The sequence below is a fragment of the Pleurodeles waltl genome, chromosome 6, assembly GCF_031143425.1.
Source record: "Pleurodeles waltl isolate 20211129_DDA chromosome 6, aPleWal1.hap1.20221129, whole genome shotgun sequence".
Taxonomy (NCBI): domain Eukaryota; kingdom Metazoa; phylum Chordata; class Amphibia; order Caudata; family Salamandridae; genus Pleurodeles; species Pleurodeles waltl.
The window spans coordinates 1,588,868,121-1,589,358,402 of NC_090445.1; the positions used below are offsets into that span (position 1 = coordinate 1,588,868,121).

General features: G+C 45.0%; 1 protein-coding gene across 8 annotated transcripts; it reads left to right on the plus strand.

Moving 5' to 3' along the window:
* The first annotated feature begins 16,709 nt into the window (after positions 1 to 16,709).
* Positions 16,710 to 468,120, plus strand: LOC138301182 (ectonucleoside triphosphate diphosphohydrolase 8-like). 8 transcript variants are annotated; one of them, XM_069241394.1, is made up of 11 exons: positions 16,710 to 16,786; positions 252,129 to 252,352; positions 303,871 to 304,009; positions 318,561 to 318,678; positions 334,125 to 334,275; positions 371,287 to 371,446; positions 383,186 to 383,416; positions 395,917 to 396,195; positions 407,908 to 408,018; positions 431,236 to 431,373; positions 459,407 to 468,120. In XM_069241394.1, exons 3-11 carry the CDS (start codon positions 303,884 to 303,886, stop codon positions 459,587 to 459,589), a joined length of 1,497 nt encoding a protein of 498 aa, XP_069097495.1. In that variant the 5' UTR covers positions 16,710 to 16,786; positions 252,129 to 252,352; positions 303,871 to 303,883; the 3' UTR covers positions 459,590 to 468,120. The 8 variants fall into 8 exon arrangements, with proteins under 8 accessions (XP_069097495.1, XP_069097500.1, XP_069097496.1 ...); XM_069241399.1 differs by lacking the exon at positions 318,561 to 318,678; XM_069241395.1 differs by lacking the exon at positions 252,129 to 252,352.
* The last annotated feature ends 22,162 nt before the right edge of the window (positions 468,121 to 490,282 follow it).

Sequence of the window (490,282 nt, forward strand, 5' to 3'; positions counted from 1 at the left end):
ACGTGGTTGTTGTTGTTGAGACGGGCCCTGCGAGGTCAAGAGACTCCGGAGTATGTTGAAAAGTGTATGAGACACTTGTTTTATGTTGTGGTCTGGTCGGTTTAATAGGTTGATCGGGCGTGGTCAACGAGTCGGTACGTGTGTTAAGGGAGTGAAAGAAAACTTCGACTTCGGGCTTTGACAAATTCTAAGTGCACTAGAATAGATCATTGACAAGTTGAGAGCAGAGTCTGCGGGTCAGATTTGCTTGCGAAAGTGGGGACCGAGAAAGATGGAATAACTGCCGAGGCTAGTGAAAAATCCCTAAGGTCCTAAAGCGATTGTGTTACCCTTCCTGTAGTAAACCGACAGATCTGTTTTATATTTTTTGGTTGCTCGCGATACATGCTAGAAGTTGTTACGAGAGGAGCTGAGTGAAGGAGGACAAGCCGCGAGGCTTTGTCAGCCACAGTGTGTGTGAGTGTGACGTCACTAGGAGCCGCGCTGGGATAGGTTGGTTGCAGAGAAGGGTCGCGCACGGATTGGACGCAGTCCGTGGGGCTCGATTGGAAGGTGAAAGGCAAGCGAAGAGTATTCCGGGAATTAAAGTCACCTATTGATTACAAATTTTGTGAAATAAAAGACGAGAAAATGAAATTTTTTAAAGCATTAAAGAGTGCGATGAAGGGGGAGTCTTATATTAAAGCGAGCGTAGGAGAGGAGACGCCACCCGAAGGTACACCAGCTTACATTGTAATGGAGGAAAAGGGGGTAGCTCCGTGTCTTTGGCTAAAGCAATGGCACAAGCTGACAGAGAAACATGGGAGCGTAGCGTTCCCGATCCATGGGACATTCAATATAAGGATCCTAGAGAATTTGAGATTTGCGATGTACGACATGAAGGTACCTCCAAGACCAGCACAGTTTGAGGCTCTAGCGATTTGGGAACTAATGGCTAGACAGCAACAGCAAAAGAAGTTCGAGACCAGGATGAGAAAGGTAGAAAAGACACTAGCGGACGCTAGGTGGGATAATGCACAGAAGGTGTGGAGGTCAGATATATTGCAGGGGATAAAATTGTTTCCCGCAATTGCTAAGGAAGAAGAGGCGACAGGCAAGAAAGCTACCTGTAAGACAAACGGGAGGTGTTCCAAAGATAGAGAAGATGAGTCAGATGATGAGGAGTTCCTCATGCAATTGCTGAACGACCGTCCACCACCTTATGCAGAGAGTGGACAAGGTCCAAGTACCAGTTCTGCCCCTCCGGCACCGGTACAGAATAATGAAACTCCGAATTCAGAAACGCCATCGGGATCTAAGGACCCGAGTTTACTGTTTACCCCGCAGATACCACAGGTTAGGAGAATATATCCAGATGTGCCTATATTGAAAACAGCAGAAAATTATCAGCCGCAGGTCCCAAGGTATTACAGCAGTGACAACGGTATGGGAATGATTCTAGATCCAACCGTAATGGGAGTACAGAACGGTCACAACCCAACATTGGCACAAGCTGAATCAACCCAGTTTTTGATGCCTCAAAAGCAGATGCAGGGGGGGACAGCACATGCTCAGATGACGGGGAGTCAGACGGGCATGCCGGCAATGATGACCCATAGTGTGGGAATGAACATGCCTCAGAACCTGGGGAATGGACAGAACCCAGATGCGATATCCCTACCCATTACTGTAGGTCCTCCGGTACCTTTGTACGTTCAGCCTAACTCAGGTATGAGCGGTCAGGGACCAATGGTGCAGAATGGGACGGAAAGGAGGTGCATAGAAAACACTCCAGAGATAACTCCGATAGCGGCTCAGCCAACTGGATCTGGGTCCTTGATGGAGTTTAGTCCCATATGTGCTCAGTCAACAGTGGTGAGGTCGAGTCCCCCACTGATAATACCGCTATCATCGAACACTGAAAAGTTGCCGCAACCATCAATGGCAGTCGATGTGAATGCGACGCTGATGGGGTTGAATGCGCAACAGCTAACACAGTGGTTCAACAGTTTGAATTCCACACAAAGCTCAACAAGTGGGAAGGGAGAAGACTACCTGAATAGGGTAAGGTTGAGCATGGAAGCAGAAGAGTTGGTGGAAGGGACTATGGGTGTGAATAGGCTAGAGTCCTACTCGGAAGAAGAGCTGAGGTATCTATGTCCCAGGATCACGAGAGAAGTGAATAAGGTACACAGACGGTTGCAAGAAATAGCTGACAAAAACGGGGTTGAGATAGACAAGACAAAACACTTGAGCAGGAGCTATAGATTGGATTTCGGGACCACAGACTTTGAACACATGAGGTCAGCAGGCATGAAAACGCACCTTAGAGAATTGCTGCAGAGTGCACAAGTGTGGAGGTGCTTAGACAAATGGGAGAGCAGGTGGGCAAAGAAAAAGGAAAAGAAGAAAGACAGTGTCCCAGAGCACAAGGAGAAAAGACCACAGAGTAGTGATGCAGAAACCATGTTACCAATGAGGGAGACAGCAGGGGGAAAATTAATACATGTACCGTGGCACAGAAGCGACATTCAATCTTTTACGGATGATTTTCCCAAACTGAGAGAGAAACCGATTGAATGGTATCAACAGACTGATAGGTTTGTGAAGCTTGCAAAATGTCTTTGGGAAGACCTGAACACCCTCTTTGAGATTGTGGTTCCGGCAGATTTGTGGGAAGAATGCAAAAGGGCTGTAGGTTGGCCGACAAGTGAACCAGAGAGAGACAGGGATACAGGTGCACCATCACCTATGGTGATGAGCTTGTACTATAAGGTGATTGAGCATTTGAAGACGAAGTTTGCCGCGAAAAATGTGGATTGGCAGAAGATTGATCGAACTGCCCAAGAGGCTAAAGAGTCGATTCATGGTTACTATGAGAGGTTGTTGAAGGCGTTCAAGAACTACAGTGGCACGGAAACAATAGAGGCGAAGGACATGCTTCATTTTGTGTTTAGATTTGTGGAAGGGCTGAGGCCAGAGATAAGTCAGATGATAAAGACGCATTTGATTTGTTGGCAGTCGAAACCTATTGATGAGGTGTTGAATTATGCGAAATACTGTAGTGACGAAATTGAAGTGAAACAGAAGAGGTTGAAAGAGAAGGTGATGATGATGCAGCTTAAAGCAGCTCAGACAGGTTTGCAAGGGTTGCAAGGGTTCCAACAGCAGATACCGCAGCCGCAACCGCAGGGAAATATGGTGTTTCAGCCACAGGCGAGAGGCAGAGGCAGAGGAGGTTTCGGGAGTAATGGTCCGGATTTGAACACTGTTGTGACTCCGAATGGTATGCAGGCAATGAAAAGGGTGATGCCGTGTCACGCGTGCGGAATCGTCGGACATTGGAAACGCGAGTGCCCAATGATGGTGCAGGAAGGTGCAGGTGCAGGTGTTGGTCAGCAAAACAATGATGTCAATGCATTCCAGACAATGAGGGGACCGAAAATGAGAGGTCCAAATCCAAATTTTCAGACCATAAACCAGCTGCAGGGATTACAGTCCATGCAACCGCAGCAGATGCAGATGCCCCGTATGCAGATGACGCAAATGCAGCCAATGCAACAGCAGTTACCCATGGTACCTAATCAGCAAATGCAAATACCTTTGGCACCAATGAGTCAGCAGCAAGTGATGGTTCCTCCACAGGTCTCGAGTCAGGTGATGAGTACAAACGGCACAGTACAACAGTTCCCATTACACAGTGAGAATGGAATAAACGATGTATGGGAGAGTGAAAGTTCAGATGAGGAGGGAAATTGTGTGCTTGCAGCATCCTTGGAAGTTGATCAAAAGGGTCCATATGTGGAGGGAAAAGTTATGGGTCATCGTGTTTCATTCTTGGTGGACACAGGAGCCACACGTTCAACTGTTAGGAGCATTGAAGTACCAAATTTGCCCCTCTCAGGGAGAACAGTTCAAGTGGTGGGAGTAGCAAACAGGTACCTGACGAACCCAATCACGGATCCAGTACCAATCAGCATTGGTAACTACCAAGGGTTACATAATTTTGTGGTATGTGACTCAAGCCCGATAGCACTGTTAGGGAGAGACCTATTGTGCAAATTGGGATGTTCGATTATGTGTTCGTACGATGGAATCAGAATTCAGACGAGCAGTGATGGGGAAGAAGAGGACAGTGTAGAAGGGGACGAGATGGAAATTGTCGATGAAAAATATCCTCTGATTAACCTTCTTCCGATGTTAACTGAAGAGGATATTCCAGCTGAATTACAGGAAACAGTCGGAAAAGAAGTGTGGGATATGACAGGAAAGGAGGTGGGATTGGTGAAAGGAGTGGAACCAGTGAAAGTGACAGTAAAACCCAATGTAACCTTTCCCCATACCCCACAATACCACATGGCACAAGACACCCTTATGAAAGTCGCCCAACTAATTGACGAGTTTGTAAAACAGGGAGTACTGAAAGAAGTGTTGAGCAGTCCATGTAATTCACCAATCATGGGACTAATAAAGCCGAGTGGAAAGGTCCGAATAGTGCAGGACTTGAGGAAAATAAATGACATCATAGTTAAATGCTGCCCTGTAGTACCAAATCCAGCTGTGATAATGTTCCAAGTCCCTTGCGATGCCGAATGGTTCTCAGTCATCGATTTGGCACAAGCATTCTTTTCGGTGCCTCTTCATGAGGACAGCCAATTTCTCTTTTGTTTCAAATTCTTAGACAGAGTTTACAGTTGGTGTCGAATTCCTCAAGGGTTTTCTGAGTCACCGTCAATTTTCAATCAGATTCTAAAGAAAGACTTGGAAGCGTTAGAATTGCCATTCGAGTCAGTCCTAGTACAGTACATTGATGACTTACTGATTGCATCTAAGACAGAAAGTGGCTGCACAGCCGACACCATCGCCCTACTGAACCATTTGGGAAGGAATGGACACAAGGTGTCTCCTTCAAAATTGCAGTTCTGTCAGAAGAAAGTGAAATATTTGGGTCACCAAATAGAGAAAGGGTCACGGAGAATATTGAAGGAAAGAATAACAAGTGTACTTCAAATGAGTCCACCAAGGACGAGGAGGGAGGTGAGGAAGTTTTTGGGGATGGTGAGCTACTGTCGCCAGTGGATTCCCAACTTCTCAACTCTAGCAAAGCCTTTACTGAAACTGACCCAGAAGGATGCATTGGATGAAATTGAGCTGAAAGGAGATGAGATGGATGCTTTTATTGAATTGAAAGAATGCATGTGCAGGGCTCCAGCTTTAGGTATGCCTGATTACACAAAGCCTTTCACATTGTTTTGTCATGAACGCGATGCATGTTCTTTGTCTGTCTTGACCCAAGCCCATGGTGGCATAAACAGACCAGTAGCGTATTTTTCAGCTACTTTGGATCCGGTCGCAGCAGCACTGCCTGGGTGTTTGCGCGCCGTAGCAGCAGTTGGTATCAGCCTCACTCAGAGTGAAGGAATAGTGATGGGACACCCATTAACAGTCATGGTCCCTCACTCAGTTGAGATACTTTTGACCCGCTCCAGAACACAACACATGACTGGAGCAAGACTCACAAGGTATGAAACAATAATTCTGGGCTCACCGAATGTGCAGCTGAAAAGGTGCACTATGTTGAATCCAGCAACCTTGCTTCCCGGTGAAAATGCTGAAATTGAGAACGCTGAAGACGTCGAGCATGACTGCCTTCAGGTGACTGAATTTTGCACAAAACCCCGACCTGACATTAAGGATACTAAGCTTGATGAAAATGACCAAATTATTTTTGTTGATGGGTCATGTTTAAGAGATGCATTGGGAGTATTGAAAGCAGGATATGCTGTATGTACTGTAACAGGTGTCTTGGAAGCGTCCTGGCTTCAAGGAGTCTATTCTGCACAAGTAGCAGAGCTTGTAGCCCTTACAAGAGCATGCCAACTGTCTGCATTGATGAAGGTTACCATTTACACTGATAGTCAGTACGGGTTTGGAATTGTGCACGACTTTGGGCAACTATGGTCACAGAGAGGTTTCCTGACTTCTTCAGGGTCCCCAGTGAAAAACGGGGAGAGAATAAGGGAATTGTTACACGCCATTCAAATGCCAGCCGAAATTGCAGTGGTAAAGTGTAGTGCTCATACAAAAGGACAGGACTATGTTTCCTTGGGAAATGCGTATGCGGATCAAGTCGCAAGATTTTGTGCCTTGAACTGTATATTGCTCAGGGATGAATGGAATTCGATAAGCGAGCCAGAGCTCGAACCAGCTGAAGCATTTGCCTTGAAGGTCGTGGATACAATGGATGAACTAAAAGCATTACAGAATAGCGTCAGAGAAGATGAAAAAGCCTCCTGGATTAAATCACAATGTACACAGAGACCAGATGAGTTATGGGTTTCAAATGAGGGAAAATATGTTTTACCAAATTGTCTCTTATCGCAGTTAGCGCGGTTCTATCATGGGCAGGCACACCTAGGGAGAGATGCCATGATAAGATTGTTCAAAACTGATTGGTTTAACCCCAGATTTCGTCAAGCTGCAGAAGCAGTTTGCCATCGTTGTGTCATTTGTCAGCAGATGAACCCAGGGAAGGGAACAGTTGTGAACGCGAGCCACATTGGCAGGGCGAGTGGCCCGTTCAGCAGAATGCAGATGGACTTTATTGAGATGCCTGTGCATGGAGGTCTGAAGTATGTGTTGGTGATTGTGTGCATTTTTAGTCATTGGATTGAAGCATACCCCACACGTAGAAATGACAGCCTTACAGTTGCAAAACTATTGTTGAGGGGGTTGATACCACGTTTCGGATTCCCGATCTCTTTAGAATCAGATAGGGGAAGTCACTTCAATAACGAGGTGATAAAGTTACTTTGCGCAGCACTGAACATTGAGCAAAAACTGCATTGTAGCTATCGCCCTGAAGCATCAGGACTGGTGGAGCAAATGAATGGTACACTGAAATCAAGAATGGCGAAAATATGTGCATCGACAAATTTGAAATGGCCTAACGCATTGCCTTTGGTGTTAATGTCAATGAGAAACACCCCTGACAGAAAGACTGGATTGTCCCCACACGAAATACTCATGGGCAGGGCCATGAGACTTCCTGCAGTTCCCGCAAACGCGCTTTTGAATATTACAGATGATATGGTGTTAGACTACTGCAAAGGTCTGGCTGACGTGGTTCGCTCTTTCTCTCACCAGGTGGAAGCAACCACCTTGCCACCGATCCAAGGTCCAGGACACACACTGAAAGCAGGTGACTGGGTCGTGGTAAAGAAGCAGGTGAGGAAGTCGTGTCTGGAACCCCGTTGGAAAGGCCCTTTCCAAGTGATCCTGACAACCACTACCGCTGTGAAGTGTGCGGGGGTTCCCAACTGGATTCACGCCAGTCACACAAAGAAAGTGTTGTGTCCCACCGATGAGGAAGTTGAAGCGCTGAAACTGCCAGTACCTGATAACAAAGTGCCGAACGCTGAGACAGAGCAAAACAGAACTAGAAGCGAACAGGCAGAAGTAGAGGAGAGAGAAATATTCTCTGAGGACGAAGCAACAGACTCACTTGGGGAAGACCAAGGAGAAACCTCAGACAGCGACGAAGCAGCTGAGGGTGACAAAGAGCCTGAAGCAGCTGAGGGTGACAAAGAGCCTGAAGCAGCTGAAGGTAACAAAGAGCCTGAAGCAGCTGAAAGTGACACAGAGCCTGAAGAAAGCAACGGTGGCAAAGGGCTCGAAAGAAGTGAAGAAGAAGGAGAGCCTGATCAGAGGAGGGCTTTCCCAGAAGCAGACGGTACAGAAAAAGAAAAGCAAAACCTGATTGACTCCCCAGAAGGAGGGGACAAGGCAGAACAGAACGAAACTGTTCAAACTTCTTCAGAAGAGATCGCAGGTCCCTCAAGTGGACACAGTGCAAAGAAAAGACCAAGTATATCACCAGTAAAAGTGAGAACTAGAGAAAAGTTGAACGACAGTGAAGGGCCAAGAGTGAAAGAGAAAAGAAAGGAAGTGTCTGTCGTGACACCGACATCAAGTGAAGGAAAAGACTTGGCCAAAGAGGAAAGTACTAGTGAGGCAGAGTCAAAGAGAGAGATGCAAAATTGAAAAGGAAAAGGATACCGAACAGGAGATATTCCGGTCCAGAATGGACATATGTAGTCCATGACGATTGGACTGACGAATTTGTATCTCTCAGCCTCGAGAACGAAGAAGAAGAGATACCAATAGAAAAGAAAAGTTTTATGGACACTGTTGATTGAAAGGCTGGTAAATGACATTGCTTGCTATAATCTAACGTGATACAACCAGCTGAGACATTGCTAAACCGGATGAGACATTTGCTAACTTGATAAGACTTTGAAAACTTGATTGACTCTTAAACACGATTTGAGACAACGTTGCCAACTGAGAAAAAAAAAAAAAAAAAGAGAGTGAGTTATTGAACTTTGAAAAAAAAAAAAAAAAGGGAGTTATTGCCGAATTGAGACTGAGTTATTGCCGAATTGAGACTGAGTTATTGCCGAATTGAGACAAATGCTGCTAACCGATAAATGACTTGGCTCCTGAAGAGAACTGTGTGAACATTGCGCTCGTTCAGCTTTGTAACTGAATTGCTAAATCGTTTCTTTTATAGGTGCTTCTAGCTCTCTGATTCTATACAGATCATGACACAAAACAGTAGAATGAAATATTGTAAATATGCGTGTATAGGCTTGGTAATTGCATGTGTACTAATAATAATGGCAATAGTGCTTGGAATGCATGGTAAGGGTGAGAATGAGAAAATTGATGCTTCTACTTTTGCTCCTGTTACTCTCACTGAACTAACCGCACTGAAAAGACTAGAATTAGATGAGAGACACTTGCATGATAAAAAGGAGCTTTCGTATAATGTTTTCTATTGCTTGCTAACAGAATATGTTGAGACTATGGATGCGAAAGATTGTTATGTGTGTACACAGATACCGACATCGGTAACGGAAGGGGTGACTTATCATCACATGCCTCTTACATATGGGATTACATGTAGTATAGTAACTTCTCGATTTTATGGTCAAACCAACATACAGTATTTTTACTCAAATTATGATGTTACTTTTGCATATGTTCCTATAATCACACAACTAAGCCAGATTGCTAAAGATTGGGATGCTAAAATAATGAGGGAATTTTTCGAGCCAATGCAACCTTTTGAAACAGCTCACGCTCATAGGGAGAATCTTACCTGCTCCCTCTCTGCAGTAGAAATAAGCTTTTTAGATCGCACAGATGATAGAAGGGCACAAATGAATGCGAAATTAGAAAAGGAGCTACATAAGAGGACTTCAGTAGATAATTATGCTTTTGCTGCAATAAAGACACAAGGGAGAATAGCTTTAGATGCTTGGCATGTAGGGAAATTTTGTATATATCGAGGTGAATCTTATTATGATAACATTTTTGTAGGAGCGAGTGAATGTAAACATACATTTATCTTTAAAGCCAAATGGACATTCATGCTGAACGGACTTGATCCTGTCATACCAGGTGTATATTACATTTGTGGGCATAATGCCTATTATCGTCTTCCAAAGGGATGGTGGGGGAGATGTTATTTGGGTATAGTGTTCCCAAGGGTTTATCAACTGGATGACCTATCGATGATTCCAAAGACATCTGGATCCCATCGTATCCAGAAAAGAGAGACCGCAGCTGCTGTGGTAGGAGATATATTTGGAGCCATGATTCCTTCATTGGGAGTTGTGTTGAATTCCATCAAAATAAGAAAGTTGTCTACTATAGTGGATAACATGTTGACAAAGTTTTCAGGTGCTATAATCCTGATGGATGCTGAACTTGCAGCGGAAAGAGCTATGACTCTTCAAAATAGGCTTGCCCTAGACATTCTTTTAGCAAAGGATGGCGGCGTTTGCAAAATGCTTGGTGCACGACACTGTTGCACGTATATACCAGACAACAGTGCAAAGATTAAAACAATGCTTGCTAATCTAACAAAAGAGAGTGCAGATTTGAAGGAATTGAAAGAACCAGGAGTTTGGGAGAAGGTTGGAAAGGGAATTGCTTCAGTGGGAAATTGGCTTGGTGGCATTTGGAATGGAATAATATTAAAAATAATACAGGGAATTCTAATAGTTCTAATTTGCATCTTTGGAATTTGGGGAATAAAAAGGGGAATATTAATGATTATGGCAAGAATTAAAAGAAGGAAGGAAGAGAAAATGATGAAAAGAATGGCAGAAGAGTACAAAGCAAGGACAAGGGGAACTAAAAGGCAAAGAGAACTGACAGAATTTTAATGGAATAAAATTTGTGGAAATGGTTTTGTGTGATGACAAGTAGTCATCAGAGGAGGGATTGATGACGCTGAAATTAAGGTTTTACATTTATTAGAGCATAAACGTAGTGCTGCAATAATCAAGTGTGACTTTAATCGAACTAAATAAGATTGTACGGGGACAAATGTGCCCTCAGAGTAGTTTGCCAACATTTATAAGCGTGCTTTATATAACGTGATGAATTAGAATTGCACTAATCCGACATAATCGTAAACGTGTGCTATGATTTGCTTGTTTGAAATGTTTTAGCTTAGCATAACTTTAGTGGAGGCTTTGGCCTAGTTGCCTTGTCTCACGGTTTAGATGCTCGTATTTTTCCAATGTGCTAATAAACGTGTATTCTTGCTTGAAGCTGTAATTTTCCAGTGAGATCGTTCACATGCTTATCTTTAAAGTTTCGTGCCAGCCTGGCATCTTCTTCTTTGCTCCAAGGTCAATCTGCAGGTGCGGACAATGGAAGCTCTGAAAGTGAGTTAATTGGTAAAATATGTTGCAACTTACGTTCCCGACTCCAAGGATAATGTATGCCTAGGTAGAAGCTTGAGAACTGTTGTTTTTGATTGGACAATTTGAAGCCAACCTATGAAACCTCCAATGGAAGACCCTACTGGATTTGAACTGTTGTCTATTTAAACCTGGTGCACAAGAAGAAATCAGACATTATCCGCCATTAGCCATTACCTATTGCACCCATTGAGACATTGCAGACATTATGGCCCATCTTGCTGCAACGCCATTTTGAAAGAAACTTTGATGCTTTCTCTAATCGAGAGAAAGAGACTTTAAGTAATTCTCGCCCTAGAGACTTTAACTTTGATTTGTCCCTTTGCATGAAGTAGTAGTTTTATCTTGCCGCTGTGAGGCAATTGCCCCGTCCACCCTGCCCCTTTGCCACGTCCTGTGCTGATCGAAAACCGGTACCTGTGAGACGAAGACTTCCTTGAATGCTGATTGAATTTGGTAAATATGAAAGGAAAATGTATAATTGCATTGTGTTTTCTTTTTAGGTAACCAACTGCTGATTTTTGATAAGAGCCCTAGTTAGGAGTTTTCCAAATTAATGTTGCTAAATTGTTTTTGCATGAAGTCCCACATGCTAATGCTAATCTGAGGTTAGATGAGGATTCATTTGATGCACGATGCAATTTAAGACCTTGTTATGCTGACCAATGTATGCAATTAGCTCATTACAGATTATAGTTTTAGTGGTTTGTGTTGCTATTATCGAATGCATTGTTATTCAAATGCTGCATAGATTGCATCTTTTTCGCCGTTATGGACAGCTATTAATGTTCATTTACATATATCATTTGGTGTTGAGACACATTTATATCGTGCTAGCTTTGTTAATATAGGGAAATAAATTCATTAACTTTGCATAAACTGGTGTGGTTATTCATGACCGAAAGGTCATGGTTTCGCCGAAATGTATTCTGGATTAATTGTGAAGTGTTATGTTGATCAGGGCATTGCTTATGTTCGTTATTGATTATCGATTGTTGATTTTGATTGGTTACTCCTGGGTAAAGAGAGTCCCACTTGGTCAAAAGATTCATCGACCCAAGAGCGTCCAAATACAGGTAAATTATTAGGCTGGAACGCTCTATCACCGGTGCCCAAAGCTCCGCTCAGAAGCCTGCGGCCTGTGCAACTAACTTTTGCACGGCCAATACCAAGGCTGGTAGTCTTGAATCCACATCATGCCTCTTTAATCCACCAACAGACACTACCTGGCCCATTATCTCATTCTTGCAGGTTTCTGTTTTCTCCAATTATGATGTTATTTCCGCTTTGTTTTACCCTCTTTTACTCTTGGTAGATGCCTAATGTGAAAAAAAAGCGCTGCTCCCCAAAAATGAGTGCAGGTGGTTCCCACCGCCAAGCACCTGCTCAGTTAAGCACTGATGTTACCAAATCATGATCACAGCAAAGCATCAGAGTATTCTCTCGTTCAGACCCATTACCTTCAGGCCACACCATGCCACTTGCCGACAACAACCTTGTGAAGTAAGGCAGAGGATGAGGAGGCTGCTTAAGACGGCAATGTTTACTAGTGCGTGAGATGCGTGCGGTAAACCCTCAGTCTCCTGTATCCCAGCTGCAAGGGATGCAGGCTCCTGCGTTACATGTCTGACTTGACCACAAACTAATTTTGCCTTCCATATGAAAGAACTCACCGGAGCTTAATTTGAGCAGGTGGTTGCAGATGTGGCCTGTTGACACTTATTTTTGGGACTGGCACTTGTTTTTTCTCATGAGACTTTGACCCAGAGCAAGAGAGAAAAATCACACAAAAGGCAGGGAGAAGGTTGAAGAGATGGAAAAACAGTGACAAAGAAAGAATACAGGGATGAAAAAGAACCTCAAACATTGAGATAAAGGGACAAGGTGTGGTGGTAGATGAAAGAGGCATGATGTGGGTGGGACATAGCCTTGGTATTGGCATGCCCAACTTCAATAGCATCAACCGCATGCTTCTGATCACAAAGCTGGGCCCGGCACTTATTCCTTTACAAATTAAGCACTGGAAATGACGGCCTTCTTCTATGATACTTGCAGGTTGGGCAAACGGAAACACCTTCCCCACTACATTTAATTATGAAAGGAATACACAACCCTTAGAAATCTCCAGACTTCTCTAATCTAACTCCATAGTCCTATCTAAAGGGTGAAACTGCCTGCCCTGGGCTACCTTCAAAATGCTGGAGGCAAGTGTATAACTGTTAATTCACAATGGCTACCCACATTCTGCATATCTCAGATTCACACATAATACACGCCAGGTCACACTGAAAACATCCTATTCCCTTCTGACAGAAGAGAACACAGACATGCATGTAGGCACACACCACATGCATGCGCACACTCATACACACAATCATTGGTTACAGACTAAGGTGTCTTATTGTCAACTGACGAAACACTGAACTGATTGTTTCATATCAATTATCCTACTAATCATTACTTTAAATCTTCTCCTAAAATAAAATTTCCCATCATACCCCAAAGCTTAGACAATAGTGACCCATGTGCGGTACTGTCCTTGCTATGTTAATATTTTCTATCTTAATGCCACCCACATCAATACGATTTATGTGTGTAGACAGGGACGGACTGGCCTGTAGGGCGAACTGGCAGTGCCCGCAGGGCTGGACCGACATGTCAGTGCGTGGGTAGGTTTCTTGGTCTGGTGGGGCGGTTTTTACTGCAGATTTCTTTGACATTACCACAAACATAGCCTGTAGCAAGCACACATGCATGCAATCTCCCATACCTTGCAAAGCACGTATACAGTGTGTCACAATTGTCCCCACTTGCAGAATGTGGGTCATTTTTTTGCTAATGGCAATCACTTTTATTCTGGTACCCAGGCCGATTTTGTGTCCCAGTCCGACTCACTATGCGTGGATTTATGTGCGCTATTTACATAGCACTGATCTAGCTATAAAGCAACTGAGCACACACCAGGATTTATTTATAAATAAAGGCTCTCTGCCCAGACTCATCAGGTGCTTTTTGTTCTCACCAAACAGGCCCATTTCTTCCACACACACCACAGAATCACTGCTTTGGGGTATACGCACTTGTTTTCAAAATGGAGGCGCTGTGCATACCTTTCACGTATTGTGCTGCAGACACAGGGGAATTTTGAATAGACATCACAGAAGTTGTACAAACACGCACTTTGCAGAAGTATTATTGAATGTCACTAAAGGAAACAGCCTGCTCTTTCACTTCCTAGGTCAGTCATAGAGGATAGCGCTGAGGTGAGACTCCCTTTACAGTATGAGCTCTCCTTCAGTGTGCATGCTCCCACCTCTCCAAAAGCCTTCAGTCCCAGGAGCCCTCCAATCCTAGGAGCCTTCCCATAGACAGCCTCCAGTCCCAGGAGCCTTCTAATAGACAACCTCTACTCCTAGGAGCCTTCTTACTGGTGCCATTTAGCAGTGGTTCTTAGCCTTCTGACTTTTGAGTACCCCTCCTAAATCACTACTGGAAGCCAGGGACCCCCCTAAATCCTTTTTCTCCACACACTATTTTGAAATTCACCATTTGCATGTTTCACACACCGCTCCCTTCTGCTGCATCCTCTATTCACTCTCGCCTTTTTAACATACTTCCTGGAATCTCACTCACTTCACCCTTCCCAACACACAAAAGAACATAACACACCCATTCAATTGTAAACACTTTGGTGTTTTCAATATTTCAACAGTTTTGTACTACTTTCACACACTTTCACATGTAACCACAACTACAGTTGCCACATGCCACTATTGCTCTGTGCACTCTGCAGAGATGCGAAGGGTTTGGTGTTCAAGCAGTCTGAAGACCCTAATGAACCAGTGAGAAACTTGCACTGCCTTTCTCCTCATCTCCAAACCTCTCAATTATGTCTTGTCAGAAACACCAACCCACAACTTCAACTCACAGAGATACCTATGAGCCAACAATCAGGGCCGGCTTTAGGACTGGTGGCACCCTGTGCAACAGTTTATAGTGGTGCCCCCAGCCCCATGACCTCCTCCTCGGTTTCACTCACTACTACTGGCAAATGTGCCCCTCATCTCTCCATCGCTCCCCTTTTACATACATTCATGTGTTTTAAAGCACTTGTAAAGACTGGTTTTACTAATCCGCTCAGCTAGCCACATAAAATATAGGGGCGTATTTAAGAGACCCTAGCGCCATAGTAACGCCACATTAGTGTAATTTTTGTACCCTAATGTGGCGTTATAAGGCCAAAAGCGGTGTGCCATATTTACAAAGTGGTGCAATGCATGCATTGCACCACTTTGTATTCCTTTGCGCTACATTATGCCTGTGCCAGGCATAATGTATGCAAAAGGTGGCATTCCCCCATTAAGGGGAGGGGAGCAAAAAAAATGGCGCAAAGAAATGTGACAGATTTCTTTGCATTATTTTGTTCTGATAAAGGAGGCATCTGTTTATAATGGGCCTCTGGGAGCTTTGCAGGATTAGCATCACATTTTTTTACGCTAATCCTGCAAAGCGCCGGACTAGCATCAGAAATTCTGACATTAGTCCCCTAACTACCGCCATGTTGCGCTGTTTTTTAAATACAGCGCACACATGGTTGCATTAGGGGAACGTTAAGGGGTTCAAGAAAAGAGGCGCAGCACTGTGCGCTGTGCCACCTTTTCCAAATATGCCCCATAGGGGCATATTTAAGAGCCCTTAGAGACATTCTAATGCCACATTAGTGTAATTTGTTTTAAGCTAATGTGGCGTTAGGAGGCCAAAAACGCTGCACCATATTTAAAAAGTGGCACAATGCATGCATTGCACCACTTTGTAACCCTTTGCGCTACATAATGCCTGACAGATTTCTTTGCATCATTTTTTTCTAGCACTTTTAATGCCTGCTCAGAGCAGGCATTAAAAGGAAGCTTCCATTGGTTATAAAGGGCCTCTGGATGCTTTGGAGGTTTAGCTTCAACATTTTTTATGCTAATCCTGCAAAGCACCGGACTAGCATATACATTTCTGAAGCTAGTCCTCTAACTACAGCCATGGTGCGCCATGTTTTAAATATGATGCACACATGGTGGTGTTGGGGGGCGCTAAGGGGTGCAAGAAAAGTGGCGGAGCACTGTGTGCAGCACCACTTTTTTCAAATATGCCCCATAGGGCAGTGCTTAATTGGTAAATAAAAAGGTGTTGGTGCCCAAAGCCCCCTCTTAACGACGCCGCTGCTGCAATTAAATGTGTGAACACATAATACAGAGGCAGAGTAATCCTGAAGCCATCTCGGGCCTCTTCAATCCACTTGCAGGCACTCCCTCCCCCTTCAGCTCACTCTTGCGGATTTCTGCTTTTTCCCCATTGTGACACTTTTTTGGTTTTCTCTTCCTCCGTCTTTCCTATGTGTGTCTTTTTCTCCCAGTAAATGCTTGAGGCTGAAAAATAAGCGCAGGCCCTCAAACACCGCCACTTTTCTTAAATGTGCCCCATAGTTCTGTTTTTTGCAGCAGGCATATTAACTCTCTATTCTATTTGAGTCAAAGCTGCCACCAGGCAAAACTCCGATCTCTCTCCTTAGCAGGAACATTAATCACAAGAGGAATCTTGACATTTTAATTGTTTCATGAAGGCTAAACGCACAAGGAACTTTCCAGCAAGTGCTTTGAAATTGCAAGTTTCGTAAGCAATTGCTAAACACAGCGCCCCCCCTGAGGTTAGCGCACGGTGCGGTTGCACCGCTTGCACCGCCCAAAAGCCGGCCCTGCCACCAATGCCCAGCTTGCGCCATACAAGATTAATATGCAGTATATAAAAAAACTACATGAAAAGAACTTGCTTGGGGAAAAAACTCTTGGGCAAGTAAATAAAGTAAACCACGTGAAATGTAAACATGAGCTTTCTCACTGACATGGATTACCATACGTTGATTAAATATTACTGCTCATGTTTGGCTTCCATCTCCCCTGACAGGTTGAACTAATGCTAGACACTCTAGCCCTGGACTCCCTGAGAATGTGTTGAGGACCCCTGCGGTCTGCATTCCAAAGGTAAAGAAAACACTGTTTTATAGTTTTTAAGATTTGTGTATTACATGTATAGCAGACGCTTTATGAGTATTTGTCCACCGTCAGATGCTATCTTCCTAGTAGTGTCTTTAATAACCATTATGTGCTTAAAAAGTTAGTTTTGTTTGATGAAAGACTAGCCCCTTAAAATAAAAATGCTATTTTCAAACCAAATATAGGATAATAGCATTACAGCACTTGGAAGGTGTGGGTTTACTATGTTTCCAGCTGTCATGAAACTGGGCATTCTGAAAAGAAAACTGAAAGCCACATGTACTGGACATTGCTTTAGGGAAGGTGTAATTCTGAAATATCATAGTCGGAATATTACATGTACACACATGCACGCACAATGTCAGTGAAAAACAAAGGTCAAAGTGATGTTACAGTTAGGTGCAAATGTCAGGCACTGCATAACATTATAAACCAAAAAACACTGGTATTCACCAGCTATAGGTAATTGAAATAACTATAACTCACACCATGGAGTAACTATAACTTGCACCCCCCACCAGGCACAGTGTTGTCATAAATGATGACATTTCAAATGTCATCAGTGATATTATCAATGCTTATTTGAACATCACATGAATGTTGTAATATGTGAGGGTACAAGCAGTGCATGGTGAGAGTGTGAGTTATGGTTACTTTAAGATGCAATAATAGTTACTTAAGTTAATTATAACTGGTGAATTTCAGTATTTTTTTTTTAGTTTAGAAGGCTGTGTTGTAACTGACATTTTCACCTATTAACTTTTGTTTTTTTTCCGGTGAATTTCTACGTTTTTTTCTACTGTACCTAACTATAACTGTCACTTTAAACTTTTGTTTTTCAATACATTCCTAGGGTTTTTAATGTAAAATTACCTCAGCATACAAAAAGGCAGGCCTATTGGCTTTGTCAAGGGATGACTACATCAATATCCAAGACAAGGCTATGGGCTTTGTCACGGGATCACCACATCAATATATAAAGGCAAGCCTATTGGCTTTGTTAAGGAGTAATGACATAACTATAGAAGGCCAAGCCTATTGTCTGTATCAAAACATCACCCCCTTAATAAAAACAACTTTGACATGTTAAAAATCATCAATAGAACAAATACACAAAAAAACTAAAAGATATTCACAATTAATAACAGTGCAATGTTTGCTAATCAATATGTTAAAGTAAGCATTCATATTCAAAACAACTTTAAACATATATTAGAGTCTTTCTTTTGCACTCCTCAGGCAATGTAATGCAGACATAAGTCCAAACCCCTGGGGTCCCTGCATTCTCAAACTAAAGATCAAAATCTCCAGCTCTGGCAATGCTTGAAAGTATCATTAACTTTTCCTGGGATCAATTTATGTAGACCCCAGGAAATATGGCGTTAATTAGTGAAAAGTATTTTTGGGGGCTGCTGCACTCACTGCAGCCCCTCCAACACCTAATTATCATGCTGGTAGTGCCGCTGCCCAGACTGGGGCCACACCATGAAGCATAATATATGCTAATTAGCCCATGAAGGTCATAACAGAGTGCTCCTTGCCAGGAGGAGTGAATAACAAATGAGCTGCTCCAGCTGCAATATCATTATATTTTCCCCTCTTTTTTGTGTATTTTATTTTGTTTTGGGTGTGTCCTGGACATCCAAAGCTAGTTATTTTTGTTGGGTGTGTGGAGGAAGCCTCAAGCCTCACTAGGCCCCCTACATGCATCCTCTATTCTATGTGGCTGCCCGGGAGCCGACCACACTTTTCCTTTTTTTGTTCGAGTGTCCAGGGCACCAACAACTTTTTTTAAACTTGAAGTCCGTGAGGGGTCCACTGGCCCCTCTGCTAGCACCCATCCAAGGTGCAACGGGGGCTGGCTTCACTTGATTGCTTCCGCTCAACAGGAGTAGTTTTTGTTTCTGCTTCCGCCGGGCTGTATTCCTAGTTGAAGGGCTCCCTCCCATGTTCTTAGAGGAGGTAAACAACAGTGTCCCAGGGTTGGGGTCCCCAGGACATTGGTATGCTGCAGGCCCTGGGGGATAAGATCCGCAGGGCATTTAGATGGCTAGGGAAAGGGAGGCTCACACTGCCTCCTCAAATATATGAGAGACGGGCCCTGGGGGATGGAGTCGCTGGGACCATGAAATTGATCAGTATGTGGGCCCTCACACTCCATTCCAAATATATATGAAGTGAGCCCTGGGGATGGGGTCCCCAGGGTCACAAAACGACTCAGGGAGGGGAGCCCCACACCCTCCTCCATGAATAAATTGTTATTATAATTGTAATTGTATTTATATAGCGCTTACTACCCCTGACAAGGCGTCAAAGCGCTTTTCGGCGAGTAGCACTCTCCTCCGGACCCCAAGAGGAAATATTGGTGGATTAGTGTAGGGAAATATGAGTACAGTATGTAGGAAAGTACCATCTTGCCTGGCATGTTACCCCCATTTCTCACTGTATATATGTTGTTTTAGTTGTATGTGTCACTGGGACCCTGGTAACCCAGGGCCCCAGTGCTCATAAGTGTGCCTGAATGTGTTACCTGTGTAGTGACTAACTGTCTCACTGAGGCTCTGCTAATCAGAACCTCAGTGGTTATGCTCTCTCATTTCTTTCCAAATTGTCACTAACAGGCTAGTGACCATTTTTACCAATTTACATTGGCTTACTGGAACACCCTTATAATTCCCTAGTATATGGTACTGAGGTACCCAGGGTATTGGGGTTCCAGGAGATCCCTATGGGCTGCAGCATTTCTTTTGCCACCCATAGGGAGCTCTGACAATTCTTACACAGGCCTGCCACTGCAGCCTGAGTGAAATAACGTCCACGTTATTTCACAGCCATTTTACACTGCATTTAAGTAACTTATAAGTCACCTATATGTCTAACCTCTACCTGGTAAAGGTTAGGTGCAAAGTTACTTAGTGTGAGGGCACCCTGGCACTAGCCAAGGTGCCCCCACATTGTTCAGAGCCAATTCCCTGAACTTTGTGAGTGCGGGGACACCATTACACGCGTGCACTACATATAGGTCACTACCTATATGTAGCTTCACAATGGTAACTCCGAATATGGCCATGTAACATGTCTATGATCATGGAATTGCCCCCTCTATGCCATCCTGGCATAGTTGGCACAATCCCATGATCCCAGTGGTCTGTAGCACAGACCCTGGTACTGCCAAACTGCCCTTCCTGGGGTTTCACTGCAGCTGCTGCTGCTGCCAACCCCTCAGACAGGCATCTGCCCTCCTGGGGTCCAGCCAGGCCTGGCCCAGGATGGCAGAACAAAGGACTTCCTCTGAGAGAGGGTGTTACACCCTCTCCCTTTGGAAAATGGTGTGAAGGCAGGGGAGGAGTAGCCTCCCCCAGCCTCTGGAAATGCTTTGTTGGGCACAGATGTGCCCAATTCTGCATAAGCCAGTCTACACCGGTTCAGGGGACCCCTTAGCCCTGCTCTGGTGCGAAACTGGACAAAGGAAAGGGGAGTGACCACTCCCCTGACCTGCACCTCCCCTGGGAGGTGTCCAGAGCTCCTCCAGTGTGCTCCAGACCTCTGCCATCTTGGAAACAGAGGTGCTGCTGGCACACTGGACTGCTCTGAGTGGCCAGTGCCACCAGGTGACGTCAGAGACTCCTGCTGATAGGCTCCTTCAGGTGTTAGTAGCCTATCCTCTCTCCTAAGTAACCAAACCCTCTTTTCTGGCTATTTAGGGTCTCTGTCTCTGGGGAAACTTTAGATAACGAATGCAAGAGCTCATCCGAGTTCCTCTGCATCTCTCTCTTCACCTTCTGCCAAGGAATCGACTGCTGACCGCGCTGGAAGCCTACAAACCTGCAACATAGTAGCAAAGACGACTACTGCAACTCTGTAACGCTGATCCTGCCGCCTTCTCGACTGTTTTCCTGCTTGTGCATGCTGTGGGGGTAGTCTGCCTCCTCTCTGCACCAGAAGCTCCGAAGAAATCTCCCGTGGGTCGACGGAATCTTCCCCCTGCAACCGCAGGCACCAAAAAGCTGCATTACCGGTCCCTTGGGTCTCCTCTCAGCACGACGAGTGAGGTCCCTCGAATCCAGCGACTCTGTCCAAGTGACCCCCACAGTCCAGTGACTCTTCAGTCCAAGTTTGGTGGAGGTAAGTCCTTGCCTCACCTCGCTGGGCTGCATTGCTGGGAGCCGTGACTTTTGCAGCTACTCCGGCCCCTGTGCACTTCCGGCGGAAATCCTTTGTGCACAGCCAAGCCTGGGTCCACGGCACTCTAACCTGCATTGCACGACTTTCTAAGTTGGTCTCCGGCGACGTGGGACTCCTTTGTGCGACTTCGGGTGAGCACCATTTCACGCATCCTCGTAGTGCCTGTTTCTGGCACTTCTCCGGGTGCTACCTGCTGCTGAGAGGGCTCCTTGTCTTGCTCGACGTCCCCTCTCTCTCCTGGTCCAATTTGCGACCTCCTGGTCCCTCCAGGGCCACAGCAGCGTCCAAAAACGCTAACCGCACAATTTGCAGCTAGCAAGGCTTGTTGGCGTTCTTTCAGCGGGAAAACACTTCTGCACGACTCTCCACGGCGAGAGGGATCCGTCCACCAAAGGGGAAGTCTCTAGCCCTTTTCGTTCCTGCAGAAACCTCAGCTTCTTCTGTCCAGTAGAAGCTTCTTTGCACCCGCAGCTGGCATTTCCTGGGCATTTGCCCATCTCCGACTTGCTTGTGACTTTTGGACTTGGTCCCCTTGTTCCACAGGTACCCTAGATTGGAAATCCACAGTTGTTGCATTGTTGGTTTGTGTCTTTCCTGCATTATTCCTCTAACACGACTTCTTTGTCCTTAGGGGAACTTTAGTGCACTTTGCACTCACTTTTCAGGGTCTTGGGGAGGGTTATTTTTCTAACTCTCACTATTTTCTAATAGTCCCAGCGACCCTCTACAAGGTCACATAGGTTTGGGGTCCATTCGTGGTTCGCATTCCACTTTTGGAGTATATGGTTTGTGTTGCCCCTATCCCTATGTTTCCCCATTGCATCCTATTGTAACTATACATTGTTTGCACTGTTTTCTAAGACTATACTGCATATTTTTGCTATTGTGTATATATATCTTGTGTATATTTCCTATCCTCTCACTGAGGGTACACTCTAAGATACTTTGGCATATTGTCATAAAAATAAAGTACCTTTATTTTTAGTATAACTGTGTATTGTGTTTTCTTATGATATTGTGCATATGACACTAAGTGGTACTGTAGTAGCTTCACACGTCTCCTAGTTCAGCCTAAGCTGCTCTGCTAAGCTACCATTATCTATCAGCCTAAGCTGCTAGACACCCTATACACTAATAAGGGATAACTGGGCCTGGTGCAAGGTGCAAGTACCCTTGGTACTCACTACAAGCCAGTCCAGCCTCCTACATTGGTTGTGCAGTGGTGGGATAAGTGCTTTGAGACTACTTACCACTCTTGTCATTGTACTTTTCATAAGAGAAAAATATACAAAACAAGGTCAGTGTATATACACATAGCCAAAAAGTTTTGCATTTCCTCTTTTCACTCTTTTCTAAGTGCTGAAAAGTACTCCTAACTTTCTAAAAAGTTCTAAAAAGTTTAAAAAGTTTTTTTTCTCTGTCTTTCTAAAAGCTCTAACAAACTTTTTATCTTTTACTATCACTTTAACTCTCTCTAAAAATGTCTGGCACAGGCCAAAATGTTGATCTGTCCAAACTTGCATATGACCACCTTAGCTGGAAAGGAGCAAGGAGTCTCTGTGTAAAGAGAGGTTTGAGTGTAGGGAAGAATCCTTCCTTGGAACTGTTACTTAACATGCTTAGAGAACAGGATAAGGCTAGAAGTGACCCATCTGTTGAAAAAGTAGCTAATGGTTCTCAATCTGATCCAGGGACTCCCCCAAGAAAAGATTCAGGAAAGAAACTTCCTAGCCTGCCCATTACTAGACAGTCTAGCATAGTTGGTAAGGATGATGAGCCACACCATACAAATAGTGTTGTCTCACATCATAGCAAAAGCATTTATTCTCACCATACTGGTAGTGATGTTTCTGTTAGCCAAGCTGTTAGGGTGGCTTCTGTAAGGGACAGGTCTCCTTCTGTCCATTCTCACCATACTTCTGTTTCAAGGCATGTCCCTCCCACCCACCCTGATGACAGATTGTTAGAAAGGGAGCTCAATAGATTGAGAGTGGAACAAACCAGACTGAAGCTCAAGAAGCAACAGCTGGATTTGGATAGACAGACTTTAGAAGTAGAGAAGGAGAGACAGAAACTGGGTTTAGAAACCCATGGTGGCAGCAGCAGTATTCCCCATAGTCATCCTGCAAAAGAGCATGATTCCAGGAATCTGCACAAGATAGTTCCCCCTTATAAGGAGGGGGATGACATTAACAAGTGGTTTGCTGCACATGAGAGGGCCTGTGGTGTACAGGATGTCCCTCAAAGGCAGTGGGCTGCTATCCTATGGCTATCATTTAGTGGAAAAGGTAGGGATAGGCTCCTTACTGTGAAAGAAAATGATGCTAATAATTTCCAAGTTCTTAAGAATGCACTCCTGGATGGTTATGGCTTAACCACTGAACAATACAGGCTAAAGTTCAGAGAGACCAAAAAGGAGTCTTCACAAGACTGGGTTGATTTCATTGACCATTCAGTGAAGGCCTTGGAGGGGTGGTTACATGGCAGTAAAGTTACTGATTATGACAGCCTGTATAACTTGATCCTGAGAGAGCATATTCTTAATAATTGTGTGTCTGATTTGTTGCACCAGTACTTGGTGGACTCTGATCTGACCTCTCCCCAAGAATTGGGAAAGAAGGCAGACAAATGGGTCAGAACAAGGGTGAACAGAAAAGTTCATACAGGGGGTGACAAAGATGGCAACAAAAAGAAGGATGGTAAGTCTTCTGACAAGGGTGGGGACAAATCTAAAAATGAGTCTTCATCAGGCCCACAAAAACACTCTGGTGGGGGTAGTGGGCCCAAATCCTCTTTTAATCAGAACAAGGAAAAGAAACCATGGTGCTATTTATGTAAAATAAAAGGCCATTGGACAACAGATCCCAGTTGTCCAAAGAAAGGCACCAAGCCTCCTACCACTACAACCCCTACTGCTACACCTAGTGTCCCTACTAATAGCAGTGGTGGTGGGAGCAAACCTACTAATAGCCAATCCAAGGGAGTAGCTGGGCTCACTATTGGTAACTTAGTTGGGGTTGGCCTTGTTAGGGAGGCCACAGAGGCTGTGTTAGTCTCTGAGGGGGCTATTGATTTAGCCACCTTAGTTGCTTGTCCCCTTAATATGGATAAGTACAAGCAGCTACCCCTAATAAATGGTGTTGAGGTTCAGGCCTACAGGGACACTGGTGCCAGTGTGACTATGGTCATAGAGAAACTGGTCCACCCTGAACAACACCTACTTGGTCACCAGTACCAAGTAACCGATGCTCACAACAACACACTTAGCCACCCCATGGCTGTTGTAAATCTCAACTGGGGGGGGGGGTTACTGGTCCAAAGAAAGTTGTGGTAGCTTCAGATTTACCTGTAGACTGTCTATTAGGGAATGATTTGGAGACATCAGCTTGGTCAGATGTGGAGTTGGAGGCCCATGCAGCAATGCTGGGCATCCCAGGGCATATTTTTGCTTTGATAAGGGCTCAGGCCAAAAAGCAAAAAGGACAGGGAAGCTTGGATCCTGGAACAATGGACCAAGTGCTCCCTAAAGCTAGGGCTAGTAGAAGCAAACCACTTCCTACTATCCCTCCCTCTACAGTGGATTCAACTTCTGAGGAAGAAGAATTCCCTCCCTGTGCAGAACCTACACCAGAGGAGCTGGAAGCAGACACTGCTGAGCTTTTGGGTGAAGGGGGGCCTGCCAGAGAGGAGCTGAGTGTGGCACAGCAAACCTGTCCCACATTAGAGGGTCTCAGACAGCAAGCTGTCAAACAGGCTAATGGGGATGTCAGTGACTCTCACAGAGTTTACTGGGAGGACAACCTCTTGTACACTGAGCATAGGGATCCTAAACCTGGAGCTGCCAGGAGATTAGTGATTCCTCAGGAGTACAGAAAGTTCCTCCTAACCCTGGCACATGACATTCCCCTAGCTGGACACCTGGGTCAAATGAAAACTTGGGGCAGATTGGTTCCATTGTTTCATTGGCCTAGGATGTCTGAGGACACAAAGGAATTTTGTAAGTCCTGTGAAACCTGTCATGCCAGTGGCAAGACAGGTGGCACCCCAAAGGCACCCCTTATTCCACTGCCTGTGGTTGGGGTTCCCTTTGAAAGGGTAGGGGTTGACATAGTTGGCCCCCTTGACCCTCCTACTGCTTCAGGCAATAGATTCATCTTAGTGGTAGTGGACCATGCCACAAGATATCCTGAAGCTATTCCTTTAAGGACCACTACAGCACCTGCAGTGGCAAAGGCCCTCCTGGGAATATTTTCCAGGGTGGGCTTCCCAAAGGAAGTAGTATCAGACAGGGGAAGCAATTTCATGTCTGCATACTTAAAGGCCATGTGGAAGGAGTGTGGTGTAACGTACAAGTTCACAACACCCTATCATCCACAAACAAATGGACTGGTGGAGAGATTTAATAAAACTCTCAAAGGCATGATTATGGGTCTCCCTGAAAAACTCAGCAGGAGATGGGATATCCTTCTACCATGCCCCCTTTTTGCCTACAGGGAGGTACCCCAGAAAGGAGTGGGCTTCAGCCCCTTTGAACTTCTTTTTGGACACCCTGTTAGGGGTCCACTCACACTTGTAAAGGAGGGTTGGGAACAACCTTTAAAAGCTCCTAAGCAGGATATTGTGGATTATGTACTTGGCCTCAGATCAAGGATGGCTGAGTACATGAAAAAGGCCAGTAAAAACCTTCAGGCCAGCCAAGAGCTCCAGAAGCAATGGCATGATCAGAAGGCTGTTTTGGTTCAGTACCAACCAGGGCAGAAAGTGTGGGTCTTGGAGCCTGTGGCCCCAAGAGCACTCCAAGATAAATGGAGTGGACCCCACACAATTGTTGAAAAGAAGGGAGAAGTCACCTATTTAGTTGACTTAGGCACTGCCAGGAGTCCCCTTAGGGTGCTCCATGTCAACCGCCTGAAACCCTACTATGACAGGGCTGATCTCACCCTGCTCATGGCAACAGATGAGGGACAGGAAGAAGACAGTGATCCTCTACCTGATCTCTTCTCTTCCACAGAACAAGATGCTCTTGTGGAAGGTGTAGTTTTGGCTGATTGTCTTACAGCTGAGCAGAAAGACAATTGCATAAATCTCCTAGATCAATTCTCTGAACTCTTCTCTACTGTGCCAGGTACCACTTCTTGGTGTGAGAACACTATAGATACTGGAGACAGCTTGCCTGTCAAAAGTAAGATCTATAGGCAGCCTGACCATGTCAGGGACTGCATAAAGCAAGAGGTCCAGAAAATGTTACAACTAGGAGTGGTTGAGCACTCTGACAGTCCATAGGCTTCTCCTGTGGTACTGGTACCAAAACCTCATTCCAAAGATGGAAAGAAGGAAATGCGGTTTTGTGTAGACTATAGAGGTCTCAACTTGGTAACCAAAACTGATGCTCACCCTATACCCAGGGCAGATGAGCTCATAGATACACTGGCATCTGCCAAGTATCTAAGCACTTTTGACTTGACTGCAGGGTATTGGCAGATCAAATTGTCAGAAGATGCTAAACCTAAGACTGCATTTTCAACCATTGGAGGACATTACCAGTTTACTGTAATGCCTTTTGGTTTGAAAAATGCACCTGCCACTTTTCAGAGGTTGGTGAACACAGTCCTGCAAGGGCTGGAAGCTTTCAGTGCAGCATATTTGGACGATATAGCTGTCTTTAGCTCCAGCTGGGATGATCACCTGGTCCACCTATGGAAAGTTTTGGAGGCCCTGCAAAAGGCAGGCCTCACTATCAAGGCTTCAAAGTGCCAGATAGGGCAGGGTAAGGTGGTTTATCTGGGACACCTTGTTGGTGGGGAACAGATTGCACCACTTCAGGGGAAAATCCAAACAATTATTGATTGGGTTCCCCCTACCACTCAGACTCAGGTGAGAGCCTTCCTCGGCCTCACTGGGTATTACAGGAGGTTCATTAAGAACTATGGCTCCATTGCAGCCCCTCTTAATGACCTCACATCCAAGAAAATGCCTAAAAAGGTATTATGGACAGCAAACTGTCAGAAAGCTTTTGAGGAGCTGAAGCAGGCCATGTGCTCTGCACCTGTCCTGAAAAGCCCTTGTTACTCTAAAAAATTATATGTCCAAACTGATGCATCTGAATTAGGAGTAGGGGCAGTCCTATCACAACTTAATTCTGAGGGCCAGGATCAACCTGTTGCTTTTATTAGTAGGAGGTTGACCCCTAGAGAAAAGCGTTGGTCTGCCATTGAGAGGGAGGCCTTTGCTGTGGTCTGGGCACTGAAGAAGTTGAGGCCATACCTGTTTGGCACTCACTTCATTGTTCAGACAGACCACAAACCTCTACTTTGGCTAAAACAAATGAAAGGTGAAAATCCTAAATTGTTGAGGTGGTCCATATCCCTACAGGGAATGGACTATACAGTGGAACATAGACCTGGGAGTAGCCACTCCAATGCAGATGGACTCTCCAGATATTTCCACTTAGACAATGAAGACTCATCAGGTCATGGCCAGTCTTATTGTCCTTCGTTTGGGGGGGGGTTGTGTAGGAAAGTACCATCTTGCCTGGCATGTTACCCCCATTTTTCACTGTATATATGTTGTTTTAGTTGTATGTGTCACTGGGACCCTGGTAACCCAGGGCCCCAGTGCTCATAAGTGTGCCTGAATGTGTTACCTGTGTAGTGACTAACTGTCTCACTGAGGCTCTGCTAATCAGAACCTCAGTGGTTATGCTCTCTCATTTCTTTCCAAATTGTCACTAACAGGCTAGTGACCATTTTTACCAATTTACATTAGCTTACTGGAACACCCTTATAATTCCCTAGTATATGGTACTGAGGTACCCAGGGTATTGGGGTTCCAGGAGATCCCTATGGGCTGCAGCATTTCTTTTGCCACCCATAGGGAGCTCTGACAATTCTTACACAGGCCTGCCACTGCAGCCTGAGTGAAATAACGTCCACGTTATTTCACAGCCATTTTACACTGCATTTAAGTAACTTATAAGTCACCTATATGTCTAACCTCTACCTGGTAAAGGTTAGGTGCAAAGTTACTTAGTGTGAGGGCACCCTGGCACTAGCCAAGGTGCCCCCACATTGTTCAGAGCCAATTCCCTGAACTTTGTGAGTGCGGGGACACCATTACACGCGTGCACTACATATAGGTCACTACCTATATGTAGCTTCACAATGGTAACTCCGAATATGGCCATGTAACATGTCTATGATCATGGAATTGCCCCCTCTATGCCATCCTGGCATAGTTGGCACAATCCCATGATCCCAGTGGTCTGTAGCACAGACCCTGGTACTGCCAAACTGCCCTTCCTGGGGTTTCACTGCAGCTGCTGCTGCTGCCAACCCCTCAGACAGGCATCTGCCCTCCTGGGGTCCAGCCAGGCCTGGCCCAGGATGGCAGAACAAAGGACTTCCTCTGAGAGAGGGTGTTACACCCTCTCCCTTTGGAAAATGGTGTGAAGGCAGGGGAGGAGTAGCCTCCCCCAGCCTCTGGAAATGCTTTGTTGGGCACAGATGTGCCCAATTCTGCATAAGCCAGTCTACACCGGTTCAGGGGACCCCTTAGCCCTGCTCTGGCGCGAAACTGGACAAAGGAAAGGGGAGTGACCACTCCCCTGACCTGCACCTCCCCTGGGAGGTGTCCAGAGCTCCTCCAGTGTGCTCCAGACCTCTGCCATCTTGGAAACAGAGGTGCTGCTGGCACACTGGACTGCTCTGAGTGGCCAGTGCCACCAGGTGACGTCAGAGACTCCTGCTGATAGGCTCCTTCAGGTGTTAGTAGCCTATCCTCTCTCCTAAGTAGCCAAACCCTCTTTTCTGGCTATTTAGGGTCTCTGTCTCTGGGGAAACTTTAGATAACGAGTGCAAGAGCTCATCCGAGTTCCTCTGCATCTCTCTCTTCACCTTCTGCCAAGGAATCGACTGCTGACCGCGCTGGAAGCCTGCAAACCTGCAACATAGTAGCAAAGACGACTACTGCAACTCTGTAACGCTGATCCTGCTGCCTTCTCGACTGTTTTCCTGCTTGTGCATGCTGTGGGGGTAGTCTGCCTCCTCTCTGCACCAGAAGCTCCGAAGAAATCTCCCGTGGGTCGACGGAATCTTCCCCCTGCAACCGCAGGCACCAAAAAGCTGCATTACCGGTCCCTTGGGTCTCCTCTCAGCACGACGAGCGAGGTCCCTCGAATCCAGCGACTCTGTCCAAGTGACCCCCACAGTCCAGTGACTCTTCAGTCCAAGTTTGGTGGAGGTAAGTCCTTGCCTCACCTCGCTGGGCTGCATTGCTGGGAACCGCGACTTTTGCAGCTACTCCGGCCCCTGTGCACTTCCGGCGGAAATCCTTTGTGCACAGCCAAGCCTGGGTCCATGGCACTCTAACCTGCATTGCACGACTTTCTAAGTTGGTCTCCGGCGACGTGGGACTCCTTTGTGCGACTTCGGGTGAGCACCGTTTCACGCATCCTCATAGTGCCTGTTTCTGGCAGTTCTTCGGGTGCTACCTGCTGTTGAGAGGGCTCCTTGTCTTGCTCGACGTCTCTTCTCTCTCCTGGTCCAATTTGCGACCTCCTGGTCCCTCCAGGGCCACAGCAGCGTCCAAAAACGCTAACCGCACGATTTGCAGCTAGCAAGGCTTGTTGGCATTCTTTTGGCAGGAAAACACTTCTGCACAACTCTCCACCGCGAGAGGGATCCGTCCACCAAAGGGGAAGTCTCTAGCCTTTTTCGTTCCTGCAGAAACCTCAGCTTCTTCTGTCCAGTAGAAGCTTCTTTGCACCCGCAGCTGGCATTTCCTTGGCATTTGCCCATCTCCGACTTGCTTGTGACTTTTGGACTTGGTCCCCTTGTTCCACAGGTACCCTAGATTGGAAATCCACAGTTGTTGCATTGTTGGTTTGTGTCTTTCCTGCATTATTCCTCTAACACGACTTCTTTGTCCTTAGGGGAACTTTAGTGCACTTTGCACTCACTTTTCAGGGTCTTGGGGAGGGTTATTTTTCTAACTCTCACTATTTTCTAATAGTCCCAGCGACCCTCTACAAGGTCACATAGGTTTGGGGTCCATTCGTGGTTCGCATTCCACTTTTGGAGTATATGGTTTGTGTTGCCCCTATCCCTATGTTTCCCCATTGCATCCTATTGTAACTATACATTGTTTGCACTGTTTTCTAAGACTATACTGCATATTTGTGCTATTGTGTATATATATCTTGTGTATATTTCCTATCCTCTCACTGAGGGTACACTCTAAGATACTTTGGCATATTGTCATAAAAATAAAGTACCTTTATTTTTAGTATAACTGTGTATTGTGTTTTCTTATGATATTGTGCATATGACACAAAGTGGTACTGTAGTAGCTTCACACGTCTCCTAGTTCAGCCTAAGCTGCTCTGCTAAGCTACCATTATCTATCAGCCTAAGCTGCTAGACACCCTATACACTAATAAGGGATAACTGGGCCTGGTGCAAGGTGCAAGTACCCCTTGGTACTCACTACAAGCCAGTCCAGCCTCCTACACAGTATTAGTATTATTATGAGTTAATTTGAGCACAGGATATGTGAGTTTGTTAATTGAATTGACTAGAGTAATGGAGGGATAGAGAAGGGAAGAATCCAGAAGTGTTAATTGGGAGTTTATAGTAATAGGATGAGGCTTGGGATGAGTAAAGGAGAGATCGAGGTGGGAAAAGTCTGTGGAAAGGGGTAGGGAGATAATAGTAGCAGGAGGGGTTTTGGATGAGTCAAAGGTGAGATAATTGAGGGAAAATTTAGTAGGCATGTTTGGGAGATCATGGTAGTAAACTGAGGTTTGGAGCGAGCTAGATGCCGTAGGGGAGGGAAAAAGAGTTTAGGTAGGGTTACTTTGGAAATGAAAGTAGTAGAATGGCTTTGAGATGCGTCACAGTGGGGATGGAGGATAGATTGATGGAGACATAGGGTGATGGGGAAAAAGAGTAAAGAATACAAGTGAGTACATTTATATTATAATTTCTTTATTTTATATATATGTATATATATAAATATATATATATATATATATATATATATATATATATATATATATATATATATATATATACAATACTTTCTTCCCGCACAACGGAAAGGACAGCACTCAGGATGCCAGAAAATAAAGTTTAATCCTAGAGCAAAAGTTCAGGAACATGTTTTGGCAAACAAATGGCTTTCTCAACCATTGAGGCGGCATATTGCCTCTCCCTTTTAAATTATCACGTGTCACCGTTCTCCATCAATCACCTCTGTGCTTGTCAATTTGCTCAAAAGGTACCTCTGTTATCTAATCCTTGATTGGTTCAACTTCACCACATGTTTGGAGGCTTAATAGAAATAGTAAACATACTATTTTTTTTTTACATCTCGCATTGATCGTCATGATTCATCTCTAGTATTCACTATTATTTACATACTTGTCTACGAAAAACTTTCTTTTATAATAAAAGTTTCTTAATTATTACACAATACCATAAATTCAGTCTATTGACCAACATAATTCCTATTTGCAATTTAAATTTTCACCAACCGTTGCCGACTTTCTAAGCTTTCTGAATAAAGACTTTGGGGTCATTACGACCCTGTGGCGTCCGTACCGCCAACAGGCTGGCGGTACGGAGACCCGTATTACGACCGCGGCGGTAGCGCCGCGGTCGCAGCGCCGGGGCTGGCGGTTTCCCGCCGTTTTAGCCCTGGCGGTGATAATCCGCCAGGGCAGCGCTGCAAGCAGCGCTGCCCTGGGGATTATGACTCCCCTACCGCCGGCCTGTTTCTGGCGGTTTGCACCACCAGGAAGAGGCTGGCGGTAAAGGGAGTCCTGGGGCCCCTGGCATGGGCAGTGCAGGGGCCCCCTAAAAGGGCCCCATGCAGCTTTTCACTGTCTGCATAGCAGACAGTGAAAAGCGCGACGGGTGCTACTGCACCCGTCGCACGGCCACAACACCGCCGGCTCCATTAGGAGCCGGCTCTTATGTTGCGCCCGCAACCCCGCTGGCCCGGCGGGTGTAAACTAGGTTTGCGCCCGCCGGCCCAGCGGGGATGTTGTAATGGGGTCCGCGGGAGTGCGGCCGCACGGCGGTTTCCCTCCGCCGCCCGCCAAGCTTGTAATGACCCCCTTTATGTTATCCATTCACTGATTGGATTGGACAAAACAGTCAACTTATATTGATCATAGTGATTACATGGACGTTTCTTTAATTTCATGCTAGGCGAAGAGCTTCAACTCTTCACACTTCTTTAATCTTCTTGTCTTCTGTCTGTGGAGAGCATACACAGTGATTACCCTTTACACCCATTAAAAAGATACTTCACATTAAAAACGATTCAAGTAAAAAAATTGTTTTTAAAACCGTTAACCCTGCTCATAATGGAACTTCAGCAACTACCTTTAATCGTAATCCGTACTTATATCTTGGCATCGTCATATATATACTTTTTTTTAATTTATTAAATCTTATTTTTTGTTACTTAATTTAATTATTTATAATTTGAATTTTATTTATAGATTTTTCTTTTCTTTTATTTATTTTTATTACATTTTTTCTAGTACAGTAGGACTAGAGTAATAGATAGATATGTAAATACATAGGGGACATTTGTGCAAGGAATATAATAACACGTATAATAATTTGAGCAGAAAAGTAGTATTGTATAAACACAGACTTTCAAGATTTGTAATATTTGAAGTTAATTAATAAGAGTACTTTTCTAATATTCATTTATCGTTCCTCAATTTTTTAATAGTGAAATGCTTGCTGTTGAATAGATAATAAAACATTTGATCACTGTGATATAAAAATGAAAGCAGGGATCCATAAGTATATAATATAACAACTTACCCAGGAGCTATGCAACGATATATTAACATGTTAAGCATTGAATAATATACACATATATATTAATACACACACACACATATATACATACACACATGCACACACACACATATATATATATATGTTTATATATATATATAACCGTGAGTAAATAGACATTTGTTAAACAGGTTTAAAGAGTATGTGTATAATTTATTATTCTGAAATAGTAATAATACATATTTCTTAAAGAACTATACATATCTAGAATATACACATAATCAGATTAATAAGTATTTATCAACACAGGCTAATGCAGCCCATTGCTGTTTGGGTATGATGGTTATGAAGGAAAGAGCCAACTCTTGAGTAGTCTTCTGAAGGCAAGATAGTTATCCGTGGATCTTATATTTTGGGGTAATGAATTCCATAGTTTGGCTGCTTGAACTGAGAAGGATGTACCACCTATTGTCTTTTCCTTGTATGGTGGTGTACTAAGGCGGGGTGCCAATCTTGAGTGGAGGTTTCTTTGTTGGATGTATTTGTGTGGAAATCTGAGGTGGTGGATGATGCGTTGCAGTCTTCAAAAGCTTGATCGTGCTAATTTGTCCACTTGGGCGTTCATTGTTAACTTGGAATCCATGGTAATTCCAAGGTTTTTCACTTCCTTGGATACTTGAGGAGGTGGTCCAAGATCGGAAGGCCAGGCACACAGTGGGTCATAATTATTCTAGTCCCCACATGTGAGTATTTCAGCTTTGGAAGCATTCAGTTTGAGATGGCTCCAAGCCATCCACTGATCAACGGCTCTGAGGCAACTGAAGATTTGTGAGTTTACAATGTCTTTGGGGCATTCCAATTTAAGTAGTATTTGTGTGTCATCTGCATGTGTGGGGGGTCCAAGGGAATGGGACTGTGGGAAAGTACTCTCTTTTTGGTATGGTCTCCCCCACATTTCGCCTGCTGTCAGTATGCTTAGACTGTTTTCACTGGGATCCTGCTAACCATGACTCCAGTGACTGTGCTCTCTCCCTGTAAATGTGATTGCCTAGGACTTTGCACACCCACAACTGGCATACTGGTGCCCCCTTGCAAGTCCCTAATAAATGGTACTTAGGTACCCAGAGCATTGGAGCACCAGGGATTCCCAGTTGGCTGCAGCATGTATTGTGCCACCCATGGGCGCCCATTAAAAATGTGTCTGCAGGCCTGCCATTGCAGCTTGCATGAAAAGGTGCATGAATTCTGTCACAACAGGTCACTGCAGCAGCCCACTGTAAGTCACCCCTGTGGTAGGCCCTCATAGCCCAGAGGGCAAGGTGCAAGTCCCTGTGTGTGTGAGGGCACCCCTGTATTGGCAGAGGTGCCTCTACAAACTCCAGCTCCTTTACACCAGACTTCACAAGTGTGGGGAAGCCTTTTTACCTGTGTACTGGACACAGGTCACTCACTACATGTGTCTAGCTACATAATGGTAACTCCGAACCTGGGCATGTTTTTTATCAAACTTCTCGGAATCATAGCCCAATACTGTTACCAGTATTGGTTGTATGATTCCATGCACTTTGTGGGCTCATCAGAAGACCCCCAGTAATGCCCCCACCAATCTTTTGGGGTTTTCCAGACAGCCTGAACTGCTGCCACCCCTGATACAGATTTCTGCCCTCCTGCTACTTGACCAGCTCAGGCAGAGGAAGGCAGAACAAAGGATTTCCTGTGGGAGAGAGAGGTAACACCATCTCCCTTGGAAATAAGTGTCACAAGGCTTGGCAGGAGTAGCCTCCCCAAGCCACTGAGTTGCTTTGGAGGGCACATTTGATTCCCTCCTTGCATAAACCAGGTCCCCGTTTTGGCATGAAACTGGAAAAATGAAAGTGGAGTGACCACTCCCCTGTCCATCACCACCCAAAGGGTGGTGCCCAGACCTCCTCCAGGTGGCCACTTGATTCTGCCATCTTGAAACCAAGATGAGCAGAGGCCCTGGGAGCATCTGAGTGGCCAGGTCAGGCAGGTGACGTAACAGTCCCCTCCTACTAAGTGGTCACGTTGCAGATGACCAAACCCCCTTTTAGGGCTATTTAGGGTCTCCCTCTTGGGTGGGTCCTCAGATTTGATGTGAGTTTCCAGCATGACTCCTCTGCATTGTTTACTTTATCTTCTGGCCACTGGAATCGCAACTGGACTCTACAGGAACCAACAATCTGCAACTTCAGCAACGATTCTGCTTTGCAACATTGTTTCCCTGGCTCCTTCCAGCACCTGCAACACTTCCCCGGCTGTGCCTCCTCTGAGGTTGACAAGACTCCAGCCTGCACCAAGAAGTAAGAAGGAATCTCCCTTGGAGTGAAGGAGTCATTCCCCTGCATCTGCAGGCACCAACTGCAACAATGACCTGTTGTGTGGATCTGCTCTCCTCCGGAACTGCATGGATCTACATCACAGGTGGTGGTCTGGAGTGGTCCCCTTAGTCCTCTCTGCCAGCTCTCCAACATGGGAGACAGTAAGCCTTTGCTTCTCCTTGCAGGACAGTACCCTTGTGCCTCATGAATCTTGCAGCTACCAAGGCTTGTTTGCTCCTTCTCTAAGGGATGTTCAGCCTCCATATAGCCCTGGACCCCAGCAATTCTTCCTGTCAAGCACAGTCTCCCGTATGCTGCTCCATTGATGTGGAACTCCTCTTCAGGTGTGCTGACTGGGCCTCACTGCGATTTGCTGTGCCTGCTGCCAGTGGGTTGCCTGTGGGGGCTGCAAATTCTTCTGGTGTCTCTTCCAACTGCTGTAGGTCACTCCAGACTCCCCTCCTTGAGTCGAGTCCCTTGGGCCCTGCTGGTCCTCTTCAGCCTTGCAACACTTCTTTTTTTCTTTTGCATTTGCCAAGGCTTGTTGGTGGTTCTCCGCCCCCACTGACCCACTGCAACCTGACAGTCGACGTGGGATACTATCTGTATTGCTTCAGGAACTCCTCTTCATCTTCAGAGCTGCACAACCGGCCTTCTTCTTCCCCAGTTGACCTGGTCCTGCAGCCACAGAAGGATGGGTTTTGGCTCCTGCCACGATCATACACTCCATCATGAATTGGACTTGGTCCCCTTTCTTTGCAGGTCCTCTTCTGTCAGAATCCACCTTTGGGTTCTCCCAGTGTAGTCTGGATCTTGCACAATCCTTTTCCTAATTCCTCCTGTTGGTTTTGGGGAAAGCCAGGTACTTACCTGTGTTCTCCTGGTTGCTGGGGGTCAGTCAGGTACTCACATCTTGGGGTTTCTAGTTCCTCCAGCTCCCCTCTAATGATTCCACATCCTTGGGTGGAGGACTGTATCTCACATTCTACTTACTTAGTATATGGCTTGGCCCTCCCCTAGGGCCCTCGCTATTTTCTAATACTTTTGCTAGTGCTTGTTGGTTTTATGCCCTTACTAATTGCTATTTTGTATATACAGTAATTAGTGTGTTTACTTACCTCCAGTTTGGGGGGCTGCCTATTAGTATTCTAGTATTTGTGTTATTATAATAAATACCTTGATTTTTGTAACACTGTGTGGTTCTTTCATGTGTGATAGTGCTGTGTGACTATTGTGGTATTGCATAAGCTTTGCATGTCTCATAGATAAGTCTTGGCTGCTCATCCACACCTACCTCTAGAGAATCCTGGCGTCCTAGACACTGCCTACACTTCATTAGTAAGGGATACCTGGACCTGGTATATGGTGATAACACCATAGGTGTCCACCACACACCAGGCCAGATTCCTACAGGGGCCCCTGGTGCCTTTTTGTGGACAACCCCAACTAGCCCCGACCTAACAGGGGTGTGTATAATTAAGTCGGACTGACCCGTCATTTTTATCACAGTACAGCGGAAAAGCAGTACTGATTATCAAAATGTTTTATTTCCATTTTTGCCAGCTGTGGGTGGGTCCTTCTGCAACCACCCCCCTGCCACACTGGGCTTAGGGGTCATAGTACTCCTATTGTGCACCCCTATATGTATTTTGCATTTTTTTTAGGACATGGGACTGAGCTACGAGTCCTAAAATCGTTGCCACAACATCTTTGTTGATGTTGACGGCAGCCAACAATATCTAATCTTTTGATCTACTGGGTCTATGGTTGCGCTGCAGCCTGAAATATACATATATTTTAAACTTTAATTCCCCAAAAACTGCTGAACAGAATTACATTAAAATCACAAAAAGCATGCTTTAAAGAAATTTGGTGTAATTCCATTCAGCCATTTTTTTCGGTAATGCTGTTCAATTTTGCCATGGAAATTTGCATTGAGAAAACATGTTTTGTGACCCCTCTTTTTTCCGGCTCCCGCTTGACTGATCATCCGAAAACTTAGCAGGAAGGAGCTGAGGTGGATGAGACTTTTTTTGGGAAAGTTTTGTGAAGATTCGTCAAGCGAAACCAAAGTTATTAGCAAACCAAATATTAATTTCCTACATAAACATGGTCCTAACTATAGCTACTCAGCGGCAAACTAAATATTGTTTAAAAAAAAACGCCCAATTGGATTTCATAGTAGAGAATTTACATCCAATTTGACAATATTTTTGTTAATATTGGTTTGCAATACAACCCTGATGGAAATGATGGTCATGGCGCTGCATGAAATGTTGCTGCATAGACTGAATGAGCAAGTAGACGTATTTGCAAAGAATATGGGAAATCTGCTTAACTCCCTCAGGCGATAAGAATAATTCCTGCTTACAGTAAACCCAACATTGCTTATTTTTTAATTCTTGTAAGGACCTTATTTTCGCCTATTATTTGGCTCTAAACTTTGCAATTAATTGCAATCTAACAGTATCAATACTGCCCAGACCATAAGTGAAGGAATGAGTGTACACAATGTTATCACCACTTTCCCATAAACACTTTTCATATTCTTCCAATAGCCCTGTTTATTGCGATATTTTATTAGACATTACCGCCTCTTTACTAGCTGATATGTCCAGATTGGAAAACATCACTTAAAATGTGGTGAAAGCAACAAAATGCATTTACCATGATGCATTTACAACGCATATGCGTTTACCACGCATGGCTTTACCACGCATGACTTTACCACGAAAATACCTTTACCACGCATGCCTTTACAACAAATTTCATTGTAAAGGCATGAATGGTAAAGGTGTATGTGTGGTAAAAGTTTTAAAGGTAAGTACAGGTAAGTATTAAGTGGGTTGAGTGATATATATATATATAAATATATATATATATATATATATATATATATAAATATATATATATATATATATATATATATATATAAATATATATATATATAGTGTTTAGGGTGGGTAACAGTTATTGGTGCTAATTGCATTTTAAGTTTTAGGGTGGGTATGGGTTTGGGGGTGGTAAGGTCATTTTTAGGTTTTAGGGTGGGCATGGGTTTTGGGTGGTAAGGGTATTTTTAGGCTTTAGAGTGGGTGTGGGTTTTGGGGTGGTAAGGGCATTTTTAGGTTTTAGGGTGGGTATGGGGTTTTGTGGCGGTAAGGCAATTTCTAGGTTTTAGGGTGGGTATGGGGTTTTGGGGTGGGAAGGGCATTTTTAGGTTTTAGGGGGTATGGGGTTTTAGGGGGTAAGGGCATTTTTCGGTTTTAGAGTGGGTATGGGTTTTGGGGTGGTAAGGGCATTTTTAGGTTTTAGAGTGGGTATGGGTTTTGGGGTGGTAAGAGCATTTTTTGTATTTTAGGGTGAATATGGGATTTGGGGTGGTAAGGGGTGTTTAGGTTTTAGGGAGGGTTTGGGGTTTTGGGGGTAAGGGCATGTTTAGGTTTTAGGATAGGTATAGGTTTTGGGGTGGTAAGGGCATTTTTAGGTTTTAGGGTGGGTTTGGGTTTTGGGGGGTAAGTGTATTTTTAGGTTTTACGGTGGGTATGGGTTTTGGGGTGGTAAGGGTATTTTTAGGTTTTACGGTGGGTATGGCTTTTTGGGTGGTAAGCCCATTTTTATGTTTCAGTGTGGTATGGATTTTGAGGTGATAAGGGCATTTTTAGGTTTTAGCGTGGGCATGGGTTTTGGGGTAGTAAGGTTATTTTTAAGGTTTTAGGGTGGGTATGGATTTGTGGTGGTAAGGCATTTTTAGGTTTTAGGGTGGGTATGGTGTTTTGGGATGATAAGGGCATTTTTAGGCTTTAGGGTGGGTATGGGGTTTTGGGGTGGTAAGGACATTTTTAGGTTTTGGGGTGGATATGGGTTTTGGGGTGGTAAGGGTATTTTTAGGTTTTAGAGTGGGTAGGGGTTTTGGGGTGGTAAGAGCATTTTTTGTATTTTAGGGTGGATATGGGATTTGGGGTGGTAAGGGTTTGTTTAGGTTTTAGGGAGGGTTTGGGGTTTTAGGGGTAAGGGCATGTTTAGGTTTTAGGATATGTATGGGTTTTGGGATGGTAAGGGCATTTTTAGGTTTTAGGGTGGGTATGGGTTTTGGGGGGGTAAGTGTATTTTTAGGTTTTACGGTGGGTATGGGTTTTGGGGTGGTAAGGGTATTTTTAGGTTTTACAGTGGGTATGGCTTTTTGGGTGGTAAGGGCATTTTTAGGTTTTAGCGTGGGCATGGGTTTTGGGGTAGTAAGGTTATTTTTAAGGTTTTAGGGTGGGTATGGATTTGTGGTGGTAAGGCATTTTTAGGTTTTAGGTTGGGTTTGGTGTTTTGGGGTGGTAAGGGCATTTTTAGGCTTTAGGGTGGGTATGGGGTTTTGGGGTGGTAAGGAAATTTTTAGGTTTTGGGGTGGATATGGGTTTTGGGGTGGTAAGGGTATTTTTAGGTTTTAGAGTGGGTATGGGTTTTGGGGTGGTAAGAGCATTTTTTGTATTTTAGGGTGGATATGGGATTTGGGGTGGTAAGGGGTGTTTAGGTTTTAGGGAGGGTTTGGGGTTTTGGGGGTAAGGGCATGGTTAGGTTTTAGGATAGGTATGCGTTTTGGGGTGGTAAGGGCATTTTTAGGTTTTAGGGTGGGTATGGGTTTTGGGGGGGTAAGTGTATTTTTAGGTTTTATGGTGGGTATGGGTTTTGGGATGGTAAGGGTATTTTTAGGTTTTACGGTGGGTATGGCTTTTTGGGTGGTAAGGTAATTTGTACGTTTTAGTGTGGTATGGATTTTGGGGTGATAAGGGCATTTTTAGGTTTTAGCATGGGCATGGGTTTTGGGGTAGTAAAGTTATTTTTAAGGTTTTAGGGTGGGTATGGATTTGTGGTGGTAAGGCATTTTTAGGTTTTAGGGTGGGTATGGTGTTTTGGGGTGGTAAGGGCATTTTTAGGCTTTAGGGTGGGTATGGGGTTTTGGGGTGGTAAGGACATTTTTAGGTTTTGGGGTGGATATGGGTTTTGGGGTGGTAAGGGTATTTTTAGGTTTTAGGGTGGATGTGGGGTTTTGGGGTGGTAAGGGCATTTTTAGGTTTTATGGTGGATGTGGGGTTTTGGGGTGGTAAGGGCATTTTTAGGTTTTATGGTGGGTATGGGGTTTTAGGGTGGTAAGGGCATTTTTCGGTTTTGGTGTGGGTATGGGATTTGGGGTGGTAAGGGCATTTTTAGGTTTTATGGTGGGTATGGGTTTTGGGGTGGTAAGAGCATTTTTAGGTTATAGGGTGGGCATGGGTTTTGGGGTGGTAAGGGTATTTTTTTAGTTTTAGGGTGGGTAAGGGTTTTAGGGTGGTAGGGGCATTTTAGGTTTTAGGGTGGGTATCGGTTTTAGGGGGTAAGGGCATTTTTAGGTTTTAGGGTGGGTATGGGTTTTGGGGTGGTAAGGGCATTTTTAGGTTTTATGGTGGGTATGGGTTTTGGGGGGGTAAGTGTATTTTTAGGTTTTACGGTGGGTATGGGTTTTGGGGTGGTAAGGGTATTTTTAGGTTTTACGGTGGGTATGGCTTTTTGGGTGGTAAGGCCATTTGTACGTTTTAGTGTGGTATGGATTTTGGGGTGATAAGGGCATTTTTAGGTTTTAGCGTGGGCATGGGTTTTGGGGTAGTAAAGTTATTTTTAAGGTTTTAGGGTGGGTGTGGATTTGTGGTGGTAAGGCATTTTTAGGTTTTAGGGTGGGTATGGTGTTTTGGGGTGGTAAGGGCATTTTTAGGCTTTAGGGTGGGTATGGGGTTTTGGGGTGGTAAGGACATTTTCAGGTTTTTGGGGTGGATATGGTTTTAGGGTGGTAAGGGTATTTTTAGGTTTTAGGGTGGATGGTGGGTTTTGGGGTGGTAAGGGCATTTTTAGGTTTTATGGTGGATGTGGGGTTTTGGGGTGGTAAGGGCATTTTTAGGTTTTATGGTGGGTATGGGGTTTTAGGGTGGTAAGGGCATTTTTCGGTTTTGGTGTGGGTATGGGATTTGGGGTGGTAAGGGCATTTTTAGGTTTAATGGTGGTTATGGGTTTTGGGCTGGTAAGGGCATTTTTAGGTTATAGGGTGGGCATGGGTTTTGGGGTGGTAAGGGTATTTTTTTAGTTTTAGGGTGGGTATGGGTTTTAGGGTGGTAGGGGCATTTTAGGTTTTAGGGTGGGTATCGGTTTTGGGGGTAAGGGCATTTTTAGGTTTTAGGGTGGGTATGGGTTTTGGGGTGGTAAGGGCATTTTTAGGTTTTAGGATGGGTTTGGGTTTTGTGTGGTTAGGGCATTTTTAAGTTTTAGCGTGGGTATGGGTTATATGGTGGTAAGGGCATTTTTAGATGATAGGGTGGGTATGGGTTTTGGGGTGGTAAGGGGTGTTTAGGTTTTAGGGTGGGTATTGGGATTTGGGGTGGTAAGGTAATTTTTACGGCCTAGGGTAGGTAGGGTTTTTGGGTGAAAGGTGTGTTTTTGTGTGTGTGTATATATATATATATATATATATATATATATATATATATATAATGTATGTTGTACTTTCCTCCACTTTTTACCATGAATATGCCTTCCCCAACCATGCCTTTACTATGAAATTTTTGTGGTAAAGACATGCGTGGTAAAAGCATATGCGTGGTAAAAACGTTTCGTGGTAAGTGCATGCCTGGTAATGACCATGCATTGTACTTACCGCGTTGTAAAGGCATGCGTTGTAAGTGTATGCGTTGTTCCATCATACATCCATCAAGATTTACTAAGGCTTTATGCCAACGCTCGAGGGAAACAAAGTGGCATGTGATGTTTACAATCCAGAGCAAAAGGTGTTTTGTGCTGCAAAGGTGTTTAAAAAAAAATCTGTTTATTGGTTATTTCTTTCAACAATACAGCTGTGCACTGTGTACATTTAACAACAACACAACTTTTGGAGACCACTGTGAGGTGCAAGTTCATTAAATAATAGCATTTTATTGCTACACGTTATCCATGAAAAAATGAAAAAAGGCTAAATGGTAAAGGCCCCGAAGTATTCCGATTGTGCTGCAAAGGTTGACTTTTCATCGTGCAAACAAACCATTTGAGCAACGTTGCATGGCTTTGCGTCGAGGGGGTTGCTAGAGCAGTTCAAAATAAACACACTTCTTATTTTGACGCAAAGCCCAATCTACGAAGTAAGCCAGATAGGGCTTTATATCAAACAACTAACTCCTACTTAAAGATGTCGTAAACAAGGGGAAATGTATTAATTTCTCAAAAAAGACACTTTTTGCACAGAAACCTCAGCGCACAGCACACGTCCAAAGCTTAGGAATCTTCTGCGCTTGTGTCTGATAAGACTTACCTCTCAAAAGATACGCCTCAAGTACCTATCCTCTGCTACGCAGCTCTCATTCACCTCTACACCTTGATATGAGGCTGTGTGAGTGCAAGAGCAGGTGTGGCCAAAGCAGTATGACGATCTTTGTAGTTATGACACTGCTGTGCTGAATCCTTTGTGCACTGTAGCTCTGCAGCTTTAGTTGCTTTGCTTTTTTGCAAGAAATAGTAGGAAATCTGAGACAGGGTCGCAAACAAAAACAAGCATTTGCACTACAATGGGTCTCGCGTTTACTTGAGTTAAAGCTATTAGCGTTGTAATCTCCTAACTAGACTTTTCTTGCCACATAAACTGAAAAGTAAAACAGTTTCACATAAGCGAGCCGGCGGCCACTATGAGCACAAAGCAAACACACAAAAGGAAACAGAAGTTCGCTTGCAGTGAAACATATCAGCAAAAGTGCAATTTTCCATGTAACCGGCAAAAGTGCAAATATCCATATAATAGGGTCGATGTCATGCAAAGCGCTCTACTACTGCCCAGCGAGATCACGCTGCCTACAAAATGAAGAGGAAAAATAGTGCAGAAACCGTCCAGCAAACATGGAGTCTCGTATGTTTTCAGTAGTTGGCCAGTGCGCTCGAGGTGGGCTAAACACCAGAAAAGGCATGACTTATGCATGTCTTTCACTAATTAAATCAAGCTAATTTTAAAAGGCAAGCCCACGAACCAACCAAACTGATGGGCTTGACATCTGCGTGGTTAAAAGCCCACAAAGAGATTACACCAGGGACAGAGCGCTTTGTGCACGACCCTAAAGAACTGTCATTAAGAGTGTGTCTGCTCAATGTACCCATTTGTTACTATAAGTGCCTGTTATGGCCCACTCTTATTATTAACTAAACATAGTAATTTGGATCCCAGATTACCGCCCATGTGGTATGCTCTTTACGTCTCAATCCTCACAGGTGGGGATGAAGTGCCTTTAATTTGACCAGTGGTCGTGTTATAGACTCCATTCTGCCCCCTTCCTGACGTGTTGAGACACCTCTTGAAAGTATTATGAATGACCCACATATACTTGACTGTTGTATTCTGTTTGATACAGACCATTTGAAAGTAGACTTTAAACTGATGGTCTAATGTTTATATATATGGGAACTTGTTCTCTTTAATGTGTAAGGTTTTTTTCGGAGCATGTAAATAATTCTTCACAAAATAATGATTCCTCGGTTGTCAGTACTAATTCTTAGCAAGACGACCTTTCAACCCAGTATGATCTCAAACGACACACCAAATCCAAACTACCCTAATGAGACCCAGCCAGATAACGTTAGGCCTCTATAGAAACAGCAAGCAACCCTCACAGGCCACCTCACAACGTGCAAAGTACCCACCACAACTTCCATGCTCACTCTGCTGTATTTGGAGGAATTTGTACTTTTTCAAGCTCCTTTTCCTTTTTCAATCTTTATCTTTTATCTCTCCAAGATCTCCCTCTTTTTTCTTACTCTCTCTAGCTTCCTTATTTCCAGATCTCTCAGCCTTCCGTTTTCTTTTCCCAATAACTATTAGGAGGGCTAAATGGGGTCATTCTCATTGCAGTCCAGATTTGGGCGGGATTACAATTCGTGGGGAAGTCCTCGCCCATTGGGTAATTCTATTGGTTCAGTTTTTGCCAGGAGAAGAACATATCGATATACGAATGGAGAAAACTGTCCAGAAAGAAGCAATCGATGAACAATTCAGAGACTTTGGAAAAGATGACACAGTAAAACTGCACCCAGTAATCGTCACACCCGTTGTGTAAGTAATACCAGGTGCAGTGATATTTCACTATTTTACTGGGTAATTTATGAGCCGCTAAGCGTGTTAATGATCGCTTATGGCATCAGCTTTAACCTGCAGCTCACATGTTTTCGGGCAAGGTGAAACGAACCTTTCATCCTTCCGGGGTCGTTAAAATGAATATTACATAACACTTATTATGTACCGCATTTTGAACTAGCAAAAGATATATACTTTTGAAAGTGAACTCCACGGCAGTCTTGGTAATCATAAGTATAGAGAATAGAGGTAAACCAGCGGGGCATTTAGCAAAGCTTCAACAGTCAGATTAGCAAATGAACTACCACCAGCAATCAATGAAATACAGACATGTTGACAAGCCTGTGTATGTGCAGAATGCCATTTCATGTTGAATACAAGGCACAATGGCATTGTAAAACAAAAACAAAACCACACATGAAGAAATCGGAATGCTTACTGTCTTCAGCGATCACACAAACAACGCAATTAGATTGTGAATGTATGTGTGTATATAGTGAGCTCACAGACTACCACCACTATATCATCAAAACCAATATCACCACCTCCAAAGCTACCAAGTATACCACCACAACAATACCAATACCACCACCATCACTGCAAGCAATAACACAAAACCCACCAAAACCTGGACCAATACCCCCCATAATGTCACTGATAGCACTACTACTACCCCAATACCATCAAAGTTACACCACCACCAATTCCACACCCCACCACTATCACAGTCACAACCACCAATACCACATCACCACAAATGTTATTTCTCCACCAATAGCACCACTAGAGTCATCAGCACCAACAGTGCCACACAACCACTGATAGAACTCCACCAGCAACGCCTCCAAAACTGCACCACAATCAATACCACACTACCACTGATATCACTCCTACTGTTGCCGTGAGCATCAGTACCACTGTCACCAATGCCATCAAAACAATTAAGAACAGCACCAGCAATATCACAAAGGACACCATTATTGATATTACCACTAATAATACCACCACCAATACCACCTCCACTAACATCACCATTGCTGATACTATACCACTACCACCACAATAGCAATACCACCACCAACACAACCACCACAATACCACATTTCCACTACCACTACCAGCACTAATACTACCACCACTACCAACAGCAGAAATATCACCACCATTTATCCCACCACCAACTGCCAAGCATTGGCTTTAATGAAATATCACACTGAGATACATTGTATAAGCCTGTGTTTGTAAGTATTGTTTGTCTGTCAGAATATTGTATACCAGAACTTTTCTGCAATAAATATGGTTTTCTTAATATTATTTACAAGTATATTGTCTCTCATTGGTTGTAATTTGTTTATTTCCTCCAATTGGGTGATATGTTTGAAAACGATATTTAGGTCACAATATTTCTGTCAGACAATATTCTGACAACGATGTTCTGGTTCCAGACCCATGCATTGTCAGCCAGGCATATTGGTTCTTTAATGCATGTTTGGGGCTCCTAGGCCGATTTTTGGTATCAGTTCAACTCTGAACACAATAAACTGCAAGAATGAGCCCATTGACAAGCAAAGCATGAAGCGTAACAAGCTCTCTGCCTGCGCGGTTGAATGCCATGGCATCTGTACAATGCTGCCCACGCTCAAAGAAACACATAAACATCATACACGCTCATGACTACAGGCAGAGATGTCCTCTTCCAGACACAAGTAACTAACTCATGCTGCAACTAATTGAAACACGCCTATATCCGAGGTCATGCACCAGAAATAACAAAGGGAGGCACATCAGTCCCAGAAACAAAAACAGGGAAGCCCCGGACAAAGATTCAAGGTAATGGGAAGCAGATAGGAGCGGCACGGAACTCAGCCGAGTCAAACATAGCTGCCAGTTTTCTGTGTCCGTGTGTGGCACATTCGTCTGTTGCAGCGATCCTATGTGGGACTCTTTAGTGCAGACAGGAAAATAGTGAAATGTTAAACTCACCAATCCTATTTTTGGTTGCTTTCAGGGCCACGTTTAATGTTTGTAATGAAAACATTACGGGGACAAGTGCGGGAATGCAATGGAACCAATTACTGACAATGCCAAAAGGTCTGGCTCATAGCTGAAGATGCCTCTTCAGTCCATACGTAGTTTAGGTACTCAATACATCATACGTGCACTCTGTCACTCACAGTTAGACCTGGCAACTCTTCTTGTTGGTTTCCCTGTCCTTTTTGCTTCTGACCTCCTGTTTTTGGACCCTGTGTTGTAATTCGTTTTGGCTGGTTTTGATACTCTGGGCATTTTACCACTGCTAACTAGTGCTAAAGTGCAAGTGCTCCCTGTCTAAATTGTATTGGTGACTGGTTATCCATGATTGGTATGTTTGATTTACTAGTAGGTCCCTAATAAAGTGCACTAGAGGTGCCCAGGGCCTGTAAATCAAATGCTACTAGTGGGCCTGCAGCACTGATTGTGCCACCCACATGAGTAGCCCTGTAAACATCTCACACCTGCCACTGCAGTGTCTGTGAATGCAGTCTTGCACTGCCAAATCGACCTGGTGAGTGTACCCACTTGCCAGGCCTAAACCTTCCCTTTTACTACATGTAAGTCACCTCTAGGGTAGGCCCTAGGGAGCCCCATGGGTAGGGTGCAGTGAATGTAAAAGGTGGGACATGTACTGATGTATTTTACATGTCATGATAGTGAAATACTGCCAAATTCATTTTTCACTATTGCAAGGCCTATCGCTCTCATAGGCTAACATGGGGACTGCCTTTAACTATCGTTTAAGTGCAGTTTCCCATTGGGAGCAGATATAGATCTGGAGTTTGGGGTCTCTGAACTCACAATGTATGTACCTCTTCCTGCTTCTGTAATCCACATCTGAGTCAGACTGACAGTTGGGCTGTTTCTGAATTCCCATAGACAGTAACACAACCTGAGCTGGGGAGTGTCCTGCATATCCTGATGAGTCTCCTGGGCTAGAGTGGGGAGGGAGGAGCTGACACACCTGAAAGGGCAGTGCCTGTCATCACACAATGCAGACTCCAACCCCCTGAAGTATATCTGGGGCCAGACCTGGGCAAGGCAGGATTTTGTGAACAACAGAGACTTTCCTTTGAAGTTTGCCTACTTCAAAGGCAGAAATGAGTATAAGTAGTGGACCCAAAACCCTAGACTTTCAGATTACTTCTGGATCAAGAGGAACCTCTGCTAAGGAGGGAGAAGAGCTTGATGCTTGAGGAGGACTTGCCACTCTGCCTGTTGCTTTGCTGTGCTGGCCTGCTGCTGCTGCTTCTGCCTGAAAAGGTAAAGAATTAGACTTTGCGTCCTGAAATCCTCCTTGTGAAGTTTCTCCAAGGCCTTGGACTGAGCTTGCCACCTGTTCTGAAGTCTCAGAGACATCAAAGACTCCATCTGCCAGTGCTTGGGCTCTTCTGCTGGGAGTTCTGACTCGCTAAGTGGTGCCAAATCCAGTCCCTGGGTCCTTAGAAGTGGAAGATGGTAACCTGTGGGGTAAAATTCATACACAGCTGTGTGTATGTCAGAAAAATCAACGCACAGCATGTCCTGTGGTTGAAAATTAGAGGCAGCGCCGACCTCGCAGCTGGAGAAACGAGCCAGCACCTGTTCTCACCGCGGACTCTTCGCACAGCGCGTCGGAAATTTACACGTACTGATCCTGAGCATCAATGTCTTCAACATCCCTGCACAGACCCGAGGCTGCGCACCCAGAATCGACTCACAATTACCCTTGTGAGAAAAGAATCGATGCACTGCCTAAAGTATCGATGCACGGCCTCTCTTGCGAGTAAGGAATTGACACATTGCTTGCTTTTCTGATTCTCTGTCACCCGTACGGCTTTATTTTTGACGCCTTCCAGGTACTTTGTGATAAAATAACATATCCATTGATTTCTATGGATTGAGACTCTGTATTTTAAAATGTTATATCTTTGCTTGTGTATGTTGGATTTCTGTCATTTTGGTCTTGTTTAATTTAGATAAATATTGGCTATATTTCTAAATGGGTGGGGAGTTATTTTGTTGTGTTGTCACTGTGTTACAGTGTATGTTTTGTACAAACACTTTACACATTGCCTGCGAGATAAGCCTGACTGCTTGTGCCAAGCTACCAAGGGGTTGAGCAGGGTTTATCTAATCTGTGTATCTCCCTTACGCTGACTAGAGTGAGGGTCCCTACTTGGACAGAGTGCAAACTGACTGTCAACCAGAGACCCCATTTCTAACACTCATCCTTACATTCCTGTATCCATTCATGTACCCACTGATTCATTCTAACATCCATCCTCCAAACCACAATGAAACATACACAAACTCAGCATGCATATGCAAGATAAATGAAAAGAATACATTTCGAAAAAATAAAAATAACACAGCATAAACATGGCGCGGATGTGCCCGCAATTAAAAATAGATGACAAATTGAATACAGCAGCCCGGGTCCACCTTGTTGATAGTGATTATTTTCTGTACTAAGTCAAATTGACTGGCAAGTCACTTCTAAATGTGGCATTCATCTTGAAATAGTAAAACAATGACATTAGTGCACTAAGGATAACACCCGTCAAGATGGTCACCCATACGAGAAGCAGTGTCTGCGTGGGATGTGATACACTACAGATTAAATGAGTGTGAATGAGTAGCCTGGTAACACTTTTTAATGAGCTGCTGGAGACTCAAGAAAAACTAACAACATAAAAATAAAATTAAGGAAACAAGGTAGGCCTACACAAAGAGAAAATGCAAAACGAAAGTAACTTGTGCAGAAACGCTGGCACAGAACACACTCAAATTCAAGTGAATGTGCCTATGTGTTGAGATAAAATGCTGTCACTGAGAGGGCAATAGAGCAAATGGTTAAATTGGGCTGATCTACTGCCCCATGCTAAACGCACTCTTGGGTGAAACGGATAGTGACTGACACTCACATTTACCAATAGTTGAAGAGGGCTGACTCAAAACCCCTCCATGAATGTAGTTTTATGCATGTTATTTTTTAATTAATGTTTTTGATTGCAAGAGGCTAGCAGACAGCTGAAGCTGTTAGGACAGAACTAAAAGTACTTTAATAGAATTTAGCTAAATACTATGTATGAAAATACAAATATGCACAAAATTACAGTTTGCAAAACTATATTCAGCCCTCCTTACAAGGACCTAGTGTGGATTATCCCAGAAAATATCTTCTACCACAGGGCTTTTCAGAGGGGTGAAGCACCATGAAAGTCCTTGCTAAAGCGGTAATCTGCCAGTTTCCCTCTAACGAAATGCCTGTTGATATGTTTTAATACAGTGTAATAACAATCCATCCTTAAAAGCCATTGCCTTTAACATATGTTATTACTACAAATAAAGTAACTTTATTGCCGTTGTTATAAAGTTTCACAATAAACAGATAAGACATTGGCAGAGGTTAACATGTTCCCAGGTAAACAATCAAGCTCAAGCACTTTATCATTGTCATGATAACCAACTCAGGACTGTATTGAGCATAAGCTTTCCCACTAGGCAGCCAATAGGCGAATAGTTATAAAGGTACAAACACATGCAAAATGACATTTTTCAGAAATATAAACAACCCCTCATAAGAGGATTTAATAGAGAATATCTCAGTGCTAATACTCTACTCCAAGGCTTTGTCAGAGAGGATAACTAACATCAAAACTCATGCCTACTACGGTAGAAGTGAGTGCTGTTAAGTGCCCCTTTTTGGATGGTCACCCCCACTTTTTGCTGTCAAATGCTGTGCGTTTTGACCTGTTACTGTACTGAGGACTGCTAATCAGGCCCCAGTACCAATCCTCTTTCCCTTAAAGTAAATGTTGAATTGCATAGGCCAATTGGCAAGCACCTTACCACCCCTGTAAGTCCGCTGTAAATGGTACCTAGGGTACCCAGGGCAAGGCTGATAAATGGGGTACCAGGGCTGCAGCACTGATTGTACCACCCTGAGTACCCCAAGTAAAAGAGAGAGTGCAGAGCTGCCATGCCAGCCTGCATGAGCAGGCTGTTGCTTGAGTGAGACTCTGCCCACACCAGGTGCAGACAGAGTCCCTGTTACTGCCCATGGACAGGGCAGTCACCCCTAAGGCAGGCCCCTCAACCCAGGGGGCAGGGTGTACTGTTCCATGAGTGAGGCCATATGTGCAGGAGCACCGTGCTGGCATTTAAAATGCAATGCTGGCCCGAGTGACCGGTGGTCCATTGATTAACATGTGCTGGCACCTGACCACTGCTCAGATGTCCAGCTCTGCAATGGCACGGCCAAATCATGCCATGTTTAGAATCAAGTACTGTGCTTTTTAACCTTGAGCATAATACCCATTTTAAGGATTAAAAAGCAGATGCCCAGGTGGTACCCTTAGAGGGTGCCCACTAAGTTACTCAGTCCTGTACTGTTTTGGCAGGCTCTTCCGAGCTACTGCCACCATAGACAGAAGTCTGACCTCTTGGTGGTTGTGCTAGCACCTTGGCAGGATGTAAGACTAAGGGCCTGGGCAGGAAGGAGGTCACAACTCCTCCATCCCAGGCTGACTAGCAAGATTAGCATCAGGGCGGTGAGCCTCAAAGGCCTCCCCTGCCTTTAATGTGCAGAGAGCTGTCCCCCCCAGAGGAGGCAAATACCTTCCTGCCCTGCCAAGGAGAGTTCTGCCATCTTGGCAGACCCCAAGAATAGTGTGTTCTGGGTAGAAAGTGTCCTACTCCCCACAGGAAGTTGCCACTGCAGGGGCGGAGTAACTGCAGGGACAGTAGGCCATTGGCCACTGTCCCTCATACCCTTAAACTCCCCCTAAATCAGGTTTTATGGGGCTCACCTGGTACCAGAGCTTAGATCTTACGTGGAAAAAAAGAAAGAAGCACAAAGAGACGTCTGCACTAACAAAAGGACCTGGGCCCATATTTATACTTTTTTAGCGCCACACTTGCGTCGTTTTGTGAAGCACAATCGGCGCAAACTTACAAAATACAATTGTATTTTGTATGTTTGTGCCGTTTTTGCGGCAAAAAGCGTTGCAAATGCGGTGCTAAAAAAGTATAAATACGGGCCCTGGAGTCCAGCCCCAGCACAAAGAAGAGGACCCATAGTGACCTAAGGAGACCAGTACTGCAACTGCGTTCCCAATGTATGCTAGAGGTGAAAACGCATTGGTCTCGACCAGAAGGACCCCTGTGGACACGGAAACTCCAAGGAAGACTCCCCTGAATGGTGGTACCAGTCCCCTGCACACTGCAGTAGTAAAGAAGTGCCCTTTAAATCTGCAAAGTACAGTATTTTCCAAAGACTTAAAAATTCACAACTCCGGTTGTACAAAAGCCACAAGGTTTGTTTTTGTGTCTAAATTAAAGTTAAAATCAAATCTATTTTTCTAAATGGTGTCGGATTTCTGTTGAGTCGTGTCATTTACTTATCATCCATGTTGATAATGTGAAATGCTTTACAAATGTTCCTCTAAGTAGCCTGTCTGCTCCTGGCCACACTACCAGGATTGAGCTAGGATTTGCTGGGAGTGAATCTGAGGACCACTACCGGGTATTGTGTTAGTATTCTCTGGTAAAACTACCATGTCATACCATATAATACCTTCACCTTGCTACAGTGAGATTGCATGTAACAAAGTATCTGTCACCACAGGTTAACAAAGTTTAATATTAATCCACCCATAAAGGTCAATTGGCATTAACATATGCTTTTCACAATAAATAAGTCAGGTGGGCTTTCTTTGTCATAGGTTGTCAGAATAAACAGATCAGGTATATTGCATCTCACTGAACGTTTCCCAAGCCTAGCGCCTTCTACATTGTTTTGTCACCATAAAGTAACTCAGTCCTATTGTATTGAACCAAAGCTGGTAGACATGGCAATCATTGGAAATACAGTAACAAAATTACAAATATGTAAAAAATGACATTTGGCATAGCAATGCCCAACCCGTCCTAAAAGGACCTATCAGGAATTCTCACAGTAAAATCTACTACCCTCAGATATCAGACCTACTTCTTTTGTCATAACCTTTGCTAATAAACACATCTGACCTATAGCATCTGAAATAACGTTTGCCATTGAACCAATTATGCTACAGCTGTTGTTTTTGGATTGTCAAAATAACCATCTCAGCCCTAATGTAATGAGCTTAAACCTTCTTGCGAGGTAACCATCTGGAAGACATTCATAGAATTACCAATATGTACAAAAGTACACTTGGCAAAACAATATACACATCCCCCAACAGATCCTAATAACAATTATCACAATGCAACTTTTCTATCATAAGGGTTTTGTCAGAGGGTGCAACCATCACCAACACCTATGTCTACTATAGCAATGTGTGAGATTCTATGTAACAAAATACCTGTCTGTAGGCTTTAATTCAGTATAATATCAAACCTGAAAGGACAACTGACTTTAAAAGGTGTTTGTCACTATGCATAAGTCAGCCTCACTGCCTTTATTTTGCAATTTTACACAATAACCAGATCTGACATCTGGTATCTGATATAACCTTTGCCAATTAATTAATCTGGCCCCTAGCCATTATTATTGCCTTGGATCTGTGACCAACTCAGGCCTTCTTTTTGTGTTGTATTTATTTTATTAGTAACGAGGGTACAAAGCATAGTGGAGATAACATGGAGCGCAAACTGTAAGCTATATAGTACAGTATACATAAGGAAAGGCATATATTTATGCATATACATGTTCCCTAGATCTATGCGCAAAACGTACAAATCACAATGCATGAGGTACAGCATTGATTAAGCATCATCAATCGCAATTCTACAGGTACTAAACTTTAACAATATTAAGGAAGCAAGGGAATGGGGGTAAGGAAAGAAGGGAATGGGGAGAGCGTAAGCGAGGCCACAGGTTCATAGGTTAACAGAATTGTAAGCGAATAGGGCGGCTTGGTATTAATGTGGCAATGCAAGGATTTCAGAAGAATGTGCGATAAAGAGCATGGAATCTAGACAAATAGGCTGCTAAGCAATATACCGTACTATTTGGTGGGGGGAGCAGGGGTCAGGAAAAAAATAAGGGAAAAGAGGGTGAGTGGAGGAGGATATGGGAAAGAGGGAGGGAGGGATGAGGGGGGAGAACAGCAATAAGAAGTCCAGGGTGGGTAGCCAGGGAATAGCAATAAGGAACGGTCATCCAAGGATAAAGAGGCAAAAACAAAATGGGGAGCGGGGTGGATGAAGGACAAATAATGGAAAAAAGGGGGGGGAGCAGAGTGTTGGGGAAGGGAGGGGGAAGGCTGAGGGTTAGAGGGGAAAAAGATAGAGAGTGACAGAAGGGGAAGCGTATTGGGTAGAGATGTGAAAGTGTATGAGTGAGTGGGAGCAACGGGGAAGGGGAGAGAGGGAGGTGAAGTATGTGATTATGAGTACTAGACCACGGGTAACCCCATTTATAGGTCAAACACTAGGGAGCGACGGGGAGGGGATCATTATCAACGGACCGATGTTGATGGAGGGTCAGCGAAAAACGGGGCCTATATCCTATGGAACAGGACAGCCTGATCTTGGAGGTTATAAATGATCTTCTCGCATGCTGCTATCCGGGTCATTGCTGTTATCCATTCACTCGAGGTGGGGGGATCTGCCGAACGCCAGTGACGGAGGATACAGATCTTCGCCGCTGTGAGTGCCATATGCAGCAGTCTCTGGGAAGGACGCGATAAAGCCGGAAGGGTATCCATGTCTTGTAAAATGACAAGGGAGGGAGGTAGCTGTGCTGGGAGTGGAATTGGTGTAGAGGCTAATGGCCTCCCACAAAGGGTGTACCGATGGGCAGTCGACCAGAATGTGAAGGAGATCACAGTGTGTCTCCGGGCAGCGCCAGCACGTCGCGTGCGGGAGAAGCCCTGCTCTATGTAGTCTCATTTGAGTCCAATACCAGTTGTGAATAATCTTAAAGAGGCAGAATTTCAAGTGAGCCTCACAGGTGCCTATATCCAGTGCTTCCAGTAAGTCCACCCAGTCCTCCGCGTCTAAGGACCTCGGCAGTTGAGTTTGCCATTGTAGACGAAGATTTTCTATGAAGGGTTGCGAGTACTTATGTCGCGTGAGGACCTCATAGAGACTTCCCATAACACCTCTATGCTTCCTCCACGTTCGGAGGTAGAGCATCACAGTTGAAGATTGAGATCCCGTTGGACAATGTCTGCATTATGTTGCAGGCAGTGTTTAAGTTGCAGATATCGCAATTCTTGTCGCAGATGAAGACCGAAACTCTCCCGTAGTGAGGCAAAGGTATTGCTCTCCCCGTCTTACAGGACCTGGCCAAGATGGGTGATGCCAGCTTTCTTCCAAGTCGGCCAGGTAAAGGCCCTCCCCCCTATTCGCAGGCCATCGTAGTTCCACATGGGTGCCTGAGTAGGTAGGGAAGGGTGAACTCCAAGCAGGAGGTGGGCCCTTCTCCACGCCACTCGTGTCGCCCTCAGTATCGGATTCATAGATGTAGGGGAGGATGGGCTAGTGCAATAAAGTCCCTCTAGGCCTCCGTCAAGAGAAAGCAGAGATTTCTATACTGTTACCCACTGAGGCAGCTCTGTTATGTCCAATGTTAGTGTAGCCAAGGATGACAAATGTAAAGCTAGGGCGTAGTGTTCCACCGAAGGGAGGCCCATTCCCCCGGAAGAGCGGCGCGCCATGAGTTTGGCAGGGGCAAGACGTGGTCGCATGGAGCCCCATACAAAGGTTCTAATCGCTGCGTCCACAGAGTGGAACAACGAGAGAGCCACCTGAAGCGGTAGGAGGCCTAGGAAATAGGTGAATCATGGTACTGTAACTATTCTCACCGCCTGCACTCTGCCCCACATGGAGAGGCCCAGATGGGTCCATTTGTCAAAGTCCAACCTCATTCGTGTGAGCAGAGGGGTAAGGTTATCCGTCACCATATGGTCCAGGCCCCTGTTGACCAGTATTCCTAGGTACTTAAGGTGTTTCGGTGTCCATCGAAATGGATACCTGTGTATGTCGGCCTTCGTCATCACCTGTGAAAGGGGGAGGGCCTCGCTCTTCCCCCAGTTCACTCAATAACCAGAGATAGGTGCAAAGACCTCAGTGGTCTCCAGCAACGCCGGGAGGGGGCACTTGAGGTCAGCCATCGTGATTAGTATGTCATCGGCTTAGAGGTACATTTTGGAGACTCCACCAGGTAGAGTGAGTCCCTTTATCGAGGGGGGTGTTCAGATAGTAGCCGTGAGCGGTTCCATAGCCAGCAAGAACAAAAGAGGTGAAAGGGGGCAGCCTTGACGGGTCCCTCTGCGAATGGGGAAGGGGTCTGAGAGAAAGCCCCCACAATTAACCCACGCTGTGTGGTGATCATTCAGGAGGCGGACTTTGGAGATGAACTGATCCCCTAGGCCGAACCTCTTCAAGGTCGCAAATAAGTATGACCATTTGATGTGGTCAAACGCCTTTTCAACATCTAAGGATAAGTCGGGCGGCTTCCGGCACATTTCTAGATGTCCACAGGGTGTGGCAGAGGGTACGCAAGTGATTTCTGGAGGTGTGACCTGGCACAAATCCTACCTGGGAATGGTGGATAAGGGAGGGTATAACTTCATATAGGCGGTTCGCTAGAATGCTGGCTAGAATCTTAATGTACCCGTGGAAGAGGGAAATAGGTCAATAGTTACTGCAGAGTAAGGGATCACGTCCTGGTTTCGGTATGACTGCTATCGTGGCCGTATTAGAGATCATGCCCAGGGAGCCCGTCTGACAGGCTTCATCCAGTGCTCCATGTAGGACTCAAGCATCTCATGCCCCGCCCATTTATAAAATTCCGCTGGGGAGACGTCTTTACCAGGCGATTTGTGATAGGGGAGGTCAGAGATGACTTACGATATCTCCAATCGGCTAATGTCTCCTTCTAGGAGGGCACGGCCTTCTGCAGAGAGGGAGGGTAACGCTATGCCACTTAGGAAGGTTTCAATGTGATTGAGTGTGGTTGTCGACTCGGGGGTATAGAGATGACCGTAGTAGGATGCAAACTCGTTAACTATGTCCTGCGGACATGTAAGTGTTGTTCCGGGGCAGGCAGTGAGCACTGGGTTGTCCAGGGCTGCCGTTCTCTGACGGAGTTGGGCCACTAGCAGCCTTCCTGCCTTTTCCCCTTGTTCATAGTGTCTGCCCTGTATGCGTTGTAGTGCGTATTCGGCCTGCGAGGTATGGAGGTTGTTAAGTGCCATGCGGGCATTTTCCAAACATCTGCGCACTGGGAGGGACGGGTGATCTGTATATTGCTGCGTCAGCTGGCGTACAGTTTCCTCCAGGCTCGCTTGTTTTGCTCGCCTGTCTTTGTCTGCCAGTGCAGCATCTCTCATCATCTGCCCCGTATAGGTGCCTTGGCCGCTGCCCATAGGACTCTCTGAGAGTCAGTAGAGCCCTGATTGTTCTGGACATATGTGGACACAAGGTCTTGCAGTCGTTCCTTGCCCTGAGGGGATTGATAACAGTGGACTGCCAGTCTCCAGGGTTTGCGGCCGGGGTCGTCAGACCCAGCCGGACAGCAATCTGCACTGGGGAATGGTCAGAGAGACCACCCTCCAGTATCCGAGCGTCCGTAACCTGCGCTGCGAGGCAATGCGAGATGAGAAAATAGTCCAACTGGGACTGTGTGCCATGGACCGGCTACAGGAAAGTGTATTCTTTATCGGTCGCGTATGCCATTCTCCAGAAGTCCACTAGACCATTGTCCTGCATCATGGCAGACTGGAGGGCCCTATCCCTGTTGTTGGTCACATCTAAGGGGCCAGTCCTGTCTAATAGTGCGTCCCTGACCAGGTTCCAATCTCCTCCTATGACATATCTGGTGGCCCCTATCTCTGACAGTAGGCGATTGAGTTGCAGGAAGAACATACGTTTAGAACTCGTGGGAGCATAGACGGATCCCACACAGAGGGAGGAGTCACCAAACTTAAGTTTGGCAAACACATAACAACCCTTTGTGTCTATCCACGTTTTGGAAACCGAGCAGGGTATATTTTTCTGCACCAGGATGGCGACGCCGCATTTTCGCGTGGTACCTTCGTCTCTCTCTCTGGAAGCAGGGCTACAGCTGAATAAAGCCGTCCCCACCCAATCCCGGTGCAGCTTAGCAGATTCCTCTCTACCAAGATGGGTCTCTTGTAGCAGAGCTATATCTGCTTACTTCGATTAAAGGTAAGAGAGAATGTTTTACCGTTTAATGAAGTGAGTCAGGCCATTGACGTTCCAGGCTAGAATCTGCACAGGGGTAGATGGAGTTGGGAGAGATCTGATCATGTGAGAACGGCCGTGTAGATCGCGCCTGAGTATCGATAGAGAATGGCAGATGTATGAGGGAAAGGTGAGAGGTAATAAATGGACAATTAAAGGGCCAAGGATGAAAATAAGTGAGCTATGGGGGGGCAAGGTGGGAAATAGCACTATTGCGAGAGGACAGGCGATATGGAAGATGAGGACTAGAATCAGGAGGGAGGGGTGGGAAGGGTGAGAGATGTGGCGGTGGGAGGGAGTGGGGGTGTAGTCCTGGCGGGTAGAGGGTGCAATTCAGAGAGTATACAGGGGTAGGGTAGCCAAAAGACAAATCAAAAATAGGATTACCAAGGGAGAAGGGAGGGATAGAAATAAGGATAGGAAAGAAGAACAGGGGTGGGGGGTAGTAGCAGAGAGCTGTGAGGAGGGGGGGACAAAGTAATAGCAGGAAAGAGGTAGGGGAAGAAGAAAAAAAATGGGAGGAGGGGGGACAAAGGGAGCTGTAGCAGAGCACAAAAGCTCTGCACTTCGGTGACTGTAGTCTGCGGGTCTAAGCCCAGACTGAGAAACCCATATCCTGACTAGCGGGCCCGCAAGCAGAAAGGGTAGGCGCCTGTGGTATACTAAGGATGTTGGAGCCCCATTCTATCGTCTCTCCACCCTCAGCACAATATCTCGCTGCAGGACCCACCATGGGGGTACCAGAGGAGAATCACAATTAAATGAGTAGAAGTTTGACAGTGTCGTGAGGGCGGCGGGGGGAGGTGGGGGTCGATGCGTGTGCACAGTGGTGAAGAAGTGAAGTAATACATGAAGGAGAAGAGAGGGGAAAACCCAAGGCGCTGGCCAAGGGGACGGGAGGAGAGGGTCTACATGGGGAAGAGCGGGAGGGGAGCGGGACGGGCTGGATCAGAGGGTCCAAGCAGGCGGGGAGGAGGGGGGAAAGAGGGACGTCTCTCTCATGGGGCAAACCGACTCTGAGGGGCAGTTGTCCCACTGCCCTGCTATTACAATGCGACCCTATTGCAGTATGGTGCATCTGTGTTAAAGTGCGGGAAAGAAGGGGGAGGGAGCTTGGAGGGGGAGTATAATTGGATCTGTTGCATCTTGTACAACAATTCAGTGTGTAGGGGGAGGAAAGGGGGTAAGGGGTGGAGAAGTTCTTTTTTAACTGTAAGAGTAACACTGGTAGAGGGAGCATCAAACAATCACTGATAACGTGTAACAATCATCTGTTCTCGCTATGCGAGGAGCCATGATGGAGGAGGGCACAAAGTCGACCTGGTTGCAAGATGTGAGGTCTATGAGGGAGGACAAAGGGTAGAACACAAGAGTGATCTCAGTGCTTAGGTTGCAACCCAGTGGAGACATGTGTCAAGCTTAGAACAGAAGAAACAGAGGAAACAGAGCACAGGAAAGAACAGTACTCAGTACTCATCTGCCAGTTGCCGTGATGGTAAGCTCGGTACAGCACTTGTAGAGTGACGGCGTCACCTGCAGCAGCATGTAGATTATGTGTTCAGTTCCCTCACTCTCAAATAGGTGCTGGAGAGGGTTTTAGAGGAGAGCGGGATTTGTCTCTGACTGTTACCTGAGTATGCTTTACCACTGCATGCAATACCTGTCCCCTGTCGTCGTGATTCTTAGAGAGTCTTTCAAGGTCTCTGCTCCTGTTCAGGGTCACTGAGGGGCCATGATCCGGTCGCTCAGGAGCAGGCTCCTTTGGTAGTGGGTTCGAGGCCGCCGTAATCGAAGCCTGGGATTGGGGCAGATTGGCTGTATCCATAGAGCGGTCTGAGAAGCTGTCAAGATAGAGACTCAGGTCTATCGGATCGTAGAAGTCCTTGGATACATTATTCTTTGTGATCCACATCCTTGCCGGTTCAAATAAACCAAACTTGATCTCCAGCTGTCGCAGACGGGGTCGCAGCGCCAGAAATGCTTTTCTGCACTCGCTAGTCTCTTTGGAGAAGTCAGCCGTCATCTGTATATGTAGATCGTTCATACAGAATGGACCCTGCATGCGCACTTTTTGCAAAAGCTGTTGAACCTGCGTATGCCGCAAGAAGCAGGCTATGATAAGTCTGGGGTGGTTGGCCCCATCGCGATGCTTGGGGCCCAGTCTGTGTGCTCTTTGAAACTGTTGTCACCTGCTGCTCCAGGACAGTCAATTGCGATTGGAAGCCTGCAATATCCAGACGCATTGACTTTGTATCCTCCGTTAGGGAGGTCATCATGCTATCCATCCCCTGGAAGCTGCGGCCCACCGCCGATATCTCCTGTAGGATACAGTCCATGGTTGCACCCTGCGAGGTATCAGCCATGGAGTGGGACTGGCTGGTTGGGTGCTCCTGGGATGTAGGGCATGAGGTTCGGGTATGTCGCAGAGTTCAGAGAAAAGCAGTTGTCTAGGTGGCTTACCCAAATGTTGATTTGATGATCTGCCCCCTGGCATGGTCGAATTGTGAGCCCGAGAAGGCTGCTGGCGAGGTGTAAACTTCTCCGTGGTATGCTGTGCAATCAGTGGGTTGACACGCCCCGCAGTGTCGAGGGATCACTGCCGTGGTCACCGCAGGTCCTTGCAGGTCACGGTTCACACTCCCAAATGTGGTGGCAGAAGTACCCAGGCCATGGGTAAAGAAGCAGGGAGGGTAGTGGGGGGGACAGTGCCCAGAGCTCCGTGTACCTTCCCTCCACGGGATAGAGAGGTGGCGAGAGCCGTCCCGTTGTACCACCAGCCCCCCTCTCTTGCAGCGGTGGTAGCCTGGTGGTATCCTGAAGAGACCTGTCGCTGTTCCCTCCTGGCGCAATGGGAAATAGTTCTCCATGGTAGAGAGGAGGGAAGAAGGGAGGGTGAGGGGGGCCAGGACGATGGTGCCCGGGCAGGGTGAGTCGCAGGTCCTCACAGGATGCAGTGCGTGAGGTCTCAAATGGTCTCCCCCAGGGCAGGGGTCCAATTATCTCAGAAGTGCATTCAGGTTGGGCCCCTTATGTGGGAGTGCTCCATGGGGGTCTCAATTTTAGTGCATCCGGGTGGAATTACATTGCGTTTGTTGCTCTGCAGTTAGAGCAATGTTGCCCTGTATTCACTCGCTTTCACTTGGCACCACTCTGCACCATTCCCATCTTGCACTGGGGTGCCAGACGCGCTCCTCGTCCAGCCGGTCTCGCGGAGGATTGAGGATGTGGTACTGAGGGAGGGCAGGGCTCCAGCAAGGTTTCGGAAAGGGATCTCAGGACCGATCCTCCTGTGTGGTGACTGCCTGGTGTGTCTGCGGCCGGGTCGGTCAGGGTTGTTCCTCCCTCCCTTCCTCTCCGCATTTTTTTCCGCAGCCCACCGGCCCAGGGAATTTACACAAGGACGCGGCTTCGCATCCAGGCGTAGGACCCGGCCGTCATAGGGGCCGCTGGAGGAAGGATTGGGTCACTCGAACCCCGATCCAAAGGGCTCTCCGGATGCCTCTGCTCCCCACGAGCACCTGGCTGATCTTCAAGGGGGGACACACAGGACCAAAGTTCCTCCCTGCCAGGTCCGGGGCCTGCCACAGGGCGGAACGGCTCAGCTAGATGGCCATTTTCAAACATGGCCAGACCACGCCCCCTAACTCAGGCCTTCTGTGTTGAATATAAGCTTTCCTTCAGCACAGTCACTGGCATCGATATAAAATTAGAAATATGTACAATATTACAGTAGGAAAAACAATATACACTCCATCCTATTTGGCCCTAACAGGCATTCTCACAGTGCCAATCTTGTACCGCAAGGGTTTGTCTGAGAGGGTAACAAATACACAAAACCTTGCCAACTACAGGAATCTGAGAGATTACCTCTGAGAAAATACCTGTGTGCAGGCTCTGCCACACTGTGATAACATTCCACTCCTACAGGACTATTGATTTTAGCATATGCTTTATACAATAAATAAGTCAGGCCAACTGTCTTTGATGTACCTCTTCGAAATAATAGATCATGACAAGGGCAATTGACAAATTACGTCATTAGTTTGACATCACAAGAAATTTAGGGGGTCATTACGAGCTTGGCGGGCGGCGGGGGAGCTACCGCCGCCCGCCAAGCAGTAACCGCTGTGCAGCCGTCAATGAGGCCGCACTCCAGCGGACCCCATTACGACATCCCCGCTGGGCCGGCGGGCGCAAACTAAGTTTACGCCCGCCGGCCCAGCGGGGATGAGGCCGCAACATAGGAGCCGGCTCCTAATGGAGCCGGCGGTGTTGCGGATGTGCGACGGGTGCAGTTGCACCCGTCGCGCTTTTCACTGTCTGTTATGTAGACAGTGAAAAGCTGCCCGGGGCCCTGTTAGGGGGCCTCTGCACTGCCCATGCCAGTGGCATGGGCAGTGCAGGGGCCCCCAGGGACGCCAGGACACCCCTTACCGCCAGCCTCTCCCTGGCGGTGCAAACCGCCAGAAACAGGCTGGCAGTAGGGGGGTCATAATCCCCAGGGCAGCGCCGGGGCTAAAACGGCGGGAAACCGCCGGTCCCGGCGGTGCGACCGCGGCGGTAGAGGGTTTCCATACCGCCAGAATTGTGGGGTAACTGCGCTGCCGTTGGACACCGTCGCAGTAGGCGGTCGTAGAGCGCGGCGCAATGCTGCATTGGTTAACATTGGACCCTATGGGTCCCAGGAGCCAATGAACAGGTGCGCTGGCGGTGATGATGCACACCGCTGCTGACGTCACCGCCGCGGACGTCACCACCATTTTCTATCTCTTCAACCACTAGATACCTGACCTTCAACAGGAGAGGACCTACACTGCTAGTGCTGCTGTGACCTCGGTCTGGAAGCGACGATGGCTGCTGCGTCTGGGGAAAGGCCCCTGCCTTCACTGCACAGGAGTTGGAGAAACTTGTGGATAGGGTCCTCCCCCAGTATACGCTACTCTACGGTCCTCCAGACCAACAGGTTAGTACACAGGGAGCACGTTGTATGGGCTAGGCCTGGGTGGAGAGGGCTGGGTGGATGAGGGAAGGGTGCAGAGTACATAGAACAGTCATGCATGGGGATGAATGGGCCACAGGGTTAGAGTTGGGAGGGGGCCAATTACAACGACGGTGCAGTAGGTAATGACTGTTCCTCTTTCCTTGTGCATGTCATGTAGGTCAGCGCCCACCAGAAGAGGGACATTTGGCGTGCCATCGCCAAGGAAGTCTGGACCCTGGGGGCCCACCATAGACGGGGCACCCACTGCCGGAAGAGATGGGAGGACATTCGCCGCTGCAGCAAGAAGACGGCGGAGGCTCAGCTGGGGATGGCCTCCCAACGTGGGAGGGGTGCCCATCGCACCATGACCCCCCTGATGTTCCGGATCCTGGCGGTGGCCTACCCGGAGTTGGATGGGCGCTTAAGGACATCACAGCAGACACAAGGGGGTGAGTACAACCTCATCCTATGGACTTTGCGTGCTGTGGAGCTGTCTGTGTGGGGGTGGTGGGCTGTGGGTGTCCCTAGGCCAGGGCGAGTTAGGTAGGCAAGGCCCCTCCATTATGTAGGCCATGTGGCACTCTACCCCAGCTAAAAAAAAGGCAAATTGATGTATAGTTGCCCCTTTGCCATCCATGTGGGCAGATTTCTACCATTGCCATGTAGGCCATATCCCAGAAATTGCATGTGCAGAGGGCAGGAGCACGGCGTAATGCAGGGGGCTGCTGCGTTTGTCTTGTCCTCCAACGGTAGCGGTATGCCATGCACTAAAACTCTCTTTCTTCTGTCTCCACCCTTTTTCTGCTCCCCCTGTCCTTCTGTACATCAGCATCAACAGGCGGAGGTACAGTGGCACCGGAGCACGAGGGAGCTGCATCCCACATGGCCATGGAGGGCCACACCACAGACTCTGAATTCACCAGTGGGACGGAGGGGAGCTTCACGTCGGCCACAGGATCACCAAACAGCGACACGGACTCGTCCGCCGATTGGAGCTCCCCTGTGGTGGCGGCACCATCTGTGCGCCCCACTTCTACAGGTACAACCGCCACCTCCCCTACCAGCACCGCCCTCCCAGCAGCCCCTCAGCGTTCGCCCCGTGCCCGCTTACCCAGGAGGGTGGGCATCACCTTCGCCCCAGGCACCTCAGGCCCTGCCCAAGTCACCCCTGCTGCCCTCAGTCAGGAGGCCATTGACCTCCTCAGGTCACTCACTGTTGGGCAGTCTACCATTGTGAATGCCATCCAGGGTGTAGAACGAGAGTTGAAACACAGTAATGCATTCCTGGAAGGCATTCATTCTGGTCAGGCTGTCCTTCAGCGAACCCTGCAATCTCTGGCCTCAGCACTGATGGCAGCCATTGTCCCTGTGTCCAGCCTCCCCCCTCCAACTTCCTCCACCCAGACCCAATCCCCTGTACCCCAGCCCATCCTAAGCACACCTACAGACCAGCATGCACACAAGTCAACACACACAAGTAGCTCAAGCAAACATAGGCACCACACACACCACAGGCACTCACACAAGCATCAGACCCATACAGACACAGCAACATCCACTGTCTCCACTGTGTCCCCCTCCTCCTCTTCTCCCTCCTCCCTCCCAGTCTCGTCTACACACACACCTGCATGCACCACATCTACAGGCGCTAGGACTCGCACCAGGACACCCAGCACCCCAAGCCGCTCACCTGCACTCACCACCTCCACCGCCATATACACGTCCCCTTTGTCCTCTCCCAGTGTGTCTGTGACGCCCCCTGCCAAAGTACACAAACGCCGGCAATCACTCACCCAACATCCATCCACCTCACGACAGCCTCCAGTACCTGCACCTGCACCCAAAACAGCTAAAGTGACACCTCCTACAACCACCTCCTCTTCCTCCACTCCCAGAGCCCCTCCAGCTACCCATCCCAGTGTACGTCAGAAACTGTCCCTATGTCAAATTGACATTTTTGCCCCCACCCCCCCTCCAATTCATCAGTCCCATCGTAGCGCCTCAGCCAAAAAGCCTCCAGTACCAGTGGTGCGTGTACCAGGTTTTTGGAGTGCCCCGTCCACCAGGGCAGGCAGTAGGACCCGGAGCCAAGGCACTGTCAGCCCACCCCCTGTAAAGGCTCCGAAATTGGAGAGTGGACAACGGGACCGTGTCAAGACTCCTGGTGGGACAAACAGTGAAATGGGATCCAAGGCGATTGGTGAGTCATCTGTAACTCAAAAGAAGGTGGGGAAGGTCCCGAGGAAGTCTCCCCAACCTGTTGTGAGTGTCACGGCGGAGACGTGCGCCATCATTTCCAGCGGCCCAGACACAACCGTCAGCACCGTCGTTACTGGTCAGGAGACCACCGCCAGAGTCACAGCCCAGGAGGGCCCAAGTATCGTCACTGGTCCAGAGACCACCGCCAGAGTCATAGCCCAGGAGGGCCCAAGTATCGTCACTGGTCCAGAGACCACCGCCAGAGTCATAGCCCAGGAGGGCTCAAGTATCGTCACTGGTCCAGAGACCACCGCCACCGCCAGAGTCATAGCCCAGGAGGGCTCAAGTATCGTCACTGGTCCAGAGACCACCGCCAGAGTCATAACCCAGGAGGGCCCAAGTATCGTCACTGGTCCAGAGACCACCGCCAGAGTTATAGCCCAGGAGGGCTCAAGTATCGTCACTGGTCCAGAGACCACCGCCAGAGTCATAGCCCAGGAGGGCCCAAGTATCGTCACTGGTCCAGAGACCACCGCCAGAGTCATAGCCCAGGAGGGCTCAAGTATCGTCACTGGTCCAGAGACCACCGCCACCGCCAGAGTCATAGCCCAGGAGGGCTCAAGTATCGTCACTGGTCCAGAGACCACCGCCAGAGTCATAGCCCAGGAGGGCCCAAGTATCGTCACTGGTCCAGAGACCACCGCCAGAGTTATAGCCCAGGAGGGCTCAAGTATCGTCACTGGTCCAGAGACCACCGCCAGAGTCATAGCCCAGGAGGGCCCAAGTATCGTCACTGGTCCAGAGACCACCGCCAGAGTCATAGCCCAGGAGGGCTCAAGTATCGTCACTGGTCCAGAGACCACCGCCACCGCCAGAGTCATAGCCCAGGAGGGCCCAAGTATCGTTACTGGTCCAGAGACCTCCGCCAGAGTCATAGCCCAGGAGGGCTCAAGTATCGTTACTGGTCAGGAGACCACCGCCACTGCCGGAGTCACAGCCCAGGAGGGCTCAAGTATCGTTACTGGTCAGGAGACCACCGCCAGAGTCATAGCCCAGGAGGGCTCAAGTATCGTCACTGGTCCAGAGACCACTGCCACCGCCAGAGTCATAGCCCAGGAGGGCCCAAGTATCGTTACTGGTCCAGATACCACCGCCAGAGTCATAGCCCAGGAGGGCTCAAGTATCGTTACTGGTCAGGAGACCACCGCCACTGCCGGAGTCACAGCCCAGGAGGGCTCAAGTATCGTTACTGGTCAGGAGACCACCGCCACCGCCGGAGTCACAGCCCAGGAGGGCTCAAGTATCGTTACTGGTCAGGAGACCACCGCCACCACCGGAGTCACAGCCCAGGAGGGTCCAGAATCCCACAGCCCCGCTGGGCAATGATGGAACGTCAAGCCACACACCAACGTCCAGTGTGGAGTTCGTCATGCCACACACCAAAGTCCAGTGTGGAGTTCGTCATGCCACACACCAACGTCCAGTGTGGAGTTCGTCATGCCACACACCAATGTCCAGTGTGGAGTTCGTCATGCCACACACCAACGTCCAGTGTGGAGTTCGTCATGCCACACACCAACGTCCATTGTGGAGATCGTCATGCCACACACCAATGTCCATTGTGGAGATCGTCATGCCACACACCAATGTCCAGTGTGGAGATCGTCATGCCACACACCAATATCCGTACCAGAACCGCCATGGCAAAGCACCACTGAACAAGGCCAAGACCGCCATGGTGAAGACCGCTGAACAGGGCAAAGACCGCCATGGCAAAGCACCGCTGAACAGGCCAAAGACTGCCATGGCAAAGCACCGCTGAACAGGCCAAAGACTGCCATGGTGAAGACCGCTGAACAAGGCCAAGACCGCCATGGTGAAGACCGCTGAACAGGGCAAAGACTGCCATGGCAAAGCACCGCTGAACAAGGCCAAGACCGCCATGGTGAAGACCGCTGAACAGGGCAAAGACCGCCATGGCAAAGCACCGCTGAACAGGCCAAAGACTGCCATGGTGAAGACCGCTGAACAAGGCCAAGACCGCCATGGTGAAGACTGCTGAACAGGACAAAGACCGCCATGGCAAAGCACCGCTGAACAGGACAAGGACCGCCATGGTGAAGACTGCTGAACAAGGCCAAGACCGCCATGGTGAAGACCGCTGAACAGGGCAAAGACCGTGTGGGTATGAATTATCCGGCACATCAGGCATCGTTCTCCCATGTGCAGCTGGGACTGTGACAGGACATGTACTTTCACGGGGAGACTCATCCAGTCTGGGCACCAGTCCCACCCAGTACCAGTAGAGAACTGCATCTACTTTCAAGGATGTGTCTTTGCATTCCCCAGGATGGCACAGTGGGCAACCCACCCACAGTAGAGACTTGAGAGACTGTGGCTTTGCACTCCCCAGGATGGCACAGTGGGCAACCCACCCACTGAATTGACTTGAGAGACTGTGGCTTTGCACTCCCCAGGATGTAACAGTGGGCAACCCACCCACTGTAGAGACTTGAGAGACTGTGGCTTTGCACTCCCCAGGATTGTTCAGTGGGCAAGCCATCCACTGTAGAGACTTGAGAGACTGTGGCTTTGCACTCCCCAGGATGGCACAGTGGGCAACCCACCCACTGAAGTGACTTGAGAGACTGTGGCTTTACACTCCCCAGGATGTAACAGTGGGCAACCCACCCACTGTAGAGACTTGAGAGACTGTGGCTTTGCACTCCCCAGGATACATCAATGGTCATGGAGCCCCGTCGTGGATCTGGCTTCGCATTCATGTGGCTGAGGTGCCCCCCCTTCCCTTCCCCCTGAGGTGCCTGTATTGTTTCTATCTGATGCCCCGGCAGTGTTCTCTCGGATTTTGGTCAGGTATCTATTGTGGGCGTCGCCTATGCATTTTTGGACTGTTGGTGCACGGACTTTGTTGTGTACATATCTGCACTACTTCTTGTATTGTACATTTATTTTTGACAGATTTCGTGATATATATCCGTATATTTTTTAATGAGTAGTATATTGGCACAATACAAAGTTTGACCGCTATTCGCTTTGTATTTGCATTCTTCCGGGGCTATTGTGGGTTGTTCATGTGATTTTTGTGAATGCATTGGTGTGTATGTTGTAATATGCGAGGGTGGGGGTGTTTGGTGGGTGTCCTTGTAACTTTTGCCTCCCCCTCCCCGTGTTGTAGGTGCAGTACTCACCGGTATGTTCTGCGCCTACGTCGCTGTTGGTCGTAGATGAGCAGGAATGCAAGGGCAGGTAAGATTTGTAGTTCCGGCTCCATGGTGTCCTCGTGGGATGTGTTGAGGTGAGCGTTTTCCCATAGCAAAAGCTGTTTCCGCCGTGTTTTTATCCACGGTGAATCCGCCCCGGAAAAGGTGGCGGATTGGTGTGTTGTGATAGTGTGGGCGGTACATTGTCTTCCGCCTGTCTGTTGGTGGTGACCGCTGCGCTGTTTGTCTGTACCGCCGTGGCGGGCGGTGTGTTAAAGTGGCTGTCTTAGTTGGCGGTTTCCGCCAGGGTCGTAATTCCCTTTTTTTGTCCGCCGGCCTGTTTGCGGTATTACCGCAGCTTTAACACCGTCCGCCAGGGTTGTAGTGAGGGCCTTAGGGGGTCATTCTGACCCTGAGACCGCGGGAGCACCGCCAACAGGCTGGCGGTGCTCCCTTGGGCATTCTGACCGCGGCGGTACAGCCGCGGTCAGAAACGGAAAACCGGCGGTGTACCGCCGGTTTTCCGCTGCCCTGGGGAATCCTCCATAGCGGCGCAGCTTGCTGCGCCGCCATGGGGATTCCGACCCCATACCGCCATCCTGTTCATGGCACAGGATGGTGGTATGGGGTGTCGTGGGGCCCCTGGGGGCCCACCAAGATTTTCAGTGTCTGCCATGCAGACACTGAAAATCGCGACGGGCGCTACTGCACCCGTCGCACCCCTTCCACTCCGCCGGCTCCATTCGGAGCCGGCATCCTCATGGAAGGGTGTTTCCCGCTGGGCTGGCGGGCGGCCTTCTGGCAGTCGCCCGCCGGTCCAGCGGGAAACCCAGAATACCCGCGGCGGTCTTTTGACCGCGCAGCGGTATTCTGTCGGTTCCAGCCAGGCCGGCGCCTTCCGCCGCCGGCCGGGGTCAGAATGACCCCCTTAGTCTTTTAGACACCTCTTTCTTTAGAGCAGGGAAACAAATAGGATTTCAAGTGAAGGCAAATGGAATTTTGTATAATGTATAATATGGCGATTTCGACTTGCTCAATGTCAGGCCTGAGTGACTCATCCTGAGTAGTATTTTCTCATTACATTCTGGTGTTTGCTTTTCTTTTCAAATTAGAAATGCAGGGCAAAGGGTCCCAAAGTGCGGGGTGGGAGGTGGAACTTAATAAACTACTTACAGGGGGGGACTACTTGAGTTCTCCATTTACAAATGGTCCGGTTTCTTTATATGTTTTATACCTTGTAGTTCAAGAAACCCGCTGGAAGCCACAGTTGTCAGCTTATTATATCATGGCTTCACCTTCAGACACTATCTACTCAAGTATCGCTCCACTAATGAATTAATAACTATTGCACATCATTGATCTTTTTAAGTTTAACCTTATCACAATTTAAATATGTTGTTTAATGTGTAATTTCTTCGTCGTTTCCTAGGGAAAGTGTTCAAATATTTAAAGGAAAGAATACTCCAGTGTCCAGCGCAAAATAAACTTTCCCCAGGTTTTTATCAAAAGTTTTTAGAAACACAGAAATATGGTTCATGCAGGTGACAATTTTCAGTGGTACTGGTAATTTCAAAGCTACATTAGGTTATTCTTGCAGAAGTTAACCAAAAGCTTTAAGAAACGTTTCCAATTAGTATCTTGTTTTGTGTTACTTGCACCCCTTGTGAATAGCAGGTGGTGTTGTCAGCTCTCTCTCTTTAAGTAGCACCACTAGGTTGTGATATACCAAAGCTTTGGATAGACACAAGAAATTAAACAAGTATTTGTTATGCACCACTTTTTACAAATAGAAAATTCGTAAATCAACTCCTAGATCAGAAGCCACACTATCATTTTTTATTTCAATCTCATTTTATCTTAGTTTCCTGTGCTTTATTGTGTGGACAAAGCCATAATTTCAAATTATATCAACAGAAAACATTTTAGTTGTTTTGGAACCTGACAATTTGTCAGTAAACCCAGTCTGGAACACACAATTTACTCAGAAAACGTACATATATGTAGACCAAAACAATGGTGGTAGTAGAAACACCATCAGCAGGTCACAGAATTAAGGCTGACCTGGGCAGCAATGGCAGGTCTCCCCAAGCATTTTTGTAAATGTCGAAAAAATGGTATCACTGCAAGACCACATGAGAATCTACCTAACCTGGCACTTTCTGGCCTTGCTGCGACCATTGCAAAGTAGTAGCAACATTGTGAGTGAGCGATTTTGAGCTTTGTGGCCTATGCTGGCCGAACCCAGCAGTTTAGTGATCTAGAGGCCCTAGGGAGGTGAGGTGTTCCTTTCAGTTGCTGTGTGTACTGTCTAAAGAAGCCTGCATGGTCCAGTTTGCTAGGAGTCTGAGTAAGAATTGGACTGGGCTGTTGAGCCTAGAAAACACAGTTCTGGGGGACAGTAATGGTACTGGCCATAATTTATAAAACATTCTCACAGTGCATTCTCACATGAGCTATCATTGCCCTATTGTATCAAGCATGGATTACAACGTGCAGACACTTTCTTACTGAAGAAGTAGAGCTGGCTGAGCCGCTGATGGCTCAAGGTGAAGTATTCTTGGAACTTCAAACCAAAAGGAGCTGAGCTTTCACAGGAAATGATGAGTTTTTCTGGCTAGAGGTGGGGAACATGGGGAACCAGCAGTGGCATAGCCAGGGTGTCATGGGCCCAGGTGCAAGGAAGGAAGTGCCCCCCCAGGACTGTTTGAATTGCAAATTTCCAAAATAATCTGGGTTCAATGGGTCACTCAAGCCTATGTGCCACAGTACCAATGGAAGCTACCTATACCAATGGCAACTTGGTTTGAATCCTGGAATAGCCTCAACATGTGAATCTGGCCTCATGTCCCTGTGCTGAAAAAGAGTAGTCTGTGTGTGTTCTGATGTGCTCTTATGTCCTCGGAAAAGGTTTACTTTGCTCTATATAAAACTGCCAAAATTGTGGTTTTTCTGACCATCATCCACGCTTGATGACATGCAGCAACAAGAAAAAACAAAGCATTACTTTTGATGGGAGAAAAACACCTTGGAGAGTGTCAAGATAAGATCACCATAGAGGATAGAAATCAAAACAGAAGGCCACTTTGATATACTTACAGCATGACAACACAAGATGCAGGAATCCAACAAACCTGCTGGCACAGTTGTGAAGCTCTCCCTTCACAATGCATATTGTCTAAGTGCTGATGATAAGCCCTGTGTATGTATGTTACTTATACAGCACTAACACTGGAGCACTGTGGGGAGTTTACAATAGGTACAGCAGAGGAGAACAGGACATGAGCTTCAAGGACAGAGTTTATTCTTACTGATGGCATGTTCATGGTACTCAGTATTTCAACCTTGGAAACTAGAGAGGCTGAGTGTGAGTCTTAGTTTATGTAAAGACCTCAGCGGTTGCATTTGCTCACAAAGCTATCTTGTCAGATTCATAAAAGAACATAAAAAATGTTACACCACTAGTCTATAAACACACAAAATATCAACACCTGCAAATTCAAAATGCAGCTCTGAACATAGGGGGAGTGGGCTTTCACAATCAGGACACTCAAGAGTACTTGCAGCATCTGGACAAAACTCATCACTCAAAAACACTTACCACATCAGAACACTTCACAACTTCAAACGTTCATAGCCCTCAGAATACTGAAAAAGAACAATTCACTGCATCACAAGGATCATAACTGATAGAGACCTACAACATCAGGACACTCGCAGTAACAAGGCACTCAAAAGGTGGAAACTTACATCAAAACTCTGGAGGTGAAACATATCCATTCTTAGTATCTAGTGCTCTCGCTCCAACATCTTCACAGGCTCCAAATTGAAGCATCAAAGTGCCCATAGCGCCTAGATGCACACTAGTTTGAAGTGTGTGTCATAAACAATACAATTTACCCTCAAACACACATATGCACTCTGATGGACAGGGACACCGACATACAGCACTCACAAGACGCTTGAAACGTGCATTTCTTTGCAAGTATGTACCAAGACACACAAACTGTAACAAAAGTATGTGCACAAATGTGTGCTAATGTTTTTGTAAACATGCATACTCAGATAATCAAGCACACAAACACGGTCTCCTTACTATAGGAGCTGCCCAGCATCACCCTAGCATGCACACACACTTTACTCTTATTGTAGACTCCACTCCACAATCTTTACTGGTGCTTATTATTAATTTAATTGCGTACTAGCATGCACATAAACCGGTTGGTCACAAAGTCCAGATTAAACATATGTTTTGAGGTCTGGTAAGATATGCAATTGTAGAAAAGTAGAGAGACTGTTGAAGAAACCATCAGAATTCAGCTTTCGGTTGAGTATGTAAATTAATTTATTAACGGAGACTGTGAATTACAGGGAAATGGACCGTGTGCATTCTTTTTATTTGTTAATAAAAATGTTTAAAATAAAAGAAAGGAAAACCATTGGCCATTAATATAACTTACACACAGTCATCTGAAATACATTGTATGCTTATTTGCATATAATACCAAACTTGTGTTATATCTAAATGGTGTTTTTTAAACAGTAAGAAGTTGCTACTTTTGAAATCACCAAAAAGGTTAAACATTTCAAACGAAAATGATAACCAAGTAGTGGACATGCACTAGAAGTAATCTACACTTCATCTTCTTATCAATAAGAATAGTTTAAGTTGGTTGAAAATGGTGGTGCTACTAAATAAATCAGATAATCATCCTCAAACCATCCTCAGATCATCAGGGACTATCTCATTTTGTTAAGTATTCAGGAAATAATTTTAAAATCATCCTTCTGTCATCAGAAACCATCCCACTCGGTAAGGTAATCAGAGAGTCATTTTTAAGTCATCCTCAAGTCATCAGGCTCAAGTTTCTAATCACTGCTGATGACTTTAAGAGCTTGATGACGTCTGATGATGAGAAAATGACGTCTAAAGTAGTTGGATGATCATCCAATGACTCTGGGATGGTTTCTAAAGTAATCCTGTTTGATCTGAGAATACACTAGACATTGTGTTCAGTAGGTGGAGCAACAAGCAGTGGGCACAGAGTGTATGGGTCAGACTACAGCGGCCAGTGTTCACATCAATCAGGCTACGTAGGCAAGTGAGTACATGGGTTAGGACAGTTAGTTGAACAGTGCAGTGTCTACAAATAAGTTATCCTAATAGTAGTAACGGCTCCACTAGTCATGCTTCAAAGGTCACCAAGCGTTTTGTGTAATAGGCTAGCTGTAGTGTGTTCGGAGTTTGTACATGACTAACCTAAGAGAGGCAGCGCATTCTTGTCTAAAACTACAGAGCGAGGTGAGTGCAGGAGCCAGGATCCAGATAACACAGATGCACGGGTCCGGCAGCACAAAGCTGTATGTAGAAGTGTGGGTGGCTGCAAACTGCTCAGTTCAGCACGTATTCAGAGGAAAATCTGTCTTGACCAAAGTTTACAATGTGGGTTCTGTCCTTTTTATGTACTCATTGTCTGCATGGTGACAATGAAAAATGTTCTAGCTTACGTGTTAAGAAGCAGCCAATTAAAACAAAGTAAATACAAATCTTCATCTCCCAAGATGCTCTAGTGTATGAATCGCATGTACCAATTACAGAATGTGACCTTAGTCCATAAAAGCCATAACCCCAAACGTCATATCCTCTTTCTTTGCTTCAACCAGAAACTGTAACTCCTTTCCAACGACCTCTTATGTCTTAGATGATACGAAATCTCATCCTGGAAGGAAAACGTCCAACGAAGAATAGACCAGACTGAACTTCAAGTCAGTTTTCTACTCAAGGGATTTATAGGAACCTTAGAACGTAGACAACTGGATGGGAAGATCCTCAGGAATTATTTTGATCTGATCCTAGGAAAATAATAAATACAAGCCGGTAATATTCTCAAACTAGTAAATTCAATAATCAACATAAAAGTTTAAAATTTCATTACCCAATATAACGACTGGGAGGGTACAAATGAATAAAGTTCCAAATATAATAATAAAATTACCATTGTTCATGAAAGGATGGGATAATCCTCGCCTCCGTGTCCTTAATAGAATTGAAAATTCTTAACGCATAAGCTAGAAAGTTTTTCATTCTATATCAGGACCGGATGCTCAGATTATGCTAGTTCAAAGCTGACCCATAACTACAGAGGCCACATCTAAAACAGGTTTAAAATAAAACTTTCGAGAAAGTACTTTCAGATAACCAGTCTGCAGATTTCATAATGTCCGTCAAACTAGAGCCTAAAGTAAATGACTTAGAAGCCATGGCTCCTCTTACTGAATGAGCACCGAAATGACTAGTATCAATACCTGCTTCATTCATAAGCCATCTTATCCATCTCGCAAGAGTGGCAGAAGCAACCGGTCTAAATGGGTCTGTAATGCAATTAAGACTTGTCCGTTCATGTCTTTTCTAAACTCTTCTGTAACCACTTCATAATCTTTAAGGCACTGTACCACACATAATTTTGAATTGTCTGGAAACCAAGGATAAGATACTGACCTGCAATTATTCTTAGTTCTTCTGGAAATAATAAAGGTTACACCTTCCGGAGAATAGATCCAAAGCTCTAACATCTGACACTCTCTTGCATGAGACTAAGCATAATAACATAGCCAGCTTAGCTGAAAGCTGTTTACGGGATAAATATCTGTTACTGGGCCAAGAGTCCAAGAATTTTAATACTATATTCACATCCCAAAGCACAGAATATTTAACTTGAGTAGGGTTCGAAAATCAGATACCCCTCAACAGCTTACATACTAGGGGATGTTCACCTACCTGCTTGCCATCAATAGGTGTATGACCCGAAGAGATTGCTGATCTAAAATTATTAATTGTCCTATAGGCCAGGCCTGAAGAGGCTAACTCAGTCAAAAAAATGATAATCATATCAATACCTGACTCCAAGGGATTAAGACCTCTTCCATTGCACCAACTATTCCATCTACGTCATGCAGACGCGTATCTCTTGTGGGTACTATTTTCCCATACTTGTTTGATGTAACCTTCAGCCTGTTGCGAAATTCCTGGGGCTTTCCATCTTGACCTGAAACCCTCCAAGCCATCAGTGTTAGATTCCCCGATACAATCAAGGGATGTTGAAGGCCCTCCGGACTGAGTAAGAGGTCCTGACGAGGAGGAATGAGCAAAGGCAGTGCACACGCTAACTGAAGAGCAATAGGGAACCACGGCTGAGACCTCCACAACGGAGTCACTAGGATCAGCTCTGCCTTCTGTCTCCGCACTTGAGCCAGGACTCTGGGTATCAAGAGAAACGGAGGAAATGCATAACTCCGGAACGAGTGCCAATTCTGTAGGAAGGCATCCGTCGCCATAACCTGAGGATCTGGCCTCCAACTGAACATTTTTGGGATCTGAGTGTTGAGACGAGACACAAAAAGGTCTATCTCGCAGCAACCCCATTCCTGGACAATCTGTTGAAAAATCAGTGGTTCCAGCTTCCAATTGCTGGGATCCGTCAGATATCTGGAGTTCCAGTCTGCCACTATGTTCTGATCGCCCAGGAGATTTTCAGCCATCACCACTAATCTGTGATTCAGGCAGTAATGCCACAATTCCTTGGCTATCTCCGCCAGAATTCTGGATTTCGTCCCACCCAGCTTGTTTACATAGCGTACTGCCGAAATATTGTCCATTCTCAGAAGAATGCAACAGTCTGTCCTGCTCGGGGATAAACTCTTTATTGCAAAAGACCCCGCCAGAAGTTCTAAGCAATTTATGTGTAGATCTTTTTCTCTCGATGACCAACGACCCCCTGTCACCATTGAGCCGCAACGAGCTCCCCAGCCCCACTGGCTGGCGTCCGATTCTATGACAATTTCTGGGTGAGATCCGAAAATGGCCCTGCCATTCCATGCTTCCATGTGGTGAAGCCACCACTGAATCTCTTCTTTGACCTCTGAGGACAGAGGGACCAGAGCTGAGTAACTCAGACCCTGTCTTAAATATTGGATCTTCAGTCTCTCAATAATGCAGGGGGGCATTGAATGGATGAGGCTAATAGTCCCACCAAACGCGCAATGTTCCTTAGAGATATAGGGGGTCATTCTGACCTCGGCAGTAAAAGGCGCTTACCGCCGGTCAGAAGACCGCCATAACACCGCTGCGGTCGCGGTAAACCGCCACGGTCATTCTGACCCGCAACTGGCAAACCGCCAAAAACCCGACATCCACAAAAGTCCGCCACACCAAAGGTCAGCGAAAAACTGGCGATGACCAAACCTCCACCGCCACGCCAACAGAAATACGCCCATGCCATTACGACCCACGAATCCACGCGGCGGTCTTTCAACCGCGGTATTCCATTGGCGGTACACACCGCCGCGCTCAAAATACACACACCCTTACAAAACACAACCACATTGGACAATTTGAAATACACACACCTGATACACATACACACACCACACCCACACACCCAATACAATATAAAACACACACCCACATCACCCACAAACCCCTACGACCACAATTGCGAATCAAGGACAGAGAGAGACTGCACAGCTTAGAGTAGACCATAACACAGAGGCGAAACACAACATCACCCACACAATTACAACGCACAAAACACCATACACCACCACACACATCACACTCCGTAACACATACAACATCCCTCACCTCATCCACACCACCCCATGGCACCCCAAAGACACCCCAGGTTCTCTGACGCAGAACTCAGGGTCATGGTGGAGGAAATACTACGTGTAGAGCCCCAGCTATTCGGGGCACAGGTGCAGCACACCACAATTGCTAGGAAGATGGAGCTATGGCAAAGGATAGTCGACAGGGTCAACGCGGTGGGACAACATCCACGCAATCAGGAGGACATCAGGAAGAGATGGAACGACCTACGGGGGAAGGTGCGTTCCATGGTATCAAGGCACAACATAGCGGTGCAGAAGACTGGCGGCGGACCCCCACCTACTCCCCCAGAATTTACAGCATGGGAGGAGGAAGTCTTGCACATCCTGCATCCTGAGGGCCTTGCAGGAGTACGCGGAGGAATGGACTCTGGTAAGTCAAATCTTAACTACTACTTCCCACCCCCACCCCACCTGCATGCCAAATCATACCCCCAACCTCACCCCCACCCCCATCACACCAACTCCTTCCAAATGTACCACCATCACAACCCACCCATCCCAACACCTAGACCTGCATGCGGCCACAAAGCATGGACACCCATCACCAAAGCATGCCCACTGCACACACACATCACCCCCACAAGCCACCCTCACAAAAGCCCCCACAAGGGAATGCCTGCACTTGGGTACACGGACACCCACCCATCACACGAAATGCCACACACAGAACCAATAACCATACCCTTATACCCCTGCAGGACCCGAACGCCACCACACCGCCACGGAGGGTACAGAGATGTCCATCCCACCCCCAGAAGAGGCCCCCAGTGATGACAGCAGCTCTGTCGACCTGGACCCAGATGACCAGCCCGGCCCATCGGGGACCTCTGGACAGTCGGTTCCCCACACACAGCCACAGGCTACAGCAGACCTAACCCCCTCTGGGAACCCCAGCACAGCTCCCACCCAGCGGGCCCATGCCTCTGTCTCCAGGACACGTCAATCAGCGGTGTGTCCGCCTCTACAGGGCACCCAGGTTAACCCACCACCCCAACAACAACAGGGACCTGGGGCAGTGGGAGTGGGCACACCGTCCAGGGGACAGAGGCCCAGGAACACAGGGGAACTGGGAGGGCTGCTGTGCGACAGGGGGGGGACAGGCCAAGGGAACCCACTCTCCAAGAGGCCCTCACTACCATCATGGGAGCATACCACCACTCCCAGGAGACGATGGGGACGGTACTGGCCAGGTTCCAGGAGATCCAGGCACAGCAGGAGGAACGGTACATGGGGTTCAGAGACAAACTCAGGAGCATTGGTTCCGCAATGGGGACCATAGTCCTGGCCCTCAACCAGATAGTCACCACATTGCGGGACCATGTGGCACCACAAAGGGCCCCTGTCACTAGCCTGGACCTGGAACAGCCTACCACCTCCGCCAGCGCTAGTGGACAGGAGGCCCCCACACAACGACAGGCCCCCAGAACCCCACCTCCTGCTGAAGAACAACCACCCCGCAAGCGGAACCTGAGATCTCACAAGAAGACAGAGTAGGATTGCAAGACCCCCGCCAGCATAAGATACCCCCTGATGTCATCCCACTGTCCCACATTGTCACCCTGTCCAACCTTTAACTGCCCCTGCTCCATCCTCCCACAGGCATATGGACAATGCACCTGTGAGACTCAGAACTGGACTCTGCCATGGACATTACTCCACCCCCACCCATCACCGTTTTACTATCATGTACCTATATGTAGCACTTGAAATAAATCACTTATTCCACATACAATAACAGGAGTCTGCTTATATTTTACTATTATGTATCACACATAACGGTGCTATTATGTTCTGTGACATTGTGATGACAACATACCAATGACAACAAGGTGTAGTCCATGAGCAAACAAAGCAGAAGTCACGCAGTTGGTCAAACAGCTCTGAAAAGTGAATGGAAAGTCACAATTCAGTTAAAAGGAAATGGTGGGGAACACAGAAAGTAGAGATGCAGGAGGCCTGAAGTAAATGTAAAATGGCGTGGGTGATTCTTACCTGTGTGCTACTGAAAATACTGTTGTATAACTGTGTCCCTGTTGTCCGTGTCGTCCCCGTCGTCTTCCTCCTCTTCACTCTCCACAGGCTCCACAGCTGGTACAACACCACCATCTGGACCATCCTCCTGCAGGAAAGGCACCTGGCGTCGCAATGCAAGATTGTGAAGCATACAGCAGGCCACGATGATCTGGCACACCTTCTTTGGTGAGTACATTAGGGATCCACCTGTCATATGCAGGTACCTAAACCTGGCCTATTATCCTCCTAGTTCACCCATGGCCCTCATTGTACCGTTCCTCTGCCCTGGTCCAGGGATTCCTCACTGGGGTCAGTAGCCAGGAGAGGTTGGGGTAACCAGAGTCACCTAATAACCACACACGGTGTCTCTGTAGCTGTTCCATCACATAAGGGATGCTGCTATTTCGCATAACATACGCGTCATGCACTGACCCAGGTAACTTGGCATTTACATGGGAGATGTACTGGTCTGCCAAACAGACCACCTGGACATTCATCGAATGATAACTTTTTCTGTTTCTGTACACCTGTTCACTGTCTTTGGGGGGAACCAAAGCCACATGGGTCCCATCAATGGCACCAATGATGTTGGGGATATGTACAAGGGCATAGAAATCACCCTTCACTGTAGCCAATTCATCCTCCTCAGGGAAAACAATGTAGCTCTGCATGTATTTCATCAGGGCAGACAACACTCTGGACAAAACCTTAGAAAACATAGGCTGAGACATCCCTGATGACATGGCCACTGTTGTCTGAAAAGACCCACTTGCTAAAAAATGAAGTACTGTCAGAACCTGCACCAGAGGGGGAATCCCTGTGGGTTAGCGGATGGGGGACATCAGGTCTGGCTCCAGCTGGGCACACAGTTCATGTATAGTGGCTCTGTCAAGTCGGTATCGAAGTATAATATGTCGTTCTTCCATTGTCGACAGGTCCACCAGCGGTCGCTACACGGGAGGATTCATCCTTCTCCTCTCAAGTCCCAGTGGACGGTGCCTAGGAAGGACAACATGGAGTACAGAGTCAAGCAACCCACAGGTTCGTTCACACAGCTTGCACAGTATTTGAATCGCTATGCAGTGAAAGGCTTGTATGAGTGGCAATGCAAGGCCTAGGCCTGTGTGACGCAGTAGAAATTAAGCCATGTGGGTCCTTGAAATGGCCGCTGCCTGACCTGAGAAGTGTGACAGTGGGATGTGAGGTCAATGCCCTGGCGTGGCACACCGTGGCGGTAGGCGGTCGAAGACCGCGGTGCGAAGCCGCATTGGTTAACATTGAACCCTATGGGTTTCATTAGCCAATGAGGATGTGCGCCGGCGGTCGCGGTACGCACCGCCGCGGGCGTGACCGCCATTTTCCATCTGATTAATCACTTGAGACCTGATCATCCACAGGAGAGGACCTATACTGCAAGTGCTGCTGTGACCTCGGTCTGGAAGATACAATGGCTGCTGCGACTGGGGAAAGGGCCCCTGACCTTCACTTCTGAAGAGTTGGAGAAACTTGTGGATGGGGTCCTCCCCCAGTATGCGCTACTCTACGGTCCTCCAGACCAACAGGTAAGTACACTGGGTGCACGTTGAATGGGCTATGCCTGTGTTGAGTAGGGTGGATGTAAGATGGTGGGGAGGGGAGCGAATGAGGAGTGCAACGCACGACAGATGAGAGCATGTGCCACATGGCAAGGTTGGGGAGGGGGGCCCAATCACATCTAACATGCAGAAAACTGAAGATATTTCCTTTACCACCCTGTACATGTCAAATAGGTCAGCGCCCATCAGAAAGTCGACATTTGGCGTGCCATCGCCAAGGACGTCCGGGCCCTGGGGGTCCACAACAGACAGGGCACCCACTGCCGAAAGAGGTGGGAGGACATCCGCCGCGGGACCAGGAAGACCGCCGAGTCACTGCTGGGGATGGCCTCCCAACGTAGGAGGGGTGCCAGTCGTACCTTGATCCCCCTGATGTCCCGGATCCTGGCGGTGGCCTACCCCGATTTGGATGGGCGCGTGAGGACATCACAGCAGACACAAGGGGGTGAGTATCAGCACATTCTGCTATCTTAGCGCGCAGTGGAGGTGTCTGGGTTGGGGAGGAGGGCTGTGGGTGACTTTAGGCCAGGGCACTTTCTGTAGTCTAGTCCCCTCCTTTAGGCATGGCCCTGTGCCCCCGCCCCCCACCTCTGTAGGGTGCCAAGTACAGCCATCCATGGTCCGGCCTCACCTATGTGTGCATTTGTCGTCCATAGACCTGTAGGCCTAGTCACAATAACTGAGTAGTGTACCCCGATTGCGCGGCGTAGTGCAGGAGGCTCCTGTGTCTGTCCTCTCCGACAACGGTGTTGACAATGCATGCACTCAACCTGTCTTTATTTCTCCCCCCACCCTTGTTCTTTATCTTCTTGTGCATGTGTGCATTAGCATCATCAGGCGGAGGAGAATTGGCATCGGAGCAGGAGGGAGCTGCAACTCACATGGCCCCGGTGGGCCATGCTACAGACACCGAGGTCACCAGTGATACGGAGGGCGAGGGGAGCTCCACAACGGGGACCCGTGGAGACGTCAGCGACACCGACACGTCCTCGGAAGGGAGCTCCCTTGCGGTGGCGGCAACATCCGTGCCCCCCGCCACAACAGGTACAGCCGCCACCCAGCGCACCAGCCCCGCCCTCCCAGCAGCCCCTCAGCCTTCGCTCCGTGCCCGCTCGCCCAAGAAGGCGGGCATCTCCTTCGCCCCAGGCACCTCAGGCCCTGCCCCAGTTACCCCTGCTGCCCTCAGTGAGGAGGTCATTGACCTCCTCCAGACCATCATTGTTGGGCAGTCTACCCTTTTGAATGCCATCCAGGGTGTAGAAAGGGAGGTGCATCGGAGCAATGCATACCTGGAGGGCATTCATTCGGGTCAGGCTGTCCATCAACGATCGTTCAATGCTCTGGCCTCAGCACTGACGGTAGCCATTGTCCCTGTCTCCAGCCTCCCTCTTCTGACTGCCTCCACCCAGTCCCAGTCTCCTGTTCCTCAGCCTATCCCATTCACACCATCTGACCAGCCTGCACATACCTCAACACCCAAGGGCAGCTCATCCAGACATAAGCACCACAGATCCCACAAGCATTCACCCAAGCAATATCCAGATGCAGACATGCCAACAGTCACTACCACCTCTGTGTCCCCCTCCTCCTCGTCTCCCTCCTCCCTCCCTGTGACGTCTCCACTCACACCTGCATGCACACCACCATCAGCCAGTACTTCCATCACCAGCACACCCTCCAGTACAGTCCGCACACGTGCAGTCACCACCCCCACTGCCATTTACACGTCCCCTCTGTCCTCTCCCAGTGTGTCTGTCACCCCCTCTTCCAAAACACACAAACGCAGGCAGCCACCCACCCAACAGCCATCCACCTCACGACAGCCTCCGTCACAAGCACCTGCACCCAAAGACAGCACACTTGACTCTCCTACAACCACATCCTCTTCCTCCACTCCCATACCCACTGCACCTACCCTTCCCATTGCTCCTAAAAAACTTTTCCTCTCCAAAGTTAACCTCTTTGCATCACCTGACCCACCCCCTCCATCTGGTAAGAGTCCTAAGAGCACCTCAGCCACCACCAGCCCTGCATCGAGGGCGAACATTGTGCACGGGTATTGGAGTCCACCTTTTCCCAGTGCAGATACATCAGCCAGCAGCATGGGGACAGCCAGCCCACCCCCTGGGAAGAGAACCCGGAAGACAAAGGGCCGGCGCGAGAAGGCTGCCACGGCTGCCACCAAGGAGCGTAGTCGTGGGCCGTCACCTGCCACAACATCAAGGGGAGGCAAGGGCCAAAAAGCCTCATCGAAGGAGGGCAAGGGCAGCAGGGCGGAGAAGTCAGCCAGCAGGCGCGCGGACCAGGAGGGCCCCACCAGCCCCATACCGGGTGTGACGGAGGACACCCACGGGCCCAGGACTCCATCACAGGAGGGGCCAGCAACCGCACGGTCGGAGGGCGACTAAGCAGGGAGTCCTGGCCAGGTCTGGCTCCCTTGAAAGACAGGACAAGCACCGCTGAACAGGGCCCCGCCGTGAAGAAAGGCACCGCTGAACAGGGCCCCGCCGTGAAGACAGGCACCGCTGAACAGGGCCCCGCCGTGAAGAAAGGCACCGCTGAACAGGGCCCCGCCGTGAAGACAGGCACCGCTGAACAGGGCCCCGCTGTGAAGACAGGCACCGCTGAACAGGGCCCGCCGTGAAGAAAGGCACCGCTGAACAGGGCCCCGCCGTGAAGACAGGCACCGCTGAACAGGGCCCCGCCGTGAAGACAGGCACGCTGAACAGGGCCCCCGCTGAACAGGGCCCCGTCGTGAAGAAAGGCACCGCTGAACAGGGCCCTTCCTGTCAAGCACCGCTCCGCTGGGCCCCGCCGTCTCAAGCACCGCTCCGCTGGGCCCTTCCTGTCAAGCACCGCTCCGCTGGGCCCCGCCGTCTCAAGCACCGCTCCGCTGGGCCCCGCCGTCTCAAGCACCGCTCCGCTGGGCCCTTCATCTCAAGCACCGCTCCGCTGGGCCCTTCCTGTCAAGCACCGCTCCGCTGGGCCCCGCCGTCTCAAGCACCGCTCCGCTGGGCCCTTCTTGTCAAGCACCGCTGGCCCATTGACAGTGCCGGTTCTGTGTGGAGCTGGTGTTCACGCTGCACTCTGGGCACCCTGCCTCCTCCAATACCAGTGGAGTCGGGTATCCATCCGATGGACTGTGGCTTTGCACTCCCCAAGATGGCACAGTGGGCAACCCACCCACTGTAGAGACTTGTGAGACTGTGGATTTGCACTCCCCAGGATGGCACAGTGGGCAATCCACCCACTGTAAAGACTTGAGAGACTGTGGCTTTGCACTCCCCAGGATGGCACAGTGGGCAATCCACCCACTGTAGAGACTTGTGAGACTGTGGCTTTGCACTCCCCAGGATGGTACAGTGGGCAATCCACCCACTGTAGAGACTTGTGAGACTGTGGCTTTGCACTCCCCAGGATGGTACAGTGGGCATGGAGGCCCCTCGTGGATCTGGCGTCGTGGACTTTTGTGGCTGAGGTGCCCCCCCTTCCCTTCCCCCTGAGGTGCCTGTAGTTTTCTCATCTGATGCCCCAGCAGTGTTCTCTCCAACGGAATCTGGTCTCCTGTGTGGGCTTTGCCCATGTGTTTGTGGACATTGGCCCACGGACTGTGGAACTTTGACAAACTGAGCAGGACTTATTGACTATGTATATAGCTTTCGCACTGTTCATAATTTTCATTTTTATATTTCATATAGTTAATTTTCCATGACTTCAATGAACTTATTTTATACATAAATTTAAATAATCATTTTTATTTTGTCTTAGCATTTTTCCAGGGGGTTTGGGGGATGTCACTCTGAGTTGTTGCTCTGCATTGGTGTGTAGATAGTTGGGGGGGTGGGTGGGTGGGTGGGTGTGTAGCGTATGTGTGTGCACGTAACCTTTTCTCGTCCCCCCTCCCCTGTGTCGTAGGTGCAGTACTCACCGTTGTTGTCTGCACCGGAGTTCGTACTCGTAGATGAGCAGGTAGACAATAGCTGGTAGGATGTTCAATTCGGGTTCCATGCTGTCCTCCTTCCTCGTGGAGTGTGTATAGGTGAGCGTTTTCCCGTTTGTAGTCTGTTTCCGTTGTGTTTTTATCGGCGGGGCTCCCGCCCCGGAAAAGGTGGCGGATTGGTGAGTTGTGATAGGGTGGGCGGTACATTGTCTGCCGCCTGCCTGTTGGCGGTGACCACTGCGCTGTTTGTCTGTCCCGCCGTGGCGGTCGGAGTGTTAAAGTGGCGGGCTGTGTTGGCAGTTCCCGCCAGGGTCAGAATTCATTTTTTTTTACCGCCTGCCTGTTGGCGGGTTGGCCGCCGCTTTATCACCGACCGCCAGGGTTGGAATCAACCCCATAGTCGGGCTGAGTAATGCCGCTCTCAACTCTCTCTTGATGTTTGAAGCTGGAAGGATCAATAGGGAGAGGATGGAATCTATCTTGAAACCTAAAAACTCTATTGTTTGGGAAGGTTTCAACAATGACTTTTGCGCATTGATAAGGAAACCTAATTCCTGTAATAGAGTGACTGTCCAATTCAGATGCGTCAGTAACGTCAAGGGATCCTGCGCCATCAATAAGATGTCGTCCAGATATATGATAAGACGAACACCTTTGGTTCTCAACCATTCCACCACTGGTCTCAAGAGTTTTGTGAAGCACCATGGGGCCGAGGACAGGCCGAACGGGAGAGCCGTGAATTCCATGCAATGACCTTTCCACTGGAATTGAAGAAACTTCCTGTGAGGAGCAAAAACCGGGATTGAAAGGTATGCGTCCTTTAGGTCTAATCGAACCATCCAATCCCCTTCTAAAAGGATGTCTCTCAACATGTGAATCCCTTCCATCTTGAAGTGTCTGTACACAATCCAAGAATTTAAATCTTTTAGGTTTAATACTAACCGGTGACCACCCCCCTTTTTGTGTACCACAAAAATAGGATTGCAGAACCCGGTAGGATGAGGGGTTGAATAAACTACTGCTCCTTTGTCTAATAACGCTTGTACTTCTAGATCTATAAAACTCTGACTTAATTGGGAAAAACTCATATTTACCGGGGGAGTTTGCTGAAAAGGAGTGTTGATGAACTCCAGGTGAAAACCTGACACGGTCTGAATAACCCAAGGATCCCCAGAGATCTCTCTCCACTTGTCTACAAACAGGCTCACTCTTCCCCCAAGAATAACATGTGAATGGAGAATAAGTCTTACCGGTAAAGGAGGCGTCTTGATTAGCTCCTTGCTGACTTCTGCGGTATCCCCTGCGGAACCTGGACCTTCCTCCACGGGGGCGTGAGGGATAGAACGTGGAATCTGTTTGATCTCCGGACCCGTTACCTCTACCGCTCGGGTAGTAATTTTGGGGACTGACAAAACCACCTCGGCCGGGCATTCGCCCGCCGTAACGCCCAGCCCTGATAAAAAGGCCTCTTCTCAATACTTTTTTGAGGGACAGTTGAGCCTTATCCAAGGTCGAAAAGGTAGAGCAAAATTTGGCCAGTTCTTTAATGAAGGATGACCCAAATAGAAGACCTTCGGCTGCCGGTCCCGCTTCTGACGAAGCTAAGTCTACTAGTTTAGGATCCATTCGCATTAGTATGGACTTTCTGCGCTCGGTGGAAATAGCGCAGTTTGTGTTGCCCAAAGGCATACTGCTCTCTGAGCCCAGCCCAAAAGAACGTCAGTGTTCACCGGTGTGTCTGACTCCTTGGAAGCGATAGCTAAATCTAAGATTTTAGTTAATGGGCCTGACATATCCAGCAGTTTGTCTTGACAGAGGCGCCAAGATCTGTCTAGACCCTTCTTGGGGTCTTTCGCGTATTTTTTCAAAAAGGTAATCATAGTGGGGTCAATTTCAGGTGTTTCCACCAGTTATTATCCGTTCCGGTCTGGGACATTCCGCCCTGAGTCGGGAGTGCACCTCTTTATCAAAGCTTTTCCTTAAGTTTGCGTGCACATATTGTGCCACCTCAGGTGCAGGCAGCCAACTCGAGGATCTAGGATGTATAATCTCTGAGGGATCAAAATCTAAAAATGGAGGTGTTGTGGGAAGGTTTTTTGTTTTTTTACTGAGGGTTGGAGCAGTAATGTCGTCCGAATCTGGATCATCAGAATCCTCCGAAGAAGAGGAATCCCGATGAGAGCTATAATTGTGCTCTGCGCTCCTTTTCCTGCACAATTTTTCAAACATGTCCGCATGTAATTCTCCCGAAGGAGTCTCCTTTGAGACGTTCTTAGATTTAGACTTGGATTTTGACGGTACTGGATGCAGGGTGTGAAAGGTTTGCAGTTTCTGCTGCTGGCGAGGGGCGAAGCTCCTCCACCAAGGGGAGGAGCCGCCACTGGTCTCTGAAAGCACAACCTCACTGAATGCAATTGAGAAATGGCCGTTTAGGCTTGGCTGGTGGAAGGATGAATCCTTAGTGGAGAAGAATGAGCAAGGCCTTTTCGTTTTGAAAAACTTCTCTAAGACACTCTCTGTGCCATGTTCTTAGAAATGAGTTTGGTCTGTAGGGAGAAATGACTATGCGGAATGTAAGGGAATCAGTAAGACGTTTGCAATCCATTCATACACTAGTGCAGCTCATCCAGAGAAGATACACAGTGAGGTCAGTACTCTGTGGCATGTGTGATGCAAGGGCTGTTGGGCAAACACATGAAGCAGACAGTACTGTGAGTTCACTGGAATCCCAAGTACTGCCTCTTTAGGCTTAGAATTTCAGGGGCTAGTGAAGCTAATCAGTATGGTATTGCTCTTGTACATTCATGACAGCAAATAAATAAACTGCCTAAGCCATATTATTCTCTTACAAAAATATATTAATATAAAGTTTATATACTCAGTAACTTTGGGATGTTTTTTGACATTAATATTTCTCTTCTAAAGTGTATTTATAGTTAATCTGTTACTAGGCTATGACTTACACTTATGCATCCTGAGCTGATGGCTCCTCCCTATGCCATAACCAAGCATAGTTGCTGCTTGCAAGTTTGCTAAAACCTAGCTCAATCATGTGATTCTGCTCTTGCAAAATCTCATCATGTGGCTTTACGGACGTCATTCACAGAGGACAGTTCTGAGCTGCTAGTCATGGACCAGGTAGGAGACTGTAGGCCAAGTGTGGTGGAAGGAACATAAAGCAAGAGTTAGTCGTCATGTTTAGACTATGCATAAAAACACCACCTGACTGGTGATGGCACACCAGCTCTCTGATCCGAGGTCACTGACAACTGGAGGACGAGCAGACTTCTTCTATACCAAGTATGTGGTGTAGGTACATACTTACATGGACCTCAGCCATGGAAGACGTGCATCAATGAAGGGTGTAGCACATGGGTTCACAAGGACATCGGCCACAGAGCAGGGGACAGCTAACTTGATTAGTCAATGGGCACAGTTGCAGAAGTTCTGAAGCTGCAGGGTACAGTCACTCTGGCCCTACATGATCATCGGCTACCAAAGACATGCAACAAATGCAATACGAGAGAACGCCAGTAGATGATCATTGATAACAGAATAAGAAGCAGCACACAAAGTGTGCAGGCATATGGTCTCACATTCTCTGCTGCAGAAGACGTTCTCATGTAGCAGTACAGCACGAAGCATCTGGCTTCAGAGGCCATTCACAAGAAGAGAATGCAGGTCCAACTAGAAAGCAGTTGTAAGTTCCCAGTCTTAGTAACTTCTCCATTTCAAATCTTCCTATGCCAAGTTGCTAAACACTCAACTCAGGTTCTGGCTGGGCAAGCAGATCCTTTAGTCACAGACCAGTCCATCTTATGGAGTGCTCTTCCTTAGTCCTAGGGCTATGGTTTTCACACTTCAAAGGGAGACATCTAGGACTCCTAACTCTGGCCTTTGCCTTCCTCTGCTGAGGCGTGCAGAGGTCCTTGAGTAAAAGATGGGCATGATTTGCTACAGGGGTCAGCTTTTATGCTGTCTTTTGTCAGTGAGCCTAAATGTAACTATCAAGTGAGATAAAAAGTTAGACCCAAAGCTTTCGGGTTGTACTAGAGAACATATAGAGCAATTTCATTCCAGTCTGCCAGACCTCCATAACTGACTTTCAGTCTATGGAACACCCTACAGCTCTAGGGATTCCAAATAGATGTCCCCCAACACTGGTACACAACGTCAGTGCACCCAAGCTCTTTATTACACACTACAAATCCAATAATGGATTATGAGAGGGGCAAGTCATTAAACACTACAAGGATTTACCACGGAGAGCTTTTAGGAATCAGCCTCACTTTGGTCAGGTATAAAGGCCTGTACTTGCCTACAATAGTCAGCTGACACCGACCCTCACTAGAGTCATGGTCTGGTAATGGGGGTGGTAGACACTCACTTAAAAGAAGTACCACTTTGGTTGGTCCATAATCACCCATCAGTGTTTAGCACTGTGTTAGTGACTAACATGCCATAATCACGTACAGCAGTCGTCAAGCCATTCCCAGTGGCTGTGTATGCATGTGGTTTCCTTCGAAACAAGTAGCACTAGAGGGAGAGGTGCCTGGGCCGCTGGACCTGTGAAGCATTCATTTAGTTACATCTCTTTCTTTACACACCTGTGGGTAGGGAAAGCAGAGTCCATAATCTGAATCGAGACTTGCAGGAAAACTTCCACATTTGAAAACTGCGCTTTTCTGCCATGAGAGAATCTTTTACATGTTTTTTTTTGCCAATTGCTACGTGAAGATGCACCAACACAAAAACTACAAACTAATTTAGAATGATGCAAGGGGGAGCAGAATTAAAATGACGACTCTACTGTGTTCTCCATCACTTTTGTTTTTCAGCAGTGGGCAAGAAATGGAGTGGGAGAACAGGACAAACGAACAAGACGCCCCTATGCACTTACATGCAGTAGTACTTAATGACCCCCGACACCTTTTTTTTTTTGCCAGCTTTTGGACGTACATGAAGCATTAAAAATGCCAGACATAGTGCAGTTCAGCAGATGAGAAATGCTCTTTAGCTGACTTTTCGGTAACTGTGTTTTTTAGGTCGAGCATAGCAGCGCGCAAGCCATGCTTTTCTGACGTCCTGGTGTCTATGTGGGTTTTTAACCATGCCCACCTCACGCCCATGTCGTTCACTCGTTCGTGGGCTTGCCTTTCAAAACCTTTGTTCTCATTTGTAAATGCTTTACCTTTGTCACTGCTTGGGGCGGTTTTGTTACCGCCTTGGGGACCGACCCTGTTACATGAACAATTGCACGTTTACCAATATGTTTGAATGCAAGCAAACTTATTTTTCCTTTTCTGTGTCTCCTTCATGAACATGCTCATGGTGATAGAGCGGTCCGTAGTAATAATTTACCCGTGTTTGGACGCTCTTTAGGCCGATGAATCTTTTGACTTAGTGGGAACTCTTTGTACTCTTAGTCGATCAGTCTCATCCAAAATCAATAATCAATAACGAACATAAGCAACACCTTGATCAACATAACACTTAACAATTAGTCCAGAATACATTTCGGCGAACCTGACCTCTCAGCCAGGAATAACCACACCAGTTTATTGCAAAGTTAGTGAATTTTATTTCCCTATATTAACAAAGCTAGCACAATATAAATGTGTCTCAACACCAAATGATAAACATATATGAACATTAATAGCTGTCCATAACGTCGAAACAAGTGTAATCTATGTAGCATTTGAATCACGAGGCATTCGATAATGGCAATGCAAATCACTAATACGATAATCTGTAATGAACTAATGGCATACATTTAGTCAGCATAACAAGATCTCAAATTGCATCGTGCGACATATGGAATCCTCGTCTAACCTCAAATTAGCATCGGCATGTGGGACTTCATGCAAAAACAATTTAGCAACATTAATTTAGAAAAACTCTTAACTAGGGATCTTACCAAAAATCAGCAGTTGGTTACCTAAAAGAAACACAATGCAATTTTACAATTTCTTTTCATATTTACCAATTACGATCAGCATACAAGGAAGTCTTCGTCTCACAGGTACCGTTCTTCGGTCATCATGGGTACCGTTTCGATCGGCATGGGACGGGGCAAAGGGGCAGGGGTGGACGGGGCAATTGCCTCACGGCGGCAAGGAAAAACTACTACTTCATGCAAAGGGATCAAAGTTAAAGTTAAAGTCTCTAGGGCAAGAATCATTTAAAGTCTCTTTCTCTCGATTAGAGAAAGCATCAAAGTCTCTCAAAATGGCGTCGCAGCAAAGTGAGCCATAATAGCTACGAAGTCAAAATGGCGGGATGTCCGATGATAGAGAGAGAGATTCCTCTCGTGCACCTGGTTTTTATAGACAACAGTTCAAGTCCAGTAGGGTCTTCCATTGGAGGGTTCATAGGTTAGCTTCAAATTGACCAATCAAAAACGACAGTTCTCAAGCTTTTACTTAAGCATACATTATCCTTGGAGATGGGTACGCAAGTTGCAACATTGTCTCCCAATTAGCTCACTTTCAGAGCCTCCATTGTCCGCACCTGCAAGTCGACCTTGAATTAAAGAGAAAATATGCCAGGCTGGCACTAACTTTAAGATAAGCATGTGAACAGTTTCTGTGGAAAAGTACAGCTTCAAGCAAAAATACACGTTTATTAGCACAGTGGAAAAATACGAGCATCTAAACCGTGAGACCAGGCAACTAGGCCAAAGCCTCCGCTAAAGTAATGCTAAGCTAAAACATTTCAAACAAGCAAATCATAGCACACGTTTATGATTATGTCGGATTAGTGCAATTCTAATACACCACGTTATATAAAGCACGCGTATAAACGTTGGCAAACTACTCTGAGGGCGCATTTTGTCCCCGTACAATCTTTATTAGTTCGGTTAATGTCACACATGATTATTTCAGCACTACGTTTAAGCGTTAATAAATCAAAACCTTCATTTTCTGCTTCATCAATCCCTCCTCTGATGACTACTTGTCATCACACCAAACCATGCCCACAAATTTTATTCCATTAAAATTCTGTCAGTTCCCTTTTCCTTTTAGTTCCCCTAGTTTGCGCTTTGTATTCTTCTGCCATTCTTTTCATAATTTTCTCTTCTTTTCTTCTTTTAATTCTTTCCATAATCATTATTATTCCCCTTTTTATTCCCCAAATTCCAAATACACAAATTATTACTATTAATATTCCTTCTATTATTTTCAATAATATTCCATTCCAAATTCCCCCAATCCAATGTCCCACTGAAGCAAGTCCTTTTCCAACCTTCTCCCACACTCCTGGTTCTTTCAATTCCTTCAAATCTGCACTTTCTTTTGTTAGATTAGCAAGCATAGTTTTAATTTTCACACTATTGTCAGGTATATAGGTACAACAGTGTCGGGCACCAATCATTTTGCAAACGCCTCCATCCTTTGCTAAAAGAATGTCTAAAGCAAGCCTATTTTGAAGAGTCATGGCTCTTTCCGCTGCAAGTTCAGCATCTATCAGGATTATAGCACCTGAAAACTTTGTCAGCATGTTATCCACTATAGTAGACAACTTTCTTATTTTGATAGAATTCAACACAACTCCTAATGAAGGAATCATGGCTCCAAATATATCACCTACCACAGCAGCTGCGGTCTCTCTTTTCTGGATACGATGGGATCCAGATGTCTTTTGAATCATCGATACGTCATCCAGTTGATAAACCTTTGGGAACACTATACCCAAATAACATCTCCCCCACCATCCCTTTGGAAGACGATAATAGGCATTATGCCCACAAATGTAATATACACCTGGAATGACAGGGTCAAGTCCGTTCATCATGAATGTCCATTTGGCCTTAAAAATAAACGTATGTTTGCATTCACTCGCTCCTACAAAAATGTTGTCATAATAAGATTCTCCTCGATATATACAAAATTTCCCTACATGCCAAGCATCTAAAGCTATTTTCCCTTGTGTCTTTATAGCAGCAAAATCATAATTATCCACTGAAGTCCTCTTATGCAGCTCTTTTTCTAATTTCGCCTTCATCTGTGCCCTTCTATCATCTGTGCGATCTAAAAAGCTTATTTCTACAGCAGAGACTGAGCAAGTAAGGTTCTCCCTATGAGCATGAGCCGTTTCAAAAGGTTGCATTGGCTCGAAAAATTCCCTCATTATTTTAGCATCCCAATCTTTGGCAATCTGGCTTAGCTGTGCTATTATAGGAACATAAGCAAAGGTAACATCATAATTCGAGTAAAAATACTGTATGTTAGTTTGACCATAAAACCTAGACATCACTATACTACACGTAATCCCATATGTAAGAGGCATGTGGTGATAAGTCACCCCTTCCTTTACTGATGTCGGTATCTGTGTACACACATAACAATCCTTCGCATCCATAGTCTCAACATACTCTGTTAGTAAGCGATAGAAAACGTTATACGAAAGCTCTTTCTTATCGTGCAAGAGCCTCTCATCCAATGCTAGTCTTTTCAATGGTGTTAGTTCAGTGACAGTAACAGGAGCAATAGTAGAAGCCTCGATATTCTCACTTTCACCCTTTCCATGCATTCCAAACACAATTGCCATTATTATTATTACACATGTAATTACCAAGCCTATACACACATATTTACAATATTTCTTTCTATTATTTTGCGTAGCGTACCTAGTCATGATCTGTATAGAATCAGAGAGCTAGAAGCACCTATAAAAGAAACTACTTAGCAATTCAGTTACAAAGCTGAATGAGCGCAATGTTCACACCTTCTTCTTCAAAAGGCCAGTCACTTATCGGTTAGCAGCATTTGTCTCAATTCGGCAATAACTCAGTCTTTATCAGTTTAGCAAGTCTCATCCGGTTTAGCAATGTCTCAGCTGGTTGTTTCTTTCACGTTAGATTGTAGCAAGCAATCTCATTTACTACTCTTTCAATCGACAGAGTCTATGAAACTTTTCTTTTCTATTGGTATCTCTTCTTCTTCTTCATTCTCGATGCTTAGAGATACAAACTCGTCAGTCCAATCGTCATTGGCTGCATATGCCCATTCAGGACCGGAATATCTCCTGTTTGGTATCCTTTTCCTTTTCAATTTTGCCTCTCTTTTCGATTCTGCCTCACTGGTACTTTCCTCTTTTGTCAAGTCTTTTTCTTCACTTGACGATTGTTCCACGACAGTCACTTCCTTTCTTTTCTCTTTCACTTTCGGCCTTCCTCCTTCGTTCAAACTTTCTTTACCCCTTTCTTTTATTGGTGAGATACTTAGTCTTCTCTTTGCACCATGTCCATTTGATGGACCTGCAGTCTTTTCTGCGGAAGCTTGAACCTTTTCGTTCTGTTCTGCCTCGTCCCCTCCTTCTGGGGAGTCGATCACGTTCTCTTTTTCTTTTTCTGTATCGTCTGCTTCTGGGAAAGCCCTCCTCTGATCAGGCTCTCCTGCCCTTTCAACTTTTTCGAGCCCTTCGTCACCGTTACTTTCTTCAGGCTCTTTATCACTTTCAGCTGCTTCAGGCTCCTTGTCACCTTCAGCTGCTTCAGGCTTTTTGCTACCCTCAGCTGCTTCAGGTTCTTTGTCACCTTCAGCTGCTTCGTCGCTGTCTGAACTTTCTCCTTGGTTTCCCCCAAGCGAGTTGGTGTCTTCGTCGTCAGAGAATATCTCCTTCTCTCCCGTTTCTGCCTGCTCGCCTTCAGTTCGGTTTTGTTCTGTCTCAGCACTCAGCACTGTTTTGTCAGGCACTGGTAGTTTCAGCGCTTCAACTTCCTCATCTGTGGGACACAACACCTTCTTTGTGTGACTGGCGTGAATCCAGTTGGGAACCCCCGCACACTTCACAGCGGTAGTTGTCGTCAGGATCACTTGGAAAGGGCCTTTCCAACGGGGTTCCAGACACGATTTTCTCACGTGCTTCTTTACCACGACCCAGTCACCTGCTTTCAGTGCGTGTCCTGGACCTTGGATCGGTGGCAAGGTGGTCGCTTCCACCTGGTGAGAGAAAGAGCGAACCACGTCAGCCAGTCCTTTGCAGTAGTCTAACACCATATCATCTGTAATATTCAAAAGCATGTTTGCGGGAACGGCAGGAAGTCTCATAGCCCTGCCCATGAGAATTTCATGCGGAGACAATCCAGTCTTTCTATCAGGAGTGTTTCTCATTGACATTAGCACCAAGGGCAATGCGTCAGGCCATTTCAAATTTGTCGATGCACATATTTTTGCCATTCTCGATTTCAGCGTACCATTCATCTGCTCCACCAGTCCTGATGCTTCAGGGCGATAGCTACAATGCAGCTTTTGCTCAATGTTCAGCGCTTCGCAAAGTAACTTTATCACCTCGTTATTGAAGTGACTTCCCCTATCTGATTCTAAAGAGATCGGGAATCCGAAACGTGGTATCAACTCTCTCAACAATAGCTTCGCAACTGTAAGGCTGTCATTTCTACGTGTGGGGTATGCCTCAATCCAGTGACTAAAAATGCACACAATCACCAACACATATTTCAGACCCCCATGCACAGGCATCTCAATGAAATCCATCTGCATTCGACTAAAAGGCCCGCTTGCCCTACCAATGTGACTCGCGCTCACAACTGTTCCCTTTCCTGGGTTCATCTGCTGGCAAGTGACACATCGATGGCAAACTGCTTCTGCAGCTTGACGAAATCTGGGGTTAAACCAATCAGTTTTGAACAATCTTATCATGGCATCTCTCCCTAGGTGAGCCTGCCCATGATAGAACCGCGCAAGCTGTGATAAGAGACTATTTGGCAAAACAAATTTTCCCTCATGTGAAACCCATAACTCGTCTTGTCTCTTTATACATTGTGATTTAATCCAGGAATCTCTTTCATCCTCCCTGACATTGTTTTGTAATGCTTTTAGTTCATCTATTGTATCTACGACCTTCAAGGCAAATGCTTCAGCTGGTTCGAGTTCTGGCTCATTTATCGTATTCCAATCATCCCTGAGTAATATACAGTTCAAGGCACAAAATCTTGCGACTTGATCCGCATATGCATTTCCCAAAGAAACATAGTCCTGTCCTTTCATATGGGCACTACACTTTACCACTGCAACTTCAGCTGGTACTTGAATGGCATGTAACAATTCCCTTATCCTCTCCCCGTTCTTCACTGGGGATCCTGAAGAAGTCAGGAAACCTCTCTGTGACCATAGTTGTCCAAAATCATGCACAATCCCAAACCCGTATTGACTATCCGTGTAAATGGTGACTTTCATCAATGCAGACAGTTGACATGCTCTGGTAAGGGCTACAAGTTCTGCTACTTGTGCAGAATAGACTCCTTGAAGCCATCCCGCTTCCAAGACCCCTGTTACAGTGCATACAGCATATCCTGCTTTCAAAATCCCCATCCCGTCTCTTAGACATGAACCATCAACAAAAAGAATTTGGTCATTTTCATCAAGTTTAGTATCCTTGATGTCCGGTCGAGGTTTTGTGCAAAATTCAGTCACCTGAAGGCAGTCATGCTCGACGTCTTCAGCGTTCTCAATTTCGGCATTCTCTCCAGGAAGCAAGGTTGCTGGATTCAACGTAGTGCACCTTTTCAGCTGCACATTCGGTGAGCCCAAAATTATCGTTTCATACCTTGTGAGTCTTGCTCCAGTCATGTGTTGCGTTCGGGAGCGGGTCAAAAGTATCTCAACTGAGTGAGGGACCATGACTGTTACTGGGTGTCCCATCACTATTCCTTCACTCTGAGTGAGGCTGATACCAACTGCTGCTTCGGCGCGCAAACACCCTGGGAGTGCTGCTGCGACCGGATCCAAAGTAGCTGAAAAATACGCTACTGGTCTGTTTACGCCACCATGGGCTTGAGTAAAGACAGACAGAGAACATGCATCTCGTTCATGACAAAACAATGTGAAAGGCTTTCTGTAATCAGGCATACCTAAAGCTGGAGCCCTGCACATGCACTCTTTCAATTCAACAAAAGCATCCATCTCATCTCCCTTCAGCTCAATTTGATCCAAAGCATCCTTCTGGGTCAATTTCAGTAGAGGCTTTGCTAGAGTCGAGAAGTTAGGAATCCACTGGCGACAGTATCCCACCATTCCCAAAAAATTTCTCACTTCCCTTCTCGTCTTTGGTGGACTCATTTGAAGTACACTCGTTATTCTTTCCTTCATTATCCTCCGTGACCCTTTCTCTATTTGGTGACCCAAGTATTTCACTTTCTTCTGACAGAACTGCAATTTGGAAGGGGACACTTTATGTCCATTCCTTCCCAAATGATTCAACAGAGCAATGGTATCGGCTGTGCAGCCACTTTCTGCCTTTGATGAAACCAGTAAGTCATCAATGTACTGTACTAGGGTTGACTCGAATGGCAATTCTAATGCTTCCAAGTCTTTCTTTAGAATCTGATTGAATATTGACGGTGACTCAGAAAACCCTTGAGGGATTCGACACCAACTGTACACTCTGTCTAGGAATTTGAAACAAAAGAGGAATTGGCTGTCCTCATGAAGAGGCACAGAAAAGAATGCTTGTGACAAATCGATGACTGAGAACCATTCAGCATCGCAAGGAATTTGAAACATTATCACAGCTGGATTCGGTACGACAGGGCAGCACTTGACTATGATGTCATTTATTTTCCTCAGATCCTGCACGAGTCGGACCTTTCCACTCGGCTTTATTAGTCCCATTATTGGTGAATTACATGGACTGCTTAACACTTCTTTCAGTACCCCCTGTTTTACAAATTCGTCAATGAGTTGAGCAACTTTCATGAGGGTATCTTGTGGCATGTGGTATTGTGGGGTCTGGGGAAAGATTGTATTGGGCTTTACAGTCACTTTCACTGGTTCCACTCCTTTCATCAATCCCACCTCTTTCCCTGTCATGTCCCACACTTCCTTTCCGACTGTCTCCCGTAATTCAGCTGGGATATCTTCTTCAGTTATCATCGGGAAAAGACAAATCAGAGGATACTCTTCATCTACAGTTTCCATCTCATCCCCCTCTACACTGTCCTCTTCTTCCCCATCACTGCTCGTCTGAATTGTTATTCCTTCGTTCGAACACATTATCGAGCAACCCAATTTGCACAATAGGTCTCTCCCTAACAGTGCTATCGGGCTTGAGTCACATACCACAAACTGATGTACCCCTTGATAGTTACCGATGCTGACTGGTACCGGATCTGTTATTGGGTTCGTCAGGTGTCTGTTTGCTACTCCCACCACTTGAACTGTCCTCCCTGAGAGTGGCAAATTTGGTACTTCACTGCTCTTAACAGTTGAACGTGTGGCTCCCGTGTCAACCAAGAACGAGACACGATGACCCATTACTCTTCCCTCTACGTACGGACCCCTTTGATCAACTTCCAAGGATGCCGCAAGCACACAATCTCCTTCTTCTCCTGAACTTTCACTCTCCCATACGTTGTTTATTCCACTCTCACTGTGTAATGGGAACTGTTGTACGGTTCCATTTGTACTCATTACCTGACCCGATACCTGTGGAGGAACCATCACTTGCTGCTGACTCATTGGTGCCAAGGGTATTTGCATTTGCTGATTAGGTACCATAGGTAACTGCTGTTGCATTGGCTGCATTTGCGTCATCTGCATACGAGGCATCTGCATTTGCTGCGGCTGCATAGGTTGTAATCCCTGCAATTGATTTACGGTCTGAAAATTTGGGCTTGGACCTCTCATTTTCGGTCCCCTCATTGTCTGAAATGCATTGACATCATTGTTTTGCTGACCAACACCTGCACCTGCACCTGCACCTTCCTGCACCACCATCGGGCACTCGCGTTTCCAATGACCTACAATTCCGCACACGTGACACGGCATCACTTTCTTCATTGCCTGCACACCCGTCACAACAGTGTTCAAATCCGGGCCATTATTCACAAAACCTCCTCTGCCTCTGGCCTGTGGCTGAAACGCCATGTTTCCCTGCAACTGCAACTGCAGTTGTGGTACCTGCTGTTGGAACCCTTGCATCCCTTGCAAACCTTGCAGACCTTGCAAACCTGTCTGAGCTGCCTTAAGCTGCATCATCATCACCTTTTCTTTCAGCCTTTTCTGTTTCACTTCAATTTCGTCGCTACAGTATTTCGCATAAGTCAAGACTTCGTCAATCGGTTTAGACTGCCAACAAATCAAGTGTGACTTTATCATTTGACTTATTTCTGGTTTCAGCCCTTCCACAAATCTGAACACAAAATGGAGCATGTCCTTCGCCTCAATTGTTTCCGTGCCACTGTAATTCTTGAACGCCTTCAACAACCTCTCATAGTAACTATGAATCGATTCTTTGGCCTCTTGGGCAGTTCGATCAATCTTCTGCCAATCCACATTCTTCGCGGGTACCTTAGTCTTCAAATGCTCAATCACCTTATAGTACAAGCTCATCACCATAGGTGATGGTGCACCTGTCTCCCTGTCTCTCTCTGGTTCACTTGTCGGCCAACCTACAGCTCTTTTGCAATCCTCCCACAAATCTGCCGGAACCACAATCTCAAAGAGAGTGTTCAGGTCTTCCCAAAGACATTTTGCAAGCTTCACAAACCTATCAGTCTGTTGGTACCATTCAATTGGTTTCTCTCTCAGTTTGGGAAAATCGTCCGTAAAAGACTGAATGTCGCTTCTGTGCCATGGTACATGTACTAATTTTCCCCCTGCCGTCTCCCTCATTGGTAACATTGTTACTGTATCACTACTGTGCGGTCTTTTCTCATTGTGCTCTGTAGCACTGTCCCTCCTCTTTTCCTTCCTCTTTACCCACCTGCTTTCCCATTTGTCTAAGCACCTCCACACTTGTGCACTCTGCAGCAATTCTCTAAGGTGTGTCTTCATGCCTGCTGACCGCATGTGTTCAAAATCTGTGGCCCCAAAATCTAACCTGTAGCTTCTGCTTAAGTGTTTCATCTTGTCTATGTCAACCCCGTTTCTGTCAGCTGCTTCTTGCAGACTCTTATGTATCTTGTTCACTTCCTTCGTAATCCTGGGACATAGATACCTCAGCTCTTCTTCCGTGTAGGACTCTAACCTGTTCACACCCATAGTCCCTTCCACCAATTCTTGTGCTTCCATGTTCAACCTGACCCTATTCATATAGTCTTCTCCTTTCCCACTAGCTGAATTTTGTGTGGAATTCAGACTGTTGAACCACTGTGTCAGCTGTTGCGCATTCACCCCCATCAGGGTAGCGTTCACATCGACTGCCATCGATGGTTGAGGCAACTTTTCAGTGTTCGATGTTAGGGGTATTATCAGTGGGGGGCTCGACCTCACCAGTGTTGACTGAGCACATATGGGACTAAACTCCATCAAGGATCCAGACCCATTTGGCTGAGTCGCTATCGGAGTTATCCCTGGGGTGTTTTCTATGCACCTCCTTTCTGTCCCATTCTGCAGCATTGATCCCTGACTGTTCAGACCCAAGTTAGGCTGACTATACAGAGGTACCGGTGGACCTACAGTAATGGGTAGTGATATCGCGTCTGGGTTCTGTCCATTCCCCATGTTCTGAGGCATGTTCATTCCCACACCATGGGTCATCATTGCCGGCATGCCCATCTGACTCCCCGTCATCTGAGCATGTGCGTTTCCTCCCTGCATCTGCTTCTGGGGCAGCATAAACTGAGTTGATTCAGCTTGTCCCATTGTTGGGTTGTAACCATTCTGTACTCCCCTTACGGTTGGATCTAGAATCATTCCCGCACTGTTATCACTGTTGTAGTACCCTGGCATCTGCGGCTGATAATTTTCTGCTGGTTTCAACACGGGCACATCTGGATATATTCTCCTAACCTGCGGTATCTGCGGGGTGAACAGCAGACTCGGGTCCTTTGGTCCCGATGATGCTCCTGAACTCTGGGTTTCACTGTTCTGTACCGATGCCGGAGGGGCAGAACTGGTACTTGGACCTTGTCCATTCTCTGCATAAGGCGGTGGACGGTCGTTCAGCAATTGCATTATCAACTCCTCATCCTCTAACTCCTCTTCTCTTCTCAACTTTTCCTCTTCCTCTCTATCCTTGGAACACTTCCTGTCTGTCTTACAGGTGGCATTCTTACCTGTCTCCTCTTCTTCCTTAGTAATTGCTGGGAACAATTTTATCCCCTGCAATACATCTGACCTCCACACCTTCTGTGCATTATCCCACCTAGCGTCCGCTAGTGTCTTTTCTACCTTCCTCATTCTGGTCTCGAACTTCTTTTGCTGTTGCTGTCTGGCCATTAGTTCCCAAATTGCTAGAGCCTCAAACTGTGCTGGCCTTGGAGGCACCTTCATGTCGTACATCGTGAATCTCAAATTCTCTAGAATCCTTATATTGAATGTCCCATGTATCGGGAACGCTACGCTCCCATGTTTCTCTGTCAACTTGTGCCATTGCTTTAGCCAAAGGCACGGAGCTACCCCCTTCTCTTCCATTACAATGTAAGCTGGTGTACCCTCGGGCGGCGTCTCCTCTCCTACGCTCGCTTTAATGTAAGACTCCCCCTTCATCGCGCTCCTGAATGCTTTAAAGAATTTCATTTTTCTCGTCTTTTATTTAGCCAAGTTTATAATCAATAGGTGACTTTAATTCCACAAAAATTGTAATCAATAGGTGACTTTAATTCCCGGAATACTCTTCACTTGCCTTTCCCCTTCCAATCGAGTCCCACGGACTGCGTCCAATCCGTGCGCGACCCTTCTCACCCACCAACCTATCCCAGCGCGTCTCCTAGTGACGTCACACTCACACACACTGCGGCTGACAAAGCCTCGCGGCTAGTCTTCCTTCACTCACCTCCTCTCGTAACAACTTCTGCATATATTGCGAGCTACCAAAAAATAAAACAGATCTGTCGGTTTACTATAGGAAGGGTAACACAGTCGCTTCAGGACCTTAGGGACCTTTCACTAGCCTCGGGACCTTTCACTAGCCTCCGGCCGCTATTCCGTCTTTCTCAGTCCCCACATTCGCAAGCAAATCTGACCCGCAGACCTACTCTCAACTTGTCAATGATCTATTCTAGTGCACTTAGAATCTTGTCAAAGCCCGAAGTCGAAGTTTCTTTCACTCCCTAACACACGTACCGACTCGTTGACCACGCCCGATCAACCTACTAAACCGCCCAGACCACAACATGGATCAACATACTCCGGAGTCTCTTGACCTCGCAGGGCCCGTCTCAACAACAACAACCACGTGGACCTTTTTATGCACAAAGCGCCACACGCACATGAAGTTCGACGACTTCCCTACTCTCACACTCGGAGCCGCACCTCCGCTATCTCTATGAAGTTCGACGACTTCTCTACTTCTACACTCGGAGTCGCACCTCCGCTATCCTTAAAAAGAAAAAAAATCCTCGCAACCTTTTCACACACCCTGCGGCAATAAGCTGTGCAAGCGCAAAACCCTAACTTCACTCATACCATCACTAGTACCGCCAACGCTGATCCCACACCTCCGTTCTCTCCATTCGCAAGCTCCGAGATCCCGGGAAAGTCGCGGTGGACCTAGCCCATCATCATCTTGTCAATCCGTTTTATCCAAGAAAAATCTAATTCAACCTCTCGAATGGGGTCTCAAAATGCGTAACCGTTAATTCAACACCATGTACTTTAAGAGTACAAGGTCCCAAAAGACGAAACCATCCTCTGCTACCATCTACTGATAGAGCGGTCCGTAGTAATAATTTACCCGTGTTTGGACGCTCTTTAGGCCGATGAATCTTTTGACTTAGTGGGAACTCTTTGTACTCTTAGTCGATCAGTCTCATCCAAAATCAATAATCAATAACGAACATAAGCAACACCTTGATCAACATAACACTTAACAATTAGTCCAGAATACATTTCGGCGAACCTGACCTCTCAGCCAGGAATAACCACACCAGTTTATTGCAAAGTTAGTGAATTTTATTTCCCTATATTAACAAAGCTAGCACAATATAAATGTGTCTCAACACCAAATGATAAACATATATGAACATTAATAGCTGTCCATAACGTCGAAACAAGTGTAATCTATGTAGCATTTGAATCACGAGGCATTCGATAATGGCAATGCAAATCACTAATACGATAATCTGTAATGAACTAATGGCATACATTTAGTCAGCATAACAAGATCTCAAATTGCATCGTGCGACATATGGAATCCTCGTCTAACCTCAAATTAGCATCGGCATGTGGGACTTCATGCAAAAACAATTTAGCAACATTAATTTAGAAAAACTCTTAACTAGGGATCTTACCAAAAATCAGCAGTTGGTTACCTAAAAGAAACACAATGCAATTTTACAATTTCTTTTCATATTTACCAATTACGATCAGCATACAAGGAAGTCTTCGTCTCACAGGTACCGTTCTTCGGTCATCATGGGTACCGTTTCGATCGGCATGGGACGGGGCAAAGGGGCAGGGGTGGACGGGGCAATTGCCTCACGGCGGCAAGGAAAAACTACTACTTCATGCAAAGGGATCAAAGTTAAAGTTAAAGTCTCTAGGGCAAGAATCATTTAAAGTCTCTTTCTCTCGATTAGAGAAAGCATCAAAGTCTCTCAAAATGGCGTCGCAGCAAAGTGAGCCATAATAGCTACGAAGTCAAAATGGCGGGATGTCCGATGATAGAGAGAGAGATTCCTCTCGTGCACCTGGTTTTTATAGACAACAGTTCAAGTCCAGTAGGGTCTTCCATTGGAGGGTTCATAGGTTAGCTTCAAATTGACCAATCAAAAACGACAGTTCTCAAGCTTTTACTTAAGCATACATTATCCTTGGAGATGGGTACGCAAGTTGCAACATTGTCTCCCAATTAGCTCACTTTCAGAGCCTCCATTGTCCGCACCTGCAAGTCGACCTTGAATTAAAGAGAAAATATGCCAGGCTGGCACTAACTTTAAGATAAGCATGTGAACAGTTTCTGTGGAAAAGTACAGCTTCAAGCAAAAATACACGTTTATTAGCACAGTGGAAAAATACGAGCATCTAAACCGTGAGACCAGGCAACTAGGCCAAAGCCTCCGCTAAAGTAATGCTAAGCTAAAACATTTCAAACAAGCAAATCATAGCACACGTTTATGATTATGTCGGATTAGTGCAATTCTAATACACCACGTTATATAAAGCACGCGTATAAACGTTGGCAAACTACTCTCAGGGCGCATTTTGTCCCTGTACAATCTTTATTAGTTCGGTTAATGTCACACATGATTATTTCAGCACTACGTTTAAGCGTTAATAAATCAAAACTTCATTTTCTGCTTCATCAATGGCAGCTGTGGCGCATTGAACTGGCTCACTTACTTTTTCATTTTCAATTTAAGTGGTAAGAAAAGTCCAATTAGGCAGTTTATAAACGTAGCCATCATGTGTGTTAGCTGAGTATTTCTTAGTTTGTAAAGCTCTCCATCCTATCAGCAGTCTAGTTGCTCTGCAGTTGGTTGAGAGCATGTGTTGTTCCCAAAAGTCTATTGGTTCAGTAATGCCTGGTTGCGGCTATTTTAAAGACCGTCATAACCACTTTTATTATTATAGTGTAAAAGATGCACACAAACTCAAACTGAAAATGAAACAGTAACCCACTGCCTGGCAGAAAAATGGCCGCCGATAGTGACACTGTTACTCACACTAGCATGCGTCCATATTAACTTGTTGCTGTGTCCAAATTTGATCTGCGTAAGTGAATTTGTCCTTTTCAGCACTTGATTGTTAAGGCTACGTGGGATAAGGAAGCCACGGAGGAGCATCGATAGTGTGGATGTCATCAATCGGCGATCTGCTGGTAGAGTCTGCTAGGGCTGCGCCTGTTTGAGTACAACACAAGTACAGACCTCTACAGGTAGCTCTTCCACAACTGGCCCATGTACAGACAAACATTGCCCACTATACATATCAGTACTTCCACTTGAACCTGCTGTACATACTTTGTCCAGTGAGCACACTGCTTAGGAATTCTATATCAGGACCGGAGGCTCAGATTATGCTTTCTCTTTCTTTACTGAAAATTCACAGCAGCCAATTAAAACAAAGTAAACAAAAAACTTCATCTCCCAAGATGCTCTAGTGTATGAATCACATGTACCAATCACAGAATGTGACCTTAGTCCATAAAAGCCATAACCCCAAACGTCATATCCTCTTTCTTTGCTGCTTCGTAGCAGATAAGTAACTTTTCACATTATTACATTGTATATGCTCGATAACTGTATTATTAGTGTTAAATTTGTAAACTTGTGCAGGCGCCGCGATTCCGCGCGCCTTGTAGATTGATTTGTGTGCGTTTTCGGCTCCCCGCCGAGTTAATTACACTTTGTTAATTATAATCGTGGAGAGAAGTGGGAGAGGGCTACGTGCTTAGCGCATAGTCTGTTTTCACTGGCAACCGAGGTTGCCAAGCGCGCGTGCCCTCTACGAACCGATCTCATTCCCAATTCTCTTTTATTGAGATCGGTTCGTCTCTGAGCAGCGCGCGAGGCATCTGAGCTTGCCTCTCAACAGGAATTCAACTCCTCCCTGACGCCCGGTTGGAAAAACCTGCTGGGTAGGAAAATTATTATTAGGCTTGGCCTAGAGTGAAATTTTTTGCAGGCAACTTCCTCCACATCCATATATATTTATATATTTGTATATGTAATTGCTAGTATATTAATGTATATATATATATATTTTCATCTTACTTGTAGGTATATATATATATATATTTGTATACATTCTAAAGTGCCTGCTGGGGTTTTTTCACTCCCCCTTTATATACTTACTGACTATACTGGTCCTATTAAGAATTATAATGGCTCAATGGAGTGACCAGGATGCAGGACCAGAACCAGAACCATGTTTATTGTCCCATTCTTGTGAAAGGGGTGGGCCATGGGATGACAAGCAGTGAGGGGAGTGCACTGTGCCCTCCCCTCACTGTGCATGCATGTTTGGCCGGCTGTCTCGGGCCTGCCAAACATACATGCGCAGTAGGCTCTCTCCAGCCCAGCAACGTTGTTGCCGGGCTGGAGAGAGCCTACACAGGCTCCCAGTCTGCCTCCAGGGTGCTCCCAGCCAGGGTGCTCTCAGCCAATCCTGACGTTGCTCTGTGCAGCGTCAGGAATGGCCGCAGGGCAGGCTGGGAGTCTGTGCCTGTCTGCAGCCTGAGGAGACAGAGGAGAGGAGCGGCGCAGACATAAGTTTAATTATTATTATTTTTTTTAATTTAAATGTATTTAACCCCCTAACACTCCTCCCACCCATGCGCGGTGCCCCGCCCCCTGTTACCATGGCGAGCCGCAACTGTAAGAGACAGACATAGAACAAAACTGTTCCACTAGGACCAAAGGATGGAACTGATCGGCTACTGCCATCAACCTCCACCATATGAATGGTGCTACCTTTCTATTCAGCAACTACTTTTGCTGTGGTTTTTTAAACTAGCTCCATATAGTTTTACTGGAGTGAGTCATTGTCAGCATCTTATACTCATAAAGCCTTGCTGTGAGGCCACTGACTGATCAGAGAACCTAGCCCCTAGTTCCTTCGGAGTTCCTTGTGACTTCAAAGATGACCATATTGGCAACATGAGCCCCTCTTTTAGTCTTTGTTATCAAATATTATCCAGAATTCCTTGGTTAGGTTTATATCTCAGCCCTTAGCAAGCACGGTCATATCTAATGAGTCTGTATCTTCAGCTGTGGAGAGCTGTAAATTAGGGGATATGAATCACAGTGCTTAGTGTAGGATTGCCTGGAAGTGGGTTTAGAGAGAGATACACCTTTGTTCTTCATGTGGAGGATCTTGTGAAAGATCAAGGCTAAAATTGGTGGAAGGGTCTGACCACAGAAATCGACATCTATAGTGCACTTACCTTGAGGCCCCACTAGACGTCTGCTTCATCCTTTAAATCATCAGTTTAATGCTGAAATTATGCTTCTCGGGGTCCATTACTAAACTAAGCCTCCAGTAGAAACCTTCAGCCAGCAGTAGAGAGGGCTGAAGTAGGAGGAAACAAACATGGCAGTGGAGTCTTGCATGTGCATCACACCAACCAAGCGTCCTTTCCGCTGTTTCCAGGAACATCTTCTAATCAGAGACCAACATCTTTTAAATACAGAAGCCAATATTGTTGACATTGCACAACATGTAAAAGGATACTGCTAATAGGTAAGAGTCATTGGGTTGTGAAAGTAGCTGAGGTTGTATGGCTTTAAAGACTGATTTGAGGTCATGGTGAACAACCATGTATGGCAAAGAGTATCAATAGCCAATTTCCAAACTATGCTTATTATAAAGGTCTAATATTTTTTGGGTAGGCCTGGATCCAACGTTTTTGCTTAGAAGCCAAAGGGGGGCATTTAGAGTTTGATGAACTGCCCTAATTAGCTTCTTACCTAGCCAAACTTGTCATTCCACTACTCTGTTCAGAGTTGAGTGAAACAATGTGTCCGGCAGCATACCCTCATCTGTCCTAGAAACCTTCGTATTGATGGCCTCAGGGCTTCTAAACCAAAGTGACTGTCACTCACTGCTATTTAGCGCATATTGGCCAGCAATAGATCCCTCTGCTTCAGACTGTCTTGCATGAGAAATCACTCTGTGGCCTCTGCATGCAGAGAGGAAGCTCCTTACACATCGGGGTGGGTGACATTTGTGCTCACCAAACTCTCCAGTCTTCAGAGCAGACCCCGTACCTGCAGTTGCCCTAAAGAGTTTAGAGATACCGGGCAGACACACAAGGTTCTTTAAATATGGCAAAAATCCTTTATCGGGGAGCAGAGGCCAAGGCCTCCTTTTAGTCCCCTATGTCTATTCCCGCTAGACTGCCCTCATCAATGCCTAATGCATAGAGTAGGAGTATTTGAAATAAAGGTCCAAATTCACAAACACATGGCAATAAAATAACACATTTGCTCCTAGTTTAGGAGCAACTTCCTACCTTTTATGGGATTCACAAAAGATCTGAGGGATACTCGAGAAAATTCACAAGTGATTCATTTTGTTGAGTAGACTAATGCATAAAATGTATGTAAGAAAGTTATCCACAACAGTAGAATAATCTGCATACTGAATCGTCACATAAATATGCCGTTGCCCTTTTAACTGTTTTTTTTTTTCTACTGAAGAACATACTTTCAAATGGGAAAGCCAATTTCCCACATCTCTATTAAATTTGGTGTTTTTTTATGCGTAGTCTAAACATGACTGCTAACTTACTCCTTTAGGGCCTGAATGATGGTTTGGCAGGGTGGCGGAGGACATTTTTTTCCAGTTAATCTTTATTGAGGTTTGCCAAAAAAAATAGCGTAATAATACTGTCATCGTGCAGTAGAAATGAAACATTAAGGAACATCTGGTCATTAACGCGGCTTCACAGTATATTGTTTGGTGCAGTATTCAATAACCAATATACAGGTCAGTGGAAACCGAGCAAGATGAAGAGAATAACCGTAAGAAAAATCAAACCTTCAATCAAACAGGCCGGTATGAAAAGAAATGTAAGAAGGACATATAAAAAATGTGCACTGAGAGGCTAGCAGTGTGAACACCAATATAACTGATAATGAACCACCGTAGGTAGGGGGGTCGTCCAGGAGGAGAAGGAAGTGTGACTACGGAGATGACGACTGAGGGTCATATATACGTCTCTGCCGGCCTTTATCATGGGCGAGCTAGGCCCAGGCCCAAGGCGCCAATATTCTGAGGGGCGCATCGAGCTTTGTGCCCTTAAGGTTATGCCAACAGCACTGCCCTTCTCATCTTGCTCCGACCTTGTCCCTGCCTGTTCGTGTCTCTCCGATATGCCAGTTAAAATGGTTTTACTTCTTCATTATCATACAGTTGGCAATGTTTTTAACACCCCTTTCTTGCCCTCCCTTCGCCCTCTCACCCCTGCTGACACACATCAAGAAAGCCATCATCTGCCTGAGGCAGCTAAGCTGTCAGTGATTTAGGTGAGCTGGAGGAGGTCCACGTATGTTTGTGTTCAGAGGCCAGTCCTACTCATCCAGGTAGTGACCAGTGAACACAAAAGGGACCCCTGCTGCCTCATTTAATTCACTACCACCAGCGAGGGTGCCTTAGCCCAAGGTGCTATCTTGGCAAAGGCGGGCTTTGCATCTCCGTATACACTTCACAGTTAATGCTCTTCCCAGTTTTCAAGCTATCACTTACCCATAAGTTCTTAATGTTCTCAAATTGTCGGTAAAGTGGGCTAACCAGCAGTACTGAATGTTGAGGCTCAGTCAGAGATCTGAGGGGGAAGAGACATGACTTGTTTCAATTTACCTTGAGACCTGATATCCTGCTGAACTCTTCAGGAAGATCAGTTTCATGACTGAAAATATCCCCACTCTCCCGAAGATAAATCAAGGTGTCATCCGCATTTAGGGAGACAATATGCCATTCCCCGTCGATCCCTATCCCTCAATCAGGGGCCTTGGCCTGAGGGCACACACCAAGGGCCCCATTGTGAGGTCAACTATATTAGGTGAGAGAGGACAGCCATGTCCGGAGCCTCTTTTTATAGGAAAGGTGTTGGAAATCACTCCACCTGTTTTCACTTGGGCAATAGGATTACTGTAGAGCAATTTAATCCAAGAGAGGAAGGACACATCCAGTTGGAATTTGCTAATCGCCACCACAAAATAATGACATTCCCGTACAGTTTCAGCAACTGTAGTATCAATTGTTGCACAAATGCTGCATAAAACTCTGCAGGAAATCCATCAGTTCCTGGGTTTTGCCCCTTGGCATTTGCTTAATTGCCTCATGTATCTCATCTGCCATTATTTAGCCTTCCAAGGCCTCACGCTGTGAGACAGAGAACCTGGCATGTGTAGATCCTCCAGGTACCTTGTAATGATGTAAACGTCCACAGCCTCACAAAGCAGTGCCAGCATTCACTGAGAAATAATGGTCCACCTCCTTTGCCATTATGCCGTGGAATGCAGCATCATGTAGTCTCTCTGTAGAGAGGCACCATTTAGGGATCGCCGGGTGGGGACACCCCCAAATGAGAGACATGTGAAGGGGAATGTGATCAGACAATGTACGACCCAAATACTCCACAGTCCCTTATGAACTAGCTCAGGACGGCAGTACAAAAGGTTGATGTGGGCATGCAAGTCATGGACCCCTGAGTAATGAGAGTACTCTATCTCCTCTGGATAAAGTGAATGCCATATGTCAACCACCTGCGTATGTGCGCCGATCGCTGGAGGCATTTCATTGTGGATGTGGATTGAGAACACAAAACAGGTAGAATGGAACAATCTCAATCGAGATATGGGACAGTGTTGAAGTCCACACCCCAAGGGCAAGGAGAGAAATTGTTGTTGAACAAGGAGGGGGTGAGAGTGCCCATGAACAATGGTTGGTTGGTGTTAGCGCCATAGAGCGCTATTAATGACAAAGGCGCCCATCCAGGAGGACCTCCACCACTACATAGCGAGCACTAGGGTCTATCGATGAGGTCAGCACTCTGTAAGGAATGCCCGGGGAAATCCATACCAGTACTCCCCTAGCATTACAAGAGTATATAGTACCCTCAGCTACCCCCTCCAATGTTTAGCAAGTTTACGAAGTTCTTCCTGGTCAATGTAAGTCTCCTGCAAAAAAGCAATGTGTGTATGACACCGCTTTAGAAATGTATGGACCTTGTGCTCTTTGACATAATTGGTCATTCCCCTAGCATTCTGTATTAGGAGATCATACTGGGATCTAGCATTGCCCACATTAGTTCCCATAGATCATAATGGATCCAAAACCTCCCCATGTCACCCAATACCCCCTCCGAGGAACCTGCCTTCCCAGTGTCACAATAAGCACAGTAACATTCCTGCAAAGAAGCACATTAGGCAAAAAGGATAATAAAATGAAGTTCAAGAAACACCCAAACGCCCCTTCCCAGATCGAAACATTAAAAGGTATACATCCAAGCACACTGTATTGTTCTAAGTATAGTTATTAATAAAAGGTGCGGAAAGATACGGGGGTGATGTTAACCACTATCCGCCCCAGGAAATAAGTGCAAGTTTCGCCTCACTCAGGGACAGCAGCAGAAAGCCCATGCCACCATTAATTCAGACCAGGACATTGATAGGATTTCACCCCAACCTGCGGCACCTCAAATTTTTCCAGACATCAGGCGACTGAGCATGCCACATCAGTCATCACGGGGGCCAGACCATCACAGAGGATCAAATGCGCCAAAGCCAGTTCTGCATCAGAATATTCCAGAGATGGGTACGGTAAGGACTCCTAGTTGCCGGGGTTAGAAGGTTCAGAGTCCCTTTGCACAAGCTACTTGTAAGATATGATCACGATCACTGTAATTAAAGAGTCTCGCCTCCAGGGGCTGAGGAGGCACACTAGATGGCGGGCTGATCCGGGACCCTGTGGGCACATTCAAATGAGAAAAAAGTTGATTGTTTGCCCCCAGCAGAGTATTGACCAGCCAGTCTTCCAGATAAAGCTTCATGTTGGGGCTCTCCGCATGCTGAGAAAGTCCATAAATACGAACATTGTTCCGAAATGAGTGACCCTCCACATCATCCACTGTCAGTTCAGGACTCTCCCTTCATCCTGCAAAGTTTGAATATGTGCCTGCATAGTTGCAGTCGAAGGGCACAGGGCAGCCACTGCAGAATCATGCTCTTTCATCCTCTCCTTCAGCTTCTTATGAGCAGCACGCAAAAGGCCCATATCAAATGTAAGGGTCTCCAGCTTAGGCTCCAGTCTGTTTTAGATATCCATGAATTCCCTAATGATATGGGAAAACTTTCCTGTGTCCTTGTGCAGTCTTTGCTCCACTGTTGTGGAGTTTGCAGGGCCCTGAGTTACAGCCGTCCATCCTGTGTCATCCTGGGAAAAGATCTTGCTAGTCTTAGATTTGCCTGCATTAGGATTCACTGAAACACCAATGTAATACTGTGTGATCTCCAAGCAGCCTTCCCAACCACAGAGTAAGTAGGTGACTGTGCAGGCACCAACAACAAGACAGTGGCTGCACCGATGGAAGGGGCTCAGAAAGACAGAGGGTGAGCGAAAGCCCACAGCCTCCAAAGGCACCTAGAGTGAATAATCACTGGTAGGCACACACTGTCAGCAGGGCCTCTGTGGGGCACAGAAAACTAGTGTGCACATGTAACATGAGGGCCCACAAGCTTAGCTGGGATAAGTAGCCGCACCACTTCCATGGCTCCTTACCCAAACTGTCGCACAATATAATCTGCCAACCGCTTCCTCCAGGAAAGGCCATCACTGGACCAATGCAGCTGCTCTTTCAATGTTCAGGACCCATTGGCAAAAGAAAGTAGGAGGAAATAGGGGGGCCCACTCCAGTCTTGGGCCCCCCACAGCCAGGTGCTCCTGCTCACTCCATTGGATCACTGCATCGCTACTCCCCTCCACAGGGAGCAAACATATCCAGGCATTTAGGGCACTCGCACGCTGCACAGTCCTAGCCACCCTGACAGGAACGGCTCACTGTAGGGCCAAGCCAGTTGCTCTGAATGTTTAGGTCTCCTCCAAGCAGGTGGGGGAGAGGGGTTAGTCTCTAGTCCCAGGCTCCTACATTTGTTTGCCCCACACACTTCAATGGGATGGTGCGTTGCTACTCCTCCTCTCCCCTTCTCCATGGGAAGTGATCACCACCTGTACCACACTCCCAGATGCAATGACCATTAGGCCGCAGGATGCGCACATGGGGAATAACTCACTAGGAAATAACAACAGCCAGGCAATAGACCTGCCTATTCACTTACAAGTCGGATGGCCTCCTTCCCTCCAGCTGGAGCGCCACTCAGTAGGCCACTGTAGTGCACTCAGGAGCGGCACGCCAGAAGGGGCCCATTCAATCACACCTTTGGCCCATGGTCGGCTGCACCACCCTAAGAGGCAGCCGAGGGACAGCTGATGGTGGCACAATCTGTACACCAGCAAGTCCATGTGCACCATGCTGATGCCTCAGCTGGTTCAGGGGAACAGAATGCATTACAGGAGGAATGGTCCTGGAGCAGATTAACAGGGCTCACAGCTAAGCATCCATCCCGTCCACCATCTTGGTCATACCAGCCAGGTTGGCTGCGGACATTACATGCACCACGCTGTTTTTACTCCACCCAACAAATTGAGATCTATCCCCTATACATTGGTAGGAACTTCTGTGACTGAGGCGCCTGTCAATATTGGAAAAGTCTAATGGACAAAACCGTCAAACAAGACGGCCCGGCACCAACTTTTCCAAAGTCTATTATTTTTCAAAAACAACTCCCAAAGCAGGAGTTTGTTTTCAGAGGCAGTTTCTTCATGAGGGCGGGGGAGCGTCACCCCCCACCCGCTGTGAGCCAAGTTAAGTGTTAAAATGGAAATAAAATTATTTAATTGGCATTTTATTTTTAACTAAGGTGCACCGCAGCTGCCCCTGAGACAGGAGGGTGTGTCCTCTGCTGCCATCGGCAGCATGGGGGACTTGATTAGTCGTGGCCAGACACATCAAGGTGTCCATTTCACTTTGGTCGGCTGTCTTGCGCTGGCCAAAGTGACATGCGCCCTTTGAAGCTCTCCACCCAGCTGTCTTAGACAGCTGAGTGAAGACCAAGTACAGGCCTCTAAGGCCTGAAAGAGCATCAGGCCAACACGCTTCATCCAATCCTGGTGCTGCTCTCATGCTGATTGACAGCATGAAAGCAGCATCTGGATTGGTTAGGGGGTTCTTTGTTCCCCAGTCTTCGGAATAACAGCAAGGTGATGCCAAGCCTGTGGGTATGTACAATATAATTTTTATTTAGTTAATATAAAATGTGTAATGCATATACTTTAGTTTGTATTTGTTTTATTATGGAAGGAGGGGCTGTTTTATTTGGACTTTTGAGGGAGTTTTTTTTTTGCATGGGCTTTTGTAGGGAGGGAAAGATTTGTTTTGATTTGTTTTTGTTTTTTGGAGGTCACCATCCACTCCTGTTTGTTTTTGAAAAATAAAAAAACTAAAGGCCCTCATACCATGGAAGTTTTCTTCCATATTGTGGGATCATTATGTTTTCCTGTCCCTCACCTCTAGGTTTTACAAAGTGGTGAGGGACTAGGAGAAAAAAACATTACGCCGTCCATCCTTGGTGTGGCTTCCCCTAGACTTTTTGACTTCTGACCTCCTGTTTTGCTGACTTTGTTTTTGCTGGCTTTAGGATACTCAGCACTTTACCACTGCTGACCAGTACTAAATGCTTGTGCTCTTGCCCTAAAACATGATAACATTGGTCTATCCACAGTTTGCATGTTCAGTTTATTGATATGTTCATAGTAATGCGCAAACAATGTGCCCAGGGCCTGTAAATTAAATGCTACTAGTGGATCTGCAGCACGGGTTGTGCCACCCACTTCAGTAGCCCTTTAAACATGACTCAGGCCTGCCATTGCAGAGCCAGTGTGTGCAGTTTTAAACTGCCATGTCAACCTAGCAAGTTAACCCACTTGCAAAACCCAAACCTTCCCTCTTAATACATATGTCACCCCTAAGGTAGGCCCTGGACAGCCCCCAGGGCAGGGTGCTATCTATTTTAAAATGTGGACGTATACTTTTAAGTTTTACATGTTCATGTAGTGAAAATCTCTTAAATTCATTTTTCACTACTGCAAGGCCTATCTGTCCCATAGTTCCATTGGAATTACCGTCTTATATTTTTTTTAATGTAATTTACTATTGGGGCCAGATGGATATTGCGAGTTTGGTGTCTCTGGACTCACAATTTATTACTACAACTTATGGTCAAGTCAGATTTTAAGTTGCAAGTCTGAAAATGCCACTTCTAGAAAGTTGGCTTTTTCTCACTGTTACCATTCTGTGCCTTATGCCGGTCTCTGAATACACGTCTGGGGTAGGTGACAACTGTACTTTGTGCATTCCCTCTAAACAGTCACACACAAAGGGGGCTGAGGTGTGTCATTCACACCCTGAAGGCCCATCACCAGGCTGATGGGACCTCCTGAGCTAGATAGGAGGGAGGAGGTGACACTTGTACCTGAATACAGCTGTGCCTGTCCCCCAAAAGGCTGCATAACCCCCTGTAGTGTGTCTGGAGCCAGGGAGGGAAGGACAGGGACTTTGCACACTTCAAAGACTGACTTTGAAGTTTCCCCACTTCAAAGGTACAACTGGGTATAAGTGCTGGGCCCTAAACCCCACCATATCAGCACACATCTAGACCTGAGGACATTCTGTCATAAAGAAGGACTGCTGTGCTGCTCAACGGACTGTCATTCTGCTGGACTATGCTGAACTTGCTGTACTCCTGCTTTGCTGTGCCCATCCTGCCCTCCTTGCCTGGTGGTGAGAAGGACTGTACCTGAATCTCTACATCCCCAGAACCAAGTGACTCCAAGGGCTTGCTGGCTTGCCTCCTGTTCTTTTTCAGTCTCAGTGGCATCAAAGACTGCCTGCAACTCTCCAACAGCACCTCAATTGTGGCATCTGTGAGTTCTGCCCTGCCAAGTAGTGGCAATCCAGTCCTGGTCCCTTGGAAGTAGGGTCTGCAGCTGTGATCTTAAAAAACCCATGCATTGCCGTCACTGCTTTGATCAGAACTTCCACATCTCTCCTCGACATTGATGCATCGCTTGTGCCACTGAGGATGAGAACTTCGCATCACCGATTGCAAGGCTCAGGATCAACACATCGCCATGAGCCCTGGTGCATTAGCTTCTCATCGCCAGCTGCGTGGCTCGACGATGGCTCACCGTCTGCATCGCAAAGGGTTTACGCCGCACCCCAAGGATATCACATCAAAGACTGCATGGCTCAATGACAACTCATTCCTTACTGCTTGGGTCACAACCAACACATCGTCTTCGCCCTCTTGCTCCTTGCATTGGATCTTTGACATCGATGTAACCCTCCATACAAGGTACTCTCACAGCAGAGCAAGATTTGTCCCTGTAGCCGGCTCATTCTCCATGACGTGAACAGATAGCCCCGGTTTGCGCTTTAAGCTTTTAAGCACTACAATTGCAGATATTCTTTAAAAATGAATATCTCAACTTCTAATTATTGGATTTTTGTCATTTTTGTCTTGTTTTGTTCATTAAATTAAGATTTTCTACGGTGAATTATTTTTATGTGATATTTTCATTGTTTTACTGTTTTAAGTGTTACACAGATACTTTACACATTGCCTCTTAAGTTAAGCCTGACTGCTCTTTGCTAAGTTACCAGAGGGTGAGCACAGGTGAATTTAGGATGGGTATCTGACTTACCCTGACTAGAGTGGTGGTCCCTACTTGGACAAGGTGCATACCTCAGCCAAATAGAATTCCATTTCTAACAGTCTTTAATAGGGTGGACAGTGATATGTGCTTCATCTGATGGTCCCCAGTCTGTCTGGCCATCGCAGGAAGGTTTACTCTGACGGAGTAGATTTAGGCATGGACCAAGAGTTAGGCAGAGAGGGTACTATATTGCTGCTGTGAATGAGTACCCTCTCCACCAAACTGTGAATCAGTCCCTTTGAGAAGAATACATTTGTGTGGGTTTTCAGCAGAGTGGACTACCTGCAAGAGGTACGTTAATATGCACAAGCTTACACGTGTGTGGGTGTTTATTTACTACTTTCAGGCTGTCCCACCTAGAAAGGTCTACCACCCCAAGCATAATATTAGAAAAGCAACAATACTGACATACTTTACACATTCTCAAAAGCATTTTGCTCATGTAAGATTTCACCAGTTCAGGGGCCAGATGGACATAGGGTTTTAGCATTCTCAAACCCTTCAAATCAGTAAATCAGAGGGTTTTCAAATGCTAAAACCCATTTACTAAATGCAATAAGCGATTCCGAATTGGTAAATGTATTTAGGAATGGATCCACTGGACCACTGCCACCTCGTAAATAAACAAAAAACGAACTTTTCTTTTTAAAAGTAGTCCTGTTTCTTTTAATGAAAAGGAACTTCATTTTTTAACAAAGTTTTACTTTATTACAAAGCAGTCACAGACCACTATGGCCTCCAATCATAATGGATCAGAACTTGCGACCTAGCTCATTAATATTCATGAGCTAGGTCAAATTGTGACACTAAGATTCTGTATTTTGCTAAACGAACTATACAAACGTAGGTCAGTGTGAAAAATACCCTACTGGTCGCAACCAGATTTTGCCACCATTTGGAGCAAAGTTCTGTTAATTGCCATTGGGAATTAATGTTCACAAATTAGTAATTTTGCACACTTAAAGTACATGCGCAAAATGCTTTTGAGTTAGGTCTCAATATCTCTAGCTCACTAGTGTCAACATGTTAATTATACACAGATGAGACCTTTATTCAAAGTTGTTTAGTGAATTGGTGTCAGCAACACCCTGATCTCCATCATTGACTGTATTAAAAAACAGTGTAAAAGTAAACACTCATACAGACACCAGTTATAAGGTAAATCATAAGGGCATACGAATATTATTCTGTTACTGTGTATTGCTCCATTAGGTTCTGATACATTACTGTTGTAATGCTAAAACTCATTTCCTGTGGCAAGGGAGCACTCATCTTACCAGCTACCTACTTCCAGACTTAAGATTGCATGGAAATATTGTTAGCTGGCTAAGGGGGGAGCATGCTGCCCCCTTTAGTGTCCTAGGCTAGGCTGCACACCGAGCCCTTCCTGAAAGTAGGGATTTCAAGAGGAAACGGTACAAGAACTTTCAGGGTTCCAGAAAGCATTTTGCTTGCTCCAGTCACTTTCCTTTGGTAACAATGTGGTGTCACCAGAGGATGGTGCACTGTAGCTGTTGCCTCAACTCACTTATTGGAAGCACCAACCCTGGTTGCAGGCAGAGGCCTTTCATGTAGAGTTTACTGATGCCATACTTTCACCATATCATTGCCATGAATCATGTAGGGGTATTCTTCCACTTGTGTTTTTACTTGCATGCTTTAGTTCAATTCACGTTTGTGGGAGGTCGGATATGTCACCGACTCCAAAGTAAAAGGCTCAGGCCAGTCACTTAAAGATCAGATATGATGAAGCAGAAAAAGAAAGACTAACAAATATTCATATATCATGTATACAAAATCGTATAAAGCAATGTGATTTTAGCAAAGAAAAATAATGTATGTAGAAAATGTCCCCACGAAGTAGATCGCCATTATTATAAACAAGCTTAATTAATCATCAAAAATCGACAATGTAGTAATCCGTCATAATTGCAGATGTATTCTATGATTTTCTTGTTGAAACTGTTATATGCTTAGCTTAAATTTAGCAGAGGCTTAGGCCTAGTTGCCTGGACACAAATTTAACTGCATGGTTTTCACTTGTATTAACAAAAACGTGTTTTAAACTTTAAAGGCTGTATTTTTCCAGTAGAATGACTAATACACTTATCTCAAGGTTTCGTGCTAGGCAAGTTTCATCCCCTTTGAAGCAAGGTCAGTTTCTGCAGGTGCAGACAATAAAGACACTGATGCAGATTTAATTGGCAACTTTGTTGCTACTTGTGTTCCAAAACTCCAAGGACACCTTATGCGTAGGTGAACATTAAGAGAAGGACACTATTCATTGGTTAAAGAGAAACCACCCCATGGACCCTCCAATGGAAGACCCTGAAGAATTTGGAACGTTTCTTACTTAAACCCACTGGACAAAGAGAAGTCAGCCATTTTCTTTGATGCCATTTTGAAGCAAGATTCAAGAAGCCATTTGGATGACCCTTTGATGCTTTTTTCTCTATTCCAGAGAGAGAGAGAGAGAGAGAGAGAGACTTTAAGAATTCTCACCCTAGAGACTTTGCGGGTTATTACAACTTTGGAGGAGGTGTTAATCCGTCCCAAATGTGATGGATATACCACCAGACGTATTACGAGTTCCATAGGATATAATGGACTCGTAATACGGATGGTGGTATATCCGTCACTTTACCGTCACTTTTGGGACAGATTAACACCTCCTCCAAAGTTGTAATAACCCCCTTTAACTTTAACTTTACCCCGTCTTGCCCATACGATAACTTTTGCCCCATTTTCCTTGTTGCTGCAAGGAAAACCTGCCCTTAAATTTTGCCCCTTTGAAGTCTGCCCCATGCTGATCGAACCGGTACCTGAAGGACGAAGACTTACCTTGAATGCTGATTGTAATTGGTAATTATAAAAGGATAAAATGTATTATGCATTGTGTTTTCTTTCTTAGGTACCAACTGCTTAATTTTGACAGAGCCTAAGTTTGAAGTTTTTCTAAATTTATGTTGACTAAATTCGTTTTGCATGAAGCCCCACATGCTAATGCTAATCAGAGGTTAGTTGAGGTATTCATTTGATGCACCATGCTGTATTGAAATCTTGCTATGTTGACCGATGTATGCGATTAGTCAAATTCAGTTACTCTTATTAGTGATTTGCATTGCTATAACTGAGTGCATTATAATCCAAATTTTGCGTAGATTGCGTTTCTTCCGTCGCTATGGAGAGCTAGTAATGTTCGTATACGTATACCATTTGATTTTGAGACTTACTTATATTGTGTTAGCTTTGGTAATATAGGGAAATAAACTCATTAACTTTTAATAAACAGGTGTGGTTATTCATGACTGATAGGTCATGGTGTGTCGAATTACTGATTATTATTGATTCCTAATTTGTTGATTGATTACTAATCGAGTTTGGGTTATTGATAATAAAGGATTATTAATTATTGATTTGAGGGATCCGGCTATTCTTGGATGAGGAGAACTCAACCCGGTCAAAAGGTTCATCGACCTCCAGCGTGTCCAAGCATAAGTAATTTCTAAGGATTGGATGCGTTATCAGTAGATGGTAGCAGAGATTGATGGTTTGGCCCTTTGGGACCCCATCCGAACAATAAACGGATTCAAGTTAGAATTTTCTTTAATAAAACAAGTTGGAGAGATGATGATGCCCTAAATCCCCAATGACTTTCCCGGAATCTCAGAGCTTGCGAATGGAGGAAATGGAGGTGTGAGAATGTTTTTGCCGTTTCTAGTGACAGTATGAGAGAAGTTAGGGTTTCGCACTTGCACAGCTTATGCCGCAGATGAATTGTGAAGTTTGCGAGGATTTTAGGGGGTCACGAACTCCAATAAAATTTTTAGAGGAGTGATACTCCAAAGTGTGAGATTAGGGAAGTCGTCGAACTTCATATGAGTGTAGCGCTTTGTGCAGGAAAAAATTGTCCACGTGGTTGTTGATGTTGAGACGGGCCCTGCGAGGTCAAGAGACTCCGGAGTATGTTGAAAAGTGTATGAGACACTTGATTGATGTTGTAATCTGTTCAGTTTAATAGGTTGATCGGGCGTGGTCAACAAGTCAGTACGAATGTTGAGGAATAAAAGAACATTTTCGACTTTGAAATTTGACGAATTCTAAGGTGCACTAGAATAGTTCATTGATCAGTTGAGAGTAAGGTTTGCAGGTCAAATTTTGCTTGCGAAAGTGGGAAACCGAGAAAGATGGAATAACTGCAGAGGCTAGTGAAAAATCCCTAAGGTTTCTGAAGCAATTGTATTACTTTTCCTGTAGTAAACCGACAGATTTGTTTTCTTCTTTTGATTAGTGCTTGCGATATATTGCAGAAATTAGTTTTGAGTGAAGCTGAATGAAGGAGGACAAGCCGCTAGACTTTGTCAGCCGCAGTGTGTGGGTGTGACATCACTAGGAGCAGCGCTGGGATAGGTTGGTTGGTGAGAATTGGACGCAGTCCGTGAAGCGCAATTGGTGAGGAAAGGCAAGCGAAGAGTATTCCGGTAATTAAAGTCACTTATTGATTACATTTTAAAGAAAATAAAAGACGGAAAGATGACATTTTTCAAAGCACTTAAGAGTGCCTTGAGGGGAGATGTATATATTAAAGCAAATGTAGGAGAAGAAACACCACCTGAGGGTACACCAGCTTACATCGTAATTGAAGAAAAGGGTGTTGCACCATGTCTTTGGTTAAAGCAATGGTGTAAATTAACAGAAAAGCATGGAAGTGTAGTGTTTCCCGTCCATGGAACGTTTAACCTAAGAATTTGGGAGAATCTAAGATTTGCGCCAAATGACATGAAAATACCTCCAAGACTAGCACAATTTGAAGCATTAGCAATTTGGAAACAAATGGCTAGAAGGCAAATACAAAAGAAATTTGAGACAAGAGTGAGAAAAGTTGAAAAGACACTAGCGGATGCTAGATGGGATAGTACTCAAAAGGTTTGGAGATCAGATATATTGCAGGGAATTAAATTGTTTCCAGCAATTACTGATGAAGCAGAGATGGAAGGAAAGAAAGCTACCCATAAAACAAACAGGAGTCAGTCCAGAGATAGAGAAAATAATAGAAGCTCGAAAAGGTCAAACGAATCGGACAATGAGGAGTTCATTCTGCAATTGCTAAATGACCGTCCACCACCATATGTGGAAAACGAAAATGGCCCAAGCACTAGTACTGCCCCTCCAGAACCAATACAGGGTACTGTAGCTCCGAATTTGAGAATATTGCAGAGGCAAAGTAGTACCGATATGCCTTTTACACCAGAAATACCACAAGTTCAGAGGATATATCCTGACATGACTAAACTGAAACCTGTTAATGATTATCAGCCACAGGTCCAAAGACGCTATTGTGATGAACATAATTTGGAAATGACTTCTAATTTAATGGTGCACGGAGGACGGAATTACCAAAGACCGACATTGATTCAAACCGAATCAACACAAATTTTGATGCCTCAAAAGCAGATGCAAGAAGTGCCAAAGTACATTCAAACAGCAGAAAACCAGTTAGACATGCCAGCAATGATGAACCATAATGTGGGAATTCACATGCCACAGAATTTGGGGAACAGACAGAATCCGGACGCAATATCTTTGCCTATCACTGTAGGTCCGCCAGTACCATTATATATACAGGCAAAGCCAAGTGTAAGCGATCAAGGGGTAATGACACAAAATGAGACAGGAAGGAGATACATAGAAAATACTCAAGAAACGACTCCGGTAGGAACACTGTCAAATAGATCTGGGTCCTTGTTGGAATTTAGTCCAATTCCAAGTTGTGTTCCGTCAACTGTGGTAAGGTCAAGTCCACCACTAATAGTACTGCTAACTTAAAAAATAGAAATGTTACAGAAACCATCAGTAGCAGTAGACGTAGATGCCACATTGATGGGACTAAACGCACAACAGTTAACACAATGGTTGAACAGCCTGAACTCCCCACAGGGTACACCCAGTGGGAAAGGAGAAGAATATTTGAATAAAATAAGATTGGGCATGGAAGCAGATGAACTAGTATAGGAACGATGGGTCTGAACAAGTTAGAATCATACACAGAAGAAGAGCTGAGATACATTTGCCCTAGAATTACAAGAGAAGTAAGCAGCATACATAGGAGGTTACAAGAAATTGCAGACAGACACAAAATAGAAATAAGTAAAACAAAAGCACTTGACCAGAAGTTACAGGTTAGACTTTGATACAAAAGATTTTGAACACATGAAGGCTGCAGGAATGAAAACACACCTTAAAGAGATACTGCAAAGCGCGCAGGTTTGGAGATGTTTAGACAAGTGGGAGAGCAGGTGGGTTAAGAAAAAGGATAAGAAGAAAGAAAGTACCCCAGATCGGAATGAGAAAGTACAACAGAATGATGATCTTATAACCATGTTACCAATGAAAGAAACAGCAGGGGGAAAACGTGTCCATGTACCATGGCACAGGTGTGATATTCAATCCATTATGGATGATTATCCTAAGTTAAGAGAGAAACCGATCGAATGGTATCAACAAACAGATAGATTTGTGAAACTCGCAAAATGTCTTTGGGAAGACCTGAATACTTTATTCGAAATTGTAGTTCCTGCAGATTTGTGGGAAGATTGTAAAAGGGCTGTAGATTGGCCAACAAGTGAACCAGAAAGAGATAGGGACACAGGTGCACCATCGCCTAGGGTAATGAGCATGTACCATAAACTGATTGAGTACCTAAAAACAAAACTTGCGTCGAAAAATGTAGATTAGCAGAAGATTGACAGAACAGCACAGGAGGTTAAGGAGCCGATACATGCATACTATGAGAGATTGTTGAAAGCGTTTAAAAATTACAGTGGCACGGAAACGATTGAGCCAAAGGACATGCTCCATTTTGTGTTCAGATTTGTGGAAGGGTTGAGACCCGAGATTAGCCAGATGATTAAAATGCATTTGATTTGCTGGCAGTCAAAGTCGATCGATGAGGTGTTGAATTATTCAAAATACTGCAGTGATGAGATTGAGATGAAGCAGAAAAAGTTGAAGGAAAAAGTGATGGTGATGCAGCTTAGAGCAGCTCAGACAGGTTTGCAAGGCTTGCAAGGTTTCCAACAACAGTTGCCGCAGCAGCAACAGCAGGGAAATGCTATGTTTCAGCCACAGATGAGAGGCAGAGGCCGAGGAGGTTTTGTGAATAAAGGTCCTGATTTGAATACTGTTGTGGTTCCAAATGGTATACAGGCAATGAAGAAGGTGATGCCATGTTACACGTGCGGAATCATCGGGCATTGGAAACGGGAGTGCCCAATGTTGGTGCAGGAAGGTGTAGGTCAGCAAAACAATGATGTCAATTCATTTCAGAATATGAGAGGACCGAAAATTAGAGGTCCAAATCCAAATTTTCAAAATAATGTAAATCAGATGCAGGGTTTACAACCCGTACAACCACAGCAGGTGCAAATGCCCGTGTACAAATGGCACAGTTGCAGACAATGCAACAGCAGTTTCCTATAGTACCTAATCAGCAAATGCAAATACCCTTAGCACCAATGAATCAGCAACAAGTAATGCTTCCTCAACAGGTCGCGGGTCAAGGAATGAACCAAAATGACACAGTACACCAATTCCCGTTACACAGTGAGAATGGAATAAACGATGCGTGGGAGAGTGAAAGTTCAGATGAGGAGGGAAATTGTATTCTTGCAGCATCTTTGGAAGTTGATCAAAAGGGACCGTATGTGGAAGGAAGAGTTATGGGTCACCACGTTTCGTTCCTGGTTGACACCGGAGCTACACGCTCTACAGTCAGAAGTATTGAAGTACCAAATTTGCCACTTTCAGGGAGAACAGTTCAAGTAGTGGGAGTAGCAAATAGGTACCTGACAAACCCAATCACAGATCCAGTGCAAGTCAGGATTGGTAACTATCAAGGTTCGCATAAATTAGCAGTTTGTGACTCAAGCCCGATATCACTATTAGGGAGAGACTTAGGGGGTCATTACAACCCTGGCGGACGGTGTTAAAGATGCGGTAATACCGCAAACAGTCAGACGGACAAAAAAAGGGAATTATGAGCCTGGCGGAAACCGCCAACAAAGACAGCCACTGTAACACTTCGCCCGCCACGGTGGTACAGACAAGCAGCGCGGCGGTCACCGCCAACAGGCAGGCGGAAGACAATGTACCGCCCACAGGATCACAACAGGCCAATCCGCCACCTTTTCCGGGGGGGATTCACCGTGGATAAAAACACGGCGGAAACAGCTATTGCTATGGGAAAACGCTCACCTTCTACACATCCCACGAGGAACGACGACTCCATGGACCCGGAACTCCAAATACTACCTGCCCTTGTCTTTCTGCTCCTTCACGACCAACAGCGACGTAGGCGCAGAAGATACCGGTGAGTACAGCACCTATGACACAGGGGAGGGGGGAGGCAAAAGTTAGGGGGACACCCACCAAACACCCCCACCCTCGCATATTACAACATACACACCAATGCAGTCACAAAAATCACAGTAACAACCCACAATTCCCCCGGAAGAATGCAAAGACAATGCAAATTTCGGTCAAACTTTGTAATGTGCCAATATACGTGTCATACAAAAATATACAAATATATGTATTATAAAATCACTCTTATTTACATATATACAATCCGAGAAGTAGTGCAGATATGTACATCACAATGTCCGTACACAAACAGTCCAAAAATGCATGGGCGAGGCCCACAATAGATACCTGACCAGAATCGGAGAGAACACTGCCAGGGCATCAGATAGAAACACTACAGGCACCTCAGGGGGAAGGAAAGGGGGGGCACCTCAGCCACATGAATGCAAAGCCAGATCCACGATGGGGCTCCATGCCCATTTATGTATCCTGGGGAGTGCAAAGCCACAGTCTCTCAAGTCTCTACAGTGGGTGGGTTGGCCACTGTTCAATCCTGGGGATGCAAAGCCACAGTCTCTCAAGTCTCTACAGTGGGTGGGTTTCCCACTGTCACATCCTGGTGAGTGCAAAGCCACAGTCTCTCAAGTTGATGCAGGTCCATACTGGTACTGGGGGGGTGACTGGTGCCCAGACTGGATGAGTCTCCCCGTGAAAGGTAGTGTCCTGTCACTGTCCCAGCTGCACATGGGATAAGGATGCCTGATGTGGTGGGCCATTCATTCCTACCCGGTGCATTGCCCTGTTCAGCGGTGCTATGACATGGCGGTCTTTGCCCTCTTCAGCGGTGCTATGACATGGCGGTCTTTGCCCTGTTCAGCGGTGCTTTGACATGGCGGTCTTTGCCCTGTTCAGCGGTGCTATGACATGGCGGTCTTTGCCCTCTTCAGCGGTGCTATGATATGGCGGTCTTTGCCCTCTTCAGCGGTGCTATGACATGGCGGTCTTTGCCCTGTTCAGCGGTGCTTTGACATGGCGGTCTTTGCCCTGTTCAGCGGTGCTTTAAGATGGCGGTTCAGGACTGTTCAGCGGTGCTATGACATGGCGGTCTTTGCCCTCCCCAGCGGTGCTATGACATGGCGGTCTTTGCCCTGTTCAGCGGTGCTTTGACATGGCGGTCTTTGCCCTGTTTAGCGGTGCTATGACATGGGGGTTCAGGACTGTTCAGCGGTGCTATGACATGGCGTTCTTTGCCCTGTTCAGCGGTGCTTTGACATGGCGGTCTTTGCCCTGTTCAGCAGTGCTTTGACATGGCGGTTCAGGACTGTTCAGCGGTGCTATGACATGGCGGTCTTTGCCCTCTTCAGCGGTGCTATGACATGGCGGTCTTTGCCCTCTTCAGCGGTGCTATGACATGGCGGTCCTTTGCCCTCTTCAGCGGTGCTATGACATGGCGGTCTTTGCCCTGTTCAGCGGTGCTTTGACATGGCGGTCTTTACCCTGTTCAGCGGTGCTTTGACATGGCGGTTCAGGACTGTTCAGAGGTGCTATGACATTGCGGTCTTTGCCCTCTTCAGCGGTGCTTTGACATGGCGGTCTTTGCCCTGTTCAGCGGTGCTTTGACATGCGGTTCAGGACTGTTCAGCGCTGCTATGACATGGCGGTCTTTGCCCTCTTCAGCGGTGCTATGAAAGCGGTCTTTGCCCTGTTCAGCGGTGCTTTGACATGGCGGTCTTTGCCCTCTTCAGCGGTGCTATGACATGGCGGTTCTGGTACGGACATTGGTGTGTGGCATGACGATTTCCACATTGGACAATGGTGTGTGGCATGACGATCTCCATACTGGACATTGGTGTGTGGCATGACGATTTCCACCCTGGACATTGGTGTGTGGCATGACGATTTCCACACTGGACATTGGTGTGTGGCATGACGTTCCATCATTGCCCAGTGGGGCTGTGTCATCCTGGCCCCGCCTGGGCTGTGACTCCGGCGGTGCTCTCTGGACCAGTGACGATACTTGAGCCCTCCTGGGCAGCTGACTCACCAATCGCCTTCGATCCCATTTCACTTGTTGTCCCACCAGGAGTCTTGACACGGTCCCGTCGTCCACTCTCCAATTTCGGAGCCTTTACAGGGGGTGGGCTGCCAGTGCCTTGGCTCCGGGTCCTACTGCCTGCCCTGGTGGCCGGTGCACTCCAAAAACCTTGAACAGACACCACTGGTACTGGAGGCTTTTTTGCTGAGGCGCTACGACGGGACTGATGAATTGGAGGGCGGGGTGGGGGCAAAAAGGTCAATTTGACAGAGGGACAGTTTCTGACGAACACTGGGATGGGTAGCTGGAGGGGGTCTGGGAGTGGAGGAAGAGGAGGTGTTTGTAGGAGGTGTCAGTTTAGCTGTTTTGGGTGCAGGTGCAGGTGCAGGTACCGGAGACTGTCGTGAGGTGGATGGATGTTGGGTGAGTGATTGCCGGCGTTTGGGTACTTTGGGAGGGGGCGTCACAGACACACTGGGAGAGGACACAGGGGACGTGTAAATGGCAGTGGAGGTGGTGAGTGCAGGTGAGCGGCCTGTGGTGCTGGGTGTCCTGGTGCAAGCCCTAGTGCCTGTAGATGTGGTGCATGCAGGTGTGTGTGTAGACGAGACTGGGAGGGAGGAGGGAGAAGAGGAGGAGGGGCACACAGTGGAGACAGTGGATGTTGCTGTGTCTGTATGGGTGTGATGCTTGTGTGAGTGCCTGTGGTGTGTGTGGTGCCTATGTTTGTTTGAGCTACTTGTGTGTGTTGACTTGTCTGCATGCTGGTCTGTAGGTGTGCTTGGGATGGGCTGGGATAAAGGGGATTGGGTCTGGGTGGAGGAAGTTGGAGGGGGGAGGCTGGACACAGGGACAATTGCTGCCATCAGTGCTGAGGCCAGAGATTGCAGGGTTCGCTGAAGGGCAGCCTGACCAGAATGAATGACCTCCAGGAATGCATTACCGCGTTGCAACGCCCTTTCTACACCCTGGATGGCATTCACAATGGTAGACTGCCCAACAGTGAGTGACCTGAGGAGGTCAATGGCCTCCTCACTGAGGGCAGCAGGGGTGACTGGGGCAGGGCCTGAGGTGCCTGGGGCGAAGGTGATGCCCACCCTCCTGGTGGGGGGCTGCTGGGAGGGCGGTGCTGGTAGGGGGGGTGCTGGCTGTACATGTATAAGTGGGGTGCACAGATGGTGCCGCCACCACAGGGGAGCTCACATTGGCAGACAAGTCTGTGTCGCTGGTTGGTGATCCGGTGGCCGACGTGAAGCTCCCCTCGCCCTCCGTCCCACTGGTGTATTCAGAGTCTGTGGTGTGGCCCTCCATGGCCATGTGGGATGCAGCTCCCTCGTGCTCCGGTGCCACTGTACCTCCGCCTGTTGATGCTGATGTACAAAAGGACAGGGAGAGCAGGAAAAGGCGGGGAGACAGAAGAAAGAGAGTTTTAGCGCATGGCATACCGCTACCGTTGGCGGACAAGACAGACGCAGCAGCCCCATGCACAACGCTGCGCTCCTGCCCTGTGCACATGCAATTTCATGGATATGGCCTACATGGCAATGTTTGAAATCTGCCACAGGGGCAACTATACCTCAACTTGCTAATTTTCTGAGGTGGGGTAGAGTGCCACATGGCCTACATTACGGAGGGGCCTTGCCTAACTAACTCGCCCTGGGCTAGGGACACCCACAGCCCACCTCCCCCACCCAGACACCTCCACTGCACGCAAAGTCAGCAGAATGAGGTTGTACTCACCCCCTTGTGTCTGCTGTGATGTCCTTAAGCGCCCATCCAACTCCGGGTAGGCCACCGCCAGGATCCGGAACATCAGGGGGGTCATGGTACGACGGGCACCCCTCCCACGTTGGGAGGCCATCCCCAGCTGAGTCTCCGCCGTCTTCTTGCTGCAGCGGCGAATGTCCTCCCATCTCTTCCGGCAATGGGTGCCCCGTCTCTGGTGGGCCCCCAGGGTCCGGACCTCCTTGGCGATGGCATGCCAAATGTCCCTCTTCTGGTGGGCGCTGACCTACATGACATGCACAAGGGAAGAAGCAAAGTCATTACCAACTGCACCGTCGATGTGAGTGGCCCCCCTCCCTACCCTAGCCATGTGGCACATTCATTCACATGCATTAATGTTCCCAGAACTCTGCCCCCTTCCCTCCTACAACCAGCCCTCTCCACCCAGGCGTCGCCCATACAACGTGCTAACTGTGTACTAACCTGTTGGTCTGGAGGACCGTAGAGTAGCGTGTACTGGGGGAGAACCCCGTCTACCAGTTTCTCCAACTCCTGAGCAGTGAAGGCAGGGGCTCTTTCCCCAGACGCAGCAGCCATCGTCGCTTCCAGACCGAGGTCACAGCAGCACTTGCAGTGTAGGTCCTCTCCTGTCGAAGATCAGGTATCTAGTGATTGAACAGATAGAAAATGGCAGTGACGTCCGCGGCGGTGACGTCCGCGGTGGTGCGTATCATCACCACCGGCGCACTTGTTCATTGGCTCCTGGGACCCATAGGGTCCAATGTTAACCAATGCAGCATTGCGCCACGGTCTACGACCGCCTACTACGACGGTGTGCAACGGCAACGCAGTTACCCCACAATCCCATTGTCCCAGTTTAGAGGTCAGGCAGCCGCCATTTCAGGGGCCCACATGGCTTCTTTTACTACTGCGTCACACTTAGCTAGGTCTACACTCAACACACATACAGGAAGGGTTTTGTGTTTGGTGTCGTCTGCTGTGTAACTGTGGGTACATACCTGGAAAAAAATTGACTCGATCGTCGCTGTTGTCCTTCCTAGGCACCGTCACCTGGGACATGTGAGGAGATGGCTGAATCCTCCGGTGTACTGACCGCTGGTGGACCTGTTGACAATGGAGGAGCGACATTTAATCGTCACCTACAGGTTTGACCGTGCCACTATCCAGGAACTGTGTACCCAGTTGGAGCCAGGCCTGATGTCACCAATCCGCCATCCCAATGGAATCCCCCCTGACGTGCAGGTGCTGTCAGTGCTCCATTTCCTTGCAAGTGGTTCATTTCAGACAACAGTGGCCATGGCATCAGGGATGTCCCAGCCTATGTTTTCAAACGTGCTGTCCAGAGTGCTGTCTGCCCTGTTGAAACACGTAAGGAGATACATAATTTTCCCTGAGGTGGAAGATTTGGCTACAGTGAAATGTGACTTCTATGCCCTTGGACATATCCCCAGCATCATAGGTGCTATTGATGGGACACATGTAGCTCTGGTCCCCCCCTACAGGAGTGAACAGGTGTACAGGAACAGGAAGAGTTATCATTCTATGTACAGATGGTATGTTTGGCCGACCAGTACATCTCCCAGGTAAATGCTATGTTCCCTGGCTCTGTGCATGACGCCTACATCCTACGGAATAGCAGCATCCCTGATATGATGGGTCAACTCCAGAGGCACCGTGTGTGGCTATTAGGGGACTCTGGTTACCCCAACCTGTCCTGGCTATTGACCCCAGTGAGGAATCCCAGGACCAGGGCAGAGGAACGCTACAATGAGGCCCATGGGCGGACTAGGAGGGTGATCGAACGCCCCTTCGGCGTCCTGAAGGCCAGGTTCATGTGCCTCCATATGACAGGTGGTTCCCTATTCTACTCACCGAAGAAGGTGTGCCAGATCATCATCGCCTGCTCTATGCTTCACAATCTTGCTTTGCGACGCCAGGTGCCTTCTCAGCAGGAGGATGGTCCAGATGACGGTGTTGTGGCAGCTGTGGAATTGTGGAGCCTGTGGACAGTGATGAGGAGGAAGAAGACAACGACAACAGGGAGTCAGTCATACAGCAATATTTCCAGTGACACACAGGTGAGAACATTTTCATTTTTACCATTACATTCACTGTCACACGTCTTCATTTATCCTGTGTGTAATTTCATGGGATTATTTGGTAACTGAGTTTTTTCTTTCCATTACGGTTTCACAGGTGTGGTTACCAACGTGTGTCATCTGCATGCATCCTTCAAGGACTTGTGATGTGTGACATTGGTATGTTGCCTTTACTACTAGAATCACTTTTTGACACTGTCATTGATAATACAAAATAACAAAATCACAGACTGACTCCAGATTTTTTTGTGCTTAAAGGGTGTTTATTTAAGTGCTCAAAAATGGAGGGGGGTTGTAAAATGGTGATGGGGGACGGTGGAGGAATGTCCATGTCAGAGTCCAGTCTATTGGTCACACAGGTGCACTGCCCATATGGGCATAGGAAGTGGAGGTGGGGCAGTTCAAGTATGGACAGGGTAACAAAGTGGGACAGTGGGAGGACAATCAGGGTGGTCTCATTTCCTGGCGGGGGTCTTGCCATCTTGCTCTGTCCTGTTCCTGGATCTCAGGGACCGCTTGCGTGGTGGTTGTCCGTCTGCAGGGGGTGGGGTGCTGGTGTGGTGGTCCTGTGCCAGGGCGTCCTGTCCACTAGCGCCGGCGGAGGTGGTGGGCAGTTCATCGTCCATGCTAGTGTCAGGGGCCCCTTGGAGTGCCACGGTGTCCCTCAAGGTCTGCTGAATGTCCTTCAGCACCCCTACGATGGTGCCCAAGGCGGAGCTGATGGTCCTGAGCCCCTCCCTGAACCCCAAATACTCGTCCTCCTGTAGGCGCTGGGTCTCCTGAAACTTTACCAGGACCGTTGCCATCGTCTCCTGGGAGTGGTGGTATGCTCCCATGATGGAGGCTAGGGCCTCGTGGAGAGTGGGTTCCCTTGGCCTGTCCGCACCCTGTCGCACAGCAGCCCTCCCAGTTCCCCTGTGTTTCTGTGCCTCCGTCCCCTGGACCGTGTGCCCACTACCACTGCCCCCAGGTCCCTCTTGTTGTTGGGGTGGTGGGTTCTCCTGGGTTCCCTGTAGTGGTGGACACACAGCTGATTGACCTGTCCTGGGTATGGTGGTATGGGCCCGCTGGGTGGGTGCTGTGCTGGTGTTACCAGAGGGTGGAAGGTCAGTGTTGGGCTGTGCCTGTGCAAGGGGAACCGACTGTCCCGAGGCCCACGATGGTCCGGACTGGTCATCAGGATCCAGTAGGGCAGAGCTGCTATCGTCACTGTGGGCCTCTTCTGTGGGTGGAGTGGAGATGTCTGGACCCTCCGGTGTGGTGCCGGTCCTTCGTGATCCTGCAGGGGCATAAGAGCATGATTATTGCATGTGTGTGTGTGATGGTGTGCAATGGGTGGGTGTGCGTGTACCCCAGTGCAAGCATTCCTGTGTGGGGGCTTGTGTGATGATGGTTGGGGGGGTTTTCTGCAGTGAACATGCTTTAGTGCTGGGTGTCCATGCTTAGTTGTGTCATGCAGGGCTTGGTGTTGGGATGGGTGGTTTGTGTTATTAGTACATTAGTGAGGAGTTTGGGTGATAGGGGAGGGGGTGAGGGTGGGGGTGTGTGATAGCATGCAGGTAGGGTGGGGGATATGATAGTTAAGATTTGACTTACCAGTGTCCATTCCTCCACCGACTCCTCCGAGGCCCTCTGGATGCATGATGGTCAAGACTTGCTCCTCCCATGTTGTTAGTTGTGGGGGAGGAGGTGGGGGTCCGCCGCCAGTCCGCTGAACCGCGATGTTGTGCCTGGAGACCGTTGAACGCACCTTCCCCCGTAGGTCGTTCCACCTCTTCCTGATGTCCTCCCGATTTCTTGGATGCTGTCCCACAGCGTTGACCCTGTCCACTATTCTGTGCCATAGCTCCATCTTCCTGGCTATGGATGTGTGCTGCACCTGTGAGCCAAATAGCTGTGGCTCTACCTGGATGATTTCCTCCACCATGACCCTGAGCTCCTCCTCGGAAAAGCGGGGGTGTCTTTGGCGTGACATGGGGTGGTGTGTGTGATGTGTGGGGCGGTGTGCCTGTTGATATGTGTGGTGATGTGTAGTGGTGTGTGGTGTGTGGTGTTTTGTGCGTGGATGTTGAATGGGTGATGGTGTTGTGTGCCTCTGTGTGGTGGGGTTGTCTATGCTGTGCAGTCTCTCTGGCCTTCGTCTATAATTTTTGGTCATAGGGGTTTTTGGGTGATGTGGGTGTATGTTTTATATTGTATTGGATGTGTCGGAGTGGTGTGTGTATCAGGTGTGTGTATTTCTAATTGTCCAATGTGGTGGTGTTTTGTAGATGTGTGTGTATTTTGAGCGCAGCGGTGTGTACCGCCAATGGAATACCGCGGTTGAAAGACCGCCGCGTGGATTCGTGGGTCGTAATAGAATGGGCGTGTTTCTGTTGGCGTGGAGGTGGAGGATTTGTTTTCGGCAGTTTAACACTGACCTTTGGTGTGGCGGAGTTGTGTGGGTGTCTGAATTTCGGCGGTTTCCGAGATGTGGGTCATAATAGCTGTGGCGGAATTCCGCGGCGGTGTATTGGCGGTCTTCTGCACGGCGGTAAGCGCCTTTTACCGCCAATGTTGTAATGACCCCCTACGTTTCTTTGGGAAACGGATATGCAGATCAAGTTGCAAGGTTTTGCGCATTGAACTGTATGTTGCTCAGAGACGAATGGAACCTGATAAATGAGCCTGAACTTGAACCAAGTGAAGCCTTTGCTTTAAAAATTGTAGATACAATTGAAGAATTGAAATTCCTACAAAATAATGTCAGTAAGGATGAGAAACTCTCATGGAGTAAACTACAATGCATAAAGAAACCAGATGATTTGTGGGTTTCAAGTGAAGGGAGATTGGTTCTACCAGACAGTCTTTTAACACAATTGGCCAGGTTGTATCATGGACAAGCCCACCTTGGAAGGGATGCCATCATTAGACTATTCAAAATTGATTGGTTCAATCCCGAATTCCATCAAGTTGCTGAAGCAGTTTGCCATTGTTGCCTCATTTGCCAACAAATGAACTCAGGGAAGGGAACAGTAGTAAATTTGAGCCACATTGGAAGAGCAGGTGGGCCATTCAGCAGGATGCAAATGGATTTCATTGAGATGTCTATGCATGCAGGCTTGAAATATGTGTTGGTGATTGTGTGTATCTTTAGTCACTGTATTGAAGCATACCCTGCACGCAGAAATGACAGTCTCACAGTTGCAAAACTACTCTTGAGAGAACTAATACCACGTTTCGGATTCCCGATCTCTTTAGAATCAGATAGGGGAAGTCACTTAAAAAAATTGCATTGTAGCTACCGCCCTGAAGCATCAGGACTAGTGGACCAAATGAATGGCACGCTGAAATCAAGGATGGCAAAAATATGCGCATCCACAAACTTGAAATGGCCTTTGGTGTAAATGTCAATGAGAAACACACCTGATAGAAAAACTGGACTATCACCGCACAAAATTCTCATGGGCAGAGCCATGAGACTTCCAGCAGTTCCTGCAAATGCTCTTATAAATATTACAGATGATAAGGTATTGGACTACTGCAAAGGTCTGGCTGATGTGGTCCGCTCTTTTTCTCACCAGGTGGAGGCAACCACCTTGCCACCGATCCAAGGTCCAGGACACACCCTGAAAGCAGGTGACTGGGTTGTGATAAAGAAGCACATGAGGAAGTCGTGTCTGGAACCCCGTTGGAAAGGACCTTTTCAAGTGATTCTTGACACTACCACCGCTGTGAAGTGTGCGGGAGTTCCCAACTGGATTCACGCCAGTCACACAAAAAGGGTGACGTGTCCCACAGAAGAGGAAATTGAAGCGCTGAAATTACCAACAACTGGCAGGAAAGTACCAGGCACTGAGACATAACGAAGAGAGCCTGAAAGTGAACAAGAAGAAATCGAGACAGAAGAAATATTCTCTGGGGAAGACGAAGTCGATCCTTTTGAGGACAACAGAGAAGAAGCCTCAGGAGGTGACAAAGATCCTGGAGGCGACAAAGATCCTAGCACAGGTGAAGAAGCAGGAGAGCCTGATAAGAGGAGGGCTTTCCCAGAAGCAGACGATACAGGAAAAGAAGGAGAAAACCTGATTGACGTCCTAGGGGAAGGAGACAAGACAGAGCAGAGTGAAATTGTTCAAATTCTTCCAGAACCGGTCGCAGGTCCATTAGGTGAAAACAACGCGAAAAGAAGACAAAGCATATCAAAGACTAAAGAAACATTGAACGAAACCAAATGGCCAAAATTGAAGGAGAAAATAAAATACGTGTCTATCGTAACAACAACATCGAATGAAGAAAAAGACACAGCCAAAGGACAAGAAATAAGCGAAAGAGAATCGAAAGGAGATGCAAAATTGAAAAGGAAAAGAATACCGAGCAGAAGATATTCTGGTCCAGAATGGGCATACACAGCCACTAACGACTGGTCAGACAAATTTCTATCACTTAGGGCCTCATTCCGACCCCGGCGGTCAAGGACCGCCGGGGTCGGCGGGAGCACCGCCAACAGGCTGGCGGTGCCCCGCAGGGCATTCTGACCGCGGCGGTTTGGCCGCGGTCAGAACAGGAAAACCGGCGGTCTCCCGCCAGTTTTCCGCTGCCCTACGGAATCCTCCATGGCGGCGCAGCTTGCTGCGCCGCCATGGGGATTCCGACACCCCATACCGCCATCCTGTTCCTGGCGGTTCGCCCGCCAGGAACAGGATGGCGGTATGGGGTGTCGTGGGGCCCCTGGGGGCCCCACAAAGAATTTCAGTGTCTGCTTAGCAGACACTGAAATTCGCGACGGGTGCAACTGCACCCGTCGCACCTTCCCACTCCGCCGGCTCCATTCGGAGACGGCTTCTTCGTTGGAAGGGGTTTCCCGCTGGGCTGGCGGGCGGCCTTCTGGCGGTCGCCCGCCAGCCCAGCGGGAAAGCCAGAATGGCCTCCGCGGTCTTTCGACCGCGGAGCGGCCATATGGAGGTTCCCGCCAGGTGGGCGGCTACCGCCACCCGCCAGCCTCAGAATGAGTCTCCCGCCGGTTTTCCGCTGCCCTACGGAATCCTCCATGGCGGCGCAGCTTGCTGCGCCGCCATGGGGATTCCGACACCCCATACCGCCATCCTGTTCCTGGCGGTTCACCCGCCAGGAACAGGATGGCGGTATGGGGTGTCATGGGGCCCCTGGTGGCCCCACAAAGAATTTCAGTGTCTGCTTAGCAGACACTGAAATTCGCGACGGGTGCAACTGCACCCGTCGCACCTTCCCACTCCGCCGGCTCCATTCGGAGCCGGCTTCCTCGTTGGAAGGGGTTTCCCGCTGGGCTGGCGGGCGGCCTTCTGCCGGTCGCCCGCCAGCCCAGCGGGAAAGCCAGAATGGCCTCCGCGGTCTTTCGACCGCGGAGCGGCCATATGGCGGTTCCCGCCAGGCGGGCGGCTACCGCCACCCGCCAGCCTCAGAATGAGGCCCTGAGTCTTGAAAACAAAGAAGCAGAACGACACTTTGGTACTTGAAAAGTGAAATTTCATGAACATTACCGAATAAGACATTGATAACCTGATTGATTTTTTAAACCGATTTGAGACAAAGCTGCTAAAACAATAAGAAACTAAGCTGCTAAAGAAAACTGTGTGAACTTTAACCTCGTTGATCCTACATATGAATATATCTGCAAATCTGTTTTGATAAGGTGTCTTCAACTTTCTGATTCTCTATAGATCATGACAGACTACACTACACAGGGACATAAAATGAAATACTGTAAATATATGTGTATAGGTCTAATAATTGCATGTGTACTAATAATTATGGCAATAATTCTTGGAATGCATGGAGGGAATGAAAGAGACGCGAATGATGCTTCTACCTTTAAAACTACTACTGAACTAACTCCTTTGAAGAAACTCGAACAAGACGAAAAAATGTACATGACAAGAAAGAACTTTCGTCTAATGTCTTCTATCGCTTGCTGAATGAGTATGTTGACACAATAGATGCGAAAGATTGTTATGTAAGTACACAAATACCTACCTCAGTCATAGAAGGAGTGACATATCATAGCATGCCTCTTACGTATGGAATAACATGTAGTTTGTTACTAACAAGGTTTTATGGTCAGGAGTATATTCAATACTTCTATTCCAACCATGATGTTGTATTTTCATATGTCCCCATAATTGAGTACCTGAGTAAAGTAGTAAGAGATTATTATATAAAATTAATTAGGGGTTTCTTTGAACCATTATCGCCTTTTTCCACAGTTCACGCTCATAAAGAAAACCTTACATGCTTGCTTTCACCCGTAGAGCAAAGCTTTTTAGATCTCACTGAAGATAGAAGGAAAATGGTAAAAGAAAAATTAGAAAAAGAATTACACAAAAGGACATCTGTAGACAACTATGCTTTTGCTGCAATAAAGACACAAGGGAAACTGGCTTTAGACGCAATACATATAGGGAAGCTTTGTATATATAGACCTAAATCATATTATGACACAATCTTTGTAGGAACAAGTGAATGTAAACACGTGTTTTTATTCCAGAGTAAATGGATGTTCATGTTAAATGGCCTAGATCCAGCTACTCCAGGAGTATACTATATTTAAGGACTAAGAGGGTCATTCTGACCCTGGCGGGCGGCGGGAGCCACCAAATGTCCGCTCCGCGGTCAGAAGACCGCGGATGCCATTCTGGCTTTCCCGCTGGGCCGGCGGCGACCGCCAAAAGAGCGCCCGCCGGCCCAGCCGGAAAGGCCCTGCAACAAGGAAGCCGGCTCCGAATGGAGCCGGCGGAGTTGCAGGGGTGCGACGGGTGCAGTTGCACCCGTTGCGATTTTCACTGTCTGCTAAGCAGACAGTGAAAATCTTTATGGGGCCCTGTTAGGGGGCCCCACGACACCCGTTCCCGCCATCCTGCTCCTGACGGTAAAAACCGCAGAAACAGGATGGTGGGAAGGGGGTCGGAATCTCCATGGCGGCGCTGCTTGCAGCGCCACCATGGAGATTCAGCCCATGCAGGGGAAATCCGGCGGGAAACCGCCGGATCCCCTTTTCTGAAAGCCGCGGTCAGAATGGGCTGGGAAGCACCGCCAGCCTGTTGACCCCCTAAATGCCTATTATCGTCTTCCAAAAGGATGGTATGGGAGATGTTATTTGGGAATAGTTTTTCCAAAGATTTATCAACTAGACGACTTAAAGAAATTTCCAAAGCTGTCTGAATTACATCGTATTCAGAGGAGGGAGACAGCTTCTGGTGTGGTAGGAGACATATTTGGAGCAATAATTCCTTCAGTAGGAGTTATATTGAACTCAATCAAAATACGAAAGTTGTCTACTATTGTGGATAACATGCTGACAAAATTCTCAGGAGCAATGATCCTGATGGATACTGAACTTGCTGCAGAAAGAGCTATGACTCTTCTAAACCTGCTTGCTTTAGACAGTCTTTTAGCAAAGAATGGCGGCGTTTGCAAAATGCTTAGTGCACGCCACTGTTGTTCTTATATACCGGACAACAGTAAACAAATTAGAACCATGCTTGCAAATTTAACTAATGATAGTGCAGATTTGAAAGAATTGAAAGAACCAGGAGTATGGGAAAAGGTTGGAAAAGGATTTGGGGCCAGATGTAGCAAAAATAAAAATTGCGACTCGCATTTTGCGAGTTGATGCGACTCGCAAAATGCGAGTCGCAAATTGGAATGCCAGAAAAAAAGGCGAACCGATTTTGCGACTTGCAGCCGGACTCGCAACGCTGTGTGCGAGTCCGCAGTTTGCGAGGTCGCTGTTTGCGAGTGTGCAAAAACGAACTCGCAATTAGCGAGTGGGTGTCGCAAATTGCGAATACCTTCAAAATTGCTGCAGATGCAGCAGAACACTCCAGAAAGCATACCAGAACACTCTGGAAACACTTCCTGGCACATGATGATGGCATCACAGCCAGGAAGTTAGCAAATACACCTGGGAGGAGGGCTCAACAGTGAGCAGTGTCTCTGCCACTCACAGTAGGGTGCTGAGGAGTGGTAGGCACAGCACCATGGACGCAGCAGGGACCAGCCAGGCTGGCAGGAGGGGCAGGAGATCATAGATAACAGCCAGGACAGATTCATGAGGCACATGGCGTTAATGTGCCACATGACTGGTTGGCATTTTCCTGCCCATGGACAATTTCAACTTGTATATAGTTTCTTCATGACATTAATAAAACAGTTATTTTTGTTCCACTTAACAAATGGTTAATAGGTGAGTATGGTGGGAGTTGACACGTACCGTCCAAAATATTGCGTTGCAATGTGGTCCCGTCTCAGTCTGCCTTGATTAGCTAGAGTCCTATCCCCATGATGGCGATGTGGTTGTTCTTGCTCTTCATCATCAGGATCTGGGTCTGCAGGGGTGAGAGGTAGCCCACGTCGGGTGGCTATGTTGTGGAGGATGGCGCATGCGACCACAATTTTGAAAGCGGTAATGGGGGTGTATTGGAGGGCGCCTCCACTGCGGTGGAGGCATCTGAATCTTGCCTTCAGCAGTCCGAAGGTGCGCTCGATCAGGTTCCTGGTCCTCTTATGCGCACTGTTGTATTGCCTCTCAGATTCAGTTCTGGGTGTTAAAAACGGAGTCATGATCCAAGGCCTGAGAGCATATGCACTGTCACCTGTTGGGCACAAAAGTACACGGTCAGGAAGTCCAGATTGTCGTGCACAGTGACCTGTGTGTATGTCTGGAAGTGTCTGTGGCTCTACCTAGGAGGTAACCGTCTCCAAATTCCCCACGTTCCAGGCGTTGATGTATCCCACTATGCCTAAAAATGTATGAGTCATGGGTACTGGCAGGAAACTTAGCTACGATGTCCGTGATGACATAATGGGCATCACAAACAACCTGTATGTTGAGTGAGTGGGTACACTTCCTGTTGCGGAAAATGTGTTCCAGATTAGCAGGGGGGCATATTTGAATGTGTGTCCCATCTACACACCCTATGACATGAGGAAAGTGGGCAATGCAGTAAAAGTCCAGCTTGGTGCTGTTAATTTCTGCCTCATTCCTTGGTAAGTATATGAAGTGAGACATGTGCGTGACTAAGGCATCTAGGAATGCCCTGAGGAACCTTGACACTGCACTTTGGGATACCCCACCTGCCACGGCAATGACCCCCTGATAGCTCCCTGAGGCCAAGAGGTGCAGTGCGCATAGTACTTGCACATGCGTAGGGATGGCGCAGCCACGCAGAGTCTTGTGTTCTAGCTGTGGTTTCAGTAAATCTATTAATTCTAGAATGGCTGCGCTGCTAAGGCGGTATTTGTCATAGATCTCCTCTTCAGTTTGCTGAAAAAGAGTCTGCCTGGTTCTATATATCTTCTCCTGTCTGTGGCCCCTCCTCCTCCTCTGCTGGGCTGCGTAGACTCTCCTCCTCACTGCTATCAGGTATATCTCCGCCATCTTGAGTAACCCAGATGCCTTCTGGGTCCCCTTTTATACTTTGGTAATGGTTACCACCTGCTCTGAGTTAGTGGTAAATGGGACATGCAAACTGGGCTTTTTGCGACTAGTCGCAATTTGCGAGTTGCAATTGCATAAGGTTTGCGACTCGCAAATTGCGACTTGCAATTTGCGGGTCGCAAAATGGGGTCGCAACGGATGCGACTCGCAAACGGGTCCCATCGCTTTTTGCGAGTCGGAAATGGGCTTTTTGCATCCCATTTCCGATTTTGCACTGTCGCAAATTGCGAATCGGCCCGTTTGCGAGTCGCAAACGTTTGCTACATCTGGCCCTTGCTTCCGTGGGAAATTGGCTCAGTAACATTTGGAATGGAATATTTCTGAAAATAGTAAAAGGAATATTAATAATATTAACTTGCTTAATAGGTATTTGGGGAATATGGAAAGCTATTAAAATATTGAAATCAAGAAATAAGAGGAGAAGAGAAGAGAAAGAACAAGAGAAAATGGTAGAAATATACAGGGAAAAATCAAAGGGAACAAAAAGGAAGAGGGAGATGACTGAAATGCAAGATTATTAATTTTAATGAAATAAAATTTGTGGTGGAAGATTTAATGTGATGACATAATTAGTCATCAGAGGAGGGATTGATGAAGCAGAGAAAGAAAGACTAACAAATATTCATATATCATGTATACAAAATCGTATAAAGCAATGTGATTTTAGCAAAGAAAAATAATGTATGTAGAAAATGTCCCAACAAAGTAGATCGCCATTATTATAAACAAGCTTAATTAATCATCAAAAATCGACAATGTAGTAATCCGTCATAATTGCAGATGTATTCTATGATTTTCTTGTTGAAACTGTTATATGCTTAGCTTAAATGTAGCAGAGGCTTTGGCCTAGTTGCCTGGACACAAATTTAACTGCATGGTTTTCACTTGTATTAACAAAAACGTGTTTTAAACTTTAAAGGCTGTATTTTTCCAGTAGAATGACTAATACACTTATCTCAAGGTTTCGTGCTAGGCAAGTTTCATCTCCTTTGAAGCAAGGTCAGTTTCTGCAGGTGCAGACAGTAAAGACACTGATGCAGATTTAATTGGCAACTTTGTTGCTACTTATGTTCCAAAACTCCAAGGACACCTTATGCGTAGGTGAACATTAAGAGAAGGACACTATTCATTGGTTAAAGAGAAACCACCCCATGGACCCTCCAATGGAAGACCCTGAAGAATTTGGAACGTTTCTTGCTTAAACCCACTGGACAAAGAGAAGTCAGCCATTTTCTTTGATGCCATTTTGAAGCAAGATTCAAGAAGCCATTTTGATGACCCTTTGATGCTGTTTTCTCTATTCCAGAGAGAGAGAGAGAGAGAAACTTTAAGAATTCTCACCCTAGAGACTTTAACTTTAACTTTACCCCGTCTTGCCCATACAATAACTTTTGCCCCATTTTCCTTGTTGCTGCAAGGAAAACCTGCCCTTAAATTTTGCCCCTTGGAAGTCTGCCCCATGCTGATCGAACTGGTACCTGAAGGACGAAGACTTACCTCGAATGCTGATTGTAATTGGTAATTATAAAAGGATAAAATGTATTATGCATTGTGTTTTCCTTCTTAGGTACCAACTGCTTAATTTTGACAGAGCCGAAGTTAGAAGTTTTTCTAAATTTATGTTGACTAAATTTGTTTTGCATGAAGCCCCACATGCCAATGCTAATCGGAGGTTAGTTGAGGTATTCATTTGATGCACCATGCTGAATTGAAATCTTGTTATGCTGACCGATGTATGCGATTAGTCAAATTCAGTTATTCTTATTAGTGATTTGCGTTGCTATAACTGAGTGCATTATAATCCAAATTTTGCGTGGATTGCGTTTCTTCCGTCGCTATGGACAGCTAGTAATGTTCGTATACGTATACCATTTGATTTTGAGACTTACTTATATTGTGTTAGCTGTGTTATTATAGGGAAATAAACTCATTAACTTTTAATAAACAGGTGTGGTTATTCATGACTGAAAGGTCATGGTGTGTCGAATTACTGATTATTATTGATTCCTAATTTGTTGATTGATTACTAATCAAGTTTGGGTTATTGATTATAATGGATTATTAATTATTGATTTGAGGGATCCGACTATTCTTGGATGAGGAGAACTCAACCCGGTCAAAAGGTTCACCGACCTCCAGCGTGTCCAAGCATAAGTAATTTATAAGGATTGGACGCTCTATCAGATACAGCTGGCCCAGGAGGCCACCACTGTCCTTGCAGAAGGTCCTCAAACTCACCTGATGCCTAGGTCCCAGGCCAGTCCCATGCCTGTGTAGGTCTCTCCTCTTCTCATCTTGAAGGCTACATGGACTCTCCTCACTCTGCAGGAAACAGGGGAGCAAAAGACCAGTATCACGTTACTTGCAGCTACAGGAAACTAAGGCTCAATCTCGTGCCACACAGTAGAGAAAACAAAATGGTGAAGCAGCCACGGATCTGTGGTGGCCCACCCCCATAAAAATAGCACATGAAAACGAAGACACTTTTCCTAGGTCTAACACTGTCAGCTTTCACTGTATTTTGACAGCTGATCTCCTGTACCCAGTATACAATATACTTAGAGTGGGCTTTGTGTCTTTGCCTTGCTATACGGATTCAAAGGAATCCCTTCCTGTTGAGCATTTCTGTCTCACCATCTTTGGAATGGGTGAGTTGTATCCTTCCACTGCTGACGTCAGGGGCTTGCATTTGTCATAACCGATAGAGCTCTTGATGTCAGACAGGAAGGTAAATCCCACTTTCTCCCCTTGTTGGTTAACCCACATCATTTATGTAACTACAGGGAAGGGAAGGGGGGGGCAAGGAAAAGGAATGGACTCACTCCAGCATGGTGGGACCTGGCCTGACAGTTCAGGCTGGACTGTTCCCATGAGGAACAGGGTCAAGACTGATTTGCATATGGCTGGGTCCAAACTGGGGTGGCATGGTGAGCAAAAGAAAGATGGATTAAACCCAGATCTGGGACTGGGGGTGAGTGTTTGCATTGTCAGCACTCCGTCCATCATCCTTTTGTATTGCTAATATTGTACATGATCTGCAACCTGTTGTTATGTGATGTGGGCGTAAAACAGTTCAATTAGTTTTTGTGTCCTTATACTAAGAGGTTTTGTGTGGAAATGCTACATAAAATATACGTAACATTGAATCTTGGTTAAGAAAAATGGTTTCTTCTTTTTAAATATATTTTTATTTTGCGTTGACAGTATAACAAAAGCAAAAGCGAACGCGGTTGCAAAGCAATTCGCAGTTAGCACCCATGTGAAGTGGGTGCTAACCCATTCGCAAAAGGGAAGGGGGCCCCTATGGACCACTGCCTACTCTGAAAAAATGAAACCAAATGGTTTCATTTTCTAGAGTGTATTGCAGCCCCTTTTCCTCTAAGGAAAACAGGCTGCAATAAAAAAAAAAAATACTGCTTTATTAAAAAAGCAGTCACAGACATGGTGGTCTGCTGTCTCCAGCAGGCTACCATCCTTGTGAGTGCAGGGAATCGCAAGGGGGTCGCAAATTGCGGCCCACCTCATTAATATTAATGAGGTGGGTCTTTGCGACCCCCTTGCGATTCACAGATGGTGTCAGGGACACCATTCTGCATATGGGTTTGCTACTCGCAAATTGCGAGTCGCTCAGACTCGCAATTTGCGAGTCGCAAACCCGTACTTACCTACATCTGGCCGTTGGGGTCCTATGGGATCTGTGCTGATAACACCTGGCTGAATTTCCCAACGATTGCACCACAGTAGTCCTTGATCGGGTGCAACTCCAGATCATATGGAAAAAGGAGCCATCATCACCATGACATCTCAGTGTGGAGTCAGAGCCCTCTCTATGGCATGTAGTCAGTGCTTAATACACTTGGTATGATATTTTGAATTGGATAGTCGTAACCGAGATTTTATGGTTACCTCCCTCGGGTGCATCAGGGCCATCTCCGAGTCAATGTCCTCCATGCCCCTCACTTCCTCCATCCACTTCTCTCGCAGTTTAAGAAGGGTGTCTGGCTTATTGTTATTAAGGGTTTTATACGTAGGAGAGATAGCACCCTTAACTGCTCGTCCATCAACAACCATCCGTCTAGTGGGGCAAAATCCAGAATGCCCTAATCGGGGAGCCCCTACACGCGTGTCACACCTGTGTGTACATTAGGAATTGATTTATGTGCATCCCGTACTCTGAAGCGAGAAGATTGGCACATCATTGACACTCTCAATCAAGTCTCCCACCATAGAAATCATGATCAGATCCCAAGCCACAAATTCTGCAAGATTTTGTACTTTGAGAAGTCAGCGTCCCTCCCACAATGGTGTTTCTTTTGTGTGTTTACGTGCCACACAATGGTTTTCAGGGCTTTATCCCAGTCCGCTAGTGTGACCTAAGTGGCTGCAACGATTAATTTTAAGCCAAAATATCAAAGTATAACAAAAAGAAAGAAAAGAAAATGTGATTTTCGAAAGGATTTAATTGATAGTGATCAGAACCCACACCTTTTGTGTTAAAAATGTGGATTACCTTACCTTCCATTAACGAGCAAGGCATGTATGGTGCACAAATAATGCTTGAATATGCAACATAACAGAACCAAGCTGACATGTCTGATAAGGTTACTCTCCAGCATGGTTTTGAGGCAGTCTAGCTGTAGCATGTAATGTGAACTTCTAATCCCAATGGCTTGCTCTTCTCCAACTCCCCCCTCCATCTACTACACTAAATCCAAACTTAGGTTATAGGCTTAGGCTGATAGTCTGGCAGATGGGACACGCTTGTCAGATAACAGATATCTCATCCGCCTTATTACAGTAGACATTGCATAGAAGAATATGATGAACTGTAGTGCAGTGAACAGGATCATTAATTTGTCACCGAGTATGCCATCTACCAAAATCTAAATCAGCCCTTGGCCCCACATGACACCCAGGCCTTCAACAAAGATTATTCTCAAGAAATACCTTTACTTGGCAGTAGGGAAAACAAGTCTACAGGAAGGTAAGTTATAGGCAATGGACTAGGGAGAGCTTTAGCTATGGAAGGGTTGGTTGGGCATCAATAAATTATTATGTACTATGGATTTACAGTTCAAACAGTTCACTTTGATTGATGGGAAGAAAAATACTGAAACTATCAATCTATAATGGAAGATGGATAACTTCACTTGGGCAGAGAAATGTGACAAAGATATCATATGCTGAGATAGAATTAACTTTTTTAGGTTGGCTGGGACAGAAAGACAGATTGATGACGTGAAGCACTAGTAGAAGACTGAGTGGGCATTGGCAAACACACCTTGTCTTTGGTTTGTGCATTACAGGCTTAGTTCCATCGTGCCATTGTGCCACAGCAGACACATGTGAATTCAATCCCTGTCTGCACTCACTCTAGCAGCAGCACCAGAGATTACACCATGCTGCAGTTTTAGGTGGCCACAAGATGCCGAGAGCAGGGACAGGACTCTGGCGGTGAGGGGCAGGATATCTGCCTCGCTTAACCAGTACAGTACATTGTCAATAAGAAAGCAAGATGACTTACCACTTGTCCCTGCCACCACTGGAACAACATCTCCCTCTCCCTCAGTCGCAGGCACTTCCACTGATGACCTGGCTCAGACGGCACTGCTGGTGGTGGTCTCTGTGCCTGGTGAAAAACAAAATGCACCCATTTAAAATACCAAATAGCCACTTAAGTGTTTTTCTTGCATATGAAACAACAACAATACCTCACCACAGTTAGGTTAGCTATCTATCAGTACCTTTTTCTATCAAAAGTAATACATTTGGGAAGTTTATGTTATTTATTGCTTGGCAACATTTTAAAAACTAGGTATCCATTGTGTCAACCATAAAAACATTTTCGCCCTTATGGATAGATGGGGATCATGATTATCAGGAATAAGGTAAGGGCATAAGGTAAGCCTTGGCTTTGATTTTATGATTCTATGAATGGATAAGGAGAAGAAGGGATTACAAAGGACATGTGATATTGGTTCTGGACATGTTATCTTATCCCTTCCATGCTGCACTTTCATGGAAACTGCTAGTATAAGGAAACATTGCCCCTGTACTTTATGACTGTTTGTTTGATCAAGAAAACAACTAACATTTTTGGTGACCCGAGTACTACTTGGGCCTGGCTGTGCAATCCTCTTTACATTACCAAAAATCTTTTCCCTTATGAGTACTACATAACTACATCAAGACACGTAACTGTAAAAGAGGGGCAAGAGGAAGATTAAGAAAAAAGAGTGAAGGAAGGTACAGGTAGGAGAAAGTCAGCTGCAGAAACAGGAAATATAGAAAAACACAGGGAAATGAAGATAACAACCAACATGAAAAAATAGTAAATTTACAGAAGGCCATAATTTCAGTAGTGGGGAATAGAAATGACTTACAGGGTACAGCAACACCATTAGCCACAACGCTGCTGGTGGTGGTGGGGGGTGGTGTTCCCCCTGAAGAAGATGCCCTCTTGCCCTTAAGTGCTCAAGAAAGAAGAAAAACAATATGATTGGTGGTACCCTGCACAAACGCATTTTTTTGACAGGCACAGCATTGTATGTTTTCAATCAGTTAGCCTATAACTCTTTTTGTAATCCTAAACCTCAAACGATGAAATGTTGAACTACTTATGCATTCCAAAACAACGATCCTTGCTTTTCTTTCCCCTTTTGATAAGTCAAATTGGTCCTGCTTTATAAGCTACATAAAGAGATAACGCCATAGATAAGAACATGTTAGTTATGAGACAGCCCTGATATACTTTACTAACATTGTACGAATGAGTGACATGATGATGAGTTGACTATCATGCCTTCAATCAGCCCAAGCAAGCAACTGCCTACCTCACACTGGAACAGTATCCTGGCAGTATCATTCACTTGACTTCCACTACCCTCCTAAGATCCCAACTTTCTACATCCTTCCCATCAGGCTGGCACCATTCACCACTATTGTACTCTATCAAGGGTTTGTGTTGCCTTTACCTGTAAGGATTGTTTTTGTGCAGGGAGGTGCCCCTATCTGCACAAAACAATCAAGGGTGCTGCTGTGCAATCTATGTATATGTATGTGTATATGTACATGGGTATATATATGTGTGTGTGTATGTGTGTGTCAAAACAAAACCTTTTCAGGGTTAGAGCGACACAGAAATTATGCAAAACGGAAGAGAGAACTCTGAGTAGTTCCCAAGTTTAGGTAGGAACCATCTCCAGTAAGGAGCACTCATCAATACCAGCAACACTGTAGATTTGCTCACCTCAAATGTCTGTATTTTGCCATTTGTACAGCAAAGTTTTTAAGCATAGGATTGGCCCTGTGCCATTCTTGCCGAGCTGCGAAATGACAAAAACCTTTCACTTCTCTGTGCACAACATTAAAGCTTTGGACTGGTAAAATGCTATCCAAGCAAACCTGGAATGAACACGGCTACAGCCCAAACCGCTCAATGGAATTACACCAATATTGGCAGAAAGCTAGATCTTGGTCCAGAAAGGGTGCTTTTTATAATTTGGTGTAAATCCGTTCAGTACTTTTGGAGTTATTTAATGTTAAATAATATAGATGTATATGGATGTGGATTCACCACGGATCCACCCGCAGTGGATCCGCGGACCCACGGGAAGAGCAAGGCCCTGATTGCTTGGCTGCAACCTATCAGAAAAGTTGCGGCCACAATTATGTTTGTCTCATTGGCTGGCAAGTGTGAAAAAACACTGCAAAAACACATGAGGGGTCAGGATACAGGTATCATGACTCCCATAGAACACATAGAGCGGTCCCTTAGGAACTCCTTATGGGAAAAAAATGGGCCCAATTTTTTTTTCATCCGATCCGTAGATCCGCCATGGGGCTCAGCACTGCCCCCAATGTAAATTTGCATTGGATCCACGGATCCAGAATTTTTTTAAAAAAAAACCATCCACTGCATCAAAACCCATTCTGCACATGGCGAAGGCTGTGCGCAACTTTGGTTTGGGCGCATGCGAGAGGGTTGGCTGCAGGGCCTCGTCGTAGGCCAGGCTCTGCGGCCAACCCTTGTGCGTCGCTGGTTATATTAACATGTGTATTAAAAAAAGTAGAAATTAATTGAAAAAACAAAGGTTATAGGGACGTTATAGTTAAGATGACGTGTTACCTGTACAAAACCATAGGAATTCAGCAGTTATAGTTATACTTATTTGAAGAAACTATATTTCTATCTATATCTATATCTATATATATCTATATCTATATCTATATCTATATATATATATATATATATATATATATTTTTTTTCCTCCACCCAAATCCTTTTTTAATTAGATTCGTAATTCATCAGTGCAACATTGGTCATTACGTGTTCCGGTCACCACTGTGACCTTGCTCACACAACGTGCTGCACCATTTTGACCCATAACTTTACCCATCACGTGACAGTAATCACCGAAGAAAGACTTTCCCCAAGCACAACTTGACTCAACCCAAAATAAATATATAAACTGAATTATATGTAAAACAATTTCTCAAGCAACCTTGTAAAAACAATGACATCCATATAAAATTTAAAAAACAATATTCATCTCAATAATGCCAGCTGTTGAACTCTCAATGTAGTCGTAGAAACAGTCAATATTACTTAATATTAATACAGTTTTAACTTAATTTGTTGAATGATACCCAATTTTCAGTAAAATGAACTACTTAATTTTACTTCTGTTCTGATCACTATAGAAGGTAGGAATTATGTACTGACAATGATTCATGAAGCGTACATTAAGGCCATGTGGGAACTGTAACAACAAAAAATACCATAATCATGGTCATCATACCCTCCAGGTACATCTTTGTTAATCAAACACATGTTGTTTAGATTAATGATTTAACCACAATTGTACCCAAGTGGTCATACCTAAATGAAACCAATCATCAATTAAAACCAATGTTGCTACAAACATGTACCCTTATCCACTTCACGATATACTATACATAGATTAAAAAATCCACCCCGTAGAATACCCTCTGTCACCAGAAATACTGAAAGCTACAAAGGCTTTCTGGAGACCAATGTTGAAAATGATCTCCTACCTACAAATTAATTTGCATTGAGATGTTGAATAAATCAAAATTACATCTACATTGTACAACTTGTTCACATCTTAACATCCAAATAGTTGTCTGATATAAAGAAATGTATACAGTTCCTCCTCTCTATTTAATCCATTGGAGGATTTTGTATACAGGTTCATGATGTATGTACATTCAGTCTGTTAGAGCATCTTCTCACAGTTTTCCTGTCTTGTATGTCGCATCACAGCAGCAATCACAACATATTTCAAGCAGTTCACATTATCCTTATGATATTCATTTATATGCCTGGCTACTGGTTATGACATGTCCCCATTGCTTACCACCTTAAAATGCTGCAAAATTCATTTGTTGACTTGCAAAGCTATGCTACCAACATAACAAAGCCCACATTCGCAGGTCATTACATATATAGTATATTGTGTCTTGCAATTATAAAAACCACACATTTTTTGTGGCTTCTTCATTAATGATGTAAGGTACCTGTTAGACCTGACAGCCTTAGGGTGATCATCCACTAACTTTTTGCCTGCCTCCCTCCATCCCTCCATTTTTCTGTTTTTGCTGCTTTTACTACTCTGTGCACTTCACAACTGCTGACCAATGCTAACATGCATGTGCTCTCTCCCCTAAACATGGTAACATTGGCTCCTACCCAATTGTCATATTTAATTTACCTATATGTTTCTAGTAAAGTGTACTAGATGTGCCCAGGGCTTGTAAATTAGATGTTGCTAGTGGACCTGCAACAAAAAAAAAGAACAGATGATGGCGGGAATGCTGAACAATGCAAACATGTACCCCCAGTCGCAAAGATCTGAGCTTAACCCATCCTTTTTTTTGTCCATCACGCCACCGCAGTTTGGACCCAGCCATATGCAAATCAGTCTTGACCCCATGGGATCAGTCCATCCTAAACTGCTAAGCCAGGTCCTCCCTGGACTGTAAACAAGCGTCCTGGGACCTGTATCAGGGTTTCACCCTTCATCAGCCAGGCTAGCGTGAATCCAGTGGCATCGTGAGCCCGGGACCCAGTCTGGGCATACCAGGCGCACTTAGGGTGACAAAAGCAAAAAGAAAAGATGATGTACGGAATGTTGAACAGTGCAAACATTCACCTCAGTCGCAATGCTTGACATTGTTCAGCATTCCACCCTCACTTGTTCTTTTTTTCACTAGTGGGCCTGCAGCACAGACTGTGGGGGTTATTACAACTTTGGAGGAGGTGTTAATCTGTCCCAAATCTGACGGATATACCACCAGCCGTATTACGAGTTCCATAGGATATAATGGACTCGTAATACGGCTGGTGGTATATCCGTCACTTTACCGTCACTTTTGGGACAGATTAACACCTCCTCCAAAGTTGTAATAACCCCCTGTGTCACCCACAGTAGCCCCTTAACCATGTCTCAGGCCTGCCACTGCAAGGCCTGTGTGTGCAGTTTCTCTGCTGCTTCGGCTTGGCATTTAACCTACTTGCCAAGCCTCAGACTCCCCTTTTTCTATATATACGTCACCCCTAAGGTAGGCCCTAGATAACCCTAATGGCAAGGTGCTATGTAAGTAAAAGGCAAAACATGTACTTAGGTGTTTTACATGTCCCGGTAGTGAAAAACTCATAAATGTGTTTTTCGGTGGCTGTGAGGCCTGCTCCTCTCATAGGCCAGCATTAGAACTGCCCTTATATACTTTTAATTGGTAGATTCTGATCTGAAAGGAATAGCCCTGTTGTGTTTAGTATGGCCAGAATGGTAATAGACAATCCTGCTTACTGGCGAAGTTGGATTTAATATTACTAATTTAGTAATGCCACTTTACAAAAATGCATTTCTCTGCACTTACTGCCATTTGTGCCTTACAGCCAGTCTACAATCCACATCTGGTCTGTGCTGGTTGACAGCTTCCCTTGTACATTCCACCCAGACAGCCAAAAAACACAGGATACTCAGTCGTGTCTGCTTTGATCTGCATACTGAATGGGTCTCCCTGGGCAGGAAGGGCAGAGGGGCTCTCTCGAACACCTCAAAGGCCAGTGGCCTATCCTCAGACAAAGGACTTATAACTTCCCATCAGGGAAACTGGTAGACAGGGCTGGGTTGAAAGGAGAGCTTGTGCACTTCAAAACCACTCTTTGAAGTTTCCCCCTCTTCAAAGGCATTTTTGGGTATATATATATTGGGTCTATGACCCTCCAAATCAGGCACTTCTGGACCTACACCTGGATTCTATCAGAGGAACTGCCTGGCTGCCCAAGAACTCATCTGTACTGCTTTGCTAAAAAGGACTGCTGCAATGCTTGTTATCCTGCTGCCTGTGGACCCCTGACTCTGCTGGAAGGACTCTGCCTTTCCCACAAGTGCTCTCCAAGGTCTTCGATTGAGCTTGCCTCCTGTTTGAAGTCTCAGGGCCACAAAGACTTTACCAAAGAGAAGAAAATCCCCCTGCATTGGAAAAGCAATGCAATGCCTGCAGAAATTGACACAGCGCCTGCCTCGTGGCTGAAAAATCACTGCACAGTCTACTGGATCGACGCACAGCCTGCTCCTTCTTACCAGCGCGTCAAGGATTTTTAACACATCGTACCTGGAAGTCAAAATATCCCTGCATCCCAGCGAGGAACCCAAGCCGTGCTCCTATAAAGTGATGCATCCCAGTGCAGCATGGAAAGAAATGACGCATCATCTGTGCTGCGCTGGAAAATCTGATGCAGCACTTTATTTTTCAAAGCATTTCATCGGAACCAAGGCTGCGCTCCTGTACATCAACGCATCACCTTGCAGCAAGGAAAGAAACAACATATTGTCTGACACAGCACATTATTTTTTGACGCATTTCCTCCTCTGCGACCTCATGCACCATTATTTTTGATGCATCCCAGTACTGTGTTGAAAGGATGCAACCACTGAGTCTCAAGGATTGAGATACATTTAAACCTTTAGAAAAGTGATATCTTGACTTGTGCATATTAGATTTTGTTGTTTGGTCTTATTTTATTCAGATGAATATTATCTATGTTCCTAGATTGTGTGGAGTACTTTTTGTATTTTTTTACTTTACACATTGCCTTCTACGTTAAGCCTGCCTGCTCTGTGCCAAGCCACCAGAGGGTGAGCACAGGAAAAGTTTGGTTGTGTTGTGACTTACCATGACTAGAATTGTGGTCCCTACTTGGACAGGGTGTGTACCTCTGCCAACTAGAGAACCAATATCTAACAATACTCTGTTGTATTCACCCCAATGTTACAGGCCTTACACTTATGGCATTTATAGAAGCCCTGTGTTTTCAATAACCAATTCTTGGCTTGTGTCATTTCTGGACTGCTTATCACTAGGGCATCTCTTACAAAGTACACCCTACGGTAAGGAATGGCCTGAGTTTTAGGAACTACCGGTTCCAAAATTGCATCATTTAGTATCAAATACCAATATTTTCTGAGGATGCCCCTCAGTTGCCTCTCCTGTGCATTATACCTTGTCACTAATCTCAAGGATATATTACTATTGGGTTTACTAGGACCCTTACCAGTCTTAAAGAGCAGGGATTCATGACTCATACTTTCAGCCCTGGCAACCCTGGCTGCTGTGAGTGATAGGGTTTCCTTACTATATCCCTTTTCAACAAATCTTGCCATCATTTAATCCCTGCCCAATTCAAAATCCTGTTTGAGACTACAATGTCTCCTCAACCTCAGCATTTTCCCATAGGGGATGCTGGCTTTCACATGGTGTGGGTGAAAACTTTGGACATTTAATGTTGAGTTACCCGATGTTTTCTTGTGAAATAGCCTAGTTTGTAACCTCCCCTCATGTACAAATACATGTGTAGGAAGTTGGCTCTGTGCATACTATCTCAAAGTGAGAGATAGCGTGCACAGAGTCCAAGGGTTCCCCTTAGAGGTTGATAGTGGCAAAATTAGATAATTCTATTGCTCTATTTTGTGGTAGTGCGGTCGAGCAGTAGGCTTATCAGAGAGTAGTGTTAAGCATTTGTTGTACACACACAGGCAATAAATGAGGAACCCACACTCAAAGACTTTACTTCAGGCCAATAGTTTTTATATAGAAAAATATATTTTCTTAATTTATTTTAGAACCACAAGATTCAAGATTTGAAGTAAATACATAAAATGCAAGGTGCTCCACACAGGTAAGTAAGGAACTTTGAATTAAAGCAGTAGTACACACAGTATAGGTTAAAATGGACTATTTTAAAAGTGGACACTGCAAAAATCAACAGTTCCTGGGGGAGGTAAGCATGGTTAAGTTTCTGAGGTAAGTAAAGCACTTACAAGTTCAGTTTCCTGGGCATCGGCAGCCCACCACTGGGGGTTCAAGGCAACCCCAAAGTCACCGCACAAGCAACACAGGCCCGGTCAGGTGCAGAGGTCAAAGGGGGGTCCAAAACACATAGGCGCCTATGGAGAACAGGGGTGCTCCGGTTCCGGACTGCTGGCAGGTAAGTACACGTGTCCTCAGGAAGCAGACCAGGGGGGTTTTGTAGAGCACGGGGGGGGGGACAAACCGGCACACAAAACACACCCTAAGCGGCACAGTGCGGCCGGGTGCACTGTGCAAAGTTGGCCTCGGTTTGCTGTAGAAAGCAATGGAGGGATCCGAGGGTCACTTAGGCGATGCAGGCAGGGCACAGGAGGGCTTCTTGGTCTAGCCACTGGGCTAGGAAGATGGCCACCTGCTGGTCAGTCCTGCACTGGAGGTTGGTTCCTTTCGGTCCTGGGGGCTGCGGGTGCAGTGCTTGGTCCAGGTGTCAGGTTCTTTGTTAACAGGCAGTCGCGGTCAGGGGGAGCCTGTGGATCCCCTCTGCAGGCGTCACTGTGGGGGCGCAGGGGGTCATCTCAGGTCACTCACGAGGTCGCAGTTGCCTGGGAGTCCTCTCTGCAGTGTTGGTTTTCTGAAGCTCGAACCGGGGTCGTCGGGTGCAGAGTGTGAAGTCTCACGCTTCCGGAGGGAAGAGTGAGTTCTTTAAAAGTTGCTTCTTTGTTGCAAAAATGTTGCTGTTGGTGAACAGTGCTGCTGTTCTAGGGAGCTTCTTGGTCCGTCGGTTCAGGGCAGTCCTCTGAGTCTTCAGAGGTCGCTGGTCCCTGTCGGATGCGTCGCTGTGCAGGTTCTTTGAGTCTGGAGACAGGCCGGTAGCGCTAGGGCCGAGTCAGTTGTTGCCTCCGTCGTCTCTGCAGGGCTTTCAGGTCAGCAGTCCTTCTTCTTTGTGTAGGTTGCAGGAATCTGATGTCATGGGTTCTGGGTCGCTCCTAAATACTAAATTTAGGGGTGTGTTTATGTCAGGAGGGCAGTAGCCAATGGCTACTGTCCTGGAGGGTGGCTACACCCTCTTTGTGCCTCCTCCCCGAGGGGAGGGGGGCACATCCCTAATCCTATTGGGGGAATCCTCCAAACTCAAGATGGAGGATTTCTAAAGACAGGGGTCACCTCAGCTCAGGACACCTTGGGGGTTGTCCTTACTGGTAGGTGACTCCTCCCTATTTTTCTCATTATCCTCTCCTGCCTTGCCGCCAAAAGTGGGGGCAGTGGCCGGAGGGGCAGCAGTCTCCACTAGCTGGGATGCCCTTGGGTGCTGTAACAAAAGGCATGAGCCTTTGAGGCTCACTGCCAGGTGTTACAGTTCCTGCAGTGGGAGGTGAAAAGCACCTCCACCCAGTACAGGTTTTGTTCCTGGCCATAGAGTGACAAAGGCACTCTCCCCTTGTGGCCAGAAATTCGTCTGGTTGTGGCAGGCTGGCAGAAACTGGTCAGCCTAGCACTAGGAGTCGGACTGGTATTCAGGGGGCATCTCTAAGATGCCCTCCGGGTGCATTTTACAATAAATCCCACACTGGCAACAGTGTGCATTTATTGTGCTGGGAAGTTTAATATCAAACTTCTCAGATTTCAGTGTAGCCATTATGGAACTGTGGAGTTCGTGTTTGACAAACTCCCAGACCACACACTCTCTATGGCTACCCTGCACTTACAATGTCTAAGGTTTTGCTTAGACACTGTAGGGGCATAGTGCTCGTGCACATATGTCCTTACCTGTAGTATAGTGCACCCTACCTTAGGGCTGTAAGGCCTGCTAGAGGGGTGAGTTACCTATGCCACAGGCAGTGTGAGGTGGGCATGGCACTCTGAGGGGAGTGCCATGTCGACTTAGTCATTTTCTCCCCCCCAGCACACACAAGCTGTGAGGCAGTGTGCATGTGCTGAGTGAGGGGTCCCCAGGGTGGCATAAGATATGCTGCAGCCCTTAGAGACTTTCTTTGGCATCAGGGCCCTTGGTACCAGGGGTACCATTTACAAGGGACTTATCTGGTTGTCAGGATTGTGCCAATTGTAGGAACAAAGGTACAGTTTAGGGAAAGAACACTGGTGCTAGGGCCTAGTTAGCAGGGTCCCAGCACACTTTCAATCATAACTGGCATCAACAAAAGGCAAAAAGTCAGGGGGTAACCATGCCAAGGAGGCATTTCTTTATACAACCCCCACCCCACCCCCAAATGAAAGAGGATGAGACTAACCTTTCCCAAGAGAGTCTTCATTTTCTAAGTGGAAAAACCTGGAAAGGCCATCAGCATTGGCATGGGCAGTCCCCGATCTGTGTTCCACTACAAAGTCCATTCCCTGTAGGGATATGGACAACCTCAACAGTTTAGGGTTTTCTTCTTTCATTTGCATCAGCGGTCTGAGAGGTCTGTGGGCAGTTTGAACTATGAAGTGAGTACCAAAAAGGTATGGTCTCAACTTCTTCAGGGACCAAACCACAGCAAAGGCCTCCCTCTCAATGGCACTCCAACACTGCTCCCAGGGGAGTAACCTCCTGTTAATAAAAGCAACAGGCTGGTCAAGGCCATCATCATTTGTTTGGGACAGGACTGCTCCTATCCCATGCTCAGAGGCACCTGTCTGCACAATGAACTGCTTAGAATAATCTGGAGCTTTCATAACTGGTGCTGTACACATAGCTTGCTTCAGGGTGTCAAAGGCCTTTTGACAGTCCACGGTCCAGTTCAATTTCTTGGGCATTTTCTTGGAGGTCAGTTCTGTGAGAGGTGTCACTATTGATCCATATCCCTTCACAAACCTCTTATAGTACCCAGTAAAGCCAAGGAATGCCCTGACTTGAGTCTGGGTTTTTGGAGCTACCCAGTCCAGAATAGTCTGGATCTTGGGTTGGAGTGGCTGAACTTGGCCTGCACCTATAAGGTGGCCCAAATAAACCACAGTACCCTGCCCTATCTAACATTTAGATGCCTTGACAGAGAGGCCTGCTGCTTGCAGGTCCTGCAAAACCTTTTTCAGGTGGACCAGGTGATCCTGCCAGTCGGAGCTAAAGACAGCAATATCATCAAGATAAGCTGCACTAAAGGACTCCAAGCCAGCAAGGACTTGATTCACCAACCTTTGGAAGGTGGCAGGGGCATTCTTTAAGCCAAATGGCATCACAGTAAACTGGTAGTACCCTTCAGGTGTAGAGAATGCTGTTTTCTCTTTTGCTCCAGGTGCCATTTTTATTTGCCATTACCCTGCTTTTAAGTCAAAGGTACTTACGTATTTGGCAACACCTAAATTATCTATGAGCTCATCTGCCCATGGGATGGGGTTAGCATCTGTCTTGGTGACAGAGTTGAGCCCTCTGTAGTCCACACAAAACCTCATCTCTGTCTTGCCACTTTTTGTGTGAGGTTTGGGGACCAAGACCACTGGGCTAGCCCAGGGACTGTCAGAGTGCTCAATCACTACCAACTCCGGCATCTTGTGGACTTCCACTTTGATGCTTTCCTTAACTTGGTCAGACTGTCTGAATATTTTATTCTTGACAGGCATACTGTCTCCTGTGTCCGCATCATGGGTATTCAGGTGTGTCTGACCAGGGGTCAAAGAAAAGGGCTCAGCAAACTGCTGGAGGACTTGCCTGCAGTCAGCCTGCTGTTGGCCAGAGAGGGTGTCTGAATAGATCACCCCATCTACTGAGCCATCTTTAGGGTCAGTGGAGAGGAGATCAGGGAGAGGTTCACTCTCAGTTTCCTGGTCCTCATCTGTAACCATTAACATGTTTACATCTGCCCTATCATAAAAGAGTTTGAGGCAGTTCACATGGATCACCCTGTCGCGTAGGCTCTCATTATCCTAATGAGACTACTGGATTTTGAGCAACAAGATCGTCCAGGGTGTGGGGGACTGAGTCTAACCCACGGTGAATGACACTTGTCACTCTAAATCTGGGTTTTGATCCAGCTAACTAGCAGTGCCTTATCCCTCCCAAATGGAAGAGACAATTGGGCAGCCGAGCGCATGACATCTTAGTACGTCTGAGGGAAGTCGTGGTCACTCAGGTTACAACCGGTTCTCTCATACACAGTACGGTCTCATATATAAATGACAAAGGCAGTTTAAGTTTTAAAGATTGGTTTAATAAAACAACTGCATTTTAGTTAGCAAAGCGTGAGCTGCAAAAACCAGAACTATACAACACAGTAAGATTAAAATAGTAACGATGAGAGTGAAGCACAAGAATAAAGCTATCATAGTGCCGCTAGATTATTTTCTCTCTAAGTTATATTTCGAGCACAGCATGTGAAGCTCTAAGCCTTCCTTTCAGGTTCCCCCGAGAGGACATCAACCCTCATACCTGAGCAAAGGCCTGTAATCTGCATCAGCATCTGCAACGGGGCATTCAGCATCTAGTTGTATGTCCCTGGTTGGAATCTCACTCTTGATGTGTACTAGGACTAGGAAGTGTTTTTATAACTAACACACAGATGTTCTACGAAAATGTCCCTACGTAAGGATGTGTATTTTCTACGAATACTGGAGACTAAACTTCTACCACGTTTACCTTCAATGTCCCAGACTGTAGCCTTGACTGAAACACATGGCAATCAAGAATGCAGTATTTGAGAACACAGTGCTGAACTAAGCTAAACAGTGTGATAAAAGAAATTAAAACAAGACCGGAAAAACTGGTTATTGTAAAATAACAGTGCAAAGCTGAATAAAATATATCTAGGGCAAAGTGCACAGCGGTCTAGTATGTTAAACTAACGTGCATGAAGCTATATTAAAAATGGCTACACTACACCCTCCCCTTGTCGGTAGAAAGTGGTTTAAGCCCAAGCTAAAATGCCCTAAGCTAAAATATATTTAAAAACCTACTTAATTTTAAAAAGTCAAGAGGACACACAAGCATACTATTTGGCAATTTTAAAAATGAGCATGCGGCCAAAAGCTGAATTCAAAGGAAAATGTCAATTTAGGACAGTTCCAAATCAAACATCAGTCATGGAAAGCAGGAGATTCTCTACCTCGGCAGATGACAAAACCGGTAAATCCACGCCAAAAACTACCAAGGAGCAGGTGTGTTTCATAGCCCCAGTGTCAACCAAGGTGGCATCCCGTGCAGTGCCTATGAACGAGTTAATGGTAACTTCCTCCAGGTAGGGTAGCCCGTAATCAGCTTCTCTGAGCAAACGCAGCGCCCATGTCTGGTAATGAACCCTCAACGAGAACATCAACAGATCAGCATCAATCACTGAGGGGCGTTACTGTGAGAGACAAACGTCCAGTGCATGTTCAAAAGAGCACCAACGGCACCGAAACACGGGCTGCACACAATCCAAAACCGGTCTGAATGACAGAGACCAGTCACACCGCAAATGTTCCAGGAGTGTTGCTCCAAAGTGCTGCATCATGCGTTCACGACACAGCTGCGCTGATGGGAGCGCCTTAATTTGTCCTTGCTGTGGCAGCACAGCCATTGCGGAAAAACAACAGCAACAGCAAAATGCCAGCTAATAAAGCCAAAGTTATTGGAAATCCCCCAAAAATGCTTCCGAAAATTGAATGAATAGCCGAAGGTATTAAACCAAATATAGAGGAAAAGGTGTGAACAAAACCAATCCCAACAGCTTTGAAAACAATTGCTAATCCAGCCGTGCTGGACGCATTAAATATACGTCCCCCGAGTTCACCAAAGTGTCTCGGAAAGTTCGTATTTAACAGGGACTGTATTTCTGCTGATGACCTTACCACCTGAAGTGCATAGGTCTTGCATGCAGATGTAAGGGCCACATGCTTCTGAAACAATAAAGCCTTCAGTCTACTTAACTTGTCAAAATTCACCTTGGAAGTAGCAATGTGAGGCCAGATATCTGCTACCTCCCTAAATTTAGTGGGGGGAAACAACAAGTTCCCGCAGCATGTAACGACCTTAGAGACCGAAACAACGTAAACTATTCCGGCCCGCATGCCACAACAGTCTTCACTATTGAGGAGGACGTAGCTGCCGTTTGAAAGCACCTGGAACGTGCGTTTAATCAAAGGGACTGGAACTCCCTTCAGATAGCAAGCCAAGTTCGCAACCGAGGCATGACACGCCTCATGCAAGGACAGCTGCTTACAAATCATCGAATGGCTGACTGAAGTCTTGCATTCACTACTGCTAAGAAAGACCTCTTTCATGCCATTGAGGCATTTGTATGAGAAGGAAAGCTCCCACACCTCATGGATGTAACTATCTCCCAACTTTTCATATCTGCCTACCGGAACATGTTTCAAACAAGAAGTGAATTGTAATGTAGAAATAGGCAGATTAATAACCTTGTGTATGAACCACTCTGCTAAAGGAATCTCAGCCACAATAAAAGGCAATCTTTCTATCTTTTCAATGTTAAGCATGACATAAGTCGACTCCTTTTTAGCCATTAGTTGTTGTTGTCGTGTCAAATTAAAGGAAAAAAATATTTCCCTGGCACTGATGTGCTGCCACGGAACGCGACCCGCCTTCAATGTCTGAAGTGTCTAACCCAACTGCATAATGGACCTGGTCTGACTCTGTCCATGATATAAAGAAGACATATCAGATTGTATAATGTCTATAGCAGAGGAAACAATGTTGTTAATTGTATATATCCGGTTGGACAAGGTGTGAATCCCATTATCCACAACAGCTAATGCTTTTTCAGATTTACCTGATCTATCTGCCTTAACCGGGCTGCGGCCTCTTGTGAAAGTTTCCATATTTCATGAGGTATCTCATACAAGAAATGCTTCCTACGTGGTGTCTTTGGGCCTGACAAAAAATCTTGTAAGTCAGTGTTGTTAGACAGGAGACTGAGATGTGTCTTAACCGCGTCTAGTGAGGATGATTTTAGCCACTGTTGGCACAATTTTCCTGCACTATATGTTGCAATTATGTCAGCATGTTCTGGTGATATATAGCGAGGGTCTGACCTACCCGTTCGGAACCCCCCCCCGAGGAGGTGCCAAAATGTTGATGACACCCGTTGGTATCTATTGGCCACAATAACCACCCGCCTGGCCGTGTCAGTGAAGCATTAAACGTACCATTCTGGACCCACTCATTAAGCTCAACAAAAGTTGCATTCGTGTAATTTTGCCAGTTATTACATTTTACAGAGGCAGGTATGCTGGGCATGTTTAATTCTCTAATTGTTGCTAAGCCAAAACAATTTGTCTGTTGTATCGTTTCATTCAAAAAGATCATTTGAACGGGAATGAGACATGCTCTAAACAATGTTTCTCTACCCTTGGTCTGCCAATTTTTTGTTCCCCAAACACTTTTCAAATCAACATTCTTTTACCAATATTCATAACCTTCAATTGATAACCGGGAAACAAAGAAGTCCAAATATCTCAATTTTGTGTTGGTCAACAGCATATGTTTATCCCTATTCGGAGTTACCTTAAAATAATATGACTCAGCATTTTTTTGGTGATGCCCAGAAAAATACGCAAACTTTTCAAAATAAGGTTTTGAACTCCCTTGCGGCGGAGTTGGGCAATGTTCCCATTGTGTATAATCAAATATCGTTTTTGGACTGCTCGCTTTATGTATGAAGTGGTGCCCATAATAATTATAGCAAAACATGTCACCATAATTTACTTTAAACTGGTAAACATCTTAATTTTCATAGACAGTATAATATTGCAATTCTGTCATCATTGAATCAACTGTTTTCACATCCCAATCATCAGATACAATGCCTGGTATAACTATATCGTTCATGGATAACTTTAACACATACGGTATTTGAATAATTTCAGTGGGACCATATATATCAAACATTACTTTGTCCCACACAATCCCATCAGGAATTGGCACTGCAGAAATGTTCACAAAAGACAAGTCTCTTCTAATCTTATGTGATGAAAAATGTGGTTTCAAAACCTCCTCCACCTATTCAACCGCTGATCTCTCGAGAAGAAAATGACCATGTATTAACAAGAAAAAAGTAACGACAAAACCAATCCAAAGCAGGAAGGCTAAGACAGTCAGGGAAAGCCATAGATAGTTCCATGGAAAAACGAAATATGTTTCTTTAAGCCAATGTATCAGCTTACGTGCACCTGACAGGTCAGCAGTCGAAGAGGCAAACGAGTCCGATAGACTGTTGTTGTAGTCGGCAAAGTAACCAGAGGCAGTTCGTGCAAAAGGCGTTGCCGTGGTCAGTGGAGGAGTTGGTGTTTCCTGTGGTGGTGCACAGTAGACAGCACCATCCGTCTGGCTTGTAGTCATAGTGACTTGATCAAATGTTTCTAAGTTGCTTGTTGCTAGTGGAACTAATGTAAGATCATCATCATCCACCCTCCCCAAGCTCGGAGAGGCATCAGTGTTGGTATAAACAACTTGAAGCAGAACTTCTTCTCCAGTAGTAAGAGGGATTTGGGAACTACTGGACGTTCCTCTTGGTCGGCTGTGTAGAATCGGCCACATGTTGTAGTTTGACATTGTCAATAGAAACAAAGTGATTTTCTTTGGCACCTGGCAACGGTGGTAGAATAACAGGTCTGGTACCGTTTATCCCCATAACAGGGACTGGTGCTCGATAAGAAGGGCCAAATTATTTTTTCACTGCAACCTTTTCACGCACAAGATCCCCAACTCTGGGAATACAGCCGGTAGGTGTTACTGGCACATCCTTAATTCCTGTGGAGGCAGCACTTTTAGAAGAGTTATCTTCACGGAACTGTTGTAATTCCTATAAAACAGTGACACAATCATTTATGTCAAAAGGTGTCTCTGCTGCCTCCACACCAGGACCATCAAGATCCGGAACAAACATTTGTGTTCCGAACAGGCACTCATATGAAGTACGACCCCCCAGGGACCTTCTAGGCAGGTTATTTAGTGCTCTCTGAACTCCATACAGGTGGGTTAGCCAACTACGCCCCGTACCTAGGACCCTGGCCGTTAAGGATTGCTTTAAATTGAGGTTTAATCGCTCCACGACAGAATTTCCCTCGGGATGAAATGGAGACGAGTACTGGAGCTGGAACCCCAACGAAGCCATGGTGTCCCTGAATGCCCTTGAGGCAAAAGCAGGGCCCTGGTCCGAATGGAATGCCGCAACTGCAAATTGTACCGACAAAGACTTGCAAATCTTTAACAACAGTCTGAGCGTCAGCCAAGCGTTGTGGCTACACCCACACAAATCTGGAGCAAGAATCAACAGCGACTAATATATATTTGTATGCACTATCAGGTGTTAATGGACCACAATGATCCAAGTACACACATTGTAATGGTCTATTTGAGATTAAGAGGGGTGTCTGCGGCGGGCGCTTAGCCGTGGAAACTTTAATTTGTTGACAGATGTCACAACAAAGGACATACTGCTTAGTCTCTTTATAGAGACCAGGCCACCAATAACGGGCCTGCAAGAGTGAAATTGTAGCCGCCACGCCAGCATGTGCAGATGCCACCCCTTCATGCGCTGCTTTAATCAATTGTGGTCTTACATCTTTATTGGGGATGTCGCGTACGCCTAGGCCTGGAATTTTAACTTCAGCGTTTAGCATACTTCCCATCAAGTATTGATATTTATTAGGAAATCCTTTAGGATAAGGCGTACCATCAACCGTAGCTTTTATGGCAGCCATAATGTCTGTGTCTGGTTTGGAACTCAAACGAGTCACTGCAGCTACAGTGGCGACTGCCACTGCCGACTTTGCGGCTTCATCAGCCAAAGTATTTCCAGCAACGTGTATTCCAACGCGCTGGTGTCCAAGTGTATGCACAACATGGACTTTGGGTAGCGTCTCTTTCAGGTCAGCTACCTTCCCCCACAGGAGTCTGTGTTTTATGGTGTTGCCTTTTGAATCTCTGAACCTATTCAAGCCCCAGTAATGTAGGTCTTCATTGAAAGACTGGACGCAATAATATGAATCACAAACATTCAGTGTGAACTGTGTTGGATCCGTATGTTCTAGTGCCGTTAGTAGAGCTCTGAGCTCAGCCAATTGTGATGTACAATCCCCTAAGGTCTGTGTATAGGTATGTTGGGGACAGAATTTCTCCCCCTCCATATAGCCGCTCACGACCACACATGCAGCAGAATATTGATGTTTAGTTCCAATCGCTGGTTGCGCAGAGCCATCGGTGTACATGACTACATGATATTGATCAATAGGCAAGGTGTCAGCGGGAACTGGATATTCTACTTCATATTATAGAAATTCTTGAGTTTTTAACTTTGGGTAAAAAATGTAGTCTAGATCAGTGGCTGTTAAAGACGTAGCCCATTGTATCCATCGTGGATGAAGTGCGTTCGGGACGCTAGCTTTTGTAACAGCCTCTAGGGACAGAATAGGAGAAACAACATTAATGCGTTTTCCTTGGGCAAGAGGTCTTTCTTTAATAACAGCCATCTGCACAGCAGTGAGAATTTTCTCTGTGGGTGCAAAGCATTGTTCACCAGCGGAATACAAGTGTGATTTGTATGCAATCAGGACTGTCTCACCTTCATTAAATGTGACATAAGTAAAACCGATGGCCCCAGCTATTACCCTGATGACCAAATGTGTCTTATTGTCCCGTGAGTGTAAATGTTTTGCTACTAGCATATCTGCCTGTAACTCTCGAAGAGTATGGGTATGTTCAATTGTCGAGAATTTGCTTGAAAAAACAGGACGTATTAACTCATATAAAGGTTTTATGCGTGTAGCATAATCAGAAATGTATGTTCTGCCAAAATTTAGAAAGCCCAACAATAATTGTAGTTTTTTAATTGTATTTGGTGGTTTCAATTGTGCACATTTTTCTAAAAATTGTGGCTCTAGGCTCTTCCCTTCATTCGACAGCTCATATCCCAGGAACAGGACGCTGAAGAAGGTAATTTTTGACCTTTTGAATTTAAATTTGAAGCCGAGTTCGGCAAACCCTACAACAATGCGGACTACCCATCATAAATGTTGTAGTAACTCGTCATCCGTGAGATATATATCGTCCACATATGACAAAGCTTCAGGGTCTATCTCGTGTAAAACAGCAGTCACACGAGCTGCAAACAGTCCTGGGCTGTTCTTATACCCCTGAGGTAAACAACAGAATTTTTTCTGGGAGCCTAGTGCGCTAAAGCTTGTTAAGTCCCTGCTTTCAGGCGCTATATTCTGGCAGAAGAACCCATTCGAGATATCCAAAGTCATTTTATATTTTTTCTGCACAATGTTGCTCATTAGTGCAGTGCTATGTGAGTTTTGTATAGCATATGTACGTGTATGTCCGTTTAAATGTCTGTAGTCTAAGACTATTCTGTATGAATGGTCTGGCTTAGCTACAGGGAATAAGGGGTTATTCATCAGTGAGACACAGGGTTCAATCACACCCTGGTATTCTAATTGCGTAAGTATCTCTCTCACGGGTGCCCTTGCTTCATGTTTTATTGGATACTGCGGTTGTGGCTGAGGTTCACTTTTAATGGGAAAGACATGGTATGGAGAATCCCTATCCCACCCTATGTGATTTCTATATAACACAGGTGCTTGTGCTTGAGCCCATTCTATATAATAAGACTCAGCGAGTTCCTCTGGAACAAGGGGCGAGAAGGAAGGTTTAAGAACCTCTTCTCCATATGGGCAGGTGCAGACAAAATCAGGCGGGCAATCTTGTTTGGCCAACAAATTATATATTTTTACTACACGGTCCCAAAAGATTGCATGTATGGTGCGTTCAATGTCTCCTTCCAATTGTAGAATTACTCTATACACCCTTTCGGGTTCGGAGACACGCATGTCCGCTGTTTCTACTTGTATAAAGTCATCAGTTGCTTTCACCTCCAGATGCTCTAGAAGATTCCGGCGAACTATTGTAACCTCTGCTGCGCTGTCTAGCAGCGCTAGAGCACAGTTCTTGTTCTTCAAGAGAACCCTCTTCCTGAGTGGCATGTCTAACTGAGACAGCTGCCACTTTTTTTTTTTTTAAATTGTTGTTTTTGTTGTACTGGTTTCTCTTCCTTCTTAACAGAAACCTCCGAAGAGCGTTGTGATTCCTGTCTCAGTTTCACGTACTCTGTTCTCCACTCTGATCGCCCACCTCTCTCATTTCTCTTTTCCGATGAGTCCTGAAAGGAATGAGATTGGCGTGTATCAGTATATTGATATCTATCAGGCGTTTTAATATTCTCTCTATTCCTGAGATTATATCTATTCTGTGTGGTCTCCACTCGTGGAGATTCTCCCCTTTCTTTTTTAGGTGTTTGTAGTTTTTTCTCTCAGCGTTTCTTATTACCCTCAGGTTGTTGTTTAGTATTGTCTTTATTAATTTTACCCTGAAATTGAGGTTTTTGTGGTCTAGCCCCAAGGCTATCTCGACCGATACTGGAATATGTTTCCGCTATTATTTTAGGCAGTTCTCGCTCCTGATCTTGTTGCGGAATGTCACGGAGCCGCATGCGCACTGCAAGTGCAACTGCTTCCCTTTTAAGGTTACTTAGGATAATTGAAGAAACCGTGGCTAAGATGCCCATCAGTTGCATTCCCAAATCTAGGGCCGGGGCAGCCCCGTATTCATCTTGAATTTGTTTAAGCACCTCCAGTAGGTTGGCTAGCGTTGGTGTACCGTGTGCCATTGTATAGAGCGCGGCAAATACCGTGCCCCATATATTACAGTGTTCAACTGTAGGAACCATCCCGAAGGGCAAGCACATAGTTAATATTCTATGTTTATCCTGAGGTCCCGTATGGGGAAATACTGCCTCCAGCATATTAATTTTTTGTGCTAGCCAAAACGGAGTCTCCTCTCGTTTGGCTGGGACTTTACCCATAATAGAGTGTACAGTCACCGGTTTTATACCTGGTGTTACTGCATGTGGTTGTGCTGGAGCAGCACTCGCTGGGTTTGTATTTAGTGTCTGCATCACAAATTGTACTAATCGTCTGTATATTGCTGTTAGCTCAATATATAAGCATCGAACCTCATCTACCGCCATATTCGCAACCGCAGGATGAGGTGTATATGTGGCCAATAAAGGCCAGGTAGGACCGTCATTACTTAGTGGACCTAACCTTACTGGTAATATTGTATGGGGTAGGGCGCCAACAATCATATGTATGAAATGTATTTGTATTCCCATCAACTGCTGGAAATGTGACTCAAGAGTAAAACACCTCTGTTCTATAGGCTGCGTGGGCGTCCACCACAAACGTGACTGGACCTCCCTGTGCTGTAAGATCATGTGCTAGTAGATGTGTTGTAAGTGGTTGTCTCATGTTAAGAGGTATTTGTACAGCCTGGGGATTCGCCATCATATAAGCACTAAGAGTTCAGCGAAGGCACACCAAAATGTTTTTTTTCCCTTTTAAGGTTCAAGTTTGAACAACCACCAGCTGAAAAATAGGATCACGTATACGGCGGTGGTTGAAATCCTCAGTACCACCGATGTCTCCATTTACGGAACTGAGGGGTCAATATATAAAAATGAGACTGAGATATGTCGGTGAACCCGAAAATTAGAGCCTGACCAAACGTTGGCGGCGCCATGTCGTGCAGGCTCTCATTATCCTAATGAGACTATTGGATTTTGAGCAACAAGATCGTCCACGGTGTGGGGGACTGAGTCTAACCCACGGTGAATGACACTTGTCACTCTAAATCTGGGTTTTGCTCCAGCTAACTAGCAGAGCCTTATCTTTCCCAAATGGAAGAGACAATTGGCCAGCCGAGCGCATGACATCTTAGTACTTCTCAGAGAAGTCGTGGTCACTCAGGTCACAACCGGTTCTCTCATACACAGTACGGTCTCATATATAAATGACAAAGACAGTTTAAGTTTTAAAGATTGGTTTAATAAAACGACTGCATTTTAGTTAGCAAAGCGTGAGCTGCAATAACCAGAACTATACAACACAGTAAGATTAAAATAGTAACGATGAGAGTGAAGCACAAGAATAAAGCTATCATAGTGCCGCTAGATTATTTTCTCTCTAAGTTATATTTCGAGCACAGCATGTGAAACTCTAAGCCTGCCTTTCAGGTTCCCCCGAGAGGACATCAACCCTCATACCTGAGCAAAGGCCTGTAATCTGCATCAGCATCTGCAACGGGGCATTCAGCATCTAGTTGTAGGTCCCTGGCTGGAATCTCACTCTTGACGTCTACTAGGACTAGGAAGTGTTTTTATAATTAACACGCAGATGTTCTACGAAAATGTCCCTACGTAAGGATGTGTATTGTCTACGAATACTGGAGACTAAACTTCTACCACGTTTACCGGCAATGCACCAGACTGTAGCCTTGACTGAAGCACTGGCCGATCAAGAATGCAGTATTTGAGAACACAGTGCTGAACTAAGCTAAACAGTGTGATAAAAGAAATTAAAACAAGACTGTAAAAACTGGTTATTGTAAAACAGCAGTGCGAAGCTGAATAAAATATATCTAGGGCAAAGTGCACAGCGGCCTAGTATGTTAAACTAACGTGCATTAAGCTATATTAAAAACTTTTTTTTCAAGTACTGGGTAAGGACCACTCCATCTGTCCTGATGTGCCCTGGGAGCCACAGGCTCTAGAACCCAGACTTTCTGCCCTGGCCCATAGCAGCTTTTTGGTCATACCACAACTTCTGGAGTTGTTAGCTGGCCTCAAGGTTTTTGCTTGCCTTTTCCATGTACTCTTCCATCTTTGAACGTAGGCCTAGTACATAGTCCACCACATCTTGTTTAGGCTCATGGAGAGGTCTCTCTCAGCCTTCTTTTACAAGTGCCAGTGGTCCCCTAACAGGCTGGCCAAACAGAAGTTCAAAGGGGGAAAACCCTACTCCCTTCTGTGGCACCTCTCTGTAGGCGAAAAACAGGCATGGCAAGAGGACATCCCATCTCCTTTTGAGTTTTTCATGGAGCCCCATGATCATGCCCTTCAATGTCTTGTTAAATCTCTCAACAAGACCATTGGTTTGTGGGTGGTATGGTGTGGTGAATTTGTAAGTCACCCCACACTCATTCCACATGTGTTTTAGGTAAGCTGACATGAAGTTGGTACCTCTGTCAGAAACCACCTCCTTAGGAATTCCCACTCTGGTAAAAATACCAATGAGTGCTTTGGCTACTGTAGGGGCAGTAGTGTACCTAAGGGGAATTCCTTCAGGGTACCTAGTAGCATGATCCACTACTACTAGGATATACTGGTTCCCTGACGCTGTGGGAGATTCAAGGGGACCCACTATGTCCACTCCCACTCTCTCAAAGGTGACCCCCACCACTGGAAGTGGAATGAGGGGGGCCTTTTGATGGCCACCTGTCTTACCACTGGATTGACAGGTGACACAGGAGGTGCAAAACTCCTTTACCTTCCAGTACATATTGGGCCCGTAGAAATGGTTGACTAATCTCTCCCATGTCTTGGTTTGTCCCAAATGCCCAGCCAGGGGAATGTCATTGGCTAAGGTCAGAATGAACTCCTTAAACACCTGAGGCACTACCACTCTCCTAGGGGCACCAGGTTTGGGATCTCTTGCCTCAGTGTAAAGGAGTCCATCTTCCCAATAGACCCTGTGGATTCCACTGACATTTCCTTTTTCTTGCTCAGCTGCTTGCTGTCTTAGGCCTTCAAGAGAGGGACATGTTTCTTGCCCCTTACATAGCTGTTCCCTTGAGGATCCCCCTGGGCCCAAGAGCTCAACCTGGTAAGGCTCCAGTTCCATGGACTCAGTTCCCTCAGGGGATAGAACATCTTCCTGGGAAGAGAGGTTCTGTTTCTTGTGCTGTGTTGAATCTGGTTCCCCAGTCTTCTTTCCTTTTCTCTTGGAAGGTTGGACCATTATTCCAGACTCCAACACTTCTTTTTCACCCTGAGCCCTGCACTGTTCCCTTGTCTTGACACACACCAGTTCAGGGATACCCAGCATGGCTGCATGGGTCTTGAGCTCTGCCTCAGCCCATGTTGAGGACTCCAGATCATTCCCTAGCAGACATTCTACTGGAATTGCAGAGGAGAGTACCACCTGTTTCAGGCCAGTGACTCCTCCCGATTCTAAAGTTATCATTGCCATGGGATGGACTTTAGTTTGATTGTCAGCATTAGTGACTGGATATGTCTGTCCAGCCAGGTACTGTCCTGGGGAAACCAGTTTGTCTGTCACCATTTTGACGCTGGCACCTGTATCCCTCAGGGCTTCGACTCTAGTCCGAGTGATTAGGAGCTGCTGCCTGTATTTTTGCATGTTAGGCGGCCAGGCAGCAAGTGTGGTTAGGTCCACCCCACCCTCAGTAACTAATGTAGCTTCAGTGTGAACCCTGATTTCCTCTGGGCACACTGTGGATCCCACCTGGAGACTGGCTATTAAAGTGCTAACTGGAGTAGTACTTGTTGTGGGACTTTTCTTGGGACAGGCCTTGTCTCCAGTTTGGTGTCCATGCTGAGTACAGATGCGACACCAGGCCTTCTTGGGATCAAAGTTTTTACCCTTATACCCATTTGAGGACTGTGAAGAGGCTCGGGCCCACCCTCCTGAGCATGTTTTTGGGTCCCTGTAGAAGACTCTTTACTTTTTCCCTTGGATGTCTTAACACTCTTCCCCTGGGGAGGCTTTGTGACCCCTTTCTTTTAGTCACCCCCGTGAAAGTCTTGGTCACCCTAGTCTTGACCCAATGGTCTGCCTTCTTTCCCAATTCTTGAGGAGAAATTGGACCTAGGTCTACCAGATGTTGATGCAGTTTGTCATTGAAACAATTAATTAACAGATGTTCTTTCATAAACAAGTTAATAAGCCCATCATAATCATTTACACCACTGCCAGTTATCCAACAATCTAGTGTTTTGACTGAGAAGTCAACAAAATCAACCCAGGTCTGGCTCGAGGATTTTTGAGCCCCCCTGAACCTAATCCTGTACTCCTCAGTCGAGAATCTAAAGCCCTCAATCAGGGTAGCCTTCATGAGGTCATAGGATTCTGCATCTTTACCAGAGTGTGTGAGAAGTCTATCCCTACACTTTCCAGTGAACATTTTCCAAAGGAGAGCACCCCAGTGAGATCTGTTCACTTTTCTGGTTGCACAAGCCCTCTCAAAAGCTGTGAACCATTTGGTGATATCATCACCGTCTTAATATATTGTTACAATCCCTTTGGGGATTTTTAGGATGTCAGTATTCCCTCTCACCCTATTTATGTTGCTGCCACCATTGATGGGAGCTAAACCCATATCATGGGGGTTATTCCAACTTTGGAGGAGGTGGTAATCCGTCCCAAATGTGACGGATTTACCACCAGCAGTATTACGAGTTCCATAGGATATAATGGACTCGTAATACGGCTGGTGGTATATCCGTCACTTTACCGTCACTTTTGGGACGGATTACCACTTCCTCCAAAGTTGGAATAACCCCCCATGTCTTTTCCTTTCTATGGCTAGGAGCTGTCTCTACAAAGCCAATCTGTTGGCCATCCTGGCTAACAGGAGGTCATCTTCATTGAGGCTGCCCTCAATGCTTCCAGAGTTACTGGTCTCCCCTGTGGAAGAACCAGTCTCTCTGACTATGATTTGTAGAGTCAGGGTTTGAGAAACCTTGTTCTCCCTGGTTAGGACAGGAGGGGGGAAATCATCCTCCTGCTCACTAACTTCCCCATCTGTAGGATCATCCTCAGAGGGGTGGTCCCTTGTAAACTCTGCCAAAAGCTCCTTGAGCCTCAGTTTGGTAGAGTTGGACCCAGTCTTTATCTCTTTTAGCTTACAGAGAGTCCTTAACTCTGACATCCCTAGATGCAGGTAAGGGGTGAGGTTGAGTTCCACCACCATCTCATCTGTGCTAGACATTATCACTCTAAAAGTTGGGATTACTTTTTAAGAATCTAAAAACTACTTCTAGAACTTAAATTCAAACTTTTACAAACTTTTAAACTCTAAAAGAAATGCTAACAGGGACTTACACAATGCCCTAGCAGGGCTCTTAAAAATTTAGAATAATAGTTCAAATTGCAAAAATCAGTTCCCAATGACAATCTTTGGAATTTAGTCGTGTGATCAGGTATTGGCTGAGTATTCCAGCAAATGCAAAGTCTTAGACCCCACCACTGATCCACCAATGTAGGAAGTTGGCTCTGTATAAACTATCTCAAAGTGAGAGGTGGCGTGCACAGTGCAAGGGTTCCCCCTAGAGGTTGACAGTGGCAAAATTAGATAATTCTAATGCTCTATTTTGTGGTAGTGTGGTCGAGTAGTAGGCTTATCAGAGGGTAGTGTTAAGCATTTGTTGTACACACACAGGCAATAAATGAGGAACACACACTCAAAGACTTAACTCCAGGCCAATAGGTTTTATATAGAAAAATATATTTTCTTAATTTATTTTAGAACCACAAGATTCAAGATTTGAAGTAAATACATAAAATGCAATGTACTCCACAGAGGTAAGTAAGGAACTTTGAAATAACGCAGGAGTACACACAGTATAGGTTAAAATGGCAATAAGCTATTTTAAAAGTGGGCACTGAAAAAATCAACAGTTCCTGGTGGGGGTAAGTATGGTTAAGGTTCTGAGGTAAGTAAAGGACTTACAAGTTCAGTTTTCTGGGTGTAGGCAGCCCACCGTTGGGGGTTCAAGGCAACCCCAAAGACACTGCACCAGCAACACAGGGCCGGTCAAGTGTAGAGGTCAAAGGGGGGCCCAAAACACATAGGCACCTATGGAGAACAGGGGTGCTCTGGTTCCGGTCTACTGGCAGGTAAGTTCCAGCGTCCTTGGGGAGCAGACCAGGGGGTTTTGTAGAGCATTGGGGGGGGACACAAACAGGCATACAAAACACACCCTCAGCGGCACAGGGGTAGCCGAGTACAGTGTGGAAATTTGGCATTGGGTTTGCTATAGAAAGCAATGGAGGGACCCGGGGGTCACTTAGGCGATGCAGGCAGGGGCACAGGGCGGCTTCTTGGGCCAGCCACCAACTGGGCTAGGAAGAGGGCCACCTGCAGGTCACTTCTGCACTGGAGGTTGGTTCTTTTCGGTCCCGGGACTGCGGGTGCAGTGCTTGGTACAGGCATCGAGTTCTGTGTTGCCAGGAAGTCGCGGTCAGGGGGAGATTCTGGATCCCCTCTGCAGGCATTGCTGTTGGGATGCACTGGGGTCATTTCAGGTTACTCAGGAGGTCGCAATTGTCTGGGAGTCCTCTCTGCAGTATTGTTTTTCTAAAGCTCGAACCGGGGCCGTCGGGTGCAGAGTGTGAAGTCTCACGCTTCCGGCGGGAAGAGTTAGTTCTTTAAAAGTTGCTTCTTTGTTGCAAAAATGTTGCTGTTGGTGAACAGTGCAGCTGCTCTCGGGAGGTTCTTGGTCCTTTGGTTCAGGGCAGTCCTCTGAGTCTTCAGAGGTCGCTGGTCCTTGTCGGATGTATCGCTGTGCAGGTTCTTTGAGTCTGGAGACAGACCGGTAGGGCTGGGGCCAAGTCAGTTGTCGTCTCCGCGTCTCTGCAGAGCTTTCAGGTCAGCAGTCCTTCCTCTTTGTGTAGGTTGCAGGAATCTGATTTCCTGGGTTCTGGGTCGCCCCTAAATACTAAATTTAGTGGTGTGTTTAGGTCAGGAGGGCAGTAGCCAATGGGTACTGTCCTGGAGGGCGGCTGCACTTTCTTTGTGCCTCCTCCCTTAGGGGAGGGGGGCACATCCCTAATCCTATTGGGGGAATCCTCCAAACTCAAGATGGAGGATTTCTAAAGGCAGGGGTCACCTCAGCTTAGGACACCTTAGGGGTTGTCCTGACTGGTGGGTGACTCCTCCCTGTTTTTCCTCATTATCCTCTCCTGCCTTGATGCCAAAAGTGGGGGCAGTGGCCAGAGGGGCGTCAATTTCCACTAGCTGGGATGCCCTGGGGTGCTGTAACAAAAGGCATGAGCCTTTGAGGCTCACCGCCAGGTGTTACAGTTCCTGCAGGGGGAGGTGAGAGGCACCTCCACCCAGTACAGGCTTTGTTCCTGACCACAGAGTGACAAAGGCACTCTCCCCATGTGGCCAGAAACTCGTTTGGTTGTGGTAGGCTAGCAGAAACTGGTCAGCCTAGCACTAGGAGTCAGGCTGGTATTCAGGGGGTATCTCTAAGATGCCCTCCGGGTGCATTTTACAATAAATCCCACACTGGCATCAGTGTGCATTTACTGTGCTGAGAAGTTTGATATCAAACTTCCCAGATTTCAGTGTAGCCATTATGGAACTGTGGAGTTCGTGTTTGACAAACTCCCAGACCATATACTCTCTATGGCTGCCCTGCACTTACAGGGATGTAAGGCCTGCTAGAGGGGTGAGTTACCTATACCACAGGCAGTGTGAGGTGGGCATGGCACTCTGAGGGGAGTACCATGTCAACTTAGTCATTTTCTCCCCACCAGCACACACAAGCTGTGAGGCAATGTGCATGTGCAGGGTGGCATAAGATATGCTGCAGCCCTTAGAGACTTTCCCTGGCATCAGGGCCCTTGGTACCAGGGGTACCATTTACAAGGGACTTATCTGGTTGTCAGGGCTGTGCCAGTTGTAGGAACAAAGGTACAGCTTAGGGAAAGAACACTGGTGCTAGGGCCTGGTTAGCAGGGTCCCAGCACACTTTCAATCATAACAGGCATCAACAAAAGGCAAAAAGTCAGGGGGTAACCATGCCAAGGAGGCATTTCCTTACAACATGTAATTAAAAAAAAATCCACCTGTGTATCACTAATATTCCCACTAAACTGCAAATTCAAATCATTCTCAATAATGGACTGAATAAACTTTTCCGCCTCCATCTGGGTACCCTTCCATATCACAAAGAGGTCATCAATATACCTCAACCAGCATATAACATTTTCTTCTAACATTCTGCCATGGGCGTTGATGAATACCTGTTCCTCCCACCAGCCCGTATGCAAACAAGCATGGTGGGGGGTGAAACAGCTGCCCATTGCTGTCCCTTGAACTTGCCTAAAAATCTCATTGTTGAATAGAAAGTAGTTATTCTCCAAACACCAGTTGATCATGGACAGTAACATCATAGAATGGTAATAAAGCCGCATTGGTAGGCTTCTCAATTAGTACTCCCCTGTGTGCATTCCATCAGTGTGTTTGATGCTCATATATAATGATGTTGCATCTAGGGTTCACATGATATACTCATCCTACCAAGGAATTTTATAAATCCTTCTTAAAAAATTCCCTGTGTCCGTTATGTAGGAGGAAAGATTTTGAACATAATCCTGCAAAAATGAGTCAATGTATTTGGATGTATTTTCGAACAGGATATCATTAGCTGATATGACGGGCCTCCCTGATGGACGCATGACATCCTTATGTACTTTCGGTATTAGGTTCATTACCGGTATCTTTAGAAAATCCTGTCTCAAGTATAAATATTAATCTTGGCTAAGTAAACCCTGATTCCTCCATTCCAATAATGCAGCATGATATAACACTTTTATTTTTTGCATGCTTTCCCAATTACTACACAAAGGATCATCCAGCTGCTGGTAGGACTCTTAAACATACATCTTTAGAGACTTGGGGGGTCATTCTAAGTCTGGCGGGTGGCGGAGGCCGCCCGCCAGACTTCCCCCACCAAAATACCGCTCCGCGGTCAAAAGACCGCTGAGGGTATTTTGGGATTTGCCCTGGGCTGGCAGGCGACTGCCAAAAGGCCGCCCGCCAGCCCAGGGCAAATCAACCTTCCCACGAGGACGCCGGCTCAGAATTGAGCCGGCGTAGTGGGAAGGTGCGACGGGTGCAGTGGCACCCGTCGCATATTTCAGTGTCTGCAAAGCAGACACTGAAATACAAAGTGGGGCCCTCTTACATGCCCGTTGGCATGGGCACTGCAGGGGCCCCAGGGGCCCCGCGGCACCCCCTACCGCCATCCTGTTCCTGGCGGGAGACCCGCCAGGAACAGGATGGCGGTAGGGGGTGTCAGAATCCCCATGGCGGCGGAGCGCGCTCCGCCGCCATGGAGGATTCACAAGGGCAGCGGAAAACCGGCGGGAGACCGCCGGTTTTCCTTGTCTGACCGCGGCCGAACCGCCACGGTCAGAATGCCCTGCGGGGCACTGCCGGTCTGTCGGCGGTGCTTCCGCCGACCCTGGCCATGACCCCCTTGGATTTGAGTGCATGTTGGAGGGTCAGCAGCAGGCCTTTTGGCCGACTCCAGCCGTGCACGGTGTTGGTTACATTAACATGCGTGTTAAAGAAACATAGAAATTCACAGAAAAAAACAAAGGTTAATGGGATGTTATAGTTAAGGTAACGTTTTGCCTTTACAAAAGTATAGAAATTCAGCAGTTATAGTTATACTTATATTAATACTTATCTGAAAAACTATAACTTGTGCCACAAAGTAACTTTAGGCAACAAGTGATAGTTTCTTAACATAAGTATAACTATAAGTGCTGAATTTCTATGGTTTTGTACAGGTAAAACTTCAATTTTACTATAACGTCCCTATAACCTTTGGTTTTATATATATATATATATATATATATATATATATATATACAGTATATGTATATATAAATTTTATAAAAACGCGAAGCTCTGGGCCGTGAACATCAGATATATGCTCCTGTATCCTGGGCGCCTAAAGGTGCTCTCTGGCGGCAGGTCCCACTTTTTTGAGCATCGGGAAGAGGTTTGGAGATGGCTGGAGATATGGGACAAGGTCACTCTGGGCAGATCAGAGAGGACAGGTGGGGTGGCTCATCGGGCTTCTGAAGCGGACGGCAAGGACTGGAGAACTCGTGGGGGAAGCCAGCTGGAGGGTACTGTGGCTCAGATGGCGGCTGCAGACTCTGCCCATAGAATTGAGATCCAACAGGATGGAACAATGGCCGTGGTGACTGCTGGGTCGGCGAATGGATCGAGTGGGGAGCTGGAATGGGGAACGGAGAAGGTCTCCACCCATGTCTGACTATGTTTCTGATACCAGGAACTGGCTGCCGTGCCCTCTATCGGGGGCCTGTGTCTGAGTGAGAGCACTTGGTCTGTGAGATTGAGTGCTCCGGGACACTGAGCAGGGTTCTGAATGGGAGCTATCTAAACTTGGGTTGTTTAGGACAGTGTGTGGGGGTCTAGAATAACAGTGAGTCATGATTGGGTTGGTTTTCAGGCAATAGTATGTTGAAGCCGGGGTGTGGGGTGGTTACTCCACGGTTGTGGTAGGTCTTCAAAACAGGGTAGTTGGGGATTAGGCTGTTGTTCTGGCAGCATCTATAGCATGGATCTACAGTATGGTTTGTTGTGCTTGTTTTACTGTTTATCCTGGGGTGGGGGTAGTGGGGTTGGGTTGTATGGTTGGCGCAGTTTATCTACATTTGGAGTTCATTCTAGCAGTGCAGGCAGGTATGCGAGAGGGGCAATGTGTACTCCCTTGTCCTTTCCAGGTGGAGGGGAGGTGAGGTGTGGAGTTATAGAGGGAGGGTTGGAGGTTAGACTTTGACATGGATCGACAGATTAATGTATGGACGTGGAATGTCAGGAGGTTGAAGAGGTACACTACAGGATATAGAGTACTCTCATTTCTGAGGAGACACAAAGTTCATATCGCCTGCTTCAGGAAACGCACATGACTGAGGAGGATGCACAAAAACTATCCAAGAAATGACGGGGTCAGATGTTCTCCTCCTCCTTCTCCTCTTATGCAAGGGGATTGACCATATGGGTGGCTCTGGGGTTCCCATTCACCCACGCGTACAGTGAAGTAGATGTTGAGGGTAGATACGTACTTGTGGAGGGCAACTTGGATGGGTCACCCATTACTATCCTTAATACTTATGCACCAAACACAGATGATCACTCCTTTTATGCCAAAATACCCCAAATCTTAAAGGGCAGTGTGGACGGGCCTATTGTGTGGGCCGGTGATTTTAACTGTATATGGAATGGGGAAAAGGATTGCCTCCCGCCCAAGTTAGGGACTAAACCATTGATGGTAAAATCTCGCACTGAAGTTATGAGTAATCTAGGCTTATGGAATGGATGGTGGGAACTGCACCAGGAGGCCGGGAAGTTCACCTGTCATTCAAAACCACACAATACAATAGTCGGCTAGATCGGTTTCTCCTGGGCGGATTGAACAGCTCACAGGTGCTGGACATCACGAACCTGGGAAGGTTCTTATCTGATCATGCACCGGTGTTGATACAATTGCCTTGGGGAGGCGATAATACTGGATCAGTACGTAGTTGGCGTATGCCTGCGGACTTTCTGACGGATGGGGGGTGTCGGGATAAAGTGGGGGAGGCCATTAAAGGTTACATAGAATTGAACTGGAACACAACAATGTCTAGGGGCATGGAATGGGAGGCTTTGAAAGCTGTAGTGCAGGGGATCTGTATAGGTACCGCTTGTAGGATACGTAGACAGATGGAACAGGAACTCACGAGTGTAGAGGAGGAGTTAGCGGTTCTGCAGCACCAGCTACCGACCACAAAAGTGGCTGACAGGGAGGAACTCAGGTTGTACAAGGTGGTTAACAATTGTTGTGATACCCTGAGTAGGGTAACACTCAGAGCATATAGGCATCGCCTGCACCGGGAGAGGGATAAATCTGGCAAACTATTGGTGTGGATCCTAAAACGAGAGGTGGAGGCGCCTCCCATTGTGCATGTCAGGAACGCTAGGGGTGAGATGTTCACTAATCGTAAAGAAATCCTTCAGGTGTTGGCGGAACATTTGCAGAGGGTATCAAGAGTTGGTGCCCCAATCCCAGAGGATGGCCTGGGGGAGTTTCTGCAGCAGATGCAGCTCCCACATTTGGAACCGGAGAGTAGGGATGTTTTGGAGGCTGCGATTACTGTGGAGGAGGTGAGCGAGGCAGAGGGTGCAATGACCAAGTCTAGGCCTTCGCGTGGTGATGGCTTCCCGGTTGAGATGTACCAAATGTTCTCCCTCCTCCTGCTGGAGAAGCTCCTGGAGGTGTTTGAGGAGGCCCAAATGGGAGGTATATTGCCAGAAACCATGTGTCAGGGCATTGTGTGCTTGATGCTTAAGCCTGGAGGGGATCCTAGTGACCCCTCTTCCTATTGCCCGCTTACTATGCTGAACAGTGATGTAAAGATACTCTGTAGCATTCTGACTACTCGGCTTCGCGGGGAGATTCGGAGCCTGGTGCACGAAGATCAGTTCGGCTTTATCCCTAGTCGCAGCACGACCTATTACTTGCGTCGCTTGGCACATGTTTTGCATGAAACTGAGGAGAATTAATTGGCGTTCTTGTCCTTAGACCTGGAGAAGACCTTCGACACAGTGGACAGGGACTATCTTCTGGAGGTGCTGCAGGGCATGGGGTTTAGCCCATGTTTTTGCGCATGGATGAAGATGTTGTAAACTGCTCCCTCCGCACGCGTTCGGGTGGGAGGAGAACTATCGGACTCCTGAGAGGTTGGCAGGATAATCAGGCAGGGATGCCCACTTTCGACGCTTCTCTTTGCCCTGGCTGTTGAGCCGTTGGCGATCTGGCTCCGCAAGAAGCTGTGACAGTGGGGTATCCGAGTGGGTCAGACTACTCACAGTCTTTCCCTTTATGCAGATGATGCGTTGGTGTATCTTCGGGAGCCACTTGTCTCGGTGCCTTTGTTGCTGCAACTGTTGGGGCCTTCAGAGTTGTGTCTGGTCTTAAGGTGAACAAGAAAAAGTCAGTCCTGTTTCCATTGGGGTCACTTTACAGTGTCCTTCAGGATGATTTGCCGAGGGTAGGACTTAGGTGGGAGATTGAGAGTTTCCGGTATCGTGGCATTTGGGTCACTCACACTGTGGCGGCACACGAGAAACATAACGTAGAACGGGTGGTTACCGGCCTGGAGCGTTCGGTCTCGTTCTGGAACAGATTACCTCTCTCTGTAATGCTGAGGACGGCTGTAGCAAAGATGGTATTCCTGCTGCGGTGCCTTTGCTTGGTTCAGAACTCCCTATTTCCGCTGTCCGCTCGGCTCTTCCTCTGGCTGGATAGTTTGCTGATTTCCTTGGTGTTGGTCAGGCGCCGTAGTAGGGTGGCGTTTCCTGTGTTACAAAGGTTGGCGATTCCTAATATTATACATTACTATTACTCAGCCCATCTGCAACACACTGCAAAGTGGATGATGGAGTCAGACAATTGGGTGAAGAGATTGTTTGCAGGAATACTGGGCGGACAGGTGTTGGTGCATCTATTGATGTCAGGTGGTCAGTCGGAATCAGCCGTCCCCTATTTGGTCAATACCACTGCTTGGATCTGGGAGCTATATGTTAAGACTGTGCTGTGGCGGGCCCCATTTGACAATGAGTTGAGGATATGGGACTTAGCATCCTTTAGGGACATGGACAGACTGATATCCATGGAGAGTTGGAGGCTGCAAACTGGTAGGAGACTTATACCCTAATGGCGAGTTCTTTTCCTTCTCTGAGGCTCAGGATTCGTTTGGACTAGGCCCCGGGCAGTTTTTAGAAGATGCAAAAATGGAGAGCGTGGCTCGTGAGATCTGGTGTTGTTTTTCGGTGGCCCCTCAGGCCTCGGCGGTGCTGAATGGACTGCTCAATTGGGGTGAGGGGACTTACTTGATCTTCTGTTTCTACAAGGCCCTCCGGGATGATCAGCCGGGCGTGACAAATGTGGCACGTAGGGCATGGGAGCATAAATTGGGGGACCACATAGAGGAAGCTGACTTGGAAATGGCATTGTTGTTAGTGTGCACGGTGTCATGCAACAATAGATTTAAACTATTACACTTCAACTTCGTACATAGGACATACCCTACACCTAGCCGACTCAATAAGATTGACCAGGGATGAAGGGCGGGATGTCCCTGGTGTAGCACTTTTGGTGTCTCCTTCCTGCACTTGGCTTGGTCCTGCAGGATGGTACACAACTTCTGGCAGGGGGTAGTAGGGAGAATTGAGGAGGTCACAGGATTGGGGCTGGAAGCAACGCCATTGACTTGCCTTTTGGGTGTAGTGCGAAGACCACGGGCTGGAGAATCCCATATAAGCTCACACAGTTGGCACTAGTGCTTACCAGGCGCAAGGTGGCTAGTGGCTGGATGAGTGCCAGGAGTCCCTCGGTCCACTGCTGGATTCGAGATGTAATGTAATGGGGTGCGGCTGAGGAACAACATATGTGGCTGACACGCCGGGATTTGGGGGCACTGATGGATGTGGCTGTCTGGGGTGCACTATTGGAACGGTTCGCTGGAGTGGAGGAATTAAGTTCTTCAGGAAGCATGGATGAAGAGGGGTTTGGGAGTACGCCTTGAATTGATTTGACAGGTGACGACCAACTATGGTGAGGTTATGTTTCTGTTCTATACCATGTGTGTAATGACTGGTTCCATGAGGATCCCAAGTGGGGGAGGGGATGTTTGAAGGAAATTCTGCTGCATTGGTAGCTATCATCCCTTGGCTTTGATTCATGTCAATGATGTCCTCCGATACTGTGACTTAATAATACTGCCATATCTCGCATTGATCAGCACTGCACTGTATTTCTTTTTCTTGTTGAATTTGTTTTCTAAACTCAATAAAAACAGAGTTATAAAAAAAAATATATAGAATTTTTAGAAAAGAAATATAAATTCTTTACTCACCGAGCCCCGCAAAGTCGACACCCAGTAGGTCAAACAGGTCCTGTTCCCAGTCAAGGACATCTGCCCAGGGGTGCGTCAGCTGCTGCTGCTGGGTGTGAGTGAGTCCCGTTCTGCATCACACACATCGCCACACTCACCCCCACAACAGCTGCCACTCTCACAGGGCATATCCCTCATCAGGCCATCCCCCAGATGCTAGCATGCGAGGAGGTGGTGCTTCACCCAAAAAATGAGTGGTGCATCTCCACCTCGCTAATGGTGAGGCAAAGCCGCACCCCTACTTTTTTGTGCCACCCACATGGGGTGCACGTGGTTTCCATGTTGCCTGCTTCTACCACAGAGACTGGAGAGTGAAAGAGTCGAGAAGGAAGGAGGGAATTGGAGCAAATAACAGAAGGAGGACAGATAGGATAGGCCAGTAAAGGAAAAAGGATGAAATAGAGTACAAAAAAGTTGACAGGGCATAAAATAAACAGAACAATAAACTCAGGAACAATGAGAAACTAAGTATAAAAATGTTGGGATGGAGGAATAGGAAAGAGTAAATGGGGTTGGATGGATCTAGATTGAAAAAGGAAAGCAGCCAGCAAGGAAATACAGAAGCAAGAAAAACAAAATGACCTCACCCATGCAGACCGTGTGGTGCTGTTTGCGCTGATTTTTCAATGTGGAACACACGACTGGCCTGAAAAAGCATCGCAAACGAGCATTTTTCCGCCTGTTCGCAGAGGTCCATGGAATCCTGTGGAGTTTTTTTGTAACTCTGTGGAATTCTGCAGAAAAAAAAACTCCATGAGTTCTGCCTAGGCCTAGTAAGGAGATGTAAGGAGGCAAAAATATTTCTGGTTTGTAAAATAGATGAGGCGAATACAAGAGTAAAGAATTGTCTCCAATGCTAGTAGAAAACAAACATGAGTTGTGACATCTGTCCATCTATTGTGTGTCCTAAACTGTAGAGGATTGAACTGAAAATTAGACAGTGGTGGTGGCCTGCTGAAGAAACTACAGAGTCAATAGGAATTGATGATTCTTCTTAGACCTTGGTAATGGTGGCAAGATCACAGTGCATGTAGCCTTCACTCCTAGAACTATAACAAGTGATCAATAGGCTATTTTTTTTATTAGATATTAACAATGCATTCAACACTTTGGCAAGGCACAACATGGCATGATGATAGGACTTGATAATATGGCAGGAGTAGATATACAGTACACAAGGATCACAAAAAAGTTAACAAAGAATAAAACAGGCCCAGCAGAGGTCTCTAGGATACAATAATACCTCAGCGTACCATGGGAAAATTATATAAAGTCACAAAGTTTCAGACAGGATCAGCAGTCGAATATACCTTGAGGTAGCAGGCAAAAGCAATAGGAGTGCAGGAGCGATACAGTCCTTAATCAGGATTCAGCTTTAACAAATAAGACCGGAGAGGGCCCCACAAGTCCTGTGGTCATTGCGGTTGAGCAGCTGGTGGTAAAGTTGCAGCATATGTCCCTAACCAGTTCTCGCACAAGGACATGTCCTTTAGCCAGTCCTGAAATTTCGGAGCATGTCTGCTTCTCCACATCATGGCCACTTGTTTACCCAAAAGCAGTCCTGTAGGAGTGAACTTGTGGAAACCTTTAAGCATATCTTTGCCATAACCCACCAGAACCATAGTGGGAGTGAGTTGAAAAGCGTGGTCTGTCATGTCAAGCAGTGCTGCAAGTGTCTGAGTCCAAAACATGGCCACCGCCTAGCACAACCTTGCCAAATGGAGGAATTCTGCCCCCCAAATACCACAGTGCTTATATTTGGTATCATCATTGTGATACTAGCGGGCAAGGTTCACCCGGGAAAGGTTCTCCCTGTGTAAGTATTTATAATAAATTAACCAATATTTACCATTAGGGGACACCTCCTTGGTTTGTTGGCAACTGAATTGCCATTGGTCATCAGATATGTCATGACACAGATCGCATTCCCAAACCAAGTGAGCCCTAGAAGACACCATCAACATGACAAAGAGGCTGCGAGCCTCATGGGAGAGTTTACCATAGGTAAGAACATCTAGTGTGGTGGCAGGGGAGTTGCCCAGATAGTCTTGGTTTGTCTTAAACTTATGTTCTGTGACTAAATCACTTGAGCCCTCATTATGAAGCCGGACCCGTCATTCAACCACCAAATTACAAGTGGTGACTGGTCACTGCCATTTTTGAGGTGGAGAGCAGCCATCATACGTTCTGGCGGTCAGCTGTGCAGAGGCTGTTTCCTTGCCGGCACCGCCATGCCAGCATGACTCTGCCCTCCATATTACGAGTCGTAATACGACTTGGCGGTGTCCTGCTGACATGGTGGTAGCGGAGAGGGAAGACCTCCAGGACCCATGCCCTCCTGGACATCCTCCTTGATGGAAGAGGTAAGTGGACATCCCAAAGGGTGGGGAAGGGTGTCTGTGGTGTGTTTGGGTGCGTGTGTGTGTCAGTCTATTCCAGGCCCAAACAGTACACCGAACTGTATGGATTTCCTGAGATGGTCTTAGAAGTGGCACACATGGGGCCTCAGGGAGTGGAATGGGAGAAATCAGACCTCGTCAATAATAACATGGGGGGCCCGTCTACTATTGTGAAACCAGTGGTGGATGAATTGCACCTGTGCCATCAGATAATACACCTCAAAATGAGGGGCCACAAAGCCTCCCCGTGATATGGGAGCTTCAATGTATGCCACCAAATCCATAGTTGTCGACCTGTCCATACCAGCTTCATCATAAGGGAGAGCAGTTGAGCAAAAAAGGCCTTATTTAACGTAATGGGTATATTTGTAAATAAATAAAGTAACTTGGGCAAAACAATCATTTTCATCAGGGCCACGCTGCCCGCCAGTGATAGCGGCAGGGTGATCCGTCGATCGTCTTGGAACTACAAGGTCTCCATATAGCGCCCATAATTCTCAAGGATAATGGTGGAGATATCTGCATGATATCTAGTTGGTTCCGTCTGACATTGCAACTGATAGGGTGTGTCTGGTCTTGTGTTAGTTTTTGTCAAGGGGACCATGATGGATTTGGACTAATTCATCTGGAGGCTGGACCAACAATTGAACTCTACTATTTTCTCAAGAATAGGAGTCAAGGTAACTGTGGGGTTTTAACCACTAGCATTGCATTGTTGGCATACATGGATAGTAGTGTATATCAAAAACCAACATTCCCCTCACCTACCATGGAACTCATGCAGAGGTCACACTATGGGCTCTATGGTGAGACCAAAAAAAAGAGGCGACGGGGGCATCCCTACCGCATGCCCCATCTAATCAGAAACAGCTCAGACACACCTACTTTTAAGCGCAGTCTAGACAATGGAGCAGTATGCAGCAGTTGAACTAATTTCACAAACGCCGCACCCAGTCTCAACCTGGATAGTACCATAGGCAAGAACAGCCGTGCAACAGTATCAAATGCCTTAGTGGCAACAGCTGGCCCCTCAGGGTTTAGCTAGTGGGTAAGGGCAAAAAGTGAGCAAAGATTATGTGCTGTGGATCGGCCCGGAAGAATGCCAGACTGGTCTGGACCAATCAGTCTCGGTATCAATGGGACCAGCCTGTTTACCAGTAACGTGGCAAGAATTTTACTGTCAACATTGATAAGGGATAGGGGTGATATGACTCACATTTATTTGGAGGCTTATCTGGTTTGAGACGTGTGATTATGATGGACTCTCCTATGGTCAAAGGGCAATTTTCATGTCTGAAAAGCCTCTTCATAGACACTAGACAGCCAACAGTATCGGTGTCAGCTCCTATGCATATGCCTTATAAAATTCAATGGGGATGCTGTCACTCTCAAGCACCTTCCTGTTGTTCAATTGTTTAATGACATGTTTAATCTCTGCAGCAGACGGGGATTGGCAGAGGCGCTCACATTCCGCCTGATCTATCCCTGCCAAGGTCAGTCTATTTAGGTAGGCTGTCACGTCTGCAGAAGTCACCTGCGATTGTGATGTGTACAACTGCTGGTAGAAGGTGACAAAGTCCTGTAGTATATCAACCGGGTCATACACCGATTGCCCATCAGGTGTATCCACACTATTAACGTGATTAGCAGCCCATTTGGGTTTAAGCAGTGCAGCAAGAGTGTTCCCCTTGCCTATCGCCCTCCCCATACTTCCTAGCCTGGCAGTGTTAGCTCAGAAATTTCAGTTCCCTGTCAGCCTCATCTTGAAACTCCAGTAGGAGAAAATGTATTGGGTCTAAGTGGCTATTACCCTTTGTCTCCTTATAGCTGAGCTCCAGGGCATGAAGATCTTGCTCCAGCAAATGAATCTACCTTTGGTAGATTTAAGGATGCCATGCCCTTTACCTATACATTCACCCCGGATGAGCACCTTGAAAGTTTCCCAGAAGGTGGCAACTGAATTTACAGATCCCTCATTTGATGTAATATAATCCTTAACGGCAGCTAGAATCTCTTCCTGAAATACGGTATCTAATAGGTTTTTGGGTTAGAGTAACCACAATGACATACGCGTCAATTTATTAAGTAAAGCTATTTGTAATACCACCGGGGAATGGTCAGACAAAGTTCTCAGTAAATGCTGGATACTCAATATGCTAGTTTAAATGTATGTTTTTTGATGGAGTTCTTCGTACATGTGCTTACCTTTTTTTGTAGTTCACCCATTCAGCAACTTTGAGGGTGACATGTAGAGTTTTGTAGTTTTGGCAAGTGTTCTCTGGTCTATTGTAGGTAATACAGCTGACAAATACAGAGCAGTTTTTGAGATTCTGGCCCTCTAGGATGCTCTAGAATGTCAAAGAGTATTCAGTATGAGGTCTTCTATTGGAGTACATTTTCCAGCAGGTTATTGAGAGCAGGCTGTACATTATGAAGTGTATTCAGTGCTGATATGCTAGTTTTTAATTCACGCAAAGTTAAGGCTTGCTTAAAAGTCCTACTTACAGAGCTTCAGCCAATGCATTTTAAGTAAAAGCTGTTCCGTTATCTGAGTTAAATATGCAAATGTCTTCTATAGCTATAAAGGGCAGCAAATCATTTGCAACACTGTGAGCTATCACACTGTTTTGCAGTCATTGCAGATGAATCTGGAGTTAAGGTCTTCTGCACCCAAAAATATAGCTATAATGGTCTATGGGAGGAAGTAACCAATATGACCTAAGTACATCACATCAAAAGGCAAGAAAGCCTTATTTAGAGGAGTCTTTCTATGTCTTATAATAGTAGATTTAATTAATTTTCCAACTTCGCACTGTAAAACAGATTTTTGAGAGTGCTTCGACATCAAACGTCCCCAGTACTTTTGAAGAAGTAGTGATAAGCACCACCATCAGCTGAGGCTAATCACTATGTGCAGCTGTAAAATGACCTCGCTTCTTTTTTCAATTAGAAAGTATTGCTCCAGAGATATATACAGCTTATTTGCAGCAAGATCCTGGGCTTGCTTTTAAGATTGCTTGTATTGCTAATCTGCTGTTTGGGTCAGTTTCTATTTGCAACCTAATTACAGCTTCATCTCTTCACGTTAGCACTGTTGATTGTGCAGGCATACCAGCCACTGTATTAACGTCAGGGCCCATTTGTTTACTTTGATGTTTCATAGTATGCATATGCCTTGGGAGCAGACTATTCTGTGACAGAGCTATTTCACCAATATTCTTGGCTATAATTTTCTTGCATCTGCAGTAATTTTTCGACCAGTGTTTTAAGCGAATATTAAATTCTTCAACACAGAAAGCTGAATCTGAAACAATGAGTGAGAACTTGCAGACCTGCTTTCTGTAGTGTAACTAGCAATTGTTGTTTCTCTGCAGTTAGGCTGGTAGTGCCACAGAGGGTTTTACTATATTTGTATAAGGGTTTAAATTCAGAGCCCTCAATTCTCCCCTTAACTGCTTCACAAGCAGCATAATATTGATGATTTGTGCTTTTTGCAAGCTGCACCAACCAGTGAATGTAAAGGACTGGTTGTATGATTCTAAGGACAGTATGTTCAGAGTTCTTGATAAAGCGTGTTGGTATTGTAAAAACGAGTGAATACTGAGCAGGATATTCTATTGAAACTATATGTTTGCTTTAGATTGTTTGGACACCCACTTCACCTAAGCCATGCATAATAATTTAGAATAGGCATGTTAGCCTTTGCCGAAGCTCGAAGCTTTCAAAGTGGATTTTGAAGACAAAGGGCCTCATTCTGACCCTGGCGGTCTATGACCGCCAGGGTGGAGGCCGGCTGAAGCACCGCCAACAGGCTGGCGGTGCTTCATTTTGTATTCCGACAGCCGCGGTCGCCCAGCTGGGTCCGGCGGTTTTCCGGTGGATTTCCCCCGGCTGGGGGAATCCTCCATGGCGGCGCTGCTTGCAGCGCCGCCATGGGGATTCCGACCCCCTTCCCGCCAGCCTGTTTCTGGCGGTTTTCACCGCCAGAAACAGGATGGCGGGAACGGGTGTCGTGGGGCCCCTGGGGCCCCTGCACTGCCCATGCCACTGGCATGGGCAGTGCAGGGGCCCCCTAACAGGGCCCCAGCAGGATTTTCACTGTCTGCTTTGCAGACAGTGAAAATCGCGACGGGTGCAACTGCACCCGTCGCACCCCTGCAACACCACCGTCTCCATTCGGAGCCGGCTTCTATGTTGCAGGGCCTTTCCCGCTGGGCCGGCGGGCGCCCTTTTGGCGGTCGCCTGCCGGCCCAGCGGGAAAGTCGAAATGGCCCCCGCGGTCTTTCGATGGGGGTAGTTTGGCGGGCGGCAACCGCCGCCCGCCAAACTCAGAATGACCCCCAAAGTGATGATAATTTACCCTTGAGCTGTGAGTCTCTTCTCTGGGAGAGCTGTTGTTACTACTTTCAGTATTTTCTGTATAGGTTGACACTTTCTTTTTTTGGAGCTGACTAGATAGGTGATCTGTATGTAATTCTTGTTGTCTGCCTCTCATTGTAAAGAATATATATTTACCCTGATGTAGTGGGAACCATTCTTCTCATGAAAATCAAATTATATTATTCCTAGTTTGGCTGCAGCTCTTATAAATGTTTATTGTGTTGTTATGGCTAGTCTACTTCTGAAAAGGTGAGCAAAATTAGCTGGTATGGTGGTTTTATCCTTGGTTCAAATATGAGCAGTCAAATGTCAAGCATCCCCTCAGGGCTTAACATTTGCAAGGAGTGTTTTTAGATGCTGTAATGAAGTACACTATGCCAGGAAATTGGAAGCAAGCTATTTTCTCTCACCGAAAAGTTCATATATTAATAAAATAATATTGGAAAATGTTAAGATTTTTTTTTAACCAAATTTAATTTTTGTCCTGCTTTTTTTTAGAATGGCAGCTGCCATACTTAATCTGTGCAGATGCTCTTCTAATTCATCATCACTGATTCATACTCAATTGATAAACAAAACCACGTCTGTTTGGTCTTGTATGAGTTCCATAGGTTTGGAGGCAAACACGACAGGCTATTTTTATAGCTTTGGGGCAAATGAGTGAATGCAAATTTCAACTCAGTGCAGAAAACTGTGATCAAATTCCTTGATACTAAATTGATATATTGGCTAAAGAAATAATTTGCCATGGCAAGAGTTGTTTTATATTCCTTACAAACATGTTAAGTTATGAGCCCTGTACTATGTGCAGTCTGTAAGTTTCCTATAATTAAGCAGTACTATTGGTTTTAGACACTGGGAACCTCAGCGTGTTCATTTAACTGTGACAGGGAACTAACACTCTTTGGTATAGAATCTCAGTTAGTATGGTTCTTATGTCTTGTTTAGCTTCCAGCCTTAGCAGGTACTGAGGGTCATTCCAGGTTTCTTCACCTAAGGAGTGTGTGAAGACTGGTGGCTTCTTTCCAAGCTCACTTGCATGCATATGAAGTCCTCAGCACCTTCAAAACTATTAGGGAGAACGCATCAGTAATTGTGTCTTTGCTTGGGGCACATCTGCGTTGAATTCTGGAGGCCAGGCCGCCTCGGCTAATGTTAAATCATATGCTTTTGACAAATGTTACCAAAATAATATTTTTTACAGGTATTTTATGCACACATACTTGAATTTGTGCTACAGAGGTCTGAGCTGGAGCATGTATGTGGCCATTGGGAGTTGCAACCTGAATACATTCAAGTTGGAAGTTTTGATCTTTATATATTCAATGGTCAAATTAATTTGTCTTTCTTTTAACATTTTTGTTTAAGATAAGGTGTGGACTCGCAGGTGCCCGAGGGTCTCTTCCACTGAAATAAGACTTTTGATATTTCTGTGAGAAAATGTGTTTTCTTTTTAGCTGTGTCTCTGTCTAACCACTAACAGAGCCATGTAACATGACATGTTACCTAGAACAATCTCAGGAACGGTTTTATAGTCCCTGATCAAGAATCATGGCAGAGAATGCACCAAGTTCATCCTGGTATAATGGCTATATATGGTATACCATGTATGACAACACTGATGTTAGTGAACATACAACCCCAGCTTGTTCATTGTGTTGTGTTGGAGGAGGCAGCATCCCTAGTAGAAGACATATCTTCATAATTTTATGCTTTTTCATGAGGATGGATAGGTGGATATACCGCAACTAGCTATGGTGTCCTGAGGGAGATTTCATGTTTCTTTGGAACACTGGCTTATAAAAGTGCACACTTTGGCATGGGCACAAGAGTTCCTGTTGCCATGGTCTAAGATTCGATTACTCACCTGTTTATAAAAGTCTTTTAATTACCCTGTTCAAGTCACACAAGCTTTATTCGGTCTAATTAAACCATCAAAGCAATAACTTACAACAGTAAAACCATAATCTATACACAATAAATATATAATAACAAGATTAAAAAGTAAATAATGAGGATAAGATAAAGATAAAATGAGAGATCTGCGAATGTACAAAGGAGAAAAGATAGATATAAATCTTCACATGTGTCTCCCATCCTATATATGAGGGGGAAACGTCAGAATTCCTTTTTATTGGCTATTCTGCAGGTTCTGTTGGGCTAAGTCTGGGTAAGGGAGTTACTATACAATCAATAGCCCTGTCTGCCCAAACATCATAAGTGGATCCATTCTAAGAGGACCTGTGACATGTGGCAGCCGTCCCTGAAACTACTGGATAATTCCTAGTACATTACTGGGGCCCACAAGGAAGGTGCATCATCTGAGAGTAATGAGTAAAGTATCTTGATTTAGGAACAACTAGTGCTAATCTTACTGAGGAACCAAAGGTCTCTGCTATGGTAGCAATCTGATCTTAACATGAAGGTGACATCATTCACTACATGACTGGCGCATCTCATCTAGTGAGGCTGACAGTAAGTAGTTGGCGTATTTTATTGGATATATTTATGTCAGCTATGTTAGAGAAACAGGCATTAACCTATTAAATGGAACTTCCTTTTTATTTGTAAGCTTAACAAAACATTGTCAGAAGAGGGGACACCTTTCCTACCCAAAGAAGGGGAATTTTACCATACCAAACAAACTTCTCTACTGTTTGTACAGGTTTTTTGAGTTCCTGGACTTGCAGTCAAATAGCCCAATGTGTGCCCCCCACGTTGGGTGCAGACTCATTTAGATAGTTGGGAAAAACAGACAGGGGTTTCACTGGCTCACATCACTGCTGTATTATGGGGATGGGTTAGCATGGTGACTGCTCCTGACATGCCAGAGACCCTAACAGGGTTCTGTTTAGGTGAGGTCTCCCCATTCAGTTCTAAGAATTCAAGCATTATGACAAGGAAGTAGTAACAAACCTTCATAATGAACTAATCTACAGTGTAACATTGAAAATCAATTGTAGTGATAATAATTTCTGCATTAGCACAGTGAATGTTAGAAAAATAGTCGCAAGAATATACCTTTTGTAAAATTAAACATGCACGCTAGGAAGGAAAATACATTGTAGGAAGCCTAGAAGGAAAATACATTTTTGGGAGTCAGTAAAGGTCTTTAGAGAAAAACTACGCAATCCAGCTGCCTTGCCTTGCACACCCACATATGAAACAAAATATAGATCAAATGGACCTGCAAGTCCATAGTCAATATTTCAGGATTGTCCAATATATTGGAGAGCATTGCCAGCCCAAGGCCCACATCTTTCAGAATGCTGTGACTGTCACAGGATTTTCACTATTTATTGATATTACATTTTATTTACAAAAATCTCATGTGCACATTGAGGACCAGGTTCACAAGGTAAACGTAAGGGTTTCTGCAAGTTTACACTTTTTCAGTATTCACAAATATGCTTTTTAATAGTATGTTTAGGAGTGCAGAGACTTCGTAGTCTGGGCAGAGAATTAGTCACATAAAAAGATAGGTTATATCTTTTTATGTGTGGAGTTCTCCACCTGACTACGGAGTCTCCACACATGAAAACTTACTATTAAAACACAGTTTTGTGAATACTGAAACAGCGTAAACTTACACAAATGAGTACGTCTACCTTTGTGAAACAGGCCCTGAGAGTTGACTTGCTTCCAGGCATCAAAGCTGCAATCGAACACTGTGGTACAGATCACCAGTGATAGGAAGATTTTAATTTTAAATAACAACTGTTTCAGACTGTTGGCACAATAGCAGAGAAATGTATGTTCTCCTGGTGATCCTCTTGTCCATATGGACGTGGGCATCACCAGGTAATGGTTTGAGGGTCTCAATTGTTTATGAGGCACTTAAGGGGTATGCTTATAGTTAAAATAGGAGGTGAACGGGCTTAGCAGAAAAGTGCTGCAATGGTAAAGTCTTTGAGGCTAAACTATAGACGGGCCCTGGCAGCCCCCAGGAGAGAACGAACGGACCAAAGAGAGTCCTGAGTACCCTGTCCCTACTAATTCGGAGGAAAGCTATCCCCTTTGTTTTGTAATCTGTGCACACCAAGTGACACGGGGGCCCCCGCAGCAAACACTCCCAACCTCCTGGAGCTATGGCTGGGCTCAAAAAAGCAAATGAGCCCTCAGTGGGACTTCCAGGGATGCCCAGTCATCTGAATGCAGCAGATGCCCGGGCTCCTAGCGACCAGGTTCCTGGGCTCGATGGATGGCCATCTGAGGCCCGGGTTCACTGAGCCTGAGTTAAGCCTCAGGCAAGGGTCTGCAAGGGGGCCTGATGGAGAGCTGACCCAGAGCCAGGACACACCTTTTTAAGCCAGCAAAGGAGAGGTGGCCCTTCTGAGGCCTGCAAGATCCCGTCCCGGGCCCTTTGCCACACTGCAGGCAAGGGAAGGGTGCCCTGGGCTGGGGGTTTCCACCCCAGGGTCTGAATGGGTTCTCACCTGAGGCCCGGTCAGAGTTTCTCCACTCGGGCAAGCAGGGGTGGCCTTCCTGGGCCTGGGGGACCTCGTTCCAGGTACTTTGCCACACAGCAGCACTGGGAAGGGAGCCCTGGGCTGGGGGCTTACCAGGACTCTGATCTGGGGCCCAGTCAAAGCTTCTCCAAACAGGCAGGTAGGGAGGCTCTCCCAGGGCCTGCATGACCATGTCAGGCTGAGGGAGGGAGCCCTGGCCTGGGATCTCTGCCAAGGCCCCGCCGGGGCTCTGACCTGGGGCACAGTCAGAGCTTCTAAGCCCTGGCAGCTAGCGGAGGCCTTACCTGGCCTCTGGGACCCCATTCATGGTGGGAAAGGGAGCCCTGGGACCGTGGGTGGTGCTTCTACCCCAAGTCCAGTTGGGGCTCTGACCTGGTGCCCATTCCGAACGTCTGAACCATACCAAGCAGATGAATCCTCCCTGGGCCTTTTGGACCCCGTCCAAGGCCCTTTGCAAAGCAGTGGGACAGGGGATGGAGCTCAGGACAGAAGCGCCCACCCCAGGGCAAGCCAGGACTCTGACCCAGGGCCCAGTCAGAGTTTCCAAATGTGGCCAAGCAGGTGAGTCTCCTTGGGCCCGTGGGACACTGTCCCAGGTGCTTTGCCACACTGCGGGTCGGGTGACAGAGCCTAGGATGGCAGCATCCACTCCAGGGCCAGCCACTGACCTTGTAGAGCTCCATCCAGTACGCTTTGCAACTGGGATGCCCTGAATGTGGGACAGTGAGTCATTTTTGAGTAGTAATTGCCAAAGGGGCCTAAGTATGCGCAATTGACCAGAGTATGGCGCTTGGTAGACAGACCTCGAGCAGGCTACCCTGGCTGGGACTTCAGAGCCCTGTCCCGCATGCTCTGTGACATGAATGGCCAGTGAATGTAGTCCTGGCCCTACCGGACGTCTGACCGCGGGCATGGCCATGGCTTCCCTCCCCACCTGGAGGATGGGGAGGGCTCCCTGGTCTGCTGAAGCACATCCTGGGCACTCAGCCACACACTGTGTGCCCCAAACCCCGGTTTCCTGCTTCCCTTGCAGGATTCTGCTCAGTGGGAGGGCAAAAGTAACTCTTGCCTGGGCCTGCCAACTATACCTCCTGGGTGTGCGGGACTTTAGGAGTTAGTACCTTTGAGACCGGACCCAGGCATCTCCAGAAGGCTTTTTGGAGTGCCCCCAGGCTCATATTCCAGCTTGCCAGCTGGGATCTGACCCTTCAAGCAGGGCTGGTCTCCGTTCCAGGCACGAACCCGGAGGAGAAAGTGTGGTGACAGTCAATACCCAGGGCATGGTCTGCAGGTACCGTGCCCTTGGTAGTGTTAGCGTGTCAGGCCTTATTTGGTTAATTGACATTAATTTATAAGGGGACGCCTTTTTAGGTCGATGAACCTTTTGACTGCGCTTAGAGTAGTTCCCACCATGAGACTCTGTACCAATGCAGATCAATAGCAATGACAATCAATAACAACAATCATGGGAGCCAGTGATTTCTACTCACTATGACCTTTCGGTCATGAATAACCAAACCTTTATGTAAAAGTTAGAATGTTTATTTCCCTATTTTAGCAATGGTAATATCACGTAACTTAGGCCCTCATTACAACATTGGCGGGCGGCAACCACCGCCCGCCAAGTTGTATCCTCCGCGCGGCCTCCAATGCGGCCGCACTCCCTTGGTGGTCATGTGGAGATCCCCAATGCAGACAGTGAAAAGCTCCATGGGGCCGTGGCAGGGGGCCCCTGCACTGACCATGCCAGAGGCATGGACAGTGCAGGGGCCCCCAGGGGCCCCTCGACTCCCCTTTCTGCCAGCCTTTTCATGGTGGTTCATACTGCCATGAAAAGGCTGGCGGGAGGGGGACACGTAATCCCCTGTGCAGCGCTGCAAGCAGCGCTACCCTGAGGGATTACAACTGCCGGGACCAAAGTCGCGGGAAACCACTGGGACCAAAGTGGCGGGAAACCGCTGGTCCTGGCCGCGGTCGTAATTCCAAGGAAAGCACCGCCAGCCTGTTGGCGGTGATTCCGACAAAATAACCCTGGCGTCCTTTTACCACCAGGGTTGTAATGAGGCCATTAGTCTCAAAATCAAATGATATGCATACAAAAACAATACTGGCTGCCCAAATCTCCTAAAGAATCGCCAAACTGCCAAAGAGAAATGGCATACATTTAGATTCAGCAAAGAAAACACACCGTTATTACATATAGCGAGCATCATCAGTGAGTACCCTAACTAACCTTCAGATTAGAATAGCATGTTGGACTTCATGCAAAACAATTTAGTCAACACAAGTTTGGAAAAGCATCTAACTATGGCTCTATCAAAATAGGCGGTTGGTACCTAGGAACAAAAGCAAATAGGCATAACAATCATTAACATCGTCTTATACCTTGTCTCAGTATGGGTCAGCAAGCTGTGACAGTCTTCGTCAATTGGAGATCAGTTTGGTCAGCTAAGCATCAGAATTTGGCATTAAAGTTCAGGAACACAAAGTCTCTTCATGCAGTTCGGAAAGGTAATAACTAAACACTCAAGACGGTTAAGTAGAATATAGTGGAATGGCCTCTCTGGGCTTTTCGTAAGAATAGGGCTAATGGTGTATCTCTTCTTGGTGCAGACTGGCTAAGTTACATTCGCTAAAACTTCTTCCCACGTTGCTATTGGTCAAAGAATCGTACGTTTACATTTAGTCCAATGAAAATAGAAGCCAAAATCTAAGAATTTACTTGTCCACTGTTCAGATGTCGATGATTGGCTCCTCTTCTCTTGTTCCTGTGGTTGGGCTTGTCAAGTAAAGAATTTGTATCAGCTTGTACTCCAGTCAGTGCATCCATTGTCTGCTCCTGGGAAGGTTGTCAGAATACATGAATATTTATTAGTAAAAATTCAGCGTTAACAGTAGTGACTGTCATCGCCATAGCATGGACTCAGGGTGACTACTACCTTCTTGGAGCCTGGGCCAGGGGAGCTAATGAAGGTTAAGGCCTTAGCCCACACCACATGCTCTCTCAGTCTGCCTGGGCGCTCTCATTAGGACACCTGCATTATTATTTGACAGGTGTACTGCCCCAGTCAACCTTTCCACCTGCCACTGTCCCTGGAGTGGGTCGCACCCAGTGGGCACCTGGTGGTTGAAGCCAAATCTGAAAGCCCCAATGGGTATACCCCGCTGGCTCACCAGGTAAGTGAACAATTGAGGAGTAGTGGCATTTCACCAGTTGCCCGAGGACCTTAAACTTATCCTACAACTCTCATGTCTCTTCCTGGTGCTGGACTAGTGTATAGCTCAATAGGGTCCTCTTTCCCAGCTGATTCTGGCAAGACCTTTCCCTTGGCTGTGGTTTTGCCAGATAGTAGGTAGGGGCAGTGGGAACCTCGTTCATCCATTCATGTGTGTCACTAATTAGATGATGAGGAGTTTGTGTAAGTGAATGGTTTCATTTCTGCTGCATATCCCAATTAAATGTAGAGTAGTCACCCTTTTCCAAATTTCCTGTTAAACTTTCTTTCAATCCTACTATTTCCGTTTTTGCAAGCAGTTATCATATGAACAGTTTTGACTCTTGAAGCAATAGTGAATGTATGCATTTGAGCAATACATATGGAAAGCACAATCATCTGTTCTATTACTGGAAAGTAAAAGAAAATTAGCACTAACGTTTTGGTGAGGATAGTGGAAATGGATTTCAGTAGCAGAGAAGTGTCACTATACGATCATTTATAAGCAGAAACGTGTTAAATGCAGGAAAACTGCTTCCCCCACATTTGCATGATTTATTGTATCTTCTGACCAACTATGGCTGACCTGCAATATATTAGAAATAATCTGATAACTCTACAATTGTTAGCAACACATTAAATCGTTTTTGCCCACAAGTGCATAGTGTTAGAAGACAACTAAAATGATTCACATTTGTAGTTAGCCATTAATACCTCACTATGGACTTTATTACGAGGCCCGACGTAACACCAACAGGTCCAAAACAGGAGTTAGTGGCCCCATCAGAGTTATGAATTTCATGGTAACTTCTCAGATCTGGTTTTCTACTTTAGTAGATTCTCCAATCAAAAAACAAGTGAAGTCTCCAGGTGGCAGATTGGAAATGAAGCAAAAGTATTTCCTTCAGTAATTCCTAAATTCACAAGGGACCCATCAGGGTCTCACATGTATTTAGCAGGAACTCTGCTCTCGGTATCACCCTCGACCCTTTACTGACAACTCGAGGGGTGGAACAGATACAACAAACTTGCAATGAGACCCTGTGCGGGCTAAAGCAGCACTCTTCGTATCTATTAACATATGCACTATCCGAAGATGAACTCAAACCTAGCAGCCATAGTCAAACGAGTTTCTGGGCACTACAATTAGATCAGATTGAAGTTATTAGAAGATAACATTCCCTTTTATTATGGGAGAACAAACGTTTTGGAATCCAGTTATTTGAGGGCATGTTTTCAAGTTTATTTCGGAAGGTGCAGAAGCTTGGTCATTGTCTGATTTCAGGATGTTTGAGAGGGTTACTCCTCTCATCTACTGCCAGATTAATTTTTCCTAACTGTTTTGTATGTATTGAATTAGGTTGACTCACAGTTCTGACAGTCCTGGATCTCCAGTTCCTTCCTAATAGTACCTACATACTCTAAGGTGAAGTAGTTTATGTGGGACAGGACAAAAGATCTTGTTAATTTCACTAGATACTGGATTGCAAGATCCCGAGGCCTGTGGTTATGATCTGTAGGCTGGTATTACGGGTGTGTATGATAATTTGAGAGGAGAAGACAAAAATCTGTGTCAAACCAAATGCATAGTTTGTTTACTTTATTAGACGTGCTGAGGCTTCATCAAAGACATGAGTCTTTTCAAGTATAATCTTGTTCTGAAATTCTTGCTTACCTTGCCGATCATTCCATTCTTCAGTCTATGCAAGAAGAGTCCGATGCAGGCCCAGAACTGCCAGACCCATAACAGTTCTTGAGCATAACCACTATGTAAATAAGTTCCACATAAATTCATTGTATGCATATGTATCTCATGTGTATGTCTTGAAAATCTGAACTGATCAACTACCCTGAACCTAAGATGGGCATCCATGATTTAAACAATAGTCTAGAAGCATACTCAAGAGGCATGTCTACTTCATTCTGGAGTAGACATGCCTGAGACATTCTGTGATGTTGTTGTAAAGCTATGGAACACTCCCCAATCTCACATGTATTTATAACTAGCAAATGCATAGTTTGTTTACTTTATTAGACGTGCTGAGGCTTCATTAAAGACATGAGTCTTTTCAAGTATAATCTTGTTCTGAAATTCTTGCTTACCTTGCCGATCATTCCATTCTTCAGTCTATGCAAGAAGAGTCCGATGCAGGCCCAGAACTGCCAGACCCATAACAGTTCTTGAGCATAACCACTATGTAAATAAGTTCCACATAAATTCATTGTATGCAAATGTATCTCATGTGTATGTCTTGAAAATCTGAACTGATCAACTACCCTGAACCTAAGATGGGAATCCATGATTTAAACAATAGTCTAGAAGCATACTCAAGAGGCATGTCTACTTCATTCTGGAGTAGACATGCCTGAGACTTTCTGTGATGTTGTTGTAAAGCTATGGAACACTCCCCAATCTCACATGTATTTATAACTAGCATATCAAAATGGGAAATGGTTTTGTGATAACCGTTCAATTAGCAGTTAGAAGTAGTGTAATCCATAATTTATATAGCTCTTCAACTCCTCTTGAGGTTGTGGAGCACTTCAATTCACATAATGTTACTGAGAGTGCCATTTTCGGACTGTTCAGTAGGATGTAGGATGATGCTTGGAGGTAGGCAAAGTGACGCCATTTGCAAAGGACATTATAATTGTGGTCTAATGCCTTTGGTCAATTAGAAAAACATTGGATCTATGTCGGGCCGCATCTAGGAGGATCTTGCAGTATGCCATACAGGATAATGAGTTGCCTTAAAGAGTAAATGAAGGAGGTGTTGTCCGATGTCTATGAAGACGTCTCAGTGCCTGTGCCAGTCTGAAACACAGTTGGTGGTGATGTTATAGATGCCTTCCCAAGACATATTCTTAAAGATCTATAGTTCACCCTAAGCATCTGACTAGGAAATGGTAAACTGGAAGGGGAGCGGTATGTGTCTGCTGGCCACTTTTTGAGGGACGAGTTCAGTGTGCCCATTAGTCACTTATTGTGTTAAACATTCCACAGGAGGAGTCTCCTAGATGTTTTTTAAACATAAGTCGTGTTCCAAAAGCAACACTGAAAACTAATGCAAAGTACCTTGCTAAGTCAAACTTGAAATATTGGTTCCCTTGGGTAAACATTTAAAAAATGGTTGGGAGAAATGCAGTACGTTGCAGCCATTACTCCTCTGTTAGTCAACCTCTCACAGTCTGTGAGGTGAACCCTACATTAGGTCCCTGAGAACCACAAGAGGTACATTTCCATACTCAGCCCAGTCCAGAGACATGCTGGCATCTCCACCCAGTGTGCAATCAGGAGCTTCCACTGATAGACAGGTGGGAGCTCTGTTGTGTATCAGCATATCCATGGACAGAACAGCACTACTATTTCACCCAAGATCTAGGGGTAGCAGTGGATATCCTTCATAGTTGCAGGTGCAAAATTCCGCTCTGCTGGCGGAGTTTGCAGAGTTTTTCCCACTCTGCGCTCTGTTTGCAGCATGGAGTTCAAGCAAAACTCCGCCAACCGTCACGTAGCGGAGTTTTATATTGCACGTGGCTTGTCAACATAAAGTTGGCAAGTGAGAATTTGTGTCCCCTAGCATGATTTTTGTTCTCCAGAATGCCTTCTGGTGAGATTTTTCAATGTGGGCAGTCGCAGCAGCCCGCATCCCTTCATGATGAGAAAGTTGCTGCTCAATTAAAAAATCTACTTGAGTGTTAGAAAGAAGTACCTCCTACTGGTGCGCCAAGGGGTTCAGTTCGAGCTGGTTTTACAGTGCAGAACAAGCTCCTGGCGCTAAAAATCAGAATGAGGTGCCTGAATTCTGCCTGCTCTCGGTACTCCATGGAATCTCACAACATTTTTATGTAACTCCTTGGAATTCCGAGGCGTGAAACGCCACGAGTTCCGCCCAGATCTAGACGTTTAACATGTCGGATATGTTGGCCCCACAGTTGAGTATAAGTATTGCAGCATAATCAGCTCTTCACCATGTTCCTTAAGTTGAATATCAATTATTCCTGAAGGAGCACTGGCCATTTTCCTCAAGGTGTCACAAGCAAACGGCCAGCTACTAGTGCTTAATTTGTAAATTAAAACGTGCCGGTACCCAAAGCCCCCCTCTTAAAAATGCGGCTGCTGCAATTAATTGATCGACAACCAAATACCGAGGCAGTGTAATGCTGAAGCCATCTCGGGTCTCTTCAATCCATTTACAGCCACTCCCTGCTCCTTCAGCTCACTCTTGCAGCTTTCTGATTTCTTCCATTGTGACGCGTTTTCGTTTTTCTCTTTCCCCGTCTTTCCCATAGGTGTCTTTTGCTCCAGTAAATGTTTGAGGCAGAAAAATAAGCACCGGCCCTCAAAAACAAGTGCCGGTGCTCCGCACCGGAATCAACAAGCACAAATTAAGCACTGCCAGCTACCATAGACCTGCCTTACACTAGCAGGTGGATGTCTGAGAGTGTCTCTCAGGTGTACGTGTGCTGACAAGAGGGTTGCTTGCATATGTATACAAATCTCCATAGTTAACAGTGAAAAAAATGCATATGCTTTCTCTTTCTCTCTGTCTCTCAGTGGACAGCCTGCGGCACTCGTGTTGACTCTGCATATAAATTGCTCGTGATTCTTTCTTGCATCTGCTCAGCCTCCGAGTTAAGGTCGACATTGGCACGTCCATCTCACAAGGATTCGCTGGGGTGAGGGCAGGTAAGCGGAGGGCTCTCTCGTTTTGCCCAATGCAGGCTGAGGTGGGATTCACACCGATGCACTTGTTCTTTGTCACCGAGATATTTTGCTGCGTAAAAAGTTGTTTTTCTAATAGGGCACTCACAGATACGGGTGTAAGTAGTACGCATAACTGGGCAGAGCTAATTCAACAATGTAATGTAAGCACTGGTTTTGTGGCCAAAGGAATAGGCTGTTTTTTTGTTTGTTTTTTAAATCAGCGCACTTTTTTGTACCGTGATAGTGAAGGAACCATCATTTTTTCACAAATAAGAAAACAAGTCACCTTCAAAATGTAGGGAGGTTGATCAGCCTCAGAGGAAATATGCAGAACCCAAAACACATTAAGGACTATAAACTATATCATATGGGTGATGTAAATTCTGTAGTAATGCTTTTATATGTCACTACGGCACACAGGCTTCCTGAAACTAGACTTATGCAAGTCATTTAAAAACACGTTCTCAATTGTTATAAAGGAGATGCGCCAGGGAACTCACCAAACTCAAACTCCCCTTCAAATGAACCTTCTGAGGAAATATGAAATGTCTAAGATATGTAATGTCCTTGTGACTCACATAAAATATATATATATATATCTCTCAGTGGCTAGAAGAGCATTTTTTGGTTTGCAAATAACTTTACTGCATTTAACAAAACTTCACAAAACTTTGCAAACAAAGATGCTCATCCACCACAACTCCTCCCTGGAAAGGATTGCAGGGACTCAGAAAAAAGGAGGTCCAAAAATCACATTTTCCCATGCATTTTCCATAGACTTTTTTTTAAAAGGCCTACAGTCAAAACTGCTGAACGTGAGCTTGGTGGTGGCCCAAGAATTGGGAAGGGCACCCCCAAGCATTTTTTAATGTTATGGGGGCTGCAGGGCATGCAGCATTCCCACCTCCAAGAAACATTAAAAAATGTCTCCTGGGTCATTAGATCCATTACCCATGTTTTTAAAACACTCCCAGCTGGAACTTCATATTCTTCAGTTGGAATGCAGAGCTCCCTAGTGGTCGGTTCTTTGGCTGCATTTTGTAGCCTGGAAACTGTTACAAAAGACTTAGGCCCACATTATGACATTGGCGGTAAATCCCACTTACTGCCATGCTGACTGCCGCCAACATACCGCCGCTGCGGCAGATATCCGCTAACCATATTATGAGACACACACACTAATCTGTCACTATTTAGCCACACACACAAATCCGCCAGCCCAAAGGTCAGTGATAAACTGGTGTTATCAAAACCCACACCGTTACGCCAACAGAACTACGCCCACAACATTATGACCCACGAATCACCACAGCGGACATTCAATAGCGGTAAACCATTGGTGGTACATGCCGCCGTGCTCAAAATACACACACACAGACAAAACAATACCACATTGGACAATTCAAACTACACACATCTGACACCCATGCAAATACCACACCCACACCACTATAAAACATACACCCACACTACTCACAACCATTTACGAATACCAATAATTGCCAGCAGAGAAAGACAGCAAGAGCACTCACACAACCAGAGCCACATACCACCATCACCTATACACCACCCATGTACTTACATCACACACCCCAACACATCGCCCTACACATCCTCACCCACACCACTCACACTACACCCATGGCACCACAACAACACCCCAGATGGTCTGAGGAGGAGCTAAGGGTCATGGTGGAGGAAATCATCCGGGTAGAGCCACAGCTATTTGGATCACAGGTGCAGCAGATATCCATTGCCAGGAAGATGGAGCTATCGCGGAAAATCGTGGGCACGGTCAATGCCATGTGAGAGCACCCCAGAGCTAGGGATGACATCAGGAAGAGGTGGAATGACCTACGGGGGAAGGTATGTTCCATTGCAGCAAGACACCAGCTCGCAGTACAGAAGACTGGGAGTAGACCCCCACCTCCCCCCCCAACAACTAACAACATGGGAGGAGCAAGTCTTGGCAATCATGCATCCTGAGGGCCTGACTGGAGTAGCAAGAGGACTGGACTCTGGTAAGTCAACTCTCTATTACTATCACCCCCCACCTGCATGCCATCACATACCCCCACCCTTACCCTCACTCCCATCACTCCACCACCTCCCACACACCCTACCATCACAACCCACTCAGCCCAATGCCAAGCCATGCATGCCATATCAATGCCTGGACACCACTCACAGACCTGCATGGACACCTATCACTACAGCATGCACACTAGAGACAATCAGCTAGCCCACCAAATAACTCACACAAGACAAAGCTGCCAGGGCAATAACAACTATAGAGGGCAACCCACCCATGCACAATATGTCACACACAGAAACAATAAGACTGCATTTACATCCCCACAGGTACCCCAGCCAATGTCACCAGAGAAAAGGGGCCAGCAACATCCAGTCCCCCCACAGAAGAGGCCCACAGTGATGACAGCAGCTCTGCTCACCTGGATCTGGATGACCAACCTGGTCCATCAGGGACCTTTGGACAGTCGGTTACCCAGAGACAGTCTCACACCACCACTTAGCCTCCCCCTTCAGGAAACACCACCACTGCACCCACCCAGCGGGCCCATGCCTCTGTCCTTAGGACACGTCAGTCAGCAGTGTGTCCACCACTACAGGGACCCAGCGCACACTACAAACCCAGGACAATCAGGGACCTGGGGTCAGTGGGCACACGGTTCAGGGGACAGAGGCACAGGACAACAGGGAAGCTGGGAGGAGTGCTGTGTGCCCCGGGGGGAGGACAGGCCCAGGGAACCGATTCTCCAATAGGCACTCACTGCAATCCTGGGAGCATACCAACATTCCCAAGATACGCTGGGCCAGATCCTGTACCAGATGCAGGAGAACATGCGGCTGCAGGAGGGACAGTACCTGGGGATCAGGGAGGACTTGAAGTCCATTAACACCACACTGGTCTCCATTGCAGGGGTGCTGGCAGACATGGCCAAAAGTATGAGGAAGGCAGTGTCACACCATTGGGCCCCTGACACTAGCCACACTACTGAACAGCCCTCCATCTCTGCTGCCGCTAGTGGCCAGGAGGCCCCGCCACAGGACCAACAGGCCACCAGCACCCCTCCCCCGCAGAAGGAGAACTACCCCGCAAACGTTCCCTGCAATCCAGGTAGAAGCCACAGACTATTGCCAAGAACCCCACCAGGAAATAAGACTCTCCTGATTGTCACCCCTGTGTCCCACTCTGTCACCCTGTCCACCTTGAACTGCCATTGCTCCCCATCCTATGCCCCCTTGGACAATGCACCTGTGCCACAAATAGACTAGACTCTAACCTGGGATATCCTCCATCATCACCCCAGCCCATTTGACTTCCCCCTTTTCTTTAGAGCACTGCAATAAACACACTTTGAAAAAATACAAGTATGGAGTATGTAAAATGCTTTCAAAATGTATTCGTTTAGCAAGGTTAAAAAATTGCAATTCAACTGTACAGTAATGTTTACATAGGAAAGACCTGTAGCTGGCTGCAGTGAACTCACCAGGAGCAATAGTGGGGCACCAACATCTGCAAAAAGAGATTCCAATGGGTACAGTGAGTTGGCATAGAAGTAGGAATTTACAGCCTTCTAGTGACAATGTCACACATCAAACTGTCAATGAAATGTGAAATAACACTGTCTTACCTGTGTGCCATTGGAAGTATTGACGAATGACTGCACTTCTGTTGTCCTCATCCTCATCCTCTGCCTCCTCATCTTCACTGTCTACAGGGACCAGTGCTGCTACACGGCCATCTTCAGCCTGCTCCTCCTGCAGAAAACCTATAAACCACAGAGGGTAACCCATAAACCCCAAAGGGCTGGGTGGAGAATAAACATCACATACAACAATGCCCTTAAAAGGAAATGTAAGGGCATTGTTGTATGTGATGTGTATCCTCCTGAAAGAAAAGGCATATGGCGTTGCAAGGCAAGGTTGTGCAATATACAGCATGCCACGATGATCTGACAGAACTTCTTGTAGGAATAGCACAGGGATCCACCTGTTGGATGGAGGCACTGAAACCTGGCCTTAAGGAGGCCGAAGGTACGTTCAATAATCCTTCTTGTTCGCCCATGTGCCTCATTGTAACTTTCCTCTGCCCTTGTCCTGGGATTCCTCACAGGGGTCAGTAGCCATGATAGATTGGGGTAACCAGATTCACCTGCAAATACAGAGGGACAGCTGTTAGCCACACACTATGCCATATGGACCACACCCATACACCAACATCCACTGAGTGGGAACCAGGGCTCACCTATTAGCCACATCCTGTGCCTCTGGAGTTGGGCCATCATATTTGGGATGCTGCTATTCCTCAGGATAAAAACATCATGCACCGAGCCTGGATACTTAGCATTGACATGGGAGATGTACTGGTCCGCCAAACACACCATCTGCACATTCATAGAGTGATAACTTTTACGATTTCTGAAGACCTGTTCATTTTGCCGGGGGCGGGGGGACAAATGCAATATGTGTCCCATCAATCGCACCAGTGATGTTGGGGATATGTCCCATTGCATAGAAGTCAGCCTTCACTGTGGCCAAATCCTCCACCTGGGGGAAAACGATGTAGCTGCACATGTGTTTCATCAGAGCAGAGAACACTCTGGTCAGCACTATTGAGAACATTGGCTGTGACATTCCTGCTGCCAAGCCCACTGTCACTTGGAAAGAACCTGTTGCCAAAAAATGGAGCATTTATAGCACTTGCATAAGAGGGGGATCCCAGTGGGGTGACGAATAGCAGATATCAGGTCAGGCTCCAATTGAGCACACAGCTCTGTGATTGTGGCCCTGTCAAGTCTTTAGGTGAGGATAATGTGCCTGTTCTCCATTGTTGCCAAGTCCACCAGGGGTCTGTACACGGGGGATGTCTCCATCTCCTATTCATCAGCAGTGATTGCAATCTATGGGGTGAAAGAGTGAGCAGCTGGTCATTATCTGTATATTGTAACCACTACAGTTCAATGCATATTGTGATTCTTACAATATTTTGGTGGCATATGTCCAGAATGTGAAATTGTGAACTGTGATGCAGTTAGGAACCATGGCCTCCTCCCCCCCCCCCAAATGGCATCCACCTATCCAGTATGGAGGGACAGGTGGAAATGAGGTAATTCCACTGACATTGTGCGCCGTTGCTGGAGGCAGTCTGATACTGCCGTGCAACTCCTCATTGGTTATCATTGGGCCCTATGGGGTACAGTGGCTAATGGCACCACTGCGGGCATGACTGCTATTTTCTATCTGTTCACTCACTTGCTACCTAACCTTCAACAGGAGAGGACCTACGCTGCATGTGCTGCTTTGACCTGTGTCTGGAACCTACCATGGCGTGTGTGACTGGGGAAAGGGCCCCTGCTTTCACCTCAGCAGAGTTGGAGCGATTAGTGGATGGGGTCCTACCCCAGTACCGACTGCGGTATGGGCCTCCAGACCAACAGGTGAGCACAGTGTGAGTACGATGCATGGGGCATGAATGCATGGACTTCTGTGTGTGAAGGCCTTGTGTGGGGGGGTTGGTGGATGGGCCCCGGGCAGCATGTATGCTGGGCCATGTCTGTGCTAATGGGGATGGGAAGGGACATGGTGGGCCATGAGTGTAACAGGCAGGATGGTCTGACTAATGCCTTACCCTGTGTGTATTTCTCTGCAGGTCAGTGCCCATCAAAAGAAGGGTATATGGCGTGCCATTGCCAAGGATGTGCGGACCCTGAGGGTCTACAGCAGGCGGAGCACCCACTGTCGGAAACGGTGGGTGGATTTGAGACAATGGGCACGGAAGAGGGCGGAGGCCCAGCTGGGGATGGCCTCCCAATGAGGAAGGGGTGCCCGTCGAACTCTGACCCCCCTGATGGCCCGCATACTGGTGGTGGCCTATTCAGAGCTGGATGGGCGCTTGGGGGCATCACAGCAGCAACAAGGGGGTGAGTACAGTGCCCTTCATTACTACTTACGCCTGGTGGGGTGGTATCTGGATGGGGGATGTGGGCCTGTGGGTGCCCCTAGGCTAGGCCTGACATTGCAGGGTAGGTCCCATGTTGGGCAGGGTTCTGATGTGAAATTCCTCCAACCTAGCTAGTGGGCATCCACTACTGGGCAGGGGTGTGTGGGTCTCAGGTATGTTGCAGTTGGCTGTATGGGTCCCTACCCATGGCCTGGTGACTAGCATTGTAACTGGTAGTCCATTGCCTAGTGCCGAGGTCTGTTCGCTGTGTGTAAGTGTGTTGTGTACGCCAACGGTGATGTTGGTACCGCCATTGACCAAATGTATCCTTTAACTCTTACCCCCATTTTTGTTTTGTCATCCTGTCCTTATGTGCATTAGCATCATCTGGTGGAGGAGCAGAGGCACTGGTGACGGAGGGAGCTGCGAGGCTGAGTCCACAGACGTTGAGGGCACCAGTGGGACGGAGGGTGAGGGGAGCACCACGGCGGAGACTGGAGGGGACAGTTCGGACACGGACACCTCCTCCGATGGAAGCTCCCTGGTGGTGGTAGACACCTCTGTGTCCACCCCAGATACAGGTACAGCCGCCGTACCAGCACAGCCCTCCCAGCAGCTCCCCCAGGAGGGTGGGCATCTCCTTCGCCCCTGGCACCTCAGGCCCTGCCCCAGTTAGCCCTGCTGCCCTGAGTGAGCAGGCTATTGACCTCCTGCGATCCATCTCTGTTGGGCAGTCAACCATTGTGGATGCCATCCAGGGGTTGGCAGCCCAAATGCAACATTCCAATGCATTTCTGGAGGGCATTCACACTGGCTTGGCGACCCAACAGAGATCAATCCAGGCTCTGGCCTCCTCTCTGATGGCAGCCATTTGTCCTTGTTTCCACCCTCCAACTCTACTCAATCCCATTCCCCTCAACCCCAACCTATCCCAAGTACACAGGCAGACAAGCATGCACACAGGACAACACACAAGAGTGGACATGGCAAACACAAGCACCACACTCATCCCACAGGCACTCACACAAACAACATCCACTGCCTCCACTGTGGCCCCCTCCTTGTCCACCTCCCTCCCAGTTGCATCTCCACTCACACCTGCATGCACTACATCCTCATCCACTACCACCATCACCAGCACACCTATCAGAACACACACCTCACTGGCAGTCACCACCCCCACATCCATGCACACGTCCCCTCTGTCCTCCCCCACTGTGTCTGTGCCCCCTCCTCCCAAAGTACACAAACGCAAGCACTCAAACACCCAACATCCATCCACCTCACAACAGCATCCAGCCCATGCAATTGCACCCTAACACAGCCGACTGACACCTCACACAACCACTACCTCTTCCTCCACTCCCAAACCATCTCTCTCTTCCCGCCCCAATGTTCCTAAGAAGCTTTTCCTCTCCAACACTGACCTCTTCCCTACCCCTCCCCCGCACTTAACGGCAGGCAAGGGTGGTCAAAACCCAGGCAAGCCCCTCAGCCACCCAGTCCACAGGCACAGTACTGTCCCCAGCAACTCCAGGTGGGAAAGGATCCCAGCCACCAGTCAGCCAGACGGAAAGGGTACCTGCCTCAAGTGCTTCAAGGAAGGGCAAGGAGCCAGCCCCAAGTGCTGCAGGAAGGAAGGGCAAGGAGCCAGCCCCCGCTGCAGGAAGGAAGGGCATGGAGCCAGCCCCAGCTGCTGCCAAACGAGGCAAGGAGCCATCCCCAGCTGCTGGCAGGAAGGGCAAGGGGCCTGCACCAGTAGGCAGTAAGGACAAGGGGCCTGTTGCTGGGACCCAGTCAGAGACCCCACCACCAACCATAGTGGTGCAGCTGTCTGAGGCTGCAGGGGATGGGCTGGAGCTTCCCCCCACCACCATCAGCAGCATCAGCACCAGTGGGCAGCCGTCCGAGGCTGCAGGGGATGGTCTGGAGCTTCCCCCACCACCACCAGCAGCAGCAGCAGTGGCCTGCTGTCCGAGGCTGCAGGGGATGGGCTGGAGCCTCCCCCCATCACCACCACCAGCTCCGCCATCAGCACCAGCACCACCACCAGCACCAGTGTGCAGCCGTCCGAGGCTGCAGGGGATGGGCTGGAGCTTCCCACCAGCAGCAGCAGCAGAACCAGTGGGCAGCCGTCCAAGGCTGCAGGGGATGGGTTGGAGCCTCCCCCCACCACCACCACCCGCACCAGTGGGCAGCCATCCGAGGCTGCAGGAGATGGGCTGGAGCTTGTCCCCACCACCACCAGCAGCAGCAGCACCAGTGGGCAGCTGTCCGAGGCTGCAGGGAATGAGCTGGAGCCTCCCCTCACCCACACCACCAGCTCCGCCAGCAGCACCGCCACCAGCACCGCCACCAGCACCACCACCAGCGCCAGTGGGCAGCCATCTGAGGCTGCAGGGGATGGGCTGGAGCTTCCCCCCACTACCACTAGCAGCAGCAGCACCAGTGGGCAGCTGTCCGAGGCTGCAGGGGATGGGCTGGAGCCTCCCCTCACCACCAGCAGTAGCAGCATTACCACTGCCACCACTGAACAGCTGTCACCGCCGGCCGACATTTTGTAGACCTGCATCCATGGGCTGTTGTGCGGCCTGCCCCCTGCAAATCCAGTGGGTATGACACCCACCTCAGAGATTGTGTCCTTGCACTCCCCAAGATCTGCATCACAGGGCACGATGCCCCCTCCAGAACCAGTGGAGATGCCATCCACTCACCCCATCCTCCCAAGGATGAAGCTCACTGGGCACGATGCCCCCTCAGAAACAGTGGAGATAACGTCCTCTCACCTCAACCTCCCCAGATGAAGTTCACTTGGCACAATGCCCCCTCCAGAACCAGTAGAGATGACATCCACTCACCCCTTCCTCCCCAGGATGAAGCTCACTGGGCACGATGCCCTCTCCAGAACCAGTGGGAAAGACACCCTCTCCAGAGACTGTGGCCTTGTACTCCCCAGGACCAAGCACAGGAAATGTTGTCACCTCCAGAGCATGTGGGCAAGTCACCCACTTGAGAGACTGTGGCCTTGCACTCCCCAGGACAGAGTAATGGACATGTTGCCCCCTCCAAAGCATGTGGGCAAGTCACCCACTCGAGAGACTGTCGCCTTGCACTCCCCAAGACCAAGCAGAGGGCATGTTGCCCCGTCCAGGACCAGTGGCATTGTACCATCTTCCGGCTGAGGTACCCCCCAATTCCTTGTCCCCCTGAGGTGCCTGCCTATTTTCGACCTGATGCCCATGCAGTGTTCTCTCCGTGTTGTTGCAGGAGTCAAGTGGGGCCTTGGACTTTGTAATGTGGCCCTGTGGCCCACGAACATTGAGGACCGGGCAGTGTCCCTACATTTGTAAATATGTATTTACTTTTTGATTTGGATGCACGTATTGCTACTATTCTATCTTATTACACTCTTTTTAATCTATTGTAGTTGTCCTTGCATTATTCCTGAGGGGTACTGGGTAAATATATTATGTTGGTGCATCTGCTTGTGTGTATTGTGTTTGCGGTGGGGCTGTTGCGTGTTGCGTGTGTGTGTCACTCTCTTTTTCCTCCCCCCTCCCCTGTGTGCTAGGCGGCTATACTCACCGTAATCGTCTTCGCCGTCGTTGGTGTTCGTAGTGGAGCAGCACTTAGAAGATCATGGGGAAGACATGCAGCTCGGGCTCCATGCCGGCGTGGTTCTTCCCTGAGTCTCCACAGGTGAGCCCTTTAACTTTTGAGCTCTGTTTCCGCCAGGCTTTTGATGTCGTTGGTACCGCCCCGGAAAAGGTGGGGGATAGGACTGTCCTAATACAGTGGGCGGAACATTGTCTTCCGTCTGGCTGTAGGCAGTTACCGCCGTGGTGCCTATTGATTCCGCCCTGGCGGTCAGTGTGTTAAAGTGGCTGTCTGTCTGAGCTCTTTCCGCCATGGTCATACTATTACCGCCACTTTATCACCAACCGCCAGGGTTGTTATGACCCCCCTACGTTTAAAAAAAAAACCTTTAGCACAATTTAGTAATGACAATCACTTTTATTAAATATTGAACTGTGTGAATTAATGAACTAAATATTTAATTATAATTAGGGCTCCCAGTTTCCCATTTGTACTGATTTTTACAGATAAATACAGACAATTTACTTTCCTGTCTTCGTTGGATGATTTTTTTCTACTGTCAATCATAAGTGTTAGGTCTGTTGTGTAAAGATTGAGAGTAGGGGAGATGAAAACAAGACAATAGATCTCCTAATTAAGCTCAACTAAGTGCTGATCTGTAATTATTTATGCTATTCTACAATGCAAGTGTTTTCAGATAACACTATTGCACTGTATACTGCTGAAACCTTTGGGACATTCAAATGCGAGTATACATTTATCAGTTAAATAAATGTGCAAAAATATCTAATGTAGCTTCAGTTATACAGTGAACACAAAATACAAATGGATAGATACAGATAAAATGAACAAAGTAAATATGGATAAATACGGATGGAAATGTTGAAAAAATTCCATAAAACCGGGAGCTCTAAATTGAAATATTAGTCATTTTCTATGAAAGACAATACATATACTTTATATATTTTGTTGGGACAGAGAAGTCCTTTTCATGGTAATGGATGTGCACCCCTGTCATGAGTGCCCAACTATACAGATGTCTGGATCACTAATGCTGGTTTTTGTTGTCATAGGCAAACACGGATCATGTGTGTGAGCCATGACATAGGCCTGTCTCACAGATTGCAGTTGCGTTGGACTGAAAGGGGCACCCAAAGAACTACCCTATTAGTGGGGGAATACACTGCCTTTGCCAGGAGTTAGGCAACATGAGCACACCGGTGGCAGCTTATCAGTAGGAGTGAACAAGACCTTTTTAACCAGTGTCACTGAAATGAGGCCTAAGGCTCACTCACCTTTTAAGGGTTCTGCTGTTGTGTGCTTAACTCATCATTGGCCTACATCATGTTAATGTGAAGTGCAGCAGAGCGCATAAGTGCTGTACCTGTGCTGGGTGTAAATGTGCCTGAGGAGGGTGCCATAAACGAATAATGTCCACACATTAGCTCTAGGTAATCTCCCATCCACGTCTAACTCCCCAGCAGTAGCACCCGAAGGTATTAGCCTGGCCAACAATAAACAACACTTAAAATGGGACAAGGTCGTGGCTCGGCCCGCCCTCATTAACGCTGCCAATAACACCCTAAAATCCACACTAATGGGCCTAGAGGCAGGTCCTGCAATTCCCTACCAGGAATTAAGCTTAATTCACACCTCCTGCTTTAGGGATATCGCAGCCCACTTCTCAGTACCCCCAGCCCACGACGACAAACGACCCATAGGTAGGCACCGCTGGTTCAACAAAACGTGTCGGTCCCTAAACAAGCGCTTAGTTCAAGCCATTAAATCCAAGGACCCCACCGCCATCCGCATAGCTAAGAAGTCCTATAAATCTGCAATACGCATAGCCAAGCGTGACCAAGATAATAAATGGTGGACAGCACTCAGTGACACTGTGCGCGAGAGGAACCATAGTCTGTTCTGGTCCTTGGCAGCGCGAGGCCCAGAAACCAGTGGTTTGGACATCACAACCAATATTGCCCCAAGAGACTGGGTAGTTCACTTTATTAGCCTGTACTCCCCTGATCATGATAGCCCCATCCCTGTTTGCACGGGCCCCCACCTAAATCACTCATTAGCACCCACCACCGCAGCACCCCTGTTGTTTTCCCAAAGTGACATAACCTATTCTCTAAGCACCTTAAAACGCGGCAGGGCCCCTGGATCAGACTGCGTCCCAGCAGACCTGTTCTCAACAGACCTAGCATCCTGGTCAAGATACCTCACCATTATAGCTAACGCAATAGCATCTGGGGCGCCAATTCCCGAGTCTTGGAAAGCGGCTATTGTTACTCCAATCTTTAAAAAGGGCAACAGATCACTTCCTTGCAACTATAGACCTACTAGCCTAATTGACTGTTTCCAAAAAGTCTTCTGCCACTGCCTCCTAGGAAAGATCGAAGAATGGATGACTGAACGCGATATCCTTAGCCCCCTCCAAGCCGGTTTCCGGAAGAAAATTGCCACCACTGATCAAGCCCTCAGATTCCTATCATTATATTGGAAAACAGTGTTCATTGGTAAAGGCAGCCTTTATGTAGCTTTTGTGGACCTCAAATCTGCTTTTGACCTAGTACCTCGCAACAAACTATGGGACACTCTCTTTCGGGTGGGAATCCCGGAGCACATTCTTGCCATTTTGATACGACTCCACGAGGACAACTACGCACAAGTCAGGTGGGGCAACAAGGGCCAATTAACTGATAGAATCCACGTTTCCCGGGGTGTGCGGCAAGGGTGCATACTTGCCCCGACCCTCTTTTCCCTGTATATCAATGAAATCGCCCCTTCCCTCCTCAGACTGCAGGCTGACGCACCTTCACTTGGCACACAAAAAATCCCAGTCTTACTCTTTGCCGATGACACTCTTCTGATATCCAAGACCCCTAGTGGTCTAAGGAAACTCCTTGCGTGCTTCGAGCAGTTCTGCTCATCACATGGACTCGAAATCAACGCCTCGAAAACAAAACTAATGACCCTCAATCCCCACAGATCTTTTAAAGGGAAGTTTACTTTAGAGGGCTCCACACTTGAGAAGGTGGGCATTTTCAGCTACCTGGGCATAACATTCACTGACAACATGTCTAGGAAGCCACACATAGGAAAACAAGCCCTAAAATTAAAACAAACAACAGGGGTACTACTAAAAAAATTTCACCCCTCACACACAAAACCAATTCGCCCAGCATTACAGTTATACGAAGCCCAGGCCGTTTCCTCAGCGCTTTACGGGGCTGAACTACGGGGCTATACCAAAATCCAAGACTTAACCACCGCTGAAAACAACTTCCTCAGAAACCTTGTGTCCCTTCCGCTAAGCACCCCACTGTTCCCTCTTTTCAAGGATCTCGGTATCAAACGCATTGGACACAAAGCCCGCCTGCGACCTCTGCTGTACTGGCGGCGTCTCTGGACCACTCCGGAGCTCGACATCTTCACTGAAGCTCTACAGGTCATCCTAAAAGCCGACCATCTTCACAGAATCCCCTGGCTACGATGCATCAAGGGTTCACTGTACTCACTTGGGCTCGATGATCTCTGGAACTCACCAACCATGTCAGTCTTCCCCTCGAAAAGCGAACTAAAGAAACTATACTGGCAAATGGCAAATTACGAAGACACAAGGGCTGCACTCCACACTACCTGTCTTGTGACTTTGCCAACCTAAAAAGAGTCATGCAAGTACAAAGCTTTTTGGGACCTAATCACGGCCCCAAGGGAAAGGAAACTGTACTTCCAGCTCCGCATTGGAACACTCCCATTAAGACTTCTCACCAGTAGCTGGTCACACAATGAATCAACCGTATGCCCAGCTTCAAAGCCCCCGTCGAGAATCTCCTTCACGTCCTTTTTGCCTGCCCCGCGTACACCGCCCCCGTAGGAAATGGCTGGCCCCGGCATGCAGACTACTGGGAGTCCGCAGCTCTGCGCTAGCCCTGCGAATCCTCAGACCAGACACAAGGCCAACGCTAGTGATCGCCGTCGCAAAATTTCTCAGAGCTAGTTGGCTTGTTAGAGGGAAAACCCTTCTGGATAAAGACTCCAAATAAGACTGTCCCATCGTCCTGTGCAGCACATTTTATTCCATTTTTATTCCATTTTTATTCTACTTTTTTCCATTTTCTCTTATCTTTTACTCCCTTTTATCATTATATTTACTTGTAATTTACTTGTAATTATCATTATGTGTATTTATTTGTATTTATTACTGCTTGCGCTTTTTTGGCTCCTGTAGCCACAATAAAGCTTCTTTGAATTGAATTGAATAATGCAGTATTGAGTAGTGCATGCATGATGTATGCATGTGTTGGAGGTGCAAGTGGCTATAAGTCTTACCTGAAAGATGTAGTGCTGTGTTAAGCGCGCTGCTCACCCGGGAGGGTCTCAAGGCGCTGGGGGTGGGGGTGGGGGAGGGGGTGCTACTGCTTGAAGAGCCATGTTTTAATGAGCTTTCTGAAGGTTAGGAGGTCCTGGGTCTTGCTTAGGGTGGTGGGGAGGGAGTTCCAGGTTTTGGCAGCGAGGTGGGAGAAGGATCTCCTGCAAGATGTGGTGCGTTGGATGCGAGTGCATGTGCATGTGAAGGATTCAGTGCGTGTGTTGGACTTGGCCTTTCTGCAGGGTCACCCTAATCTTTTTGCCTTCACCCCTCCTGCTTGGCTGAATTAGATTTTGTTGGCCTTAGGACTCTAACCTCTTTACTACCGCTAACCAGTGCAAGAGTGCTTGTGCTCTCTCCTTTAAACATGGTAATGTCCCTAGTAACGTTATACTACGAGTCCCCTGTTCCTTCAGCACTCATTGTGCCACCCATTTTAGTAGCCTATTTAAACCTGTTTGAGGCCTGCCATTGCAGCCTTTATGAGCAGTTTTTAACTGCCATTTTGACCTGGCAAAATAAACCTTTTGCGGGGCCTAAACCTTCCTTTTAATTACATATACATCACCCCTAAGATAGGCCCTAAACAGCCCATCAGGCAGGATGCAGTATATTTAAAATGTTGGACATGTACTTCTAAGTTTTACACATTCTGGTATTGAAAAACTCCTAAATTTGTTTTTCACTTCTGCCAGGCCTACATCTTCTATGGGATAGGGAGCAGGTAGGAAAGCCATGTTTGGTGTTTTAGGAACCGTAATTTAAAACCCCTATACTTGTGAGTTAATACCTCTTTAATTAAATCAAATCCTTTATATATATTTTCACCATTTCTCCAGTCTCATCATGCCTTCATATGATCAATAAATCTAAGTCTGGTTTGATTCTTCATTCAAAATGTATTCGTATTTATTTGTTCCTTTTCAAATAACTATTTAGAGTCATTACCTAAATGCAGGTATGTGCAGGTTCATAAATTCACTTGAATCACCCAGGGTTGGATGATGATACTCGTCTGAGCACTCAATAGCTTTTCTAAAATAGTGGTTAATAGACAAACCATAAGACAAAGAAACAGAGTAACATGTGTTGCAGCAATTGACAGCTGTACAAAGTCTGATTTTAAGTCACAATAACAAAAATGCCTCTTTTAGAAAGTTGGCATTTTCTTGTTCTAACCATTTGGTTTCTGCAGCCTGTTCCTCTGTCACATACTAGGTGTAGTTGACAGTTGGCCTTTGTGTATTCTTCCCTCTTCCAAACATACCCACATTAGTGGGTCTGGATGTTGGCAGATTGGGGGACTTCACTGGCAGGATGGGGAGGAAGAGCTGCCACCTACCACACTTGCACTTTTAAGGCACTAGCTCAGTTCACACTCAAAGAACTTCACACTAGCCTATTGTATCCTGAGACAGACTGAGACCAGGACAGGGACACCGGAAATTCTAGACAACTCTGTAGGGGGAAAGTTCCAGAAATGTCTTCCAGTCCAAAGGGGACACTAAGTATAAATATCAGACCCTCAGACCCAACTCTTCAGCACACTACTGGACTTGTGGAGGCTAAAGAAGAAGGATGCACTACGGCTTGAGGCCTGCCCTGTTTGCAGAGAAGCAAGACTGGGCCTGCTCTCTTCATACCAGGCTGAAGTGAATCCAAGAGTCATCTGACTGACCTCCTGTTCTGAGCTACAAGGACATAACAAGCTCTAGAGGCCTCCCTGTAAATGCCCAGCTGAACTTGCTGCACTAGTCCTGACTAGACCTGTTACTGAACCTGCCTGAGACTTGCTGGCCTCTGCTTGAATGAGTTCCTGATCCCCAAGAGTTGCTTCCAAGGTCCTTGGACCCTTGTTATGGCATCAGTTGAGATCCTCCTTGAAGAAAAGAAGAAATCCTGAAGTTTTAGGCTGTTTGCGATGACAGGTAGGCCAGTTCATGATAAGATCTTGCCACCTGCGCCAATTGCTAATGTGAAGCCCAATTAACTTGACACTTTGTGCTATAGTGGCCGCCAGCAACAACCAGCAATGTGAGATCTGTACTTGATGCTATAGCATGGAAAACATGTTATATCTCCCGGAGCAAATTTCCAGCAATGACTGTCCACAATACCCGACTGGATCTTCATGTTACAGCGACGCCTGGCCTGCTGTTTGCGCTACAGCGATGGCCATCCGTGACACTCTCCCTGCTTCTCACAGCCTCTTCCACTGTGAACGGGACTCTTTGGCCCATATTTATACTTTTTTAGCGCCGCATTTGCGTCATTTTTTGATGCAAAAACTGCACAAACTTGTAAAATACAATTGTATTTTGTAAGTTTGCACTGTTTTTGCGTCAAAAACCAGCGCAAATGAGGAGCTAAAAAAGTATAAATATGGGCCTTGGTGTTGGACTTTAGAAGGTAACTTTTTCAGCTGGACTAATTTGACCCCTGTATACGACCAGCACTCCATTGCAGTTGGCCTGAACCTATGACATTCACCCAATCTCACACAACCAGATATCTGCAAGTGACGTTTTCTGCATTTTATATGCTATACTCACCTTAAATCTTCAAAATTGCATATCGCTGATTCTACTGATTGGAATTTTGTTGTTTTGGTGAAAAATAATTCATAAATTGTAACCCAACTTTTCTAAATTGATGTGAGATTTTACTTGTGTTGTGTTTTCACTTTATTACCAGTGTGTTCTGTACTATATACATCACCTCCAAGTTAAGCCTGACTGCTTTTGTGCCAGGATAACAGAGGGTTAAGCACAGGTTAATTTAGTGACTTTTTGTGGCTCACCCTGAAAAGGATTGTGGCTGTTGCTTACTTGCTTGCAAAGATGTGGATCAGCATCTTGAATTTACATCTCTCCTGTATGGGGAGCCAGTGGGGTTTCTTGAGGTGAGGGGTGATGTGGGTCTGTTTGGGGAAGTTGAGGATGAATCTGGCCGCTGAGTTGCAGTCTTTTCAGGAGGTGAGTGGTGATTCCTGCATAGAGTGCATTACCATTGTCCAGGTGGCTAGTGACTAGGGCTTGAGTGACGGTTCGTCTGGTGTTGATGGGAAACCATTTGAACATTTTCAGGAGCATACGAATAGTGAAGAAGTAGGCGGATTAGACTGCGTTGATCTGGGATAAAATCATTGATAACAATAATGTGCCGGGGTTATAGTTACTTTAGGGCACAAGGTATTCTTACTCTTTCTTTTTTTACATTGTCAATATATATATATATATATATATATATATATATATATATATATATATATATATATATATATATGTATATATTGTCAGTATGTAGTTACAGTTAGGCTCATGTTTCCATAGAAAAAGCATTATTTGACTTGCCTATATCTTTGACACCGTTTGACACATCTTCACAAAATTTTCCCAAAAAAGTGGCCCAGTGATCCTTGTTGTGCACAGGAAGTTTCAGGGTGATCTGTCAAGCAGGCCGAGAAAAAGGGGGCTAAGAAAATGTTGTGTTTCACATGTTAATTCACATAGAACTTATCAACACGTTTACAATCCAAACCACTGGACAGAATTATGCCAAATTTGACAGAAAGCTAGCTGCTGGTATGCAGATTTTGTTTTTTGTTATTTGGTGTAAATCTGTTCAGTAGTTTATGAGATATTAAAGGGCAAATACATTTGTATTTCTCTGGCTGTGAATAATTTGCAAAATTCATAAATTGGGGTGAAAATTCCCATTATAAATGGCATAAGGGGTCAGGGTGAAGGTACCCTGCCCCAGGGGTGTGATATAGGTATGTTTTAGGGGCAAATTATAGGTTTAATATAATTTTGCATCACAGCATGCGATATTCACAAAAATTTGTGAATTTTCACAAATTACCACAAATTATTTGCAAAATATTCGCGATTATGGAAAAATTCGAAAGAAAAACTACGGACTCATTCATACACTAATTCACTTTCTCATACATGTACTCAGAGGCTCAGTCGCCCACTCACACACCCACTTAGACACTCATGCACCCACTCAGACCCACTCATAGACTCACACACCCACTTTCAGACCGACTCAGACACTCACGCACCCACTCACACATCCACTAACAGAAACGAGCCCTGTGGCCAACCGGGGCTGCGCACAGCCTAAGGCCATGCGTGGCGTGGGGTTTGGTGGTTATAAGGGCTTGGCTGCAAGGCCTGGCTTCAATGCCAGGCCTTGCAATCAACCCATGCTGTGCGCCACAGGATTCGAATAATGTAAAGTAATTAAAATTAATTTAGGTTAAAAAACCATGAAAATTCACTGAAAAACCAAAGGTTGCAGGGACATTATAATTAGGTTCTGAATTTACTCATACAAAACCATAGAAATTCAGCAGTTACAATTAGAGTTCTTTCAAGTATCTATAACTTGCGCCCTAAGGTAACTATAACTTGCACCTACTAGTTAGGATTTCATGCATACATATGACGTATATATATATTTAAGTAACAATAATTAAAATGCCTCTTTCACAAAGGTGCCATTTTTTTGTTCCAACCTTTTAGTGCCGCTGTAGCCTGTGCCTGGGTCACATGACTAGGTGTAGTTGGCAGGTGGCAACAGTGTTTTTGTGTTTTTAATGTTGCTTGGGGGTACTGCGCTCTCTGCAACCCTGCACACAACATTAAAAAATACCTGGTCTTACCCCTGCCCCTTTTAGGGGCATTGCCAGGGTTAAAAAATATAAATAAAAAGCCCTCACAGGACATTATGATGTGAGCCTTCCTTGGAGCAGTGAATAATAACTGGGCGGCTCAGTAAAATGCAAATCTCACTGTTTTCTGGAACGCTGCCTTTCTTTATACAATAATTACTCATGAGTGGCTCCTCCATGATGGCTTTCACCACACAAACTAGTAGATTCTCTACACAAGAATCAGCTAAATCTACTTGAAAATACTTTTTTTGAGTGGATTTTCTTTTCCAACGGACCGCTCAAGTTGTTTTTAATGGGAGAAGCCTTTTTTCAACTTTTATTTCCAACAAGAAGGAAGTCCCCAGAAACTCAAAATTCCTGTTCCTGTCTAGCAGGCTCCTCCCAGTGCTTTGTCCAAATCCTGGTCACTTTCACTTGGATTTTGAGGTTGAAGGATCACTCTCTTTGTCTGCTGGATGCATACTTTTGGATTTAAGGACTTTGTTTTTGTGATATCACACTAGTAAGTTCAAAGATTGCTGCATAAGGGTGTTGTTTGTTTGATAGGGTGTGCATCAGTGTTTCTTTGTCTTTTTATTTGAATTTTACATTTCTTTGTGGGGAGTGGCCTGGAGTTTAAGTAGGGGTTGAGTTACTTTTTGCATTTCATTTTTCACCTTTTTTTAAGGAAAAATATTGCACAGTCCACTACCTTTCATTCATGCTTGTTACATTTGCAATATTCATCTATTTTACTATGTGGCCTGTTCTTCCAATAGTCCATCCAGCCAGTAGGCCTAATACTAGCCATCAGTGCATGAAAGAAATGTTTGTGTGGTATATGTTTTTCATTTAGATGGCATTGGATTAAATTGGCTATTGTTTGTATTTCATGTTTTTTTTCTGCAAAATTGTATGTTAAGGATAATATTGAATGCCATAGGAGGATGTGTGCTGTTGTAAAATTGTTATAACTCAGTTCCTTTTTGTGTTTTGAATTGCTGAATTAATGGTAGCGTTTTCCTCAATGTTGCTATGCCTCCTTTGTCTGGCCAGTGTGTGTGAGTGTGTATGCCATCTTTGTTCTCCGTGCAAGGTGGCCAGGGGCCATTTTGTGCAGTCTGTATCCATATGCCTGAATGTGCTCTTTGTTCTCCATGCCTCGCTGCTTCTTGTTGTTTGACCATGTGGCTGGTGAGCATTTTCTGCAGCCAGACAGTGTGCCTTTGCCATATGCTTGCATGTGTTCTATGTTCCCCATGAATCCTTGGTCGCTGTTGTTGTTTGACCATGTGGCTGGCAGCCATTTTCTGCTTTCAGCCATAGGCCTGCATGTGTTCTTTGTTCCTCATGCCTACTTGCTCCCGGCTGTGGTTTGTACTGTAGGACTGTGTGGCCAGCAGCCATTTTGTGGATCTTGTGCATCCAGCCAGTGTGCTTTTGCCATAGACTTGCATGTGTTCTTTACTCCCCATGCCCCCTTGCTCACTGTTGGTGTTTGACCATGTGGCCAGCAGCCATTTTGTGCATCCGCCAGTGTGCCTTTGCCATGCACTTGCATATGTTCTTTGTTCCCCATGCCTCCTTGTTAGCTGTTGGTGTTTAACCATATGGCTGGTGGAGCAAGCCAGTGTGCTTTTACCATAGGCTTGCATGGATGTGATATCAGTTTAATGATATGCTTGAGAAACATTGTAATATATGTATGTTATGGATATGATTATGATGAGCAGTGCTTTATATTGCACATATTGTTTTGCATTTTTCATCTGCACCTTCTTGCCTTATAACAGGTTTCTCATACGCCCTTACAGACATCAGCAATTAATCATTGTTTTCTTACTTTAATTTTGTATTCAAATATTTTTTTAATGTTTTATTTTATCTTTTAATTTTTATCTTAGATATTTTAATGTTTTTGTTTTAATTTTTTTAAATCATTTTTATATTATTCTAATTTTAGTTTTTTTCTCTATTTTTTTTTTGCACTTTCTCTCAGTCCATCCACCACATTCGTAGAGACGGGCAAAAGCATTCATTTTATTCTAGGTATAATTCCTATTTCCTCCTGGACACCCTGCCTGCCATAGCGTAGGTACACTGCAGACGCAGCAGCATCATTCATTTTTTTAATGATTATTCCATTTTCCCCTGGCCCACCTTACCTGCCATAGGTGCATAATAACCTTCATTATTTTAAGGATCATTCTATTTACTCATGCACCTTCGTGGCTGCCACAAGTGTCTCCTTTGGAATACAGGCACATAAAGCAACAAGCTATATTTGTATGTTGGGTTATCCTGATTGGAAATTAAATGTTATGCTATGGTGGTGTGATTTGACTTTAAAATGGTTGAATAAACTGTTGTTATTTCTTGGCTAAGTAACTAACCACACTAAATTATATTGCATTTGTCAGTACTAATTCAAACTGCAACAATGCCATGTTTCACTAAATGTTTTTCTTGCTTGTTTGCTTTTTGGTGCACAAGAGAAGAAGAGACATCATCCACAGTACTGCCAAACAAAAGGCCTACACAAAAAACATGTGACGTCAGTACTCCAGTCTCTTCCACTTGTGCAGCTTAATGCAACTGCCAACTGAGAGCGTTAAATGCGCCCAAAGAAAGGAGCTGCCAAGAAAGTGGCCAGTGGGAAGAAGCAGCCTTCTGCCAATGGTGTGCTGACCTGTGCAGCGGTGCTGGAGGCGGCGGTGCCCTGTTCACCTGTGCTTGAGATGGCGGTGCTTGAGATGGCAGTGCCCTGAACAGTGGAGCTTGAGGCGGCGGTGCCCTGTGCAGCGGTGCTTGAGGCGGCGGTGCCCTGTTCAGCGGTGCATGAGATGGCGGTCTCCATTGCAGGGTCTCAGCTGCTGGCGGTCCTTCATGGCCCAGCAGGGCTTTTGCTGGCGGTCCTTTATGGCCCAGCGGGGCTTTTGCTGGCGGTCCTTCATGGCCCAGCGGGGCTTTTGCTGGCAGTCCTTCATGGCCCAGCGGGGCTAGTCCTGGCGATGACCTCCTGGGCAGCTGGGCTGGTGCTGGCGGTGGCCTCCTAGACAGCGGGGCTGGTTCTGGCGGTGGCCTCCTGGGCAGCGGGGCTGGTGCTGGCGGTGGCCTCCTGGGCAGCTGGGCGGGTGCTGGTGGTGGCCTCCTGGGCAGCGGGGCTGGTGCTGGCGGTGGCCTCCTGGGCAGCTGGGCTGGTGCTGGCCTCCTGTGCAGCTGGGATGATGGCGGTCTTCTCCGCCGTGCTGCTCTTCCCACACTTGCCGGGTTTCTTTTGGCCCTTCCCCACCTTGGAAGGTGTCACAGCTGACTCCACACTCCCACCGGGACCCCTGGGAGCGGCTTTGGTGGCTGGAGTCTTCCCCCTCTCCCGCCGGGCACTGGCCAACTTCTGATGCTTCACAGGTGGGGGACTGTCTGTGCTGTGGCCCCTAACCACACTGGCTGCCCTGGTGGCCGGTGCACTCCAGATTCCGGTGACTACAGGCACCACTGGTCCCGGAGATGTTGTGGCTGAGGTGCTACTTCAGGACCTATGAGATGGATGGGGTGGGGGAGGTGTGGGAAAGAGGTCAAGGTTGGACAGGAAAAGTTTCTTGGACACACTGGGATGGGTAGCTGGAGGGGGTTTGGGAGTGGAGGAAGAAGTGGTGGTTGTAGGAGGTGTACGTTTGGTGACTTTGGGTGAAGGTGCATGCGCTGGAGGCTGTCGTGAGGTGTATGGCTGTTGGGTGGGTGTGTGTCTGCGTTTGTGTGTGTAGTGTGGTGGTGGGTGTGCTGGAGAGGGACGTAGTGGCTGTAGAGGTAGTGCATGCAGGTGTGAGTGTAGACGAGACTGGGAGGGAGGAGGGAGACGAGGAGGAGGGGGACACAGTGGAGGAAGTGGATGTTGGTGTGTCTGCATGTGTGTGATGCTTGCGTGAATGCCTGTGGGATGTGTGGTGCTTATGTTTGCCTGAGCTACCCTTGGGTGTTGATGTGTGTGTATGTTGGTCTGTAGGTGTGCTTGGGATAGGCTGAGGTACAGGGGATTGGGTCGGGGTGGAGGAAGTTGGAGGGGGGAGGCTAGAGACGGGGACAATGGCTGCCATCAGTGCTGAGGCCAGAGTCTGAAAAGCTCACTGAAGGGCCGCCTGACCAGAATGAATGCCCTCCAGGAATGCATTTGTTTGTTGCAACTGCCTCTCTACACCCTGGATGGCATTCAAAATGGTAGACTGCCTAACAGTGAGGGACCTGAGGAGGTCAATGGCCTCCTCACTGACGGCAGCAGGGGTGACTGGGGTAGGGGCTGAGGTGCCTGGGGCAAAGGTGATGCCCGCCCTCCTGGGTGAGCGGGCACGGGGCAAAGGCTGAGGGGCTGCTGGGAGGGCTGTGCTGGTGGGGGGAGGGGTGGCTGTACCTGTAGATGTGGGGGGCACAGATGTTGCCGCCACCACAAGGGAGCTCCCATCAGAGGACGAGTCCGTGTCACTGGTGTCAGCTCCTGTCCCCGCTATGGAGCTCCCCTCGCCCTCCGGCCTACTGGTGAATTCAGACTCCGTAGTCTCGCCCTCCAGGGCCATGTGGGATGCAGCTCCCTCGTGCTCCGGTGCCACTGCTCCTGCGTCTGATGGTGCTAATGCACACAAGAACAGGGAGACCACAAAAGGGGGAGGGAGACAGAAGAGAGACATGTTGAGTGCATGCATTACCGCTAATGTTGGCGGACACGACAGACACACAAGCCCCCTGCACTATGCCGCGCTCTTGGGCTCCACTGTTCAATTCCTGGGAAATGGCCTACAAGGCTATAGATGACATCTGCACACATAGATGACACAGGGGCATGACTAGGTGTACTTGGCACTCTACAGAGGTGGGGTGGGGTGCCACATGGCCTGCCTTACAGAGGGGCCTTGCCTACGGAACTCGTCCTGGCCTAGGGAAACCCACAGCCCACCTCCCCCACCCAGACCCCTCCACTGCATGCAAAGTTATCGGAATGAGAGTGTACTCACCCCCTTGTGTCTGCTGTGATGCCCTCAAGCGCCCATCCAACTCCGGGTAGGCCACCGCCAGGATCCTGAACATCAGGGGGGTCATGGTGCGACGGGCACCCCTCCCACGTAGGGAGGCCACCCCCACCTGAGCCTCCGCCGTCTTCTTGCTCCAGCGGCGAATGTCCTCCCATCTTTTCCGGCAGTGGGTGCTCCGTCTGTGGTAGACCCCCAGGGTCCGGACGTCCTTGGCGATGGCATGCCAAATATATTTTTGGGTGGGCGCTGACCTACATGAAATTTACAGGGGAAAAAGAGTAGTTATTACCAACTGCACTGTCAAATTGATTGGCCCCTATCTCTACCCTTGCCATGTGGCACATGCATTCACCGTCTTTCATGCACGCAGCACTCTCCCCCTTCCTTCTTACATCCAGGCCTCTCCACACAGGCATAGCCCATACAACATGATCCCTGTGTACATACCTGTTTGTCTGGAGGACCGTAGAGTAGCGTGTACTGGGGAGGAGCCCATCCACGAGCTTCTCCAACTCCTCCGATGTGAAGGCAGGGGCCCTTTCCCCAGACACTCGAGCCATTGTATCTTCCAGACTGAGGTCACAGCAGCACTTGCAGTGTAGGTCCTCTCCTGTCGAAGATCAGGTATCGAGTGATTGAACAGATAGAAAAGGCGGTCATGTCCGCGGCGGTGCGTACCGTCACCGCCGGCATACATCGTCATTGGCTCCTGGGACCCATAGGGTCCAATGTTAACCAATGCAGCATTGCACCGCGGTCTTCGACCGCCTACCGCAACAGTGTACAACGCCAGCGCAGTTACCTCACATCCCATTGTCCCACTTTAGAGGTCAGGCAGCCGCCATTTCAGGGGCCCACATGGCTTCATTTCCAACTGCGTCACACATACCTAGGCCTAGACTCAACATACATACAGACCACCTTTTGTGTATGATTGGTGTTTTGGGTAAACTGTGGGTACGTACCTCTGAGTTGTTTGACTCTGTGCTCGCTGTTGTCCTTCATATGCACCGTCCTCTGGGACACGTGAGGAGATGGCGGTGTCCTCCAGTGTACCGACCGTTGGTGGACCTGTTGACAATGGAGGAGCGACATCTGATTATCACATACAGGCTTGACCGTGCCACAATCCAGGAACTGTGTACCCAGTTGGAGCCAGACCTGATGTCAGCTATCTGCCATCCCACAGGAATCCCCCCTCAAGTGCAGGTGCTGTCAGTGCTCCATTTCCTTGCAAGTGGGTCTTTTCAAACAACAGTGGCAATAGCATCAGGGATGTTCCAGCCTATGTTTTCCAACGTGTTGTCCAGAGTGTTTTCTGCCCTGCTGAAACACATGCAGAGCTACATCGTTTTCCCTCAGGTGGAGGATTTGCCTACAGTGAAAGGTGATTTCTATGCCCTGGGACATATCCCCCACATCATTGGTGCCATTGATGGGACACATGTGGCTTTGGTCCCCCCCCACAGGAGTGAATAGGTGTACAGAAACCGGAAGAGTTATCATTCCATGAATGTACATATGGTATATTTGGCAGACCAGTACATCTCCCATGTGAATGCCAAGTTCCCTGGCTCAGTGCATGACGCTTATATCCTGCGGAATAACAGCATCCCTTATGTGATGGGTCAACTCCAGAGGCACCGTGTGTGGCTATTAGGTGAGCACCTGGAGGCAAGTCAGTGGGAATGGTTGTCTGGGTTGTGGGTTATCCTTCCAGGTTAGTGTGTGTCTAACTGTTGTCCCTCACCATTTGTAGGTGACTCTGGTTACCCCAACCTGTCATGGCTTCTGACCCCAGTGAGGAATCCCAGAACAAGGGCAGAGGAATGCTACAAAGAGGCCCATGGGTGAACTAGGAGGGTGATCGAGCAGACCTTCGGCCTCCTGAAGGCCAGGTTCCAGTGCCTCCATATGACAGGTGGATCCCTATTCTACTCACCAAAGAAGGTGTGCCAGATCATTGTGGCCTGCTGTATGCTTCATAACTTGGCATTCCAACAACAGGTGCCTTTTCTGCAGGAGGATGGTCCAGATGGTGGTGTTGTTGCAGCTGTGGAGCCTGTGGACAGTGAAGGCGAGGAAGCAGAGGAAGAAGACATGAACAACAGGGACTCAGTGATCCAACAATATTTCCAGTGGGACACAGGTAAGAGTACGGACCTGCCTACTACATGTACTTTAACACTACTACCTCTCTACTGTCTGTTGTTTTCACCCAGTGTATGATCACTGAGTTGTCACTTTCCCTTACGATTTCACAGATGTGGGTACCACTGTGTGACATCTGCTTAGATTCCCCATGGACTAGAGCTGTGTGACATAGGTATGTTGAGATTACAATTGAAAGAGCATTTTGTCACTGTAATTGCTAATACACTATTTCAAAATCACAGACTCCAGATTGTTTTGTGCTTTCAGTGTGTTTATTTAAGTGCTCAATATTGGAGGGGGTAGTGAAATGGTGAGGGGTGATGGCGGAGGAATGTGCATGGCAGAGTCCAGTCTATTAGTCTCACAGGTGCATTGCCCAAATGGGCATAGGAAGGAGAGCTGGGGCAGATTAAGGATGGACAGGGTGACAAAGTGGGACAGTAGGATGACAATCAGGGTGGTCTCATTTCTTGGCGGGGGTCTTGCCATCGTGCTCTGTCTTTGTCCTGGATCTCAGGGACCGTTTGCAGGGTGATTCTCCCTCGGCAGGGGGTGGGGTGCTGGTGTGGTGGTCCTGTGGCGGGGCGTCCTGTCCACTAGCGCCGGCGGAGGTGGTGGGCAGTTCATTGCCCTGGCTAGTGTCAGGGGCCATCACAGTGTCCATCCTGGTGTTCATGAGTTCCTCAGCACCCCTACAATGCTGCCCAGGGTGGAGCTGATGGTTCTGAGTTCCTCCCTGAAGCCCATATACTGTTCCTCCTGCAGGCACTAGGTCTCCTGAAACTTGGCCAGTACCGTTGCCATCGTCTCCTGGGAGTGGTGGTAGGCTCCCATGATGGAGGAGAGGGCCTCGTGGAGAGTGGGTTCCCTTGGCCTGTCTGCCCCTGTCACACAGCAGCCCTCCCAGTTCCCCTGTGTTCCTGGGCCTCCGTCCCCTGGACCGTGTGCCCACTGCCACTACCCCCAGGTCCCTGTTGTACTTGGGGTGGTGGGTTATCCTGGGTTCCCTGTAGTGGTGGACACACAGTTGATTGACGTGTCCTGGGGACGGAAGTATGGGCCCGCTGGGTGGGTGCTGTGCTGGTGTTTCCAGAGGGGGGAAGATCTGTAGTGGCCTGTGACTGGGTGAGGGGAACCGATTGTCCTGAGGTCCCCGATGGGCCGGGTTGGTCATCTAGATCCAGTTGGACAGAGGTGCTGTCATCACTGTGGGCCTCTTCTGTTGGTGGTGTGGACATGTGTGGACCCTCCTGTCTGGTGACGTTGGGTAGGGGTCCTGCAGGGGTATAAAAGGATGGCTATTACATCTGTGTGTGTCATGGTGTGCAATGTGTGGGTGACCGTGTACCGCAGTGCTTGCATTCCTGTGTGGGACCTTGTGTGATGATGGTTTAGGGGGTTGTATGGGTATGTGCAGTGGGCATGCTTTAGTGATGGGTGTCCATGCTTTGTTGTTGCATGCAGGGCTTGGTGTTGGGATGTGTGGTTTCTGATGTTGGGACATATGTGAGGAGTTGGGGAGCTGGGGGTGAGGGTGGGGGTATGTGATAGCATGCAGGTAGGGTGGGGGATGTAATAATTAAGATTTGTCGTACCAGAGTCCATTCCTCCAGCTACTCCTGCGAGGCCCTCAGGATGCAGAATCGCCAAGACCTGCTCCTCCCATGTTGTTAGTTGTGGGGGAGGAGGTGGGGGTCCGCCGACAGTCCACTGAACAGCCAGGTGATATCTTGAGACCACGGAACGCACCTTCCCCCGTAGGTCGTTCCACCTCTTCCTGATGTCCTCCCGATTACTTGGGTGCTGTCCTACTGCATTGACCCTGTCCACTATTCTTCGCCATAGCCCCATCTTCCTTGCAATTGAGGTGTGCTGCACCTGTGATCCGAATAGCTGTGGCTCTACCCGGATGACTTCCTCCACCATGACCCTGAGCTCCTCCTCCGAGAACTTGGGGTGTCTTTGCCGTGCCATGGGGTGGTGTAGGTGATGTGTGGGGTGGATTGTGTGGTGATGAGTGTGGTGATATGTAGTGGTGTGTTGTGTGAGGTGCGTGGAAGTTGTGTGGGTGATGGTGTTGTGTGCCTGTGGATGCTGTTGTTCTTGCTGGTGCTATCTCTCTCTGTGCTTCGTTCTAAATTTTTGGTAGTAGGGGTTTGTGGGTGTGTGTTTTATATTGTATTGGGTGTGTGGGAGTGGTGTGTGTATGTGTATCAGGTGTGTGTATTTTGAATTGTCCAATGTGGTTGTGTTTTGTAAGAGTGTGTGTATTTTGAGCGCAGCGGTGTGTACCGCCAATGGAAAACCGCGGTTGAAAGACCACCGCGTGTCGTGATAGTGTGGGCGTATTTTTTGTTGGCGTGACGGTGGAGGTTTTGTTATCGCCAGTTTATCACTGACCTTTGGTATAGCGGACTTGTGTGGGTGTCTAAATTTTGCCGGACTCTGAAATGTGGGTCATAATAGCTGTGGCGGAAATCCGCAGCCGCGGCGGTGTGTTGGCGGTCTTCTGCACGGCAGTAAGCGGCTTTTACCGCCAATGTTGTAATGACCGCCATAGTTTTGGTTGGCAAATGCAATGGGAAAATTCTCATACTACTTTCCTGCCATGCTGCACTGTCATCGAAACTGTTGAGATACAGATTAATACATCCAACACATTAGTGGGTCCCCAAAACCATGACCACCCTTGTCATTTGAGCATGAGCAAGAAATAGAAAGCCTTCTCAACAAACAAGCATAGAATAGCTGTCTTGGGTCTGCAAACTCTGTAATCTTCACAGTAGAGTACCTAATCTATTGTCTTAGTCTTACAGTACCAGTCCACAAAGGTATATATGTTAGGGGAGAGGTAAAGCTTAATAACTCAACAAAAGAAAGCTGCAGATTAGTACAGATGGGAGGAAGTCAGCTACAGAAACAAGAAATATAGAAAAAAGGATAATGCAGGGAGGGGAAGACTTAACAAGCATTAAATAGAACAAAGAGGATTTGAAAAAAAATCTGTATAGGAGAAAGAAGGAACAATTATTCTAAAGGGGAGAGGTAAAAGTTAGAGAAATAAATAATAATAACAAGAAGTTACTGGGGCCAGCTGAGCCGTCATCCATAGCTGCAATGCTGGTGGTGGCAGTGGTACTGGTACTGTCTGCCGCAGCACTGGTAGTAGCAGCCTCCTGGGCCCGACCCTCCAATGCCCTCTTCTTACCCTTGTGTGCTAATGTAAGAAATAAAGAAGAAAACAAAAACAGGTTACCGTTACAGTTAATGTAATCTCCTAGAAAGTATTTTGACAGGCAGGAATAAATGCAGTAACATATTGACATTGTACTTTTCTAAATCATATCACCTATGTCTTCGAGTTGACCTATTCGTAATTTCTGAAATTTTCCCTTAGCCCTATTCCAAATTTCCTAAACTCCAATCGAAAATACTAATGCATTGGAGCAAAGGATTTTTGCTTTGCAACCCCCTTTGATGGGCCAACTCAATTTCCCTTTTCAAGGCATTGATGCAACCCACACATCACTGGGAGATCACTTGGGACTGTACGAGCTACATAAAAAGAAAGGCACAGAGAATGCTAACTCACGGATATTACTACTACCACAGTACCACTAACCTAGTGACAAGATAGGGAAGTCTGCATGACTTCTTCAGTAATCAGCCCAAGCAAGCGCCTACAGCAAGTAGCAGAATTAGGTAGAACTGAGCACCTGGCTTGCTCAAATTGGATCACATAATATTCATAACATTACATGAACTTAACTTACCTCACTTACCTCTAAGTGTGAGCTGCATGCTGTTTGGACAAACATGTAGCATTGTAGGACACAACAAAATGAGTAATTAGCACTCACCAGGTCCTGCAACCTGGACACTCAGCAGGTCAAGCAGGTACTGCTCCCGGACGAGGATATCGGCCCAGTAGTGCATCAGCTGCTGCTGGGTGTGCAGAGCCCCAGTACACCTGCACATGCAATGGTGCGCCTTCCCCCACAGCAGCCAATCCACCCGCAGGTCGTACCCACTCCCTGGCCTGCCACCTGCTGCCAACATTGAGGGGAGATGGCATGGCACAGAAAAAAACAGAGCGGCTACCTTCTCACTGAAAATGGCATGGTGTCATACCCCCTGGCGTTGCCAGTGAACATGCGGTTAGCTGCACCCCCTGCACTGGTGCTGCCTCTCCCATGCTCTGCCATGGCACTGGGTGGGAAGAAAAAAAAAGACAGGAAAGAAGAAGGAAGAAAGAGGAAGAAATGAGGACGTTATTGAAAAACTAAATAAAATTAAAAAAATTGCAGAAAATAAAAAAAGAGGCCAAAACATAAAAAATACAAACACAAATACACACACTAATTAAATAAATGTAAAACAGGGAGGATAAGTGGGATAAAGTGAGGATTGCAAAGATAGAGACTGGTTTTAAAAGTAGGCCCAGCACCATGCACAGGATAGGACAATCAAGGTGGACGTGTGACCATGTGATGCTGTTTGGCCTGCTTTGCAACACGGAACGTGCTATTTGCACCAATCAATAGAAACGGGTGGCTGAGCACAACTCCGCCCATTCACGGATTGAGGAGGAGTTCTCGCTATAGGTTTTTGTGCACTCTATGGAATTCCTAGCAACATATACAATATTTCAATATTTGAATGATTGTTTCATGTATACTTGTTTTTGTATTGTTCAGAGGTTCGAATCCTAGAAATTTCTTAGGCCTGGAGTACTCATCTTCCAATAATGACTCAGTTTGGGTCACTGGATTCCAGTAAGGATTGAGAGGGAGTCTACAGAAGTCAAAAAGTTAAGAACCACTGACTTAGAAGTCATCTAAGGCATTGTGGGTTTTGGGGCAGGAAGCTGAACATCCAATATATTGACTTTACATAGGAAGCTTTTGGAATAGTCACAATGTTGTTAGAGTCCCCACCATAAATTGTTTTTAGGGACATCTAAGAAATGTGTAAACATTTTGAGGGATTAGTATGAAATGCCACTAAATTGTATCTCGTACGATGCACAACGTGAGGACCAGTATGTCTGAAATGTTAAACTTTCTCCAGCTGGCAGAAAAGTTTCAGCACTCTGTCCATCATCCGTTTGTGTTGCTAAAGTCGCCATAAGTTGGCCAGGGTACGGAAAGACATGGGTCCTTTACTCTCTGTACCATTGGATTTAAGTTAGCCTGGCTGACGAGGGGTGAAATCCTGAAACCGGTCCCAGGATGCTCGTTTATGGTCCGAGGAGGACCTGGCCTTGCAGCTCGGGCTGGACTGTTCCCATGGGGAGCAGAGTCAAGACTGATTTGCATATGACTGGATCCAAACTGGGATGGCATGGTGTGAAAAAAAAGGTGGATTTAACCCAGATCTGTGACTGGGGGTGAGTGCTAGAAAAGTTTCAGCACTCCATCTATCATTTTTTTGTGTTGCTAGAGAGTGGCTCTTGAACATTAGGACTGGCGCGTGCTGGCTGAATCTTCATGAAAGCCCCAGGTTTCTTTGACTCTTCATGTTGAGATGAACCCCTGCATTGACAATCATCAGTTCAGTCCTTCGGTTCCCAGGCCTGCAATCACCTTTCCTGGGAACTTCATAGGTTTCACTTTTTCTTTGAACTTCAGCATCTCGTCTTGCACCCTTTTTTCTTAGGCCCCTTGTTTCTATTGTGGGGGCCACCTTTCTTCTCACTACACAGAGCTTGTGTTTTCTGATGCAAGGGATGCATCTTGCTTAATGAGTTACTACATTCACCTGGTTTGGTCTGCTTTAGAGGAGATTTGTTACCGTCTTTTCAGATATCTAAGGCTCTCCCCTTTTGTTCAGCCCTCCTGACTCTCTCTTCTAGGGGTTTTCTGTCTGTGCTCATGTGTCCTCCATGACATTGCTTCTGAAGACGCCATTGTGATGTTTAGCACTCCTTCACAGTGGCTCCCCCACCTCAGGTACTCTCAGCAAGCTCATGTAACCTCTAGGGTGCCCAGGACGAGCTGGTCTCACCCTCGGCAATGGTTGCCCAGTGCCGAGGACGAGACTAGCCTGTCATGCTATAGCGCTCCCCGATGGCCAAGTACCACCCTCCCCTGGGCAGGGATGGAAGAAGAATCGCTTCCCCTTCCACCCCCTCTCCCCTGACCCTCCCAGTGACATCTGATGATGCCAGCAAGCCTCATCAGAGGACTTCCACTCCGTGCTGGCAGCTTCCAGCACTGATCAGAGGAGAAATGCAAAAGCATTTCTCCTCCGATCACGTGGAGGGGGTTGAGAGGCATGAAAGGAGAGGAAAGGTCTTTCCTCTCCTTTCATGTCTCACTGAGCATTTACCGCGATCGGGCAGAAGAAATGCCACTAGACACCAGGGAATTTTGTTTTTTGTGTGTTTATGACATAAGAGGAGCGGCCCCTTGGGCAAGGGCCACTCCCCAGCGGCCCAATTTATTTTTAGGCTATTTTTGCCCCCCCAGGGGCAGATCAGCCTAATATAATTAGGCCGATCTGCCCCCGGGGGGGCAGAAACCCATAGACAGCAGGGATTTATTTTTTTGTTTTTGTTTTTTTTTGTATGTGGGGAGCAACCCCTTAGGCAAGGGTCGCTCCCCTGGGGGCAAAATTATCTTTAGGCCATTTCTGCCATCCTGGGGGGCAGATCGCCCTATTTTTATTAGGTCAATCTGCCCCCAAGGGGGCAGAAACCACTAGACACAGGGATTTTTCTTTTGTCAGTTTCACATGAGGGGAGCAACCCTTTAGGCAAGGGTAGTTCCCCTGGGGGGTCAAATTTGTTTTAGACCACTTCTGCCCCCTTGGGGGGAGAAACCTCTAGGCACCAGGGATTATTTTTTATTTTTTTATTTTTTTATATGTGGGTAGTGCCCCTCAGGCAAGGGTCGTTCCCCTGGGGGCAAAATTATCTTTAGGCCATTTCTGCCCCTTTGGGGGCAGATCAGCCTATTTTTATTAGGCCAATGTGCCCCCAACGGGACAGAAACCACTAGAGACCATGGATTTCACATGAGGGGAGCTGCACCTTAGACAAGGGTCACACCCCTGGGGGGGGCATTTGTTTTAGGCCATTTCTGCCCACCTTGTTTTATTTTTTTTATATGTGAGGAGCGACCCCTTAGGCAAGGGTTGCTCCCCTGGGGGCAAAATTATCTTTAGGCCATTTCTGCCATCCTGGGGGGCAGATCGGCCTATTTTTATTAGGCCAATCTGCCCCCAAGGGGGGCAGAAACCACTAGACACCAGGGATTTTTATTTTTTTGCATCAATTTCACGCAAGGGGAGCGACCCCTTAGACAAGGGCATTTCCCTTGGGGGAAAATTTATTTTAGGCCATTTCTGCCCCCCTTGGGGGCAGGTCGGCCTATTTTTATTAGGCCAATCTGCCCCAAGGGGGGCAGAAACCATTAGACACCAGGGATTTTTATTATTTTGCGTCAATTTAATGCAAGGGGAGCAAACCCTTAGGCCAGAGGTTTTCAAACTGGGGGGCCTCAAGTGATCCCGGGGGGGGCGCCAAACTCTTGCCAAAAGAAATATTATACAGATAGCATGCCTTTATTTTAAGCAGAAGCATGTTATTGCAGTTTTAAAAAGGTAACACACACTACTTAACTGCAATGTTTAAATAGGTTTAGACCTATTTAAACATTGCCATCTTTCTAAAATAATTGTGAAAAATTCTGAGGCGCGGCATTAACAAGTTTGAAAAGTATGAAGACCACTGCCTTAGGCAAAGGACGCTCCCCTTGGGGGGGCACATTTATTTTTGCAGATTTGACTATTTCTATTAGGCCGATCTGCCCCTGGGGGGCAGAAACCACTTAGGTACTAGGGATTGGTTTGTGTGTATGTGTGTGTTTTGTTTGGGGGGGCAGCCCCTTGGGCAAGAGTCTCTCCCCATGGGGGCACATTACTGTTGACCATATCGGCCTATCTTTGGAAGGCCCATCTGCCCCCAAGAGGGGCAGAAAGTCCACCAGAGACCAGGGAAGATTTTTTCTTCAAAATAAGAGGGTGGGGTTATGGCCATACTCCCACCCCAAATAAATGGGGCCAAAGTTGTTCTGCCCAACAGTGGGCAGATGGGGCATTTGCCCCCCGATCCACACCCCAGGGGGGCAGAAAGTCTACTAAATGCCAGGGAATTAAAAGAAATAAAAAAAATAGTGTGGTGGTGCCTACCAACTAGTATGGGCATGGTTATGCCCCCATCCCAACTGAAGAGGGTAACAGTCTTTCAGCTCCGCCCCTCATACAAAAAAATCTTAGCCCACAGCAGACAAGTGGACATTTAGGGCCAGATGTATGAAAAAAACCCGTAGCGAATCGCAAATAGCGATTTTTAAGAAATCACTATTTCTGAGTCGCAAAATGCAATGTAACAAAATTGCGATTCAGAAATAGCGATTTCTGAAAAATCGCTAATGCAATTTGCGAGGCCAAAATATTTGTGATTCGGTATTTGAAAATCGCAAATTGCGAAAACGGACACCTAGCACAGCCTGATGACATCACAAACAGGAAGTGAGTCAGCCCAGGCTGTTTCCAGGAGCCACACCCAAAGGAGCAGTGAGAGAGACACAGCCCAGCCCCAGGGAGCAAGCCTGGACTTTACATCACAATGGGAAGGAGAAGGGAGAGAGGAAGAGAAAACTGAAGTTCAGTGAGCAAGAGGTGTTCACTGAGGAGGTGGTGAGGAGCCATGACCGGCTATTGGGGAAGAGCTCACTCCAGGTCCCAGAGAGTGAGAAGCGCAAACTCTGGGCTGACATACAGACCAAAGTCTGCGCAGTGGGGGTTGCGCAGCGCTCAGTGGAGGAGAAAAGAAAGAGGTGGTATGACCTGCGTTCCCGTGCCAAGAAGAGGGTGGCCAGCAGGCTACAGGAAGCAAGGAGCACAGGAGGCGGACCGTCCACCCAGACACCCTCCACCCCCTTGGAAGACCTGGTGGAGTCGACACTGCTCCCAGAAGCTGTCAGTGGGGTCACTGACATAGACACGTCTGGTACATCCAGCACCAGTAAAGGTAAGTCCAATAATGAAATGTAACCCCATATGTGTATGTACAAATGTCCCTTAGGAAATAGCAAGTAGTGCAAACCATTGTGATAAGTACTCCATTCCACATCTTAGATGCAGCACAACAATGCCTTATGGGAGTGGTAGTCCACAACCCAGAGCTGAAAGTAGCGCATAGAATGTAATTAAGTAGAGCAACACCCAGAAGAAAAAAACACCCACTACATAGTTATACAATGTAAGTGTACATTTATCACCATTGTGCAACATTTGGTGATACATACATAAATGACATGCTGCACATTGTTGTTGCAGATGGCCCAGGCCCAGCAGCAGCAGATTATGCCACTGTGGGGGATGCTGAAACACAGCCTCCATCAGACTCCAACACCAGCGAGTAATTGAGTATTGCGCCAATCAGATGCAGGGCAAGGGTTTTACCTCTCACCGATTTGAGCCTGGACTCGGATGACATGCGGGATGAAGGCCACACTCCATCCCCAGAAGCCAGGTCCACCGTAAGGCAGCAGTCCCTGCCCCAGCGTCACTCAACACCCCGCAGGAGGCCTCACGATGCAGGCACACAGCACACTTCGGTGGCCTGGAATCATCAGTGCTTAAAGTGCAGCGCCTGCAAAACAAAAACATGAGTGCAATGCACAGGCAGATGCAGGCACACAATGCCAACATGGGGCTGGCTGCAGAAGCAGTTGGAGTGCCTTAATACAAACATTTGCAAGCTGCATGAGGGACAGCTTACAGCTGCGGAGAACACCAGGGAACTGACCAATGCAGTAAAGGAACTGTGTACAGAGATCAGGCATGAGCAAGTCAGCCACCGCAGGCATGAAAGGTGATTCATAGGTATGTTCAGTGGCTTTTGTAGATCAGTTACTCGGCTAGCCACATCTACTGTCCTCATATCACGGCGTGCTGTGGCCGCACAGGTGGAGGCAGCACATGGCAGTCGGGATGTTACCCAGGGACTGGTCCAGATTACGAACGTTCCGGATACAATGCTGGCAAATCGAGTGCTACACCCGGTGAACTTGGAGTTGGGGATACTGAGGAGTCATCTAGCCTCAGCAGCCTTGCAGTGCCCATTATGGATCCTAGGCGTTGCAGTGCCAGGCACAGCACTGCCACTGAGGCTGATACAAGAGGTGCCGGCGAGGCCACTGCGCACTCAAGTGGAATGCGTGGCCGCAAAAAGTGACTTTGATGGCCATAGGGGAATAACTGCACATGTTGAAGTACAGTGAACTATGAAGACAATAGTGCAACACTGTAAATGGGTCATTTATGACACGTGTATTGCTTTGTCCTAATGACACGTATGTTACCTGAAGTCAAGGTAATAAAGGTGCTAACTACCAGAAAACATGTCAGTGAAGTTGTGTTGTCATTACTTACATCTGAAATGGTTGTGCGTGATGTTAGCACGCCTTTGCCTGCCCTCTGCTGCACTGGTCCTGTCTGCTGGCTGTAGGGGTGGTATGGGATCATCATCATCTGAGACTGGCTCTGATATTTCCACAGGTATGCCCCTGGTGGTAGCTATATTGTGCAAAATCGCACATGTGGCCACCATTCTACTGGTCGTGTCTGGGCTGTACAGTAATGCCCCTCCACTTTTGTGGATGCACCAGAAGCGACTCTTCAGCAGGCCAAAGGTGCGCTCCACCACATTGCGGGTTGCCCTGTGTGCTGAATTGTATCTCCGCTCTGCTGGTGTTGCAGGATTTAGGTACGGCGTCATCATGTAGGTGTGCACTGCGTAGGCACTGTCTCCTGGAAGGAACAGAGGGTATAATGAGTAGCTGAGCCATCTGACGTCATACTGCCATCATTGCACCATTGTAAAGAGGGAAAATACCTAGTAGATATCCTTCACCAAATTCCCCAGCTGGCAGTCTTGTGTGAATCCCGCTGTGGCGAAAGATGTACGAATCATGTGTGCTCCCTGGGTACCTGGCCACGAGATCAGTTATGATATAGGAGGCATTGCATATCACCTGTATATTCATGGAATGTTGGTATTTACGGTTGTGGTACACATACTCTGTGGCCGATGGTGGACAGATTGCAACGTGTCCCATCTATGGCACCTAGGATGTGGAGAAACTGTGCTATCTGGTAGAAATCTATTTTTGTCTGCTGTATTTCCTGTGGGGTGTGGGGGAATCTGATGTACTGGTGTATCCTACTCAGCATGGCATTTAGAAATGCATTGAAAAATCTAGAGAGGGCACTCTGTATTACCCCTCCAGCTGCTGCTATGACCCCTTGATAGCTCCCTGAGGCAAGTAGGTGCAGGGAGCATAATACCTGCATATGGGTGGGTATGCTATTGGTCCTGTGTGTTGTGCGCTGCAGTATTGGTTGTAGCTCAGCTACCAGGTCAAGTATCATGGCTGAGTTCAACCTGTACTTCTCACATATTTCCTCCTCAGTCTGGTCAAAAAGGGTAATGCACCCTCTGGAAATGTGATCCTGTCTCCTCCTCCCTCTCCTCAAACCTGCCAATAGCCTCATTCTCCTTGCCATGACGTAGAGTGCAGCCATTGTGGAAAAGAGTCTGAGGCATTCTGGGCCTCTTTATATAGGTTGCAGCTGGTTACCACCTGGTTTTAATCCGTGGTAAATTGCATGTGCAAAAGGCCATTCTGCGAAAATTTGCAACTTGCAAATTTTTGATGCATCGAATTGCGACATGGTTTTGTGTGTCTCATTTAGCGTCTCGCAATTTCTGATGTGAAATACTGAATCTGTATTTGTGAGTCGCTATACTGACTCGCAATTTGAGACATGCTAATAGCGATTTGGTATTTGATGTCACAAATTGCGAGACGCAAAATGCGACACGCAAAACCATGTTGCTTCACAAAAAATCGCAAATATTGAGATTCCTTGTTTTTGGCCTGCGAATGCCTTTCATGCATCACAGACCACGTTTTTGCATTTGCAAACGGCCGAATTCTGCGATTTGCACCGCTTGCGAATGCAAAATCGTTTGATACATCTGGCCCTTAATTATTTGGGGTTTTGGTTTTAAATTTGGGCCATAAGAGCTTGGTTAACTCTCAAAATCGTCCCACTTGGAATGGTGAGGGCCGCACTTTTTGGACTTTGAGACGCTGCCATGTAGAAAAATCCACAAGACCTAGACATATCTGAAAACTAAACATCTGAACGAGTCCAAGGTGGTGTGCTTCACATGCATCCCGCACCATTTTCTTACCCACATGCCCTGCAAACCTCCAACTTTGCTGGAAATCACACATTATTTCCCCATTTTTGTGATGGAACCTTCCGGAATCTGCAGGAATCCACAAAATTCCTACCACCCAGCATTGTCTAATCTATACCGAGAAAAATTCCGCTGCACTTGTCAGCCTACATTTTTTTTTTCAAACTGCCCTTTTGGACCCACTTTGGTTCCCCCTCAATTTCGACATGTTTTTGGCTCTTCCCTGTAACAAGCACTTGGCCCACCTACACAAGTGAGGTATCATTTTTACCGGGAGACTGAGGGGAACGTTGGGTGGTAGGAACTTTGTCCCGGTGCAGTGATCCCACACAGGAATGTGGGAAAAATTTGATTTTTCTAGCTAAATTTGAGGTTTGCTGAGGATTCTGGTTAAGAAAACATTGGGGGATCCACGCAAGTCACACCTCCCTGGACTTCCTTGAGTGTCTAGTTTTCAGAAATGTCTGGGTTTGGTAGGTTTCCCTAGATGGCTGCTGAGCCCAGGACCAAAAACACAGGTGCCCCCCGCAAAAACAGGTAGTTTTGTGTTTGATAATTTTGATGTGTCAGGATACTGTTTTGGGGCATTTCCTGTTGCGAGCACAAGGCCTACCCACACAAGTGAGGTACCATTTTTATCGGGAGACTTGGAGGGACACTGGGTGGAAAGAAATGTGTGGCTCCTCTCAGATTCCAGAACTTTCTGTCACCGAAATGTGAGGAAAAAGTGTTTTCTTAGCCAAATTTTGAGGTTTGCTAAGGATTCTGGATAACAGAACCTGGTGACAGCCCCACAAGTCACCCCACCTTGGATTCCCCTAGGTCTCTAGGTTTTAAAAATGCACAGGTTTGGTAGGTTTCCCTAGGTGCCGACTGAGCTAGAGGCCAAAATCCACAGGTAGGCACTTAGCAAAAACACCTGTTTTCTTTGGAAAAATGTGATGTGTCCACGTTGTGTTTTGGGGCATTTCCTGTCGCGGGCACTAGTCCTACCCACACATGTGAGGTATAATTTTTATCGGGAGACTTGGGGGAACATAGTATGCCAAAACAAGTGTTATTGCCCCTTGTCTTTCTCTATATTTTTTCCTTCTAAATATAAGACAGTGTGTAAAAAAGATGTCTATTTGAGAAATGCCCTGTTATTCACATGCTAGTATGGGCACCCCGGAATTCAGAGATGTGCAAATAACCACTGCTTCTCAACACCTTATCTTGTGCCCATTTTGGAAATACAAAGGTTTTCTTGATACCTATTTTCACTCTTTATATTTCAGCAAATGAATTGCTGTATATCCGGTATAGAATGAAAACCCACTGCAAGGTGCAGCTCATTTCTTGTCTCTGGGTACCTAGGGTTCTTGATGAAACTACAAGCCCTTTATATCCCCGCAACCAGAAGAGTCCAGCAGACGTAACAGTATATTGCTTTAAAAAATCTGACATCGCAGGAAAAAGTTACAGAGTAAAACGTAGAGAAAGATGGCTGTTTATTTGCCTCAATTTTAATATTGTTTTATTTCAGTTGTTATTTTCTGTAGGAAACCCTTGTAGGATCTACACAAATTACCCATTGCTGAATTTTCGAATTTTGTCTACGTTTCAAAAATGTTTAGGTTTCTGGGATCCAGCATTAGTTTCACACCCATTTCTGTTGCTGACTAGAAGGAGGCTGAAACCACAAAATAAAATCGTAAAAATAGGGTATGTCCCAGTAAAATGCCAAAATTGTGTTAAAAACTTGGGTTTTCTGATTCAAGTCTGCCTGTTCCTGAAAGCTGGGAAGCTGGTGATTTTAGTAACGCAAACCCTTTGTTGATGCCATTTTCAGGGAAAAAACACAAGCCTTCTTCTGCAGCCTTTTTTTCCCATTTAAAAAAAAAAACAAAAAAAATCATTTTCACTGTATTTTGGCTAATTTCTTGGTCTCCTTCAGTGGAACCCACAAAGTCTGGGTACCTCTAGAATCCCTACGATGTTGGAAAAAAAGGACACAAATTTGGCATGGGTAACTTATGTAGACAAAACGTTATGAGGGCCTAAGCGCGCCCTGCCCCAAATAGCCAAAAAAAGGCTTGGCACCTGAGGGGGAAAAGGCCTGGCAGTGAAGGGGTTAAGGCTGGCTTGCATTGCGGGTTTTACACACCAAGAGGACATTCACCTTATTAAACTAGCATTCAACATTTGCCATACAACATGAGTAAAAACTGATTAGTGTTTCATTCAACTTACCTAAAACCTATTGCCATCTCAGTTTGACTCACCATCAACTCATTGACTCCCTCTCAATACAACCTATATTGGGCCCTTGCTTAAGTGTTTTTACATCATGGTAACAGAACTCATGTGATACACACTTTAGCCAGCATCCAGTCTGCATAGGGGCTCTCTTCCTTTATTTGATATTGTCAATCATTCCATGTTCCACAGTAATGTCTTTCTTTACAAATCAAACAGCTTCCTTGGGGAAGGAGAGTTACATCTTAGCATGAGCAGACCAGATTCCCTGTGCCAGCTCTGCTGCTGCAGCACAGTTTTACCATCACCAGGAATATTTTGTCTCAGACCATGTGACGTGCTTCTCAATGTCTTGTGAAGCTTCCAGGATGTAGGAGGCACTTGTACCTGATAGGCTGTGTAAGTCAAGTTAGCTTTATGGCTTACTGTCAGGCCTCTCCAGTCTAGCAGAACTCTGAGGTATGGCCATTTTGACCGTAGCAGCTGCCACAGTGGCATAACAATAGCCCCTGCAGTCCCTGTGGTGCAGGGGCCCCAGAGCTCCAGGGGGCCCCATCCCAAACAGTGCACAGGCAGCAGGCCCCTGGCCTAAGAGCTCCAGACTGGGTCCAGAACATGGGGGCTTCTTCCTTGCATTTTGCAAGGGGGGGGGGCAAGTTTCATTACACCACTGGCTGCCACACCAGTTCTTGAAGCTCACATATGGATAGCTTCTCCTTTAGAAACTAAGGAACATAGGCCTCTGCTTCAAATGAGGGGAGTGGTTCCCCCCTTCCAAAGGGCTCCTGCTCTTGGATCAGCCAACTGTAGATGGGAAGTCACCATTCCCACCCATGGTCTTCAGTAAGCATTTGGGAATGGCTAAGTACTCACAGGTGGTCAGAGCCTCAGCAATGTTAATTGGCAACAGTTGAGCCGATGGAGTCCGGGGTTAGAGCCAAGCACAGATGTTCACCTCCTAAGCTCAATGTAAGCTACAGAGGCAATGCCATAGCTCTGTTGGCACTCAAGTTGCTTTCCCTGGAGGGAAATGCTGGCTAGGCCTGGGATTAGTGTAGATCAGGGTGATCTTCAACCTCTACTCACTTGCTCAAAATGGCCAAGATGCTGGTTAGAGTGTGAAGCTAGCTTTGCTTAAAAAAGTGACAACTTTAGCAATGCAGCAGTGGTAAACATTGAAAGTCATTAGGGCGGGTCATCTAAAGATACATGGGCTATCCTACCACACCCCTGTTCAAAATCTCCCTAGCAAAGTTGCAATTTCTGCCCTTATCCCCCTCTTGACCCTCGCACCAAACTGTCCCCTTTTAACATGGCTTCCAAACCCTCAGTACTCCATACTGTCTCCTCCACCTTCCCTCCTTGCACCTTGTACCTACCAAGGGAGGGGTGTCGGTCACATACCTCAGGAACTACTTATGTAGGATCTCCTACCCACGAGACATTTTGAGCTATGAAGTTTGCCGACAGAAGGACAGGTCAAGTTTAACTTCACCTCGAGCAGGTTGACAGAAACTGGAGAACTTTCAGAGAATAAATATTATAATCTTTTCATACTGCCCTGCGTTTTGCTGCAGTGCCTGGTCTTGGATTTCCTGTGAGAGTGTTATCTTAGGAGAAATCCTAAGTAGACACATAAAACTTCTTATATGAAAACATTAGTTCACTAAATGATCATTATTCATTTTTCACGTGGAAACTATGATGTACACAAACGCAGGTGAGTTGACTATTGTAAATCGTTGCTGATTTATATATCACAACTGTAAAGGGTAAACAACAGCTATTGAGGTACATACATTATAAACAAAGCAACAGAATGTTGTGTCTAATAATTATTAAATTATTATTATTAAAATATGACTTCAATGTTGAATTGGATGCTTAGTAACTATTGAAAATAGATGTTTAATTATCTTTCTAGCTAGTCCCATTCCTGAGCTACAGTATTACTATGCCAATATATGCTCTGGTTTTCTACATATAACAGCTAGGTCTGCCACGGTGAAAATAGCTTTTGGGGCATGTCACTGCAGAGGCATGGTAAAATTATTTTTCTACATGTCCTACCTTTAAATACCACATACTCTACTTTATGGGCTACAGTACCTACACAGGGGTGATGAGTGGTGTCAGTGGGTACACATCCATGTAAGTAGCAAGGAGAGGCACTGATATAGAAGCCAAGTGGTAGATAATAAACACATGATACCAACTTGCCATCTGTGATTCCAGGAAACCGCACACTCTGGAAATGCTAGTTAGTTACAAGAGGAATGAAATGAAAATAGAACAGAGAGAGCAAGAAGCACAAGAAAGGGAAAGAAAAATGTTAGAGGGAGCATAGGTAGATAATAGATAGATAGATAGATAGATAGATAGATAGATAGATAGATAGATAGATAGATAGACAGACAGATCGATAGATCGACAGATGGGTAGATAACACATAGGTACATAACAAATAGACAGACAGACAGATAAATAAATAACAGATAGATAAGATATAGATAAGAGCTAGATAACAGATTGATAGATAGATAACAGATAGACAACTGATAGATCGATAACAGATGGATAGATAGACAGATAGATAGATAAATAGGAATAGATAGATAGATAACAGATAGAAAGATAGCAGATAGGTAGATAAAATAGATAACAGATATATATAGAGCTAGATAGCTAACAGTGTCTCAGACTTGGGTAAATGAATTAATATGTGGTTGTGGAAAAACATCCCAAGATACTGTGTTTTAGGCTAGTGTTCCTAAAGTCAAACAGCAAACTATCCAGCAGCAAAATTTTTATGGCTGCAAGCCATAGCAAACAAGGTGCAAAAAACAGGCGCTACATATGTCATCTAAAAACCCATTACCCTTTGCACACGCAGCAAAACTGCACACCTGGTTTGTGGCCTAACATACAACTTTGCAACAGCTGATATGAAATTTAATACACTCCGCTAAAAGTTTATCTCCAATAGACTACAATACGTTATTATTTCCTATTATGATCACTGCTTTACAAACATTTTTTAGTTTGTTTTCAGTTTTAGCTATGTTAGGGGGATATCTGTGTGTGCAGGTGACTATTACTGTGCATAATTATTAGGCAACTTAACAAAAAAAAATATATACCCATTTCAATTATTTATTATTACCAGTGAAACCAATATAACATCTCAACATTCACAAATATACATTTGACATCTGACATCTGACATTCAAAAACAAAACAAAAACAAATCAGTGACCAATATAGCCACCTTTCTTTGCAAGGACACTCAAAAGCCTGCCATCCATGGATTCTGTCAGTGTTTTGATCTGTTCACCATCAACATTGCGTGCAGCCGCAACCACAGCCTCCCAGACACTGTTCAGAGAGGTGTACTGTTTTCCCTCCTTGTAAATCTCACATTTGATGATGGACCACAGGTTCTCAATGGGGTTCAGATCAGGTGAACAAGGAGGCCATGTCATTAGATTTCCTTCTTTTATACCCTTTCTTGCCAGCCACGCTGTGGAGTACTTGGACGCGTGTGATGGAGCATTGTCCTGCATGAAAATCATGTTTTTCTTGAAGGATGCAGACTTCTTCCTGTACCACTGCTTGAAGAAGGTATCTTCCAGGAACTGGCAGTAGGACTGGGAGTTGAGCTTGACTCCATCCTCAACCCGAAAAGGCCCCACAAGCTCATCTTTGATGATACCAGCCCAAACCAGTACTCCACCTCCACCTTGCTGGCGTCTGAGTCGGACTGGAGCTCTCTGCCCTTTACCAATCCAGCCACGGGCCCATCCATCTGGCCCATCAAGACTCACTCTCATTTCATCAGTCCATAAAACCTTAGAAAAATCAGTCTTGAGATATTTCTTGGCCCAGTCTTGACGTTTCAGCTTGTGTGTCTTGTTCAGTGGTGGTCGTCTTTCAGCCTTTCTTACCTTGGCCATGTCTCTGAGTATTGCACACCTTGTGCTTTTGGGCACTCCAGTGATGTTGCAGCTCTGAAATATGGCCAAACTGGTGGCAAGTGGCATCGTGGCAGCTGCACGCTTGACTTTTCTCAGTTCATGGGCAGTTATTTTGCGCCTTGGTTTTTCCACACGCTTCTTGCGACCCTGTTGACTATTTTGAATGAAACGCTTGATTGTTCGATGATCACGCTTCAGAAGCTTTGCAATTTTAAGAGTGCTGCATCCCTCTGCAAGATATCTCACTATTTTTGACTTTTCTGAGCCTGTCAAGTCCTTCTTTTGACCCATTTTGCCAAAGGAAAGGAAGTTGCCTAATAATTATGCACACCTGATATAGGGTGTTGATGTCATTAGACCACACCCCTTCTCATTACAGAGATGCACATCACCTAATATGCTTAATTGGTAGTAGGCTTTCGAGCCTTTACAGCTTGGAGTAAGACAACATGCATAAAGAGGATGATGTGGTCAAAATACTCATTTGCCTAATAATTCTGCACTCCCTGTATACTCCAAAGTATAAACTCTACATAAGACTGCAGTACCGTCTGGAAAAAAAAAAAAAATTCTGTTCCAGCTTCCTAACAATGTCTCTTACTCATGGGTACCTTGACGGGCATCACTTCCACGACTAACTTTAAGAGATGTGCAATAAGTTTAGACTATCATACCAATCCAAGGTACTAACTATTAAAATAGATACAAAGAGATGTATCTTCTTCCCTTCTCAGGTTCACCACTGAATGCCTTGAAAAGCTCCAATCCGAGCCACAAACCCTTCATAAGGAAACCAAACATACAAAGCTCTTGACACTGCGCCTTTCGTTCCAAAGATGGCCAATCTTGCAGGAGCTTTATTAGGGCGGCGCAGGTGGTGCGGGTGCGGACACAGGCAAATTAATTTTAAAAACAAATGTTTTAATCACTTACCTGCTTCTCTGCCGTGCCGCTCCTCTCCTGAACTGCAGGCACAGGCTCCCAGCCTGCCCTGCAGCCAATCCTGACGATGCTCAAAGCAGCGTTTGGATTGGCTCGGAGGCCCAGCCTGCTCTCTCCAGCCCGGCAACTGTGCTGCTGGGCTGGAGAGAGCCTACTGTGCATGTATGTTTGGCCAGCCCGAGACAGCCGGCCAAACATGCATGCGCACTGAGAGGAGTGCACAATGCACTCCCCTCATCCTCGTCATCCCCAATGCCCCCCCACCTTAAACAAATGATATGATAAAAAACATGGTTTATTATGGTTTCATTTGTTAAACGATTTGCAGTGGCTGCTGCTGGCAGAGGGTGGGGGGGTGACACTCCTCTGCCCTAGCGGAGGAGCCGCATCTCCAACCTTGGGAGTATGTGCAGCATCCTCGCCCGTCCATGCATGTAAAGAGAATTCGATAGCTGGCAACCTTGAAAAATGTAGGTGTTACGAAAACTGAAATCCTTTAACCACTTCAAGTAAGCTTTCCTTGAAATGCAGTGAGCTGAATTATTAATTTTGACGGTTACTTCAGGGCAATTACCATAGTTTTACTAAAAAGGAGAGTAACTTGTTTGTCTGGCTCTCCAAATGGGGATTATGTGAGTGTTATGCATATATCCTCTCCTTTGCATGAGAAGCCAGAGCTCTCCGAAACATGACAACATGACTACCCCACACAGACCAAGGCGGATAACAGTTATTAACTGCAATTGGAAAGATCTGACATAACATAACTACAAAGAGTTTGACTTTGTTTCCACTGGCGTACCTTCAAAGGATGAGCAGATGCAGTTGTAATAAAATCAATACGTAGTTAATAAGAAGCAACGATGTAGGAGGGGTTGTGGGGATGGACAGACAAGGACAGGAAACTGAGGGGCAGGCAAGGGTGGTGGGAACGGCAGTGTGAGCCGATTCAAAGCACCATGGCTGCCATGAGCTTGAGCGTGAAGAAGAGACACAGAAGGAAAAAGTAGTTCACTCACAGTGTAGTGTAGCCATATTTTAATGTAGCCTTTGCGGGTTTGCTTAAAGTATTAGGCCTCTGTGCACTTTGTCCTAGATGCATTTTATTTAGCCTCGCACTGTTATTTTACAATAACCAGTTTCACGGTCTTGTTTTATTTTCTTCTATCACACTGTTTTTCTTACTTCAGCACTGAAGTTCTCAAACAATACATTCTTGCTCGCTCTGTGCTTCAGTCAAGGATACAGGGGGTCATTCCGACCCTGGCGGTCATGGACCGCCAGGGCCGGGAACCGCGGATGCACCGCCAACAGGCTGGCGGTGCATCCAGGCCAATTCTGACCGCGGCGGTAAAGCCGCGGTCAGAAAAGGGAAACCGGCAGCGCCGCCATGGGGATTCCGACCCCCTTACCGCCAGAACCTGACTGGCGGTAACGGGTGTCGTGGGGCCCCTGGGGGCCCCACCAAGATTTTCAGTGTCTGCATAGCAGACACTGAAAATCGCGACGGGTGCAACTGCACCCGTCGCACCCTTTCCACTCCGCCGACTCCATTCGGAGCCGGCATCCTCGTGGAAGGGGGTTTCCCGCTGGGCGGGCGGGCGGCCTTCTGGCGGTCGCCCGCCCGCCCAGCGGGAAACTCAGAATTCCTGCGGCGGTCTTTTGACCGCGCAGCGGTATTCTGACGGCGGGACTTTGGCGGGCGGAATGACCCCCACAGTCTGGTACATTGCCGATAGACGTGGTAGAAGTTTAGTCTTTAGGGTTCGTAGAAAGTACACATTCTTACGTAGGGACGTTTCGTAGAACATTGGCGTGTTAGTTATAAAAACACTTCCTAGTCCTGGTACACGTAAGAGGGAGATTCCGACCAGGAACCCACAACTAGACGCTGACTGCCCTGTTGCAGATGCTAATCCCGATCACAGGCCTTTGCTCAGGTATGAGGGTTGATGTCCTCCCGGGGGAACCTGAAAGGCAGGTTTAGAGCTTAACATGTTGTGCTCAAAATAGAACTTAGGAGAGAGAATATAATCTAGTTGCATTATGATAGCGTTATTCTTATGTTTCACCCTCCTCGTTACTATTTCAATCCTACTGTGTTGTATGGTTCTGGTTATTGCGGCTCACGCCTTGTTATCTAAAATGCAGTCATTTTATTAAACCAATCCTTAAAACTCAAACTGCCTTTGTCATTTATATATGAGACCACACTGTGTATGAGATATCTGGTTAGGATCTGAGTGGCCACGACTTCCCTGGGAAGCACTAAGATGTCATGCACTCGGCTGCCCAATTGTCTCTTCCCGTTGGGAGAGATGAGGCACTGCTAGTTAGCCAGAGCTCAACCCGGATTTGGGGTGACAAGGGTCATCCGCCGTGGGTTAGACTTAGTCCCCCACACTGCAAACGATCTTGCTACCCAAAACTCCAGTTGTCTCATTAGGATAATGAGAGCCTACACAACAACAGTAAAACATATCAGCAACTGTGAAATGATCCACGTAACAGGGTCAGTCTGCAAGGTGGTAACTAAACCGCCCCAAGGTGGGACAAACGTAAAGCATTTACCAATGACATCAATTAATTTTTGAAAGGTAAGCCCACGAACAAGTGAAATTAATGGGCGTCATGTGGGCATGGTCAAAAGCCGACATTACTTACAACAGGTCGAAAAGCACTTGCTTGCTCGACCTAAAATGTTATACATTTTAACGCCACCCCTAGTGGTCTGTCTACTCATAGGTCCGCCAAGCTGTTGTAGCATAAGTGCTACCAATAATGATGGCCCTGGTATGAGTATTTTGACCAGCCCCCGCGCTGCCTGCCCTCTCACCTTAAAGGGCTTTCCTTGTTTCCAGGTGATGTCACGCAGCCCCGCCTCCTCGTGCAGACAGGCAGGCCCAGAGGCTAAGGAAGCCTGCGCCGAGGCCATCAATCTCACAAAAGCACTCAACGTCCCGAGTAGCAGATACCTGTGATAAGTACTGTAGTAGTACTACTTGGGTGCGTGTGACACACCACCAAACCCTAGCTTTGCTGCGGGTAGGAAACTTCTTTTAGGACTAATGTGTGCTCCCCTTTGTTATGCTGCATAATTGCTCCGGCTTCCTTAATCGCATAATTAAATAAAAAACGGTACTGGTCCTAAGTTCTGAGGTGTTGTATAAATTGGTTCACTGGTTGTTTCGTGGGCAATTGAAGGGAATCGGCCTGTGTATGGGTCAATATTCAATGTTTTTCAAGTAAACTAGTGCATTTACACTAATTTCTTCACCTTTGAGATTTTATTCATAGAAGTTGTTTAGAATTGGAAAGTGCACCCTGGATTCAAGTTGCCTCCGCTACTGCAAGGAATCAGTCCTTGGGAGGGGAGGGGAAGGCGTATCCAAGCCATTTTCTGAACCTCACGCCACCAGGCCATTGATTACTTAGGTGCTGGCCGAGGGATACCTGCACAACTCAAAGAGCCTCTGTGTGTGAAAATAACTGCAGATTAGCAGAGACTGAGGGGGCCAAGTTTCACCTTAAACAGCAGCCCAGCAGGTTCTCATGCTGTCCCTATGATTGCTGCTGGTTATTTTTGTTTATCTATGTTTTATAGTTGGTTCTTTAAATGCCATGTGCACTATGTTCCGACACCACTATTATGTGCACCTTCGTGTTTCCCCAATGTCTGTCACATGCGCTCATTAGTTGGAGTTGTTTGGTGTAAAGATTAAGAAGAGGGTGTTTGCGTGTGTGTAACAGGAGAGAGAACAAGGGGCCAGGAGTATCAAGAAGGCCTTTTGCGAGTCCGAAATAGCGATTTTTAAGAAATCGCTATTTCTGATTCGCAAAATGCAATGTATCACATTTGCGATTCGCTAATAGCGATTTCTTAAAAATCGCAAATGCTATTACCGAATCGCAAATTGCGATACCGGCCCCATTCTTTCCTATGGGCCTATAGGCCCATATTTGCAATTTTTTGCAATTCCAAAATTGCGATTTCTTAACTGGAAATCGCAATTTTGGAAATGCAAAACCCCAGGGTGCTGGGGGCCTAAGACTCCTCTGCTGCACCCCAAAAAGTTTTTTAGGACATGTAAGGTGCACACAATCCAAAAGGGCATGTGTGCTTTACATGTACATTTTAAAAATGCATTTTAAATGCATTTTTAAAATTTGCACATGGTTACCACCAAGTTCAACTTGGTGGTAAATAGCGATTCCTTAATGCCCAATTGGCATTAAGGAATTGCTTCTTACATGTGCTTAGAAATCGCAAATAAGGAATCCTTATTTGCGATTTCTTATTTAGAGAGTCGCAATTTGCAACTCTCTAAACAGGGTCGCAATTTTAAGGAATCGCTATTTTAGCGATTCCTTAAAATTGCTTTCAGAATGCCTTTAATACATTCTGAAATGGCTTTTTGCATTCGCAAACTGGCATTCGCACCATTTGCGAATGCAAAAAGCTTTCATACATCTGGCCCTAGGCAAATATTTTATTTCACCATGATTACTTTTTCCTTATTTCATGTGAGAGCACTTCGAAATCTGTGAGTTCAGGCTGTGTGCTAACCAAGCACCTCTGTGGTGTATAATTTAAATAGATTATAATGGTGCTCCTTGTAAGGATCTAGGGCCAGATGTAGCAAAGGGTTTGCGCCTCGCAAACGGCGAAAAACGCCGTTTGCGAGGCGCAAAAGCCTCTCTGCTATGCAGAAATGCATTTTGCGAGTCGGATCCGACTCGCAAAATGCATTTCCGACTCGCAAATAGGAAGGGGTGTTCCCTTCCTATTTGCGACTCGCAATGCTATGCAATTTCATTTGCGCCCGCGAAAGCGGTCGCAAATGAAATCGCTGTTACCATCCACTTGAAGTGGATGGTAACCCAGTCGCAAACGGGAAGGGGTCCCCATGGGACCCTTTCCCCTTTGTGAATGATCACAAAAACTATTTTTCAGAGCAGGTAGTGGTCCTATGGACCACTGCCTGCTCTGAAAAATACCGAAACAAAAGGTTTCGGTTTTTTTTCTAAGTGCAGCTCGTTTTCCTTTAAGGAAAACGGGCTGCAGATAGAAAAAAAAAAAACTGCTTTATTAAAAAGCAGTCACGGACATGGCGGTCTGCTGTCTCCAGCAGGCCACCATCCCCGTGAGTGCCCATACTCGCAATGGGGTCGCAAACTGCGACCCACCTCATAAATATTTATGAGGTGGGTCTTTGCGACCCCATTGCGAGTTGCAGAAGGTGTCTGAGACACCTTTCTGCATAGCAAATTGCGACTTGCAATTTGCGAGTCGCACGGACTTGCAAATTGCAAGTCGCAATTTGCTTTTTTCCTACATCTGGCCCCTAGTCCTAATATAGGGTGCACCACAGCAGACTTGCCTCTTAATGCACTAATGGCATGGTGGGAGTAGTGGGTATTGCAGGAGCCTGGCTCTCTCTGTAGTGTGCAAAACTAGGCACACTGTGCAGAGGTCTGGACAACCATACGTCGGTTTACAGAGATAAAAGCTAGGCTACCTAATGCTCTAATTGTAATGGTAGCTTGGTCGAGCAGTTAGGCCAGTCTTGGAGAAGTGCAAAGCATTTGTTGTACTCACAGTATCAATAAAGCAAGACACACACTCAAAAGAATAACTTGAGACCAATTTACAAAACTACTTCAGACTTTCATTACATTTTTAAGACCAAGATCAACAAAATTGTGTAAGTATTTTTTAAGTTATGATTTTTCAAATTTAGTAAAAATAGTATTTTTGCGTGTAATTACGCGCCATGGAAATCAATGTGAGAACATTTTAAAAATGCATAAAAAATCAGGCAATGCTTTTACCAATGTCTAATTTTGTTCACAGCTGGTTCTTGTGTGCAGGGCCTAGGGAGGCCAGGTGCAGAGCAGGTATATGAGCCAAGAGCTGTGCACAAAGGGGCCCTTGGAAGCAGGAAGGAGGTCACTTTGAGGGTCGCTATCTGGTCAGCAGGACCACTCTGGTGGGTGGGCTGGTGGTTTCTGAAGTCCCTCGACTGGGGCTTCCTCCTGGTCTTTTTGGAGTCCGATGTGGACTTTTCTTCTTGATGTCCGATGTTGAGTGACCATTACAATAGGCTATTGCACGGTCCCGCCACTTTAGGGTGCAGTGTTACCAAACTTGGCACACTAGCAGGGTTTGTCCTGTGAGTCCATTGGGTAAAATCTGTTTTGGCTGCGATGTCTGGATTATTTGGTCAGCAGCCAGTCAGTGGACTGGACTACACTGGTCTTTGGGTCTTTGTTGCAAAGGACTGATACCTTCACTCTGGAGTGAGATCTGGGGATTTTTAGATTTCGTCCGATGGCAGACCGACCCCTCAGTGGCGATTGTCAAGCCCTGGGTGTAGCAGGCAGAGTTTGGCATATTTTTCTTTGTGCAGCTGAAATACAGTTCTTGAGCCATGGGTCTTCTTTGTTGCTGGTCTTCTTGTGTCCTTGGAATATGATCTGCAGGTCTAGGGGTGCCTACTAAATAATGTATTTTGTGGGTGTTTAGGGGAATACCTAATAGTGACTAATGGGTCATCTATCTTAGGGTGGCTATACCCACTGAGTGACTACTTCCTGTGGGCACAGGTCACTTCCCTATCCCCGATAGGCTGTTTTCCTACCATGCAATGCGGAGGAGAATTAAATGGAGGGGTTACCTTGCATGCAACACCTTAGGGGTGGTGCAAGCTGGGGGTCGCTACTACTCCTGTCCTTTGTGCATTTTCCTGCTGTTGCTTCCGCCAAAACTGGGGGTTTGCAATGGGGGCGGCCATCTGCTGCTAAGAGCAGGGCTGGAGGTTGAGCTTCAAGGACGGTAAGCCCTTTGAAGCTCATAGGCAGGGCTGTGCACATTCATGGGGAAGAGGTGTGACACCTCTGCCCAGGAAGTGCTTTGTTCTCTGGACCCAGAGAGCACAGGCTCTCAACCCAGGGTTCCAGAATCTTGTCTGGTGGTGGCAGGCTGCTTGTGACTGGCCAGCAACCATGCCAGGGTAGTTAACTTTTGTGGGGTGCACCTCTACGGAGGCCCTTAGGTACATTTTGCAATAAATTCAATAATGTTACCAGTTTGGATTTATCATTCTGAGCTGTTTGATACCAAATAACCCAGGGTGCAGAGTGGCCATCATGTAGCTGTGAAACCTGTACTGACCAGTGTCCAGCACCTGCATGTACAATGGCTGCTCTGTTGACTGTGTCCCAGGTTTGTGAGGGACACAGTAAGCGTATATTGCTCTTGCATCTATGCCCACACATGCAGTATGGTGCACCCTACCTAGGGCTGGAAGGCCTGCCAGAAGGGTGGTTTACCTATATTGCATGCAGTGTGTAGTGGGCAGGGCACACAGGCTGTGTGCCATGTCAGTTTTGCACTGTAGGATTGCACCAGGACACTCAGCCAGCAATGGAGGCACTTGGATTCAGGGTCCCTGAGGGTGGCACAATCTGTGCTGCTGCCCCCAGGGGCCATCCCTTAGTACCCCATGCCCTAGGTATCTAAGTACCCTTTACTAGGGATCTATAGGGGCAGCTAAAGGTGTTGCTAATATTGCCAAGGGATCACAACAGTTTTGGGAAAGAGATTTGGCCCAGGGAACCTGGTTAACAGGTGCCCGGGGCACTACCAACTTTGAAAACCACATCAAATACCAGGCAAAAAGTGGAAGCTAACCATGCCAAAAGAGACCCTTTCTCACAGGCATGAATATTTTAAGTTAATTTTAAAAAACTGTTATTTTTAACAAGTATCTCTCAATGCAATGATATACTTGATGTACTACGCTGAACTGCTTCTGAATGTTAAATAAATGCACTTTCTAGCATTTTGAAGAGGTTTTATCATACTTGTACATGCTGTTTTTTTACACAGTTTGCAAGCCAAACACTTCCAGGGCTCGGCTCGTGCATGGGTTTTTAGAGCCTAACCAGACCTTTGGCTCTGCTCCGATTCGGCTCGGCCACCTCTATGTGTGTGCGAGCCATCATGTGACATCTGTTCTCTGCTAACCCCTCTTCCTCCGCATTTGGTGAGGTGAGGTGATGCATCTATAGGAGACCCAGCAGTTGCAGTGATTTGGCCCTGTCTCTGCCCAGGTAAGAACAGGCTTAGGCCTTTTGAATATATACTGAAAATTGTGTTGTAAAATGCACATTTCTGCCATTTTTTTTAATATGGGGGAGAACCTCCCCAAATGAGTATGTGATTCTTAATGTGTTACTTGGAGTAAAAAAAGTAATTGGTCCTGGCAACTGGCAGATGGGTGCAGACAGGCGACAGCTGGGTATATGTGCCACATCCCCATTTATATCTGCGATGGCTGTAAGGAAACTAGACCTCAGCAAATGGGAGTGCCTATGCTCCTCTCAAGATGGCAGCTGTTGTCCTGCGCAGGGTTTGGAAAAAGAAAATCAGACTGACCCCACCAATAACAGCACCATAGTCAACTCAGCAAAGGTGCCTCTGTGTAAATTGAATTGAAGGTCAAGTGTTGCATAAGTTAAATTTCCTCAAGACATTCCCTGAGTGATCTAGGCGACTAAAATACCCCTATTGAAATATATATGTATTAAAAGGCAAAATCAGAATTAATTATCTAAAAATGTACAACAGCAGGTCAGAGAATGGCAAGCAGGACCATAAGGGCATAGCTAAATACACACACACTTTCTCACAAAAAGAATTGAGGAAGGATCCTCTTCTGCAAAGTAAATCTTTAAACTCGTAAAGGAATTCTCTCATCCTTTAACCTGCAAATTTTCACATTGTTCTCCCTAATTATGCAAAACTCTGTCCATTTTGTTCCGGCACAAGATCAAGATGATGTATGATAACTTCGATGTCCAACCTGAGCTGCTTTCATGGTTGCATTTAATGCAGTCTAGGGATACTTAAGGAAATAAATTGCAGAGACAATAGAAGTTATTATGAAGTCTATATACTCAGGATAACCCTGAAGACCCGTGTTTGTTTCATGTCATCTCTTCCTATCCTAATTTGTGTAGTGCCCCTTTAGCTGACCTTTTCCATTTCTCTCTAACCATGGCAAGAATCCAGGAGCTTGGAAATATGCTAATTTGTCACCATTACTTAACAAACCCTCTGCTTACCCTCTGATCTTCACGAAACATTGCCCCTTATCTCTTCTTTCATTTTCAGCTAAGATAGTGAAAACATTAGTCAACCAAAAATTATTTTCTTATTAAAAGGATAATGACATTTTTGACATTTTGAGCATCTCTCAGCCTCGGTGCAGGGCATAGCACAGCACTGAAAGGACACTTGGCAGTTTCTGACGAGACTAGGATGAATTTAGAGGCACGTGAACCTGTTGCCCTCATCCTACTTCATCTCTCAGCAGCCTTCCATATGGTTCCTCATTCGATTATGATCAAAAGACTTCATGAGCTAGGGCTCGCTTCATAAGTTCTGGCCTGATTTTAATAATTTCTATTGCTCACAACTTGAAATCAGTGCCCTCAGTATGTCGAGTGCCACAAGGATAATTACAGTTAGGACCAAGTTTCCAAACACAGAGCGTTTTTTGTATTGCGAATAACTTTGGCACCGCTTGACAAATCCTCACGAAATTTGGTCCTAACTATAACTACCTAGTGGCAAACCCCACTAGGTTATATATATATATATATATATATATATATATATATATATATATATATATATATAATATATACCTTCCAACAAAATGGTCCTAATTATGGCGCGCTATTCCAAGCTGGTGCTCATGTAAAGGACGGACCTTCCCTTATTATTTCTACAAACCAAACAATTGTAAACAATTGTAGCTACGTGGCACTCACAGTAAAACGCGTTGGTGATGGTTTTCGGTGTTGTACTGAATCAAAAATAAAGTAAATAACTCTCCAGGAGTGCCACTTAGCTACAATTGTTTACAATTGTTTGGTTTGTAGTATTATATATATATATATATATATATATATATATATATATATATTTTGCACTGGCCGCTATTGCCCGAAAGTTCACATTTGAGGTCATATATGATCATATGCAGATGACACTCTGATAATGATATTGATTGCTGTAAATTCAGATTCCACCAGACCTACATTTTGTGAGTGTATAAGGTCTGTGGCTCTGTGGATGAGAGAGAATTGTCTCATACTGAATGGTAATAAGAGCAAGATCATCCTGTTTGGTATAGCCAATGCCATCTCGTCGAGATGAGTGATTGCCTTCTAAGTTTGGTAAGGCACCCATTCCAAAAAAAGGAGCAAAGTAATATGGGCATTCTTACACACAATTCTCCCAGTATGAAAGCATAGATCTCTGCTGATCCTGCTGTGCCATTTTACAGATGCTGCGGCAAATCTTCAACTGGATCCTCCTCCATTGCAGGAATACATTTACTCAGACTTTAATTACTAGTTGCTTAGATTATGGTTATGCCCTGAATGTAGGAGGTACTGATTCTTTGCTGTTGCGTCTCCAAACCAACCAAACTACCACTGCCAGACTTGTCTGTCATCTTTCACATAGAACGGCATCAAGGCATATTTTGAATGAGCTGCACTGGCTGCCCACACCTAAGCAGATAATGTTTAAATTCTTATGCCATGTTCACTGGGCATTATACACTGGTGGCGCATCCTTCTTACGTAGCCAAGTGAGCCTTTATAATCCTACCAAGGCTCTCAGGTCTCTCGCCCTTGCACGTTATCACTGCATCATTTGTACCAGAACTGGTAGCGGTCCTTTCACGTACTTGGCTGTCTGGCATTGGAACAAACTCTCTATTAAAATCTACTCCTGCCACAAACTTGACAATTCCAAAAAAGCTATAGAAAACCTGGCTATCTTAATTTGCCTCCCCTTGAGTATAAATCTTGGTTGGAGCACTTAGCTAGTCATCCGCGCTAGGATACTCGGTTGGAGCGAGCTCACATGTTACAAGATCTTTCAACATAACATGTAACATATAATGATGAAAACAGAGATCTAAAAACTAAACTACTTCCATTCAGAAATAAAGTCAACATAGAAACATTTTGCAAATGAACTTTTAACAATTTATAAATAAGTTTGAAAGAAACAAATGTAAAGGAATTAAAAACTGGCTGTGCTGCTAATGGAAGAGGCAAGCAAGCAGAATACAACCACACACAGAGATACAAAGTACAAGGACACGCTTACATGAAAACACAGAGAAAATCACAACGCTGTATTAAAACTCGTGTCCGCCTGAGCTGGCAGACAGAATGCCAGCGTAAACCCAGGTAAAGAGGGATACTAAGTAACATTCACACAGTGTAACAAGAGATTGGGCAGGCACAGAAACAACAAAGGGGCCCCAAAATCAATTAATTTAAAGCACCAATTAAAACAGAGGCCAGCTGTCTTCCCCTCTGACTGTCAGATTCCTTCTGACAGCAGTGTGCTTTGGATACCGAGGCCGTAGCCGCATTACTCCACATTTATTTTTAATTTTTAAGTCACCGCTTTGTTTACTTATTGATCTGTGACACCTTGTCACAGGTGAAGTTGGTTTACATGGTCAGCACTGTGATGGGTTCTGGATAGCAGTCAAAAGGGTTTATAGAAATGTCAGCAAGTTTCTTGATCAGTGGGTTTTCCTTTTGATCTAATCGTTTGTAGAATTTCTCCTTGAGTTTGCGGGGAAACAGAGGCCAGCTTTGTGAAGGATGTCCATTTATACATTAAGTGGTTGTCTTTCTTTTGTTTCTTCTTCCTGCACACTCAGGTAGCATTGTGGGTTATGCAGTGTTGCTTTCAAATGCTATCTACTATTAAACCAGCAAGTAAAGACTGCCTACCAGAGCCACCTTCTTGTAATAAAATCTTTACTTTTTCCCTCATTTAAATAGCCAATATTGAATTGCCTTAATAGAATCAAAAAACTGAGACAATCCGAATTAGAAACATTTCTTTTTGCTTGTAGGAAGGTCTCGAATAGGATTCGACCTGTGTGAGTGATTAGCTGGGAACGAATACTGCATATCATCGGGCCACTTGCAGCTAGATTTGTGCAGGCACACACTTTAAATCGTGCAGAAAAACTGCTTCATGATAACCTAAGATATGTTGCAGGCAACGTTTAAGTAGGCTCAACGAGCAGTGCTGAGCTCCAAAGATGAATGGTACGAAACAAAACAGAATATTTTGCCAAATTATTGTATTCGATTTTGAATCGAGCCATTGTTTTGTGCCCCGGGTGAAGGCATGTCGATCCCATATATAAATGAATAATTATCCACTATTTATTTTCTGCCTCTTCTCTAGAATAATAATCTTCTAGCGTTCTTACCATTCTGTAGCAATAGTTCAGAGAAACAGTGGGATATTGACTAATCCCATTAAATCCCAAAACCAGAGAAGGCCTTATTTTTTTTACACATTCTTTTAATTCAATGAATATGCAACCTTCATCTATTGTGCAGCCCACACTTCAAATTCTGAGTTTCCCCCTAGAAATGATGATTCAAATGCAGTGTCCGGGTTTTCTGCAGCAGATTCCACATGTATCAGAATTCCCTACATGTTTTAGCCTTCTAGAAATGTTCAAAGGAAAATCTCAGTTTTCTGAAAGCTGTGGAAACAGGATTGTGTGCAGGGATTTGAACACACCCATCCCTCGATCTGTAATGAGGGCCAAATATGTCAGTATGTCTCCTGATCTCGTTTAGTGTATTAATGTGTTTATTTTGTGATTTTTTTTGTAGCAGGAACATGCGTCCTAATAGTAGGATATGGAGTGTAACAGTTATCTATGTCAAACTGAAAGGGGTTGCCTGCCTCAATGCTGGAGGTGGGGAAGCCAACACATTAACAGGGAGAGCTAAACCAATGGCCGGCTCTGACTCTGAAAGCCCCTGCTGAAGTCCAGCCTTGAAAATATTTGGCATGGAAACAATGCAATAAACATCATGTTACAGTTAAAAAAAATGAATTTCTGTGCATGCGAAAGTGTTTCATTTTAGCACATCTGATAATATCTCTGCTTTGAAAAGGGTTTAGTAAAAGTGAAGGTTTTTGAACATTCACATTCTCTGAGAAACATCCCTGCCCTGATGACAATGCTATTAGTGAACTAAGAGGCAAGTCACTTGTAATGTATACCTATATGTGGCCTAGTTTCTTATAGATGGAGCAACATTACACTCATGAAGAGGCTGAATTGTGGAATGTGAAAGTGGAAACTCTGGAATCAATGCTGCTTGAATAAATGTGTGATCCGAGGCAAATCATTTTTGTTCATTATAACATATGAACTCCCTTCAAATATGTCAGTATAGGATGTGCACTGTAAAAAACCCTCTCATGTTACTTTACTAGCCTATAATCAGGGCCCCTGGAATTATGAGATTACGCAATAACGGTCATTTTCACATAATTATGGATTTGCCGCATTTGCAATGTAATTCATCATCTACTGCATAATCTGCACACTTTAAAAAAAAAAATGCTTCTAGCTCAAATGAATTCAAAATTACAAAAAATATTGCACATCGGATTCCAGCGCCCAAGGAGGCTTCTCACAGAGGTTGACTGATCATCTTTCCTTTGCTTATTTGCTGTATTTGGGTGTTAAATTGGTACTAATAAGGTAACAATCTTTTCCCAGAGAATGTAACCGGGTGCAAAAGGGTCAAAATAATGAAGTAATACTGTCACTAAATGTGCCGCACTATGCCACATAATTTGCCTTTTCTTGCCACACAATTTAGTCCTCCTTTGTCGCATAATTCTAGTGGCCCTACCTGGAGCTGGCTTTAACGCTGGTGGCGCCTGGTCCAGGCAGATAAACCATCATTTGATTTTGAGGCATACAAGTCACTGCAGAGAAACACAGCGGATTGCATCAGCTATGAAGCTCGCATCCTGTTAGTTGTTGTCAGAGTATGCTTGTGCTAACACACTCACCTGATGATGGCAAACAGACATTAAAATCCAAAACGCAAACAAAGCAAAACAACTGCACTCTGGAAGGGTTTTCCTTGTGCCATAGAAATATTCTAGTTTTGATGGATGGTCTGTTGGTTAATCCCATTGCCCTTGAATGGTACATCAGTCAAAGCTACAAAAAGTAACTCCTCAAAAAATTATTTTTCTCTACCCAGTCCTACAGATGAATGTAAAAGATTTCTAACTTGCAATTCTAACACCGGACATGGTTGTGGCTAGACCACTCCTGAGAAGCTTTGTGGAGGAAACATTAGCAGTATTAATGTCTTTTTTGGGCCCAGTTTACACAGAGGATATTTTAAAAGTGGGAAGTCTGCTACTTCTAATTTTGGAGTATATTTCCAACTTCCTAGCTTTTCACGAAGAGACTCGTGCACAAATGGAAGGGTGGATGTCAGAAATGTGCCCCCACAGGGTGTGCGCGTATATAAGTGGCGATTTTCTGACTTTTTTTTATAATTTGCAGAGTTTCAGGAGTACTCCTGGAAAAATACAACAGACATAATTTAATGAAGTACCCACATGTTTAACGTTTACGCATGCCCACTTTTGACAAGATATAAGTTTCTGCATAGAGAAATGTAAGGCAAATTGCACATTAGAACATTGACTTTATTTTTATCTGATTCTCCTGGGGAAATTTTTTCCACATGAAGGGGTCGTATCCTCTACGACCCCATTAGTTTAGGGTGTGTTCCTTCCCCACTTCTACGTAATGTACGTATTTGTGAGTGTCACCACCTTTACAGATGGTCTTACTCAGCGAAACACAACAGACTTGCTTCTCAAAAATACATTTGCAAGTGGAAGAATTACACCCTAGTGGTACAATTTCTGCTTTCACAAAAGTTCTTTGGGCATAGAAAATTCAGCCAATCTGGATTAAATGAACCAGAATTAGTATTTATTGCGTCAACAGCAAAGATTGTGTACTTAAGAAGTTGTGCTTAGGTGCTCAAAGATAATACTTTAACGGTCTTGGCTGAAACAGCACATGCATGTCACTTGCAAGACATTTTGTTAGCTTACAGTAGGCTTAGAGCCAGCTTGTAAGAACAAGCATTTTCAATGCAACGGGTCTCGCATTTGCTCAAGATAGAGCTATTAGCATTGTAAAGGAAAAAAAAACGCAGAGTGATTGCACTATGTAAAATGCAGCGTCATCGCGCTGCATGTAAAATAAACAGATAAAGTAGTCCGGACACCATGCTGAAAACATCAAGCCTCGTATGTTTTTAGTAGTTTACCAGTGCTTTGTGGGTGCGCTAAACACCGGAAAAGGCATGGTGTATGCATCCATTTCACAAATAAAAACAAGCGGATTTTAAAAGGCAACCCACAAACCAATGTAAGTGACTGACGTGACATGGGCATGATTGGAAGCCCAAAGAGAGATTACAGAATGGGACGGAGTGCTTTGCGCTCGCCCATAATAAGGATTATTAGTTGAGGGGTGAGAGCTCCACTCAAGTAATAGACAGTCCATGTCAGGGTGAACCCAAAAAAAACTCAATAAGTGAACCCAGTGCCTAACCCTCTGGTATCTTGGCACACAAGCAGTCAGACTTAACTTAGGTGATGTGTAAAGTATTTATGCAACACTCAAGCAGTAATAAAGTAAAAACACAACACCGGAAAAATCCCAAGCCAATTTAGGAAACAGAGAACATTTTCATAAAATTACACCAAAATGACAAAAAAACAATAAGTAGAGCCGGGGATATGAAATTTTAAATTTTGAAAAGAAAATAGCTCCAAAAAGCTCTAACCCTGTCTATCTGGCTGATTTAAACTGGGTTAAAGTCAAAAGTGTTTCCCAGCGGAAAATTTACCTTTGCGCTTAAAAATTGTTCTGGAGAAAAGTCGAGTCCGGTGGGGTTGTCAGCAGATCTGGCTGCAGGCTTTATCTGGAGAGGGTCCCATTGACACACATTTAGAGAGGGAAAGGATAAAGAATATAAGCCACAAAAACTGTATACGAGAGCGTTATATCTTTGAAGCAATAAAGACTGTCAAGGACATATAATGAAAAATTGTGCCAGCTCACAAATAGTGAACAGCATTTGAATTTGCATTTTTGTGTATCTGAAATACAAAATTAACGACTGTACTTTTTCCAAAATTGTTATTTGGTGCTATATATAGATTAATTTACCCTGTTCCTCTTGCCAGACATTACGTATTTTAGGTTGAATGAAGAAGTTTTCATGTGGTATGGAAGTTTGGATGAGAACAAGTATGGTGAGATTGTTGAGTGTTTAGGATGTTTTTATATTTTAAAAGTGCTTTGTAAGACTGAATTACAAGACAATGTTTACATCAATCTATTCACGATTGAAGAAATCATTTTAATGTGTATACTGAATAAAGATATAAATGTTACGGCTATTCTGTCTGATCCAATAATATTATAGAAATGAACTAAAGAAGTAGGTAAGGTTGCCAGGGTGCTTTCTACAATATGAGGGGCTTAATGGTAACAGGTTGCTCAAGCCCTGCTCCACGGCAGGAGCTTCATGTTGGCAAGTACCACAGGGTGGTGGTTGTCAGCGCGAAGAGCTGGTCGACAATCTGAACTTCATGTTGGCGGGAAAAGCAGGATGGTCCTTGTCGACTCAAAGACCTCTGCCAGGGCGAAGTCTGGGATTTGTATCCAGGAAGGTCTTATAATCATAATCATCATAATCATAAACATTTATAAAGCGCGCTACTCACCTGTGCGGGTCTCAAGGCGCTAGGGGGAAGGAGTTACTGCTGCTCGAAGAGCCAGGTATTGAGTTGCCTCCGGAATGTGAGGTGGTCCTGGGTGGTCCTGTGGTTGGTGGGGAGGGAATTCCATGTCTTGGCCGCCAGGTAGGAGAATGATTTCCCACCTGCCGTGGTGCGGGGGATGCGAGGGACGGCGGCGAGAGCGAGGTTGGCGGAGCGAAGTTGACAGGTGGGTGTGTAGAAACTGAGGTGGCGGTTGAGGTATTCGGGTCCCCTGTTGTGGAGGGCTTTGTGTGCGTGGGTGAGGAGTCGGAAGGTGATCCTTTTGTTGACGGGAAGCCAGTGCAGGTGTCTCAGGTGGGCGGAGATGTGGCTGTTGCGGGGTATGTCGAGGATGAGGCGGGCGGAGGCGTTTTGAATTCGTTGCAGACGTTTCTGGAGTTTAGCGGTGGTTCCTGCGTATAGGGTGTTGCCGTAGTCCAGGCGGCTCGTGACGAGGGCGTGGGTCACGGTCTTTCTGGTGTCGGCGGGGATCCAACGGAAGATCTTTCGGAGCATGCGGAGGGTGAGGAAGCAGGAGGATGATACGGCGTTGACTTGTTTGGTCATGGTGAGAAGTGGGTCCAGGATGAAACCGAGGTTGCGTGCGTGGTCTGAGGGGGTTGGTGCAGTGCCAAGGGCCGTGCGCCACCAGGAGTCGTCCCAGGCGGTCGGTGTGTTTCCGAGGATGAGGACTTCTGTTTTGTCTGAGTTCAGTTTCAGGCGGTTGAGTTTCATCCAGTCTGCGACGTCTTTCATTCCATCATGCAGGTTGGTCTTGGTGCTGGTGGGGCCTTTGGTGAGGGAAAGTATCAGCTCAGCAGTCAGATGCAGTTTCTGCTTTCACCTTGGAAAAGTCTGTTTATCTTCACAAGGATATTGACAGGAGGAACTGTGCCTAGGTCATCTGGCCAGATGAATGGAGCTGGAGATTTGTCAATGGCGGCTGTGGTTTCAGCACCCTACCAGCATGAGCTTCTGATTCAGGGGTCTTCAACTTTCTCTTTAGTAAGAGATACCTATATTTAATGAAATTAATCTTGAGCTATTGATGTTATTAGTGTTGTAATAGTGACCGTGTCATGCAAAATTACAATACTGGCCACTGCATGAAAAATTACCAGCAGTGATCACCTTAGTGCACAAGGCAGGGTCTCCAGCAGTAACGTGAAAAGGCTTTTTCCAATTTGGAATGCTTCTACATGGGTAATACAAGCCAGTCTTAGCTGCAATGCCCCTGGCACCAAGGTAATATTATTAGTGATATTGCATGATTTATCATTTAAATATCAGCTTTAAATATATTTTGCAAATTCCCTTCTCTCCAAACATCTGCATGCGAGTTCATGCTTTTCATTTTTCTGATACATATATACATTCAACCAAACAAAAGCTTCTTATTTAGTAGGCTGGGCTGTACACAGGAGAGCTACCAGTAGCTCCCCAGCTATCCATTGGTGAAGTCTTCTTGGGTTCTTTTGGGAAAAGGTTCAGGAAAAAGATTCTAGGTGTGCACTATTTGGACATGAGAAGTGCACTTTAACACAACCAAGGGGTCCGGGAATAGGGGGCACCTCTTGGGGGCTAGGGCTCACTTGGGCAGAGGCCAGCAGCAGGTTCAGAAAAGTTTCAGTTGGAACTGGTCTGCAGGAAAAGCAGAAAAGTTGCAGAGGATGGCTGCTGGAATCTTGTTGTGTCGGACAAGGGTCCAGGCAAATGACCCTTGCTCTAGGGATGGCCTGAAATTATTATTTTGTAATACAGTGAGGCCTATATTTATACTTTTTGTGCGTCGCATTTGCTCATTTTTTGATGCAAAAGCAGTGTGAACTTACAAAATACAATTATATTTTATAAATTTGTGCCAAAAAATGAGCAAATGTGGGGCAAAAAAGTTTAAATAGGGGCCTGAATTGCTATGCTACACAACAGACAGAGTGCCACCATATGGGGGACCTTCATAAACAAGTGCTGGTGTTTTAAAATAAGTGCTGATACTCAGAAACAGCAAACATATGCGGCAGTTAAGCATTGTGCTTATCCCCCTCATGTATTTAAGACTTGAACGTGTTTTATGGTCCAGAATGTTTTCATCACACTGTGCTTTGGTTAATTGTACACCACTCTTCGGGTAATATCTAATCTGTTGCACTATAAAAAAAAAAACTACATAAAACATGTGTATCAGTTCACCTGGGTATGCCCTGTTAGAATCGGGAATGATAGCTCAGTTGGTAGTGCGCTTAATGTTGATGTGTTTGTGTAACCTGAGTGTCACATATTAGTAGCCTCAAATCAATGACTCAGCTAGTCTCCCTTTTGAGTTTTATACCATGAGAAATCTTTGGGTAACAACAACATCTATTACCAATTTGCCACTTGAATATTCAGTCTAATGAATTTTTAGACATGGTCAAATACATTTTTTATTTATATTTTAACCTTAAGGAAATCTACAAGTTATGGAACACGAGAGCAAAGGTGAAAGGAAGAACAATTTACCGCCAGTTTATTTTCTTAAAAACATCCAGTTTTTCCTTAAGTACCCAGACAAAAACACGTGGCTTCAGGAAACATATAAAACAACAAGTCCTGCGAGACGGTTTGCCAAATCAGAGTTTCAAGGAGTTAAGGTTGGGCGTGACGAGTTTCTTTTGCATGTGGGGTTGTTGACACATTGATGTTTGCGCACTGAGACAGAAAGTCTATTTTGTCTGTGTTTTTGTTTCGCTGAAAACCTTACATATTTTCTTGAATGGGACTGTTTTTTTCGTAAAAGCAGCTTGCGTGAGTGGATTCTCTCAGCGCCCTTTCTCACCACGTGAAATATATTTAAATATGTATTTAAATAAATAAATAAACCAAACCACCTTCAACAGTAGAAAAATAGGAGAATCTCAATGTTGTGTTTTCAAATGAAAAAAGGAGCATGTCCTGATTAAATCTACACACCCCAGGGCCCCTCCCCTCCTTGTACCTTTCTAGAATTTCTATGAGCTAGTGATTTCGCTTTTATAGCGCTCTTAAAAGAGTAAATCACCTCTAGCTGCTTAGCCAGGGACCAGGATTTTACTTCAATTACACACTCCGAAACTGAGAATGAAATTTAATTTGTATTACAAATACACTGTTTTTGTAGATTTGTTAATGGCAAGCAAAATCTGAAAATAGTGGTACAATCTAACAGCCTGGTAAATTTAAAAACAAACACATCTCAAATATGTTCAACAATCACAGACATGTTTTTCACTGCATGTTGCCAAACAGCCTGAAGTAGTTAGTTACATGACCTTGATCCTCATTACACACAAGCATGCCAAATATATCTGTTTGAGTCCCAAAGAAGGTCAAACGCTCCTGTGGCGTTTAGCATGTTTTTATGATCCGGCTTGACCTCATAGCTATCGCCAGACAAATATATGAGAAACTGAATCCCCAGAAGAGTGGATTTGCACTGCCCACATGATGGGAGCCAGGAGTACATGTTTTGATTGGGTAAAAGCTGTGTTCTTCCGCCAGAAAATGCTTAGCCTCCACACACCTGTCATCATTTTGTCGCAATGACAACACCACATAGAACAAACTGCTCAAACCACAACACGCTCTCACAATACATCAGAAATTACCACTTAAAAGCATATAAGGGAATTTCTAATGCTAGCCTACGAGAAGAGCAGACTTCACAATAGTGAAAAACTACTTTGATGTACAAGTCGTGCTTTTTATTTACATAGCACCCTGCCCTATGGGTTACCTAGGGCCTACCTTATGGGTGACATGTGTAAGAAAAGGGGAATTTAAGGCTTGGCAACTCATTTGAAATGCCAAGTCGAAGTGCCAGTGAAACTGCACACACAGGCCTGGCAATGACAGACCTGAGACATGATTAAGGAGCTACTTACCTGGGTGGCACAATCAGTGCTGCAGGCCCACTAGTAGCATTTAATTTACGCACTTTACTAGGGACATATAGGTAAATTAAATATGCCAATTGGGTATGAGCCAGTGTTACCATGTCTTAGGGAGAGAGCACATGCACTTTAGCAGTGGTTAGCAGTGGTAAAGTGCCCAGAGTTCTAAAGCCAACAAAAACAAGGTCAGAAAAAGAGGAGGAGGAAGCCAAAACGTTTGGGGTGACCCTTCAGAGAGGGCCATTTTCCAACACACACACGTGTATATATATATATATACATATATATATATATATATATATATACACATATGTACATACATACATAGAGGACCTTTTGGTCCAGTCTGTTCTGCTGTTAGTCTGAGTATAATTTACACTCTTTTTCATTCATGACAGCGAGCTGCTTGGGGTAATAGTTCAGTCTGCAAAGGTCATTGGGTGATTTTCCCTGTGAATGATGGCATTTTCTGATCACATGTGTACATGCACCTGAAAATGAGTATTCTTTAGTATCAGGGCTAGTTGGCCAGTCCTTTAGTTTTGAATTGTCTCCTTTTACAGTTCCCATTTCATTTATTTGCTTCTCTTTTTATTTTAATGTTTCTTAAAAGAATGCTACTGCTCGGCAGACAGTGTTAAGAGTTTGCTTGCTTGCCACTCATTTCATCTGCAGTGCACCACATTTCACATAGCCTCTTCCTCTAAACCAGGAGATCATTATGGAATGCTGTTGTCCATACTGTATCATTTTGCTTTACCATTCTAAGATGGTCAACACACTGGTTCTAAATGTGGCAGCCATGTTCGAGTTTGAGCTTTAAAACAATGATAGACTATTTACAATACCTTTGCAATATGGACACCTGCTGCTGTGTTTAGTTGAGTTATCGCCAGGGCCACTGGAATTATGAGGCTGGAGAGGGCCAAATTATGTGGCATGGTTGAGTAAATTATGCAACTAGAAAAGAAACATTATGTAGCATAATGGAGCCCATTTTGTAATAGTATTACTTCATTATTTCATCTTTTTTACCATGGTAACACTGTGTGTGCATTGGTAGCACCTCATTAGCACATGTTTAACACCCAAATGTAGCAATAAGCAACAGAAAAGTGACCAGTCCAGCTTTGCAAAGGGCCATCCACTGCACAGCAACAAGTATTGCTGCATTTTTAGTAACTTTTGAACCGTTTGAGCTAGAAACCTTTTTTGTTGGTTAAAATCAGCAGATTATGCGGCAGATGATGGATTATGTGGCAAAAAAAGCAGATCGCCATGCCCGAACAATTGCATAATTTCAGTTGCTCTGGTTATTTGCAAATATATGTCTGCCATGTTTAGAACACAGCATGTTTTCTTTCTGCTGCTTGTGTTCTTTTGATTTATCTTTCATGTGTTGTTGAGTGTGTGTGTTTAATTGCAATTGTGTCAGAGAGAGAACGGAAAGATGAGTCCGTGATTTATGAATGTGTCAAAAGGTGAGTGACAGAGTGCATGTATGATGCATTATTGAGTGTCTACACCCATCAATGACACAAAAGACACTTTCATTCCTATGCCAGACTTCTTGGCATTGTCATTGCTTGTTTTGTTGCCAGAAACATAAACTAAATGTAGAAATATCTATTTGATTTTTGTGTAAAGTGAGGTGAGCTAAAATGAATAAAGTTTTATTTAAATTTGTTTAATTTTGGAACATATTTTACTGGCCTAAACAGTTTCCTGTTCTATTTACTATATTTTCTTTGTACAAAGATTCCGCTCGACACAATGAAGATGCTGACATTAAATAAATATATTATGAAGGAAAGAAAATAAATGCATGCAATACTAAAGAAAGGTGCTGTTAAGCCTGTCAGCCTTATGGTGGTCTTCCTCCAAACCTTTTACCTTATTACTTCATTCTTTCTGATCTCATTTTTGTTAGCTTTAGGACTCTGCCATTTTACCTCTGCTAATCAGAGCTAAAGTGCTTGTGGATTCTCCTTTAAACATAGAAGTACAATTAGTTTACACTCAATTGATACATTTAATTTACTGGTAAAACCCTAGTAAAGTGGTACTAGATGCACCCAGGATGTAAATTAAATGCTACTAGTGGGCCTGCAGCCTTCATTCTGCCACCCACTTAAGTTGCCCTTTAAACATGTCTCAGGCCTGCCATTGCAGTCTGTGTGTGCAGTTTTAAACTGCCATTTCGACCTGGCAAAACAAACCTTTTGCCAGGCCTAAACCTTCCTTTTAAATACATATATGTCACACCTAAGGTAGGCCCTGAACATCTGTCAGTGCAGGGCGCAATGTATTTAAAAAAATGGAGATATACTTTTAACTTTTACAACTCCTGGCAGTGAAAAAGTTGTTTTTGCTACTGCAAGGCTTACCTCTCCCATAGGATAATATTGGGTTTCCTTATTGCATTTAATAAGTGATAACTTTCAACTGGGAGCAAGTAGGAATGCCAAGTTTGGTGTCTCAGAATTGTAATTTAACCCCCTCTTTATTGATAGAGTCAGATATTTAGTCATAATTCTGAAAATGCCACTTTTAGAAAGTTGGCATTTTCTTGTCCTAACCATTTGGGCCTGCATCCTTTCCCTGGGTCACATGACTAGGTGTAGCTGGCAGATGATCTTTGTGTATTGCTCCAAGGCAGTGGAACAAAGAGAAATATGTGGTAGCAGGATGGGCTATCTGTGACTTGATGAGGGGGAGGAGTTGTCACCAACCACACTTGTACGTTACAAAGGCTCTACCCAGCACACTCACAATGGGTTTTGACACTTGTCTTTTGTGACCTCAAACACGATGGGACCAAGGCAGGGACCCAGGAAATTTCAAGCACCTCTGATGATGGAAACCTGTAGAGCCTTCTCCTACATGAAAGGCAGGCACCAGTTATAAATATTGGACCCTCAGTCCCACCTTTTCAGTAGACCTCTGGACCTGTGGAAAATGCATAAAACTGCTGTGCCCCTCTACTGCAGAAGGACTGCTACTCTACTGCCCTGCTACTCTGCTGCCCTGCTGCCTGAGTATGAAGGACTGGACCTGCATTCTAAACCCAGGACCACCAGAGTGACTCTAAGGGTTAGTTGGATGGCCTCCTGATCAGAGATTTAAGGACAGAAATGGCTCACACCACCTTGAACCCAGCACCTGGACTCTGTCTCCTGTGAGTTTTGCTGCCCAGGTGGTGCCACCCCAGTACTGGACGTGGAAGTGGGCCTGAAGGTGCTCTGCCAGCCCACCTGTGGTTCCAGCAGAACCAATGCATTGGAATGCATCGCCTTCCAAGTCTGCATCAGAACCGTTGAACAATGAATCCCTGACACATGACTTCACATTACAGCTCACAGCTCATCGGAACTGCTGTTGCATGACACTTCTCCAAGATGGACCATCTGGCTCCCCCTCTGTACCTAATGTAAGAGCACTACTCTGGTTGCCAGTCAGAAAGTATAATCTGTTCACGCTATTGTGACTTACTAACACAACACTTCTTGGGAATGGCCCGCTTACCTGCGATCTAGGCTTTCTTGAGGATAAAGCCCTCCTGAATCTACAATGTATCCAAACGAACAGGTACAGAGGTATTTCGTTTTACCACTCCTCATCACTGATAATAGTCTTGCTTTTTACAGTTGTTCCATGCTCCGCTATGGAAGGTTTAAAATACTACTGAAAACTTGGCTCTTCTGAATTTCTTAAATTGCTTTTCTAAGTCTGCTATACTAGTACTGGGATACTCCTTTTGGGAGTGAGCTGTTGTGCTTTATAAGATCACTTAACATAACATAACTGGACTTGAAATCACAGCCCCACAGCTCATCAGAACCACCAATGCACAACACATCTCCATGCAGGACCTCGCATCGCATCACCGCAGCCCTTCAGAACTGCAGCAGTGCAATGCATCCTCAACACTGGAACTCGCAACTCTCCATAAACCAGCATTTAAGGTACTTTCTTTAGTGGTCCTAAGTTGTTCCCTGTATCCAGCCGATACTCCATTGCGGCCGGGATGAACTTGTGACTTTGTACCGGTCCGGCACAACCAGAATTCCACAGTTGGTGCTTTGTGCTTTTAGCCACAATTTTTACCTAAATCTTTGAAACTACACATCTCTGGTTCTACGTATTGGATTTTTGTTTGCTTTGGTCACAAATAATTTAGTAAAATATACTTAATATTTGGTGTTGGATTTTTATTGTGTTGTATTTTCACTTAATTACTGTTTGAAGTGCTGCATAAATCCTTTACACAGTGCCTCTAAGTTAAGCCTGACTGCTTGCGCCTAGCTACCAGAGGGAAATGTGCAGCTTAATCTGGGGGTTTCTTGTGACTTCACACTAACAGAAACTGTTGTTGCTGTTTGAGTAGGGTTTCACCTCCCTCAACCAGTAATTCAATTTCCAACAGGTACTTTAGTGTTTTGTGTGTGGGGAGCTTTTCATGATGCCCACTAAACACAGGGGCCTGTGTGCAGGTTTATTTCCATCAAATCCCTGCTCTCCTCTCCCCGAGCGCTCCATGTCACCCCGCCCCATATGCGCTGTCTCTCTTATGTGATGCATTTTGTTCCAAACAGAGTCTAACCATTCTGTGTTGCTTTCTCCTCCCCGACTCTTCCTAGGGCTCCCTCCTTCTGGGATTTCTTTAGATTTGTATAAACTCTCCCACTCCCCACCACCGGTCTATTGCTCACCTACCCTTTGTTACCCTAGCCTGCTTGCCATTGATTCCTTCCTACCCGCTTATTCACAGTTCCCCCAGTTCATGTGTTATGATTGTTAGACCTGACAGCCTTAGTGTGGTCACCCCTAACTTTTTGCCTGCCTCCCTCCACTTTTGAGATACTGTTTTTGCTGGTTTTTAGACTCTGTGCACTTTACCACTGCTAACCAGTGCTAAAGTGCATATGTTCTCTCCCTTTAAACATGGTAACATTGGATCACACCCAACTGGGCTATTTAATTTACATATAAGTCTCTAGTAGAGTGCACTATTTGTGCCCAGGGCCTGTAGATGAAAAGCTACTAGTGGGCCTGCAGCACTGATTGTGCCACCCACTTCAGTAGCCCCTTAACCTTGTCTCAGGCCTGCCACTGCAAGGCCTGTGCGTGCAGTTTCACTGCCAATTCGACTTGGCATTTAAAAGTACTTGCCAAGCCTCAAACTCCCCTTTTTCTACATATAAGTCACCCCTAAGGTGTGCCCTAGGTAACCCCTAGAGCAAGGTGCTGTGTAGGTAAAAGGCAGGACATTTACCTATGTAGTTTACATGTCCTGGTCGTGTAAAACTCCTAAATTCATTTTTACACTACTGTGAGGCCTGCTCCCTTCATAGGATGACATTGGCGGTGCCCTCATACATTGTTTGAGTGGTACCTGCTGATCTGAAAGGGGTAGGAAGGTCATATTTACTATGGCCAGAATGGTAATACAAAATCCTGCTGACTGGTGAAGTTGGATTTAATATTACTATTTTAGAAATGCCACTTTTAGAAAGTGAGCATTTCTCTGCACTTAAATCTTTCTGTGCCTTACAATCCACATCTGGCTGGGTTTAGTTGACAGCTCCTTGTGCATTCACTCAGACACACCCCAAACACAGGATACTCAGCCTCACTTGCTTACATCTGTATTTTGAATGGGTCTTCCTGGGCTGGGAGGGTGGAGGGCCTGCTCTCACACAAAGGAGGGCCACACCCCCTACTGGGACCCTGGCAGACAGGATTGAACTGAAAGGGGACCTGCTGCCCTTCTAAGCCACTCTTTGAAGTCTCTCCATTTCAAAGGCACATTTGGGTATAAAATCAGGGCCTCTGCCCTACCACCTCAGACACTTCCTGGAGAAGATACCTGAACCAGAACCTGCACCCTGACAAGAAGAACTGCCTGGCTGCCTGAAGGACTCACCTGACGGCTTTCTGAAGAGGACTGCTGCCTTGATGTTGCCCTGCTGTCTTGCTGCTCTCTTGCTCTGCTGCAGGAGTGCTCTCCAAGGGCTTGGATAGAGCTTGCCCCCTGTTCCCTGAAGTCTCAGGACCAAAAAGACTTCTCTCCTGCAGCTGAAATCCCCGTGCGGTGAAAAATTGACACACCGCCTGCCAAGAACGACGCACAGCCTGCTCGCGGTGAAAATTTCAATGCACGCCGAGTTCGGAACAACGCAGCCCGACTTCGCAACAGAAGACCGACGCAGGGCCAGCGACGCAACCAGAACTTCAACGCACAGCCCTACTGGATCGACGCAAGCCGACTCAGAACAACGCCACCCGACTTCCCGAGAGGAATCGACGTAGCGCTTGCTGTGCGGAAGAAAATTCCACGCATTGCCTACCGGAATCGACGCAGCCGCTGTGACTTCGTTCCGCAAGCCCACGATTCCCTGCATTGTCCCCGGGTCATCTAAAAACCCCACAACCCAAAGAGGATCCAAGTCCACGTGCCGGAAATCGATGCAACGTCTTCCCCGCGTGGAAAATAACAACGCAAGTCTGTGTGCGAAGGGGCAAAACTGACGCACACTCACCGTTTTCCACGCATCTCTTCCTCTGAGGGCCCTTGCGAGGATTTTTCCCTGCAAGAGACACTTGTTGTTTCTAGGAGAACTTAAGACATTTTTTAATGCTTTTACAGTAATCTTTTAACTCTAAAGACACTTGATATCACTTTCAGTGATATCCCTACATTTGCTTATTTCATCTTTGATGGTTTTGACCTGCATTTATTCAGATAAATATTATATATTTTTCTAAACACTGTGCGGTGTATTTTTGTGTTGTTATATTGTGGTATTGTATGATTTATTGCACAAATAATTTACACATTGCCTTCTGAGTTAAGCCTGACTGCTCAGTGCCAAGCTACAAGAGGGTGGGTACAGGATATTTTGGATTGTGTGTGACTTACCCTGACTAGAGTGCGGGTCTTTGCTTGGACCACCAAAGACCCCATTTCTAACACCGATCCTTGGGACATCTGCCAGGCAGTTTAATAAATAAAAAATAATAAAATAAAGAAATGGGACCCACGCCAATCAATAGGTGCACATATGTGTGATGCCGCAAGCACATTCATACAAAATCATGCATCTGCACACCTACTGAATGATGCAGAACCAGTAGTGTCATGATAGTTATGCACTATGTGCGTGTCACATCATGACACTTTTTAGGTCTCACTTAGTGCATGGGCTGTCTATTCGAGACATTTTGTTTTCTAACAGTGGCTTGGATGCTTTTTATTACTTACCATTGGTTGGCTTCATTGTCAGTCTCATTTCATTGCTTCTTATTGGTCGGCTCCTGTTTGCTTCCTTCCCCTTCATATGTTTGCCCACTCCCCTGGAGCATGGACACATTACTAGAGTGTTTCCACTGATTATTATTTTTAGGCGCTACTTTTGTATTTGTGTTTAAGCATCTTTCTTAGGAGCTACTTTTATTTTTGTCTTTAAGCATCTTTCTGAGCTGACTCCCTTATGTACATATGTGTCCCTCCTACATGGTGACTCTCTACTGTCCATCTGCTGGCCCCTAGCACCTCCCACCCATGTCGCTGGCTGGCTCTCACTCCTTCTTGCCAAACCTCCATTGTGGTCAGCTTGCAGTTCGCTCTCACCCTCCATTGTCTGTGTTGGCTCCAGCCCCAGTCTTCCCTTCATGATGCACCCGCTCCATCCTCCATGTTGCTTTCTGCCTCCCACCCCACAATAAACATTAACACCCTCCGGTTTTCACACCCTCCCACCCTCCAAGATGCCTCCCACCATGCCATTTACAAGACATTTAAATTAAAAAAAAGAAAATATGACAGCCTTTTTTTCTTTTACTTTCAACCATGCTGCACTGAACCCACACTATTGTGCAACATGGCTAAAACAATTGACAAAGCCAATAACTCGAACAGGCAAGACATATTGGTTTTGCAATTGCTTGTAAAAATTATCTCAAAGAATCCCTTCAGTTGGGCTGACTCCCTCCTTTACAACATAAACATTGTTGTGTTTCCTCCATGTTCCAGCCATGCAAAGGCTATTAAGTCCTCAATCAGTGGAATCTGGTAAAGGGACATCTTTGTTCTTCCTACCTCATTTATAGTGAGCGGGGATGCAGTGCTCCCTAATGCCATGTCTTCAGGACTCGTTTCAGGGGAAAAAGGCCACAATAACAGTGAGCAACCATGGACGTCGATTTCACCAAATAGGGGATGGGTAGTTGACTTGAGATAAGCACCATTAGATCCACTGATATTGCGGGGTTGACCCATTGCACCACCAATAGCTCCTTAAAAATGCCTTATTTCCTGCTGTGACCTGGTTACTTTCTGATCCTAATTCTTCCTTCATGACCTTTGATATCAGGCATAGGAACAGCAGTGATATGAAGACCAATAAGTATACTAGGCCAGGGGTAGCCGATACTCCTCGTTACCTCTAAGTGACTTCTATGTAGATAACATCCAAATGAGGTACTAACTACTGATTTTTTAGAGGAATTTCCCAAGGCAGAGTTTGTGAGTCTGTGTTTTGCCACCTTCCACACCTCCAAGAATGCCCACAATACCACTCCTGCAACTATGAATGTGTGGATTTCACCACACTGATATATCTTCCATATTTATAAATGTCATTAACGAGACATAAATATATTTTGTGATTGTATGAACCAGAATGTGGAAATTACTATCGCAACTTTTTTTTTGAGTAGCTTGGTAGTAGTTACAGACACAAAACATTTGAAACCCTGGGCCTTGAGAGCTAGAAAAAGCTATCTGATTTACTGAAGAAACAATTAGCAATGCTCTGTTTGCTAATCCAGTTGGTTTAGTCTCCAAACTATATGTGCGTACACAGGTAGCAGCAGGATGTTTAATCTAAATGATCCACAATCACAAAATACTACTTGCTGATAACGTCAGAACCTAGGAAGTACACCCTCAGTTGAAATGTAGTCTCAGAGAGAACAGTAGAAAAGGAGAGGGCCTTAATTAACAAAGGAAAACGTGGCAAACTATGAGCCACATGATGAGAAAGACAGAGAAAGAAAAGAGAAGTCTACTGTCAATAAGCTGAAAATACTGATAGAAGAATATGTCAGTGGAATTGACAAACTTTTTGGTGAATCTAGAAATAATTAAAACACAATTCTGGTAGTGCATCCAATGCTCCTGGAGGACAAATAGGGCTGTAGAGGAGAAATGCAAGAGGTGGTAAGGCTTGCAGTCAGACACAAAGGCGAAGATACCCACCAGGAGACAGGAAGCATCAGGAGCAGGTGCTGGGCCAAGCACACCACCACCCCTTGTTCTCATGGTGGAGCTCATTAGAAGCACATTCCTATATGCCATTCCTTGAGTGGCCAACATTGACACCTGTGCTTGTACCCACCGTTGTAGGTGGCAGCTCCCTTTTTTTTAACAAACTTCACTGTTATAGAACTCATTACATGTTAAAATACACAACTCACTGAGAAATAGCCAACAGAATGTTGTTCCACACAACAAACACCGAAAAAGTGAAACCACCATTAAATCCATTCCTGTGCGGTGTGGAATTTGATGTTCTGCATTGAGGGTACACACAGAGAGGAACTTCTGTAGTGTCTTGCAATTCACAGAGACTCACAACGAAAAAGTCTATTGCACACCCATACAACAGGTGCATAATGTGTAATTCACTGGAATATGGTCTCCATCTTCAACTTTATCCTTCTGGCAATGGAGCTGATGGCATACACCCTTATGAGCCAGAAAATGAATCCAGAACCCCAGTGGAACTGGAAAGTTTTAAGTGCTGTGAAAGAGCCACTGATGCGTGTCCCACCACCAGCAGATGTCACACCACAACCTCCACACTTGTAAGCACAACCAGATTTACCATCTTCACCAACCCGGGTAGCAGAATCAGCTAACCTATTGAGGCTGTGGAAACAGCCATGACATTCTAAGCAAAACATCAGGGGATTCCATCCATTGTTACAGGAGGATTCTGGCAACCTAACAGCATAGGAATTCACTGTGATTGAGTGGTCAGTGCTGCAAATACAGAAAAAGCTATTGAAGGTTTTGCAAGTAGTAGGAAGAAAAATTGATTTCTTGGATACCATTGTGTTCCAGATGTTCACTCGCAGTGTTAATAATGTGTTAGGCTGTCACTGCACTTTGTTAGGCAGGTCATGCAGAATCAGAAGTACAGAGGCGTTAGCCACCTTCAGGGCTTTTGCTTGGTTTGTTAACTGTCTGTCATGGGTGACTTCTTACCTGTCCAGAATCACAGTTAACCCATAGCTTGAATAGGTGCGCCACAGTGAAGGTACCTCAAAGTTCTTATGAAAGTTTTGTCAACAATGGAAGAGTTGTAGAAAATCAGTGTTGCAATCAGGGATGCTATGCATCCAGTGGAGAGCAGGAGGCCTCAAATATAAGCAGAACATCGGCGCTGGAAAGTCAAATTGTACACCTCACTAGGACATGGCATAGGAAAGGGAGAAACCATAAGCATGGTACTCAATGTGAGAGATTGCATCTGGGCAGAGGTGTGTTAGTGTAATGACAAAAGTTTGGTTTAGTCTCTGTTTAGCTATTTTATTTAATTGTGTACTCTAAGCACTATCATCACTTAGTAGAGTGCTAGAGTGGAATATGCCAGTCGGTTTGAGTAGATAACTGTGAATAATTGAGAACATATGTTTCCATACATAGCTGTGATACATGTATATTTCTTATTGCATTACTTGTGGTGCTTACCTCAGAAGCAGATGTTGGCCACACTGGTCCATGATGATCTTGTGCAGCTCTCACTATATCTTGACCCAGGAGTAGTGGGTAAAGAGTGGTAGTTGCTTATGTTCAGAATAGTCATCATCCATTTCTATAGGCAGACCTTTCCTGGTAACAATGTTATGCACAAATGGCTAGGATTTTTCAACATGTCCCTGGGTTGTACTCTAGCTCCCCACCTTGTTTGTGTAACTGTGGATCCAAACTTTTGGCCTGTCAAGTGTGTGCTCCACCACAGATCTGTGTTTTTGTGCATTGCATTGTACCTCCTTTCCCTTGGTGTCTGTGGATTCAGGTACAATGTTATAGCCAAATTTAGATATGGTGACCAAAGGAGTTACAATGGTACTACGCTGCCTTGGTTCACAAAGTGGGTGTGGAGTGGTGGAAGGTGACACCTAACATTCAGCCTGCAAGTGCAAAGATGGCCTTGAAGGGCTGAGTGGCAGATCATGTATGAGTCACTTATACTCTGTGGAGAATGTGCCACAGTGTCAGTGAAGAAGCTCACTGCTTGGATGTTCCGGGACAGCTAGTTCCTCTAGATGTGCTTGCTTTCTGAGAGTGGATAAATCACTGTAATTTGCCCGGGGTGCTGGGACAGGCTTCTTGTCGGTGGATTCTGGATAATACAGCATTGATAAATGTCCACTCTTGGATTTACCACCAGCCACAGCGATGATGTTACATTGTAAGTTAAATATAGCTTCAAGCAGTGCTTAATTTGTGCTTGTTTCCGGTGCTGAGCACCGGCACTTATTTGTGAGGGCCAGGGCTTATTCTTCTGCCTCAAGCATTTGCTGCGAGCAAAAGACACATCTGGGAAAGACGGAAGAAGGAAAAACTAAAAAGCGTCATAAAAGGAGAAAGTATAAAGTTGCAGGATGAGCTAAAGGGGCAGGGGTGGTCGTAAAATGGATTGAAGAGGCCCGAGATGGCTTCAGGATTACGCTGCCTCAGTATTCAGTGCTGACAGATTTAATTACAGCAGCCTCGTGTTTAAGAGAAGGGCTTTGAGCACCGGCACCTCTTTATTTACAAATTAAGCACTGGCTTTAAGGTACAAAGCCAGAGGGAGAGAAAAGGTAGGACGCATCAGGGAAATAGCTCATGAGACTAATAAACGCAGGCTAGTAGCAGGAGTCAAGGGCTACGGCCTGTCTGACGTTGCTCATACGAGTGAAAGAGCTGTGTTTTCAGTGTGCTAGAAATGCATGTTGTACAACTGCAGTCAGATTTGTTGAGACAGCCCTACCATGCATTTTGCATTGCTGCTAATTAGGCAATAGTCATCATTCCCCCCTGAAGTCTATTCTCCATTCAGCAGCTCGTTTCATATATCGGGCCAAAAGAAGCGACCACATTACACCCATTTTATCCACCCTCCGTTGGCTTCCCATAGAGGCAAGATCTATCTACAAAACTGCATGTATCACCCACAAAGCCTTGCACTCCTCCTCCCCTCGCTACCTGGTGAATAAACTGAAACTCTCTGGGGGCTTCAGACCATCACGTAATGCAGAAAAGTTATTGCTTGAACCTCCCATTTTCAAGAAGGAAAGATCGATGGCCCAATCCTTTTCAGGCAATGCGGTGAGAATCTGGAACTCACTTCCGCCTCAGCTTCGGACCACCACCTCTTCCCAGGCCTTCAAAACTGACCTCAAAGCTCTCCTCCTTCAAAGACACTTCCAAATTTAATTCAAGCCCTCTGTTTTCTGAAGGAAGTCCTTCCATTATAGGAAATTCTGTTCTCCATGACTATAGAAGTGCCTTCCCAGGGTGTTTTTGTGTTTTGAGTGTCTGCCATTTAGTGCAGTATTATACCTCTACCTGTATTTTGTACTCTTTTGTATCATGCACACTGCACCTTTCCTTTCACAACGTATCATTTGCTACCTCTTATATCTTGTTTGTTTTTGATACATGCACAACAGCCACCACTGCCTCATGCAACGTAACTATTGTTTTAGTGTTTTGAGTGTCTACCATTTATTTCATTTTTTTTTTTTTTTTTCCTCTACTCGTACTTTATTTGCTCTTATAACCTGCACATGTCACTTTTTCCTTTCGTAACGTATCGTTTGCTACCTCGTGTATTTTTTGATACTTGCACAATTATCACTATTGCCTCATGTAATGTAACGTTTGCTTTTGTAACAGGCTCACTTGTAATTCTTCTCTTCTTGTATCTTTACTTTGTCTATTGTGAAGCGCTCTGACACCTTCGGGTAAAGTCCGCGCTATATAAAAACGCATTAAATAAATAAAATAAAATAAATTCCTTATCTATGACTTGTGACAGAGCATGAGTAAAGCATGTGACAGCAGACAGGTGGCAGAAGCAGCACACTACCACGGCACTCTTCCTCTGGTAATGGACTTTTCCAACAAAGAGGACATAGAAAGCTAAAGGCAAAGACTACCCAGAGAACTAAAAGCTGTGTGCACATCTTTGTAAGAACAAGAAAATGCAATGTGGTGTGATGCCACATCAAACATCTGTGCGGATGTAGGGGCGACGAGAAATACACAGGGAAGCAGAAGAGATGAAGTTTAGACAAGGTTGGAAGCGATGAAGCACATGTGTGGAGTCGTGACAGGTCATCGTGTGCTCTTTGGTTCAGATCTTCGTATGAACATGCATGTGCTCGCCATGGACATTGGGAGCACTGAAAACGTTTTTGCTGAGGGCGCTTCACAAGAGCAGAAATGCAGCACTTGTCTCCTCCTCAAGAGCACACCAATTCACAGCATTTGTTCGGTGTTGTTTGCACTTGACTGCTGGAGGCTATAAATCTCAGCCAGAAAGCAGAAAGCCCAGGAAGGCATTGTACTAAGCGGCAGAGAAGAAACTTACCGGCCTGGTGATCAAGCACACATCTCAAGCAGCAGCGCGATGGGAGGAGACGGCCATTATAAGACGTCCTCTTCCTACCTGTGTTTGCTAAGGCTCTTTTCGATTGTGCGCAAGCAGTATACGAAGATGTCGAAGACTTAAGCAGTGAACGAGGTAGGACTTTTATATCCAACACTGGGGGCATGGAAGGTAGTGGACGGTGTCAACGTAAACATTTCCGTTCAGACCACCTGCTCCAGAAATGGTGACGTTTCCTTAGCTGTGAGTTTAAAAGGGACAAATCCTACTTCTCTGATGGCTTCTGCTGAAGAGAGAAGAGTTTCCCAAAGGGATATCATAAGTGATGCCCGGCTAAGCCAGTGGGTACGAGTCCTTTGAACATGTTATTGTGGGTTACGTGGACTCAGCCAGCACTAGCTCACAGCGGAGCAGGCAGCCCCTAGGTGTAGCTACCCTGAACCGGACGTCACTGGTGCTTTCGTAACCAGCATGAATAGCCCATCACTAAGGCTTCGGGACCCAGCACTGCTACATCAAATTCCTCATTCATATTTCTATGATTCGTAAATGTTCCTTCATAAAGTGCAACCGAAAGGAATTTCGATAGTTAATTTACAATAACAATCTTCTAAATAATGCTCAAACCTTTTTGTGATAAAACCAACAAGAGTATGCGTTTCCTATCTGTCCCTGTTTTTAACAATGCGACTTTGAAGGTGATCTTGAGGTATTTTTGACATTCAATTTCAAGTAAAAATATTAGGAGCTGATGCCTATTTAATTAGTGTGCTACCACCAGGCTCCTCCAGCCCATCTAATTCTGGCCCTTGCTTAACCTTGCAATTTCTTTCTTCATGATTGTTGTCGGTATAGGCGAGCAACACCATATTTAGCGTACTAAATACTTTCTGTAATATACAAGACAGCACAATAATGCACTGTTCTCGAGTGTGTCCAAAGAGTTAACATCAGGTGCATCTAGACAGGCAAACATCTGCATTGATTATCTATGTATCTATCTATTGAGGGATGTGGCTTGTGACTGCCTTACATCACTTTTGACTGAGTAGGGGGAAAGGCGCAGGTGACAGTGCAGGAGAAAGAAGACCAGTAGAGCCTATTTGCGCTTCTCTAGAATGAGGGATGATATAATTTCATCTGCAGAGTCATCTGTAGGTAGGGTGACCAGATGTCCTGGATGTGCCGGGACAGTCCCGGTTTTTCACCAGCTGTCCTTGCAAATTTCAGGAAATGTATCTGATGTCCTGGGTTTTAGAGAGGGTCAACTAAAAACGGTGGGACATGCTTTTTTATGTTTTCCAAAGCAGGGATGGTATCAGCTATATAAGAAAACAATTTAATCAACAGGCATGATACTAGCTGTAATATTGCATTTTGTTTATGTTTTTAGTGCCCCATCTGTAATTCTTTTCTGTTGATGGCTCTCTTTGTGTGCTCTCGGTTGAAGTAAAATTGGAGTCCTTTTTCCATTTTTATGAAATGTCCCAGTTTCTGACTTTGAAATTCTGGTCACCCTATCTGTAGGAGTTATGAGTCCTTCTAGTTGTGAGGATAGGGGTGTATTATATGGTATAGTTGTGCAACCTTACTGTGTAATACACTTGCAAAACTGTCTTGGGTCATGGCAGGCTCGTTTGTAAAACCTTTGGGTTAATCCGGTGTAACTGTGGTTTTGAGCAGCAAGGCTTAAATAAAGGAAGTAGTGTAAAACAGTTAGACAACAAACAACTCAATAAGAAAGTTGTGCAACATAAAAGAAATCTGATTCTAAATTATAAAAATAGATTATATTTTTATGATTTTTTAGATACCAAGAAGAGCAAAATCCACCAGAGAGTTCTGGAAGTATAGATTTTTAAGTAAAATGTGAAGCCCAAAGCCCAAACAAACATAGGTGTTAGAAATGGGGTCTTTGGTTGGCAGTCAAGTTACCCCCTGTCCAAGCAAGGACCCTTACTCTAGTCAGGGTAAAAGAGAATCACCCTCAGCTAACCCTTGCTTACCCCCTTGGTAGCTTGGCACGAGCAGTAGGCTTAACTTCAGAGTGCTAGGTGTAAAGTATTTGTACCAACACACACAGTAACTTAATGAAAACACTACAAAATGACACAACACAGGTTTAGAAAAATAGGAAATATTTATCTAAACAAAACAAGACCAAAACGACAAAAATACACAATACACAAGTCAAGTTATCAATTAAAAAGCAAAGAGTCTTCATGCAGTTTTAAACACACACTAAACACTGTTAGTGTGAAAATGTCCTTGGGTGCGTCAAAAATAACCCAGCACGGGCGAGTGTGCGTCAAAAAGGGCTTACGATGCGTCTATTTCACTCATGAGCGAGAGAGCGATGCATCGATCTGGTCAGCACTCTTGGGTCCAGGCAGGCCTTGCATTGTTTTTACACTCCCAACGGTGTTTGCGCTGGAAATCCAGCCACACCATGATCCGAAAACCACGCAGGGCGGGTTGCGATCTCACCAGCCTTCGTCAGCGATGCTGCGCGTCATTTCTCGAGCTCCGTGCATCGATTCTTCGGTCGTGTTGCAGGTGAGCGTCGATTTTCAGCCACAAAGCCGGCAGCGTGTTGATTTTCCAGCCCCAGATCAGAGTTGCATCGATCTTTTCCCCGCATGGTGTCCTGTGCGTGGATTTCTTCCTCTTAGGCTGCCAGCTTCTCCTTTTAGGGTCCCAGGAACTGGGTGGGCACCACTTGGCAAAGTAGGAGTCTCTCCAGAGACTCCAGGTGCTAGCAGAGAGAAGTCTTTGTTGTCCTTGAGACTTCAAACAACAGGAGGCAAGCTCTAAATCAAGCCCTTGGATATCTTCACAAGATGGAAGCTGCACAAAGTCCAGTCTTAGCCCTCCTACTCTGGCAGAAGCAGCAATTGCAGGATAGCTCCACAAAGCACTGTCACAGGCAGAGGAGCTCTTCTTCCCCAGCTCTTCAGCTCTTCTCTAGGCAGAGGTTCCTCTTGGTTTCCCAGTTTCTCCTTTGAAGTAGGCCCACGTCAAAGCAAAGTCTCTCTTGAATGTGAAATCCTGCCTTGCCTAGGCCAGGCCCCAGACACTCACCATGGGGTTGGAGACTGCATTGTGTGAGGGCAGGCACAGCCCTTTCAGGTATGAGTGACCACTTTTCCCCTTCCTCCTAGCACAGCTCCCTTTGTGTCACTGTCTAGTGTGAGGTGCAACCAGCCCAACTGTCAAACTGACCCAGACAGGGAATCCACAAACAGGCAGAGTCACAGAAATGGTATAAGCAAGAAAATGCTCACTTTCTAAAAGTGGCATTTTCAAACACACAATCTTAAAATCAACTTTACTAAAAGATGTATTTTCAAATTGTGAGCTCAGAGACCCCAAACTCCACATGTCCATCTGCTCCCAAAGGGAATCTACACTTTAATCAGATGTAAAGGTAGGCCCCAAGTTAACCTATGAGAGGGACAGGCCTTGCAACAGTGAAAAACGAATTTAGAAATATTTCAATGTCAGGACATATAAAACACATTACTATATGTCCTACCTTAACCATACACTGCACCCTGCCCTTGGGGCTACCTAGGGCCTACCTTAGGGGTGTCTTACATGTAAGAAAAGGGAAGGTTTAGGTCTGGCAAGTGGGTACACTTGACAAGTCGAATTTACAGTTAAAACTGCACACACAGACAGTGTCAGGTCTGAGATATGATTACAGAGCTACTTATGTCGGTGGCACAACCAGTGCTGCAGGCCCACTAGTAACAGTTGATGTACAGGCCCTGGGTACCTCTGGTGCACTGTACTAGGGACTTACTAATACATCAAATATGCCAATCATGGATAAGCCAATTACATACACAGTTTGTACAGGAGCACTCGCACTTTAGCACTGGTTAGCAGTGGTAAGGTGCCCAGAGTAATAAAAACAGTAAAATCAGAGTCCAGCACACATCAACAACCTGGGAAACAGAGGCAAAAAGTTAAGGGAGACCACGCCAAGGATGAAAAGTCTAACAATAGGTAACTATAAAGTTTAGAAACTTTTCATAAGTTTGAAAGAGTTGTGTTTGGCTTTTCCGGCCCATGTGGGGCAATCAGTTACAATGGGGAGAGGGTCAGGGGGGCCGTAAGGTACAATTGAACCATTACCTGGTCACCAAAGTAAGTTTCAAGTCCAGTTCTACACTTTACATCAGGACCCTCATTGACTTCAATGGAGTCATCCTGATGCTGGTGATACAGAATGCTGAGGATGCTAAACAAGGCTCTGGGTGCTGTGCAGTTGGCGGAGGTGTACGTGCGGTTATTCCTTGATCCACTGATGAGGTGGGGTGACCATGGCTATGGGTGTGTGTCCCTTGAGGTCTCTTTGAGCCAGTAGAAGGCAATCTGTGGCATGGCAACCCAACTCTGTACACAGTGGCTCCAGCAGTTCCTTTTGCTAAATGATGGTGTCCAACCTTGGCCACCATCTGGACTCTGACAAAAACTCCCACGTCCAGCAGATTTGGGTGCAACTTTTGGTCATTGATGATAGGTCTCTTGGGTTACTCATCGGTTTTCAGAGGTGATTCAATGAATGTTGCTACTGCTTTGGTGGCAGTGGCTACTTCAGCTTTGGTGGCCCTCGTTCGGGTTCCAGGAGGTCAGATGACTGACCCTTGAAGTTACTTTTTTGGTCTGTGACTCAGGAGTGACTTTTCCATGAGCCACAGGCACAGTCGTCTCTTTGCTAGATCAGAGTGTGACAGGTGCAGTCTAGCAGTCTGTGCAGCCTCTATTCTCAGGTCCTGGAGTCAACATGTCAGTCCTTCTTCCATCTCTTCTCCTGTTCTGACACAATCTGAGGTTCAGGGTGCCAGAGGTTCCATATTTATGGCCACAAAGTGCCCTGAGGGGCGATGCGGTCACTAGTTAATGGGATATCATTATCACTCCCACCCTGTGAGGCATCTTCCACCCTGTGAGGCATCTAGCAATACCAGAGTTCACTATTCTACCCATTTTCAAGATGTCCGAACTGTTCCTTGGATGTTAGGAGCTTGGTAGGACACCCTAGAGGTGTGACTACCTGTGGGTGACACGCTCATTAGAAAACTGGTTTGGCCACTGCTTCCCCTCTCTGTCCATCTGTCAACCTGTCTACATAAACACAGGGGCAGCCCTACAGCAGTGTGATCAGCATTTGCCTACCAAAGGCAGCTTCACCTTTGAAGCTTGCTTTCTGGGCCAGCACCCTGAGTGGCTTCCTGCAAGGGAGAGGTAAACCCTACCTCTGTAGCAGGTGTCTATTTTTCCTGAGCCTGGGAGTCATTCACACGACTCCCTAGAAGAGCACAAGGCTATCTGGTGGCTAGCAACCTTGTGAGGCCACCCAAGAAACTGGGCAACAGAGTGGAACTTTCTAAATGTTGTCTTTCCTTAAAAGTGACATTATATTTGACTTGGGCATCAAGTCAGCTTTAACCCCTCCGATGCCACAGAAGTAACGGTTATATTGGCCCATTGGGGAGCTCTAGCACTCCCCCTGTGGGTCTCCCACCCACACTCCTGGGCAGGGATGGCCAGCAGAATCGTTTCCACTGCAACCCCCCACAACCCCTTGCAGGGGCATCTGATGACATCAGCGCGTGATCGCGAGCTGACCTCATCAGCGATCACCCCCTTACGCACTGGAAGCATGGCCTTCAGCGCGTCCGAGGAGAAACTGATTTGTTTCTTCTCGGGACGGGGGAAGGGGCAGGTCGGTGGGGCATGAAAGGAAAGGCTTTTCCTTTCCTTTCATGTCTCTCTGAGCACTCCTGCAGCACGATCACACAGCGAATGTGCTGTAGGAATGCCCATAAGACACCAGGAACTTTGTTTATGTTTTAAATCTGACATGACAGGAGAGGCCCCTTGGGCAGAAACCTCTAGGTACCAGGGATCATTTAAAAAAAAAAAATTAACAGGAGGGGAGTGGCTCCATAGGCCAGGGTCGCTCTCCTAGGGGGCAATATTACTTTAAACCATTTGGGCAGATCAGCCTATTTTTATTAGGCCAATCTGCCTCCAAGGGGGCACAAACCTCCAGACACCAGGGATTTTTAAAAACATTTTTACATAATGGAAGGCGCCCCTTAGGCAAAGGTCGCTCCCCAGGGGGCATCATATATTAGGCCATTTCTGACCCCCTTGGGGGGCAGATCGGCCTACTTTAGAAAGGCCCATCTGCTAACAAGGGGTGCAGAAACAACTAGACTCCAGGGATTTTTTATTTGTTTTTATTTTACATAAGGGGAGTGGCTCCTTGGGGAAGGGCCTTTCCCCATGGGGGCATATTATTTTAGGCCATTTCCCCCCCCCTTGGGGGCAGATTGGCCTATTTTTATTAGGCCCATCTGCCCCCAATGATGACAGAAACCACTTAGGCACCAGGGATTGGGGTGTGTGTGTTTTGTTTGAGGGCAGCCCTTTGGGCAAGGGTCGCTCCCCATGGGGGTGCATTGCTGATGGCCATTTTTGCCCCTCTGGGGGCAGATCAGCATACTTTTGTAAGGCCCATAGCCTACTAGATGCCAGGGAATTAAGAAAAAAGAAATAGAGGGGTGGGGGCTGCCAACTAGTATGGACATGGTGATGCCCCCGACCCCAGCTGAAGGGGGTAACAGTCTTTCAGCCGGCCCTGCAAACTAAAGCATCTCATCCCATTGACAAGCAAGCGGCATGTGATTATTTAGGGTTTTGATTTTACATTTGGGCCATGAGAGCTTGGCTAACTCCCAATATCGTTCCACTTGGAAAAGGTAAGCGGCTGCACTTTTTGGACTTTGGGACGTTGCCACCTAGGAAAATCTACCAGACCTAGACACATCTGAAAACTAAACATCTGGGTGAGTCCAGGGTGGTGTGCTTCAAATGCACCCCACAGCATTTTCTCACCCACAATGCCCTGCAAACCTCCAACTTTGCTTGAAATTACGCACTTTGCCTACATTTTTGTAATGGAACCTTCTGGAATTCCTACCACCCAGCATTGTCACACCTATACCGATGAAAATTCTGCCCCACTTGTCAGCCTAAAATCGTTTTTTTTTTTCAAACTGCCCTATTGGACCCTCTTTGGTTCCCCCTCAATTTCGACATATTCTGGGTTCTCCCAAGTCTCTCAATGAAAATGGTTCCTGACTTGTGTGGGTAGGCCTAGTGCCAGCAACAGGAAACTCCCCAAAACGCAACATGGACAGATCACATTTTTACACTGAACTCTGACTTTGTTTTTTGGAAAGTGCCCAGTTTAGCCTGCACCTAGGGAAACCTAGCGAACTTGTGCATTTTTGAAAACTAGACACCTAGTGTAATCCAGGACGAGGTGACTTGTGGGGCTTTCACCAGGTTCTGTTACCCAGAATCCTTTGCAAACCTCAAAATTTGTCAAAAAAACACTTTCCCCTCACCTTTCGGTGCTACAGAGTTCTGGAACCTGAGAGGAGCCACAAACTTCCTTCCATCCAGCATTCTCCCAAGTCTCCCGATAAAAATGGTACCTCACTTGTGTGGGTAGGCCTAGTGCCCACAACAGGAAATGCCCCAAAACGCAACATGGACACATCTCATTTTTCTAATGAAAACTGACCTGTATTTTGCGAAGTGCCCCTGTGATGCCCACTTCCTGGGAAGTGTGGCAAAAATCAATCCCAAGGAGCAGCATTCTTCAAAAATCCATCATGGCCGAAAATGATTTTTGGAGGTTAGTTCTGGCTGAGCCCACCACTGGTGTGCCTAAAAATATTAAACAAACCCCTCTCCTGCCATCTCCTAATCTAATCAAGAGGGTACCTAAATCTCTGGGGTGGCAGGGTGTGAGGGAGGTGCTGGGTTGCTCCAAATGTCCTTCCCTACCTTTAAATGCCAGTTTGGCAGCCCTCCCACTTCCTGGTTCCCCATTTGCTGAGGTAGATCTCCTCCCCCAGGCACATCCTTTGTGTTCAGCCCAGGCCACCTCACACCTCATCAAGTCAGCCTAGCCAGGCTGCCAGAGGCTGGCCAATCAGGGAAGGGCACTACAGAGCTGAAGTCGACAATTTTTCAGGTAGAGTTTAAAACTCTTTACCTGAACTAGTTGTATTAAATCCAAAAATTGTAAGTTGTGGGATTTATTACACCAATTAATTTGATACCAAACTCAAGGTATCTGGCACTTAAGGGGACGTTGTTAATTAAAATAAAGCCTTCCCATTTTAGCCTATGGAAGCCATTCACTACAGTGAGGGAAAAACGAATTTGGCTATTTTACCTCACAAGGGCTTATAAAACTAATTTTATAAGCTCCCTGCTTATAGTTACATGGCACCCAACTCTAGGGCCACAGAGGGCACACCTTAGGGGTGACTTATATGTGAAAATAGGGTAGTTTAAGACTTTGGAAGTACTTTTAATTCCCAAATCGAATTTGCATGTAACTTTAGTTTAAAAGCAGCCAGCAAGGCAGGCCTGCCTTTAAAATGACACTGGGCACCTCAGCAGTGCACTACCTATGCTGGGGTCCCTAAACCTACATGCCCTACCATATACTAGGGACTTATAGGTAGATTGATACTGCCAATTTTAATTAGCCTAATTTGCATATCCACTTTGCACAGAGCATCGGCCCTGGGACTGGTAAGCAGGGCACAGCCAAGAGTCAGTAACCACCAGTATCTGTCCAAAACGTTTGGGGGTGACCAGGGGAAAAATGAGGACTTTCCTATAATGAACCTATAAGCCCAATTTAAGACCCCTGTTAGAAATGGGGTCTTTGGTTGACAGTCAGGTTACCCCCTGTTCAAGCAAGGACCCTCACTCTAGTCAGGGTAAAAGAGAATCACCCTCAGCTAACCCCTGCTTACCCCCTTGGTAGCTTGGCAGAGCATTAGGCTTAACTTCAGAGCGCTAGGTGTAAAGTATTTGTACCAACACACACAGTAACTTCATGAAAACACTACAAAATGACACAACACCGGTTTAGAAAAATAGGAAATATTTATCTAAACAAAACAAGATCAAAACGACAAAAATCCGACATACACAAGTCAAGTTATGAATTTTTAAAGATTAAACTCAAAAATAGCGCTTAGAAACAAAAATGCTTCAATGAGATGTTAACACAGCGTCGTGACGGAGTCGTTCCCAACAAGCCGACACCAGTGGCGCCGGACACAGAGTCGTATAGACCCCCAAGTACAGTACCTTTGGTGAAGAGTGAAAACAAGCTGATGCGCGAAGTGGGGAATCGCGGCGTCTGTGCGAAACGTTAAATCCGTGCACTTCGAGCGGCGTCGGTCACGACGTGGTGCGGCGACTTCCATGGAATCGCGGACTTCAGCGGGGCTGCTGCGGCGTCGGGCCTGCGAAGAGCGTCGCGTTCCAGCGAAGGTCACGGCGTCAGGTGCAGGCGGCGTTACCGGATTCAGCAGCGGCGACGGTCCGAAGTCGTCCGAAGTCGATTTCCTTGGATTCCACCAGCTTTCCTTTCAAGGGCCCAGGGACTGGATAGGGCACCACTTGTCGGGGCAGGAGTCTCTCCAGAGACTCCAGGTGCTGGCAGAGAGAAGTCTTTGCTGTCCCTGAGACTTCAAACAACAGGAGGCAAGCTCTAACTCAAGCCATTGGAGATTTCTTCACAAGATGGAAGGCACACAAAGTCCAGTCTTTGCCCTCTTACTCTGGCAGAAGCAGCACTGCAGGAAAGCTCCACAAAGCACAGTCACAGGCAGGGCAGCACTTCTTCCTCAGCTATCAGCTCTTCTCCAGGCAGAGGTTCCTCTTGGTTCCAGAAGTGTTTCTAAAGTCTGTAGATTTGGGTGCCCTTCTTATACCCATTTTAGTCTTTGAAGTCACCTTTCTTCAAAGGGGACTCACACCTACTTATGAAATCCTGCCTTGCCCAGGCAAGGCATCAGACACACAGCAGGGGGTTGGAGCCGGCATTGTCAGAGGCAGGCACAGTCCTTTCAGATGAGAGTGACCACTCCACCCCTCCCTCCTGGCAGAGATGGCTAATCAGGAAATGCAGGTTACACCCCAGCACCCTTTGTGTCACTGTCTAGTGCGAGGTGAAAAACAACCCAACTGTCAAACTGACCCAGACAGGGAATTCACAAACAAGGCAGAGTCACAGAATGATTTAAGCAAGAAAATGCTCACTTTCTAAAAGTGGCATTTTCAAATGCACAATCTTAAAATCAACTTTACTAAAAGATGTATTTTTTAATTGTGAGTTCAGGGACCCCAAACTCCACATGTCCATCTACTCTCTAGGGGAATCTACACTTTAATCATATTTAAAGGTAGCCCCCATATTATCCTATGAGAGAGACAGGCCTTGCAACAGTGAAAAACGAAATTGGCAGTATTTCACTGTCAGGACATATAAACCACATTACTATGGCCCTCATTCTGACCCTGGCGGTCTTTGACCGCCAGGGCGGAGGACCGCGGGAGCACCGCCGACAAGCCGGCGGTGCTTCAATGGGGATTCCGACCGCGGCGGTAAAGCCGCGGTCGGACCGGCACCACTGGCGGGGTCCCGCCAGTGTACCGCGGCCCCATTGAATCCTCCGCGGCGGCGCAGCTTGCTGCACCGCCGCGGGGATTCTGACCCCCCCTACCGCCATCCAGATCCCGGCGGTCGGACCGCCGAGATCCGGATGGCGGTAGGGGGGGTCGCGGGGCCCCTGGGGGCCCCTGCAGTGCCCATGCCACTGGCATGGGCATTGCAGGGGCCCCCGTAAGAGGGCCCCTACATGTATTTCACTGTCTGCTGCGCAGACAGTGAAATACGCGACGGGTGCAACTGCACCCGTCGCACAGCTTCCACTCCGCCGGCTCGATTCCGAGCCGGCTTCATCGTGGAAGCCTCTTTCCCGCTGGGCTGGCTGGCGGTCTGAAGGAGACCGCCCGCCAGCCCAGCGGGAAAGTCAGAATTACCGCCGCGGTCTTTCGACCGCGGAACGGTAACCTGACGGCGGGACTTTGGCGGGCGGCCTCCGCCGCCCGCCAAGGTCAGAATGAGGGCCTATATGTCCTACCTTATTCATACACTGCACCCTGCCCTTGGGGCTACCTAGGGCCTACCTTAGGGGTGCCTTACATGTAAGAAAAGGGAAGGTTTAGGCCTGGCAAGTGGGTACACTTGCCAAGTCGAATTTACAGTGTAAAAATACACTTACAGACACTGCAGCGGCAGGTCTGAGACATGATAACAGGGTTACCTGTGTGGGTGGCACAACCAGTGCTGCAGGCCCACTAGTAACATTTGATTTACAAGCCCTGGGCACCTCTAGTGCACTTTACTAGGGACTTAACAGTAAAACAAAAATATGCCAGTCATGGAGAACCAATTACGTACACATTTACACTGAGAGCATAGGCACTTTAGCACTGGTTAGCAGTGGTAAAGTGCTCAGAGTTGAAAAGCCAACAGCAACAGGTCAGAAAAAAATAGGAGGCAGGAGGCAAAAAGACTGGGGATGACCCTGCATAAGCAAAAGTCCAACACCCCCCAACCAGAAGAGTCCAAAAGACATAACAGTGTATTGCTTTAAAAAATCTGCCATAGCTGGAAAAAGTTACTGAAGAAAATGTAGACAAAAATGGCTGTTTTTTTCAACTCAATTTCAATATTGTTTTATTTCAGCTGTTCAGCGGATCTACACAAATGACCTCTTGCTGAATTTAGAATTTTCTCTACTTTTCAGAAATGGTTAGCTATCTGGGATCCACTATTGGTTTCACACCCATTTGTGTCACTAACTTGAAGGAAGCTGAAAGCACAAAAATAGTGAAAATGGGGAATATCCCAGTAAAATGCCAAAATTGTGTTAAAGAAATAAGTTTTCTGATTCAATTCTGCCTGTTCCTAAAAAGCTAGGAAGATGGTAATTTTAGCACCATAAACCTTTTGATGATGCCATTTGCAGGGAAAAACCACATGCTTTCTTCTGCAGCCCTTTTTTCCCATTTGTCCCTAAAAAAAACTTTCAGCTGTATTTTGGCTAATTTCTTGGTCTCCTCCAGGGGAACCCACAAACTCTCGGTACCTTTAGAATCCCTAGCATGTTGGGAAAAAAAGGATGCAAATTTGGCGTGGATAGTTTGTGGACAAAAAGTTATGAGGGCCTAAGCGCAAACTACCCCAAATAGCAAAAAAAAAGGCTTGGCACAGGAGGGGAAAAGGCCTGGCAGCGAAGGGGCTAATACCATGATTATTTTCATACCATTCATTTTTATTGACCCATTCAGAACTAATTAATAATGTACCGCTCCCTGCCTGAGGGCTTCATAGACCTTCCTTAGCGGAGACTTATATTTATTGTTAAGGGAAGTGGGGACTTTGCCATTCATTTAAATGGCAAAATTGAACTATCAGTTTTAAAACTGTTCTTCTAGACTGCAGTGGTAGGCTGGGAGACGTGTACTTTGCCACATGCATGAAGGGTGACACAATCAATGCTGCAGCCTTGGGTAGACTCTTTCACGTTCTAAGATACCCTTGGTACTATACACTAGGGACTTTTTAGTACATCAGTTGATTCCAATTAGGGATAGACAATTCAACATACATGTTGTAGTGGGTTGACTACTGCCATTGAGGTCTGGTTAGCAGGGCTCAGTGCACTCTCAAAGTCAAAACCAGGCAGCAGCATCCAAAGCTTTGGGTGTGATCATGCAAAAAGAGGCCTTTCCTTACACTGCCCACCTCCAAACTTTACTTGAGGAATCGCATTTGAAACATTTAAACTTAATAAGTAATGGAAAATTATATATAGATGGACTAGCAATAAAATTTCAAATCACGCACATAGGTAAAAGGGTAGAATTGCAGATACTTAGTTCTGAATTTATTTCAGCATATCTTCATTATATATAGGAGGCCCTAAGTTACAACTCCATGTTTTCTGCATATTGTTTGATAAAGCATACTTTTAAAAGAAGACTGAATTTGCAAATATTTAAATGTTTTTTGTAGTGTTATTTATTTTAGCAAAATGTGGGTGGCATTCACATCACTTCTACTCAGTTGATTGTAACCACAGTATTTTATGTGTAATTAAAGATATGGAACATATGCAAAACAAATCTGTCACAAACAGACCACCATATGCGGTATTGCACATAGATTGCAAAGCTTTGCAAAGGTTCCCTGACTAGCTTTCACCATTTGATTGCTGTAGTCCAGCATTACAAAGGTAAATATTTGTTTGGCTAGTGTTTCTATCCTTAATTAATCAGCTGGGGCATGGGAACACAACCTTACATATTTAAATGCAGTTTATTCGGAGTGTAAAGAATGATTCATCTTTGGCAGGATTTGTTTCATTATTCATGCAAATAATGTTGTAATGACAAACCAGCATTTATTTCAAGCTGACACTGCGTGTAGAAGAATCTCACAATTTTCATTTCCTTTCCTTGGGCTGAGCTTGATTTTAAAGTGCCTCCTGGTAAGACACTTACAGCCTCATTCCTAATTGGGAGTTATATATAACCCTGAGTTAAATTCCCCAAGTTGCCATTACAGCTGTCTGAGTCCGGAATTATCGGGTCCAAAAACTCTCGCCGATAACTGTACTCGCAGGGACACCAGACCTCTCATAGGGGCAGTGGCTGTAGGCAAAACAATTCCCTGCCCTTACCTTCATTCTGTCCAGAGGGGAGCCGATAGGGGGCACGCACATTTTATATTAGCTAAAGTCTTTCTCACACCCTGGCAGTCAAAATCTCAATGACTAATGAGAATTCCCAACAAAAGTAAACAACCTTTCAAAAGTGAATTTACAATGAGCCTGTTTGACAGCAGTATAATTTAGATTCAAGCAGGAGAAAGAAACATAATCAACTTGGATTCTTTCTTCCATCATTTTAAGGCACACATGCGTGGCATGCAATCAACAACACATTTCACAGTGCCAGATACCAGTAATAATACCAAGACAGAACTCTCTCATTGAGGTTGCAGATGCAAAATATCTACATTTAAACAGCCATTCCCACTGACCCAAATATTGCCAAAAGAAAACGCCAACCAAAACTATTTGGTTCCTCTCCCAAACCAAGAGAATTCTCCAAACAAGCTTCCAGCGATCCAAGACTCTCCCAACTGTGACTAAGATCCTTCCAAAATCATAGCGTTCAACCACTTGTACTCCAATTAGCAAGACACAGAAAGTATGTCGTATCAGTAAGTTGTAGCCACCAAAATATGAGTAGCAGCTGGCCCAGTTTTAGTAATTTGTTTGGTAAAAGTTACAGGAAATAAGCTGCCACGACAACCGCCATAGGTCCTTCTCCTCTGCTCCCGTCCTCCGACTGTCAATTCATCACACTCTACATTGCAAACCTTGATATGAAAACCTTCTAGCAGCAGGGCATGCCATCAACCTGTTCAGATTACTGTACACTACAAATGCAGGGACCTATTTATGAGAATGTGATGCAGTGCAGCAAGCAAGTCAGCTTGCTGCACGGTGTCATAGGCAAACGGCAGGAATGTGCCACATTTAAGGCATTAGAGGCGCATTCCTGCCTTTTCACCTGCGCTGGTGACCCTTTGGCAGCATAGCACCAACACAGTCACCCTTGCACTATGGTGCAAGGGTGCCTGCATTGCGTGCAGGATTGTTTTTTGTGCAAGAAGGGACATCTTCCTGCACAAAAGCAATCCTGAGAGGCACATTACTCTATCACATAGAAAGAGGAAGTAATAAGGAGAAATCTTCTTGTTAAGCCTCCCCTGAGAATGTGTATCTTTTTAGTGCATTCCCAGGTCTCCCACTTCTGGTAAATCTGGGAATGTGTCAAAAACCAAGGGAGTTGCACGGGAACACCTACGCAACACCCCTGGAATGCCTTCCCAGGGCACAGTAAGGCAACACAGTGATTTGCTTTACTCCAGATTTATGGAGCCACTCAGGGCCACGGAAGGTGGCCATGCGTGACTTCATAAATCTCTATTTTAAGTTGTGTCATGCTTGTACTGCATTGCATTGTGCAAGCGTGACACGACAGGGCTCCTAAACAGGCCCCTCAACTTTCAAACACTCCCTCAAAATTCACAGCACAATTGAGGACAATAGCTGCAACCAAAACCAATGAAAGGGGAGGAGAACAGTTAGGGGAGAAGGGCCCTCCGTTTTCTCCAACTAATATACATAAACCACAAGTGGAGAGTGTCTCAGAACACAAGTGGTCACTATGACCTGCTCCTTATTGCTCATCATGAACAGTACATGTGTTCTTATAGAGCCCTCACCCACATGCTACTCATGTGGCATGCTTCATCATCGGGTCCTCATCTGATGAAGTATTCACTGCCACCTGGGCTCAACCTTGCAGTGGGGAGGGGGTCACTTTGATATTCTCTATGTTCTTAATTGGATATTAGGACAACTATTTTATCTCCAGGGAACCCTCCTAACTTGATTAGCATGTGGGTGAGGGTTCTATAAGATCACATGTACTGTGTCTGGTGACCACTACGGATAAGGGCATAGTGACTGCTTGTATGGGCGACACCCTCCACTTGTGGTTTACAGACAATAGTTGTACACACATGAAGTAACAAAGTCATGGTTCACAGACAATGCTCTGTCGATCTGTGATGAATTTCTCCACCATTTTAAAATCATCAGGCTTCACAGCAAAACAGCTAGACATGGCAGTGTAGCAATCATTTATACTGAAAGCCTAAGTTTAACCCCAAAAACGGACTAATTACAGCTCATGTGAACAGCTACTGCAAATTGCTCAATTATTTTAAACACATCTTTCATCCTGGCTACCATCACAAACCAAGTAACAGAACTATGTCCGTCGAGGAAATCACTGTCTTTGCAGCATTTACCTAATCCATCTTTCAGAACATACCCTGAATTGGAGATTTCAGTCTCGAGGTCGGCCAACCAAATGACAAACAAGTCTCCGAAGTAGTTAGATACCTTGAGGCATGTGGGTTCAGACAACTAATATCAACACATACTGTAACAAGGATGGCTCCTAGAAATAAACAAATACAGACTCCAAGCAGAAATCTTCTTATCGTTTAATCTCCTAACATAACAGCCATGTGATATCACAGCTGCCCAGGTACCACACAATGTCCTTTCTTCACGAATGTGAGACCCACCGACCATTAAAAGCACATTAACACCAAGTATTATATACAGTTTTCATTATATAAACTAAAACATATCTAACACCAAATATACACAAATTTCATTAAGGACAGAAACCTATTTTGGATTATGGCTATAAAACTACGTTCCATACAATATCTAATCAATCTTGCCACTTCTACATCCACGTCTGGCCACCAATTCGCGATTCTGAACCTTTCCTTTCACAATGAGCCAGATACTCTAAATCGAAGCAAAAAATTTCACATTATAATTTTTATCGACTAGAATTTACCCTTTACAAAGCATTTTATGTCGCATGTCACCTACATTATCCCACATTTACAAAGCATTTCCAAGTAACATTTTTAAGACTATGGGGGTCATTCTGACCCTGGCGGCCGGTGACCGCCAGGGTCACCGACCACGGGAGCACCGCCAACAGGCTGGCGGTGCTCCCGAGGGCATTCTGACCGCGGCGGTTCAGCCGCGGCCAGAAAGGGTAAACCGGCGGTCTCCCGCCGGTTTACCACTGCCCTTGTGAATCCTCCATGGCTGCGGAGCGCGCTCCGCAGCCATGGGGATCCTGACACCCCCTACCGCCATCCTGTTCCTGGCGGGTCTCCCGCCAGGAACAGGATGGCGGTAGGGGGTGCCGCGGGGCCCCCGTAAGAGGGCCCCGCAAAGTATTTCAGTGTCTGCTAAGCAGACACTGAAATACGCGACGGGTGCAACTGCACCCGTCGCACCCCTGCAACTACGCCGGCTCAGTTCAGCCGCGGCCAGAAAGGGTAAACCGGCGGTCTCCCGCCGGTTTACCACTGCCCTTGTGAATCCTCCATGGCTGCGGAGCGCGCTCTGCAGCCATGGGGATTCTGACACCCCCTACCGCCATCCTGTTCCTGGCGGGTCTCCCGCCAGGAACAGGATGGCGGTAGGGGGTGCCGCGGGGCCCCTGGGGGCCCCTGCAGTGCCCATGCCTATGGCATGGGCACTGCAGGGGCCCCCAAAAGAGGGCCCCGCAAAGTATTTCAGTGTCTGCTAAGCAGACACTGAAATACGCGACGGGTGCAACTGCACCCGTCGCACCCCTGCAACTACGCCGGCTCAATTCTGAGCCGGCGTCCTCGTTGCAGGGGCATTTCCTCTGGGCCGGCGGGCGCTCTTTTGGAGAGCGCCCGCCGGCCCAGAGGAAATGTCTGAATGGCCACCGCGGTCTTTTGACCGCAGTGCGGTAATTCAGCGGCGGTACCTTGGCGGACGGCCTCCGCCGTCCGCCAAGGTCAAAATGACCACCTATATTTTTTTAATGTTTTACTATTAATTGATTTTGAAAATAGAATCCTTTTTGGACTTCTTTTTTGAATTCTTAGAATTATAATAATGTGAATTAAAGTTAGCAGAATAAATAAAGACTGAAAAGTTACGAACCTTTAGAGCCGATAGAGGGCAATGTGTTGTTGAAATACTCTCTCCGAAACGGAAAGAATACTTTTTCTGAAATCCACCATAGACTGTTAGAGTTGAATCATAAATCTTAAAAAGTACAAAATTATGCATTAGAAAAATTAAAAAAAATGAATGTAAAAAATAACAAATAATTTTCATTTTCTAAAGTATTTCTAGTGCACAGGTGCAAAGAGCTTGTAGGGCAGAGACTTCCTAACCATAAAATTAATTATAAAATAGATGTGCAAAGTATTTTTAAATTTATCTAATTTAGAATATGTTTTCATCACCATATACACATTGTAACAGTATATGTTGTAAATGTATTTTAAATTGAATAACAATACAGTACATGTAGACATGTCTGTGTTGTAAAATAAACTTATTGTTGAAGAATGTTGGTTTCTGTGGAATGACTGATACCCGTTCGTTATTTACTTGTTTTCTTACTTCTGCACTTTTATTGTCTAATGAATATTTGTGAAATAAATAAATTAAAAAACATTGCAGGCTCACCAAGACCAGCCTGTTGGTTATACCAATGCTTGTTGTTATTTTAGTTGCAGTAGGTGCTAGACCTCCATGTGTGGCTAAGACATCCTTTTTAATAGTATATCAGGCTTCAGGCCTCACAAAAGGCGAGAATGGAGCAGAAGCAGAAGTTGACTCAGAGTCACCTGAGGGCAAGAGCTAACACCTCTCAAAACAGTGGGGGGGAAACTGGATAGCCTCATTACAAGAATAAATTAAATTGTTGAACTTTCAATCAGATAAATTGGACTTGGAGATAGAGTTGAAGAACATGATGACAGAGCACATTATGGAAATAAATTAGAAGTTGGATGCCTTAGCAGCACTCATTACTAGAGTACAAGCCAAGTGCTTATCAACTATGTCATTAGAACCCTTAAGCTGTGGCCCGATAATCGACAAACTGACCATGCTCCCGGACATAATAGCTTCTCTCTTACAGACAGAAAGGCTGGTGGCAAGAAAATACCTAAAAACATTACAACTCAGAAGGAAGGTTTACCAAAGGATCAGGCATCAGTCACCTCACCTTTGCAGGAGAAGACCAGTGAAAAAGCCCCATAAAATGAGGAAGCAACAGGGGTGAACACAACACACATGAATCGGAGTTCATCTAGATCATTGATTGTCCTGAGCCCGGTTCAAGGCAAGTTAACCAAAAGGCTACAAAAGTGGCAAGAAAGGGCAGGTATAAGCAGATAAAGCTAAGAGAGTGAGATTCCTAGCATGGTCATAGGAGAAACACCTGATACTAAAAACATAAACAGGAGTCAGGCCCTGCATTGGAACTTCAACTAATTTAGAAGCTCTGGAGACTCTGACTGAGAATGCAGTAAGAAGGCAATCAAGGCTAATCGCCTGTTTTTAGATCTCAAGTCAGCATTTGACCGAGTCCCGTGTGACTGCCTATAGGCAAAACATGCTGAAGGCAATCATTGTTCTATACACAAACACGTGGGCCCAGGTTAAAATCGGAGGCAGCAGTAAACTTACTTAAAAAATAATTACTAGTAAAGAAAGGCTTGAAACAAGGGTGCGTTCTGGCCCTACGTTTATTCAACCTGTACTTAGCCAATTTGAATAGTCACCTGGTAGAAGTCAACAGCCATTCTCCTGTCTTGGCAAATGAAGCAATCGTATGCCTACAATACGCAGAGGATAAAGGGCCTGATGTATCAAAATATTTTGCACTCGCAAACGGCGAAATCGGCCGTTTGCGAGTGCAAAATCGTGGTCTGCAATGCATCAAAGGCATTCGCAGACCACAAAATAGAAATCGCAAAAATTGTGATTTTTTGCGTTGCGACCTGGATTTTGCGAATCGCAATTTGCGATTCGCAAAATCCAGGTCGCAAGGCAATTCTGCAAAAAATTGCAAATTGCGATTTTTCGCTGAAAGGTATTTTACACATGCAAAATACCATTGTCTGCAACCAGGTGGTAACCTGGTGCAAAATTTAAAAATGCAGTAAAACTGCATTTTTTAATTTAATATGTAAAGCACACCATGCCCTTTTGGCATGTGTGTACTTTACATGGTAAAAAAAAAAAATTGGGGTGCAGGAGAGGGGGCCTTAGGCCCCCAGCACCCTGGCCTTTTGCATTTCCCAAATTGCGATTTCTGGTTCAGAAATCGCAATTTAGGAAATGCAAAAAATTCACAGCTATGGGCCAACAGGCCCATAGCTGCGAATGGGGCCAGTATCGCAATTTGCGATTCGGTAATTGCATTTGCGATTTTTAAGAAATCGCAATTACCGAATCGCAAATGTGATACATGGCCCTTTGCGAGTCGGTAATTGCGATTTCTTAAAAATCGCAATTACCGAATCGCAATGGGCAAGAATCATACTTCTGGCCCATAGTTATTCTGAGCCAAACACCAGTCAGCCTACAAAGATTGATCAATGAGCTGGCAAGATATATCGAACAACAAGGTTTAGAGTTGAATCTGAGATAAACTAAAATTGTGCGATTAATGGACTTACAATATTAGGCATACAAGTGGTTCATCAAAGGCAAGCAGGTGGAGACAGTACAATTGTATCAATAGCTGCGCGTCACCTTGGGGCCTCACCTGTTATGCAGAAACCGCTTCAGGCGCATGAAAGCAAAAGGCCAGGCTTTGTCATTTCCCTTCAAGCTCCTGAAAAAAACCTGAACGGTGCATCATACATTCATTTATTAACTGTGTTGGCAGCACAATTGTTGCCATCATTGACATATGGCTTGGAAATATGGCATGGCAAGGAAATAACCATCCTAAATCAATTGCAAGTAGTGTATAAAGCAGTTTTTAGTCTCCCAAAAGCCCACTCACTGGCTCAAGTCTGACTGGAATTTGGCCTTCAAAATCAGAAATATCAGCGCCTCAACTTGTTTGTGAAACTGTGTAGGTGACTTAGGGCCATATTTATACTCCGTTTGCGCCAAAATTGCGTCGTTTTTTTTGACGCAATTTCGACGCAAAACTAACGCCAACTAACGCCATATTTATACTATGGCGTTAGAGGCGAATAGCGCCAAAGTTCCCGGAATGTGCGTCATTTTTTAGCGTGAACCCCTTCCTTGCGTTAATGATATGCAAGGGAGGCGTTCCCGTCTAAAAAATGACTCCCAGGCCTTTACGTGGTATTTATACTCCCGGGCAAAAGCGACGCCCGGGAGTGGGCGTGGCTAAAAACGGCGCATTTGCGCCGCTTTTTAACGCCTGGGTCAGGCATGGCGTTAAGGGACAAGTGGGCTCAAAATGAGCCCAGAGTGCCCTCCCCTGCCCCCAGGGACCCCCCCTGCCACCCTTGCCCACCCCAGGAGGACACCCAAGGCTGGAGGGACCCACCCCAGGGACATTCAGGTAAGTTCAGGTAAGTTTTTTTTTTTTTTTTTTAATAATATTTTGTGGCATAGGGGGGCCTGATTTGTGCCCCCCTACATGCCACTATGCCCAATGACCATGCCCAGGGGACAGAGGTCCCCTGGGCATGGCCATTGGGCAAGGGGGCATGACTCCTATCTTTACAATGATAGGAGTCATGTTGATGGGGGATGGGCGTCGTTAAAAAATGGCGCAAGTCGGGTTAAGACGATTTTTTCGACGTAACCTGACTTGCCCCATTTTAAGACGCCCATGCGCCATTTTCCCCCTACGCCGGCGCTGTCTGGTCTACGTGTTTTTTTCCCACGCAAACCAGGCAGCGCCGGTCTGATTGCGCCGTCTAACGCCATTCCATAAATACGGCGCCCGCATGGCGCTTCAGAATGGCGTTAGACGGCGCAAAACTTTTTGACGCTAAACTGCGTTAGCGCAGTTTAGCGTCAAAAAGTATAAATATGGGCCTTAGAGCCTTGGATCAAGGAACTTTAAGTAGCCTTTGTTGGGTTGAGATAAAAGCCCAATTAGAGCAAAAATGTGCGAACTGATGGGTCTCATATTTAGAAAAAGCTCTAACGTCACCAGAGGTTCAAGAAGCATGGGACAGCAACATTGGTCAATCAGCCTTCGCAAAGATATGCAATAATTCACCTTAAAGACGATCCCTCATGCAAGACAGGTTTACAGTCGCGAAGTGGAGGCACGCCTGGGCCATGATAAGCTCGTATATCAACCTTAGACCACAACTATACGTCACAGCGCACTTTCATCAGGTAATCAAACAGAGCTTTATGTCCTTCCGTTTTGGCTTTTTCGAATCTAAGGATCTAATACCAGCATGGAAGGGCGTGTTTTAAGATCCATGATGTTGCCTATGTGGTTACAAAATGGAATCAGTAACCCACCTTATCTGCAAGTGCCTAAAGGTTATGGTACAAAGAAAGGTAATGCTCAAGGCAATATTTCTGGAACTAGATGTACAAACTTGCCAACGAGCAGTTATAAGTTGCCTGGAGGGTTCATCAGTCCCTTTGGTATGCAGAGGAGTAAAATTCATGGCCTTTGTAAATAAGCTTTTGCAAAACACGGCCTGTCACCCAAATGGCTATGAATTGGAGAGGTCAATCGAGGTTTAACTTTGCAGTCATTCCCCTGGGTATGCAGTGATACCCCTGGCTATGGCGGGGGAGATCTCTCGCCTTCTCTTGGGTTTTCCATTACATGCATGCAAAGTGTATATGCTCAGGGAGTAATTCCCGCAGTTGGGACTCCGTTTAGTAGGAGCACCTCTGGCGTTGTGCAGAAGTGGTTTGGTATTGCACATCATGCTATTAATGACTAATGTGTTTTTATTGTTTTCTTAATGGTGCAAGGGTTTTAATTAACCAGCATTTGATTAATAAACTTGAAACTTGAAAAAAAACATTCTTTTTAATAGTATATCTTTTACATCAAAATCTTTTGCATGCTGTTGGTTCTCAATTAATTTGTTTTATTGACTGTGTCTATTTCAGCTCAAATTTGAGATGTCCTACTTCAAAGTAGTTTAGCAGTACAGTTTTAGAAATTAGATCGTGTGACATCTGTGGTGCTAGTGAGTTGTAACTTGCAAGAAATCTCTCTCTTGGGTGCTGATTTTGATGTGTGTATTAATGTGGAGTAGAATGCATTTCTGGAGACTGGAGTATTTTCTCCAGAATTGGTATTTTCATACTATTTTGTTCCTTAAAAATGTTTTTAAACTGCCCGTTACTCCAAAGATATTGGAAGTAATTAAATTTCCTCCACCGACAGTTTATCTCCAGAAATCTGGAGATCCTCCTGTGGTTAACGCTGATGTTGGTTTTTACCCCAAATGACTAGTTATGAAGCTAATGTTGATCCCACTTACCTACAGTTTTCTAGAGCTATTTTTAGAGGTATATTGGTGAAGCTGGAGTTAGCATCTTGATTATACTTTCACTGACAAGGATTGTGGTCATTTCATCCGGGGAAACTAGCTATCCCTTTGTCATTTGTGTATTTTATCATCAAATACACGTTTATCAAAATGACAGCAATAGAAGCATCTTTAAAGAACAACATTTCTTATGCAGAGACCAATACCTGGCCCTCAGCAGGATGTGGCATACCAGGATAAACTACAAACTAAGTGAGATTTATCAAGCCACATAAGGCCATCTTGGGTGGCCCTGCATGGCTTAACAAATCTGGAGTAATACAAGGCAGCACAAAACACTGCTTTGCGTTACTTTCTAAATTATTGACACAACAGCAACTCCATACCGAGAACTTAATTGGAACCTTTAAAATAGGTTCATAAATAACATTACACTTCAGATGCTAAACTGCTGAATGAGAAAGGGAGATAAATAATTGCACTTCACATAGAACAAAATCGGCACCTTTCTGTTTTTTTCTAGAGTGCTTGTGGACAATCCAGGGAAGGTCACTCCTGGTACTGATGTGGGATATGGAAGATCATGACGTGCACCAATTTGTCTATGTGCAATATTGCTTCATGTTGAACTGTCGTTCCCATGGGGAGCTTCTAAACGATGCCACCCTGCTTACCTACTGGCCAGCTAATGAGAGAATCTGTACGTAATCCAAAGACCTAGAACATCAGAAGCCAGATTTAGCTCTTTCCTGGCACCTGGATACAAAGGACCCTCAATATCTGTGCTCCCCCTCAACCACAAGGGCAGAAAAATATCAACAGTACTGCTTGGTCACGAGTTTTGTTCAACTTGTCACTGAGGCTTCAGCTCTGGATGGCTAGAAGGAAGGCAGGAACCTCTGTGAATAACTAAATCCAGGATCTCACAGCACTCGGGTGTCACAGGTATGAGATTATCCCTTAAGGACCATTATTGCCCTTTTAGGATGCTCTCATACATGCATGTTCCATGAATCCAGGAAATCTGCCCTAAAATATTGTCATGAGAAAATTGTCTAGCATAAATATTGTGTCCTAAATATCACATACAAAAGAATTTCCCTTTAAGGGGGTCATTGGAAAATGTACACCCACTGAGACAATATTGTTGTCAACAATGTTTAAGTCACAATGGGGAAGATGTATTAACATTTGGCGCAATGCAACATAGCAAGAAATCTTGCTGTGCTGCACCAAATGAAGAGGACGTGGGAATGCGCCATGATTACTAACATGGTGCATTCCTGCGCTCCCTCTGTGCTGGCACACTTGTGGCTGCCAAGTGCTAACACAGGCACCCTTTTGACATGGTGCGCCTTCCTGCACATAAACAGTAATCACAGGGATTTTTCTCTTTCGATGTTTGCTGCAAAATGCAACACACTTAGAAGGAGGAAATAATGAAAATGTGGAGAAATAAACAACTGGGAAGGTGTACCATTTTGACACATTCCCAGGTTTACTAGTCATAGTAAATCTGGAAATGCACCAAAAAAACATGGGGTTGATGCGTGATAACACCCACACACCACCCATGGAACTCCTTTTCAATGCAGAGTAATGCAAGGCAGTGACTTGTGTTGTCTTGCATTACTCCAGAATTACTAAGCCAAGCAGAGCTACGCAAGGTGGTTTTGCTTGACTTAATGAACTCATTGAAGCCCTTGTATTGTCTTTCACAATCTTGCATGACACAATAGCAAAGGGTTTCGTAAACCTGGTCCGATATTCATATTAAATGATATTTTGGTATGTAATATTCTTGTATTTAACTTCCCCAAGATAGGTGTCCTGTACACATTTGAGAAGGACTGCGTAATAACGGGACATCACCACTGAGTGGGTTAGCTGAGATCCTCTGTTACTGTTGCTTTTTTTCAGGCAACTGAGAGAATCCTCGTTGCCTTTGCACAAGTACTCTTTGAATATTCAGGGTGACTCTACAACAGGGTAACCCCTATTTGCAGGCCTTTAGGGTGAATGGGGCCGTTAGGGACTGTAAAAGTTTTCAATATGGGCTACTTCACAGTTGAGAAGTGACATGAACCTGATGGAAAATATCTCCTGCTGGAAGTGATGCAAGACTGAAGATTCATTGTTACACATGGGTCACCCGTGGTCTGATGCAAGCCTCAGGCAAGCCAAACCATTAAACATGATGGTTTCTGGAGTGTCTCATTCCTGTAACCCTTGTACTCTGTAGGTTTATCGAATAGGGTATATTCACCTGTTTTACATGTAGACTGGTGCAGGGTTGCAAAACTCCACCTTGAAGTACTATACAAAACCAGATATATAAATATAATTGGGAACCAATCATGCTAGTTGCACTATGTGTGGGCGTATATCTGATTCTTTTTACAAAACTGAAGGGAGTAAAGCTGACATGATGTCTTCTTTTGCAGGTATTCCATCACGATGTTGACCGACTCGAAACAAAACACCTTGCTATGCCTGGTGGTTGCCACTGTTTTTTCTATGATCTTTGCCCTAATCCTCAGCCTTGTGGGCATCATCAACGTGTCCCTGCCCCCAAAAGAGAAAGTAAGTGAAGTAGAACCAAAGACAACCAATCACCCAATGCAGAAAAAACACAAGAGTCTTTGGTACAGCCACCCATAAACATGAGACTCTACACCACTCTTCCAATATTGAATGCAAGTTAGTTTCACAGTAAACATTTGAACATTTGAACATAAGCTCTAGTAATATCTCACTATCAAACTTCAACCAACAATGAGCGCAAATGATTGATGACATACTTCAACGGGGCACTCACATCTTTTATGGCAGTGCCATGCACCCGCAGTTCATAACAGCTTGCTCAGCTTGATATGTATTCATGCAAATGATTCAAAAGAAAGGTATGGGGCACAATTCTCAGATTCAATGCTTAAACTTTAATATCCTTCTTATGTACAAGGCATTTGGCCAAACAAGTATTCACCTTCATGGCCACAAATGGTTGTAAGTCAATCACTAAAAGCACCAAAATAAATAACATCAAATAGATATATACACAATTGGAAAGAGCATGACATTCTTGGAAATTCCCATACAAACTTTCATAATTCGATCCTAAAAATATTCTCTTTATGTACAACCTTTGTTGCCTCGCGTCTTAGAGCACTTCTTCATGTAATAATAAGTTTGTGTACCTCAAAAAGACATTTTGAAGAGCATTTGTCTCTTATCTCTCACTCACTTATATTAGTTCATTTGGACTTCCAGTATTTGGAACAGGATAATTCACAAAAAGCGCATGATTATGTCTTTTCAAAGTCAATTAAAAGGTCTATCCCAAATTTCCAAATACTCACTTTTTAGGCAATTAACCAGAAAAAATCCATAAACACCCATATTCGTAACTTCAATCTCAGAGTTTAAAGTTCTCAGTTTGTCATTAAAAAAAAAAGTTGTTTTTGTTTTTGTATTAATTCTCAATAATAGTTACCTTTTTCACCTCATCAGTCATTATAAGAATCATTCTTAAACAAACAATATTTATCTCACTAGCTATAGTCTAAGTATAATTATACTTTATATTTCGCTTCCCTAGATCTTCCTGTTTCCAGTAAATATTCAATCGTGCTCTATAATATGCTGCCAATTCAGTTTACACATCACCTGATTTAAACCCAACCTCATAATTTGTAGCAATAAAGTTACAAGTCAAAGTAATACGAATGATCTTCGTTTTCCAAAACTCAACTATGTCCTAAATATGCAACGCTAAATCCATAAAGTTAGAGATACTTCCGAAGAGTGAATGTGAAGCACCATAGAGACTAGGAATGCAAACTACACATGCCAAAAGCCATTTTGAGATGCATAAATAAGAAGGGCAGCCATTTTTCAAAGAAAGATTAGCATGTGTCTACTACGAAGGAGACACTAAGCCTGAGGTTCTGTGAAACAAGGTAAGGATAAACACTAGAGAGGGTATTGTGACAGTATTTCTTCAGTAGAACTTAATAAATAAGTGGGTTAGGTGTTTTGCAGGGAAATGCTAGTATTTAAGAAGAGGCTGGATGCCTCAATGACAGGGATTATTGTAACTGGATTTATAAGGTAATAGTGTTTTTAACAATTGCAGCAAGTGTTTTGAATTTTCTACCTTTACAGGGAATCTGTTGTGTATTTAGTACATGAATGATGTTTGGAAAATCAAGGTATTTTGTCTTTTATGATCACTTGTGACCATAAAGAAGCGATTAAAATACAAAACAAATGTTGGCAAAAGACATTATACATGAGAAGGGTATTACCATTTATGGACTGAATCTGAGAATTGTGCCCCTCAACTTTCTTTTTGAATAGCAACTGTTTGATGCCCTCCCTCTTCCATTCAAAAGGGTGTCCAGTGAGACTGAAATACAGTTAACTAACACAGCATGTTAACATAGCATAATATTACATAACTTAATTTAACATAAGTGCTATTTAGGGCTAGATGTACGATCTTTAGTTTTGTGACTCGCAATTTGTGATCCATTTTGGAATCACAAATTATGAGTCACAAAACAAAATGTATAACAGTGTTAAGTACATTGTTTGCGATTCCCAATGGGAATGTAAAAGACCTACCTCATAAAAATTAATGAGGTAGGTTGCAATTTGTGACCCCATTGGGAATGGCTGCTCTCACAGGGAAGGTAGCCTGCTGGGGACAGCAGACCACCATGTCTATGACTGCTTATTAAATAAAGCTGTTTTTTTTTTAACACAGCTAGTTTTCTTTAAAGGAAAATGGGATGCACTTCAAAAAGAAATATGACAAGTTTTCTTTTCATTTTTTCAGAGTAAGCAGGGACCACTGCCTGCTCTGAAAACTATATTTTCGCTACCATTCATAGAGGGGAAGGAGTCCATTGGGGGCCTCTTCCCCTTTGTCAATGGGTTAGCACCAATTTGAAATTGGTGTTCACTGCGATTGTTTTGCGACTACATTCACAGCTGCAAAAAAATCATACATACTATTTAGATTCAGTTTTTGGAAGGGATGCACTGAACACGCCCCTTCCTAATACATAAACTGCAAAACCCAAATTGCGATTCAGTAACAAGTTACTAAATTGCAATTTGGGATTTGTACATCCCAAGCAACATATTTCTAGTAGTGAATCGGCCCGTTTGTGACTAGAAAAATGCTTTGTACTTGTGGCCCTTAGTGTTCTATTACAGGACGTAAAGTATACCCAAGGTATGGGACCACTGCTTTAAAGATAAAAAGCACGAGAAGATACTTGTCCCACCCATTAGTAGGCTGTGTATCTCAGGCCAGTCAATAGAACTTTGCTGAACAACATGTTAAATACTTTCTGCCTAATGCCCGCTTTGCCATGCTTAATGACAACGGGGCAATGTTGTATTATGTGAGGCTTTATGGGTGTGTTCTGCTGGGCTATCACATTTAGGCCCATATTTATACTTGTTTAGTGCCGCATTTGCGTCGTTTTTTTACGCAAAATCCGTGCAAACTTACAAAATACAATTGTATTTTGTAAGTTTGCACTGCTTTTGTGTCAAAAAACAACACAAATGCGGCGCTAAAAAAGTATAAATATGGGTCCTAAAGTCAATGAAGAGTAAGGTGGATCAGTATGTCCTGTCAGGTTTTCTGCAAATATTAGGAACTTCTGTAAGTTAAAGATTAACGGGGCTGACAGGATCAGACAAGGCATCACTCCCTACCCAGTAGTTTTAGGACATATATTCTCCATTTGACTATCTGTATTAATAGGCTATCCTTTTAATAGAGGTGTTTCTTTCTATTTTGTTCTTTTCGATAACACGTGTTGTTGTACTTCTTTAAAACATGTTCTGCACAACTTCCTGGTTTCTTTAGCTTATGGTATTCACCACAACTGTTATGGTTATTGACATATATATTTTGGGTCTTGCTCTATCTGTTGCCTTAACCCGTGCTCCACTTAGGTCTGGAATTGTGACTGCTAGATATCAGTTGGGGGCTCATTTCAAACTGACTGGCAGGACCTCTGTGTTCTGGGAACAGCTGCCTTCAAATAACTTCATTTCTGTACCTCAGATGGGTTTCTTACTTACTAAATTATCCTTTTCAGTCGTTTTACTCCAGATATTGGTGGTCATTACAACCCTGGTGGACGGTGTTAAAGCTGCGGAAATACCGCAAACAGGCCGACTGACAAAAAAAGGGAATTACGACCCTGGCGGAAACCGCCAACAAAGACAGCCACTTTAACACATCGCCCGCCACGGCGGTACAGACAAACAGCGTGGCGGTCACCGCCAACAGACAGGAGGGAGACAATGTACCGCCCACATTATTATGACAGGCCAATCCGCCACCTTTTCCGGGGCGGATTCTCCATGGATAAAAACACGGCGGAAACAGCTTTTGCTATGGGAAAACGCTCACCTTAACACACTCCACGAGGAATGACGACTCCATGGAGCCAGAACTCCAAACCCTACCTGCCTTTGTCTTTCTGCTCCTCTACGACCAACAGCGACGTAGGCACAGAAGAAACCGGTGAGTACTGCATCTACGACACGGGGGAGGGGGAAGGCAAAAGTTAGGGGGACACCCACCAAACACCCCCACCCTCGCATGTCACAACATACACACCAATGCAGTCATAAATATCACATGAACAACCCACAATCCCCCCGGAAGAATGCAAAGACAAAGCAAATTTCGGTCAAACATTGTAATGTGCCAATATACATGTCATACAAAAAAATACTGATATATATCTCGAAATCTGTCATAATTATATATACAATACAAGAAGTAGTGCAGATATGTACACAACAATGTTCGTGCACCAACAGTCCAAAAATGCATGGGCGAGGCCCACAATAGATACCTGACCAAAATCGGAGAGAACACTGCCTGGGCATCAGATAGAAACACTACAGGCACCTCAGGGGGAAGGGAAGGGGGGCACCTCAGCCAGATGAATGCGAAGCCAGATCCACGACGGGGCTCCATGCCCATTGATGTATCCTGGGGAGTGCAAAGCCACAGTCTCTCAAGTCTCACAAGTGGGTGGGTTGCCCACTGTGCCATCCTGGGGAGTGCAAAGCCACAGTCTCTCAAGTCTCACAAGTGGGTGGGTTGCCCACTGTGCCATCCTGGGGAGTGCAAAGCCACAGTCTCACAAGTCTTTACAGTGGGTGGTTTGCCCACTGTTACATCCTGGGGAGTGCAAAGCCACAGTCTCACAAGTCCTTACAGTGGGTGGTTTGCCCACTGTTACATCCTGGGGAGTGCAAAGCCACAGTCTCACAAGTCTCTACAGTGGGTGGGTTGCCCACTGTTACATCCTGGGGAGTGCAAAGCCACATTTTTGCTAGTATCTGCAGTTCTCTACTGGTACTGGGTGGGACTGGTGCCCAGACAGGATGAGTCTCCCCGTGAAAGTTCATGTCCTGTCACTGTCCCAGCTGCACATGGGATACGGATGCCTGATGTGGCGGCCTATTCATACCCACACGGGGTTTGCCGTGTTCAGCGGTCTTCATCATGGCAGTCTTTGCCCTGTTCAGCGGTCTTCACCATGGCGGTCTTTGCCCTGTTCAGCGGTCTTCACCATGGCGGTCTTTGCCCTGTTCAGCGGTGCTTAGCCATGACGGTCTTTGCCCTGTTCAGCGGTGCTTAGCCATGACGGTCTATGCCCTGTTCAGCGGTGCTTAGCCATGGTGGTCTTTGCCCTGTTCAGCGGTCTTCAACATGGCGGTCTTTGCCCTGTTCAGCAGTGCTTAGCCATGGCGGTCTATGGACTGTTCAGCGGTCTTCACCATGGCGGTCTATGGACTGTTCAGCGGTCTTCACCATGGCGGTCTTTGCCCTGTTCAGCGGTGCTTAGCCATGGCGGCCTTTGCCCTGTTCAGCGGTGCTTAGCCATGGCGGTCTTTGCCCTGTTCAGCGGTCTTCACCATGGCGGTCTTTGCCCTGTTCAGCGGGGCTTAGCCATGGCGGTCTTTGCCCTGTTCAGCGGTCTTCACCATGGCGGTCTTTGCCCTGTTCAGCGGTGCTTAGCCATGGTGGTCTTTGCCCTGTTCAGCGGTCTTCACCATGGCAGTCTTTGCCCTGTTCAGCGGTGCTTAGCCATGGCGGTCTTTGCCCTGTTCAGCGGTCTTCACCATGGCGGTCTATGGACTGTTCAGCGGTGCTTTGACATGGCGGTTCGGATACTGACATTGGTGTGTGGCATGACGATCTCCACACTGGACATTGGTGTGTGGCATGACGATCTCTACACTGGACATTCGTGTGTGGCATGACGATCTCTACACTGGACATTGGTGTGTGGCATGACGATCTCCACACTGGACATTGGTGTGTGGCATGACGATCTCCACACTGGACATTGGAGTGTGGCTTGACGTTCCATCATTGCCCAGCGGGGCTGTGGGATCCTGGTCCCTCCTGGGCTGTGACTCTGGCGGTGGTCTCCTGACCAGTAACGATACTTGGGCCCTCCTGGGCTGTGACTCTGGCGGTGGTCTCCTGACCAGTAACGATAGTTGGGCCCTCCTGGGCTGTGACTCTGGCGGTGGGCTCCTGACCAGTAACGATACTTGGGCCCTCCTGGGCTGTGACTCTGGCGGTGGTCTCCTGACCAGTAATGATACTTGAGCCCTCCTGGGCTGGGACTCTGGCGGAGGTCTCCTGACCAGTAACGATACTTGGGCCCTCCTGGGCTGTGACTCCGGCGGTGGTCTCCTGACCAGTAACGACGGTGCTGGCGGTTGTGTCTCGACCGCCGGAAATGATGGCGCACTTCTCCGCCGTGACACTCACAACAGGCTGGGCAGACTTCCTCGGGACCTTCCCCACCTTCTTTGGAGTTACAGCTGACTCAACAATCGCCTTCGATCCCATTTCAGTTGTTGTCCCACCAGGAGTCTTGACACGGTCCCGTCGTCCACTCTCCAATTTCAGAGCCTTTAGAGGGGGTGGGCTGCCAGTGCCTTGGCTCCGGGTCCTACTGCCTGCCCTGGTGGGCGGTGCACTCCAAAAACCTGGAACACGCACCACTGGCACTGGAGGCTTTTTGGCTGAGGCACTACGACGGGACTGATGAACTGGAGGGGGGGGGGGCAAACAGGTCAATTTGACAGAGGGACAGTTTCTGACGGACACTGGGATGGGTAGCTGGAGGGGGTCTGGGAGTGGAGGTAGAGGAGGTGGTTGTAGGAGGTGTCACTTTAGGTGTTTTGGGTGCAGGTGCAGGTACTGGAGGCTGTCGTGAGGTGGATGGATGTTGGGTGAGGTGGATGGATGTTGGGTGAGTGATTACCGGCGTTTGGGTACTTTGGGAGGGGGCGTCACACACACACTGGGAGAGGACACAGGGGATGTGTAAATGGCAGTGGAGGTGGTGAGTGCAGGTGAGCGGCTTGTGGTGCTGGGTGTCCTGGTGCGAGTCCTAGTGCCTGTAGATGTGGTGCATGCAGGTGTGTGTGTAGACGACACTGGGAGGGAGGAGTGAGAAGAGGAGGAGGGGGACACAGTGGAGACAGTGGATGTTGCTGTGTCTGTATGGGTGTGATGATTGTGTGAGTGCCTGTGGTGTGTGTGTGGTGCCTATGTTTGCTTGAGCTACTTTTGGGTGTTGACTTGTGTGCAGGCTGGTCTGTAGGTGTGCTTGGGATGGGCTGGGGTACAGGGGATTGGGTCTGGGTGGAGGAAGTTGGAGGGGGGAGGCTGGACACAGGGACAATGGCTGCCATCAGTGCTGAGGCCAGAGATTGCAGGGTTCGCTGAAGGACAGCCTGACCAGAATGAATGCCTTCCAGGAATGCATTACCGTGTTGCAACTCTCGTTCTACACCCTGGATGGCATTCACAATGGTAGACTGCCCAACAGTGAGTGACCTGAGGAGGTCAATGGCCTCCTCACTGAGGGCAGCAGAGGTGACTGGGGCAGGGCCTGAGGTGCCTGGGGCAAAGGTGATGCCCACCCTCCTGGGTGAGCGGGCACGGGGCGAACGCTGAGAGGCTGCTGGGAGGGCGGTGCTGGTAGGGGAGGTGGCGGCTGTACCTGCAGAAGTGGGGCGCACAGATGGTGCCGCCACCACAGGGGAGCTCACATCGGCGGACGAGTCCGTGTCGCTGGTTGGTGATCCTGTGGCCGACGTGAAGCTCCCCTCGCCCTCCGTCCCACTGGTGCATTCAGAGTCGGTGGTGTGGCCCTCCATGGCCATGTGGGATGCAGCTCCCTCATGCTCCGGTGCCACTGTACTTCCGCCTGAAGATGCTGATGTACAAAAGGACAGGGAGAGCAGGAAAAGGGGGGGAGACAGAAGAAAGAGAGTTTTAGTGCATGGCATACCGCTACCGTTGGCGGACAAGACAGACGCAGCAGCCCCATGCATTACGCTGTGCTCCTGCCCACTGCACATGCAATTTCTGGGATATGGCCTACATGGCAATGGTCGAAATCTGCGCACATGGATGGCAAAGGGGCAACTATACATCAACTTGCCTCTGTTCTGAGGAGTAGAGTCCCACGTGGCCTACATTACGGAGGGGCCTTGCCTACCTAACTCGCCCTGGCCTAGGGACACCCACAGCCCATCTCCCCCACCCAGACACCTCCACTGCACGTAAAGTCCACAGAATGAGGTTGTACTCACCCCCTTGTGTCTGCTGTGATGTCCTTAAGCGCCCATCCAACTCCGGGTAGGCCACCGCCCGGATCCGGAACATCAGGGGGGTCATGGTGCGACGGGCACCCCTCCCACGTTGGGAGGCCATCCCCAGCTGAACCTCCGCCGTCTTCTTGCTGCAGCGGCGAATGTCCTCCCATCTCTTACGGCAGTGGGTGCCCCGTCTCTGGTGGGCCCCCAGGGTCCGGACTTCCTTGGCGATGGCACGCCAAATGTCCCTCTTCTGGTGGGCGCTGACCTACATGACATGCACAAGGAAAGAGGAACAGTCATTACCTACTGCACCGTCAAAGTGAGTGGCCCCCTCCCAACTCTGTCCATGTGGACCATTCATCCCCATGCATTTCTGTTGTAAGAACTCTGCCCCCTTCCCTCTCCCACCCAGCCCTGTCCACCCAGGCCTAGCCCATCCAACGTGCTCCCTGTGTACTAACCTGTTGGTCTGGAGGACCGTAGAGTAGCATGTACTGGGGGAGGACCCCATCCACAAGTTTCTCCAACTCCTGTGCAGTGAAGGCAGGGGCCCTTTCCCCAGACGCAGCAGCCATCGTCGCTTCCAGACCGAGGTCACAGCAGCACTAGCAGTGTAGGTCCTCTCCTGTCGAAGGTCAGGTATCTAGTGATTGAAGAGATAGAAAATGGTGGTGACGTCCGCGGCGGTGACGTCCGCGGTGGGGCGCATCATCACCGCCAGCACACCTGTTCATTGGCTCCTGGGACCCATAGGGTCCAATGTTAACCAATGCAGCATTGCGCCGCGCTCTACGACCGCCTACCGCGACGGTGTCCAACGCCAGCGCAGTTACCCCACAATTCCATTGTCCCAGTTTAGAGGTCAGGCAGCCGCCATTTCAGGGGCCCACATGGCTTCATTTACTACTGCGTCACACATACCGAGGCCTACACTAAAAACATTTCCCGGATGGGTTAATTGTCTGTTGTAGTCTTGTGTGTTACTGTGGGTACATACCTGGAGGAATGGTGACAGTTTCTTCGCTGTTGTCCTTCTTAGGCACCGTCAGTTGGGACATATTGGAAGATGGCGGAATCCGCTGGTGTACCGACCGCTGGTGGACCTGTTGACAATGGAAGAGAGACATTTGATCGTGACCTACCGGTTCGACCGTGCCACAATCCAGGAACTATGTACACAGTTGGAGCCAGACCTGATGTCACCAATCCGCCATCCGACTGGAATCCCCCCTGACGTTCAGGTGCTGTCAGTGATCCATTTCCTTGCAAGTGGGTCATTTCAGACTACTGTGGCCATGGCATCAGGGATGTCCCAGCATATGTTTTCCAACGTGTTGTCCAGAGTGTTGTCTGCCCTGCTGACACACGTAAGGAGATACATCATTTTCCCTGAGGTGGAGGATTTGCCTACAGTGAAAGGTGACTTCTATGCCCTTGGACATATCCCGAATGTCATAGGTGCCATTGATGGGACCCATGTAGCTCTGGCCCCCCCCGCAGGAGTGAACAGGTGTACAGGAACAGGAAGAGTTATCATTCGATGAATGTACAGATGGTCTGTTTCGCAGACCAGTACATCTCGCAGGTAAATGCTATGTTCCCTGGCTCAGTGCATGACGCCTACATCCTGCGGAATAGCAGCATCCCTGATATGATGGGTCAACTCCAGAGGCACCGTGTATGGCTATTGGGGGACTCTGGTTACCCCAACCTGTCCTGGCTATTGACCCCAGTGAGGAATCCCAGGGCAGAGGAACGGTACAATGAGGCCCATGGGCGGACTAGGAGGGTGATCGAACGCACCTTCGGTCTCCTGAAGGCCAGGTTCAGGTGCCTCCATATGACAGGTGGGTCCCTATTCTACTCACCGAAGAAGGTGTGCGACATCATCATCGCCTGCTCCATGCTCCATAATTTGGCATTGCGACGCCAGGTGCCTTTTCTGCAGTAGGATGATCCAGATGACGGTGTTGTAGCAGCGGTGGAGCCTGTGGAGCCTGTGGACAGTGATGAGGATGAAGCTGATGAAGAAGAAAACAACAACAGGGAGTCAGTCATACAGCAATATTTCCAGTGAGACACAGGTGAGTACATTTTCAGGTTTAACATAACATTAACTTTCACACGTCTACCTCCATCCTGTACCTACATTTCACTCACTATTTGTTAACTGAGTTGTCTCCTTCCATTTCAGTTTCACAAATGTGGTAACCTACGTGTCAACAGCTTGCACCCTTGAAAGGCTTGTGATGTGTGACATTGGTATGTTGGCCTACCAAAGGGTAACCATTTTTGACACTGTAATTGACAATACAAAGTTCAAAATCATTGACTGACTCCAGTTTTATTAGTGTTTCAAGGGTGTTTATTTAAGTGCATAACAATGAAGGGGGGTTGTGAAATGGGGATGGGTTATGGTGGAAGAATGTCCATGGCAGAGTCCAGTCTATTAGTCTCACAGGTACATTGCACATCTGGCCATTGGAAGTGGAGCTGGGGCAGTTCCGATTTGGACAGGGTAACAAAGTGGTACAGTGGGGGGACAATCAGGGTGGTCTTATTTCCTGGCGGGGGTCTTGCCATCTTGCTCTGTCCTGTTCCTGGATCTCAGGGACCGCTTTCGTGGTGGTTGTCCGTCTGCAGGGGGTGGGGTGCTGGTGTGTTGGTCCTGTGGCGGGGCGTCCTGTCCACTAGCGCCGGCGGAGGTGGTGGGCATTTCATCATCCTGGCTAGTGTCAGGGGCCCCTTGGAGTGCCACGGTGTCCCTCAAGGTCTTTTGAATGTCCGTCAGCACCCCTTCAATGGTGCCCAGGGCGGAGCCGATGGTCCTGAGCTCCTCCCTGAACCCCAAATACTGCTCCTCCTGCAGACGCAGGGTCTCCTGCAACTTGTCCAGGACCATTGCCATCGTCTCCTAGGAGTGGTGGTATGCTCCCATGATGGAGGAGAGGGCCTCGTTGAGAGTAGGTTCCCTTGGCCTGTCCTCCCTCTGTCGCACAGCAGCCCTCCCAGTTCCCCTGTGTTCCTGTGCCTCTGTCCCCTGGACCGTGTGCCCACTACCACTGCCCCCAGGTCCCTGTTGTTGTTGGGGTGTTGGGTTAGCCTGGGTGCCCTGTAGTGGTGGGCCCGCTGGGTGGTTGCTGTGCTGGTGTTACCAGAGGGAGGAAGTTCGGTGTTGGGCTGTGGCTGGGCAAGGGGAACCGACTGTCCTGAGGCCCACGATGGTCCGGGCTGGTCATCAAGATCCAGTAGGGCAGAGCTGCTGTCGTCACTGTGGGCCTCTTCTGGGGGTGGAGTGGTGTTGTCTGGACCCTCTGGTGTGGTGACGTTCCTTCGGGTTCCTGCGGGGGTATAAGTACATGATTATTGCATGTGTGTGTTTCATGGTGTGCAATGGTTGGGAGTGCGTGTACACCAGTGCAGGCATTCCTGTGTGGGGGCTTGTGTGCTGATGGTTGGGGGGTGTTCTGGGTATGTGCAGTGGCCATGCTTTAGTGATGGGTATCCATGCTTAGTTGTGTCATGCAGGTCTTGGGGTTGGGATGGGTGGTTGGTGTTATGGGTACATTAGTGAGGAGTTAGGGTGATAGGGGAGGGTTTGAGGGTAGGGGTGTGTGATAGCATGCAGGTAAGGTGGGGGATATGATTGTTAAGATTTGACTTACCAGTGTCCGTTCCTCCAACGACTCCTGCGAGGCCCTCAGGATGCAAGATGGAGAAGACTTGCTCCTCCCACGTTGTTAGTTGTGGGGGAGGAGGTGGGGGTCCGCCGCCAGTCCGCTGAACCGCAATGTGGTGCCTGGATACCGTGGAACGCACCTTCCCCCATAGGTCGTTCCACCTCTTCCTGATGTCCTCCCTATTTCTTGGATGCTGTCCCACAGAGTTGACCCTGTCCACTATTCTTTGCCATAGCTCCATCTTCCTGGCTTTGGATGTGTGCTGTACCTGTGAGCCAAATAGCTGTGGCTCTACCCGTAGGATTTCCTCCACCATGACCCTGAGCTCCTCTTCGGAAAAGCGGGGGTGTCTTTGGTGTGCCATGGGGTGGTGTGTGTGATGTGTGAGGTGGTGTATGTGGTGATGAGTGTGGTGAGTGCAGTGGTATGTGGTGTTTTGTGCGTGGATGTTGTGTGGGTGATGGTGTAGTGTGCCTCTGTGTGATGGGGTTCTCTATTCTGTGCTGTTTCTCTCTGGCCTTCTTTTGGAATTTTTGGTAGTAGGGGTTTGTGGGTGATGTGGGTGTGTGTTTTATATTGTGTTGGGTGTGTGGGAGTGTTGTTTGTATGTGTATCAGGTGTGTGTATTTGGAATTGTCCAATGTGGCGGTGTTTTGGAGCTGTGTGTGTATTTTGAGCGCAGCGGTGTGTAGCGCCAATGGAATACCGCGGTTGAAAGACCGCCGTGTGGATTCGTGGGTCGTAATAGCATGGGCGTGTTTCTGTTGGCGTGGAGGTGGAGGATTTGTTTCCGCATGTTTATCGCTGACCTTTGGTGTGGCGGTATTGTGTGGGTGTCTGAATTTCGGCGGATTCCGTGATGTGTGTCATAATAGCTGTGGCGGGCTCCCGCCGCCGCCGGGGTGTGTTGGCGGTCTTCTGCACGGCGGTAAGCGCCTTATACCGCCAATGTTGTAATGACCCCCATTGTCTTGTCCAGCAACAGTTGTATAAATTGACTGTGACATTTGTCTAGGTCACTCCAAAATTACCAATTGAGAGAACGATGGAGAGTGAGTGAAATAGAGAGAGAGAGACAGACCGCACACAGAATGAGAAGGAAAAAAGAGAAAGATAGAACGACAGAGAGAAACTGAGCAGAGGGAAAAAATGTGAAAAAAGAGAGCGAGAGAGTAGTGGGAGTTAGATCAAGAAATGGAAAGACAACGAGAGAGAAAGAACGGCAGAGGGAGAGGGATTTGAATAGAAAGAAAGACTGGGAAAAATATAAAGACAGTGCGAGAGAGAGAGGAGAAAAATAACAGCGTTAGAAGTCCAGAAAAAAAACAGAAGACAGAAAGAGTAAGTAGAAAGAGAGGAGCAAGAAAAAGCTAACGAATAACAGAGAAAGAAATACGGGGGAAGTGTATGTATGTATGTATATCTAAATGAAGTTCGGGCATGCCATACTTTTGTCATAAATACAAAATGTTAGTGTTTTAGTTGCTCACTAGAACTCTGTGGTGAGCAGCAAGACTGCACACATATTTTCTGAGAAATTAGAGGAAATATCTTAGTTATGGATCATGATAAGGCGAACTGTAGTGCAGCAAATGAACACAGAAGAATCAACTTAACTTCAGAGACCATACTACACCCCTCACAGCAGACCACCCAGTGGGTAGGAGGGATGGAGGGTGAAGGAGGACACTGAGATGTAGCAGCTGTAGTTACTTATCTCACCATCTTCAATGGCCAATCTAGGCACCAGTGAACGTGACACCTTCTTGAAAACTCTCGAAGCGAACAGGTTGAATAGGAACTGAGTGCAGCCCGGCACCAAAATCACTGCAGTCCCATCTGGAATATCATCTAGCAGGATTATTTGGAGGTTAGGATTGGAGGCAGTGGAGACCTTTCCTGCTCAGAAGTATGACATTTGGCAATTTGGAGGTGTTTTCAAAGCAACTGTGAGTGTATATCAGCCAGAATGTGCACACTGAAACGACCACTGAAGGCTCCATACTAGGCATCATCTTGAAGTCCTTCATGAATGAACTAGCAGGTTTTCTAGATCCATGTGTCCAACAAAGTTGTCTCCATTGACATTTAGTTCTCATTCGGTTGGTACACTTAAATGTAAGTTTGGGGCAGTCTGGCATGTGAATGCTCCCTGGTAAGTTCAGGATGGATGATGCAGCTCCTTGGGATTTCTGTTCTCCTGTAGCTTCCCTCAATGTGTCCATCATATAACAGATTTGCTAAATATACACGAAGAGACTGGTTTTGCAATGGTTCGATGGTACCATGGTTTGGGACTGTGAAACATGAACAGAGAAATTTGTGCCCGGATTATATTGTATGCGTGGATATATGTACGTTGACGCAATTGTGGAAGAATTGAAGTACTTGGTAGAGATAGAGGACCAGTAATTGGCAACAGAGGAGTCACACAACAGAATTACAGGTCAGAAGATGTGCTATGAAGATATCACGAACATCAAGAGCGTCGTACATTTGCAATGATGTACATATGGTGCTAGGACTGGTCAATTAGGAGCCATAGGAAGGGAAGACTTGATATGCTTGGAAAGGATTGTGCATTCTCAATACTGACACAGAGGAAAACTGGAAAATATCCGCATAATCGTATAGAGCACTTGCTCTTTGATCTTTGTATTCGCAAACACAGGGAACGCCCTAGGGTCACTCAGTTGAGCTTTGTAAAGCCAGGTGCTATAATGGTGATGTGTTTTAAATCAGCCTGTTTATTTCATCCCCATCTTTGCTTTGTCTTTCAGTATGGAATTGTATTTGAGGCCGGCTCTACACACACAGATTTGTTCATATACCGGTGGCCTACAGACAAGGAAAATGACACTGGCGTGGTCAGCCAAGTTCATATGTGTAAGGTGGCAGGTTAGTAAAATGAGAATGCCTTTTTGGAGCTAGACTTAACATTTTGAGTCATATTCCATGTGTTGCTGCAGCAAAGCTATCTAAACGCCAGATTCCAAAAGTAATATTAAGGTAGCATCTCTGAGATCTCTTTGAATTATGAAACCAAGGTTTTGCAAGTCTTTTTGTAAGTTAAAGATTGGAAAAGAGGAGGTGAGAGTTACTCACAAGACTTACACCATCAATTGTCAATCAATGTGCAAACCATAGCCTTGCTGAACTTATCATGGGACCCAAATATCCTCCCACCTATCTTGGGCCCAGTCTATCTTCCAGATGTTAACTGCCACCATAGAACGAACTGTGTCACCTAATGTCATAAGAGACAACTCACTACATGTGATGTGATTGTCAACCAATCATCGGGCATCCAATATACATAAAAAAAGGGAACCATAATTCACACCGTTTACTGAGTCAATCATTAGCACCATTTGCACCAGGATAAACTGTCCCAAAGTACCTAACTTATTCATTACAGATCTGACACACTTTTATTGGAAACGTTTTACAGTTTGTGGCAGAAAGAGGTGAATCTCACTTGAATCACGAGTTCTTGCCAAAGGTGGGATCAGGAAGCTGGGACTCCAGGTGGAACGGTTTCCATCTTAGCCACTAGAATATATCAGCTTCTAATTATGAGCTATGATGTCTGATGATGCCAGATTAACAAACATAACCTCATGGAATTGTGCTTTGCCTGAATCCAAGTGGTAAGATTTTCCATACCCTGTTTTTCCAGGTGTGAGCGAACTAGGCCTGGGCGTAACTCACAGAGTTACATAAAAACTCTGTGAGATTCCATGGAGTTTCACAAGCCAATGGAATTTGGGCACATTGTACCTACTTATATTGGCGAGAGCTTGTTCAGCGCTGTAAACTCAGCACAAACTTCACCATGTGGTGTGCCATAGGGCGCTGCATCTTTCTACAGCGTGAGTAGATTTTCTACTCGAGTAGTAGCTTTCTCAATGCGAAAAGTCGCAACCTTCCTTGATCTGCTGCGACTGCCCACATTGAAAAATCCTGCCGGGAGGTGTTCCTACAATTATATTTATTTATTAGTTGTATATCGTGCCAAGACCTACAAAGTACAATAGCACTTTATATGAAACCTCAAAGTCAGTACACAGAATTACAAACTAGAGGGTAAATGCAACAATTTGAAAATTAAACTAGGACTAGAATAATTCAGAACATGAAGAAATTGTGAATAGAGAGGCGTGAAAGAGGGTATGGAAAAGAGGAAAGAACAGAAGTTATAGAATTAGGTTCGAAGATAGAGGAGGGAGGGAAGGTAAGGGAAAAGAGGTAAAGGGAAAAAGTGTTAGGGGGTTAAAGAAGAAGGTTGGCTAAAATATCCTTGGCTAAAGAAACAATAGATTAAACACCATGGGCCTGATTACAACTTTGGAGGAGGTGTTAATCCGTCCCAAATGTGACGGATATACCACCAGCCGTATTACGAGCTCCATAGGATATAATGGACTCATAAAACAGCTGGTGGTATATCCGTCACTTTACCGTCACTTTTGGGACGGATTAACACCTCCTCGAAAGTTGTAATCAGGCCCCATGTCTCTGTAATGAAGAAGTTGTTCTTAATGATGCTGCTTGGAACGATTTACTCAAGGTTTTTGATGATTATGCAGGGTTCTTGTTACATTGGTTCGAAGTGATCCTACATGGCTACCATTTTACGGACAAAGGATGCTGAAAAACTGTTAGAGGGAAAGGCAGCACAGATTGAGAAGATTTTACCATTGAAGTAGTTCATGAAAATATCAAGTGTTCGGAGTGAGGGTGGATGATCTCTTGAGAAATGGAGGGATGTTAGTGTGCAGGAATTCTGAAAGGGAATTAGATTGATTTGGAGACTGAAGTAGTTGAAAGTGCAGAGAGTTGTGTTTGGGAGCAGAATGCTCCACCTCCAATCCTTCCTTGTCAATGTAGGTTTAGTGAGTAGGATAGGGGTTTTAGAGAGCCTCCAGTTATTTTCAATTTTGTGAATAACTTGGCTTTTTGAGTTTAGTTAATGGCAGAAACAGGATAGTCAGGATCTTCGTGGTTGCCATTTTAGCCTTAAGGGGGCAATTGTGTTAGTTAACTAACAGATGATGTTATAGAAGTTCATCAGGTTGCTGACATCACTAATTTGTAGGAGAGAATGTGATCTTTATTAAATTAGTGTGTTGAGTGCATGAAAAGAAACATTTTTCAAAGACAGCTTCCAAACTTTGTGAGTTGGAATGTTAGTAAGAGGAGAATGGTGAGGAAAGAAAAGATGGAAAGAAAGTGATAATTGATCTCACCAATCCATTTTAATTGGTTGATTGTATTGTATCAAGCAGGGTTGGTAATTATGAGTCCAATGATGCAGCCTTTGTTGAGGGTGCAAAGGGTAAAGTGGTGACGAAGGACATGGATTGTAAATGAAGAGTTTAGGGCCTTGAATAGTTTACATTTCTCATTTACCCAGTGTCAAAGTTACCAAGAGAGATGTTGGCAACATAATTTGAAACGAGGTGATGTATTTGCAGACTTGGGAGTCAAACTCTAATTGAAGGCTTGGGGTGGTATATGAGGTGTAGGTAGTTGGCGAAGGAGGAATAGGCTTGAATAGAGACCCAGGGGCACCCAAAAGTTGAGAAGGATATGGTTGGTAGGGAGGGGATTTCAGTAATGTTTTGAAGATGCATGTCGGAGGCCCTTTGAAATGAATCAGACTCTGAGCTTGGAGGATAGGAGACAATGGCCCTTTTGAAGTGTAGAAACAGCCCTACACTCTTTCCTGCCCCGCTCTTACCCTGCGGAGTTACCCCATCAAGGTTAGCAGTAGCTGAGTAAAGTAGCTCCTCCCTCTTTTCTGCCTTTGATTTGGGTCTCCTATAAAGGGTGTTCCCAGCCCCACGCCACCCTATTGCTGCCACATAAGAACAAAGACTATGAAGGTTCAGAAAGAGTTTTAGCAGGATTCTGAAAGTCCTACATTCTGCTAAGAAGAGCTGCCTTGAAACCACATTCGGGGGAGGAGGCAACTGACTGCTGAGGAGGGATACTTGAGGTACTATTGTACAAAGGAAAACCTGCCCAGAAGAGGAGGGCTATGAGGAGCTAAGAAGGAAAGGACTGAACATCTGTCCTCTGTAGCCCAGTGAAAGATGTGCACTGGTGAGGCTTTGAGACTCTAGTAAGCTGTTGTCTGGCAGCTATTCCCAGAACCAGCTTGTTTGTGTGAACTTGATCTCTCCATAATCGGAAGGCAGATAGAGATGGTGAATGTGGCTACTGAAGACAGACCAGAAAAAGAAGCTACTGTTTTGGCTTTATGCAAAGAAAATTTGTGTCTGTGTTTGGCAGTTTTATCACTAGAAATAGGAGTGCTTGGAAGGCATGGTTCTATAACTCATTACCACATTAAGGTTTTTTTTCATTGCGGATCCTCAACAAGGATCACTTTGGTGATCTGGGAAAGTGCCTTTAATTTGTTTGGGTGGTGGGCTTGAATTATGGACTTGAGGAAGATGCACTAATGAAGATTTCACTTCCTGTGGTAACTGTGAGCGAGTGCTGCTGTTATTGATCCATGCCATGTGGCCCCTCCTCTTGAGATCCAGAGGCACATGCCAGCAAACAGTAGCACCATTGGCAGCTGTTGCAACAGTAAGTGGTGCCAGAGATTATTCAGCTTTACTGATCCCAAGGATCTATGTGTAAGGAGGCATGCCAGAGCGAGGGACAGCTAAGCTGACCGTGTACAGGTGAGGAACTCTGCGTCTGACCATCTTCAGGTACTTTGTGCAGCCAGTTTTTCTGGGACCACAATAACTTTACTAGGCCCCAGGGCAGCTACATGTGTAGCTTAAGAACATTTAAAACATACTACTCTCCTAACATTGGCATATCATCAGCCTTGGGTCAGTGAATTAAAATTGTTATTTTCAGTCTCAGGATATCTAAAAGTTTGTGTTCTCACTGATCTTTTCATACCACATGTGCTAGTGGTTTTCTCCTCCTGGTCAGGATTCAAAAACGCTTCACTGCGAGTTCGATGGGTTCTTTGGACCCAGTGAACAGTGTGGTTAATCATACACAATCATTCCAATCTCAATCAATACAACAACAAATTTAAACACCGTGACCAATGTTGCCACAGAAATAAAACTCCAATCTGTGAAAGGTTTTAAAGCTTTATTACAACTATAAAGCTAAACTCACCTAAATAGTGTGCAATATCAAGTTATACAAATAATTGGAAACCGTAGGCTGACCAAATCTGCAAAACAAGTTGATTCTACTCAACATCAATACCATAAACCATTCCAAAATAATTAGACACACTAGCAAAGACACAATTTGTACAACAGAAACAGTTTTCAAATCATTTGATGGTGACATTAGTCAAATCCAAATTCACAGGTGAATACATAAATTTTTATAGGCAAGGTTATCCCTACTACTATTGCAAATTAGGACAAACAATTGGAATTGGGCTAACACATGTGGACAAAAGAAAAAAAAAAAAGAAGACAAAAATAATGTGAAAAAGTCATCAATCTCGGGTTAGGTTGAACTAACTAAAAAAATAAACAGGTGTCAGCATGCTATTCTAAAATAAGAAAAACAAAGCAAAGGGACAATTTCCATTACAATTTATTATACATCTCCTGGGATCAGCATACAATCCAGGTTTTTCAGCAGAGCATCACATCATCAGCAAAGTTCATTAGAAGCATCATCAGGGGAAAGTGCAGAACATGAGCTGCACATCAGTAACATCCAGGGGACAAGCTAACAGTTTAAAAATCAAGGAAGACTTAGCAGTATGAAAATCAAGTGGGGACTTAATGGCGTGAGCAGAAAGAGGGGACTTAATAAAATCGCAAAAGTCTCTGCCTAACTAGGAATGTCCAAAGCATTTCAATCAGTTAGCTGGCTGGGTCCACATCAGCTAAAAAGGAAAATATCCAATGAAATAAAAAACACCCATTATGTTTGTGACATCTTCAAATTCTCTCAGAGTAGGTGTGAAGTCATCTCTCCTTCAGTGTGACACCAGCAATAATTAGCAACTCTGTACATTACGTGATACAGTCCAACATCTTCCCATGACTAACGACAATTTCAGCGATTCACGTGAGACCAAATGATTGAACAACTGTCTTAATGTCCAAATCTCCAGCTCTCAATGTACCAAAATAAAGGTCAACAGGAAAACCTACACGTAATACAACAGAACTCTTCACTATTCATATGAAACAACCTGATGGAAAAATGCAGCTTACAGGGAATAAAATGATTCAGCCTTTCATTGCTGCTGCATTCTGAAACTTCAGGCCTAGTTATGCTAACACAAGAATTAAATGCTTTATCACCATTAATAAAACACAGCTAATTTGCAACTTATGAATTAATTATTAATAATGGATCATCAAATACACATTTCAATATTAGTTGCAAATCTTGTTAATGCATTACATTAAATATGACTGAGATGTGCATTTATTTTTCTGCATGCATGTGACTTTAAACTAATAAATCATAAATCAACATAAATCATTTTCATTTTTACTCCAAATAATTGATTCTAATGATTATTATACTTCAACATTATTTAATAAAGTTAGCACATTATCAAACACAGGTGGGCACAACCATTGCCATGGTAGGCACAATGTCCACGATATTTAAAACGCGTACACTTTTGAAATACATCATCATAACTATGTAAATTGAGCCTTTAAATATTTATTCAAAGCCGCCTAGTGCTGACATCTGTGCCACTAAACCATGACTAAAATTTTACGCCTTAACACGTATAAGAACCTGGAAGTGAAAAAGGAAGAAAGCACTGAGGAAAACAAACCTGCAAGAGTGAGATAAAGAGTGTGATAAAGGGTCATGAGTTCTAAGGTGATGGATGTAAGAGGGAAGAGATGAAATCAACATTAGACAGACTTGATATTGAGCAACCACAACATTTGTTTGTACCAGCCACAATGCTCTGGTCCAGCACTTATTTTAATTCATTATTTTCTTATTTTTGTTCACAAATTAAGCACTGAAGGAAGGGATTCTAGGATAATACGGAGCTAACAAAATTAAATAGGACAAGATGATTCTCATTTTAAATAATGGATCTTTTGTTCTAAATATAGAATGTGTTTGTTGTAATGGATAGCTTGTATTTTTCATGTACTGTGAAATAGCTCATGAAGCTTTTTTCCTAAAAGGAAACAGAGTGACTAGTCTTAAATTCCTGAAAAAGAAATTCATGGAGCTGGTTGCAATTCATTGTCATGCAAGAAATGCTCTGTATACATAGGTCAATTAGATCATAAATAGAAACTCAATAGGAAGTTTACACAACATAGCAAAGTTTTTGAATTTGTATTTTTTAGAGACATACCCATCACAATAAGCATAACACTCTAACATGAAAACAGGATCATCACAAGAATCAAAACGAAATAATCTTCGGATCCTGTCCACATTTACAGCTGTTATTCACCTAAATGGGCTCACCGAAAATTGTGAGCTGTTGTATAAATGATTAAGATAATTTAGACAAACAATAGTGCAATTGTCTAGTGGGTAACCCAACAATAATTTTTAAAAAAGCAGACAAACATACTCTTTGTAATAATTTTTAGCCACAAGCATTTCCATAAATAGAGGGAGATCTGACACCATATAAGTGGTGTGGAGACACCTTCCTGTAGTCCACATCAAGGAATATCTTGTCCAGATGCTTGTCACACTGATAATCCTGTTTTATTGTTGATTTACTATACTTATTGCGAGGGGTATCTATCTTGGGAGTGTGTTTTGGCAAACCAGTAATCTTCTACTTCCCCCTTTCCTGATTAGAATTGTGTAGATATATACCTTTTTAAAATGGTCTTGCCCTCAGAAGTTTTTACATGGGAGATTAACTACCACAGTTGTGTGCCACATAAAAGCACAACTCTGAGAAATGTAGTCACTGATATATACCGTGAGCTCAATCCTAGATTGGCGTCTCCAGATGCTTCAATCCTGATAGCTACTTCTGATAAATGAACCTTGAGCTGAACTGCTAACAAATAATATCACAAGAGTGGTTGCAGTAGACAAGACTGCAATAGAGCCTCTAAACATGAGGTTTCATTTTTAGCTGACAAATGGTTCCCAACATGAGCTTGTCATTTTCATCAAGTACCAATATAATTGCAACTACATCACTTGGTTAGTGTTTGCTGCACATGCCAATGTATCATTATCACATTCAAAGCATCAATACCATAATGTCAAGGCAGACAACAGTATGCCAAAAATGCCTAACCTAATGTCAAGGTTGGACATAATGATGGTCAATGATGCCTAAAATATCATCAAGGCTGGCTACTGCAGTTCTGGAGCTGTGCAAAAAATGCTGATGATTTTACAAATAAGCTAAACATGCATCTATTGCATTGGGATGCCCACCACTAGGGCCTGAGTGGCCATGATAAAAGCAAGGATGCCCACAATATGCCAATAATAGCTACTGTTATGCCAGAGCCAGCATATGCCAGGCTGGATAGTGTTATACCAAGGATGTCCGCAATCCAGAAGCATGGCTATAATCGTGCTGTATGTTAGTGATGGCCATAATTATCCCAAAATGTTCTCCATAGGTCAATAATTTCCACCATTATGCCAATGGCAGCTGTAAATAAGCTAAAGAGCCCTAAGATAAGTTAAGACAAATCACCATTATACCAAGACCGAAAATATTTCAGTGGTGACTATGGTGATGCCACTGCTGATACCAGATATCAGGTATTACTACTGCTGCCAGAAAAGAACTTTCTATACGATGGAGGGCCACCACACCAGGAACCCTCCTTCACTCTTTCTCTCTATCTTCCTTCTCTCTCACATACACACATTTCTTCACACAGATGTAACCACACTATGTAAACCGCACACACTTCCATCACTCTTATCCTTTAAGCATGTGAGGCTCTTAACTGTCTCTGCTGTCCATTCAACCCCTTCTCACCTCGATTCTTGAACTTCTCATACACCGACTCACATGTCCACTGTCATTCCTGCAGCCCCACAGAGGCTCAACATGGGGTACTGCTGTTAATTATTTCCCCAAATCAGTGTTTATACACACATAGGCCCTCATTTTGAGACTGGTGGTAAAAACCACTTACAGCCAAGGCGACGGACACCAAAAGACCGTCGCCGCGGCTACCAGCTGTCTGCCGTATCATGACCACAGCCCGATTTCCACCAGAAGAATGGTGGAAATCCAGCTGTGGCCATGCTGGGGGATGGTGGTAAGGTGGCGCTACTGCCACCAGCAGCGTCAAGCCAGTAGACCGCCGCCAGCCGTATTATGACCCATAATATGGCCTGGTGGTGTTCTACTGCAAGGCGCTGCTGGTGCCAGCAGCAACCTGTCCCGTCTCCTGCTGGAGGACCCCCTGAACACAGGTAAGTCATGTCTGCGACAGGGGAGGGGGCTGGGGGGTGTTGTGTGTGTGTGGGGGTGTGTGTGAATGTGTGCATGGATGCGGGTGTGTGTTGCATGTTGAATGCGTGTGTGCATGCTTGGAGATCTGAGTGCGTGTATGTTGTGTTATGTGAATGCGTGTTTGCGTGTATGTCTGAAAGTGTTTGCGGATGTGTGTGTGAATGGATGTATGCATGCGTGGATGCATGTGGGAATGGATGTGTGTCTGCATGTGTGTGCGTGAAGGGAGGGGTGTAAGTGTAGGGGGGCCGGGGGGCTTTGGAGATGTAGGGGGTGGGGAATAACTGGAGGGGGACGGGAAAGACTCCTACCAGTGTCAGGTAAGGAATTCCCTGTCACTGATAGTGCCTACCGCCATGGTTTTTTGGGGCATTAAGAAAGCCACGAAAACCAAGGCGGTAGGCGGGGTCATAATCCCGCAGGCGGAACAATGACGGCTGCCGAGCTGGAGATGGATATTTCTAGCCCGGTGGCTTTTACCGCTGTGGCGGTCGGAGTGGTACATTGACCGGTTGGCTTCAGCCAACTCGTCAATGTCATAATATAATAGGCGGTAAGTACCAACAGCCTGATGGCAGTACTTACCGCCATATTATCACCGACCGCCGGGGTCATAATGACCCCCATAGTGAATGACAGGGCAGTGCTTAATTTGAGCCGTTCTTTGCCGGTGCTCAGCACTAGCACTTAATTCTCTACACTGGCACTAATGAAAGTCCACCACTTTGTGGTGTGGTTTGTCTGTTCTTCAGGTGAGCACATTAACAATTGTTTCATAATTCAATATCATTGAAAAATAACCAGTACTAACCATTCATGCTGTTTTCAAGCTTTCGGTAACCTGAAATAATCTGAATTATTTCATACAAATGTGATGGTTATTACGCATGATGATACTGGCACTGGCAGAGATGGCAGTGCAGTGAGTGGTGCAAGGTGCAATGAGCTCTTAAGAAGGGCCATGGCATTCACATTTGTACAAACGTATTACGGAATGGGAGCATGGGTCAAGTAACACAGTCGATCTCTATGCAGCTTTTCTGAAGTGTGTATTTGTAATCTTCTACTTCCCCCTTTCCTGATTAGAATTGTGTAGATATATACCTTTTTAAAATGGTCTTGCCCTCAGAAGTTTTTACATGGGAGATTAACTACCACAGTTGTGTGCCACATAAAAGCACAACTCTGAGAAATGTAGTCACTGATATATACCGTGAGCTCAATCCTAGATTGGCGTCTCCAGATGCTTCAATCCTGATAGCTACTTCTGATAAATGAACCTTGAGCTGAACTGCTAACAAATAATATCACAAGAGTGGTTGCAGTAGACAAGACTGCAATAGAGCCTCTAAACCTGAGGTTTCATTTTTAGCTGACAAATGGTTCCCAACATGAGCTTGTCATTTTCATCAAGTACCAATATAATTGCAACTACATCACTTGGTTAGTGTTTGCTGCACATGCCAATGTATCATTATCACATTCAAAGCATCAATACCATAATGTCAAGGCAGACAACAGTATGCCAAAAATGCCTAACCTAATGTCAAGGTTGGACATAATGATGGTCAATGATGCCTAAAATATCATCAAGGCTGGCTACTGCAGTTCTGGAGCTGTGCAAAAAATGCTGATGATTTTACAAATAAGCTAAAAATGCATCTATTGCATTGGGATGCCCACCACTAGGGCCTGAGTGGCCATGATAAAAGCAAGGATGCCCACAATATGCCAATAATAGCTACTGTTATGCCAGAGCCAGCATATGCCAGGCTGGATAGTGTTATACCAAGGATGTCCGCAATCCAGAAGCATGGCTATAATCGTGCTGTATGTTAGTGATGGCCATAATTATCCCAAAATGTTCTCCATAGGTCAATAATTTCCACCATTATGCCAATGGCAGCTGTAAATAAGCTAAAGAGCCCTAAGATAAGTTAAGACAAATCACCATTATACCAAGACCGAAATTATTTCAGTGGTGACTATGGTGATGCCACTGCTGATACCAGATATCAGGTATTACTACTGCTGCCAGAAAAGAACTTTCTATACGATGGAGGGCCACCACACCAGGAACCCTCCTTCACTCTTTCTCTCTATCTTCCTTCTCTCTCACATACACACATTTCTTCACACAGATGTAACCACACTATGTAAACCGCACACACTTCCATCACTCTTATCCTTTAAGCATGTGAGGCTCTTAACTGTCTCTGCTGTCCATTCAACCCCTTCTCACCTCGATTCTTGAACTTCTCATACACCGACTCACATGTCCACTGTCATTCCTGCAGCCCCACAGAGGCTCAACATGGGTTACTGCTGTTAATTATTTCCCCAAATCAGTGTTTATACACACATAGGCCCTCATTTTGAGACTGGCGGTAAAAACCACTTACAGCCAAGGCGACGGACACCAAAAGACCGTCGCCGCGGCTACCAGCTGTCTGCCGTATCATGACCACAGCCCGATTTCCACCAGAAGAATGGTGGAAATCCAGCTGTGGCCATGCTGGGGGATGGTGGTAAGGTGGCGCTACTGCCACCAGCAGCGTCAAGCCAGTAGACCGCCGCCAGCCGTATTATGACCCATAATATGGCCTGGTGGTGTTCTACTGCAAGACGCTGCTGGTGCCAGCAGCAACTTGTCCCGTCTCCTGCTGGAGGACCCCCTGAACACAGGTAAGTCATGTCTGCGACAGGGGAGGGGGCTGGGGGGTGTTGTGTGTGTGTGGGGGTGTGTGTGAATGTGTGCATGGATGCAGGTGTGTGTTGCATGTTGAATGCGTGTGTGCATGCTTGGAGATCTGAGTGCGTGTATGTTGTGTTATGTGAATGCGTGTTTGCGTGTATGTCTGAAAGTGTTTGCGGATGTGTGTGTGAATGGATGTATGCATGCGTGGATGCATGTGGGAATGGATGTGTGTCTGCATGTGTGTGCGTGAAGGGAGGGGTGTAAGTGTAGGGGGGCCGGGGGGCTTTGGAGATGTAGGGGGTGGGGAATAACTGGAGGGGGACGGGAAAGACTCCTACCAGTGTCAGGTAAGGAATTCCCTGTCACTGATAGTGCCTACCGCCATGGTTTTTTGGGGCATTAAGAAAGCCACGAAAACCAAGGCGGTAGGCGGGGTCATAATCCCGCAGGCGGAACAATGACGGCTGCCGAGCTGGAGATGGATATTTCTAGCCCGGTGGCTTTTACCGCTGTGGCGGTCGGAGTGGTACATTGACCGGTTGGCTTCAGCCAACTCGTCAATGTCATAATATAATAGGCGGTAAGTACCAACAGCCTGATGGCAGTACTTACCGCCATATTATCACCGACCGCCGGGGTCATAATGACCCCCATAGTGAATGACAGGGCAGTGCTTAATTTGAGCCGTTCTTTGCCGGTGCTCAGCACTAGCACTTAATTCTCTACACTGGCACTAATGAAAGTCCACCACTTTGTGGTGTGGTTTGTCTGTTCTTCAGGTGAGCACATTAACAATTGTTTCATAATTCAATATCATTGAAAAATAACCAGTACTAACCATTCATGCTGTTTTCAAGCTTTCGGTAACCTGAAATAATCTGAATTATTTCATACAAATGTGATGGTTATTACGCATGATGATACTGGCACTGGCAGAGATGGCAGTGCAGTGAGTGGTGCAAGGTGCAATGAGCTCTTAGGAAGGGCCATGGCATTCACATTTGTACAAACGTATTACGGAATGGGAGCATGGGTCAAGTAACACAGTCGATCTCTATGCAGCTTTTCTGAAGTGTGTATTTGTAATCTTCTACTTCCCCCTTTCCTGATTAGAATTGTGTAGATATATACCTTTTTAAAATGGTCTTGCCCTCAGAAGTTTTTACATGGGAGATTAACTACCACAGTTGTGTGCCACATAAAAGCACAACTCTGAGAAATGTAGTCACTGATATATACCGTGAGCTCAATCCTAGATTGGCGTCTCCAGATGCTTCAATCCTGATAGCTACTTCTGATAAATGAACCTTGAGCTGAACTGCTAACAAATAATATCACAAGAGTGGTTGCAGTAGACAAGACTGCAATAGAGCCTCTAAACCTGAGGTTTCATTTTTAGCTGACAAATGGTTCCCAACATGAGCTTGTCATTTTCATCAAGTACCAATATAATTGCAACTACATCACTTGGTTAGTGTTTGCTGCACATGCCAATGTATCATTATCACATTCAAAGCATCAATACCATAATGTCAAGGCAGACAACAGTATGCCAAAAATGCCTAACCTAATGTCAAGGTTGGACATAATGATGGTCAATGATGCCTAAAATATCATCAAGGCTGGCTACTGCAGTTCTGGAGCTGTGCAAAAAATGCTGATGATTTTACAAATAAGCTAAAAATGCATCTATTGCATTGGGATGCCCACCACTAGGGCCTGAGTGGCCATGATAAAAGCAAGGATGCCCACAATATGCCAATAATAGCTACTGTTATGCCAGAGCCAGCATATGCCAGGCTGGATAGTGTTATACCAAGGATGTCCGCAATCCAGAAGCATGGCTATAATCGTGCTGTATGTTAGTGATGGCCATAATTATCCCAAAATGTTCTCCATAGGTCAATAATTTCCACCATTATGCCAATGGCAGCTGTAAATAAGCTAAAGAGCCCTAAGATAAGTTAAGACAAATCACCATTATACCAAGACCGAAATTATTTCAGTGGTGACTATGGTGATGCCACTGCTGATACCAGATATCAGGTATTACTACTGCTGCCAGAAAAGAACTTTCTATACGATGGAGGGCCACCACACCAGGAACCCTCCTTCACTCTTTCTCTCTATCTTCCTTCTCTCTCACATACACACATTTCTTCACACAGATGTAACCACACTATGTAAACCGCACACACTTCCATCACTCTTATCCTTTAAGCATGTGAGGCTCTTAACTGTCTCTGCTGTCCATTCAACCCCTTCTCACCTCGATTCTTGAACTTCTCATACACCGACTCACATGTCCACTGTCATTCCTGCAGCCCCACAGAGGCTCAACATGGGTTACTGCTGTTAATTATTTCCCCAAATCAGTGTTTATACACACATAGGCCCTCATTTTGAGACTGGCGGTAAAAACCACTTACAGCCAAGGCGACGGACACCAAAAGACCGTCGCCGCGGCTACCAGCTGTCTGCCGTATCATGACCACAGCCCGATTTCCACCAGAAGAATGGTGGAAATCCAGCTGTGGCCATGCTGGGGGATGGTGGTAAGGTGGCGCTACTGCCACCAGCAGCGTCAAGCCAGTAGACCGCCGCCAGCCGTATTATGACCCATAATATGGCCTGGTGGTGTTCTACTGCAAGACGCTGCTGGTGCCAGCAGCAACTTGTCCCGTCTCCTGCTGGAGGACCCCCTGAACACAGGTAAGTCATGTCTGCGACAGGGGAGGGGGCTGGGGGGTGTTGTGTGTGTGTGGGGGTGTGTGTGAATGTGTGCATGGATGCGGGTGTGTGTTGCATGTTGAATGCGTGTGTGCATGCTTGGAGATCTGAGTGCGTGTATGTTGTGTTATGTGAATGCGTGTTTGCGTGTATGTCTGAAAGTGTTTGCGGATGTGTGTGTGAATGGATGTATGCATGCGTGGATGCATGTGGGAATGGATGTGTGTCTGCATGTGTGTGCGTGAAGGGAGGGGTGTAAGTGTAGGGGGGCCGGGGGGCTTTGGAGATGTAGGGGGTGGGGAATAACTGGAGGGGGACGGGAAAGACTCCTACCAGTGTCAGGTAAGGAATTCCCTGTCACTGATAGTGCCTACCGCCATGGTTTTTTGGGGCATTAAGAAAGCCACGAAAACCAAGGCGGTAGGCGGGGTCATAATCCCGCAGGCGGAACAATGACGGCTGCCGAGCTGGAGATGGATATTTCTAGCCCGGTGGCTTTTACCGCTGTGGCGGTCGGAGTGGTACATTGACCGGTTGGCTTCAGCCAACTCGTCAATGTCATAATATAATAGGCGGTAAGTACCAACAGCCTGATGGCAGTACTTACCGCCATATTATCACCGACCGCCGGGGTCATAATGACCCCCATAGTGAATGACAGGGCAGTGCTTAATTTGAGCCGTTCTTTGCCGGTGCTCAGCACTAGCACTTAATTCTCTACACTGGCACTAATGAAAGTCCACCACTTTGTGGTGTGGTTTGTCTGTTCTTCAGGTGAGCACATTAACAATTGTTTCATAATTCAATATCATTGAAAAATAACCAGTACTAACCATTCATGCTGTTTTCAAGCTTTCGGTAACCTGAAATAATCTGAATTATTTCATACAAATGTGATGGTTATTACGCATGATGATACTGGCACTGGCAGAGATGGCAGTGCAGTGAGTGGTGCAAGGTGCAATGAGCTCTTAAGAAGGGCCATGGCATTCACATTTGTACAAACGTATTACGGAATGGGAGCATGGGTCAAGTAACACAGTCGATCTCTATGCAGCTTTTCTGAAGTGTGTATTTGTGAGTACATGCGTGCCTATGTGTGTGTCCCTGTAATTATTTTGCCTGGCTGCCACTCTGAGAGTATGGAGTGGACTAGCACTGCCTCTTTCAATGTACAGAAGGTGGCTGTGCTCCACGCAGTCTGCGTTTCTCTGAGATTTCTTCATAGCATTTGTAGAACTTCATGAAGATAAACTAAACTCCATGGGCCTGATTTATGAAACGTTTTCACTGCCTTTGTGTCATATTTTGACGCAGAAGCAGCGCAAACTTACAAAATACAATTATATTTTGTAAATTTGCACCTCTTTTTCGTCACAAAATGATGCAAAGGTGGCCAAACAGTTCATAAACCAGGCCCTACGTTTCTGCCATTTCTAGGCAATCATTTCACTGTGCTTTTTTTCTCAGGGCCAGGAATATCTAGCTATGCCGATGAACCCCAAAAAGCAGGTGAATCCCTAACGAAATGTCTTGATGAGGCTATGACTATCATCCCTTTGGCAAACCAACCTGAAACTTCAGTCTCTCTTGGAGCTACTGGTGGCATGATGCTTCTCAGGTAATAATTTATGACAACCAGTGAATGATTGAAGGTATCTAAATATGCCCTTCAAGGCAAACAAATCAATCCTTACAGCTGCCTCTGCAGAGAAAGCTTATGTGTTAGCCTGTACGGGAGATGCCCTACTATTAACAACAAAACATCCAAGGGGGCAAACTCAGTATTCCTAGGAACTCAGATAATTGCACATCTATAAAAGTACAATGTTCCAGTCACATTCATTCAAACTCCTTTGATAAACGTATGGAGCCTCAATAAGGGCAAACCACAATCCCTGATAGCCATCAGTCCAATGTATATTCCCTGATAGCAATGTATCCATGAAAGCAATCAATGCATTGCACTGCATTGATTGCTTTGAGGGTTTATGGGTTGCATTTATTGAGGCTCCCTAAAAGTATTAAAGGGGCTTGAATGAATCAAAGTGGAACATGGTACCATTATATATAAATAGGATGTACACCAAGCATATTACCCTTTGTCAGTGGTTCTTTTTCACACACAGACCGTTTCCAGTTAATGTGTACATGACATATTAACCACAAGCATATCTTAATCTGATAGTATGGTAATCTCCTTAAAGGTAAATAAGACATAGTGATAATTTTGGATAACGGTAAGAAAATAACTATTTCTTAGGTCAAGTAAATGCAGATGTGCACAGAGCCCAAGTAAATGCAAAGTGTAGTGGGCACAAGGTTCAAACTGGTGCAAATGTTCTATTACAACATGCTATTGTTGTCCTTTCTGCTGCTCAGACTAGCCTGTGGTGTCGTGGAATATTGGTCTGTCATATAAGCAAGAGGCATTTGGAGGTACTGGTGCCTCAGCACAGGTGTCACCTCACTCCTACTGGGCCTGTGCATTTTACACGTATAAAAATAAAGCTACAAATATTTGCTGCACCTATGGTATCTTCCTGGGGACTGTACTCCTCAATGATCATCTACCTTAGCATTACAACACAGGATTTGTGGCAAACTAGCACTAGTGCCTATTAGGCACCGCACCCTCGTTGTGCTCTGTAAGATTTGTATCCAAGCAATCAACTTTTCCTGCATGGCACTACCCCCTGTTCACATCCTGGTGAAAAAACATACACAATGCCTAGACCAAATGTGCTTTGGATTTTTTTCTCACACTTTCGCTACTAGGGTTTAAAACCCCCAATTAGCCTATATTTGTTATTTTAGTTCATATAGCACTAACTAGCCATAAGAACAATGGTGTGAGGTATATGTCCCACAAATGGAACTGGCAAACTTTACAATAGTCTGGTTTGTAACGTCTGGATCTGGAATAAAATTAAAGTAGAGTCGCTTTCTGTGGGATGTAACTTTGGATCATGGGCAATACTGCACATTTGTGCATAAATAATAAATTAGCATCACAGACAGTATATTGATAAAGTAGAAACATTTTGGGTGTGTTAATTAGATATTACCCATCCGGCCTCTGGGATGACTTGCAGCACTCTTGTCCGGATCCTTGACTGGAGTATGGCTAAGTGCATGAGTTGTGATGTCCGTAGAGTGTCTGTTGCATTCATGTTGTTTTTGAAAAGTGTTTTAATAATGATAGATCCATACATTAAGAAGAGTGGCGGGTATTGCCAGAGGAATTGCAGTGCCCAACATGTTGTTATTTGACTGTGATAGCAGAAAGTAGCAGGTACCAAAGCCATAATGTCCATGAACTTTATTTACTGGCACATCTGGGTTGTTCTTGGTGGGTGAAAGGAGTTCTAGTTAACATGCTCTTTTGTTGATTGTGTTGTGCAATTTTAGGTAGGGCCTTCGTTTTTATGCGCCCCTGTGGCATCCAACTGCATGATGTATTAGAGCAATGTTTAATGTGTTTATGTTGTTCTGTCTAGTATATATTGTTGGATATTGTGTGTCTGTGTTGGTTCTAAGTGATCCCCAATTATTTGGCACACCTGTGCTGTGTTGGGTGTGTGCGATGCGTTTTGTCTAATGTATTGTGATGGATGTTTCCCTTGTTGTTCCTTAGTGAAAATTGCTGCTGTTAGCATATTGAAACCCATCTATATGATTGATCAGTGCTCCACTGGGTTCATGTGAAATGTTCTGTCGAAATAGTTCTGTTGGCTGCCTGGAAGTCCCGTGGTGCAGTGTACATTTTACAGGTCCTACAGTCACAAGTGAAATGATCCAAAGACACGATTGGGTTCACGATAATGCAATGAATAAGTCAGAGGGCAGTGGAGAAAGTGGTCACTTTGGATGTCTCACGACACACTCAGCTAAGGTTAGAAGAGAACTGCATGCAGTGTTATTGCCAGCAGGCAGCGACATGCAGTCGTGCACGTTCACTTTATGGAGAAGTTACATGTGACATTTGTCTAGTGTTATATCAAACCTTGAGCTGTGAGGTGCTTCACATGTTGAAGTTTAGTTACCTTGGATTCATTTCGCCTTCTGAGCCAGTGTTACACGGTTGAGTCATGATTTTTGGGCCATTACTGATCACACTATTAATGTTGCACATTGTGGCAGATTTGTAGCACATGTTGGTAGTCTGTTGCTTATGCACATGTGTTCTAAATTAGAGGGCAGAGCACGTGTGGATAACAGTGAAATATGTCATGTCCCGTTATGTGGTGTATGCATACATAAAGATTCAAAGTGGATTAGCACAACATATGGTGGTTCATATGTGCATAGATTGTCAGTGTTCCTTGAACCAGAGTGGGGTGTAGGTGTAGTTAGAATGTAGGGTGCTCTCCACCAACGTCCTGTGTAGCAGAGCATAGTACTGCAGATTGTCTTGCATTAGAGTATGATGTGGCATTGGCTTAAAGGGAGGTGTACTAGTTCCTTTGTTGTGGGGTTCTAAGGACATACATTTGGTGGGCTACATTTTCTCCGATTTGATGGTGTTGTCTGTTCTCGAAAAAATCTATGAGATGTGTACTTTGGATACTCTACTCAGTTTGTCTGGTGGTGGGCACTTGGCTGGTATGCAAGTTGGAGCTGTCTCTTGATGTGCAAATTAATGGTTGTGGGAGAAAACAAGAGGAAACAGATGTGCCTAGAGATGTCAGCACTGGCTGCACTAACACTGCGGGTGAATGTTTGTACTTGTGAGTACTAATAATTACTATAAACTTCATTAATCACAATGCACTTGGGAAGACTGGTGCTGATATGCTGCCATTATGCTACAACACCCTGTAATTGATTCGATACTTTTGGACTGAGGTTTTAGTATAGCTTGTGAGGCATATGTGTTTGTGTGAAATGTAACTTGTGTATTTGAAGCCACAACCCCTATCTCCATGGTGTGATGTCATGATATTTAGGAGCCAGCTACTATTGATGGCCATTAAATCACGTGCAGAGCAAGAGCATTGGGCACATATCACAAATAATCTACACACGTATGAAATAAATAGCTAATTGTACTATTTCTTTATACCATAGCCCGGCCTTTGGGTGCCACAAGGTAGATGTGAGTGCAGTCAGTGGCTTCAAGACCATCTGTGTTTTGCAATGGCATTAAAGTAGGCTTTCATGGCATTGATACTATGTGATCTGTGGGACACCATTGTGATATCCCACTTGTTTCAATAGAATACTGATCCCCAATTTATAGCTTGCATAACTTGAATGTTGCTCACCAAATGACCCAACCCCAGTGGGAGTTTTTCAGGACTACACTGTGCATACATCTGTTTTTTGCTTGAAGGGAAGGATTAAGAAGGTCTCTTTATGGGTTTCTGCTGTGTGGCTACTCCCAGGATGCATATTCCTAAGGGCATTTTTGGCAGAAGCATAAGCTTTCCTGGGTGTGAGCCACTGAGGCTGAATCCTCTTTAATGGTGGGATGAGATATCTTAAAGTGTGCTGCAAACGTTGTTCTGAAGTTCTCACCAATGAAGAGCAGGAACACTCAACTGGTGACAGAGGCATCAAGTGGCTGCAGACATCTGGGTGAAAGATGAGACAGAGATAGAATATCACTTCTTCTCCAACCTTCTTTCACTTCGATCTCCAACACTGCCACTCTTCTGCTAGTGCTAATAGCTTCTCTTTTCAAGGCAAACTAGGCAATAGAATGGCAGACTCACCACAGGAAAATTCCTTTATCGTTTGTGGAATTGGCAAATATAATGCACTGTTAGCATTGTGGAGGCTGGCAAAGTGAACTGATTGGAGAATCATGGTAATAGCAAAGTGATGTCTATTTTGGAAAATAGTGAAGTGTGCTGTCAGAGCTTTACACAAAGGTGCAAAATGGGGAATAATGAAAACTTACAAACCTTGCCTGTTCTATCTGGGTTAGTTGTGGAGTTGGAGATATATCTCCACAATTCAGTGTGCATAGAATGCAGTGCAGAAAAAAAGAGTAAACAAGTGACTCCCAACAGATGTGATACAGGACCCTGGTCTCATAAAGATAAATAAAAATCAGTTTTGTTTTAAAATCAAAGAAATAGTGGAGCCTGCCAATGGATTTCTGTAAATGGCCATCATAGAATGTACAAATTCTGCAGAGTGGCTGAACTGTGAAAGGCTGTGGAGCAGAGTATGCTAAATGATGCATTATGTCAGGGTGTGATGTCTCTGGGATTACGGGAAATTGAGGGCTTAGACTCCAATGTAATGTGCTCTTACTGTCAACCAAGTTCCACAGTGTTACTGGCCTACTTTATCATGAAATGCAACTCTAATACATTGGGTTTTGATTAAGGGTGGTGAAAACCCTTCTCAGGCAACAATCACAGTCCTTGCCAGTGTGAACTACAAAAGTCACTAAATTAATTTGTGCTGAACCCCGTGGTAGGTTGGCACAAAAGCTATCAGGCAATGTGTAAAATATTTGTGTAGCACACTAACAGTAATAACATGAACATGCAATGCTTGAAAAATCTCCCACCAATTTAGAAAAGTAGAGTGAATTTAAAAAATAAAATGAGACCAAAACAACAAAAATCCAGTCAGGTGAACCGGAGATATGCAATTTTAAAGGTTTAAGTAAAAATAGCTCCAAGAAGCAGAGACTGCTAACTGTGACTATCGGGTCGCACTAGCCCAGGACTAAGTCACAAGTTTAGACCGACCACAATGAAGTGCAGGCAGGATACAGGGACCCGGTTAGTCCTGATAAAAAAAGTACTGTCTCAAAGTACGGAGTAAGAGTTCAGAATTTCAGGATTTCACAGGAGGAGTTCAACTGATGCCAGCCAAGGCTCCAAGACCTGAGGAGGAACCTCTTGTGGGATCAAGAACTCACTCCAGCAAAGGCCAGAAGGTTCAGGAAGGTACAGATGCAGGTACAGGCAGGTACAGCTGCAGGTCCAGGTAGGGCCATTTGCAGCAGGTCAGCTGGGCAGTTTCAGGGAGGCCTCTCTAGTTTGTTGTGACCCTGTTGCTCAGAACAGGAGGTCAGCCAACTGACCCTTGGAGTCACTCTGGTATTCCTGGGATCAAGCAGCAAGGCAGGCGTCAAGCAGCAATGCAGTCCCCTGAGGGTGCAAGTGAGGCTTCAAACATCAGGACAGTCCCCAGGTAGCAGCAGTTCTCTGAAGCAGACCTTCTGGGGATTCTCTTCAGGTTCAGTAGCAAACCGATGAGTGGTTCAGGAGGTACATTATTTATGCATGGTGCCGCTCTTTGAGGTGGGGGAAACCTCTAGTCCATCCTAAAATCTGTGTCAGGAACATTCTTAACTTCCCCTTTCTTCCTCTGCCCAGAGTCCAAGAGGTCTATGGTGACAAAAGGGTGTTGTTTTATTTTCTGGGTGTACTGGAGGCAGCCCACTGAAATGTAAGTGGGGCAGGGAACAACTCAGACTCTTCTATCTCAGCAGGATGGACCTCTCCCAGCTACACCCAGGTTACTTACTGTCTGGGCCCAGTACACATTCCTAATGGGGAAGCCATTAACAGACTCAGGGCGCAGGAAATTCAGAGGCCTCTGAACATTTAGGATAGGAAAATGCCAACTTTCTAAAACTGGCATTTTCAAAATTGTGATCTACAATCTGACTTTATCTTTAAAGAGGATTTTAAATTTCAAATCATGTCAATCCAAACCAGACATGTCTAACCTGCTTCCAATCCAAAGGTATCCCTCACTAAATGTAATACAGTAATCCAATGTTATCCTATGGGAGTGAAGATCAAATTTAGGAGTTTTTCAATACCACAATAAGTAAAACTTGAAAACATAGGCCCTACATTTTGAATACAATGAACACTGCCCTATGGGTTGTTTAGGACCTACTATAGAGGTGCCTCATATGTATTAAGAAGGAAGGTATAGCAAAATGTTTATTTTGCCTGGTCAAAATGGTAGTTTAAAAATTCAACCAAAGACTGCATATGCATGCCTGAGACATGTTTTAAAAGGCTACTTCCAGTGCATGGCACAATGAGTGCTGCTTCCCATTAGCAGCATTTCATTTTAAGATCCAGTGGTACCACAGAGAAGGGATTAATAGTAAATTAAATATACCAATCAAGTGTAAGCCAACTGTACCATGTTTTAGGACAGAGCATGAGCACGTTAGCGCTTGTTTGCAGTATGTAGTGTCCTAAAAGCCAAGAAAAACAGGTTCAGAAAAATGGAGAAGGGAAGGCAAAAAGTTTAGGGGTGACCGTTCAAAGGGTGCCAAGGCCGACAGCAACATTTGTCACAGAATCTCTTAAAATTCCTTTGAAGATAATCCTGGCACCTTTTCAAAGTAGTGGTTCATAGCCTATTCTGTTTTGAGATACTGAAATAATATAGTTAGACTGCACATTTTTCACTGTTTTTACTGGAAGTTCCTTTGGGAAAATGCTAAACTCTCTTCAATGTATATTAGTATTTTAAACCTACCAAGTTGCTAGAAGTAGCACCAATAAATGTATAATTTTAGATTACATTTCCTACATGTTATTTCGGAAGCAGCGCCAAATGTCTTTAAAGATTTGTATTTCAATCCAAACAAGTTTGTGGCAATGTTATTTTCCTAATGTGCTTTCCTAAAGTGCATTTTCCAAACGTGTACTGGGCGAGCTGGCAGGTCCCTTATTAAGAACTCTCTAATTCTATTCAATTTAGAGCAGCTTTTGTGGTCCAATGTCATTTGATATGATTCAAAAATCCTTAAAAGGAAGAGATACCAGCTATGTATGGGTCATTCAATCTAATGTTGTGAATTCTACTTTAACATTTAGTTTGCCACTAAACAGTGCCACTGTATAGTTAATTACTGATAATATGTATTAGTTATGCTATTGTGTGAATTGCTCAGTACTATACTACAGTACTAAACCTCGCGTCAGTGATTTAACTATTATTATCATATAAATAAATGCCACCGTTTTCCATTCTTTTTTTTATGTTGCTCATCATTGAGGTCGACAGACAAATGCTGTTCATCTCTAATAAAAGATTGGGGACTCCATCATTCAAGACTTGTATGCTGCATTCGGAAAAATGCTGGTTGAGAGGGTGTGGTTGAAAGGTCACCGGATGATGGTAGTTGCCTTTAGCACAAACATGACACTGCTCGCACCTTCACAGTGGCATACAGCTGACCTATGTCTATGTTAGGCTGCAGGCCCTTCCCTGACATGGACAGTGCAAACATGATGTCCATATGAAATCTATATGCTGTGAGTGTGCAATACACGTGTGCTATGTGAGATGCGTCGTGTGCGATACATCCTCACAGACCGGCTAGTCCACCTGAACCCCATGTAGCATTTGCTGGAATCCTTACTGCCTCGGAGGGTCTCAGCAGTGGGGGTATTTTCTGAAGGGCGCTGGTGTTTGCTGAAACAGACTCCGTGGAGAGTGACTTTTGCTGTTTTACTCACTTTACTCACTTTTATGTTGTTCGGAAGCAGTTGACGCTTGTTCTAGACGGCCTACAAGCATTTATCACCTGATTTCCGGGTTTTCTTGAAACTTCAGTGCTAAAGTCTGTGTAAAACAGTGTTTTTGTTCATTCTAAAGCTTTACACTAGTGCTACACACACGCATGGTCACACAAGCTCTGCAAACCCAGGGCACTGAGGTTAGTGATAGAGCGTTCCGTACTAATAATTTACCTGTATCTGGACGCTCTTTAGGCCGATGAATCTTTTGGCTAAGTGGGACTCTCCTTACTCTATATCGGTCAATTTAATCAAATCAATAACGAACATAAGCAATGCCCTGATCAACATAACACTTAACAATTAATCCAGAATACATGTTCGGCGAACCCTGACCTTTCAGTCAGGAATAACCACACCAGTTTATTCAAAGTTAGTGAATTTATTTCCCTATATTAACAAAGCTAGCACAATATAGATATGTCTCAACACCAAATGATAAACGTAAATGAACATTAATAGCTGTCCATAACGACGAAACAAGTGCAATCTATGCAGCATTTGAATAACAAGGCATTCGATAATAGCAATGCAGATCACTAATAGTATAATCTGTAATGAGCTAATTGCATACATTTAGTCAGCATAACAAGGTCTCAAAATTGCATCGTGCCAAAGGAATCCTCATCTATCCTCAAATTAGCATCGGCATGTGGGACTTCATGCAAAAACAATTTAGCAACATTAATTTAGAAAACTCCTAGCTAGGGCTCTTGTCAAAAATCAGCAGTTGGTTACCTAAAAGAAACACAATGCAATTGTACAATTTCCTTTCATATTTACCAATTACAATCAGCATTCAAGGAAGTCTTCGTCTCACAGGTACCGTTTCTTGATCAGCATGGGACGGGGCAAAGGGGCAGGGGTGGACGGGGCAGTTGCCTCACGGCGGCAAAATAAAACTACTACTTCATGCAAAGGGATCAAAGTTAAAGTCTCTAGGGCAAGAATCATCTAAAGTCTCTTTCTCTTGATTAGAGAAAGCATCAAAGTCTCATTCAAAATGGCGTCGCAGCATGATGGGCCATAATAGCTGCAAAGTCTACAAAATGGCGGGATGTCCAATAATGGCCACTTTCCTCTCGTGCACCTGGTTTAAATAGACAACAGTTCAAATCCAGTAGGGTCTTCCATTGGAGGGTTCATAGGTTGGCTTCAAATTGTCCAATCAAAAACAACAGTTCTCAAGCTTTTACTTAAGCATACATTATCCTTGGAGACGGGTACGCAAGTTGCAACATTTTATACCAATTAACTCACTTTCAGAGCTTCCATTGTCCGCACCTGCAGATCGACCTTGGAGCAAAGAGAAAAATGCCAAGCTGGCACGAAACCTTAAGATAAGCATGTGAACGATCTCAGTGGAAAAGTACAGCTTCAAGCAAAAATACACGTTTATTAGCACATTGGAAAAATACGAGCATCTAAATCGTGAGACCAGGCAACTAGGCCGAAGCCTGCACTAAAGTTATGCTAAGCTAAAACATTTCAAACAAGCAAATCGTAGCATACGTTTACGATTATGTCGGATTAGTGCACTTCTAATACATCACGTTATATAAAGCACGCTTATAAATGTTGGCAAACTACTCTGAGGGCACATTTTGTCCCCGTACAATCTTTATTAGTTCGGTTAAAATCACACTTGATTATTGCAGTACTACGTTTATGCGCTAATAAATGAAAAACCTTCATTTTCTGCTTCATCAATCCCTCCTCTGATGACTACTTGTCATCACACAAAACTATTCCCACAAATTTTATTCCATTAAAATTCTGTCAGTTCTCTTTTCCTTTTAGTTCCCCTAGTTCTTTCTTTATATTCTTCTGCCATTCTTTTCATCACTTTCTCTTCCTTCTTTCTTTTAATTCTTTCCATGATCATTATTATTCCCCTTTTTATTCCCCAAATTCCAAATATGCAAATCAGTACTATTAATATTCCCTGTATTATTTTTAGTAATATTCCATTCCAAATGCCCCCAATCCAATTTCCCACTGAAGCAAGTCCTTTTCCAACCTTCTCCCACACTCCTGGTTCTTTCAATTCCTTCAAATCTGCACTCTCTTTTGTTAGATTAGCAAGCATAGTTTTAATTTTCACACTATTATCCGGAATATATGTGCAGCAGTGGCGCGCACCAAGCATTTTGCAAACGCCGCCATCCTTTGCTAAAAGAATGTCTAAAGCAAGCCTATTTTGAAGAGTCATAGCTCTTTCCGCTGCAAGTTCAGCATCTATCAGGATTATAGCACCTGAAAACTTTGTCAACATGTTATCCACTATAGTAGACAACTTTCTTATTTTGATGGAATTCAGCACAACTCCCAATGAAGGAATCATGGCTCCAAATATATCTCCTACCACAGCAGCTGCGGTCTCTCTTTTCTGGATACGATGGGATCCAGATGTCTTTTGAATCATCGATAGGTCATCCAGTTGATAAACCTTTGGGAACACTATACCCAAATAACATCTCCCCCACCATCCTTTCGGAAGACGATAATAGGCATTATACCCACAAATGTAATATACACCTGGAATGACAGGGTCAAGTCCGTTCATCATGAATGTCCATTTGGCCTTAAAGATAAACGTATGTTTACACTCACTCGCTCCTACGAAAATGTTATCATAATAAGATTCACCTCGATATATACTGTACAAAATTTCCCTACATGCCAAGCATCTAAAGCTATTCTCCCTTGTGTCTTTATTGCGGCAAAATCATAATGATCTACTGAAGTCCTCTTACTTAGCTCTGTTTCTAATTTCGCATTCATTTGTGCCCTTCTATCATCTGTGCGATCTAAAAAGCTTATCTCTACTGCAGAGAGCGAGCAGGTAAGGTTTTCCCTATGAGCGTGAGCCGTTTCAAAAGGTTGCATTGGCTCGAAAAATTCCCGCATTATTTTAGCATCCCAATCTTTAGCAATCTGACTTAGCTGCGCTATTATAGGAACATATGCAAAGGTAACATCATAATTCGAGTAAAAATACTGTATGTTAGTTTGACCATAAAATCTAGACATTACTATACTACATGTAATCCCGTATGTAAGAGGCATGTGGTGATAAGTCACCCCTTCCTTTACTGATGTCGGTATCTGTGTACACACATAACAATCTTTCGCATCCATAGTCTCAACATATTCTGTTAGCAAGCGATAGAAAACATTGTACGAAAGTTCCTTCTTATCATGCAAGTGTCTCTCATCTAATTCTAGTCTTTTTAGTGCAGTTAGTTCAGTGACAGTAACAGGAGCAAAAGTAGAAGCGTCAATTTTCTCATTCTCACCCTTACCGTGCATTCCAAGTACTATTGCCATTATTATTAGTACACATGCAATTATCAAGCCTATACACGCATATTTACAACATTTCACTCTACTGTTTTGTGTAGCCATGATCTGTATAGAATCAGAGAGCTAGAAGCACCTATAAAGAAACTATTTAGCAATTCAGTTACAAAGCTGAACGAGCGCAATGTTCACACAGTTTTCTTCAAGAGGCCAGTCACTTATCGGTTAGCAGCATTTGTCTCAATTCGGCAATAACTCAGTTTGGCAATAACTCAGTCTTTTATCAGTTCAGCAAGTGTCTCATCCGGTTTAGCAATGTCTCAGCTGGTTGTTTTGTATCTCGTTAAATTGTAGCAAGCAATGTCATTTGTCACCCTTTCAATCAACAGTGTCCATAAAACTTTTCTTTTCTATTGGTATCTCTTCTTCTTCGTTCTCGAGGCTTAGAGATACAAATTCGTCAGTCCAATCGTCATTGACTGCATATGCCCATTCTGGACCGGAATATCTCCTGTTTGGTATCCTTTTCCTTTTCAATTTTGCTTCTCTTTTCGATTCTGCTTCGCTGGTACTTTCCTCTTTGGCCAAGTCTTTTCCTTCACTTGAGGTTGGTACCACGACAGACACTTCCTTTCTTTTCTCTTTCACTTTTGGCCTTTCTCCGTCGTTCAAATTTTCTCTAGTTCTTTGTTTTACTGGTGATATACTTAGTCTCCTCTTTGCACCGTGTCCATTTGATGGACTTGCGATCTTTTCTGAAGAAGTTTGAACAGTTTCGTTCTGTTCTGCCTTGTCCCCTCCTTCTGGGGAATCAATCACGTTCTCTTTTTCTTTTTCTGTATCGTCTGCTTCTGGGAAAGCCCTCCTCTGATCAGGCTCTCCTGCTTTTTCACCTTTTTCGAGCCCTTCGTCACCGTTACTTTCGTCAGGCTCTTTATCGCTTTCAGCTGCTTCAGGTTCTTTGTCACCTTCAGCTGCTTCAGGCTCTTTGCTACCCTCAGCTGCTTCATGTTCTTTGTCACCTTCAGCTGCTTCGTCGCTGTCTGAGGTTTCTCCTTGGTCTTCCCCAAGTGAGTCTGTTGCTTCGTCCTCAGAAAATATTTCTCTCTCTTCTGTTCCTGCCTGTTCGCTTTCCGTTCCGTTTTGCTCTGTCTCAGCACTCAGCACTGTTTTATCAGGCACTGGCAGTTTCAGCGCTTCAACTTCCTCATCTGTGGGACACAACACTTTCTTTGTGTGACTGGCGTGAATCCAGTTGGGAACTCCCGCACACTTCACAGCGGTAGTTGTCGTCAGGATCACTTGGAAAGGGCCTTTCCAACGGGGTTCCAGACACGACTTCCTCACGTGCTTCTTTACCACGACCCAGTCACCTGCTTTCAGTGTGTGTCCTGGACCTTGTATCGGTGGCAAGGTGGTTGCTTCCACCTGGTGAGAGAAAGAGCGGACCACGTCAGCCAGACCTTTGCAGTAGTCTAACACCATATCATCCGTAATATTCAAAAGCGCGTTTGCGGGAACTGCAGGAAGTCTCATAGCCCTGCCCATGAGAATTTCGTGCGGAGACAATCCAGTCTTTCTGTCAGGGGTGTTTCTCATTGACATTAACACCAAAGGCAACGCGTCAGGCCATTTTAAATTTGTCGATGCACATATTTTCGCCATTCTTGATTTCAATGTACCATTCATCTGCTCCACCAGTCCTGATGCTTCAGGGCGATAGCTACAATGCAGTTTTTGCTCAATGTTCAGCGCTTCGCAAAGTAACTTTATCACCTCGTTATTGAAGTGACTTCCCCTATCTTATTCTAAAGAGATCGGGAATCCGAAGCGTGGTATCAACTCTCTCAACAATAGCTTTGCAACTGTAAGGCTGTCATTCCTACGTGTGGGGTATGCCTCAATCCAGTGACTAAAAATGCACACAATCACCAACACATACTTCAAACCTCCATGCACAGGCATCTCAATGAAATCCATCTGCATCCTACTAAAAGGGCCACTGGCTCTGCCAATGTGGCTCGCGTTCACAACCGTTCCCTTCCCTGGGTTCATCTGCTGGCAAGTGACACATCGATGGCAAACTGCTTCTGCAGCTTGGCGAAATCTGGGGTTAAACCAATCAGTTTTGAACAATCTTATCATGGCATCTCTCCCTAGGTGAGCTTGCCCATGATAGAACCGCGCAAGCTGCGATAAGAGACCATTTGGCAAAACAAATTTTCCCTCATTTGAAACCCATAACTCATCTGGTCTCTTTATACATTGTTATTTAATCCAGGAATCTCTTTCATCCTCCCTGACATTATTCTGTAATGCTTTTAGTTCATCTATTGTATCTACGACCTGCAAGGCAAATGCTTCAGCTCGTTCGAGTTCTGGTTCATTTATCGAATTCCATTCATCCCTGAGTAATATACAGTTCAAGGCACAAAATCTTGCGACTTGATCCGCATATGCATTTCCCAGAGAAACATAGTCCTGTCCTTTTGTATGAGCACTACACTTTACCACTGCAACTTCGGCTGGCATTTGAATGGCGTGTAACAATTCCCTTATTCTCTCCCCGTTTTTCACTGGGGATCCTGAAGAAGTCAGGAAACCTCTCTGTGACCATAGTTGTCCAAAGTCGTGCACAATCCCAAACCCGTACTGACTATCAGTGTAAATGGTGACTTTCATCAATGCAGACAGTTGACATGCTCTTGTAAGGGCTACAAGTTCTGCTACTTGTGCAGAATAGACTCCTTGAAGCCAGGACGCTTCCAAGACACCTGTTACAGTACATACAGCATATCCTGCTTTCAAAATTCCCATCCCATCTCTTAGACATGAACCATCAACGAAAACAATTTGGTCATTTTCATCAAGCTTAGTATCTTTAATGTCAGGTCGAGGTTTTGTGCAAAATTCAGTCACATGAAGGCAGTCATGCTCGACGTCTTCAGCGTTCTCAATTTCAGCATTTTCACCAGGAAGCAAGGTTGCTGGATTCAACGTAGTGCACCTTTTCAGCTGCACATTCGGTGAGCCCAGAATTATCGTTTCATACCTTGTGAGTCTTGCTCCAGTCATGTGTTGCGTTCGGGAGCGGGTCAAAAGTATCTCAACTGAGTGAGGGACCATGACTGTTACTGGGTGTCCCATCACTATTCCTTCACTCTGAGTGAGGCTGATACCAACTGCTGCTACGGCGCGCAAACACCCTGGAAGTGCTGCTGCGACCGGATCCAAAGTAGCTGAAAAATACGCTACTGGTCTGTTTATGCCACCATGGGCTTGAGTCAAGACAGACAAAGAACATGCATCACGTTCATGACAAAACAATGTGAAAGGCTTTGTGTAGTCAGGCATACCTAAAGCTGGAGCCCTGCACATGCATTCTTTCAATTCGATAATAGCATCCATCTCATCTCCTTTCAGCTCAATTTGATCCAAGGCATCCTTCTGGGTCAGTTTCAGTAAAGGCTTTGCTAGAGTTGAGAAGTTGGGAATCCACTGGCGACAGTAGCCCACCATTCCCAAAAACTTCCTCACCTCCCTCCTTGTCTTTGGTGGACTCATTTGAAGTACACTTGTTATTCTTTCCTTCATTATTCTCCGTGACCCTTTCTCTATTTGGTGACCCAAGTATTTAACTTTCTTCTGACAGAACTGCAACTTGGAAGTAGACACCTTGTGTCCATTCCTTCCCAAATGGTTCAACAGAGCAATGGTATCGGCTGTGCAGCTACTTTCTGTCTTTGATGCAATCAATAAGTCATCGATGTACTGTACTAGGGTTGACTCGAATGGCAATTCTAATGCCTCCAAATCTTTCTTTAGAATCTGATTGAAGATTGACGGTGACTCAGAAAACCCTTGAGGAATTCGACACCAACTGTAGACTCTGTCTAAGAATTTGAAACAAAAGAGAAATTGGCTGTCCTCATGAAGAGGCACCGAGAAGAATGCTTGTGACAAGTCGATGACTGAGAACCACTCGGCATCGCAAGGGACTTGAAACATTATCACAGCTGGATTTGGTACGACAGGGCAACATTTAATTACGATGTCATTTATTTTTCTCAAGTCCTGCACTATTCGGACCTTCCCACTAGGCTTTATTAATCCCATGATTGGTGAATTACATGGACTGCTTAACACTTCTTTCAGTACTCCCTGTTTTACAAATTCGTCAATGAGTTGGGCAACTTTCATGAGGGTGTCCTGTGCCATGTGGTATTGTGGGGTCTGGGGAAAGGTCGCATTGCGTTTTACAGTCACTTTCACCGGTTCCACTCCTTTCATCAATCCCACCTCTTTCCCTGTCATATCCCACACTTCTTTTCCGACTGTTTCCCGTAATTCAGCTGGAATATCTTCTTCAGTTATCATCGGGAAAAGGCAAATCAGAGGATACTCTTCATCGACAGTTTCCATCTCATCCCCTTCTACACTGTCCTCTTCTTCCCCATCACTGCTCGTCTGAATTTTAATTCCCTCATTCGAACACATAATCGAACATCCCAATTTGCACAATAGGTCTCTCCCTAACAGTGCTATCGGGCTTGAGTCACATACCACAAATTTGTGTAACCCTTGATAGTTACCGATGCTGACGGGTACCGGATCTGTAATTGGGTTTGTCAGGTGCCTGTTTGCTACTCCCACTACTTGAACTGTTCTCCCTGAGAGTGGCAAATTTGGTACTTCAATGCTCTTAACAGTTGAACGTGTGGCTCCTGTGTCAACCAAGAATGAAACACAATGACCCATGACTCTTCCCTCTACATATGGACCCTTTTGATCAACTTCCAAGGATGCTGCAAGCACACAATCTCCCTCCTCTCCTGAACTTTCACTCTCCCATACATTGTTTATTCCACTCTCACTGTGTAATGGGAACTGTTGTACGGTGCCATTTGTATTCATTACCTGACCCGAGACCTGTGGAGGAACCATCACTTGCTGCTGACTCATTGGTGCCAAAGGTATTTGCATTTGCTGATTAGGTACCATGGGAAACTGCTGTTGCATTGGCTGCATTTGCGTCATCTGCATACGGGGCATCTGCATCTGCTGCGGCTGCATAGGTTGTAATCCCTGCAACTGATTTATGGTCTGAAAATTTGGGTTTGGACCTCTCATTTTCGGTCCCCTCATTGTCTGAAATGCATTGACATCATTGTTTTGCTGACCAACACCTACACCTGCACCACCATCGGGCACTCGCGTTTCCAATGTCCGACAATTCCGCACACGTGACACGGCATCACCTTTTTCAATGCCTGCACACCATTCGGAGTCACAACAGTGTTCAAATCCGGACCATTATTTCCAAAACCTCCTCTGCCTCTGCCTCTCGCCTGTGGCTGAAACATCATATTTCCCTGCAACTGCGACTGCGGTTGTGGTACCTGCTGTTGGAACCCTTGCATCCCTTGCAAACCTTGCAGACCTGTCTGAGCTGCTTTAAGTTGCATCATCATCACCTTCTCTTTCAACCTTTTCTGTTTCACTTCAATTTCGTCGCTACAGTATTTCGCATAATTCAACACCTCATCAATCGGTTTAGACTGCCAACAAATCAAATGCGACTTTATCATCTGACTTATCTCTGGTCTCAGCCCTTCCACAAATCTAAACACAAAATGAAGCATGTCCTTCGCCTCTATTGTCTCCGTGCCACTGTAGTTCTTGAACGCCTTCAACAATCTCTCATAGTAACTATGAATCGACTCTTTAACCTCTTGGGCCGTTCGATCGATCTTCTGCCAATCCACATTTTTCGCGGCAACCTTCGTCTTCAAATGCTCAATTACCTTATAGTACAAGCTCATCACCCTAGGTGATGGTGCACCCGTATCCCTGTCTCTCTCTGGTTCACTTGTCGGCCAACCTACAGCTCTTTTGCAATCCTCCCACAAATCTGCTGGAACCACAATCTCAAAGAGAGTGTTCAGGTCTTCCCAGAGACATTTTGCAAGCTTCACAAACCTATCAGTCTGTTGATACCATTCAATCGGCTTCTCTCTCAGTTTGGGAAAATCATCCGTAAAAGACTGAATGTCGCTTCTGTGCCATGGTACATGTATTAATTTTCCCCCTGCTGTCTCCCTCATTGGTAACATGGTTACTGCATCACTACTCTGTGGTCTTTTCTCGTTGAGTTCTGTAGCACTGTCCCTCCTCTTTTCCTTTCTCTTTACCCACCTGCTTTCCCACTTGTCTAAACACCTCCACACTTGTGCACTCTGCAGCAATTCTCTAAGGTGCGCCTTCATGCCTGCTGACCTCATGTGTTCAAAATCTGTGGTCCCGAAATCCAATCTGTAGCTCCTGCTCAAGTGTTTTGTCTTGTCTATGTCAACCCCATTTTTGTCAGCTATTTCCTGCAAGCTTCTATGTACCTTGTTCACTTCTTTCGTAATCCTTGGACATAGATACCTCAACTCTTCTTCCGAGTAGGACTCTAACCTATTCACACCCATAGTCCCTTCCACCAATTCTTGTGCTTCCATGTTCAACCTGACCCTATTCAGATAGTCTTCTCCCTTCCCACTGGCTGAGCTTTGTGTGGAATTCAGACTGTTGAACCACTGTGTCAGCTGTTGTGCATTCAACCCCATCAGTGTAGCATTCACATCGACTGCCATCGATGGTTGCGGCAACTTTTCAGTATTCGATGACAGCGGTATCACCAGTGGGGGACTCAACCTCACCAGTGTTGACTGAGCACATATGGGACTAAACTCCATCAAGGACCCTGATCCAGTTGGCTGAGCCGCTATCGGAGTTATCCCTGGAGTGTTTTCTATGCACCTCCTTTCTGTCCCATTCTGCAGTATTGATCCTTGACTGCTCATACCTAAGTTAGGCTGACTGTACAAAGGTACCGGTGGACCTACAGTAATGGGTAGGGATATCGCATCTGGGTTCTGTCCATTTCCCATGTTCTGGGACATGTTCATTCCCACACTATGGGTCATCATTGCCGGCATGCCCATTTGACTCCCCGTCATCTGAGCATGTGCGTTTCCCCCCTGCATCTGCTTTTGAGGCATCAAAAACTGAGTTGATTCAACTTGTGCCAGTGTTGGGTTGTGACCATTTTGTCCTCCCATTACGGTTGGATCTAGAACCATTCCCGTACTGTTGTCACTGCTGTAGTACCTTGGGACCTGCGGCTGATAATTTTCTGCTGGTTTCAACATGGGCACATCTGGATATATTCTCCTAACCTGCGGTATCTGCGGGGTGAACAGTAAACTCGGGTCCTTAGATCCCGATGATGCTCCTGAACTCTGAGTTTCACCGTTCTGTACCGATGCCGGAGGGGCAGAACTGGTACTTGGACCTTGTCCATTCTCCACATAAGGTGGTGGACGGTCGTTCAGCAACTGCATGATTAACTCCTCATCCTCTAACTCCTCTTCTCTTCTCAACTTTTCCTCGTCCTCTCTATCCTTGGGACACCTCCTGTTTGTCTTACAGGTAGCCTTCTTGCCTGTCGTCTCTTCTTCCTTAGTGATTGCGGGAAACAATTTTATCCCCTGCAATACATCTGACCTCCACACCTTCTGTGCATTATCCCACCTAGCGTCCGCTAGTGTCTTTTCTACCTTTCTTATCCTGGTCTCGAACTTATTTTGCTGTTGCTGTCTAGCCATCAGTTCCCAAATCGCTAGAGCCTCAAACTGTGCTGGCCTTGGAGGTACCTTCATGTCGTACATCGCAAATCTCAAATTCTCTAGGATCCTTATATTGAACGTCCCATGGATCGGGAACGCTACACTCCCATGTTTCTCTGTCAGCTTGTGCCATTGCTTTAGCCAAAGGCACGGAGCTACCCCCTTTTCCTCCATTACAATGTACGCTGGTGTGCCTTCGGGTGGCGTTTCCTCTCCTACGCTCGCTTTAATGTAAGACTCCCCCTTCATCGCACTCCTTAATGCTTTAAAAAATTTCATTTTCTCGTCTTTTATTTCACAAAGTTTGTAATCAATAGGTGACTTTAATTCCCGGAATACTCTTCGCTTGCCTTTCCCCTTCCAATCGAGCCCCACGGACTGCGTCCAATCCGTGCGCGACCCTTCTCTCCAACCAACCTATCCCAGCGCGGCTCCTAGTGACGTCACACTCACACACACTGCGGCTGACAAAGCCTCGCGGCTAATCCTCCTTCACTCAGCTCCTCTCGTAACAGCTTCTGGCATGTATCGCGAGCTACCAAAATAAAACAGATCTGTCGGTTTACTACAGGAAGGGTAACACAATCGCTTCAGGACCTTAGGGATTTTTCACTAGCCTCGGCAGTTATTCCATCTTTCTCGGTCCCCACGTTCGCAAGCAAATCTGGCCCGCAGACCTACTCTCAACTTGTCAATGATCTATTCTAGTGCACTTAGAATTTTTGTCAGAGCCCGAAGTCGAAGTTTCTTTCACTCCCTTAACACACGTACCGACTCGTTGACCACGCCCGATCAACCTACTAAACCGACCAGACCACAACATAAAACAACATACTCCGGAGTCTCTTGACCTCGCAGGGCCCGTCTCAACAACAACAACCACGTGGACCTTTTTATGCACGAAGCGCCACATACACATGAAGTTCGACCGACTTCCCTACTCTCACACTCGGAGTCACACCTCCGCTATTTCTATGAAGTTCGACGACTTCCCTACTTCTACACTCGGAGTCGCACCTCCGCTATCCTCTAAAAAAGAAAAAAATTCCTCGCAACCTTTTCACCCAATCTGCGGCAATAAGCTGTGCAAGCGCAAAACCCTATCTTCACTCATACCATCACTAGTACCGCCAACGCTGATTCCACACCTCCGTTCTCCCCATTCGCAAACTCCGAGATCCCGGGAAAGTCGCGGTGGACCTAGCCCATCATCATTCTGTCAATCTATTTTACCCAAGAAAATCTAATTCAACTTCTCGAGTGGAGTGTCAAAAGTCGAAACCGTTAATTCAACACCATGTACTTTAAGAGTACGGGGTCCCAAAAGGCGAAACCGTCCTCTGCTACCATCTACTGATAGAGCGTTCCGTACTAATAATTTACCTGTATCTGGACGCTCTTTAGGCCGATGAATCTTTTGGCTAAGTGGGACTCTCCTTACTCTATATCGGTCAATTTAATCAAATCAATAATCAATAACGAACATAAGCAATGCCCTGATCAACATAACACTTAACAAATAATCCAGAATACATTTTCGGCGAACCCTGACCTTTCAGTCAGGAATAACCACACCAGTTTATTCAAAGTTAGTGAATTTATTTCCCTATATTAACAAAGCTAGCACAATATAGATATGTCTCAACACCAAATGATAAACGTAAATGAACATTAATAGCTGTCCATAACGACGAAACAAGTGCAATCTATGCAGCATTTGAATAACAAGGCATTCGATAATAGCAATGCAGATCACTAATAGTATAATCTGTAATGAGCTAATTGCATACATTTAGTCAGCATAACAAGGTCTCAAAATTGCATCGTGCCAAAGGAATCCTCATCTATCCTCAAATTAGCATCGGCATGTGGGACTTCATGCAAAAACAATTTAGCAACATTAATTTAGAAAACTCCTAGCTAGGGCTCTTGTCAAAAATCAGCAGTTGGTTACCTAAAAGAAACACAATGCAATTGTACAATTTCCTTTCATATTTACCAATTACAATCAGCATTCAAGGAAGTCTTCGTCTCACAGGTACCGTTTCTTGATCAGCATGGGACGGGGCAAAGGGGCAGGGGTGGACGGGGCAGTTGCCTCTCGGCGGCAAAATAAAACTACTACTTCATGCAAAGGGATCAAAGTTAAAGTCTCTAGGGCAAGAATCATTTAAAGTCTTTTTCTCTTGATTAGAGAAAGCATCAAAGTCTCATTCAAAATGACGTCGCAGCATGATGGGCCATAATAGCTGCAAAGTCTACAAAATGGCGGGATGTCCAATAATGGCCACTTTCCTCTCGTGCACCTGGTTTAAATAGACAACAGTTCAAATCCAGTAGGGTCTTCCATTGGAGGGTTCATAGGTTGGCTTCAAATTGTCCAATCAAAAACAACAGTTCTCAAGCTTTTACTTAAGCATACATTATCCTTGGAGACGGGTACGCAAGTTGCAACATTTTATACCAATTAACTCACTTTCAGAGCTTCCATTGTCCGCACCTGCAGATCGACCTTGGAGCAAAGAGAAAAATGCCAAGCTGGCACGAAACCTTAAGATAAGCATGTGAACGATCTCAGTGGAAAAGTACAGCTTCAAGCAAAAATACACGTTTATTAGCACATTGGAAAAATACGAGCATCTAAATCGTGAGACCAGGCAACTAGGCCGAAGCCTGCACTAAAGTTATGCTAAGCTAAAACATTTCAAACAAGCAAATCGTAGCATACGTTTACGATTATGTCGGATTAGTGCACTTCTAATACATCACGTTATATAAAGCACGCTTATAAATGTTGGCAAACTACTCTGAGGGCACATTTTGTCCCCGTACAATCTTTATTAGTTCGGTTAAAATCACACTTGATTATTGCAGTACTACGTTTATGCGCTAATAAATGAAAAACCTTCATTTTCTGCTTCATCATTAGCCAGAGGCCAGCTCCTCGGCCCAGTACTGTTAGCCCAATATATATTTGAGTTTCTTTCCCATTCTCTGCAACATCTATAAGTGTTTTGGCACCCTTAGCGTAAAAGGATTTTTTTGTACTTTGCAAATTAGTTCGTGAAGCTGGAAGTCTGGTATGCAAACTGGACATAAGTTCACTATACTGGTTCATAAACCCAGTATCTTACATCTGACTACACTCACGTAAAATGGCATTTTCTCTCCCTGTGCATGTGTCATGGACCCCAAGTACTGGGTAATTGGTTACCTCGCTTCGCATGGCATCCACATTTTATTTACTCTGCAGCATTCGCAAACTACTGGCCCATCTTAAACTACAAAATGGCTTTCAGCAAAGATAACCAGATTCAGTTTCATATTCAATTTCTGTTTGTGAACAGGTTTGGGATTTTCCCGCCAAGACACCTTTGAATGTTTTGACTTACTTTTTTGGACTTTTCTGGACTTTTCTTTAAAAAAACACGCAAGGGAGCGAAATTAGACTAGGAGCTGTCCACTGGTAGAAATGTAAATTCAACCAGAGAATTTTGCTGGGTCAGAGTTAAAATGCGTTGTTGAAACCGTGAATCCAAAGGAAAAACATTTTTTTCCTCATGTATTTCTATGGTCCTCTTTGATCAATCATGTACCTAGCAGTGATGCTGGAAAGGTTTGTCTGCATTGGCGAGGAGGAAGAGAAGTATAGGCAAAAAGGAATATTTTTCTTTCAGAGTCTTCTAGGATTACAGCTAAAAGAACTTGATAGATTTATCTAATTTATACGCATTTTTTAAATAAAATTAATTTTTTTCTTTTGCAGCCCATCTTTCACCTGTTTTGATATAACAAAAATGATGTAAGGAGCTTTTATTAGGAAGACGCATTAATGATGACACAAATCTTACTTTTGGCAAAACGTCGGTATAGTAACGCATATTAAAAAACCAGTCCAGAGAGGTTCATGAAAGAACTCCTGAAATTTCAAATAAATGCTGTGCCTTTTGTGTGGCCCATCATGAAGGTCCACTATATTGTATCACATCGACAACACTTAAATGATCTCAGCGGAGGTTGGTTGTGGGCGACCGTCTAAAGTGCAGTTTCTGGAAGTGGTGTGCAATGTGGCACTCACTTGTGTGGCGCAGTCTGAAGATTTAAAATTATTTCCTGCACTTTCGATCAGAATCATTTTCGTCCATTCAGAAAGGCATTGAAACGTGTTTATTTAAGATGCCTTTTTTAGCTTTTTTTCTGGTTTTCTCAGGCTGTGATGACTGGCTCAACCATGGTGAGTGACCTTGATGCTCAGGTAAGGCGATAGGGCCATGCAAGAAGCTAAAATCAAATCCAGCAAATTCATAACGCTTATTATATCTGGATATGTAGTGGATTTTACTCCTGAACATCACAGTATGCAAACCCAGTGACAGATTACCTGTGCAGTGCTACTCAAGCAGTGTCTGGCTATGCATTAATATATTCTGGTGGGGCCTCAGTTTGCCTAACTTGTACTGCAGAATCCTGTTGAAAAAAACATTTGTCTGTAAAGGTTTGCCTGATACTGGAGGAATCTAGATTTTTTATTCATTCTTTAAGAAATCTCTTTGAGTCTGCTTTCAGAGCTGGGCACTTACATTTAATGAATACCTACTTCTTCAAAAAGTGGCAAACTTTGGACACATTCTGATACTCTGTGTGGAAGTTTGTGCATATGTAATCATTATATAACGGTCCACAAAAAAGTATTCTCAGAACACCAGCAAAAGGAAGTCAAAAGATAAAACTTTTTTAAACTCACCAATCTTGCCGTGGGACTACAGGTTTCAAGATTACAGAGACCTTCGAGCTAACCAAAGCTGGCATATTTTGCAGTAAATATGTACAGTAGCAAAAATGAGTCCAATAGAATTCACCTCAGCCATGGTCAAATATTTTTTTATATCTTGCATGTTCAGTCAGTATTCCTGGGGCAACTTCAGTCTTCTAAAGTTAAGCGATGGAGGGCTCTTGCTGGTTTATGATGGTACAATGAATGCCTTTATCACACACGCCTTTACCATGCATCCTTCACCACTCAACGAGTTTACCATGCATGGTCTTTACCAAGCAAGGTTTTATCACGTATATGCTTTTTCCACACTGCCTCTACAATGAAATGGTAAGTAATATATCAGGTAAGTGAAACCCCCTATTTTATACATGCATATATGTAACACCTATGTATATGTATAACCGCTAAACTCATCCACGCCTAAATCCTAAAAACACCCTTACCACCCAATACCCTTCCCGGCCCTCAACCTTAAAAATGTCCTTACCACCCATTACCATTACCCACCTGTTAGACTTGGCATCCTTGGCGTGGTCTCTCCTTACTTTTTGCCTCTGTTTCTCAGGTTGTTGATGTGCGCTGGACTCTGTTTGTGCTGTTTTTTATACTCTGGGCACTTTACCACTGCTAACTAGTGCTAAAGTGCAAATGCTGCTATGTAAAATGTCTGTGTAATTGGCTTATCCATGATTGGCATATTTGATGTGCTAGTAAGTCCCTAGTAAAGTGCACTAGAGGAGTCCAGGGCCTGTAAATCAAATGCTATTAGTGGGCCTGCAGCACTGGTTATACCACCCACATTAGTAGCCCTGTAAACATGGCTCAGACCTGCCACTGCAGTGTCTGTAGGGGCAGTTTTAAATGGCCAATTCGACTTGGCAAGTGTACCCATTTGCCAGGCCCAAACCTTACCTTTTTATACATGTAAGGCACCCCGAAGGTAGGCCATAGGTAGCCCCATGGGCAGGGTGCAGTGTATGTTCAAGGGACGACATGTACTGATGTGTGATACATGTCCTAACAGTGAAATACCGCTAAATTCAGTCTTCACTGTTGCAAGATCTAACTCACTCATAGGTTAACATGGGGGCTGCCTTTAAATAATATTAAAGTGCAGATTCGCTTTGAGAGCAGGTAGAAATTTAGAGTTTGGGGTCTCTGAACTCACAATTTAAATATACATCTTTTAGTGAAGTTGTTTTTTTAGATTGTTAGTTTGAAAATGCCACCTTTAGAAAGTGTTATTCTACCAAATAAGGCAAACCCAAGTAACCCCTAGACCTGGGTAATTAAATCAAATATCAAAAATCTTTGGTCCTCAGGGAGAAGTCCACAGCACCTTTAACTTTCTGTTCAGAGGCTATTTATAACCAAACATACCATCGTTGAATCAGTATAAATTACTTTTTATTTCTATCTTCTTAACCAAATCATTCTTCAATTGTAAGAAACGTTTTCATTTTTAAATCATGAACTTTAGGTGCTCCTAAAATATAAAGGCACAGTGCAGTGATTATAGTGATAATTAAAGTGCCATAGTGTTTAATACAATATTTACAACACTGTGGTTAAAAACAATCAAGAAACCAAAACAAAAGCAGTGAACTTCAAAAGGACCCCTTTACTCCAGATGTCTTGAAGTCACGTTATATGCTAAACCACATTTAATAGTCAACGTTTCGACCCTATATAGAATTAATTAAAGGGTCATCTTCAGGACTAAGAGTTTTTTTTGTCAGTCCGCCCTAGGTAAAACAGAAATAAAAATTTCTTCAATGTTTACACCTTTAATCTGATTTGTTCATTTTACTTTTTTATAGTGAGTCAAAAGACACCACTCACCTTTATTTGTAAGTTTTTTTCTTTAATTCCAATAATTTCTTCAAGTCAATAACATTTTTCTAAAAATATAATAATATGACAAAATTATATGGTAGGGCAATGAAATAATGCCTCATTTAATTTTTTTTAATTAATAAGCCATTTAGCCTTTTTATAATCTCAATGGATTTATGTATTAATCTTTCCTATCATCTGATGACTTTATATAATAAAATCTAATAACTTTTTATATTAAATTATTTCAAAATACCACACAAACTTAAATATCTATAAATAACTTTTACTCACATGACTTTCACTGTGTTGAGCAAAATAATCTAATCATCTAGTTTTTCACTGTTGTGGCGCAGAGTCATATGTGCCCTAGTACCCTTTAGAAGCACTCTGTAAAAAACAGGATAAATCTCCATACTTAGAACTCAACTTCCTCTATTATTTCCAAAAATCAATCGTCTTAATCATATGTTTAACAAAGAGCATAATGCCTCGTTTTTGTAGTAAAAGAAATGCCCTTATAGACAACGAATTTTTAATCCACTTAGAATTGTACTGGTATGGAATATATCAAAATATTCATACAAAAATGCAACAACTTTCCTTTGTAATTGAATAATCTGAAATAATATATCCGAATATTTAGTTTGATTTTTACTGAATCCATACAAAGCATCAGCCCTTGGACGCTAACACTTTGTAACAAATTAAAGTTCGGTAATGTTTCTCAGAAACTAAGAAACATCTGATCTCCTACTTACTTGTTTTAATCTTTGCCGTGTGTGCCTTAACGCGGTTGACTCTCATCTAAACAGCCGAGTGCATCTCCGTGTTTGGTTTAAATAAACACAGACACACATGACGCGCATAGCTCTCCTTACCCGCGCTTTTTTGTAAAGGGAACCGAGCCTTATCGTTTGTTTATTTTTACCAGGACACAAAACCTAAAACGTCCTGAAAGTATAGATTAATTAACATCACTCACAATTTTTATCGAATCAAAGGAAGATGAATTGAAAAATCAATTACTTAAATTCTATCATAATATCACTAACCATATTTAGAATTATTCACAAAATATTAAATCCTGAAGATGATATTAATACCACACCAAAATAACCTATAAAACATGGCAAATACTCAGCTAAAAAACTCTGCTTGGCAGATCGCATTATCAATTATTTCTATGTATAAAAAAACTACCAAACCATGTTAAATAGAGCACAATAGTTTCTTAATTACCATAATTAAATACAACTTTGGTATGTATAAAGTCTATTAATAATTCCTTCAAAATGATGAAGCTTCTTTCCAGTCCTCTAGATTATTCAATCCATTGTTTATCGTATCACATTTCTCCATCCAAAACAATTCACATAGTAAAAGAAGTTTACTCTTGTCACCTCCTCTGGGACTCTAGTGCACTTGTTCTATAACTTGCCATCTGATTTCCTTAACATTGTGTTGACATTTTTCAAAATGTTCAACCATATGGGCTCCAGCCATTTTACATTTGATTCTACTTTTATTCTGCAAGATCCTGCATTTTATTTTCTGTGTCGTTTGTCCCACATATATCAAATTACAAGGACACAAAATTGCATAAATTACATCCTGTGTATTACAGTTCAAGAAAGAAGTCAATTTGTAAACATTGTCACCATAGCAAAACTCCATTGTATTAAGACTTTGTTTGGATGCTGTACACCATCCACATTTGTAATGTCCTGTACCATCGGGAGACCCCAAAGTGTATTACAACTGAAGAATGATTTAGTTAAGATGATACAAATAAAAAGTAATTTATACTATACGATGGTATGTTTGGTTATAAATAGCCTCTGAATAGAAAGTTAAAGGCGCTGTGGAATTGTAGGCTTACACTTCTCCCTGAGGACCAACGATTTTTGATATTTGACTTTTAGAAAGTAGGCATTTTCTTGCTTTTACCATTCTGTGTCTCTGCCTGTTTGTGGATTCCCTGTCTGGGTCAGCTTGACAGTTGGGCTGTTTGTGAATCCACTCTAGACAGTGAGACAAAGGGAGCTGGGGTGGCGCCTGCATATCCTGATGCGGTCTGTGCTAGAGAGGAGGGAGGAGTGGTCACTTACAACTGAATGGGCTGTGCCTAACCTCTCTCAATGCAGTCTCCAGCCCCCTGGTGTGTGTCTGGGGCATGGGCAAGGCAGTATTTTGTGAACAACAGAGAATTTCCTTTGAAGTATGCCTACTTCAAAAGCAGAAGGGAGTATAAGTATGGGATCCAAAAGCCCTGAAAATTAGATCACTTCTGGAACCAACAGGAACCTCTGCTAAGGAGAAGAGCTGAGGAGGACTGCTGCCCCTGCCTGTAACTGTGACTGTGGCTTGTTGGGCTATTAGAAATGGGATCTGTAGTTGCCAGAGGTATTCACCTTTGTCCAAATAGGGAACGCAATCTTAGTCAGGATAAGCACACACAATCAAAATCCTCCTGTGCCCACCCTCTGGTAGCTTGGCACTGAGCAGTCAGGATTAACTTAGAAGGCAATGTGTAAAGTACTTGTGCAATAAGCCATACAGAACACATTCAAAACACCACAAAAATACACTACATAGGTTTAGAAAAATATAAGATATTTATCTAGTTAAACTAAGGTCAAAACGATAAAGATTCAATAGACACAAGTTGAAATATCCCTTTTGCTGGATTAAGAAGCATCTTAAATATTAGAAATCAACAGTTGTCTCTTGTTAGCACAAAGAACCTAGTTTGCTTAAAAAATAACACTCACGGAGACCACAGAGGAGGAGATGCTTGGAAAAATAGGGTGTGCGTCGGAATTGACATCGCAGCACAGACGATGCGTTGTTTCTTTCCACGCTACAAGGTGCTTTATGTCAATTTCCAGTGTGAAGGCTTGGTTTCTCACTGCGATGCAGGGATCTTTTGACACCCAGGGGTGATGCGGGGAAAAACCTGGGTGTGCGGGAAGAAGTCACAGGCAGTACGTCGATCCAGTAGGCGATGCGTTGACTTTTCTGTCGCACCACAGACGCTGCGTTGATTCTTCACTAGGAAGTTGGGCTCCATCGTTCTGACTCGGCTGTGCGTCAATCTGGAGGGCTGTGCGTCGAATTTCCTGGTGCAATGCAGGAGCTGTGTCAGTCTTTGCTTGGGAAGTCGGGCAGCATTGTTCCAGTTCATCTGTGCAGTGATTTTCTCATCACAGGGCAGGCTGTGAGTCGTTTCCGGCAGGCTGTGCAGTGATGTTTGGCACAAAAGGAGTTTCCTTGTAGAAATGAAGTCTTTTTGATGCCGAGACTTCAGAAAACAGGAGGCAAGCTCAATCCTAGCCCTTGGAGAGCACTTCTCAGCAAAGTCAGAGGACAGCAGGGTAACAGCAGGGCAGCAGTCCTTCACAGAAAAGCAGTCCAGATGAGTCTTTTGGGCAGCCAGGCAGTTCCTCTTGACAGGTTGCAGGTTCAGGTCCAGAAGTGTCTGATTTGGTGGGGTCAGAGACCCAGTTTATATACCCAAAAATGCATTTGAAGTGGGGGAGACTTCAAAGAGCGGTTTTGAAGTGCACAAGGTCCCCTTTCAGTACAGGTCTGACTGCCAGGGTCCCAGTAGGGGATGTGGCAGTCCATTGTGTGAGGGCAGGCCACAAGCCTTTGAAATGTAAGTGTCAGGCCTTCTCCCTCCCAGCCCAGGAAGACCCATTCAGTATGCAGATAAGTGCAGGTGTGACTGAGTATCCTGTGTTTGTGGTTGTCGGGGTGAAATGCACAAGGGAGCTGTCAACCAGCACAGCACAGACATGGATTGGAGACAGACTGTAGGGCACAGATGGATGTTAAGTGCAGAGAAATGCTCACTTTCTAAAAGTGGCATTTCTAAAATAGTAAGTAAAATCCAACCTCACCAATAAGCATGATTTTGTATTACCATTCTGGTCATACTAAATATGACCTGGTTACCTCTTTCTGATCAGAATCCACCACTCAAACAGTATATAAGCATAGCCCTAATGTTATCCTATGAAAGGAGCAGGCCTCACAGTAGTGGAGAACGAATTTAGGAGTTTTCCACTACCAGGACATATAAAACACATATGTATATGTCCTGTCTTTTACCTACATAGCACCCTGCCCCATGGGTTACCTAGGGCCTACCTAAGGGGCGACTTATGTGTAAGAAAAGGGGAGCTTAAGGAAAGGCAAGTACTTTTAAATGCCAAGTCGACATGGCAGTGAAACTGCACACACAGGCCTGAAATAGCAGGCCTGAGACATGGTTAAGGGGCTATTTATATGGGAGGCACAACCAGTGCTCAGGCCCACTAGTAGCATTCAATCTACAATCCCTAGGCACATGTAGTGCACTTTACTAGGGACTTACAAGTAGATCAAATATGGCAATTGGGTATGAATCAATGCTGCCATGTTCAAGGGAGTGTGCATATGCACATTAGCACTGGTTAGCTATGGTAAAGTGTGCAGAGTCCTATAACCAGAAAAAACAGTGTCAGAAAAGTGGAGAGAGGCAGGCAGAAAGTTGGGGGATGACCACCCTAAGGATGTCAGGTCTAACATGCACTATCTTGCAGTTGTTGCTTCTGCCCGTGAAAGCGGACAAAGACTGGACTTTGTGGTATATTCCTGCTTGTGAAGAATTTCCAAGAGCTTGAACTGAGCTTGCCTCCTGTTTTGAAGCCTCAGGGCCATCAAAGACTTCCTCTGCTAACACCTGGACTCTCTGCTGAGACTCCTGGCCTGCCAAGTGGTATCCTATCCATTCCCTGGGCCCTTGAAAGGTGAAGGTGGCAGAACAAGAGCTGAAAATCCACGTACAGAATGCCATTTGGGGAAATTTTCGACCACCTTCTGCAATGCGACTGATAAACAACTCACCGCCGGCTTCGCAGCTAAAATCGACGCTCCACCTGCATCGCGGCTGGGAGATTGACGCATCATGGCAGGTGAAACAACACAGAACACCCACTTGCGGCTGCTGATAACAAAGCAAATCTCACGCAGCACTGTTTTCTACCATTGTGAGAGTGGATTTTCCACGCATCGTCCCTTGGCGTCAAAGTCAACCTTCTTCAAGGATCCAAAGTGCCCTGTCCAGAAATAGACACATCGCTCTTTTGCAAGAGAGAAAAACAACGCATCGCCAACCCAACCGTAGAAGAAACGACACAAGGCCTCCTTTGTGAGGAAGGAATCGACATATCGCAGCCTTTTCCGATGCACGCCCGTGCAGCTTTTAAATTTTATGTTAACCAGGTACTTTGTGCAAAATCAATGTTTCCATTGTTTTCTATGGAGTAAGACTCTTATTATTTTGAAAATTCATATTTTAACTTGTGTATGTTGAATTGTTGTCTTTTTGATCTTGTTTGATTTGGATAAATATTGCCTATTTTTCTAAACTGGTGTGGTGTCCATTTTGTAGTGTTTTCATTGTATTACTATGTGTGTTGATACAAATACTTTACACATTGCTTCTGAGCTTCTGAGTTAAGCCTACCTGCTCATGCCAAGCTACCAAGGGGGTGAGTGGGGTTTAACCAGGTGTGTTTCTCCTTTGCCCTGACTAGAGTGAATGCCCTTGCTTGGACGGGGGTCAGCTGACTCCCAACAAAAGACCCCTTTTCTAACCCCAACTCTAAACTCTAAAAACGTCTTCACCACCTTATTCCCTAACCCACCCATAAATCCTAAAAACACCCTTACCAATCAACACCCTTACCCATCCCAAACCTTAAAAACACCCTTACCACCTAATACCCTTACCAGTCCTTAAACTCTTAAAACAGCATTACCATCCAATACCCTTACCCACCCCTTAATCTTAAAAACACCCTTACCACGAATACCCTTACCCACTACTAATCCCTAAAAAACACCCTTACAACCCTACACCCTTACCCACCCATGAAACCTAAAATCACCCTCAACACCCTTACCCACCCTAAACACTAAAAACATCCTTACCACCCTATTCCCTTACCGAGCCCTACTCCCTAAAACACCCTTACCAACCTATTCCCTTACCTACCCCTAAACCCTAAAAGCACCCTTACCAACCAATACCCTTACCCAACCCAAAACCCTAAAAGACCGTTACCACCCAATACCCCTACCCCCAAACCCTAAAAACACCATCACCCTAATCCCTAATATCTCTCTCTCTCTCTCTCTCTCTATATATATATATATATATAGTGTCAACATTAACATATTGAACCCAAAAAACACAGAAATTCACAAGTTACAGTTAACAGCGCTAACTAGAACTTGCGCCCCGCCATGCACTGCTTATGACCTCACATATGACATGTTCTATACCATCATTTATGACATCACTAATGACATCTTAGATGAAATCATTCATGACATCACTGCATTTTTTAGGCTCCTGACAGCTGGGAGCAGACTTGGGGGGTCATTCTAACCCTGGCGGTCAGCGACCACCAGGGCTAAAATGACGGAAGCACCGCCAACAGGCTGGCGGTGCTTCCTTGGCCATTCTGACCGCGGCGGTAAAGCCGCGGTCAGAAAAGGGCAACCGGCGGTTTCCCGCCGGTTTACCCCTGGCCCAGGGAATCCTCCATGGCGGCGCTGCTTGCAGGGCCGCCATGGGGATTCCGACCCCCTTACCGCCATCCTGTTCCTGGCGGTGGCGGTAACGGGTGTCGTGGGGCCCCCTAACAGGGCCCCACTAAGATTTTCAGTGTCTGCAAAGCAGACACTGAAAATCGCGACGGGTGCCACTGCACCCGTCGCACCCCTTCGACTCCGCCGGCTCCATTCGGAGCCGGCATCCTCGTAGAAGGGGTTTCCCGCTGGGCCGGCGGGCGGCCTTCTGGCGGTCACCCGCCGGCCCAGCGGGAAAGCCAGAATGGCCGCCGCGGTCTTTTGACCGCGGTGCGGTCATTCGGCGGTTCCTGCCTGCCAATGTAGGAATGACCCCCTTGGTGTTTTCTCCCACTTGGCAGGAGGTTTACAAATGCTCCTGCCGAGTGAGAGCGAACACAGGTTTCACTGTCTGCACGGCTGCAGGCAGGGAAACCACCATGCCCCGGGGGTGGGTACCCCAGGACTTTGCTGATAAAATGGATCTGGGGGTAGGCACCCTGGGGCCATAAGTGGCTCAGCAAGGGGACCTGCACTCCCTTCCCCATGTTCACAATTTTTGACCACAGGGTGTGGGCTCTTCGGGACCTTTAGAGACTAGGGGATGGGGGCAGTGTGGCATCCCTCCTCATTACAATTAATGCCAACCCGGGGGATGGTCCTCTTGAGGTTCAGGTAGGGGGATGTGCAGGACCCTCCCCATTAAAATCAATGTCAGCCTCGTATGTGTGCTCCCCCTGGGGCCGCTTGAGGCACTGGGCAGGGGCTGCGCAGCCCCCGCTTCATAAATAATAAGATTACCACAGGAAAAAGGCATGCTGTTTTTCCTATTTTGCCTCCTCCCCCATGGAGGCCTAAGGGGACAAGGTATCCCTACTCTTCCCCTGTATATCTTTTTTTTTTACAATTTCAGGACAGGAGAATAAGTCCCCAAGTCCTATGATGGCTTTCAGCAACATTTTTCTCATGTTGCTGGCAGCCAATCAGAGCGCTCGCTCTTGCGGGAGTCCGACTCTGGTGGGAGCGAGATGGCCCAAGGGAAATTAAGTTCCCTGTTGTAATCAAAATGCTCTAGTTTAGGTGCTTGGAGATTCTAGTGAGCCCAACAGCCAAAATATACAATTATCTTTTACCCTTAATTTCACAAAAAACTACTGGACAGATTTTCACCAAATCAGGAAAAGCAAAATCTGTAGACCAAGATCTAGCTTCCTGTCGAATTTTAATAATTTCCGGTCAGGAGTTTTTGCTGTAGCCCTGCCTAAACAAGTTCATAGAAATTGCATCTGGATTTTTCTCAGCGCTTGCTTGGGGGATCACCCTGAAACTTGTCACGCACAAACTAGTAAAAATCTAGCACCTGTTTGAAAGGTTTTGTGGAGATTTGTCATACGGTGCCAGAGTTTTTAGCAATGGGAAAAAAGACGTTTTCTCTGGAAAAACAGACCTAATTATAACTATCTAGGGGCCACCCGGTGTGTGTGTAGATATATATATATATATATATAAAATACACACACACACTCACACACTTACCTGATACATAGTTACCATTTCGTGGTAAATGCATATGCAAGGTAAAGACCTAGAGTCAATGCATGGTAAAGGATTCCATGGTAAAGGATGTGTGGTAAAGGCATTAAATGGTAAATGCCATATTGTAAAGGCTATTTCCCTTCTGGTTTTGCTGATTTGACTCCTTCTTGGCCTAATAGCTTCTCCTTGTTCCATAGGTTGAGGTGAATCTCTGAAGGTGTGCAGGTGGCAAATGATTTGTATTTTACTTATCTCTTGAAAAGCTTTTGAAGTAAACTAGACTAAATTAAACTCTTGACAGTAAAAAATGTAAGCTTATAAAGATATTTCTGGTTGCTTTCTCTGTGAAATCTCTGGAAGAATGTCAGTTCAAGGTCTGTGATGCTGACATGAGTGCATGCATCCCAGAAATTCTGCAGTTCTGATGTCGATCAGAAATGCACTCTTTAGCTGAGAAGTTTTAATCAGGAAATTAGCAGATCACCAAGCTAAGCACTGTGGTGAATTGATGCAAAGATCATGAGAGCTCCAGTCCCTGACATGACGCCGCAGGACACACACTAGACCCCATTTTCACCTCAAACAACTGGATTACCATCAAGAACATCCCTACCCCACATTGGACTGACCACCACTGCCTACACTTCGCCATCACCACACCCAACAGCCTCCTCCGTGTCCCCAGGGCACCCCACAGGTAATGGAACAAAATCACAGACAGGCAACTCCCCACAACTCTTGCCCATCATCCCCGTCTCCCAGTGACGACACCAACTCCGCAGCACGCAATCTCAACTCCTGGATCACCAAATGCGCCAACACCTTACCCCCCCCTCTGATCAACTTCGGTCAAGTGCATCCCAAAGAAAGCCAGCTGGTTCACTACTGAACTCCAAGAGTCCAAGCGTACCTGCAGACGCCTATAGAAGAAACGGAGAAACAGCAAAACCAACATAGATCTCCCCGCCACTGCCACCTACCACTGACGAATCAAGGATGCAAAAAAAGCTGCACTCCGTGAACACATCGACTCCTCCACGCACATCAGAAAAGAACTCTTCACGGTAATCAATGAATTCACCAATCCCCCCCCCCCTCTGAAGCCACCAACATTCCACCGTTGCAAGACCTCTGTGACAAATTGGCCACCTTCTTCAACCGCTAGATTAAGGAAATGTATGACAGCTTCCTCCTGGAAAACCCACCCAGCATCAGAATCTACAACCGGCCCTACCTCCCAGAACCCACCCACACCATCCACAGCTAGTCCATTCTCACTACAGATGAGAGGGAAAGCATCATGAACAGCACCCACTCCGGAGCTCCCCCAGACGCCTGACCCCACCACAGTTACAACAGAGCCAGCGCATCCATCGCCCCCAAGCTCTGCAAGATGCTGAACTGCTCTATCAACACAGCCACCTTCCCGAAGACTGGATACACGCTAAACTACACCCCCTCCTGAAGAAACCCAAGGCCGACCCATCAGAGTTAAAGAACTTCTGGCCCATCTCGCTACTACCCTACCCAGCCAAAGTACTTGAAAAAGTGATCAACTCACAGCTGCGACAATTCATCGAAGACAACGACTCGCTGGACACCTCTCAGTCTGGCTTCCTCAGCAACCACAGCATGGAGACAGCTCTTCTTGCAGTCACCGATGACATCCACACACTCCTCAACCGCAGCCACACCGCAGCACTCATACTCCTCGACCTCTCAGCAGCCTTTGGCACGGTCTCCCACAGCACCTTATGCACCAGACTCCACAACGCAGGAATCAGCGGAAAAGCCTTGCAATGGATCCACTCCTTCCTCCCTGAAAGAACACAGAGAGTAAGGCTCCCACCCTTCTATCAAAACCAACAGAAGTCATTAGTGAAGTCCCTCAGGGTTCCTTCCTGAGTCCAACGCTCTTCAATATCTACATGGCCCCACTTGCAGCCATTGTCAGAGGCCACGGAATGAACATCGTATCATATGCTGATGACACACAACTCCTCATATCTCTCACTGAAGACCCAGGCAAAGCTAAGATAGACTTCCTCACAGGAATGGAAGCCATCGCCGCCTGAATGAAAGGGAGCTGCCTCAAGCTCAACTCAGACAAGACCGTGCTCATCATCTTTGGAAACTCCACTTCAGCCTGGGACGACTCCTGGTGGCTCACATTGCTCAACGCCCCGCCTTCTCCGACTGGCCACACCTGCAACCTAGGAATCATCCTCGTCTCTTTCCTAACAATGACCGGACAGGTAAACGCAGTCACCGCCTGCTACTGGCACACCTTCCGCCAACTCCACAAAATCTTCACATTTTTGTGTGGGCCTGATGTACAAAGCCATTTTGCATTCTCAAAGCCTGCGATTTGCAAATTCACAGGGTTTCTGACTGGTTAATGGCTTTTTGTTTTGTACTAAACAAATTTTTCTGATTCGGTAACAGGTTACCAAATTGCTAAATATATTTAGAAGCTTGTGAACAATAACCACTTAGAAGGTATGTATTTTAGGCATCCCTTCCACATGGCAATTTGTGAAGGTAGATATCAATATTTTTTAAACAAAATCGGGTTAAAATATGACATTTTTAGACTCTTTCCCCACTGTGAATGTTAAAAAAAGTTTGTTGCTGAATAGGCAGTGGTCAGAGGGACCGCTGCCAACTCTCAAACAAAAAAAATATTTTCTTTTTAAATGCAACCCTCTTTTTATTAAGCAAAAGGGCTGCAACACTGTCAACTCTCAAACAAACAAAAACTTTTCTTTTTAAATGCAGCATTCTTTCTATTAAGCAAAAGGGTTACATTTAAAAACAAAACAGAAGTTTACTTTCTTTATGTGATCACAGGCATGGTGATCTGCAGATCCACCATACCAGGTCACCATACCTGTGATGGCGTCCAATCATAATAAGATACACTACCTCATGAATATTGATGCTGTCATTCGGATAGCGACTCACTACAATTCCGAATTTTGTAAACTGACCTATTAATACATAGATCGGTTGGCAAAATTATTTTCCACTTGAAAAAAGTTAGTGCGACAACTTTTTGCTACTGGTCATTTCATACATCTTTGTCCATATCGTACAGTAGAATATGAAGATGTAAAACAAGTAAACCTGACATTTAACATCAGACAATATGTAGGTGGTAATGAGACCAAGGCTATAAACCCCAAAAAAATATTTTTTAAGGGTAGCTTGATGGCTCTGGAGACTCTAGTGGACCTCTTCAAAGACAGTGGTGGGCACTAACAGGCTCTTCCTGAGCTAATTTCCTCATCTGGTGCCTTTACTCAACCTACTTGCTATTGCCATGTTGCTATGCTGATGATGTATTTTTCAATTGCCTTCTGTAGGTTTCACAGCCCTGAAGCTGCTCAACGAATCCTAGATGAAGTCTCCAGGACAATTCAAAAGTACCCTGGGAACTTCAGGGGTGCCCATATCCTCACTGGATTAGATGAGGGAGCCTACAACTGGGTAACCGTCAACTACCTGCTGCATTCCTTCATGACGGTAAGGCTGGGCTGATAGTAAGAGAGTGCCTTTCCAATAGGTATGAACCAAAGAAGCCTTGGTTACTGTGTCTCATTGGTAGGTGATGAGATAGAGGGTCTGATTCTATAGGATGTAGAGTTAAAATAGAAGTCAGATTAGATGCAGAGGAGTAGGGGATGTTAAGCAGATACAAGGGTTAATGTATTGAAGCACAGAAGGAAAGAGTGCCCTACTTTTAGTTATTTTTGTGTAGCACGTCTATGCATTTGTAATGTCATAATTATGTGCACAAGTGCACTGCCACTGTTTTCATTATTCCCTAAGCATGCAGTGTTGGTGCCAGGCAGTACCTCGGGGACTTGAAATGAGATACAAGAATGAAAGTGCTGAAGCACAGAAGGAAACAGTGCCAGTTTTCCTTCTATAGCACTTCTACCACCCATTATGTCATAATACTGAGCAAAAGTAAATTGCCAATCTTATACTGCTGCTGTTTTTTATTCCCTAAACTTGCAGTGCTGGTGCTTTGTAGTACCACAGGGATTTGAAATGAGGTGCAAGGACAAATGAGCATTCTGCAACACACATAGAAAGAGGAAAAAGCCCCAGGGGGTTGTTTTTTTGCAGGAAGGTGGGTGTCCCATTCCTTACAAAAACAATCCTGGCTGTACCATGATGCAAGGGTCCCTACGTGGGTGCTTTACATGCCACATGTGCTCTAGAGCAGAGGAAGAGCAGGAATGTGTCACATAATAGTAGATGCGGCGCATTTCTTCTCCTCCATCTGACGCAGTGCAGGAAGTAGTCTTACTGCGCTGTATTGTGCCAAATATTAGTAAATCTGCCTAAAAGTATATAAAGTTTATATGTTTTGCTGATATTTTTTCAGCCATATTCTGTTATACAACAATCATTGTTGGATGGTTCATTGCAGCTCTATTAAGTGTGCCCTCCAGTGCCAGATGACAAGGTTTCGTCTTTGAGAATAGTACAGGATCTGGGCTTTTCTATGAATCAACAAATAAACAGAATTACTCCATCCTTCTGCAATATGTGTTGTCTCCGCCAGAAAATTCCTCTCTTTTTGACCATGACTTAATGTCACCATTGCAGTATTGTGCGTTTTCTCTTCCATAGAATATTGATTATGGTAACCACCGTTATCTTGGTCACATTGCCTATGTTCTCTTCAATCATCAATGCATTGAATAGAGGAAAGGGGTCAGAATACTGAGGTCGAAATATCATCCTAAAAAAATTGCATGAACTAAACATCGACTACCAAAATGTTGTGACGGTAATTATGCACAAGTAAGTCTAAGTTTACTATTCTTAACTCCACATATAGGTACCTTGACAATATGTACATCTTCAAGGTATGTGGACGTGGAGATAAGAGTGGCAAATCTGTTCATACCTATATAAACTTACCTTGACAATATTTTGCTTTTTGCTATTTCATGCACAATATTTTTGTAGAAGAATATTACTTGCCTGTTTATCTGACTTATAACCCATTCAAATCTATGTAGTTTGAGGCACCTATAGGCTGGCGAACACTGGCCCAATTTAGGAGGTTCATAGATTTCAACACTAGCTATTTAATAGTGTTGAGTAAAGATATTCTGTATTCAATCAAGTTCTCTTTGATTGAAGCATCAAAGGAAAAACTATAGAAATAATTACTATTCCATTTATTGAATATTCATTAAATTGATTTAAGTCTTTTTTCAAATATCATATGATTCTCAAAATGTGAAGCAAGGACGAAATATTCCTAATTCTATAGCCAGCATGTTTTTTGCATATATTTCACTTACTCAGGGCTTTTAAAAGTGATAACAAACCTGTCAGATGTGGGTAAGTACCAGAGGGCTTCAAGAGACTCACCATAGGTTTCCCATCAGTTCTCCTCATTAGGACCATGATATAGCCCAAATTTCTGCAGTGTGACCAGGATTTCATATGTTAGCAGCATGATTAATACTCATCAGGTGGATGGTTGACGATCTCCAAATACGTAATCCTATACATTGATGCATAATCATGAACACTGTATCTACATCATATCCTTCCTCTGGGATCCATAGGGGGTTGTTTGTGTATGTATAACATTTGCACAGCATTTATAGGTGGAAGACATCACTAGCCTTGCTTCCACCTGCTGTCATTACTATTGTTTTCTTCAATTGTTGTGTTGATCTGTGTCAAATTGGCAACTGCACCTTACGTTCTTGTATCTTCATAGTGTGCTAAATGGTTCTCATGTTCTCTCAGATTGTTAAATCTCAGAAATTCTAGGGTAAAAGCCATCATATGACTATAATAATTCCAGTGCAAAAAGTAGAGATGATCTCACAGTCTGCCACTAGTTAGAGCCATCAAAAATCTGGGGTTTCCTCAGCTGTCTCTGAGATCTCCCCTGGCGAGAAAGGTGCCAATATGGTATTGTAGGCAATCACTGTATGCATGAAGCAGCAGGATCAGTAGCATGGTGAGCAGTGATATTTACATAGACTGGCACTGCAAGTGGAAGAATGGTAAAATTACTTTTTTTGCTTTAGATTTCAAAAGTCCTGCTACCAACACTGCCTAGATAACTTGACATTTACCTCCACTCGCTCCCATAGATCTGTTTTTTTTTCTATCGCACTGTACAATTCTGGTCCTGCCAATGGTCTATAATTTTCACCAACCTTCTGCCCCACAGTGACGTTTAAGTGTTGGCTGGAACATATAGTGCCCACTTTATGGGTGTGTAATGCACACAAATTGTCAGACAATCAATTTACAACTTTATAGGGACCATGAAAATGTAATTGTACACATGAACATTTTTTTAGACCTGATCCCTCATCATAATTAACTTAAGGGCATTTTACTCCTGGAGAGTCTCAGTAAGGTCATAATGGTCCTTCCAGTTTTAGGAATGAATGGCTTGCAGGCTAGATTTGTTTTGCCACGAGGGTAGCAATCAAATAAAACTACAGCAAATTTTAATGAAGTAGGTAAATTATTAAAAGGACCTATAAGATCAATTCCCACTTTTTCCCATGGTTTTGAGGGCAATTCAATGGGTTGTAAATGAGAGGTTCTTACCTTGAGTCCCTTTTCACAGCTGTTGCATATTACACATTCACTCACAAATTAATCGACATACTGGTCCATTGCGGGCCATCAAAATGTTTCATGTAACCTAGGTTTTGTAAATGTTCTACCTAGGTGACCTTCATGCGCACCATCAATAATCTTGTTTCTAATGTTTTCTGGGGGTATAATCCTCCCAGCTCTCATCAGAATGTCATCTTCAACTGGCAATTCATCTGAAACCTTTACAAATGTCTGGAACTGAATTTGGACATTCCTTTCTTTTGGCCAACAACACATTATAAATTTAATGACCTGTGTCAAAATTACGTCCTTGGACAACTCTTCCTTCTGTTCTTTTTCGCTCACAGCACACATACCCTCTAAATCCATAGCTGCTATGAAACAATTGTCAACATCGTCCTCATCTTCTTCAGCGTCAATACCATGTTCTTCATTAACTGGAAATCTTGATAAAAAATCTGATCTGACATTTTTGTTACAAGGGATGTATTGAACTTCAAAATTGTACTGTAGGAACTTAGTGGACAATCTTGCAATACACGGTGTCTGTTCTTTGATCTTGTCTCCTATCAAAATGTAAACCAGAGGGCTATGATCTGTGCATAAAACAAATTTATTACCCCAAACATACGGATGGAATTTCCAAATGGACCACCAACATGCCAAGAGTTATTTTTCCATTACTGAAACATTTACTTCTGAGCCTCTTAAGACCCTTGATGCATAACCCAAGGTATTTTCAACCCCTTCCTTCACCTGAGTCAAAACAGCACCCACACCAAAACTATTGCAATCCACAGTAATAACACATTGAACTTTTGGATCAAAAGATTTTAGGATCTTCGACCCCACTAATTAGGATGTGATCTACTCAGATGCTTCCTGACAGTCTCCATTCAACACAAACACAACATTTTTCCTTAACAAGTTAGTCAAAGGTTTGGTTTTTGAGGCATATTCATTCATGAAACGTGAGTAGAACACACACAATTGTATAAAGGATTTCAAACTTGCCTTGTCACTTGGTGGAGATGCATCAAGGATGGCTTTGACCAAACCAGGTTTAGGCTCTGTTCTGGCATCACATGACCCAAGTATTTAAACTTGTTTTTAAAAATTGTCACGTTTCACTTTTTAAAACAACCCCTCGCTGCATGGATCAGAACATCATCCTGAAAAACAGCTACACCATTAATCTCTTTTAACATTTGAAACATTAGCCTTTGAAAAACAGCAGCTGCTGACGCCAAATTAAAAGGCTTTCTACAGTACTGAAAGGTAGCTATGGGTGAAACAAAAGCAGTAAGATGTCTCGACACAGGATCTAGAATGACCTGATGATACGCCGCAGCTAAATGAAATTGAGAAAACCATTTAGATTCTCTAATAGTGGCTAACATTTCCGTTATTTTGGGTAGGGATGCAAATCACCCAAATGTGTTTGTTCAAACTCCGAAGATCAACACAAACTCCCCAGTCATCCTTGTTTTTCTGGCAAACACCAAAGGAGACAACCATAGAGAGGATTCAATTGGTTCAATAACACCTTTCTCATTCATTTCCTTTACTTCCTTCTCTAGCTTATCTCTCAGGCTGGATGGTACGCTCCTTAACTAGTGCTTGACGGGGATTACACCCTCCTTTCCTTTTATTTGATGGGTCAAACCTTTAATAGTACCCAATTTTTCAGAAAATACAAATGGAAACTCTTCCGTCAAGGTATCAATATAATCATTTGATTCCACGAGTGATACCTGCTCTTTCATACCTGGTTTCAATGCTATTTGAAAAAGGCCCTGATGAAACCAACCTAAAATGTTTAAACCCTTTATTGCAACATATATTTTGCCAAAAATGTTCCTACTTTTGAATTCTAGTACATACTCAAAATACTCTGCAAACTCGATCTTCCTGCCTTAATATGACACAGGTGCTCTGTTTGGTCTGTCACCCCAAACCTCCTTAAATAACTCTTGAGTTATCATCGTGATCCTAGCTCCAGAATCAACTAACAATTTAATAGCTTTGTTGCCCACACCGATTTCCACAAAATGAATCTATGCAGTTAGCTGGATCTCCACTCACTATTTGACCATCAGTAACAATCATCACCATGTCTCTCAATTCCTCTTGGATTTTATCAACTTCATCCGCATCTACTTCTGTAACATTAGCTACACCAGTACTATTTTTGTGCCTGGCCGAATTTTGGTATGTGCTAGTGCTGGTTATGCCACTCTGGCACACTCTGGCAAAAAGCTTCATATTATTGCATTTTCTGCAAATAACATTACTCACAGGGCACCCTTTATTACTTTTGAGATGGTTTGTATTACCACATCTAAAGCATTTATTTGTTTGGTTAATAAATGGCTTTCTAAAAGCTTTAGTCAATTTCAAGGTCTATTCTTCCTGAGATTTTACTACTCTTATGGTTTCTGTTGACTTGTTTTCTAATTCCTTGACAGATTGTTTTGATGTCTCAATACTCTTTTCCTTCCTTAATGTCTCCTCATGAGATGGATTACCCATGGAGAGTAGCTTTTGTTGAATAGTTTTATCTGCGTACTTTGAGATAAATTGATCACTAAGAGCCAGATGTACCAAAGAGTTTTTCCCATTCTGTGTCAATGGGGAAATGTGTTCCTACATATGGCCCTAAATGTCTTGAATTGACAATCAGCTACAAGTTTTCTGAGTGTTGATATATACGTATCAACATCTCCTCAGTATTTTGTTCTCTTTTAAAAATCTTGGGCCTGATTACCACCAGGCTAGGTTGAACATCAAACCTCAGTTCTAGTTTCTTAACCATCTCTATATACTCATCGATTTCTTCTCCCTCATTGCATACCAAAGGTGGAGGGTGTTTGTATACTGACCTTCCTTTAAAACCCAATGAATGTAACAGTAAAATTGTCTTCCTTTCAGGGCAGAAACGAAATGCACCTATTGCTCCTAAGTACATTCCAAAAGCATCAAATCAATTTTTCCAAACAACAGGTGGATTTCCTGGTGTTTCTAAAAAAGGTGGTGGTGGGTTTACTGATTGCATGGCGCTAAAATATGTGTGAGTATTTCCTGAAGTGTGATGAGATTCTTAAAACTATCCATAAATGCAACTGGCTGAAGCTTGTTCTAAGTTATACTTTTTGTATGTACACCTCTCCGTTTCTCTTCTTTAACGTGGTGTGTGTATCACTGAGAACAATAATGAGGTCTTCACGCGCTAACAGAGGTGTGGGCATCACTGTGTGCTTGAAATGCATGACACAGTTTTTGCCAGTTTGCCAAATTGTATACATATTTCTTTTTTTTTAAAGATAGTTTCCTAAATGAGTATCACCTTACGTGTATCTGTGTTTCTAGCGTGGTGTGCGCATCAGCGAGAACATCAAAATAAAAGTCTAGACACGCAAACAGGGGTGTGCGCATCACCGTGCATTTGTAATGCGTTATGTCGTAAGTTATTGTGTTGCCAGTTGAGTAAATGTGAGCTTGGACCTCTTCCGTGAATTTCCGTTAGCTTTCTATTTTAGTTTATTCTTATTTTCTTTTAAGTAGCATGAATAGAAACACATGCACGTTGGCTCCTTTACTTGTCTTTATGCAGGGGGATGGGCTTACCGAACTGTCTATCATGGCACCTGGCACTGGAAATTTTATTTTTCAATGCACTTACCGTACTGTATCCTTGAAGATTGGTTGATGAACTGTGGTCCGAAACGAGGTATGCCACAGCTAGTGTGCGTGAGTTTATGTAAGTGGTCACCTAGCTCATCGTCAAATTTCTTGTAGTGATACGCTCATGTTGTAGTGTAAATACAATGATTTATTTCATCCATGAGACCGCAGCTTGTTCGACCAGTACCTGCTCCCATTCAAACTCAACCACACGTCTTTTACACACAATATTCCATTCGCGAATTCCCAGACATCACCGGCACAAGCGGACGGGAAAAGACTAACACATTACAATCTAAAACCTCCAAAGTTAAAACCTTTTTTCCTACTGTTGCACAGTTTAAAGTGGGAAAGGTAAATCTATCCGCTCCTAAGTCCAACAGTTTCCCTCCTGTTTCACTGTTTAGAGTGGGAATAATAAATGTAATCCCTCTGAAGTCCAACAATGTCCCTACTGTTGCACTGACTGGAGCAGGAATAGTAAATGTAACCCCTCCAAACTCAGCTGCAACCCCCCAGCCAGCAGCAGCAGCAGCAGCTGCCTGTTTTATTTTTAAAGGGACGTAGCCCTGGAGGATCACAGGGATGATCAGTGCGCATGTGTGTTTGGTCAGCTGCCTTGTGCCGCCAAACACACATACGTACTGAACACTCTCCATCCCAGCACTGTGTTGTCGGGTTGGAGACAGCAGGCCCAGGCTCCCAGTCTGCCTGGAAGCACAAAGCCAGGGCGCTCCGGCCAATCCTAATGCTGCTTTCATGCTGCCAGCAGCAGGAGAGCAGCGTTAGCATTGGCTGCAGGGCAGGCTGGGAGCTTGTACCTGCAAGTGGAGCCAGAAGAGAGAAGCAGCAGTGGGGAATTAAGTAAGTTTTTGTTTCAAATTTAATGTTTTCCCTTCTTTTGTCCCCACACCCTGCCACGCGCTGCCCTACACCTTTACGGCGCCGCAAGCCACGACTATACAAACACGTTCCCTACGGTTGCATAAACTGGAGTGGGAAGAGTATATCTAATATTTCCAGACTTCAATACTTTTCCTATTATTGGTTACATAACCTTTTATTTTTATTTGTTTATTTTATCTTTTTTACATTGTAATTTTTTTGCTAGATATATAGATAGACAGATTTAATTTTATAGTTTTTTACATTGTAATTTTTTTGCTAGATAGATATGCTTTTTCTAGTAGTACATTTAAAAACGTTAACAAATAAATCTAATATAAAGTAAAATATATATTTGATTAATTGTACTATATATACATATTTGTGTGTGTATATATATGCACACACATAAAAAACACATATATGTATATTGGTATAAATATATATATTTATATGTGAATATTGAGAGTTAAGTATTAGTGGAATTTAAGTATAGGGACATGGTATCTTGGTAAACAATATTTGTATTAAAACGATATTGTTTACCTCGATATTGTGTCAGTGATCCCTGTCTACTTTAGTCACCAGTACTTTTAGTGCTGAACTCAGTGACTGCATCTCTTCTGAGCTCTGCCTGGCTTTCTGAGAAAGCAGATTCAAAAAGTTAGACTTTGGTCTATAGGCCTTATTCGTTCTGATCCCCATTTATCTATTGACAGCAGATTGGTCAATTTTCATAAGAAATCTGCCCTCTTGCAATTGAAGTATTTCACTACAATGTACCATTGGAAACATGAGTGTCAGAGTCATGTCCCAACTATAATGTTACACGTCTTGGTATGATGATCCTAGTACAACCCAAACACTCTTGTGTGGATGCAGTGCGGTTAACATCAAGCTCATCCTCTCACCAAGGCACCGCCAGCAAAGATTGCATAGGAGAACAGATTATGAGCATACCCCTCAACCAATTAACTTTTTTTTTAGCTTAAGGTGACCTTTGGATGTGCTTCTTCTTCCCGGAGTGATTATTTTTAATTAGCGTTTCATTACTTCTACACACGTTCTCAAAGGTTCTTTTATATACAAAGAATATGCTTTTCAAAAAACGTTGTTCCCATGTGTGCTCAGTGTGACGTTGTAACTATTATCTGAAATACTAATTAGCTTCAGACAAACTTTAAATAGTTGAAACCAATTAAAAGAAAATATCTTTTCAGAAAACAAAATCAGTTATTTACGGTTACACTGTCATTTGATTGCTTAGCCTCACATATATATCAGTCTCTCAGTTCCCACCCAGGTTGCCATAAACCACCATTAATAGTGTGGTTACTTACCGGGATGGCCAGTTTACAGAAACAAATATCTTTTTAAAACCCATGACGACGCAACAGACTGGTACACAAAGAAAATGTGTCTATCAAATTTATCACCCACCTCATGCTAATTATTTTAAAAGGAGTACAGAACGCTGGCCTCACAGTACTACGTGATTTAGGTGGCAGCACTGTATCATACACACCTTAATTGCCAATTGTATTTACAAAGAGGGTCATATTACAAAGGTGCTGTTAAATTCCAGTCCCAATGCAAACTTCCATTTGCACACAGATTGGAATTTCGAGTACTGCGGTAAATACAGCACCCCCACATTTCTGGTGTGCTTTGGTAAGCCATGTCTGCCAAAGTACATCCAGGGAAAAACATGAAGTTTTGTCCGATACATGTGGAATTGGGTGTGGAGAACATCAAGTGCAAGAAATCTGACATATAAGTTTTTGTTTTCCAGAGGATAACATGGAATATAAGGTAAATTTACCTCACTCAGTAAATAACCCATCTTTTTCCACGCCAGACATAATCCTGGGCATAGGAAATAGGTTCCTTAATAGAGTATCAAAGAGGTACCTTGCATTGGCAGTCTAAATTATCTCTGCACCCTAATTAGGTAAGACTAAGGTGCTGACTATTTAGTACTTGCCTAAGGTCCGTGTAGCTGATTTGCACCATGCAGACAAGGGATTGTGGGAAAAGGAACAACAAAATGATAATAACACAATGTTATTGTCATTTTCTTTTTCCTGGGGGTAAGGGGCGGGGCTAGGATGGGGGAGGGGGCTGTCAGAGGGCTGTAGGAGGGGTTTTTCAGCACAAAGGGCACATGTCTCTTTGGCCGGCCATGTTGGGCTGGCCAAACAGACATGTGCACTTTGCAAGTTCTCTGCCCGGCTGTATTGCATAGCGGAGTGGAGAACATGCCCAGGTTCCCACTCCCAGTCTGAGTGGTCAAGCAGGCTGCTCAGACCAATCACAATGCTGCTATCATGCTGGTGACAGCAGTGTCGTGATTGGCTGGGAGCCTGTGTGCAGCAAAGAAGAGGAAGAGAACTAGGATGGAGGGGAGACAAATGCGTCTCCCCTCGAAGGTAAGCATTTCTGTAACTTTTTTATTTTTTTTCACACAACCCCTCGCCCCATTTCATCTTGCACAGCCACCCCTGTCACTGAAAACAATCAGGACTAAACATGTTGTAACAAAATAGCTTTAACTTCTTTCTATGATTGGCACACAATGGATTCTTTGCAGCATGACCTTCAGCTAGACATCAGTAGCAGTATGATACAGTTCGTTCATCGTGCTCCGACTAACTCTGGTCAACTTTAATGTGAAAACACATATGTGCGTGTTGCAGATTAATGTGAATACATGTGTGCATAATCATAAATTAATGAAAACTCTGCACCAGGTCATACGATATAAATTTGGCTGTTTTGGGTTTGTACCTCAGCGATCTCCTACTTTGTGATTTGTTGCTGCTAATTATGAGAGAAACCATAGTGCTAGTACTGTCTGAGACAGGTGAGCCAGTGCAGGAATACTTGAACATTATGTAAGTATCAAGAACAGTGATGTGTGTGTGTGCTATTCCAAAAATTTGGGGTAATTGTAAGAAATCATGAGCGCTTCAAATGAGGCATAGAATTCTACATGAGGTATATCCATCTCAATGTTTTTAAATAAAAGATGAGATGGAAAAAGTATAGGGTCAAAGAAGTCAGCACTGGCTTCCCTGAATGGGAGAGAGTTATGGAGGAGCATTATTCCCCATGCCCTGTGCTTTTCGGGGCTCATGCTTATATAGCAGTATTTATTTACCTGCTGTGTAAAGACTGCACTGGGTATGCAGGGCTATGGCATATAAGGCTCTGCCTAGATATATGAAACTTTACTTAGACATAAGGCTGAAGCTGGTATTAGTGGGTGTAACAATGTGCATGGTTTATGTACCTGGCCTGTGATGGCTGTGCCCTAGTCATATTACGGGTGTGCCCTTATTACATTATCCCAGCCCTAAAATAATAACTATTTGGCAATCAACGTAGCCTGTTCCATTTATAAAGTCTGTTGCTATTTTATCAACCGTATACCTTTCATACATAGGTAGCTGGCTTTATGAAGGACTAAGAAGAGGTTGTGAGATGAGTGAAAGTTTATTGTCACATGTGTGTTGTGGTCCCAAGAACGCAGACACTGAAGACAGGTGCCGGTAACAAGTTTATTCGCAGAAAAAGTCCAAAGATATACAGAGCCACCACAAAGCGTGTTGCCGGCATCTTCCCCAAACGCCTTTCCTCCCGACCCGTACATTCCACATTCCACCCCACGAGGCCCGCATTCTACTGCCCACATTCTACCCACGGGCGCTGCATGCCAATTAACATCCTTCAAGCCCTGGATTAAGATACTACAACATAACATTGTGTTTCTTATGTATCCTGGAAAATGCATGCATGTTTTAGAAACGGAGGCATCCTAAATATGCATTTATGTTTACATAATCACTATATATACTTAGGAGTGCTTTAAAACAAATCATCTAGGTGGAATAGGGTACATTTCATGTGTGAGAGAGGGTAAGGTCAGGGTATACCGTTGTGGTACTTTCAAGTGAGACTGGTACCTATGATATGATGGGCTGCTTCTCACTTACAAGGTAATATTTTTTTTATCACTAGCCAAAACACAAGGTCAGAGATCAATACCTTGTACTTCATTTCTCCTTTCTTTGGCAGTATTCCTTCAATGGTGTATGGGTGCGACCAGCCACAACGCATATGTACGGCGCTCTGGATCTTGGAGATGTTGCCACCCTCATTAGTTTTATCCCTAATGTTAATATTGAGGACAAACGAGAAGAAGCTACATTACGGCTGTATGGGGTGAACTACACAATATACACTCATAGCTACTTTTGCTACGGGGTGCATCCGGCACTGAAAAAGCTTCTCCTGCAAGCGATAGTGGTAAGCAGACACAGGTGCACTCTATAGTGTTTTTTAGTTTCATTGTTATTCTCTCTCTTTAACTCTCCTTCTCTCCTCTCTCTTTCTGTGTATATATATTTATATATGTGTATATGACCTGGTTTCCGTAGGAAACTTTTTTTTTAATTGGCTATATCTTTGGCACCGTTTGACAAATCTTCATAACATTTTCCAAAAAAGTGTCTTTTTGGGTCTTGTTGTGTATGGAAAGTTTTGGGGTGATCTGTCAATCAGGGGCTATGAAGAAGGGGGAGGGGTAAAAAGTTCTTTCTCTATTGTCATGAGAAGAGTGGGTGCTCATTATCTGTTGTTTTATCAAAAGCATTTGCATATTTCTCTGCTGTGTTTCAGATCCAGGAACTGTAGCTCTTCTAGGTTGTTTGAAGGCAGTTGCAGCTGTTTGCATTGCAATTGGTCAAAGTGAATGGCTTATAATGGCACATACACATAATGGGGGTTATTACAACTTTGGAGGAGGTGTTAATCCGTCCCAAAAGTGACTGTAAAGTGATGGATATACCACCAGCCGTATTACGAGTTCCATAGGATATAATGGACTCGTAATACGGCTGGTGGTATATCTGTCACTTTTGGGACGGATTAACACCTCCTCCAAAGTTGTAATAACCCCCAATGTGTTTGTTGCACATTTAGTTCTAATTTTGTTGACTTGTACAGGTAATCAGCACAAGACGTATAGCTGCCTTACAAGGTATGAGCAAATCACACTCGCAGCTGAAAACATCTCTATCAGAAGGTGCAATTCCATTGTCTTAATCCTGCAAAACTGCTTTCGGTTTTAAACAGCAGGGAAGACAGTGCTGCTGATGATGAACCAGAACATGACTGTGTACATTTCACAGTATTAGGTATCAATCCAAGACCAGACACCAAAGATATTCCTCTTGAAGTGTTTGATTTGATATTGAACATGGTTCTTGTCTGAGAGACCATTGTGGAATACTGAAGGGTGCTTATTCCAGAACATGACTGTGTACATTTCACTGAATGATGACCAAACCAAGACCAGACATCAAAGATATTCCTCTTAAAATGGCTGATTTGATGTTGTAGTTGGTTCTTGTCTACGAGACCATTGTGGAATACTGATGGCTGCTTATGCAGTTTGTTCCATTGCTGAAATTGTTGAAGCATCATACCTTCCTAACATAACTTCAGCACAAGTGGCAGAGTAAATTACACTGAGAAGTTGACTTACAAATAATTTGAATGTGAAGATTTACATAGACAACCAGTGTGGATTTGGAGTGGTACATGATCTTGGGTAGTTGTGGTCATATAGGGGTTTCATGAAGTCCTGTGGTACTCCTATCAGGATTGGTTCCAGTATTCATGATTTGTGATAAGCAATACCACAACCAAAAGGAAATGCAGTGGTGAATTGTGCTGGCCATAAGGCTGGTGATGATATGGTCACACTGGTAAATATAATAAGATGATCAAGTGGCAAGATATTGCGTACTTGAAAATGCAACTTTGAAATCGATTGAGCAGATTGTAAAGCAGAAAACAGAATAAAATGAATCAAGTGAAAATTCCCTTGTTAAACACAATACAGACTTCTTTAAGTGAATTGAGATGTGCCGAGTCCCACATTGGATTCACAACCCTCACATGAAAAGAGTGAAGGTGGCAGATGAAAAAGGAGTGACTACAACCACTAATTCACAGAGTCAGTCTCAAGTTCACTGCATGGATCCGGGGAGTGGGGGGGGGAGGGGGGTGGTGAAGAAAAGTTTGAAACTGGTGACACTGCTGAACAGGGTGAAGGTCCTGGTGATGGCACCAGTGACCAGTTTTAATTAGAAAATCAGATTAAAGAACTTTTGAAAAGTCATGAGCAGCAGCAGGACGAAATAGTCTCTGATCCAACCAATCAAAAGTTCCAGCTGAACATCTGAGTCCCACTGTGAGACAACAGGGCTGATTGCAGAGGCCCCCTAACTCTTTGCCCCTATTTTTCAATTTTTGCTGGTGTTTTCCTGACTCTGATGGTGCCCTGGGTACTACTAACCAGTTCCAGGGCCTGTGCTCTGTATAATTTAAGTGTGCAAATTAGGCTAACTATATTTGTCTATGTCAACCTACCTATAAGTCCCTAGTATATGGTAGGGCATGTAGGTTTAGGGCCCCCTCATAGGTAGTGTACCCATAGGTGCACTGCTGAGGTGCACAGGGTCATTTTAAAGGCAGTTCTGCCTTGCTGGTTGCTTTTAAATTTAAGTTAAATGCAAATTCGACTTTGAAATTAAAAGTACTTCCAAAGTCTTAAACTACCTTATTTTTACATATAAGTCACCCCTAAGATGTGCTGTATATGCCCCTACGGTTGGGTGCCATCTAACTATAATCAGGGATCTTATAAAAAATAGTTTTCAAAGTCTTTGTGAGGTAAAACAGCCAAATTTGTTTTTTACTCACTGTAGTGAATGGCCCCCGTAGGCTAAAATGGGGAGACTTTATTTTAATTAACAAAAAGAAAGCCCCCTTAAGTGTCAGATACCTGAAGTTTGGTATCAAATTAATTGTTATAATAAATCCCACAACTTACAATTGTTGAATTTAATATACCTAGTTCAGGTAAAGAGTTTTAAACTCTACCTGAAGAGTTGCCAACTTCAGCTCTGTAGTGCCTTTCTCTGGTCGGCCAGTCTCTGGCAGCCTGGCCAGGATACCTTGATGAGGTGTGAAGTGGCCTGGTCTGAACACAATGGAATGTGTCCGGGGGAGGAGAACTACCTCAGCAGATGGGAAAGCAGGAAGGGGGAGGACTGCCAAACTGGTCTTCAAAGGCAGGGAAGGACATTTGGAGCAACGCAGCACCTCCCTCACATCCTGAAACCCCAAACAATTAGGTGCCCTCTTGATTACATTAGGAGAAGGCAGGAGAGGGGTGTGTTTAAGATTTTTAGCCACACCACTGGGTGGGCTCAGCCAGATGAAACCTCCAAAAATGAGTTTCAGCCATGATGGATTTATGAAGAATGTTGCTCCCTGGGATTGATTTTTGCCACACTACCCAGGAAGTGGTCATCACAGGGGGAAGGACTTTGCATCTGATTGGAGTACCAGGACCCCCCTGTTTTTCACTGAGCAGCAAGGATAAATATGGCAGAGTTGCACCCAAACCTCAGTTCCCTACCAGATTCCTACAAGGAAGAACATCAGAAGAAGAAGGCGTGCCCTGTTGGACCCCTGACCTGCACCTGGACACTGCACTCTGAGGACTGCACCAGCCTCACACTTGGGCTCCACCACAAGAAGGACTTTGCCTGGCTTCATCTGGTTCAAGGAGGGACTCCCTGTTTGCTACAGGTGAAAAATAGCTAACCAGAGTCCCTTGCATCAAATCCTGAAGAAACTGACCAGCTGACCACTGTTCAGTGGCCGTTTTGGAGTTTGCGCCAGGTGCATTCTGGGAGTTGTTGTCCACATCCTCAAGGAGCAACTCAGTGCTTCTGGAACCTTGGGATTGAGCTGTGGACTCCTAAAAGACCTTAAAAGCCCTTCTGGAAGAAGATCCAAAAGTTTGGAGAACTTTTTGGAAAAAGCTCCATAAAGGGACCGACCTGCCGCGGCAACTGTGGCAGCTTGCCTCAGTCATGACCCAGCCTGACTTGCCGGTTTGTCCCGATGAAAAAAAATCTCAGAAAAAGTGACTACGTCCGAACGTAGAAAGTTGACCAGGACCTATCGCACAGGGTATCCGAAGAGGGCTCCAGGGACGTCGGATCAAGATTCAGATTTGCCCCCGGTCGAAGGATTTTCATCTCGAAAAATCATTTAAGTTCGAATGCAGAAATCTTCACCTAGGGCTCCCGTGATGCGTATCCAAGAAAGGGCTCTAGGAGGTCAGATCGGACTGCGACTTCCTCCTGCTGAAGAAAATCTTCAAGAAAACAACCAAGTCCGAAGGTAATCTTTTGCCCGAGGCCTCCCGCTTACTGTAGACGAGCAGGGCTCCATCATGGTCGGCCTTAAACTTTGACTTTGCCCTGGTCGAGGTGCGACCAGATGACCAGATTGCCACTATTCGTTTCTATGCGCTAAAAAACACTAGTTCTTTCAAAATTCATATCTCCAGTTCCCCATATCCGATTTTATTTGTTTTGGTGTCATTTTAATGATAAAAATATAATCTATTGTGATAAGTTGGTGGTGGATGTTCATTTGTTTTATGTTTTACTTATGTACTGTTTTGTGATTTTAAATGCTTTCCACATTTGTCTCCTAAGTTAAGCCTTGTTGCTCATTGCCAAGCAAACAAGGGTTGAGCTGGGTTTAATTTATTGAGAACTAACTGAACCTAAGTGAAGGTTAGTGGCCTATTGCTAACTGTAGGTACTTACCTGCCCTTACCAATAATCAAATTTCCAAAACCTACCATCTCCAGATAATTCAGGTTGGAACCATTTGGACTGAAGATGTCTCACAAATAATACCAAGTCTAGAACAAGTGCAGCTAGGAACTATTTAAGTATTTTTAGGAGCATGTTGCAGGACACTTGTCACCAAAGCTCTTGCTGGATGCCCACAAGATTCTAACATGAAATCCTTTTGCCATTGGATATTCAGACACCCTACTCAGATTTTTGGCTGATATTTTTGGTCTGTGAATGAGCCCACACATTCATCAACAACTTTTAATCCCTATTTAAAGACAGGCACAGGTGGACCTGAGACAGGTGGTGAGCAGTGCCTGGAGTGATGCCACTGAGGTGCATAATGGCAGAGGATGTGTGGCAGTGGTCCCATCTTTATCTTGAGGATAGGTTATGCCAAGAGCAGTGAGTTTTGTGGGGATGATGTGTTGGCCTGGGTGCAGAGGACACCTGTGCCTTTCCCAAAATGGCATTTCTATCCCAGTGAGAACAGCTCAATTCCTCTTGGTGCTATGTTAAGTAGTGAGTTGATGGGAGGCAGAAGACTGGTGGAGCTGGGTGGTGACCACCTGCAGCCTTCCAAAATGACTTTGGGTAGCAGAATGGTAATTTGGTCATGACCAGAAAGGAGGTGGAGCAGACACAATTCTGGACACATGTAGAGCTGAGTTATCAGCACCACCCTCCTTCATTGAAGGGTTCACAATAGTCAAGCCCAACATAATTCAGTACATTGGTGACAGAGGAGATCACAAGATGATGTCTTATGAGTTGGGCTGCTGAGAAAGGAAGACATGCTGCCCATGCCCTTTAGAAGTCTGCCTGTGCATGGTACAGATCTCCTACAATAAATATCCCTCCTCGACTGAGCCCTGGGAATGTCAGAGAGACAGTTTGTTGACGTGTCCTTCTGGTCTCTCCTCCACCACACTGGAGCCAGTGATCACAATGAATGAGGCACAACTAACATCAGAGAACTATTTAAATCATATTGTTCATAAGGGCTGACTGAGTAGGAGTTTCACACATTCTTACAGCAGCATATGTGTTCCAAAGCTTCCAAGGGCTCTCCCACTCACTCTCACTGTTTAGTCATATTAAGGGGGTTTGCTGTGGAGGGAAGAAATGAGGAGCAATGTTCCTCCACTTGTTATCTCACAGTTGGAAGGCTAAGCCAGGGAACCTAAATCACCAGTTTTGTGTCTAACAAGCACATCGAAGACCTTGGAGGACTGTAGGATGCAGAGGGCCTGGCTCAGTCGAACAACCTCAAGCTCGCTGACTTCTCTGTAAGAGCAGAGGGAAGCTAGCTGGAGTACTTTCAAGAAGAACGGTTATGTGCATTTATACACACTGAGAAACCCTTCAATGTCTCACAATTTCCGATTATACTATGCTAGTCTAACAGTAAAGAAATCATTTTGAAGGAGTGAAGCAAGTGCATTAGCTAACTATATGCTCTCATCTCCACCAAAGTTAAAGGTCCTCTTTAACTCAATATTTCTTCTTTGAGGTGCTTAAAGAAGGGGACATGCATATTTAGGAGTTAATGTCAAGTGAGTCAGCTCCGATCTGGAGGTCCCTGATTCTAATGTTACCTGAGCTGTTTTGAATGAGTGGGCTCCATTTTAGAAACAATAATCCACTCAGATGTTTTATGGGTGTTTTATAGTAGCTCATCCATTCCTGTTTTTATTGTGAGGGGAATGTGTTGTTTGGGGCACTTTGATGTGCTGGTATTACTAATTCGTTTTGCAACTACACTGTAGATCCACCACTTTAAGATTAACAACCAATGCTTCAGAAATGTGTGGTGGGATGGCAAGAACTAATTTAGGTTGGTGAAGTGTGCCTACTTTCTATTTCTTATTGCTTTTACCCATCAGAGGCATTTGGCGTCATGACACAGTTTTGGTAATGGGTTAAGCAATAAAATCAAAAAGGGGAGTCCTGAAGTCAGATAAGCAATATGTCCCAGGTATTTTGTTGCTAAAGGAGTCTTTACCTGAGATGGACACCAACTGCAAATTACTGGGCAGAAGAGTTCTGGATACCCTTGCAGATGCGTTTTTCACCAGGAGATACCAAGGGGTGACAATTCTCTTTAAAATAAACTCTCCCATTCAGAGGTTTCACCTGATTGTGTAAGTAGGTATGTACTATCTAACAGTTATGTGGAAAATATATGGCACAGCTCAAACAGTTCTGAATGTTTTGTGCCCCACCTATCTTTCTATACCTAACTTTCTGTAGCTCCTAGCTTCCTCCTGCTACTTAAACTGGTGATGTAATGGTCAGTTGATAAACAGCATTCAAGACAGACACTTCGAATGACTTTTGTGTACTATGAACATTTGGTGATGTTTGGCATCATGGTCATGCAAAAGTACAGCTATATTTTTTGTGATGCCCGCAAATCCTTTTCATGCATAGCCATTTCATACCTGCCTTTTCTCTTCACAAGGCAACTAGCATGCATTTCCTTGATTAATCCCATGAATCTCCCACTGAATTGGTTCTAGATCAAACTAGCAATCACCAGAAGGGCTATGGAGAATTAATGCATTGTGGCTCACAAATGATGACTTGCCTGACACCATCAATATTATCGGGTTAATGTGGGCTCAAAATATTTTCTTTTGACATTGTGGAAAGCATTTAAACTGGTGCTTAGGGGCAGGGTGATGGGTTACACTCATGTGTAATTTGTAGGCTCTTATTCTTTATGTCAAAGACCAGTACTGCACCACAGAAGAAAAGATAGCGCCCCAGGGCCTGGACTGTAACATCCAGCCTCCTCTCCCGAAAAAAGCCAGGTGATGTGGAGGGCCTCTCAGTGCAGGTTTTATGAATACAGGAAAAAGGCAGAAAAACTGGTATAAAAGCTCAGTAAAATGAAAGATATCAATAGGTAATAGGGGCTATTGGATGGCAATGCAAGATGGTCAAGGATCCTTGAGCCATAACAGAGAATGCCATATACTATGACCACCTAAAGTTCATCCAGGCCATCTCGCCCTTCAAGGAAACCCTTCCAGTGGCCTGTTTCTCCCATGTCTAATGGGCCTCCATCAAAGAGCGAATCCTGCTGATGTAAGAGTAGCAATAGATCAGCTACAAGTGAGTACAATTCCAGGTCCTAACAGATTTCCCATAGATGTTTTTGGAGATTGCAATTATGTCACACACTAAAACATGAACCTTGATTGTTGATTGACTGTAGAGGCTAAACTCATAGTTGGGGCACAGGAAGGGAGGGGGATTACTGGGTTCATCAGAATCATGAGTATTAACGTTCCAGACTCCTTTTCAAAGTTGATGCCGTCATATGCAGAAATAGTAAATATGCTTATTTTTAAACAAAATATTGTATCCTCATCGAACCCAATAAACAAGATAAAAATAAATAGTCGAAAGATCTTCAGGAAAATTATAAAGTACATGGTGGCTTGAATTAAAATAAAAAATGGCTTTCCAAAATACTATTAAAACAGACATAAACTGGCCCATTCAATACAATAAATAAAAGCAAATTATTAATCATGGTTATTCTGCACACTAATAATGCCTGATTACAAGCTTGCTGCATTTATGTGCAGTGTGGTCAGACATAATGTTTCAGGTCAGTATCCCTGCGCATAAAATGTGCTATTAAATGTATGTTTCCTGCAATGGGGAATAACTTGTAGACCCGAAATTCTTGATTCCAGTTTTGCTAAAGGTGTGCTCATTCCATGATGAAACCCACTTCCTTTTACATCCTGCTTTGAGGGTGAGGTCAGTGCGAGGTGATGGAGTGGGAGCGGGGCAGAAGTTTATGATGTGGTACCTGCTTGCGCCTCGATGACCGGGTGTCCACCTTCCAAGGTAGTGGTCGGGAGGGGCACTGTCATCCCCACTCCTTGACACAGGTGTTGGAAGTAGAAGTGGGGGGAAGGGCTGCAACACCCCTAAAATAGCCATGCTGGAGTTCCGAAGGTAAGCGAGCATTAAAGGTAACATTAATTTTTGTTTATATGGTATCACATTTGCAGTGAATTTAAAGATAGAAGTCAAATGTCATTCTAGTCTTCTGACAAAATGCTGCTTATTCTTTTAACATGGAGACTGGTATTGAGTTTTTCTCTCCCTTACTGCTAAGTGTGAGGATTTTGTAAAGTCAATTATGTGACAATCTTGCTGGTGTGAAAGGAAGGGCTGTAGGATGTCGTTTTCTTCTAACACACAACACCATTTAAATACCTATAACTGAACTGTACACATATTTCAAAATGAATAAACAGTTAGGAAAGCACAAACGAAGCACTTTTTTTCTAATTCCGAATTATGATGTAAACAAAAAAAATTATAAGATCTAAACAAACCAAGACACTACTTGGCAATGCGCAAATGACAAATATTTGCTGAAAGCCAATTTCCACACATTATGGATTGTGCACTATATATATTTATCAATAAACTGTATGTCTGTGCAAATCTATTTGTCATTTCAGTGGAAAATGTGCTGTCTGTAAACGACAGTGTGCTACCACACCATGCTTTAGTAATATATTTGTGACAGTGTCATCCAAAATGCATCACTGGTTACATACCACACCCTTCAACTCTACTGCTGAATTAGTGTGGTTCATTTGTGACACTTGTTCTTTGAATGATGCTTGGATTTTTCAGAATCCCTAGAGGTTCAGTGATGTAATACGGATGGCAGCACCCCCATTCTGAAAACCTTTCCAGCACCATTGGGACTTTACCTCTGGCCTGGGGCTGTGATGTTTTTATTGTGGTGCCAGGTGTAGAATTGCATCCAATGTTGCTCAGTGTGGGCCATTCTTAGGTCAAGCAAAACAGATGTGTGACCAAGGCCTCTTCGTCTGGCATGGGGCACTTGATGCTGGGTGGGGGCACAGGGTTCATGGGATGGTATAGGGCTTCCTGTCAGCCTCAGGCACTGCCTATGGCCTGGAGCTCTCTTTGCTTCTGGATGAAGAGGAGACATGGGGTTTGTGCGAGCTGGGGACGGTTGCTGTGCCAGGATTGAGGGAGTTTTGACTCATCCCCCGTGGTGCTGCAGAAGCGTTCTGGGGGATGGGGGTCGTTTCTGCTGCTTCCCAAAACACCTGCTTCCCACCCACACTGCCAAGTTTCATCAGGTATATAATGGCACCTGGCAAAAACAGACCCAGTGTTCCCACACCCTCGATTACTAGGTGAATTCAAGGTGTGGGAAAATCGTCCCACTATGAATTGCCTGAAAACACTCATGGTTAGAGCCTTAGTAATAAATGTATTACCAATCAATAGACCATCAAGTGACTACGTATGGTATTTTGCCAATCTTTAGCTGCATGGTTTCGAAATTAAAATTTGTAAGTGATATTGACATTCGCCCTTCCCTGAAAAGCTAAATAAAAAAGCTTCCTTAGTAACTCTAATATCCTCTTTATTAAACATCTGTAACCTAGCCAACAGGGCTCTGTCAATGTAAAACTTAGAGTTTGCTTGCCTCCAAATAAGGCGGGTGGACTGACGGTTTGCTGGGCGTGGTACTCAATCACATTTCCAACAGAATTCCCTGGCCTCCAAACTCTAAATTGGGCCTAATTTTATTCGAGCATGACAACAAATGATTACATGGACAATAGGTAGAAAACTGGGAAGTTGACCACGGCCCCTCAAAAGCAAAAGAGAAATAGACGGCCATCATTGCCCATTGTGAAGTGGTGGAGTCAGCCCAATTTGGACTGATTCAGTTCAATTAGTATTTAACTGCACAATTTAGCATTTCTGAAATGTTGGCATTAGTTTTGCAATGTTTATAACGTATCAAAATATATTTAAAGGTTTCAACTAGTAATGGATGTACTACAGATCCTATAGGAGCAAAGCCAGTCACACAAAAATATGGTGGCTGCACCACAATACAGAATTCCATATCTAAAAATAATCCTTTTTGCTGCAAGATGCAATCCAGATCTATAGTAGGATATAACATAAGACATGTGAAACAGCTCCTTTTTGCGTTTGCACTTATTTTTTGTGGCATATTTAACTTTTCATAAGTCCATAGTATATGGTGTAAGAAAACATACCAATGGCATAGAAATTTAAATGTCACCTGTGAACTGATGTACCTATTGTGCTATTCACTAGGCTGACAATCAAAACATGGATTCAGGCCTACAGGTGCAGCCTGACTCCTACAGCAGGTAAACATGCAAGCAGACCTGTCAAAATAAACCTTTTCACAGGAGAGAAATCCTACTTATAAATATTAAGTAGGTCACCCATAAGTATGCCTTGTACCCCACAAGGTAGGGTGCCTGGATCTTAAGAGTGGTAAATGTAAGAATTTAATGTGTGTATCTCCCTTCAGTGACTAGTCAACTGAAAGCTACTTTCATCATTAGGGCTGTGGCTGGTTCAATGAAGAATAAGCTAAAGTGCAATCAATGTATTAATCCCAGATCTTGTAATAAGCCATGGTTCAACCATCTCTTATAAATATTTATAAAAAATCCAATTCAACTGTTGAATTTTTGCTAAATATATAGGGCAGTTTAGGAGTGCCCATGGAATTCTCTAATTAAAAGGGATCAGTGGGAGATCTGTACATTTATAGCTTTGTAACAAGTCAGCATGGAGAGGAAGGGTCTTTTGATGCCAAAATACACTACTATAGCCTCCTCAGTGGAGGAGGGACCTGGTCCCAGAACCATTTTGGGGTGGTTGATTGGGCAGTGTTTGCTCATTGTCTTAAACACACCCCTAGCTGTGCCACTAGCTCCATCCAATGGCAGAATTTTTTTGCCATGATGGATTTTACCCAGAATGGTAGACACTTGCCTAGCTTGTAGTAGGACATACAATATATGCTTCAATGTAGGAAGGTTTGCCCTTGGGAACTGTTTGCCCATTGGTCATGGGGTGTCCAGAGGTCACCTAGCCTTGCCCCCACTTGTTCCCAGGACTGCTGCAATCAGTATTTTTCCTGAAGTGATCAGTTACAAATGGACCTTGGCAGGGCCTTTCTGGGGGCTTCTGCTGGAGCGTGCCTTGGCACTTAAGTGCTGTCCCTAAGGTTTTGGAAGCCTAAGAACAACTGCCCGAGAATGCCTGAAACGTTAGGACTTAGAAAATGTACTTTCAAGACCACTGGAGCAGTTGGACCCTGTGGATAAAGATGCCCACTTCATTGGATACAACTGTAGTCAGATTCTGGTGGAAGATTTTGAGCACCAAAAAAGCGACTAGTCTGGAGTGTTTCCCTCCACCAAGACCTAAATCAGGCCCTAAGTAAGAAGGTAGAACTTTGACTTAGGCAACTCACTTGATGTATTCCACCTCTGCTCTATTACAAACAGCCTGAAATTGTGCCTAGATCCCAGTCAAACATAAACAAGGATTTTTGATTCATACTTTAATTTACATCGCTCTTCTTGCCTTAAATGTTTTTAAAATCCATCTCTCCTGTTCGCCTGGCTAGGTTTTAGTCATTTTAGGTCTGGTTTTAACCAAAATCTTTTGATTTACCATAATTATATGTACAATATACCTACACAAAGTGGCTTTCTGCCAGCTCCCTTCATCCATTGTTTTTTTGTTTTGTCATTCACAGTTTTCTTCCGCCAACTACATTATGCATCATGGGGCAGTGGGTCAGCTTCCTTTAGCCAGTGGCTAGCTTTACATTCAGTAACTGCATTTTGCTATTTCACAAGGAGCCCGTTCACAAACAAATGAGTTCTCTTTGGGTCAATAATTTTGTTTTTATTTGATTATTACTTTAGTGTTGCATTTGTGCTTACACATTTTCCTATGTTTAGCCGGTCTGGTCTGTGCCATAACTACGTGGGGTTGACCCCAGGTTTAAATTAGTGTGAAACTGTATTTGACCTTACAGGACTTTGAAACTCATTACTTGGGTAGGATTCACATCTTCTCCAACTAATAACCCATTTTCTTATAATGTGTAATTAGGATGTCCAGAATGCACAAGAACAATTAGTCTAGTGTACTAGAGTGTCACAAGTTGCCATTTTCTATGATTATCGTAAGTCTCTCTATGCTTTGTTACAGGGAAAGAATTTGGTGAATCCAATTATTCATCCATGCTATCCTGATGGCTACATGGAGACTGTCCCTCTAACCTCTCTCTATGAAAGTCCCTGTACTCATCACCTGGCTTTTTCATTATACAAACCAGACCTCAGTGGGAACATCACCTTAGTGGGTGGTGGTGACGCCTTTGCTTGCCGTTCCCTCACAAAACAGATCTTCAACTTTTCTGCATGTGGAAAGAAACAATCATGCTCCTTCGATGGAGTCTACCAGCCACCTGTCTCTGGGAAGTTTCTTGTAAGTTATTCAGATCATAATCGGATGTGTTATGTACAAAATGTGTCAAATATTTTATTTGCTGTAAAAAGCATAAACAAAGAAGTCTTCCTACTGATATCCTACCATATCATACAGACCTGCTATTTGTATTTACTGTATTTATTTTGTTGTTATTAACTCATCTTAAACTGAAATACTGAACGTAGCTCCAGTCCTGAATTTGTGTAGGTGGTTGCAGGTGGTGGCACCGTCATTCATGGTTCTTGGACCAGAACATAATAATATAACAAGGAGAGTTAGACTCCCGCCTTACCTGTCAGAACCTACAGAGAGGAGCTATGGAGTTCAACAGGGCTCTTTCCTGAGCCCCACACTCTTCAACGTCTACATGGCCCCGCTCGTAGACATCATCAGTAACCGCAGGCTGAACATTGTCTCCTACACCGACGATACCCAGCTGATCATCTCACTGACAAAAAGCCCCACAACTGGCAAGAAGAATTTTCACCACAGGATGAAAGCTATCGCCACCTGGATGAAGGACAGCTGCCTCAAGCTCAGCTCTGATGAGACTGAGATCCTCATCCTGGGACGGTCCACATCAGCCTGGGACGACTCCTGGTGGCCATCCATCCTTAGCACCCCCCACCCTTACCATTCACCCACGCAACCACAACTTCATCTTGGATGCATCGCTCACCATGACCCGCCAAGTCAACCAAGTTGCATCCTCCTGCTTTCACGCACCCCGACTTCTCCAGAAGATCTACAAATGGATCCCAAAGAACTGCCGGAGAACCATAAACCATGACCTGGTTACCAGCAGACTTCATTATGGCAACGCCCTCTATGCTAGCACCACCCAGAAGAACCTGGAGAAACTACAGCACATCCAAAACACCTCCGCCAGCCTCATCCTGGGCATTCCCCGCCGCATTCTCCAGTCACCTTACAGACCTCCACTGGCTTCCTATCGAGATAAAAATTAACTTTAAACTCCTCATCCATGCATACAAGACCCTCCATAACCCAAGACCTGCCTACCTCAACCACCACATCACCTTCTACTCCCCCTCCAGACCTCTCTGCTCCACTCAACAAGCACTAGCCACCATACCCCGCATACGAAAGACCTCGGTGGGTGGAAGATCCTTCGCCTACCTCGCGGCAAAGTGCTGGAACACCCTGACCCTACAGCACAGTCACTATCCCTACCTCAATTTAGGAAGAACCTTAAAACCTGGCTCTTCAACTAAAGCTCAGAGGACATACCCCCTCAATGCCTTGAGACCCTGATGAGTGAATAGTTGTGCTCTATAAAATGTGATTTTATTTTATTTGAATATTTCAATATGATCAGACTTGGACCTAGTGCAAGGCAGAGGAATGCAGCAAAGAGAAAAAGAGGAAGGGAGAGAAAGATAGTAAAAGAGTGACAAGGAGAGAAAGCAAGGTTGAAAAAGAAACTGCACAAGTGACATAAAGAAAGATAAAGAGTAGGGTGAAAAAGAAAAATAAGTGGTGCAATAAAGACAAGGCTAGCTTTGGTTTTCCTTTGGGCAAGCTTGGTATTTGGTAGCGCAAGCATAGAGTCCATACGAAACACTTTGGGCCTCTTCACTTATTTATTTATTATTACTTTTTTTTTTTTTTACAAATTAAACACCTTATAGTTTTAATAATGTGGTGCATAGAAAAAGACAGAATGTGGAAGATACATACTGTGGTAAGCAGGTAATGGAATTGTGCTGTGTGGAGCTGCACATGGAAAACATAACCAGAGAATGACATAGTTACTTACCGCTAATCTTCATCACACTTGGGAAAATCCTTTGTGTCATAGTACTAACTTGTGAGGCCGTCCAGGCTTAGACATAATTGCTTTGCCAAATTGTTTTATTTTTCATGTAATCTGTCCCCTCCACTGCCTCTTCCTGTTGTTTCCAAACACATACAATTGTGTTGTAGTAAGGGAGGGAGGGTGGGATCCTACTATAGCGAGGAGGACTTTGCTAAGAGTAATGAAGCTTACTAGTAAGCAAAGAGTTTATTACCCCCACCAAAGTCTTCCTCATCATAGTACTAACTTTTGAGGATGTACTAAGTGCAAGAAAAGAATGCCACAGACAAAATGGTGTGCTTCTGAACCAGAATTATATTCTTCACCAATTATTTTGTTGTTGTTTTCAAGACTGAGCTGCCAAAATAGTCTGTATCAAGTGAGAACAAAATATAACTTGTAATGTGACAGGAAAATATTGGAACTGGCCCATGTAATTGCTTTGCAGATCTCCTGTGGGGAAACCCCCACCTGTCTCAGCCCAAGAAGCAGCCACTGCTCTGTAGACCTTGCCATGACAGTGCCCTAATTAGTCCAACTCCATAGAAGAATAGGCCTGAGCAATCTCCTGCCTGACCATCTTCTGAAAGTAGCACTAGACACCTTTTCACCTCTACAGGTCGCCCAATGCGAAACCAAGAGAGACTCAAAGACTCAAAAATGTTTGGATGTTATCCAAGGACTGGATTTTGGGAGAATTGTCTCCTGAGAACAGTGAAAATTGGATTGACTTTAGGGTGAAACTTAGGATCTGGCCTTATGACAACCCTATCTGAGAAAAAACTTCAGAGAATTGTAGGAGACAGTCAAGGAAGACAATTTCCTTTTACTTCTTGCCGAAGTAATAGCAACTAGAAATGTCACTTTAGACGAAAGCCAAGCTAAGCTCACCTGATCCAAAGGTTCAACAGGTCTTTCTGCAATCTCTCCAGAACCATTCAAAAGTCCCAGAGCAGAATCAGAAAAGAGGCCACCAGCTTCTTCAACTGAAAACTGTTTAGCAGCTTTTTAGCTAAAGGAAGAATAACAGAGTGATCATCCTTAAGCTCCCTACATGATCTAATGGCTGCCACTGAGAACCTAAAGTAGAGGGTGCTAATCCTTTGGAGAAGTTATCCCTAAAAACACCACACACAAAACTGTCTACAATGCTTAGATTAGGCTTTAAATATTAAATACTACTTTAAAGATTTAATAGCACAGACAATATCCCCCTCCCCGTGAGCATCCTAGTGTTGCAACCCAACCCCCTCAATTCCCAGGCCGCCAATCGCAACTTGGTGACCTGCTTCACGGATAGATCTGGGAACTGAAGAGGGCTGGGAGAGAAGGGAAACTAAAGGTGATCTTCCACTGTTAGAAGAGTCAGCAATAGAAACCATGGTCTCCTTGGCTATAAAGGTACCACCAGAATCATGGACACCACCTCCCCCTGAACCCTCTGAAGCACCTGAGGGAGGAGGAAGGAAAGGCATACAGCAGATCCTGGCACCATGTTACTGCTAAGGCACCCATCCGCCATGCCTCTGGACACTCCTTCTCTGTGCAAAACTGCGACAGTAGGGTGTTCAACTGGGATCCTAAAAGATCCAGAATAGGAACCCCAAGATGCATTTTCGCCATCTGAAATCCCTGTGGGCTGAGATGGAAATCTTCTGACAAAGGTATTTTCCTGCTCAGGCTGTCTGTTTGCAGATTGACTATGCTCGGAAGATACATTGCTCTGATAGATATCAGGTGGACTTCCACCCAGGAGAGAACCTTGTTAGTCACTTTGGCTAGGGATGGGAAATTTGTTCCCTCTTACCTGTTTATGTAAGAATTAATCACCTGAATGTCCATTCTTACAAAAACCACATGACCCATCACCACCAGAGCAAAGCTGAGAAGAGCCCTCCTTATCGCTGCTAGCTTTCACCAATTTGAATAATTGTGAGCCTCCAAAGGAGACTATTTGTCCTGAGCCCCAAAGTTGCATCCTGACCCCATTGGCTGCATCTGTCATCACAATCAACAGCAATGGCTCCATGACTTGAACCCCTTTTAGGAGAATCAATGGAAACAGCCATCACTGAAGACTCTGAACTATCTTCTGCGATATGGGGATAAAAATAATGTAATTCAATGAAGCTGGAGACTAGTGGGCTAAAACATGTTACACCAACAGCTTTAGAAGTAGACCACTGCTGTACAAGATTACATCAGGCCCTAAACCTTTAGCCATTGATAAGGTGGAGCTGACTGAGACTGAAAAAGCTCTTGGAGGTGAAACTGCAGAGTCAATATCCGGTTCTCCGGCAGAGAAATCTTCGTTTTCTCAGTATCGAAGAGAGCTCCAATTGATTTTGTCTGGTGGGTAGGAAGCAGCTGTGACTTATCTTCATTCAGAGAAACCCCAGAGAGTTGAGAAAGTCACACACCCTGGATATATATTTCCCTGTCTGGAAAAGAGAGGATACCACAATTAGCCAACCATTCAAGTAGGGAAAGACTTGTTACAGGCAAATGCGCAACCACTGGTGCAGGTACCTTTGTGAATATTAGTGTAGAAGAGGAGAGGCCGAAATGCAGTACCTTGTACTGAAAATTATTTGACCCAACTGTAAACCAAAGGAACCTCTGGGAGTGAATGTGAACTGACATGTAGAAATAGACATCATGTAAGTACAATGTCAGAGGAAGTTCACATGAGAAACCAGAAGAATGATCCCCTATAAAGTCAACATCTTGAATGTTATTTGTTTCTCAAATTTGTTAAGAAATGTTAAATCCAACACAGGACGGCAGCTGCCATACAACTTTGGTACCAGAAAGAGCTGGGAATAAAATACTGTTGACCTTTCTGATCAGAAGCAGCCGCTAATGGTCCCTTCTGCCAGAGAAACTGGATCCCTTGAAGCAATGCTTCTCTTTTTACTGGATCCTTGGGAATTGGCATTGCACAAAGAAAGAGACTGGGTTGGAGAGACTAAAGTTTTGTCTGATAACCTTGATCCACCACTGTCAACACACATTTATCTGACACCAGTTTTCACCAATGATCTGAAAAAAAGCTTATTCTTCCTCCCACCATAGGGGAGTAGTTGTCATTGTTTTGGTTGATTCTGCTGAAGTCCCCAAGGTTGCTGTGGTCAGAAATTTCTTTTTGATGCAGCTCCCGGACCTTGACTCAGCACCAAAAGCAGTGTTTATTTTGGAGTGCCTGATTAAGACTCTTGTTCACAAATGAGAACTCATTCCCAAAAGGTTTGAATGGCTGAAATAACTTTTTCTCTTCCATAGCTTTCTTGAAAAGCTCATTGAATTGTGCAGGAAAGATCTTATCTCTTGTAAAGGAAGTTGTAGAAGTAGAGACTTGTGAGCCTATTCCAACTTCCACATCTTTAACCACAACAGATACTGAGCATCAACATAAGCCCCTGATGAAGTAGAAGGCAGCAAAGGGAATTAAATGAAACCTCTGACAGTAACTTTCAGATATGCCAAAATCTCGGGTGGGTCTTTCTGCTCTTGAAGGCAATCACGGAGGAGCTGAAAGTCTTTCAGAAGAGTCTGAGAAGAATAAGTTGCGTATACTGCTGCACAGATCACAAAATTTGCTGTTGTATGTTAAAGTTTCCAAGACCTGGCAATCTTCTTACCCATTGAATCACACAAAGAAGCCTTTTCTGATGCCAGAGGTGTAGCAGACGTCATACTGGCTAAAATGGTATTTACTTTAGGAACCTGCTGGAACCTTTGCTTGTATGCTTCTAGAGGATAGCGTTTGAAAAGGAAACATAAAAAGTTTGATTTATCTATCTCTTTTCATTCTTTGGAGAACATTGACTCAATCATTTCATGTGTGAGCAGATCATCAGTAGGAGACGTTGTATACTGAGAGCCTCCTGTGGCACCTCTTTGGGATGGAATCCCAACATATTCTTAATATGCTTCAACAACTCTTGAAAATGTACTCCTTTAATATGTCTATCCTTAGACAAAAAGCCTTAGCCACGGCATCATCAATCATTGATTGAAGGTCTGACCTCAAGAGCATCAGAACCTCCTCCTCTACTACCAGCGTTGACACCAAAGTGCTTGGGACAGGGTCCATTATACAGCTGAAATTGCAACAAAAACAGCAACTATTGTTTAAATCTTGTAAGATAGTAAAACATGAGTGGTCACCAATCTACATGCCTTTACAGGTTTAATCATGCTCCTGTGAGTGCCAACAAGCCAGTGAGCTGAAAAGATTCCTGCAGCTCACAGCCCAACCAAGACTGTCGAAATTGCTTCCCGATTTGGCAGCAACACCTGAACAGGGAAGCACAGCTGAAATGCTGGCACTTAGATGGAATTGCTACCGTAGTGTGGGCATGTTAGGGCCTGTTTAGAAACTTCATTTTAAAGACACATTTTTAATTTAGCATTTTTTTTCTGCCAGTAACCTTTTACTTGATTTTTGTTTTATGTGATGATATACTAATAAATCATTGTACATGTTGCTTCTTCTTAGTAAGTTATCTCTGTCGAAGGTTGATCACACAGAACACAATGCATGAACATTTTGATTGACCATGGAGACAGCTCCGCAATTGTACACATAACAATGCAACAAGCCTGCATATCGGACACAGTATGACATGAATGGTGTTTGTAGTATAAAAACTGACTCTGCACCCCCGCTGGGCTTGTCCTGGAACTTAGCACACACAGTGGCCAAGATGCTGCCTTGCTGACTCTGATGCCGACCCTGAATCCGACCTCTACCCTTCACAGAACAATAGCCTGCATCACATCTGACCAGCTTCTTGGTATGCTGGTACATCTTACCCAGGCATGGGGGCTCGGGATTTCCAATAAATCTGGCAAAGGGTCCTCCCACTATGCTCTCAGCACATAGATAGTTGCAGATAGGAGTATACTAACAATCACAAAACCACGGGTGAACTTTTTATATTTTTCACCATTTTTGGAATGCTGGCTACCATGGTTTGCCTTGTTTGCCTAATAATCACAGCCCATGTTTTTTATAGAAGAATAAGACTACTGCAATAAATGTTCTAAATGACATTTTAAAATTCTTTCTTGTGTTTTATATTGGGTACTATACATGACAACAAAAGAGCAGATCTGTTTTCACAATTTCCTTGGGAACCGGAGTAGTCACGTTTGAGGTTGCGGAACCCATCTGTTATCCTGGTGTGTTTAGGGTTCAGATGGGGTACTACGAGCTACCTCGAAGTTGTGTCAACATTTCCTGATTACAGTCCTTAATTTGTGCTTGCTGTTTCCGGTGCGGAGCACTGGCACTTAGTTTTGAGGGACAGCAATTATTTTTCTCCCTCAAGCATTTACTGTGAGTAAAAGACACATATGGGAAAGACGGAGGAAGAGAAAAATGAAAAAGCGTCACAATGAGAGAAAGCAGAAAGCCTCAAGAGTGAGCTAAAGGGACAGGGAGTGGCTGTAAACGGATTAAAGAGGCCCGAGATGGCTTCAGGTTTACGCTGCCTCAGTATTCCATGTTCGCACATATAATTGCAGCAGCCATGTGTTTAAGAGGAGGGCTTTGGGCACTGGCACATTTTTATTTACAAATTAAGTACTGCCTGACGGTATTTGCAGACTGAGGCCCTCATTACAAGGCTGGCGGTCATCAAACCGCCAGCCTCGTTGTGGCGGTCCTACCGCCGTGTACCTAGTGGTAAAGACCACCGCATTACAAGTTGTGGGGTTTGGCAGAAGCCAAACTTCCACAACACCGCCTGGCCCACCGGTGCAGTCACTCTGACGCAGCCAACGGTGAGCTCCTCCAGCCCGACGGCAGGCCTCTGTCTGCTGGCCGGATTACAAGACTGCAAACCGCCAGGCTTTCCGTGGTGGTCACCCCGCCATGAAAACCCTGGCGGTAACACACCTGCTGACAGGAATCGCCATTCATGTTGCCAGCACACGCACCCCCACATGTACACACACATGCAGACACCCCCCCACGAATCCACACACTAACAAACATCCCCCAATCCTTCTACACACTTATAAACACCCCCAGACATACACATCCATTCTAACAGCCCCACCCGCCCTCACACTGACATACAGATACCTGCACTCACACATACGCACCCCCCTCCGCAAACATCCACACCCAAACCAACCTCTGCAATCATCCACACCTCCACCCTCCTCTGCAAACATTCACGCCCCCACCCCTTTCACGAACGCATACATTCACACACACCCCTCCGCATATGCATAAATTCACCCCCACTCACTCACAGACCTGCACACATGCACCCCCACTCGCATGCACCCCAATACACACATCCACTCACTCGCACCCGACACACCCCCTCCCCTCCCATGCATGCAGACACACACCACCGCACGCATACATCCAGACACCCCTACTCACTTGCTCACATGCACGCACACACACACACACACCCATTCGCACACATACACACACCCCTATTCTCACACACATACACGCACACACACCCATTTGCACACATACACGCACACACCCCCATTCGCACACACCACACGCATGCACCCAACACTCCCCACCAATCCACTTTTGAACGATCACCTTACCTTTTTTGATGAGCTAGTCGTCCCCGAGGGGATGGGTCCTGGCAGTTTTGCACCACCAGCAAGACTCCGCCAAGCCGTACTATGGTAGGGCGGAGTCTTGCTGGCGTGGAGGTGCTGGTGGTGCACCTGCCTCTTCAACTCCATTGGCCAGGCCGGCGGAGTCGGATTTCTGCCGATAAATGGGAGGAAGTCCTCACAGGACCCCAAATATGGCAGTTTGTTGACTGCAGCTGCTTTGGCGGTCTTCAAAAGAGACTGCCACAGCCGTAATGGGGGCCTGAGTCCCTATACCCTGATGTTTTTGTTGACCAAATGCACAGTCCACTTTATTCATGGGAACCGTATACCAACCATATACCAACAGCCGATCCCTTCCTTGTGGGTATGTTTCGACCTTCATTCCACCCATGAAGCGCAGCATCTACAGTTGTGACCGGAAAAGGAAGTCGCAATGGAGGGAAGGGATTAAATAATTTTTTTTAAAACAACTTGTCAAAGCAATTAAGTCTTGATGCAGGACAGCCTCACATGTTAGCTCTATGATGAGGAGGACTTACATGGGGGTAATTAATGCTAAGCCCTGGGGCTGAGTTCCTTTTTGGCTTACTCTTGTTCTTATAGCCTGAGAAGACCCCCTGAGACCCGCTTTGGATTACTGCAATAATGCTGAGCTTATAGTTCCAGTGCTCCAACACTATTACAAGTCAGGGAGAACAAAAGGAGGACATGATTTCATGCCTTCATTTCATTCCACCAAATTATTAGTTCTTATGCTGCCTTGCCACCCGTTTTTTCTGGCTTATGAGGAACCTGACTAGATTTTTTTAAACAGGTAAAACCGTCTGGAAAAATCGCAGACTTTTCTCATTCCTGTTTTTTTTCCTAACAAGTTGAAGCATACAATGCTTCCCCTGCTAGAAAAATGTTTCTCCTTTCCTACTCCATTCTCCACACTCCCTGACTTAACCTCACTCTACGCAGGGCCTGCAGCAAACATTTACCACCTGCTCAGAATAGGTGGTAAATGCATCCATTAAACCCCATGGAATTGGGAATTTGATGGCTTTATTGATCGAACAAGCAGCTCACGTGATAATTCCATGGCATTTAACCCATAACTGCACAGTACTGGGTTGATTTACTGCACAGTAATGGAACATTTCAGTGCAAATTTACTGTGCATAAAATCTTCACCAGTGCAGTGTAACTTGTAATTGGATCTTAAGAGGGTTGAAGTCACCAATAGATGGTGGGCTTGAGAGTGGAGGGTCTGTTCTGGTGTGGTCAGAGTTGAATTGTGTCAGGTAGAATGGGGTAGATTCCTATGTGGACCAAATGATGACGCTCTAATTTCCTCTTCTCCACAGTGTTTGACTGCAGGGGCGGCTCCTCCACAATGGCGGAGGAGCGTCGCCCCACTGGCTAAGAGCCAGTAGCAGAAAAATAAAACGATACTTGAATATTGTTTTATTTTTCTGCTGCTGGCTCAGCCAGCAGGCGCAGGGAGGGGCGGGGCTGTGCCTCGGGAGGTGGGAGAGGAGAGTGTGCATTGAGTGCACATGTGTGTTTGGATAGCCTAAGACGGCTGTCCAAACACATATGCACACTTAGGTTTCTCCAGCCTGGCTGTGTTGAACAGCCAGGCTGGAGAAACTGCAAAGGCCACAGGGTAGACCAAACCTGGTGCTCTTTACATGCTATGTTTAAAAACAGGAATGACAAAAATGTCTCATGTCCTCCTTGCCTGTTCTGGTGTCCCACCCCTCCCCTTAATATTTGAAGCAGCCACCGCTGCTTGACTGCCCTATCTGGGTTTTTCACTCTTTAAAAGCACATAATGATGAAAATGGGATGAGACAACCGGCCTCATGCCTGTACTTGGATGTTTGCGCAAAGCAAGATATGAAACAGAAGCATGTTGCTTCTTCTACACACCACCACTTTTGACATATGCGTAAAGTATTGTCAAGGTAGATTAGTATAGATTTACTTTTCTCAACTTCAAGGCTATTTACCTTGACAATATACATAAATTGTAAAGGTGCATAGAGTTGTGTACTTGCCTATTTAATTACTTTCACCATATTTTGGTAGTCAATATTTAGGTTGAAATATGTTTGCACATCAGTACTCTCTGTCGATATCCAACACTCTACCAAAGCATTCGCACTGTATTAATATACGTTTATTTTTAATAATTCGGTGGTCCTGATTATATCGAACTCAGAAGGATGAAAAGCTAAATTAACCACATAGGTAAACACTGAATCATTGATTGGATGAATTAGTCTGTCTACCAGTTTGTATGTCGAGGTTTCTGGTTATTAACACCACAAGACAATTATTTATATGCCATCCAGCGTTGGCTATCAGCAGCTGGAGCTGAGGTGGCAGGAAGAAAGCCAGTTAATATTCATCATGAAATAGATCTCGGAGAAACTGAAGGGTAGAATATTTTTTGGATGGCTGCAGTGAATGGTGACAAGAGAAGGTGGGCAAGAACAGACCTTTGTGGAACCTTAACACGGAGCAGATTAGGAGTGGAGTTTCCAAAGCACCCAGCTAGAGGGCAGGTGCTGCCTTTGAGATTGGCAGTGAATCATTTGGAAGACGGACCCTGATGTACACAACTCTAGATGCAAAATACTGGTCACAAATTATGACCAATATTTTTGCAACCAGTGTGGAATTTTGCAAACTTAACAATGTACTAATAGGATGGGCCAAAAAATATCCATTTGAGGTGGGTTGTAATCCAACCTATCTCATGAATATTAATGAGGTAGGTCACAAATTGTGACTCCCTCAGATTGGAAACCTTCAGAGCGATGGTAGCTTGCTCGCTCGAGCGGACCATAATGCTTATGGTTGCAGTTAAGCAAACATTTTTCTTTTTCTGCAACAGGCTGCATTTAAAAATATGTTTACTTTTAAAAAACAGTTTGGTGTAGAGGGAGAAGACTACTTCCTGCTCCCCAGCAAACTTTGTTTGTTTTAATTCACAAAGGGAAAAGGCGCCAAGGGGATCCATTCTCTATTGCAAATGGCTTACCAACGCAACTCAAGAATCAGTACATTTGTAATGTTTCGTGAATGTATACTGGTCGCTAAACATTGATATAGCTCCTAGAAAATTGTTACTTGGAAAGGTTGGCTACAACACCCCCTTACAAATAGCAATCCCTAATGGAGTTGCAAACACAGTTTAAGAGTCTCCTGAACTAGCGTTTGTCTATTTTCAGGTCATGGAAAGGTGCCTGATCAAAGCAATAATTGATGGTCACGTTTTTGTTTCTCTCTTCCAGGCCTTTTCGGGTTTCTATGACATTTTTAATTTTCTCAATTTGACCAAAGCAAGCGCATTTCAAGATGTTTACCGCAAGTTGAAAGAATTCTGCTCTATTAACTGGAACCAGGTAAGAGCTATTGCCTTCTGATTCTGTGCCAAGCATAAGCAAACACGGCTATATTACTGGGTACTGAATTATTGCATGCGAAATTTCATTTAACATTGCCCTCTCTGTATTTATAATCCAGATACTTGGAGAAAAAAGTCAATACCTCATAATACTAACTTAAAGCAAGAACCGGCAACCTCCATAAAATAGTCAAGCTGCCACCGTTGTGATTTATATAAAAATATGTCATAATACTCAAAAGTGTAGAAACTTATTTTGGACAAGAAGAAATTAAGAGGCATATTTATGAAAAGTAGCGCTGCATCTAGTGCAGCAACACTTTTCTTGCGCCCCTTAGTGCCCCCCCTAATGCCACTATGTGTGCACCGAATTTAATATATGGCACACAATGGCAGTAGCCAGGGAACTAGCGTTAGAATTGTTGACACTACTTCAGCGCTTTGCAGAATTAGTGTCAAAAACTTTGACATTAATCCTGCAAAGCACCCAGAGGCCCACTGTAACCAATGGAAGCCTCCTTTTAATGCTCAGAACCTGCATTAAAAGTACCAAAAAAAATGACACAAAGAAATCTCTTAGTTTTCTTTGCGCCATTTTTTAGGCTCCCCCTCCCCCCCCCCCCCAATGGGGGAATGCCCCCTTTGCATACATTATGCCTGGCCCAGGCATAATGTAGCACAAAGGGTTACAAAGTGGGCCAATACATGCATTTTTGGCCATCTAACGCCTCATCAGCAAGCATAAAAACAATTATGCTAATGTGTTGTAAGAATGGAGCTAGGTTTTCTTAAATCTGGGCCTAAACTTTTTACTTGTATTATCTTTGCTTCTGTCGTTTTCTCCCTTTCCCAAAAAGGTTGTTTTTAAGACACTGTACTGCCGCTGAAGTGCTACCAACGACAGAGTTGTTTTCCCTGGAGGGGCTTCCTAGAGACAGTGCTAAAAAAGCTCGTTATCTGTGGTGTCACTTAAATACTAAAGGTGATGTGGAAAAAGTGATTACAACTCAAAATAATGAAAATCTAAAATGGAGAGCACCAGCCCCATAACTCCTTACTGTGGATTTCCATTCTGAAGAAATTCACAATGTGCAAAAATATTTAGGAATTCTAAGAACAATAATGTTTTTAAAATGGTTAACTCAGATAAGAAAGAAGGTGTACATGGGTCATGGTATTCTTTTTCCTTTGATGACCCTGAAGGGATGCCATACCCAAAGACAGACTAGGGCAATGTGTACGAAAAAAGAAAAGGTATGTAAGCAAAAACACATGAGGAGGGGAGCGGAAAAAAGGGGGGTCGAAGAGAGTGGAGTTTGCAAAAAATCCAGGAAAAGGGAAGGGTGTCATTCTGGGAGCAAAAAATAACAGTATCTAACAAACAGGAAGGAGAATAACAAATGGGAATTAGGTTTACATGTGGGGACATACACTGAAGCTCAGGGGGAACCCATTCATTAAACGGCAAATCATCAAAGAAAAATGGGCGAAAAATGACAGTTCAGGGCTTTGGTAAGGAGGTGAATTTTAGTGAGGTTGGTTTTGTCAGCCTGGAAAGTAAACTTGATGGTACAAAATACATGGAAATTGGTGTGATGAAAAGTGGTTGTCGAACCCGATTTAACAAGATTTGTTTTCCCTGATTTCATAAACAATCACAAATAAACCTTTGTTGCTGCTGAATATCATGGATAGCCCCTAAATGAACCCTCTATTAATATCATAAACAGTCTCTATAGGAAATCTATTAACATCATGAAAAATCCCACTATTAACTTTCTATTATTAATATCATGGATAGTCCCTACATGAACTCTCTATTAATAACCTGAATAGTCTGTTCAAGAACTCTCTAATAATATCACGGACAGTCCCTACATGAATGCTCTATTAATATAATTGATAGTTCCTACATGAACTCTCTATTAATATAATAGATAGTTCCTTTGTGGACTCTTTAAACCAACCTTGAGGTCAGTTGAGCATGGGTTGAGAAATGAAAGGGAACTGTTCTCATTTCCTTCTGTCACATGCTCACACTAATTACAGAAAACATGCTGGCTTCCAACTTTTCCAAACTTCATATTTCTCTTTAAATCCTTTTTGAAACTCATACAGCAACACAGTGGAAACACTACAAAACTACTCAATACCAGGTTAGAGCAATAGATTAGGATTTTATAAATAAACTAAGACCAGAAGAACAGAAATTCAATGTGCAGAAGTTGAGATATACATTTTTAAAGAATAAATGCAAAGTAGCACTTAGAAGCAAATATCACTTTCAGTGGGCACTTTAGGTCACACTGGACCGGGACAAAGTAAAAGTTCGGGCCAATTGCGATGGAGTGCAGGCTTGCTACAGGACCCATGCTGGCCCTGGAGAAGTGAGGGCCTGATATAGAATATTGTTAAACTAGTTACTTCATCACAAAGGTGACAGATATCCCTTCTGCGAAATATAAATCCAATTATATCCACTGGGATTTAGATTTCAGCGGACAGGATATGTGTCACCTTTGTGACGGAGTAGCTCATCTACCAATATCTAAATGAGGCTCAATGTACCTCTCCTGGTCCCAACAGTGAGATGTGCATGAAATGCATGAATCGGGTCCTCACCGGGATGGCGATACATCGATCTGTCCCACGCAGTGATAGCGATGCGCTGGTTCCAAAGACAAGTGCTAGTGTTGCGATTCCTTGGCTCTGAAGTGCGACGCACTGTGTTACTCGATGCAGTTGAGGGATGTGTTGATCTCTGTAGATTGCTGCGGTGTCGTAGTGAGGTTCCAATGTGTCTGGCTCACAAGGCAATGCATTGCTTCTGAAATCTATGTGCCAATTATGCTCCGGCAATGGGGTCAGTGCACTGGTTCTGCCAGAGGCAGAAAAGAGACACATCAATTTCTGTGATTCATGTATCTGGGTGCACTTCCAGAGACCCAGGCACAGGAGCAAGGGTAGAGACTTTCATATTCTTGATTCTCAAGCAGCTGGAGGCAAGCCAATAAGCCCTTGGAGATCTCTTGGCATGCCAGGCAGAATCAAACTCTCCCCCAGCAGGATCAGAGAGGAACAGACAGCAGGGAAGTACAGCAGTCCTTCCAGGTCAGTAGTCCAGCAGAGTGACAGTCCTTGTTGCAGCACAGCAGTTCTTCTGACAGAGTCCAGTTGTTGGTCCAGAAGGGTCTGATTTGGTGGGGTCAGAGACCCTGTACATATACCTAGTTGTGCCTTTGAAGTGGGGGAGACTTTAAAGAAAGGTCTTTGAAGTGCACAGAGGTCCTTTCTTTCCAGCCCTGGCTCCCATCAGTTGGGGGTAAGCAGCCCTTTGTGTGGGGACAGGAACTGTCTATACAGGTGTGTCACCCCCTCCTGCCCAGGAAAAGCCATCAGAATGCAGATGAATGCAGATGAGTACTCCGACACACCTAATCTTCCTGTGTTTGTGGCTGTCTAGAAGGAATGCACAAAATGTAGATGTCACCCACCCCAGACGTATGTTGGATGCAGCTCCTGGCACACAGAGCTATGAAAGCAGAGAAATACCTACTTTCTAAAAGTGCCATTTATAAAATAGTAATGTTAAATCCAGCTTTACCCGTAAAAAGGATTTATCATTACCATTCCAAAGATATGAGGCATGATATAGCTACTCCTCCTTAATCAGGAATTACAACTTAAAAGTGTATTAAAGAATTCCCAGTGTTAACCTATGAGAGCGGTAGGCTTCACAGTAGTGAAAAACGACTTTGGAAGTTTTGTACTACCAAGACATATAAATCTTAAAAGTACATGTCCTACCTTTTAGTTACATAGAACCCTGCTCTATGGGCTACGTAGGGCCGACCTTAGGAGTGACATATATGTAATAAAGAGGGAGTTTAAGGCTTGGCAAGGGGGTTTAAATGCCAATTTGAATTGACAGTAAACTGCACACACAGGCCCTGCAATGGGAGACCTGAGACATGGTTAAGGGGCTAATTATGTGGGTGGCACAATCAGTCCTACTGGCCACTAGTAGCTTTTAATTTACAAGCCCTGGACACATGTACTGCTCTTTACTAGGGACTTATAAGTAAATTAAATATGCCAATTGGGTATAAGCCAATATTACTATGCTTAGTGGAGAGAGCACAAGCACCTAAAGTCCTACAGCCAGCAAAGATGAGGTCAGAAAAATAGAGAGAGACAGGCAAAAAGTTGGTGGAAGACTACCCTAAGGCTGTCAGGTCTAACAGGGTTTGTCTAACAAGGTTATTTTCTATTGCATTAATTATTACTCTGTTGTCATTCTTATTATTCATGAGGGAGAGGGCTATTCACTATATGTAGTGATTAGATTATATGAATGTTTAAGTCTTTAAATCATTTAGGAGCAACAGGGGTTTTTGTTGTAGCTTTCTCGGGTGCTTGCTATTAGTCCTTTTAAATCTGGGCTTCCCAATAGTTGCCTAGTAGTGTATTTTTGTAGTACACTTTTTAAAATGGGTCCAGTATGTGCTTGGGAACTAGTGCTTGCTTCTCATGTATTCTTCTGTCACATTTGGTGGAGTGATTATGCTCTCTGATGTTAACTATAGCATAATTGTGAACAGCAGTCCATCCGTAACAAGCATTGGCATAGTATTTTGATTATTTCCAATGTATATTTTCTGTGCTTGTGTTCTTTTGGCTGTGAATATATCTATGTACAAGTTTCAAGTTCAGGTTTTTATTAGAGATTTAGATATTACAATGAGATCTACAATATCCAAAATTGCATCCATTTATACAGTATTAAGAAGGAGAAACAAATTGTAAAAAATTTACAACACATTAATTTATTAACTGGTCAATTTATCGTTTCCATGCAGCTATTGCTGATGTAATAAAATTTTTTATTAAAGTAGTTTTAAAAATCTCTGTTGATAAATTGTTAAGGCTGGGCAAGCTAATATAACATGTTCAATATTCTGAACAGCATTTTTACATAAAATGCGCATTCTATCCTCCCAAATTATATTCTGCCATGCAACCTTCACCGATTTTATTAGTTAACATTTCAATTTTCATGGCATTTTGCATTTTCACGCCTTATGTTCCAAGTTCCAGTTAAAATGCATTTGAGGAACAGCTGCCGGAAAAGATTGAATACAAGATTTTGCTCTATATCATTTTCCATGGAGCAATTTTTACTACTATATTTTAGATAATGTTTAAGGTGAACGTAACTCATATTCTGAATATCTAATTTAGTCAAAGAAAAGTGTTGAAGTGCAGTTAAAATATTAGTTAAAGATGAAGCAGCCTCAATAGTTGGAGAAAGACATTCTGAAGCCGTTAGACTCCTTAAGGATTTTTCTTTAGCTTGCAATAGGCAATAGTACCACTGTAGTATAGAAGCTAATCCTCTTGGGAAAGTGCTCACCAATCCTAGTTCCAACTTTAGAGCTTCTATTGATACCATAGAATTTAAAGTGCAAATAGTGCAAAGAATATTCACCTTCACCTTATGCATAAAGTGTCAGTGATTAATTATTATTGTCTCTATAGCACATATGAGTATAAGTGCGATCTTCATTTTGTATACTGTTAAAAAATTATTAAAGTACCTTTGACCTGTTGCTCATAAAGTGCCTTTAGTGCATTGCCATAGGCAAGCATCTAATATGACATATGTGTAATATATCCGCTATCAGTCAGTATATCCATGTGCGCCAATAACTGTTAATATTTTTACATACGTTACCATTTATTACATTTTATATTTGGATGATTGCTGTTCTTTTAATGTATGGACTTCTTTATTCAGGATTTTCTGAATTTTGATAAGGTGAGGGGCAGGTGACTTTTTTGCTAGTTGGAAATTAAATGTTTGATTACATTGAATGTTTAAAAAAGCTACTGTTTAATTTTAGGGTGACATTAGGGTTAGTTTTATGTTTAACAATGACAGGGTTTTAGCTGCTTAATATTTAATTACATTTACTAACTTATAAATGTTTGTTTGTCAAGTTTGCTGTTGGAAAGGTGGCATTTCTGTTTTGTGATGATGCTACCCTTTCAGGGTAGAGGGACATTCCTGGCTTTGTAGCAATATTGATACACCGGGAATAAAATCTTACACCAGGGGGGTATGTTGTGTTTTATTAGATGTATAGGGACTTCATCTGGGTCCATTGCGGCAGAGCTACGCATTCTTCTTATAACAGCCTCAATTTCTTTTAGAGTGGGATTTGAATATGAAGAATCGATTCTGGGTTGTGGGAATTCCACAGTGGTCCCTTTAAAGGCATTAAGGTCAGATAGGAAGACCGAGCAGCTCGATTCATTGATGGACGTTGGAAGGGGCTTGGTTCTCATACCACACCCCTTTGCGATCAATGACCAAAACCGCCTAGTGTGGCCGGTGGGGGATCAAAATAATCAGTTGCATAAAAACAGTAAAACTCTCCATTACTTTTCCTGCCCAGCTACCGAGATCATTCAGGGTACTTTCTAGGATACCTTTCCGACCCTTGAAACTACTGGGGGACCAATGTGTTCTTCTCCTTTTGGCATTAAGCCTGGGGTGCTGCCCTGCTAGGCTCCATGGATTGGCAGATTGCACCTTCAAGTCGAGAGAGACTGATAGCTTGATACCACGTAATCCAAAATTGCAGCACCCCCGGGCAATTTTTGCGTAAGATGGGCTGGGGAGTCAGATGGAAGTCTACTATTTGCAACAATGCAATCATTCTCCTTCTGGTGAGCGAGAAAGAGCTTCCTACGCTTATCGGACCTTATTTTATGAGGGAAAATATAGGGAGGTAATCCAAATGCTTCCTCCTTTTCCTCATCCCAAAAGGATGAAAGCCCTAAGTTAGAAATGTTACAGTTTAAATCTCCAACCATAATAGTTTGGGTTCCTGTCTCCCTTTCGCAGAGCTCCTTAATGTAATGAAATACTTTAACTAAAAGATTATTGAAAGGGACACCAGGGGGGACATAAGAGTTTATCAATGTGAAGGAGGTTACCTTGTCTCCATCACCAATGCTGTGTAAGGTTACGGCTAAAAACAGGTTAGTGGGGTCTCTAAAGCATTCATACTGCCAGTGCAGCCTGCTGGGCAACAAACATGCAACCCCTCCCTTAGTGTGAAACCTCTTTGAGGGGGTGGCCTTGGAGCAGAAAGAATAGTAATATTTGAACTGCAGCTGACCAATGGACCAAGTTTCTTGGAGGTAAATTATATCAGGATTTAAGAAGTCCAACAAATCTATTTTTTCCCCTTTACACTTCACACCTGCCACATTCCAAGATATAAGGGTAAGCTCATTGCTACATTGATGGAGCTGTTAGCCGGGAAGTTGACACGGCTGGTAACCAGTTCCAAGAGTGGGGATGAATGCATGGATCGGGAGGCGGAGAGACTGGGAAATCCCTAAATAATACTTTGTGGCTAGAACCCCCAGGCAGATTTTTAAGTCCTGATAAGTGTGGAAATTAGTGTCAGGGTTAGCTAGGGGGATGGCTGGGGAGGTGGGTTTCCACACTCCATCGGGAAGCTGGGGAGCCCACTTGGTTCACCTTAGACCCGTCTCGCTTAAGACAGGTACTACATCAATACCTTTCCATTGTAGAGACTCTAAGTTGCTTAAAATTGTGTTGACAATCAATTAGGAAAAAAAGGATACTCTGGACTTAGGACCAAAACCAGAGACCTTTAGAGAGACCAGGTGAATATCACCACTTTCAATTAGTCTAAGAGGTTCGATCTCTTAAAAGCATTTTAACAGTTGGGATCCGTTTAAAAAAAGATCATTGTCAAATAAGAGCATAAAGTCTAAAGTAAAAGTCTCCTCAGGGTGATGTCCCTGTTCCCTTTTTGAGGGTTGCGGTCGAGCCTGAGCGAGCATGAGCCCTGGAGGAGCTCGAAAGGATTGTGCAAGGGGATTTAAGGATGGCCTAACTGGTTGAGATATAGTATGATCATGGGCCAAAATTGCGTCGACCATTTCAGGGTTGCCGATCGATCGATGAGGTACGGACCTTGTTTGGGAGACTGTGAGTGTGGGATGGGATGTGGAACTGGAACCTCCTGGGTAAAAGGTTCTTGCGAGCTAGATTGATCTTTGGAGAATCGTATCTTTCTCCGACCTTTTTTAAGAAATTTCCTGATTGTTTTTTTTAGACCTTTTGTTTTTTTTCCTTTTGCGTATTGGTGTTTGCTCTAAAGTACCCGAAGCACTGGTCTTGATGTTTGCCTTTGGTCGAGCTTTGAAGATTGGAAACATGAACACCCCGGAGTTTTGACAGACAGGATCCGGACCTTTCTCTGATGAAAAGTCACTTAATACAAATCTAATAGAGTTGACTGGGCTCTCAATGGGTTTTATTTATTTTGGGTGTTTCACTTGTATTTGAAATGGAAAATGTTCTAATAGATGGTGGAGACTTCTGAAGATAATTAGGGCAAAGGGGATGGCCAGGTGAAAGGAATAGTAATTAGAATGCTGTTTAAGAAAACCAACAGTACCTTGTTGCAATGATGAACAGGATCTAAGAAAGCTGCTGGTAGGAGTTTCCACCACTTGTGTCAGGTGGAGTTCTTCACTATGATAGTCTATGACCTCCTTCCAGTGCCTCCGGCGGTACCATAAGCCTCCATGTGGGTCCTATGTCTCCCCGAGGTTCCTCACAGCACCATGGGGTGTCTCACTGCACCGGGCTTCACGTAGTTCCTTGCTGCTCCCCACTGCAACTGACTGGAGATGAACCAAACCCAACAGAACTTAAATGGGTTGCCTGGCTAGAGTAGTCCACACACTATCTTCCTTGGGCAGTTCCTACTGCTAGCTGGTGGGCCCTCGACCCACGCAGGAACCGGATGATGAGCTGGGTGGATTAGATGACTGCCGCACGACTTGCAGCACGGCTTGCCAGGGCACTACCGGCACACCAATGGCGTTCACTCTGTTCTTTGTGGCTCCTGCAGCGTCTTTGCGACCTCCCTGGGCGTTTGGTGGCTCCACTCTCGCCAAACGGGCCGGGGCGGTCAGTCACAGGTGGAAAAGTGTCTGGAGCCCTCGAGAGCACAGCACACAACTTGGCAGCCGGGTCAGGGGTAGGGGAGCCTGCCCCAACCTTTCTGAGATGAAAAAGACCGGCATGTGCAAGCGGTAATCCAGGGGCCGGCAAAGAGCGGGTAGAGCAGGTAGAGAGCAGGTATGTCCTGCGGCAGGGCAACAAACTAACCCTCAGCAGGGGTGAGAGTGCCGGGAGTCGCAGCTTGCCCCTCCCACAGCTTGCCGTGTTTACAGCTTACAGCTTGCCACACGTTGTCCTGCTGGCATCACCAGCGCTTCTCCGCAGCTTCTGAACCAGAGGGTCTCGCGGTGAGTCCCGCAGCAGGACAAGGAATCAGCCCCCGGTCGGGAGCAGCAACTTACCACGTTCGCGACCACCACATGCGTTGCTCCTCGGCGTGGCGTGCCGTGGTGTATCGTAGCATCAATGCAGCTGCATAGCGTGGCGTACACAACAGATCCTGTTGTCAGGCAAGGATACCTGTGATTTATTCCAAATGACTGGCGGAAGGACTCCTGATCTAGAGCTTCAAGCAGGAGTCCAGGAGAACCATCAGCACAAGAGGCAGAGAGCAGGAGGGACACAGAGGGAGAAGCTGGAAGTGATGTCAGAATCCGTTGCTGGTGCTGTCTCTGCCGCCGCTGACCCGGCTCCTTAAGAGCCCATCATGAAGGCCCAGTACATAGTTAGTCTCCCTAAGAGCCCATCAGAAGAGTATTTGGCCCTCAGAGATAGTAAGTAAGGAATAACAGGTTTTCCCAGAGATGGTTTGTAGGGTAAGGCTTAGTCTTCCACAAAGAGCAAAGTAATTCAAAGATTTGGTGAAAGAAATTTGTGAAAGTTTAGGTTTTCAGATTCGATGGTACAAGTGGAGAGGAAATGTGCCCCTAAGTACTTACAATGACTTTCCCAGAGCCTTGGAGCTTACCAATGATTGTTTGAGGATGTTGTCAGTGCTCTAGTGACAGTGTGAATTAAATAGGTTTTGCGCTTTCACAGCTTATGCAAATCGCAGGTGAATTGAGATGTTTGTGAGGGTTTAGGGAGTTTGTGTACTCCAAATGAAGTTGTAGAAGGAGAGTGCTTACTCTAAAGTGTGAGAGTAGGAAAGTCGTCGAACTTCACATGTGTGGCGCTTTGTGCTAAAAAATTGTCCACATGGTTGTTGGTATACGGACCCTGCGTGGTCTGAGACTCCGGAGTATATTGAACAGTGTATGAGATGCTTGGTTTTTGTTGTAATTTGTCTGGTTTAATAGGTCGATCGGGCGTGGTCGACAAGTCAGAATGTGAGGCAAAGTGAGGGAAATAATTTTTTGACTGAGATTTGGCGAGACCTATATGCACCAGGACAGACCCATTGATAAGTTGAGAGTAAAATTTACGAGTTGAATTTTGCTTGCGAATCGGGGAAACTGGGAAAGAAGGAGTAGCTGCTAGAGTGAAACGCCGTCAGTGAAAAATCTGTAAGGTTTCTGAAGCGATTGTGTTACCTTACCTGTACTAAACGGACAAATTGGGTTTTGATTTTGTTTAGTGCTCACAATAATTTTGCATTAGTTTTGTGTGAATCTGAGTTTAGGAGGACAAGCCACAAGACTTTGTCAGTCACAGTTCTTGTGAGTGTGATGTCATTGGAGCTGCGCTGGGATAGGTTGGTTAGTGAGAAGGGTCGCGCACGGATTGGCGGACAACCGTGAAGGGCAATTGGTGAGAAGGTGGATTAAGAGAATTCTGGGATTAAAAGTCACTTCCTGATTTGATTTAGAATAACTTAAAGGTCATAAAGATGACATTTTTCAAAGCTTTAAAGAGTACTTTAAGGGGAGATACGTACATTACCATGAGTATAGGGGATATTGCACCGCCAGAGGGTACACAAGCCTGCATTGTGATTGAAGAGAAGGGTGCTGTGCCATGTCTTTGGCTGAAACAGTGGTGTAAAGTGACAGAGAAAGATATTTCCTCCACTGAACATTTAATCTGAGGAGTTGAGAGAATCTGAGGAGGGTGTTGTATGACTTAAACTCTCCTCAGAGGCCAGCACAATTCGAGGCATTGGCGATTTAGGAATTAGTAGCTAGGCAGCAACAGCAACAGACATTTGAGAGGAGAATGAGGAAGGCAGAGAAGACACTAGTGGAGGCTGGATGGGACAGTGGTCAGGATTCCTGGAGAACGATGTCTTTACAGGGGATTAAATTGTTTCCTGCAATTACACAGGGCAGCGAGAGGGAAGGAAGGAAAGCCACTAGAAAGACAAACAGAAGCTCTTCCGAGAGTAGGGAGCGGAGACCAAAGGAGTCTAGGGGATCGTTGACATTTGAGGAAGAGTCAAATGATGATGAGTTCATGTTAAAGTTATTGAGAAATCGTCCTCCATATGAAGCACAGGAGAGAGGTCCAAACACCAGTGTAAACCCTTCAGCACTGACACAAGTTAACATAACTACAAGTCCAGTACAGATTAATCCTAGCACGACACAGAGCCCAATGCAGAGCAGTCTTAATCTGCCTACTACACCGGTAGGTCAAAATCAGATGCCACAGCCGAATGTTCTGAGGATTTACCCTGATGTACCCATTGTGGAAACTGACACAAACCTAATAGTGCCAACAAGACAGGTTTTCCCAAAACCAACATTGGTTCAGACAGAACCAACTCCACTTTTACTCCCTCAAGTGCAGTCACCAATAATGCCAAAGTACACGCCTATAACAGGAACGCAGACGGACATGTCTGTGCTGATGAGCCATAATCCGGGAATTATATGCCCACAGGACCTGGATGTCAGACCGAGCCCAGATTTTCTATCTGTACTTGTCACCATTGGTCCAATTGTACCTTTGTTTGCAAAGGAGAATAAAAGTGCAAGCGGACAGGGAGTCCTGAGTCAGAATTCAATGAGGGGAGGACTCAATGAGCATACCCGAACAGTCACTCCTGTGGGACAAACCTTTGACGGAAAAAGATCATTTCTAGTCCTTAGTCCATTCAGAGTTTCTCCGGATACTGTGATAGGGTTGAATGCTAGTCAGAGCCTGAAGTTACTGTCACCGAAGTCTACAAGTGTAGTTGTGCAGCCATTGCCAAATACCTAGACTAACAACATTTCGCTACAAGGTTTGACTGCCCAACAATTGACTGAATGGTTAGACAAGCTGAATACCCCGCAGAGTGCTCCTAGAGGAGAGGAGTACTTAAACTATATGAGACTGGGAATGGAAGCTGGTGAGCTCATTGAAGGAACTATGGGTGTGAATAGACTTGAATCTTACACAGAGGCAGAAATGAAAATGTTATCAATGAGAGATATTCCAGGAGGAAATTTTGTTCATTTCCTTTGGAGCAGAAGTGACATTCTGTCCTTTACAAATGATTATCCCAGGCTGAGAGAGAAACCAGTAGAATGGTACCAGCAGACAGAGAGGTTCGTGAAACTTGCAGAGTGCCTGTGGGAGGACTTGAACACTCTTTTAGAGATAGCGGTTCCAGCTGATTTGTGGATGGAGTGTAAGAGGAGCATAGATTGGCCGACAAAAGAACCAGAGAGAGATCAGAATACAGGTGCACCTTCTCCCGAGGTAATGAAATATTGTTACAAAGTGATTGAATTTCTGAAAACGAGAATTTCACCAAAAACATTGACTGACAGAGAAAAGAATGACAGCCCAGGAAGCGAAAGAGTCAATACATGCATACAATGAGAGATTGTTGCAGGCATTTAAGCATTACTGTGGTACAGAAATGATCAAGCCGAAAGACATAATTAATTTTGTGTTTAAATTTGTGGAAGGACTGAGACCTGAAATTAGCCAGATGATTAAGTGTCATTTGATTGGCTGGCAAGCAAAGCCGATCGATGAGGTATTGCAATATGCAAAGTACTGTAGTGACGAGATTGAGTTGAAGCAGAGGAAGCTGAAGAGAAAAGGCGATGGTGAGGCAGATTAGAATGGCACAGATAGGGATCCAGGGAAATTTTCCACAACAGCAGCAGCAGCAGGGAAACGTGGTTTTTCAAAATCAGATGAGAGGTAGAGGTCGTAGAGGAATGGGACACGGAAACCATAGTCCTGATTTGAGTACTGTAGTGATCGAGAATGATGTGCGGGGAATGAAGAGATTGTTGCCTTGTCACGCTTGTGGAGCAGTCGGACGTTGGAAGCGGAAGTGTCCAATGATGGTAGAGGAAGGTGTTGTTCAGCAAACAAGTGACTTCAATTCGTCCCAAAATATGAGAGGACCGAGAATGAGAGGTCATAATCCAAATTTCCATAACAGTGTGAATCAGATGCAAAATTTCAACCCATGCAGCAGGTGCAAATGCCACGTGTGCAGATGACACAGTTGTAGCCAATGCAACAGCAGGTTCAAATGGTAACTAGACAGCAAATCCAAATACCTCAAGACAAAATGGGACAGCAGAAGGTGATGCTTCCTCAACAGCTCGCAGGTCAGAAGTTTAACCAGAGTAATAACACAGTACACCAATTCCCGTTAGACAGTGAAAATGGAATAAACGATGATTGGGTGAGCAAGAGTTCAGATGAAGAGGAATGTGTGCTTGCTGCTTCCTTAGAAGTAGATCAGAAGGGCCCATATGTGAAGGGAAAGGTAATGGGTCATAGAGTTTCATTCTTGATTGACACAGGAGCTACACGCTCTACAGTGAGAACTGCAGAAATTCCACACCTGCCCCTTTCAGCGAAAACAGTCCAGATTGTTGGGGTAGCAAATCAGTATTTGACCAGTCCAATTACAGAACCATTTCAGGTTAAAACTGGAAAATTTAAAGGATTACACAAATTTGTAGTCTGTGATTCAAGTCCAGTATCCCTACTGGGAAGTGACATGCTGTGTAAAACCAGATGCTCGATTGATGGAATCGATTGATGGAATCGAGAAACAGACAAACAGGGATGATGAGGATGACCCAACTCCAGAGACAGAGAGTGTGACTATAAATGAGGAGTACCCCCATTAGTTTCTTTCCAGTATCCACAGTAAAGGATCTTCCTCTTGACTTCCAAGGAACAGTTGAAAAGAGAGTGTGGGATCTGACAGTGAAAGAGATTGGCCTGATAAAAGGTGTTGAGCCAGTTAAAGTTCTGATAAAGCCGAACGCAATTTTTCCTCAGATTCCCCAGTACCACATGCCACAGGATATTGTTGAAAAAGTTACATAATTGCAGAATTTGTAAACCCAGGTGTCTTGAAGGAAGTGTTGAGCAGCCCATGTAATTCACTGATAATGCGATTGAAAAAGCCCTGTGAGAAAGTTAGGATTGTCCAGTATTTGAAGAAAATAAATGACATTGTGATCAAATGTTGTCCGGTGCCAAATCCAGCCGTGATTTTGTTCCAGATTCCATGTAATGGTGAATGGTTCACCATCATAGACTTGTCACAAGCCTTCTTCTCTGTGTCTCTTCATGACGATAGTCAATTTCTAGATCGAGTTTACTGTTGGTGTAGAATTCTTCAAGGGTTTTCAGAGTCACCTTCCATATTCAATCAGATCTTGAAAAAGAACCTGGAGTTATTGGAAATGCCTTTCCAATCGACATTGGTACAGTACATTGATGATTTGATGATTGCATCCAAAACGAAGGAAAAGTGCAAGTATGACACTATTGCCTTACTGAAACATTTGGCAAATAATGGTCATAAAGGGTCCCCACTTAAATTTCAATACTGTCAGAAAGAAGTGAAGTATTTGGGTCACCAGATTGAGAAGGGACTAAGGAAAATATCCAGAGAAAGGGTCACAGCCATATTGCACATGAATCTCCCAACCACACAGAGAGATGTCAGGATGTTTTTAGGAATGGTAGGCTACTGTCGCTAGTGGATTCCCAATTTTTCAGTCATTTCAAAGCCATTGCAGAAGCTGACTCACAAAGAAGTCACTGACACCCTAGTGTTAGATCAGGCCTGTATGAGAGCATTTTCTGAATTGAGAGAGAGTTTGTGCTGAGTTCCGGCTTTGGGAATGCCTGATTACACGAAATCCTTCACGTTGTTTTGTCATGAGCGTGATGCATGTTCTTTGTCTGTCCTGACTCAGGTCCATGGAGGTGTAAACTGCTCAGTAGCATATTTTTCAGCTTCTTTGGACCCAGTTGTAGCAGCTTTACCAGGCTATTTGCGTGCAGTTGCAGCGGTTGGACAGAGCCGTGCACAGTGTGAAGGCATTGTGATGGGACATCCCCTGACTATTATGGTCCCTCCCTCCATCAACAGACCAGAACAAAGACGCAGTACTTGACATGTGCCAGGTTGACTCGCTATGAGACAAGTACCTTAGGGTCACCTAATGTGTCATTGAAAATATGTACAGTGCTTAACCTAGCAACCTTACTTCCAAATTAAAATGTTGAAATTGAAAACTTGGAAGACATTGAGCATGACTGTCTTGAAGTAACTGATCTGTGTACGAAATTGAGACCTGATATTAGAGACACCCGATTGGAAGAAAATAACCAAATTATCTTTGTTGATGGTTCCTGAATAAGGGACAATACAGGAATACTGAGAGCAGGATATGCTGCATACACAATTTCTGGTATACTGGAAGTGTCCTGGCTTCGAGGAGTATACTCTGCACAGGTAGTGGAACTAATAGCCCTTACTAGAGCGTGCCATGTTTCTGCTCAGCTTAAAGTTACTGTCTATAAGGATAGCCAGTATGGATTTGGAATAGTCCATGACTTTGGCCAGTTGTGGTCACAGAGAGGTTTCCTGACGGGTAAGAAATGTAGAGAGTATTCAAGAGTTGTTACAAGCTATCCAAATGCCTGAAAAGATTGCTGTGGTGAAATTCAGTGCACGTCTGAAATCGTGAGATTTCGTATCAATGGGAAATGGATATGCAGATCAAGTTGCAAGGTTTTGCGTATTGAACTTTATATCATTCAAGGATAAGTGGGCATTGTTGCCTGAAGAAGATGAAACATGTCCAAGTTATGCATTGCATGTTACAGACACACTGGAAGAACTGAGAACACTGCAAAATAATGTTGACAGGAAGGAGAAACAATCATGGGTCAAATTGAATAGTGTACAGGGACAAGATGAATTGTGGGTTTCAGAAGAGGGTCAATTGGTTTTGCTGAACAGTTTGTTTACTCAAATGGCTAGGTATTATCATGGTCAAGAGCATGTTGGGAGGGATGCCATGGTTCGAATATTCAAGCAAAATTGGTTCAATCGAAAATTTAGACAAGTTGCTGAAGCAGTTTGCCATTGTTGCGTCAACAAATGAACGCGGGAAAAGGGACAGTGGTCAATTTGAGCCACATTTGAAGAGCAGGAGGTCCATTCAGCAGAATGCAGATGGATTTTATTGAAATGCTTATGTGTGGAGGATTGGGATATGTGTTGGTGATTGTCTGCATCTTTAGTCATTGGATTGAAGCTTATCCTACAGACTTACAGTAGCAAAACTACTGCCTAGGGACTGAGATACCGCATTTTGGTTTTCTGATCTCTTTAGGATCAGGTAGGAGAAGTCATTTCAACAATGAAGTAGTCAAATTACTATGTGCAGCCTTAAACACTGAACAGAAGTTACATTTTAGTTACTGCCCTGAAGCATCAAGACTTGTGGAACAGATGAATAGTACCTTGAAAGAATGGCAAAAATGTGTGCGTCCGTGACTCAAATGGCCCGATGCAATACTGTTAGTTCTGATGACAATGAGAAACACACCAGACAGGATTGTCACCGCATGAGATCCTCATGAGCAGAGCAATGAGGCTGCAAATGCTCTTGTGAACATAACGGATTATATGGTGTTGGATTACTGCAAAGGTCTGGCTGATGTGGTTTGCTCTTTCTCCCATCAGGTGGAAGCCACCACACTGCAACCATCTCAAGATCAAGGACACAAACTGAGAGCTGGTGACTGGGCTGTGATCTGAAAACATGTGGGAAAGACGTGTTTGGAACTTCAGTGGAAAGGACCTTTCCAGGTTGTTCTGATTACTACCACAGCTGTGAAGTGCGTGGGAGTTCTGAACTGGATCCACGCAAGCCATACGAGAAAACTGGCATGTCCTTTGGACAATGAAGAGGAGTTGTTGAGAGTATCAACAACGAAAGAAAGAGGAACTGAGACCGGATTTGAGCACATTGAGAACGGTTCAGCCATTCCTGTGAGAGATGAAGGAGAAGACCTCCAGGAGAGTGACAGTGAGCCAATCTCAATTGAGACAGCAGGAGAGTCTAGTCAGAGGAGGGCTCTCCCAGAAGCAGACGATTTTGAGAGACAAACAGACCAAATACCAGACGCCGAGGGGGAAGGAGTTGAGGCGGATCAAAGCCAATGTGGTCTGACCCATCCTGAATCAGTTGCAGGTCTGTCAAGAGAAAATCCTGCAGAGCAAGAAGAAGTTTCAAGTTCAACCCTGAAAAGAGCATTGACCAAGGGTCCACTGAAAGGAGATAAGTGGCCGGAGTCACAAGCAAAGAGAAATGAAGCAATTGTTGTGACGACAATTGAGGAGGAAGTAGATACGACAAGGAGAGAAGACTTAAGTGAAGGAGAATTGAATGGATATTGAAAGTTGAAAAGAAAGAGAATTGCAAGTAGAAGGTGCGCTGGTCCTGATTGGGCGTATGCAACAACAAATGAACGGCAGAGAGAATTTTTCTCTTTTTGTTTTGATCGAGACATTCCAGGTCAATATTTTGGCACTTGAAGGAAATCAATTAACTGAACTGTTGAAATTAAAAATTTGAGAAAAGTACAAGTAAGAAAAAGAGACTGTTGAAAGTAACCTGAAAAATCTTTTTAAAACCTGATTTGACAAGAAAACCTGATTTGACAAGCTGCTAAGCTGATTTTGACAAAGGATCCTGGAAGTAAGACTGAAAGCTGTAAATAATTGCTAAAAAAAAGATTGACGATTTTGTTTTTGATTTTTCCTGCACAGTTAAGATTTTGCTCTTCTACTTTCGGATTCTTTGCAGATCATGAATAACATTAGCCAGCAGGGTAGAAAGAATAGGTGCTGTAAATACATGAGCGTTGGTTTGGCAATTGTATGTGTGATATTTTTCTTGATATTGATTGTGGGAATGATTGTTCTTGACCAGAGTAAAGCCAACCATACTTCAGCTTTAGAGACAACTACTGCAATAACAGAAATAGTGACGTTTAGGTTAGATGAGAAGTATCTGCACGTAGATAATACATGAGGGGAACTTTCTTCTAATGTTTTCTATCACTTATGGAGTGAATATGTTGAGACTATGAATGCGAGAGATTGTTTTGTGTGCACGCAGATTCCTTCATCAGTCGAAGAAGGAGTTACCTATCATAGTTTACTTATGGGATAAGTTGTAGTCTGTCACTAACAAGATTCCATAACCAGAAGTACATTGAGTACTTCTATTCAAATCATGATGTTGTGTTTTCGTTTGTCCCAACAATTAGATGCCTGAGTAGAGGAGCCGAGGACAATGACATAGTATTAGTGAGAGGATTCTTTGAGCCTACATTAACTTTTGGCATGGTGTATGCGCACATGAATAACCTGACTTACTTGCTTACACCATTAGAAAAGAGCTTCTTAGATCAGAAAGATGACAGGAGAAAGGCATTGAAGGAGAAGTTAAAAAAGGGTTTATAGAAAGAACTTTTGGAAATGATTATGCAGTAAGTGAAAAAAAACATAATAGAAATTAGCTTTAGATGCACAACACGTAGGGAAGCGTTTTGTGTAGATGCCTAAATCTAGTACTGGCACTTTGTTTGTGGGAATGAGTGAATGTAGACGTGTTCTTGTTTATGAGTAAATGGACATTTACGTTGGACAGGATCCAGTGATTCCTGGTATATATTACATCTGCGGCCCAAATGCTTATTACTGTCTTCCAAGAGTATGGTATCGCACATGTTACTTGGGGATAGTTTTCCCAAAGATATTCCAACTTTATGACTTGAAAAGATTACCGAAAATGACTGAGTTACCTCACATGCAAAAGAGAGAGTCTCCTTCTGGTATAGTAGGGGATATATTTGGAGCAATGATACCTTCAATAGGAGTTGCTCTTAATTCTATAAAGATTCTGAAGTTATATCCTATTGTGGATAACATGTTGAAAAAAAAATTCAGGAGCCATGATCCTTATGGATACAGAAATGGCTGCGGTAAGATCTATGACTCTTCAGAACCACCTTGCATTAGACATTCTTTTAGCAAAAGATGGCAGAGTTTGCAAAATGCTTAATTCGAAGCATTACTGTTTGTATATTTCTGATAATAGTAAAGAAATTAGAAGCTTACTTACTAATCTAACTAATGAAAGTGCGGATTTGAAAGAGTTGAAAGAACCAGGTGTTTAGGAGAAAGTTGGAAGGGATTTGCTTCAGTGGGAAATTTGCTCAGCACATTGGGAAAGGGATACTGTTGAAAATAATACAAGGGATATTAATTATTATAATTTCTATAGTTGGGCATGGGGAATATGTACATTTTGTTGCACGATTAAACTAAAGAAAATGAAAAATTATCAGAGGAGGGAGGAAATGAAAAGGGAAAATGTGTTTAGGGAAAAGTTAAAGGGAGAGCGAAGATTAAGAGGGATAGAAATGAAAATTTTTAGCTGAAGCAGAAAATTTGTGTGGGAATACGTAAATGCGAAGACATATTTAGTCATCGGAGGAGGGATTGTTAACATAGAGAAATCATGCATACATTTGAACTTACTACTTGAGTGGCCGCCAATATTCACGAAGTGTACCTATTAATAGCTTATTAATGTAAAAAGCTGAGCAAATGTTTGTATTAATGTAATAATATGTTATATTAAGGGTCATGTATTCTGTATTAGCTTATTAATCATAGGCTTTAACTTTAGCGAGGTCATGGGCCTCGTTGCACGGCCTCATGTCAAACTGCATTTCGTAGGTGATTATAAAATGGCTGCTTATAGAATTAAACTGTGATTTTCCACTGCACTGACCAAATGCTCGTAGCTGAAATTCTTTCTCATGAGAACTGCTTGCTAGAATATGCTGTACTAGCTAGGAATAGAATGTATAATGTAGTGTGTGTAAAGGCGACCTTCCCAGTAGAAGACAATGGATGCACTGACTGGAGTACAAGCCAATACAATATTATTACCTGACAAGCCCAACGATGGGAACAGGAGAAGAGGAGCCAATCATCGACATGTGAACCAATAACTAGTAAAATTCCTAGATTTTGGGTTCTACTTTCATTGGACTAAACATAACTGTACAATTCCTCGACCAATTGCAACATGAGAAGTAGGTTTAGGAAATCCAACTTAGCCAGGCTGAACTGCAAGGAGAGAGCCCATTCTCCCCATGCTTCTTGAGCATTTAGTTATTATTCTTTTCCAAACACCATGAAGAGACTTTGCTTTCTGAATCTTAATGCTTAATTCCGATGCCTTGCTGACCAAACTGATGTCCAATTGACGAAGACCGTTGCAGCTTGCTGAACCATATTGAGGCCAGGTATAAGACAATGTTACTGATTGTTATGTCTATTTGCTTTTGTACAAACTGCTAATTTTGATAGAACCATAGCTAGATGTTTTTCCAAATTTGTGTTGACTAAACTGCTTTTGCATGAAGTCCCAAAATGCTATTCTAATCTGAAGTTAGGGTACTCACTAATGATGCTCACTACATGTAATAACAGTAGATGTCTTGCTGACTTTAAATGTATATCATTATGTTTGCAGTTATTCCTGCTATTGATTTCTACTGTAACCTTGGAATGTGTAGTGATTCAAGCTTTGATCAAATTGTGCTTCTTTAGGAGGTTTGACGTGGCATTAGCATTGTTAATATAGGGAAATAAATATTCAAACTTTTACATAATGGTGTGGTTATTCATGACTGAAAAGTCAAGGCGTGTGGAAATTACTGATTCCTATTGATCATTGATGTTATTGATTGTCATTTTCATTGATTTGTATTAGTACGGGGTCTCATGGTGGGAACTACTCTAAACACAGTCAAGAGTTCTGTCGACCTCCAAACGCGTCCCCTTAATAAAGTAATTAAATAAGGTCTGACGCGCTAACATCTGCACCTCATAAAGTAGGTGCCAGGTGAGGACAGAATATGTTAGCCATCCAACACCAGATGAGGAACTTTTCGGTTTTGCACATATAATCCATCTGGGCCTTGGTTTCCTCCTAATAAAGGTTAGTAGAACAATGTTATGGAATTGATTGCCCCAGAACCCAGCAAAGCTATTTAACATGCAATTGTAATGAATGACTCACCTGCTCTTTCAGAGGAATTTGCAGTGACATACTAGGAAACGGCTCGGGACCCTCAAGGAATCCACAGTGAGGACACTCACAGACCACCACATGCACTCTTGTTGAACAATGTTTGGTTACAGGTAAGGGTGCAAACTTGAAAGCAGAATGAAATACATCAGAGGGTTCGTGGTCCCTAACACAACAAAGGTGAGGGACTCAATGCTGGTAGGCAACATAAGCAAGAGCAGGAGCCCTGCCACAAGCGAGAAGTTGCCAGGCACAATATTCCTAGATCGCACCCACTTCCTGGAATTCTGAACCATTGATTGTGCTCCCGAACTCGGAATAAAAAAAATCTACAATCCTGAAAGTTTGTGTGGGTCAAGCAGAAACAGCTGCTCTTCCACAATCTCCAGTTCTCTCTTGGTAACATTATGGTTTCTGTATCTGTTTGATATTTTCTTGCACACATGCCTCTTCTTTTGATTTCTCTTGAGTGAAATCTTGACAAAAGAGTTTAGAAAATGCAACCTGATTGCTGCTTGATATGCCCCTTATTCCCACCACACAGTCCACCATCTCAGCATACTTTGCTTTTAGTTTGAACGCCAGACTTCGATGAGCGAACTCAAGACCCTCTTTTTTTGAAGGGAGCACTTGAGTGGAATTATGTTGGAAACCTATATTATTTCAGAGTTTGTTGTCCACTAGCAGTAAATTGTGTCTTGTACTAGGGCTTTAGCAATCTTCCTGATATGGAACCTCTGGAGCAGTGCGTTGTATTTGATTTTTTGAGTTAAAAATCTGTGTGATAAGGAATAAATGCTGGACGTCAGGAATCTGGGGTGTTGCAGGGATGTTATCTGCGATACATTCATGGGATTGTTGTCCCTGTTCACTTTGGCATCACCAGGCGCTATTGTTGTCTGTCCGAGAGGTGAACGATAAGTCAGGCATATAGTCTAGTCATTTACCCTGCATAATACTCAATTGACTTGGTTAAAGGTTGTATTCTTTTGCCCAACGTTATGTAGATAGTAAAGAAAAATAGTATAACGGGGGTGGATGGAAAGAATCATGATGGAGGTAATATTAAGTCACTGTAATGAGAAATAGTCAATAATGTTGTACGTATCCCGAATTGCTTCAATTAATACAGTGTCAATGAAAAGGGCATAACAGCTGAGACCCTCTGTCAAAAAGGGGGAAGTTATAAACTTCAAAACAATAAACTGGAACACAACGCCGTGTAAGCACTCTAGGGCAGTATCTCAAGACAGTGGCAACATTTCAGAAGATGTATAGCCATTGTCAAAGTCCTGGGTTGCTTGGGTCCTTCCTGGGTCCTTTTGTGTGGTTCCTCTTCCTCCAGTGCCTATGGCTGCCACTTGAACAGCGAAAGCTGTCTATAGGCAACAGCTTCCACTTTGTGAATGTTTATCGATTGACAAGGGCAGTTGTTAAACTATCAATGCTAGAACAATTGTAAATCATTGACACATTAACTTGCAAATCACAAGGTAGGGGGACATCACTTTGTCTGATTTGCATAGAGTTGTGGTGCTGGTTTTTTGAGTCACAATAATGTTTGTGATTCGCAATTTCACTTTGATACATCACATTTCCCTTTTTCTCCTTCTTGAAGTCCCCTACTTTGTCCAGCCCAGGCTTAATAGGCCCTAGACTCATTGTTACAATCCAAACCAACTGTTATCAAGTTTGTAATGGGAACACGCATCGCCAGAATCCATTGAACAATGATACGGGTCATCTTTGCCAGTTAATAATGCCAATCAATAACTTTGCAATAGGTCTTATGGCTTCACAAGTTTTGGTGATGAAGCAAGCACAAGGCATAAACTCTGACCTTGAACAACCAAATCTTTCTTTGTTTTGATCCCAGCTAAGGACTCAATACCCCTATGAGCGAGAGGATTGGCTGCGGGACAGCTGTGGAATCGCCAACTATATCCTCACCTTGCTGCTCGATGTCTACAAGTTCACAGAGGACACCTGGAACAATATCATCTTTCAGAAACAGGTAAAGCATGGCGTTGCTGGCCTGCTCCTGAAGCAGATCTTCTACTAACCATGGGTTGACATCTGGTTACAGAAGTGTGTCCTCTTTGCCTTCCTCGCCTTTCTCAGGTATTGCGAGCACAGACTTGAATGTGCCTTTTAATGAGCTAATTTGATCAGAGATTCAAAGTCCTCTTGGCAGATCCTCCCCCATGGAAAACAGGAAAAAATAATAATTTGAAAAAAATACATCGAAGAAGTCTGAAAATACCACAACATGAAAAAAGGTCTTGTAATCATCCCAGAGGTTACTACGTCTATAGAAAACAGACTTAATGACTGTAGGCTCTGTTTCCACAGCCACTACACTCACAATAAAACGTATTAAAAAGTGGTAGACAACTTAATCCAAGAAAAAATATTGTGAAAAAGCCTCTGAGGATTCTACTGGTTGGGGAGGTTATTGGAAAATTCTCTGTGTCCCTGCGGCTTGCCTGAACAATGATGTGGGGGTATGTGGCAACCCATGCTCCTATTGATAAAATGGGCAGATGGCACGTGGTGGTTATTTTTTAAAAATTCTAAATAATGTAGGATTGTACAGAAAAATGAAGAAATATTGTAGACAGCCATTTCACGTAGTTATTTTATCACGTTTTTTAAATTTAGTTTTAACAATGGTGGGGAGGCAACCATTACAGCATATGAATTTAATATTGTACATAGACGTTTGGTGAGAAAGCTCTGATAGCCCTTCTCTAATAAAAAAAGAAAGCAGAATAATTCCTCCCTATTGCCTTCTTCCTAGGGATATGCCAAATCTATTTGGTAAGTGTGCCCCTTCCAGAGCAATTGCTCCTATCTTCTGGCTCACTACCACCGTCTTCACTACCGCCATCACCATGTGCATCTTCAATGCCAAAACCTCCCTTCAGTAAACAATCAAGTCCAGGGTTCACCATCTTGGCTCTAATGAGAGTGATGCTATGCTCTTAGGCATAAAGGCCAAGATTTACTAAGATTTTGTGTCGGGTTGCTCCTGTCGCTCAGCCTGATGCAAAATCCACATTGGGTTCTACCAAGCCACACAATTCTTGATTTGAATCTGTGTGAGATTTTACTCCAAAGTAACTCAAGGCAGTGCACAGCTTTACCTTGCATTGGGGAGGCCATATATGGGTGGATTACAGTCATTCCCATGCATCCACCTATGAATTTTGATGCAAGACCACATCTACTTAAGTCAGTGAACATGGGTTTGTGACAAAGTGGTGCAGTTACCCGAGGCTGGCGTTATGAGGAGGAATGTCTTTATTTCTCCTTATTATTTCCCCCTTTGCATGTGTGATGCATTGCGCAGCACACATACAAATCTGAACAAGCCTCTAGAAACAAGGCTGCCTGTGTTGGTACTAGGAAGCCAAAAGTGTGCCAGCGCAATGAAAGAGCACTTCTGCCCTCTCTCTCTTTGCCTCAACGCAACGCATCAGCTTCTCTTGCTCCACTGGTGTTGGAGGGGGCATCGTGCCCAGTGAGCCTCATCCTGTGGAGGATGGGGTGAGTGGATGTGTTTTCTTGTTGCGTTGCGGTAAAGTTTAGTTAATATGGGCCATAATCTGACATTGTGTTCCATTGTTATTCAAAACGGATTCCCAGTATGTTGTGGTTGCTCTAAAGTTTCTCCACAGTGCACATTGACCAAAGTCTCTAAAACCACTGGAATGTTGAGGGGGTCCTTTGGTCCTTTTTTCCATTGAAGTGTAATGGCAAGGTTTGCTGCTCCCTGCCATTTTAAAGACAGGTAGGCATGTACCAGTCTGCACTGGAAACATGGGCGTACCTGTTTTGCCATAGACGTGGTAAAAAGACCGTCAGGTCAAGGGTAAAGGAAGCCCAAGACTTTCTGTAGTGTCCTGTCACCTCTGACCAGAAAGACAGGAGCTAACGATAGATTCCCCAAACCAATAAAATGTTACTTATCCAGCCACAACCCCTCCAGCAGGTCTATGAGTCCTCAGGGAACATGCAATGGAGTTTGGTTTGAGTAAAGTGCCATTCATACGATATTTTTGATGGATTTCTTGACATCTCAAGCTAACGGTGCCTTTGTGGATATTTCTTTATAGGATTTTCCATCCTCAGGGGAAGATTGTTGACTAAGCGTTTCACAAGTGCTTCATGTAGATAATTTCTTCAGTTAGCGCAATGAACGTGATAGGTATGTGCTCCTATGTCATTTACTATTATTTAGCCATATGAGGTCTTCCCAGTAGCACCTGACCCATAGATACCCATGTTTTGCACCATTCAGTTAATATTCATAGTTATGAGGGAATCTAGGAGAACCAGTCCTCCCCTGTTGCTGGTTTGTACGGGAACCCTGGCACTTGCCTTATCTCATAAATATTTCAAAAGTTCCTTCTGCATGCAATAGAAGAACTCTTTGTCCACCAAAGTCGAGGGCACGTGAAATAGAGAAAGGATTCTAGAAACGGCTTAATTTTATCATTGTATGTGCCCTTTCTGGGATAGCAAAAGTCTAGACTATGAAATGCGATCTTTTCTAACTGCTTCTTGCATGAAGCAAAGATTTGCTCTGTATAAGCATCGGATACTATTGCCTGCTACTGTTAAGTTTAAAACGTCATGCTTGATCATAGTGGTATTGTAACAGGAAACCCCCTAAAACGCCTTAAGTTGAAGTATGGACTTGATGTCTTCTAATGTTAACAGCACATCGCCTGCATAAATGGAAATTCATCAGAGCCGAAGGGTATTCCCCAAATGTGTTTCAATCTGCAGATGTGCTCAGCCAGGGACTCTAATAAATGTGAACAGCAGAGGGGACACTGGACGGCCCTGGCAAGAGTGTCTTGTAAGGGGTTTGTAACTCACCCTATTCAATAAAATTGTGGATTTAGGTCTGATGCACAGTTATAAAGCAAGGTTCAGAGCCTATTACTCTTATCACTTATGTTAAAATGATCTTTCCACTTGCTTGAAAGCCTTCTCCCCACCTAGGGAGACCAGAATTAGTGGTATGTTTTTTCCGGGCTTTTTTCAATCAGGTGGACTGTCCTCCAGATGTTGCCACGTGTTTATCTTGAGGCAATAAACCCCGATTTCTCAGTCTAGAGCAGAGTTCGAACGATTCCATCAAGGCTGCTAATATTTTGGCATAGGTATTAACATCAGCATTAAAAGACCAGAGCTGAGGGACTTTACGTGGTTTGGATAACACCATTATTACGGCTACTCTCATAATGGAGATTACATTTCTTTTTTAAATTATGAAAGTGTTCGAAGTTTGGTGTTGCCACAGATGTACAAGACTTACAGAAGGCACTTGACAAACCATTCAGTCTTGGTGCTTTAATTCTTTTTTGTAGATTTTTATCATTGGTTGGTTATCTGACTTAGTTATTGAGGCGTCCAGAATGTCTCTTTGGCTAATGTTAAGTGTTGGAAGGGAGATTTCACGAAGTTATTGGTTTTTCTAGATGTGTGGGCTCCCGATCTTTGTGGATAGTGCCTTATAATAATTCCTAACTTATTTTAGTCTTTCAGTGTTTCTTAGTGGGTTTTCCCATGTGACGATTTTATTACCTCGGCATATTGCCATCTCCCTTTTGTCTCTTGGTTGCCCTTCTATGTTGGTCCCTACTTTATTTTAGGTTACATAGGAGTACCTTTTCAAAACAGAACATGACATACAAATAAAATAATTATATCTGCTTAATGATAATGGAGAAGGTGTTCCATTAAGAACATACAGCACTTTAAATCATGATGAGACAAATGCTTGTAGTTGATGGTGCAACTCCATAAAAAATTATCTTGAAATCCAAACGTTAGAACAAGATCAAGGAAAACTCAGCTTTGTTGGAGTGGATGATCCAAATTTGTCTCGTATGTGTGTTAGTTTACAAATGTTGGCAAGTGAGTTGTTGTCTTGATATATTTTTTCAGTGTTCCTCAGCTCAAGGTTAATAATCAAAACAGTATTCCCATGCATAGGTGGGCATTTGCAGCATTATAGTTCCAGGGACATCTTTATGGAGGATCTTAGTTGGGACTGTTTTGCTCGTTTTGCTCTTTTGTGCGATATGTTGTGCCTCCATTTCAATTTCTCCCACTATGGTGCAAGAGCACCATTTGTAACCCCAGAGCTCCCTGTGAGTGCAAACCTCTTGCTCTCTTCTTCCTTGAGTGTCAGTTTCAGTTTTAGAATTTTCGCAGCCTTCATTTGTATGCAACGTGATGTGAGGTCCCTTCATAGTCAAAATCTATTCTGAGGGGAAGCAACCACCAGAAGAGTATTTGTTTCATTGTGGGTCTTTAAAATTATTGGTCGGAAGGCTGCCCATCAGTAGCAGCTTGCAGGGTGCTTAAGAGGCGGGGCGGTGCGTGGGGTGAATAAACATTTATTTAATGTAATAAAAAAATAAAACACCTTTCACCGCCACCGCTCCTCTCCGTCGCTGGATGCTCCAGGCACAGGCTCCCAGCCTGCCCTGCGCCAATCCTGACGCTGCTCAGGGAAGCTTCAGGATTGGCTGGGAGTGCCCAGCCAGGCAGACTGGGAGCCTGGGCGGGCTCTCTCAAGCCCGGCAACTGTGTTGCCAGGCTTGAGAGAGCCTACTGCGCATGTGTGCTTGGCTGGCCAGAGACGCTGCTCTTTACCGCTGTGGCACCACCCCCTTTACCATGAACTAGTAAAGGCTTTGCAGCTTCCACTGCTGGCGGAGGGGTGACGCTCCTCTGCCCAAACAGAGAAGCTGCCACTGCTGCTCATCACTTTAAGGTACCATTTAATAAGTCCTGGAATATCAGGAACAAATATCAATCTTCTCTTCGATTCTGAACACAATATACAATTGGCTTAATATATATCCCTGCCACTCAGTAACAAGATCCATACATGACAGCTGTAGAACACATATTTCCAGACATGGGTCTCATGCTCAATGTGCAGCCGTAGCCGAGCTGCACACCACTGATGAGCCACAAATGAGACCAAACTAGACTAGGGTCACTTGTGTTCTGGTTCAGCAGGAACCTGGCCTGGCAGTTTTGGCTGGACTGTTGCTATTGGTGGAGGACATAGGCAAAATTGCATATGGTTGGTTCCTATCTGAGATGGCATGATGGGCAAAAGAAAACCTGATGAACTATGATGTGGGCCAAGTAATTACCAGTGACTGAGATAAATCCAAGCATTCCACCTGCCTTTTTGTATTCTCTGTGTGTTATCCTTAAAGCAACAAGTATTTCTAGACAAAGGTCTTATGCTCACTGTGCCTCGGGAACCAAGCTGCATCTTGCTGACAAGCACCAAACGAGGCAAAGCCTGTCTAGGGGTTGCTTGTGTTCTGGTTAAGAGGAGACATGGCCTGGTAGTTTGGCTGGACTATTGTTATTGGAGCAGGGCCATTGTTGATTTGCATATGGCTGGTTCTTGTCTGAGGTGTCACAGTGGGCACAAAAATGCAATGGGTTGCAGCCCTGAGTAATTACCAGTGACTGAGATTAATTCATGCATTCCGCCCATCACTATTGTATACCTCAGTGCAGAACATCAGGCAATGACACTTTCGCATATCAACTGGACAACTCTGATCTTACAGAATGTGCCTGCCTGATCTGGAGATCTAAACCCCCACCAATACCTCTCCCATGACTGTAAGACTAAGTTGACGAATCTACATCTGCCCTCTCCCCTCTTGAAGAGCATTAATTGTAGACATAGAATTCCCTGAACTTTGGTAGGACCTGCGGACAAACCAGACAAGCCTTTTTCCCCTCATTTCCATTTATTCTTTCTGCTGGGTTTCACCTTTCCTCCCCCTCCTACTTCCCTGGCCCCACCTTTGCCTGTTTAACATTATTCCCTTTTGTCATGTTCTGGTTTACATTGATGTTTTGTTGATGTCCTAATACCGCTTCATACTGCCAAGCTAAGGGGAACTTACATCGCAACAGTATTGTTCACTTCTGTATTAGAAAACGCATAATAAAAAATGTGATATAAATAAATAATGATTGTGCATTACTCAATCGTTTATCACTGTTTTCATTGCTGTGAAGCCGTTTTTGACCTTATAATCACTTTTCTGTAAAGCCCCGTTCAGCTAACCCAATGATCTGTTTATTTTTAATTGCTCTTTGGCACTGCTATTAACATTCAGTTCTGTTTTTTATCTATATGTATTGGGTAGTGTGATTGAGTTTCATTTACCCTTGACTTTCGGAGGATTCGCTCCTGTTCTGTAGACAGTGCCATTGAAATTTGTGATACTTTGCTAGGCTTTTTTAGATTAATCTTTATTAGTGCAATCAGAATTTCTTTGCCATTGGGTTATCTTTGACATCGCTATTCTGCCTTCTTTAGTACACTAACATCTTCCAAAAACATCTTTATTTGATAATGTTTTTAAAATGTATTAGGCAACAGTACTAAAATTGTTCTAGACAAGGTTATTTGTGATTTATTTGTTATTTTTATTCACCATTCACGACACTGTACTCAATCTTTGTTTGGCTAGATTCAGGATATAGAAATACCAGAAACATATATACACATTGAAGCTTGATTTGACACAACTATCTGCCTTCATCTCAGAGTTAAAGTGGGTTTTATGCCATTGCAAGTAAAGTTTCTTTATCAATCCTAATTATGTTGCTGTTATCGAATCTTTCTTGCAAACAAACATTATTTGGTACTGCTCTATACGTCTCTTTGGTGCTGTTATCGAAAGTTCTTCAGAATGTCAATGCAGCTCTGGCACTCCATGGGACAGCTACACGTAAAAGACCTTTCATTAACATTACTATAAATCAATATTATACCACATTCCTTGGCACTAATGGTATGCTTCAGTTAGCATCCAACGCTTGCCCTTAGAAATGTAATTAGACCTTGTAGGGGATGCATATATTGTTCATTACCATTGTAAAATACCTTTGCTCAACAATACAATAAATCAATAGCAGATAACGTCATAAATATTTATTTGCATTGCTTATGAACTTTCTTAGGCAAGGCTTTGTTTAGAATATGATACTACTAACGTTACTTTTTGGATCACAGTAAAGGTTCATTCGACATTTACTATAAATAATTTTGGCTTTGAAACTCAGATTTTTTTATCACTGTCAAATTCTTCTTTACTGGTCTTTTACTTCGGTGACATTATAATTAAGCATCATTGAGCACTGCGATCAAACCCTTATTGTCATTAATCGTATTCTTTCTTTGATGCAGTTCTCAAAGTTTCTTTGTCATTGTACCATATTTTCCTTTATGGTAACTCACTATCGCACGCAACTCACTCCCTTAGAGCATCTTGCTGCTCAACACTGCAGTCCAACATAGCAGTCTGAAGAGACTTAAGGCCTGATTTATACTTTTTTAGTGCTGCATTGCGTCATTTTTTGATGCAAAAGCAGCGCAAACTTACAAAATATAATTGAATTTTGTAAGTTTGCGCCGCTTTTGCGTAAAAAATGTATAAATCAAGCCCTTAGAGAGAGACATTAAAAAGCCATGTTTTTAGTAACATTTTTAATTTGAGATGGTCCTCATGGAAACGGGTAGAGAGGAGAAGTTTGTTTCAATAAAATTGCACCAAATAAGAGAATGATCTGCCACTGTATCTAACCGTGCGGATACAAGCTATTTTTAGATAGAACATTTGAGAGGATCTCAACACCCGAGAAAGCTGATACAAGCTAAGCTTGGAATTCAAGTAGATGGGCAAGGCCTTGATCAGGGCTTTCTGAGTTTGGCAACAAATCTTGAAAAATATGTTTATTTATGGGCAGTCAATGAACGTAGGCCTTGATCAGGGCATTCTGAATAGGGCAACAAATCTTGAAAAATATGTTTATTTATGGGCAGTTAATGAACGTTCCTTAAAATGGGATCCATGGATGTGCGATGAGGCAGGTTACAGATTAGTGGGGCTGCTGTATTCTGGATGATTTGGAGTTTTGATAACAAGGTGTCATTATCTGTTCCTAGAAGTGCGTTTCTATAATCCAAGTCTTTTTGTATCTTGGAGGAAGCCACAGAAAAGTCTTCCTTAAGAGTTGCATGGTGTCTTAGCAAGTACTGTAGATGTAATCAAGCTGGGATTTCACAGAAAGGGTTTGAACGATTTTAACCCCCAGGTTTTTACCACCTGTTTGGGAATGGGCCAAGCTCAGGTGGCCAATCATCTGCTGACCATATTTCCTGTGCTCTATCAAAAAGAACAATCTCCATTTTATCTCCATTTAATTGGAGACAGTTGTTGGTCATCCAGGCCGCAATTTCATGCATACAATGTGTGAATTGTGACTGAACTTTTCTTGAATCAGGGCCAATGGGAGATAAGCAGTTGCTTATCATCCGCATAGGATACAATCTCAAATCCACATGTTCTTACTATCTCTGCTAGATATTAAATACCTGCAGTACTCTTTGTTCATTCTTAAGGTTTTGGACCTGAAGGAGTCAAGACAGATATTTTAGGTTGGGTTGTCCAGAAAATCCCTGAGCCAAAGCAAGACACTGCTGCATATGCCAGGGTCATACCATCTGTAAATAAAAATGGAATGAGAGACCATATCAAAGGCTACTAACAAATCCAGTAGTACCAGCATAATCGCAGTCCCAGCATCTAAGGATTGCCTGATAGTGTCAGAGACTGCCACTAGATCTGTCTCCTTACTAGGGGATGCCATAAATCCTGACTGTGAGTTATCTAAGATCTTATGTTCTTCAAGAAAGGACGACAATTGGGAGTTAACATAAATTTCTAGTATTTTGGCAAGCAATGGTAACAAGGAGACTGGGCGATAGTTGAAAAGAATCTCTGGATTGGCCGAGGGCTTCTTAAGGAAGGGCATAACTTGAGCACATTTCCAAAGTGTCAGAAGCTTAGCGGAGGTTAGAGAGATATTGAATAGCTCCCACACAGTAGGAGCAATAACATTGGTCATACTAGCAGTTATCCTAGGTGGACAAGGGCCAAGAGGGGATCCCGATTTGGATAGAGATAGCATCCTTTGCACCTGCTCCATGGAGCATAATTCGAAATTACTTAGGGCCATATGTACGAACACATTTTCCCATAGACACAGAATGGGTAAAACCCTTTGCTACATCTGGCCCTTAGAGTGTTGGTGACATTACCAGGGACTTGATTAACATCATGCTCTTTCGTGTAAAATTCCAGAGGGGTTGGAAAATTGTTATAGATGGGATTGATTTTATCCTCAAAGAAGTCTGCCAGTGAGTTGGAAAATTCTTATATTTGAGATCGATTTTATCCTCAAAGAAGTCTTCCAGTGAGTCACACAATTTTTGTGAGGCCAAGGTAGACTAGGGAGAAGTGCGGGTTTTATGAAACTTTTAAAAGTTTTGTAGAGTTCCTTAGCTGTGCAGCTTACATTATCGATTGTAGCCATGAGGTACACTCTGCGAGCTATATTAAGCTGCTTATGATAGCTTTTTAATATACGCTTATAAACTTCTTTGTCAGCTGAGGATTTGGTGGCACACCATCTATGTTCTGAACATTTACAATTAGATTTAGGGTCGTGCAGATTGCTACTGTACCAAGGCGTGTGACGTTTTGCTGCAGTGGAAGATCCTTTTTTGACTGGTGCATTTAGGTCAAAAACCCTAGAAAAGGTATCCTGATAAGTTTCTACAGCTGATTTGATATTGTTACATGATGAAATAGAGATGAGTCTATAGAGTTTGGCAAAGGAGTAAGGTACAACTGACTTCCAAGAATGAGTAAATTAGGTGGGTTTAGTCCCTGGCTTAGCTGCAGTAGTTTTTCAAGGGATCTGAAATTGGATTAGATGGTGGTCAGCCCAAGTAATCCGGAGAGGAGATTTACAAGTTGTATTCTCCAAATTAGTAAAAATAAGGTCAAGGATATGCACCGCATTATGTGTGGTTCCTAACTACAGTTTGCATGAGACCAAGTGATTCTAAATCCTCTGAGAGTTGGTTTACATCCCCAATGCTCCTTTATTTCCCCACAAAAGTTAAAATCACTCAAAAGCAAAAAATTATTTGCAAAAATGATTTGGCGCTAAGACATTTTGTGCAATACAATTGATTAAGGACTGACTGAAATCTTTCTTCGCCCCTTGGGGGACGATATAGCAGTGCTCCCTTCCAGGAGTCTGTAGCCAAAGTGACAATTAAAAAAAAAAAAAAAACTCCATCCACTCCGACATTAGGATGCCAATCAATTCAACCTGGAGGGAGTCATGAAAAGCAATCTGCCCTCTCTATCGCATTCAAGCAGTCAATAATGATCTGGGAAAGCTAGAGAGATACTGTGCTGTAGCATTTAGCAAGGTTTCTGTAAAGCAACATAGTTTAGACGACAGGGAAGAAATTAAGGGCCAGATGTATCCAAATATTTTGCACTCGCAAACGGCGAAATCGGCTGTTTGCGAGTGCAAAATCGTGGTCTGCAATGCATCAAAGGCATTCGCAGACCACAAAATGAAAATCGTAAAAACGCAAAATCCAGGTCGCAAGGCAATTCTGCACAAAATCGCAAATTGCGATTTTTCGCATAATGGTATTTTGCACATGCAAAATACCATTGTCTGCAACCAGGTGGTAACCTGGTGCAAAATGTAAAAATGCAGTAAAACTGCATTTTTAAATTTAATCTGTAAAGCACACATGCCCTTTTGGCATGTGTGTACTTTACATGGTAAAAAAAAAAAAAAATGGGGTGCAGGAGAGGGGGCCTTAGGCCCCCAGCACCCTGGCCTTTTGCATTTCCCAAATTGCGATTTCTGGTTCAGAAATCGCAATTTAGGAAATGCAAAAAATTCGCAGCTATGGGCCAACAGGCCCATAGCTGCGAATGGGGCCAGTATCGCAATTTGCGATTCGGTAATTGCATTTGCGATTTTTAAGAAATCTCAATTACCGAATCGCAAATGTGATACATGGCCCTTTGCGAGTCGGTAATTGCGATTTCTTAAAAATCGCAATTACCGAATCGCAATGGGTCAGAATCATACATCTGGCCCTAAAACCCAGATTTCTGTAGCATGTTTTACCAGAGATCTAACTTTGCGGTAAAACCCCATAATTCCCTTTCCAAAAGGCCTATAGCCAAGGAGGTGGTTGTGCGGCTTGAAGTGGAAACCAACCAATACGCCTAATTATTCAAATGTGTGTCAATGGTCGATTTAACTCCTGACCCAGTAGGAGAGCAACTAAAGCTGCAGTAGTTGCAAGAAGTTGGACCCTCTAAAAGAGGGAAACACTGTCCATAGACCCACAAAGAATTTGTTATAGTTTTAAGGATACTTCAAATAGGGTAGAGTTCAGGTATAGATCATTGCAGATGTGTGGGGCTTACCATGGTGCACAGAAAAGAGCAGGAGTCCTGGCGCTTGGCATCATCCAGGCGTGGTCGGGTGCAGACAGGTTCATGGCAGCGCCACATGCAACTGACTCTTAAATAGAAGGCAGTTAGGCCCTCATTAGGAGTTTGGTGGATGGAAAACACCGCCTGCCAAACTCCTTCCAGCCAGGAGACCGCCAGTGCGGTCTCCTTCCCGCTGAGCCTATTACGAGTTTCTCGCTGGGTTACGGGCAGAAACAGTTTCCACCGGCTGACCCAGGGGGAAAGGCACAACATTGACGCTGGCTCGTAATATGGCCAGCTGCAATGCTGTTGTGTGTCGGGTGCATCAGCACCCGTCGCGCAAATCACTGACTGCAAAGCAGACAGTGATTTGCGCTATGGGGCTGGCCTGGGGGCCACCCGCACTGCCCATGCCAGGTGCATGGGCAGTGCAGGGGACCCCGTTGGGCCCCCGGCACCCCATCTCTGCCAGCATTTACATGGGAAAGAGGGGTCATAATCCCCAGGACAGCGATGCTTGCAGCGCTGCCCTGTCATATTGGGCCCGCCGGCACCGCCAGGCTGTCTGGCGGCCAAAAAGTGGTGGTCATAGCAGTCCGACCATGGCGCTTTGACTACAGATGTAATGTCGCGGCCAGACCGCCGCTCTGACCATGACCATGACGGTCTGGTGACTGCCAGAGTCATAATGAGGCCCTTAATGTTTAAACCCCTAAACTGCTCAAAATGGCAGCTGTCTAGAAGTTCCTTGGAAATGAGTGAAAGAAACAAGAGAAACACCTTGCTCTCTCAGCAACAATCGGCGTAAGCTGCGGTGGACCAGAGAGTGGTAGATGAAAGTCCTAATAAGCCCAGAGCAGCAGACAAAAGTTAAAAGAAGTTAAATGCCTCCAAAGTTCTCTCAAATAAAACCATAACACAAAGTAAAATAAGTGTTTCAAAAATAGTCTCATGTAGTGCAGAGAACATACCTGTAGTACAAGAGCTTTTTTATCATTGCACTCTGCCTTGCTTGTAAATGCTAGCTATCCTTCTTGTTAAATTGTTATTTATTCCAGAATACTTATTGGTAATCTCGTTATTTGATTCCTTCTCGCTTGCCTTAGGCTGTCACTGATAAGGAAACCTCACCCTTCCTGGCGGCCAGTTCCAATGCACATACCATCCTCTCTTTTTACTATGACATTACTCCAGCTTCATTTCATAAAAGCACACCCTACACATGATTCCTCCAGTTTACCATACACAAACCTCAAGCAAAGCTGTGCCCATGAGGAAGGACAGTGTGACTAAAAGGTCAGTGATGAGGAAGAAGGAATCAGGGTAGTGTGATTACTTGTAAATATTCTGAAAAATAACTGCTTATCCTTCTTCCTCATCCCTGTCTTTTACTAAATGAGGCCATACCCAAGACGTTCCAGCAACGCAGAAGTTTAAAAAATCAGGTACAATATGCCAAAGCAGAATACAGTACTTAGTCATACCTAATAACAGTATCTCAAGTCGACCTAAGTTTGGACAAATTGTTAACACACAATTGCCATAAAACAACCCATCCTGGAACCCTAATTCCAATGATAATGATTCACGAAAGCATATTGTGCAGCTCAAGTTGTAGCTATACAAATATCATCCATAGGGACACCATGCATTTCTGTCCAGGAAGTAGCCATGCCTTTACTGGAAGATGCTTAGATAGATTCAGGCAGATCCTTACCAGAGATAATGTTTGCCAAAGAGATGGTGGGCTTGACCCAACGATTGAGGGGCATATTTACAAGCCCCTTGCACCGCCATTGCGTCACATTTTGTTACGGAACGGTGACGCAAACCTTGAAATCAGATCTACGAGGCCACGCACACCCACTTTGCGTGGCTTTGAATGGACTCATAGATATGGAGTAAGGCAAGGCGAATCACTGCATCGCCTTACGTTGTGGTGAGTGTTCCCACGCAACACCCATGGATTTTGGCACATCCCCAGATTTACAAGACATTGTAAACCTGAGGATGCACTAAAGCAACCAGGAGAAATATCTTTATTTCTCCACGTTTCTTCCTCTTTCTTTGTGTGCTGCATTCTGCATCACACATTGAAAGACAAAAAAGTCTCCTAGGATTGTTTTTGTGCAGGAAGGTGCCCCTGCCGGCACAAAAACAATCCATCCTACAACGCAGAGACACTCTTGCACCATGGTGTGGGAAATGACAGGAAAGCCTTGTATGTTATATATACAGCACATTCTTGCCATTTCCCTTTGACATAGGGCACCACAGCAAGGTGACTTGCTGCACTGCCCTTTGCCAAAATCCCATAAATATGGGCCTAAGTGTTCCAGATGAAGGATGTAACACTTTCATGCTGAACCAAAGGAAGCAGTGCAATCTAAATAAAGAGAGTCGTACAAACATCTAATAAATGTGATTCCTCTTCCTCCTTAGACTTAGGAGTCCAGTGAAACACAGCCAGAATTACTTCTGACTGACTGAATCTATAAGCCCACTCAGAAACAAACCCAGGTCTAGGCCTGGGTAGAACTTGCATAGTTTCACACTTCAAAATATCACTGAGTTACCTAAAAAACTCTGCAAGGTTCCTTGGAGTTCCATGAGCAGCAGATTCAGTAAGTTTTAGCACCAGGAGTTTGTCCCGTGCTCTACGACCAGCACAAACTGCATCATGCATGGTCCCAGGGGGCGCTACCCTTTCTGCCAGTCAATTAGTAGGCAAGCAGCAGCTTTCTCAGCGCAAGTGGTAATGACTTGCTACTTATGCCCGTGTTGAGAAATCTTGCAGGGAGGTGGTCTAGTATTCCGGTTTCTCACTTGTGCTCGCCAACTTAATGTGGGCACGATGATGTGGTTGGCAGAGTTTTTTCAGAACTCTGATCTCCAAGTGGAGTGTGTTAAATTCCACAAATTCTTCTGGAGGAACAGAGTTTACTGCAAACCCCTACCCAAGACATGTCCTCTAGACGATAAACTCAAAGACTCTTAGGCCCATATTTATACTTTTTGACGCAAACCAACGCCAGTGCAGGTTTGCTTCAAAAAGTTTACTGCCGGCTAACGCCATTCCAACGTGCCAGCCGGGTGCCTTATTTGTGGAATAACAGCCAGCGCTGCGGCCTGGCTAGCGTCAAAATAAATGGCTCTGACTGGGCAGTGCAGGTGTAGGGAAGAATGGGGGTTGTGCGTCAAAGAATGGTGCAAGTCAGGTTAGAGTCAAAAATCTTGGCTCTAACCTGATTTGTGCCATGTTTTGACACACAACCCCCATGGAAATGACTCCTGTCTTAGCAAAGACAGGAGACATGCCTCCCTACCCAATGGCCATGCCCAGGGGAGTTCTGTCCCCTGGGCATGGCCATTGGGCACAGTGGTATGTAGGGGGGCCCAAGTGAGGCCCCCCCATGCCACTTAAAAAATAAATATATACTTACCTCTACTTACCTGGGATGGGTACCCCCATCCATGGGTGTCCGCCAGGGGTGGGCGAGGGGGCATGGGGTGACCCTGGGTGCAGGGAAGGGCACCTGTGGACTGCTTCCATGGTCAGGGACCATGGAAATGAGCCCAGGCGTTAAAAAACAGCACACATCAGGCTGGGCACCATTTTTATGGCCCGCTCCTTCCTGTGCGTCAAAATGACACGGGAGGATAAATAAGGTGCAGATGCCTTAAAGTCATTTTTTGCACGGGAATGCCTACCTTGCATATAATTAGTGAAAAAAATGATGCAAATACGGTGAAAACAGAGTATAAATATGCCCCTTAGTGCCTCAATAACTAAGGCACCCAGTTCTCCTAGACAACTAGTCTGCATGATCACCACTATAAAAAGGCTTGAAGGGAAAAAACATCAGAGAAACTTCAGGCAAAGGCTCAAAGGAACCAGCGCCTAACAGAAATATGAGTCAAGGCCCAAGGAGGAACACTTTTCCTAACTGGACCATAAGCCAAAAAGACGCCAAGGTTTGCCAAGGTTCTCTAAATGCTCCTATGGAAGCCTACTGAAAGATGGGAGTAGCTTGAGATAACTATAGCTCAAAACCATCTTTCAGAAATTGGAAACTTAACACTCGATCATACTCAACAGATCGACAGATTTGTACTCGTATCACTTACGAAAGGAAACTCTTTCTAGTGGAAACAGCAACTTCAGCTAAAAGTCCAATCTTTCTCAGCCCTCTCATTTTAATCACTGCACCCCAAGATGCATTCTGTGAAGAGAGGGCATTGAGAGGGGGTGAACACAGAGTGGATGATGACACTGGAAGAATCCATTCTAGTTTGGTTGCTATTTGACAAAAAGTGCAAACCAAGACATCAAAAGGCTAAAATGGAGCTACGAAGATCATTATTTGACTGTGTTTCAGAAGGCAGGTCAACAGTCTAGGGATTACAGGAAAAGGAGGGAAATGAAACAAGAAACCTGTCACTGAAATGTGAGGTCATCCCTCCCCTCTTTCTAGTACTAGGTGCAAAACCTTTGAAACATAGGGGGTCATTCTGACCCCAGCGGTCATGGACCGCCGGGGCCAGGGTTGGCGGGAGCACCGCCAACAGGCTGGCGGTGCCCCGCAGGGCATTCTGACCGCGGCGCTTTGGCCGCGGTCAGAAGAGGAAAACCGGCGGTCTCCCGCCGATTTTCCGCTGCCCATAAGAATCCTCCATGGCGGCGCAGCTCGCTGCGCCGCCATGGGGATTCTGACAACCCATACCGCCATCCTGTTCCTGGCGGCTCTGCCGCCAGGAACAGGATGGCGGTATGGGGTGTCGTGGGGTGTCGTGGGGCCCCTGGGGGCCCCTGCAGTGCCCATGCCAATGGCATGAGCACTGCAGGGGCCCCCGTAAGAGGGCCCCACTTTGTATTTCAGTGTCTGCTTTGCAGACACTGAAATACGCGACGGGTGCAACAGCACCCGTCGCACCTTCCCACTCCGCCGGCTCAATTCTGAGCCGGCGTCCTCGTGGGAAGGTGTTTTGCACTGGGCTGGCGGGCGGCCTTTTGGCGGTCGCCCGCCAGCCCAGTGCAAAACTCAAAATACCCTCAGCGGTCTTTCGACCGCGGAGCGGTATTTTGGAGGGGGGAACTCTGGCGGGCGGCCTCCGCCGCCCGCCAGGGTGAGAATCACCCCCATAGTGTTGTGAGCATTCATAAACAGATCTATCACAGGAGTGCTGAACCATAGAAGCACCTCAAGTAATATTTTTTTAAAGAGATAAAGGTTCTAAGACAAGGGGTACACTCAGCTAATGAAGCTGGTTGAAAAATGCCTATCCCTTTTATGTATTCTGCTTTCGGTAGGACATTTTCTTCCGCCCAGTGCCCTAATCAAACAGTTATGCCACCAAGAAGCTCTGACAGACTGAAAGACTGGAGTCTTATAAGGACAGCTCTCATTTCCTTCAAGTTGAATGATCACTCTCCTTTCTCTTTCTCCCAGAACCGTTGGACTGAGAGAGTTCAGAGAATTACACCCCAACCATAGCCAAAGGTGTCCGTGGTATAACTACTGGTACTGGAGAGGACATCCTCTCTCAGTGGGATGGAATCAGCCACCAACACATTTTTTGTGCAATATCTTGGAACAATGCTATTGTGTTGATCAGATAATGGGTCCTGCCATTGGATAATGAGCCTGAATACTCAGCCTAGATGCAGTCACACTCAGGGAACAACAAACACCATGGAGGCATAAAGAAAGAAGGAAAAAACTACAGAGTTTAGAGACTGTCTGAGAAAGCACAAAAAGTTCCTTGCCCAAGGAAACCACTGCTCACCTTATCTCACTGTACGTGCATCCAAATTTTGACTGAAGCCATCAGCCTGGACAGGAGAACTCAACCACAGCATTACCATTGGCATCTGAAAAAAACAATAAATTGTAGATCCTAGACAGGAGTCATTCTGGCCTTGCCTGTGTTGATCAGAAATCCCAGGGAGTCCAACAACTAGCAAACTGTTAGCACATGAGCTACTTTCACCATCCTGGTTTGCTCATGGGCCATCCAGATACAGCTGGAGACAGATGCCCTTGTTGTGAATTACTGCCACCACTGGAGCAAAGGACCTGGGAGCACATTTCAGTCTGAAGGAAGGAACCTAGAATAGAAAAGGTGTTGTGTTGACAGTTGGGTTACTGGTTGAGGGGGGTAAACTCACTCAAGCAGCAACCACAGTTATTGTCATGGTGAACCATAAGCTATTCCCAAATTAACCTCTACTCAACTGTTCGATGGCCTGGCACAAAAGCAGTCGGGCTTAATTTAGGGGCAATGTGTAAGGTATTTGCATAGTGTACACACAGTAATAAACTGAAAACACAACAGAAGAAAAAACCCACACCAATTTAGAAAAATAGATTATTTGAGACCAAAATGACAAAAATTCAATTAGTAGAATTAGAGATATGCAATTTTAAAGATTTAAGTGAAAATAATGCTTAGGAGCTTAAAGTCCCAACAGTGGTAATCTGGTCGTGCTGGACCGGGACAAAGTCACAACTTAAGACGACTGCCATGAAGTGTGAGTTGTATACAGGGACTAAGCTAGGCCAGCTGAACAAAGTACCTTAAATCCGGGTTGCAAGGTCCCACATGGAGGAAGTGTTGCACAGTTGCAGTCCCAATAGGATGTGGGCTGCGTGAAAGGGGTGATTCTGGGAAATCACGGGCTGCGATGTGAGGTCCTACATCGAGGATGCATCACACAGCATAGGTTCCAAGGAGTTGCAGGGTTACAATTGTCCTGCATTGAGTAGGCATTGTGCAGCTGCACTTCCAAAGAGCTGTGGGGTCCTGCATCAGGGATGCATCTTGCAGCGACGGTTCCGATGCGGAGCTGTGAGGCAATACGTAATGCTGGGTTGGTTCTGTATGGACCACAACCGGGATCACACAGCACCTTCTAAGGTTTCAGGTCTGGGATGGCACCACTTTGGTGGCAAGACTCACAGCAGGTAGAGTTTTGGTGCTGGGTTCAAGGCAGTTGGAGCCTTTTCTGTCCCTGAGGCTCTGATCAGGAGGCCAGCCAACTAGCACCTAGATTCACTCTGGTAGTCCTGTGTCCAAGATACAGATCCTGTCCTTTTCATTCGGGCAGCAGGGCAGAAGAGAAGCAGGGTAACAGAGAAGCCGTCTTTCTTGCAGCAGAGTAGCACAGCAGTCCTTCTGAGTCTTCCACAAGTCTAGAAATGAGATGAAGAGTTGGATCTGCGGATCAATATTTATACTTGGTGCCAGATTTGAAGTAGGGAAATGTTCTGGAGGTTTCCACCTCCAGAGGTGTCTGGAACTTCCTGCCTCCCTGATCTGGCTCTAGCTTGTCTGGACAATAAAAAAAAAAAACTCTAGTGTAAAACCCCATTTGAGTGTGCTCAGGCAGGGTTTTTATGATGTGCAAGTATGGTAGGTTACAACTCCTCCTCCTCATCATGTCAGATATGGTCCATCCTGCCAGCACCTATCCCCCCTTTATCTCACTGTCAGGAGCAATAATCTAAGTCCAGCCGCCCGATACTCCTAGTCATATGATCCAGGATATAGGCTCCAGGCACTAAATAGTTAGGACAGGAAAATGCCAACTTTCTAAAAGTGGCATTTTCAGAATTGTGACTTAAAATTCAATTGTACCATTAAAGAATTTAAAGTTAACAGTTATTAAATGTACTAATGTAACCCAATGTTATCCTATGGGAGAGGTAGTGCTTGCAGTAGTGAAGAATTAATTTAAGAGATTTTCAATACCAGGATATGAAAACATAAAAATACATGTCCAATATTTTAAACACACTGGACCCTGCCCAATGGCTGTTTAGGGCCTACCCTAGTTCTGATTTATATGTATTAAAAAAGGGTGGTTTAGGTCTGGCAAAAGGTTTATTTTGCCAGGACAAAATGGCAGTTTAAAACTGCACGCACAGCACACACAGGCTGCAATGGCGGGCCTGAGACATGTTTACAAGGCATCTTGTGTGGGTTGCACTATAACAGCTGAAGGCCCAATAGTAGTATTTAATTTACAAGACCTGGGTACACGTAGTACCACTGTACTAGGGGCATACAAGTAAATTAAATTTGCCAGTTGTGTGAAGCCAATATTACCAAGTTCAAAGCAGAGAGCACAATGAAATATTTCCTAGCTAACGAGAAGGAAAGTTTCAATTCTATTAAGGACACGAGGCGAGGATTATGCATTTCTTTGTTCACTTTATTATAACAGTAGATTCAAAGAATAGAATAAAAAAAGTATAAGATAAACAAAGACTACATGTCCCATGAGGCTTACAACACTGGAGTCTGTGAACAGTCAAATCACAACACAGTCCAGCCTATAAGTAGATATGATGTCCCTTCCTGTTCCTCTTCTTCACTCCAGGAAGTTAAAGGTGAAGGTAGTTTAATCCATTCCTTGGTTGTTGCCTGCGTAGATAGAATAAATAACAAACATGTTATCTAGTTTTTTATATAACTTAGTTATGTTACAGAAGAGAATAAAATGATGAAAGGGTAAGAATTTTCTTTCAATGTGAGATATGCAAAGATTAATTTGTAATCTAACATTCTAATATTTAAAGCATTAAAGGCATTGTAATAAGTTAGTTACTTACTGGAATAAGAAAGGTATTTGCAGAAGGGAGGGAGTGGATTTTTATGGAGAACAAATGCCTGGGTGGGATAATCCTCTCCTCCATGTCCTTAATGGAATTGAAACCTTTCTTCTTGTTAGCTAGGAAACTTTTCATTTTATGTCAGGACCAGAGGCGAGGATTATGCATGTTTAAAGCCTACTGACAACCAGGGTTGAAGGTTCTAAAACTGGTTTAAAATATAATTTTTGGAAAGTGGATTCCGATCACCAATCCGCTGCATTCATAATGTATTCAAGTCTACCACCTACCTGGATGGCTTTAGAAGCCATTGCTCCTCTTGTGAAATGAGCTCCAAACCAATGAATATCAATACCTGCCTCTGTCATGATCCATGGAAACCATCTGGCAATAGCAGGAGATGAAACTGCTTTAAATGTTTTTGTAAGGCAATGAGAAGTTGATTCTCACTTGCAGGTCTAACATCCAATGTCATGTATCGTATGTCTTGATACCGCTAACTACACATAATTTTGGATGGTCCAGAAAAGCAGGGTAAGAGACTACTCTGATATTATTTTTGGTTCTTCTGGAAATAGTAAAAGTAACACCTTCTGGAGTAAAGGCTCTAGCCGATAGATCTAAGGCTCTAACATCAGATACTCTTTTACAGGAAATGAGGCATAAAAGGATAGCCAATGTAGCAGATAAAAGCTTTCGAGATAAGAGATGACTGTTGTGCCATTGGGAAAGGAAAATTAAAATTACGTTAACATCCCAAAGTCCTGAATATCTGGGTTCAGGGGGTTTAGAAAGACGTATTTCATTCATTAATTTACATACCCATGGATGTTCACCTACTGGTTTGTTATTAATGGAGATATGTCCTGCAGAGATGGCTGACCTAAAAGTATTGATGGTACAATAAGCTAAACCCGAATGAGCCAGTTCTGCTAGGAAGTTAAGGAATGTACTTAAGTTCTACTCCCCAGGGATCACAATGTTTCTCCATACACCAACAATGCCATCGGTTCCAAGCCAATCTAAATGTCTTGGTAGTACTTGTAGACCAGGCCTGTTGAATGAAGTAATTAGCTTCTTTTGAAAGGTGCTTGTTTTTCAAACATCCCAGGAAATCCTCTAGGCCATGAGGCAAAGATGGCCTTGGAGAACTAGGGGGTGAGGAGATCCTTGCGATTGAGATGAATTGAAGGGAATGATGGTAGTCTGATCGCGAGATCCCAAGACAATTCCATTAATGCTGGAAACCAATCTTGAGATTTCCAAATCAGAGTCACAAGAACCGAGGACGCAATTTGACATCTTACCTGAGCTGCTACTCTGGGAATCATTATGAATGGGGGAAAAGCATACGGAAGATCCTTGAACCAATCTTGAAGAAAAGCATCTATCGTTATTGCTTCCGGGTCTGGTCTCCAGCTGACATATCTCGTCAGTTGGTGATTCAGTCGAGAAGCAAAGAGATCTAGGTTGTAAGGCCCCCATCTTTCCATCAGGGCATCATGTTTAGATCTAATTTCCAGTCTGTGAAGTTCCTGGAGTTCCAGTCTGCTACAGTGTTTTTGATCATTGGAAGATACTCTGCTGTTACAGAGATCTGTTTCTGAAGACAATAGTGCCAGAAATCCTTCGCTAGTTGTGAGAGGGCTTTCGATCCAGTGCCCCCCAGGCGATTGATATATTGGACTGCTGAAATGTTGTCCATTCTCAGTGAGAGACTTGATTGCAAAGAATCCTGCCAGAAGTTCTAGACAATTGATAAGGAGAGAGAGTTCTTCCTCTGCCGCCCATGTATATTTCCCCACATCTGGCTCCCCATCCCAGACAACTGGCGTCTGATTCTATTATCATGTCTGGTGACGTGCCAAACTTTGCCGTGCCAATTCCAGGCTTCCATGTGATCTATCCACCATTGGAGTTCCATTTTGGCTTCGGGAGATTGATAAATAATTTCAGAATAAGTTAGATCTTTTTGAAGATGAGTAGCTTTTAATCTCTGTAATGCATGTTAATGAAGGGGACCTGGGAAGATGGCTTGGATTGACAAGGAGAGAAGTCCCACTATCCTGGCTAGTTAGCAGAGGGAAATTCTCTCTTTTCTGACAACCTTCCTGAGTTCTTTCCGAATCTTGGAAAGTTTTGATAATGGAAGACTAAGAGAAGCTGTAACAGAGTTTATTTAGGAAACCTAGAAATACTATGTGTTGGGTTGGAATCAATTCTGATTTGTTGATCACAAAGCTGAGATTTTGGAGGAGCACAATAGTCATGTTCAGATTGGATTTGAGTTGAGATAGAGACTAATCCATTAGAAGAATGTCGTCCAGATAAATGATCATCCTTATTCCCCTGGTACTAAGGAATTCTACTACCGGTCTCATGAGTTTGGTAAAACACCAAGGAGCTGAGGATAGACTGAAAAAGAGCTTTGAACTCGTATATCTGCCATTTCCACATAAACTGGAGAAATCTCCAGAGAGGAGGAAAAATGGGGACTGAAAGATATGCATCTTTGAGGTCCAATCTGATCATCCAGTCTTTTGGAAGTAGAATGTCTCTCAATAGATGAATGCCTTCCATTTTGAAGTGATGATAAACTATCATTTTGTTGAACTCCTTCACGTTTATTACAGGAAAGTAAGCCTTTGTCTTTCTTCTCTACAAGAAAAATGTTGCTCAAAAACCTGCTCGGGTGAAGAACTGATCTGCAAATGGCTCTTTTCTGTAGGAGATCCTCCACTTCTAAATTTATGAGATTCATCTCTTGTGCTGAGAACACTAAGGGCCATATTTATACTTTTTGACGCAAAACTGCGTTAACGCAGTTTTGCGTAAAAAAAATTAGCACCGGCTAACGCCATTCTGAAGCACCATGCGGGCGCCGTATTTACTCTATGACGTTAGCCGGCGTTAGCCGCCGACGCTGCCTGGTGTGCGTGAAAAAAAATGACGTACACCAGGCAGCGCCCGCGTAGGGGAATATGGAGCTTGGGCGCCAAAAAATGGGGCAAGTCAGGCTGAGGCAAATTTTTCGCCTCAACCCGATTTGCACAATTTTTTTCGACTCCCAACCCCCATTGAAATGACTCCTGTCTTAGCAAAGACAGGAGTAATGCCCCCCTGCCCAATGGCCATGCCCAGGGGACTTCTGTCCCCTGGGCATGGTCATTGGGCATAGTTGCATGTAGGGGGGCACAAATCAGGCCGCCGTATGCCACAAAAAAAAATAAAAAATACTTACCTGAACTTATCTTAAGTTCCCTGGGATGGGTCCCTCCATCCTTGGGTGTCCTCCTGGGGTGGGCAAGGGTGGCAGGGGGTGTCCCTGGGGGCATGGGAGGGCACCTCTGGGCTCCTTCCGAGCCCACAGGTCCCTTAACGCCTGCCTTGTCCAGGCGCTAAAAAACAGCGCAAAAGCGGCTGGACGTCATTTTTTTTGACCCGCCCACTCCCGGGCGTGAATTTTGCCCGGGAGTGTAAATACGGCGCACATGCCTCGGAGTCACTTTTTTAGACGGGAACGCCTACCTTGCATATCATTAACACAAAGTAGGTGTACACGCTAAAAAATGACGCAAACTCCATGGACTTTGGCGCTAGACGCGTCTAACGCCAAAGTATAAATATAGAGTTCGTTTTGTGTCGGAATTGCGTAAAAAAAAACGACGCAATTCCGGCGCAAACAGAGTATAAATATGCCCGTAAAGGTCTGGGATGGGATTGTTGGATAGGAGTTCCATGGAACTCTATGTGAAAACCACAAACTGTTTGAAGAATCCAAGGATCCTTTATTATTGTCTCCCAATTGTAAGCAAATCTCAGAAGTCTTCCCCCTAGACCTAGAGGGGAAGAAGGGATAATGCTTACCAGAAATTCCTCCTGGTGCATTAGCTCCTCCTCTGATGCAGTTGCCTTTGGCACTGCTGGAACCTCGGGAGTGGTAAAATGTTCCTTGTCGGCCATCATTCCAGCCGTTGTTCCTTTTTGGGTATCCTCTAGAGGGGCCTTGGTGGTAAAAACGGCCTGGAGGAGCATCCCCTTCCTCATCCAGTCCCAGCAAAAATTCTGGTAGGGAAGATCTTTTTAATGGAAGTTTGGGCTTTATCTAAAGCTGAGAAGGTTGCCACAAACTTGCCTAATTCCTTGACAAAATCTGCAGCGCGAGCACAGTTCGTGTTCCCCAAGAGGCAAACAGTTCTTTGAGCCCAAGCGGCGAAAACATCCACCGACAGTGGGGTTCCAGATTCTTTAGCCTGCTCCGCTAACTGGATAATCTGTGTAAGCGGGCCAAATAAGTCAAGAAGTTTATCTTGGCAATTTCTCTAAGATCAATACTCTTTTTAGGATCCTTAATCTACTTGCTAAAAAATGCACGTAGCTTTGAGTCAATGTTGGGAGTAACTGCTACTTTGCCCGGTAGACAGGGTCTGGGACATTCTGCCTTAAATTTAGCTCTGACCTCTTTCACTAGAGGTTGACGTATTTTATCAGCTACATAAACAGCTACTCTAGGTTCAGGTACCCATTCAGAAGACCTGGGATGATAAATGTCTGACAGGTTAACCATGTCAGAGTCTTTTTCAGCAGAATCAGGGGAAACAGAGTTAGGACGCTAAGGTCTACTCAACTCTTGGTCCTCAGCTGAGGAATATTCAGGATCTGAAACAACCTCCCCTCCATGGGGGACCCCAAAGAAAAGGTCTGAATTTTTTGCAACAAAGTCATTCATTTCTCCGGGTCGATCCTCCTCCTTGTAGGGCAAATGTTTAAGCATGCATGCACTCTTATGGAAGGCTTTGGTTAGTCTATCGAAATCTTCCAGGTGCCCCACGTCACGCTTAGTGGCCCTCTTTCCCCCTGATTTCACACCACTAGGACCCGGTTTGGGTTGAACGGGATCATTAAAAAACTCTGGAATGCTCTTTGCGAGCTTATCAACTTATTCCCAAAGAGGTGCAAACGCATTGGAAATGGCAATGGGGAGCGCTTGACTCACCTCTGGGGGAAGACGTTGAGGAGGCCACTCTTGCTGTGCAGGATGCGTTTTCATTGCCAATAGACTGGTCCATTATGAGGGTGAGAGGACAAACTAATATGAACATATATATATATTAAAATATATATATATTTCCCTTTTTTTTAATATATTAGGAAAAAATATATTTTAAGTAAAAAATATATTGTCACCCAATTAATACGTGGGTAGCCCCCTCACTGGTGTTCTTATTGTAAAAATGAAGATATTTAGAGAAAAGATATATAAAAAATACCCACCAGGTGGTGCACTTTCCTTAAATTTATACACCAAAAAAGGTGTTTAAAGCAAGGGTTGGTTCGGGGAAAGAAGCATGTGACAGGAATTCAAGGAATTTCCTGTCAAAGTTTACCCAAAGCGCTTCAGCTCAGACACTCTGTAGGAGCCGCCTCAGAAACAGCTGACGTGCCTGACAGGTTGACGAGCGGCGCGCATGCTCCTCCAATGAGCTGCAAGATAAAATTCTTAAAATAAGCGTTCGGGCTATAAGCCTACCGCACTTAAAAGAGAAAAACAGATATTATATAAATATATAAACAGTGTACCACAATATCATTAAGGAAAGCGTTATAAGGATTCCACTTAACTGACGAGCGGTGAATAAAGAGGAACAGAAAGGGACGTCATAGCTCCTTGTATGCTGGACTTTGTTGTGATTGGACTGTTTATAGACTCTACTGTTATAAGCCACATGGGACATCTAGTCTTTTACTTTTTTATTCTGTTCTTTGAATCTGTTGTTATAATAGAGTGAAGAAAGAAATGCATAATCCTCGCCTCCGGTCCCGACATAGAATCACTTTAGCACTGATTAGCAGTGCTAAAGTATGCAGAGTCTTGAAACCAGCAAAAACAAAGTCAGCAAAAACAGGAATCTGGAAAGCAAAAAGTTGGGGGAAAACCACGCCAAGGATGTCAGGTCCAGTAGATTGGTATCCCTGTAAGCTGTATACATTTCTGATGTAATGGCCAAATTGTGATTTGATTATCTTCCTGATTGAAAGGTGCAAGAATAATGAAATGATCACCTATGTTGTGCCCATCTTGAAACCAATTTTGTTTGAATTGAGTCACGCTCTTCCGGTTATTATTAAGTCTAGATCCTTTCCTCCCCTGGGTCTTCGTAACCAAGAAGATATAAAGAGTGCTCCTAGACCTCATTCTACTGGGGAACAGGAGCAATGGCAGCAGCTCCTCTGAAAGCATAAAGTGAAAGCATCAAGGTCTCCGTCAGGCAGACAATGATCTCTAACTTTGCAGATGTAGTCTGCAACGACAGCAGAGGGTATCACCTCCACTTTCCTGGTGGTTACTTCGCTGCCCACCAAAGCCGAGATGAGGTACATAATATAATATTATGGAATGAAGTGTTTTCTGGACCATGCAGGCCCGTTTGAATATAATTTCTGCCTTAGTGTGATCAGTAATTTTATGTTTTTGCACCATTTAGTTCCAAACCCATGCTGGATACAGCATTTTTACATGTAGCTAAAGAATAAATATGGACATAGATGATCAGACTTGTGCCTAGTCCAACATCCAGAGATATGGTGCATTAAAAAAAACTCACTGCATTCAATCAAATCAGATGAATTTAACCAGCAATTACATGGAATGGAGCACCACGGCAGAGATGGTGGAGAGTCATCCATGCCTGAATGTCCTCAGGAATCTGGGCCAGTAAGGTAATGTCATCTGGTGAGGAGATTTTCCAATCTAGCAAAGAAGAGCAGCATAAAAGTGGGCTGAAATATTTGTGTTTTCTCACAATAAAAAAAAAGATGTTCCATTTACAGATTGAAAAAAATCTGGGAGCGGATAAAGCTTGGAGGAGCTCCTTGTTGCAGAGGGGAGGGTAGAGTAGGAGTGTTTTATGTATTACTATGTCACTGGAATAGATGTTCTTCTTACATTGTAAGTAGCTAATAAAAGAACAACGCCATGCACTTATTGTGTGCTTTTATCTCCTCTACAATGTAATATATATTTTAAATCATCACAGTTTTTAGTTGGAGGATGTGCACCTTGTGTACATTTTTGTGCAAGAAGCTTTAATGGACCCATGATATGAAGTTACATTTTCTAATCAGTCGGGAAAGTTATAAGGTCAGTAGTAGCTGATGTGTCAAAAACGATGGACTGGGATTTGTCCCAAGTAATTACCAGTGGCTGAGATTAATTCAAGCATTCTTTCCATCATGTTTTTGTATGCTCCAGTTTCACACCCTATGTGGTACAGGTTTGCCCAGATGTGGAACCCATGCACACTGTGCCACCGGAACCAAGGTATACCCGACTGGTGGGCCCGAATAAGGTGAAACTGGTCTTGGGTCGCTTATTTTCTGGTTCAGGGAGGACCCGGCCTGCAGTTCAGGTTGAAGTGATCTCCACTGGAGCATGGTCAAGAATGATTTGCATATGTCTGGGTTCAAACTGAAATGGACTTGGATGTGGCCCAAGTATTTACCAGTGGCTGAGATCAATTCAAGCATTTCATCCATCACGTTTTTGTATACTTCTGTAGTGCCTGATGCTATAGCGCAATACAAAACAACAAATCATAATGTGACTTTACTTTACTGGTTTAGAGTTCAGTAAGGGTTACTCCATCAAAACGGTGACAGACATCCCGTTCACCAAAATATAAATCCCATAGGACATAATGGGATTTATATTTTGGTGAAAGGGATATCCCTCACCGTTGTGACAGAGTAACCCGTCCGCCGTGCTGTAAATCAGGCCCTTTGATTCTAAGACTGTTGGTAATTTTAATGATATCACCAAAACTACTGCACCATTCAATTATAACAGAAGCATGTGATTTTTTATAATAATATTTAAATTCTTTGAGGTGTGGATTAAACCGTTTAAAATAATTAAAATTCTTTAATCAATTTACCAACCATTACCTTTGCAAATTACAGTGGTGGTGCACTGCTAGGTTGTGGGTCATAGTCAAAGTGCCTACGACGAGACTTAAGGTGATGCAGTTTCCTTTTTTTACAGGTGGATAAAACTGACATCGGGTGGACTTTGGGTCACATGCTGAACTTAACAAACATGATTCCAGCGGAGGCCACTGTCAACATACATGGGCAGGACTACAGATTCTGGACTGCTGCCATCTTTTTTATCGTCTTTGCCCTGGCATTGAGTGTGATCATGTTAATAATTTACATGAAATGTTAAAATCTTTAACAAAGGTTTTGCTATATCATGGGTGGGGAGGTAGTATTGTGTGTTACACATGTCAATTATTGAAGCACCCTTATAGAGAAACCGTGTCCCATAACTGTGGCAGGATGAACGTAAATAGCATTTTAGGGAGTTCTGGACACCGGTATATATGTGCTTAATTTGATAGCAGTAGGAGTGCTGAAGTCAGTCGGCATCACTAAAGAGAACATACTGGAGGCCGATGGTCTGATGAATAGACAAAAGGTGGGATGTCTTTAACATATGTTTATTCACTTCTTGGGTGGCCAGTAAAGTGATAGAAATGGGAGCCTGCCTTGGTAGGATGGCCTTTGTGTCTCTCACTGGCTGACCACAGCACCGTCAGTATGTGCTTTAAAGGGTCTCTCGATAAATCACCATAAAAACAGGGGGGGAAAGGAGGAAGTAAATGGAAGAGAATATACAGACGGTCAAGAACATCTCAGTGTTCACCGCTCATATTATTTAAACCAGATCAGCATGGAGCACGCGATGTGTGCGAAAAAGAGGCTCAAGTGAGCGTGTTCTAAGGTAATAGGAAGAAAGCATCCGTGTAACACTTACTACCACTGTGCTGATAGCATCACTGTTATTTTGCCTGCTTAGTGATAATCATTCATTCAATCACTGAAGAATCTCAGGCTCAGTTGGAATGTGGAGATTAATTCTTGTGGCCTTTAGATTGCAGACCTATCTCAGCAGCAAGTGTTTAGCACACTGAGATCGAATGGAATGCCAATGATTATTCATGTGGGATCACTTACTCCTTTTTTGTGTCAGTTCACAAAGAACACCATCCCTCTACTTGATTAATGAATGCAATTTGTGCTTACAGTATTTGGGCAAACATAATTCTTTTAATCTATTCTGCAACATGACCTGTCTATATTTTTATGACATGATCTAGTTCTGATGTAGAACTTTTAATCATATTAGAATGTTTTGGTACAAAAACCAGTATAGTTGAACTTAACCCACAGCCTCTATGCTCGATAGTGACTTATCTCCATCAGCAACCAATCCTCTATTTCTTCAGAATTCTGCCGGTTTTCACTGCAACCCGATTACCACAATCGATTGGTGAAGAGTTTGCCTACAAGCCATTTACCACGCCATTCACAAGTGGTCAGAAATCATTCCAGGATTCTGTGCCTCGTAAGACTACGGGGCATATTTATGAGAGGCTTGCGCCGTTGGAGCAACACTTTTTTTGATGCTCAGGCAGCAGAAGCCTTGGAACCATATCTATGAGGCCACGCAAAGCCACTTTGCTTGGCTTTGAATGGCTTCTTAGATATGGTGTAAGACAAAGAAACACAAGTCACTGCATTGCCCTACTCTGAGCCAGAGAGCTCTTCCATGGCCATTGAGGTGGCTTTTCAGACGCAACACCGATGGATTTTGAGCCTTCCCCAAATTTACAAAATCTGGTAAACCAGACATAACTTTGAGCTATATTTTCATTTCTTCTTGTTTTTTTCCTCTTTCCATGTGTGCTGCATTCTGCAGCACATATAGAAAGAGGAAAACTACCCTCAGGATTTTTGTGCAGGAAGGTACCACTTTCTATACAAAAATAATCCTGCATGCAATGCAGACGCCATGGCACTAGGCAGCCAATTGTGTGCCTGCCCTTTCACATTGGCATAGGGCAGCGCAGCAAGAAGACTTGTGGTGCTTTCCTACGCCAGTTCCCAATAAACATTGGCCTTTGTGACTCCAGATCATGTTTGCACTGTCTCCAATCAGTCATCATAAGACTGCACTGCTAAGATCAGCTTAGTTGTAGGACCCTTCTCATGAACTAAGACTTGTTTGGTAACAGGCACACTGTGGAACACATCCTGCGTTCCACGTCTCAGAAGTTGTGGGCAGGCCTAGGGGGAGCGCACTCTGCACTCCACGTCTCTGGCATTGTGGGAAGTCCATGGTGGAGCACATCCAGTATTCCAATTCTCAGTCCGCAAGAACATGCAGGTATCAGCAGGCGTCAGTGGCATTTCAACCTGTCAGACCTTCAGGTTCTCCTATAAGGAGGATTCTTCCATATCTCCTGTTTTCTGAGCAGTATTTTCTCCAGAAACTTTGCGACGTGCACCCCAGATGGGTGTGTACTTGTTATAAATTCAATAGTACCCTCAGAGATATGAACACTTTCTTCAGCGATACTCACACTGTTTCTTCACTAAATTAACTCTATATTTGTGGAGGTGTATTGCAGCAATACACACAACTTTCTAATATTTGTTTGTGCATCTATTTCATGCCTGAAAATGTGTATTGTTTCATTATTACTTTTCTATCTCTATGGTTTATCTTAATTTGCAATTTTCCTTAAAATATAGATCTATGGACCTTGGTGTTTCTGCTGTTCTTCTTGTGTTTTTACAAATATGCAATCTGGTAATCCACCTCCACCTATTTTGGACTGTCAGGTGACCCTCCAATATTGGGGAGACAGTGGTTCGATGCTTTCGAAACCTATCTTGGAGATATAGGTGCAACAAGTTTTCGTCCTCAAAGGAAAAATAATCTTGCTCCAACATACTTCAGGTTCCAAAGGGAAGGCAATGTTCAATCATTTCCCAGACCTGAATGAATTTCAAGGTGAACAACTGGATAAATTCCAAGAGACAGTAACAAAATTAGACATTTATTTTGACGTTTAACCAATTCTTGTTGTTATTAGACATAAAGGGCCTCATTACGACCAATGGCGGTCAGCTTCCAGGGTCGCGGTGGGACCACTGCCTATGCAGCATCCCGAGCGCCACGTTATACTGCGGTGGTTAGACCAACAGCACCGCCAGATTTCATCTACACAATGGTCCGGTGGTGCTGACGGTCCTAATCCGCCAGGGCAGCATTGCCCTGGGGATTATGACCCCCTTCTCCGCCAGAAATTTCATGGCAATAACCCGGCCATGAAAAGGCTGGTGGAAATGGGTTGAAGTTTGCCCCAGGGGGGCACTTGCACTTCCCATGCACTTGGCATGGGCAATGCAGAGCCCCCCCAGCCAGCCCCATCTCAATGTTCACTGTCTGCTTTGCAGACAGTGAACATTGCAACGGGTTCTGGTGCACCCTACGCACTACAGCATTGCCACCAGCTCTATTATGAGCCAGATACAATGCTGTAGGCTGTTTCCCTCTGGGCCAGTGGGCAGAAAGTGTGTTTCTGCTCGCTGACCCAACAGGAAACTTGTAATGAGTCCTGCGAGGAGGCTGCCAAACTGGCGGCAATCTACCCGTGGGGACTTCGGCAGACAGGCTTTTCCATCCGCCGACATCATAATGAGCCCCAAAATCTTGAAACAAATTCAAAAACCTGGAGAAGATGATGACTCTTAAATAACTGCTTTTGGCAGAATAGTCACTGACTGCCACTTCGAGAACTCTGTTGATCAACTTGTAGGAGATTAGTAGGCCTGGCAGAATTTTTTATTCCGCTGGTGGAATCAGAGGAATTTGGTAATTCTGCATTACTCTTGTAGCGCGGAATTACTGACAACTTCTGCCACTCCACTGGCAGAATGAAAATGCAGTGGTTGGCTTGTGTGTGAACAAGGATGGAAGAGGGAGCAGTCCCTCTATGTTTTAAAATTACTGTAGATTAAAGTTTAATCTCCGGTGGTTTTCAAACACATATGGAGTGCTCCCTCTTGCAGCTCCATTCAGAAACCACTGCAGTGCATACTCCTCAGTGCCTTTACATAATCTGCAGTAGTCACTGCAGATTATGTAATTGCACCAAGAGGTATGTGACCCCGCTCCAAGTGTTTGTTTATATTTGTTTAACTCTTTTGATTGGGATTCAGGAGGGTAACTTGAAGATGGTGCAGTTTGCCCTCCCTTGTTTGCCAGGGCTTGACTCTGTCAGGTTGTGCATTTTGAGAGGGTCTAGATCAGGAAGTGATAGTGCAGTTCCTGCAGTATATATACACAGTGAGCTGTGCTGCTGTCTAACAGGCAGGACCCCGTCATCTTACAAAAGAGTCTGCAATCATCTAGTTGCATGGAGAGAGTCGTGGAGCCTTCTGAAAACCACCATGTCCACCGCTGGCAAAATAAGCTTGAGGACTTCAGACTTCATTCTGAAATATTGATCAGTAGCACATGGGCTGAGTTACATACGAGTGCCGGGGCACTTCTACACTAATAGTTGCATTTACATTTGTACCATAGGATCAGTGCAACATCAATTTTTGCACTGGTCTGATGGTGCAAATGTCGGTGCAAAATTGCAGCAGCAATAACGCAATGTGTGCAGCCCGTCATTGAGTTTACACACCTAGCTTATTGAAGCAATATAAAAAGCATCAGTGAGAGAACAAAACAGTTTTTGTCTCGATTTGAAGTGGTCGGTGTAATGTTTTTGGCACTGCAATCACATACGTGCAGCAAATATTTGAAATAAGACAGATACAGTATATTAAAAGGAGCACAATTTCACCATGGCGGCTTTATACAGTATGCAAACTGATCGAAGAGGCTTTGTGAATGCTCTCTCACATTTGTAATATTTGTGAATTTTAGGCAAAGTGTGCATCGAAATGGCTTGCATTATCACAATATTTGTCTATAATAATTCATGGTACATGTATTATGTAACCACTCCATACCATTCGGCAGCAGCACCCTTACATACTCTACAGTAATCACTGAGAGTATTTGGGGGTACCAAGTGGTATTTGGCTGCACTATTTTTTTAGAGCAAAATGCATCCCCTCATCCGTTTTTGCGAAGGTGCATTTTGCGCTAAGAAAATAGCATCAAATGCCCACTCAGCCCTGTCAGATACTTCAACAGAATCTTGCAGAATTTTAGTGTAATTCTGTAGAATTCCACTGACCCAAACTCTGCAAATTCTGCTCACCCCTAGGGATCAGTTCATTAGCTATTGTCTTGATAAAGGTATTAGACAAACATTGTTGATGGGTAATCCATCATTGGATGAAACAATCAAAACTGCTAAAAGCACTGACATGCCCCAAGTAACTGCTAAAGAACTGGATGAGAAACATATTGATACAGTGGTTTCTGTCAGAAGTACAGATGAAAATCAGAAAATCCGTTCAAGAGAACAGTTCGTCTATGAAGATTGTTCTCCCAACAGAACATTTGTTTCAGTATGGTTACCAACCTCTTAGTAAGAATGGTAAAGTTTGCCCTGCTAGAAATGTCATTTGCAGAAGCTGCAACAAAGATGGATACTTTGCTAAAGCATGTCAGGGCGCTGGATATTCATCCTAAAAAGCAGTGTGTATTAGGGATAAAATCCAGACATGAGTGAAGAATGTATTCAAAATGACATGGCAGAGTTATAGTGATTTGTGAGGATGCTGATATAATAAAAGGTGATCCTAACAAGTGCATAGATCCATATGTTGATGTCAAAGTGGGTGACAAAATACTTAGGGCCTGATTACAACTTTGGAGGAGGTGTTAATCCTTCCCAAAAGTGAGGGTAAAGTGACGTATATACCACCAGCCGTATTACGAGTCCATTATATCCTATGGAACTGGTAATACGGCTGCTGGTATATCCGTCACATTTGGGACAGATTAACACCTCCTCCAAAGTTGTAATCAGGCCCTTAGTCTGCTAGTTGATTCTGTGGCACATATTACAATGATTACTGAATCTTTAAATCTACATGGAGAAATAGAAACTTAGAAGCATATGACTGGACACACACTTCTTATAAAGGTAGCAAAATAGACCTTTTGGCTATTTTGAAGATATTTTGGAGTTCAAAAGCACACACATATGTGGAAATGTTTACATGGCTGTCAAAGGTCTTAACATTTTAGGGTCGTTTCACCAAGGATTCGAGAACAGGTTTCACTTATCTATTGTGACACCTTGACTGAAGAAATTATGAATAACTATCCCAATGTGTTTTCCAATAATTAAGGAAGTATATTTCACTTCAGTCATAAGATCAAAGTTAAAGATAGGGTGTTCCAGTCAAACAAAGTGAGGAGTGTACCTTTTGGTGTTCTGGACTTACCAATTCTGCTGCATGCTGTTGGGTTTGGCATTGGCTGCTTCAGTCTTTCAAAGAATCATGTATTAGATGTTGCAAGGTATTGATGGTATTTCTATTTGTCAGGATGATATACTTAGTTTTGCTCTGGATCACGAAAACAAGATGAGATTTTAGACCAGGTCTTGAGCAGTTTACATCCACATGGTGCTATTTAAGACATGCTAAATAAGAGTTCTTGAAGGACAGGATTCAATACATAGATCATGTTGTGTTGCATCAGGGACAGAACCTGAGCCTGGTCTGGTTAATAGTATAATTGATGTCATACCTTCACATGATAAAATCCCCTCAAGTCATTCTTTGGACTCAGTGGATTTTGCACGCTGTTCATGCCTAACTATGCTACAATGGTCATGTGTTTATCTAACATGTTGAAGAATGGAACAAACTTTGCATGGAGTTTCGATTGGCAGGAGGTGTTTGGATCCAAAACAGTTGGTTGGATCAAAAGCATTGCAGACTCATGATACTGTGCTGCCTAGTTTTGTGATTGTTGTGACATTTGATGTGAGTAATATGGGGTTAGGTGCCATTCTTACTCAGAAGTCTGGTATTGAGGAAAGACCATTGCCTCGCAAGCATTGAAAGATGCGTAGTTGCATTACTCCATCATTTAAAAGGAGTTGCTGGCATGTTGGTGGTTAGCCCGAAGTTTAAAAATTAGCTCTGGGGAAGAACATTTGTCATTAAGGTTGATCATAAGTCCTTTACATACATTCTCAGGGGTAGGAATGTAAAGCGGTGCACATCCGGAAGTGCCAGGTTTTCCGCAAAATGTTTGCTGTTTAATTTTGACACAGTGCATCTTCCAGGAGGAAAGAATATGCGTGCTGACTACGTGCTGTGTTTTCCCACCGTGACTGGTCTATTGGAGTGGCAGATTTTAATGAAGATTTAAAACACTGTGTTGTTGCCACTACTGATTTCAAAGATGTCTCTGCCATCTCAGAGTTAGTATGGCATAAAGCAGTTCTTTAAGATAATGTACTAAAAAAGGTAATACAATACTGTATATTGAGGTTGTGTGGCCCAAGAGGAAAGATGGTTAAACAGGTCTTCAGCTATTCATTTAAATTGCTAATTATATCATAGTTGGCATTGGTTGTGTAATGCAGAATAATACGTTTGCACTCCCAGAAACTTTAAAACCAAAAAGTTTGTTAGTGCTCATGAAGGGCATTTAGGTTGCAGTATGACCAAACACCAGTTGCTTCTGCATTTTGGTGGTCATCAATGGACAGGGAAATTGACCAAGTTCTACAGAGTTCCGTTTTATGTGCTACTTGCAACAAAAGGATGAATGTCAATTCTCCTTCTCTCCATTCAATAGATGTCCTACTGAACCATAGGAAAAAGTGGTCACTGATTTAATTGGACTGTTCTCAATCAGGTTACCTCAAAAGTGGTAGTTGAATTCCTCAAAGATATTTTTTTAAGATATGGTTTCCCTAAGTGTTTGATTTCGTTAACAGTGCTCAATTTGTGAGCTCAGATGTGTCTCCTTTCCTCAAACTTAGCGGTACATCATCTTAAGAGCTCCCTTTATCATCCCTCGGCAAATGGCCTTGAAGAAAGGATGAATAGAGTTTTGGGAAAATGTGTACAGTGGGCTTGTTTGAATAATTATGTGGCTCCCAATGTTCTAAGATCAATGTTCTTGTTCTACCAGACCACACCACCTATGGTGACAGGGATTTCTCCATTTGAATTATTGAGGGGGCGAAATCTGGACAAGATTTATGCTTGGGTGTCTAAATGGGTCTCAAAGAGTATGTCCTTAAGTGAACTTGGTAATTCTGTGAAAAAAAGGTACACAATTCTAAAGGTAACAAAAAAAGTTACAGTGACAATAGAAAAATGGTGACATTTTCTTCTTCTTTCACAGTGGGTGATGAGATCTATGTAAGAAAACAGTCACATTCAGAAAGGTGACCTTAAGTTTGGGGAACCTGTAAAAAATTATAAAACATACATGAATGCTGTTTGGGTGAATGTGGACCAGTGGCGGAATGGTGAGATAGTTATTAAAAGTTTTGGCCTTTAACAAAATGTTCTTGAAGAAAAGAGCAGAAGTGAAGGAAGGACAATGACACAAAAAATAAGGCTTCACAGAAGTTCTTGATTTCTCGACGTAGAAGTATTCCACTCAGATATAGATAAATGTTTGTGGATTTGTTTTTCACTTTTTCTTGTTAGAACTTTATTTGCTTTTTATCTTATATTATCCTTGAAATATTGTCTTTTTTCAAAAGGAAAATGTTAAATAGTACTCTACAGCATTTCCTGCCGATGTTGTTCTTTATGTAATATTCTTATTCTGATGTAGAACCTTTAATCATATTAGAAATTGTAGGTACAAAAACTAGGACTGCAGAAGTTGACCTCCAGCACACTTGCTGATAGTGGCATGTCTCCATCTTATTCTTAATAAACCTGCATGTCTTCACACTTCTGCTGGTTTTCTCTGCAACTTGATTACAACAATAATACATACACACACAGAAGTTAAATGTGCACATCCTACTCCTCAGCAAAACAACTAAAGGTTCCTTTTAAGCACACTTGCCGACTTTCAATTTAATAGGGACTCGACCAAGGAATAAATGCTGAACAACTGACTGGTGGTTAGTTGCAACTCAAGTTTGCAACTAACCACCAGCAAGCAAAATAGAAGTGATATTGTATGTAACAAGAAATCAACAATCTGAAATCTTTGAGGCTGCTTTGTTCATTTTACCCGTTGCCAGGGAACATGTTAATTCACACTTGAAAACAAAGTAAGCTTCAAGTGATCCAAGAACACCGGCTTCCAACTGATAACTGGGCTTCATAATTATGGCCATGTCTCCAAATCAAGAAAATCTGCATTGCTTCAGAATGGCTGACCTTATTGAATACAAATATTTCACAACAATGTCAAGCATGGGTATGAGGTGCCTCTTACCAACTGAATGTAAAAGAGAAGTTCCATGGAAAAAAAGCAAAACATGTATAGGTTAAAAGTAGAAACAAAAGTGTTGGCACTAACATGTATTTCTATGGGAAATACAAAACTGTTGCTTCCTAAGCCCTTTTACAAGTATATAACTGTTAACCAGTCTTAGCAAATATTTCATCTTTAACCCTCCCCCTTTAAATGTTACTACATCTATTAGCTTATTCCAATGCTAACTCTATCTCTGTCTGTCCACCGTTCCTTGATTTAGCCTTAACTCAACCTCTTTATCATAACACTACCACAACCAATATCTTACTACAAAATACTAACCTTAACCAAACCTTTACCCAAGCACTTACCCTTCCACCGTCTCTTACTCCAGCTCTTATTCTAGTTAAAGCCCTAAGCCTAACCGAACCTTAACTCCATCTTAACCATCATCCAAATCCTAACCCTAAGGAAAGCTTCAATGTCCTGCCCCCCCCCAGCATTTCTTACATCTTCACTTACCCTAACTCTAATGCAACCATAACCCTTACCAAACCCCAGCATTCTCCTTAACCCCTCCCATACTTTAAATCTTACTGAAGCACATATCTAATGTATTCTCAACTTTATTTGACTGTCATAAAAAAATCACTAGATATTAAGTCTGTTACACTGATGGACTACCATCTGCCAATTTTAGAGATCCCAGCTGGCCCAGCAGTGATCTCTGTACCTTGATAAGAACAGGCATCATGGTAGTTCCTGTCAAAGCAGACCTGCCAACTTCACCAAAAACCTCAGTGTGAGAAGGTGGTGGGGCATTGACTGGAGTGTAGCCTCGTACCAAGAAGCACCTAAGAGGCACTTTTGTCCCCACCCTGGCCCCAAACCTTCTCCCAAAAAAAAAAAAAAAAAAAAAAAAGCTTGATGAGGCTGCTGCCGATGTCCTGGGGTGTTTTCACAACCATGAATCGACATCAGCAGTTAAAATTTCCCTAACATCATGTGAGATTGCCTGTTCACTGGGACACTGTGTGAGGGTAGTCAATATTGTGTTACATGGTGGCACCGTGTAAGTTGGCAGGTCTGGTCAAAGTACAAAAGTTTGGTGAGTTTGGATCATGGTTCACAAAACTTTTAAAAACATGTTTCACAAACATAATTTAAAAAAAACTAAAAAAAAAACATTGACTGGGATTTTTACATGCAAAATCACAAAATTCCTCAGGGTGAGTTCCAGTGTACCCTAATTTAATGACAGTCTCTTTTGCATATATGTATAACACATCAAAGTTTCAGCCAATAATTAAATCACAGCACTCTAGATTTTTTACAACTTTATGCTATGATTTCTTTAACAAGTCAGTTAGCAGAGGTGTGTACAGCAGGCTTCCGAAAGCGCACTCAAATAGCCAAGATCCTAAAAGGCATCAGTCAGCGGTTGATATTTCAATTGGTGCTGGCAGAGCACTGGATCAGGCTGCTCGTGAGGAATAAGTTGCATCTTTCCACCCCCAGAGAAAACTCAAATCACCAGATTTTGGAAAGCAAAGGCAGGGACATCTTAAGGATTTTGAAGGGCCCGAGCAAACATAATTTAGGGCCCCTTGCTTGGAAAAACTCTGGATTTATTATCTCTTTTCAGCTCATTAACACCCTTAGCAACTGTGGTCTGAGCATTAACAACCCTCTTTGTTGGTCCCCAAACCTTTAAGTGGCCCTGTCCTTCAGGGGTCCCCCATTCAGTGCAAAGTCTTGTAATATTTATGATATATTGGAGACCTTGGCGCCCCTTCTCATATTGTGCAGGTGGCCCCATAATTTTTGTGTTATATCACTGTCTGGGACTTTCATGAAAGCTTAATGATGGGGCCCAGAGAGAGGTGGGGGCTCTGAGCCAGAGCTCACTTTGCCCATGCCTTAAACATCGCAGAGCATTGGGACTCCTGTGTATGGACAAGGACTGGGCAATATCTTTTGATGCAAGTCTGGAGGCTCACAGTTTCTGCAAGACTTTTATTTATTTATTTCTTTATAAATACATTCACATGATACCTTCAAAAGATGCAAAGAAACCACTAGCTAATGACTGAAATATAAACTTTGGCAGTGGAGGTCATGCATTTAGCTATCATTTTAAGACACTGTGACATAAATAAGACAAAGCTTAAGTGCCAAGTGTGTGTCAATAAGAGGCAGTTTATGTTCAGTCAACACAATAGATGCACAGCAGCAACATTTGTGTGTCACAAGGGAAATAGTCCCCATCTATAAACTTTGTGGTATATAAGCGAAAAGGTACTCCTGCCATACATTATAAGGATATTACAAGCCACCAAGAAGTTCCATAATCAAGAGAGGAATGAGGCTGAAGGCTCAGTTCCTTTATAAGGTCATGGAACTCAGAGGTGACATGCAATACTCTTATCATGTATAGCAGGAGCAGGGGGTACGTTATCCCATATAATACATGGTCATGCCATCACCTTTCTCACAAAGCACTTAACACCTTGGTGCATAGCTCTTTTATATGAAAAAGAAAGCATATTTGCAAACATGAAGAATAAAAATAGAACCTCTAGTGCAAAATTAAACACATCTAAAACCTGTTAGATATTTTTGCTGTAAAAAGATATTAGAAACAGTCCAATACAAGTCAGTTTTTAAAAACCACAAAAAAAGGTGCAGTAGCTCAGAATGTGTAGAACATGCATAAAGATTCTAACCTTTCTGTAATTATTTAAGGAGTGCAAAATAATACTATAAATATAAAGATATAATTATTTCTGCTTGTCACTGTAAGCTAGAAAAATATAGCAGAAGAAAGAAAAGCAATGGTTCATATCCCTTGCTTTAAACAGCTGCTCTACGACCTGACATGCCTTTTCCCTCAGCTGCTGGCTCTGGCAGCAGGCATTGTGACATCAGAACTCGACTGTAATAATTTATGCGGCACAAGTCACCAATTTTAAAGAAATTAGAGACAAACATTTATACAGGGATTCCAGAGACCCATGCATTATAATGACCTTGATCAATACTCTTATGGGAGAAATTACAAACATCAACATTAATGAGAGGAGATGCAGCAATTCTTGTAAAACCTGTGCCACTGAATTTAGAGGCATGGAACACCGTGACAGGAGGATAATACTCCACCACTGGCAACACGTCTACTACCATTACAGCGTCTCCAAAACACTAAGGGTTTATCATTACAATTTCTGGTGCTCTTTGTACTGGATATATAAGTAAATTAATCCTTTCATATTGTAAGGTCAATTATGCATACTTTTATGAATCAAACAAAATTTGTATAGGATAAGCTTAGGCTCCAAGAAGCATATTATTTATGATGTTTATACATATAATGTATCAATAAAAAACACTACAAACAAACTAAAGCGTACTAAGGTGTGTGAAACAAATTCTACTATATGGTAGTGCATTTAAGTCTAAAGACTTCATAGAACATTGAATGGAAAGAAAGTAAAAAGAATAAACCTAAGGCCAGTTCCAGTGTTGATGTTTCCATCCTTGAAGCAAGAATGTGACCGACTATCATCATGACTGGTTAACTGGTGCAGTCAAAACATTTACTAAACCAACGAGAATTACAGTAGAGTGATGCAACAGAGGATGCAGAAGGTATGAAATCCAGGAGCAGCTCACGGTGCTTTGCAAGGGTGGGGCAGCACATGCGGGGGAGGGTGAGTGGAGTAATTAATAAAAAAAACTGAAACAAAAAAAACACTTACCTGTATTGCTGCCGCCACCACCACCGTACTGCTAACTGCTGCAGCTGCAGGCACAGGCTCCCAGCCTACCCTGCAGCCAGTCTGTACGCTGCTGTCATGCTGCTGGCAGTATGACAGCCGCGTTTTCAGATTGCCTGGAGCACCCAGCCAGAATGCTCCCAGGCAGACTGGGTGCCTGTGCTTGCTCTCTCCAGCCCGGCAACAGAATGCCGGGCTGGAGATAGAACAGTGCGCATGTGTGTTTGGACGGCCTGAGGAGGTCAGCCAAGTATACATGCGCACTAAGAGGGAGTGTGGAGTACTCCCCCCCTCCGTCATAGCCCATGGCCCGCCCTTTTTACTACATAACAAAAATAAACATAGTTTATTATTGTTTTGTAGTAAAAGGTTTGCAGCTGCTGCTGGCGGGGGGGGGGGCAACGCCCCTCCGTCATAGCGGAGGAGCCGCGACTGATGAAATCAAGAAAGAAAGACCAGTGTTCAGAGGAGGAATTACTGTATTAAGTGATGAGCTACCATGACGATAAGACTAAATATGTGAGAGAATTGTTACTAAAGTGTTGCAGCAATAAAAAATATGCTAAGAATCGGGGACCTGATTTACAACTTTACATGTCACTTGGATGTCAAAAACACATTTAAGCATGGCAGATTTACAGTTTTTGAAAAAAGGACACTTCAATGTGTTCAACTCATTATATCAAAAGATTTCTACGTTTTTTAGTCCATGGCTGTGCCCTCCAAATCATCAAATATTAATGTTGGATAATGTAGACTCACAGTTCAAGCCCAGCACACTGCACTCTCATACAAATGGCTCCAGGGACATGCTCACAATGCGTTTTCTCTCTTTGATGCTTCCATTTAGAGTGAACTTAATATGCTAATCACAAATGTATGTGGATCACTACGAACATTATTGTTTCATACGAAAGTAACTAAATGTACCTGCATCAAAACTTTGAAAGTAAACAGATTTAAGAAGAGAAATATTGCAAAAGCACTGACGGGGATTGACATGGTCTCGAGAGTGCACATAAGGTCCCATAAAGATGGTCTTTGAGTACATTTGAGGGCATGCTATTGAGTCTTATAGCTGATGCTTCCAATATACACAGGCAGGTCTGGTTTTGCAGGTAAGCTATTGGCTTCGCCAGTGCTTGTTGTTTCGCAATGTATTTTGTAAAAGTATTAAAAAAAACATTCACAGATGGGCATCCATGGGAGCACATGCCTGCTGATGCACAGGCAACTAATTTGTAATGATCTTTTTAGGTAAAGGCTAACAAAAAGTATTACAATGTAACTATCTGTTGGTCTGAAAGCAAGTGGTCATCTTTCAATTTCTTAAACCATTTTAAAATACATTAAAAGAGGGTCCCTTGCACACACGAAACAGTGGTCGAAGTGTGATGGTGTGATGGTGTGATGGTGTGATGGAGTGATGGAGTGATGGTGTGATGGTGTGATGGTGTGATGGAGTGATGGAGTGATGGTGTGATGGTGTGATGGTGTGATGGAGTGATGGAGTGATGGAGTGATGGTGTGATGGTGTGATGGTGTGATGGAGTGATGGAGTGATGGAATGATGGAGTGATGGTAAGGGCTCAGAGGTGAGGAACACGTGTGCTTAGGAGCTTTGCCGGCAGTGGCGGTACATTATAATGAGTGGGAAGGCAGGTTTGCAATTGTACTTACCTCAGCCTATGCCTGGAATATATAACCATTCACACTGACAGAAAGGCAGCACAGCTCGGTCTGCATTGGTGGGCACAACCAAGGGGTGACGAACTGATGCAGCAATCATTTTTCAAAGAGGAAAGTAAGGCACTTCTAGTTCATTTAAATAATTTTACGTTCAGGCTGATAAAGGGGTTGGGGAAGGCACATGGCTTCCTTCAGTGTTGGCTTTGTCCTGTAATAAAATAGCTTTGAAGCAATCCAAAAGCCACAGTTCATGTAGTTTTGAAGCGGTGCAAACAATGGAGCAAATTAACTTTGTTTCTATAAAAATGCCATAGAATAAGGTGCGAAGGCTCCAGTGCTGGGTTTTTAATTATGAATGCCGGCAGCAGGGTGACCCGTCACGACTTTACTCCTCTTCTATCAGTTCGTAGTCGCACAGAAACATGTGTTTGCTGCATGGCTTGAATCTCCACAAACGGAACCAGAGCTGTTAAAATGAGAGAACACTTATTTGCACCATTTTGGGAAGAGCGATGGAACCGATAAATGTTTCATTTATTTCCCCACAGTACTTGAACATTTGAAAAGGGTAAGAGTGCAAGACACTGATTTACCATTCTTGCTGCTGTAGAAAAGTGACAGAAGAAACATTTTTATGGCACTTTAAAATGACTGATGGGAAAGGGTATATGGCAAAATGAGTTTGTCCACAACTTTTAATGCAGGGAGTGAACGCTCTGCAGTTTCTTAGCAACGATTTCCCAGGTTGAAAAGTGGAGACATGCATTAAGTAAACAGCAAACAATGTTGTAAATACAATTTCTTAATGTAGCTGCAAGACAAATGCCACGTGGTAGAAAGAATTTGACACCTGCTGCCTTTACCATATTTTGGTCAGCCAATAATAGGGAAACATAATAGGTGTTTGTTGTAGATGTGGGACATGTTAGAGTAAACATTGCATTTAACTTGTCCGGAAATACAGTTTCTCTGAGAGAAGGATGGGCTTCAGAAAGACATCTGTGTAAATACACACGGTAATAAAAATAACAGCGCGCAAGCCCTACTTTCTTTTTTTAATCACTTCTCTTTCTATTGGAGGCTGTAGTTTTGCTTTGTCATTGGTGAGCAGGTACAAAGTCTTTGCTACATAAATTTTTTCACTCTCCACTGGTCACCTCTGTGCAAACGCTGGAGCATTGAACTTTCGTCCTCTTCAAGGAAGCAATGGGATCTTTACCATCTTCACATTACTAGCATGGGAACTAGCTTTTCTGTAAACAACTACCCGGAATGATTTGATTAAGAACTCTGAATGGAACTGCTAGGGCTGTTTTGAGTATATTTGTAGATTTTAACTATGAATGTGTCAGATCAGCAGTGGCAGGTACTGCCATATGAAAGTGGTGGGCCGTAAAAGTTGGGTATGACATTTATGTAGTGAGCGAAGTGAGCAAGCTTAATGGACAACCGTAGGATATGAGGGGGTCCTGCTCCCAAGAACGAATTGAACAAGCGGTCGCAAAGCCAATAGGTCTCGCCTACACAACAGCTATTGGCATTGGCAATGTTTTTTGCCATGTTGTACACCAGTATGGCTGCTGTTCAGCTTGGCTATAAGTTATTGTGTGGGGTGGGGAGTAGAGTGTCATAGAGTGGATTTGTTGGAGTGCCGTGGAGTGGGGGAGTAGAATGTCAGAGTTGAGGGTAATAGAGTTCAGTGGTTCAGTGGCAGAGAGTGTCGTGGAGTGGTGTTGAATAGGGTGGAGTAGGTTGGAGTGGATTGAGGTAGTAGAGTGGATTGGAGTAGAATGGGGTGGACTGGATTGGGGTAGAGTGGGGTGGATTGGTGAGCGGTGGATTGGTCTGGGGTGGACTGAAATGGGTGAGGTGGATTGGATTGGAGTGGGGTGCATTAGACTGGATTGGGGTGGGTGGTTTGGATTGTAGTGAAGAACTGGGGTGGGGAGGGCTGGATTGGGTGGGGTGGATTAGATTGGACTGGAATTGGGTGGACCAGGTTCAAGTGGGGTGGATTGGATTCACTGGATTGGAGCGGGGCGGATTGGACTGGAGTGGGGTGGATTGGTTTGGAGTGGGATGGACTGGGCAGACTGGAGAGGGTGGATTGGAGTCGGGTGGAGTGAAATGGGGTGGGGTGGATTGCGTTGGGGTGGGCTGCAGTGGCATGGATTGGTTTGGAGTTGGGTGACGTGGATTGGAGGGGTGAGTTGGATTAGGGTAGATTCGATTGGGGTGGATTGCACTGAGGTGTGGTGGATTGAATTTGTGTGGGTGAATTGGATTGAGTGAGTTGAGCTGGATGGATTGGGGTGAGGTGGATTGTAGTGGGGGATCGGATTTGAATGGACTGGCATGGGGTGGATTAAAGTGGGATAGGCTGGATGGATTGGAGTGTAGTGGACTGAACTGGGATGGAGTGCGGGGGTGGGGGTGGGGTAGAGTGAGATGGATTGGGGTAGAGTGAGATGGATTAGGGTAGATTGGGGTGGGGTGGAGTGGAGTGGGGCAGATTGGAGTGGGGTGGATTGAAATGGGGTGAATTGGAGGGGGTGAATTGGATTGGGTGCGGTGGACTGGAGTGGATGGGGGTGGTTTGGAGTGGGGTAGATTGCAGTGGGTTGGATTGCAGTGGGGTGGACTGGAATTGGGGTGGATCGGAGTGAGGTGGATTGGACAGAGTTGGGTGGATTGGATAGAAAGGAGTCAATTGGATTGAGTGGGATAAGTTAGGGTGGGGTGGATTGTACTGAGTGTGGTGGATTGGACTGAGTGTGGTGGATTGGAGTGGGGTGGATTGGGATGGTGTGGGTGGATTGAATTGGGGTGGGGTGGGGTGGGGTAGATTGGAGTGGGGTAGATTGGACTGGAGTAGGGTGAACTGGATTGGTGTGCAGTGGTTTGATTGGAGTGGAGTGGATTGGAGTGGGGTAGATAAAGGTGGTTTGGAGTGGGGTGGATTGGACTGGAGAAGGGTGAGTTTATGTGGACTGGATTGGACCAGAGTGGGATAAAATGGATTGTATTGGATTGGGATGGTGTGGTGTGGTGTGGTGTGGATGGATGGATGGATTGGATTGGAGTGAAGTGGTTTGTGTTGCGGTGGACTTGTTTGGGGTGGGGTGGATTGGGCTCGAGTGAGGTGGATGGACTGGAGTGGGGTCGATTGGAGTAGAGTGGATTGGGGTGGGGTGGGGTGGACTGGATTGGGGTGAGGTAGATTGGATTGGTTTAGGATGGGTTGGAGTGGGGCAGATTGTTTTGAATTGGAGTGTGGCAGATTGGAATGGGGAGGATTCGAGTAGGGCAGATGGGAGCAGGCGGATTGGAGTTGGGCAGATTGTTTAGGATTGGGGCAGAGTGTTTTGGATTGGAGTGGGGCAGATGGTTTTGGATTGGAGTGGGGCAGGTTGTTTTGGATTGGGGAAGAGTGTTTTGGATTGGAGTGGGGCAGATGGTTTTGGATTGGAGTGGGGCAAACTGGAGTGGGGCAGATCAGACTGGGGTGGGTTCGGAGGATTGGAGTGGGGTGGTTTGGAATGGACTGGATTGGAGTGAGTGGTTTAAATTGGAGTACGGTGAATTGGTGTGGGGTGTATTGGCGTGGATTGCAGTAGGGCGGATTGGAGTGGGGTGGATTGTAGTGTTCTGCACACTTACCTGTTAAAGCATAATTTTTGAAATTACACATAAGAAAGATCTTTAGAACAAGATAATTGTCATCGTTTGAGGACAGCGCCCACGAGCAAAAACAAAAGAAACCATGAGTGCAAAGTACGAAAATATCACTTGGCAAGAAAAAATAAAGTTAAATATCAAAAATAAAGCTTTGCAATTTTGTTTGTCCTGCTGGGCACGTTTTTGCCAGTCACAAGCCTTCTGTTGGCATGGCACTAGAAGTTAAAATTAACAAAATATACCTGAATCACATAACGAGCAGCGAATGAGTACTGATAAAGTTTAATCAATCACTGCTTGGTTCCTGCGCCACAAAGAGGAAAGGAAATGATGTTAGGCCAGCCTTGATGAATTACGAGGCTGTAGAGAAGAGTGCCACGCAAGCCAACAAATGTTAAGTAGCAGGCGGGCTCCAAGCGAGATGCAAGTGCTAGCATATGCACTCGCAGGCTCAACCCTAAAAAAGATCAACAGAGGGTGCATTTTAAATCAAATGAATTTACTGAGAAAGCAAGGTTTATAAGTCAGAGGATCGTATAGTCTTGAATTATTAAACACACTAAAAACTGCCACATATCTTACTGCATAATCATGTTCAACAATTACAGTAATGTACGAATTGTAGAGTGCACCAAGTTCAGGCCTTAAAAGTGTGCGCTTGCCCAGTGTTTTGCACTGCATACGGCATCAACTGTGGAAGAAAATGCTCTAACCAGGCTTTGGGAAACACCCATGGCTGTTGGATGCACTCAGTCATATCGGAATATGTGCAGACAGGTCTTTAAGTGGGATGAAAAAAGTGGGGGCTCTTTACAGGGGTACATATAAAATAAATTTTTGGGATTCCAATAGTGTGATACCCGGCCAGTATTTTGGTTTCTCTCTGAGATGATATTGCATCCAAATATATAACACAACTGGCATACACCTAAAACCTGCCAGTACTATTAGCGTTGTCAATGGTTGTTAGCTGATTGGTATACATAGCTAATATTGGAAATGTTTCAATTCTGAAATTGTGAGAGACTGTGAATTAAATGTTATTAAGGCTTGTAAAGTATTGGCCGTCAATTATGTGTGCTTTACATTAGATACGTATGCCCTTTTTCTCCGCACATCTCATTCATCTGCACAACTTCAACCTCATCTCTTTCCTCTTCAGCGCCGTCTTTTCACTCTCCCCCAAATGCACTCTCACTTCACCAACCCCCAAACATACACTGCACTCACTCACATTCAAGCACTTGATTTTCCTTTACTTTTACCTTGCAAATATTTTGACATTTGTGTACCCCCTTCACATTTACACAGAATTTCAATTGCAACTAGAATACATGACCCTTGTTCTGTGTGCTCTGCAGAGCCCAACTCACTGACAGGCACTTTGCTTTGCTGGGTTCAGCCTCAGCACCAGAGCTCTCAATCAAGCCAAGTTATAAACACCTGGTGCTACTCAAAGAATGCACTGTACAACAGTGATAAGATGCATGAAAAAAATACACAAACACATGATGAAATAGCTAACACTCTTGGGGAATGTAAGATTAAGTAAAAAGTGAAATAAAAGAGGAACCTAATTGCTGACATGCATTACCTTAACATTTTTAACATTCATATTTTTGGCATTATTATTGTTGAGGACAATAAGACAGGGACAGTTGTAATGCCATACAGCATGTAACTGTCTTTACTATAGGCACATATTTCTCCCTTTGCCCTTGACTCAGTTACTAGGATCAACTTCACAAGCAAACAAAAACCCTGCTCATCTTTTGGATTAATTTCTCAGGGGAACAAATACAGCAGCTCCACTTTTAAAGGGGTCAGCGACCTGCAGCTAGGACCTGAGATGTCACAGTGGGGGAAGTTATCATGGCCAAGCGTCTCAGCACAATATACGTATAAGACTGGCATTATAACACTTGCCATTACTGAGGACAAGGTGCCAAATCATACAAGCTTTTATCCAGTCCTACCATGAGACGAATGGGAAAGAAAGGGACCTTTACTCAGCCTGAAACACACTATTCACGACAGGGAAAAAGGTGGGGGCATTCTCCCTCCGCCCGTGCAGACTGGCTGCGGCAGTGACTGTTGCCCTTTACCATCCCAAAGTGTGGTTGTTGGTGACTGAAGTAATCCTCTGCACTATCTTTCTTCGACTCAAAATCTGTCAAGAAAAATGTTGCTCCTTCATTCAAAAATCTTTGTTTTCTACACCTTTGCTTTTGTTTCCCATTCTATAAATAATAGAGATGAAAGAAACAAATTGAAAGTTGGAAGAGAATTTGTTACTGCCGGTGTCAGAAGATCATGCTGCAAAAAAAGCACAGATAGAAAAAGTGTCTGTATGGTTTAAACCTTAAATAAGTAATAGTCTTGCACAACACTGCTGTTTTAACACAGAGCAACTGTGATTTTCGACACGAAGTCAGGTGATTCAAAGAATATGGAGAGTAGGATGTAGGTTTTCCTCTTAGTATTTTATATAGCACTTTAGAATGTGTAGTGCCTTGGTTTGAGCAGTTTCTGGAAGGTAGCATGACTGCACACGCTAGCCTTTCCTAGGTCCTTGTCCAGTAAAGGACACCTTGAACAAACTGTGAATGTCCAGTTTGATTAATCAGCTTTTAATACCAAAAAATATCTAAAGCCAACACAGTTGGGAAATAAGTTGCAGAAAGTTGATGATATTTGCCAGAGATCAAGCACTTGGTTAAGAAGGATCCCAGTATTAGAATCTAAGCTAGACCACAACACCTCCCCAGTGGAAGATGACCATCTGGTAGGAAAAACATAAGCTTTCCCAGGATCCAAAAAACCCTTAAAGGCGGACAGGGCTGGGACACAACCAGTCACACATGCTTGCCCATCGCAACTAAAAGACCACATGCCAGTGTAACATTTATATGCACAAATTTTGAAAAATGTATATGCCGTATTTAGGTTTCACTTAATGATAAGAGATTGCACGAGGATGAGTAATAAATAATGAAGAACGTGAGTTATTAACATTCACCAATTGTGTTCACCTCACATGAAGTAATGCTGGTTCCAACATCAAATTTCATTGAAATTTGTTTTAGAGATTGTAGAAGGTGCTGACTAGTGCCAGGAGAAAAAGGGCAGTGGAGAGCTGTATGAAGAAAACAAAGAAAGGCAAAGGCAGTCCACATGCAAGAAGATAAGGTAAAAGAAAGATGTAGGAATTGGAAATTTTGTAGGGAAGACAGTTTAAAAAAAAACAAAGCAGCAGAATCTATAATTTAAGGCAAAGAAAACACAGACGACGATAAAATCTAAATCTAACAGAGTGTTTTCTCTGCAGTACTATTTCCCTTACTCTTAATCTCCTGGGGATTGAGGAATTTGCTTACTGCCGCAGATTGGTCTTGCCTCTATCTGTGCATTCTTTGAATTCATTATGCATTTCCTATTTCAGGAGCAAAACTGGTTGTGGTCTCCCAAATTACATTTTGGTTTATAGTAGAAAGGTGAAGGACAACTCAGCTTTACTCAAAGTGCTCAAACTTTCTCCTAACAATAAGCCACGTATCTATTTTTGAGGAAGACAAAGAATACCTTAGAAATAATATCTTCAATGAAGAAATTCATGTTAATCTTAATCTTATGAATGGCATAAAAAATGGGCCATACCAAGTGGCAAGAGAATTGCTTAAATCTTACTTAGACATGCGTATATATGGGCAGTAATTTTAATTAAGCACCGATTGCCAGCTAATGTTTCATAGTAGTAATAAAATATCTCAATGAAGAGTAGCAGCTTCTTGTTTGCATAACGCTAAGACCTCTGATGATTCTGGAAAACAAAGTGGTTACATCCAGGCCTCTCAGGATTTCAGACAGGCAGTATGCACTGTAAAACCTTACCTTCTTGTTCGTAGTTCCCTGAACTTGCAAACGTTCTAAGAGGAATCAGAAGAAACTTTGGTGATTCGTAACAGTGATCAAACCAATCTACCACCAAGGTAGCAACAGACTCTAGAATGCCAGAATCTAATTTGAACAGAATATTCTAACTCAAAGAGAGACAACTGAACTGGTCCAGGACATTTGTACGAATTGTTTGACACCAACCCTGAAGTTGCATTCCCGAAATGGAGAGACTCACTTAAGTGATCCCCTCAAAGTGAGGGTCCAGTGCTCTTGTGCTCTTGTAGGACTTCGGAAGCAATTCTTCCTTTATGAAAGCAAGATGCATGTTTCAAAGATGACTCACTACCAAGTCACACCCTTGAAAGGTATGAGATGCTGTTCCGGAAGTCAAAAAAGTTTAGAGTGCACCACAGTGGTTCTCAGGTCTGCTCAGCAGTCGTGATAATGTGTTCCAAGGGTGCAGTGTCTATGGCAAAGGTGGCATTTTGTTTCACTATAATGATACCTAGAATTCACTAGCGGAGTGCATCTCATACCCTTAGGGGAGAAAAGTGCAATTAGTTAGGTGCTCAATGTGAAACCTTGGCCAGAACATGACATTGTAAAATGCTTTTTGAAAAGTCACATATCTACTTTGCATGCTTCATGATCCGTTATTGAGATGTGACCATGTTGTAATGTGCAGAACCATTGGAATGCTTGATGAGAATGGTACCTCCATTCATGTACTTCTTGGTGTGGTCATGAGAACATACTTGTAGTATAATTTGTAAAATAAATAAGTGCATGGGCCCAAAGGTTTTCATAGAAGCCTGAACTGCTTAAGAATTCCAATGTTGCTGAATATCAAGGTTGATTCCACCTCGTGTCTCCTTCTTCCACAGACATATATGTCTTGCCTCTATATCCTCCTCGTGAGGTTCTTTTTCAGTCCCTGTTTCTCACTTTCATTTATTTCTCTTTCTAGTTCTATCTCTCTTGTCTGACTTACTCTTGCTCTGTTGAAAATCCAATGATGGAAAGTAAAGATCCGGTCTGAAACAATTAGTGCCAGTACCCATCATCTGCGCTCACCCTTCACATACTAAGCACTAAGGGCCTGATTTATACATTGGTGAACTGGCTCTATGTCAATCCACCCAATTACGATAGGCAGACATATACTCTGGCGGCTCCCCTCACCATGAAAGATGAATCCCATGGCGAGGGGGCACTATCTTTTTTTACTTTAAAAAAGAACCAAGAAAACAGTTTGGTGCAAGTCTCCGTCATGTTGACAGAGCCCTGCACCAAACAGCAAAATGCATTGACAGGAACCGCTATGACTGTGATTCCTGCTGATGCTTTATAAATGACACCCAGCTTAACAGTCATTTATAAATCTAGTGATCTGGAACTCTACTAAGGTGAAGGATGAATTTACTCCACTTCCCGGGCGAAACAATGACCTGGCCGCCAACATATCAACATATAAATCGGACCCTAAATATTGCTTCGGTCATCGTCAAACATAGCTTACAAGAATAATTCTGGAGAAAGCTATGGACATTGTGTAGAATATCTGATAAAGACTTCTAGGTGCAGATTCCTTACCTTTGAATTTCCCCAGGCGTCAGACTGGATCCGGAGATTTTTGTTCGAGCAGTACATCTGCATGCCGTCAGGTGGCGTCGGTTGATTCTGCGGGCGTCGTTGGCGTCGTGCTCGCAGTGATGGCGTTGCGGTCAGATATAGGCGCCACCCCGGCGCACGGACGTCAGTTATTTTCTGTCTGCGCCAGCCTATGTGCAGATCCGGAGAAGAGCTACCTCAGTCATTTTTTGACTACGTCGAAATTTCAGTCGCATTTTTGACAAGTTTGTGGATGCGTCGAGGGATGTCCCACAAGACCGGATTCAAGCCCTGTGACTCCTGTCACCGAACTAGGTCGGTGACGGATCCGCACCTTGTGTGCCTATGGTGTCTGGAGCGCGATCACAACCCGAAGTCGTGCTCAGAGTGTCGAGCCATGAACACAGAGGCTTTGAGGGAGCCGTCCCTAAAGCTCATAGTGGCCCGACACTCGACTCCATGGCGCTCACGGTCCCGTTCGAGAGGAAGGTCTCGAGACCGGCGGCGAAGTCACCACCACTCTTCGTCCTCCAAGTCATCAGGACATTCGGGTCATAAAAAGAAGAAGTAGAAGAAGGACAAGCGTTCTTCAACTTCACCCCGTTGATCGGATGATACGACGCGGGAAGAGAGTCGACGCTCTAGGCCTCCGTCAACTGAGCCTTCATCTGGGTCGGCTCCACGCTTCCCCGACTTCCCGGGAGCCCGATCCACCCCGGCCCAACTTAAAGAATTTTACGAGGCCATGCACCTCATTTTTGGGCGGTCCGACCCACCTTCGGGCACAGGTGAGTCGGTTGGGGTCCCTTCGGTGTCAAAGCCGTCGGCTTCGGCCTCGGCTCCTGAGGGCTCCTCCGGATCCATTCACAGATCCGCCCGATGCCGGTTGTGCCACGGTGACCTTCCCCAGCATCAGGACAGACATAGACGCTCCCAATGTCAGTTGGGCCCACAATCGACATCGATCCTATCCTATGGGCTCTCCTGGGCCCAGGGTTGATCCAGACCCTTATTTTTGTGGGTATGGATACGGGGAAGAGCATGGAGGAGTCGCTGGATCCTTTAGAATACTAGCCTGACCCCCCAAATGGACTGGGTGCAGGATTTGGGTGATGCCAGTGGTCTAGACACCTCCAAACACTGGTATGCTCTCTCCTCCTAGCGTGGCTACGGAGGAGGGTGCTTCTTACTCTATGGTGGTGAGTAGGGCAGCTGAGGTCCTGGACCTCGAGCTTCCTTCTGTGGAGGTTAGGCCTAACATCCTAACCGATGTCTTCCTCTTCCGAGCCCCTTTTATCCTTTAACGAAGCACTGACAGATGTCCTTTTGGGTACTTGTCCAGACCCAGCACAGGGGCTCATGTGAATAGGACGATTGCCCATCGCCATCGGTCTGCTCCGTCAGACCCGAAATTCCTGACTCAACACCCCACGCCTGAGAGCCTTGTCATCCAGGCTTCTTCTTCATCTGGCGCATTCCCTGCTGCACCCCTGGATAAGGAATCAAAAAAGACTGGATAATTTGGGGAAGAAGTTGTTTTCTTCCAACAGTCTAGTGCTGCAGTCCGTGAACAATGAATACCTTTTGGGCTGCTATTCCCATACTCTCTGGGATACGGTCGCGCAAGTGCTGCCGGCAGTTCCAGAGGAGGCCCGGACTGTCATGTCCCAAGCCATAACCGATGGGAGGGATGTAGGTAAAGTCATGATTCGTTGTGGACTGGATACAACCAACTCTCTAGGCAGATTGGTTGCATCGATGGTGGCATTGAGACGCCACGCCTGGCTGAGAATGTCTTTTCGGGGGATGTCCAGCAATCCTTGATGGACATGCCCTTTGATAGCACACATCTCTTTGGAGACAAGGCAGACTCGGTGCTCAAGCGCTTTAAGAATTCCTGAGCCACTGCCCGGTCCCTTGGCCTCGCGCCCACACCTAGACCCCAGCAGTCTGCCTTTCACCCCTTTCGTGGCTACAGCAGGGGCACCCAAACGCGTCCTTTTCCCCCTAGCCACAGACCCAAGCATGCTGTACAGCCCCTGCGCGGACACAGGAACCCACGTTCCCGGGGATCAGGGAGCCAGCGGGTCACCCAGTCCACACCCAGTCCACCCCCACCCACTCCTCAGCCTCAAGCCTTCCTAGTCCGCATGTACATCAGGAGCCAGTAGGTGGCAGGATACGCCATCACCTGCCCCAATGGCAAGCCATTACCTCGGACAGGTGGGCACTCCAAATTGTCTGAAGGGGCTACTCCCTCCCCTTCGAGACATCTCCTCCAGCCATGCCACCTTCATACAGTCAGATATCGGAGGATCATAAAGCACTTCTCTGCGAGGAAGTCCAAGCCCTTTTGGCCAAAGGAGGTATAGAGAGCGTTTGTTTGCCAGAAGTAGGTCGTGGTTGCTATGCCCACTACTTTCTGGTTCCGAAAAAAGACAAAGGTCTTCAACCTATATTAGATCTTCAGTCCCTCAATCTCTTCCTAAAAAAGAAGTTCAAAATGTTGACATTTGCTCAGGTCCTATCTGCCCTGGATCCCGGAGACTGGGTGGTAGCGTTGGACTTGCAAGAAGTATACTTACACATTCCGGTCTTGCCAGCCCACAGATGTTACCTATAATTTGTGGTAAGGTCACAAGCACTTTCAGTTTACTGTGCTCCCTTTTGGCCTTACCAGTGCCCCTCGGGGGTTCACAAAGGTGATGGCAGTGGTGGCAGCTCATCTGCGCAGGTTAGGGGTCCCAGTCTGCCCCTACCTCAAAGATTGGCTGTTGAAGGCGAACTCACCCCAGACAGTCGTCTCCCACCTCCAGACTACAGCGAACCTTTTGCATTCGCTGGGGTTCACTATCAATGTGCCGAAGTCACACGTGACTCCTTCTCAGACACTCCCTTTCATCAGAGCTATTATGGATACAGTGCAGTTTCAGGCATATTCTCCCGAAAAGCGAGCCCAGGATATTCGGGCTATGATACCGACATTTCAGCCTCCGTCCTGGATTTCGGTGCGAATGACTGAGGCTGCTGGGCCTCATGGCCTCCTGCTGGTTTAGAATGCCAGATGGCATATGTGGGCTCTGCAGTGGGACCTGAAGTTCCAGTGGGCGCAGCATCAGGGAAATCTCTCCGACAAGGTCCAGATCTCGGAAGGGACTGCGAAAGACCTGCAGTGGTGGTTAACGAATCAGGATTGGGTCAAGGGCAGATCCCTCTCCTTTCCCCAACCAGATCTTACGGTTATGACAGATGCGTCACTCCTGGGATGGGGTGGCCACATGGGAGAGGCAGAGCACTGAAAGCATTTCTTCCCTCCCGCAAGGGGAAAGCAGTGCAGGTGTTCACAGACAACACCACCGCCATGTGGTATTGCAACAAACAAGCCGTAGTAGAGTTGTGGACCCTTTGTCAAGAGGCCCTTCGTCTCTGGATTTGGCTGGAACATCAGGGCAGTTCCCTGGTGATTCAACACCTGGCAGGCTCCTTAAATGCCAGAGCAGACGAACTCAGCCAACTATGCATGGAACAACATCGAATGGCGTCTCCATCCGGAGGTGGCGCAAGGTCTCTTCTTGCAGTGGGGAGAACCTTGGTTAGGCTTGTTTGCCTCTGTAGAGAACGTGCAATGTCATCTGTTTTGCGCGTTGAAGTTTCCAAGGTGGCACTCGCTCAGCGACGCTTTTCGGCGTGAGTGGAATTCAGGCCTCCTGTACACCTTCCCACCAATACCACTTCTGCCCAGAGTTCTGAAGAAGATCAAGGAAGACCGGGCCCAAGTAATGCTGGTGGCCCCGGACTGGGCACGAAGAGTCTGGTATCCCGAGCTTTGAACATGGCCATAGCTTCTCTGATCAGACTGCCTCTTCGGGAGGATCTTCTGTTGCAGCAGCAGGTGAAGGTCCTCCACCCGAACCTGTCAACTCTGCGACTTCTTGCGTGGAGATTGAGCGGTGACAGTTGACATCTTTCGACTTGCCACCCAAAGTCTGTGACATTATCTTGGCAGCCAGGCGTCCCTCAACCAAAACTGTATACGCCCGTTGTTGGAAGAATTTGGTGGCATGGTGCATCAACAATTCTGTCGATCCTCTATGGGCTTCTCTCTCTCTCAAGTTCTTCTCTTTATTATTTCCCTTGCCCGGCAAGGTTCCACCTTGTGCATGTTTAAGGGATATCTCTCTGCTATCTCTGCTTTCTTAAGGTTACCTGATCAGCCTTCCTTATTTAAATTGCCCATAGTTGGGAGGTTTCTTAAAGGCCTCACGCATCTCTTTCCTCCTATCTCTTCATCATGCACCAATGGGATCTCAACCTGGTCTTAACTTACTTTGTGTGTACCCCATTTGAACCGCTTCACAACTGTCCTCTAGGGCTCTAAAAGTGTCAAAGTGGTGCTTCGCACGAGGGCTTCTTTTCTACATAAGGTAGTGACAACCCTTCCATGTCGGACAGTCCATCACCTTGCCTACCTTTTATGCACCCCCACATCCCTCTCATAAAGAGGAGAGACTCCACTGTCTGGACCCAAAGAGAGTATTGGCGTTCTGTCTTGATCGTACCAAAGACTTCCGGGTGGACGATCAACTCTTTGTGTGATATGTGGGTGCAAAGAAGGGGAAGGCGGTGCAGGAAAGGACCATTTCAAGATGGGTACTCTTATGCATCAAAATGTGCTACGCACTGGTGGAAAAGCAATCTCCTGAAGGTTTGCGAGCTCACTCCACCAGAGCTACTGCTGCTACCACAGAGCTAGCACGGGGCATCCAGTCCTGGATATTTGTTGGGCAGCAACATGGGCAACTCTGCAAACTTTTACCAAGCACTACTGTCTGGACAATCAAGTCCGAAGGGACAGCTACTTTGGCTGCTCAGTCCTGCAGGACTTTTTGGTGTGATCTTGGTTCGCAGGACCACCACCAGAGATGGTATTGCTCAGGTATCTATTCAAAGGTAAGGAATCTGCAACTAGAAGTCTCTATCAGATGTACAAGTTACTTACCTTCGGTAATTAAATATCTGGTAGAGACATATTCTAGTTGCACATTCCTTACCGACCCGCCCATTCTCCCCGCACTGTGAACTGATTTCTAGGGACAGGAACTTTCCCCTGAGGGCCCAAGTTTGGGTGCACCACTCTCAGTGTTCTTCATGGCTCTGTGCTACTGGCGTGGAAAACAATGAGAAGAAACTGACCTCAGCGTGCTGGGGCGCACCTATATATACGACCGCGACGTCATCACGGCGAGCACAACACCCGCGGAGTCAACCGACGCCACCTGACGGCACGCAGAGGTACTGCTCGAACTAAAAGCTCCGGATCGAGTCTGACGCCTGGGGAAATTCAAAGGTAAGGAATCTGCAACTAGAATATGTCTCTACCAGATATTTTGTTACCAAAGGTAAGTAACTTGTACGTTCTGCATATATGAGTGTAGAATGCAGCTGGACACATGAGGAAGACAATATGGTACCTTCAGTATCTCAATGAGGGTACCAAAACAGCGTTTGAGAACAGGGTAGCGAACGCTGGATCCAGTTTATATGGAAAAAGTTATTTCTGGCGATTCCAGCTGCTGCTCCCTTCTTCACAACGGACCAGTATGTGGTAGTTCAGAGAACACAAGATACCAAAGCTACCCCAGAAGTTAATAACACCTTAATTGTTTGCAAGGAACCGCTGCAAGACCAACAGTTTATTGTGCACAGACACCAACCTTTATCCACGAGTCGCCACCGATTCCAGCTCGGTTTGCACGTGCTCTTCTGATATGTTCAGTGTGAGCATGACATGCTAAATGAAGGGATGCTAGGTGGAGGATGTGGATGAGTGAACCAAACAACTCAATGTCTTTCACAACTATATTAAATTTACCTTGCTCCGTGGTTCATGTTTGGGCTCCCACTTTCCCAACTTACTGGAAACTCAGAAAGGCTGTGGGTGGGGGGTGGAGAGGTTATATGTTAGACAACACGTCAGGCAGGAGGACAGAAGTTCCTGGCCAAAAGTTGCATCTTAGCATACGGAGGACCTGAGTGAACAACGCTTTCCATAGCCATGCAGGTTGGTACAAGTTGTCCACTACATTTCAACCCTGGAAAGCCATTGATGTTCTTCGAACTCGGATGGAATTCACAAGAAGTCCAGAGGAGGCAGAATGCCTCTTGTTTCATAATCACTACACATGCACAAGGTACTACCATATCAACTAAAAAGCATATTAAACTCAGTAGTGTTGAATGCAGCTGCTGAATGAGGGCCCTGCAGAGTTTCTGACCAATCCAGTACAAATGAAAGGTCGAAGAAATCTATGCTCAATTGTGCTTGGTTTTCCGAAATATCAGGACTAAATGTAATCACTATAATTTTTTGTTCAGGTAGAAAAGAAAAGTGTGTATTCTGCAGAGGATGACAGTTTGTTTTGGCAGATGGAAAGGTGTGGGGGTGAGACATATGTGTTTCCTCCATGTGCGGTACTCTACATGATCAAGGTCAGAGTTTGAACTTACAATAATTGTCCACTTCCACACAATCCAAGAACATATTTCCAGAGTACAAGTGGGGGGCATCTGGCAGGCCTTAGTGCTTGCACAGGAACTGTTTTGTGTCAACCACCACTTACAGCAGTGTGTCAAGCTACATACTTCACTGGACACATGAGCTTGGTACTGTAGCAGTGAGGTGCACAAACTGGAACAGGACCATCCAGATCCATCGAACACCTGTTTCATAAGCACTACTGCTGCCAGTTCATCTTTGGGCACATCATCTACCGTGCAAGGAGACACACCTGGTTATGCCACGTTCATTGGTCCAAGGCACGAAGGCTGCATCTTCTTATAGCTGGGGACTGACACACAATAGAATGGGTGAAACAATTACAACTTGATGCTACTTGGTATTATAATAAATGAAAACGTCCATGTGCGAGTAATGTGTGTGGATCCACTAACGGAACTTGATGGCATAATCTTACTCTCATGTTTGCAAAAATACAGCTGCACACCCTGGAATGCTTGTTTCATCACAATGACAGGT

What these genes read in the sequence shown, in the direction of transcription:
- LOC138301182 (XM_069241394.1), top strand. Translation starts at nt 303,884, where the DNA reads ATGTTGACCGACTCGAAACAAAACACCTTGCTATGCCTGGTGGTTGCC. An exon ending in TCATATGTGTAAGGTGGCAG is followed by an intron (nt 318,679 to 334,124) that starts GTTAGTAAAATG and finishes TTTTTTTCTCAG; the next exon opens with GGCCAGGAATATCTAGCTAT. An exon ending in GCTCTATTAACTGGAACCAG is followed by an intron (nt 408,019 to 431,235) that starts GTAAGAGCTATT and finishes TTTTGATCCCAG; the next exon opens with CTAAGGACTCAATACCCCTA.